At 45.5% G+C, this 497709-nt stretch overlaps 1 protein-coding gene across 1 annotated transcript; it reads left to right on the top strand.

Moving 5' to 3' along the window:
• Positions 1-41993: 41993 nt before the first annotated feature.
• On the top strand, positions 41994-314207 carry LOC138265293 (cytochrome P450 2J5-like). Its single transcript, XM_069212899.1, has 9 exons — positions 41994-42390; positions 96600-96762; positions 163473-163622; positions 176180-176340; positions 243300-243476; positions 244845-244986; positions 277051-277238; positions 292558-292699; positions 311828-314207. Exons 1-9 carry the CDS (start codon positions 42220-42222, stop codon positions 312004-312006), a joined length of 1473 nt encoding a protein of 490 aa, XP_069069000.1. The 5' UTR covers positions 41994-42219; the 3' UTR covers positions 312007-314207.
• Positions 314208-497709: the final 183502 nt, after the last annotated feature.

Raw genomic sequence — 497709 nt, forward strand, 5'->3', positions numbered from 1 at the left:
TGCTATGGGGGAGTGTCTGAGAACATCAATGAGACCAGTAATTCTGCTAAACTATTAATTGACAATTAATTCCTTGCTGAAACAAATGCCTCTGAGTCCAGGCAGTGGTGGTTTTGAATTTGTGGAATAACTGAAGCCCACATATCATTCTATCAAATATCCAGTGCTGAAAGGTCCTCCAAATAGGTTTTATCTCTGCCTTAGTTAGGGGGCACCCTGCTTCAACCAGGCATATATATTCTTAGCTGACTACCACACAAGACAATCTACTCAGACATTAACTGCTTGTCAAACAGCCATTTCAACACAATGAAGTTCTTTGATTGCGATCAAAGCTGTTATAGAACCCTTTCCTATCCTGAAGGTGTACAGGATTTCATCAGAAAATGGTAGACATAGCTCCAGTGGTGGCAAACTTGGAGGAGATGTACAAGATGAGGTTTTCCCAATGTTTTCCTAGTCGCGAAAAATGGAAAAGAACAAAAGTTCATACGCACATCAGGCTCCATTTCTCCAGTGCATAACTGCACAGAATAAACATTTAAGCATGGGAAAATGGGATTCCAGGGATTATGCCCATTACATTCCAAGTTATATGTCTGCAGTGTGCTTCTGCATCCTTCTGGACATACCACTAGCAATATTGTGAATGTAAAGCCCGAAAGTACTTTAAACAGAGAAAGAAAATCTCTGAATGCATGGCTGCACTTTTTTGTGTCAATTGGGCCCCAATAATCTAAAGTGCATCGTCCCCTTAAACAGACAAATGATCTACATTTTTGAAGCTGCACACTGATTTTATTGTATAGTTCGGCACAGCTTGCAAGATAATTGTGCAGTTGATCTACCACTATACTTTTAGTGATATTCACCAAGAAAGTGAAAATAGGTATGAAGCTCACAACTAGTTATGGATAAAAAAAATGGGTTTTCATTAGTTGTGTTACCATCACACTTTTTAAAACAGGCGAATCACATTCCTGTTGTCAAAACACATTCATCAAATTAATATTATCCTCAAATAAATGATCAATATTTTCTATGAGAATAGCACGTGATTCTGATAGAAAATAGTATGGCCAAATCAGTGCTTCCCACATTTTTAGAACCATAACTCAATGCTTTAGAACAGCAAACTTTAGTGATCAACCTAGTTTTAATTGATATGATGTGGGGAGATGTTTTAATGTAATAACAGCATTTATTTATAAACATCACAACCTTAAACACAGCTGTTGATATCAGACTGTGGCTAAGATATTAATCTGCCCATCAAAGATAGTGAAATGTACTGGAGTCTGAAGCAGGGCCACTTGTAGAGTGGGATGCTAGCCGTGGTATCTGCACTGCAGGGGCCGCCAGTGATATTTAGCTCAGGTAACTATACCTGCTGAATTTCTATGGTTTTGTGTGTGTAAAATCTAAAACTGACTATAACGTTCCTTTGTTTTTTTTTCAGTGAATTTCTAAGTTTATTTTCAATTCTTTTTCCTAACTATGATGTCTCTGCAACCTTAATTTTTAATATAAATTGTACTACAATTTGAGCCGTAAGTTAAATTTGGTAAAATACATTTTCACATGTTTAATAAATACATTTTATTCACACATTCATTCATCCCATATGTTTTAAAAATAAAAAAATAAATAAAAATTAAGGTAAGGTAACTTATGCAGTCTTTCTATAAATGCAATACACCAAGTCTTTCTTTTTTTATTCATTTTATGGACCTGCAGATTCATCCCAAATCCTCGGACAAATAGGGGGTCTGCAGTTGTACTGTGGGATTATCTGTAGCAGATCCACAGATCTGTTCCAATGAAAGCACATATTCAATACTAAAACTACAACACATTTAATATAAACATATGCTATTACAATTTCTAAAAGTGTATCACTGCCTCTGGGTTTGTGGGTGGGTGTGAGTTACTGTGTGGGTGTGTGAGTGGCTGTAAGTGTGTGTGAGTGTGTGTGTGAGTGGTTGTGTGAGTGTGTAAGTAGTTCTATGAGTGGATAAGTGGATGTGTGAGTGGCTTTGGGGGTCTGTGAGGGTGTGTGTGAGTGGTTTTGTGGGTTGGAAAGTAGTTGTGCGAGTGGTTGTATGGGTGTGTGAGTGGTTATGTGGGTGTGTAAGTGAGTGTGTGAATGGGTGTGAGTGTATGTATGAGTGGTTGTGTTGGTCAGTGAGTAGGTGTATGAGTGGTCTTGGGTGTGTAAGTGGATGTATGAGTGTATGAGTGGGTGTGTGGGTCTGTGAATGGGTGTGTGATGTCATTGAGATGTCATCAGTGATGTCACTGACCATGTCATGAGTGATGTAATATGTGAGGTCATAAGCAGTGCATTGCGGAAGTGGAAGCAGAAGCTATAGTTAGGGCTGATTAATTTAACTGCTGAATTTCTGTGGTTTTGTACGAGTAAATTCAGCACCTAACTATAACGTCCCTGTAATCTTTGTTTTTTTTTTGTGAATTTCTATTTTTTTAATTCTATTTCCTAACTATAATGTCCCTGTAACCTTTGTTTTTTTCAGTGAAATTCTAAGTTTTTTTTTAAATTCTGTTTCCTAACTATAACATTGCTGTAACCTTTGGTTTTTAAGAGAATTTCTAAAGATTTTTTCTATTCTATTTCCTAACTATAATGCTCTATAACCTTTAGTTTGTTCACTGAATGTCCATGTTTTTTTTTAATGTAAAGTAATTTTAGTTACTATGGGGCATATTTATACTCTGTTTGTGCCGAATGTGCGTCAAAAATTTTGACGCACAATCGGCGCAAACTCTGCCCCATATTTATACTTTGACGTCCGACCCCGCGGGCGTCAAAATTCCACCATGTGCGTCATTTTTTGGAAGGGGGAACCAGCCTTGCGTTAATTATATGCAAGGTAGGCGTTCCCTTCCAAAAAATGACTTTAAGGCCTGTGCCCCATATTTATACTCTGACGTCATTTTGACGCACAGGAGGGAGTGGGCCTTAAAAAACGACGCACAGCCTGATGGGCGCTGTTTTTTAACGCCTGGGTCAGGGCAGGCGTTAAGGGGCCTGTGGGCTCGGAAGGAGCCCAGAGGTTCCCCTCTCCTGCCCCCAGGGACACCCCCTGCCACCCTTGCCCACCGCAGGAGGACACCCAAGGATGGAGGGACCCATCCCAGGGAAGTAAAGGTAAGTTCGGGTAAATATTTTTTTCAGATTTTTTTTGTGGCATAGGGGGGCCTGATTTGGGCCCCCCTACATGCCACTATGCCCAATGAGAAAATAATTACATTCGCACACGTAACAATACCTTAGAGAACCAATATAAGTACATATACATTTCTATATTATATACAGTGTAGTCAAAGAAAAACAATATAGATCAATCTACAATCACAATTTCTATCCCAAATAGGTTCCACACAAAACAATCCAAAAATGATTTTATAATATCCTCTCCACAGTCGACAAATAGTGATCACCAGTTCCAATTATGTATCCCAATTTCACAGTCCAAAATGGTTTTTATCAATTCAGATTAAGTTTCTGTGAGTAAATCCAAAGGTATTCCAATTCATCCAGCAATTCTCTCCTTTATCCTTCAATTTTATCCCATTGTCTTTGTCCCTTTGTCAGTCCCTTTGTCAACACGTGTTTCATCCGGGGAGTATCCCTGGACTTCTTCAGGACTTCCTATAATAATATTATATACATACCATATGTAAAACATTTATTAAGTAATCTGAGCATCTCCCAATTTAGATTGCGACAAAATCATTTCTCATTATGCAGTGAGAATCCATATCAATCCCATATCCATAAATGTGACAAAATGTGTCATGTATCTGTCAATATTTATTAAAACCATACAACTTATATAAAAAGTAGTGACTCGTGATTCGAAACATACATGCAATTCTCTTCCCAAATAAATTCAAATTATGAAATGTGCACATCCCATATATAAAAAAAACCACCTCATTCCTTTATACAGTGAATTTATTAGTGGATGCCCATCCACAAATATAGATTACATACACCATATTACAACTGATCGTACCTTCACAAAATCCTTGATCCATATATATATTCCATTTTCCTTTTCAAGCTGTTCTGTTTATTTCTTATGTCCTACTTGGACACAGGTAAAATGTTTATTTATACAAAACATCCTTACATAGTGTATTCCTTAAATAAATAAATATTAGTCTTACACTCACCTAATGCATATATATCTCCCTTGTGCCTCTATACGTTACTCTTATATTCTGAATATTCCTAAAAAGATCATATGAAAAATATACTATTTAGGAATCTTTATGTTTGTCTCTACAACTCCTACAAAGTTTTTTGTTATTGTGCTACAATTATTTCTGGCCCCTATATATCATACGCTTACCTGACGTATATATTGAAACGCGAGTACGCTACGGTGTTAGCGTTCTATAAAGCTCCGATATTTCAAACCGAAGCTACGTAGCTTCCACCTATTTATGCGTCTCCCTATAAAATAAAAATCAAGGACGGACTAAACACAACTCTCTCCGTTTCCGGAGTCGTAAACATCAAAAACGGACTCCATTTCTTTTCGATCTTCCTATTGCGCTCGATATTGTTACCTGGTAATAATTAGCCTAAGCTGTAACATTTGCGTTACCGTTACGATCCAGCTTAGCGTTTTTCTACTGGAACAACCTCAAAACTCAAGTTATCTGTGTATGAAATACCACAATCTCCAACCCCACCATATAAATGAGAGCACATATCCATAATAGTTACTATCAAAGTTGCTGATTTTATCCTACAGCTTACGTCTCACATGATTGCTAAGTATCATACTGTCAGGTAATACCCTATTATACACCTTATGTCAACATACATGTATAACAATATCAATATCCATGTATTATATTAAATTATGTAAACCAATACCTATATGTTCCCCATAATCCAATATATTATATGCTTATAAAACAGATATAATATCACCATATATTATATTATCAAAAAACATGTCGCAAATTGTCCTAAAAGATTCGTGAGATAAAATACAAATCACGCTTATCCAGGACTATTTGTCCCCTAAAAAGTATTCCATTTCATAATCCGTATTTAGTCCCCTTTCTACTGCTCCTAGTCTTATAATCCATTTTGATTCCCTTCTCCGTAACTCCAATTCTCTATTCCCACCACGTGGGTTACTTTCACAATGATCAAAACCTATAAATTTGAACATTCTACGAACACCTTGTGCTGTGCAGGCTTTCATATGGGATGCTATAGGATATCGTTCATCCCCTAGATTTATTGCCCTCCAAAGTTCCAAAATTCTGAGTTTCTAAGAATAGTAAAAATGATGAATTTCAAAAGGAAATTGGAAACATGGGACAAAGATTTATAGCCAGGGGATATTCTGAGACATTTATACAAAGATCTATAAATAAGGTGCGAAATATACCCCGTAGGGAGACACTAGATCTAGGTATATGCCGTAAGAAGGAGAGAGCACGGAATAGGGTTCAGAGAATTAAAATTATATTAGACTATACGGAAAACTCTCAAAGACTAATACAGATTATGAATAAGCATTGGTCTTTACTAAGTCGAGATGAGAAACTTCAGAAATACATAGGTAAAAAACCAGAAGTGATATACAGAAGAGGGAATACCCTCAACAATATGCTCAGTCCTAGCTATTTGGCGGATAAAATTACAAAAGACTGGCTTATGAAGCATAATTTGGGTTTCTTTAAATGTGGGTCATGCACAGTATGTAAATGGGCATGGCAACCAAAAAAGGATTTGGAGGGCATTAGAGGTGAAAAAATATTTATTAAATCGCATATTGATTGTAATACGAAATTAGTTGTATATATGCTTATATGTGTATGTGACAGAATTTACATTGGCAGTACGATTCGGCCTTTGAAAGTCAGAATTTTGGAACATTGGAGGGCAATAAATCTAGGGGATGAACGATATCCTATAGCATCCCATATGAAAGCCTGCACAGCACAAGGTGTTCGTAGAATGTTCAAATTTATAGGTTTTGATCATTGTGAAAGTAACCCACGTGGTGGGAATAGAGAATTGGAGTTACGGAGAAGGGAATCAAAATGGATTATAAGACTAGGAGCAGTAGAAAGGGGACTAAATACGGATTATGAAATGGAATACTTTTTAGGGGACAAATAGTCCTGGATAAGCGTGATTTGTATTTTATTTCACGAATCTTTTAGGACAATTTGCGACATGTTTTTTGAGAATATAATATATGGTGATATTATATCTGTTTTATAAGAATATAATATATTGGATTATGGGGAACATATAGGTATTGGTTTACATAATTTAATATAATACATGGATATTGATATTGTTATACATGTATGTTGACATAAGGTGTATAATAGGGTATTACCTGACAGTATGATACTTAGCAATCATGTGAGACGTAAGCTGTAGGATAAAATCAGCAACTTTGATAGTAACTATTATGGATATGTGCTCTTATTTATATTGTGGGGTTGGAGATTGTGGTATTTCATACACAGATAACTTGAGTTTTGAAGTTGTTCCAGTAGAAAAATGCTAAGCTGGATCGTAACGGTAACGCGAATGTTACAGCTTAGGCTAATTATTACCAGGTAACAATATCGAGCGCAATAGGAAGATCAAAAAGAAATGGAGTCCGTTTTTGATGTTTACGACTCCGGAAACGGAGAGAGTTGTGTTTAGTCCGTCCTTGATTTTTATTTTATAGGGAGACGCATAAATAGGTGGAAGCTACGTAGCTTTGGTTTGAAATATCGGAGCTTTATAGAACGCTAACACCGTAGCGTACTCGCGTTTCAATATATACGTCAGGTAAGCGTATGATATATAGGGGCCAGAAATAATTGTAGCACAATAACAAAAAACTTTGTAGGAGTTGTAGAGACAAACATAAAGATTCCTAAATAGTATATTTTTCATATGATCTTTCTAGGAATATTCAGAATATAAGAGTAACGTATAGAGACACAAGGGAGATATATATGCATTAGGTGAGTGTAAGACTAATATTTATTTATTTAAGGAATACACTATGTAAGGATGTTTTGTATAAATAAACATTTTACCTGTGTCCAAGTAGGACATAAGAAATAAACAGAACAGCTTGAAAAGGAAAATGGAATATATATATGGATCAAGGATTTTGTGAAGGTACGATCAGTTGTAATATGGTGTATGTAATCTATATTTGTGGATGGGCATCCACTAAGAAATTCACTGTATAAAGGAATGAGGTGGTTTTTTTATATATGGGATGTGCACATTTCATAATCTGAATTTATTTGGGAAGAGAATTGCATGTATGTTTCGAATCACGAGTCACTACTTTTTATATAAGGTGTATGGTTTTAATAAATATTGACAGATACATGACACATTTTGTCACATTTATGGATATGGGATTGATATGGATTCTCACTGCATAATGAGAAATGATTTTGTCACAATCTAAATTGGGAGATGCTCAGATTACTTAATAAATGTTATACATATGGTATGTATATAATATTATTATAGGAAGTCCTGAAGAAGTCCAGGGATACTCCCCGGATGAAACACGTGTTGACAAAGGGACTGACAAAGGGACAAAGACAATGGGATTAAATATAAGGATAAAGGAGAGAATTGCTGGATGAATTGGAAAACCTTTGGATTTACTCACAGAAACTTAATCTGAATTGATAAAAACCATTTTGGACTGTGAAATTGGGATACATAATTGGAACTGGTGATCACTATTTGTCGACTGTGGAGAGGACATTATAAAATAATTTTTGGTTTGTTTTGTGTGGAACCTATTTGGGATAGAAATTGTGATTGTAGATTGATCTATATTGTTTTTCTTTGACTACACTGTATATAATATAGAAATTTATATGTACTTATATTGGTTCTCTAAGGTATTGTTACGTGTGCGAATGTAATTATTTTCACTTTGGATAACTTGTTGTTATCGTGTTAGGGGGTATAGAGGGTTTGACCCTAGTCATTTGCACCGTTTTGATATATCTGAGTGGGAAGATATGGATTTAGAGTAGGAAGCGCCTGTTTACTCACTACTCACCCTCTGTTTTTGCTATATGACACTATGCCCAATGACCATGCCCAGGGGACATAAGTCCCCTGGGCATGGCCATTGGGCAAGGGGGCATGACTCCTGTCTTTGCTAAGACAGGAGTCATGTCAATGGAGGTTGGGCGTAAAAAAAAATGGCGCAAATCCGGTTTGAGGCCTGAATTTTGCCTCAGACCTGACTTGCCCCATTTTTTGACGCACAACCCCCAACCTCAGCGTGTGTGTCAATCAATCAATCAATCAAAGAAATTTGTAGAGTGCGCTACTCACCCCTGAGGGTCTCAAGGCGCTTGGGGGAGGGGGGGCAGGGAAGGTCACTGGTCGAACAGCCAAGTCTTGAGGTTCTTTCTGAAGACTAGTAGGTCTTTGGTTTTGCGAAGGTAGGTGGGGAGGAAGCTCCAGGTTTTGGGGGCGAGGTAGGAGAAAGACCTGCCTCCTGTGGTGGTGTGCAGGATACGGGGGACTGTGGCTAGGGTGAGGTCGGCTGATCGGAGGTTGCATGTGGGAGTGTGGAGTGACGGGTATGACCTTCTACTACAGTGGCAGTCGATGCTGGAGAGCGTCTGCCCGGGCTGGAGCCACACGGCGATACAGAACACTCAGAGACTTCCGGCTCATGAGGCATTCTGCCAGTCCGCTCACGTGTGGGGGGAAAAGCAAGGGGTTCTAGATAGGAACCTCCCCGGCTGGCCTCCCTGGAAGGGGCAGCTCCCCCTCAACAGCATGCACTGAGACCCAGTGGTAGCTGGTCTGGGGGACCCACAGGTGAATGACCAGCAGCATAGGACACTTGCCATTGCAGATTTATGCAGATATGTGGAATCTGAGACAGCTGACTATTGGCTAAAGTCTCATAATTTTCCCCTCTTCTCCTTCTTAGACCTTGTCATGCACCAAGCTCAGGACAGAACACTGAGCACACTTCCCAGTACAATACAATGAATAGGGAACTATGGTCTAACAATCGCACATCCAGAGCATACAGTATCGGGGCGAGAGCGTGCATGTGCATAAATTACAGCACTTATCCCATGGACCTTTGAAAGTTGACTGAAACAAACGTAGTTAGCAATAATCCAATATTTTAAATTTCGAGAAGTGAATTTTACCCCACAATAAGCACCAGGGATCAGTGATTGAAGATTAGAAAAATGTATTACAAATTAAGAATTGGTTCAGTCAATACGTGTAGAGAAGCAGGAAATCCATAAATGAATGAGGCATGGAGGTAAAAATCCAATGTCTTTATTTACATTAATAATAATAATGTCACCAGTAATAATCCCAGGATGTTGTGATACCAGTTCCTTTCCCAGTATTCTATTATCCCCTCCTCGCATTCCAATCCCCGTGGACCGCACACAAGTCAGTCACCAAAAGCAGTCACCAAGAGCGCATGCAGATCGGACACTGACCAGTCAAAACTGTTCAGAGAAACAAAGGTAAAACTGTGCATTACGTCCATATGCTATTACAAACAACAGCATTCCCATTACAGTGTCCTCATGTACAATGTTATTACAACATTCACCATGTAACAATATGTATGTCAGAAGGATATTTAGAAGTACAGAATTATAAATGGCAAGCTGAGATGTTGTAAGAAATTCTGTCTCAAAATTGCATAGGACTGATTAAATGCAACCACTGCAATACAGACTGAGAATTACAAATGCATGTTTGGTAAAGGAACTCCAATCTACCCTTCTAAGCATTAGAAGATAGTTGAAGTCTTAATAAAATCTCTAAATCCAAGAATGAGGAGGATTTCAGGAAAAAGTGTCTCAAGAGAATTTGGAAATGCGAAAAAGGGTTTAGCATAAATCTTAACACTTAGGAAGAATAAAAGAAGCAGAAGTCTGTACCTCTCTAAAGCCAAGGGAGAATCTTTTAAACTTTAATTAAAACATACAGAAGCTTCAGGAACCCACATTTCATTTTCCACATCACCTTGAGCCAATCAAATTATTCCTTCTGGTACCATTTGCAAAATCATCGAAGTTTCTCATCCCACAGATGTACAGATAGATACTGCAACCTCCTGTGTCTGGTACACGATGAATAGAAGTCTTCATCTGCTCATTAGGTCCCCGTATTCTCTGCCAAAATTCCTATTCTTAGGCCTCACTATCCCTACGTATACATTGAACAATACTTTTTAATTAACAATCATGAGAACGTACCTGCAAAGGAAAAATATTTACCAAGCAAACTACATCTCAAAATTAGGGCCTTTAAACAGCTAAAGTATCCTGACCAAGGTGGAATTCAAAAAAACAAATATATATGTGCCTTTACTGGTGCACACATAACTTTCAATATAAACACAACACATGAATAAAATGCGCATCTACTTACTAAAAACACTCAAGTATAAATGTGAAATGTGAATAGTGAATAAATGTTAAAATTTCAAATAAGCATTAGTATCTTCAATTATTACGTTCCATTAATGAACCTAAAATGCGTTATACACATAAATATCACTAGAACACACAGTAAGTATGATGTCAAATATAATGCATGTTTGTACATAAATGACGTGTAAAGGATGGAGTCTAAATTGCGCTGCTCTACTATCCCCTCTGAAGATGATGTAAGCCATCACAGTAACACACATATGAATCTTTATCAGGTCAAGTCAATATTTTGAAGTTTTTAATGTCTTTCGTCTGGTATTTTCCAGATCTTTCATATCATCATGAAATCTACACTGACTCTCCTCCATTTCCTCATCTTTCCCGGTTCTCTTCAGTCCCTTCAATTGTTGCTTTTCCCTCCATGCCCTTACATGTCTATATCCCTTGAATGTAATGAACAGGCATATTGCACAGATGACAATAATGATATGCTGTATCAATCAATCAATCAATCAATCATTTGTTAAGCGCACTACTCACCCGTTAGGGTCTCAAGGTGCTGGTGGGGTGCTACTGCTCGAATAGCCAGTTCTTGAGACGCTCCCTGAAGGTCAGAAGGTCCTGGGTCAGACGTAGGTTGTCAGGGAGTTCCAGGTCTTGGCGGCGAGGTGGGAGAAGGAGTTGCACCTGTCGTGGTACGGTGGATGCAAGGTTGGCGGAGCGGAGCTGACGTGTCGGGACGTGGAAGTTGAGACGCTGGTTGAAGTAGGCAGGGCCAGTGTCATGGAGAGCTTTGTGAGCATGGATCAGGAGTTTGAAGATGATCCTTTTGTTGACGGGGAGCCAGTGGAGGTCTCTGAGGTGGGGTGAGATGGGTTTGTGGCGAGGGAGGTTGAGGATGAGTCGTGCTGAGGCGTCCGGAATGCGCTGAAGTTTTCTCTGGAGCTTGGCAGTTGTTCCAGCGTAGATTGTGTTGCCGTAGTCCAGTATACTGCTAACGAGGGTGCGGGTGACCGTTCTTCTGGTTTCAATGGGGATCCATCTGAAGGTCTTGTGAAGCATGCAGAGGGTGTTGAAGCATGAGGATGAGATGGCTTTGACTTGCTGGGTCATAGTGAGCGATGAGTCCAGTATGAAGCCGAGGTTGCATGCGTGGGTGGTGGGATTTGGAGCGGCTCCTAGAGTGGCAGGCCACCAGGAGTCGTCCCATGCTGATTTGTTGGAGCTGAAGATGACGATCTCGGTCTTATCCGAGTTCAGTTTGAGGTGGCTTACGACCATCCCGTTGGCAATGGCGTAAAGTCGGTTGTGGAGGTTGTCCTTGGCTGTGGCGGGTCTCTTCGTGAGTGAGAGGATCAGTTGTATGTCATCCGCGTAGGAGACGATGTTAAGGCCATTTGACCGGATGATGTTTACGAGCGGTGCCATGTAGATGTTGAAAAGGGTCGGGCTGAGAGAGGATTCTTGTGGTACTCAGCAGATGGTCTTGGTTGCTTTTCACAGGAACGGAGAGAGGCGGACTCTCTGAGGTCTGCCGGAGAGGAAGGATGTGATCCAGTCCAGGGCCTTGTGGCAGATTCCAGCGATGTGGAGGCATGTGCAAAGTGTGTGGTGAGAGGCGGTGTCGAAGGCTGCCGCGAGGTCAAGGAGGATGAGAGCCACGGTTTCACCTTTATCGAGCAAGATCTTGATGTCGTCGGTAGCAGCAATGAGAGCGGTCTCGGTGCTGTGGTTCTTGCGGAAGCTGGATTGGGAGATGTCGAGGAGGCTGTTGTCTTCCAGGAAGCGTGATAGTTGGCTGTTGACTATCTTCTTGATGACCTTCGCTGGGAAAGGGAGTAGGGAGATGGGTCAGTAATTCTTGAGGTCTTCGGGGTCGGTCCTGGGTTTTTTGAGCAGGGCGTTGACTTTGGCGTGTTTCCAGCTCTCTCCGGGAAGGTGGAGGTCTCGAAGGAGCTGTTGATGATGGTGCGGAGCTGAGGGGTGATGATTTGGCTGGCTTTATTGAAGACATGGTGAGGGCAGGGGTCGGCGGGTGATTCGGAGTTGATGGTGCTCATGGTCTTCCTCATCGTTTGTGTGGGTCCAGGCACTCAGGAGGTTGGTGTGGTTGGGTGCGTTGGGGTTGCCGTTGGCAACGGTGGTTGTGGGGATCGGGGAGGCGAAACTGCTGTGGATGTCCGTGATCTTGAGGTGAAAAAAGGTGGCGAGGGAGTCGCAGAGGTCTTGCGAGCAGGGGGGTCGGCGGCGCAGGACTTGGGGTTGATGAGTTCTTTGATGATGCTGAAGAGCTCCTTGCTGTTGTGTGCGTTGTTGTCCATTCGTTCTTTGTAGAATGATCTTTTGGTGGTCCAGATGAGCTGGTGATGCTTGCGGATGGCAGCCTTGAGGGCGGGGTGGTTGTTCTCTGTTCGTTCTTGGCACCAGATCTTCTCGGTTTTCCGGCACTCTCACTTGGAGGCCTGAAGGTCAGCGGTGAACCAGGGGGCTTTCTTGCTGGTGCGGGTGTTGGTTGATTTCCTAAGTGGAGCGAGGGTGTTGGCGCAGTCGTCTAGCCATTGTTTGAAATTGAGGGCGGCGGTATAGGGGTCGCTGGTGTTGGGTCGTGGGCGAGGGTGGAGATCAGTTGGTCCTTTGAGATCTTGTTCCAGCTCCGGTGAGGGGTCAGTTGCTGGTGGTGGTGAGCGGTGAGTTTCTGGAAGGAGAAGTGGACACAGCGGTGGTCGGTCCAGTGGAGTTTGGTGGTATGGGTGAAGGTGATGTGGCTGCTGGTGGAGAAGATGGGGTCTAGTGTGTGGCCGGCTGAGTGGGTGGGCGTTGTGACGAGTTGTTTGAGACCGAGGTTGGCGAGGTTGTCGAGTAGGGCTGAGGAGTTGCTGTCGTCGGTGTTCTCCAGGTGAAAATTCAGGTCGCCGAGGAGTATGTAGTCCGTGGAGGTGAGGGCGTGGGTGTGGATTGTGTCGGCAATGGCGTCACAGATCTGGACGTGCAGGCGTTCGGCGGCATCAAGGGTGTCAAGGGTATTGGTTGTGATCCTGATGGTGCTTCTGTGGATTTTGGCAATTTCTCCTCCTGGTTTGTTGGTGTGGTCTCTTCGGGTGATTTTGTAGACTTCAGGGCTGGCTGTGGCGATGGCGGGTTCCGAAGAGGGGTTCATCCAGGTTTCGGTGAGGAAGGCGATGTCTGGGGAGGTTGAGGTGAGCAGGTCCCAGAGTTCGACGGTGTGTTTGTGGATGGAGCGGGTTTTGAGGAGGATGCAGCTGAGATGGTTGTTATGGGTGGAGTTGTTGTGGTGATTGGTGGCTTGAGCGCAGGTGAAGTTGCATGTCTGACACAAGAAGGGTCCATGGGTGTGCCTTGGAGAGGTCTGGACGCAGGCGGTGGGGCGACCACAGTTGAGCTTGTGGAGTTCTTTAGTGGTGTAGGGGCATCTGGCGGCGGGGGTATCAAGATGGTACCCACTATTCCACTTCCAAAGTTTCCAAACAATTTGTCTATAATAGCGAATCCACTTTCAATTGCTTCCCAAGCACCTGTTGCTTCCAATTCCTTCAAATCTTTCTTCAGGTCAGTAATGTTTTTAATGTATTTCATCAGGTCCTTACTCTTGTCCAGGATGTAGGTGTAGCATTGCTGGACCTTTAACATCCGGCAACCTCCACCCCTTCTTGCAAGAAGGAGGTCTAAAGCAAGGTGGATCTGCAAAACCATGGATCTCATCGCTACCATTTCAGTATGTACCCCCAATAAGGAACATGCTGTACTTGTGGACAGTTTACCCACTGTGTTAGACAATTTCCTAACATTCAATGCATTTGAGATCACACCCACAGATGGAATAATTGCATAAAAGATGTCTCCCACAATCTCAGCAACATTACTACCTCACTCAGTTCTGACTTTCGTTTCCCACACAGGATCATTGAAATGTTATACATGATATATTTTCTGGAAGACTATACCTAAATATATCATCCTTTGGGCAATTTGAAATGTGCACTTTCTCCACAAATGTAGGAAACTCCAAGAATAATTTTATCTTAACCATGCAAAATAAAATTTCCCAATTTCCTCTAACCTCAAATGTGTGATCACATTCTGTCTTTCCAACTAATATAGTGTCAACTACAGATTTATCTGTGAGTATGCAAAATGTCCCTTTATATTTCCGATGCAAAGCTAAGGCTGCTTAATTCCCTTTCACTTAATGCTTAATTTCCTCTCTAGTCCACTCTTCAGTGATAGTTCCTCTTAAGGGGCAGGAGGGCGTTGACCCACTGCTTTCTTCAACAACCCACCCTGGAAATAAAATATAATTCTCTTTACTGTGAATTTTATTTTGTGGTGCACTTAAATACTTGTGATTGGTAGGACTACAATTACTTGATTGGAAATCCCATCACAAAGGTGAGGGGGCATGGCTGATGCCAAGGAGAGCTGCAGAGCTCTGTACTTAAAGTGTGCATGACAGACTGGCCAATCTCAGAACGCGGCCAGCCTGACAAGCATACATCAAGCTTCTTAGGTCTAAATCCACACTGCCTATAAGGCAGGGGACATGCCAGCCAAGGGAACCCTCCATTTCTTTAGTGGGGTACGGTGTCGTCTTGTCTATCTAATCCCATCGCAGCGCTCATGCTATTTAATGTATTAAATAGCATTAGAGCTACCTCAGCATTGGGTCTTTGGCAAGGAGGTATCTCCAAACTCGGGCACACGACCTCCAGACAGTGCAGGGACAGGAAGTGTGCACAACATGGCCAGTTATTTTGCAGCATTATTTTAAAGCGTACAGTGATTAGCCATGTTCTTTATTAGGTTTTGCATGTACGTGTGCATGCTTGCAAGTTAGTAAAAAAAACTTAAAAGGAGCTTGGAACCAGCCCTTACTAATCTGAATTTACCAGTTGCTTACTCCACAGTCACTATAATTTACCTACTTTGGATTGGATAACTTCCTGTTGTCGTCTTTGTCTTCTTCGTCAATCTTGCCATTGAGTTACCTGTCGACCGGGTACTCCTTCCGGTCACTTCCTATTGGACACTGGCCAGTGTCCTTCCTCTGACTGCGACGCTAGAGGTACTTCTTTTTCCTTCTCGCATGCTGTCTTTTTTCTTCGCTGACGTCTTTTTTCTTCACTGCCCTCCTCCCTGCCTTCATTCTTTGCTGCTGTCTTCTTTTTTCTTCCAGAATGCTTTCTTCTGTCTTCACTGCCTTCTTTACCCCATGATGTCTTCCGTCTTCTCATGTCTGCGCTCTACTCACACCTTCTACAGTCTTCTATATTCAATTGTTGTCTCTCTTCTTCTGTCTTCTGTCCTCTTATGTCTTCTCACGCCTTTTGTCTCCTCATGCCTTCTGTCTTCTGTCTTCTTGTCTTCCTTCGTCTTCTGTCTTCTCTTGCCTTCTGTCTTCTCTCGCCTTCTGTCTTCTCACGGCTTCTGTCTTCTACCATCTTCTGTCTTCTCATGCCTTCCATCTTCTTCTATCTTCTGTCATAATTTGTCTTCTTCCGTCTTTTGTCTTCCCACGCCTCCTGTTTGCTTCCATCTTCTGTCTTCTCACACCTTCTGTCTACTTCTGTCTTCTGTCTTCTTTCTTCTTTCTTCTAACACGCATGCCAATACATGTCACCTTTGCCTTTTTTCCTATGTAACTGCCTTACAAATATTAGAAAAATGTTATAATAATGTTTGTTTTTAATTTAATAAAACAAACATTATTATAACATTTATTTAATATTTGTACGCCAGTTACATAGAAAAAAAGACAAAGACGAAACCTATTGGCTTTGCTAATGCTTGTTGTTTTATCCTCTTCCGGGCTTCCTTCAGGCACTATGCGCACTGACCACAGAAGTACTTGCTGACAGCAAACCTGTGCGTGTGCCGGTTGTCCCGGGAACGTGTGCAGGCGTTTCTTGCTTTTCTTCTAGTGCTGCTACAAGGTGACACACACTGCAGACAAGTAAGGAGCCTCTGCTGCTATACCAGACAAGTGCACCTTAGTGTTATTATTTCAAATTAAATAGCCAAGATGTGAGATAGGTGTGAACGCAGCAAAAAAACACTAGACGAGTTGGACTGCCCTCAATATGTCCACATTTTTCCACCACTTGCTAAATTGAAACTGAATCTATCTAAACTGAATCTATCGTATGGCACTGAAATGGTTAGAATTAGAATGGTGAATGTCATGGAAGAAATTACTGGAAGGAAGCAAAAATATTGTGCAACCCCAATAAGAATAGGTGTACAGCTGGTCTAGTTTCAAGATTTCTTTCTGTACCTCAGACTTTTGGTGCCAAGAGAAAGCTAAAAAAGTGCACAATGTTGAAGGAAATGAGATGAGATAACAGAACCATAACATTCAAAGAAACATGAAGTATTGCCTTGCTATGTGTGCATAAAGTGTCTGGGCATTCATTTGCCCTCCTGATTAATACCAATGCTTTGCTGCCTAGAAGCCATAAACTAGTTAGTTTGCTGTTGAATAAAATTGCCATTAGCCACAGTGGCAAGTTACTCACTCACAGGCTTCTGTAAACACATCTAAAACAGTTGTGTACTTTGACTCCACTGTGTACAGCATACTTTCAGTAGCTAAGTTGGTATGCAATAAATCTGAAAGTGAAAAGGCACTTCTATGCACATAGTAAATTAGTAAATTAGGACAAAGACTGCCTGTTTACATAAGTTGCTTAATATAGCGATTAGAATGTGCCTTCTTACCCTTTCAGATTCATGTTTCAGGATTATGTCAATGAAAAGTCTGTCTGCATACATGTGTCTGCCTAGTGAATGTGGAGACAGTGTCCTTTAGCCCCAAACCCCCTTGGGTCGATTTGTGTCACTTGCTTTGCTCAATCTGTGATAGCTGAGGGTGACTTTTAGGCCCCACCACTTTCAAAAGCCACCAGCCGCCACAGTCACTTATGCTGGTTCTTAAGGTCCTTGTCTGTCTCTGACTTAGATTCCATATTTCTCCTCCTTTCTTCAACTAAACTGAGAAATATCTTCCCATTATCTGTCAAACTGAAAGTCAAATTGTTTGGGTGAGCATAGGCCGTGCCCAATGTCATGGAGGGTTTAAAGAACCTTTCAATTATACCTATTTCTTTGCTCAAGTATGGGAATTTATGAATGAATTAAATTATAATTCGAAAAATAATACTGAACATGACCACGTCCATTGAAAAGACTCAATAAAAGACAACAAGTAACACCATAAATCAGAGGAATATGATGGTACGTGATGCATTCTGCAGCTGATGAGGCAATTGCATACATACATTGCAATCCCTTGCATCCATAGTGTTAGTCTGTTCAGAAAGCATTTAAAATAAACATTTGAAGAATAATCTCCTTTAGACATGTCTACATGCAAAGCCTTATCTATAAGACTCAGGATTGTGGGGTAACACTGGGCCTAAACTCATCTACTAAAGAAGACGTAGATGAAAATAATCCTACAAGAAAGATTATTAGTACTACAACAGTGACAAACAACACTGCAACTAATATATGTTTAAGTCTATTTGTGTTATTACTTTCCATGACATATGTAAAATCAGACCGTAAAGTAGAAATTAGCAGCAAATAGAGTTTTCTCCATGGATTTCTACTTGTGCACAGTGCAAAACAAAGTTCAAACGGTGTACAAGGGAATTATTTACAAAGTCTTTGTCAGTCTTCCTTAGCCCTACACTGTCTTCTCTTAAATGACACCCTTACACTCCTCTGCTGCCTCGGGCCTCTTCTTAATTCTTCCTTAAATAATGTCCCTTTTTTTCAAGGCAAAGTACAGGTCAGATCATCATGTCAATAATATTTCAAATCTGTTTGTTCAGTGAGAGTGCAAATTCAAGCTCAGTTCAAGATTGCAGCTCAAATTCACAGAAGCTCAATTGGGGTTTCTCTCTTGTCTCACAAATCACAAGTCCCCCTCTCACTGTTGTTTTCAACAAAGTATGTCCATTCAGGTGATGAATACCTTCGACATGGCACTCTAACTCTTTTTTTATCTTCTGGGTTCAGGTTGTTCACCGTCACAGGCATTCAAATCAGAGTCCTCATTATCCTCCAGGCAGTACTCAATCCTTGTTTGGCAGGAAATCTTGACCTCTCTCCCTTCTGCCTTTGCTGTCAACAATCTCCATGTTCTTCTCTGTGTTGCACAGCACGAGGCCCTTCATCCTTGTCAGAGTCTGGCTCAGGAAGCGGTTCAGGACAAGACACATCATCTGTCTGTTCATCGTGACCACCCAGAGGCTGAGGGTGTGCTGTTACAGACTCTTTCCGAGTCTCAGGACGACCTAGTATGGTCCACCTTTCCTAGGCTCCAGACATGTCTTCCGAACATTTTTTTTCACTGAGACCCAACTGCTGGGACGTAGCCCCCATTACGAGTTTGGTGGGCGGCAGAGGCTGTCCTCCAAATTCGGACCGTCATCAGGCCCTTTTAGGAGTTCAATGCAGAGCCTTAGCATCGATGTCAGCTCGCAATTGAGCTGGCACAAATGTGGTGGTGCAGCGGGTGCGCAGTACCCATCGTGCTTTCCACTGCCCATAATTCGGCAGTGTAACGAGTGACAGGACTGTCCATGTGGGCCCCTGCACTGCCCATTCCAAGTGCATAGGGAGTGCAAGGGTCCCCATGGGGCACCTGGAACCCCCTTTCACCAGCCTTTGCATGATGGGGCTACCGCCATGCAAAGGCTGGCAGAAGGGGGACTCGTAATCCCCAGGGCAGTGCTGGAATCAGCACTGCCCTGGTGGATTACAACTGCCAAGACTGCCAGGCTGTCAACTTGCGGCAACCTGTCGGTGCCGTCGGTCCAACTGTGGCGCTCATAATGAGGCCCTGAGTGTCCAAATATGGAGAGGTGGTAACAGCTTCAACCTGGCGAAACACAGAAAGGGCCACATCATCCATTCCCATGCAATAGTCAAGAACCATGTCATCCATAATGTTCACAAGTGCATTTGCAACACTGCAGGCAATCTCATGGCTCTCCCCATGATTATCTTGTGCAGAGACAATCCTGTGTTTCTGTCAGGAGCACTGCTTAGACTCATTAACACAAAAGGAAAAGCATCTGGCCACCTTAGAGATGTTGATACACACATTTCTGTAAGCCCACTATGGGTGAGTTACTTTGACTCACTATTATCTCCTTCAAAATGCTTTGTAGTATAATTGATTAGATCACAGGAGTAATTCCAGCAATTGTCAAATTATACTGTGGGATTCTCGGATACTCAACGTTAGGTTTTACCTTTATGCAGACAGGCTCAACTTCTTTTATGAGACTAATGTCCTTTTCTGAAAAGTCCTTGACATCAGGTTGCACAGTATCCCTGAGATCTGGGGATAACTCTTCAGATGTCATCACTGGAAATAACTCAACCTCAGGCCCTTGGGTCATTAACTTGAAATTTACATCCTCATCTTGAGCCTGGAATTCACCTCCCTTCAGTGTGCAATAGATAGTGCATTTTAACTCACAGAACAAGTCACGCCCCAATAAACTCACAGGACTCAAATCTCACACCACAAACTGATAATTATCCTCAAAGAGCCCTATTTTAATAGGTACTTCTTCTGTCACTGGATTGATCATTTCCTATTTGCAACTCCTACAACTTGGATTCTTTTTACAGACAGGGGGAGGTTTGGAACTTCTACTGTTCTCACAATAGAGTGAGTTGCTCCTGTATTGACCAAAAAGGATAAGTGGTGGCCATTCACAACCCCTTCCACAAATGGACCACTCTGATCTACCTCTACGGCTGCACCAAGAATACAATTTCCCTCCCCTCTTTGGCATCGTCCTTGTGACTGGTCAGAGTTGTGGTCTTCAATTAATAAAATAGGGGAAACTGTTGAAATGCATTATGATTTTGAAAAGAATTCTGATTTACATTTGAGTCTTAATTCAAATTAAATTGTGAACCATATGGATTTTGTTCCGGCATCAGGGCTTGTGGAACCTGCCTTATTGGAGTTTGAAGATCAGCAAAATTCTGCAAACTTAGGCCCTCATTATGAACATGGTGGTCCGTTCCGCTCCACCGGCGGAGGCAGTAGAAACTGCCAACAGAGGAGCGGGCCAGAACGCCAAATAATGAAGCAAACAAAACACACACATCCTGTGCACCACCCACCGCCAGGAAAGGAGTCGCGCTGACAATGGCAGAGTCCACCCAGAGGCCGACGGAAAGGCCCAACTAGCCCATCAAACTATGAACCACCATTCCGCCGCCAGTTCTGGGACGGGAACCACCGCCACACAAACCCAGGCGGAAAAGAAACAAATATAAGGAAACACCACCGGAGTTCCACAAAACGTGCAGCGGCAGCCATGGACAGAGAGCTGCAGATCATGCCAGCCTTGCTCCTTGCCATATATCTTCACGACTGAGACCGCCAATGAAGACGACAATGGTAAGTACCACAACCTACGACACAAGGGAGGAAAGGGCAAAGTTACATACCCACCCACTCCACTCACTCTGCAACAGCCCCCCAAACCTTCCCACACCAAGAGGGACGCACCCGACTGAAGGCCACTGCAACTTGGCCATAGTACATACAATAGCCCCACACCCGATTTCCGATGGGGGTGGGACTTAGACTTACGTGAGGAGGTTGGAGGGGGGGGGCTTCTCCTTTGAAAGGGGTGGGGGCTGTTTGGCTCGGGTGGAAATGGATGCCTTAGGCTCTGAGTGGGCCTTCTTCACCAGGGAAGGGGCATGGGAATGAGAAGGCTGGACCGGGGTGGGCTGTTATGTGGAAGGAGCGGAAATGGCAAGGAGGTGGGCACGTTTCGGGACAAGACGGGGTGGGCCAGTAGGTTTGAACAGGTCTGCATGGGAGAGGAAAAGTTTTTTCGGAGCAATTGGGGTGGGCGTGGATGAGGGCGAGGGAGAGGAGGCAGAGGGAGTTGATGTATGGGGTGTAGGTGTGCGTGTAGTGGGTGCAGGTGACTGCTCAGTATGCTGTGGTGTGGTGGATTTCTGATGGGTGGGTGTCTTGGTGCGTTTGAGTGTTTTGGGAGGAGGGGGAGTGGACACAGTGGGAGAAGACAGACAGCTAGTGTGGATGTCTGTTGGGTGGGTGTCTGCAAGTCTGGTGAGTGTGCTGCATGTGTCAACTACAGTGGAGGTGGTGAGTGCAGGTGTGGTGTATGGGGTGCATGTATGGTTGTCTGCTATTGTGGTAAGTGCAGGAAGAGGAGCAGTAACAGTGAGTGAAGGTGCAGTGCATGAGGGTGTGGGTGTAGAGGGGACAGGGAGGCGGGAACACTGGGGGAAGTGGACGTTGTTGTGTGTGCAGGTGTCTGTTGGCGGTGTGAATGCTTGTGGTAGGAGATGTGGTGCTTGTGTTTGGAAGTGTGCTTCTTGTGTGTTGATGTGCCTGTAAGTGGGTCTGATTGTGTGCTTTGGACGGGTGAAGGGAGTGGGGTGCTGGAAGGGGTAGAGGAGGTTGGAGAGGGGACCGAATGGCCAGGGAAACTGGCTGCCGTCCAAGAGGAGGCCAGAGCCTGAAAAGCTTTCTGTAGAGCAGACACAGCATTATGAATGCCATCCAGATAGGCAATGGTCTGCTGGACCTCAGAAGCCAGACCCTGGATGGCATTGACAAGGGTTGTCTGCCCTACAGAGATGGTTCTCAGGAGGTCAATAGCCTCCTCTTTGAGGACAGCAGGGCTGACTGGGGCAGTGGAGAAGGTGCCTGGGGCAAAGGAGACGCCCACCTTTCTGGGTGGGCGGGCACGGGCAACTCGGTGGGGGGCAGAAGGGAGGGCGCTGATGGTATGGGGGTGGCGGAAGATCTCACAGTAGTGGTTTGTCCACTAGGGTCTGCCACCGCCAGAGGACCCCCATCGGAGGAGGTCTCAGAGTCACTACATCCTGTGGTAGTAGCCTCCCCCGTGGAAGTCCCCTAACCCTCCCACCCACTGGTCCCCTGGGCTTCCGTTGTCTCTGCCTCGGAGGATCCGTCGGCCGCTGCCTCCCCACTTGCCGGTGCCTCAGCTCCCTCACCTGATGTTGATGCTGTACCAGACAAACACTAGAGAACAGGGATGGGGAGATAAAACAGGAGAGACACTTGTAAGTAGCTGAATGCTGATAGACAATGGCCAGACATACACCTACCCAGCAGACACACCCAACAGGCAGCACCGTGCACTATGGCCATGGCCCTGACTTCTGAGCAGTATACTGACCTACACCCATCTCCTGAAATTGTATTGGAGCTGAGGTAGGTGGAACCCGACAGGGACACCCCTGCACCCTTTGGGGAGCAGACAGTAGCTGGACACCAGTCAAATTCCCTGCTCTATGCACCATGAGCCCTATCGCACACACACTCATCCTTCCAGGCTGAAGTATGGGCTCTGAGTACTCACCTCCTTATGACTGCTATGCAGCCTTCAAGCCCCTATCCAGGATCCTTCGCATGAGGGAGGTCAGTGCCCGACGGGCACCCCTTCCACGTTGGGAGGACTTCCCCAGCTGGACCTCAGTGATCTTCCGTGCCCAGCAACGCAGGTCCTCCCACCTCTTTTGACAGTAGGTGCTCCACCGGTTGTAGACCCCCAGGGTCCGTAGCTCCTTGGCGATGGCATGCCAATATGCCCTCTGCTGGTGGGCGCTGACCTAGGAGGGTGACACAGAAATGGAACACAAAGGTCAGGCACCTGCACGATGGCAACAGCTGGCAGATTGTCAGACATAGGACAGACAGTACTCCCAGACATGCAGGACAGTGGCACGCAGCATTCCATGCACCAAGGCCCATCCTGGCTCGCAGGAGCACACATCTGTGCAATCCACTCCATCTATTACTCACACAGTGCCCCCCAAACCCGGACTCACCTGTACCTTTGGCCGGCCATAGAGTCAGCCGTGCACGGGCGGGACCCCTTCCAAAAGTTTCTCCAGTTCTTCCTGGGTGAAGGCTGGGCCCTTTCCCCTGCACCACGTGGAACATCCATTGCCCGAGGCAGGCCACAGCAACACACAGAGTCGAGTACCTGTCCGCACAAGATCAGGGAGTCAAGTGATCAAACGATGACGAACGCGCGTACCTTCCACGGCGGTATGCACCGTCACCGCCAGCGGCGATCATGATACGCCAGGATTCCCCATTGGCATCCATGTTAGCCAATGAGGGTGCGAACAGTGGTCAACACCGCCGTACGCTGTGACGTCAACCACTAGCGGTATTAGGTCACTTCCACAATGAAGGGGCAGAACTACAGTGGGCAGACATTTTGCCATCACCTACGCATCTTGAAATTCATAATACTCACAATTCTGGGCCTACTAGCCATATGAAGCACCTAGGCCTCTATCCATTGAGTATATAATCACACATGATTTACTCCGTTCCCTCCTAGTGACGTACATGTACATCTGTCAGGTTGCAGTTATTGTACAGACACTACTATGAAGAATACACTGCATGTATGTAGCAAATCTGCCAGTGCATCTGTGCACATAACTCCTTTTTCTTACCCCTCATAGGTACTGACCCTTGTGGAGAGGAAGGGGACCATCGGTGTACAGACCACTTGTGGATATGGGGACCATGGTGGAGCGTCAGATCATAATCACCTACAGACTCACGCGTGCAACTATTCAGGACCTATGTGCATTACTGGATCCTGCACTGACTCCGGAAATTGTAATCAGCATGCCATTCCAATTGAGGTGCAGGTGCTCTCCACACTCCATTCCCTGGCCACAGGCTCATTTCAAGTGACAGTGGGCATGGGTGCTGGTTTCTCACAGCCAATGTTCAGCCAGGTACTGACAAGATTTCTGAATGCATTTGTACAACATCTGCAATCCTATGTGCGATTCCCCCAAAGTACTGACCTCCCTGCCATCAAGTCTGACTTCAATGCCTTTGCAAACATTCCCCATGTCATAGGTGCCATCAATGGCACCCACATAGCTATCATCCCCCCAAGAGTTAGTGAACAGGTGTACAGAAACAGGAAGAACTTTCACTCCATGAACATCCATTTGGTATGTGATGCAGACCAGTACATTTCCCATGTGAAGGCCATGTTTCCGGGTTCTGTCCATGATTCATTTGTTTTGAGTAACAGTAGTGTGCCACAGAAGATGGACCAACTACAAGAGGACAGAGGGTGGATCATAGGTAAGTTAGCCTGTCACTAACTGACACATTGCAGAAAAACAGCCTGTCTAACTAAGGACATTACAATGACGACTCTGTATTGACCATTTCTCTAGCTGATTCTGGCTGGCTATCCAAACTTGCGTTGGCTCCTGACACCAGTGAGGAATCCTAGGACGGATGCAGAGAGGAAATACAATGAGGCCCATGGACGTACTAGGAGGGTGATAGAGCGTACTATAGGTCTCCTGAAGGCTAGATTCTGCTGCCTACATATCTCTGGGGGTTCCCTGGCCTATGGGCTGATAAGGTGTGTAGAATAGTGGCGGCCTGCTGCATGCTGCACAACGTGGCTGTGAGACATTCAACCCCCCTTTTGGAGGTGGAGGGTGCTATAGGTCCTGATCAGTTACCTCAGAGAGGTGAGGAGAGTGATGGTGAGGATGAGGAAGGGAAAGATGTTAAGTCCAGGAATGAACTGATACAACTCTACTTCCAATAACTGTGTGGGACTTAAGCCTGTAATTGTGGTTAGTGACTGATACTGTAAGTGTGACATGTCATATAGGGGGAATTGGTCGTGATAGGCGAGACATGGACCTCTTCAGCACGGTACTGACAGACAATATATGCATTACCTCCTTTCGTAATTTGAAATACACATTACCACCAACAAGCACAATTTGACAATAAAGTTGTTCCCTGCCAGTTGCATCCATACTCCACTTTGTTCAACATTGAAGACAGGGGACGGTGTTACAGGTGAGAAATGTTGTTTATTGGTCGAATACAGTGAAATGTGCTATGTACAGTGATGGAAGTAGTAAGGGTTGGGTGTCCTCAAAACCGACTTGGTGGCAGCCCTGTTGGATGTCATAGGTGGGTCCTATTTGTAGTATAGTCCTTTATTTAGCCCTCAGCTAAGTGTAGTTGGTAAATGGGTGGGATGGTTGCTTTGCAGTAGTAGCAGTGTCAATTGTTTGAGTGGGGCTTGTTCTTAGCTGGGTTTCCAGTGCCATATCTTGGCCTAAGACTACGTTTGGGCGCCTGCTGTGGAGATTCTTGAGGTGGCATGGTTGGCCCTTGTGATTCCTAGGAGGGTATTTCCTGTGTTGTTTCTGCTGCTTGGGTCATCTGTTGCTGGCTGCCCAGGGCTGTTTTGGGGGCATTTTGTCCGGTGTGGGTGTCTGACTGTTTGTTGACCAACTGCAGCAGTGCTCCACCAATGGTGGCCATTGTGGCATTGTGTTCTTTCCAATGCTCCATGGCCTGTTGGTGTTGTTCCAGCTGCATCCTCTGACTTTGCTCCAAGGTGGATACAATCTGTGTCAACCTGTCTTGGGTATGTTGGTAGGCCCCCAAAACCTCTGCAATGACGTCCTGGGCTGCTGCATCTATCCAGTGCCCTATCCTCTGACCCACTGGGGCACTTGACCTTGGCCTGGCCCCCTGTGCCTGTGTCCCCTGCGCAGGTCTTGACGTGCCACTTGTACTGGGGCCCTCGCCTTCCTGCATGTTGGGAGTGGGAGACTGTGGCTTCTGTAGCTGTGTTCCACCTGTCTGTGCCCTCTGGTCTTGACTGGGTGACAGTGTTTTCCTGGGTGGGGCTGCTGCATGTTGAGCATCCAGGGCTGTGTGAGGGACCTGCCTGCTCATCAGTGTCCAGGGATCCTTCGCCAAGGTCTTGTGATGTGCCTCAGTCTCCTTGGAGTGCTGTGGCACTCCTTGTCCCCTCCTTTAGGGTTGCATGGGTGGTTGTGCCTATTGGGGGACATAGACATGTCTGTTACATATGCATGAGGGTTTGAGGTGTACTGAACTGTGCAATTTTGTGCTGGTGTGCCCTTCAGTGGCATTCCAGGGTGCCTTTGTGACGTGGCCATTGCATTTAGTGGCAGGGGTGGGGTTACTTTGTGGTGGGGGTTATTATTCCATTGTGGGTACGTGCAGGGGTGGGTGGCTGTGCACATTGGGAGTGATGTGGGCCTGGAAGTGAGTGATGCAGGGTGGTGGATGTGGTGAGTAATGGCTGGGTGGGGTGTGGGTCTAGGTGGGTGTGGGTGGGGTGGGGTGATGCATGCATTACAGTAATGGTGTATATGGGCTAATTGTAGATGACTTACCCGAGTCCATTCCTCCAGTGAGTCCAGTGAGTCCCTCTGGGTGCAGGATGGCGAGTACCTTCTCCTCCCAGTCAGTGTAGTCGGGTGGTGTTGGTGGCAGTCCTCCCCCAGTCTTCTGCACTGCGATGTGGTGCCTGGATGCCATGGCCCTGACCTAACACCGTATACAGGAGCATATACGTGCCATTAAGAACAATGACAGCAGATATCCGCTGTCATTACATATGACACTGGTCCACTCACATGATGATTTAATTTTGTTCCAATTTATTCTTATCCTATCTCTATTCTCCATGCTTACTAACTTTCACCAATTTTATCTGGTTTTGCGTTTCCGGTTTATAACAACATTTGCGTTATATTTCAATTCAATTTTTATATATTTTTACCTATTTTCTTTTCTATTTCAAAATAGCCACAATATACTTTTGTAGTGTAATACTCAGTATGGTGCCGGCCGCCGATAGTCTGTTTTTTGTGTTGTCACAGTCTTTCTCTTTCACGGCGGGATTATAAATACATGGCATTTACCCTTTGACATGTTTACACTCGAATGCCGCACACGGGTTCTTTTTACCGACGGACGGCACACGACCGGGCCCGTCTTACGTTTTCTTGCGTCTGCTGCTACTGGTCCTAATAACCGTTCCTACCATTTTATGCGATACTCCTTACTGAAACTTAGGTAAGATTGGAACAGCTGTTTATTTTAGTTACGCGATTTTTTCATTATCGTTTACAGTTATTTTTGACCTGTTCGCTGATTCCACAGTTGATTTAATTATACCACCTACTGATTATTTCATATTTTCGTTCGGGCTGGGTTTTAATCAACCCAGCGCATATACTTTTACTCTTATATAATTGCGTACCGACGCAAATACCGGCATCAGCGCTTCTCTTTAACTTTTCAGAACTTTTCCACGTTTGGGCTTATATGTACACTATGGATAACAACATTCTTCTAATTGGAATTTTTGGGGTATGTGTGCCTTTTTTGATACTTATTACTATTATTTTTCTTTCTCTTTTTTGATACGCACCTTCTCTCTTATTTTTTGTCACTTTGTGGTTGGTATTGCTATTTTCGCTTTAGTGGCTGGGAAATACCTTCACTTTTTCTAGTTTCTATAACGTGATTGCATTGGCTCTTCATTTTACTTTATCACATTCAGTGCACATTGGACTATGGGAGTTTTAGGATCCTTTCTTCTTTAATTCATTTTTTCCCTTGCTGGTTCAATTCACTACATAGCACTTGGCATCGATCAGACTTATGATATTGTTCTTTCAGAATTTTTTTTTCTTTACAACTTTGTTTGTAACTTCAAAATATTTTATCATATGTTTGTACATTAAGAACTTGTTTGTTAACTTGGTGTGTCTGTACTATTTCATTTATGTTATTATATTATGTCATTTTTCCTATGGTTATATGTTATATTGCAGGCCTGAAGAAGCCCATGTGTATAGGGGGAAACGCGTTGGCTGTTTGTATTTGTGAATTTAATGGTGTATCAAGCTTCCCATATCAAGTAAAGTCTTGTGGATGAAACCAACAGATCCTTCGTATTGTTATTTGCCTGATTACATTGGACTCCTGGCATTTACTATTATTTATCTGACACATTGAAGTGGTGCACCCCCATATTGTGTTTAATTATCGGGTTCTTTCTGTACCCCTTAGGCCCTTTTGTGCAGCAGAGGCCTCGGTGGAGTTGCACACCATACGTGCTCAAACTAGACATTATCTCACAGATTGCGACGTATTGGAAAACAATAGGGATTGGTGAGTTTCTTTTGGCTTGCTGCACTTTGTCTGTTTAATACATAATAAGGGTCATAAGAATTAATACCTATGGCATCATATCCTTTGGCCTGGTCTAACCATTTCTTGATAAGATTAGAATTAACTATACCTAGCCATGAGAAATTGATGCATAATATGTTCCTACCCTCCAGGCATTGGCATAAGCTTAATGCTGATGCCTGGATTTACACCTTGGAAAGGAATAAACCATCCAGCCAAAATAATGTTACAGACCTGTCAAAGTCCTAAGACAATTGGATTGTGGGTAGTTTAGACGCACACCTACCATTATCCACCAGGGGAAGGTAACGTAGTAGACAGAACTCTCCCTGATTTACAGCACATTTGCTGCATCTCAAAAGAGAATGCAGGAAATAGGAAAGGAGATGAAGGAAGTCACACAATGAATCTCTAAAAAAAAGATTTTAAAAAAGCAATTTGGTTTTATCACATTGAAATTAAATCTGCACAAACCAGATATTATACAGCAAAGATCGAACAGGCGTCTAATTCACCTAAACAGATCTTTTGCGTCCTCAATGAGATTACTCAGTCCCAAGAGGATATGGCACTTTTGAATGCATCTCAGGAGCATGTCAACAATCTTGAATCATTGTTATGCTTTACTAAGGACCGAGCTGAAAACAATCTCTGGAATGCACTTCTTAGTTTAAAGAAGACATTTATTATTACTTCACCACGAGGTTCCTGAGAGAAGAGATTAGTGGGTTGGAGGCACATGATTAAAAGTAGTCACAGCAATGAAAGGAAAATATATCAAAGTGATTCTCAATTGCAATGTACACAGCAAATATATGTGATTATATTATAGCATAACTTCAAAGCAAAGAATAAAAGTAAAAATTCAGCACCATAGGGCCTATCACTGCTCTTCATCTTTCTCATGCCTGCTAGTTGATGACTCCTGTTCAACTGCGTGAAAGAGATTTTCCACCCAAACGGGAGGTCAGGCAGCTGACGTCCGCTCCTGACTGAAGTCTCGGAAAATTCCCCCTCACTGCTGCCTAGGGACACCGTTTTATAATGAAAAAGCCTGCTAACAGGCTCTTTCCTCTAATAGTCAAAACATGCTGGCTACTGTAGATCAGAGTGGGAAAAGAATAGGCGTTGGAGAGTGGCCAAGTCTCCAAAGCTCGCTCCTTCCCAAGGCTGGGTAGAGGGGAAAAAACACAAAATATACGCTCCCTTATCACGCTAGGGTTCAGTGAGAATAAAATACAGAAAACACAGCTCGGTCTACCATGTGGAAAAACACAGCTCATCTGCAATATCTCAACTGCAATGTCTAACGGCACGATAAGGCCCATAGGCAGCTAAACTCAATACAGAATGTAATGTCTAATGCCACGTTAAAGCCAATAGGCAGCTAACCTAAATACGAAATGTAATGTCTAATGCCACGTTAAAGCCAATAGGCAGCTAAACTGAATACACAATGTAATGTCTAATGCCATATTAAAACCAATAGGCAGCTAAACTGAATACAACATGTAATGTGCTACTGATGAACATTGAACAACTAATATGCGCAGTGGCGAAACACAAAGTCAGTGGTCAAACACAATTAATGGCATTACAATCATATTTCCAACAAAAAGTGCTAGACATTTATTTGACCTTTCCTGGTGTTATAAACCAGCCACATAAGGTTTCTAAACAAAAGTCAGTGAATACTACATCTTAATCAGTCTTTCCCCCGATATCGGAAGATATCGTTAAACAACATTTTCTATCTATCAAATCAGGATCTCCTCTTGCCCCAGCCCCTCCCCAGGTACTATTACTAGGCGTCCCTTTGACGGTTCCCTTTATTACGAATTCCATCAATCTTTCAATGACTTCTGGTGTAGTGCCAGAGCAATGGAAACATGCCATTGTTAAACCACTTCTGAAGAAACCTAATCTTGACCCTGGATTTCTTGGCAACTATAGGCCTATTTCATTGTTGCAGATTCTGTCTAAGATAGCTGAAACATATGTCCAAACTCAACTGTCTCTTTTTCTGGAAGTCAATAACTTGATACACGCTTCTCAGATGGGCTTCAGACCATTACATGGTACAGAGACTGCATTGATAGCTGTTACTGAAGAAGTGAAAAAGCGACTAGATAAGGGCATAGAAACAGCCATTATTCTTTTGGACCTTAGTGCTGCTTTTGATACGGTGCACCTGGATATATTAATGAATAGGATACAAGATATTGGATTGTCTGGGTTAGCTTTAGACTGTATCAACTCATTTATTAAAGATTGGTCTTTTCAGGTTTCAGATAGGTCATATTTTTCAGATCAAATCAACAGTAGATGTGGAGTACCTCAGGGGTCTTCTTTTAGCCCCACTTTATTTAATATCTACATGCTACCATTGGCAGAAATAGTTCAGCCCTTTGGGCTGACTTTGGTGTCTTATGCAGATGATACACAACTAATTATATCTCTTTCACAGGATTACCGTTCTATAGAGTTAGCATTTGGTCCATGTCTCCAAGCTGTGGCAGCATGGATGACCGGAAGTAAACTTAAACTGAAGGATAATAAAACAGAGGTGATGATTTTTGGGCAACAAGCAAAGCCCATCATGAATCCTTCAATGATTGATGGAATGGATTTTCTACCCCCACCTAAAGAATTTATTAAAAGTTTGGGGGTTTGGCTCGATCCACAACTGTCAATGGCCCATCAAGCTAACAAAATAGCTGCCTCTTCCTTTGGCCTTCTTAGGCTGTTGAGGAGTGTTTTCACCATCTTACCTTTCACGGCCGAAAGAATAATTGTACAGGCTTTAATCGGTTCTCGAATTGATTATGGGATTGCACCTTTCATGGGCTCACCTGGTTATGTGATCAAAAGATTGCAGAAAGTCCAGAACGCCTCTGCACGTTTGGTACTGAATATTTCTAAGCAGGAATCTAGAAAAGCTGTGATTTCATCGCTGCATTGGCTGCCAGTGGCTAAGAGGATACAGTTTAAAACACTATGCCATATGCATAGAGCTTTGCATAATCGAGGTCCAGAAATGCTGAGGTCATTAGCGTCTTTTTATGCTCCAAATAGATCACTTAGATCTTCATCAGCATATTTGGCAGTGATCCACAAAGTGAAGAAAGCTAGATGGGGGGAAGTTCCCTGGCATATAAGGGGGCAAAGCTATGGAACTCATTACCGATCAGCATATGAGCGATAAACCATAAATTATCCTTTTGCAAGGTCCTGAAGACGTGGCTTTTTAGGGTTTAATCTCCAATTTATCTTTGCTGGATGCTTTTTGTTTCAATTTTGATCGCTGTGAGGCCTCTGGGCAGATACGCGCTATATAAATTCAAATAACATAACATAACATAAACCTTTCCACTGGGACAAACTGGGTCCCTCTAGCCAACAGGTAGTTTATCTCGATCAGCCTTAACTTTTGACCTTGACCCAGCCTAGCATGACTAAATACTCAGATTTGATGCTTTGTGCTTTTTGGTGCTATTTCTTACTCAAACTTTAAGAATTCATATCTCTAGTTTTTTTTTTGGTGTCAGTTTATTTAACAAATATTCTCTATTTTTCAAAATTGTTTTGGGATTTTTCTAGTGTTGTCTTTTTCACCTTTTATAATGTTTGAGTACCTCATGAAGACATTAAACATTGCCTTTAACCCCTTCGCTGTCAGGCCTTTTCTCCCTCTGGTGCCAGGCCTTTTATTGGCTATTTGGGGCAGTTCGAGCTTAGGCCATAATAACATTTTGTACACATAAGCTAACCATGCCAAATTTGCGTCCTTTTTTCCCCAACATGCTAGGGATTCTAGAGGTACCCAAAGTTTGTGGGTTTCCCTGGAGGAGATCAAGAAAGTAGCCAAAATACAGAAAATATATATATATATATATATATATATATATATATATATATATATATATATATATATATATATATATAATATATATATATATATATTTTAAATGGGAAAAAAGGGCTGCAGAAGAATGCTTGTGTTTCTTTCCCTGAAAATGGCATCAATAAAGGATTTGCATTGTTAAAATCACCATCTTCCCAGCTTTCAGGAACAGGCAGACTTGAATCAGAAAATCTCATTTTTAACACAATTTTGACATTTTACTGGCACATACCCCATTTTTACTATTTTTGGTGCTTTTAGCCTCCTTCCAGTTAGTGACAAGTAAGGGTGTAAAACCAATGCTGGATCCCGGACAGCTAAACATTTTGGAAAAGCAGACAAAATTTAAAATTCAGCAAGGGTTCATTTGTGTAATTCCTACAGAGAATAACAGCTAAAATAAAAAACAAAATTGAAATTGAGGTAAAAACACAGCCATTTATCTCCACATTTTACTCTGTAACTTTTTCCTGCCATGTCAGATTTTCAAAAGTAATATACCGTTACGTCTGCTGGACTCTTGTGGTTGCGGGAATATATTGAGCTTGTAGGTTCATCAAGAACCCTAGGTACCCAGAGCCAATAAACGAGGCACACCTTGCAATGGTTTTTCAATGTGTACTAGGTATTCAGTAAATTATTTGGTAAAATATAAAGAGTCCAAAATAGGTATCAGGGAAACCTTTGTATTTACAAAAAGGGCACAAGATAAGGTGTTGAGAAGCAGTGGTTATTTGCACATCTGTGAATTCCAGGGTCCCCATACTAGCATGTGAATTACAGGGCATTTCTCAAACACACGTCTTTTTTACATACTGACTCAAATTTGGAAGGAAAAAATTTAGAAAAAAACAAGGGACAATCACACTTGTTCTCCTATTCTGTGTTTCCCCAGGTCCCCCAATAAAAATGGAACCTCACTGTATGGGTAGGCCTAATGCCCACTACAGGAAAGGCAACATGGACACATCACATTTTTCCCAAAGAAAACAGACCTGTTTTTTAAGTGCCTAGCTGTGGACTTTGGCCTCTAGTTCAGCCGGCAACTAGGAAAACCTACCAAACCTGGGCATTTCTAAAAACAAGACACCTAGGGGACTTCAGAATGGGCTGACTTGTGTGGCTCTCATCAGGTTCTGTTACCTAGAATCCTTCGGAAACCTCAAAATGTAGCAAAAAAAACACTTTTTCCTCACATTTTGGTGATGGAAAGTTCTGGAATCTAAGAGGAGCCACAAATTTCCTTCCACCCAGGGTATACCAAGAAATATGGTACATCACTTGTGTGGGTAGGCCTAGTGCCCGTGACAGGAAAGGCCCCAAAACACAATGTCGACACATCAAAATGATCCAATTACAAAACTACCTGTTTTTGCAAAGTGCCTAGCTTTGGATGTTGGCCTCTAGCTCAAGCGGCACCTAGGAAAACCTACCAAACCTGGGCATTTCTCACAACTAGGCACCTAGGGAAATTCAGAATGGGGTGACTTGTGGGGCTCTCACCATGTTCGGTTACCCAGAATCCTTTGCAAACTTCACAATTTGGTAAAAGAAACACCTTTTCTTCACATTTCGGTGATGGAAAGTTCTGGAATCTAAGAGGAGCCACAAATGTCCTTCCTCCCAGCGTTCCCCCAAGTATCCCAATAAAAATGGTACCTCACTTGTATGGGTAGGCCTAGTGCCCGTGACACGAAATGCCGCAAAACACAACGTGGACACATCACATTTTCCTAGCCAAAACTGACCTGGTTTTTTTGCAAAGTGCCTAGCTGTGGATTTTGGCCACTAGCTCAGCCGGCAACTAGGAGAACCTACTAAACCTGTACATTTCTTAAAACTAGACACCAAGGGGATTCAGAATGGGGTAACTTGTGGGGCTCTCACCAGGTTCTGTTACCCAGAATCCTTTGCAAACCTCAACATTTGGCCAACAAAAACACTTTTTCCTTACATTTCGGTGATGGAAAGTTCTGGAATCTAAGAGGAGCTGCAAATTTCCTTCCACCCAGCATTCCCCCAAGTATCCCAATAAAAATGGTACCTCACTTGTGTGGGTAGGCCTAGCGCCTGCAAAAGGAAATTCCCCAAAACACAACATGAACACAATACATTTTTCTAAAGAAAACGGATCTGTTTTTTGTGAAGTGCCTAGCAGTGGATTTTGCCCTCTTGCTCATCCGGCACCTAGGAAAACATTCCCAACCTGGACATTTCTAACAACTAGACACCTAGGGAAATTCAGAATGGGGTGACCTGTGGGGCTCTCACCATGTTCTGTTACTCACAACCCTTTACAAACCTCAAAATTAGGCAAAAGCATCTCCTTTTCCTCATATTTCGGTGATGGAAAGTTCTGGAATCTAAGAGGAGCCACAAATTTCATTCCACCAAGCGTTCCCCCAAGTATCCCAATAGAAATGGTATCTCATTTGTGTGGGTAGGCCTAGAGACCGTGACAGGAAATGCCCCAGAACACAACGTGGACACATCACATTTTCCTAGAAAAAAATGACCTTTTTTTTTTGCAAAGTGCCTAGCTGTTGATTTTGGCCTCTAGCTCAGCCGGCACCTAGGAAAACCTACCAAACCTGGACATTTCTAAAAACTAGACATGTAGGGGAATTTAGAATGGTATGACTTGTGGGGCTCTCACCAGGTTCTGTTACCCAGAATCTTTTGCAAACCTCAAAATTAGGCAAAAGCATCTCCTTTTCCTCACATTTCGGTAATGGAAAGTTCAGGAATCTAAGAGGAGCCACAAATTTCATTCCACCCAGCATTCCTCCACGTCTCCCAATAAAAATGGTACCTCACTTGTGTGGGTAGGCCTAGTGCCCGCGGCAGTAAGTGCCCCAGAACAAAATGTGGACACGGCACATTTTTCTAGAAAAAACTGACCTTTTTTTTTGCAAAGTGCCTAGCTGTGGATTTTGGCCTCTAGCTCAGCCGGCACCTAAGAAAACCTACCAAACCTGTGCATTTCTAAAGATTAGACACCTAGGGGAATTCAGAATGGGCTGAGTTGTGGGGCTCTTACCAGGTTCTGTTACCCATAATCCTTTGCAAACCTCAAATTTGGCAAAAAAAACACTTTTTCCTCACATTTCGGTGATGGAAAATAATGGAATCTAAGAGGAGCTACAAATTTCATTCCACCCAGGATTCACCTAAGTCTCTGAAGAAAAATGGTACCTCACTTGTGTGGGTAGGCTTAGTGCTCATGACAGGAAGTGCCCAAAACACAAATTGAACACATCACATTTTCCTAAAGAAAACAGACCCGTTTTTTGCAAAGTGCCTAGCTGTGGATTTTGGCCTCTAGCTCAGCCGGCACTTAGGAAAACCTACCAAACCTGGACATTTCTAAAAACTAGACACGTAGGGGAATTCAGAATGGGATGACTTGTGAGTCTCTCGCCAGGTGCTCTTACCCAGAATCCTTTGCAAACCTCAAAATTAGGCAAAAGCATCTCCTTTTCTTCACATTTCGGTGATGGAAAGTTCTGGAATCTAAGAGGAGCCACAAATTTCATTCCACCAAGCGTTCCACCAAGTATCCCAATAAAAATGGTATCTCACTTGTGTGGGTAGGCCTAGTGCCCGTGACAGGAAATGTCCCAGAACACAACGTGGACACGGCACATTTTCCTAGAAAAAAATGACCTTTTGTTTTGCAAAGTGCCTAGAAGGGATTTTGGCCTCTATCTCAGCCTGCACCTAGGAAAACCGACCAAACCTGTGCATTTCTAAAAACTAGACACCTAGGAGAATTCAGAATGGGCTGACTTGTGGGGCTATTACCAGGTTCTGTTACCCAGAATCCTTTGTAAACCTCAAAATTTGGCTAAAAAAAACACTTTTTCCTCACATTTCGGTGATAGAAAGTAGTGGAATCTAAGAGGAGCCACAAATTTAATTCCACTGAGGATTCACCCAAGTCTCCCGATAAAAATGGTAACTCACTTGTGTGGGTAGGCCTAGTGCTCACGACAGGAAGTGCCCAAAACACAACTTGACAACATCACATTTTCCTAAAGAAAACGGACCAGTTTATTGCAAAGTGCCTAGCTGTGGATTTTGGCCTCTAGCTCAGCCGGCACCTAGGAAAACCTACCAAACCTGGACATTTCTAAAAACTAGACACGTAGGGGAATTCAGAATGGGATGACTTGTGTGTCTCTCACCAGGTGCTCTTACCCAAAATCCTTTGCAAACCTCAAAATTAGGCAAAAGCATCCCCTTTTCTTCACATTTCGGTGATGGAAAGTTCTGGAATCTAAGAGGAGCCACAAATTTCATTCCACCAAGCGTTCCCCCAAGTATCCCAATAAAAATGGTATCTAACTTGTGTGGGTAGGCCTAGTGCCCGTGACAGGAAATGTCCCAGAACACAACGTGGACACAGCACATTTTCCTAGAAAAAATGACCTTTTGTTTTGCAAAGTGCCTAGAAGGGATTTTGGCCTCTATCTCAGCCTGCACCTAGGAAAACCTACCAAACCTGTGCATTTCTAAAAACTAGACACCTAGGAGAATTCAGAATGGGCTGACTTGTGGGGCTATTACCAGGTTCTGTTACCCAGAATCCTTTGTAAACCTCAAAATTTGGCAAAAAAAAACACTTTTTCCTCACATTTCGGTGATAGAAAGTAATGGAATCTAAGAGGAGCCACAAATGTAATTCCACTGAGGATTCACCCAAGTCTCCCGATAAAAATGGTAACTCACTTGTGTGGGTAGGCCTAGTGCTCACGACAGGAAGTGCCCAAAACACAACTTGAACACATCACATTTTCCTAAAGAAAACGGACCAGTTTTTTGCAAAGTGCCTAGCTGTGGATTTTGGCCTCTAGCTCAGCCGGCACCTAGGAAAACCTACCAAACCTGGACATTTCTAAAAAAAAAGACACATAGGGGAATTCAGAATGGGCTGAGTTGTGGGGCTCTTACCAGGTTCTGTTACCCATAATCCTTTGCAAACCTCAAAATTTGGAGAAAAAAAACATTTTTTCCTCACATTTTGGTGATGGAAAATAATGGAATCTAAGAGGAGCTACAAATTTCGTTCCACCCAGGATTCACCTAAGTCTCCGAAGAAAAATGGTACCTCACTTGTGTGGGTAGGCCTAGTGCCCGCGGCAGTAAGTGCCCCAGAACAAAATGTGGACACAGCACATTTTTCTAGAAAAAACTGACCTTTTTTTTTGCAAAGTGCCTAGCTGTGGATTTTGGCCTCTAGCTCAGCCGGCACCTAGGAAAACCTACCAAACCTGTGCATTTCTAAAGATTAGACACCTGGGGGAATTCAGAATGGGCTGAGTTGTGGGGCTCTTACCAGGTTCTGTTACCCATAATCCTTTGCAAACCTCACAATTTGGCAAAAAAAATACTTTTTTCCTCACATTTCGGTGATGGAAAATAATGGAATCTAAGAGGAGATACAAATTTCATTCCACCCAGGATTCACATAAGTCTCTGAAGAAAAATGGTACCTCACTTGTGTGGGTAGGCCTAGTGCTCACGACAGGAAGTGCCCAAAAAACAAATTGAACACATCACATTTTCCTAAAGAAAACAGACCCGTTTTTTGCAAAGTGCCTAGCTGTGGATTTTGGCCTCTAGCTCAGCCGGCACCTAGGAAAACCTACCAAACCTGGACATTTCTAAAAACTAGACACGTAGAGGAATTCAGAATGGGATGACTTGTGGGTCTCTCGCCAGGTGCTCTTACCCAAAATCCTTTGCAAACCTCAAAATTAGGCAAAAGCATCTCCTTTTCTTCACATTTCGGTGATGGAAAGTTCTGGAATCTAAGAGGAGCCACAAATTTCATTCCACCAAGCGTTCCCCCAAGTATCCCAATAAAAATGGTATCTAACTTGTGTGGGTAGGCCTAGTGCCCGTGACAGGAAATGTCCCAGAACACAACGTGGACACAGCACATTTTCCTAGAAAAAATTACCTTTTGTTTTGCAAAGTGCCTAGAAGGGATTTTGGCCTCCATCTCAGCCTGCACCTAGGAAAACCGACCAAACCTGTGCATTTCTAAAAACTAGACACCTAGGAGAATTCAGAATGGGCTGACTTGTGGGGCTATTACCAGGTTCTGTTACCCAGAATCCTTTGTAAACCTCAAAATTTGGCAAAAAAAAACACTTTTTCCTCACATTTCGGTGATAGAAAGTAATGGAATCTAAGAGGAGCCACAAATGTAATTCCACTGAGGATTCACCCAAGTCTCCCGATAAAAATGGTAACTAACTTGTGTGGGTAGGCCTAGTGCTCACGACAGGAAGTGCCCAAAACACAACTTGACAACATCACATTTTCCTAAAGAAAACGGACCAGTTTTTTGCAAAGTGCCTAGCTGTGGATTTTGGCCTCTAGCTCAGCCGGCACCTAGGAAAACCTACCAAACCTGGACATTTCCAAAAAAAAAGACACATAGGGGAATTCAGAATGGGCTGAGTTGTGGGGCTCTTACCAGGTTCTGTTACCCATAATCCTTTGCAAACCTCAAAATTTGGAGAAAAAAAACATTTTTTCCTCACATTTCGGTGATGGAAAATAATGGAATCTAAGAGGAGCTACAAATTTCGTTCCACCCAGGATTCACCTAAGTCTCCGAAGAAAAATGGTACCTCACTTGTGTGGGTAGGCCTAGTGCCCGCGGCAGTAAGTGCCCCAGAACAAAATGTGGACACGGCACATTTTTCTAGAAAAAACTGACCTTTTTTTTTGCAAAGTGCCTAGCTGTGGATTTTGGCCTCTAGCTCAGCCGGCACCTAGGAAAACCTACCAAACCTGTGCATTTCTAAAGATTAGACACCTAGGGGAATTCAGAATGGGCTGAGTTGTGGGGCTCTTACCAGGTTCTGTTACCCATAATCCTTTGCAAACCTCACAATTTGGCAAAAAAAACACTTTTTTCCTCACATTTCGGTGATGGAAAATAATGGAATCTAAGAGGAGATACAAATTTCATTCCACCCAGGATTCACCTAAGTCTCTGAAGAAAAATGGTACCTCACTTGTGTGGGTAGGCCTAGTGCTCATGACAGGAAGTGCCCAAAACACAAATTGAACACATCACATTTTCCTAAAGAAAACAGACCCGTTTTTTGCAAAGTGCCTAGCTGTGGATTTTGGCCTCTAGCTCAGCCGGCACCTAGGAAAACCTACCAAACCTGGAGATTTCTAAAAACTAGACACGTAGGGGAATTCAGAATGGGATGACTTGTGGGTCTCTCGCCAGGTGCTCTTACCCAAAATCCTTTGCAAACCTCAAAATTAGGCAAAAGCATCTCCTTTTCTTCACATTTCGGTGATGGAAAGTTCTGGAATCTAAGAGGAGCCACAAATGTCATTCCACCAAGCGTTCCCCCAAGTATCCCAATAAAAATGGTATCATACTTGTGTGGGTAGGCCTAGTGCCCGTGACAGGAAATGTCCCAGAACACAACGTGGACACGGCACATTTTCCTAGAAAAAAATGACCTTTTGTTTTGCAAAGTGCCTAGAAGGGATTTTGGCCTCTATCTCAGCCTGCACCTCGGAAAACCTACCAAACCTGTGCATTTCTAAAAACTAGACACCTAGGAGAATTCAGAATGGGCTGACTTGTGGGTCTATTACCAGGTTCTGTTACCCAGAATCCTTTGTAAACCTCAAAATTTGGCAAAAAAAAACACTTTTTCCTCACATTTCGGTGATAGAAAGTAGTGGAATCTAAGAGGAGCCACAAATTTAATTCCACTTAGGATTCACCCAAGTCTCCCGATAAAAATGGTAACTCACTTGTGTGGGTAGGCCTAGTGCTCATGACAGGAAGTGCCCAAAACACAACTTGACAACATCACATTTTCCTAAAGAAAACGGACCAGTTTTTTGCAAAGTGCCTAGCTGTGGATTTTGGCCTCTAGCTCAGCCGGCACCTAGGAAAACCTACCAAACCTGGACATTTCCTAAAACTAGACACATAGGGGAATTCAAAATGGGGTGACGTGTGGGGCTCCCACCAGGTTCCCTTAATGTTCTGATGCTGGTGGGGACACAGGCTGTTGCTCATATGTGAGTGGTTGCCGAGTGGCAGGTCCTGTTGCAAATGTTCGATCTCTATTTGGCTTCTAAAAAAGATAGGGTCTTGCACTTGTCCTACCATGCAACACTTACATGTGTGACATAAATAAACACTTATTCTTGGTATCAATGCCAAAATGGGATTCATGAGTGTCCAAATCATTTTAATGTAGTCCCTTGATTAGGCTTTCTTGTCCTTAGAAATATGTGTGCATATGCACATCACTCTCACACCTTGACCTCAGATGCAGGTGTTGGAGCATGGGGTTTCACTATCACTTACTCATCAGTCAAGAACCCCGCATACAGGTCAATGGATCTTTGATGTTGACAGAGCTTTAAGGAGCTGATGTCACTATATAGAGTCATCAATTATCATTTCTTTTAGTTCCGTCAATAAAGAAAATGTGAGTTCGATGGTTTTATTTACAGATCGTTTAGTTGTTCATTCTTCTATTAAGGTATTAATGTTATTAAGGTATTAAGGTTTGAGATAAAAAGTTGGAAAGTATTCTCAGTTCAAATAACAGCAGACCAAGAAATAAGCTAAGACTTCTCATAAAGAGCTGTCTAAGAAATCTCAGTAAAGAGTCTACTCTCAGAGAGTCTGGGATAAGGGACATACACCTACTGCTCCCAGTCTTAGGAAGGGGAAGCAAAGCATATACCTCTGGTTGGTGAAATGCACAATGTGAAACCAGAAAACCTGGGCTTAATCCCCACTTTCGCAAATTGTGTGATCCTAGGCAATAGTTTTATTTCACTTTCACCCCTTTTTCTTAATTATCACTTAAACAAGGACCTCAGAATACATGATTTCAGGATGCAGGCTGTAAAAAAAATAATGGTCAATTTATGTCACTGCCTGTGATGTTACATCTTATAGGGCGACGCATGATCCCATTCTGCCCAGGGCCTCAAAAATACTAGAACCGGAACTGGGACGATTTCCTTGCATGGAATCAAGAATCTCGAGACATCATGCACAGAAGGAGAATAAAATTGTTTCATGTTATTTTCCACGATCATGTGCACGTGAGCGGTTCAGTTCGTCATCTCAGAGAGCACTCGAGAGTCAGAGGTCGAGGCGACTGTTGATTGAATTTTTCAGGACAGAGTTTTTTCAGGAAGAGATGAATGTTACCCAAAACTGCTGCACAGCAACCAGCTTGTCACCCAGAAAAATAGACATCACCTTCCAAACTGAAGAGCTGTCAATGACACACGTTAATAACACCTGGGCGTTGGCGCGGCCATTCTTAACAAACACGTGTGCCAGAACTGAGCGTCTCGTGGGAAAGTTCACAGGAGACACATAGGTCAGAGAGAAAACACTGTGCACTGTTCAATGCACATGACTTCTCTGACTGGTTTACTTAAGGCCAACTCTCCTTGAGTGCCCGGGAGAGGAGGATGGACTGAAATTGGAACAGGGAAGCACTGGGAGTGGTTTCCAGGAGAGGGAGGGATGAGTTGAGACGATCAGAACTAGGACGCACTGTCAGGAGTCATCAAGTGACAGATGAGCAGGAGGTTCTGAGACAGGAGAGACGGTGAGAGGAGGTAAAAGGGCGAGGAAGAAATTAATGCTACAAAGAGAAACAGAGAGCGAGGTGGAATATAAGTGAAGGTTCAGCCTGTGTTGTACCCCAGGTAAAAGCAGGTGTCCGCCATGCCGCCCCTGGGTGCTGTGTTACTGGCCCTGGTGGTTACTCTTATCGCAACGCAATATCTCAAGCTTCAGTTGTTGAGAAGACGGTATCCTCCTGGCCCAACCCCGCTCCCCATCATCGGCAACCTGTGGACCCTGAAATGTGAGCTTCGCTATGAGACCCTCATGCAGGTAAGAGCAGCTGGGGAGGGCAGGTCCAGGGGATCGGGTGAGTCCAGGGTGGACACCACAGCACTGGCTGCTGCTGTGGGAGGACACATCAGTCGCACTGTGGCTGAAGGCAGGTGGTGTATTTCAGTGTTACAGGTGGGGAGTGGAGAACTGATGTGTTGCACATTTCATGGTGCGAACTGAGGCACTGATGGTGAAGTAAGAGTGCTCTGGCAACCCTCTCACACTAGCAGCCACCAATTCTTCAGCTCTTCACTCTTACTGTATAGGGAGTGAATGCAGGCAGCACTGGATCTCAGTAAGAGAGAAAACACTGACATTCATACACAAGCATCTCACTTGTGAAGGGAGTGCATCATGACCAGGATGGGCAGTGGCAGCATCACTTGGATCTTGGGCAGGCTCTTATGTTCAATCAGCAGATCCATAGGGCAGCACTGGCACCTGCTGAGGCTTTGCAGTTCTTTGAGATAAGTTATGACAGTTTCCCACTGAACAGGGCAGTCTCCCGCCTCCTCCTCAGTTTGAAGCACCAGCATCTTGAGAATTGCTACACAAATACAATAACATATCTAATTCTTTCATATTAGTGTGTGCACAGAGATTCACAAAACTTAGAGATATGAACTGTTCCTCTGGCTGAAAGGGATAGCATGTATACAGAATTAGAGTCCATTGGTGACAGACCAACAAACCAACTAGTGTTTGTGTTGCCCTTCAACATTTAAAAGGAACCAACCAAATCCAGCTTCACTCTTCTAGGCACATATCTGATTCTCATGGTGAACAAAATCCCACAACTCTACCAGCATCTCTAACTTCAATCTGATGTGATACGTCCTATATTGCTACCAGAAATAGTATATTCATTTCAGATAGTCCAACAGGGAGCTGTTGAAGGGTTACACGCTCTGCTGGAAATATTGGAAAGGAGGTTGTGGGGTTCAGGCTCAGGCAAATGGTCATTCCTTGCTGTGGGTGCTGTTGTCTCAAGGCCCGAGGCAGGTCTGCTTGGATTAGCTTCTGTTTAATCAAAGGGTTTGCTGGTTTGAACCAAATACACAACTACCTAAGCCTCAGTAGAATGTAGAGATATCGGGAGAGGTTGGAGTAGCACAGGGACCTTCTAAGGACAAAGGGAAAACAGCCACCAGTACGATTCACTGCTGTAATCCACAACTTAAACTTGCACGGATACATCGTGGCTCCTGGCAAGAGTACATCAACTCCTTATGATTTGATGTCTCTATGGACACACGTCACACTACGGGGAAGGGATTGCTTTCATGTCAGGCTTCATAGATGTCTGAACACCGAGGGTATAGCTAAAATGACCAATAACCTGTATCTGTCGATCATCTGGGTCCAAACAACAGTAGTGTCATACAGCATACATGGGAATCGTTGAGACAGACACTGGAAAGAGGATAACTTTGTGTTAACCCCATCTCCAGTACAGTCAAGCAGTCACCTAAGAGGCAAGTTCATCATCATGCAGAAAATCTGCCTGGGAACACTAGATATTTGTCTCCAGCTCTAAGAAAGTGAGGGGCATATTTACTTTTGCACAAGGCAGCACCACAAGCCATTTTGCTGCACTGCCCTGTGTCAAAAGAAAAGGGTAGGAATGGACCATATCTACAAGATGTGGTGCATTCTTGTCCTTTTCCCCTGCGCTGGTGCACAATGACCTGCCATGACCTAATGCAGTCACCCTTGTGCCATGGTGTGTTGCGTGGATGATTGCTTTTCTGTGCAGGAAGGGATGCCTTCCAGCACAAAAATAATCACAAGAGGCGTTTTCCTCTTTCTGTGTGTGCTGCAGAATCCATCACAGAGAAACAGGAGAAAATGACTAGAAATAAAGGTATTTCTCTACATTGTGCCTCTCTTATGCCTCCCCTGGGGAGGTGAAGGCTTTTGATGCATCCCTAAACATAGAACACCACTTTGATGCACAGTAGGGCAATGCAGTGGCTTGGGTGGTGTTGCCTTACTCCATAGCTACAAGGCCATGAAAAGCCATGCAAAGTGGCTTTTTTGTGGCCTTGTAGATATGGGCCTACACCATCGTCATGTCAAAGAAAGTGACACATAGGCGGCACAAGCCACTTGTAAATATGGCCCTTAGTCTGTCGGAAATGGAGCAATATTGGGAAGGGCAGCACAGGGTAGTGCATTAAAATGTTTAGTGCAAAAGCCTGTTGTTTCTAGGATACATTAGGCCTGATTTAGATGTTGAAAGTAATAGGTCTGCCACCACTTTTTCAAAGGAATCCCGGTCTGCAGGCTTGGCAGTCCACCTGCCAGATGTAGATGTTGCCAGTCCAATAGACATTAAATCGCTCAAGTCTCGCCGACTCCGCCAAGGATTGCCATTGGCGACGGCACCCTGAGAACCTGTGGCTACTCCGGTACCCCAACCACACTTACCAACATGCAGATTTGGATGTGGGTTACTGCCAAGCAAAATGTGGTGGTTCGACATCCACTTCTGACTTGGCAGATTACGGCTGGGGAGAAGTGATGGCACCTTTTTTTCCCAATTTCACTGTTTCTGACTGGACACAACCACTGTATCATGGAGAAAACACCCCCTCTCCCTGGACATGAAGGTTTGGAACCCACATTGGCTGTGTGCGTTTTTTGGGGGGTGTCACTGCACATGAGGTCAGGACCACTGCAGGCATCTACATGTCACAGTAATTTTTTAAAATAATTCCAGCTGTGTGTGTGGGTCAGTACGTATATGTGAGGATGCAATGTGATTTGCTGGGTGTGGTGGAGGGAGCAGGAGTGAGTCATGTGGTTGTGTGAGTATGTGTGCCACTTGCATATGGCATTAACATTGTGTATGTTTTGTTGTGTTGCTGCATGCAACATTCAGGTGAACGTTGCTGTGTAGCGGTAGTTGTGATGTGTGTGCTTGTGATGTGTGTGTGTGTATGAGTGTGTAGTTGTGTAGGATGCTGTGGTTGTGTCATGTGTGGGTGCAGTGTCAATAGTGTTTGTATGTTATATCATGGATGCATGTCAATATGTGTTTGTGACATGTACGTGTTGTGAGGGGTGGAATGGCAATGGATAATGGTGTGTATGTGTTGTGTCGTGTCATGTGTGATGCAGGAGGATACATTTGGCAAATGTACATTGTTTTTGTGGCGTACCTCTGTTCCATAGCCACAGCCATTGTCCGATGTCCACTGGGTCCCGTGAAGTCCTCTCTTCGTCAGCAAACCACCCCCAGTACACCACTTGCAGGACTGTAACATTTAAATATAGTGGGAGGAACACTGTCGACTTGACAGTATTCTCGGGTCTGCCGCTGTGACGTTTTGATGGTAACACCACCACATCTAAATCAGGCCTCATGTGTCATATGATGGGGGTTCCCTTCCGTCTTCTGCTCCATGTGACAGCTCCAACATATGTTCCATGGATATGGACCACAATAGAAACTTGTTGGTAAAGTTTTCAGGGCTACATAATTAAATATAGAGGGGGCATACACCCCACTTGCAGAGCCTAGTTAGACTCCGACCACATCGCCTGGGGCTGTCACACTAAATAAAAGAGATGGGGGTCAGGTGGCCCACCCTCCCGAGCCTTAAAAAAGCCCATGGAACCCCCATCCCCTCGGGCTCCCTTAGTGACTTTGTAAGAGGCTCCCCTGGTTTGTAGTGGATACCTAAGGTAACAAAACCTTATACCAGGTCCAGTTATCCCCTATAGTGAAATGCAATGCTCATGCAATGCCACTGTAGTTACACAGTACTCACACACACAAAACAAAATACTCAGAGTTACAAAATAAAGGTACTTTATTTTGGTGACACAAATGACAAAAATACCTTAGAGACTATACTCCCTTATACAAATTATATACACTGGTATGCAGAAATAGCTGTAAAACAGTTAGAAAACAATGCAAATAGTGAGAATCACAATAGTTAGAAATGGACCTGGGGGAACACAAACAATATACTAAGAAAGTGGAATGCGAAAGTCGGTTTCCCACCTAGGCAAGTGTATTGTGTAGAGGGGCGCTGGGAGTATTAGAAAACACCAAAGGTAAGTAATAGAACCCACCCCAGAGCCATGGAAAGCAGGAGTAAATAACACAAACTTTCCTAGAACACACAGAAGAACATGAGAAAGAAGATATTGCAAGAACCAGAAAAGACTGCAAGACACCAATGATGGATTCCTGGACCTGAAGACCTGTGGAAGAAGAGGACCAAGTCCAAGAAGCACTGAAGAGTCTATGGAGAAGAGGAGCTCCTGCTAACCTGGATAAAGGTGCAAAAGAAGAACCATTGGTGAAGAACAACAGTCAGTACTGCACCCAAGAGAATGGATGCAGGTTCCTGGTTGGTGCAGATGATGTCCCACGCCGGATGGATGATAGCAGTCTGGTTTGCATTTCTGGATTCCACCAACAAGCCTTGGCACTTGCAAAGCTCGTGGTTAGCGGAAAAAGGTGCTGCCCAGGACCAGGAAGGACCTGGTGGACTCTACCCAGGAGGGGGAATTAGAGGGACCTCTCAGCAACTCAGAGACCCCTCAGGAGACCAGGCAGCATGCACAGGAGTCCCACAGCAGGGGGACAAAGAAGGTGCAAAGGAGGCCCACTCAGCACTACAACAAACGGTCCCACACTTCCAGAGAACCACCCAGGAAGCTGTGCGTCGCAGGAAGGAGTGCTGGGGGTTGGAGTTGCATAGTGCATGAAGAACTTCATGGAAGGATGCCAACAAGCCTTGGCAACCGCAAAACACTCTGTGCACAGGGGTACTGTCTTGCATTGGGAGGCAAGCTCTTACTTCCACCAAAGTTGGACAGTATGACGTCAGGACCGCCGGGACCACTTCAGCCCAACACAAGTGATGCTGGATCCACGCACTTTGTCAGGAGAAAGGATCCATGCCACTGGTCGTTACTGCACAGGGGTGCCTGCTGATGCAGGGGAGTGACTCCTTTACGTCAAGGGAGATTCCTTTGTTCTTCTGGTACAAGCTGAAGGCAGGCTGTCCTCTGAGGATGCACAACTGGGAAACAGTTGCAGTTGCTGGCAGGAGCTGAAGATACAATGTTGCAGAAGTCGTCTTTGCTTCTTTGTTGCAGTTTGTAGAGTTCCTGGAGGCACCAGATGCAGTTTCTTCAGTAAGAAGGTGATTTAAAGGATGCAGAGGATTCCTTCTGGAGTCTTGCAATCCGATTCTGAAGAACCACCTGAGAGAGAGACCCTAAATAGCCCTGAAAGGGGGATTGGTCAGCTACACAGGTAAGCACCTATCAGGGGAGGGCTCTGAAGTAACTTGCTTGCACTGGCCACTCAGATGCTCCCAGAGTGCCCTGCCAACATGGGATCCAAGATGGCAAAGCTCAGGGACCCTCTTCAGGAGCTAGGAGCACCACCCCTGGGGTGGTGATGGACAGGGGAGTGGTCCCTCCCCTTTCCTTTGCCCAGTTTTGCACCAGAGCTGGGACTGGGGGTCTCTGAACTGGTGTAGACTGGGTTATGCAAGGAGGGAACCATCGGTGCCCTTCAAAGCATCTCCAGTGGCTTGGAGAGGTTACCCCTCCCATGCTTGTAACACCTATTTAGAAAGCGAGAGGGTGTAACACCCCTCTCCCAAAGGAAATCCTTTGTTCTGCCTTCCTGGGCTTGAGCTGCTCAAGCAACAGGAGGGCAGAAACATGTCTGAGAGGTGGCGGCAGCTGGGGCTGCCTGGAAAACCTCAGAAGGCTATTTTGGCAATACTGGGGGGGTCCTCTAAGGAGCCCCCAGAGTGCATGGAATCATACAACCAATTCTTGCAAAAGCATTGGGGTATGAGTCCAACATGTTTGATACCAAACATGCCTATGTTCGGAGTTACCATTATGTAGCTGGACATAGGTAGTGACCTATGTCCAGTACACACATAAAATGGTGTCTCCGCACTCATGAATTCCTGGAGGTCATGGGGGCACCTGTGCTGGTGCAGGGGTGCCCTCACACACAGGTACTTTACACCGTGCCCTCAGGGCTGAAAAGCCTTCTACAGGGGTGACTAATACATAACCTGGTGCAGTGTAAATGGCAGTAAAAGGGTGCATACACCTTTTCACTCAGGCTGCAATGGCAGTCCTGTAGAAGCCTTTGCATGGGCTCCCTATGGGTGGCAAAAGAACTGATGCAGCCCATAGGGATCCCCTGGAACCCTCAATGCCCTGGGTGCCCAGGTACCATATACTAGGGACTTATAAGGGGGCACCAGTATGCCAATTTTGGTTGAAATACTGGGTTTCCAGTATGCAGTCATAAAATTCAGAGGAGAGAGAGCATAATCACTGGGGTCCTGGTTAGTAGGATCCCAGTGAACACAGTCAAACACACAGACATCAGGCAGAAAGGGGGGGTGACCATGGCAAAAAGAGGGTACTTTCCTACAGACTTTTTGCCAGGAAGCACACTACATGTACATAGTAGTTTGCCTGCACTCACTGGCGTGGTCAGGAACAAATACGTTTGCTCCCATCTGGCATCTCCTGCTCTCAATATATGTTTTGGTCCTGTGGTGTGGAGTCCCTTGTGCCAGTAGACAAACCCTAGGCCGCACACGGCAAGGCTTTGCAAGTTGACTGACCCTTCTTTTATTCTGTCCTGGATCTTCTCTAACATCCTGTGTATTCTACTTATAAGAGGGTGAACTGTCCCTGGAGTCAATATTGATTGTGTCAGATCTAAAGGTCAGTAGAATGAGAAGTTACCAGTGCCTTAGGTTTACCTTCCAGAGATGTAGCTTCCATTGGTGCAGCAGGTTCAGTTGCACCTGGGCCCAGAAGCCTAAGGGACAACGGAACCCTGATTAATGATGTATTTTACAGTTCAAACAGCAGTTGGGGCATTTACTTCCTTGCACTAGGGTGCATGACACACTGGCTGCACCACTGTTACTGTCACTCATACTTTAACACCTTTGTCAAACTGGGAGATGATTCCTCAAACTGCTTGAAGAAAAGCAATAGCACCTGTAGGGCATGATTCCCTAGATTTAAAAATGGCCAAACAGAAAAAAATGTCAGTTAGCTGGTTTTAATGTGATAGTCAAATAATAGAATACCTTACAACCAAATACTTAGTTGACTGACTTATTTCTTGTTGCTTAAATGGTAATTAAAGACAGAAAGTGTTCACTTTTGGCATTCAAACAATATATAATGACAACATGATGGTACAAATAAACACAAACAGTGGTGTTTGATGTAGTGCACACAGCTGTGACCAGTGTAAAATGTCCATTTCCTGCAAATCAGATGCACTTATCAAGAACTATGGTTGTCTTTTTCACTTTAAAAAATATAGGCCCTCATTCTGACCCTGGCGGTCGGTGATAAAGCGGCGGCCAAGCCGCCAACAGGCCGGCGGTCTAAAATATTCAATTCTGACCCTGGCGGGAACCGCCAACACAGCCCGCCAACTTAACACTCCGCCCGCCACAGCGGTACAAACAAACAGCGCGGCGGTTCCCGCCAACAGCCAGGCGGCAGACAATGTACCGCCCACCCTATTACGACCCACCAATCTGCCACCTTTTCCGGGGCGGGAGCACCGCCGATAAGAACACGGCGGAAACAGACTACGAACGGGAAAACGCTCACCTCTACGCACTCCACGCGAGATTCCGGCAGCATGGGACCAGAGTTGCAGGTCATCCCCGCACTCCTATTCCTGCTCATATACCAGGAGCACGCCCGGCGGCGCCGAAGACATCGGTGAGTACTGCACCTACGACACAGGGGAGGGAAAAGATTACCGGCACACACCCACCCACCCACACCCACTACAACACACACATCAATGCATTCCCACAGATCACTGTCACAACCCACAAACCACCCCCCTCCGAAATAATGCAAAGACCAAAAGAAGAGATCATAAACGGGCAGATATATTGAAATATGGACACCAGTAATCGCAATAAATAAATAAACTATATACAAAATATATACAGCTACTAAATGTAGTCCAACCACTGTCCGTGGATCACAGGGTTCCTGTGCAAAGGGGCAAGGCCCAGTCCCACGACAAGAACTCCACGGAGAGAACACTGCAGGGGCATCAGCAAGAAAATCGGACAGGCACCTCAGGGGGAAGGGAAGGGGGGGCACCTCAGCCACTTGAGTACACAACGCCAGATCCACGAGGGGACTCCATGACCACTGGCCCATCCTGGGGAGAGCAAAGCCACAGTCCAAACAGTCCATACAGTGGGTGGCCTGCCCACTGGGCCATCCTGGGGAGAGCAAAGCCACAGTCCATACAGTCCATACAGTGGGTGGCCTGCCCACTGGGCCATCCTGGGGAGAGCAAAGCCACAGTCCATACAGTCCATACAGTGGGTGGCCCGCCCACTGGGCCATCCTGGGGAGAGCAAAGCCACAGTCCATACAGTCCATACAGTGGGTGGCCCGCCCACTGGGCCATCCTGGGGAGAGCAAAGCCACAGTCCATACAGTCCATACAGTGGGTGGCCCGCCCACTGGGCCATCCTGGGGAGAGCAAAGCCACAGTCCATACAGTCCATACAGTGGGTGGCCCGCCCACTGGGCCATCCTGGGGAGAGCAAAGCCACAGTCCATACAGTCCATACAGTGGGTGGCCCGCCCACTGGGCCATCCTGGGGAGAGCAAAGCCACAGTCCATACAGTCCATACAGTGGGTGGCCCGCCCACTGGGCCATCCTGGGGAGAGCAAAGCCACAGTCCATACAGTCCATACAGTGGGTGGCCCGCCCACTGGGCCATCCTGGGGAGAGCAAAGCCACAGTCCATACAGTCCATAACAGACCCCACTGCCACTGGAGGAGGCAAGTTGGCCAGAGGACATCCTGCAGCCCTGCCCGAGATAGATCCTGCCCTGCCACGTCTGCCAAAGGGCCAGCGGTTCTTGCCTTGAAGGGCCCAGTTCAGCGGTTCCTGAGACGGCGGGGCCCAGCGGAGCGGTTCTTGAGACGGCGGGGCCCAGCGGAGCGGTGCTTGAGACGGCGGGGCCCAGTTCAGCGCTCCTTGCCTTGAAGGGCCCAGTTCAGCGGTGCTTGAGACGGCGGGGCCCAGCTGAGCGGTTCTTGAGACGGCGGGGCCCAGCGGAGCGGTGCTTGAGACGGCGGGGCCCAGTTCAGCGCTCCTTGCCTTGAAGGGCCCAGTTCAGCGGTGCTTGAGACGGCGGGGCCCAGCGGAGCAGTTCTTGAGACGGCGGGGCCCAGTTCAGCGGTGCTTGAGACGGCGGGGCCCAGTTCAGCGGTGCTTGAGACGGCGGGGCCCAGTTCAGCGGTGCTTGAGACGGCGGGGCCCAGTTCAGCGCTCCTTGCCTTGAAGGGCCCAGTTCAGCGGTTCTTGAGACGGCGGGGCCCAGTTCAGCGCTCCTTGCCTTGAAGGGCCCAGTTCAGCGGTTCTTGAGACGGCGGGGCCCAGCGGAGCGGTTCTTGAGACGGCGGGGCCCAGTTCAGCGGTGCTTGAGACGGCGGGGCCCAGTTCAGCGGTGCTTGAGACGGCGGGGCCCAGTTCAGCGCTCCTTGCCTTGAAGGGCCCAGTTCAGCGGTGCTTGAGACGGCGGGGCCCAGCGGAGCGGTTCTTGAGACGGCGGGGCCCAGTTCAGCGGTGCTTGAGACGGCGGGGCCCAGTTCAGCGGTGCTTGAGACGGCGGGGCCCAGTTCAGCGGTGCTTGAGACGGCGGGGCCCAGTTCAGCGGTGCTTGAGACGGCGGGGCCCAGTTCAGCGCTCCTTGCCTTGAAGGGCCCAGTTCAGCGGTTCTTGAGACGGCGGGGCCCAGTTCAGCGCTCCTTGCCTTGAAGGGCCCAGTTCAGCGGTTCTTGAGACGGCGGGGCCCAGCGGAGCGGTTCTTGAGACGGCGGGGCCCAGTTCAGCGGTGCTTGAGACGGCGGGGCCCAGTTCAGCGGTGCTTGAGACGGCGGGGCCCAGTTCAGCGCTCCTTGCCTTGAAGGGCCCAGTTCAGCGGTGCTTGAGACGGCGGGGCCCAGCGGAGCGGTTCTTGAGACGGCGGGGCCCAGTTCAGCGGTGCTTGAGACGGCGGGGCCCAGTTCAGCGGTGCTTGAGACGGCGGGGCCCAGTTCAGCGGTGCTTGAGACGGCGGGGCCCAGTTCAGCGCTCCTTGCCTTGAAGGGCCCAGTTCAGCGGTTCTTGAGACGGCGGGGCCCAGCGGAGCGGTTCTTGAGACGGCGGGGCCCAGCGGAGCAGTTCTTGAGACGGCGGGGCCCAGCGGAGCGGTTCTTGAGACGGCGGGGCCCAGTTCAGCGGTTCTGGAGACGGCGGACGGTCTATGGCCAACTGCTCATTGCCTGGTGGTGCCCTCCTGGGCAGCGGGGATGGTGCTCCTTCAATGCCCACCTGGGCTGTGGGTGGTGGGGCCCTCCTGGCCAGCTGGGCTGGGTCCTCCCTGGGCAGCGGCTATGGGGGTGGTGGGCTCTCCCGGGGCAGCTGTGCCGGTTCCTACCGGGGCAGCGGCTATGGGGGTTGTGGGCTCCTCCTGGGCAGCAGGCCTGCTGCCTGACCTCTCCGACTTGCTGCCCTTGCCCTCCTTAGTAGTGGGCCTGTGGCCCTTTCCTCCCTTTGGAGCTGTGGCTGGTGACTGTCTCTGGGTGGTGTCCGGGGGGGATGTAGAAGGCGGGCTCCTGCGGCGCCCCTTCCGCCTTCTGCTCCTCTTCCCAGGGGGTGGGCTGGCTGTCCCCTTGCTGCTGGGCGAAGATCCAGACATGCGGGCTGGCGGGCTCCAATACCCCTGCACCCTTGTCAAGGGGGCTGCAGGGCTGGTGGTGGCTGAGGTGCTCTTCTTACCCCGACGAGAAGGAGGGGGGGGCTCAGGGTCAGGAAAGAAGTTAGTAGTGGCGAGGAAGAGCTTCTTGGGACAATGGAGAGTGGTAGGTACAGTGGGAATGGGAGTGGAGGGAGAGGATGTGGTTGTAGGTGAGTCACGTTTGCTGTCTTTGGGTGCAGGTGCAGGAGGGATAGGCTGTCGTGAGGTGGATGGCTGTTGGGTGGGTGGGTGGCTGCGTTTGTGTGGTGTGGAAGAGGGGGTGACAGACACAGTGGGAGAGGACACAGGGGACGTGTAAATGGCAGTGGGGGTGGTGACTGCACGTGTGCGGACTGGAGTGGAGGGTGTGCTGGTGATGGAAACACTGGCTGATGGTGAGGTGAATGGAGGTGTGAGTGTAGACGTCACAGGGAGGGAGGAGGGAGACGAGGAGGTGGGGGTCACAGAGGTGGTAGTGACTGTTGGCATGTCTGCATCGGAATGTTGCGTGTGTGAATGTCTGCGTGATCTGTGGTGCTTATGTTTGGATGAGCTTCTCTTGGGTGTTGAGGTGTGTGCAGGCTGGTCTGATGGTGTGGGTGGGACAGGCAGAGGAACAGGAGACTGGGAGGAGGGAGTTAGTAGAGGCAGGCAGGAGACAGGGACAATGGCTGCCGTCAGTGCTGAGGCCAGAGCCTGGAACGATCGCTGATGGGCAGCCTGACCCGAATGAATGCCCTCCAGGTACGCATTGCTGCGATGAACCTCCCTCTCCACCCCCTGGATGGCATTCAAAAGGGTAGTCTGCCCAACAATGAGCGTTCGGAGGAGGTCAATGACCTCCTCACTGAGGGCAGCGGGGGTAACAGGGGCAGGGCCTGAGGTGCCTGGGGCGAAGGAGATGCCCGGCTTCCTGGCAGAGCGGGCACGGGCGAACGCTGAGGGGCTGCTGGGAGGGCGGAGATGGTGCGCTGGGTGGCGGCTGTACCTGTAATGGCGGGGGGCACTGATGGTGCCACCCCGCAAGGGAGCCCCCTTCCGAGGACGTGTCCGTGTCGCTGCAGGCTCCAGTCGTCCCCGTCGTGGAGCTCCCCTCGCCCTCCGTCTCACTGGTCCAGTCTGACTCTGTGGCATGGCCCTCCTGGGCCATGTGAGATGCAGCTCCCTCCTGCCCCGATGCCACTTCTCCTCCGCCTGATGATGCTGATGCACACAAGCACAGAAAGACAAACAAAAAGGGGGGGGGAGAGAGAAATAAAGGGATATTGATTACATGGATCTCCGGTACAGTTAGCGGACATGACAGACACAGATGCCCCCTGCACTAAGTTGCGCACTTGGGGTCCGCTACGCATTCCGTGGAACATGCCCTACACGCCTAGAGTTGACAACTGCACCCATGGATGACACGGCCCAGGGATGGCTGTACTGACAAACTACTGAGGGTGGTGGCTGGGGACACAGGGGCTTACGGGTGTGCCCAGCCTACAGATATCGCCCTGGCCTAGGGGGACCCACAGCCCTCCTCCCCCACCCAGACACCTCCACTGCGCGACAACAGAGTAGATAATGCTTGGACTCACCCCCTTGTGTCTGCTGTGCTGCCCTCACGCGCCCATCCAAATCAGGGTAGGCCACCGCCAGGATCCGGAACATCAGGGGGCTCAGTTGACGGCAGGCACCCCGCCTACGTTGGGAGGCCATCCCCAGCAGAGACTCGGCGGTCTTCTTGGTCCCGCGGCGGATGTCCTCCCACCTCTTGCGGCAGTGGGTGCCCCGTCGATGGTGGACCCCCAGGGTCCGGACTTCCTTGGCGATGGCACGCCAAATCCCGATCTTCTCATGGGCGCGGACCTATGTGACACGTACAGGGAGGGAGAAATACCACGTTCAAGTTTGTCAGCATTTTCCTTTCCAGTGGCCCAACGCCCCCATCCCCGCCAGGCCCCCCGCCAGGCCCAACATGCCCCCCATCCCCGCCAGGCCCCCCGCCAGGCCCAACATGCCCCCCATCCCCGCCATGCCCCCCGCCAGGCCCAACATGCCCCCCATCCCCGCCAGGCCCCCCGCCATGCCCAACATGCCCCCCATCCCCGCCATGCCCCCCGCCAGGCCCAACATGCCCCCCATCCTCGCCAGGCCCCCCGCCAGGCCCAACATGCCCCCCATCCCCGCCAGGCCCCCCGCCAGGCCCAACATGCCCCCCATCCCCGCCATGCCCCCGCCAGGCCCAACATGCCCCCCATCCCCGCCATGCCCCCCGCCAGGCCCAACATGCCCCCCATCCCCGCCAGGCCCCCCGCCATGCCCCCCGCCAGGCCCAACATGCCCCCCATCCCGCCATGCCCCCCGCCAGTCCCAACATGCCCCCCATCCCCGCCAGGCCCCCCGCCATGCCCCCCGCCAGGCCCAACATGCCCCCCATCCCCGCCATGCCCCCCGCCAGTCCCAACATGCCCCCCATCCCCGCCAGGCCCCCCGCCAGGCCCCCAAGCCAGCCAGTGGCCCCAAATCCAGATTGAATTAAACTCACTTGTTGGTCTGGAGGACCGTAGAGTAGCGCATACTGGGGGAGGACCCCATCCACGAGTTTCTCCAACTCCTCTCCAGTGAAGGCAGGGGCCCTTTCCCCAGGTGCAGCAGCCATTGTCCCTTCCAGACCGAGGTCACAGCAACACTTGCAGTATAGGTCCTCTCCTGTGAAAGTTCAAGTCGCAAGTGGATAAGTAGATAGAAAATGGCGGTGACGTCCGCGGCGGTGCGTACCGCGGCGGTGCGTCCCGCCACCGCCGGCGACCTTCGCCATTGGCTCCTGAAACCCATAGGCTTCAATGTTAACCAATGCGGCTTTGCGCCGCGGTCTTCGCCCGCCGCCCGCCGCGGTGTGCCACGCCAGCGCATTGACCTCACATCCCATTGTCACACTTCACAGGTCAGGCAGCCGCCATTTACAGGGCCCACATGGCTCAATTTCAACTGCGTCACACAGGCCTAGGCCTTGCATAGCCACTCAGACACGCCATTCACTGCATAGAGAATCGTATACTGTGCTAGCTGTGAGTACGTACCTGTGGGTTGCTTGACTGTGTGCTCCATGTTGTCCTTCCTAGGCACCGTCCGCTGGGTTGGGCGAGGAGACGGATGAATCCTCCCGTGTACCGACCGCTGGTGGACCTGTCGACAATGGAAGAACGCCACATTATCCTGACCTACCGTCTTAACCGTGCCACTATCCATGAACTGTGTGCCCAGCTGGAGCCCGACCTGATGTCCCCCATCCGCCAACCCACAGGGATTCCCCCTCTGGTGCAGGTCATGTCAGTACTCCATTTCTTGGCAAGTGGGTCATTTCAGACAACCGTGGGAATTGCTTCTGGGATGTCTCAGCCCATGTTTTCGAAGGTGTTATCCAGAGTGTTGTCTGCCCTGATGAAATCCGTGAGGAGCTACATCATTTTCCCTGAGGTGGGCGAATTGGCTACAGTGAAGGGTGATTTCTACACCCTTGGACATATTCCCAACGTAATTGGTGCCATTGATGGGACCCATGTGGCTTTGGTTCCCCCAAGAGACAGGGAGCAGGTGTACAGGAACAGAAAAAATTACCATTCAATGAACATCCAGGTGGTGTGTTTGGCTGACCAGTACATCTCGCATGTAAATGCCAAATTCCCCGGGTCAGTGCATGACGCCTACATCCTAAGGAATAGCAGCATCCCTTACGTGATGGAACAGCTACAGAGACACCGTGTATGGCTAGTGGGGGACTCTGGGTACCCCAACCTGTCGTGGCTACTGACCCCAGTAAGGAATCCCCGGACCAGGGCAGAGGAACGGTACAATGAGGCCCATGGGCGTACTAGGAGGGTGATCGAACGCACCTTTGGCCTCCTAAAGGCCAGGTTTAGGTGCCTGCATATGACAGGTGGATCCCTAATGTACTCACCTAAGAAGGTGTGTCACATCATCGTGGCCTGCTGCATGCTTCACAACCTGGCTTTGCGCCGCCAGGTGCCTTTCCTGCAGGAGGATGGTCGAGACGGTGGTGTTGTGGCAGCGGAGGAACCTGAGGAGAGTGACGAGGAGGAAGACGACGGGGCTGAAACAGACAACAGGGACAGAATCATTGAACAGTACTTCCAATAGGACACAGGTAACATTTCAAAGATAATTTAGTAAATGTTAACTACTCTCCAGCATCTCTGCTGCCTGTCTATTTGCCCCAGTGTATGATGACTGAGTTTTGGCTTTTCCCTCCCTATTTCAGATCTGGGGTCCCCACTACGAGTCCTGTGCTTCGTTTCCCCATGGACTACAGCTTTGTGGCAGCTGTTTGTTGACTTCACCATGTACAAGGACATATTTGCACTGTCATGTCAATTACAATCTATTGAAATCACAGCCAGACTCCAGATATTTTGGTGCAAAATAGGTGTTTATTTAAGTGCTCAAAATGGGATGGGTGGTTTCAAGTGGGTGGGGGCTATGGTGAAGGAATGTCCATGGCAGAGTCCAGAGTAACAGTCACACAGGTGCATTGTCCAGAGGCCTGTGGAGAGATGGAGCATGGGCAGTTCAAGGATGGACAGGGTGACAATGTGGGACAGTGGGATGACATCAGGTGGTATCCATTGCTGGCGGGGGTCTTGACATCCTACTCTGTCTTCTTGCGAGATCTCAGGGCCCTCTTGCGGGGTGGTTCTTCTCCTGCAGGAGGTGGGGGTCTGGTGGGCTGCTGCTGTGCGGGGGCCTCCTGTCCACTAGCGCCGGCGGAGGTGGTTGGCTGTTCTTGGTCCAGGCTAGTGGCAGGGGCCCTTGGGTGTTGTTCAGTGTCCGCCCTGGTGTTTACGAGGTCCTGCAGCAGCCCTACCATGGTAACCAGGGTGGTGTTGATGGCTCTGATGTCCTCCCTGTACCCCCGATAGTGTTCCTCCTGCAGTGCCTGGATCTCCTGGAACCGGGCCAGTACCGTCGCCATCGTCTCCTGGGAGCGGTTGTATGCTCCCATGATGGTGGTGAGGACCTCGTGGAGAGTGGGTTCCCTGGGCCTCTCCTCCCCCCCCTGTCGCACAGCTGCCCTCCGAGTTCCCCTGTTTCCCTGGGCCTCTGCCCCCTGGCCGGTGTGCCCACTACCACTGCCCCCAGGTCCCTGTTGTTGTTGGGGTGGTGGGTTATCCTGGGTGCCCTGTAGTGGTAGACACACCGCAGATTGACGCGCCCTGGAGACAGAGGCATGGGCCCGCTGGGTGGGAGCTGTGCTGGTGTTCCCAGAGGGGTTAGGGTCTGTAGTGGCCTGGGCCTGTGTGAGGGGAACCGACTGTCCAGAGGTCCCCGATGGTCCGGGCTGGTCATCGGTGTCCAGGTTGACAGAGCTGCTGTCATCGCTGACGGCCTCTTGGGTGGGGGGTGTGGATAATTCTGGCCCCTCCGCCGCGGTGTGTTGACGGTCGGGTCCTGCAGGGGTATAGAGGTATGGTTATAGTTTCAATGTGTGGCATATGGGTGTATCTGTGGGTTCTCGTGTCCCCAAGTGCTGGCATTCGTGTGTGGGGGCTTTGGTGAGGGTGGCTTGTGGGGGGGATGTGTATATGCATTGGGCATGCTTTGGTGATGGGTGTCCATGCTTAGTGGACGCATGCAGGCCTAGGTTTTGGGATGTGTGGGTTGTGATGGTGAGACACTGGCGGGGAATAGGTGTGCTGGGGGTGGGGGTGAGGATGGTGGTGGGGGTGAGGATGGTGGTGGGGGTGAGGATGGTGGTTGGGGTGAGGGTGGGGGTGAGGATGGGGGTGGGGGTGAGGGTGGGGTTCGAGGATGGGGGTGAGGGTTGGGGTCTGATTTGGCATGCAGGTGGGGGGGAAGCAGTATTGAAGCTTCAACTTACCAGTATCCATTCCTCCGCCGACTCCTGCGAGGCCGTCAGGATGCAGGATGTTCAAGACTTCCTCCTCCCATGATGTGAATTGTGGGGGTTGAGGTGGGGGTCCTCCGCCAGTCTTCTGCACGGCGATGTTGTGCCTGGATACCATGGAACGCACCTTCCCCCGTAGGTCGTTCCATCGCTTCCTGATGTCTTCCCGATTTCTGGGGTGCTGTCCCACTGCGTTCACCCTGTCGACAATCCTCTGCCATAGCTCCGTCCTCCGGGCAATGCTGGTGTATTGTATCTGTGTGCCGAACAGCTGGGGCTCTACCCGAACGATTTCCTCCACCATGACCCTGAGTTCTTCGTCTGTGAAGCGGGGTTGTCTTTGGGGTGCCATGGGGTGGTGTGTATGATGTGTGGGGTGGAGTATGTGTATTTAAGTGAGTTGAGTGTGGTGGTGTGTGTTGTTTTGTGTGTGGATAGTGTGTGGGTGATGGTGTTGAGTGGCTGTTATTTTTTGGATGCTGGTGTCTCGCTCTTGCCTTCGTTACGAATTTTTTAGCGTAGGGGTTTGTGGGTGATGTGGGTGTGTGTTTTATATTGTATTGTGTGTGTGGGAGTGGTGTGTGTATGTGTATCAGGTGTGTGGGATTCAAATCGTCCAATGTGGCAGAGTTTTGTTCGTTTGTGTGTATTCTGACCGCGGCGGTGTGTCCCGCCAATGGAATACCGCGTTTGAATGACCGCCGCGTGGATTCGTGGGTCGTAATGGCATGGGCGTATTTCTGTTGGCGTGACGGTGGAGGTTTTGTCACCTCCACCTTTCCGCCGACCGCTGGTCTGGCGGTCTGTTGTGGCGGTCGGATTTTCGGAGGTTTGCCTTCTGCGGGTCAGAATGACCGTGGCGGGTTTCCGCGACCGCGGCGGGATTATGGAGGATTTCTGACCGGCGGTAGGCGCCTTTTACCGCCGAGGTCAGAATGACCCCCATAGTATTGGTCTATCTGTCCTAGTGATATAAGTATTTTTTTTTCTATTGTCCTCATTCCCCATAGGCTATATGAGAAACCTGCTTGCTTATCAACCAAGACAAAATAATTTTTTCTCGGCCAGGGGTTGCCCTCTCCTCTCAAGCAATCCTCAGACTGTCCCAATTCCATAAGGATTTCAGAGCAGGGTGTATAATCATTGGACAAGTAGCACAGAACCATTTCAATTCCTGCATTAATTTAAGCAAAATTATATACATCAATGACCTAATTTCCAATTCAATAAAGGTACCCAAAAATTCCCCCGCATCCTATCCTTTCCCCCATTATTTGATCCAAATCTGCTGTACAAAAAACATCCCTAAGCCATTCTGTGTGGCCTGGAGGGGCCTTCGACATCCATTTTCTACATATTTCCCACCTCGCCAGCAATATTGCATAGAATACAAACTTCATGTCTATGGATGTATCCCGACCAGGCCGCCCCTGCCGATCATTTCCCGATTCAATATACTCGAAATTGTTACATACTCCTTCCCAAAAATGTCGAACATCAAAACATTCCCAAAACATATGAATATCTGTTGCTTGAATTAAACCACACTTTGGACATTTCACCTCCTGCCCTCCTTTCATTTTGGATAACTTCTCAGGGGAGATATAAACTCTATGTATCGTGTAGTAGTGATTTTTTCTCAGAGCGGCAGGTTTCACAATACCATAGAGCAATACTAGCGACTCTTTCCACCACCTCTTAATTGACTCTTCTGGGAAAAATTCTCTCCACAAGTCTATGGGAAGTTCAAACTCCCCGTCTACCCCTTCTAGGATCCCCCAATATCAGGCTGACACTCTGTGGGGACCTACTAATGGGCTCGGAATGATCTCGCTCAAAGGATTGGACATACCAACACCTTCCTTAATCCCCTTAGCCCATTCTCTTATTTGCAAAAACTTCCACCTAGACAAAGAACCCCCGTTTTCAACACCAATTCTTCCCAGGAAAGTAGAACCCCCTCCAGAAACAAATCTCCCCAGTGCTCTAACCCAGCTTGTTTTATCGGTAATGCTAAAATATCTTGAAAGCATTCTGGGGTACCCGGGGAATCCCAGATAGGTGCATTAAAGTTATAATAGGTGAGTTATGCCAATTGTCTAATCTGATACCAACATTCTGCCAATCCTCGCATAATTTTCAGCCTTAACTTTTGGAAGAATTTAGGGTCCCCAAATTTAAAAATAAAATTAGTTGAAGCGCCTTTGATATAAGAAGCCATTATCTTAAACATTCAACCCGTAGTCGTGGAGTCTGAAACAAGGAGGAAAACTCTAAAGTTTTTAAAAAGAAAAGCCCAAGCATAATATTGCAATTCTGGTAATGCCAAACCACCCTTTTCCTGACACCGATGCAACTTCCTCTGAGAAATTCTAACCCCTTTAGAGTTCTAAATAAAGTCGTTTATAAGGCGCTGCATTTTTTCTATATATTTTTTCTGCATGAGGAGTGGAGAAGTAGAAAACAAAAAGTTCCACTTTGGAAGGATAGACATTTTCACCAAATTAACCCTGCCAATAATCAATAAAGGAAGATGGGTCCAGCCTTGTAATAAACTCTTACATTCCAGCAGCAATTTTACCTGGTTCCTCTCCGCTAACTGGTTAATGTTTTGAGGTATCAAAATTCGCAAATATCTAATTTCCTTCTGACAATAAACAGATTTATAATCCATATTCCAAGCCATAATCTCTGTTTTTTCCAGATTTACTTAGTAACCAGAAACCTTACCAAACTCTTCAGCCAGCCTAAGAATCTCAGGAAATGCAGTTGATAGATTGTCTGTATAAACCAAGAGATCATCGGCAAACAAAGCGAGTTTCCTCTCCCAACCCTGACAACAGAAGGGGGAGATCACCATATTCCGCCGAATCTTCCTCGCAAATGGCTCCATATATAGATTAAATAATACAAGAGATAACGGGCAACCCTGTCTAGTGCCCCTAGCTATAACAATAGGACCAGTAAGATTCCCATTCACAAGTATTCTGGCTGTTGGAGCCCTGTAAGTCTGATTTACTACCCCGCAAAAATTACTTCCCAGTTTAGCTTTTTTTAACAAAAGCTTTAAATAGCCCCAATTTACTTGATCAAAGGTTTTCGCTCGCTGCATCAATAATAATCCCCAAAGGGGAGTCAAAAGATACTGCCATATCTATAGCCCCAATCAGTTCATATGTCAGCTCGTGGAGGTATCTACCCTTCGAAAAGCCCTTCTGGTCCTAGTGTATTAAACTATTTGCTACTCTATTTAATCTATCCGCCACAATTTTGGTAAACAGCTTATAATCGCTATTCAATAATGAGATAGGTCTATAGGATGTACGATTAGTCGGGTTTTTGCCGGGTTTCAAAATCAATGTAATAACTGCGTCATTCCATGAGGAGGGCATATCTATCTCGTTTGAGAAAACCTTGCCAAACAACTCAATCAAAATTGGGATTATTGAATCGCCTAAGACTTTATACACCTCCACCGCAATACCATCGGGGCCCGGGGCTTTCCCTTCTTTATCCCCAGCTAAGGCCGCCCACACTTCCCCAGCCGTCATAGGGCCATTAAGAAATTCCTGGTTTTGTTGCGAAATTTCTGGTAACATATATTGAGCTAGCCAGTCCTCCACCAACTCTTCTCGCCCCTCCGCATGTTCCATATACAGAGATGAATAAAAGTCCTGAAACTCACGTTCAATATCCTCACTACGTGTCAATTTTACACCTGTATCCTCAACCACTATTTCCTTAATATGATTCCTAACCTGATCTAATTTGGCTTTCCAGGCTAGCAATTTCCCCGAACTTTCCCCATATTCAAAATGTTTTAATTTGCTAACCTCCCATCTTTTAACAACTCGCGCCTGTAGAATATTAACCAGTTGTGTTCTTAGCTCGGCCAACTCCACTCTGCCTACCTCCTCCTCCTGAGTCCCATCTCCTTTACCAACCAACTTCTCGGTTTTTATTAACATTTCCTGTTCTAAAGCGCTTATTTTGTCTCTAAACACTTTGGGGGTGATTCAAAGCTTGGCGGACGGCAGAGGCCGTCCGCCAAGGTACCGCCGACAAATGACCGCACCGCGGTCAAAAGACCGTGGCGGCCATTCAAACATTTCCTCTGGGCCGGCGGGCGCTCTCCAAAAGAGCGCCCGCCGGCCCAGCGGAAATGCCCCTGCAACGAGGACGCCGGCTCAGAATTGAGCCGGCGGAGTTGCAGGGGTGCGACGGGTGCAGTTGCACCCGTCGCGTATTTCAGTGTCTGCTTTGCAGACACTGAAATACTTTGTGGGGCCCTCTTACGGGGGCCCCTGCAGTGCCCATGCCATCGGAATGGGCACTGCAGAGGCCCCCAGGGGCCCCGCGGCACCCCCTACCGCCATCCTGTTCCTGGCGGGAGACCCGCCAGGAACAGGATGGCAGTAGGGGGTGTCAGAATCCCCATGGCGGCGGAGCGCGCTCTGCCGCCATGGTGGATTCTCCCGATCAGCGGAAAGTCGGCGAGAGACCGCCGACTTTCCGTTTCTGACCGCGGCGGAACCGCCGCGGTCAGAATGCTCGAGGGAGCACCGCCAGCCTGTTGGCGGTGCTCCCGTGGTCGGTGACCGCCAGGGTCAGAATGACCCCCTTTATGTTTGTAACATTAAATACTCTTAATTACCCCCCGTATTACAGCCTTAAAGGAGTCCCAAGCCACTGATAATGGTGCCGAACCTATATTAATATTAAAAAAAGACTCCGTTTCTCTACGTAATTGCGACAAGACATCCTCATCTAGTAATAACGCACGCTCCAATGTCCATCTCTTAAACATTCTTCTCTGAGGGAGAGTCAGATGCAATACTACTGCTGCATGGTCTGATGGGTGTGAGGGTAAATATTCGATCCCATCAACATTTTCCAACAAACTGTCATCAACTAAGAAATAATCAATGTGTGAAGCATGACTATATTTCTTAATAAAAAAGGAGAAGACTCTAGCCTCCCCTTCCTTCTTTCGCCATATATCACACAAGCCATGATCTTTCATCATTCTCTTTAAGAAATGTTGTGATTTTAGCGTACCTAAGGATCTGCAAGAGTCGGTTCTATCCAATCTATTATCCAACACCCCATTAAAATCTCCCGCCATAATAACCGAGTCTGAGAATTCAATTAACTGAGAAAATACCTTCTTAAGAGGTTTGATATCATCACAATTCGGGCCATAGAATCCAACCAATACCAGAACTGCCTCATCAACCTGTACTCTTGCAATGATCCAACAACCGGCTTGATCAGCCCTTATTTTAAGAATTTCTGGTCTAGCTTGGAGCCCCTGTTTAACCAAAATAACTACTCCCCTTGTGTGAAAATTATGGGTGGTGCAAAAATACATTTGCACCCATTTTTGGGTCTTAAATAACTCCTTACACTAGTCTGCCGCCAAGTGAGTCTCCTGCAAAATTAGAATTTGTGCCGGTGAATCCTTTAAGTATTGTAAAATTTTGTTTCGTCTCGATTTAGTCCTCAAACCATTAATATTCCAAGAAAGACATTTTATTGTAAACCTCCCCTCCCCCTGGCCTTTACCAATTCTAACCATTCAAAGCTAACCCACCACCCCACCGCCCAGGTGAATGAGGAACTATTTCCATGCTTAACCCAAAAAACCAACCCCCTTGTACCCTTCCCTCCCTACTCCCTCCCATGGAGAACCCCCCCACTATGTCAGCCACCATGGGCCTAATTTTAGAGTGCCCCACCTACCTGGGAGGCTCAAAATTAAAAAAATTATTACAATTATTACACATGATCGGCCTGTTCCTTCTTTATAACATCTAACAATTCATCCGCCCTATCTATCTCCCTTATATTATATATTTTGTTATTGTAAATTATTCGCAAGAATGCAGGAAATTTCAGCTGTGCCGTGACGCCAAACTTTTTAAATTCATCCAGCCTTTTTCCTAATTCCCACTATCTATCCATTGTAATTTTAGATAGGTCGGATCTAATCTCAAATGTCACATTTTCCACCCTTAATGATTTCTGTTTTAGTGTGCTACTCAATATTTTCTCCTTTAGATGATAGGTTAAGAAATTAACCAAGATTTTTCTCGGTCTTGTGCTGTTTGGCCGCCTCATAAAGGTGGACTCTCTGAATGTCTTTTTCAATCTCTTCATTACTCTCTTCCAGCTCACATACGGATTTAATTAGGGAAACCACGTAGGACTTAAGATTTGTCCCTTCTGCTCCTTCCGGCACCTTTAACAACTTTATATTATTCCTACGTGAGTAGTTCTCCAGTTGCTCAATCCTAACTTGTAATCCTTGCTCTTTTTCGTTCAAGTCTCAGATCTCATCTTTATGATGTTTCAACTCCTCCTTCATCCCCCCTACCGTCTCCTCTAATGTCTGGATCCTCTCCATCAAGTTATCAATTTTTTTTCCAATGCCTCAAAGGCCTCTCTGATTTCCCCTTGGTTGCACTCCGTGTTTGCAAAGCCTTTTTTTATATCCTCCGAGATGGAGAGGATCACCTCCTCCATGGAGGGGCTGTACCTTGAGTCGGGGGCCAGAGCCTGGTCTAGGGGAGGGCTGGCAACTAATTCTACCCGCACTTCTTCCTCCTGTCGCGGGGTGGACAAGTTGCCACCTTGACTCGTCATAGAAACATCAAGACCAACTTGTATATTCTCTCGAAGGGCCAAATTATCAATTGGGGGGGAGAGTCATCCTCAACCCCCTTGCCAGAGTCTGCACCGTTTCCAGTGTCCTTAACCATATAGGTATCCATTTTTCCTTGCCCCGGCACCAACACAATATCCTCTGGCCTAGCCCTAAAGTAGGATCTTAGAGAAGGTGTAAGTCTGTGCTTTATTTTTGGTCTCCCCTCAATACTGTCTTTCTTTTTTTTTTAATAAATAATTCACCTGGTCCAAAGTTTTTCCCTTAGGCTTCCCCTGATTTCCACCGACCGCCCTATCCCTTTTCTCCACCCTTAGCCCCAGGCCCCCTACCTGCAAGAAGTTAACGGAGGACTGGGGGAGGGCTCTTTTCTTCTTCACGGAAACTGGTTGCGGCCCCAGCACTACCCACCGCCTTACTTGCTGCTTTAAAACTCTCAGAAAAAGCACACATAAACGCGCTACCAGGTACCCAGGCTCCCAGGACACCTTCCCGGGAACCTTACTAGTGCTGGCACTGCCCGGTTTCCCCCGAAGGGGAATCCTCACCGAGCCTCTTCGCACCCGGCAGAGCTCCAGTACGGCACATCCCCAGTGCCGGAGTCTCCCGCCGGGTACCTCGCCTGATCTCCAAAGCGGCCGGCTTCCCAAGATTAGCACGGCCGGCCGACACATTCAGCCGATCGTTGTGTGTGTATGCCATGCCCCCCAGGAACGGCAGAAGGCGCGTCTATCGAGCTACGGCCGTGACGCAGCCCGCCATGTCCTCCCCTCAACCTTCCACTCTATCCCTAGTGATATAAGTATTGAAGAGCAAGGGAAGGCAATGGAGTTCTTCATGAATGAGAAGGCAATTAAGATAGGAGATTAGGTGAGGTATATGTGGAGATATACTAATTTATAGAGCAATGTAATAGGCAGCAGGGCAACGCTATTTATGTTTGAAGCTGTGGTGCTGAATCTAATATTTGGCTTAGCTGCTCTCTTTTGCAGAGTTTGCACTCTTTCAGCCTTCCTAGCACGATGCACACACGTTGGCCCAATGTTGCAAAAGTGTGTCTGATGTCTAGCATAGGTTTTGAACTTTAAAGTTATGTTTAGACAAACTTTAAAATAATGTCTACATTGTATGTGTACTGTACAATGCAGCACTCATGCAATGTGTCTAAACATAAAAGAAATTAAAACATTTCTCCTTGTTAGCATCAGCCTCAAGGACAGGTTATAGTTTGGCACAAAGCCTTGTACACCTTTTTTAGTAGATAGATATTTCCATAAAGACACACGAGTGTTAACATGGGACTGCCCAAGTTATATTAGTTTGACTCTTGCTCTAGGCAAGACTGCTGGTTAAAGATGACAGTACTTATGTTTGTAGGTGACTATGCAAGTCCTACAACAAGTCCCAACTGTCGTCCCAAACTTCCCGGCTCACAAGCAGCACCTCACCAGAAACCCAAACAGCAAGAGGTTATTTGTGTCAGCCTTTACACATGGACTCAAGAGTGAGACATCTCAGGGAGTGTCATGTTTAAACAGAGATTACCCCTTATTCATGTAAACAACATGTCTCAATCAAACACACAGGCAGTGAAGGAGATGAATTAAAATCCTAATAGGTTTTTATAAACAATACTGCAATTTACGATAAATTGTATGGGTTGCAATAATAAGGATAATGAACAATGCAAGAAACAGAATTGTGAACACAAGAGTCGTTAGTACAAAGACCCCCACCATCTTGACATAACATAAAATGACATAAGTTGTGATGTATGTCCTAATATTCCAGCATGATAAACCTAACCCCAATCCTAAAGAGAGATAGGTGTCATAAACCTAATCTGCCAATGCGGTGTCCATGAGAAGAGCCCCCCAACTCTCGTTACCTTAGAATGAGGTCTCTAGATCAGACTCCATGGGATCACAAAGATTGGGTCAGCATCAAAGTGGCGTGCAGCATGGATAGCGTCAATGGCATCTGGTAGGAAGCCTTCTGACTGTCTATCTGTGTGAGATGTATTTATACAGGTCTGATCAGACCCCTGATGTAGGTCTGTTCCCAAACAATAGGTAACTAGACATGCCTGGGGCGGTAAATAAATAAACAATTCCCTTGAAAGTGCAAAGAGGGAAAGTATCTAATGTGAATACCTACAGTTTGTTTATCTTTGTTGCTTGATAGTGACGTCTTAGCACAGTGACACTGATAACATGATACTAAAACATTGGCCTAACTAAAAACAATGCAGCCCACTTGGAAATATATAATTAAATAATTGTGCTAAAACAGAATAGGGTAAACATCATTGGTTGACGGGGCACAAGTCTTCAAGCCAGAAGGCTAAGCTCCTGCTTTCCTTTAAAACAACATAGGATTCACTACAAAGTACAGCTCATGGAATGCCCCTTGATGTACATTTGGCCAATGAACATTGAGAGAATGTTTGGAGGCAGAGAAGTTATCATTGTTGAAGCAAATGCCAAGGCTCTTTTCCTACAAAGCTTCAGACACAATAACACAGAGCCTCAGTGTTCTTGTATTGCCTGCCTCCTCAGGATGACTGAAATCCCCAACTGACATTTGAGCTCACCTAAGATTAATCCCTCCCACCTCCAGGTTTTTCAGAGAAGTGTGGTTGAGGCATGTTTTTGGAGCATGGGTCTGGTATCCAAGGGAACCCAATTACACCTGTTTAACTATTGGGTATATTCACATTTCCCGTGGTCCTGCTTGAACTCAGGGACACTTCAAGTTGTCCAGAACTTGGCATCTCCCTACCAACCAAAGCACTCCTCTCTCCTTTAACATATAATCCTTCTAATGTGATGGTGTGCTAGTGCTGATGGTAGTATTGAGGAGAGGCACTGGGAGAGAGTTTGGCAGAGTTGGCAAATGTCAGAGGCCATGATTGGAAGGTATATGTTGCAGCTAGGGTTTGTTTTCATGCTACCCCCCATCCAGCTTGCACATGCACCATGCAAAAGGAAGCCATGTGTCAGGTCTCACAATTGCTTTCCATGGCACTACCAATGTTTCCATCTGTGTGTGTTCCAAACAGTTTATGTGGTGGTTGAGGTACGATTCTGACCAAGGACTTTCCATGGAGACCGGACCCCATCTCGCACGTGATCCCCTTTGGCTGGTGTCCAATTCAACAATTATCTCCGGAGAAGAGCCAAAGATCACCTTGTCATTCCTGGATTCCATGTGATCTAACCATATCGCCATCTTTGTCCCGGCCTCTTCTGGGTGTTTGAGGCCTTTCGGAAGGTGTTCGTTCTTGAGCCCCTGAAGTACTCTGAAGTGAAGAGGACCCGGGAAGATGGCCTAAATTGAAGAGGCTAGAAGCCCCTCGATCCGTACTACTGATCAAAATGATATTGTCTGGCTTCACAAAGCAGGCCTCAATTCCTTTCTGAGGGGGAAAAACCAATTGTGGTGTGCGTTGAGCCAGAATAAGAAGAGACTTCTGAGAATTGATAATGAACCCCAGCACGGTCTGAGAATCTTGTGCTATAAGAATCAGGTCTTCTACGTAAATGAGCAAGCACACTGTCTTTGCTTGTAAGGCTTCCACAGCAGGTTTCATTATTTTTGTGAAGCACCAAGGTGCGAGGACAGGCCAAAATGGAGAACTTTGAACACATAAAATTTCACCCCATGAACTGCAGGAAACGGTGATGACGAGAACAAATTGGAATGGTTAATAATGCGTCTTTCAGATCTAGATGCACTATCCTGCCCCCTGTCCCGAAGGATGTCTTGGAGAAGATGGATGCCTTCCATCTTGAAATGTTGGCCAATAATCCAGGCATTAAAATCTTTCAAGCAGTGGCTGTTTTCAAATTAGTGCTCCAGGGCTATGCCCCAATATCAAGAGTGAATTATAATCTTGTATTCACTCTTGGTATAAAAAGAAAATGCTATCTAGCAGTACCCTAAGACAGCTCTGCTACAGAGCGTTTCTGGTGTCTGGCACAGGTACAGGATGGCACCTGCCCCATCCTACAGAGATTATCCAGGGCTGGTAGAACTCCCAGCCCTGGCCTCAGGCCCCTGGCATTGATGAATGCCTCTCAATCTGTGATGTGTTGAAACTTCACAGATAAAGTAAACTATGGGCATTGCAGGCTGACGCCCTGCAGTGTTCGTGGCTAAATACCAATCAGCCGGTCACCCCACCCTTTTCCAACTTGTCACATAGTTGGGAAAGGGTGGGGTGAATGAGCAGAGACTGAAAACTAAAATCTGCGACTGCACAGGGTTGAGGTTTCAGTTTCAAGTGTCCAAAGCTAAAAGAAGCCGCAGCAAACAGGACCTGCCCAGACAGCAAGGTAAGTAAACATGTTTTTCAATACTATGTATGCATGTGGAAGAGAGTGTGACTCTGAGAGAGTGTGTGTATATGTGAGCATGTCTGTATCTCTATGTGTGTATGTGTGAGTAAAAGTGACAATGTCAGTGAAAGAGTGAGTCAAGATGAGACAATGAGTGATAAGAAGAGTGTGTATAAGTGAGCATGAATGAGGGAGGTGGAATGACGTAATGTAACTGAATGTTACTGTGTGTGAGTATGAGTGAAGCAAGGGTGAGATAGTCTTAGTGAGTTAGAGAATGAGTGAGTCAGTGTGAGAGTGAGTGAGACTGATTGAGTCAGACTGAGTAAGGATAAGTGTGTCTGGGTGAGTTTGAGTCAGGCTGAGTGAGTATGAGTGAGTATGAGTAAAACTGAATGAGTATGACTGAGGGAATCAGGGCGAATGAGAGCTATTGAGTGAGAATGACTGAGACTTACTGTGAAATGAGTAAGACTGAGTCACAGTGAGACTGAGTGAGTCAGAATGAGTGAGACTGAGTGGGAATGAGTGAGGCTCATTGCACAGTGAGATTGAATCAAAATGACTAGGACTGAGTGAATCAGGGAGGGCGAGTGAGCTAACGGGAGACTCTTAGAAACTAGGTGAGAATGAGTGAGAATGAGCGGGAATAAATGAGTCAGAGTGAAACAGTAATAATTTGGGGGAGTCTCAGTGAGACTGAGTGAGTCAGAGTGACATTGTGTGAGTCAGAATGAGTGACTGAGTGGGATTGAGTGAGAATGAGTAGGACTGCTTATGAGGAAGTCACAGTGATGAGTGAATCTGAATGAGTGGGACTTAAAATGAGAGAGAGAGGGTGGGAATGTCTCCCATAGTCATACCTAGAGTCCTTGGGTCTCCCCATGACTCACTCGTTCTTCCTGATTTACCCAGTTCAAGATTGAGAATAAGTGAAACTAAGTAAGACTGAGGACCTCATTATGAGTTTAGTGGGCGGCGGAGACTGCCCACCAAACTCTTTGGGCCGGAAAACCACCACTCCGGTTTTCTGCCCGTTGGCCCTATTACAAGTTTCCCTCTAGGCCAGCGGGCAGAAACAACAGGAAACTCGCCACAACATTGAGCCGACGGTAATGTTGCGGTGCATCGGATTCAACAGCACCGTTGCTCTTTTCACTGCCTGTAAGTCACCCAGAGAAAAGCGCGACCGGGCAGTCCATGCAAAATATGGTGGACACAGGAGTCGTAATCCCCAGGGCAGTGCTGCTTGCATGGCTGCCCTGGCGGATTAAAAGCTCCGGCACCGCCATGCTGTCGGCCAGTCTAAAAGTGGCAGTTCCAGCGGTCTGACCAAGGCGCTTTCGCCATGGTCGTAATGTGGAGGTTGGACCTCCACTTTGGCGGCAGTCCTACCGCCACCACAAATGTGGCAGTCTTAAGACCGGCACACTCATAATGAGGGCCTAAGTGAGTGGTAGTGAGAATCTATCAGAATGACGTAGAATGAGTGAGATTTAGTGAGAATCTGTCAGAATGACTTAGAATGAGTGAGGATAACTGAGAATCAGTGAGAATGAGTGGGTCAGTGTGAGAATAGATGAGAATGCATAAGTCAGTGAAACTGAGTCAGAGTTGGTATAAGTGACTGCAAGAGCAAATGAGAGTATGTAGCTAAAACTGATTTAGAATAAGTGAGAGAATAGAATTAACTGCAAGTGAGTGTGAGTGAATCCCCTCAACCCCTCCAATTAAATCAGTCTGTCTCGCTCACTGCAATTCAAGCCAAGGATTATACCCACTGTTGGACTTTTTTGCCTATGCAGGGTCATCCCCAATCTTTTTGCCTCCTGCCTCATATTTTTTCCGACCTGTTGCTGTTGGTTTTTGAACTCTGAGCACTTTACCACTGCTAACCAGTGCTAAAGTGCATATGCTCTCTGTGTAAATTGTATTGTTGATTGGTTTATCCATGAATGGCATATTTGATTTACTAGTAAGTCCCTCGTAAAGTGCACTAGAGGTGCCAGGGCCTGTAAATCAAGTTTGTTCTTACATGTAAGACACCCCTAAGGTAGATCCTAGGTAGCACCAAGGGCAGGGTGCAGTGTATGGTTAAGGAAGGACATATAGTAATGTGTTTTATATGTCCTGATAGTGAAATATTGCTAAATTCGTTTTTCACTGTTGCAAGGCCTGTCCCTCTCATAGATTAACATGGGGGGGGGGGGGTACCTTTAAATCTGATTAAAGTGTAGATTCCCTTTGGGAGCGAAGGGCATGTGGAGTTTGGGGTCTCTGAGCTCACAATTTAAAAATATATATTTTAGTAAAGTTGATTTTAAGATTGTGTGTTTGAAAATGCCAGTTTTAGAAAGTGAGGATTTTCTTGCTTATACCATTTCTGTGACTCTGCCTGTTTGTGGATTCCCTGTCTGGGTCAGTTTGACAGTTGGGTTGGTTGCACCTCACACTAGACAGTGACAAAAAGGGAGCTGGGGTGTAGTCTGCATATCCTGATGAGCCATCTGTGCTAGGAGGGAGGGGAGGAGTGGTCACTCACACCTGAATGGACTGTGCCTGCCCTCACACAATGCAGTGTCCAACCCCCTGGTGAGTGTCTAGGGCCTGGCCTGGGCAAGACAGGATTTCACATTCAAAAGAGACTTTACTTTGAAGTAGGCCTACTTCAAAGGAGAAATTGGGTATAAGAAGAGCACCCAAAAGCACAGACTTCAGGAACACTTCTGGAAACCAAGAGGAACATCTTCCTGGAAAAGAGCAGAAGAGCTGAGGAAGAGCTGCCCTGCCTGTGACTGTGCTTTGTGGAGCTATCCTGCAGTTGCTGCTTCTGCCAGAGTAAGAGGGCAAGTATTGGACTTCGTGTTCCTTCCATCTTGTGAAGATCACCAAGAGCTTGATTTAGAGCTTGCCTCCTGTTGTTTGAAGTCTCAGGGACAGCAAAGACCTCTCTGCCAGCACCTGGAGTCTCTGGAGAGACTCCTATTCTGCCCTGTGACGCCCATCCAGTTCCTGGGACCCCGAAAGCAGAAGTTGGCAGCCTAAGAAGAGAAAATCCACGCACAGAGCGCCGTGCGGGGAAAAGATCGATGCAACTCAGATCTGTGGCTGAAGAAACGACGCATCGCCGGCTCCGTGGCAGAAAATCGACGCTTGCCGTAAACGCGACAAAATAATTGATGCACAGAGCAGGAGAAACAACTCGCAGCATCGCTGACGGAGACTGGGAGATTGCAACCCGCGCTGCGTGGTTTTCGGATCATCGTGCAGCTGGATTTCCGATGCAATCACCGAAGGGCATGTAAAAACAACGCAAGGCCTGACCGGACCCGAGAGTGCAGACCAGATCGATGCATCGCTCTCCTGTGGAGTGAAGAAACACTGTGCCCCGAACCAGCGAAAGGAGAAACGTCGCAAGGTCCTGCTCGTGAGTGGAATTGACGCATCGCAAGCCCTTTTTTGACGCACACTCACCTATGTGGGGTAATTTTTTGACGCACCCAAGGTACATTTTCACGCTAACAGTGTTAGTGTGTGGTTAAAACTAGTTAAAGACCTTTTTTGCAATTTATTGATAACTTGACTTGTGTATTGTGGATTTTTGTCCTTTTGGTCTTGTTTCGTTTAAATAAATATTTCCTATTTTTCTAAACCTGTGTTGTGTTATTTTGTAGTGTTTTCATTAAGTTACTGTGTGTGTTGGTACAAATACTTTACACCTAACACTCTGAAGTTAAGCCTACTGCTCTGCCAAGCTACCAAGGGGGTAAGCAGGGGTTAGCTGAGGGTGATTCATTTTTACCCTGACTAGAGTGAGGGTCCTTGCTTGAACAGGGGTTACCAGACTGTCCACCAAAGACTCCATTTCTAACACCCACCACTTGTAATGATCACCAGCCACCACTGCTATCAAATTCAGGGCTAAGTGGCATCCACCCCCGTTATTCTCCACCAAAAAGATGAGCCTGAGAAAACCGCGAGAGTTGGGAACAACCAAGCCTTTACCTGCATTCTCTAGAAGTTTTTGTATTTCGGATGAGATGAAAACTCGTTCTTTTTGGGAAAAATACATCTTTTCGGGAGGGGAACTCTAATGAAGAGAATCACAGAATTCCAGTTTAGACCCCTGTACTGATAGAAGAGCCTAGGGTCGTGAGTCAACTCTTGCCAATTTGTGAGAAAAAGACTGGTTCGAATTTGTCTTGCTGTATGTATGCTTTTTGCAGAACCGCATTCGTATATATTTTTTGAGTTGGTGTAGTCATAAAATATTTGTTTAATATGCTTTTATTTGTATTTTTGTTTTTACATCAACTGTTTTTATGGGAGATCCCTAATATATACACTGTGTTTCCATTTGTGGTTGTTATTTATGCATACTCTTTTAAGATAATTGTCTGATGTATTGCATCTTTTTGGTGGAATGTTTGTATAATGAGTATGCCACAGGCGAGATATATACCTTCGTTAAGTATGCGTCTACAGTACATTGTGACTATTTCAAGATGGCGTTGACATTTTTTCAAGATTTGTCATGTGACCAGTCCCAACTGATACACGTGCTTATACCATCTCTTTTTTGGAGCTCAGTGGACTTTCTGCATTGATAGGGAACCTGCTGGTCTGAGTGCTAGTTAATGCCTTTTTGAAGGGAGTGGATTCATGTTTTGATGTCTTTTATGGGTTTTTTAATCTTTGTACGTTGGCTGACCCCTTTCTCTGTGGTGTTTTCTCCTTGTAATCATATAGACTGCGGAGTGATTAGAGAACTTTGAGGCCATTGTCTTCATTAATTGGGATAAGCCGTGGCTCCTCATAATCATAGACACAATTTGGAATGTAACATCTTTCCTCCTCTAACTTATATCATATATATATTTTATTATTTTTTTTAATTAGATTATGACTTTCTGTCAAGTAGCATTGTGAGTAAGTTCAGTACTCGCACATTAGGTCAACATAGTGTTTGGATCTAGTGTGCAATGGTTTCCGGCATTTTTGGTTAGAGCTATATTTCTCTGTCTGGATAATATAAAGTGAATGTGGACATATACACACCTGCGATAGATTGGTTGGTAACATGGGGATTGATCAACATTATTGTCACTTTGGCGTACCTATGATCTTCTTTTATGATTGTTTTAATAATGTGTTTTAATTAGGTTCCTCAGGGGCCTGTCTTATTGGGTCTGTTTATGAATATAGTCCTGATGATGGTCTTGCAGACTGTTTAGCCATTTGTGACCGAAACGTCAACAGTACATCCACAATCAACTGAAGAAGCAACTTCGATCATTTAAAAACATACTTTGAATGTTGATTGTATCTTGATCAGAAAGTCTGTATCATGTTAGATGGAGATATCAGGACATGTGAACCTTAAAAATATACACCCTACCTTTTACTACACAACACTCTGCTCCATGGCCTACCTAGGGCCTACCTTAGGGGTAGCCTATGTAATAAAAGGGGAGTTTAAGGCTTTGCAAGGTGGTTTAAATGCCAATCGACATGGCAGTGTAAACTGTACACAGAGGCTCTGCAGTGGCAGACCTGAGACATGTTTAAAGGGCAACGTGTGGGTAACTTGTGTGCAGGGTCACAACTATCTTTTCATTTACAGGACCTGGGTACAGGTAGTGCACTCTGCTAGAGTCTTGCAGATAAATTAAATATACCAATTATGGATAAGTCAATGAAACCATGTTTACGGGAGAAGAACATGAATTTTAGCACTGGTTAACATGGGTAAAGTACTATTGTCAACAAAATGAGGTCAGGAAAAGAGGAGGAAGAGAAAGGCAAAATGTTTGGTGTGGCCCTTCAGAGAGGGAAATTTTCCAACATCACCTAAATATTTGGGTACCATAACTTAATGCAGTCTCGGTGGGTGCAGTAATACATGACTCACGGAATGGGACAGAGACTGTTCCCGCATTTAAAAAGGGAAGTCCAAACATCCTGTCCAATTCTTGCCCAGTTAGCGTTCTTGATAGTCTACAAACGTTTCTTTGTAAACAGGTCCTGGATTGATGATAACCAAATCCTTTCTCACCTCCTGGAAGGATTTAGGTCTAAAACCAGCTCCATTGCCCAGGTCTTCGACTGTTTGATGACCGAGTGAAAGACTGTGAATGTTGGTGGAGGAGCCATTTTTGTTGCATTTATGGACCTCCAGCTGCTTTTGACTCGTCCCCAGGGAGAAACTTTAGGAGATACTTTCAGGGCTAGAGCTAGCCCGTAATTTGTTAAACAGCATTGTGTGTTCTTGAATGAGGGGAACTGTGCCAGGGTTTGCTATTGTATGAATGGTGAATTGCTGTTGTGTATTGCTCTGACCCTCTTTCTTTTGTATATTAACAATTGTGTGGATTTCTTAACTAACTGTAGTAATGACTAGCCCAAGCCAGCATGTCAGAAAATTCCTGCCTTCTTTGCGGATGACTCTATTGCTTGCCAAGACTAGAGCTGGTTTGCTAATGCCTGTCAACAAATTTAGCTTGTTGTTCATGGCACATAGCCTTAAAAATGATTCATCAAAAACCAAGCAGACGACTTATTCTAAAGGGAAGAGGGAGAGGGGAACCATTAATGTGGGGCAGGAGGTGCAGGAAAAGGTCAAGGAATTTGAATATTTGGGGATTACTTTGGCTTACTCTGTATCATGGCACCACAGATGTCAAAAAGTTCTCTTTTGCTGACCATAGAGTGGTGGCCATTGTGTGCTTTGCCAATAAAGATTCCCTGGTACCCAATGGAAATTTAAAACACTCAACCAAGGGATGCATCGCCATGTGGAGCAGAGTTATGGGGCCATTGTCTCACAGATTCTCTGGGGACCAGTGAGAACAATCTTTTAAGAGCTGGTAAATGGATGAGTAGACATACCCCCTTAGTTCTGCTTCGACTGGACTTTTATAGTTATAGAAAAGGTTAGCTACCCCTGCTGTACAATTGTGTTGTGACAGATACCCTCCCATACATTTTCACCAGCTGAGAGGGGAATTATCTGATTCTTCTTACTTTCTCTGAGCATTATTAAACTGACGTCTAAACTTACCATTCCCTAAATTTTAAGAATGCCAGTTAGTTGTCCCAGAAGCCTGTTCTGATAAAGATTCCCTAAAATGTGTCCATATGGTTTTGAAACACTGATGGCACACGTTTGCAACTACTAATTCAGAATAATCTGACAACTGAGAACACCTGTTGGCTACTCAATAGTAGAAATGTGGCATCAGTTAAAACATAAATACAATTGCAAGAGTTCTATTTTTCATACAATTTTACATCTACCTTTCACATTTTGTAGCATTGTGGCATTACCTAGAACTGCTATTGATGGCATTCCCTGAAGACTTTGCTGCATTTGTACAAATAAGAGTTACTCTAGCATACTGACCTATGTAACCTGTTTGTTCACTGATACATTTTGTAAAATGATTTATCTGGAGGCTGATAAACTCATTCTTGAGTTATAACAATAAAAATTATGCAGCTACTGTATAGTTATTTGATTTTACTCTGTTCCATAATAAGGCACTTCAATATTTGATATTTATTCTAATGACCTTTTAGAGATCTGGTTTGCATAATGTGAAAGGCACCCACCCTCAGAACTGCCTCTTCCAAAAGAGCTCCTCTTGCTATCAGTAAAGGAATGAACTAGCATCCGATTACTGAATATCTATTGATTATCTATCTATCTATCTATCTATCTATCTATCTATCTATCTATCTATCTATCTATCTATCTATCTATCTATCTATCTATCTATCTATCTATCTATCTATCTATCTATCTCTCGCTGTCTCTCAATCTCTCTCTCTCTCTCTCTATATATATATATATATATATATATATATATATATATATATGTGTGTACAAAGGAAGAGAGATCTCTGGGTAGTTTTGAAGTTTAGGTGGAGAGCAGCACCAGTAAGGAGTACCCTGCAACATCAGTGACACTCTAGATTTGCTCACCTCAAATGTCTGTTTTTCTAGCAAAGCTTTTAACCATAGGATAAGCAGAGTGCCATCCATTCCGATGTAGATAGGGACAAGGGCTCATATTTATGCTTTTTGACGCAAAACTGCGCAAACGCAGTTTTGAGTCAAAAAGTATAGCGCCGGCTTGCTTCATTCCAGAGCTCCAGCTGGGCGCCAAATGTATGGAATCCTGCCAGCCAGCGCTAGGGAGGTCTAGCGTCTGGGAAAATGACGTTAGACGGGTGGGGGTGGAGGTACAGGGGATGGGGCCTTAAAAAATTACGCTAGGCTGATGCAAAACCATCCATACCACTTGACTCCTGTATTAAAAAAGACAGGAATCCTGCCCACCCCGCCAAATGGCCAGCACAGGGAACCAGTGGTCCCTGGCTATGGCAATTGCACCCAGTGCCATGTGGGGGGGGGCAGAAATGGACCCCCAACGACATGAAAACATTTTTTTAGAAATACTTAACAATACTTACCCTACTTACCTGAGATGAGGTCCCTCATCCTGTAGTGTCCCACTGGTGTGGGTGGGGTGTTCCTGGGGCTTGGGGTGGAAACCTGTGGGCCCTTTCCATGGTGTTTGACCATGGAAATGGGTCCATAGGTCCCCTAAAGTCTGCCTCTGACCCAGGCGTTAAATGATGGCACTAAGCCTGCGTTAAATAATGGCGCTTAGCAGGCTGAGTGCCATTATTTAGGCCCGCCTCCAACCTTTTTTGCACAGAAGGATAAATAAGGCGCTAGGTGCTTTGAGTCATTTTTTAAATGGGAATACCTACCTTGCATCTCAACGATGCAAGGTGGTTTCACACATCCAAAAAATTATGTTAATTCCAATTTTTTTTAACGCTAGACGGGTCTAGCGTCAAAATAGAAATATGGAGTTAAGTTTGCACTGAATTTACTTTAAAAAAAAGACGCAAATTCGGGGCAAACAGAGTATAAATATGCCCCAAAGTCTTTTGCCAATTGTACAGCAAAATCTTAAAGCATAGGATTGGGACAGTGCCATCGTCACCGAGGTGTAAAATGACAAATGCCTGTCGCCATAACTGGCATAGTATTACATTTTTGGATTTGTAATCTTATGCCTATGAATCCTATGCTTAAAGATGTTGCTGTACCTATGGCAAAAGACTTTGGGGCTCATTCCGAGGCCCGCCGGGCGGAAACCACCCAAGGACCGCACCGCGGTCAAATGACCGCGGTGGTCATTTTAACTTTCCCGCTGGGCCGGCGGGCGATCTCCAGAAGATCGCCCGCCGGCCCAGCGGGACAGCCCCTGCAACGAGGAAGCCGGCTCCGAATGGAGTTGCAGGGGTGCGACGGGTGCAGTAGCACCCGTCGCGATTTTTACTGTCTGCATAGCAGACAGTGAAAATCATGGTGGGGCCCTGTTAGGGGGCCCCTGGCACTGCCCATGCCAGTGGCATGGGCAGTGCAGGGGCCCCCAGGGGCCCCATGACACCCGTTCCCGCCATCCTGTTCCTGGCAGGTTTTACCCAGGAAGGGAGTCGGAATCCCCATGGCGGCGCTGCAAGCAGCGCCGCCATGGAGGATTCCCTGGGCCAGGGGAAATCCAGCGGGAAACCGCCGGATCCCCTTTTCTGACCGCGGCTTTACCGCCGCGGTCAGAATAGCCCTGGAAGCACCGCCAGCCTGTTGGCGGTGCTTCCGTTGCCCTCCACCCTGGCGGTTTCAAACCGCCAGGGTCGGAATGAGGGCCTTTGTGGCTTACTTACAAGCCCCTTTCGCACTGTTGCATCATTTTTTTAACACAGCTGCGGTGCAAACCTAACTCCATATTTACCGTGGCCTCTAGTGTAACTATTCACCCCTGGGAGCCAGCTACTGGCAATGATATGCAAGGTAGGCGTCCCCAGGCAAAAATCCACGCCGAACTGTGCAGTGAAATTTACTTTTCAATGGATCATTCTGCGACTTCACTGCGTCTACATTTTAACGCCTGCTCAAAGCAGGAGTTAAATTGACGTAGGGCTTTTGTCTATGGGTGCCTTCCTTGCAGTACTGGAGTAGCATCATTTGTTTAACGTTAGTCCAGCAATGCTTAAGTTTAGCGCCACAGATGCATCAGAGTTTCTGACACATCTGTGAAAACGTGAGCCATGGAGCTCTGTATTGTAAATGTGTGTGTGTATAGGAAAAGTTTGCCTTTTATTAAGTGATTCCACCAGATTTTGTTTTGTATGCAGACCTTATCTGAGACCACTTCTATGAGTACCCTCTTCCTCATGATCATGGCAGAAAAGCACAACCCTGGACTCTGGTTAAAGGCAACTGAAAACAGATGTATATAGCTGAAGGGGGCATGTGAGGGATTATCCAATTTCAGGACTAGGAAACATTCAGTATCAGAAGTATGGAAAAAGATTTCTAGGAGTTGCATCAGTTGTTTGATTGGCCTGCAACAAGAAGGTGGCCATGATGTAAACAGGGTGTACAGTATGATTCTGACGTTGAGAAATTAAGTGGAGAAATTTAGCAACATCCCTGGATATATTTGTGTTTGCAGGTGGGGGAAGCAGTGACTCTTAAGAGTACTTTAACTATATATATATATATTTCACTGAAAAAGCCACAATTTACAGGTACGTTATAGTTACGTTCTGAATTTACTTGTATAAAACCATAGAAATTCAGCAGTTACAGTTAGATTTATTTCAAGTAACTGTAACTCATGCTCTAATGTAACTATAACTTGTGCTTCCCCATGCACAGTTTTTATTTCAATAACGCAACTGCTAATGTTTTATTGTAATGACATTATAGAAGGTGTCATGAGTGTTGTAATTTCTGGAGTAATTAGCAATGCATGGCGAGGGTGTGATTTATAGTTACTGTAGGGAGCTGGATTCTGGTTGCAGAACCCCCCACTTTATGCCTTGTTTTTAGATGCAACTTCAACTGAAGTGCACTGGATTGCTGCTAACTGGATCCCCAGTGCCAGTTTACCTTCCCTAAAACAAAACACCTAGTACCAGCTGTAGGTAGAATCCGAATTGCGACCCGCAATAAGGAATGTTGGATGGTGTCCCTGAGCCCATCTGCGAATCGCAAGGGGGTCGCAAAGGCACACCTCATGAATATTCATGAGATGGGTCGCAATTTGCGACCCCCTTGCGATTGGAGGCCCTCACAGGGATGGTGGCCTGCTGCGGACAGCAGACCACCATGTCTGTGACTGCTTGTTAATAAAGCAGTTTTTTTTTTTTTGTAATGCAGCCCGTTTTCCTTAAAAGAAAATGAGATGCATTACAAAAATGAAAAATGAAACGTTTTCGTTTCCTTTTTTCAGAGCAGGCAGTGGTCCATAGGACCACTGCCTGCTCTGAAAAAATGTGTGCAGTGCCATTCACAACGGGCAAGGGGTCCCATGGGGACCCCTTCCCTTTTGCGAATGGGTTACCACCCATTACAAAAGGGTGCAAACTGCGCTTGGTTTGCGACCGCGTTCGCGGTCACAAAGCAATCCAGCATTGCATTGCGACTCGCAATTAGGAAGGAAACACCCTTTCCTAATTGCGACTCGCAAATCCGTTTTGCGATTCAGTAACCAGGTTACCGAATCGCAAATCGGCGTTTGTGCATTGCAAAGTGCATTTTGCACACTGCAATCAGCGAAATTCACTGTTTGCGACATGCAAACTGCTTCGTACATCTGGCCCCTAGTTACTTGATCCCCAAGTAACCAGGCTCTTCAGCCCCTATAAGGCCCTAGTAAATGGAAACCCTGACACCTAGGGCATGCGTACTGAAGAGGGCCCCCGGAGCTGCAGCACAACTTGTGCCACTCTGAGGGACCTAGCATCAATCTTAGGCAGACTGCCATTGCAGGCTGCATGACAAGGTGCTTCCAAAATTGGAAACACAACATGGCACACAGCCTCTGTCCCATGTCCCCTAAACCACTTCATGCAATATGTAAGTTACCCCTCTATCAGGCCTTACTGCCCTAAGGAAGAGTGCATTACATTACATGTGAGGGCATGTCTGTATGAGTAAATATGCCTCTGCTATGTCTTTGTCAATTCTCAGACATAGGAAGTATACGGTGAAGCCATTTTAAATGCATGTGCTGGACACTGGTCATCATGAGTTTCCCCGCTACATGATGGGGTGTTTGGTATCAAACATCTCAGAATAATAGACCCACACTGATTCTAATGATGGATTTATTAATAAATGCACATAGAGGGCACCTTTGAGGTGCTCCCTGGAAACCTAAAAGCTACTAGTGTGTTGACTGAATGGTACTGACTAGTTCAGCCTCCATAGATACGTTTCTCGACCCCCATGGTGAGAGCCAGTGCTCTTGAAGCCGAGATGCAAAAGCCTGCACTAGGCAGCGATGTTACCTCCTCTCCCAGGCAGGATAGACATTTCAGGGTATGGAGATTCAAAGACCCTGCCACCTTTGTAATGCAATTCAAGTCTCTCCAGATGGTCGAGATGACCTACCCCCCTGTCCTGACCCCACTTTTGGCAGCAGCACAGGTGGGAAAAATAATTAAATTAGGAGAAGTGTCCACTTCATTACAGTTCCACTCCTAAGGTGGACGAGCTGAAGTGGACACTACTTTTTCAATTCCTTCATTTTGTTTGTAAGGAGTTAAGCCACTAGGGTTAGGGTTATGCTCACTTCCCAAGGGAAGTGGTCATATAAAAGGTGCAGTCACCCTAAAGGTGAGTAGTCCATTGGATGCCATATGGCACCCCCAGTAACGCCTCTAAAATCAGTATTTAGGTAGTGTCCATTAACCCTAGAACTCAGATTTCTGATGACCTAAGAAGAGCTGGACACTAAAGCATCACAGCAGCGGAGAAGCCTGAAGACACCAACTGACTTGGCCCCAGCCCTACTGGCCTATCTGCAGCCCTAAACAATTCTGTGCGAAAGACGACCTGTCCTGCAGCCCAGCAACCTCCAATGCCTTGGGAGGAGTGCCTACCTTCAACAAAGACTAAGGCCCTCATTATGAACATGGCGGTCCGTTCCGCGGCGGTGGAGGTAACAACCACCAACAGAGGAGCGGGCCGGACCGCCAAATAATGAACCAAACGAAAGACAGGCACCCCGAAAACCACCCACCACCAGCAGAGGAGTGCCGACGACGACAGCAGAGTCCACCCACAGGCCGACGGAAAGGCCCAACCCGCCCAGCAAATAATGAACCACCAGTCCGCCACCAGTTCCGGGGCGGGAAACACCGCCACGCAAAGCCAGGTGGAAATGAACCAAATATAAGGAAACACTCACTGTAGGCCCACACAACGCGCCAAAGCAGACATGGATAGAGAGCTGCAGATCATGCCAGCCCTGCTCCTTGCCATATACCTCCACGACCGAGAACGCCGACGAAGACGACGACGGTAAGTGCTGCAACCTACGATACAAGGGAGGAAAGGGCTCAGTCACTTACCCACCCACTCCACCCACCCTGCAACGCCCCCCAATCCTACACAGCAGCACAAGTCATACACCCCCTAGCAAGAGGTACTTACCAGACACAAGGCAAATCCAACTTGATAATAGTACATACAAATGCCCCACACCCATAAATAATGAAACACAGGCCACACAGAAACCTTTAATGAAAGCTCACAAAGCCAAATAGTCCAAACAGGGCCAATGGCCAGTCTGTACGGCTATAATTGCCATGGGCCACAACGGACACAACCTGACTCCCACAAGTGCACGGTACTCCACCTAATGGGGCAACAAAGGAGCATCCAGGCACCTCACAGAACAGCGGCAGGACGGGGGTGGGCCATGGACTTTCGTTTGGAAGGTGGAGGGGGCGTGGGCTTGCCCTTTGAAGGGGGGGGGTTTGAGCGGGTGGAGCCAGATGGACTAGGCTCAGCCCAGGCCTTTTTTTTCCCTGGGGAAGGGGCACGGGAATGTGAAGGGCAGACAGGGATGGGCTGTGAAGTGGAAGGAGTGGAAAGGGCAAGGAGGTGAGCACGCTTGGGGACAAGACGGGGTGAGCCACTGTGTAAAGAAATGGCTCCCTGTTGCAGTTACCCTCCCACTTTTTGCCTGATACTGATGCTGACTTGACTGAGAAGTGTGCTGGGACCCTGCTAACCAGGCCCCAGCACCAGTGTTCTTTCACCTAAAATGTACCATTGTCTCCACAATTGGCACAACCCTGGCACCCAGGTAAGTCCCTTGTAACTGGTACCCCTGGTACCAAGGGCCCTGATGCCAGGGAAGGTCTCTAACGGCTGCAGCATGTCTTATGCCACCCTAGGGACCCCTCACTCAGCACAGACACACTGCTTGCCAGCTTGTGTGTGCTGGTGGGGAGAAAATGACTAAATCGACATGGCACTTCCCTCAGGGTGCCATGCCAACCTCACACTGCCTGTGGCATAGGTAAGTCACCCCTCTAGCAGGCCTTAAAGCCCTAAGGCAGGGTGCACTATACCACAGGTGAGGGCATATGTGCATGAGCACTATGCCCCTACAGTGTCTAAGCAAAACCTTAGACATTGTAAGTGCAGGGTAGCCATAAGAGTATATGGGCTGGGAGTCTGTCAAAAACGAACTCCACAGCTCCATAATGGCTACACTGAATACTGGGAAGTTTGGTATCAAACTTCTCAGAATAATAAACCCACACTGATGCCAGTGTTGGATTTATTAAAAAATGCACACAGAGGGCATCTTAGAGATACCCCCTGTATTTTACCCAATTGTTCAGTGCAGGACTGACTGGTCTGTGCCAGCCTGCTGCTGAGAGACGAGTTTCTGACCTCATGCGGTTAGAGCCTTTGTGCTCTCTAAGGACAGAAACAAAGCCTGCTCTGGGTGGAGGTGCTTCACACCTCCCCCCTGTAGGAACTGTAACACCTAGCAGTGAGCTTCAAAGGCTCAAGCTTCATGTTACAATGCCCCAGGGCCCTCCAGCTAGTGGAGATGCCCGCCCCCTGGACACAGCCCCCACTTTTGGCGGCAAGTCCAGGAGAGATAATGAGAAAAACAAGGAGGAGTCACTGGCCAGTCAGGACAGCCCCTAAGGTGTCCTGAGCTGAGGTGACTCTGACTTTTAGAAATCCTCCATCTTGTAGAAGGAGGATTCCCCCAATAGGGATAGGAATGTGACCCCCTCCCCTTGGGAGGAGGCACAAAGAGGGTGTACCCACCCTCAGGGCTAGTAGCCATTGGCTACTAACCCCCCAGACCTAAACACGCCCTTAAATTTAGTATTTAAGGGCTCCCCTGAACCTAAGAATTTAGATTCCTGAAACTACAAGAAGAAGAGGACTGCTGAGCTGAAAAACCCCTGCAGAGGAAGAACAGAAGACACCAACTGCCTTGGCCCCAGTCCTACCGGCCTGTCTCCTGTCTTCCAAAGAAACCTGCTCCAGCGACGCTTTCCAAAGGACCAGCGGCCTCTGAATCCTCAGAGGACTGCCCTGCTTCAAGAAAGACAAGAAACTCCTGAGGACAGCGGCCCTGCTTCAAAAAGACTGCAACTTTGTTTCGAAGGAGCAGATTTAAAGACCCCTGCAACTCCCCGCAAGAAGCGTGAGATTTGCAACACTGCACCCGGCGACCCTGACTGGACTGGTGGAGAACCAACAACTCAGGGAGGACCCTCCGGTGACTCCAAGACTGTGAGTAACCAAAGTTGTCCCCCCTTAGCCCCCACAGCGACGCCTGCAGAGGGAATCTCGAGGCTCCCCCTGACCGCGACTGCCTGACTCTAATTTCCCGACGGCTGGAAAAGATCCTGCACCCGCAGCCCCCAGCACCTGAAGGATCGGAACTCCAGTGCAGGAGTGACCCCCAGGAGGCCCTCTCCCTTGCCCAGGTGGTGGCTACCCCGAGGATCCCCCCCCTTGCCTGCCTGCATCGCTGAAGAGACCCCTTGGTCTCTCATAGGAAACTATTGGAAACCCGACGCGTGTTTACACACTGCACCCGGCCGCCCCCGCGCTGCTGAGGGTGTACTTATTTGTGCTGACTCGTGTCCCCCCCTGTGCCCTACAAAACCCCCCTGGTCTGCCCTCCGAAGACGCGGGTACTTACCTGCTGGCAGACTGGAACCGGGGCACCCCCTTACCTCCATTGAAGCATATGTGTTTTGGGCACCTCTTTGACCTTTGCACCTGACCGGCCCTGAGCTGCTGGTGTGATAACTTTGGGGTTGCTCTGAACCCCCAACGGTGGGCTACCTTGGACCCAGATCTCAAACCTGTAGGTGATTTACTTACCTACTAAAACTAACATTACTTTACCTCCCCCAGGAACTGTGAAAATTGCAGTGTCCACTTTTAAAACAGCTATTTGTGTTTTATGAAAAAGGATATATGCTACTGTAATTAATCAAAGTTCCTAAAGTACTTACCTGCAATACCTTTCAAATGAGATATTACATGTAGAATTTGAACCTGTGGTTCTTAAAATAAACTAAGAAAATATATTTTTCTATAACAAAACCTATTGGCTGGATTTGTCTCTGAGTGTGTGTTCCTTATTTATTGCCTGTGTGTATGTACAACAAATGCTTAACACTACTCCTTTGATAAGCCTACTGCTCGACCACACTACCACAAAATAGAGCATTAGTATTATCGCTTTTTGCCACTATCTTACCTCTAAGGGGAACCCTTGGACTCTGTGCATGCTATTCCTTACTTTGAAATAGCACATACAGAGCCAACTTCCTACACAGTGGGTTGGAAGAGGTCAGCACAGGAGAGGAAAAGTTTCTTCGGAGCAATTGTGGTTGTCCTGGATGAGGGCACGGGAGTGGAGGCAGAGGCAGTGGATGTGTGTGGTGTAGGGGTGCGTGTAGTGGGTGCAGGTGACTGGACAGTATGCTGTGGTGTGGTGGATGTGTGATGGGTGGGTGTCTTGGTGCGTCTTTGGTGGAGGGGGTGGACCCAGTGGGAAAAGACAGGCAGCTAGTGTGAATGTATGTTGTGTGGGTGTCTGCAAGTCTGGTGAGTGTGCTTCATGTGTCAACTACAGTAGTTGTGGTGAGTGCAGGTGTGGTGCATGGGGTGCATGTATGGATGTCTGCAATTGTGGTGAGTGCAGTAAGAGGAGCAGCTACAGTGACTGAAGGTGCAGTGCATGAGGGTGTGGATGTAGAGGGTACAGGGAGGGAGGGGGAAGAGGTGGGCACACAGGGGGAAGTGGATGCTGTTGGCTGTGTGAATGCTTGTGGTGGGAGGTGTGGTGCTTGTGTTTAGAAGTGTGCTTCTTGTGTGTTGATGTGCTTGACTGAATATGTGCCTTGGACGGGTGAAGGAGTGGGGTGCTGGGAGGGGTAAAGGAGGTTGGAAGGGGGATGGAATGGCCAGGGAAACTGTCTGCCGTCCAAGAGGAGGCCAGAGCCTGAAAAGATCTCTGTAGGGCAGACACGGCACTGTGAATACCATCCAGATAGACATTTGTCTTCTGCACCTCTGATGCTAGCCCCTGGATGGCATTGACAATGATTGTCTGCCCTACAGAGATGGTTCTCAGGAGGTCTATATCCTCCTCTGTGAGGGCAGCAGGGCTGACTGGGGCAGGGGAGGAGGTGCCTGGGTCGAAGGAGACGCCCACCTTACTGGGTTGGCGGGCACGGGCAACTCGGTGGGGAGCAGAAGGGAGGGCGGTGATGGAATGGGGGTGGGGTAGATGTCACTGTACCACTAGGGTCCGCCACCGCCGGGGAGCCCCCATCGGAGGAGGTCTCGGAGTCACTACCTCCTGTGGTATTTGCCTTCCCCGTGGAACTCCCCTCGCCCTCCCACCCACTGGTCCCCTGGGCATCGGATGTCTCTGCCTCCGAGGATCCGTGGGCCGCTGCTTCCCCACTTGGCGGTGCCTCAGGTCCCTCGCCAGATGTTGCTGCTGTACCAAACCAACACAAGAGAACAGGGACGGGGAGACAAAACAGAAGAGACAACTGTAAATAGCTGAATGGAGGTACATAATGGCCAGACATACACCCACCCAAAAGACACACCCAAAAGGCAGCACCGTTCACTATGCCCATGGCCATGCCCCTGATTACTGACCAGAATACTGCTCTACACCCATCCTCTGGACTACCTAAGGAGGTGATGTGTGGGAGACCTGACAAAGACACTCCTACACCCTTTGGGGACCATAAAGTAGATGGACACCAGAGTCCCTGCCTCTAAGCAGCATGAACCCTAATGAACACACAGACATCCTTCCAGACTGAAGTTTGTGAAATGAGTACTCACCCCCTTGTGACTGCTGTGCAGCCTTCAAGCGCCCATCCAGGTCTGGGTACGCCACAGCCAGGATACGTAGCATGAGGGGGGTCATGTGTCCATTCCGTAATATACCACACATGAAATACTCTGTTCCCTCATTGTGATGTAGATGTACATCTGTCAGGAAGCAGTTAATGTAGAGTCACTACAATGAACTATGCAATGCACAAATGATGAAATGTGTGCCTATGTATGTATCTTCATCACACCTGTTTGAAACCCCTCGTAGGTACCGACCCTTGTTGTGAGGAAGGGCACCATCGGTGTACAGGCAACTTGTGGATATGAGGACCATGATGGAGCATCAGATCATAATCAATTACCGACTCACACGTGCAACAATTCAGGAACTTTGTGCTTTTCTGGATCCTGCACTTACTCCGGGAAATCGTAATCAGCATGCCATCCCTACTGAAGTAACAGTGGGCATTGGTGCTGGATTTTCACAGCCAATGTTCAGCATGGTACTGTCAAGATTTCTGAATGCATTTGTACGACACCTGCAGTCCTATGTGAGGTTTCCCCAAAGTACTGACCTCCCTGCCATCAAGTCGGAATTCTATGCCTTATACCCCATGTCATAGGTGCCATTTATGGCCCCCACATACTGATCATCCCCTCAAGAGTGAGTGAACAGGTGTACAGAAACAGAACGAACTTTCCCTCCATGAACATCCAATTGGTATGTACTGCAGACCAGTACATCTCACATGTGAATGCCATGTTCCCAGGTTCAGTCCATGATTCCTTTGTGTTGAGGAACCGTAGTGTGCCACACAGGATGGAACAACTCCAAGAGGGCAGAGGGTGGGTCATAGGTAAGTGTGCCTGTCACTAACTGACACATAGCAGACAGCCAGGCTGTTTGACTAAGGGTCATAACAATGACAACTCTGCAATGTACCTTTTTCTAGGTGATTCTGGCTATCCAAACTTGCGTTAGCTCCTGACACCAGTGAGGAATCCCAGGATGCATGCAGAGAGGAATTACAATGAGGCCCATGGACATACTAGGAGGGGGATAGAGCGAACAATAGCTCTCCTGAAGGCTAGATTTCGTTGTCTACATATCTCTGGGGGTCCCCTGGCCTATGGGCCTGAAAAGGTGTGTAGAATAGTGGTGGCCTGCTGCATGCTGCACAACGTGACAGTGAGACATTCTATCCCCCTCTTGGAGGTGGAGGGTGTTGTATGTCCTGACGAGCTACCTCAGAGAGGTGAGGAGAGTGATGGTGATGATGAGGAAGGGGAAGATGTTGATTCCAGGAACAAACTGATACAACTCTACTTCCAGTAACTGTGTGGGACTTGGGCCTGGCATTAGGGTTTGTGACACATACTGTCAGTGTGCTCAGTCATATAGGGGGTGGTTGGTAATGATAGCTGAAACATGGTCCGCTTCTGCATGGTACAGATTGAAATTTTCTGCATTTACGTATTGCCAACATTTAGGCACGCAGGACTCCCTTCATGCACAGATTTGACAATAAAGTAGTTATTAGCCAGTTGCACCCATACTTCACTTTGTTCACAATTTAACACAGGGGACAGTGTTACAGGTCTGATATGTGTTTTATTGGTTGAAGTGAGTGAATAGTGCTATTTACAGTGATGGCAAGTCGTAAGGGGTGGGTGTCCTCAAGACCAACATGGTGGCAGCCTTGCTGGTACTAATAATGGGTCCATCTTTTCTTACATTAGTTCATATTGCCTCTTAGCAATGTGTGGTGGCTGGTTGAGTGGGATGGTTGCTCTGCAGATTGTTGATGAGTTACTTCTTGAAGGGGGCCTTGTTCTTTGCTGGGGTTCCAGTGCCATATCTTGGCCTGAGGGTCCGTTTAAGCGCCTGCTGTTGATCTTCAGGGGATGACATGGTATGCGCTTGTGTTTCCTGTGAGGGTAGTTCCTGGGATGTTTCTGATGCTGGTTGTCCGGTGCTGTTGTAGGGGCCTCTTATCCGGTGTGGGTGTCAGACTGGTTTGTGACCAGCTGCAGCAGTACTCCTGCTATGGTGGACATTGTGGCGTTGTGCTCTTTCCACTGCTCCATGGCCTGTTGGTGGTGTTCCTGCTGCATCCTCTGACTGTGCTCCAGGGTGACACAATCAGTGCCAACCTGTCATGGGTATGCTGGTAGGCCCCCAGTACCTCTGATATCGCGTCCTAGGCTTCTGAATCCATCCTGTGGCCTCCCCCCTGGCCCACTGCCACCCTTGCACTTGCCCTAGCCCCCTGTGCCTGTGTCCCCTCCAAGGGTCTGGCAGTACCACTTGTACTGGGGCACTCACCTTCCTGCATGTTTGGAGTGGGAGACTGTGGCCTCTGTACCTGTGTTCCACCAGTCTGTGGCCTGGATACACTGGTAGGGGGATGCTTGCCCTGGGCTGCTGGTCTTGACTAGGTGGTAGGGGTGACAGTGGTTTCCTGGGTGGGGCTGCTGCATGGTGAGAGTCCAGGACTGTGTGAGGGGCTGCTCATCCGTTAGGGTTGCATGGGTGGTGGTGCCTGATGGGGGACATAGACATGTCTGTTACAGCTGCATGAACGTTTGGGGTGAACAGGACTGGGCTATTTTGTGCTGGGGTTACTTTCAGTGGCCTTACAGGGTGCCTTTGTGAGGTTGACACTGCATTTGGCGTCGACTGTGGGGTTGCAATGTGGTGGGGGTGTCGTTCCATTGCAAGTACTTGCAGGGTAGGTGACTGTGCACAGGGGGAGGGATGTGGGCCTGTTAATGGGTTTGTGGTCATGCAGGGGGGGTGGATTTAGTGGCTGATGCCTGGGTGGGGTGTTGGTCCTGGTGGGTGTGGGTGGGGTGGGGTTGTGCATGCATTACAGGTATGGTGTATATGGGGTATATGTTGATGACTTACCCGAGTCCATTCCTCCAGTGAGTCCAGTGAGTCCCTCAGGGTGCAGGATGGCCAGTACCTTTTCCTCCCAGTCTGTGTATTCTGGGGGTGTTGTTGGCAGTCCTCCACCAGTCTTCTGCACTGCGATGTGGTGCCTTGATGCCATGCCCCTGACCTTCCCCCGCAGGTCCTTCCATCTCTTCCGGATGTCGTCCCTGGTGCGTGGATGTTGTCCCACTGCATTGACCCTGTTCACAATAGTCTGCCATAGTTCCATCTTCCTTGCGATGGGTGTGTGCTGCAACTTGGCCCCGAATATATTTGTGGCTCCACCTTCAGGACCTCATCCACCATGGTCCTTAACTCCCTTTCGGTGAAGCGTGGATGTTTGGGCGGTGACATAGTAAGTGTGGTGAATGGTGTTGGGGCTGAGAAGGCAGTGAGGGTGCTCTTCTGTGGGTCGGTGTGTGTCTCCTGTATGCTGGCGTTCAATGTCTGTCTCTGGTGCTCTCAGTCTTCTTGGCCTGGTTTTGTTGCAAAGGATTGTGGGGTATGTCTGGGGGTGTTTTATGAGGTTATGGATGTGTGTCAGGTGTATGGGTTACACGCGTATCCAATGTGTGCACTTCTTGCTGTTAAGTCCACTTGCTGCCCATGGTGGTCAGAGCCGCCAACGGTCGTTAGGCCTCCACTGTCCACCAAGGAGGTGATTTGTGCATCATTATTTGGAGGGTGGGATGTGGGTGTGCTTGGCGGTGGCGGGTTGGGGAGGTCCGGGATTCCCACCGACAGGGTCATGGCGGAGAGTGGTGATCTGGTGATTTTTGGCGGGGATTTTCGTTCATTATATGGCAGGTTTCCATTCACCACCAACGGTGGCATTCTGTTCACCACCGCCACAGCGGTGGTGGTGTTTCCCGCCGTGTTTATAATGACCGCCTAAGATCTCCTAAGAACAGTGGACCTGTTCAAGAAGAAACCATCTTTAAAGAAAAGAGCTCAGCCCCTAGGAGCCACAAAACCGCACCCAGACACACCTCTGCAGCCAATGCCCACAGGCCAAGTCTGAGTGGCTCACTGGTCCTGGGAAGATTCCCCATCGATTCTGAGCCTGAGTCCACTGTGATTTGACCCCCTGCCAGACTCTGCCTTGAAATCTGCAGCCTCAATCTGGAGACTGTCCCTGACCATACCCGCCCAGTAAGCTGTTTTCTGACATCAAAGGATAACCCTGCATCTGGAACCCCTGGACCTTGGGAAGCTGGACCGATCGTGTCACTGAGTCCCCGCTACAATAATTTTTTAATTGAGAGCAATTTTAGCAATTTGTGTTATGCCCTGAGCTGTGTTTTACTATACGTTATTTCTTACCTATTTTATCTGCGTTTTGATCTTATTGCTGGGGCTGTGTCTTGGGTGGGTGGTCCTTGTTGTTTTGTTTCTGTTACCCTCCAGTCTGCAGTAGCCATTCTGGGTGATTGTGCAGAGAGGGTGCCAGGTTTCACTCACTTCCGGTGCTGGCACACCGCTGTTTTTGGAAGTTGGTGCACTAGTGCCTCATTACTTCCTGCCTTGCTCCTTCTTAAAGGGCATGCTGATGTGGATGCGCACCGGGTGCACGTACCAGTGATGCACTGAAGGCGCACCTAAGGCAAGCCCATCTGCACCTGTCCTTGCCTGGACAGCACAAGGCATGCTGTTTGTTGTGGGCCAGAGATGGATCTAGCTCAGGGACATCATTTGTCTCACAAGCATATTCTTGACCTACAATCTAGGAATCTCCAGGCTGTTTGTGCTTCAGTTTTGAATATATCTGACCACTCCACAAAGATTTGTCTTAATTGTTACTTCTGATTTTTGCATTGTATTGAAGCAGGGGCTCCCCAGAATAAATCTGATCCAAGCTTCCTTCAGACCAAAACCTTTTGTTCTTCAGCCCCTAGTGCTGGGAGGTTTTGGTGTGGCTTGCTGAATACACGTTCACTAATTAAGCACAACACTGAAAACCATGATCTGATTTTAGTGGAGACCCATGTCTGTCTTTTTATCACGGAGACCTGGGCCCAGAATGACTCAGACCCTGACCTTATGGATGCCACACCTCCGGGTTACTCTATCTTTAGACAGGATTGCAAAGGTCGGATGGGTGGGGCCTCACCATTATTGTTAAGACCACTTTGGGTTCTAAACTGGTGTTGATATCCCCTATTATTGAAGATGGTTCCATGGCAGTCTTTTTCAGACTAAAGATCTCAGCCAAGGATGCTTTTTCTGGAATTCTAGTTTAGAGACCCCTATCACTAGGGCCACTTTTATTGACTTGTGGGGACAGATTATTGAACCATACATTAGTTATAGGTACATCACCGTACTAGGGGACTTTAACTTTCATTTTGATGATCCCTCTAATAAGTATACTGCTTCCCTGCTTGAGCTGATGGCTAATTTAGAACTATCCTAGAAAATTAAGATGTCTCCTCATTCTTCAGGTAACACCTTGACTGTGTATTCTTTAATCATCCAGACCTATTTAATAATGAAATCTGTCTCTTGAGCTGTTCAGACCATCATATTATTTTCGTCAGCCTTCCTCTGATCCATTTTAAAGTTAATACACCTCCTACAAAGTTTATTACTTATAGAAATGGAAGTAATATCACCACCGCTAATTTTAAATAAGCCCTCTATGCATCCAAAAACAGCACAGTGTCCTCCCGGGGCTTCTCTGCTGGAGCTTTGACACCTGGCTTTCCTCTTCTTTAGATTCCACTGCCCCTTTAAGAACCAAAATAATGTCCAGTATTAAGCCTTCTGCACCCTGGTTCTTGACTGAACTTAAGGAGTTGTGTTTTAAATGCCCTAAGCAGGAGCACAGATGGCTATTTACCATCAATACTGAGGGTAAACTTCTTGACAAAGCTAAGCATAAGACTTTGCTGTCACAACTGCTAAAATTGCCTTTATTACAAATAAAATCAGGACAGCAAGAACTTCTCTAAGTGTCATCAAAGACCTGGTCTCTCCTCCCTTTCAGAGTCAGGCTCTTACATCACAATATCTCTGTGATAGTATAGCTCTTTTCTTTAAAAATAAGATCCTAGACCTATACTCCTTCTTTGACCTTTCATCTGATGCAGGTTTTTTGCCCACTGCTGTGGGCTCTTCTGGACAGAACTTGCTGGAAATTCCCACTATCTCTCATCAACATACCCAGGAGTTACTCCTGAGTATTAAATCTGGGTCTCTGTTAGATCCCTGCTCTGCCAAATATTTTCATTTAGCTCCTGAATCTATTGCAGAGTTCTTGCAAATCACTTTCAGGCATATTTTACAAACAGGCATTTTTCGTATTTCCTGGAAACAAAATTTTGTCATCCCTTCACCTAAAAAACCCACTGCAGATCCACACGATCTTAAGAATTATGACTCGATCTCTTTGCTTCATTTCCCAGCTAAAGTTTTCGAAATTTTTTAAAATCAGGAACTTGTAAATTTGATTGAAACAAAGGCTTCTCTGGATCACTCACACAAGCTTCAGATCAGGTCACAATATACTGTAGAGACCGCACTTGTGGCGGTAACTGACAACATTCCTCTCCACGTTGATCGGGGGTGCGGCCATACTATTACTACTTGATTTGTCTGCAACGTTTGATACGGTATGGCCTGCTTGGATGATTCAATGACTGGAGGAGATTGGAGTCAGTGTCACTGCTCTCCATCTACTATCTTCCTCCCTTACTGACAGGTGGTCAGCTGTGGGGACTTCAAGGCGGATGCCGTCAGTCTTCCTTGTGGCATCCCTCAGGGCTCTGCATTGAGTCTGACTCTTTTTAATATCTATGTAGTATCTTTTGTGGCTCATGTTCAGTCTTTTGGCTTTGAGGTTCAATCATATGCTGCTGATACTGCTGCTGAATTATTGTGACAATCTCTAATAATGTAACCTCTGTCACCCAGTCCTTTAGTCAATGTCAAGCATCGAGAAATGGATGAGTAGTAACACGATCAAACTCAATGCTGGAAAGACAGAGGTGTTGGTCTTCAGTACCCAGGACTCAATATGGTTTAATATTTGGTGGCCCGAGAAGTGGGGGTCTCTTCCCACCCCAGTGCAGTCTGCCAAAAACTAGGGTATCTTAGTTGATAATTCCAGGAGTTTTAATAACCAAGCCAATCGCACGTTGAGTACCTGTTTCTTTATTGTTAGAGTACTAAGGAAGATTTTTCCTTTTATCCCCAAGGAACTACGTCAGGTGGTTGTTATTGCACTCATCACCTCTCAATTACATGACTTTAGCTCCCTTTATCTTAATACCAACAGGAGAGGTATCAACAAACTGCAGGTGATCCAGAATACTGCTGCCCAGCTCATTTTGAACATTCCTAGACAGGTATCGGAGAAGGAAGGCTTGCATGCCCTTCACTGGGGTCCCATTAGAAAGCAACTTATTTTTAATGCCTTGTGTATGGTTCCTGGAGCTATCTATCTCAAGAGCACTGAACAACTTAATGCTATGTTTCATTGGCATATACCTGCTAGACCTCTTAGGTCTTTCTCTCGTAGACTGGCAGCTGTTCCTAAATTCTGCAGAGCCAGATGGAGAGGAAGGGCCTTCTCAGTGAGAGCACCTAAATTGTGGAACACCTTGTCGCCTCACATTGCAGATGTTGACATCTTCTTAATCTTGAAAAAACAACTGAAAACATGGCTGTTTACCCAGCACGGCTTTGAATGAATGTTTTTCTGTCAGTCCTGGTCTCTATTATCACCTTGATGACCTTGGGTTTAGTGCCCTCTATAAATGCTTATAACATAACAAAAAAAAGAGTGCTGCGTCTGAAACTCTCTTCAGAAGCACGCAGCTGGTGCAATTAAACATAATTGCTCCGAATATCAAGGCTGGTAGTTTTAAATCCCCCTCATCTCTCGGTGCCTTTCTATCCCAGACACTCCACGCCCTTTTATCTCATTTTTGCATGTTCCTACTTTCTCCTTTTGTGAGTCTTTCTCAACCTTCCTCTTTACAGTTTACGTATTTTTCCCTTTTGCCCTCAGGAAATGCACAATAAGATAAAATAAGTGCCAGCCGCCACAAATAAGTGCTAGTGGCCCCCACGGGGAACAACTAGCTCAAATTAAGAACTGGTGAGGAGGCAACTAAAGTTTTCATTCGAAGATACCTTTTAAGGATGATCAAGACAAGTGTCTGACAAGGCAAAGATAGTAGTTAACCACTTGTGTGTTTGCTCCCCATAGGTTGAAAGTTGTAATAGTGATTTCATTTGTAGGTTTGTCTCCCAAAATCGATAAGTGTAGGCGCTTGCGCATCTCCTTTTTTATACTGTTACATTTAGTGCTTTCATTTTCCATCCCCAGCTTGCAAAAACCTATGGGAATACTTTCACTTTGTGGTTGGGACAGTCACCTGCAATTGTACTGAATGGATGCCAGGCAATAAGAAATACACTAATGACACACTCGGAGGAAATGGCTGGTCGTCCTGCAACACCCATTTTTGAAAGGCTATCAAGAGGAAAGGGTAAGCAGCTTTTCTGTGAGAATGAATCGGTTTTGCATCAAATACATGCAAATACAAGAGAAGAAAGTGTTTAAAAAATGGCATAGAAATTCGTTCGTTGAGATACAATGACTGGATGTATGACCTCAGTACTTATACAACTGTAATTGTGATAATTGATAAAACATACTTTAGAAATGGTTAGGATATATGATTGAGTAGGTGAGCATAGTTATGAAATGCATAAATGTGAATGTAATCAATGTGAAGCCCTTTTCAATAAAAACATATATGCAAAAAAGATAGCATTAAAATATTTAAACATTTATGGCTAAACACAGTGGCTGGTTGTGACCCAGAGTCCTTAGGTCATAAAAATCCTTAAAATTATTTTCAAATCAATGGTATATGCACTCTCTTTATACCATATCAAAAATTGCAATTTTATGCTCAATCATTTGCAGAGACTGCGATATTCAAGTTAGGATCATAAAATGTTTAGGAATGACAGCCCATTTTGTGAATTTACATTACCACACACACATAGATAGATAGGTAGATACATAGATAGATATATAGATAGATAGGTAGATAGATAGATAGACAGTGATAATAGCCATTGTGTAGTTGTATGCGAGTCAGAGTGTATATTGACCCCCTTAGCCCTTATTGTGACTTCCCAGAGGGACCCACTCTCCAGGGCAAAAGAAATGTGAAAAAAAACAGTTTTGGATTCATTGCGGTCTTAGTTATACATACCTGACATAAGGGAAACAAACTATACCACACATTTATTACTATGCATTACTACTACTATGTAGTCACCACCAAGCAAAGCCTTTACTTCACATCAGTTGGAGCCAAGCCACAGCACCCCGGGACATAGCAGGAGTAGGTCCAGGGGGGTGGCGGTCCAAAGGGCCATCTGTGGCTCCAAGAGTGGGGGCCTCGCAGTCTCCCTTCAACGCTGACAGAACCCCAGGGGATGGTAGTCCCCATGACTCCAGCACCAGGGATAAGGGGTCAGGGTGACTACCCTGGCCCCTTTTCTTTTGTTTGTCTTTTTTTTCTGGGATTTGGCTGAAGCCGAGTCCCAAGACGGCTGCCAACACTTCCATGCTGAAGTGGAAGTTGCAGACAGTTGGATCCACGGAGGATCTGCGTCCCTCTTTATCTATATTTTTTGGCTTAAACTTCTCCAAAACTACTGAATGGATTCCCACCAAATCACATAAAGCGTGATCTGCGTAACAGAATCTAGCTTTGTGCCAAATTTGGTGTAATTCCATTCAGTGGTTCGGGCTGTAGGCATGTCTAAAGGTCCTACGGAAAAAGTATTGGGGAAAACTCATTTTGGGACACTCTTTTTCTTGGCCCCTGCTTGACAGTTTACCTCAAAACTTTTAAGACAGAAACTGAACTTAACAAGGTATAAGTTTTGAATATTTAATGAAGATTCATCAAGATGCGCCAAAGACATACACAAAATAAACAATGATCTTTCTATAGAAACCAGGTCTTAACTCTAATTACCTACGGGGCGACTGCCACTAGGTAATATATAGTAATATATCTATTAGAAGAATTTTATGTACACATTGGCATGTTATACGAAAAGATCAAGATTTGGGTTCTAAAATTGGTTTAGCTCCATTGATAACGTATAGGAAAGCACCTTCATTAAAAGATTATCTAATAAGTAGTCACTTCACCATAAAAAATCAACAAAACTGGTTGATAGAACAACAATTTGGATTTATTAAGTGCAATAGCTGTAAAGCATGCAAAATTGGCAAATCAACTAAAGAAGTGAAATTATGGAATGACATGACATTGAAGATAAAACATCGAATTACTTGTAATACAAAATTCACAGTTTATGTAATTGAGTGTCATTGTGGTTTGAAATATATAGGCAGTACAATTTGCATGCTAAAGAAAAGAATTTTAGAAGATATCAGAGCGGTTCTGCATAAGGATTTTACATATGCTATTGCTAAACATTTTCAACAATATGAAGTGAACAGCTGGAAACTGTTACGGTATTATGGAATTGACCACATTCCTGAACATGAGAGGGGTGGAGACAGAGTAAAAAAACTCAGACAACTTGAATCTAAATATATCATCTTAATGAGGACAAAGAGCCCTTTGGGATTGAATAATGATGAGGAACTTTTTGTTCATCTTTAAATTTTTGAAGTAATTACAATGTTAATGATGTCTTTATGGAATTAGAATACGTTAATTTAAGATAAATGTTAAAATGTAAATTTAAAACATTTTTTGTATAATAATGACTGTGGCTAATCCTCAAAAGTATTTTTATTTAATTTTGCACTCAAGACGGTTATTATTTCTTGCCAAGCTTCCAAATGTTATAATGTAATAATTATTAATTCATGCAAGTGATCATTTGTTCCTTCCTCCATAGTATTTTGTTTAGACACATTTGTTTCTTCAATCCCAATGCATTTGTTATTTATTAAAAAAAAAAATCCTTTTAGGTTAATTATATGTTAATATATAGATAGAAAAACTACTGAGACCACAATGCATTGTAATGACTTTGGGAATTAAGCATTATAAATAGTGAGAATGGAGAAAGGACTGTAAAACCAGGAAGAAGACTGTAAAGTCAAAACACGTTGTTTTCTCCTTTTTTGCATCAAATAAACCTGATTTATATAAAAAAAATTGAGGAGCTGAACGGAGTGCGTGGCATTTATCTTTTGTTCACAAAATTAATCGAGGGCTCAGCCACCCTCGTTGCCTCGCACCAGCTGAGTGTGCGTCGGTTTCCCTTTGGCGTGCTTTGTTTTGAAATAATATATCTATATATATATATATATATATATAGATATAGCTATATGTATATAACCATCATACGTTACCTCATTAAAGCAAACAAAGCAGCACTCACTGTGATCCAGGGGTCTGCAATAATAATTTTTTATTTAGGCATTTTGCTGACACCGCTGGCAGTCACAACCGTAATATATATATCTATGTATATATATATATATATATACATGCTGCTACCATGCATGCCTTTACAATATGTCCACTGCAAGGCAATTGCCTTTTCCACACGAAATATATATTTCACTCACTCTCCTCCTAACATGGAAGGCCTCATAGTCTCCTGGATGCTGCAAATATTTAGTGTATTGGAATTTACTTCTTCCGACTTACGGGTCAAAAGGTGAAGCATACACTCTAACTAAATGTTGCACATTCTGTGAGCAGTGAAAAGGGAACATTCCCCACATATTACATTACAATATCTATGGAAACAGCCGCCATTTTAAAGTGTTCATAATAACATAACGTGCTTTATACAATCTGAACAAAATTCAATATGTATATCATACAAATATCTAAAGGTAACAATCTATATAAACAATAACAACATAATTGTTATAAATCAGGTACAATACTCAAATTGTTTTTATTTCTTTATTATAGCTGCCCATTCATCTAAATATTCAATCACATATTTCATGTTTCCGGGGTCAATGATAGCTGCCATTCTATTGTGTGAAAGTTCAGTTAAACTAGGAGTCCTAGATATTGCAATATACCATCAAATACAGGAATAATCCCAATGATAACAGCTGCCATTTTGAAAGTGGCATTGCTTGCCATGCAAACATAAGTATGAATGGCTTAATTATGTGTTCTACAAACACAGGTGAATAGTGGTCTGTGTGATTGATGGCAAAGTTCAGCACAGTTAAACAAGCATTATCTTCAAATTAAATTTTGCTCTCAGAGACACACCCTTTTATATTAGTTTAACCTCATTTGTTCATGAAACACAAAACAACAGCTTTATTATATAATGATTCCACAGAAAGATGGGTTCCTTACTCAATCAATGTATCCAAACATGTTATTTGGAGTGGTAAGGGTATTTTTAGGATTTAGGGTGGGTATGGAGTATTGGGTGGGAAAGGTATTTTTTAGGATTTAGTGTGGGTAGGGTATTGGGTGGTAAGGGTGTGTCTAGGGTTTAGGAGTGGGTAAGGAGATTGGATGGTGAGGGTATATTTAGGGTTTAGGGGTGCCTGAGTTTAGAGGTTGGGTCACTACGAGACACACATATATGTATGTGTGTTGTATGTATACATAAATATATATATTTTTCCCCCCAAAAAAGGGGTATCGGGTAAGTTGTCTGGCGCTAAATCCCAGATATGCTGGTACTCCACCAGTGACTGTTACAAATGTTCATATACATAAGGTTATCTGAAACAAAAATGCTCCATCACACATAGTCCATGTTCCAAAACCATAAACTGGTTGGCATAAGAGGGAGCAAACCTAGACTCCATTGCAAATCCTTGTAACTAATGAAGATCATTCTGCTATACAAAAAATTGTTCATGAACACAACTCCCATTAAATCAATCAGCATCTGTGAGTGTTGAAAAAAACGTACAGAAAATATTTGATAGATTCAATACCATGTCCATGTTCAATATTAGTGTACAAGCTACTCATGTCCATAGTCGTCATAGAGTAGAGACTCCCATGCAATGTCAATCATCTGTCTCAGAAAGTCTCTTGCGTCCTTGATTTAAGATGACAATGTTTTCACAAATGGATTTGAAAACATATTCATATATTCAGAGATATGTTCTGTCAAACTACCTATACCAGCAATGATCGGTCTACCCGGCGGTATGGCCACTCCCTTATGAATTTTTGGCAAAAAATAAATCACTGTTACGATCGCATTTTCCACCCACAAATGATTCCTCCATATCAAGAAGCTATTTATCAACATAGATATGCAGCTTGTTTTTTATCATAACCTTTGATCTATCAAGTATCCTTGTTTCAACTCTTCCATAATTCATATTGACTCCAGGCTGCCTCTGAGCTTCATGATCATAGTCTCTAAAATTCATGACCACAACATTTCCACCTTTATCGGCTTCTTTGATAATAACAGATTTATCATTCCTCCAATCCTGTATGGCTTGTACCAGCACCGCCCTCCCAGCAGCCCCTCAGCGAGTTGCCCATGCCCGCTCACCCAGGAGGATGGGCATCTCCTTCGCCCCAGCACCTCAGGCCCTGCCCCAGTGAGCCCTGCTGCCCTGAGTGAGGAGGCTATTGACCTCTTGAGATCCATCTTTGTAGGGCAGTCAACCATTGTGAATGCCATCGAGGAGCTGGCATCCCAGATGCAATAATCTAATGCATTCCTGGAGGGCATTCACACTGGCTTAGTGGCCCAACAGAGATCGATTCAGGCTCTGGCCTCCTCTCTAATGGCAGCCATTGTCCCTGTTCCTACCTTCCCCCTCTCCAACGTCCACTGTCCAGTCCCATTCCCCTCAACCCCAACCCATCCCAAGCACACAGCAAGACGAGCATGCACACAAGACAATACCCAAGAGAGTCACAGGCAAACACAAGTACCACACTTCATCCCACAGGCCCTCACACAAACACCATCCAGTTGCAGACACAACAACATCCACTTTTCCATGGTCTCCCCTCCTCCTCCATCTCTCACCCAGTTCCCTCCACACTCACATCTGCATGTACTACATCATCATCCACTACCAGCATCACCACACCAAGCAGAACACACACCTCACTGGCAGACACCTCCACAACAGCCATGCACACGCCCCCTGTGTCCTCTGCCGCTGTGTCTGCCCCCCCCTCCTAAAGTACACAAATGCAAGCACTCAGACACCCAACAGCCATTCACCTCACAACAGCATACAGCCCATGCACCTGCACCCAAAAGCAGCATACAGACACCTCCAACGACCACTTCCTCATCCTCCACTCCCATTCCTTCTCGCTCTTCCCACCTCACTGTCCCTAAAAAACTGTTCCTATCCACCATTGACCTCTTCCCTCACCCCTCCCCCCGTCATGCACGTATGGCCAGGGTAGGAAGAACCCAGCCAAGGACCTCAGGCACACAGTCCACAGGCCCAGTCACCACCACACCCACTCGTGGTGGAAAGGGATTCAGGCCACATGTCCTGAAGGGGAAGGAGCCTGCACCAGCTAGCCTAAAGGGAAAGGAGCCTGCCCCAGCTGGCAGGAAGCCCAAGGTGACTGCCCCAGCAGGCAAGAAGGGAAAGGAGCCTGCCCCAGCAGGCAAGAAGGGAAAGGATCCTGCCCCAGCAGGCAGGAAGACCAAGGGTCCTGGGCCTGGAACCGTGACGGAGCCACCACCAACCATGGTTGTGCAGCCATCCGAGGTTGCAGGGGATGGGCAGGAGCCTCTCCCCACCAGCAGTACCACCACTCTGCAGCCGTCTGAGGTTGCAGGGGATGGGCAGCAGCCTCACCCCACCGGGGGCACCACAGCTGTGCAGCCGTCACCGCCGGCGGACGGTATGTAATCCTGCCTCCATGGACTGCTGTGCGGCCTGTCCACTCCAGAACCAGTGGGTATGACACCTACCTGAGAGACTGTGGCCCATCACTCCCCAGGATTGAGCACAGGGCATGTTGCCCCCTCCAGAACCAGTGGGTATGACACCCACCTGAGAGACTGTGGCCCATCACTCCCCAGGATCAAGCACAGGGCACGTTGCCCTCTTCAGAACCAGTGGGTAAGACACCCACATGCCCCTCGCTCCCCAGGATCAAGCACAGGACAGGTTGCCCACTCCAGAACCAGTGGGTCTGACACCCACTCACAAGACTGTGGCCCATCACTCCCCAAAATCAAGCACATGGCAGGTTGCCCCCTCCAGAACCAGTGGGTAAGACACCCACATGTGAGACTGTGACCTTGCACTCCACAGGACCAAGACCAGGGCATGTTGCCCCCTCCAGAACCAGTGGTCTTGTTACATCCACCAGCTGAGGTGCCCCCCGTCCCCTGTCCCCCTGAGGTGCCTGCCTATTTACTAACTGATGCCCATGCAGTGTTCTCTCCATGTTGAAGCAGGTGACATGTGTGGCCTAGGATTTTGGCCTGTGGCCATGTGGCCTACGCAAATTGTGGACTGGGCTGTATCCCTCTTTCTGTACATATGTATATATCTATTATCTTGCCTAACTTATTTTTCATGCTGTGTTGATCTAATTACATTCACTTTTGCTAAATCGTTTTTTCCTTGCATTATTCATCTGAGTTACGGGGTAAAATTGTTTTTGTAATGCAGCTTTTTGTGTGTATGGTGTGGGGGGGTAGTGCGTGTGTGTGTCACTGTCGTTTTCCTCCCCCCCTCCCTTGTGTGCTTGACAGCTGTACTCACCATCGTCATCTTCGCCGGCATTGGTGTTCGTGGTGGAGCAGAACGTAGAAGATCATGGGGAAGACATGCAGTTCAGTTTCATGGCGGCGTGGTTGTTCCATGTGTCTCCAATGGTGAGTCCTTTCCCTTCTGTGCTCAGTTTCCACCAGGCTTTTGATGTCAGTGGTACTACCCCAGAAAACACGGCAGTTTCAAAGGTCTTAATTTGGTGGGTGGAACATTGACTTCCGCCTGGCTATAGGCGGCTACCGCCATGGTGGCTGTTGTTTCCGCCCTGGCGGTCGGTGTGGTAGATTGGCTGTCTATCGGAGATCTTTCCGCCATGGTCATAATTTGGTGGTAGTTATCGCCGGCCTATTGGCAGTATTAAAGCTACTTTAACACCAACTGCCAGGTTTGTAATGAGGGCCTATATATGTTTTATGCATGTTTCTTAAATATGGTTAAAACAAACTCAAATCAAAAATTACAAAAAAAAATAAAATAAAAATCCCAAATGCCAAGCTCAGAAAACATAACTAAAACAGTAAGAAAATATAAAGTACTAAATAAAAAAAAACACTATGTAGTTTAGCAATTAACCTAGAATACATTAAACACAAATATATCATTAACAAATGTAACTTTATTGATAGAAAATATCAAGTACCTAGAACATAATAATGCTGCAAAAATGAAAACCTCAGCAAACATCTCTGAAAATATTAATCTACATCTAATACATAAGTATGAATGTAAAAATAATGTAATGCATGTTTTAATAATAATGTTACACAAGAAAATATTCAAATATAGTAATATTTTTAATAAGTAAAAAGCCATATATATCAAATCTCAGAAAACAAAATAAAAACAATTATATAGGAAAGCACTAGTAATGTACAAAGAACTACTCTAATGCAATGGTGCGGAAGAGGTACGAGAAAGAATTAAATTGTTGAAAATGTTAGAGACCACAATCATTCCCCAAACATTATGGAAATTGATCTTAGAAAGCATCAGCTCACAAGAGCCTACTGGAACGATTTAAAAAAACATAATACCTAGTTTTCCTGATTGTACTACAAGTCAACTTACAGGTATCCGGGCTTTTAAATATTCATTGCTAGAACTAGAAAAGTCACTACAGAAAACCAATGCTGCTACGAAAAAGATTCCAAGTCTTCTGAAAATTTAACTTTAACACACACTAATGTACTTTTCCTTTGACTTGACAATACTAGTAATGAAAAAAAAAACATTAGCAAAGCCAATATGCCTGGCCTTTTCTAAGAGAAAGTCATTAATCCTGATGGGTTAGTTTACATGTATGTTTGCTTGAAGTTATATGAAGAGGCAAGTCGGGGAATGTGGGGCGTGAGTGGTTTGGTGAATGTGAAAAGAAGTGAATGAGAAACCAAGTGCATGCTTGGGTGAATCTGTCAACATGCACTGTACTTATACACCTCTTGTGTTTATGTTATGGATAAAATGCTGGAGTCAGCTTGGCCCAACTTGCCATGAAAAATAATGGGAAATACAAGAGAAGAAATGTGTACATCCTTTAAACATGCTATAGATCTGATTAGTCAAAGAGCATATCATAGGAGTGATGTGGATGGTGTGAGTAATGTGTGATGAGGTCAATCAGTGTGGAGTCAGTGATGCGAGGTACACGAGCTGTATGAGATATCTAAGTGGTGAGAGTCATTTATGGTGTGAGATACTTGAGTGAAGTGAGAGGTGTGAATGATAAAAACAGAGTGAACAATGTTAGTAGTGTGATTTGTAACATGATGGATCCTATGTGGCAAGTGGACAGGTGAAGATTTGTCCTTGCAGTGTCCAGGCATTTCTTTTCATATCCGAACAGCGTGTCTATTCCACATGCCCTCATTCATGAAAGACTTTGATTTTCAGTCTTTTCAGTACTGTACATGAATGAGTATGATAATTACAGTTTATAAGATTATGTTATATGTTTTAGTTTGAGTGAAAAAGGCATGCATTCAGCAGTATAAAACACAAACATTTACATCAACTTTAACTTTACAATTACAAGATGATCTAAGGAATAAAACACCGCTTTTTTTGCAAAGCCGGAGCCAGAGGGCAAATAGAATCTTCAGCCTGTATGAAGTGCCACTGACAATAGAGTAATCATGTGTGTTTTCACATGTTTAATCTCTCAAATTAATTGCACAGTACATTTTATCCCTGAGAACAGTCTCCTTGGGAAGTGTGTATGCTATTATCTAATTCCTACCTACCGCAGATTATTGGCAGTCATTTTTTAAAGCTTATCAGAAGCCTTGGTGGACAAAAGGAACAACTTCCACACTGAGCAACCACTCACCCGTCAATCCGTGTTTCCTGAAATGCACTGTATGTAGTGTAATGTTGTAGGAAGCTGGCCTAGTGTGTGGTCGGTACCTAAGGTATTTACACCTTATAACAGGTCCAGGTATCCCTTATTAGTGTACTGTAGACAGTGTCTAGAAGCCAGGCTCGCTAGAGGTAGCTGTGGATGAGCAGTCAAGGCTTATCTAGGAGACATGCAAAGCTCATGAAAAAACCACTTTAGTCACACAGTACTTACTCACATCAAAGAATACACTCAGTGTTACAAAAATAAAGGTACTTTACTATGGTAACATAGCACCAAAAATATTATAGAGGCAATCTTCCCTTAGGAGGTAAGTAATAGACAAGATGTATATACTAGTTGTCAAACATAGGCATAAGAATAGTTAGAAAACACTGCAAACAGTGTAAAAAACAATAGAGAATAGTGGGCCAAGGGGGAGCACAAACCATACACGAAAAAAATTGAATGCAACAGTTGGACCACCACCTAGGTAAGTGGAGTGTGTAGAGGGGCGCTGGGGATACCAGGAAAACACAAAGGTAAGTAACACAACACCCCCCAGCAACCAGGAAAGCAGGAGTAAATCACTATAATTTCCCCAGAGCACCCACTTAGAAGAAAAGAAGAGAACTGCAAAACCTAGAGATGACTGCAAGAAACCAATGGTGGATTCTTGAAGAGGAAGACCTGTTGAAAGATGGGGACCAAGTCCAGAAGACAGAGCAGACTCTAGTGGGGGCAAGCACCCCTACCCACTAAGCTGAGGATACAGGAGGTGGTCGACAGTGAGGAAGAAGAGTCAGCACTGCATCCCTGGAGTCAGAGTCGAGTTCCTGGAAGATGCAGGTGATGTCCCACACCGGAAGGAAGATTGCAGTTGGGTTTGCATGCCCAGATTCCACCAACAAGCCTTGACACAGGCAAAACTCATGGTTGGTGAAAGGTGGTGCTGCCGGGGACCAGCAAGGCCCAGGAGGACTTAACCCAGGAGGGGGTGTCAGCATCACAGAAAGTCAGCAGAAGCACAGGCAGCACTCACAGGAGTCCCACAGGATGGGGACACTGAGGTTGCAAAAGGAGCCCATGCAGCACAATGAAAAGGAGTTGCACGCCTCAGGAGAGTCACTCAGGGCGCTGTGCATCGCAGGAAGGAGTGCTGGGGACTGGAGCTACATGAAGACTGAAGACCTCTTGGAAGAAGTGTCAACAAGCCTTGGCAGCTGCAAAAAATGCACTGCATTGGGGTACTGTCTTGCCTGGGAAGACAAGGGCTTACCTCCACCCATGTTAGACAGCTGGTAGAGAGGACCAACAAGACCATTCTGACCACCACCTGTTTAGCAGGATCCATGCAGATCAGCAACAGAGGAGATCCAGGCAGCCGGTCGTTGTTGCTGTTGGTGCCTGCAGATGCAGGGGAGTGACTCCTTCACTCCAAAAGAGATTCCTTCTTCTTTCCTGTGCAGACAGAAGAGGGGCTGTCTTCAGATGATGCATGACTAGGGAAATGTTGCAGAAGCTGGAAGGAGCTGTGGAAACAATGTTGCAGTTGAAGTCTTCGTCTTTGTTGCAGATTGTCGGGTCCTGGAGAGTCCAGATGCAGTTTATTTGGTCAGAAGTCGAAGTAAGTGGTGCAGAGGAATCCTTCTGGAATCTTGCAAGTCGAATCTAAGGAACCACAAAAAGGAGAGACCCTAAATAGCCTTGAAAGGGAGATTGGACACCTAGCCGGGTGACCACCTATCAGGAGCGGGCTCTGATGTCATCTGCCTGACCTGGCCCCTCAGATGCTCCCAGAGTTCCCTGCCAACCTTCGATTCAAGATGGCAAAACCCAGGGATCCTCTGAAGGAGCTCTGTGCACCACCCCTGGAGTTGTGATGGATAGGGGAGTGGTCACTCCCCTTTCCATTGTCCAATTTCACGTCCGAGCAGGGACTGTACTTCCCTGAACTGGTGTCACCTGGTTTATGTGCTGAGGGTACCAAATCTACCCTTAAAATTATACCAGTGGCCTGGGGAGGCTACCCCTCCCAAGTCATGTAACACCTATTTCCAAAGTGAGATGGTGTACCACCCCTCTCCCAAAGTAAATCGTTTGTTCTGCCTTCCTCTGCCTGAGATGCTCAAGCAACAAGGGGGCAGAAACCTGTCTGTAAGGTGGCTGCAGCTGGGGCTGCCTGGGAAACCTCAGAAGGCTGTAGGGACACTGCTGGGGGTCCTCGAAGGAGCCCACAGAGTGTGTGGAATCGTACAACTAGTACTTGCAAAAGTATTGGGGTATGATTGCAGCATGTTTGATACCAAACATGCCTAGATTTGGATTTACCATTATGTAGCTGGACATACGTAGTGGCCGATGTCCAGTACACAAGTAAAATGGCATCCCCGCACTCACAAAGTCCAGGAAAATGGATCTGGAGTTTGTGGTGGCACCTCTGCTAGTGGTACACAGGTTCCTGCACCCATCAGCCTCCTTGCCTGAGAGGGCCTACCATAGGGCTGACTTATAGTGACCTGGTGCAGTGACCTATAGTGAATATGGGTGAATGCACCAGGTTCACGCAGACTGCAATGGCAGGCCTGCAGAACCCTTTGCATGGGCTCCCTATATGTGGCAGAATAACTGCTGCAGCCCAAAGGGATCCCCTGGAACCCCAATGCCCTGGGTACCTGGGTACAATATACTAAGGGCTTACATGGGGGCACCAATATGCCAATTGTGGGATGAAATATAGAGTTCTGGGAGAGAGAGCATAATCACTGGGGTCCTGGTTAGCAAACAGGAAGGCAGTCAAACACACTGACATCAGGCAGATAAAGTGGGTTACCATTCCAAGAAAGAGAGTACTTTCCTACAAATGTGCATATAGGAAGGGGTGCGGTGTTTGGGGTCCGATGGCTAGCAGTTGAGAAAACAGAATCAGGCCCAGATGCAATAGAAGGAAGCAGGAAAAACACACCAAGAATACAATGCTTGGGGAAGAAATCAGTGCTTCACTAGAATAATCTCATAAAAGTTTAACAACTACACACTGTATACGTGAATAGGTTTGCAGTGTTCAAAATACTTGAAAAAAATAAAACAGACAAGTGATTTCTACAGTGCACCCACAGGTCAGGTAGCTGCAGAATTGTAAATACATACATGCAGATCTGTTTTTGGCTGATTTACCGGCGGAACTGGACAAGGTGAACTCGCATCCACCAAGGTTGGGACAAACTGCTATTACAAGCTTGATGTACGCCGATGATCTCATCCTTTTCAGATACTCTAGAATAGGACTGCAGAGGCTACTTAACGCAACAGCTGAATTCTCTGAAAAAAATGCTCTCCTCATCAACCTGAACAAATAAAAAATCATGCCCTTTAAGATGACTGTGCGGCTGCGATATCATTGGTACTTGGGTAACAACAAGGTTGAAACAATGTGCAATATAAATACCTAGGGATTCTTCTTGACAGCAATGGTTCCTTCAAGCTCCATCTGGAGTCCCTTAGTCAGAAATTAATCTTGCTTGTATTTGCGTTCAACAGTGTCAAAAGAGCAACTGGTTCTTTAACCTATCTGCCGATATTAAAGGTCATCCAAGCCAAACTAATTCCAACAATCACATATGACAGCAAGTTCTAAGAGGCCGTGGTGACGAGCACTTGGACAAAATGATCGCCAAGCTCTTCAAGAGGTCGTTCAGTTTACCAAATAATATTTCACCGGCCCAGGTCTGCCTAGAATTTGGCCTGGTTAGGCAGTCTCTAGCAAGGAAAGGGCATTTATCAATCTAAGCCATAAACCTAGGGTAGCAAGGGAAGGCTCCTTAAGCTCTCTTATCTGGGTGGAAATGACTTCGGACCCCAGTTCCCCCTTTCGTCTCCACCTTGAGTCCTCCTTGACAGTATTGGGCCTGGTAGATCAACTACCTCAACTCAGCTCACACCAGCTTGTCAAATGTGCAACGAAAGTAAGGGTCAAAATTATACTCTGTTTGCACCAAATTAGTATAATTTTGTTTTACTCTAATTCGGTGCAAAACTAACTCCATATTTATACTTTGGTGCTAGACCCATCTAGTGCCAAATTTAGGGAGTTAAAGTAATTTTTTGGAAGTGGAAACCTATCTTGCCTTAATGAGATGCAAGGTAGGCGTTCCCATGCAAAAAATGACTCTATGGCCTCAACGCCATAGTTATACTCCTGTGCAAAAATGATGCATGGGAGGGAGGGGGGTCAAAAAATGGTGCAAAGCTTGATTTGCCCCATTTTTTAATGCCTGGGTCAGGGCAGACGTTGGGGGACCTGTGGGCCTATTTCCATGGTGGAACACCATGCAATAAGCCCACAGGTGCCCTCCCCAGGCCCCAGGGACACCCCCACCCACACCAGAGCGACAGTGGAGGATGGGGGACCCCATCCCATGTAAGTACAGGTAAGTACAGGTATTTAAAGGTAAGTATTTTATTGTATTTTTTAAAGTGCCATTGTGGGCCCTGAAATGGGCCCCCCTACATGAGACTGGGTGCATTGGCCATGCCCAGGGGACCCTGGTCCCTTGTGCTGGCCATTGGGGTGGTAGGCATGAGTCCTGTCTTTTCAAAAACAAGAGTCATTTGGTATGGATGGTTTTGCGTCAGAAAATTGCTCTAGGCAGGTTAGAGTCTTTTTTTTACTCTAACCTGCTTAACGTCATTTTTTGGTGCAAAAACCCCTTCTTCCACACTGCCAGCCCAACCCGACTAAAGTCATTTATTTTGCCTCTAGCCTACCCTTTGCACCGGCTTGCACCATTCCATAAATATGGTGCTCGGCTGGTGCACAGAAATGGTGCAAGCCGGTGCTAAACTTTTTGGTGCAAAACTGAGTTGGTGCAGTTTTACACCAAAAAGTATAAATCAGGGCCTAAGTGTCAAGTCTCTCTCAGATCTTCAGGATAAAGAGGCTTTATCGAAACGGAGCCATGCCTGGCTGGATTTGTTTTCATACGGCACTCTAACCCCACAACTCTATCTGGGAGCAGCAGTTAACCCAGGGATTAAAGCCGCCTTCATGAAATACTGAATGGGCTGCTTTCCAACATATGCCCACCTCCTTAGGTGGACGCAAGTCAATATGACGGACACCTGTCGGCTATGTGGGCTGGCTCCGGAAATCCATCGGATATGCCTGTGCAAAAGCACCACAATGGATCGTACTAGACTCCTACGACCAGTCTATCTTCAACGGGGGCTGGGTAGGAGCAGACTGGTGATACTGGCAGGCTTTAAAGGGGAAGACGTGCAGCTCAGCTGCAGACTGGCTAAATTCTTAGACAAATTAGGACGCCTTCTTCAGGAGACTGAACAAGCAAGACAAGTGCTCACAACCAGCCAGCAAGCAACTTTATAGTACTCTGTAATTCAGCTGAATATTTTTATCTTAAACCGATTTCATTATTGTATTGTATGATTTTTTCGTTTTCCTTTTTTTTCTTACTTTTCTTTCTTTTTTTCTTCTTTTTTTCTTTTCTCTTTGTGTAATGGTTTTAATTGACCGAAAACACTGTTAAATAAAATAACAAATAAAATACATGCAAATCTAGACCCATGAAAAGAGATCAGAGCGACAGAGAGAAAGAGAAAAAGTAAACTTGTTGACAGCTGGGAACTCACTTTATCAGGGAGCATTACAGCCAGCCAGGAGGAGGGGCTTTGACCAGCATTCCTGAGCTGCTGCTGCGCATTTAGCGCTACATCATTTCCTATGGCGCGGATGCTTTTCAGCTTGTTGACTGCAAAGGACTCAGTGTTCCACGGGGCATCGCAGACAGCCAGCCCAGGAGGAGGGGTTTTGACCAGCATTCCCACACCACTACAGTGCATTTAACAATACATCACCTGTGGCGTGGGACGCATGTAGGCCATGCCTGGGCAAAGCTCGGACCAAGGGTGGGCCCATCCGTACCCATCAGAGCCCAGATGAGGCTGGCCCCCCCTCTTGGCTCGAAGCTCTAGTGGCAAGGTAGGAAGTGTTTGATGACTGGCCAGATCTTACCCACTTCAGTCTGATGGTGCTCTTTGGTGGGTGCAGGTGTTGAAGGATATGGGGTGTGGCCACGCTAGCACGTGTGTTTCTAGTGCCGGGAAGAGTTCCTTGGCATTCGGCATATGCACTATAGCTCTTGGCTGGCCTGTTGTTCTCCCTGGTGGTGATTTGATATGACAGAAGGGGTGCCTTTGGGGACTCGATATGGGGAAACAGAAGACTGCAGCTAACCCAGCTAAGACCATGGATGCCTTCTTGGAATAAGGCAGAGGGTATTATTGTCAAAGAAATTGAACTGGCTACCCGCAGGCCATCACGCTCTCCCCCTTTGACTTTCCTCTCTGTATTGCTGGGAACATCTTTGTTGATGGTGGTTTGGGCACGATTACCTCCCTGCCTGGATCATGTTGGAGTGGGGGGGGGTGAGGGGGGGGCGGCTTCTTCATCTAGATCCGGGTGCTCTATCGTTTGTGGGCCCTTGTGCCTTTGGGCCGTGGGCAGCTGTGTCGGTGTAGCAGCTTCCTTGCTAGCCTCAGAAGGAGGGCAAAGTGCCGTTGACAGGGGGAAAAAACTGTAGCCATGTAAAATATCCAAGTGCCCTAGGGCTAATTCTGGCCAGACGTGGAGATCAGTTATTCATGATGAGATGGGCCATGGGAACATGAAAAGCTTAAAAGACTCTCTTCAGTCTACCATTTCTGCTGTGATGGAGTTCAAATTGGAACCTATTTGCCAACGTTTATCGGCAATTGAATCGGGGCTCTCTAAACTCTCTAATCTATCTATTATTACTTGTCCCTTGTTGCATTTGGCAGCCCCTTCGTCTAACGCTGTCCCGCTTGCCCCCCCCCACTTCCACCTTGCTGTGCTCTAGTCAACCTGTTGCAGGGGGTTTAGCTGGTTCACCAGTTGCTGTACGGCCGAGGGCAGATGGGCGGACAGCAACAGAAGAGGCTATCACTCTATCTACCATACACCTAGCACCTGGGGGGATGGTGTTGTGGTGGGAGCCCTGTACGGTCATGTGGTTCAAGGGCCAATGTAGCCACTTTCAGTTGCCGGTCCAGGAGACCTTCATTGTCTAATTTGGTGGTACCTGATTGACTCGCTGAGGCAACCCCTTATGTAATTGTATTGTGTAATGTTCTCCCGCTTAAGGTTGATACCCAGGAGAATTTTTATGAATTAAGAAATAAAGTTGTGCACTGGCTGTGCCCTTATACTGCCTTGGGGGACTGTGCCGGAGGCTGTATTACCATGCATTGATGAGTTGGCTGGTTGGAGAAAGGAGAGAAAACTCTGGAGGGGGACTGTGTGGTTAATTTTTTGAATAAACCTCATGTGCCGGTAATGGGTTTAGATTCCTTCAGGGCTGTTCCCTCTTTTGGCTCTGCTCCATTCATCAGGGCGTTTACCCAGGGCTTTTTTAATAATCCTCCTAAGTGTACACCCATACTTAACTCCAGGCAGTTTCCAAGGCGGCAGGTACAGATGAGCATAGTCCGGCCTGCGATTTCATCACAGTTGAACCTCTCTAATCCAGTGGTTCCCAACCTGTTGGCCGGGGACCCCTGGGGGTCCGCGAAGCCCCCTCAGGGGGTCCGCGACTGCTTAAAAAATATAATAATATTAGGTCCCAGCTATCAGAAATGACTCAGTGGGGGTCCTCGGGTTCCAATAATGATTCAGTGGGGGTACCCGGGCTCCAGTACTGATAAAATGGGGGTCCACAGAAGTCAAAAGGTTGGGAACCACTGCTCTAATCGATTCATCCCCTGGTCCATCTTAGATGCATGTGACTGATGGTTGTCGATCTCAGCACCCCGCTGAGCGGCGAGGTGTCTGATTCACTGATGGTTTCCCCATCACTGCAAACAGTGGGCCCGACTGACTGTCTCCTTAGCAACGCATGCAAATGTATTAGTTGGAATGTGTCAGGCATCGCAGAGAAGTTTGATGATCCAGTTTGCTTGGGATTTATCAGTAGGTTTGAGATAATTTGTCTCCAAGAGACTTGGGCAACAGAGAACAATTATTTTTTACAGGGGTCTAAAACTTTCTTTCTACCGACATCAGAATCAAGGGCTGTGCACACAAAAAGGGGGCTGATTATTTTTGTCTCTCTAGCAATCAAGGGAAGGTGTGAGTTTATATTCACTAGTAGAACCTCCCTGCAGGCCCTGCTGTTTTCCTCTGGCTCCAAAGCTATTATTGATTAATTTCTATAATGCTAAATTATCCCGGCAGGAGAGCTGCAGTGTTCAAACTTTTTGCTGATTTGTAAATAACACCTTTGGAATTAAGTTAGCTTTAGCTTTCATTATAGTGGCAGGGGACTTTAATGCTCACCTGTGTGGGAATCCGAGGGGTAACGGGGCTCCAGGTATTTATCATTGCTGCCCTCTTACGACTGGAGCTCATTTTGAGCATAATCAACAGGGCGCTAGTCTAAATACTTCCTTGAGCCAGTTTAATCTTGTTCTCCTTGTAGAATGTATGTTCTTGATCCCACTTTCACAGAAAGAGGATGCAAATCTGTAATTGATTTTTATTTTTGTTTCCACCCCTTTGCTGCCATATATTTTCAAATCCTGGATCCTGGTAACTCCACTTAGTCACCACAACCCAGTATGTTTCTCCTTTTCTTGGTTTCCCTTACCTACGCGTCCAAGGATGGTAGCCATAGGGGTTAGTAAGGTTATAAGCCAGGGGAGGATGCTTACGTGGACCCAGACTTCACCGGAGGACTTTTATAAGTACCTGTACCTTTGATGTGCATCAGGGTGTGTTACCTGTGGTTCCATTACAAGATACCCATGCAATATTTTGCAGGCATTTTCAGAAATTTCTAATGTAGTGTCTGATCTCTTAGAACCACCTGTGACAGGAAACTACAATAGGCTGCGTAGATAGTTTGACTTGGAATGTTCAAAGGCTTTGGGGGAGCTTAAGCATACCTCGTTTCAGAAGCCTAGAGCCTCCGTTATGGTTAAGAGGTGTTGTTGGGTGTACAAAAGGAAACAGGCCAGGTGCAAGTGTAACTTAAAAGAAGAGAACTGGATCGATCTAATTGATTCTAGCACTTTGAGGAATAGTTCTAAATCTGGGGACCTTATTAACGGTTCTCTATTTGTTCCAGAGCTGGCTGAATCTCTTGAGGCCCACATTACTGAAGATTCTTGGGTGGCTCATTTTGAAGCATTTTATAGCTTGGATTCACTAGAATCAGGGGAGAGGGACCACAGGCTGACAGGGGCGTCCAGGTTAACTTTCTCGGGGGAGGAAGTAAAAAAGGAAATATGGGATTGTTTTCTAATAAGGCCTCTGGCCCCAATGACTTCCCACCTGACACCTGTGTTAATGATGTGGGTGTTTGGGTACTGATTCTCCCTGGAGTTATTAACGCGGAGATTCCGGTGGGCTCCCGCAAGTAATGGGCTATGTCTATTATTGTGCCAATCTTCAACAAGCATTTGCAATGCAACTGGTCTCGCTTTTGGTCATGTTAGAGTTGATCGCGTTGTAAACTCCTAACCCGACTTTTCATCTATCGGCAAAAGTGCTTTTATGTATGTAACCCGAAAAAGTGAAATTAACTGTGTAAAGCGCTCGACTTCTGCCAAGCGAAATTGCGCTAGGAAAATAGAGAAAAAGTAGTCCACGATCCGACAGAAAACCGCGAGCCTCGCATATTTTCTGTACTTGGTCGCTGCGCTCGAGGAGGGCTAACCACCGGAAAAGGCAGGACGTGTGCATGCCTTCCACTAATGAAAGCAAGCAGATTTTACTAGGCAAGCCCACGAACCGATGAAACACACTGACGTGACGTCGACAGGGCTCCGAGCCCTTTTCTAATAACTAAAGTGTCTCGCTGCGATAAGCATGCGCGAGCGCATGCAATGCAGGCTCGACCCTAAAAAGGGGGAGAGGGATAGCTTTTCATGTTATAGACCCATCTCCCTTCTTGATTCAGCAGTCAAGGTCGTTGGCTGAATACTTCTGGAGAGGCTATTGGTACCCAGTACAGGTTTCATGTGGGCAGGTCGACCGTGGACCAGTGTTTGAATCTATACCTGGTACTAGGTAAATACACCATTGCCGACTCTGGCTCCATCCATTTGGGATGTATGGATCTCACTTCTGCTTTTGATCAGATTAACTGATCAAAATTATGGCAGATTATGCTGTCTATGGGTGTAGAATGGGATATTGTTTTGTTTTTAACAGATCTTCACAGGGACACTAAGGATTCAGTTCACTATTCAAAGACTTGCAGTACTCTTGGAGTTTTTGTATTAATAGAGGAGTTCAACAGGGATTTATTTTGGCCCTTTTTTGTTTAATTTGTCATCAATCGTTCACGTCAGGTCCCGCTGGATATGAAAACTGATTGTCCGTCAATAAGCTCACATAGTTTACCTGTCTTATTATACACAGATGATGCAGTGTTAATGGCTAAAAATGCCAGAGGCTTGCAGGTCCTGCTGCTCTCTTTTGTCAAGTTTATGGAAGAACTGGACCTATTGATTAACAAGAAAAAGTATTTTGTGATCATAGTTGGTCCCTGCAATACTAAATCCTCAAGGTTTACCTTAGGTTCCTGTGCCCTCCCCAAGAGCAGTGAAGTTTCTTATTTGGGTGTACTGTTTGACTCCGCCTTAAGCAGTGTTCTATAATAAATAGGAGAAAGGAGTATTTTTATAGGCACCAATGCTGCACTTTTTAGTTTTGCTTCCAGGCTGGATGCAGACCCGTGAGGGGACTCCTGCAGATCTACAGTGCAAAATGTTTGGCTAAAGTTGCATACAGGAGTGAAATATGGGGATATGTTATTCATACAGAGCTGCAACTGGTAGAAAATAAGTTTTTATTGTGGTTGTTATGTCTTCCACAAAGCCCTTCCACTTTATCGGTGCATGAGGAGCTAGGTATAGGTCATACCTCAGATCTTGTAGCCTTCTACCCTCTTGGGCCTGTGGCTGAATATTTGGACTAGGCTGGGAATTAAATTAAGCAAGGAAATCTTGAAAGATTGTTTTTCCCTTGACCCTGCTCTTTATATTCCTGGGTTAAAGTACATTACGACTCTACTATGGCGGAGGAGTGTTGTCCCCGTCACCTGCAGCAGCTGCAAAACCTAAAAATAAAACAATTATTTTTCTATGGTGAAGGTCCATGGGAGAGGACAGGCATGAGGGGGAGTAGTGTGCACTGTTGTCAGTGTACATGTGAGTTTGTCCAGCCATCCCAGGACGACCAAATCGACATGCGCACTGAGCTGTCTCCAACCCGAGCTGCATTTCCGGGTTGGAGACAGCCAACACAGGATCCCAGTCTGTCTGGGAGTGCAAATTGAGGGTGCTTAGGCCAATCCTGATACTTCTGTCATGCTCCCAGCAGCATTAAATCAGCATTAGGATTGGTCGCATTGCAGTCTGGGAGGCGGGGCCCGCAGTGCATCCAGAAGGGCAGCGATGCAGCGGTCATTGAGGTAAGTGTTTTTTTGTTTTTTTGTTGTGTTTGTGTTTTTATTTTGTAAACCCTGTCTACATTCCGCCCATCAAGTGTTCCTTTTGCATTTGTCATCCCAAGTGGGAAGGGTATGCCCAGACGTGGGTCCTGTGCTCACTATGACACCAGATTCAAGCTAGCCTGGCTGAAGAGGGGTGATACCCCGAAACTGGTCCCAGGATGCTTGTTTCTGGTCCAGGGAGGCCTGGCAGTTCGGGCTGAACTGTTCCCATGGGGAGCAGGATCAAGACTGATTTGCATACGGCTGGGTCCAAACTGGAAGGGCATGGTGATCAAAAAAACTGATGGATTAAACCCGGATCTGTGACTGGGGGTGAATGTTTGATTTGGTCTCCATTCCGTCCATCAAGTGTTCTTTTTGCATTTGTCACCCCAAGTGGGAAGGATATGCCCAGACGTGAGTCCCGTGCTCACTACTGCTCCAGATTCAAGCTAGCCTGGCTGAAGAGGGGTGATACTCCGAAACTGGTCCCATGATGCTTGTTTCTAGTCCAGGGAGGACCTGGTCTGGCAGTCCGGGCTGGACTGTTCCCATGGGGAGCAGGATCAAGACTGATTTGCATATGGCTGGGTCCAAACTGGAATGGCATGGTGAGCAAAATAACTGATGGATCAAACCCAGATTTGTGACTTGGGGTGAATGTTTCAGTTGGTCTACATTCCGTCCATCAACTGTTCTTTTTGCAGTTCCCGTAGGCCTGATCAGCGGGAACAGTGCTACGGTAGTGGCCTTGGCTCCCTTAATACCGTAGCACGCCAGCACCCTAGGAATGCGCATTGTCTGCAAAGCAGACTGTGCTCATTCCAGCGATACTGGGCAGGGGGGTAAGTGGGTTGTGATCAGCATGGCGGCGCTGAGTTCAGTGCCACCATGGCTGAACACAACCCTGACTGCTGTCAGCCCATCAGGAACCATATTCCCAGTGGTGACGGTGGTCCCCTGGTGGTCCAACTGCCAGGGTCATAATGTAGCAGTCGGATTGCCTGGAATGTGGCGGTCCGACAGTCACTGCAAGTTGACACATAATGAACACCAAATTATTAACTACTCACCAAATGCTGATTTCGCCCATGAATTTAAAAAAAATTGTCTAGTCATATGTCCCAGTAACTGAAGTAGCAAAACACTAAAATCTACTAATAGAATCACCCTCCTACCAAAAACATGAAGACAAATTAAGTCCCCTAGGAAACTACTTTAAAGATACCTGGATGGCAGACTACACTGTTGTGGTCTTTGACGCCAACCCAAGTATCACAGAACCATAGCAAAACATGCAAAAATGAATAACACAGAGTGAGAGTGGCACAGCTCTTTTCCAAGGGACATAAGGACAAAGCAAGCCTACACCAATTTCTACAATTATAAAAATAGGAACAAAGCTACCAGTAGCTAAGATTAATTCAATCAATAATGAAAATAAAACCTAAAATATCATAAACAACCAAAGAAATACACAACATAATACAGTGCAAAGTCCTACTAGTTCCATATAATCCAGACCTAACGTACTCGGGGCCTGATTACGACTTTGGCGGTCTGACCGTCGGCCTGCCAAACATGTGGGTAGGAGGCGCCCGTCAAGCTGGTGGTCTCTCCCCCCATCGTATTACAATGTTTCCTCTTGGCTGACTGGTGAAAATGTTGTATTAAGTTTCCTCCTGTCAGCCGGAGGAAACAGGGTGACGGCATTGGCCTCGGCTCTCTCAGACATAGCAGAAAGTGCGCATTCTGAGGGTGCTGGCAGGGGGCAGGGAAGACTATTTTATGTGCAGTCCCTTTCCGGCTGCCAGCACTACCTTTCTGGCAGCCTTTTCATGGCGGGGACCCCGCCATGAAAAGGCGTACGGAAAGCAAAGTTGCAATCAGCATGGCTGTGCCGTCAGGATCCCTGATCCTGGTGGTGGTGGCGGTTTAACCGCAAGGATCGTATTCTGGCAGTCTGTCCCCTGGGAGAGTGATGGTCTGGTCACCACCGCGAGTATGGCAGTCTCAAAACCGCCAATCTAGTAATCAAGCCCTTAGACTCTATAGCCAGGACATTATTCTAAAAACCCAAACTAAACAAACTAAATACAAAAAATAACCCTGAACAACAAAATTGTGTTATAAAATACACTTATTAATAAATATTACCAAAAAAGAAAATAGCTAAAAAAAAGAAAACGTAAAAAGAAGGACATTAAAAAATAATATTGGTAATTATATAACCAAGCTTGTTTCCCTTAACAAAAAGTACCTAAAAAGAGGGAAAAATCAAGGACCCAAATGTAACACCTGTTTAGAAAAAAACACAAAATCCTGACCCGTACAACAGAAGTAGCCCACAAACATCACAAATCAAATGATAACTTAAAAACCAAAATCTATAGCGGAGCTCTGAACTCCTTAAGTTTCAGACACTTTTTGGGCTCAAACTACTGAAGATACATCAACTCAAGATATTAAGTTGTCACTGGAGGAGACTGGGGCACTCCAGAAACCTTGCTGGCCCTGTGCTGATGATAAGGCTGGGAAGCCAGCAAAAGTGCTTTTAGAGCAAGGACTGACAGCGGGAAGCGCACGGGGACACTCCTGGGTGTAGACCAGGCCAAAAACATGCCTGTCTTCATCGAAGAAGCTGAGCCACCCCCTTTGGCCTGGACCTACATACCCATGTTAGCGCGTCTAGCCCTATTTGGTTATTAGTTTATAAGGGGACGCGTTAGAGGTTCAGTGGACCTTTTCACTGTGCTTAGAGTAGTTCCCACCATAAACTCAGTTCCGGTACAAATCAATAGCAATATTAATCAATAAAATCAATAATCTTAGGAGTAAGTAATTTCCACTCACCATGACCCCGTGGCCATGAATAACCACACCTTTATGTAAAAGTTAAAATGCTTATTTCCCTATATTAACAATGCTAATATCATGTAATCGTAGTCTCAAATTCAAATGATAAGCATGCAGAAACAAGTTGACCGAATCTTCTAAATAATCTCAATTTAATCAAAGCTTTCATCACTACACATTCTAGAGTTACTTTACAAATTAACAGCAAGAATAACCACACAAAAGAAATGGCATACATTTAGATTCAGCAAAGAAAATACATCAACTGTTGTTAATCTGTAGCAGGCATCAAGCAGTGAGTATCCTTACTAACCTTCAGATTAGAATGGCATGTTTTGGCTTCATGCAAAACTGTTTAGTCAACACAAATTTGGAAAAACATCTAACTATGGCTCTACCAAAATTAGCAGTTGGTACCTATGGACCTATGGAAAAGGAAACAGACATAGCAATCAGTAACATCGTTTTATACGTTGCCTCAGTATGGTTCAGCAAGCTGAGACGGTCTTTGTCAACTGGCCATCTGTTTGGTCAGCAAAGCATCGGAATTCAGCAATAGAGTTCAAGATAGGAAATGTCTCTTCGTGCAGTTCAGAAAGAATAATAACTATCCTCTCAGGATGGTAAGGAAAGTATGGGGAGAATAGCCTAATAGCTGCTCTCTTCTCAGTGCAATCTGCCGAAGTTAGATTCCCCAAAACTACTTCCCACATTGCTATTGGTCAAAGAAACGTACGTTTACATTTAGTTCAATAAAAGTAGAACCCCAAATCTAAGAATTTACTAAACCATTGTTCACATGTCGATGATTGGCTCCTCTTCTCCTGTTCCCATCGTTGGGATCATCAGGTAACCAATTTGTAACAGCTTATACTCCAGTCAGTACATCCTTTGTCTGCTCGTAAGAATGTCACCTTTACACACAATAAATTATACAAAGTATCCTTAGCTAGTACAACATATTCTAGCAAGCAGTTCTCATGGGAAATAATTCTAGCTACTAACATTCGGTCAAAGCAATGGAAAATCACAATTTAAATCTCTAAGAAGCCATTTTATAATTCTTCTAAGCAATGCAATTTGACATGAGGGCGTGCAACTAGACCCAAGACCTAGCTAAATTAAGGCCTATGATTAATAAAGGAAATACATTATACATAAACATTAATATAATATACTGCTACATTAATCCAAATATAAACTCAACATTTTACATTAATAAGCTGTTAATAAGTACACTTCGTGATTGTTGGAGGTCACTCAAGTAGGCACATTTTCAAATGTGTGTATTATTTTTCTACGTTAACTCATTTTCTATGCAGATTTAATATTCAGTATACATGAATATTCATTAGAAAAATTTCAGCGTTAACACCCACCAGCTACTCATATTTAAGAGAGGTACTGTCAGTACACTTTTTGCCTAGACTGGTAAAATGGGGAAGCGTAACTCAACTGCAGACTCGTTCAAACCCCAGTCTGGCACCTCTTTGGACTGACTCCTTCAGCATACGGTAGGAGTCCTAAATAAAGAAATCAAACTCTCAGATCTTCGTTTATCCCTTGCCTCTTCCTCTCCTGTGCACCCTGCCCCTTCCATTCTAACAGACACTGAAATGGGCACCGCAACCACTGATATTACTCTGGGAACATGCCCCTTCAGTCCTTTTTCCAGTACTCTTTCTTTAATGCCCATAGGTGCCTTTGAAGCCACATTTTAAATTGACAAGTTTCACAGCCAATGGCCAGTCAGACAATGAAGACAGCTTTGTGGATGCAATGGGGGTTTTGTGCTATAAAGTCATTTATGTAATGGAAGTTAAACTAAAGCCAAACTATCAGCAGTTGATGTACTTTAGGCCGAACTATGTAAAATACACTTGGTCTTAAAATGACAGCCTCAAAACCTGTTTTCACCTGTTACTTATGGCCCTGTGGAAATCATTTTCACCAACCCTTCCACTATCAGGGATTGCAACAGTAACTTCATACATATTTATTTATCGGCAGGGTGGCAAAACAACAATCCCGGGTGGTTAATACAGGATCCTTAGGAAATGAATTGGTCTGTTCAGATGGGGGAAATAGTGAAGAAGCAACAGGAGCAGAGGGTTCATATATCTACCTACGAATCCAACTCCAGCTCAATTAAGCACCCCGAGAATTGTCACTATATGGTGTACTACCAAATGTGCTGTTCTTCACATCCAATAATATTGATTCTCTTGCCCAGCTACAAAACAAGGTCCTCCACTGGTTACATACTAGTACCCACTTCACATACTCACACACACACACGATATCTTGATGGTTTGAAGGGTGGGATGGAAGGGACCCTTTGCAAAATGTTCCTTGGGCAATTGTGTAATTGTTCATTTCAGGTCTCCTGCCAGTGCTCAGATGTTACTGGCCAGTTGCCACTCCCTTAGAAAACCCTATTCTGAAATCTCTTCGTCCATTGTTTTTCTTTTACCGCCATCTGAAGCAATTGACTGTGCCCCTGCCCCACTTTATTAGATCACTGATCCCAAGCAGCAACAGAGTTACCCATCACTCAGCCCCTTCAACCCTGAGGTTAAATGACTGCACGTAGAACACTGTTTTATAGCTATCTTGTCCCTTTATATCCATGGAGCTGGTATTTGGGTACCAGAGCCTCCAAAATCAGCTCCGCCTAATCCTCTTACTCATCCCTTTAGACCTCGACCATTGATAGCTTCTGATCATGTTCTCAAATCCATAGGTGACAATGTATGACTACGTTGTTGCCCAGCCGTCTGTTGAGGACAAGGCCTAACCTATGATTATTTTCCAGCAGCTACTGGTGTTTACCTGAAATTGTACTTCCTCTGGTAGTTTGGGCCCAATTCCATAGCTGTTGTTAGTTAGAACTTGCTGGGATTAAGCCAAAGCTTGATGAGCCTTCATGGAGCCAATTTATTGACAACTATGTGATCTGTCTCTTCCAGGAACCATGGGCAACTGAGCATGTACAAAGAAGCAGTGTCAAGAGTTTGTGTCCCTACAATTAGGTCCTATCAGCTGGATTTGTGGTCTGGGTAAAAATCACACTTTCCTGTTCTGCAGGAAAAATTCATACAGGAGCGTCAGATATCAAAGAGCTAATTTTCTCCTTCTCTAAAGCCACTTCTCTTTTGTTAATTAACATATATGATAAGCATTTTGGTAATCTGCAAGAATTGTCTTTGCTCTGCCTTTTGGATGAGATTTTGGTCCGCCATTCAGAGTCCCGTTATCTTATTGTGGCAGGTGACTTAAATCTAACACATGAACCCAATGTATAACTCAGAACTTGTGCATGAGGAGGGCTTAGGGCCTGATTTAAAGGGGGGTGGGAGGTGTTACTTCATCACAAACGTGACGGGTATCCCGTATGCCGTATTGCAATTCTATTATAGCTATAGAACATGTAGTATGGCGATATGTGATATCCATCACGTTTGTGACGGACTTACCTCTCTGCCAAACTCTAAATCAGGCCCTTAATGTGGAGAATCCCTGAACTAACTTCTTCAGTGAAGAAAAACCTTAGAAGGGCTGCTCTCCAAATGGTAGACCTCACTTTACCCCATGGGGTTTGAGTCTGCAATGTTCACTCATCTTCTCATGCTATCCTTGTTCCCACATTTAGAAGAGGGCTATATGTGAGCTTCATTGATTATATCATTTAAGATGTTAAACAATGGAGGATAATGGATGATATGAAAGTGTTTGAGAAAGAGAAGAGCAACCATAATCCCCTAGTATTAACTATGAAGGAGTTGATCTCCCAAGTTTCAACCCTTTTTTCAGCCACACAATCAACAATTGGAAGTCATGAAAAATCGTAGTAATGTGAAGTGGAAGGCGGTGTGTTCTTCTCCCAAGGTACATTTGAATTTGTACTCAGCTATTGTTTGGCACATGGCGTTTATGTCAGACAACTAGGTAAACAAAGCGATTGCAGCTGAGCAATCAAACTTTTTTGATGGGCTTAAAGATTTTTTTCTCAAAGAGTTCAGGAGGGCTCCTGTAATGGGTGGTTTTCATAGCGTTACAGAGGGTCTGAGATAAATCTCCTAAGAGAAATTATTAAAGGAGCTAGTCAGAAGATAAGGGCATGTAGAGCACAAAGTAAGGTAAGCCAAAGTGGCAAATAAGTGTTATGAATGGTCTGACTTTTTAGACACCTCTAGTAATAACAACCTAAGGAAATGTTGGCAATTAGTAAGTCTAAGCGGTGGGCATTTAGGGAAGCCAGCTGAGATGTCCATTTTGCCCTACATGTGGGTCACCTATTTTGAAGAACTTTACTCCTGTCCACATGAAACTGATTTGGCCTCCCCAGTACAGATAAAGCTCCTATACTTAAATCACCTCCTACTCCCTTAGTTTTTGCCATAGCGGAGACTGCTCATGCAATAGCGTCGCTGGAGCGAGGGGAGGCTCCTGGACTATATAAGATCTCAGCTGACATTTTTTGTTTAAAAATCTGACCCTAATAAATGTGTCACCTACATTAATACTGTCACAAACATAATTGCAGCAAATGGCAGCAATGTCCACTACTTTGAAAGGGGCAGAGATTGTCCCCCTCTTCAAAAAGGGAAGCCCAAACACCCCAACTAACTACAGCCCAATTAGCCTTTTGGATAACTTGAAAAAGATTTTCTGCAAAGAAGGCCTAGAAAGACATTTGGATTAATCAACAAAAACCATATCCTGTCTGATCTCCAGCAGGATTTAGATCTAAGACCAGTTCGATTGACCAGGTCTTCCGCTTCCTTTTGGGTAAGTGGAAGACTTTAGATATTGGAAGAGGAGAACCTTTAGTAGCATTTATTGATCTTTGTGCTTCTTTCTACTTGGTACTTAGGAAGAAATTATGGGAGGCCTATCTGGGGTGGGAATTCCCTGTAATTTGCTCACCGTTATTATGTGCATCCATAAGGAGAATTTTGCTAGAGCCCGACGTGGCACAAAGAAGAACTAACCCAGCATTCTTTTGTTGACAAGGGTGTGCGTCAGGGCTGTGTTTTGGCTCCTACTCTCTTCCTTGTTTATATCAATAATTATGTCACGCTTCTGACTAATTGTGTTAATGATCACTCCACTGATTACCCTACTGTTGAAGGACAGAATGTTTTGACTCTTTTCTGTGTAGATAGTAATCTTTCATTTGCTAAAACTAGGGTGGGTTTACGAAATCTTATGGACAAATTTAATCTGTTTTGTTCTGAGCATGGTCTTGAAATGAATGCTACCAAAACAAAGCAGATAAATTATTCTAGGAAGAAAAGGATAAAGGGCATTGTAACTCTGAAAGGGAAGAACTAGAAAGGGTCAGGGACTTTGACTACTTTGGCATCCGTCTGGTGGAGTCTGGCTCTTGGGCCCACAAATCCTCAAAAGCTCAGCTCATATCTGTTCAATCATATAGCAGACATAGGGGGTTATTACAACTTTGGAGGAGGTGTTAATCTGTCCCAAATTTGACGGATATACCACCAGCCGTATTACAAGTTCCATAGGATATAATGGGCTTGTAATATGGCTGGTGGTATATCCGTCACTTTACAGTCACTTTTGGGACGGATTAACACCTCCTCCAAAGTTGTAATAACCCCCATAATCCTCAGGTTTGCTAAAAACGCCTCAAGGTTCCCAATTCTTCCTGCAATGGAGATCTACAAGACTCAAGAAAGGTGTGTGGCACTCTATGGTGCTGAATTATGGGGATATTGTCATATGGATACTTTGGGTACTAGTAAAAACAACTTTATCAGAGCTGGGAGGGGGACACCTCTGGTGTCTTTAACACTGGACTTTGATCTTCACCCCATCTCTGAGCTGGTTGCCCTAAGGAAAACAAACAAGGCCGCTCACATCAATTGTCTTTCAATTCAAACCTCTGAGTGATACACTTGCTTCCCCCCTCATTGAAACAATATTTCGGCCACTGAAGAACTACGCCCCTATAGAGAAGGCCTTATTCATATAATTAAAGAGAAATTTCCAAAGCGATCAAGTGGCTGGCTTATGTAAAAAAAAACATGTTGTGAGTTGGCCCTAGCAAGTTTCTGGGAAGGACCGTCACAGACGCTGCGGGTACAGTGGTTAAATCTAGATATTGGGAGCGAATTGCTGCTCAGCCTGAATTGTCTAGCTACACAGAGAGCCTTACAAGACATTTTTTATAGCACAAGTCTGTGTCTAAGGCAGAAGAATTTTTAAATTACATCCAAACTGTGTACACTCGCTCATTGTTCTTGCAGTTTAAGTATGGGACTCAATTGCTGCTTACACTTCATTGTGGGACTCTGTACAGTCAAGGTCCACTTGGTGTCTATTATGTAGGCTTCTGAATGAAATTGAGGAACATTTATTGTGTTTTTGTCCAAAATACACCAAACCCAGAGCCATGTTGACTTTCCCCCATATCGGTTTTTAGGCCTAACTAATCAAATAAAAGCCCTTAGGACCTGCAAAAGAGACTCTTCCACTGTGATTGCGGTGGCTGTATCCAAATTCCTCTATGAAGGGAGGCTTATTAGGCACAAAATGTTCGCTCGACTTTGAAGCTTTTATGTGCACTGTGTCCACTTGTTTAGGTCTTTTGGGAAACTTTTAGGCCCTCATTACAATTCTAGCGGTAGGTGTTAAAGCGGCAGTAATACCGGCAACAGGCCGGCAGAAAAAAAAATGGGATTACGACCAAGGTGGAAAACGCCAACATAGACAGCCACTTTAATACTCCGACCGCCACGGTGGTACAGACAAACAGCATGGCGGTCACCACCAACAATCAGGCGGAAGACATTGTACTGCCCACACTATTATGACAGGCCAATCCGCCACCTTTTCTGGGGCGGATTCAACATGAACAAAAACACGGCGGAAACAGGACTTCGAAGGGGAAACACTCACCTCTATACAACCCACGAGGAACCAGGATGCCATGGAGCCTGAACTCCGAATTCTCCCTGCAATTGTCTTCCTGCTCCTCTACCAGGAGCACGACCGACGGTGGCGACGACAACGGTGAGTACTGCACCTACAACACAGGGGAGGGGAGAGGGAAAAGACGGTGACACACACGCAACTCGCAACACCCCCACCCCTACCCTCACCCACAACAATACACACACCGATACATGCTGAAAGATTAAATTTACACCCCCCAACCCTCCTGGAAGAACACAATGACAAAAGGAAATGAGTTGAACGCTTGTAATCATGTAAAATCCATTACTCAAAATTTTATATACACTATAAACAAATATGTACACCAAGAATTCAAGTCCAGGTACTGCACCAATATGGTCCGTGCACCACTGGGCCCAAAATGCATGGGCGAGGCCCACACTAGATACCCAATCGAAACGGAGAGAACACTGCAGGGGCATCAGATCGAAAAAAACAGGTACCTCAGGGGGAAGGGGGGGGGACACCTCAGCCGGATGAGTGCTCGACGCCAGCACCATGAGGGGGCTCCATGCCCATTGATGTATCCTGTGGACTTCAAAGCCACAGTCTCTCAAGTCTCTCCAGTGGGTGGTTTGCCCACTGCTTTATCCTGGGGAGTGCAAAGCCACAGTCTCTCAAGTCTCTCCAGTGGGTGGTTTGCCCACTGCTTTATCCTGGCGAGTGCAAAGCCACAGTCTCTCAAGTGGGTGGTTTGCCCACTGCTTTATCCTGGGGAGTGCAAAGCCACAGTCTCTCAAGTCTCTCAAGTGGGTGGTTTGCCCACTGCTTTATCCTGGGGAGTGCAAAGCTACAGTCTCTCAAGTCTCTCAAGTGGATGGTGTGCCCACTGCTTTATCCTGGGGAGTGCAAAGCCACAGTCTCTCAAGTCTCTAAGTAGGTGGTGTGACCACTGCTGTACCCTGGGGAGTGCAAAGCCACAGTCTCTCAAGTCTCTCAAGTGGGTGGTGTGCCTACTGCTTTATCCTGGGGAGAGCAAAGCCACAGTCTCTCAAGTCTCTCAAGTGGGTGGGTTGGCCACTGCTTTATCATGGGGAGTGCAAAGCCACAGTCTCTCAAGTCTCTCAAGTGGGTGGTGTGCCCACTGCTCTATCCTGGGGAGTGCAAAGCCACAGTCTCTCAAGTGGATGCCTTTCTCCACTGGTTTTGGAGGGGGCTTTGTGCCCAGAGTGCTTCATCCTGCCAAGGACTGAGGTAGTGGATGCCTTTCTCCACTGGTTCTGGAGGGAGCTTTGTGCCCAGAGTGCTTCATTCTGCCAAGGACTGAGGTAGTGGATGCCTTTCTCCACTGCTTCTGGAGGGGGCTTTGTGCCCAGAGTGCTTCATCCTGCCAAGGACTGAGGTAGTGGATGTGACAGTCCACTGACGGTGGGGCAACATGGAAGCTGCCCAGGCCCCTTGAACTGACCACCAGCCTCGTACGAAGGACCACTAGGGATGGCAGCCATGTCTGCGGTGGTGCCACTGGCTCAGGATGTGGCGTGGCCGCTGGCGGTGCTGGTGGCAGGCTCAGTAGCGGTGGTGCTTGCGTCGGTCATTGGGCAGCGGTGCTGGTGGGGGGCTCAATGACCTTGGTGCTGGCGACGGTACTGTTGGGGGGCTCACTGACCTCGGTGCTGACAGTGGTGTCATGAGCAGCAGTGCTGGTGGCAGGCTCACTGACCTCGGTGCTGGCGGCGGTGCTGGTGGTGGGCTCCCTGACCGAGGGGCTGCTGAAGGGCACAGTGTCTGCGGTGCTGGTGAAGGGCTCAGTATCTTGGGTGCTGGTGGCGGTGCCCGTGGCGGCGGTGCATGTGGTGGTGCCGGTGGCAGTCTTGTCCGCTGTGCAGGTTGCCGGCGACGTTGACTTGCCTTTCTTTTTCAGGCCCTTCCCCACCTCTGATGGTGGCGCAGCTGTCTTGCCACTCACAACTGTTGTCTTGGCTGAGCCCTTGGTGGCAGCTGTTTTGGCCTTCTCCCTCCGGGATGTGGGCAACTTCTTCTGTTTTGGAGGTGGGGGAATGTCCTTGGCCTCGCTCCTTGGGACACTGGCAGCCCTGCTGCTTGGTGCACTCCAGCATCCGGTTACTGCTGGCACCAGTGTGCCCGGTGATGTGGTGGCTGAGGTGCTGGGTTGGGACCTGGAAAGGTGGGCCCTAGGGGACGGAAGGGGTGGGGGAGGTGATGGGAAGAGGTCAAGGTTTGACAGGAAAAGTTTTTTAGACACACTGGGACGGGTAGATGGAGGGGGTTTGGGAGTGGAGGAAGAGGTAGTGGTTGTAGGAGGTGTTTGTTTGCTGACTTTGGGTGAAGGTGCATGGGCTGGAGGCTGTCGTGAGGTGGATGGCTGTTGGGTGGGTGTGTGACTGCGTTTGTGTACTTTGGGAGGAGGGCTCACAGACACACTGGGAGAGGACACAGGGGATGTGTGAATGTTAGTGGGGCCGGTGATTGCACGTGAGCGGTGTGTGGTGATGGGCGTGCTGGTGATGGAGGTAGTGGCTGAGGACGTAGTGCATGCAGGTGTGAGTGGAGATGTGACAGGGAGGGAGGAGGGAGACGTGGCAGAGGGGGACACAGTGGAGGCATTGGATGCTGGTATGTGTGCATGGGTATGATGCTTGTGTGAGTGCCTGTGGGATGTGTGGTGCTTATGTTTACCAGAGCTACCCTTGATGTGTGTGCATGCTGGTCTGATGGTGTGCTTCGGATAGGCTGAGGTACAGGGGATTGGGTCTGGGTGGAGGAAGTTGGAGGGGGGAGGTTGGACACCGGGACAATGGCTGCCATCAGTACTGAGGCCAGAGTCTGAAGTGCTCGCTTTTGGGCTGCCTGGCCAGAATGAATGCCCTCCAGGTATGCATTTGTCTGTTGCAACTGCCTCTCTACACCCTGGATGGCATTCAGAATGGTAGACTGCCCAACAGTGAGGGATCTCAGGAGGTCAATGGCCTCCTCACTGAGGGCAGCAGGGCTGACTGGGGCAAGGCCTGAGGTGCCTAGGGCGAAGGAGATGCCCACCCTCCTGGGTGAGCGGCCACGGGGTACACGCTGAGGGGCTGCTGGGAGGGCGGTGCTGGTAGGGGAGGTGGCTCTTTACCTGTAGATGCGGGGGGCACACAGGGGCCCGCCACCGCAAGGGAGCTCGATCAGAGGAGGAGTCAGTGTCGCTGGTCTCTGCTCCAGGTCCCACCATGGAGCTCCCCTAGCCCTCCGTCCCACTGGGGAATTCTGACTCCGTAGTCTCGCCCTCCAGGGCCATGTGGGATGCGGCTCCCTCCTGCTCCGGTGGCACCGCACCTCCGCCTGATGATGCTAATTCACACAAGAACAGGGAGACCACAAAAATGGGGGGGAAAGAAAGTAGAAAGACATGTTCAGTACATGCAATAACGCTATCGTTGGCGGACACTACAGACACATTAGCCCTCTGCACTACGCCATCCACTTAGAGTTCCCTAATTCATCACAGGTACATGGGTTACATGGCCTATGCCCGATTGCTGCACACATGGAAGTCACAGGAGCCTGACTAGGTGTAGATGGCTCTTACTACTGGTGGGGTTGGGGTGCCACTTAGCCTGCCTCACAAAGGGTCCTTGCCTACAAGGCTCGCCCTAGCCTAGGGGAACCCACAGCCCACCTCCCCCACCCAGACACCTCCAATGCGCGCAAAGTCAGATGGATGTGACTGTACTCAACCCCTTGTGGCTGCTGTGATGCCCTCAAGCGCCCATCCAACTCCGGATAAGCCACCGCCAGGATCCGGAACATCAGGGGGGTCATGGTGCGATGGGCATCCCTCCCACGTTGGGAGGCCATCCCCAGCTGGGCCTCCGCCGTCTTCTTGCTCCAGCTGCGAATGTCCTCCCATATTTTACAGCAGTGGGTGCGCCGTCTGTGGTGGACCCCCGGTGTCCGGACGTCCTTGGCGATGGCACGCCAAATATCCTTCTTCTGGTGGGCGCTGACCTACAGGAATAGTACAGGGAAAAAGGAAAAACATTAACCGTCCGGACCGTCACAGTCATTGGCCCACGTTCCCACCCTTGCCCTGACGCACATACACTCACCGTCGGATCATGAACACCTGACCCCCCCCAATCTCCCATCCACACCACTCCAAACAGGCATTGCCCATACAGCATGCTCACAGTGTACTCACCTGTTTGTCTGAAGGACCGTAGAGTAGCGTGTACTGGGGGAGGACCCCATCCACTAGTTTATCCAACTCCTCTGATGTGAAGGCAGGGGCCCTTTCCCCAGACACATGAGCCATCGTCGCTTCCAGACTGAGGTCACAGCAGCACTTGCAGTGTAGGTACTCTCCTGTCAAAGATCAGGTATCAAGTGAGTGAACAGAGAGAAAATGGTGGTCACGTCACCACCGGCGTACATCGTCATTGGCTCCTGGGACCCATGGGGTCCAATGTTAACCAATGCAGGATTGCTCCGCGGTCTTCGACCGCCTACTGCGACGGTGTACAACGCCAGCGCAGTTACCTCATATCCCCTTGTCCCACATTACAGGTCAGGCAGCCGCCATTTCAGGGGGCCACATGGCATTAATTTTAAATGCGTCACACATATGTAGGCCTTGCATACACACTAAGACAGGCACATAGCGGATTGACAAATGTGTGCAATAAAGTTGATTTTTTAGTACCTCAGTGTTGGCTGACCCTCTGATCGCTGGTCTCATCCATAGAGCACGTCCGCTGGGGCAGGTGAGGAGATGGCGGCATCCTCTGGTGTACAGACCGCTGGTGGACCTGTCCACATGTGATTGTCACCTACAGACTTGATTGTGCCACAATCCAGGAACTGTGTGCCCAGTTGGAGCCAGACCTGTTGTCAGCTATCCGCTATCCCACAGGAATCCCCTCTCTAGTGCAGGTCCTGTCAGAACTCCATTTCCTGGCAAGTGGGTCTTTTCAAACAACAGTGGCCATAGCATCAGGGATGTCCCAGCCTATGTTCTCAAACGTGTTGTCTGCCCTGTTGAAACACATGCGCAGCTAAATCATTTTCCCTCAGGTGGAGGATTTGCCTACAGTGAAAGGTGACTTCAATGCCCTGGGACATATCCCCAACATCATAGGTGCCATTTATGGGACACATGTGGCCTTGGTACCCCCGCAGGAGTGAACAGGTGTACAGAAACCGGAAGAGCTAGCATTCTATGAATGTGCAGATGGTGTGTTTGGTAGACCAGTATATCTCCCATGTGAACACCAAGTTTCCTGGCTCAGTGCATGACGCTTACATTCCGAGGAATAGCAGCATCCCTTATGTGATGGGGCAACTCCAGAGGCACAGTGTGTGGCTAATAGGTGAGGACAAGGACCCTATAACGTGTGAATAGTTGTCTGGGTCTTGGGTTGTCCGTAAGGGTTTGTGTGTGTCTAACACTTGTCCCTCGACATTTGCAGGTGACTCTGGGTACCCCAACCTGTATGGCTACTGACCACAGTGAGGAATCCCAGGACAAGGGCAGAGGAATGCTACAATGAGGCACATGGACGAACTAGGAGGATTATAGAGAGGACCTTCGGCCTCCTGAAGGCCAGGTTCCGGTGCCTCCATATGACAGGTGGTTCCCTATACTACTCACCAAAGAAGGTGTGCTAGATCATTGTGGCCTGCTGTATGCTGCACAACTTGGCTTTGCGACGACAGGTGCCTTTTCTGAAGAAGGATGGCACAGAAGGAGGTCTTGTGGCAGCTGTGGAGGCTGTGGACAGTGAAGAAGAGGAGGCAGAAGAAGAGGACATAGACAACAGAAACACCATGATCCAGCAATACTTCGGGAGGCACAGGTAAGAAGACATCGCTGCCTCCTACATCTGATAAAATTGTTCGACCTATCATCTGTCTGTCACTTTCACTCAGTGTATGGACCCTGATTTGTCACTTTGCCTTTCAATTTCACAGATGTGGGTCCCACTGTGTGACCTCTGCTTTGTTACCTCATGGACTAGAGCTGTGTGACATAGGTATGTTGAAAATACAATGGACATTGCTATTTTCCTCAGTTATTGCAAATACACATTTGTGAAAGCACAGACTGATTCCAGCTTGTTTTGTGATTCAAGGATGTTTATTTAAGTGCTAAATAGTGGAGGGGGTTGTAAAATGGTCAGGGGTGATGGTGGAGGAATGTCCATGGCAGAGTCCAGTCTATTTGTCTCACAGGTGCATTGTCCAAAGGGGCATAGGAAGTGGAGCTAGGGCAGTTTAAGGATGGACAGGGTGACAAAGTGGGACAGAAGGATGACATTCAGGGGGGTCTCATTTCCTGGCGGGGGTTTTGGCATTGTTCTCTGTCATTGTCCTGGATCTCAGGGACCGCTTGCGGGGTGGTTCTCCATCTGCAGGGAGCTGGGTGCTGGTGTTGTGTTCCTGTGGTGGTGCCTCCTGTCCACTAGCGCCGGTGGAGGTTGTGGGAAGTTCATCGTCCAGGCTAGTGTCAGGGACCTCTTGTTGTGCCACATTGTCCCTCCTGGTGTTCACGAGGTCCTTCAGCACCCCTACAATGGTGCCCATGGTGGTGTTGATGGACTTCAGTTCCTCCCTGAACCCCAAATACTATTCCTCCTGCGGCCGCTGGGTCTCCTGAAACTTGCCAAGTACCATTGCCATCGTCTCCTGGGAAGATGGTACGCTCCCATGATGCTGGAGAGGGCCTCGTGGAGAGTGGGTTCCCTGGACCTGTCCTCCCCCTGTCTCACAGCAGACCTCCCAGTTCCTCGGTTTTCCTGGGCCTCTGTCCCCTGAACCGTATGTCCACTGCCCCCAGGTCCCTGCTGTTCTTGGGGTGGTGGGTTTGCCTGGGTTCCCTGTAGTGGTGGACACACTATTGCTTGACGTGTCCTGGGGACAGAGGTATGGGCCCGCTGGGTGGGTGCTGTGCTGGTGTTTCCTGAGGGGGAGGCTCTATGGTGGCCTGTGACTGTGTCAGGGGAACCGACTTTCCCGAGGTCCCAGATGAGCCAGGCTGGTCATCTATATTCAGTTGGACAGAGCTGCTGTTATCACTGTGTGCCTCTTCTGGGGGGGGAGTGGACATGTCTGGAACCTCCTGTCTGGTGACGTTGGGTCGGGGTCCTGCAGGGGTGTAAAGGCATTATTATTGCATCTGTGTGTGCCATGGCGTGCTATGGGTGGGTGTCCCTATACCCCAGTGCTTACATTCTTGTGTCGGACCTTATGTGATAATTGTTTAGGGGTCTGTGTGGGTATCTGTAGTGGACATGCATTGTTGATGGGTATCCATGCTTTGTTGTTGCATGCAGGGCTTGGTGTTGGGATGTGTGGTTTGTGATAGTGGGACATATGTGAGGAGTTGGAGTGATGGGGGTGAGGGCGAGGGTGGAGGTATGTGATAGCATGCAGGTAGGGTGGGGGATGAAGTAGTTAAAGATTTGACTTACCAGAGTCCATTCCTCCAGCTACTCCTGCAAGGCCCTCAGGATGCAGTATAGCCAAGACCTGCTCCTCCCATGTTGTTAGTTGTGGGGGAAGAGGTGGGGGTCCGCCGCCAGTCCTCTGAACCGCAATGTGGTGTCTTGAGACCACGAAACGCACCTTCCCCCGTAGGTCGTTCCACCTCTTCCTGATGTCATCCCGTGTTCTTGGGTGCTGTCTCACTGCGTTGACCCTGTCCACGATTCTGCACCATAGCTCCATCTTCCTAGCTATGGAGGTATGCTGCACCTGTGATCCGAATAGCTGTGGCTCTAACCGGATGATTTCCTCCACCATGACCCTGAGCTCCTCCCCAGAAATCCTGGGGTGTCTTTGCGGTGCCATGGGGTGGTGTGGGTGATGTGTGAGGTGGTGTGTGTTGTGATGTGTGGGGTGATGTTTAGGGGTGTGTGGTGTTTTGTGCGTGGATGTGTATGTGTGATGGTGTTGTGTGCCTCTGAATGCTGGTGTGGTCTTTGCTTTGCTGTCTCTCTGCTTCTTCCTAATTGTTTGTTGTAAGGGTTTGTGGGTAATGCGGGTGTGTGTTTTATATTGTATTGGGTGTGTGGGAGTGGTGTGTGTATGTGTATCAGGTGTGTGTATTTGTAATTGTTCAATGTGGTAGTGTTTTGTAAATATGTGTGTATTTTGAGCACGGCGGTGTGTACCGCCAATGGAATACCGCGGTTGAAAGACCGCTGCGTGGATTCGTGGGTCATGATAGTGTGGGCGTATTCATGTTGGCGTGACGGTGGAGGTTTTGTTTTCGCCAGTTTATCACTGACCTTTGGTGTGGGACTTGTGTGAGTGTCTAGATTTTGGGGGATTCCGAGCTGTGGGTCGTAATAGCTGTGGCGGAATTCGGCGGCCGCGGTGGTGTGTTGGCGGTCCTCTGCACAGCAGTAAGCGGGATTTACCGCCAATGTTGTAATGAGGGCCTTGGTGTTTTAATCATATGATGTTACAATTATTGGGTTTTATTTTTTTATTTTGATTAATTGTCATTGGTTTTAATGATGTATTCTTGCTGCTTGTTGTATTTTTTGATGATGAAATGCATACTTTATTTATTATCTGTCAATAAACTTATGAACTTTAATAGTTACTAAATACACGTACTTATAATACATTTAATTCAACATTATATTAAAACATACACAATGCCAAGAGGCCCACTGCATTCACCTGCCACTCCTAACACAGCAACCTAATTTAACTGCTAAACAATCTCCAAACACTAACTTATACCAACTAAACTAAACATAAACACCTCACCCAAATACTAAAGCCCGTAAAATGAACTTAAAATTGCTCTTACCAGACACGGAGAGCAGACACCTGAAGCCACAACCACATGGAAGCTGGAACAACCCAAAATGAGGTAGTTAGACTAAAAAATGAAATAAAGTGTTATAGAAACTACCACTAAACTGACATAAAAGACTCAGTAACACTCTAAAGAAAGCAATAAAAATGATAACTTATTGTTTATATTTACTTTTGTTTCAGCTAAAAAAAGTTGAAAAAATGTATGAAATCATATGTATGGAAACTTGACTTTTCTTACTAAAGAAGACACATATTAAAATACTATAAAAAGTAACCTTAATCATTTGTGGCACCTATTATTAAATGAGAATTAAATATGTATTTGAAAAAACAATAACAAAAATATTTGTTAAAAATATGTGGTTTTGAAAAACAGATGTTGGAAATTGCCTTCTCTTCAGGGTCACCCCCAAACCTTTTGCCTTCCTCCTCCTATTTTTTGCTGGATTTTTGGTTGTTGGCTTTAGAACTCCATACTCTGTACCATTGCTAAACAGTGCTAAAGTACCTGTGCTCTCTCCCTAAAACATGGTTTGATTGGCATAGACCTGATTGGCATATTTAATGTACATGTAAGTCCCTTGTAGAGTGGTATACCATATACCCAGGGCCTGTAAATGAAAAACTGCCAGTGGGCCACACACTTAAGTATCAAATTAAAACTTGTCCCAGGCCTGTCATTGCTGCCTGAAGGCAGTGCCACACTGTCATGTCGACTTGGCATTTAAAACCTGTTGTCAAGCCTTAAACTCCCCTTTTATTACATATGTAGACCCTAGGTAGTCCATAGGGCAGGGTGCGGTGTAATTAAAAGGTAGGACGTGTACTTTTTATTTTAGCATGTCCTAGTAATGATAAACTCCCAAATAAATTTTTCAGTACTGTGAGGCCTACTCAACCCTTAGGATAACAGTGGGGATTCCTTATTATATTCAATGAGCTGTAATTCCTAAATCAGAGGTGATAGATATGTAATTTTGGTGTCTATAAACTTGTAATGATAAACCTTCTTTAACGGTAAAGTCGGATTTATAATTGCAAGTATGAAAATGGCACTTTTTGAAAGTTGGCATTTTCCTGCCCTTAGCCTTCTGTGCTTGCAGCTTGCTTTAGTCATATGACTGGATGTAACTGACAGTTGAGACTTTGTGATTTCACCCCAGACAATCACACAATATTGGGATCAGCAGATCCGGAATGAGCCATTACCTGACTTGATGGGTGGTCAAAGCTAAGCACAGCCCCATGTGCAGCTGAATAGGCTCGGCTCTGCCACACACAATAGGCTTAAAGACCTTGTATTTCCAGTGCAGCCAGGTAGGAGCCTGGCAGGGGAGGCAGGAATCTTCTGGAACGTCAAAGAACCCTTCTGGAAATGTCCAACTTCTAGGAGCAGGGCACCAGGGTATATAAACAGGGCTCTTAGACCCACTCTTCATTTGACTACTGGACCTGAAGAATGACTCTCAGGTGACTGCCTGCTACTGTAAACTGCTGTGCACTCTGACAGACTGCTGCTGTACATGGAAGGACTGCTTTGCTGCCTGGAGCCTGCCATGAACCTTCAGAGGCTAGCCCTGCTGTGGAGCCCTTCAGCTTTACCTGCACCCGGAACTTCCAGAAGTGACTCAAGGGCTAGTTTTGCTGGCCTCCTGTTCAGAGCCACAAGGATATAACAGGCTCCCACCATCTTGAACCCACACCTGGACCCATCTTGAGTGAGTCTTGAACGCTCCTGGGTCCTTGGTTTTGGTGCTAAAAGTGCTCAGGTGGCCACTTTCCAAAACTGAGGACTTGCTATTTTCAACCTTAAACTTTAAGAATTCAGTACTCTGGTTCTACTAATTGGATTTCAGTGGTTTTGGTGTCAAATAATTTATTAACATTTTCTCTATTCTTCTAAATTGGTTTGGGATTTTTATTGTGTTGTTTTTTTCACTGTATTGGTGTTTGCGTGCTGCATAAATCCTTAACACATTGCCTCTAAGCTTAGGCTGACTGCTTTTTGGCCCATATTTATACTTTTTTAGCGCCGCATTTGCATAATTTTTTTACGCAAAAGCGGCGCAAACTTGCAAAATACAATTGTATTTTGTAAGTTTGCCCAGCTTTTGTGTCAAAAAGCGGCACAATTGTGGAGCTAAAAAAGTATAAATATGGGCCTTTATGCCAAGCTACCCAGAGTTAAGCACAGGTTAAATTAGCAACTTTTTTTAGTTCACCCTGCAGTTGATTGAGGCTGTTGCTTGACTAGGGCTCACACCCCAGTCAACCAACAACCTGATTTCCCACAACAATTGTGTTGGAAAGTGGAATATTGGTAAGGGCAGGTAAGTACCTACACTTAGCAATAGGCCACTAACCTCCTTTTAGGTCCAGTTAGGTCTCAATAAATTAAACCCAGCTCAACCCTTGGTAGCTTGGCACTGAGTGACAAGGCTTAACTTAGGAGACAAATGTGTAAAGCATTTAAAAATCACAAAACTGTAAATAAGTAAAACACAATAAAAATCCAACACCAATTTATAAAAATAGGTTATATTTTTTTCTTTAAAATGACACCAAAATGAATAACTTTGGTTAAGGAGAACCAGAGGTATGAATTATTAAAGAATTAAGCCCTCATTACGACCCTGGCGGTTGGTGATAAAGTGGCGGTAATACCGCCAAAAGGCTGGTGGTAATTACCGCCAAATTATGACCATGGCGGTGTTATCTCCGATAGACAGCCAATATACCACACTGACTGCCAGGGAGGAAACAACAGTCACCACGGCAGTAACTGCCTACAGTCAGGCGGAAGACGAAGTTCTACCCACCATATTATGACACAAAATCCTCCACCTTTTCCGGGGCAGTACCAACGCCATCAAAAGCCTGGCGGAAATACTGCACAGAAGTGAAAGGACTCACCATTGGAGACGCAGGGAAGACCCACGCCACCATGGAACCTGAACTGTAAGTGTTCCTGATGATCTTCTACGTTATGCTTCACCTGGAACACTAGCGCCAGTGAAGATCATGACGGTGAGTACAGCCGCCTAGCACACAAGGGAGGGAGGGAGGAAAAAGAGAGTGACACACACACGTACCACACACACCCGACATACACATGTCATACACACAACCAGCTGATTTACAAAAACAATCTGACCACGAAAATCTGCTGAATAATACAAGGACAACAGGAATTGAGGAAAATGATTGTAATCAGTCCAACAATAAAGTGATAATTCCAAATTGGCCATGATAAAGATCTGTACACGTGTATATTAAAGGGATAATACCCTGTTCATAGTGCAAAGGGCCCACATGGCCACAGGGCACAGTCCAAGGCCCCACTCGAATTGTGTACCAATCCAGATAGAACACTGCAGGGGCATCAGTTATCAAATAGGCAGGCACCTTAGGGGGAGGGGGAGCACCCCAGCCGGATTTGGGAATAAGCCTACTGGTTCTGGAGGGGGCAACATGACCTGTGCTTTGTCCTGGGGAGTGCAAGGCCACAGTCTCTCGAGTGGGTGTCTTGGTCACTGGCTCTGGAGGGGGCAACATGCCCTGTGCTTTGTCCTGGGGAGTGCAAGGCAACAGTCTCTCGAGTGAGTGTCTTCCCCACTGGTTCTAGAGGGGGCAACATGCCCATTGCTTTGTCCTGGGGAGTGGAAGGCCACTGTCTCTCAAGTGGGTGTCTTGCACACTGCTTCAGGTGGGGGCAGGCCGCACAGCAGCCCATGGAGGCTGGACTAGATGGCGTTCGCAGGCGGTGACGGCTGCACTGTGGTGGTGGTTGTGGGAGGCTCCTGTTCAGCCCCTGCACCCTCCGATGGCTGCACTGTGGTGGTGGTTGTGGGAGGCCCCTGCTCAGCCCCTGCACCCTCCGATGGCTGCACTGTGGTGGTGGTTGTGGGAGGCTCCTGCTCAGCCCCTGCACATTCTGATCGCTGCACAACTACGGCTGGCGGTGGCGGCCCTGTGATAGCTGGTGGTGGTGGCGATGTTTGGCTGGCAGCTTCCGTTGGCATAGAGTGCCTCCTCTCCTCCTGCTCATGGGTTGGTGATCCCTTACCTTCATGGCACTGGTGGATGGACTCTTCCCCCCTCTTCTTGCTGGTGCAGGCCCCTTCCCCTTTTTAGCAGCTGCTGCAGGCTTCTACCCCTTTTCAGCAGCTGCTGCAGACTCCTTCCCCTTCTTAGCAGCTGCTGCAGGCTACTTCCACTTGAGTTTTGTTGGCCTGGAATCCTTTCCACCACGAGTAGGTGGTGCAACCTCTATGCCCGTGGACTGTTTGGCTGAGGTGCTTGGCTGGGTCCTTGCTAACCTGCCCCTCTGTGAAGGATGTGGAGGGGTAGGGAAGAGGTCAATTGTGGTAAGGAAAAGCTTTTAAGGGACGTTGGGGCTGGAAGAGGGAGGAGTAATGGGAATGGCGGATGAGGGAGTGCATGGGCTGTATGCTGTTTTGAGGTGGATGGCTGTTGGCTGTCTGGGTGCTTGCGTTTGTGTATTTTAGGAAGGGGGGGACAGACACGGTGGGAGAGGACACAGGGGAAGCGTGCATTGATGTTGTGGAGGTGTCTGCCAGTGAGGTGTGTGTTCTGCTTAGTGTGGTGATGATGGTGGAAGTGGATATTGATTTAGTGCATGCAGGTGTGAGTGTAGATGCAACTGGGTGAGAGGTGGAGGAGGAGGGGGAGACAGTGTTGATAGTGGATGTTGTCGTGTCTGCAACTGAATGGTGTGAGTACCTGTGGGATGAAGTGTGGTGTGTGTTTGCCTGTGACACTCTTGGTGCTGTCCTGTGTGCATGCTCGTCTGCCTGTGTACTTGGGATGGGGTTGAGGAGATTGGGACTGAGAAGTGGAGGTTGGGGGGAGACGGTTGACACAGGTACAATGGCTGCCATCAGAGAGGAGGCCAGAGCCTGGATTGATCTCTGTTCGGCCACCAATCCACAGTGAATGTCCTCCAGGAACGCATTAGATTGCTGCATCTGGGCTGCCAACCCCTGGATGGCATTCACAATGGTTGTTTGCCTTACAGAGATAAATCTGAGGAGGTCAGTAGCCTCCTCACTCAGGCAGCAAGGCTCACTGGGGCAGGGCCTGAGGTGACTGGGACGAAGGAGATGCCCACCCTCCTGGGTGAGCAGGCACGGCAACTCTCTGAGGGGCTACTGGGAGGGTGGTGCTGGTTACGGGGTGTGGCTGCTGTACTTGCGGAGGAGGAGGTATCTGAGTCTATATTGTCCCCTCCAGTCTCCGTCATGGTGCTCCCCTCGCCCTCCATCCCACTGGTGTCCTCAGCGTCAGTGGCCTCCAGGGTCTTGTGGGATGCAGCTCCCTCTGTCGCCGGTACCTCTGCTCCTCCGCCAGATGATGCTAATGCATATAAGGACAGGATGACAAAACAAGAAAGGGAGGGAGAGAGACAAAGAATACACAGGGTCAATGACTGCACCAACACCAACATTGGAGTACACAGCACCCTCACACAGAGAGAACAGGCCTACGCACTATGCATTGCACTACCAGGGAAATGGCTAGTCACTAAGGAATGAGGAGGGGCACACAGCGCCAACTGCAGTACACCTGGGACCCACACAGCCCTGCCCAGGAGTGAATTCTAACAAGCTAGGTAAGCAGTATTTCCCATCCAGACTGTTAGCCACCAGAGGATCTATGCTGCTATGTCTGGCCTGGCCAAGGGGCACCCAAGGACACACAACCACCACCCGGATACCACCTCGCCAGCCGTAAATTGTGATGATAGCCACTGTACTCACCCCCTTGTGGCTGCTGTGATGCCCTCAAGCGCCCATCCAGCTCAGGGTAGGCCACAACCAGTATGCGGGCCATCATGGGGTCCTTGTTGGGAGCCCATCCCCAGCTGGCTCTTTGCGGTCTTCCGTGCCCAGCGTCTCAGGTCCTCCCACCGTTTCCGACAGTGGTTGGTCTGCATGCCGAAGACCCCCAGGGTCCACACCTCCTTGGCAATGGCACGCCATATTCCTTTCTTTTGATGGGCGCTGACCTGCAGAGGCAATACAGTCAGGAGAACAACATTGGGCAAACAGTCCAGGCTGTCACACAAATGGCCCGCCATACCTGTTTCCATCACCATTGGCACACACATAGCCCAGCCCACAACAGGTACACCGCCAAGAGGAGATCCACCCTCCCCCTCACACGAGGTCTTCACACACAACTCCAAGCATTCATGCCACATGCATTGTGCCCAAGGTGTATTCACCTGTTGGTCTCGAGGCCCATAGAGCAGTCCATACTGGGGTAGGACCCCATCCACCAGTCTCTCCAACTCCTCAAAAATGAAGGCTGAGGCCCTTTCCCCGGTCACACGGGTCATGGTAGGTTCCAGACACAGGTCACAGCAGCACATGCAGTGTAGGTCCTCTCCTATGGAAGGTCAGGAAACAAGTGAACAATCAGATAGAAAATGGCGGTCACGTCCGCAGTGGTGCATACCATCACCGCTGGCGTAGATCCCCATTGGCCACTGTACCCCATAGGGCCCAATATTAACCAATGAGGAATTGCACAGCGGTTCACGACCGCCTACCGCCACGGCACACAACGTCAATGGCATTACCTCACTTCCACCTGTCCCTCCACACAGGACATGCGGTCGCCATTTCAGAGGAGGTGGACAGGCCCATCGATTATTGCTGCGTCACAGGATCAATAGGCACATACTTCATTAATTACACTGTCCCATTAAATGTTTCCACATTGTGGAGTGTTGTTGTGGCTCCCTTGTTCAGTTTGTGACGGCCTACTCCCTCTTGTGTCCCTTAGATACCTACCGCTGCTGATGAATAGGAGATGGAGACATACCCCCGTGCACAGACCCCTGGTGGATTGGCTACACTGGAGGACAGGCACATAATACTCACCTATAGACTGGACAGGGCCACAATCACAGAGCTAGGTGCCCAATTGGAGCCTGGCCTGATATCTGCTATCCGTCACCCCACTGGGATCCCCCTTCTTATGCAAGTGCTGTCATTTCCTGGCAACTGGTTCTTTCCAAGTAACAGTGGGCTTGGCAGCAGGAATGTCACAGCCAATGTTCTCAAACGTGCTAACCAGAGTGTTGTCTGCCCTAATAAAACACATGTGCAGCTATATTGCATTTCCCCAGGTTGAGGATTTGGCCACTGTGAAGGCCGGACTCTATGCAATGGGACATATCCCCAACATAATTGGTGCGATTTACAGAGCACATATTGCAATTGTACCACCCCCGCCAGAATGAACAGGTGTTCAGGAACCGTAAAAGTGTCCACTCCATGAATGTCCAGATGGTGTGCTTGGCGGACCAGTACATCTCCCAAGTCACTGCTAAGTATCCTGGGTCGGTGCATGATGCCTTTGTCCTGAGGAATGTCCCAACTACAGAGGCACAGGGTGTGGCTGATAGGTGAGCCCTGATTTCCACCTAGTATATTTTGGTTTATGCCAATGGTGTTGGACATATAGGATAGTGTGTGGCTAAATGTTGTCCCTCAATATTTGCAGGTGACTTTGGTTACCCAAACCTAGCATGGCTGCTGACCCCTGTGAGGAATGTCAGGACAAGGGCAAATGGATGTTATAATGAGGCACATGGGTGAACCAGAAGGATCATTGAAAGGACCTTTGGCTTCCTGAAGGCCAGGTTTAGGTGCCTCCATCTGACAGGTGGATCCCTGTGCTACTCACACAAGAAGGTCTGCCAGACAGTAGTGGCATGCTGCATTTTGCACAACCTGGCTCTCAGACACCAAGTACCTTTTCTGCAAGAGGAGGAGACTAGAGATGCCCCTGTGGCAGCATGGGACCCTGAGGACAGTGAGGATGAGGAGGCAGAGGATGAGGAAGTGGACAACAGAACATCTGTGATACGTCAGTACTTCCACTGACACACAGGTGAGACAGTGCAACTTTACATTTCTATGACTATTGGTGTATTCTGTGTGGCATTGCCTTGCTGGCATTACCCACTTCTTTGCCCTACTAACTGTTACCTCTGGATATTGATTTTGTAGATGTTGGTGATATGACACATTCTCCTGGTATGATCACAACAGTCAGCTACAGGTCATTATTTCTATGCTCATTCTATGTACAGTTAATTTGCAATGGTTGTAGCTATTTCAATCAATACAAATTTGCAATGCATGATTTGCTAGTAGTCGATGTTTATCCAAGGGTGTTTATTGTAGTGCTAATAGCTAGAGGGGAAAGTGCAATGGGATGAGGTGATGATTGAGGAAAGTCCAGGGTATTGTTCCTGTCTGTTTGTAGCACAGGTGCATTGTCCATGGGGACATAGGAAGGGGAGCAATGGCAGTTCAACGTGGACAAGGTGACTGAGTGGGACACAAGGGGGACAATTAGGAGAGTCTAATTTCCTGGCGGTGGTCTTGGCAAGTGTCTCTGGCTTCTGTCTGGTTCACAGGGAACGTTTGCGGGGTGGTTCACCTTCTGCAGGGGCAGGGTGCTGGTAGCCTTTTGGTCCTGTGACGGGGCCTCCTGGCCACTAGCAGCCGCGGAAGTGGAGGGTTGTTCAGATGACTGGCTAGTGATAGGGGCCCACTGGTGTGACACTGCCTTCTTCATAATGTTGGCCATGTCCCCCTGCTATGGAGATCAGGGTGTTGTTGATGGCCTGCAAGCCCTCCCTGATCCCCTGATACTGTCCCTCCTGCAGCTGCTTGTTCTCCTGTACGTTGTCTAGGATCTGGCCCATCGTGTCCTGGGAATGTTGGTAGGCTCCCAGGATCTTGGAGAGTGCCTCCTGGAGAGTCGGTTCCCTGGTCCCGTCCTCCCCCTGGCACACAGCAGTCCTCCCAATTTCCCTGTTGGCCTGTGCCTCTGTCCTCTTAACGGTGTGCCCACTTCCACTGACCCCAGGTCCCTGATTGTCTTGGGTATGAGGTGTGGCCTGGGGTTCCTATACAGGTGGGCACACTGCTGATTGACGTGTCCTGGGGACAGAGGTGTGGGTACGCTGGGTGGGTGCTGTGGTGTTGGTTCCTGATGGGGAAGGCTCTGGGGTGGTCTGTGACTGGCTTGGGTGACTGACTTTCCAGTAGTCCCTGATGGGCCAGGTAGATCGTCCAGATCCTGAAGTCCAGAGTTACTGTCATCGCTGTGGGCCTCTTTTGTTGGGGGATTGGATAGTGGTGGCACCTCCTCTCCAGTGACATTGGCTGGGGTACCTGTGGGAATGTAAATGATGTATCAAGCTTCAGGTGTCTGACATTTGTACTTCTGTAGCTTGTCCTCTATGGTTGTTGTTCCCCTCACAGCTTTTGCTCGTTTATGTTGCTCTATAGTGGTATGTTAGTTTCCCTATGCTGTGATTGCTTTGGTGACGAGTGTCCATGCAGGGCTAGGAGGGGTGTCCATGCATTGGTACAGCATGCAGGGCTTGTCATTGGGATCAGTGTGATGTGATGGTGGAGTGTGTGGGAAGGAGTGGAGTGATGGGAGTGAGGGTGAGGGGGTGTGATGCCATGCAGGTATGGGGGGTGATAATTGTTAAAAGTTGACTTACCAGTGTCCAGTCCTCCTCCAACTCTGGCCAGGCCCTTAGGATGCAGAATTGCTACTACCTGCTCCTCCCATGCTGTGAGTTGTGGGGGAGGAGGTGGGGGTCCACCGCCCGTCCTCTGGATAGCGAGCTGGTGTCTTGCTGCTATGGAACGTACCTTCCCCTGTAGGTCACGTCACCTCTTCCTGATGTGTTCCCTTGTTCTTAGGTGCTGTCCCACAGCGTTGACCCTGTCCACGATTCTCCGCCATAGCTCCATCTTCCTTGCTATTAATATCTGCTGCACCTGTGCTCCAAATTGCTGTGGCTCTACCCTTACAATTTCCTCCCCATGACCCTTAACTCCTCCTCAGTGAAACAGGGTGCCTTTGTGGTGCCATGGGTGTTATGTGATGTGTGTTGGTAAGGGTGTGTTGGGGTGTGTGATGTGGAGTGTGTGAGGGGTGTATGGGTGTGAGTGGTGTGTGTGTCTAGTTGTGGCAGTGTTCTTGGTGTCTGTCTGGTGGCAATGATTTGTATTCATAAGGGGTTGTGGGTAATGTGGCTGTGTGTTTTATAGTGGTGTGGGTGTGTGAGTGTGGTCTGTGTATTGGTGTCAAGTGTGTGTTGTTTGAATTGTCCACTGCAGTGTTTTGTATGTGGGTGTCCATTCTGAACACAGTGGTATGTACCGCGAATGGTTCACCGCCTTTGAATGTCCGGCGTGGTGATTTGTGGGTCATAATGTAATGGGAGTTGTTCTGTTGGCGTAACGGTGTAGGTTTTGGGACCACCACTTTATCACTGACCTTTGGGCTGGCGGATTTGTGTAGGTGGCCGTATTCTGTTGGATTGGTGTGTGTGTGTCACAGTATGGTGGACGGATATTCGCCAGCGCGGCGGTAAGTTGGCGGCCGGCAGCACGGCGGTAAGCACCAGTTACCACTAATGTCGTAATGAGGGCCTTTGTGTTTTTCAGTGCCTAGAAACAAAAATCGCCAATCTGGTCGTGTCCGACCAGGGCAATGTCAAAGTCTGAGGCCGACGGTGATGGAGCCTTGCTCGGCTACAGCAAGCGAGAGGCCTTGGTCAAAGTTTAGGTTCGGACTTAGTCATTCTCTGAAGATTTTCTTCACTGGGACGAAGTCACCAGTCTGATCCGACCTTCCTGGAGCCCTTCCACGGGTACGCGTTGTGGGGGACCTCAGTGAAGATTCCTACGTTCAGATTTAAAAAAATTTTTGGGACGAAAATCTTCTTCCGGGCCAAAGCTGAATCTTTATCAGACATACCTGGAGCCCTCCTCAGATACTCTGCGCCGGAAGTCATGGTCAACTTTTTACCTTTGGACTTAGTCCCTTTTTTGGAGCTTTTTGTCTCCGAAGTCAGTGGGCTCTGGAGCTTTTCAGCGGGATGAACCAGCAAGTCAGGCCAGGTCGCGGTTGAAGTAAGCCAGCTTGACTTTCGACGGCAGGTTGGTCCCTTTATGGAGCTTTTTTCCAAAAGTTCTCCAATCTTCTCCATTCCATATCTTCTTCCAGAAGTTCTTTTAAGGTTCTTTTGAGGTCCACAACTCACACAAGGCTCCAGAAGCTCTGAGTTGCTCCTTGAGGGTGTGGACTACAACTCCCAGAATGCCTTGGTTCAAACTCCAAAACAATGGACAAGGGTCAGCTGGTCAGTTTTATCATAATCTGAGGCAGGGGACTCTGGTTAGCAATTTTTCACATGTAGCAAACAGGGAGTCCCTCCTTGAACCAGTTGAAGCCAGACAAAGTCCTTCTTTTGGTGGAGCACAAGTATGTAGCTAGTGCAGTCCTTCAGAGTACAGTGGACGGGTGTAGATCAGGGGTCCAGCAGGGCAGTCCTTCTTCTTCTGAGGTTCTTCCTTGCAGGAATCTGGTAAGAACTTAGTAGGGAACTGAGGTGTGGGGTCCAGCTCTGCCAGTTTCATCCTTGCTCCTGGGTGAAAAACAAGGGGGTCCTGGATCTCCAATCAGACGCCGGGTCCATCCCCCTGTAATGACCACTTCCTGGGAAGTGTGGCAAACATCAATCCTAGGGAGCACCATTCTTCGAAAATCCTTCATGGCTGAAACTGATTTTTTGAGGTTACATCTGGCTGAGCCACCCTACTGGTGTGGCTAAAAATCCTACACATTCCCCTCTTCTTCCCTCTCCTAATCTAATTAAGAAGGCACCTAATTGTCTGGGTTTGCAGGATGTGAGGGAGGTGCTGGGCAACTCCAAAGGTCCTTTCCTGCCTTTGAAGACCAGTTTGGCAGCCCTTCCCCCTTCTTGCTTCCCCATCTGCTGAGGAGAGTTCTCCTCCCCCAGGCTCATCTCTTTGTGTTCAGCCCAGGCCACTTTACACCTCATCAAGGCAGCCTGGCCAGGCTGCCAGAGGCTAGCCAATCAGAGAAGGGCACTACAGGGCTGAAGTTGGCAACTTTTCAGGTAGAGTTTAAAAATCTTTATCTGAACTAGTTATGTTAAGTCCAGCAATTGTAAGATGGGAGATTTATTATAACAATTACTTTGATACCAAACATGAGGTATCTGACACTTATGGGAACTTTGTTAATTAAAATAACATCTCCCAATGTTAGCCTATGGAGGCCATTCACTACAGTGAGGGAAAAATGAATTTGGCTGTTTTTCCTCACCAGGGCTTATAAAACCATTGTTATAAGGTCCCTGCTTAGTTACAAGGCACCCAGCCTTGAGGGCACATAGGGCACCTCTTAGGTGTGACAAATGTAAACATAAGGTAGTTTAAGACTTTGGAACTACTTTAAATTCCAGAGTCAAATTTGCATGTAACTTTAATTTAAAAGCAGCCAGCAAGGCAGGCCTGCCATTAAAATGACACTGGACACGTCAGCAGTGCACATATGGGTGCACCACCTAGGCTGGGGTCCCTAAACCTACATGCTCTACCATATACTAGCAACTTATAGGTAGGTTGACTTAGCCAATTATAATTAGCCTAATGTGCATACTCATTTTATACGGAGCACAGGCCCTGGGACTGGTTAGCAGTACCCAGGGCACCATCAGAATCAGGAAAACACAAGCAAAAAGTGGAGAATGGGGCAAAAAGTTAGGGTCCTCTGCAATCAGCCCTGTTTTCTCACAAATTGTATACAATTGTTTCAAAAATATTATAATATGTGAAAAATGTTAACATTTTGAAGAATTGACAATTTATATAAAATATGAAACTTTCAAACATGCAACATAATATGTAGAAAATGTTTGTCGGCAACAATGCATGATTTTGAAAAATCTGCTACTATTAAAAATAAAACTACTGTTATCAACCCAATGTCTCATTATTTAAAATAGAAATTAGTTACACATTTATTAGTCCCACTTCAACCTAAACTACATTAGAGATAGTGTTGTACTTTTAGGGGACTATATTTATTATTTAGACTCCAATCTAATCAAAACTGGGAAACTATTGGACTTTGTGGAGGTTAGCTTCACTTCTCCCACTCCAAGCTTAAGCACATTAGGGAAACTGTTGAACTTTGTAGCTCTAGATTTACTAATATCACTCCAATGTAAGCAAATTGGGGAAAGTGTGGGATTTTAAGTACGGTAAAAAGGCAAAAAAACAAATTACAAACACAAAAGTTAAGGAAATAAAAAATTTAAAAGTGATAATACTGAGATCTATGTTAGTGCTACTCTACCAATAATTGAAAGTGGCAGAGTGTTCCATTTGGAAAACAAAGATTAAGGGCCAGATGTAGCAAATAAAATATTTGCGAGTTGCAAAGTGCGAGTCCATGCGACTCGCAATTTGCAACTCGCAAATTGGTATGCAGTACGGTGTCTCAGACACCGACTGCAACTCGCTATGGGGTCGCAATGACCCACCTCATCAATATTCATGAGGTGGGTCGCAAATTGCGGCCCCATAGTGAGTATAGGCACTCGCAAACATGGAGGCCTGCTGTCGTCAGCAGACCTCCATGTTCGTGACTGCTTTCAATAAAGCAGTTTTTTTTTTTTAAGTGTACCCCGTTTTCCTTAAAGGAAAACGAGCTGCACTTAAAAAAAAAAACGAAACCTTTAGTTTCAGTTTTTTTTCAGGGCAGGTAGTGGTCCCTTGGACCACTACCTACCCTGAAACTTTTTTTTGGGGTCCATTCACAAAGTGGAAGGGGTCCCACGGGGACCCCTTCCAATTTGCGAGTGGGTTACCATCCACTTGAAGTGGATGGTAACTGCGACACCATTTGCGACCGCGTACGCGGTCGCAAATGGAATTGCATACCACTCAGAATCGCAAATAGGAAGGGAACACCCCTTCCTATTTGCGATTCTGAAATGCATACCGCAATATGCATTTCTGCATAGCAAAGAGGCATTTGCGCCTCACAAACGGCGATTTTCGCCGTTTGCGAGGCGCAAATCCTTTGCTACATCTGGCCCTTAATCCTGTCAAATAAAGGTTTGCAATTCAAATCAAATAAATCCCCAACAGCAGCTTTTTTTCAACTTTGTTAATTTTATAACCACCTAGCTCTTCAAACTCTAAAACAAATTCAAAAACTCTTTGCTTCACACCCAACTCTGGTCTTAAAAAAAAGCATAATCTCATTAATGTAGAGTTTGATTTTGGACACTTCGTTAATAGGGGCTTGATTCAGTTATCCTTTTGAATAGCACTCACTAATTGTTCAATTAAAAAGTGATTTTCCATTAGATAAAGATTTAATATTCCACTTCCACTTCTTACAGTGAAACTGTATTCATTAAGAACTCCCCAGCTTGTCGACCTAAAGCTGGAATTGAAAGATTTTCTAAAAAGGCCTGTAATTTGATGTAGTCCAAAGATTGTTGCTGCTGATACATACTGATGTAATACTGAAGCACTCTGTCTTGGGTCCTTTTGATGTATGTGACCCGGATAATGGTGTCTGTGCCCAGGAGTGATTTAATTACATTTTAGATGCTTTCTTGTGCACCTCTCCTGCTAGAAATTGAATAAAAATATTCACTGTCTTCATAGACCTTCTGCATGTAGGCTGTGTTGCTTTGATTAACCTCTTCAGAGTAGTACTCACTCGTCTCCTTGTTTTCTTTGTCAAGATGATGATGATTGGAGGCGTATTGAAAATACAAAAAATTCTCCCCAGCTTGTTTTAATTGGATTTGCTAAATGTTCCCTCTGTCGCTTGGAGTTTCTCTTCCTTTTAATATCTTTAGTAGTTGTGATCACCCTTATAGTGGCCTTAAATTCATTCCACATTACATCTAAGCCAACTAAATATGTTCCTTTTCAGTTTATACAACCCAGAGCTCTTAAACTAGATATGATCTATTCAAGAGCCATATGTTGAGGGCTGGGGTGTCAGATTGCTGCAGTATTAATTGCTAGCATGGAATGATCTGAGAAACAACTCAGTGCTAAATATATTGTATAAGGACAATATTCACAGAAACTGAGTAAAAATCTACCCTCTCTCAGTCTTGAATCTAGTCTGAGAAGTATGAATATTTGTTTTGGTTTGGAAATGTTGTTCTCCAGGGGTCATCCAGATTCAAAAATGTAAGATATTGTGTCAATACCTTAGCATTTCTGCCTTCGTTTTGTCTGTAATTGATCGCAGACAAATCTAGACTAGGATCTGAAGAAAATTTAAATGTCCTTCCAGGAAAAACCATGAACAACTGAAACTCGACCAACGGTTTAGAATAATCTTCTATTGGAGCGTAGATTGTAGCTAATGTAAAATGTGAGCCAACTATTAAACCATTAACCCATGCCCATTGATAACGCGTCCCTTACTAGATAATTTAATTAATCTGGGACTCGTTTTAGGCCAATTAATCTTTTGACCCTGATTGAAGACACCTTAGGACGAGACAATTAATCAGCATAGCAATCAACAGATCAATAACATCATCAATATTCACCATAACAAATCGATTCAATTTAGATAATGACATTAATAAGAATCAGAACACACCATGACCTCTCAATCATGAATAACCACACGAAATCTGAGTAAGATTTATAATATTTATTCCTTATTGAGTACAATCTACTAGCAAGTTTATTAGTCTCAAAACCATAAAACACATCAATACTGTTATAATATGGCAACTCGAATAAGATTTCAGCAAACCAAAGATCATAAACATTAGAACAAAACACGACGTCAACATGGGTTAACTTTGGCAGAATATGATTAGCGCATTATTCAAGAAAGCATCGATTCAGTCATTTGTCTATTTGCATTCGTTTTAATGAACTCCTTAACTAACGTCGAATTAGCATGTTGGGCTTCATGCAAAACAATTTAGCAACACAAATTTAGAAAACATCTAACTAAGGTCTCTATCAAAAGAGCAGTTGGTACCTAGAAAGGAAAGGCAAACAGACAATTACAATTCCATTATCATATAGTTACCCTCCGTAATGGGTCAGCATACAGAGTCAGTCTTTGTCCTCAGGACATCAGTTGATTCGCCATCAGCCAGGAAACACAGCAAAGTCCAGCCAGACCGGGCAATAAGGAATACCTCCCTCATAAGGAGGAAAAGTAGAGAACGGGCAAGCAAGGGTGAGGATGGTTTGAAGAGTCAAACAGCAAAGTCTTTAAGCAGAGTAACAAATTGGCTGGGTGATAGCAAAAGGCACGTAATGGGCAGGACAAAAAGGTGGCTTGGAATGGCATATAATGGCTGATTTCTCCTTGTCAAAAGGTTATATCATTCTCGTCGTACAGTCCCCTAAATTCCAATTGGGCAAGTTTGGTGCATCATTATCTCCATCCAATAATCATATAGTCACCTCATTAGGATTGTCACTTTAGAACAGTTCTCATGTAGTTTATTGGCTCCTGTAATTGACGTCTCCAATGGGTAGAATGTCAGGTACAAGTTTTTACTCTCCCAGGCTCAGTCAGTAGTTCCATTGTCTTTACCAGGTCAGGCGACCTTGTACCTGTTGCAAGTTTACACTGTTGCATTTGGCAAGAGTGTCTCCTTGAGCAAGTTGAGTCTCATGAGAAAGAATTTACTATGGCTACACACATCTCCTAGCTTCTGGAAAAGTACGGCTACATGGCCTTCAGCTAGTCAGCACCATGCACGTTAGAGAAATACATTTAATATGAAACCGGGCAGCTAGGCCTAGACTCAGGCTAACTAAGGCCTAGTAAATAATTTCAGCAAAACCCTTAACATATAATTGTAAATGCTAATACAAAATCATACATTAGTACATTAATAATTCATTATTAGTCAATTTCATTATCATCGTATACATTGGGAGCCACTCCCCGTGGGCACATTTCACACACGCGTTTAGTAAAAACACAGCAACACATTTTCTATGCGGCATCATTATACATTAATTTGCGAGCATTTCATGTTAATTTTGATTATAAAAGCTACACTCCAACACCATCTACCCTCTTTATCGACCCGGGAGGCTATGCCCGCCATCTGCAATAATTGTTAATATAAATAGCCACACCTCTATAATTTGCAGCTGGAGTTGAAACAATTTCAAACCCTGACCAATTCTGAAACATTTAAAGTGTTACGCCATTTGATTTTTTTACATGGGTTTCTTGAATAAATATTATGTCAGGGTTATGCCCTAGTTTCTATTCTTCTACTGATTGCCTTTTACATTTATTATTTACAACGTAAGCCTTAAACGAAAACACCTTCAAATTATCCTTCCCTATTATCATTCAATAATGTCTGTCTTGCGTAGTGAGGCTACAAACCCCATATAACTGAGCATATTGGCTACCTATCCAGACATATATCCCAGTCGCCCATAGCCAAAACAAAACAGAGCTATTAACATATGAGGAAAGTGCCTGTGCTATAAAGTGCTAAATATGCTGTAAGTGCCTAAGTACCAATTTCACCTGCATTCCTTGTAACTGCCATTCCAATAAAAAACAATTAGGAACCAGCCAAAGATCTGCCTAAAAACAAAAACTGAAAAGTGTCTATGCTATAAAATCTAAATATGCTACAGGAGCCGGGATGTTGTTTTCACATGTATTTCTAACAAGAGCAGAACATTCACAAACTGTTTGGAACCTGACTTTGTCAAACTTTCTGTTCTGACTCCCCTCATTCACTCCCCTCATCTTATTGAGAAAAAGTGCCCTAATGGAAAATCGCAACAGTGCATTATAAATACCAATCATGAAAAGCAGAAGTGCAAATAGTGCATTAAGAACCGAAGTGACAAAGTGCAGCATGCATAAAACGTGTAAGTGCATACTTGAATAACACATATATCTTTTCCATAGAATACAAGATCATGAAAATAATTCATCTACCTGTGGCTGTCTTGTAAATAAAATAATTCTCTATAAACTAAGATTTCTCCTTTTTTCCAACTGCAATTATCCAACCACCATACCTTTTCGACCCGCCCTGCTATCCCAATCCACCTCCACTTGCTCTATCCTCCAACTTCCCCGAGGGGTGATTCTTGCCTTTTACCCAGGGAGTAAGGGACAAATCCTTTTACAATGGGTGCATGGGACTGCACCCCAGGCACTCACCAGGGTTGGGGTGTTTCTATCAACCGAAAGCGAGAATCAAACAAATATAAATTCAGTAGTTAAAGGTCAATTAACCATATGGGCAAAAATATGCTCTGAGTCAATCTACAGAAAATATAGCATATGAGGTTCTATATTTCTCTTAACCAACTGAGGAGTTCTGTAATGACTTCAAAAAGACCTATGCTTACCCGATAGAGGTAAAGACCCGAAAATGACCCTCATACAAAACTCTAATCTAGGACTGCTGAACTAATGATCACTGTTCGCCTACAGTTCTAAAAGGGCCCAATAAATTCTCAAAGCCTTTCTGTCTCTTACTCACTGTTGAGGGTCATATTTGAGGACACCTTGAAGGAAAACTCTTCTGGAGAACCAAAAGACTTATTTTGCATTGCCTTGCTCAGTCTCTTGCTCAGGTGGTTCTTGTTGACGCCAGGCTTGTCACCCCGGGGGGGCCTCTAGGTGCTATGGTGGTGTTGCGGGTCATGCCGGGCGGGAGATGGCAGTCGAAAAGCCAGGTCTTGAGCTGCTTTCTGAAGTTTTTCAGCGAGGGGGATGTGCATAGCTGAAGGAGGAGATAATTCCAGGACTTGCCAGTGAGGAAAGAGAAGCATCACCCTCCGTGTTGTTCGCAGCAAATGCGGGGGACATGGGCCAGGGCGAGGGTGGATGATCGGAGTTCTCTATTATGTTGGTTGAAGGTAAGGCAGTTGTTGAGATAGGTAGGGTCCGGCATTGTGGAGGGCCTTGTAGGCATGGATGAGGAGCTTGATGAGACATCTGTGCTGTACGAGGAGGGCCACCATGTGTCTTCCCAGGAGGATTGCTTTTTTCTGAATATGAGGATCTCTGTTTTGTCCAACTTGAGTCAGTTGGTCTTTATCCAGGTGGTGATGTTGGTCATGGTATTTTGGGAGTTGGTGCATGTGGAGGTGGTGTCATCAGTGAGAGAGAGGACGAACTGGGTTTCCTCGACATACGAGATGATGTTGAGTCCGAGGGAGGAGCCCTGGGGGGTGCCACAGTTGATGTCTTTGTGGGCAGAGACGTAGGGAGGGAGGCAGATCTTCTGTGTTCACCCAGCGAAGATGGAGGAGATCCAGTTGAAAGCACTTTCTTGGATGCCGATGCTATAGAGTCTGGTGATGAGGGTGTGGTGGGATACAGTGTCGAAGGCCACAAAGAGGTCGAGGAGGATGTAGGCTGCTGTTCCACTGAGGTCTGGGAAGTGCCTGATGTCATCAGTTGCTGCGATCAGGGTGGTCTCAGTGCTGTGGTTTGGTCAGAAGCCAGATTGGGATGGGTCGAGGAGGTAGTTGTGTTCGAGGTAGTCTGTGAGCTGGCGGTTGATGGCCTTCTCCAGGACTTTGGCGGGAAAAGGGAGGAGTGAGATGTGGCAGTAGTTCCTGAGCTCGTTGGGGTCTGCCGAGGGTTTCTTCAGAAGGGGATTCACCACGGCGTGTTTCCAGGCATTGGCGAGGGTGGCTGTGGTGAGGGAGGTTTTCCGGATTTGCGGGAGGGGGCTCCTATTATCTCCTTTCCTAGGTTGTAACAATGGTGAGGACAGGGCTCCGTGGGGGATCCAGAGTGGATCGCTGTCATGATGGTGATGGTGTCTTCGGAGGAGAGCTGCTTCTATTAGTGATTCAGTGTGAGAAAGGGGTTGGGGAGGTGGAGTGCAGTGGGCTGGAGATCAAAGTTGCTGTAGATGTCACGTGTTTTGTGGTGGAAGTAGTTTGATAACTTGTTGCAGAGGGCTTGGGTAGGATGTCAGGTTAGGGGGTCATGTAGGCATTGAAGAGGGTGGGGCTGAAGGAGGAGCCGTGGGGGATGCCACAGTTGATGTCTTTGTGGGCAGAGACATAGGGAGGGAGGCAGATCTTCTGTGTTCACCCAGCGAAGATGGAGGAGATCCAGTTGAAAGCACTTTCTTGGATGCCAATGCTATGGAGTCTGGTGATGAGAGTGTGGTGGGATACAGTGTCGAAGGCCACAGAGAGGTCGAGGAGGATGAAGGCTGCTGTTCCACTGAGGTCTAGTAGGCACCTGATGTCATTGGTTGCTGCAATCAGGGTGGTCTCGGTGCTGTGGTTTGGTCAGGAGCCAGATTGGGATGGGTCGAGCAGGTAGTTGTGTTCGAGGTAGTCTGTGAGTTGGCGGTTGGTGGCCTTTTCCAGGACTTTGGCGGGAAAAGGGAGGAGTGAGATGTGGCAGTAGTTCCTGAGCTCGTTGGGGTCTGCCGAGGGTTTCTTCAGAAGGGGATTCACCACGGCGTGTTTCCAGGCATTGGCGAGGGTGGCTGTGGTGAGGGAGGTTTTCCGGATTTCCGGAAGGGGGCTCCTGTTATTTCCTTTCCTAGGTTGTAACAACGGTATGGACAGGGCTCCGTAGGGGGTCCAGAGTGGATCGCTGTCATGATGGTGATGGTGTCTTCGGAGGAGAGCTGCTTCTATTAGTGATTCAGTGTGTAAAGGGGTTGGGGGAGGTGGAGTGCAGTGGGCTGGGGATCAAAGTTGCTGTAGATGCCGTGTGTTTTGTGGTGGAAGTAGTTTGATAGCTTGTCGCAGAGGGCTTGGGTGGGGTGGATCATGTTTTCAGTGGCAGAGGGGCAATAGAATTCTCTGATTATGCTGCAGAGCTCTCTGGTGTCTCTGGTGCTTTCCTCAATGTGGGTGTAGAGTGCTTCTTTCTTGGTTTCTCTGAGTCAGTGGTGGTAAGTCTTTAGGGCAGACCTGAAGGAGTAGAGGTTGGAGGGTGATTTGTTGGAGCATCAATGTCTTTCTAAATTCCTGCAATTACATTTAGGGTCCATAGTTCTGGGGGTGAACCAGGTGGACTTGTTGAAGAGTTGCTGGTGGTGCTTTTCAAGGGGGCAACTGTTTCCTCCGCGGCTGAGAGTCAGTTGGAGAGGTTTTGTACGTTGCATTCAAGGGTGTTTTCTGGGCTGACTCTGGTGTCATTGAGGGTGGTGATCCAGAGAGTTTTGAGGACCTTGTACCAGTTGCAGCATAGTAGGCTGGAAGGTCTGGTTGAGGCATTGTGGCGTTTCTCTATGGTGAAGTATAGGATGTGGTGGACAGTCCATGTCACTTCAGTGGTGTTAGAGACTTTGGTGAAGTCGCTGGTGGATAATTATGGATCCAGGGTGTGTCCTGTGGGTGATGTAGAGATTGGAGTCAATGGCTACTGGGGCGATGAAGTTCTTGATGCAGTTGCAGATGTTAGGGCAATGTCCAGGGCATCTGTTGTTGAGGGTTCCTCTGGTGGTGGTGTTAGGGTAGGGTTTGATCTGGAAGTTGAAGTGTTCCATGATTGTGTTGTGTCATCGTCAAGGAGATGTAATGAGGGAGTCCTTGTGGATAATGGTGATGCCACCGCTGCGCCTGTTGGGACGGTCACAGTAGATCATCTTGTATCCTGGGGAGTGGTTGCGGTGGTCATGTGTTGTGAAGATGTCTGGTAAAGATGCAGAGGTGAGCCATGTTTCAGTGATAAACATTATGGTGGTCATTATGACCCTGGCGGTCTTCTGACCGCCAGGTAAAGTGGCGGTAGCACTGCCAACAGGCTGATGGTGCATACCGCCACAAAATGACCGTGGTGGGTTTGCCAGTGACAACCTGCCCCAACACCACTTCATCTCCAAACCGGCAGCCCCCAGAGTACCGCCGGCAGTATTGTGACCCAACCTACTACCACAAAAATCATGGCGGTAGGGCTACCGGTAACAGGGAATTCCTTCCCTGTCACTGGTAGGTGGGTCCCTCACCTTCCCCAGCAAGCACCTGAACCTCCCGCCCCCCCTATACAAACACAAGCCCCCCCACCCCCAATCCATACACCAACCCTACACCCCCTCATATGCGCACACACCCGCAGGCAAACACACACTCACACCACACCCATTCATGCACCCACACACAGGCACACACCACACAACTGCCCCCGCAACCATACACGCATTCACTCATACATCCCAACATGCATTCATACAAGCATTAATATAGACATCCAAACACGAACTGAGGCACGCACACACAAAACCCTAAACTCCCCCTCCCCTGTCGGTCGATCACCTTACCTGGTGGTTGCGGTGGTCATCCGGGAGAGAACGGGGTCCATGCCGCTTCCTCCACTGCAAGCACCTGTAACTACAATACTGCCATGCCTATTACTAAGTCGTAATAGGCATGGCAGTGTTGTGTTGACGTAGCGGTGTCAACGAAGCAGCCTCCATTGCACCAACCAATTTATGGAGGAGAGCCGCCAGCAGTCATAATATGGCGGACTGTAGACCGCCATCAGTGGCGGTCTTGTGGCTGACGGAACTTCGGCGGTCTACATTGTTTCAACAGTTCCTAAGAATCTACGGTCTGCTAGAGATCAACAGAATCTTTAAATGTAGCAGGCAAAGAGCTTGTTGAAACAGTTTGAGAAGTCGGATGAACTAAATTTGGAGGAGGCAACTCTTCGCTTGGAACATTAACCCTGAAGACAGAAGAACAGCAGTAATAAAAGAGTCCTGTACTGTTCCAAAACCCTTCTTCTTATCCTTGTTTCAGAGTTACATGCAAGGAAGCTTTTCAAAAAGAGGATATTCTCTTCTTTTCTCTGGCATTTACACTTGAGTATCCTGCAGCCCCTGACCTAGCCCTAAACCACTCTCCTCAGAAGTTTTTGTATTCGGCTGAGAGTTATCCTGGTCTAAGGGTACCTCATGGTCATTAGAATTTAAAGTGGTATTCATGGCCAAGCTTGAACTTGTAAAGCTTTCCTGGATAGCTGACTCTGTGAATTGTGACAGAAAATCTTTGGAGAGTTACTTTGAACTCATAGACTTAGTTATAAAGTCCAAACAGATTTCTAAAGTCCCAGGTAGGACAGATATTTTTTCCTTTCAGTATAACTCACAGGCTGCTTCTGGTTTTTTAGGAGAATTGCTCCCGGTATGTGGTTTCATAACTTGCAGCGTTATACCAAAGTCGTGTAAAATGATAATCTGAGTGACAAACTTGGAAACCCCTTATATACTTATACTTTAATCCTTATAGTGCAGCTGTGGTACCAATTTCACAACGCAATCCTTAACAATAGAGTTTCCTTTCATGCTTTATTATATGTGTGTAGTCAGTATGAAAATAGCATCCCTACCATAGGGCTAAATGCAAGTCTAAAGTCCCCTAGCATCAATCCCAGACCATGTTGAGGGAAACAAATCCCCATGTATCATTCTCAGTGTCTCCTCCTGAGCCGTTCAGCTGCTCCCCCCAGTCCTCCATACCTCAAACCATTGAGCAAAACTGCGAACAACCTCATTCTGATATCTCATCTCTTCAGCTCTGCCTGCAATGGGGATCCCTCATCGGGAAGTCATTGCATTGCTGCCACACCTGACCATTAGCCCTTCCTCTCTGCGGGCCGGCAAGTAGGGAAGCCCAACCCACTGGCTTCAGCTGGCATTAGTCTGACATAGATGCCACCAGGTAACTGGTGTCTTGTCGTGAGGGAGACAATGAGTTGTGCGTCATCTCTGGAGGAGAGGATTTTAATGTTCTAAAGTGGATGATGCAGGCTACAGGGATCATGCATAGAAGAGGGTCAGTCTCAGAGAAGATCCTGTGGATGAGGTTGTGGGCATATGATGTGTATAGTGCCAGGTTGACTGACTGGGTCCTTTCAGTCATGAAGGATCAGTTTAATCGGAGTTTGTCTCCTTGGATCCTCGTGACTTTTAGGCATTCGATGAGACTGGTGTGAGAGACCCTATCAGACAATGTGGAGAGGTATTGGAGGATAAGGGCCACCATGTCTCTTCTGTACAGAATCCGGTGGATGTCATCCATGGCAGGGATGAGGGAAGTTTTCATATGGGGTTGGGTCTGAAATCGGACTGAATGGTGTGGAAGAGTTGGTGGTCATTTAGGTATTCAGTGAGGTGCCTATTGATGGTTTTCTCTAAGACCATTGCCAAGAATGGTAGCATGTGTATCTACATGTAGTTGGCGAGCGTTAAAGGGTCCTCAAAGGGTTTCTTCAGCAGTGGGAGTACAGATGCATGCTTCCAAGGGTTTGGCAAGGTCACGGAAGAGGTGGAGGCATTCAGAATGGGAGAGAGGATGGCGCTGATGGGTTGCAGTCCTGTGGAGTAGGCGTGGTGGGGCAGGTATCGGATGGGGCCCCTGAGTGGATGGACTTCATGGTGGCAGCTGTTTCTTCTGGGGGATGACAAGCCATGTGGTTAACACTGGTTCTTTGGATAAGATCGGGAAGCATTTGGGTAGGTCTGTCACTTCTGGTTGTAAAGTTGCTGTAAATGGCAGTGATTTTGTTGCTGAAGAATTGAGAGATTGTTGAAGAGGTCCTGCAAGGGGGTGATCGAGCTGGAGGTAGACTGTGGTGAGGTGGAATCTTTAACAATAGTGCACGTTTTTTTTTCTTCTGTTGGTGCTGGCATTGATGTTGTCTGCCAGAGAGGAGTGTTTGGTGTTCTTGATCATTTGATGGTAGCGTTTCAGGGTTAATTTGAATGTTCTTCTGCATGTACTGTCCTGGCTCATTCTCCATTCCAGTTGTTTGTATACTGGGACAGAAAGTTGTAAAGCCCATTTACTCAGCTAGTGTGTTCCATATCTGCAGTGTTGTGTTTATGCAAGCTCACTTATGAATCTGTTGGCATCTCATTTAAATGTAAACAAATCAGGTCTGATAATGATCTGCCACAATTGTATGATCTATCAATGCCTGTGTTAGAACTGTCTCTATTTTAGATAATTCTGAAATATACCTTAATTGGCTATCTGTATAGTACAGATCAAGCAAGCCTATGCCTCCTCTCAATTTTGTTTGTTGCAAGAGGCACGCTCAGTCTAGTGAAGCCCTAAGGAAATTCAGACACCAATTTTTGTATCTGTGCGATAAATTGTAATCTACCTTTATCGGCAGACCATATAAATTCAGACTTTGCATGTAATATACGGAATTGCCCGCCTAGTCTTTCTAAATTCTTCTAGTAAGGGAGGAAAGTTGACCCTGAATAGGCTGCTAGGTGTGCACTACTTGTAATGTCCAGGTATTAATATGTGAAAAGACCCAGCAAAATGGGAACTTGTTGTCCATGTTTAACAACTTGTGTGAAAGCAGATTAAGGTTCAAATCCTCAGATTTTTTTCACATTGATCTTGTAAGCAGATACTTCTTCAAGTGCCTGTAGTTGCTGCATGACTTCAGAGAATGATGTTTCATGGCTACAAGAGTTAGAAGAATGTCAGCTGAATAAAGGGCAATTTTATATATGCATTTGAATGAAATGTAAGTCCATATGTAGCCCTGGAGTGTTGTATACCTGAGACAAATGATTCTACACAAAGAGCGAAGTTTAACAGGGAAAGTGGACATCTCTGATGGGTGCCTGTGAATAATACGAAAGTTCATGAATGGCAAACTTTGTTGTTATTCTTATGATGGTCTGATGATAAATTGCCATAACTATCTGACTATATTGTGCATGAGGCCCATCTATATCTATATCATCTATATCAAGACAGAAAGGTCTAGTCCAAACTATCAAAGACTTTTTCAATGTTGAGTGCAACAAGCATCATTGGTATATCTCTTTTTGAACTTCTTCATCCTGGTACACTATACATCTTATCTTACAATGTGTTTGTCCAATGGCAAACCTGTCTGGACACCTCCCATTTTAAGGGCAAATTGCAGCGAGCTCAGTATACTAGTGATCTACATTTTTTGCGAATAAACTCAAGACGTTCCTTCAGCTTCACAGTGGAGATTTACCTGGGTAAATGTTCTGTTGGCACCTTGACCTTCATGTCTGCTTTTTGCCTTTCCCCTTACCTCTGAATTCCAGGCTGCTTGCTCTAATCCACAGGCAAATTAGACACATAAATAACAATTCCTTCCTATGCCAGGAATATTTAATATTTTATGTTCCTGCAAACAGTGCTTCTAGTACAGTTGATAAAACTTCACCCCTGCTCTCTTTTGTAGCCTTTACTCTCAGCTGTTTCCTACCAAAATCTCAAACTATGTGTGAAAGAGGAGACGATCAGCGTTTGGGATTCTCTTGTTCGTAGACCATGTTCATCTGTGCATTCTTTAGACTTCGAACTGGGAACGCTTAAGGCCATCACCAAGACTTCTTGCAGGGCTGGTATCAGGAATTGAATGTTTTCTGCCTTTCAAACAGCCAAAACTTTGGTGCCGCAATTTCTTCAGAGTGAATTTGTTGTAGGCTTATCACTGGCCACCCCCTGGTGAGTGTGTAACTCACCATACCTTCAGACAGCCATGCAGGGGAGTAGTATCCATGAAACCCCGAGACGAAGGTTATTCTGCTATTTTACCTTGCTTCGCCCTATATTTCATTCCATTTTTGTTGCTGGTGGAATTGCTCAATGAGTCCTCCCTTTTGAACAAATGGAGATGGTAGGCGGGCCATTTTTAAATCTTAAAAATGAAAAAGACCAAATTAGGAAATTTTTAGAGACTTCCCACATAACATCTGCCCTTGGATGGTGGATACCTTCTCACTGATATAAATACTGAGGTAAGGAAGGGAGATTGAATGTAATGAAGATTAGTGGTAAGTAATCCAAACACTCACAGGTCTCATATGCAAGACAGCTCTTCCGTGCCTTGTGCAACAGCTTTATTCGTAATTGTATTGATCACACATTATCTTTACATTCTCACTTTTGATTTCATAATGATTGACTATTATGCCAATATAAGTGAGTAGCAGCATATCTTTTGAAATACTATAATGTGTGCTTTCGATAACAAAAGCTTTATATCACTGTACAATGCATTATAGTGTTATGTCAGTAGAATCATATGAAAAAGGCACTTTAAAGAAACATTAACCTGAGTTATTCCTCTCAGGTGTTGTTTTTTCATCTGGAGAGAATTGGAAGCAGCAAAGACGCTTCAGCCTCATGATTTTGCGGAACCTGGGTCTCGGGAAGAAAAGTCTTGAAGGACAGATAGCTGAAGTGGCGCAAAATCTGGTGGAGAGTTTTGCTTCAAATAAAGGTAAATATTTGTTCATATAAAGGATGTAAACCAACCATTGTCCCTTTCTGTATTCGCTTTAAAAAATGCTAACATGCAGAAATGTGATCTTTTAAGTGGCTATCCATGCTATAAGAATTGAAGAGTGTTAGAAATGGGGCCTTTGGTTGGCAGTCAGGTTACATCCTGTCCAATCAAGGACCCTCACTCTAGTCAGGGCAAAGGAGAAACACACCTAGTTAACCCCCACTCTCCCACTTGATAGCTTGGCACAAGCTTGCAGGCTTAACTCAGAAGCAATGTGTAAAGTATTTGTACCAACACACACAGTAATACAATGAAACCACTACAAAATGAACACTACGTCAGTTTAAAAAAAATTGGCAATATTGGAGTTACAATAGTTATCTCTGGATGAACTCTCAGCATGTCAACCTGCAGCATAGGTGTCTGAACTATAGAAGTGGTAGGAACATTGTGGCTAACCTGTACTTGCCTTCGTGTAGTTTCAATATATACTGGAGCTATAGGATCTGCACTAGTACTCGGACCTGTCTAATGTGCTGCATATGGTGGGGGACGACTTCTGAGTAGCTGCAAAATAAACTCATCATTGTATGATTCCTCATCATAGGTCAAAGATTTTCTAGATTATTTAAAATCTGCTTCCTTTCCTCAGAAGGATACAAATCCATCTTTTTGGTACTCATTCTGGCATGGTTTTCATTTTCTTGTGTAATTGCAGGAAACTTCTTCGTTCCCTGTAAAGTCTCAGTTCTCCAACATTTTTGCTCACTATCCCATCTTGCTTCAGCTAAAGATGTCTCAGCTTTTCTCATTCTTCTCTCAAATTTCTGTTGCTGTTGCTGTCTGGCCACTAATTCCCAAATAGCTAAAGCTTCAAATTGTGCAGGTCGCGGAGGAGGTGTTGAATCATAAAGTACTCTACTCAGATTCTCTAAGATTCTCAAATTAAATGTTCCATGGGCAGGAAACGCTAAACTCCCTTCTTTCTCTGTCTCTTTGCACCATTGTTTTAACCAAAGACATGGCGCAGCACCTTGTTCTTCGAATACAATGCATGTGGGTGTACCTTCTGGGGGTGCAACTTCTCCTACTTTAACTGGAATTAACACATTTCCCCTTAGAGCACTCTTTAAAGCTATGAAGAATTTAATTTCTGTATCTGACGCTACTCTTCAATCGAATCAGGAAGTAAATTTCTATCTCAAAATCCTTTTTGTCTGTCTCCTCATCCAATGATGCTTCACGGTGGTCCACCAATCCGTTTGCGGCCTTTCTGACCAACCAACCTATCCCAGTGTGGCTCTAGTGACGTCACACTCACACGTATAGTGGCTGGCAAAGCCCTTCAGCTTGTCTTCCTCAATACAGATCTGTGCAAAAATAAATGCAAATATTGCGAGCACTAAATAAAATCAAGGTAGGTAACACAATCACTTCAGAAACCTTACTGAAATTTCAACTGCAGCATTTAGCTCTAACAGATACTCCTTCTATCTTAGTTTCCCTGACACACAAGCAAAATTCGACTAGCAAATTTTACTCTCAACTGATCTTTGGGTCCTCCTGGTGCACATATGATTCACCAAATCTCCATCGAAAACTAACACTCCCCTCAACACGCACTCTGAGTTTGTCAACCACGCCCAATTGCAGTATTAAACAGACAAATTACAACATCCACCCAAGTATCGTCTATACTTATACGATACCCAATACTCCGGAGTCTTAGACCACGCAGGGTCCGTATATCAATGACCACATGGGCAATTTTTTAGCACAAAGTGCCACACACATGTGAAGTTCGACGACTTCCCTACACACACTCTTTGGAGTACACAAATGCCCTAAAAAACTTCACTGGCGTATGCAAACTCCCTATTCACTCTCTAACATCATAATTCACCTGCGATTTGCTTAAGCCGTGCATGCGCAAAACCTGCTCCATTCAAACACTCACTAGTAACATTGAGAACATCTTCAAATGATCATTGGCCAACATCCAAAGTTCTGGGAAAGTCATGGTACGTTCTTAGGGCGACATAATCTTTTGTTTCCACTACAGAGGTCTGGAATATTATGGCCCTAATTATGACTTTGGAGGTAAGTACCGCCTACCACCGCGGCAATGGTCGCCAAAAGACCGTCGCCGTGGCTAACATCCGTCTGCCAAATTTTGACCACAGCCGGATTTCTGCCACAAGAAAGACGGAAATCCGGCTGTGGCCATGCTGCCGGACGGCGTTAAGGTGGCACTGCTACCACCAGCAGCACCACGCCAGAAGACCACCACCAGCCGTATTATGACAAATATATGGCCTGGCAGTGTTCTGCTGGTGGGCACTGCTGGCGGTAGCAGCGCCTCGTCCCGTTCCCTGCCGGAAGACCCCCTGGATCCAAGTAAGTTGGGTTTCTGACAGGGGAGTGGGGTGTTGGGTGTTGTGTGTGTGTGGGGGGGGTACATGAATGTGTGAGTGTGTGCGTGAATGCAAATGCATGTGTAGTGTTGTGGGCGTGCATGTATGCATATGTGAGAATGCGTCTATGAATGGATATGTTAATGCGTGTCTGCGTGTCAGTGTGAATGTGTGCATGAATGAATGGATGCATGCGTGTATGAATGCGTGTATGCCTGTGTGAGTGGGTGTGTGTATGCGTGGTGTGTGTCTGCGTGTGTGTATGTGTAGGGGGTGGGGGATTGGAAGGGGGAGTGGAATGGGGGTTTGGAGGGCATCTGCAGAGTTGTTGGGGGGAGAGGGCCTCCTATCAGTGAGAGGAAAGGAATTCCCTGTCACTGATAGGGCATACCGCCATGGTTTTCGTGGTGTTATGAATGCCACGAAAACCATTGTGGTAGGCAGGGTCAAAATGCCTGAGCCGTACAATAGCAGCCATCGGGCTGGAGATTCTCATCGCCAGCCCGGCGGCTGCTACCTCCATGGGGGTCGGAGTGGTACATTGGTGGGTTGGCTTCAGCCAACCCGCCAATGTCATTATGTGGTGGTATGTACCGCTAGTCTGTTGGAGTTACCACCTTCCACATTACCACTGACCGCCGGGGTGAAAATGACCCCCTATGGCTGTGATATCTGGGAAATCATAATGATCTCTTAAGAAGACACCCCACTCCATTACTGCTACCACTATCTAATAAATTTATGGTGACCTCTTAAGGAGACGTACCATCCGACCCTTTTCTCAACAACTGGAAAATTATGGTAGCCTCTCAAGGAGACTAACCATCTGACTCTGCTACCAAAATCTGTGAGCGTGTCTGGCCCTATTTGGTCATCAGTAATTTATTTATAGGGGACCCATTAGAAGTTCAATGGACCTTTTGACTATGCTTAGAGTGATTCCACCATAGATCATAATTTCAATGAGCAATACAGCTAAATTTCCTTTTTAACATCTTTATCATTTTGGAGTCAATAAAATGTACGCACCATGACCCATGTGGCCATGAATAACCATATCTTATAGTAAAATTAGGAGATTTATTTCCCTGTATTAACAATGCTAATATCATGTAGATGAGTCTCAAACCCAAATGATAAGCATGTACAAACAACACAGGCTGACCAAAACATTGAAAAAATCTCAATTTAACTAATGAATTGATGATTAAACTTTCAAGAGTTACAACAAACTAGTAGCATCAATAACTGCAACTCAGAGATAGAATACATCTAGACACAACAGGTGAACAACGTCAATTCTTAGTTAATGACATTTGTAAGCACCTTGAATGGCATGTTTGTACTTTATAATTTAGTCAAAAATTAATTCAGAAAACATCTAACTAGGGCTGTAGCAAAATAGCAGTTGGTACCTAAAAAGAAGAACAACAATCTTTAACAGAAGCAATAGCATTTTATTATACCCCTCCTGAATAGATCAGCAAGCTGCGATTTCTCATTTTCAGTTGAACATCCTTCTGGTCAGCATCAGCAACGGGACAGTTAGAGGAAATGGCTCAGCCACGGTTGGACTCTAAGTTAGCTGAACCAGCTTAAAGGTCATGAAACAAGGAATCAGCATTAACACAATTACTCCAAAAGGGTGGTGTTAGAAATGGGGTCTTTGGTTGGCAGTCAGGTTATCCCCTGTCCCAGCAAGGACCCTCACTCTAGTCAGGGTAAAAGAGAATCACCCTCACCTAACCCTTGCTTACCCACTTGGTAGCTTGGCACGAGCAGTAGGCTTAACTTCAGAGTGCTAGGTGTAAAGTATTTATATCAACACACACAGTAGCTTAATGAAACCACTACAAAATGACCAACACATGTTTAGAAAAATAGGAAATATTTATCTAAACAAAACAAGACCAAAATGACAAAAATCCACAATACACAAGTTGTCGTAGTTGGACTTTTGCTCTGGGCATGACTGCACGTTTAAAGATGACAGTATTTATGTTTGTAGGTGACTATGCCTATCCTACAACAAGTTACAACTGTGATCCCAACCCTTCTGGCTCACTAGCAGTGCCTCACCAACAACCCAGACAGTCAAAGATGATTTGCGGCAGCCTTTTCGCATGGACTCAGAAGTATGGCATCTCAGGGAATGTTGTGGTTAAACAAAGATTACCCCTTTCTCACAGATACTTCATGTCTCAATCAAACACAGGCAATGACGAAGATGCAGTAAGGTTTTAATAGTTTTTATTTCACACAACTGCAATCTGCGATAAGTTATATGGGCTTCAATGATTAGGATAATGAACAGTGCAAGGAACAGAATGGTAAAGACAAGAGTCATTATTATAAAGACCCCCACCATCTTGCAATAATACAAAAAGACATGAAGTGTGTAAAACGTCCTAATACCCTATCATGATATGCCTAACCTTCTACCTAAAGGAGAGCTTGGTATGTTAAACCTAATCTGCCAATGCCATGTCCCGGGAAGGAGTCCCCAACCCTGGTTATCTTGAATGAGGTCTTGAGCTCAAACTTCGGAAGAACACGAAGTCCCGGTCAGCGTCAAGGCCACGTGCAGCATCGATAGCAGCAATGGTATCTGGTCGGAATCCCTCTGATTATCTGTCTAAAGTGTGATGTATTTATACAGATCTAATTGGACCCCTGACGTAGGTTGTTCCAAAACAATAGATAACACTGCATGCTTGGGACGGTAATTTCTAATGTGAGCATCTACAGTTTGCTTATCTTTGTTGTATGAGTTGACGCCTTAGCGCGGTGCCACTGATAACATAACTCTAAACAAAAAGGTCAAGGTATCAATTGAAAAGCAAAAGGAGTCTTCATGTAGTTTTAAACACACACTAACACTGTTAGCGTGAAAATGTACCTTGGGCACGTCAAAAATAACCCTGCACGGGCGAGTGTGCATCAAAAAGGGCTTGCGATGCGTCGATTTCACTTACGATGAAACCTTGCATCGTTTCTCCTTTCGTCGGGTTGGGGCATGTTGTTTCTTCTCTCTGCAGGAGAGCGATGCGTTGATCCGGTCAGCACTCTTGGGTCCAGGCAGGCCTTGCATTATTTTTACACGCCCAGCGGTGTTTGCGTCGGAAATCCAGCCGCACGATGATCCAAAACCATGCAGCGCAGGTTGCGATATCACCCTCCTCCGTTAGCAATGCTGCATGTCGTTTCTTCACCTCCGTGCATCGATCTTCAGGTCGCGTTGCATGCGAGCGTCGATTTTCAGCCGCGAAGCCAGTGGCGCGCCGATTTTTCGGCCGCAGATTGGAGTCGTGTCGATCTTTTCCCCACACGGCGTTCTGTGCGTGGATTTCTTCCCCTTAGGCTGCCAGCTTCTCCTTTCAGGGTCCCAAGAACTGGATGGGCACCACTTGGCAGAGTAGGAGTCTCTCCAGAGATTCCAGGTGCTGGCAGAGAGAAGTCTTTGCTGTCCCTGAGACTTCAAACAACAGGAGGCAAACTCTAACTCAAGCCCTTGGAGATCTTCACAAGAAGGAAGGCAACACAAAGGACGTCTTTGTCCTCTTACTCTGGCAGAAGCAGCAACTGCAGGATAGCTCCACAAGGCATAGTCACAGGCAGGGCAGCTTTTCTTCTTCATCTCTTCAGCTCGTCTCCAGGTACAGGTTCCTCTTGGTTTCCAGAGGTATTCTAAAGTCTGTAGTTTTGGGTGTTCTTCTTATACCCAATTTCTCTTTTGAAGTAGGCCTACTTCAAAGTAAAGTCTCTTTTGAATGTGACATCCTGCCTTGCCCAGGCCAGGCCCCAGACACTCACCAGGGGGTTGGAGACTGCATTGTGTGAGGACAGGCACATCCCTTTCAGGTGTGAGTGACCACTCCTCCCCTTTTGTGCTACCACAGATGGCTCATCAGGAAATGCAGCCTACACCCCAGGTCCCTTTGTGTCACTGTCTGGTGTGAGGTACAACCAGCCCAACTGTCAAACTGACCCAGACAGGGAATCCACAAACAGGCAGAGTCACAGAAATGGTATAAGCAAGAAAATGCTCACTTTCTAAAAGTGGCATTTTCAAACACACAATCTTAAAATTTACTAAAAATGTATTTTTAAATTGTGAGCTCAGAGACCCCAAGCTCCATATGTCTATCCACTCCCAAAGGGAATCTACACTTTCATCAGATTTAAAGGTGGCCCCCATGTTAACCTATGAGAGGGGGAGGCCTTTCAAAAGTGAAAAATGACTTTAGCAATATTTCACTGTTAGGACATACAAAACACCTTACTATATGTCCTACCTTCACCATACACTGCACCCTGCCCTTTGAGTTACCTAGGTTCAACCTTAGGGGTGCCTTACATGTAAGGAAAGGGAAGGTTTAGGCTTGGGAAGTGGGTACACTTGCCAAGTCAAATTTACAGTTAAAACTGCACACACAGACACTGCAGTGGCAGGTCTGAGACATGATCACAGAACTACTAATGTGGGTGGCACAACCAGTGCTGCAGGCCCTCAAGTAGCATTTGATTTACAGGCCCTGGGCACCTCTAGTGCACTGTATTAGGGACTTACTAGTAAACCAAATATGCCAATCATGGATAAACCAATTAACCATACAATTTACACAGAGAGCATATGTACTTTAGCAACTGGTTAGCAGTAGTAAAGTGCTCAGAGTTCAAAAGCCAACAGCAACAGGTCAGAAAAAACAGGAGGCAGGAGGCCAAAAGACGGGGGATGACCGTGCATAAACTTTAAAGTCTAACAGGAGGTTATGAGGGAAAGTGACATCAGGAACTGCTCAGCTCCTGAACTGACTGACAAAGGACAGGGACTGAACCTGAACAGGACTAGAATAAAAAAGCAACTCGAAAGGACAAGCAACGGCGGGGGAAAGCGACTGACTTCCTTCTTCCAATTTGTTAGACCTGACAGCCTTAGGGTGGTCATCCCCCAACTTTTTGCCTGCCTCCCTCCACTTTTCCTACACAGTTTTTGCTGGTTTTACGACTCTGCGCACTTTACCACTGCTAACCAGTGCTAAAGTGCACATGCTCTGTCCTTTAAACATGGTACCAATGGTTCATTCCCAACTGGCATATTTGATTTACTTGTGAGTTCCTAGTAAAATGCACTACATGTGCCCAGGGCCTGTAAATGGAATGCTACTAGTGGGCCTGCAGCACTGGTTGTGCCACCCACATAAGTTGCCCCTTAGTCAGGTCTCAGGCCTGCCTTTGCAAGGCCTGTGTGTGCAGTTTCACTGCCATTTCGACTTGGCATTTAAAGGTATTTGCTGAGCCTTAAACCCCCATTTTTGTACATATAAGTCACCCCTAAGGTAGACCCTAGGTAACCCATAGGGCAGGGTGCTATGTAGGTAAAAGGCAGAACATGTACATGTGTGGTTTATATGTCCTGGTAGTGTAAAACTCCTAAAATCGTTTTCCAGTACGGTGAGGCCTGCTCCTTTCACAGGCTAGCATTAGGGCTACCCACGTATACTGTTTGAGTGGGTCATTCTGATCAGAAAGGAGTAACCAGGTCATATTTAGTATGGCCAGAATAGTAATAGAAAATCCTGCTTTTTGGTGAGTTTGGATTTTATGTTACCATTGTAGAAATGGCACTTTTAGAAGGTGAGCATTTATTTGCACTTAAAATCCATCTGTGCCTTACAGCCTGTGTCCAATCAATGTCTGGGCTGGGCTTGTTGACAGCTCCCTTGTGCATTTCACCCACAAACACAGGATACTCCATCACACCTGCACTCATCTTCATACTGAATGGGTCTTCCGCGGCTGGAAGGGTGGAGGGCCTGACACTTACATTTCAAAGGCTAGCGGCCTGCCCTCACACAATGGACTGCCAAACCCCCTACTGGGACCCTGGCAGACAGACCTGTACTGAAAGGGGACCTCGTGCACTTCACAACCACTCTTTTAAGTCTGGACTGCTTTGCTGAAAAGGATTGCTGCCCTGCTGCTGCCCTGCTGCCCTCTGACGTTGCTGAGAAGTGCTCTCCAAGGGCTTGGATTGAGCTGGCCTGCTGTTTTCTGATGTCTCAGGGTCAAAAATAATTAATCTGTTTAGGAAACTCCTTGTGCACCGAAAATCGATGCACAGCCTGCTGGAGACGAGGCACATCTGTTTTGCGACAGAGAAATCACCATACAGCTGAGCCGGAACGACGCAGCCTAACTTCCCGAGTGAAGAATCGATGCAGTGCCTGCCTTGCAGCCGGAAATTCGACGCACAGCCTACCGTATCGACGCACAGCTGAACCAAAACGATGCAGCCCGACTTCCCTAGTGAAGAATCGACGCAGCACCTGCAGTGAGACAGAAAATTAAATGCATCACCTACCAGATCGATGCAGATCGATGCAACACATGCCCACAATTTTCCCTGCATCGTCCCCGAGTGTCAAAAAGATCGCCTCATCGCAGCGAGTAACCAAGACTTCGCGCTGGAAATTGATGCAAAGCCCCTTGCAGCGTGAAGAGAAATGATGCATCGTCTGTGCGGTGCTGAAAAATCTGACGTACACCCTATTTTTCCACGCATCTCCTCCTCTGTGGTCTTTATGTGTGTTATTGTTTGTCGCAAACCAGATACTTTGTGCAAACAAGAGACAACGGTTGATTTTCAAGATTTAAGACTCTTTTTTTAATCTTGCAAAAGTGATATCTCAACTTGTGCTTATTGACTCTTTATTGTTTTGACCTTAATTTAACCAGATAAATATCATATATTTTTCTAAACCTGTGTGGTGGATTTTTGTGGTGTTTTCACTGTGTTACTGTATGATTTGTTGCACAAATACTTTACACATTGCCTTATAAGTTAAGCCTGGCTGATCAGTGCCAAGCTATTAGAAGGTGGGCAAAGGATACTTTGGATTGTGTGTGACTTACCCTGACTAGGATTGTGGTCCCTACTTGGACAAGGTTGTATACCTCTGCCAACGAGTGACCCCATTTCTAACACAAGTGTAGTCTGGATATACTAAAGTCCATAAAGCATTTTCTCGCACTGTCATTGGTCAGGAAATCGTACGTTCACAATAAGACCAATAGTCTCTAAATTCAAAATCTATATTATAGCTAGACAGTCTTTCACACGTTGATTACTGGCTCCTCTTCTCCTGTTCCTGTCACCAGTTTCGTCAGGTAACTTTTGTTGCACATCACAGGTGAAGTAGTGTGGCCATTATCAGCTCCTGAGAACCTTTGCTTCTAACATATCAAAATTACAATGTATCAACATCTAGTAACAGAACATTACAGCAAGCAGTTCTCATGAGAAAGTTTAAGACATTTACAAATCGCTTGGTCAGCGCTGTGTGAACAATGAACAACATTAATTCTCGGCTTTCACAAAACATTTACAACATTTATTTATGCCATGAAACTTAACATGGGGATTAGTCGACTTAGACCCAAACCTCTATAGGTAATAAATACTCATATATTCTTAGACAAATACATAATATTAATACTTTATTGTGTTCCACTAATACATTTTATTCTACATGTGCACATTATTTAAACCTTAAGTACGAATTCTTTATTAGCTGCCATACGCGTAATAGTGGCTACTCAAGTGTGCACATTATCCAAAACACGCCAGTTTCTATGTTAGCCTAATTCTTGTAACCCTCAAACATTAATCAATCCGAATTTCAGTAGTAATTAATTCAGCTTTCACAGTGTCCGGCCACTGCTTTATCTCACTATAATAAAATGTAGAACCTGCTTAACAAAGATCAAGTGCATGAAGTAAGAGCTCCCCCAAGAAAAAAGAATGTGGCGAAATACTACGGCCCAGATTTAAGAATCACTAGTGTCACATTAGCATAATTTTTTTACGCTAATGTGGCATTAGGTTTCAAAAATCGCTGTGCCATATTTATGAAGTGCCACAATGCATGCATTGCACCTCTTTGGAAGTCTTTAAGCCACAATATGCATGCACCATGCATAATGTATGCAAAGGGGGTGGTCCCCTGTCTAAGAGATTCCACTGTGTCATATTTTTGTGGCTACTTTTAACGCCTGCTTAGAGCAGTCGTTAAAAGGGTGCACACCATTGGTTACAAGGGGCCCCTATGTACTGTTCAGGGTTAGCGCAAAAATGTTGCCCTCTACCCGGCGGCATGGTGCGCCGTATTTTAAATACAGCACACACGTGGTGGTAGGGGGCGCTAAGTGGCTGAAGAAAAGGGCTGCTGAACTGGGAGCAGCACCACATTTCTTAAATCTGCCCCAGCATTTCAAAGCATAATTGTAACATAATTTTTCTAGAATGGCATAGGCTCTGACTGCGTAGTCACTAAATATTCAAATTTGTTCATTTCATGCAAATCAATGAAACTTGACATTTCCCATGAGTTTTTGCAAAATGTGCTTTGGGTGCCCCATATGAAATACATTACTTCCATTGTGCCAGGGCCATTGTCATGGGTGATGGCACATGCCATGGGTACCCCTTAAATAAAAATGACATAAAATATGCTAGTGCCAGAATTTTGCTGTTTATGCTGCCCATACACCATAAGTGACCCGTATGTCAAACATTACCTCAGCATGTCAGGGCAAGCAGTTTGTTATTGTTGCCACATTTCCATATGCCAGGTTGACCACCTTTAGGATAAGAATTACTACCTCTTGTGTGATAACACCAGCATTTTGCCTTGAGTGCCCACATGCATAGAATTTCCACAAGCATGTCAATATTTTTACACGGGTGCCCCACAACCATTAATTAGCTCTTGTATGCCAGTGCCAGTATTTTACAATTGGCACCTTTAAGTCATTAATACCCTGTAGTGTGCTAGAGGAAGGTGTTTGTCACAGGTGTCTCTCATGCTGAGAATTGCATCAAGTATGCCTGTGACAATATTATACCCTGATTGTCTGTATAAGACAAAAATTACAATCAAAATGCCAGGATCAACAACAAACTTGCATGCATTGAATCACATTCTCACACTCACATTCACTTACACTCATTCTCTCATTCACACTCTTGTACGTTCATTCTCACTCACACCCTCTCAGCCACACTCTTACATTTAAACTAATTCTTATTTATTCTCACCCATTCACTTTTAATCTCACTCAGTCATACTTACTGACACTTAATCTCACACAATTTCACACTCATTACCTGTCAAGGACTCTCTCTCACTTTCACTCACACACCCGTTCTTACATATACGGACACACATGCTCACATATACACATGCTCTCTTTCACATAAACACACTCTCTCCTAGAAGCACACACAATATACATACATTAAAAACCTTACTTACTATAGCTGCCACCAAAGGCTGTGTACCAACTTAGGGCCAGATGTAGCAAGGCATTAGCGCCTCGCAAACGGTGAAAAACGCCGTTTGCGAGGCGCTAATGCCCTCATGCGATGCAGAAACACATTTTGCGACTCGCAACATGTGTTTCCGACTCGCAAATAGGAAGGGGTGTTCCCTTCCTATTTGCGACTCGCACCACGATGTAAATTGATTTGTGACCGCGAAAGCGGTCGCAAATCATCTCGCAGTTACCATCCACTTGAAGTGGATGGTAACTCATTCGCAAACGGGAAGGGGTCCCCTTTGTGAATGCTCCCAATAATATTCTTTCAGAGTAGGCAGTGGTCCTATGGCCCTAAATGTGCTCCATATTTTAATATACCAGTGGAAAAAAATAAAATATTTTTACTATTGGTACAATGAAAAATCGGAGAACAATGAGGAATGAAGAGCCTCTCCAGTGTTCTTGGCTCAGCTTTTGCCACCTTAGAGGCCATGGGTTGCAAGGGTAGTTCCAAGGGTTATGAGGGGTTGCGACACTAGGCAAAACCTAAATAATGCAGATGCATGTAAATACTCGAGGAAAATAGTGTCAGTCACAGATTCCAAGCAGTTGTTATTTTTGGAATTCTTTTAGAGTTCCATAAAACTCATATATTCTCTCACAATGTAGGCATTAGATCACATGAGTGAATTTCTGACCTTAAGCCCAGATCCTTTGTGAATTATGTCCTACTTCATGTCTAAACCTCTATCCCTACTACACATATAATCAGTAGTCTTATTCAGTAAACCCTGACACTTCCTCCTGTGTTCTCAGGGATAGCTTTGGATCCTGAACCCATCCTCGCCCAATCAGTTGCCAATGTGACCTCTGCTGTTGTTTTTGGGCACCACTTCTCTAAAGATGACAATGGCTTTCACCAGTTCATTGAAGGAAGTAATTCCACTGCAAGATTTCTAGGTTCTGTGTGGGCCAGGGTGAGTACCCTTTTACCCATAATAAATGTTTTAGACTTCACTGTATTGCCTGCACTTATATCATCTGCTGTAAACTATGACACAAAGGAGTGAAGTAGCAGGTCAACTGGATAACAAAAAAGTGATATATTTATTCTCCCTTTGCTGCCCTTTTTTTGTTCTGTGGCAGAGGCTTAGCAAGTGAGTCATGGGCCTTAATGCCAGCAATGTAAATCTCCACCAGTGGGGTTCACTGTACTTCACATACCCTTAGGCCCCGGTGTCACTGAATCTTTTGCACTAACAGCTGCAATGCTTCCCACCCCCTCCATCACCATCTGGAGCTCCTCTGTGAACTTCATCTCCAAGGGAGCGCAAGCTAATTCTGTGTCAGGATTAGAGGCTCGGATTGTGCTTTCTATTTTCTTTATTTTCTACTCAGCAGCCTTAATCAACAACAAAGACTACAACTCCCAAGAGTCGTATGTAAACTCGCACAACCTTAGAGAGTGTCCCATATATAGGCAGTGTCAAGGAAAAGCTCAGCAGCCAGATGAGTGCTTTTCCTTGATACTTTTATGAACTTGTTTGCTTGTGTGATGGTATTTTATTCGTTGTATATTTATATGTAGGTGATTGCTGGGTACTAGTGTTTGCTTCCTCACTGTACTGCCCAGATTGTTGATAACAAGCATTTTTCAGCCCGTGCAGGTAGTGTTCAGTCAGGCTTCTCACGGCCGCATGTTCTGTACCTCAGCTTTGCTGAATTCACATCAGGCCCACTAGATGGGGGCTCTCCCGCTGCAGTGGATTCATTTACACACCACGCTCACATCTAAGTGATGTGCAGTGTCAGGCCGCGTCCCCTAGAGGCCACGGGTCTCACACGTCTCCTGTCAGTGGTGAGCGCATTCCTCTCATTCTTAGCATTCCTCAGCTGCTGGTCAGGGGTCTCCCTTCCGCGTGCACAGTGAACGGATACCCTGCACTCAGAGCGGTCACGCTGAGGACTCCCACTTCAGTCATTACAAATTCTTTATTACCTGCAGTGAGTTAGTTTTTACTGCATAGCTTGGTTTTATGATATGTATCATAGACGACCTGTAAGATTCCCTGTAGCCAACAAGAATTGGCAACTTCAACCTAATGCTTCACTGTTTTGTGTAGTTATTAAGATTCAGTTACCACTTCCTACGTATTCATCAACCTTTGGATCGTGGCCATTTTTCAGTTTCACTGTTTTCACTAACCCACCTTCAGGGTAGTGACCTGTGTAGTCATGGGTTGGGCCTCTGATGAGAAATGGGAAGCCATGGAAGAGGATCATGCGCTTCTCTCCATGCCTGGAGATTTGGTAGAGGTCATTAATGCCTCTTTGGAAACTACAGTTACAGCCACTCTAGCGCCTTTAAGCAACAAATTCACGTAGCCCATTTCACAGCATTCTGCATTGACCCTAGTGTGGCAGGAGATGAGGACTGCTAATAGGGACTCACAGACAGCCTCAAAGGGCAAAAGTAAAGCCCAGGCAGCAGCTAACACTGGAACTAGCTCCCTACCTTCTGACATTTTGAACAATTGCTCAAAGCCTTTCTGAAATGGCTTCTGGAGGCCCTTGCGGACCATGATGATTCTCAACCTGGGCATACACCTGAAGAAGATTCCAGGTTCCAACAGGTTTCAGATGATAATGCCTGGGAAGACTCACATATTCCCAATGGAGATTTGGGTGACGAGCCAGGCCCAAGCAGACCGTGAGAACAGACGTGCATCGCCAAGAGGAACAGGTTGGAAGATGGGGGTGACCAAGACGCGATGGAGGTTCTGGTATTCTTAACCCGGAGGACATCTATCACTCTTGATCAGCGGACTGGTTCCTGGTGGATAGAGTGGTGCAATATATGGCCTGCCACATTTGCAAAACCATGGATCAGTAGGTACAGGGGTGTCTCAAGGCAGAGTGTTCTAGACCCTCTCTCGATGACAGGGTGGCATGAACCCCAACCATAGACCTGAAAATGTCTATTTTTATTTCGAAATTCATCAAAGAACCTATGAATAGTCTGGACCGGTCATTGCAAGCTTGCTAGGACAAGGTCCTTGACGTTCTGGGTCCCCTGACAAAAATTCTTGATATGGCCAAAGACGTAAAAGATTCCAGCCATGTGACTGATCCTACTATACTGGCTGGATGGGCCCAAAGGTCCCTATGTTTTCTTGGTAATGTCAATTTTGCATTACCTACAGAACAACAGCACTCACTCCAAATAAAATTTTTACCCAGACTTGGTGAGGTTGCCACCACGGAAGCAGGGGCCTTGGCGAATGGTAGTATTCTTGGAGATCCTTTCATTAAAGAGTTCTCATGCGTTGTTTTTTTATTTTTTAAATGTGTTTATTGTATTATAACAACAAAGACAATAAAGAAATTTACAGTTATATGCAAGTACATCAAAGTTCTCAATTCTTCCACGTTTCAACATTGTTCCCTGTTGAATTTACATGTTAACGATACCAATATCGTTTGTTTATTTATGCAAGCAGTTTAGAAACATTATATACTCAGCAGTCACTGTATGGCTTGTAGCATATGGGATAAAACAAAGATAATGAAAAAAGAGAAGAGAAGAAAAAAAGGAGAAAGGGAACTTAATAATACAAAGAAAGAAGAGAGGGGTTGAGGTCGGAAGAAGTCTGGACGAGTTTACGCACAGGGGGATAGGAGGGAGGAGGGAGGGGGAGGAGAGGGCAGCACCCGACGTGCGTGAGCAGGCCCTCCAGCATCCTCCGGCGTGAGGCGATATGTACTCCTGCCATAGTTCGGGTCTGGGCAGGTGGGGGCAGCTCAGCAATCACAAATGTACAGGGGTCGGTGTCAGTGAGGTGGGCGTGTCTGCGGAGTTAGGCCTCCTCACTCAGGCCGTCAGCGACAGGTAGAGCATTTCTCTTCTATATATGATTCATTGCAAGGTGCGTACGAATGGCGTCCTCCAATACGTGTTCCTGTGATTCCTGGTGTTGCGGTTGTTATACACTATGTGGTTTGCACCCAGTATTCGCTATTGTATTTAATTGTGCCGTCAGCCCAGTGTGTGCTATGATTAGTTAGTTATTGCCCGTTCGTGCGGTTTATTCAGGGGGATAGTTCATCATCTTTGCTTTCTAAAAGTGTCACAAAGGAGCTCCAGGTCTCTACTCCCTTGACCTGTATCCCCTTGTCCTGGAGTGAGTGCAATGTTTGTTCTTCTGCTTTTGCCCAGCGCAGTAGCTCCGTTTGCCATTGACCTATGCTAGGCGCGCTGGGTGCTTCCAATGCATGGCTTTCAGGCGTCTGTACAATACTAGTGCTAGTGCAATGCATCTGTGTGTCTGCTTCCGTCTTTTAGATCTTACTCCTATACCCAATGGACACAGCTCCGGACTAGGAGACATTGGAATATCAGTCCACTCAGTCAACAGATTTATGATATCATTCCATGTGTTTTGAATTGGTGAGCATTCCCATGTCATGTGGAAAAAGGTGGCTTCTGTGGTGCCGCATCTAGGGCACCTCTGTGGCGTTTGGGGGAACATGCATGCTAATCGATTAGGTGACAAATATGCTTGATGCACATAATTAAACTGGGTGTAACGGAATCAGGGGTTGCGTGATACTTCATAAACCATTTTCATAGCCTGGTTCCATGCTTGTGTTAAGAGTGGCTCTGAAAGGACCTGATCCCACCTATTTTTTGCTTGTTCCTGCCCATGTTCGATATGCGTTGTCAGGATTTTATATATTCTGGATACGTTTATTGGAGTTGCTGCGCTTTCTAACAAATCATATAATATAGGGGCAGTTTTTGGCTCATTATGCCCACATTTCCAGGTTGAGCGAACTAAGTGTCGTACTGCACCGAATGCTATGAAGCTTCCCTGTCCCAAATTATGGGCGTTAGATAGTGCCTCGTATGTTAGGATGCGGCCTTCGCTATAAATGTCACCTGTAGTTTGTATGCCCTCCTCTGGCCAAGTGTTCAGGCCTACCTTCCCTGCTATGTTTTCGATTTTCGGGATGGCCAGTAGTGGGATCCTAGGAGAGTATTGCAGCTCTTTGTCCCCTGCTAGTGCGAAGCGTCCCCATATCCAGTGAGCGACATTCAGTAGAATGTTTTGTGTGTGTGTGTTGATCTATCGCGGCACATCAGGTATTGTAATATGTTAGTGTGTCTCAGATCCTTGAGTATTGCCTGTGTTTCTTCATACGTAAGATTACCAAGCCATTGAAACACCCATTGTAGCTGGGCAGAGGCATAGTATAATTCGTATCTTGGTGCTCCCAGGCCTCCCAACATTAGTGGTTGATGTATTTTTGTTAGCGCTACGCAACGACGGCAATTGCCCCATATTAAGTCTATTAGTATGCTATTCAGTGGTTTGAAAAAGGAAGCCGGGAGCATCAATGGGAGCGCCATGAAGAAATAGAGCAGACGCTGTAGTATTATCATCTTTGCTACAGCCACTCTTCCCATGGGAGAGAGTGGGAGCGAGCGCCAGAAGGGCAGTGAGCCCCTAACGGGGCGTATCACTTGTCCCAGGTTGCCATCTTTGAGATCCTGTGGGTCGTGATATACATTTATTCCTAAATATTTAAACGTGGTGTAGCACCATTTCAGGTCACCCTGGCTAGCGGTCAACCGGTGTGTTTCAGGTACTGGTCGCATAGGGAATAGGCAGGATTTTGTCCAATTCACTTTTAACCCGGACACCACCCTCGAATTTGTATAGTAACCCCAACAAGTCAGGTAGGGATTCTGAATAATTTCGTAAGAATATTAACGCATCGTCCGCTTACAGTGACACTATGCGGTGCGTATGTCCGTCTAGGATGCCCCATGCAGGGGCTAATGTACGTAGCCGGGCGGCTGGTGGTTCGGTGGCGAGGGCGAACAACAGTGGGGATAACGGGCAGCCCTGCCTAGTGCCCCTTTCTATGGGGAACTTCTCAGATATTGTGTCGCCTGTCTTGACTCTCGCTGTTGGGCTGGAATAGAGAACCCTGACCCAGCTGATGTATGTCTTACCGAAGCCCATGCGTGTTAGGGTTTCTATAAGGAAGGGCCATCCCAGAGTGTCGAACGCTTTTTCAATGTCAAGTGATACTGCTACTTGTTTATGTTCGCACTCTGGGGTGTTTGCCATTAGATGCAATAGGTTCCGTATATTAGTAAAAGTGTTGCGGCCAGGTATGAAACCGGATTGATCTTGATGGACCAAGTCCGATATACGTGGGAGTAGCCTGTTTGCCAGGATTTTGCCCAGCAACTTGCAGTCTGTGTTCAACAGAGAGAGTGGTCTGTATGAGCGGACATCTAATGGGTAGCGACCCGATTTAGGTAGTACTGCTATCAATGCCTCTCTCAAAGTGTCAGGTAGTTGATCGAGTTTTAAGGCTTCGGTTAGCATTCCCAAATATGGGGTTAATGTTTGTGCAGAGAATGTGCTATAGTACTGTATAGGAATGCCATCATTGCCTGGCGCTTTGCGTGTGCTAATTGTTGTAAAGCTTGCTGTATCTCTGCTAGGTCTATCGGTTTTTCTAAATCCTGTACCTGCTCTGGAGTTAAGCGGTTTATTTTTATCCCGCTGAAGAACTCGTTTAACTGTTCTGTTGATGGAGGGGGTGGAGCCCTGTATAGTGTGCTGTAGTACTCTCTGAAGGCGCTGTTTATTTCCTTTTGGGTGTTTACTATTATCCCTGTGTCAAGGCGAATGGCCCCTATTGGGGAGTTCCGATGTTCGTTCTTTAGTAACCATGCTAATAGTCTACCAGATCTATCCCCTTCAGCATGTACATGAGCCAGATAGTGACGGTAGTCATACTGTCTTAGGCGCCGGTCCGCCTTGTTCCATTCTGTGCGTAGTCTATTAAGGTCTGTCACAGCGGCTTTGTCCTCTACTTGTTTGCATTCTGCAATGCGGACATCACGCTCTGGCCGTCGGAGCTCCAGAGTCAGTGTTTGTCGTATTCCCACTACCATCGATATACATGTGCCCCTTAGTACTGCCTTGTGTGTGTCCCATTCATTTGCTCTAGAGCTTGTAGTCTCGTTATTTATGGTAAAATATGAGGCAATATGTGTAGCTATTTCTTTTCTAAAGGGGGGGTCCTGCAGTAACCGTGGTTGAAGTCGCCAAGTTGGGATGCAAGCACGTGGTCTGCCCCATTTGATGTGAGCGACCAGTGGACAATGGTCTGCGATTACTCTTGCAGTGTATTCTGCGCCCATGATTTTATGCATCAAGTCCTGTGAACTGAGTATCAAATCTATGCGGGTGTGTACCAAATGTACAGGGGAGTGGTACAAGTATTCCCTTACTTGAGGATGTAGGTGTCTCCATACGTCTATGAGGCGTCGGTCTGTTATCCATGACTGTAACATCTTGGAGTTTTTCCTTACTGGGGCGGCTATCAGTGGGGGGTGCGACCTGTCCATATCTATTTGCGGAACGCAGTTCATGTCCCCTCCCCAGATACTAGGTGAAGTTAAGTCATTTGATAGATGTGAGATTGAGTTTCGTAAGAACTCGCCCTGTTTGACATTCGGGACATACATCCCATTGATTACTAGTATTTCACCATCTAGAGAACCTACTATTTGTATAAACCTGCCATCTTTATCCGTAGTGCTGTGTTCTACTACGTATGGGACCCCTTGAGCTATCCAAATCAGTACACCTCTAGCAAAAGTTGATGTCCCTGATTCGTATATTGCTCCTGCCCATTTCTTCTCTGGGTTTAATATCTTCTGGAGTGACATGCGTTTCTTGTAATATAGCAATGTGGATGTGATGACGTTTTAAGTGCGCGTATATTCTATTGCGTTTGGACATTCCCGCCATACCCTTCACATTCCAAGTTAGTATGTTATAGATGGACTCTTTGTGCATTGGATTTTACAGTGTTACCACTACCTTCCACCTTGCCCAAGGAGCCCTCTGACCGAGCCCCCCATTTCCACTGTAGACCCCCACCAGAAGCCTACCCCCACAACCGCTCCCCCCACTCCCACCCCCGCGCTGGATGAAGCCGACCTGAAGAAGGTGGGATAGAACCCAATATAAGAAGGGAGAAGTATAGGTAAACAACGTAAAAGGATATTTGGGCAAATGCCCAGCTTCAAACAGAGTGGCACAACTGGTGCCTAAACTTGAGTCTGTACAGTTCAGTTCCATTCGGATACCGTTCAGTTGGTGGGGGGAGTGGGTTGGCAGAGGACGAGCACCTTGTCAGCCCACCACCAAAATGTTTTTTTCCTCTGCGCTGACCCTGGGTATGTCCGTATTATTTGGCTTTAATGTCTTGTGGCTTGTTTAATCTGCACAAGGTCCGGTCACGTTGTGGGATGTCCATGTGTGTCCGTTTCCGCGTGTTAGAGGGAAGGGGACTCAGCCCCTATTGTCCTAGAATTGGCAGGCTCATTCGAGTTAACTTCTGTGGGTCTTCAAATTTCGTCTGCCACTCCGCACCAAGCCACTTTCATTTAAACCCTTTTCGTCTTTATTGTCTGCCATCAGACGTGTAAATGTGCAAGTGTCACTCACGGTTTTCGCTTGATCAGCCGCGATTTGTGATTTAGTTGGACGCGCTGTGGCGTTTTTCTTTTTCTTTTTCTTGGAGCTGGGTTTGATCCATTCCCCACTTGCTGCATCTTCGTTGGACGGCTCAACCAGGCCCTTAGCATGTAACCATGTCCATGCATCTTCAGGGGTTGGGAACATAAGAGTTTTTTCATCCGCTATTATCCGGGGGCGAGCTGGCAACATAAGTGAATAAGTGATTTTGTGCTCACACAATATTTGTTTGATTTTGATATATGAAGCTCTTTTACGTTGTACTTCCATTGTATAGTCTGGATAAGCAGTGACGTTGCTATTCTCCAGACTGACTGGTCCTGTGGTTCTGAAATGTTGGAGGACATGGTCCCTGTCTGTGCAATTCAGGAAGCGCGCTATCAGGGGGCGAGGTGGAGCGCCTGGCCGCGGAGGTCCGCCGGGGATTCTGTGTGCTCTATCTATCACTGGTGTTTTAGTAGAGTCTTGTATTTTCATTGTGTTTTTCAGCCAGCTCTCTAGAAATTCCTCAGCATTGGGTGCTTCTTTCCTTTCTGGTATACCTAGGAATCTGATGTTGTTACGTCTGGAGCGACCCTCTGCTTCCTCAGTCCTGCATTGTAACTGCGTCATTTCCATTTCCATTTGCTGAATCTTAGTTTTCATGTCTGAAATCTCGGGTTGGACAGTTTTTAGTGCTAGTTCTGTGTTGTTTACCCTGTCCATTAATTTGCGGTGATCCGCACGAAGTAGTGTGACCTCCATGACCGCTGTGACGATTTTGCCCTCAAGCGAGGACTTGGTGTCCATTATTGCTTGTAAAAGTTTGTCGAATTGCAGAGAATGGGTGCACAGTGTTTCATTCACTTGATGGAGTGTTACGGATTGCATATCAAGCTCGCTTGCGGGGGACGGTTTGTCACCGTCCATGTGATTCCCTGGTTTGGGCTGTTTTGGCTTGACCATTGTGTCCTGCGGCAACGATTACTGCTGGGCTACAGGTTGAAGCTGGATTTGGTTGAAGTTGCCTAAAGGGCGCAGGGCGTGCTGATTTAACCTGGTTGATTCCGTTAACGAAGGTTACCTTGGGAGCTATATGTGTCACTGCAATTATAGTTCTTCCCCTAATTCCAAAGAACTTATGTGATTTGGCAAGTTGTGTGGGGGTTCTTGCTCCGCAGTGGCGATTAGTGTGGGCTTATTTACCAGCAAGAGAGGTCAGAGGGCATTCTGCAATTATTATCAGGGCTTAGGAGACACTTCGTCGAGGTGTGTATCATCCAAGCTACATTTCCGTTGAATCGGTATTCTACCCAGAGTTTATGGTGCCCAATTGCGCCTCACATTTCTTAAGTTCCGTCTCCTCGTTGTTTATTTTGTTCATTAGGAGATCGAGGAGTTACAGGTTAAACTACCCAATCCAGCGTGGAGTTTTGATGTTAGGAATGCAATTGTTGGAAGTTCTGTCGAGTCCTGTGTTCGCTTTACGGACCTTTCATGTTTCCGTACGTTTTACACTGCATGAACAAAGTGATCTTTGAGCTTGTGGTACTTTATGCGATGGTGAGTAACTTCTCTTGTTTTGTTGTGCGTTTATGTTCCCTTTTTGTTTATTTATTTATTTTCTTTCTTGCTAGTTGCCAACAGTATCGCCCCAGTGGCCCCAGCCCAGCCCGCTCTGCTCTTCTGTCTCTTCACGGGGGGACGATCGCAGCCGAGTCCCTGTGTCAGTATATTAGCCGCGGCCGGGGTTAACACGACAATTCCCTTGGAGGCCCAGGCCCGGGCGTCCAACGGCTGAGCCCGCTCCAAGCCGCGCCAAGCAGGTCCCCCCAGCACTGGAGAGTCCAGACAGGCCACAGCCCGGGCAGCGCTATAGCCTCGGGGGCCCCGCGCCGGGCACTCACGGCTCGCGGGCCCGATCCAGTCCCCCCTCGCAGCGAGGACAATTGCGGGTGGGACCAGGAAGGCTACCAACCAGCGGCAGCTAGCGTTCACCTTCCGATCGTCAGTTATGTCGATCTCATCCGGACGGCGTTATTTCCCCACAATGTTTGTAGGTTCCCTACGTGCGTAGGGGTCTTCTTAGATTGCATGCATTGATGTCGGGCATTGCAGGGATCAGGATTTCGTCTGATTTCCGAGAACGGAGCTCTTTGTTTAAGCGTCCGTTCCAGCCGCCATCTTGGCCACGCCCCCGTTCTCATGCCTTGTTAACACCTTTTCATCATGAGACAAGGCAAAATGTTCAACCAACAGTTTTTTGGTGGGGCTCAGAAAGGCAGTGGGGGCTTCTCCAGCTGCTCAAACTCTTCCAACCCCCACAAACTATAAACTAAAAGGTCCAACCAGTTGCAGGACCACAAGAGGTTTGAAGGGTTCTATCCCGTCCTGTGGCAGAGGTCCAGGAGGCAAAGGAGGCTTTTGTGGAGGTAGTAACACATCAGGTGACACTTCTGGTAAGGAATACCATTTCTTCCCTACTCAGGGTGTGTGGGCAGGTTGCAATGGTGCAAACAGACACAAGTTAGACACTATTAAAAGGGATGCATGGGTCCTTCAGACAGTGACAGGTTTTCACATACAACTTTATGGCATTCCCACACAAAATACACGTCCACACCTCTTCTTTTCTCTCTAGAACAATCTCAGGTGGTACCCCAGGAGGTGGGAGAGCTCCTTGAAAAGGAGCCATCGTTCCCTCCGGCCTTCACTCCAAGGGTTTCTTAAGCAGCATCTTCCTTATGGAGAAGAAAGAGAAGGTGTTTCATCCGGTAATCAATCTCATAGATTTCAACCAGTGGGTGATATATGGCCACTTCAAAGTGGATGGCATTCATCTATTGCAGGACATCCTTCTGCCTAATGATTTAATGTTGAGATTAGATCTCAAATATGCTTAATTCACCGTTCTGATTTTTCATCCCTACATCATTTCCTTCAGTTCAATTGGGACAGACAGTTTTTAAAAATTACCTGCCTTCAGTTTGGGCTAGCCTCCATTACTTGGTGCTTCACCAAGGTGCTATGGTCAGTTATGGAATGGCTTCGAGCGAGAGGAGTCAAACTGATTATTTCTCTAGACGACATCCTCTTAATGCACCAGGACAAAATTACTGTAGTAAACTATTAACGCATCATTCTACAGGAATTGGGGCACAGTTTGAACCATCAGAATTTGTTCAATTGCAACAGATGCCTTTGATAGGTTTCCAGATTGATTCAGTGAAACAGTCACTGAGACTCCCACAGAGGAAGATGCTTGTGATCTCTCGGGTACTACGCAAGACGTTGGAGAACAAAATATTTTCCTTTCGCTATCTAGCAAGGATTGTAGGTCTATTGTCATCATCCATTCAAGTGATCCTCCCGAGACCACTTCACTTCCGAGCTCTTCAGCGATTGAAGGCTCAACATCTCAAGAGGGGCTTGTCATATGCATAAGTGATATCGCTTTCACCCGAGGGTGTGATGGAACTTCAATAGTGGCTCAACCACATGCTTGCATAGAACAACAGAGCCATCTTCGGGACAGCCCCAGATTTGATGGACTAATCCGTTGCCAGTTATCACGGATGGGTCACATGCTTTCAGGATATTACCACAGTAGGATAGTAGTCAGAACACGAAGAATTGCTACATATCAACTGCCTGGACCTTCGGGCAGGTTCGTTCATGATTTAGAGTCTTGTGGTGGACAAAGTGTCCTGTTCTGTCCTGCTAAAGATGGACAACATATCTGCAATGCATTATATAAACTCAATAGGTGGCACATGGTTCAAAGTCCTAGTGGATCTAGCCAAAGAATTCTAGAGCTATTGTCTGCAGGACAATCTGTTGGTTACCGTGGAGTATCTGCCAGGGAAATTCAATCAGACGATGGACTGGCAATCCAGACATTTGAAGGATTGCAGTGTGTGGAAGTGGATCATCTCCTCTTCCAGAAGATAATGGATCACTGGTGTCTATGCCAGGTAGATCTTTTTATGTCGAGGCTCAACCATCAATTACCTCAGCATTTCAGTTGGTGCCTGGATCCCCGTAGCGGAAGCGACGGATGCCTTCCTCCAAGACTGGAGTCAGTTCAAGAGTTACCCATTTCTTTCTTTTTTTCATGATCACCAGACTTGTGGCGCTAGTCCAGGTTCAGAAGGCAGAGGTGATCTTTGTGACGTCTCTTTGGAGGTTGCAAGTCTGGGGTCCCCCTCTTATGGAACTTTCCGTGGATTTTCCAATTACACTTCCCTGGAATCCTCAACTTCTGACAGTTCATTGGGGCTTCCTCCACCAACTGGTTGAGAATGGGAGGATTATAGGGCACATTAGGAAATCCTTGGGCTTTCTATGATGGCTACCGACTTCTTTCCAAGGCATGGGCTGACTCTAGCTTGGCATTGATGGTCACGCTGGCATCTGAGACGGGATCTGGATCCCGTGGGGGCAGATACAATGCAGGTTGTCAACTTCTTGTCTGAACTGGCGAACGAAGGTCTGGCAAATTGTACTATTAATGCTTGCAAATTTGCCATTTCTCTGGGGCATTTACTATAGCATGGCAAACCGATAGCGGAACAACCATCGGTTTGTAGGCTGCTGTGAGGCGTTTGCCTCTTCATTGCCCCTGAATGACATTATTCCTCCATATGGGACGTAAATGTGATTCTGAGGATGTTGGAATCGTAGCAAGATAACCAATACTTGTCGCACAAGGAATTGACAGGTAAATGAACCTTGTGTCTAATTTCTTGCCAGAGTGTCTCGGATGTCCGGGCCTTTGATGTTATTGCACGTATATTTAGCCCTGATGGAGTGTTGTTTACAATATCCAAAAGGACAAAAACTAATACCAGAGTAGAACATTAGCTGGCTTTTCCAGATCACCCTAAGTTATGTGTGGTTTATTGCCTATGAGCCTGTGAATCAATGACTGAAGAATATCGGCCTCCAGGAACAAGTCAACTCTTCTCAGCTCTCCAGAAACCCTTCTAGCTGGTGTTGGCAGCCACCGTTGGCTGATAGGTAGGTTGGGTGCTTCAGGAAGCTGGTATTGACATCCCTATTTTTGGAGCCCATTCTGCTACGGAGTCAATGGCTTCTAATGATTTTTTCTTAGGTGGCCATGTAGAAGATATTCCCAGAGAAGCAGATTGGTCTTCAGATTCTATGTTTAAGACATTTTATTTAAAACCCATCGGGGCATTGGTTCTCTGGGTGTCAACCAGCTATAAACTAGCAGAATCTGAGCCTCCAAACCTGAAATAAAATATAAAATCTCCTAGCTATTGTGGAGGAAAGTTTTGATTCTACTAAGGACAGAGAGTAAAATGATGGACCTGTAGACACAATTCAATGCTGGCAATTTGGCTACCTCTGCACCCACAAGGAAAAATAGCAATAAGTAATCAACATAAATGAAAAGCACCTGACGTAACTTGGGAAAGATGGACCACAAGCCAGCAAAACCCTCTTCTGGCCTTAGGAGAGCAGGATGGGCTTCGGACAGAGACAGCAGACCACAAAAAGATAACAAGATAGCTATTAGAAATGAAGCACAGAAAAAGAAGTGAAACACATATTCAAGGAAACGAGTGGTGGGCTGAGGAACTTAGATGACAAAATAGACTCACTGATTAGACTGCTTGCACAGCAAGATAAGAATAGACTTGGCTGAAAGCACAATCTTGAATTAACAAGTTACTTAAACTTCGGTTTCTGGTAGAAACTCTATCTAACCACAGATTCCTCACCCAGACTAGGGGCCTAATTATGACCTTGACGGATGGGATACTCCGACACAAACATGATGGCATGATGGCTATCCCATCTGCCGTACTACAAGATCCAATATTTCCTATAGAACTTGTAAAAAGGCAGGCAGGATATCCGTCAAGTTTGTGACAGAGTATCCCTTCCGCCAAGGTCGTAATCAGGCCCTAGGTCTGGAAACATTCAATAGAAATTTCCTCGTGCATCGGCCGATGACATTATGGGATGTGACGTGGGGTTCACTATATCTGCACCACCACAAAGCAATAACATTAGTTCCTTTCTGATCTCTGGGTACAATATATAACAGACTACCATTGTGCAGATCGGGAAATTGGAAGGGAGGGTGGGCTGATCTGGCAAACCTAAGAAGGCTGCCAAAAGGGCAGAAAGGTAACCCTCAACTGTTGCCACAGCAAGGCCTTGCTGGTACAATGGGAGAAAAAACAAGAGAACATCTGACAACTTTGCATTCAAGGGCTGGATGTTACAGGAGGAACACCAAACCTGAAACGTCACCCAGCGCTCTGCAGAAGCGGCTTTGATAGAAGGACATTTGGCTGCCAAGAAGACACCAATCACTTAGGGAGGAAGACTGTAAGGCAGCATCTGTTGCAGTTCAACCTTCCAACAGTTGCCACGCATGGAGGTGTAGGTTCTGCAGCTCAGGTGCAGGATGCGGTCCTGCTGCTGCGATAGGAGGTCCTGCAAAAGGGGTAGCTGATTTGGAGGATAAATGCTCATGGCCAGTAGGATGACTTGGGTCCAGATTACCTTGACCTTTTTCAGTACTCGTAGGGATGAAAAGGCATACTGGACTCCAGCTCCCCAGGTCAGGGGAAAGGTGGGAGAGAACCTCCTTGGGAACACAATGTGCAAAGGTTTTGACACTGCACATTCTCTGCCACGTCAAATGGATCAAGCCAAGGCTCTCTCTACTGTTGGAAGATGCACTGTGTCACTTCTGAGAGCAACTGCTGTTCATAATACGATGGGCACCGCCAGCTGAGTTTGTCTGCCTGGCATTTAAAGATCCTGTATTTGGGGTATCAGGGAGATGTATTGACAATTCAGCCATTTCTAGAGACATAGGGGGTCATTACAACCCTGGCGGATGGTGTTAAAGCTGCGGTAATACCGCAAACAGGCCGGCGGACAAAAAAAGGGAATTATGACCGTGGCGGAAACCGCCAACATAGACAGCCACTTTAACACTCCGCCCGCCACGGCGGTACAAACAAGCAGCACAGTGGTCACCGCCAACAGACAGGCGGAAGACAATGTACCGCCCACAGTATCACAACCCGCCAATCCGCCACCTTTTCCGGGGTGGATTCACCGTGGATAAAAACACAGCGGAAACAGCTTTTGCAATTGGAAAACGCTCACCTTAATACACTCCAGGAGGAAGGAGGACACCATGGAGCCCGAACTACAAATACTCCCTGCGCTTGTCTTTCTGCTCCTCTACGATCACCAGCAACGTAGACGCCGAAGACAACGGTGAGTACTGCACCAACGACATAGGGAAGGGGGGAGGCAAAAGTCAGGGGGACACACACGCAACACCCCCACCCCCAACCTGACCCTCACCCACTACAACACACACACCAATGCATTTCCAAACAGCACAGTAACAACCCACAACCCCCCCCCGGAAGAATGCAAAGACAAAAGGAAATCAGTGCAACCATTGTAATGTATCAAACCACAGCAACCAAATATATACAGATATATATACACATTCCAGAATGTATACATTACGATTAGTACAGGTATGCACATATCAATGTCCATGCACCACTGGGCCCAAAATGCATGGGCGAGGCCCACACTAGATACCTGTCCTCAAATGGAGAGAACACTGCAGGGGCATCAGATAGAAATACAACAGGCACCTCAGGGGGAAGGGAAGGGAAGGGGGGGGGCACCTCAGCCGATTACAGCACCACGCCAGATCCACGACTGGGCTCCATGCCCATTGATGTATCCTGGGGAGTGCAAAGCCACAGTCTCTCAAGTCTCTACAGTGGGTGGGTTGCCCACTGTACCATCCTGGGGAGTGCAAAGCCACAGTCTCTCAAGTGGATAACAGTCTCCACTGGTTCTGGAGGGGGACTGGTGCCCAGAGTGCATCACGCTCCCCGTGACGGTCCCTGTTCCGTCACTGTCCCAGCTGCACATGGGCTAACGATGCTTGATTTGGCAGTCTTTCCCTGTTCAGCAGTGCTTTGCCATGTCGGTCTCTGCCCTGTTCAGCGGTGCTTTGCCATGTCGGTCTTTGGCCTGTTCAGCGGTGCTTTTCCCTGTTCAGCGGTCTTCACCATGTCGGTCTCTGCCCTGTTCAGCGGTGCTTTGCCATGTTGGTCTCTGCCCTGTTCAGCGGTGCTTTGCCATGTCGGTCTTTGGCCTGTTCACCGGTGCTTTGCCCTGTTCAGCAGTCTTCACCATGGCGGTCTATGACCTATTCAGCGGTGCTTTGCCATGTCGGGCTTTGCCCTGTTCAGCAGTGCTTTGCCCTGTTCAGCGGTCTTCACCATGTCGGTCTCTGCCCTGTTCAGCGGTCTTCACCATGGCGGTCTCTGACCTGTTCAGCGGGGCTTTGCCATGGCGGTCTTTGCCCTGTTCAGCGGTGCTTTGCCCTGTTCAGCGGTCTTCACCATGGCGGTCTCTGCCCTGTTCAGCGGTGCTTTGCAATGGCGGTCTTTGCCCTGTTCAGCGGTGCTTTGCCCTGTTCAGCGGTCTTCACCATGGCGGTCTCTGACCTGTGCATTGGTATGTGGCATGACAGTCCCTCATTGCCCAGCGGGGCTGTGGCTGCCGGGGCCCTCCAGGGCACTGATTCTGGTGGTGGTCTCCGGACCAGTGACGATAATGCTGCCCTCCAAGGCACTGACTCTGACGGTGGTCTCTGGACCAGTGACGATACTGCTGCCCTCCAGGGCACTGACTCTGGCGGTGGTCTCCGGACCAGTGACGACAGTGCTGGCGGTGGCGTCCTGGCCGCCGGGGAGGATGGCACCCTTTTCCGCCGTGCTGCTCTTACCAGACTTTGGAGACTTCTTCTGGCCCTTCACCACCTTTGGAGGAGTCACAGCTGACTCAGCACTCCCCCCGGGACCCTTGTGAGCAGTTTTGCCACCAGGAGTCTTCACCCTGTCCCGTCGGCCACTTTCCAACTTAAGGTGCTTTACAGGGGGTGGACTGGCAGTGCTTTGGCTCCGTGTCACACTGGCTGCCCTGGTGGCCGGTGCACTCCACACACCTTTAACACGCACCACTGGCTGTGGTGCTACTACGGGACCTATAAATTGGAGGGGTGGGGGTGGTGGCAAAGAGGTCAACGTTGGTGAGGAAGAGTTTCTGACGAAGACTGGGATGGGTAGCTGGAGGGGGTCTGGAAGTGGAGGAAGAGGAGGTGGTTGTAGGAGGTGTAACTTTAGGTGATTTGGGTGCAGGTGCAGGTACTGGAGGCTGTCGTGAGGTGGATGGATGTTGGGTGTGTGGTTGGCTGCGTTTGTGTACTTTGGGAGGGGGCGTCACAGACACACTGGGAGTGGACACAGGGGACTTGTAAATGGTAGTGGGGGTGGTGCGTGCAGGTGAGCGGGGTGTGGTGCTGGGTGTTCTGGTGCGAGTCCTAGTGCCTGTAGATGTAGTGCATGCAGGTGAGAGTGTAGACGACACTGGGAGGGAGACAACGAGGAGGGGGACACAGTGGAGGCAGTGGATGTTGTTGTGTCTGTATGTGGGTGATGCTTGTTTGAGTGCCTGTGGGTTGTGTGGTGCTTATGTTTGCCTGATCTACTTTTGTGTGTTGAGGTGTATGCATGCTTGTCTGATGGTGTGCTTGGGATAGGCTGGGGTACAGGGGACTGGGTCTGGGTGGAGGAAGTTGGAGGGGAGAGGCTAGACACAGGGACAATGGCTGCCATCAGTGCTGAGGCCAGAAATTGCAGGGTTCGATGAAGGGCAGCCTGACCAGAATGAATGCCCTCCAGGAATACATTACCGTGTTGCAACTCACTTTCTACACTCTAGATGGCATTCACAATGGTAGACTGCCCAACAGTGAGTGACCTGAGGAGGTCAATGGCCTCCTAACTGAGGGCAGCAGGGGTGACTGGGGCAGGGGCTGAGGTGCCTGGGGCGAAGGTGATGCCCACCCTCCTGGGTGAGCGGGCACGGGGAGAAGGCTGAGGGGCTGCTGGGAGGGCGGTGCTGGTAGGGGATGTGGCGGCTGTACCTGTAGAAGTGGGGGGCACAGATGGTGCCGCCACCACAAGGGAGCTCCCATCGGCGGACGAGTCCGTGTCGCTGTTTGGTGATCCTCTCGCCCTCCGTCCCACTGGTGTATTCAGAGTCTGTGGTGTGGCCCTCCATGGCCATGTGGGATGCAGCTCCCTCGTGCTCCGGTACCACTGTACCTCCGCCTGATGATGCTGATGCACTCAAGAACAGGGAGAGCACAAAAAGGAGGGGGGACGACAGGAGAAAGACAGGTTGAGTGCATGGCTTACCGCTACCGTTGGCGGACAATACAGACACAGCAGCCCCCTGCACTACGCCGTGCTCTTGGCCTCTACAGATGCAATTCCTGGGATCTGGCCTACATGGCTATGGTGGTCATCTGGACACATAGATGACACATGGGCATGTATACCTGTACTTGGCACTCTACAGAGGTGGGGTGGAGTGCCACATGGCCTGCTTTCCGGAGGGGCCTAGCCTACATAACTCGCCCTGGCCTAGGGAAACCCACATCCCTCCTCCCCCACCCAGACCCCTCCACTGTGCGCAAAGTCCACAGAATGAGAGTGTACTCACCCCCTTGTGTCTGCTGTGATGCCCTCAAGCGCCCATCCAACTCAGGGTAGGCCACCGCCAGGATCCGGAACATCAGGGGGGTCATGGTGCGACGGGCACCCCTCCCACGTTGGGAGGCCATCCCCAGCTGAGCCTCCGCCGTCTTCTTGCTCCAGCGGCAAATGTCCTCCCATCTTTTCCAGCAGTGGGTGCCCCGTCTCTGGTGGACCCCAAGGGTCCAGACGTCCTTGGTGATGGCATGCCAAATGTCCTTCTTCTGGTGGGCGCTGACCTACATGACATGTACAGGGGAAGAAGAGAATTCATTGACAACAGCACCATCGAAGTGAGTGGCCCCCATCCCTACCCTTGCCATGTGGCACATGCATTCACAGTCCTTCATGTTCCCTGAACTCTGCCCCCTTCCTACTGACATCCAGCCCTCTCCACCCAGCATAGCCCATACAACGTGCTCCCTGTGTACTTACCTGTTGGCCTGGAGGACCGTAGAGTAGCGTGTACTGGGGGAGGACCCCGTCGACTAGCTTCTCCAACTCCCTTGCAGTGAAGGCAGGGGCCCTTTCCCCAGACGCAGCAGCCATTGTCTCTTCCAGACCGAGGTCACAGCAGCACTTGCAGTGCTCATGTCGAAGATCAGGTATCGAGTGATTGAACAGATAGAAAATGGCGGTGACCTCCGCGGCTGTGCGTATCATCACTGCCGGCGCACTTCATATTTGGCTCTTGGGACCCATAGGGTCCAATGTTAACCAATGCAGCATTGTGCCGCGGTCTACGACTGCCTACCGCGACGGTGTACAACGCCAGCGCAGATACCTCACATCCCATTGTCCCACTTTAGAGGTCAGGCATCCGCCATTTCAGGGGCCCGCATGGCTTCATTTACTACTGCATCACACATACCTGGGCCTACACTCAACACACATACAGGAGGAGTTTTGTATTTGGTGTCGTGTTCTGTGTAGCTGTGGGTACATACCTGGGAATTTGTTGACTCAGTGGTCGCTGTTGTACTTCTTAGGCACCGTCAGCTGGGACATTTGAGGAGATGGCGGAATCCTCTGGTGTACCAACCACTGGTGGACCTGTTAACAGTGGAGGAGCGACATTTGATCATCACCTACAGGTTTGACCATGCCACAATCCAGGAACTCTGTACCCAGGTGGAGCCAGACCTGATCTCACCAATCCGCCATCCCACAGGAATTCCCCCTGAAGTGCAGGTGCTATCAGTGCTCCATTTACTTGCAAGTGGATCATTTCAAACAACTGTGGCCATGGCATCAGGGATGTCCCAGCCTATGTTTTCCAACGTGTTGTCCAGAGTGTTGACTGCCCTGCTGAAACACCTAAGGAGCTACATCGTTTTCCCTCAGGTGGAGGATTTGGCTACAGTGAAAGGTGACTTCTATGCCCTTGGACATATCCCCAACATCATAGGTGCTATTGATGGGACCCATGTAGCTCTGGTCCCCTCCCCACAGGAGTGAACAGGTGTACAGGAACCGGAAGAGTTATCATTCCATGAATGTACAGATGGTATGTTTGGAAGACCAGTACATCTCCCAGGGAAATGCTATGTTCCCTGGCTCAGTGCATGACACCTACTTCCTGCAGAATAGCAGCATCCCTTATATGATGGGTCAACTCCAGAGGCACCGGGTGTGGCTATTAGGGGACTCTGGTTACCCCAACCTGTCCTGGATATTGACCCCAGTGAGGAATCCCAGGACCAGGGCAGAGGAACGCTACAATGAGGCTAATGGGCGGACTAGGAGGGTGATCGAACGCACCTTCGGCCTCCTGAAGGCCAGGTGCCTCCATATGACATGTGGTTCACTATTCTACTCACCAAGGAAGGTGTGCCAGATCATCATCGCCTGCTTGATGCTTCACAATCTTGCTTTGCGACGCCACGTGCCTTTCCTGCAGGAGGATGGTCCGGATGACGGTGTTGTGGCAGCTGTGGAGCCCGTGGAGCCTGTGGACAGTGATGAGGAGGAAGCTGAGGAAGAAGACATAGACAACAGGGAGTCAGTCATACAGCAATATTTCCAGTGATACACAGGTGAGAAATATTTTTTTTACTATTACATTCACTTTCACACTTCTACCTCTATCCTGTCTGTCAATTAGTAGCAGTATTTGGTAACTGAGTTGTACCTTTCCATTACGGTTTCACAGGTGTGGTTACCAATGTGTGTCATCTGCTTGCATCCTTCATGGACTTGTGATGTGTGACATAGGTATGTTGGCATTACAATTAAAAACGCATTTTGACACTGTCATTGCTAATACAAATGTTCTAAATCACAGACTGACTCATGATTGTTTTGTAGTACAAGGGTGTTTATTGAAGTGCTAATTATTGGAGGGGGTGGCAAAATGGTGATGGGTAATGGTGGAGGAATGTCCATGGCAGAGTCCAATCTATTAGTCACACAGGTGCACTGCCCATATGGGCATAGGAAGTGGAGCTCGGGCAGTTCCATTCTGGACAGGGTAACAAAGTGGGACAGTGGGAGGACAATCAGGGTGGACTCATTTCCTGGCGGGGGTCTTGCCATCTTGCTCTGTCCTGTTCCTGGATCTCAGGGACCGCTTGCGGGGTGGTTGTCCGTCTGCAGGGGGTGGGGTGCTGGTGTGGTGGTCCTGTGGCGGGGCGTCCTGTTCCTGTCCACTAGCGCCGGCGGAGGTGGTGGGCAGTTCATCGTCCATGCTAGTGTCAGGGGCCCCTTGGAGTGCCACGGTGTCCCTCATGGTCTTTTGAATGTCCTTCAGCACCCCTACGATGGTGCCCAGGGCAGAGCTGATGGTTCTGAGCTCCTCCCTGAACCCCAAATACTGTTCCTCTTGCAGGCGCTGGGTCTCCTGAAACTTGGCCAGGACCGTCGCCATCGTCTCCTGGGAGTGGTGGTATGCTCCCATGATGGAGGAGAGGGCCTCGTGGAGGGTGGGTTCCCTTGGCCTGTCCGCCCCCTGTCGCACAGCAGCCCTCCCAGTTCCCCTGTGTTCCTGGGCCTCCGTCCCCTGGACCGTGTGCCCACTACCACTGCCCCCAGGTCCCTGTTGTTATTGGGGTGGTGGATTAACCTGGGTTCCCTGTAGTGGTGGACACACCACTGATTGACGTGTCCTCTGGACGGAGGTATGGGCCCGCTGGGTGGGTGCTGTGCTGGTGTTACCAGAGGGTGGAAGGTCAGTGTTGGGCTGTGCCTGTGCCAGGGTAACCGACTGTCCCGAGGCCCAAGATATTCCGGGCTGGTCATCTGGATCCAGTTGGCCAGAGCTGCTGTCGTCACTGTGGACCTCTTCTGTGGGTAGAGTGGAGATGTCTGGACCCTTCTGTGTGGTGACGTTCCGTAGTGGTCCTGCAGGGGTATAAGAGCATGATTATTGCATGTGTGTGTGTCATGGTGTGCAATGGGTGGGTGTGCGTGTACCCCAGTCCAAGCATTCCTGTGTGGGGGTTTGTGTGATGATGGTTAGGGGGTTGTTATGGGTATGTGCAGTGAGCATGCTTTACTGAGGGGTGACCATGCTTAGTTGTGTCATGCAGGGCTTGGTGTTGGGATGTGTGGTTTGTGTTATTAGTACATTAGTGAGGAGTTGGAGTGATAGGGGAGGGGGTGAGGGTGGGGGTGTGTGATAGCATGCAGGTAGGGTGGGGGATATGATAGTTAAGATTTGACTTACCAGTGTCCATTCCTCCACCGACTCCTCCGAGGCCCTCTGGATGCATGATGGTCAAGACTTGCTCCTCCCATGTTGTTAGTTGTGGGGGAGGAGGTGGGGTCCGCCGCCAGTCCGCTGAATCGCGATGTTGTGCCTGGAGACCAGAGAACGCACCTTCCCCCGTAGGTCGTTCCACCTGTTCTTGATGTCCTCCCGATTTCTTGGATGCTGTCCCACAGCGTTGACCCTGTCGACGATTCTGCACCATAGCTCCATCTTCCTGGCTATGGAGGTGTGCTGCACCTGTGAGCCAAATAGCTGTGGCTCTACCCGGAGGATTTCCTCCACCATAACCCTGAGCTCCTCCTCAGAAAACCTGGGGTGTCTTTGGCGTGACATGGGGTGGTGTGGGTGATGTGTGGGGTGGTGTATGTGTTGATGAGTATGGTGATGTGTAGTGGTGTGTGGTGTTTTGTGCGTGGAATGTTGTATGGGTGATGGTGTTGTGTGCCTCTGTGTGGTGGGGTTCTCAATTGCTGTGCTCTCTGTCTCTCGGCTTCCTCAAAATTTCTGGTTGTAGGGGTTTGTGGGTGATGTGGGTGTGTGTTTTATATTGTATTGATTGTGTGGGAGTTGTGTTTGTATGTGTATCAGGTGTGTGTATTTTGAATTGTCCAATGTGGCGGTGTTTTGGAGATGTGTGTGTATTTTGAGCGCGGCGGTGTGTACCGCCAATGGAATACTGCGGTTGAAAGACCGCCACGTGGATTCGTGGGTCGTGATAGCATGGGCGTGTTTCTGTTGGCGTGCCGGTGGAGGATTTGTTTTCGCCAGTTTAACACTGACCTTTGGTGTGGCGGACTTGTGTGGGTGTCTGAATTTCGGCGGATTCCAAGATGTGTGTCATAATAGCTGTGGCGGAATTCCGCAGCCGTGGCGGTGTATTGGCGGTCTTCTGCGCGGCAGAAAGCGGCTTTTACTGCCAATGTTGTAATGACCCCCATAGAGCCTTATGCTATAGGGCCCATAACCCTTCACCGCTTTGGTTGTTGCAGGACCTAATCGCAGTTGTGTTGTCTGTGTTCACCTGTACCTGTTACTCTTTGATGGTTTGGAGGAGCTCCTTCATCACCAAATGAATCACTAACAACTCCCACAAGTTGAAATAAAGGTGAGGGCCTGCCAGAGAGTAGAGTCCTCTGATCTCCACTTCCCCCAAATGACATCCCCAAACCAGCAACTATGCATCTGTCACAACTGTTAGCTCTGGGAGGGGTAGTTAGAGGAAATTGATGCATGTCCTCTTGTGGTCGAGCAGCCACCAGTGAAGATCTTGCACAGTTTCCTTCAATACCTGGATGGATTATAACAGGTCTCCTTGCTACTGAGACCACTGAGACTTCAGATCACACTGCAGAGTCTGTACATCTCTTCCTGGTGTGGTTTACAAACAGAATGCAGGAGACTAAGAGGCCTAGAAGGGTCTGAGCCACTCTCTCTGAGACCCAGATCAAGGGTTGAAACATTTTGATCATAGCCCAAATGTTCTATCCTCATTGAGGTGATGGAAGGCTCAGAAGAGCACCATATCCTGGAGGCCCTGATATAGCGGAGCTGTTGTGAAGGAGTCAGGTGTGACTTCAGCATATTAATGTAGCATGTTGATGTAGCAACCCAACAATTTCAACAATGTTTGAGGTGAACCTACCTTCAGTAGCTAGTCGTCAAGGTATGAGAAGACTTGTATTGTCAACCTCCATGGATGGACCGGAACCCCCAACATCCCCTTTGTGAACACCCAAGGTGTACTGGTAAGGCCAAAACGGGAGCACAGATAATTTAAAGGCATTTGCCCTACCTGAAACTGCAGGTAACGCAGGACAAAAATGTGCAAATGGGTGTCCTGCCAATCTAATACCACCATCCAGGCTCCTGAGTCAAGGAGGGACAGGACTTGGGTTCCAAATAAGCATCTTGAACTCATCCTCCCAGAGGAAGAAGTTCTGAGTACAAAGATTGAGGATGGGCAAAGGCTTCTGTCCTTTTTTCAGAACCAAGAAAAAACAATAACAACCAGTCCTGATACTTGGTAGAGGCACCCTCTCTATTGCTCCCTTGGTCAAAAGAGTCTGAAATTCTCAGCGGAGTATGGACTAGTGGTCCTCCAGGAGGTGTTGCAGTGCTGGAGCTATGTTCATAGGATAGGACAGAAAGGATAGGGAGTAAATGTGTTCCATAATTTGGAGCAGCCATTGGTCGGAAGTGATTCTCCGCCACCCAGTGAGATAAAAGGTGATATGTTCTCCCACTTGGTGATCCTGAACTGCCGGGGGAAAGTAAAGCAGTTTTGGGGCAGTTGTGAGAGAAGGGAGCTGGGTTTGGATATAGGATTGCTGTTGGAGACCTGGATGCTCTTGGCCTGATCGCTGACCTTTTCCCCCAAAAGAACTTAGAGGCCCATTGTTGCTGAGGCCCATACTGACGTTGCCTTAGCTGGTATCCCCTTCTAAAGCCTCAAAAAGGGCAAAGAAGTTGAGTATCCGGCAAACCTGTGGGGTTAGGCCTGGGGTGTAAGCAATGACTTTGCTCTCACTGGATCTTTCTAAGTCCAAGCCCGACTTCAGTCCCAGCAGCCTATAACCATCAAAGGGCATGTCCATCACAGAGTGAATCCAGGCATTGCACCATAGCACCATGCTGGTTCCAACTGCCCTACCCAGACAAGCCATCATATCGAGGGCTGAATTATTGGAATGCTTCACAGCACCCTGGCCACCCATGATAAGGCACTGTAGAGTTGGTTGGAAGTCATCGGGGACAGCTGGCATGATACCAACCACTCTTTCCCACCTGGCATGCAAGTATCTGCCCAGAAGGCAAGATGTATTGATGGATCTAGGTTCAAAGCAACAGAAGAAAAACATCTGTTTGGCGAAGGCCTCCATTCGCTGTCATTCCTTATAACGTGGTGATGTTGGCAAATCTTTTGGGTTTAGGCGAATTCTGGATGCCTGCACCAGTGAGCTTTCCAGAGTGGGATGTTGGAGAAGAAAATCTGGATCTACAGGTAATAGCCTGCAGTGCCAAGAATCCATCAGAACATCTGTGAGGGCTTCATTAAAGGGCAGACGAAGTTCCTGATTTGTTTGCTCAGATTTAAACACCTCTATCAAGACATTTGTTTTCACCACTGCAGTAGGCAGGGTGACATCCAGCACTTCTGCCATTCTCCTTCTGACTGTTACAAAGGGCTTGGACTCCTCCATTGCCAAAGTTGGGGGAATACACCAATGTCTGGTAAAATGTGTACCCTACTGGCCTCTTGTAAATCCCGGAAAAAGTTCTTGTCATCATCTGTGTGCACTTGTGACAGTCATCATAATCAACCTGTTAAAGTAAGGGTTTGTGGTCAAAGTAGGTTTAAAGGTTTGACCTCATGGGAAGAGGATTCTGACATTTGAAGTCCGATAAGGCTTTTCACTCTGTGTCTGGCGTGGGGTACATCAGACCCGGTGTTGAGACCCAGAGGTTAGTGTGTCACTCAAGGCGATGTCAGACATGGTGTCGGAATTGGATTTAGGGGAGTCTGGGTCAGAGGAGAGGCCAGTCTTCAAACTATGTTAAGTGGTTCAGTCAGTGTTAGAACAATTCCGCCAGTGGTAACCCACCTAGAGGTCACTTCAGATCAATACGTCCAGAAGGCGCTCCAGAGGGGTCTGGTAGTGCATCAACAATGGTTTCCAAAGCCTGTGAGAACTTATGGAGCTCTTGAGGGGGGCGACTCAGTGGTCTGGAGGTATCTGGGCATCGCATGACTGAATGGTGGGAATGGTGGGGTGACGAAGGACCATGTTTTGGCCTCCTGAGTTTTTTACTTTCCTTAAACTTAGCCGAACTGCAAGACTTTGTGCAAGGTCAGCCTCAGAAACAAGATTGGGTCTGCGCAATAGACTTCGACTAAGACGGAGCCTTCTTCAACTATGAAGTTCTACCACAGCACATTTGCTTTGGCGTTAGCCTTTTTGTTAATCTTTGCTCAGCAGTCATACAATACCAAGTTGTTTCTGGAGCTGAGATACCTTGAGATAGGCATTGTGGTTGTCTGTCACCGACATCATATGGTTGCATTCCCTACATTGATTAAAGCCTGTCATTATAGGGAGGAACATGATGCACACTGGAAAAGAAAATAGTTGGAAAGGATTCTCAATCAGCACTGAGAAGATTCGAGAAGCTGGGGGTTAACTTCAGAAGGTGTGGAAAATTACTAATGTCAGCTCTCTAAGGTGGCACAGATATCGTGGTGGCCCCAATGTCTAATCCAAAGTAGAATGTATTTGATGTGGAGCTGCACAACACCACCTATCCACATGCGAGGGAATTGATATCACAAGTTTCCAGATAAAACCTGGTGCTTGGATACATTCACATGGTGATGAATCTGTTAGAAATCTCTATCAAAATATCAGATGACTGTCACCTGAAGTTAGAAACCTTTGAGAATGGATAAAAGCTGGAGTCTATTAGAGTCAAAAATAGAGACCCAAAAACATGTTCCTCAAGACAAGATTTATTAATTCTTGACAGTCTGTAGGTTGTGGATCGATTTACGCTTAGATATCTTTTAATTCCTTTTTGAGTCCCTTGTAAAACAAGACCGCTTGTTTTTCTTCAGGCCAGGATGTCTCGGCAACCAGCCGGTTAAAGTTGGCTAAATACGACACTAGGTCTTGATTTCCTTGGCATAAATCTAACAATTCACGATCTGCTGACTGTGTTACAGTTCTACGATCAAAAACTCTCTCAAATTCACGAACAAAATTTCTCCAGTTATACAACAAGGGACTATTTTTACGCACAAGAGGAATTGCCCAAGTAGCTGCATCCCCAGACAGATATGATAACAAGAAAGCTACTTTGGACAGGGCTTCGGGAAAAGTATTTGGTCTGCAGGTGAAGTGTAGTTCCACTTGAACCAGGAAAGATTGCGCTTTCAAAGGGTCACCTGAGAAACGTTCTGGGGGAGCTAAAGGAATTGCAGAAGGAACATTTAGTTAACTCGGATTACTTCCAGAAGCCTGAGAAGAAGTACCTGGCCAAGACACACCTGTGGGACTTTGTTCCTTCTTCTCTACCTTATCTTGCAACTGACTCACTTTCTCTGCTAAGCTAGTTGTCAATTCTTTGAATGATACCACCTCTGCTTGGAGCTGGGTGATAGCCTTTACTAACTCGTCTAGCGTGGCCATGCTGAGAACATACACAAGCCAGGAGGATAATCATTTGTGGGCTCACTATTCTGTCAGAGTCACCAGATCCTCGGGGTCTGTGCATGTTCCCAACACGTCCACCACTGAACAGCTCCAAGACTCTGATAGATAAATCACAGAGACTGAGAGAGTTCAAGAGGGGAAGAGGGGATTAGGAAGGGAACAGCTGGGAAGGAGACCTGTAGTAAGAAAAAGGTTAGAACACACAATATGAAAATTATATCTCCTGAAATCAATACTAGACTATGATTCTAAGCCTAGTCACTCTGAAAACATGAACAATCTAAGAGTTAAGTTTAAAATGACTAAGTTTCAAGATGGCTGGATACCTGTAGGGGAATCAAGATGAATTAAATGAAAACTTTCTTATTCAAGTACTTTCCTTTACATGAGAATCAGAAAAAACATTCTGACTAAATTTTAAACCAGTCATATAAATCCTGTTTTGAGAATGTATACTAGGACCATACAATATTGCATCTAGAAACTCTGGCCTTCTGCGTACTCTTAAAATGTTTCAACACAAATTACGCATATTGCAGATATATATAGATATATATATATATATAGTAAACACCATAAAAGGATTGTGCACCATGAATAACACAATATGGATTCAGGAAACAAATCACATAACTTGTCAACTCGAATATTACATAATAAATATCTTAGAATAGTAGCATACAATAAACAACATGAATTAAACTTGAGGAGAGAATCGTACGTCTTGCCAATTCGAGTGTTACCATGTAAAATACCAAGAAATAGTAGCACGCAATGAATATGAAAGTCAAATAATCATTAATCGAATCGAGCGTCTTGCCGATTCGTAACACACAATGTAAATGTCAAGGAATAACAGCTCACAATAAATAACAAGATCAAAGTACAATTAAACGAATCGCGCTTCTTTTACCGATTCTTAAGCCACCATGTAAAATGTCAAGAAATGGTAGCGCGCAATGAACAACAAAGTTAAATGCTCATGAAACGAGTTGTGCGTCTTGCCAATTCGTAAAACATCATGTAAATGTCAAGAAATAGTAGCGCGCAATGGACAACAATGTTTAAACACCATAAAACGAATCGTGCGTCTTGCCGATTCTTAAGCCACCATGTGAATGTCAAGAAATGGTAGCGCGCAATGAATAACAAAGTCAAACCTTTATGAAATAAATCGCGCGTCTTGCCTATTTGTAAACTACCATATAAATGTCAAGAAATGGTAGTGCGCAAGTAATCTGTTACTCATTTAAGAATTTAAACCAAGAATATGAAAATTCTAAATAACGGTGTCGGGACAGTCCAACCACCGTCTTACCGCCTGGAACAATGATCACCAATGAAGGTTTAGGGCAGAAGACTGGAAGATCCAAATAGGCCGCCGGGACAGGAGCTCAGGAAGAAGCTGCTGCTCTGCACTGGGATCTCTGAATAGTGAGCACTGGGAGTTGGGCTGACTCTCTTTTATAGAGTCTTGGCCCAGCCCAGAACCACGCCCAGGCATGTTGCAGGGAAAGTCTCTGGAAGACCCTGGAACGGGGCCACATCCTAACACACTCTGAAAACCTGCAGCAATACATTGCAAAGGAACAGTATTTGTAAGCATATTAAAAATAAGTTTTCAGGATTGAACTCTGCAATGCAAAAGGTTAAACCACAACATATCAGCACAATGCATAAATTACTTTGTTTTGAGAGTGCTGGGTTTTTGCATTTTTGTCGCCAATAGAGCGCGTACTGCTCTGGTGTTGACACCGGCCCTAGCGCTTCCCCCGAGGGCCTGGCACCCCCCTTCCCTGGGCAGGTATGGAAGGGGAATCGCTAAACCCTTCCACCCCTGCCCCCCTCCCTGGCCCCCACCCGTGGCGTCTGATGACCAAGGGGGGCAGAAACCACCAGACACCAGGGATTTTTTTTTTAGGTAGGTTTCACATTAGAGGAGCGACCCCTTAGGCAAGGGTCGCTCCCCTGGGGGGGGCACATTTTTTTAAGGCCATTTCTGCCCCCCTTGGGGGCAGATCAACCTGTTTTAATTAGGCCGATCTGCCCCTAAGGATGGCAGAAACCACTAGCCCCCAGGGATATAGAAATATATTTTTTAACAGAAGGGTAGCGACCCCTTAGGCAATGGTCACTCCCATGGGGCAATTTTATTTTAGGCCATTTCTGCCCCCCTTGCAGGCAGATCAGCCTATTTTTATTAGGCCGATCTGCCCCCAAGGGGAGGCCGAAACCACTAGACACCAGGGATTTTATTTTTGTGCCAATTTCACACAAAGGGGGCGACCCCTTTGGCAAGGGTCGCTCCCCTGGGGCAAATATATTTTAGGCCACTTCTGCACCAAGGGGGGGCAGAAACAACTAGGCACCAGGTATTTTTGGGGGGCAAAAATTACTGGGCACCAGGGATTTTGTTTTTGCGCCAATTTCACGCAAGGGGAGTGACCCCTTAGGCAAGGGTTGTTCCTCTTGGGGCAAATTTATTTTAGGCCATTTCTGCCCCCCGTGGGGCAGATCGGCCTATTTCTATTAGGCCCATCTGCCCCCAGGGGGCAGAAACCACTTAGGCACCAGGGATTGGTGTGTGTATGTGTGTGTTTTGTATGGGGGGCAGCCCCTTGGGCAAGGGTCGCTCCCCATGGGGGCACACTCCTGTTGGCCATTTCTCCCCCTCTGGGGGCAGATCGGCCTATTTTTGTAAGGCTATCTGGCAGAAAGCCCACCAGAGACCAGGGAAGATTATTTTTTTTAAAAGAGGGTGGGGTAAGGCCATACCCGCACCCCAAATAAATGGGGAAAAGGTTGTTCTGCCCACCAGTTGGCAGGTGAGGCAATTACCCCCAATCCACTCCCCGGGTGGGCAGAAAGCATACTAGATGCCAGGGATTACAAAAATAAAACTTGTGGGGTGGTGACTACCAACCAGTGTGGTCATGGTTATGCCCCCACCCCAACTGAAGGGGGCAACAGTCTTTCAGCTCTCCCCCGCACACTAAAACATCTTATCGCACGGCAAGCAAGAGGACATTTGATTATTTTGGGTTTTGGTTTTAAATTTGGGCAATGAGAGCTTGTTTAACTCTCAAAATCGTCCCACTTGGAATGGTGAGGGCTGCACATTTTGGCCTTTGGGATGCTGCCACGTAGAAAAACCTAGGAGACCTAGACACATTTGAAAACTAAACATCTGGATGAGTCCAGGGTGGTGTGCTTCACATGCATCATGCACCATTTTCTTACCCACAATGCCCTGCAAACCTCCAACTTTGCTTGAAATCACACATTTTTCCCACATTTTTGTGATGGAATCTTCCAGAATCTGCAGGAATCCACAAAATTCCTACCACCCAGCATTGTCACATCTATACCGATAAAAGTTCTGCCCCACTTGGCTCTTCCCTGTCACAGGCACTTGGCCCACCTACACAAGTGAGGTATCATTTTTACGGGGAGACTAAGGGGAACATTGGGTGGTAGGAAATTTGTGCCGGTGTGGTGATCCCACACAGAAATGTGGGAAAAATGCGATTTCTTTAGCTAAATTTGAGGTTTGCTGAGGATTCTGGGTAAGAAAACACTGGGGGATCCACACAAGCCACACCTCCCTGGATTCCATTGGGTGTCTAGTTTTCAGAAATATTTGGGTTTGGTAGGTTTCCCTAGATGGCTGCTGAGCCCAGGACCAAAAACACAGGTGACCCCCCCCACAAAAAAAAGTAGTTTTGTATTTGATAATTTTGATGTATCCACATAGTGTTTTGGGGCATTTCCTTTCGTGGGCACCAGGCCTACCCACACAAGTGAGTTACCATTTTTACTATGAGACTTAGAGGAACACTGGGTAGATGGAGGTTTGTGGCTCCCCTCGGATTCCAGAACTTCCTATCACCGAAATTTGAGGAAAAAGTGTTTTTGTTTTGATAAATCTTGAGGTTTGCAAAGGATTCTGGGTAACAGAACCTGGTGAGAGTGCCACAAGTCACCTCATCCTGGGTTCCCCTAGGTGTCTAGTGTTCAAAAACGCACTGGTTTGCTAGGTTTTCCTAGGTGCCAGACGAGCTAGAGGCCAAAATCCACAGCTAGGCACTTTCCCAAAAAAGCGTCAGTTTTCAATGTAAAAATGTGATGTGTCCATGTTGCGTTTCCTGTCATGGGCATTAGGCCTACTCACGCAAGTGAGGTACCATTTTTATCGGGAGACATGGGGGAACACAGAATTGTAGAACAAGTGTTATTGCCCCTTGTCTTTCCCGACATTTTTTCCTTCCAAATGTAAGACAGTGTGTAAAAAAGATGTCTATTTGAGAAATGCCCTGTAATTCACAGTATGGGCATCCCAGAATTCAGAGATGCAAAAATAACCACTGCTTCTTAACACCTTATCCTGTGCCCATTTTGGAAATACAAAGGATTCCATGATACCTATTTTTCACTTTTTATATTTCACCAAATGAATTGCTGTATACCAGGTATACAAGGAAAACCCATTGCAAGGTCCAGCTCCTTTATTGGCTCTGGAAACCTAAAGATCTTGATGAACCTACAAGCCCAATATATCCCGCAACCAAAGCAGCCCAGCAGACGTAACGGTATATTACATTGGAAAATCTGACATCGAAGGAGAAAGATACAGAGTAAAACGTTGAGAAAAATTGCTTTTTTCACCTCAATTTCAATATTTTTTTATTTCAGCTGTTATTTTCTGTAGGAAAACCTTGTAGGATCTATACAAATGACCCCTTGGTGAATTAAGAATTTTATCTACTTTGCAGAAATGTTTAGCTTTCCGGGATCCAGCATTGGTTTCATACCAATTTCTGTCACTAACTGGAAGGAGGCTAAAAGCACAAAAATAGTAAAAATGGGGTATGTCCCAGTAAAATGCCAAAATTGTGTTGAAAAATGTGGTTTCCTGATTCAAGTCTGCTTGTTCCTGAAAGCTGGGAAGATGGTAATTGTAGCACCGCAAACACTTTGTTGATGCCGTTTTCAGGGAAAACAACACAAGCCTTCGCCTGCAGCCCTTTTTTCCCATTTAAAAAAAATAAATTGTCACTGTATTTTGGCTAATTTCTTGGTCTCCTCCAGGGGAACCCACAAACTCTGGGTACCACTAGAATCCCTAGGATGTTGGAAAAAAAGGACACAAATTTGGCATGGGTAGCTTATGTGGACAAAACGTTATGAGGGCCTAAGCACGAACTGCCCCATATAGCCAAAAAAAGACCTGGCACCTAGGGGGAAAAGGCCTGGCAGCGAAGGGGTTAAGGGGGGTGAGCTGAAGCAGACTGTACTTTTTAAATTCCTCCATCTTGTTTGGAAGGAATTAGGCCAATAGGGTTAGGGCTTTGCTCACTTCCCAAAGGAAGTGGTAATAAGAAGGGCGCAGTGACCCTAAAGGTGAGTAGCCAATTGGCTAACATCTGGTACCCATGTGACACCCCTAAATTCAGTATTTATGTGGCACCCCTGAACCTTAGAACTCAGATTCCTGATGACCTAAGAAGAGCTGGACACTACTTCGTTGCACCAGCAGAGAAGATTGCAAACACCAACTGACTTGGCCCCAGCCCTGTCTGTAGCCTTCAACGATTCTGCATCAAAAGACAACCCGTCCTGCAGTCCAGTGACCTCCAAGGCTCTGGGAGAACTTGTGCGTTTGACAAAGACCAAGATCGCCCATGAATAGCGAACCTGTCAGGAAGAAACCAACTTTAAAGAAAAAGAACTCCACTCTGAGGAACAGCAAAACTGCACCCAGACCCACCTCTGCACCCGACGCCCATGGCTGAAGTTCAAGGGGCCCATTGGTACCGTGAAGGTTCCCCAGTGATTATGAGCCTACCATTGGATGACTCCTGCTGGACTCTTCTTCGAAGTCTGCAGCCTCAATCCGAAGACTCCCCCTGACCCAGTAAGTTGTTTTCCAATGTCAAAAGACAACCCTGCGTTTGGAGTCCCTTGACCTTGGGGAGCTGGACCGACGGTGTCCCTAAGTGCCTGAACATCCAAACTTACCTGGGCAGCTGTGGGTTGTCTTCATTCAGCCTCCTGGCACGAGCCCTTAGCCTCTTTCCAAGACCGACCTCCTTCATTGATTTGCATTGGGCACCCAATGCTGTGTTGGCACTCTGTACCCGGCCGCCCCTGTGCTGCTGAGGGTGTAAGTCTGGTGCTGTCTTGTGGCCCCCCAGTGCTTGCTTCAACCCCAGGAGGTCAATCCCTGACACCATTTTACTCACCTGAGAGCAGCGCATCTTTCATCACCCCCAGTCTCCATTGGTTAACCTTGGGCGCCCGATGCTGTGTTTGACCTCTGCACCCAATCGCCCTTGTGCTGCTGAGGGTGTAAGTTTGGTGCTGCTTTGTGGCCTCCCTTGTTCTAACCTCAACCCTAGGAGCTCGACCCCTGACACCACTTTACTCACCTGTGAGCAGCGCATCTTTGTTCACCCCTAGTCTCCTTGTGGAAAACATGGGGTACCCGATCACAAATTTGACCTCTGCACCCGGCTGTCCCAGTACTGCTGTGGGTGTTCTTTTGGTGCTAATTTGAACCTTGCGTTGCCCGAAGACTAGATTTTTAATTCGAGTACTTACCTGCACTGTGTCGATTTTTAAAACTGAAAAGTATTTTCAATTTAAAAACTGCTTACCTTATAATGAAGTTCTTTGGTTCAAAGAATATATATAAAAACAAATGCTATTTTTCTAATTTGGTCTTGGATTTGTTCTTTGAGTGTGTGTCTCATTTATTCCCTCTGTGAGTACAACAAATCTTAACAGGACTCCTTGATAAGCCTAAGTACTCGCCTACACCATCACAAATAGAGCATTAGATCTGTCTATTTCTGCCTCTGCAATCCTTTGGAGATCCACTGGACTCTCTGCATGGTGTATTTCATTTTAGTGCACCACATAGAGAGCCAGATTCCTACATTCACCCTAGGTAGCGGGCAAGTGCTATCCAACTCAGCATCTGAAGCTTGTTCCCAGTCCCCACCTAGGAGTTTAATGGTGGCGCCCAGTTCTGTCAGGATGCTATTGAGACAAAGAAAGAATGTTGCTTTTACCCCTACCAGAGCATAGATCGACCCCACACACAGGACCTTGTTCAGGATCTTAAGATGGGCAAAGGCATATCTACATGGAAGATCTGCCCACATCTTTTTGTGTGGGAGAGAGTTTTGAGCAGCAGAATAGCCATGTAGGCATGTCACCAGTGGTCGGCTGGGATGATTCGCTACTATGGATGACTCTGCTTACCCAGTCATGTTTGAGCTTATCCACCTCAGGGGCAGTGGGGTGGGTTCTCTGCGGAAGGGCTATATACACGTATTTGGAGTTGAGATAGTCAGGGGAATTTTTAGGTTTGTTGTAATAGTTGAAGCTGTGGACGTTTCAGGATAAAACAGTCATGGGCAGTGATGCCATGGTATATGGACAGTGCGTCAAACCAGGGGGGGAGCCGAATGGAAAGGCAGGAGTAAATGGGGGGTGTATGTGTGTGGGGTCATGGGTCAAAAAGTCAGCATCGAAGCCATTTGCCCTTCCGCAGGAATGGGTGTTTATATATATATATATATATATATATATATATATATATATATATTACTTAGTGGCGGACGTAGGTAGTTATAGTTTGGACCATGTTTCCATAGAAAAAGCGTTTAATGACTTGTCTTTATCTTTGGCACCGTTTGACGAATTTCCACAAAATTTTGCAAACATAGTCCCCCTGTGATTCTTGTTGGGTGTGAAAAGTTTCAGAGTGATCTGTCAAGCGGGGACCAAGAAGGAGGAGGGGAGTGAAAAAAAGTTGTGATTCGCATGCTAATTCCCATAGGACCTTTAGACACAATTACGGCCTGAACCGCTGCACGGAATTACGCCAATTTTGTCAGAAAGCTAGCTTTTGGTGCACAGATTATGCTAACGCTTATTTTGTGTAAATCCATTCAGTAGTTTTTGAGAAATTAAAGGAAATCCTAATTTGTATATCTGTGATCATGAAGATGTCACGTAAAAAGATGAGTTTGTGCAGAGAAATGCACAGTTCTGATTGGCTGCCAACACTTCAAACCAGGAAGTGTTGGCAGACATCTTAGGACTCGGCTTGTGCCAAGTCCCAGAAAAAAAGTGTAAAAAAAAGACAAGCGGCCAGGGTAGAGTCACCCTGACCTCTTAGCTCCGGTGCTGGGGTCACAGAGAGACCCGGCCAGGGCAAAAAAACTTTTTTTTTTAACCGTTTTTTACATTTTTGCCACAAATTTGTGACATTTTTGCGGATTTGCAGCAAAAAACTTGTGCTTGAAGTTAACTATAACTCACACCCTCAACATGCACTTCTTAGTACCCCACAAATTACAGCACTCATGACATCTTTGATAGCGTAATTGATAAATTCATTGTAACATCTACAGGAAAATTATTGATCACATACCTGTGCATGGCAGGGGCGCGAGTTATAGTTACCTTAGGGCCCAAGTTATAGTTACTTTAGATAACTCTAACTATAACAAGTGAATTTCTATTATTTTGTATGAGTAAATTCAGAACCTAACTTTAATTTCCCGATAGCCCATGTTTTTTTCTGTGAATTTCTATAGTTTGTTAAAATTCTATTTCCTAACTATAACGTCCCTGTAACCTTTGTTTTTTCAGGAAAAACAAAAATAATAATAATTAAAAAAAATAAAAAATAAAAATATATATATATATATATATATATATATATACATATATTCACTAGAAAAACAAAGGTTACAGGGACATTATAGTTAGGTTCTGAATTTACTCGTATAAAACTGTAAAAATTCAGCAGTTATAGGTACCTCAGCTAACTATAACTGGCGCTCCTGTAATGCACTGCTTATGACCTCACATATTACATCACTCATGACATGGTCAGTGACATCACTGATGGCATCTCATATGACATCACTGATGACATCCTCTAGTGAGTGTAAGTGTTGCATCGATGTGTGAGAGGGTGTGTGAGTGTGTCTATGGGTGAATGAGTGGTTGAATCATTTGCTGTATGGGAGACTGAATGGATGTGTATGTTGCTGTATAGGTGAACAAGTGACTGTGTGAGCAGCTGCATTACATTTAGTGAGTGGGTCTATGGGTGGCTGCATTTGGGAGTGAGTGGGTGTCAGAGTGGTTGTCTGGGTAAGTGTATGGGTGTCACTCTATTGGTGAGTGACTTGGCGAGTCACTTACTGTATGGCTGTAAGTATAACTAAGTGGCTATGTCAGTAACTGTATGTAAGAGTCAGTGAGTGTATGAGTAGCTGTATCATAAACTGAGTGGGTGAGTCAGTTTTTATATAGGATAGTGAGTGGATGTGTGAAAACTTGTGTTGGTCAGTCAGTGGCTATATGAATGGCTGTATGAGTGACTGAATGGGTATGTAAGTGCCTTTTCATGTGAATGAGTTGGTGTGTGAATAGTTGTACAGTTGCGTGATTGAGTGTATAAGTGACTGTAATAATGAGTCAGAGACTGTGTCAGTGACTGTATGGGTGGATGTGTGGGTGTCTTAGAGTTTCTACAGCTGATTAACTGGATGTGTCACTAGAATAGTTATCTATTAATGTGGTGCGTGACTATGAGTGGGTGTGTCAGTGGGTGTATGAGTGGGTGTGTAAGTAACTGTATGAGTCTGTGAATACCTCAGTTAGTAGTGTATGGGTGAGTGGGTGGTTGTGTCAGTGGCCGTTTGACTGAATGAATTTATACATATCACTACTGAATAAGTATGGGAGTAGATGTTTGTTTGTGGGTATACAAGTTTGTATCAGCAAATGAGTGGGTGTATGACTATGTAGATGATGCCATCAGTGATGTCATATGAGATGTCATCAGTCATGTCACTGACCATGTCATGAGTGATTACTATGTGAGCTCATAAGCAGTGCATTACGGGAGTGCCAGTTATAGTTAACTGAGGTACTTATAACTGCTGAATTTCTACGGTTTTGTACGAGTAACTTCGGAACCTAACTATAATGTCCATGCAACCTTTGTTTTTTTCAGTGAATTTCTAAGGTTTTATTAATTCTTTTTCCTAACTATAACGTCCCTGTAACCTTTGTTTTTTTCAGTGAATTTCTAAGGTGTTTTGTATTCTATTTCCTAACTATAACGTCCCTGTAGCCTTTGTTTTTTTCAGTGAATTTCCATGGCTTTTTTAACGTAAAGAAATTTCAATTACTATACCGTATTCCAACCACTGCATTGCACGCCCTGTGGCCGTCTGAGGCCAACCCCCTATAAACACCCAACCATGCACGTTCTTCCCCCATGCATATAGGAAGTTGCCAGCAAGACATGGCCTGCACCCAGACCCTGCGGCCAACACTCTCGAACCACCCAAACCCACGCTGTGCACAGCCCTTTCACTGTGTAACATAGGAGTTAGCCACAGCTTCTCTGGGTATGGGAATAGATGTGAGAGAGTGTATTGGGGCCAAGAGTGGCTGTCAGATTGTCTGTCTGGGTGTGAGAGTGCGTACATCAGTGTTTTAGTTGGTGAGTCAGTCTGTGCGAGGGTCTCCGAGTGACTGCATGAGGGTGTCAGTTGGTCTGTGAGTTGGTGCAGGAGTGTCTGAGTGGGTTTGTGAGTGGGTGCCTAAGTGTCTAAGTGGGTGAGTGAGAAATTGATTGAAAGAGAGACAGAAAAAGCGAAACAAAGTGAGAGAAAAACAGAGTTTTTTTTAGGCTTTAATATCTACTTCGAATGAAATATGTTTGTTAGATTTAACAGATATATTTTAAAAAGTTCAATTTTTTAAATTAAAACAAAAAAAAAGGAAAGGAAAATGAGGCCAGCTGGACTCAAACCCCCATAGCAATGCGTTTAGGTCTGCGACCTTCACACTGAGATATAGGGGTTTTCTATTCTTTTAATTTTTGTATCCCTTTGTGGGCTTTGTAATGAAAAAAATATATAAAAAAGTAGGGGCCGCGGGAGAGCCCTTAAGGGCTCTCCCGCGGCCCCTCCTTTTTTAAAATTTTTGTAAAGTGTATTTAATTTTTATGATAAAGCCCTTTACGGGCTAAGTAGGACCGCTAGGGAGCCTTCAAGGGCTCCCCCCATGGTCCCTATTTTTTTAGATCAATACCCTTCAGGCTACCTGGCACTGCGGGGGAAGCCTTAAGGCTTCCCCAGCATTGCCAATGCATACCCAAGTACGGAACTGCTTTGACAGCAGCTCCCTGCTTGCTGAATCATTTCATCTCTGTCCTCTGCACACGTGCACGTGTGCAGGGGATAGAGATGAAACTTTAGATTTTGACAGTGGAACCAGCTTTAAAGGTCCCGCTGTCCAAACCCAAAGTGTTTGCTGTGGCTTGGCTTTTCAGCCAAGCCACAGCAAAGAGCTATGTCCCGGGGGTGGGCACCCCAGAGCATAGGAGGAGCTGGCCCTGGAGAGTGACGGTCCACAGGGCCATCAGAGGCTCCTCAAGGCCCCCCTCCAACTAGATCCTAGCCCCAGTGGGTGGTGGTCCCACTCCAACTACAGTCTTGGTACTACTCCTGCCCTGGGGGGTGGTGGTCCCCAGGGAAGCGGGGTGCCACAGGGCCCCCTGTATTTTTTACGAGGTCATCCGTGGAGCTGGTGGTCCTCAGGGCAGCGGGAGGGGGCCAGGAGGCCCTCTTCTGCATATTACAATAATGCCCTGGGGAGGTGGCGGTCCCCAGAGCAGCAGGGGGGACACAAGCCCCTGCATTAAAAAAAATGTGCTCCGGGGAGGTGGTGGTCCCTGGGGCAGTAGGAGGAGGACAGGAGGCCCCCTGCTTTTATCAAAACTTGGCCCACCCAGGGGCTTTTGACTAATGAAGAGTGCGAGCCCGGGCTTCTTTTTTTTGTGATGTTTACGAGTGGATTCGCTTCTCCACTCGTAAAATCAGCAAAACATGCTTTTTAACCCTGGGGGATCCCTTTGGGACCCAACCACTAGAGCTAAGGGGTCAGGGTGTTCGCACTCTGGCCCCTTTTCTTTTTTTTAACTTTTTTTAATAGACTCGGCTGAAGCTGAGTCCCAAGAAGGCTGACAACACTTTCTGTTAACTTTCTGATTCTGTTAACTTTCTGATAACAGTTTCTGTTGTTGAAGTGTTATCAGCCAATCATCAGATCTCAGCACCAGATCGTTAGGGGTTGTGAATCCTTCGTGTCCCTAGATATACACATTTGTTTTCCTCTCAAGTTCTCAGAAACTACTGAATGGAATTACACCAAAACAAAAGAAGCACTCTTTCTGGACCAGGTAGTTTGTATGCTATTGCTGTTCAAACTCCCAATGGAAACATGAATGGGGAAAATGTGTTTTGGGCACCCCCCCATTTTTCAGGCACCCCTGGATGGATCGGCCCAAAACTTTCCAGGAAGAAGCTTATGGAACTGGCAACGTTTTTGGGAAAGTTTTGTGAATATTTGTCAAGCGGTGGCAAAGATATAGGCAAGTAAAAAATTGCTTTTTGTATAGAAACGTAATCCTACCTATAACTACCTAGTGGTGACCGCCAATAGGTAACACACACACACACATATATATATATATATATATATATATATATATATATATATATATATATATATATATATATCTTTAGTCAGTGGAACCTCACAAGTAGCAATGTTCTGGGTACCCAACTGCCACTGTAGAGGAAGGAAAATAAGGTTTGTACCCTTGTTTGGTGGGAGAGAGGGTGGCAATAATGTCTAAGAAATACTGGAGAAGCCTCATGGATGGGAGGGGTGGGGATTTGAACTATGATGCACCTAATTGGGGGGCATAGGAGAAGGAGCAACAGGAGTTGTGTGATGATATCTTGCCAGGATATGCATTGGGCTTTGCAAGGGTGGACAGAGGACCAAGAAGGGAGAGCATCCAACCTGGCAGGCTGGGAGAGGGTAAATGAAAAGCAGAACTAAAACCTTATGCACAACATGGTACAATGTTAAACAACAAATAGCATAATGTAATATCATAGAGCAAAGAACATTAGAAACAGATACTCACGCAAATGTAAGGATGAATACATAGATCATTAGAAAGACTTGAGAAACCCATCCGTTTGGCCCTGCTGGTTGACTTGGAGGGCTCAATGGCAATCTTCACCACAGTCAGAAGTCCCAGTTCTTTTCAGATGTGAGTGGGACTTATCCCATCCTGATTCATGCATGAGTTCCACAACCACCCTGATTAGTCTGTCCTTCCTGCTTTGGGATTGGAATTTGGAGCCCTGCGTCTGTAACCTACCCATGTGGCTGGGTTTCCTGTTGTCCCTAGGAGCTGGAGTGTCTCTGGTGGGAGCAGGAAGCAGTGTTGTGCCCATGGTCGGGTCCTGTAGATTATTAAATACACCATGCAAGTCCTCTGGTTCCCAGATGTTTTTAGACCTGCCATCTATGGTGATGCACATATGGGCAGGTTCGAGCAGTCCCATTTGTGCAATGTCTGTCGGAGACAGAGGAAGGCCTTCCACTTTTCATATGTTGATGGGTGGGATGAAGGTGAGACCATGGAGGTCTGAGAATCCTCCTACATTTTCCAGCTCAACCTTCTCCAGGAAGCCAAAAAAAGTATGTTGTCTCTCTGGCATCTGTCCTCCAGGAAGATGATTTTGTGTTGTAGGTGCTAGAGTTCAGGTTCCAGGGAACCTGATTGTGTTATTTGGGACTCCTGCAGTCCTCTCAGAGACTGGCAAAGAGGAGGAGCCCCCTGCTTTGTCCCACAATGTGTTCCACTGAAGATGGGCTAAGGATACTTCCCTGCATGCCCCAGCAAGGCGATGAGATGTGGGCCATGCCCAGTGGGCCCTACTGTGCTGAGCAGAAGCTGGCAAGTGATATCTAAAGCCAAGAGGGTTTCTTTTGTGAGCAGAAGGTGCAGGCCGAAAGATGATTCAAAGAGGTAGGTTCTCCCCAAGGGCAGCAGCAAGTCACTGAGGAATGCAGGCCATGAAAAATCATAAAATGTTTGCTAGACCTGCAGGGTTAGTGACTTAATCTACTTGCCCTAATTATAATGCCCTTGACTCATAAACTGATTTCAAATTATGTGTTCCTGGGCAAATATTTAAATTCACAGAGCCACCACTTCTTCTTTATAACATATGAAAACACCTTCAAATATGCAAGTTCAACATGTCTGCTGTACAAAAAACACTTTTGTTTGATTTAACAGACTAAGGCCCTCATTACAACCCTGACGGTCGGTGTTAAACGACAGGAATACCGACAAGAGGCCGGTGGTAAAAAAAAATGGGATCACGACCACGGCGGAAACCACCAACACAGACAGCCACTTTAGCACTCTGACCGCCACGGCGGTAGCAACAAACACTGCGGCGGTCACCGCCAACAGACAGGCGGAAGACATTGTACAGCCCACCACATTACAACCTGCCTATCCGCCAGCTTTTCCAGGGTGGTACCAACGCCATCAAAAGCACAGCGAAACAGTGTTTTGAGGGGAAACCACTGACCGCTCGACACTCAACGAAGAACCAGGATGCCATGGAGCCCGAGCTGCAGGTCCTGCCAATGCTGGTCTACCTCCTCATCTACCGGGAACACCAGAGACGGCGGCGGCGACGACAGTGAGTACTGCACCTAGTACACAGGGGAGGGGGAGGAAAAAGAGAGTGACACACACACGCAACACGCAACATCCCCACCCTCACCCACAACACCATACACCCAAACACATGCCTCAACATTACATTTACACCCTGTAACCCCCTGGAAAAATGCAAGGACAAAAGGAATTGAGTCAAACCAGTGATATTTTAGAAATAGGCAGATGTGCTATAGAATTTGAAAAACAGTATTTACACAAATGTACAACATGTACAGAGTCCGTACATAGTCCTTCACAAATGTTCGTGCGCCACTGGGCCAAAAATCATGGGCCCAGCCCACACATGACTCCTGCCTCAATATGGAGAGAACACTGCAGGGGCATCAGGTCGAAAACACACAGGCACCTCAGAGGGATTGGGAAGGGGGGGCACCTCAGCCGGAAGATGGAAGAACGCCACTGCTCCTCGAGGGGGCTCCATGCCCACAGCAATGTCCTGGGGAGTACAAGGCCACAGTCTCTCAAGTGGGTGGTTTGCCCACTGCTTGGTCCTGGGGAGTGCAAAGCCACAGTCTCACAAGTCCCTCAAGTGGGTGGTTTGTCCACTGCTTGGTCCTGGCGAGTGCAAAGCCACAGTCTCTCAAGTCCCTCAAGTGGGTGGTTTGCCCACTGCTTGGTCCTGGGGAGTGCAAAGCCACAGTTTCTCAAGTGTCTCAAGTGGGTGGTTTGCCCACTGCTTGGTCCTGGGGAGTGCAAAGCCACAGACTCTCAAGTGGGTGGTTTGCCCACTGCTTGGTCCTGGGGAGTGTAAGGCTACAGTCTCTCAAGTGGATGGCTTCTCCACTGGTTCTGGAGGGGACTTGGTGTCCAGTGTGCTTCATTCTGCCAAGGACGGGGGGGTGGATACATATCTCCAGTGGTTCTGGAGGGGGCTTGGTGCTCAGTGATGCAGTACTTGGGAGTGGGCCAGTACACATTCCCTCACCTGGGTGTCTAATACAATATATTTGCAGGGAACAGGTAGCATGATAGTTCATGGAGGCAGGGCTAGACTCCATCCTGAGGCAGCTAAGGCTGCTAAGTAGTGGTAGTGCCGGTGCTGGTGGGGGTGCTGCCAGTGGTGGTGGTAGGCTCCAGCTCGTCTCCTGCAGCCTCTGACGTCCGCCCACTGGGGCTGCCAGTGCTGGTAGTGGTCCTACTGTCAGCGGTGCAGGTGGTGGTGCTTGCAGCGGTGCTTGCAACGGGGATGCTGGCAGTGCTGGCCGTAGTGCAGGTGCCGGTGCTGCCAGTGGTGGAGGGACAGCTCCTCGGACGGCTGCCCACTGGGGACACTGCTGTTGACAGTAGCAGTGGCAGTGGCGGTGCAGGTGGCAGCCCAGGTGGCGGTGCAGGTGGTGGTGCTTTCAGCGGGGCTGCTGGCCGTGCTGCACGCGGTGCAGATGGCGGGGCTGGCCGTTCTGCTGGTGGGCACCAGGCCTTCACCTGCATCCTTGGTCGACTGAAGTGCCTTGCCTTTGATTTTCTTCCCTTTCCTCACCTTGGCAGATGCTGTTGTGCCCTTGGCTCTGTCAGCTGGAGATTTGGAGGATGCCTTGCTGGATGGGTCATGCTCCTTGCCCTTGCTGCCTGCTGGCCCCTTCTTCACCTTGGCAGGTGGCAGAATGGTTTGATCCTATGCAGGGGTTGGTGGTACACTGGCTTTCCTGACGTCTGCCCCCTTTGAGCCTCTGGGAGGTGCAGGTTCCACATTGGACGGCGACTTGGTGGCTGAGATGCTGGGCTGGGTTCTGGACACCCTGGCCCGAGGGGAAGGATGGGGGGAGGGGTAGGGAACAGGTCAAACTTTGCCAGGAAAAGTTCTTTGGACACACTGGGGCGGGAAGATGGAGAGGGTTTGGGAGTGGAGGAAGAGGGAGTGGTTGTAGGAGGTGTCTTTCTGCTGAGTTTGTATGAAGGCGCATGGGCTGGATGCTGTTCTGAGGTTGATGGCTGTTGGGTGGGTGGGTGCTTGCGTTTGTGTACTTTGGGAGGAGAGGTCACAGACACACTGGGAGAGGACATGCTGGTGATGGAGGTAGTGGATGATGATGTAGTGCATGTAGGTGTGAGTGGAGACTATACTGGGAGGGAGGTGGATGAAGAGGAGGAGGGGTACACAGTGGAGGCAGTGGATATTGGTGTGTCTGCATGGTTATGGTGCCTGTGTGAGTGCCTGTGAGATGAAGTGTGGTGCTTATGTTTGCCTGAGCCACCTTTGTGTGTTGATTTGGGTGAATGCTGGTCTGAAGGTGTGCTTGGGATAGGCTGGGGTTGAGGAGATTTGGTCTGGGAAGAGGAAGTTGGAGGGGGGAGGCTAGACACAGGAACAAGGGCTGCCATCAGTGCTGAGGCCAGAGCCTGAAATGCTCTCTGTTGGGCTGCCTGACCAGAATGAATGCCCTCCAGGTATCCATTGGTTTGTTGCAACTGCCTCTCTACACCCTGGATGGCATTCAAAATGCTAGACTGCCCAACAGTGAGGGACCTGAGGAGGTCAATGGCCTCCTCACTGAGGGCAGCAGGGGTGACAGGGGCAGGGGACTGAGGTGCCTGGGGCGAAGAAGATGCCCACCCTCCTGGGTGAGCGGCCACGGGGCAAACGCTGAGGGGCTGCTGGGAGGGCGGTGCTGGTAGGGGGGGGTGGCGGCTATACCTGTAGATGCAGGGGGCACAAATGGGCCCGCCACCGTAAAGGAGCTCCCATCAGAGGAGGAGTCCGTATCACTGGTCTCAGCTCCTGTCCCCGCCGTGGAGCTCCCCTCGCCCTCCGTCCCACTGGTGAATTCAGACTCCGTTGTGTCGCCCTACAGGGCAATGTGGGATGCAGCTCCTTACTGCTCCGGTGCCACTGCTCCTCCGCCTGATGATGCTAATGCACACAAGAACAGGGAGACCACAAAAAGAGGGGGGAAGACAGAAGAAAGACATGTTGAGTGTATGCATTACTGCTACCGTTGGCGGACACTACAGACACAGAAGCCCCCTCCACTACGCCGTGCACTTGGAGTTCCCTAATCAATCCCAGGGACATGGGTTACAAGGCTATGCCGGATTGCTGCACACATGGATGTCACAGGAGCCTGACTAGGTGTAGTTGGCACTGGAGACAGGTGGGGTGGGGAGCCACAGGGCCTGCCTTAAGAAGGGACCTTGCCTACTAAACTCGCCCTGGCCTAGGGGAACCCACAGCCCACCTCCCCCACCCAGACACCTCCTATGCACGCAGAATCAGAAGAATGAGAGTGCACACACCCCCTTGTGGCTGCTGTGATGCCCTCAAGCGCCCATCCAACTCCGGGTGCGCCACCGCCAGGATCCTGAACATCAGGGGGGTCATGGTGCGACGGGCACCCCTCCCACGTTGGGAGGCCATCCCAAGCTGGGCCTCCGCCGTCTTCTTGCTCCAGCGGCGAATGTCCTCCCATCTTTTCTGGCAGTGGGTGCTCTGTCTGTGGTAGACCCCCAGGGTCTGGATTTCCTTGGCGATGGCACGCCAAATGTCCTTTTTCTGGTAGGCGCTGACCTACGGGAATAGTACAGGGGAAAATGAGAAGATAAAACCGTACACACCGTCACAGTCATTGGTCTGCATCCCTACCCTTGCCATGACGCACATGCACTCACCGTCGTTTCATGCACGCCTCATTCTCACCCCCCCCCCTATTTTTCATCCACAGCACTCCACACAGGCATTGCCCATACAGCATGCTCACAGTGTACTTACCTGTTTGTCTGAAGGACCGTAGAGTAGCGTGTACTGGGGGAGGACCCCATCCACTAGTTTCTCCAACTCCTCCGTGCTGAAGGCGGGGGCCCTTTCCCCAGACACACGAGCCATTGTCTCTTCCAGACTGAGGTCACAGCAGCACTTGCAGTGTAGGTCCTCTCCTAGGCGTACATCGTCATTGGATCCTGGGACCCATAGGATCCAATGTTAACCAATGCAGGATTGTGCTACGGTCTTCGACCGCCTACTGCGACGGTGTACAACGCCAGCGCAGTTACCTCATATCCCCTTGTCCCACTTTACAGGTCAGGCAGCCGCCATTTCAGGGGGCCACATGGCATTATTTTGGACTGCGTCACACATATCTAGGCCTTGCTTAAACTAATACAGGCATATGTCGATTTGCCAAAAATGTCCAAATAAGCTGTGTTTACGTACCTCCGAGTTGTTTGAGTCTATGATCGCTGTTCTCCTCCATAGGCACCGTCCGCTGGGGCATGTGAGGAGATGGCGGCATCCTCCGGTGTACAGACCACTGGTGGACCTGTGGACAATGGAGGAGCGACATGTGATCATCACCTATAGACTTGATCGTACCACAATCCTGGAACTGTGTGCCCAGTTGGAGCCAGACCTGATGTCAGCTATCCGCCATCCCACAGGAATCCCCCTCAAGTGCAGGTGCTTTCAGTACTCCATTTCCTAGCAAGTGGGTCTTTTCAAACTACAGTTGCCATAGCATCAGGGATGTCCCAGCCTATCTTTTCCAACGTGTTGTCCAGAGTGTTGTCTGCCCTGCTGAAACACATGCGGAGCTACATCGTTTTCCCTCAGGTGGAGGATTTGCCTACAGTGAAAGGTGATTTCTATGCCCTGGGACATATCCCCAACATCATTGGTGCCATTGATGGGACACATGTGGCCTTGGTCCCCCCGCAGGAATGAACAGGTGTACAGAAACCAGAAGAGTTACCATTCGATGAATGTGCAGATGGTGTGTTTGGCAGACGAGTACATCTCCCATGTGAATGCCAAATTTCCTGGCTCAGTGCATGACGCTAATATTCTACGGAATAGCAGCATCCCTTATGTGATGGGGCAAATCCAGAGGCACCGTGTGGGGCTATTAGGTAAGGACATGGACCCAATACAGTGTGACTAGGTGTCAGGGTCTGGGGATGTCCCTATGAGTTAGTGTGTGTCTACCAGTTGTCCCTCGACATTTGCAGGTGACTCTGGTTACCCCAACCTGTCATGGCTACTGACCCCGGTGAGGAATCCCAGGACAAGGGCAGAGGATCGCTACAATGAGGCCCATGGGTGAACTAGGAGGATTATAGAGGGGACCTTCGGCACCCTGAAGGCCAGGTTCCGGTGCCTCCACATGACAGGTGGTTCCCTATTCTACTCACCAAAGAAGGTGTGGCAAATCATCGTGGCCTGCTGTATGCTTCACAACTTGGCTTTGTGACGACAGGTGCCTTTTCTACAGGAGGATGGTGCAGATGGAGGTGTTGTGGCCGCTGTGGAGCCTGTGGACAGTGAAGACGAGGAAGCAGAAGAAGAGGACATAGACAACAGGAACACGATGACCCAACAATACTTCCAGTGAGACACAGGTAAGAAGACACCACTGCCTGCTACATCTGATTTAATTCCACTACCTCACATCTGTCTGTCATTTTCACCTAGTGTATGGTCACTGAGTTGTCACTTTCCCTTACGAGTTCACTGATGTGGGTCCCACTGTGTGACATCTGCTTTGTTTCCGCATGGACTAGAGCTGTGTGACATAGGTATGTTGACATTATATATGATATAGCATTTTGCCACTGTTATTGCTAATATACATTTTTGAAAGCACAGACAGACTCCTGATTGTTTTGTGACTTAAGGGTGTTTATTTAAGTGTTCAATAGTGGAGGGGGTTCTAAAATGGTCAGGGGGGATGGTGGAGGAATGTCCATGGCAGAGTCCAGTCTATTAGTCTCACAGGTGCATTGTCCAAAGGGGCATAGGAAGTGGAGCTAGGGCAGTTTAAGTATGGACAGGGTGACAAAGTGGGACAGAAGGATGACAATCAGGGTGGTCTCATTTCTTGGCGGGGGTCTTGGCATTGTTCTCTGTCTTTGTCCTGGATCTCTGGGACTGCTTGCGGGGTGGTTCTCCATCTGCAGGGGGTGTGGTGCTGGTCCTCTGGCGGTGCCTCCTGTCCACTAGCGCCGGCCGAGGAGGTGGGCTGTTCATCGTCCAGGCTAGTGTCAGGGGCCCCTTGTTCTGCCACAGTGTCCCTCCTGGTGTTCACAAGTTCCTTCAGCACCCCTACAATGGTGGCCAGGGTGGAATTGATGGATTTGAGTTCCTCCCTGAAGCCCAAATACTGTTCCTCCTGCAGCCGCTGGGTCTCCTGAAACTTGGCCAGTACCGTTGTCATCGTCTCCTGGGAATGGTGGTAGTCTCCCATGATGTTGGAGAGGGCCTCGTGGAGAGTGGGTTCCCTGGGCCTGTCCCCCCCCGTCGCACAGCAGCCCTCCCAGTTCCCCTGTGTTCCTGTGCCACTGTCCCCTGAACCGTGTGCCCACTACCACTGCCCCCAGGTCCCTGGTGTTGTTGGGGTGGTGGGTTAGCCTGGGTTCCCTGTAGTGGTGGACACACTGCTGCTTGACGTGTCCTGGGGACAGAGGTATGGGCCCACTGGGTGGGTGCTGTGCTAGTGTTTCCAGAGGGGGAAGCTCTGCAGTGGCCTGTGCCAGTGTGAGGGGAACCTACTGTCCAGAGGTCCCAGATGGGCCGGGCTGGTCATCTTGATCCAGTTGGACAGAGCTGCTGTCATCACTGAGGGCCTCTTCTGTGGGTGGAGTGGACATATCTGGACCCTCCTGTCCGGTGACGTTGGGTAGGGGTCCTGCAGGGGTGTAAAGGCCAATATCAAGTAGGAATACAAGAAAGTGGAGAAGGATTTATTCTTCAACAGAATCTTCTCCTTTGTTGGTAGTTACCAATAACATCTCCTCGGCCATCCCCTCCTCCACAGACTACAACTCCTTTGCCACTTCCGACATCTCCACTGGTACTTACTCCTTTAGTCCCTCCTGCTGTAGCACCATGAGTGCCAGTGCCAGCGCCTTCAACTCCCACATGTACCAGATCAAGACATCACTCGTGCCATTGCTCATCAAGGTGTTCTTCTACCACTTCCAGACATCACCACCGTCATGGGTCTCACCGCAAATCAAGATCCCGCTCCCATCAACGTCATACAGACTATTTCACGTCTTCTACCGGAGACCAGTCTCCCACTTTGACGGACTCACCACCACCTCGAATCTCGCCAATCAATGACGTAAACATCTTTCAAGAGGTTCTCGTCCGTGGGGTCACAAAAGTAAATATACCGGTCGGTACCTACACCATTCACATCCATAATGTTTTTAACATTATACCATTGGAGACAGCAGGCAGATATTTCCACTCTGCCTCGGAGAGCCCTGGCTGGGCGCTCTGTCCAATCCTAACGGTGCTTTCATGCTGCCAGCAGCATGAAAGCAGTGTTAAGATTGGACGCAGCGCAGACTGGGAGCCTGTGCCTGCAGTCCAGTTAAGGAGCGGATCGGAACGGCAAAGCTCATCATGGCGAAATTGTAATGTTTAAAAATGTTTTAAAAAAATTATTATTCTCTATATACATTTTTTCATTGTGCCCCCCCCCCTCTGCATGCCGCCCCATCCCGCGAGCCGCCACTGCTAATATGCAATTTGATGTTCACCCCACGTCTTTCCCTAAAGACTTTTAACATTCCCGTTGCCTTCCCTCTGTGATCTCTCTCTCTCTCTCTCTGCTTCCTCCAGTATCCAGATCCGTTAATATCTATTATTTTTTTGCCTCACGATGGTCAAACTTGTCAACTTTGGCAATGAGTGGAGATTAGGCATCTCTCTGGCTCCTAACTTGCCCCGAATTTGAGATTATGGCATTTGATAGACACTTCCCAAATCTTTAATGGCACAATTATATTAGCTAGTTTCTAAACTATAGTATTTAGTTTCCACAAAACAATATAACATTTACTGTCTATGTTTACATCAATAAAGGCATCATGTGTACTAGATAAAAGCCTGAACCATATAGGGGGTTATTCCAACTTTGGAGGAGGTGTTAATCCGTCCTAAAAGTGACGGTAAAGTGACGGATATACCACCAGCCGTATTACGAGTCCATTATATCCTATGGAACTTGTAATACGGCTGGTGGTATATCTGTCACTTTTTGGACGGATTAACACCTCCTCCAAAGTTGGAATAACCCCCATAATGTTTAGACTACTCAGTATATGGTGCAAATAAACAAACATGAAAACAAGCTCTTACTATTTGTGTAGTTGGTTTTTCAGGGGTTCCGGATGTTCCCAACTTGTAAGTGCTTTGTCTGGCTGTACGTTCCTCGCTGTTAATGGTCAGTGGTGTCTATTAGACAACTTGACCCACAACAAAAGTCCCAGTGGAGAACACAAGTTAGCTATCATATAAAATATTTAGCACAATGGGAGGCATTATTGGTATGTGAAGTGCATCACTTCCTTCTCAAAGGACCGCCCTCATGAAGGTGAGAATAAACACAGCAGAATGCACTAGTGTACATTTTGACATGCCAGGTTTGTTAGCATTAACTGATTGGACAGATGTGTAGGTGTGAATTTGCATAAAACAGTTCTAGTGCTAAATTGAATTGCTTGATTGGTTACTAATTATCTACATTTTCAATACAGAGTTTGTGAAAGGAAGCCTGGTCTTTAAATGTGTATCCTCCTCATACCTCATATGTGGACCTTAAACACATGCCCTTTAGGACTCAGGAATGTTAATAAGACAGTTAGATGAAAATAGACAATCCTATTGTTTTTTGGATTATATGATTAGACAGAAGACTGGTTCATACAGAAAATGTCCTGTTCAAGAGAATTTTATTCTCTAACCATAGTCCAGCTTGTATCTCCCATGAGTTTGTTACACAACGTTTCCCTTGCATGAAATTTTCACTCAACATACTGGCTAATCATACATTGCTTAATTTAGTTTAATGTTCCTATAGGAAATGAAGTTACTGGTTGAGGAGGATGAAACCCTACTCAAGCAGCAACCCCATTTTTTGTTAGGGTGAGACACAAGCAAACCCCAAATTAATCTGTGCTCAACCCTCTGGTTGCTTGCACAAAAACAGTTAGTTATAACTTAGAGACAATGTGTAAAGTATCTATGCAGCATACTAACAGTAATAAAATAAAACACAACACAAGAAAATCCCACACCAATTTAGAAAAATACACCCAAAATGTAATCATCATGATCATAACAATTTTCATTCGGATCAACGCACCATAAAAGCACAGTAAAACAAATACACATTGCATAGAGCAGAATAAATACCGTACTTAGTCTAGTGCAATACAATCAATTAATCTAATAATAATAATAAGCGCATCCAATTATACAATCACAACCAATTAATGCGTCAAAAAGAGTGCCCCGCAAAGTAGCAGCACACAAGGAAAAAAAGTCGGTGAAGCAGAGAACCTCAAAGGAAGCCTAAATCTGGCTTCAAATATGTACATCATGCCATCGTGCACAAAAAATGCCACAGGATGGAACTCAGACGCATTATGCATGAACCACAAAAATTTAGGATAAAAACAACATATAAAAAATATAATATAATTGGCAGGGTATGCATAAAATAATTCTCAAAATACAACTATTAAAACACTGGGTAAGTGCATTAGAAAGGATAAAATCCAGGTATTAAGACATTCCTTCCAGAGGAGTAATACGGAATTCTCTAAGTCTCAATAGCACGGATGTACTTGGACTGCCAAGTCCAGGCTGCCTGGAGGTATTTTGCAACCCCAACCCCACCAACCTGGAGATGTCAGTTCTCAGAATCCTTGCAGCAGCCAAATAGCTCCTGACACCCAGCGATCTGCATAAGGATAGTAACCATTTTCTCCTCTGGGCATCGTACACTGGACAAAAGAACAAATAGTGAGGTAGATCTTCTATATGTCCCTTACAACCTGGGCACTCAAAACTCTCTTGATGCATATTTGCCCACTTAGCACAGAATAGTAGAGTCTGATATCTAAATTGTAGGAACATTTTCCTGGCCAGGGTAGAATAATCTTGTCAATTGTGTCCCCGTATCTGGAGGTCAACTGAAACTCTAAAAAAAGTCCATGATCAAAGTGCCTCTACTATTACCTATGATCTCCTGATTATCCATCTGCCAATAGGCTAATTTAATCATTGTTCTGCAGCCAGATGTACAAGCCTCTGGTGTTAACCACAAGTCTTCCAACCCCAGCTTAATGAGAAAGGACCTAACATGCATGAGTCAGGATATTCGCTGAATGCCAGAGAGAGCTCATACATCTCTGTGTGATGTGTGAGGACTAGATCCTGTGCCAATACAATAAAAGACGAACCTCAACTTTCTGAGAAATTGTCTTGAATGCCAAGCCTGAGTACAAGGAGACTGGAGGAGTGCTCTTTGGAAGTGCAAATAGCTGCCTGAGAAACCTTTTTCGGAGAGAGATAGGGCATTGCAATTAGCACAGCCCCATATATCCGCTCAATATAGCGCTGCACCCAGCACCTTGGTATTATACATTTACACCACTGGAGCGGCTTTCTTAGAAAAGGTTTTATTAAATAGCGATACAAGTCAGGATGAATAGTGCAAAAGTGAGCAGTCAGCTTTGGTGACCTGCATCGACCAGTCTAGGTCAGGTGTTAACCTCAGCCCTAAGTAGTTGAAGTTGTATACTTGCTCAATCATAGCCGTGTCAACAGCAAGTTTACATTTATAGGCTTTAGTTCTGACTGTATTGAAAACCATAAATTTACTTTTTGCACTGTTGCGATCCAAACCCTGCTCCGGGCAAAAAAATTTAAAATTATCCAAGAGCTGCTGCAATCCACTAAGTGATTTTGAGGTCAGGAGAGCACTCCCCCACCCTAGGGGCATCACAGCGATCCCTAGCCAACCTTCTCACAACATCATTTATGTACAGGGAAAACAGGGTAGGAGCCAGGACGCATCCCTGCCTAACTCCCTTACGAATGCTTATAGGTGGGGTCAACTGTTCCTTGTCCCCAATCTTACACAACCATAAGTCTCCTCATGCAGCCATACCAGAGTAACCAATAAATTGTGCGGTATACCCATATTATCCAAAATTGACAAGAGCTTGGCTCGAGATACCAGATCAAAGGTGGCACGTAGGTCAACAAAAGCAAGAAAAAGTCATCCCATATTTACCATCACTGCCTTCCAGAAGATGCTGTTGAAGAGGAAGATCTGATCTACTGTACTAATACCATTTCTAAACCCTTCCTGAAACTGTGATAGAATATCATTCGCCTCTGTCCACTCCAGGATGTGGTTTAGAATTTGTCTACAAAAAATCTTCTGGGAGGCATCTATGAAGCTAATTGGCTAGAATTGTAAGGTGCGCTATATTGGCCCTTCTTATGGGTGGGAATAATTGCTGCCAACCACCAAGAAGCAGCGACTGGCATACCCTTCAAGATGGCATTGAAAAGATGGTTCCGGTTTAGCACCCACATTGAGTTTGTAAAGCTCATTTGGGATCTAATCGGGACCGGGTGTCTTCCCTTGCAATGTTGAACTAACAGCCTCCTAAGTCTCTCCAAGAGGTACCTCTAGGATATCTTGATCCTTTAGTTTTTCTATCAGCAAGGGGTCCACATCGACCCACCCTGGAATGTTCAAACAAGAATATAAGTTGTTAAAATGAGAGACCTATTCTTGGGGTTGTACCAAATATTGCACAGGTCTCTTTCCACCATTGGCTCACAAAGCCAGACTTGCCCAGAATTTTTTGTCATCTTTGGAGGTCAGTGCTTGGGGCAGCTCAACCCACAAAGAATCTTCCCAGTCCCTTTTGGCCCTTTCCAGTACTTTCTCGTAGTTTGACCTACAAGCCACAATCTGTGACCTGACCTTACTGTGAATGGCTTGCAGTAGTTGCGTTTTGGATATCCTACAGGCCTTGGTGTACCAGGGACTTTCTTTCTGCCCTTTACTTGGGCACTTATGCCCATATTCATACTTTTTAGAGCCGCATTTGCATCATTTTTTGACACAAAAGCAGCGCAAACGTACAAAATATAATTGTATTTTGTAAGTTTGCGCCGCTTTTGCATCACAAATGTACCCTAATGCGGTGCTAAAAAAGTATAAATATGGGCTTTAGTATCCTGGGCCAACAGCTTTCTTAAATAAAAAAAAAAAAGCTCAAGGGTTTTTGACAAAACCAGCCCTCTCTCCTCTGGAGCAAGAATACTCAGTAGATCTACTTGCTCCATCACCATGGAGTTAACTGCTTCCACAAGCTCGGGTTTCCTTTTGATCCATCCACATTTAATAGCCTTACAGTTATTGGAAAGTTCAGTGTTTTCTACTTGAGCACAGCCCGGATTTTTGGGGTGTTAGCGAAGGAGGCAGACAGGGTGAAGTTGAGGGTATTTTGATCACTATCCGTCCTGTCAAGGACCACCATGTCGTGGATGTACAGCCAACACTTTAGACTAATCAGAAAATAGTCAATATGACATGTTATCAGGCCTGTTAAAGGTGTGCTTACCACCCCTATCAGATAAAGTCCGCCTATTTGTGGCTCTTAAACCAAAAGTTAATGTAAGGACAAGTAGTTGTACTACTCTTGGGGACCAATTAACAGGAGGACGATCTAGGGGTGGTATTCTTCACTCTCTATTTTGCTCTTCCACTAAGTCTGGGTCAAATGAGCAAAGGGGTTCACAAGTAGCATTCACGTCACCTGCTAAAAAGAGCTCCCCAACACCTCTATTCTCAATCAGGAAATTCTCCATGGCAGAAAGCACTTGGGTTTCATCTTTCCTCCCTACGACTCAATTATAAACATTTATCAGCAAAATGATGTTTCCACTGCTAAAGCCCATTCTTACGGCCAGCACGTCTGGGGAACTAGTGGGTAGAATCGTAGCTGAACATTGTAAGCCTGTGCAAATCCATGTGGCCAAACCCCCTGAGGTCCTACCTCTATGTGATCCAACTGCATAGGAATAAAAAAAGGTTTATCTATTCCTAGTAACTGACCACAGATTCCAGGTTTCCTGAAATAGACAAATATCATAATTGTCTATAAATTTACCCCAGTCAGCATCCACCAATTTAGTACCAATCCCAGCGACATTCCATGACAAGAATTGTATTCCAATGACTTGGTCAGCTGTTGGGCGCTTCATTGTTGACTCCTCCTGTCTTCCACCAATGTCTACAAGATGGCATGCTGTCCCCACCTCCCCCAAGAATAATCTCCCAGGTAAGTACCTTACAGTTTATAGATTGATCGCTTACTCGCTCTTTCTCAGATTTCATGTTATCCAGGGGTTCCTCCCCAGTGGCTTTGTGCACATTTTCAGGGCTGTGATATAACTGACCTCCTGGAAAATGATATACAGTCAGCCAATGTCCCCCGGGCCACTATGCCTGTCATGATCGCCCTGTGAATCACTGCTAGGAATATTCTGCAAATTATAGTCGTCCCTAAATCTGATCTGAATCCGAGTAGAGGCATGGCATATTCTACCTGCATCCATGGCCAGTAAACCATTAACCAGCCCACAGTCCATCAAGGACACTCTCACTACATCCACAGACTTGTCTGGAATTTCAATGCACCCTAATCTTGTGATGTGACCCCTAATAATTGAGTAACCTTAACTAGTGGATGACTATATTTGCCAAGGAATCATGGTCCACACTGCTATGGGACGTCACCTTTGGAACATCTACCAGGAAAAACTGTACATGATTGGGATTGTGCTGCTGGGATCTCATACCCACCAAGCTCCCCTTGTTATAATCAGATTGACCAGATCTATATGAGCAATAGACATGCTGAGTAAAGCATATGGGCCCCTTGTTATCACACTCATGTAAGACCTCCCCTCTGCCCCCCCTGGCAGCCCCATGTTTTGTGAATTGGCCCATCCCCTGCCTTTTCCTTCATTGTTCCTATATCCCCCACCTACATCCCTGGGACATTCAGAATTCAAGAGACCACTACCAGGAGGGTGACAGGCTGGTTGTTAGAGGAAAGCTTGTTGGGATGGCGGGATAGCCTGTTCCCGGGAAAAGAGAATCACCTGGGGGTGCGGACAGGGAGCTAATTTGCCTTATGCAGGAATATGACACTAAACCACTACAATCTAAACAACTACATCTTAAACAACGACTTCCCAACACCGAAAAAACCTATAAAACGAATTATTTTACAACGAAGTCTAAACAACGAAAAAAAACATTAACTAAATGATTCCTGAACAACGGACACCTATTTAACGACTACGAAAACCACTAAATCACGAACATTCCACTAAACGACTACTATGTAAACCACAACTACCTAAACAACGACTCCCCAAATAACTACTACCTAAACAACGACTACCTAAAAAAATAATTACCTAAATAACGACTCCCCAAATAACTAATACCCAAACAAACTACTACCCAAACAACAAATACTTAAACAACGAATCCTAAAATAACTACTACCCAAACAAACGACTAGCCAATCAACGAATACCCAAACAAACACTACCCAACACCGAAAACTCCTAAACACCTAATATATTGAAAACGAACCCCAAACAACGGAAAATATTAATTTACATCACAACTAAACAGTAACGATTAATAAATAAATTCTTAAAAGGACTACAATACAACGTTAAAAAAAAACGAAATCGAAAATAACAATATATTTCCTACATACAAAAAATACAACATCACAAAAATCCAAAACATATAAACACCGTTTTAAATCAAAATAAATAATACTTAAATAATTATAAAACAAACACAACACAAAAAAAAAACCTATATAAAACAATTGTCCTACAACACTTTCTACATGACACAGGAAGTACTTCCTCTACTGAACAAATGAGAACGAACAAAAAAAATTACAAACTACAAAACAAATACACTCCACAATTATATATATCTAACATCACAAACTAATTCACAATAAAAAAACACATCCAAAACACATTCAATTTACAAATAAAACAATACTTACAAAAACACATATAAATACCAATGACCTCCATTTTCTACTCATTACTACACCGAACAACTTACAGAGAAGACAAGCATATCACTATGGAAAAGAATTAAAATATAATTTATCCAACACCGCCATCTACTAAGATAACAAGGTAAAATAGCCATAAATAAATATAAAGAAATTTACTAACCTATACCACAGCTAAAATAATATATAATTAATGTACCTTTCAACTATTTTGTTACAGGCATAAATATCTAGAATCTGACCAAAAAGATTAACACCACACCTTCACCATCAAAGGTAAACCATTACCATTATACAAAAACAATTTCACTAAACCACAAGCAATTGCATTAAAAAATGTGTTAAATAACGAATACCATAAAATAATTAAAAAATATATATTGAATATTAAAACTACAAATTAATTTAAAAAAAGGAATTAATTCACCTAATAAATTTAACCAAAAACCAAATATTATTCACCAAATTTCAAACCTACTAAAAAACTTACTTCTAAATCAAAAAAACTAAATAATTAATAAAACAAAAGAATAAACTAAATAATACACTCTCTCTTATTTCTTACAGACTCCAAGAACCCAAGAAAACACCAGAAGACATAAAAAAGTGAAATAAATCAATGTTTTAAAAAATAACATCTAAAATAAGAAAAAACCTCAAAGTAAGTATAATATTTTCATTATAACATATAACCAGATTGTCTAGTTAAATAAAACTAAACAAACATTCTTATTCAAATACCCCTTAACTTAACACCAAACACACATGTATTCAATAAAATTAAAAACACTTTGCAAACACACTACATATATTATATCCAAAAAATAACTATTACAACGCCACCAAACACTTACCTCTAAACAACGGTGAAACAATAAACATAATAAATTTTACAACAAAACACCAACTTCCAAAACAACTAGTGCCTAAACAACAAGGACAGAACACCAACCTTGTTCTTACTACTAATAATTTTTCCACAAATGCCTTAACAACAATATTTCATTCTAAAAGCATTCTTGATAAAAGCATAACTAATAGGCACCATTCACCCTACATCCCTCAACCCACCACCCCAACCACACCCCAAAACCTAAAACCCCCTTACCCCCCACCCCCTCCCCAAAACCAAAAACGCCCCGCCCCCCCAACCCCACCCCAAAACCTAAAACCCCCTCACCCCAACACCCTTCCCAAAACCAAAAATGCCCCACCCCCCAAACCCACCCCAAAACCGAAAACCCACTACCCCTCCACAACCTCCCCAAAACCAAAAACGCCCCACCCCTAACCCCACCCCAAACCTAAAACGCCCTAACCCCACACCCACTCCCCAAAACCAAAAACGCCCCACCCCCCTAACTCCACCCCAAAACCTAAAACCCCCTCACGCTCCACCACTTCCCCAAAACCAAAAACACCCCACCCCCCCAACCCCACCCCAAAACCTAAAACCCCCTCACCCTCCACCACTTCCCCAAAACCAAAAACGCCCCACCCCCCAAACCCACCCCAAAACCTAAAACCCCCTGCCCCTCCACCCCTCCCCAAAACCAAAAACAGACCACCCCCCCAAACCCACCCCAAAACCTAAAACCCCCTCACCCCAACCCCCTCCACAAAACCAAAAATGCCCCACCCCCCCAACCCCACCCCAAAACCTAAAACCCCCTAACCCCCACCCCCTCCCCAAAACCTAAAACCCCCTACTAACCTAATTAAAACCCTTGTCACCTGCATAATCCTCCTTCACCAACTCCCTTCTATGTACCTTAACCACACATATGCATTATTCAGAACATACATAATTAACTCACAAAATAACATATTCATTTTTAAGAAAAGCATTGTTACACTTTAATTAACCACGACTTCGTAAATAAAACATCATAATAAAGGCTGTTTCCCAAAATTTACTATAACAACTCCACCACATACTTACATCACATCACCTGCTACACAATAAATAGCACAAAAATTACTATTCCTACTCCACCAACTACTTACCTCATATCACATTAAAATACTCAAAACATTAAAAAATAATCAAAGCAACTTCACTAGATACTTACATTAACATAGGTGCTGCAGAATAATTATCAAATAATATACTATTACAACTCCACTAACTACTTACCTCATAACAAAAACTAGGAACACAATAGACCCACAAATACAAATCTAAAAGCAAAAATTACTTACCTCAATAAATAACACACAATCACCAAATATAAAAGATAACAAACCACCTACACCAAACACTTACAAATAGGACACATTATATATTAATTAACTTACTAAGTGGTAAACTAAATCCACCACAAATTTAATAATAAAAACTGCAAACTTCTTTTAACCTATTTCTTTTATATTATTTACAGATATTTCACAAATGGCATCGCAAGGAGAAGCAAGTTACATAACCTCAAGAACCGGAAACCAGCTACTAAAGTATGAAGGTTATCTTTATTGCAGAGACAAGGTTGTCAACCTCAGGAGCCATTGGAGATGTGTACAATTCTACTCTTCACATTGTAGAGGCAGATCTGTAACTCTAGAAAACACCGTTGTTAAAACAACAGATCACAACCACTCTGCCTCTGCAATAGAAATTGAGATAAGAGTAAACATACAAAAAATAAAAAACATTGCACACACCTCCAATGACTCCTGTGGACAGGTTATAAGGGAGGTAGTACAAAATATTCCAATACATATTTCCGGTAGCATGCCTTCTGTACCAAACCTTAGGAGAATATTTCAACGACAAAGACTGGCAAGTAATCCCCAACATATAACACCACAAACCTATGAAGACATTAACATCCCCCCAGAACTAACAATTACCTTCTCCAAATAAACTTTCCTCATTCACGACAACGAAAACCCTCAAAAAAGAATTTTAATATTCAGCACAACATGCAACTTACTAATCCTACAAAATAGTGAAATTTGGATGATGGATGGAACCTTTAAATCTACACCCCATCCATTCACTCAAATTTACATCATACATGCCACAAAAAACAACACTACAATCCCCCTAGTGTATGCATTACTGCCTGATAAAGATTCCTCTACTTACAATGAATTTTTATCAACAATCAAAAACAAAACATCAAATAAAACACCTAGAAAAGTAATATTAGATTTCAAATTATTAATGATAAATACAATACTAAAAATATATCCACAAACCCAAATTCAAGGATGCTTTTTCCACTTTTCACAAGCATATTGGCATAGAATACAAAAATCATCCCTAAGTAGAGAATATTTCTCAGATTGCATACCACAATTTGAATTAAAAAAACTCACAGCATTATGCTTTGTACCACCTACAAAAGTAGATGAGTATTACAACACAATAACAGAGTCTAACTATTATACACAAAATGAAGACAAATTAGAACCCTTACTAAATTACTTCGAACAAACCTGGATTGGACACCTAAACAGATCTGGTCACAGACGAAAGCCAAGATTTCCAAAAGAATGATGGAACTGCTATCAAACCTGTTTAGAAGGTGGTGCAAAGACTAATAATGCCATAGAAGGATGGCACAACGCCTTCAATAAAGTAATAGGTAAACCCCACCCAAACCTGTATCATTTCATAGAAATTTTGAAAAAGGAACAAAGTTTCCAAGAAATGAGACTTGCTCAATAACTGTCAGGTAGCCTGAACCCACGCACGAGTAAAAAAAGCAAAGAAATGACCAAAAGAATTTTGGCAAAAGTACAACAATTTGATACAATAACATCATCAGACTACCTCAACAGTCTAGCATATATTCTACATTACTAACAACCAGTAACCTACTAAGAAATTACTTGCCAGTTCTAAAAAAAACAAACACCATCAATTAAATTAGCATTTTTCAAACTTTTTTTACACTAAATGTACACAACAAAAATTGTTCCTACCTTTGACGTTCTCATGTCTTTATCCAAACATGTGATGCTGAATAATTCTTCTTCATTAATATAGAAAACAGCATCTCATACTTAGAAAAGAAAAAAAAAACATTAATCATACAAAAACAATTAAACATTATTCATGTTAAATGGATGATAAAAAAACCAACTTTATATACTATACAAACAATCAAAGAAATAAAATATAATACTTCACCAAAGCAGAAATTCGAAAAATATCTAAAAAACGTAAAATACCAAATATACTTTTTTTTACCCAAAAAAAGTAAAACAATTAATCACATACTAACCAAAGCCACATCATTAATTAAAACATTAACTATCAAGAAAAAGACATGAAAACGATATAAAGAATACTACTAACACAAAAGAAAAATTAATCACAAAACCTATTACAATAAACTAAAAAAAAAATTAATAAACCGAACAACTGACTCGATCAAAAATCCCAAAACTAAATTTATCAAAAAAATATACAATTCTTTCCAACTACTCCAAAAGCAGTATAATCATTTGTAAGATATAACACTGCTAAACAAATTTGTTTACTTTTACGAAACCACTATCGTATACAAAAATATTCGAAAACAAATAATTAAACAGAAGAAACATAACAAACACCGAAAATCTACTACCTACCTTATAACTACCTCCGACAACTATTTTCGTAATAAAAATACCCTACTACATACTGTAAAAAAAATTATAATCCAATTTACCTGAACGAGGTCTCCGCTTCCGTCCTATCTTGACCTCAACGCTCCTCCGACTGAATACAGAAGACGTCAAACAACGTAAACATGGAAGAGCACTAAAAATAGAAAACGGACTATTTCACTCATAGACTACAATAGGGAAAATAAGAAAATACCACAAAAAATAGATAAAGAAATATAAATAAATAAGGAAAACATTTCTATAAATATGTAAATATAAATTTATAATTAAAAAATTTTGGTTGCATTTTTTAAACTTGATTATGTTCAAAATAAAAAATATTTTTAAAAAATGAATGGTATTTTTATTTTTAAAAAATTACATTTGCATGAAAAAAACATTATTGCACATCCAAAAATTTCTAACACCTAAAAAAAAACAAATCTATAAATAATCTACAAATAATTATTTAATTAATTAACTTTTAGAAATAATATTAAAACAAATTAATTTATATATTAAATTATACATCCAAAAAATAATAAAAAATATGAATAATATTAATTACATCACATTAACAAAAAAATAAATAAAAAAAATACAAAAATTTAACAAATTTTAAAAATCACCCAAAAAATTAAAATCTAATAAATATTTAAAATAAAAAAATATAACATTATTACATTCCAAAATCTACTATACCAACTACTATACTATTAAAAAATCTAATATAAATTCTTAAACATAACTATTTTTAAACAAAATTATTTTTACACCTTCAATAACAACAAAAGAAAAAATTCAAAACCTAAAAATATAACACAAAAAAATTATTCACCCATAATAAAAAAATGTAAACTATAAATACATTTCAAAATCATAAACCACCAATGAACCAAATTGCATCCCAAAAAAAATAAGTAAAATAAATTAAAAAAAACTCAAACATAGAAAGAAAAACCTAATCATAAAAACAAAACCCCAACCATAAACCCTACATCCCCTATATCCCACCCCTAATTCTAAATATACTTTCAATAAAAAAAAATAAACAAATAACCAAATACAATAAATAATAAATATACTTCCCACCCATAACTCCTAGATCCCATATATCCCACCCCTAAACCCACAACATAAATACCAAATTTTAATAAAATACAATAACTTAAATTAATACCTGAGTATTAATACACTTCCCCACCCATAACCCCTACATCCCATGTATCCCGCCCCTAAACCCACAAAATAAATTACAACATATAAAAAACACAAGTACTTAAATTAATACCTGAGTATTAATACACTTCCCCACCCATAACCCCTACATCCCATATATCCCACCCCTAAACCTACAACATTAATTACAACATATAAAAAAACACAAGTACTTAAAATAATACCTGAGTATTAATACACTTCCCCACCCATAACCCCTACAACCCATATATCCCGCCCCTAAACCCACAACAGAAATTACAAGATATAAAGAAACACAAGTACTTAAATTAATACCTGAGTATTAATACACTTTCCCACCCATAACCCCTACATCCCATATATCCAGACCCTAAACCCACAACATAAATTACAACATATAAAAAAACACAACTACTCAAATTAATACCTGAGTATTAATACACTGACCCACCCATAACCCCTACATACCATATATCCCACCCCTAAACCCACAACATAAATTACACCATATAAAAAAACACAAGTACTTAAATTAATACACTTCCCCACCCATAACCCCTACATCCCATATATCCAGACCCTAAACCTACAACATTAATTACAACATATAAAAAACCACAAGTACTTAAAATAATACCTGAGTATTAATACACTTCCCCACCCATAACCCCTAAATCCCATATATCCAGACCCTAAACCCACAACATAAATTACAACATATAAAAAACACAACTACTCAAATTAATACCTGAGTATTAATACACTGACCCACCCATGACCCCTACATCCCATATATCCCGCCCCTAAACCCACAACATAAATTACAACATATAAAAAAACAAAAGTACTTAAAATAATACCTGAGTATTAATACAATACCCCACCCATAACACCCACAACCCATAGAATCCATTACTTAATCCACACAATATACTTACACAAATTAATCATATAATAATTAAACCCCAAACAAATAAAAAACAAAAAAATAAAACTCACCTTAAAATTTATCAAAAAATAATTCACTTACCTTAAAATTCGTTGTTCTGGCATTAGTTGTTAAGGTAAAATCGTTGTTAAACCAGTAGTTGTTCAAAACTTCGTTGTTAATACCTAGTAGTTCTTCAAGATTCGTTGTTAAAGCACGTAGTAATTCAAACGTAGTTGTTCAGGTTGTTTCCCCTTATGCAGGCTTGCTTGTGAAGGCTTAGGACGGCGAACCTGTTTTCACAGATAGTCTTCGGGTATGCTGTAGACACAGCAGTGCCCTCTACTGGAGGGACTGCGTTATTGGAGGGCTGGAGGGAATCCATGATCAATTCATCAGAAGATAAAATAGAGCTCACTTTCCTTGTAAACAACTCTGAGACTTTCTTGTTAGCCCTTCTTTTCTTTGCATACCAGGTCTGGGATTTGGGTGAACCGTCAATAGTTGAACAAACTGGGGTATTTAGCATCTCATCCACTTTCTCCAAAATATTGTCTATCCTGTCCGTAACACAGTTTCTACTGGTTGAGCTCAGACTTTTTTTTATTATACAGGATCCTTTAAAATTCTCCGTAGCTTCTGCTTCCCCATGACCAGACTAAAGGGAGTACAAGGGAATTACAACCTCACTGTCACCAAACCGTGGCTCACTCACAGTGCGGAGTTCCAAGGACTTTGCAGCAAAATTAAAGTCTGACAAATATAAATCGTTGCCAGCAAAGATATGGAGTACCTTGTGCTCGTTGTTCAAGGGGTGGCCCAGCCCAGCCTAGCTTACTTCAGGCTCTGACGGATGCAGACGGGCCAGCCCTTGGTCTGGGCTTTGCCTTGGTCCAGCCTGCATACATCCCATGCCACAGGAATGCAGGGTGTGCTTTGTAGCGCATCCGGAGAAGCCCTGCCCCCTTGCAGCAACTCTACAAAGGGAGCTTCTGGCGCTGGGGCGGCTGGAACAGTGAGTCCCCCGGTGTCCGTGGGATCTCTAGATTGAGGATCTCCCTCCTTGGGATCACAAGATGTAAAATGTAATTAATGATTTGACACCAAAATATTCCATTTTAAAGGTTTTGAAGAAACCAAGCGCCGACATGCAAAAAGCACCAATTACAGTTATCTGGTCATGGTAGACTGGGTCCAAGTCACTAGTTCAGGCATACTGTGTTTGAGCACAGGCCAGATATAGGACTGAGTTAATTCATGGGCGTTGTGGTCATGGGTGTTGAAGTGCAAATTCCTTGTGTTGAGGTGTGCAAGCTACAGGCATCGAAGGGCCATAGATGAGGAGCTGCAATTAAAGCTCCATCTTCAAGATGTGTTGCACAACAGCGGAGTTGATGACAGTTGATGACACTTGCAATGTGAGGTCCATCATCTAGGAAGCCGCTGGGACTATGAAGACGTGCACAGCAATGTGCCAGTGCCAAGCACAAGATGGTTTGCTCTGGGCCTCTGTCAGTGAGCTTCTTCAAAGGAACTGTTGGGGCTTGCGAGGACTTGCAGTGTGATGCCTCTGCACTGATAACAAGATGTGTATACCTGGGCTGGTGCTTGTGTTGAGCTGCGCAAGCGTCGAACTACATGAGTTGCACGAATGGCAAAGGAAGTTATTATGTCCCTGTGGCTTGAACAGGGGGCAAGCTGCATGACCCTTCAAACTTCCAGGAGTCAAGGGTCCACACAGGTAACCTGGTAACCTGGATTCAGCAGGGCAGCTTACAGCAGGCCCTAGTTAGCAAAGCAGTTCTTGGTTGGCAGAGAAGAACATTGCTGACAGAGGAGACTTCACAGCTGGGCATTCCTTCTTCCTGGCACAGTCCATAGGTCCTGAAGTGATCTGAAGATTTGGGTCTGAAACTGGGGCCAACTTTGAAGTGAGAGAAGCTTCAAGAATCCTCCAACTATGGAGGTGTCGGGAATTTCCTGCCACACTACCTTAGCCCCAGCTTGTCTGGGGGCACAAACTACTAGTGTGAAACCCTTTGTGAGTGAGCTGAGGTGAAAGTCTTTGTGATGTGCAAGTGTGGTAGGTGATATCTCTGCTCCCCATCATGTCAGAAATGCCAATCCTGCCAACACCTATTTCCCCTTTGTCTTACTGTCTGTGAGTAATACACTAAAACCAACTGCCAGCTACACCTTGTCATGTCACCCTGGATATGGGCTACAGGCACCAAATGTTAGGACATAAAAATTACAACTTTCTAAATGAGGCATTTTCAGAAATGTGAATTAAAACCATTAAATAGGGTTTTAAATTACAATTCTTTAGAGACCAAACTGAACTTTCTTACCTAATCCAAACTGAGGGCCTGATTTTGACCCTGGCGGACGGCAGAGGCCGTCCGCCAAGGTTCCGCCGCTGAATGACCGCACCGCGGTCAAAAGACCCCATTTAGACATTTCCTCTGGGCTGGCGGGCGCTCTCCAAAAGAGCGCCCGCCGGCCCAGAGGAAATGCCCCTGCAACGAGGACGCCGGCTCAGAATTGAGCCGGCGGAGTTGCAGGGGTGCGACAGGTGCAGTTGCACCCGTCCCGTATTTCAGTGTCTGCTTAGCAGACACTGAAATACTTTGCGGGGCCCTCTTACGGGGGCCCCGCGGCAACCCCTACCGCCATCCTGTTCCTGGCGGGCGAACCGCCAGGAACAGGATGGCTGTAGGGGGTGTCAGAATCCCCCATGGCGGCGCAGCAAGCTGCGCCGCCATGGGGGATTCTAAGGGCGGCGGTAAACCGGCGGGAGACCGCCGGTTTGCCTCTTCTGACCGCGGCCGAACCGCCGCGGTCAGAATGCCCTGCGGGGCACCGCCGGCCTGTCGGCGGTGCTCCCGCCGACCCTGGCCCAGGCGGTCTTAGACCACCGGGGTCAGAAGGACCCCCTGAATGTTTTCACTTATTGAATGTAATAAGGTAACCCAATGTTACACTATGGGCGAGACATACCTTGCAGTAGTGAAAAACGAACTTAAGGGTGTTTCAGTACCAGCACATGTAAAACTTAAAAGTACGTGTCTAACTTTTTTAACACACGGCACTCTGCCCTGTGGTCTGTTTAGGGCCTATCCTGTGAGCGACTTATAATTATTAAAAAGGAAGGCTTAGTCATGGCAAAAGCTTTGTTTTGCCAATTCAAAATGGCAGTTTACAACTGCACACTCACGCTGAAATGGCAAGTCTGAAGTATGTTTAAAGGGCTACTTTAGTGGGTATCACAATAAGCGCTGTTGGCCTCCCAGTAGCATTTAATTTACAGACCTTAGTTAAATATAGTATCACATTACTAGGTACCTACAAGTACATTAAATGTGCCAATTGGGTGCAAGGCAATTTCACCATATTTAAAAGAGAGAGAACAAACACTTCAACTCTGGTTAGCAATGGTAAAGTGTGCAGAGTCCTAAGACCAACAAAAACAAATTCAGTAAAAACAGGCGGAGTTAGGCAAAACAGTTCCCAAAATCTTGTGCACACCTCTAGGCTGTGTCTGAAATCTATATTGAGAGATAGCAATGAGTGTATTTGTTAATATTTTTTCTTCCAGCTCTTTGATGCTTTTCCCAGGCTTATGGAGCTCCTTCCAGGACCTCATCAGACCGTATTTAGGCTTAACGATTTTCAAAGCAGGTTTGTGAAGGAAGAGATTGAAAGCCACTGGGAGAAAATAATTCCAGAGGAGCCTCAAGACTTCATTGATTTCTACCTGACCAAGTTGGTCAAAGTAAGTACTAGTGACTTCAACCAAGTGGGAGCCTCTTCTGGTTCAAACAGGAGGTTTTATCATGGAGATGGAAGAGTGATTTGAACATTCAATAAGTGACTTTAAATAAAAATATTACCCCGGGCACAACTATACTGTGTATTCCCTTCCTAAGTGCTTTTGGGTCTGCACAATTTATGTTACATAGTTTTGGACTTAATATTGGTGGGTGTAGTGTAAGTATGCTGATAGTATTGAATCTCTGAAGCCTGCCTGTTTGGGATTGATCTTCAGTTGTGTTTGCAAAGTCATGGCTGGCCTTTTGATTTAAGTTCACTGCATGAGATCCTGTTAGTGATTATGGAAGACAACCAGCTCTTTCTTTGGGTCAACTATGCTTAACTCTAGGGGGCACATGTACGTACCATTTTTCCTGTCGCGAACGGCCCAATTCGCCGAATCAGACCGTTTGCGACAGGAAAACACCACTTTGGTATGTACAGAGCCTGTTTTGCGATTCGGTAATCTATTTATAGATTCGCAAAATAGGTTTGCGAGTTGCAATTAGGAAGGGGCGTTCCCTTCCTAATTGCAAGTCGCAGCGCGATGTAGCATTGTTTTGCGACCAGAATGCGGTCAATAGAGCCTTGCAAACCTATTCTGTAAGTCAATAACAGGTTACCAACTCGCAGAATAGGATTTTTTACATGGGAAAAAGCCGGGACCGGGAAAAGGCTTTCCTACATCTGGCCCTTCATCATTTGGCGGGCAGAGGTGCAGTCAAGGCGATGGAGTAAATTACTCTGTTGCCTTGACTGCCAAACCTCCATCTGCCAAAATATAAATTGGCCCCAAAGATTGTCCTCTAAGGTTCTCTTGTTGCAATACGAATATATACCCGAAATTGTGAGTGTGTGAACATTGAAAGTGCTAACTAGGACAATCAACCGTAAGGAGCCAGCTGTTTAGGTTTCTACAAAATTTTAAATGATTGACTCACTCCCGGAGTGATCTGGTAACAATGATGGGGATGTTTCCTATTTTCTCCAGTTTATGAGATTAGCAAATGATGCATCAAATTTGCACCACAATTCACAAGGAGGTCATTTGTGATCTATGTAGAACCCAGAATGCTGCATGATAGATACTACTTTAATAATTTAAAATATTTTGTGATCTTAAAGCCAAAGGTTAATATTGTCCATAGTCAGGGTTTATTACAATTGAGTATGTAAAGAGAACTCATGAAAGAAAGAGCAAGTTAAGAGCAGGTTATTAGTTTAAATAATTTATTTGAAGAATGGTTAGGATTAAGGGAATGATATGTGAAGAGAAATGTTTCAAAACTCCTTTTACTATCCTGAACTTGCCTCTTACCACCTGACCCAGGGCTCTGATGATGCCACCACTACGTTTGACCAGGACAATTTGATACGCCTTGCAATAGAGCTGTTTGGAGCCAGTATTGAAACCACCACATCCACCCTATGTTGGGCGCTTCTGTACATGATGACTCAACCAGATATCCAAGGTGAGCAACTGAGAAGGTAAAAAATATGTTTAGAACCCTATGGTGCTTGATATAAAATGAATCATCATTTTAAATATAACTATACAATGCTGAGACTTCAGCTAAAGACCATGGAGTGATGGACGGTTTACAACAGTTCATTTCAACACTTCTCCACAGCCTCTTCCTATGTCCATTTAATCACTCAAATATCCATATCCAAATGCACCACTTGGTGCTATTTTAAGAAACCCAAAACAAAGATGACCGCCGATGAAGCACCCACATTCACAGTGGCTGCTTTGGAATTGAATTTGTTCAAATCTAACAAAATGCATTCAAAGATGACTACCACGGATGTGCCTATCCACCGCTGCCATCTTTGAAGTACTTTTGTTATATTTGAATACATTCTGCTCCAAGAAAGCCAATAAGGATGCATGTGCATCCATGGCAGCCATATTTGAATGGGATTTGATCAAATAAAAAAACATTGCATTGCAAGATGCCTGTTTTGCATGTGTGCATATGTGCTGATGCCCATTTTGTAATGATCAAAAATGATATTTTAAAAAGGCTGCCCACTGATAGCAGGCAGTAAAAGAAACATATATTTACTATTTGGAAAAACTGTGACATCCAAACGTTCTAGGACTTGACAAACACAAGAAAGGATGGAATGTCATCAAATCAAGAGCAGGTAAGTAATATAGACAATGAAGCCATCCAGTAATGAGCAAGGAATGACCAAAGCCCACGGTGAGTATATGTAATGCAATCAAAATGAGTTCTCCAACAGGCAGCCAAGGTAATCTGTAGACAAGACCTAAAAAGGAAACAAGAAGAGGAAAGAGGATCTTCTTATGGGTAAAACAATAAAATGTGCTACTAAAGACACCAGCATTCCCACAAATACTTTATGACAAGAGTCAAATGCATCTGTCTCCAGCAAAATGAAGTCCCCTAAATATTTAACTGGCAGATAATAAAGAAGCTTATGAATACAGAAAATATTTGGAAAATGCCTATTGTCTCCCAAAGATTGAGTGATATCACCACCACCCTTTTCAGAAACACCCTCCATCTACCTTGCCATTAAAACTACACTCATAAACATGTTTAGAACCAATCTTCCAGACCAACTACTGATCATGTCTTACCCAGTCCAGGCCCTCCTTCTCAGAACTTTGCACCAGTACTAGCTGCATCACTAAACACCCTTCTCATCTCCCATAAACACTATGGCACTAATTACAAGTTCAGCAGTCTTTTGGCAAGACCCCTGTGGTGGCGGACGCCAAAAGACCACTGGTGTTGGCAGTATTCCACACGCCATATTAAGAGTCCACAATGAAGACCGCCAAAAAACAGCCAAAAATCTGACACCACCAGGACACTGATGGGCGGGAAAGAGGTGGTCCCACCTCCTGCACCGCCACGCCGACAACTTACCGCCCACCGTCTTAAGATCCACAAATCAGCACAGGTGGAAAACCATTGGCGGGCGAACCAACGTGGCCAGACCATACACTCCTATCAAAACACAACACCACATTAGACAGTTCGAAGACCCCACACCTGACACACACACACACCAGGTACACCCACTCACAGCACTATATAACAGAACCCTACACAGCCCAAAATCCTTTGTGAAAAAACCCACATGCACAGACAGCTAGGAGGCACAAAATCATAACTTATCACATATACACTATAGGCATGTATACACATCACACTCACCACACACCACACAACTGCTTACCCACACCATACACACATCACAACTACACACAAACACCACAACCTACCACCACTCACATCCAAACACCCCCACCCCACCAAGCACCCTACACTGCACCCAACACACACAACCCCCACCGCGACCAACAACACAACCACCATGCCACGTCAAAAGCACCCACTTTTCATTGACGAGGAGTTGAGGGTCATGGTCGATGTACTCATGAGGGTAGAGCCACAACTCTTAAGAGCACAGGTACAGCAAACATCCATAGCCAGGAAAATGAAGTTATTGCAGAGAATAGTTGACAGTGTCAACTAAGGGGGCACCCATCCACGTATCAGGGAGTACATCAGAAAGAGGTGGAACGACCTATGGGGGAAGGTGTGATCCATGCCATCCAGGCACCAACGGCAGAACTAAAGACTGGCGGTACGTCCCCCCCACCCCAGATTTCAAATTGTGGAAGGAAACGGTCTTGGACATCCTGCATCCAGAGGACCTGACTGGAATACCTGGAGGACTGGACTCTGGTTAGTAACTAACACTCCCTGGCACGAATGCGACCTGTCCAGCATGCTTCCTCACCACCCAAACACTCCCCATTTCACTCCATCTCCCACCAGACCACCCACCCAGTCACCTAATGCCCCTCTCCTCCATGCCACACCATCACCCAACCCCAATGCCCACACACTCCCTGCTAAGTGCACGGATTACACTGCCAAGTACAATCACTCCGACTCCCACAATGCAGTAGCCCATCCACATAAAAACCTGCAATGGGCACGTCACATCACACCTCTTGCATGTATGACTATTTCACTAGCTACAAAAGCTGGATGCTACGACTGAGGACCACTAAATGGCAATGACAGCAATGCAATGGCACAACACAATGCTAGCCCAAAACCAGACACAGCACTGTCACCAATCCTAAAGGCCACTAATCCAGGCCTACTACCCTGAAATGGACTAATCCTGGCCTTGAAAGAAAGAAGGTATACTCCATGAACAACAGGCACAGACAGGACAAACAACCTTTCAGACACATATATCCTCCTCCCGTTTGGACACCATGCTGCAATGTACAGCCATTCTCACTCATATATACCAAACCAGAATCTCCCACCAACTAACAGGGCAAACCAGTCAGGTGAACCATCACACAGGAACAGAACCCACCCACCGAGCTAAAGTGACCAAGCCTGATTCACAACAACCCCAAGGAGCCTAGTACACATGTCATCATCCACAAACAGTGTGAACTGTGTTGCACCTGCCAATGCCATTGCTGGAACTCAGGTCAAGCCACTGTATGCATCACACTAACAGACAACCATACACACCTCCAACATTTAACTCTCTCTTACTCCATCAGCAGGTTCCCCTGCCAGTGGCACCAGGAAGAGGTTACCAGAGGCTGCCAGCCCTGTTCAGGATGAAGGTCCCAGTGAGGACAACACCACTGGAAGTCTGGGTATTGATGACCTACCTGGCCCATCTAACTGTGACCCCTGGTCAGTCTACTACTCCCTGCCTCACTCTGCCCACATCAATGCCACCCACCAGTGGCAACACCATCACAGCCAACCATGCGTCCATAAACCTGTGCCCCAAGGACTGTCCAATCAGTCGTGTGTCCCACAGTACAGGGACCAGAGTCGACCACTCACAGCCCAGACAATGAAGGTCCTGGTGAAACTGGGAGTCGGCACACCATGCCAGGGGCACAGGCACATGGGGTGGAGGGCATGGGAAGGCACCTGTGGCCAGAGGACGGGGCAGCCAAGGGCAACCCAGGTCAGGATGGGCCAGATCATTACCATCTTGGGGGAAAACCAAAGGCTGCAGAGGAAATACCACCAGGAGGCCAGGCAGCAGTGTCAGACCCACAATGCTACCATGGCCTCCATTACACGGGTGGTCAGGGAGCTCACAACTACCCTGCGTCCTACCTCCATCCACCAGCAGGACACTACCAACACCTCATCTGAGCCATCAACATCTGCAGCAGGTAGTAGAATGGAGGCCCTTCCAGGGGAACCACAGGCCACTGGCACCCCTCCCTCTGTAGCTGAAGACCCCCCCCCCCAAACATGGACGTCCACCCAGACATCCGGCTGGAGCAGATGCCAAGACTAAATCCACTGCCAGGAAGGGACCCTCTCCTGAGTATACCCTACTAACTGTTCAATAACATTACTCCATTTTCCTGTGGCCCATGGACACTGGACCTGTGCTTCCTACAGCTGTGCAATCTACTATGAGGATTTCATCTACCATGACCCCACTCATCGCCTGTTTGCCACTCTACTCACAATAAACACCATAGATCACAGCAACTGCATATGTGTCTTTACTTGTATAGGTACAATTGCATGTTAACCAAAATGTCAATGTGGAATTGGCCGCAATCCAACAGGCAGTGAAATGGACTGTGGAGGGAGGCATCCTCTTCAGCAGACACAGTACTACATATATGTGCTAGGGCGGATGTAAGGGAGTCACCAGTCTTGCCACACACCAGAGTAAATACACTTAGCCAACCTGAAAAAGACCATGACAGAGACCACCATCAGGAAAGTAGGCATGGTGCCACACAAAACACATATGTAGTCCATACTTGAGGTGCCCAGTGTAGTAGGCAACTCTACAGGCCACAACAGATACACTTCTACATCACTAGTCGCTGGACATACTTGACAAAACACTGTAGATGGCACCTCTAATGTGCAAAACATAACTCAGTGAACAGTAATCAAAGGATACTGAATATGAATGGCTTTAACAATAGGTAGGAGTGACTAAGATGCACAGACAGTCGCCGGAATGACATGAGAACAGGAGAAAGCAGGACACATAGCACAATACAGTCCTGTCCATAGGAGATGTGTGTCTTGCAACCTGCATACATGTGAGAGGTAAGAAATTTAAACTCCGCACCTTACATGCTATGACTCACCTCCCACAACACACACAAAGGGATAGGTACAGAGTACACCACCACTGATATTCCAAATTAAGTGGACCATTGATACCAAGGTTTGTTGACATACAACACATGCAAATACACAGACAACATATCTGTTTGTTACTGGAAGTACTTATTTATGAGCTCAGCCCTTGGGTCTGCTGCACCTTTCTCATCTGCCTCCTCATCACTTTACACTTCTGCATCACTAGAGACTGGTCCAGCTTCCTCCTCCTCATCAGCTAGTAAGGTATTTGACGTCTCAGGGATAGATTGTGGAGCATGCAGCAGGAAATTATGATCTGGCATACCTTTAGCGGGGGTGTAGAGGAGGGCACCTCCAGTGTCATGCAGGCACCTGAATCTGGCCTTCAGGAGGCAAAATGTCCTTTCTATTACGTGCCTCGCCCTGCCATGGGCCTCATTGTAATAGTGTTCCCCTTCAGTGGCACGGTACCTCACTGGTGTCAACAGCCAGGGAAGGTTAGAGTAGCCAGAGTCACCTGTGTGCACAGAGATAGGACCTGTATCAGGGTAGGTAAAGCCACAGGGAACATTGTGGCGACAGGTGCCATAACAGGGACACACATTCAAAAGCTTACATACCAATGAGCCAAACCCTCTCCCTCTGTAGATGTGCCATCATGTGTGGGACATTGCAGTTCCTCAGAATGTAAAAGTCAGTGGTGGCGGTCTTCCGCTCGGCGTATTATGACCGTTGGCTGCTCTCCGTCCATGTTCCCATGGAGAGCCGCCAACAGCCATACTGGCGGGACGCGGGGAAGTGGAGGTTGCTCCACCTCCACGCGCCAACAGAACACCGCCCAGCGAATCACGACCTGTGATTCACCGTGGTGGTGTTCTGTTGGCGATGTGGTGTCGGCGGAGCTGCCCCCATGGCTCCCGTCCCCTCCCAGAGGATCGTCGGACCAGGTAAGTCCGTAAGGGGAGGTGTTGGGGGGGTGTTGTGTGTTGTGTGGGTGCGTGGGGGTGTGCGTCTGTGTATGTAGAGGGGGTGTGTGAGTGCGTGTATGCCTGCGGGTATGTCTGTATGGATGTATGCGTGTATGTGTGAATGTGGGTGTGCGTGTATGACTGTGTGTGTGGATGTAGGCATGTATGTCGGCGTGTGTGCGTGTAAGTATGTAAGTATGTAGGTCGTGCCTGCGTGCGTGTCGTGTGGGTATGGGTGCAGTGATGTTGGGGTTCGGTGTGGGGAGGGGGGCCCTGCCATCTTTGGGGGGTGGCAGGGGAGGTGGGGGGTTAGGGGAGGGAGTCGGGGTGGGGGTGGGGGAGACCCCTATCAGTGCCAGGAAAGGAATTCCCTGGCACTGATAGTGCTTACCGCCATGGTTTTCATGGTGGTTCAGACCGCTGGAAAACCGCGGCGGTAAGCTGGGTCCAAATACTGCCGGCGGTATAGTGACGGACGCCGGGCTGGAGACCCAGGTCTTCAGCCCGGCGGTCGTCTCCCCCCTAGTGTCAGTTTTCTGACTGTCCACAAATTCTTGATTCATGTGTGTCAGTAAAGCTCCCTGATTTCAGTGCCAGAAATTATTCACTAGATTACATCGCCTCTCTTGAAGCATCCATTGACTGCTCTAGTAATTGGTATGCCCTATCTTAAAACAACAGACTCCACACAGACTCTCACTTGTCTACTCTGTGGCTTCTGTTTGCTGTTGAATTGTGTCCCTTTCTACCTCCTTTACTCCCAATTCTGCACTAGGTAGTCCTCTAGTGCTTGGCGTGTGCTCCTCCACAACTCACAGCTTATTCCTGTGCTAGTAAGTGATCTATGTGTCTTGCCTCTGCCAGCCACAAACACAAATTGTCACCTGTCCTAGCTTTGGGTGAGTTCCCATTGTATCCTTTGTTCTTACTGAGGGAACTGTGATTCAGATCTCAAAAACAGCTGCTTTCTGGATGTGTGCCCTTTCACTGGTGCTGCAGATTATATCTAGCAGATTCTTGTATGCCAAAATATTAAATATCATAATATATTTTTATTGTAGGAAAAACATAAACTACAAAAATATTTTTCATACATATTATGTATTCATCATAACAAAATCTGCTTTTATACTGCTTATGGTGTACAAATACTGGCAGAGCCACATGGGAGATAACGTACAGAAACTTTAACTAGGCAACAGGGATATCTTAGTTGCACATCCCTTATGGTCCAATATATTGTACTAAAACATTATATAGTGGGGCCCTAACACTGAAAACACCTGTTGCTGAGATGTGTGAAACCAAAACCTAGAGGAGACCCCCAGTATTTGTACACATAAAAAATAAACTAGCGGAGCACTCAGATTAAGTATGTTTGTATTCTGTGTCCAAGTTGTATCCATTGATGCACCTTGGTGTCAATTACATTTGAATTTACTCTAAAAACGCTACTGCACAGATCCACTTCGGACATTCAAGTTCATAATGTTTTTATCTTTACTCAAGTCCAACAGCAGAAAAATGAAAATTTCTTTTAAATGTATATGTCCTTATTTCAGGCTCCACAAAGATGTTACATTGATATATCAAATTAAAAATACAAGTTTGTCGGAAGTGTTATTGTTGGTTTCTCATAAATATTCACAACCACAGCTCTTTCTTCAATTGGAACAGTGGTTATGCGGTTGTGGAAGATACAGGATATTGTTTCAAATCCTGGGTGCATAAATGGAAAGGGCCAGCTGTTTTTGTGTGTCTTTTGTACACTTCTTAGTCTGCAGTCTGATGGTGTCCTTGCTGTGGGTGTGAAAGAAACACCAGAGATGGTGAACTCATCTGCAAGATAAGCAGGTTTTCTAGTTGTGATCACTTTTTAAATGATGTAGCTGGTTTTGGAGATGGTACTGGCTGGCAAGGGGAGCCAATGGAATTCAATCAGTATGATAATGATGTGATCGTATTTCTTCAGGCCCTGAATGATACATGCCGCTCTGTGGCCTGTAGAATGCCATTAAGGGGTGCCAGATTGGATTCTAAAAAGTCACATAGCACAGCATTATCACCATCCATATGCTAGTGTATAAAGGCTGAAAAGCAGTTCAGAAGTCGCTTTGTGGAAGAAATTGCAAAAAATAGTACCAGCCCTCCTTTGTTTTTGACAATATGTTCCTTGAGGATTATGGTGGTGCTCAGGGTGAATACAAGGGACTTGGCATTGAGTTAAAGATGAGTTTTGAAACTGTCAAGGTCTATATCACAGTCAGGTTTGTACTGATATTTTGTTTATGTTCTTTGCAGATAACAGGAATTCTGTCTTGCTTGGGCTGTGCAGAGAAGACTTTCAAGTACAGTTATGTATTATCAGCATATTTGTGAATATTGAAGCTGCTATCTGCGAGTAGAAAACTAAGTGGCTCTATGTAGCGTCTGAGGATGACAGGGGCCAGATGGAACCCTGAGGGAGTCCACAAGTGCCCATTTAAATAAACTGGTGTTGTGTTGGATGGAAAGGTAGGAGGGAGTCTAGGGAAGGACATTGCCGGTGAATCACGTTTGAGACTCCAGGGTGGTATCAAAGGTTGCTGAGAGATCCAGCAATATCAGGAGGCAGGAGTCATCTTCATCTGTGGAAAGGAGGGCATCATCTATGATGTATAAGGTAGTGGTCATCATTTTGCAACATGATCTGAATCAAGACTAGTCATGCAGGAAATGGTTACCATTTATGTGATTTTGGAGATGAAAATAGTTTTTTTTTCAGTTTTAAATCTAAACAACTAGGTAGTAGTGGAAATGAAAACTGCACCTTCCATGAGGATTGCACAATAAAGGTGGGAAAGGAAATAACAAAGAAAATAGTAGGTGGACGATGCAGGTAAGGTAAAAAATGCCCTACCACCCAAGCTTTTTGTAATATTAATCTCAGGGAGATACTTTAATGTCACCCATAAATAAATGGAAATCTTAGATGTTAAATTCCATGGACTTGACTTGATAAGAAACAATCTGAGGGGTGGAAGTAGACTGGAGGCATCTCAAAAATTGGAAAGCAAAGGGATTAATCGGTTAAGGGCCAAGGAGAAAGGGTTGAATATAGACCATCTATACACAAATAAACCTCAAGACCAAATGTTGGTCCATGAAAGTTGTTATTTCGCCGTGTTGAACTTAGGGCCACTGACATAATAATCATGATCTGTGAGTTTCTCTTAAATATAGCCATTATGACCGTTACATTATGTACTCTGGTTAACACTACATAGTTTTTGTCAGTTTTACTATGTCTGAAAACATGTGACACTTCATAGAGTCATGTTTTCATTTTTATCAGGACGTTGCAACACACTTAAGAAACAGGTGACCAAGTAAGGATATGCATTGACAACTGTTCACGTCAAGGGAAACATTGCCTGACGCGCCCAGAGACACTAGAAATGTTATCAAGTTGATTTTTTTACTGCACCTATTTTATGGGCTAGGATTATTGCTAATATTGAATATAATAAATATTTTTGAAGGCGTTCGATAATGATGATTGTCAGGCCAATATGGCCAAAATGTTCTTACGTTTATAGTCTTCAGCAAATAGTCCTTTCTTCATGCCTTTTAGGGCATTTTGTTTTCGTCATAAAATGGGCAGTTTATTTTGGATTTCCCTCGGCATTCTTCTATGCTAGGGGTGACGCTGGCAGACAAGCCCACGGAAACCAGGTATGTCACTCACGAATCCTACTGTGTTTACTCTTATGGGTTACGGGTCCATCAGAACCACAATATATTCTTTCGTTTGTATCAGTTGACAGAATGCCATGGAGATGAAGCCAACGTGGCGACTTCTTGTACTTCTTATCAGCTATGATAACACTTGTTACATGCAGTCAGCGTTTCATTCAAGATTATTTTCCAGTCCGGCTCATTACAGAGATGCAGCCTACAGAGCTGGCTCTTGGTACTTCGTAGTTCTGTCAGGAATATGTTTTGTATTCATTTAAAATATGGTTCACCGGCACCTTTTTGAGTCTGTATCTGGACGTAATTAAGAGTGTGGCTTTTATTGTTCACAGATTGTGACTATCTCATGTGACTCTCTTATCACTGTGATTATTTGAGCAAATAGTGTGACCCATCTACGTAATATTCTCCTTTCTTTTTCTATTTTTCCATTAAGTAGGGCACAGACTTATCAAGGTTTGGATGACTTGCCCTTACATTTATGCTCTTCTACTCCTTTGCATCTAACTTGGTGGAAGTACTGGAATTATTACAGGTATACAGTTACTTGTAACATGTTTTTTTATGGCGGTATGAGTCTGAATTTATACAACATTTTGCATGCATTGGAAAAGTCAGCGATGCGTCGATTTCTTACTTGCAAGTGAGGCTGTGCGTTGTTTCTTCTCCGGTTGAGTAGGCAATGTGTCATTTTTCTCCCTCGCAAGAGATCAATGCGTCGATTTCCGGACTGAGTACCTCGGATCCGCACAGGTTCACGATGACTTTGATGCCCAGCGACGATGCATGAGAAATCCGGTTACATGGTGTTAGAAAACTGCGCTGTGTAGGGGTTTGCGTCATTATCAGCAGCCGCTAGCGGGTGTTGCGGGTTTCTCCAGCCGCAATGCATCAATCACCCAGCTGCGATGCAGGTGGAGCATCGATTCTAACTGCAAAGCGGGTGGTGGGTCATTTTTCAACCAAGTTGCAGGTTGTGCTCGAAAATGTTCCCCGCACAGTGTTCTGTACGTGGATTTCAGCCCTTGTTCTGCCATCTTCACCTTTCAAGGGCCCAGGGGCTGGATGAGGACCACTTGGCAGGGCAGGTGTCTCAGCAGAGAGTCCAGGTGCTGGCAGAGGAAGTCTTTGATGGCCCTGAAACTTCAAAACAGGGGGCAAGCTCATTCCAAGCCCTTGGAGATTTTTCTCAAGCAGAAATGCACAACAAAGTACAGTCTTTGTCCCCTTTCACAAGCAGAAGCAGCAACTGCAGGATAGCCCAACAAAGCACAGTCACAGGCAGGGACAATGCTTCTCCTCGGCTCTTCAGCTATTCAGCTCTTCTCCTTGGTAGAGGTTCCTCTTGAATCCAGAAGTGACCTTAAAGAAATCTAAAGTCTGGGGGTTTGAGTCCTACCCCTTTCTGCCTTTAAAGTAGGCAAACCACAAAGGAAAGTATCTGTTGTTTATAGGATTCTGCCTTTCCCAGGCCAGGCCCCAGACACACACCAGGGGGTTGAAGATTAGATCGTGTGAGGGCAGGCACAGCCCATTCAGGTGTAAGTTGTTGGGTTGTAGTTAGAATGTGGTGGGTAGTTATTGCCTAGTAACGCTATGAGGGAGGTGGAATGTTGGGAACGGAGAGGATGGCAGTCGGAAGGAGAACCTGCCAGGGATGGTTGCTTAGCTCTGATCTTAATAAAACGACCCTGTTTTCATGGATGGAAGGCGTCGGAGTATCTTTTCAGTGGCGACGAAGGTGGGATTAAGTCAGTGAGCCAACCCTGGCATGGGTGGAGGATCGTCCGTGGAGTACCGTTGATAGGAGTGGAAGGAGTGGAGGTTCAACGTGAGCCGGCAATACCTATTAGAGCCAGCTGCCAAAGGAAAATCTAAGCGCTGAAGTTGGAATCAAAGAAAGAGAGTTGTGATGGAGTTTTGATTATCTCAGGAGATGTCCTTTTTACTGGAGGTGTCTGAGGCCAGGATTTGAAAGGAGAAATACTTAACATGCGTAAATGAGGAAACGCTGAAAGCTACCCCGACGACATTAAGGTGGAAAGTGGCAATTTACAATGTGTTTTACCTTAGGCGTGACCGTTGAGGAGGTCGCATGAGTGTGCTGGCGTGATCGCACATCACGTTCCGTGTTGCTGGCATGATCGCACTTCTCGTTCCTTGTTTCCAAGGAACGCACATGCGTCAAAGTACGCGTTCCGTGTTTTGTCAAGGAACGCGCGTATGTCAAAATACGCGAGAGCAGGAACGCATCCGGAAGTGTGTGTGTGCGTGTCAGTGTGCGCGCTTAGGCGTCAGGCGTCTCCGGGGCAACCGAGGTGCACGTCACATGATCGCTGAACGAGCTGAGTTCGTTCAATTAAGGCGAGAACGGAACAACAAGTTCAGGGAGGTGTAACTGTTGGCTTCACCTATACGGCAGTGTAGCGTAATGGATGGACAGTGCTGAAATTGGAAAATGGAGGACTAGAGGTATTTATATATAAAAAAAGGGAGAATTGTACATACACAATAGTCTGAGAAGGGAAACAAATCGTCGGACAAGGACTGAGACTTCATTTGCCGGCAGACAGGAACCAATACACTGATCTGTATAGATTGTTTAAGGAAAAAAAAGGAGATAAAATGCAGTCAATTGTGCCACCCCCAGTATTCTTGAGTATGCTGGCGAATCTAGTTTGCCTTGGGAAGATTGGCGTGAAGCATTTGAAACGTACCTGGAAGCTTTGGGTAGGGCTATTTTTACGGGGAAAAGAAAGTTAGCTTTACTCAAGCACAATCTAGGTGTTGAAGGGAGAAAAGTGTTGAAAGCGCTGCCCAATAATGAGGTGTTGGAAGTCAATGGGGATGGGTCGGATGAAGAAGATGAGGGCAATGACATATATATGAGAACCATGGCAGCATTAGAAGATCATTGTAGCAGGAAAATGAGTATTGTGGTGGAACGCCATAAGTTTCTTTCGAGAATTCAAGCACCTAATGAATCTGTTGATCAGTATGTGTGTGCGTTAAGATCTTTGGCCAACACATGCAAGTTTAAAGAGTTGCATGAGGAAATAATACGAGATCAACTGATAAGCCATACCAAGGATATGAAAATTCAAGAAAAATGTTGTCACTTAGGGACCCATCATTAGATGAGGCGTTGGCGGCAGCAAGGCATATAGAAGCCACGTCTAAGTATATCAAAGAGTTAGGAAAAAAAATGGTAATGATGAGAGTGATACAACTATTCAGGAGGTGGATAGGATCAAATGTGAAAAAGATGATGGGAAAGCCGAGGGTAAGAAGAAATGTTACAGGTGTGGAAGCACTAGACGTTTGGCATTTTCGATGAACTGCCCAGCCAAGAAAAGTAAATGTTTTATATGTAACAGGATAGGACATTTTTCCAAGGTGTGCAATCAAAAGAAAGGTGGGGACAAGAAGGATGTAAACTGTTTATGTGACAAAAACTCCTTGGGGGATGGTGAAGTTAACGAACATATAGGGGTGCTTGTGATGCAACAGGTAGCCTCGGAGGATACACCGCATAATGGTGATGCGTTAATGCTGAGTAATGATGAATATAGACTTCCAAAGTGTGTTGTGAAATTGAATGGGGTATCGGTTAGTATGTGGGCAGATTTGTGTTCCCCATATACATTAATTGATAGAGAGACGTGAATGAGAGTGGGAGAGGTGCGTTTGTTAAATCCTACGGTTGAATTGATGGGTTATGGAGGGAAAAAGATACCCATAATTGGTTATATCCAAGGAGAGATGGAGTTCAAACAAAGGGGCATCACCAGTGACATCTATGTGGTGGAGAGTGGAAGGTGTTTATTAGGTTGGGGTGAACAAAACAATTTAGGAATTTTGCTGAATCCAAATACGAAGGAGCAAGTGTTGACCTTGGAGGGTGAAGAACAACAATCAGTGAAATGGAAGTTAGAATTCCCAGTGTTGTTTGGTGACAAATTGGGATGTTTGAAAAAGTTCCAACACAAAATTGTACTGAAAGAAGGAGCCATACCTAAGGTGCATAAGGTGAGGGGAGTTCCTGTGGTGCTAAAGGAGGCCTTAAGAGAGGAATTGAAAAGGTTGTTAAGAATGGGAGTGATAGAGGAAGTTGAATCCTCAGAATGGTTAAGTCCTGTAGTTTTGGCAAGGAAACCGAATGGTAAAATCCGTATGTGCGTGGATTTGAGGGATCTGAACGAGAACATCTGGGTAGACAGGCACCCGATACCGAACATAAACAAATTATTATCTAGTGTTCGGGATGGTGGGATATTTTCTACTCTAGACTTATCCAATGCATACCACCAAATCATGCTGCATCCAGATTCAAAACATTTAACGTCCTTCATAACACCTGAAGGGGCATTTAGATTTGTACGTATGCCATTTGGGTTGGCGTCAGCTTCAGCGGTTTTCCAGAGGGTTATGCAAAGTTTGCTAGGGGAAGTTGAAAATGTAAAGTTTTTCCTGGATGACGTGTTGGTCTGGGCGAAAAACGTGGAAGAACCTAATAAGGTATTGAGGAAAGTATGTTCAATTTTGGAGAATGCAGGGCTGACTGTGGAGGTGAAGAAATGTAAATTTGAATGCAAATGTGTTGAGTATCTGGGTCATACGGTGTCGGGAGAAGGTATAAAACCGAAGACAAGTTTATTAGAGGCGATTGAAAAAGCTCCAACCCCTACAGACCATGATCAACTGAGATCGTTTTTAGGTTTAGCAGAATACTATGCAAAATTTGTGAAAAACGTTGCTGATATTGCTCAACCGTTGCGCTCCTTAATGAAGAAAAATCAAAAATTTGAGTGGTCTAGGGAATGTCAACAGGCGTATTCTGTACTGAAGAAGAGTATAATCGATGCAGTGGAGTTGAAACCTTTTGTGGCAGGCGATCATACTATTGTATCTACAGATGCGAGTATGTATGGTCTGGGGGCAGTATTGATGGAGTCACACAAAGGGAAAGAACATGCAATAGCGTTTGCTTCTAGGACATTAAAAGGGGCGGAGGCAAAGAACTATGCTATCAAGAAAGAAGCTCTTGCCTGTTGGTGGCGGGTAAGGTATTTCAAGAACTATGTGTGGGGACGGAAGTTCGAACTGAGAACGGACCACAAACCTTTAATTGACGTATTTACCACGAAGGGTGCTGGTCGAGCGTCTTCCAGAATAGCAAGATGGATATATAGTCTACAGGAGTATGATTTTGTAATGAAGTATGTGCCGGGGGTAAATAATGTGAATGCAGATTGTTTATCCAGACTGCCGATTGAAAATCCTGAGGATGAGGAAGAAGAGGAGTGGATCGTTGCGAGTGTCCAAGATTCGGGGACTGATGCTATCAGTGAAGAGGTTTGGCGAGAGTCAGTGAATGAAGATGTGGAATTGCAAATGTTGAGAAAGAATCTGGGAAAACATTGGTCAGAGTTGGAAGATGTTACAAACATTATAGCAAATTTCAAGAGCGTGTGGTCTGAATTATCGGATCAGGACGGGGTGTTGAGAAGAGGGGACAGGTTAATTGTTCCACACAAGTTGAGGGAAAGATTATTGGAGGTTTTGCATGAAGGGCATGGAGGTATGTCGGGAATGAAGAGGAAAGTGAGAGAGGATTTTTGGTGGCCGGGGATGGACCAAGATGTGGAAAGGTTTATAAGAAATTGTGTAAGCTGTGCTTGTGGCGATAAGTCCCATGTGGGGGGGAGGACCCCGGTGGTCCAGTTCCCATTTCCGGATAAACCCTGGCAGAAAGCGGGGATGGACGTATGTGGTCCTTTCGCATTGGACACAAATGGGAAAGTGTTTGCTGTGGTGATGGTAGACTATCATTCGAGGTGGCTGGAGGTAAGCATTGTGAAAGAAATTAGGTCAAATGTGGTAATCGAATTTTGTGAGGAAGTCTGGAGGAGAGAGGGAGTCCAGAGGCAGTGGTGACAGATAACGGTCCACAGTTTACATCTGGTGAATTTACTGATTTTGTGGAGAAGTGTGGCGTTAGAAATATCAGAACAGTTGTGGCACATCCCAGGGAGAATGGATTGGTGGAGAGAATTAACAGAGTATTGAGTGAGAACATACAGTTATCTGTACAAAATGGTATAAATTGGAGGAGGGAGATAAAGAATCTTTTGTGGAGTTATCGTACCACTCCACATTCCTTAAAGCTGGGAACCCCGTTTGTATTGTTGAAGGGTAGAAAGCCATGTACCAAAGCTGTGCCAGGGTGGATGGGTAGAGCTGGAAGGGATAAGGTGGATGAAGAAGCATTATTGAGTCGTGTAAGTGGAAAGCAGGAGGTGTACGATGAGAGAAGTAAGGAGAGTTGGAAGAAAGGCTGGTTGAGAGATGGCGATTGGGTGAGGACTAGGATGTGGGATAAAACCAAGAAAGGTTTGTCTAAGTGGTCTGTGCCTAAGCAAGTGGTGAAAGTGTATGATTATAGTGTGGTATTGGAAGATGGTAAAAGGTGGAATGTGAGTAGGGTGATGAAATGTAATGAAGCAGAATTGTGGAAGTGGAAGGGTACGATGGATAGCAACAAGGAGGGAGACGTGGATAAGGAGGTGTGTAGGGAGAGGAGATCTGTGAAGAGACCGGGGTATTTGAAGGACTATTTAACATAGAGTCACCTTCATCAGAGTGTGGGTGGCCTTGAGATGTTACCTACATCTAGAGGTGGTGGGTATGCCCACATAAAGAATATTTATGTAAGAAAAATTTGGAGCAGTGCTTAAATAAGTTGTATTTCGAGTGTTTGTATTGTTTCTTTGTTTGACATGTATGTCACCTATACTTATGCCACATGTATATTATTAAATGTATTTTTTTTTGTTTGTCTTGTGTAGAAGGGGGAGATGTGTTGGGTTGTAGTTAGAATGTGGTGGGTAGCTATTGCCTAGTAACGCTATGAGGGAGGTGGAATGTTGGGAACGGAGAGGACGGCAGTTGGAAGGAGAACCTGCCAGGGATGGTTGCTTAACTCTGATCTTAATAAAACGACCCTGTTTTTATGGACGGAAGACGTCAGAGTATCTTTTCATAAGTGACCACTCCTTCCTCCACTCCAGCCCAGGTGGCTCATCAGGATATGCAAGCTACACCCCAGCTCCCTTTGTGTCACTGTCTAGAGGAGATTCTCAAACAGCCCAACTGTCAGTCTGACCCAGACAGGGAATCAACAGTCAGAGTCACTGAATGGTTTAAGCAAGAAAATGCCTACTTTCTAAAAGTGGCATTTTCAAACTAACAATCCAAAAACCAACTTCACTAAAATATGTGTTTTGAAATTGAGGGTTCAGGGACCCCAAACTCCAGACCTGTATCTGCTCTCAAAGGGAAACTGCACTTTAAGGATATTTAAAGACAGCCCCCATGTTAACCTATGAGAGAGATAGGCCTTGCAACATTGAAAATCGAATTTAGCAGTATTTCACTGTTAGTACATGTAAAACACATCAGTACATGTTCCACCTTTAACACACAGTGCACCCTGCCCATAGGGATACCTAGGGCCGAACTTAGGGGTGCCTTACATGTATAAAAAGGGAAGGTTTGGGTCTGGCAAGTGGGTACACTTGCATGGTCGAATTGTCAGTTTAAAACTGCACGCACAGACACTGTAGTGACAGGTCCGAGCCATGTTTACAGGGCTACTCAAGTGAGTGGTACAACCAGTGCTGCAGGCCCACTAGTAACATTTGACTTACAGGCCCTGGGCACCTCTAGTGCACTTTACTAGGAACCTACTAGTAAATAAAATGTGCCAATCATGGAAAAGTCAAATACACATATAATTCACGCAGGGTGCCCTTTTACTTTAGCACTGATCAGCAGTGGTAAAGTGCCCAGAGTACCAAACACAGCAAAAACAAAGTCCAGCACACAGTCAAAACGTGGGAAACAGAGGCAAAAAAGACAGGGGAGAACCAGCCAAGGATGCCTGGTTTAACCATATGTTTATTCTTTTATTTTGAAGCCAACAAAAAAAACACCTTCAGTCATGTGCGAGAAGCGCCAATATCTCCAAGTTCAGTGTTTGTGATACTATATAGGGTGAGGATTTGGCAATACATCATGTTACACAATCAATACATAAATCATGGGAGGGTACCAATTTGGGAACATAAAAGCATTCAATTTTGATATGGATTATTGTGTTTTGGAGAGAGGGTCATGGAGTGTCTCTTAGGTGCCCATTGTTATACGTAGCCCATAATATGTCCTCAAGCAACCCCTGATTCTGTAAAACGTGCATGGGCAGCCTCTACTGTGATAGACCACCTTTTCCGCTGCCATATAAACGTTCATGCACTTCTGCCATTCATGTATATTGATCTCTTCTTGTGCCCCCAGAATTTGTCAATGTCCCTCCTCGCCAAAACCAAGCTAGTGCACCAAATATAAGTTTTGATCGGGGATGTCCACAACATTTGAGATTCCAGCAAAACAAATCGGCCTCAAGTGAGAGGGTTACCTCTAGTATGGCTTAAAGTCCCTAGACCATGGGCTTCCAAAAGGCCTGTATGTTGGGCATACCCAGAGTATGTGTATAAAGGAGCCCGTTGTTTCTGAGCAATGCAGACTTAGTGGTGTGGGGGCGTCTCCATGTGGTGTAGTCTATGATGGTCTTAATATGCCAGGTGGAGAATTTTGAATTCAATTAAGCGTAGGTGTGACTTGATGGCTACTTCTCAAGGATACATCAACACCACCTCCAAGTCTACGTTGTCAAGGTTCCCTGTGTCGTGCCCCCACCTGTCTCTAAGCCTACTCAGTGTGTTTGACATTTTATTACTAAGCATTTTGTATATGCATGAAATGGTGCCCTTCTCCAATTCATCCGTCAATATCCTTCCCTCCACTGGGGCATATTCTGAGATTTCAGTATCTTTCAGCCCCTCCAATTGCCACGAATGGTATGGCTGTGCATATTTGAGGAACTGGGACTAGTGCAGGCCATATTCCCACTGCGTCACTGAAAATGGCATAATATCTCCATGGGCAAGTATGTACCCTACACTAAAGGTGTCTATGGTGTCCCACCTTTCAAAGCCCCACAACTTTGCCAGTTCCTTCAACCATGTCCCTTCCCACAGAGGTGTCAATCTAGTAATTTACCTTGCCCATGTGGGAGTCTTTGTTGCCTTGGCCCAGGCCAGAAGTGCCACTTGCATGGCAGGGGGTAGGCAAAGGGAACCTAGACCTCCATACATGCAGTGTAAGTGGGATTTTGGCCCCAATAGTGCCCATTCAAAATGAAAGGTTGAGTGAACCTGTGGGGCAAAGATTCAAACATTAAGTTTTACTAGGTTTGTTGCACAGTAGTAGCCTTCAACATCTGAGAGGGCCAATCCTCTACTGTAGGGATTGCATTTGGAGTCGATATCTGTGGGTGGCCTCCATCCCACAATAGCATCCTTAGTTCTCCATTGATTTTATTAAATACCGTTTGAGGCACCAGGTAGTATGTGTCTAAAGTGCATAGAGCAGGTTGGGAAGGGTGACCATTTTAAAAAGGGCTTCTCACCTCATTAATGTAGGTGGGAGGCCCCTCCACCTCACCACGTCGGATTGGAAGTTCACTATAACTTTGCCCACATTGTGTCAGGCGTACAGATCAGTCTGCACTGCTATGAATATCACTAGGTATTTGAACTTCTCCTTGACTATCTTGAGCCCCTGTGGGGTTGGCGGAGGGTAGCGCAGTTCTCAAGAGCAGTATAATATGGACTTGTCTTAGTTAATTCGGTATGCCGAGTGGGCCCCATATTCCTGCAGGGTCAGGAAGAGTAACAGGGTAGTATTCTTGGGGTCTGTGATGTATAGGAGGACATCGTCTGCATAAAGCAATATATTTTCCTCTTCGCAATTCAGTTTCAGAGACACAGATTCTGTGTATGTCTGTAAAACCAACTAAAAAGAAGAAAGTTAACTAGCTAAAGGGGAAAAAGTTAGGTGGGATCAGTTGTGTTCTACTCCCATGGTGTTTCAGCACCCGATGTCGGGTGCCTGTCCCGCCTTAAGTTTGTTTCCACTTCTCCCCCTGGGAAGCAATGTCCTAATGAACTTGTACCAGGCAGGCAATCACTACTATCAATGGATGCTCAGTCTCCTAGGCTGGGGGGCGAATCATCTGCCAATCTGCCTTTCTAGGCAACACTAGCAGAAGCTGTCCATCATGATATTATCCAGAAATCTGTGTACCCATTGGACCCGACCTTGAATCAAGTAGGATACAACCTCTCTGAGCAGACCAGTCTCTGTCCAACTCTCAGCAAGATTCCCCTGGGTTCTAGGGGTCCTCTGTATTTGGTGATCATCAGTAACAGGATGTAGATGGCAAGGGGGGATCCTCTGAGGGAGTAGTGAGCATGGGCCCAAAGTGGTCACTCCCTTCATTACCCACCAGGCGAGGTCAGGTGTGTGGGTGGTGTGTAGGTTGTGAGGTAGGTTCTCAGGTTGTTAGGTACGTGATGTTCAGCAGAATAATGTGAGGTTCCCCCTTCCCACTAGGCCAGCCACACCTGAGTCTACGGTGCTTCTGTTTCCACCCCTTGGGGTTTCTGACAACGGTCCCTCTCACCTGTGTGGCGAGAACATCGTGATGGTTCCTGACTCACTGTCACAGTGCTTGGATGTTATTGTAGGAAGTGGGATGGGCCCAATGTAGTCTCTCCCTTTGCCCTCTGCCTGGCAAAGCCATATGTTTGGGTGGTGTTTAGGGAGTGAAGTGGGCTCTCTGACCGCTGGACGTGTGATGTGCAGTTCTCCCTTCTTGCAGACAAGCCACTACATGGGGCCCTTGGCACTTCAGTTTACCCCAGAGGCCTCTGCTGTAAGTTCCTCTCACCTGAGCAGAAGTAGCATCTGAATGTCTGGGTAGCAGAGGTCCCAGCCTCAGAAGTCCCTGGCTTGTGGACCCCACGTTCGAAGGCTACTGCAGGCGGTGGGACAGGCCTATGGCCTGCAGGGTGTTCAACTCACTCTCTCAGTCACATCCGAAGCCTTGAGGGTAGCTTCCTGTGGTCCTTGTCTCTCTGGCGGCCCTCGAGGATGGTCTCACTTTATGTGTCACATCAGTAATTAGTTGTCGGGTCAGTTGTCTTTTTGTGCTGGTCCACAGCTGTAGCAGGCCCTGGAACCCTTATCCTTCAAGGCTACGTGTGTGAATCTGGTAGGTCTACCCAGGAACAGGGAAGCCAAGGAGGGGAGAAAGGCTGCAGCGGCATGTGCCAGAAACCCCGGACAGGGGCCTCTCTGGCAGAAGCCTACCTCTCTCTCTGTCAGCTCAGAACCTCAGCCCGCACCCACCTCAGCTATGCAGTGGTCTTTCCATCCTTGGTGCCCTCCGCTGGAATGGGTGCTGCTCTTCCCCCCTGCTTAGCAGGTCTTTCTTCTGTAGGCAGCATCACCACTGGAGTGGGCACATTGCCACTCTTTGGCCTCCAGAGGCACCGGTGAGGTCAAGGCCACCCCCTCAGGTGCAGTCACACTGGTGATCAAGGCAGTTGTGTAGGCCGCAGGCTGCAGTCACTGCAATATTCTCATCCCCAGCTATGAGCTACAATTATTAGTCGTCCCCAACGTGTGGAGAGTTGAGGCAGAAGTTGGGAGGATGTCATTTGTGGGTGGGCGGTAGGATCATAGCAGGATTAGCAATGGGATACCAGAGCTTCTCACAGATGCATCTAATTGGTGCTCTTGCTGGCCACACCCCTCATTCAGCTGCCTTCCTAATTAGTTATACATTTTACACTTTATTCAACAGGCATACATAATGTTCTTGTACAACAATATTTTTATCTTGTAATTCACTTGAAAAAAGTTCAGCCTTCACTAGTACAACTAAATTCACTGGAAGTTCCTTGCACAAGTCTAGACTTTTCTACCTGTCGAAGGCAGTTTAAAGTCAGACTGGCATTCAAACTGGCCATTGGTGCGAGGGTACCCATTCAAGTTGAAAGTTTGAATGTGGTTTAGAAAGAACGCCAATATGTCCTCACATTGGATTGCACTAAACTGCACTGCATTGGATTTTGGATTTCAAAAAATCCCCAAAACTTGTGTATTTAAAGTGAGTCTCTAATAGTAATTTACTATGTACCACTGTAGTTCACTACTGTATGAAAGGACAAAAAGAAAAAAGGGAGCACACTGCCTCACACTCCAGCAAAAAGTTAGCCCCAATGCATCATGGTAAATGCAGTCACTTTGTTTTGTATTGAAAAAGTAATCAAAAGTCTTTCACCTAAGTAGGTGCAGCAAGTGCTGTGTATCTCTGGACACGTGTTTCTAGGTTTAGCCCGTCATCAGCAGAGAGCAGCCAAAGTCTGTGGGGATGCTTGAAATGCCGCCAAAAGTCTTCTCAGGTTTATGTACCACTCACTGGCGCACAGGTGCCTCACCAGAGCTCGTCAGCTCGTTAGCTCAAGGGAGCAGTCATTGGACAAAAAGAAAAAAGGGAGCACACTGCCTCACACTCCAGCAAAAAGTTAGCCCCAATGCATCATGGTAAATGCAGTCACTTTGTTTTGTATTGAAAAAGTAATCAAAAGTCTTTCACCTAAGTAGGTGCAGCAAGTGCTGTGTATCTCTGGACACGTGTTTCTAGGTTTAGCCCGTCATCAGCAGAGAGCAGCCAAAGTCTGTGGGGATGCTTGAAATGCCGCCAAAAGTCTTCTCAGGTTTATGTACCACTCACTGGCGCACAGGTGCCTCACCAGAGCTCGTCAGCTCGTTAGCTCAAGGGAGCAGTCATTGGACAAAAAGAAAAAAGGGAGCACACTGCCTCACACTCCAGCAAAAAGTTAGCCCCAATGCATCATGGTAAATGCAGTCACTTTGTTTTGTATTGAAAAAGTAATCAAAAGTCTTTCACCTAAGTAGGTGCAGCAAGTGCTGTGTATCTCTGGACACGTGTTTCTAGGTTTAGCCCGTCATCAGCAGAGAGCAGCCAAAGTCTGTGGGGATGCTTGAAATGCCGCCAAAAGTCTTCTCAGGTTTATGTACCACTCACTGGCGCACAGGTGCCTCACCAGAGCTCGTCAGCTCGTTAGCTCAAGGGAGCAGTCATTGGACAAAAAGAAAAAAGGGAGCACACTGCCTCACACTCCAGCAAAAAGTTAGCCCCAATGCATCATGGTAAATGCAGTCACTTTGTTTTGTATTGAAAAAGTAATCAAAAGTCTTTCACCTAAGTAGGTGCAGCAAGTGCTGTGTATCTCTGGACACGTGTTTCTAGGTTTAGCCCGTCATCAGCAGAGAGCAGCCAAAGTCTGTGGGGATGCTTGAAATGCCGCCAAAAGTCTTCTCAGGTTTATGTACCACTCACTGGCGCACAGGTGCCTCACCAGAGCTCGTCAGCTCGTTAGCTCAAGGGAGCAGTCATTGGACAAAAAGAAAAAAGGGAGCACACTGCCTCACACTCCAGCAAAAAGTTAGCCCCAATGCATCATGGTAAATGCAGTCACTTTGTTTTGTATTGAAAAAGTAATCAAAAGTCTTTCACCTAAGTAGGTGCAGCAAGTGCTGTGTATCTCTGGACACGTGTTTCTAGGTTTAGCCCGTCATCAGCAGAGAGCAGCCAAAGTCTGTGGGGATGCTTGAAATGCCGCCAAAAGTCTTCTCAGGTTTATGTACCACTCACTGGCGCACAGGTGCCTCACCAGAGCTCGTCAGCTCGTTAGCTCAAGGGAGCAGTCATTGGACAAAAAGAAAAAAGGGAGCACACTGCCTCACACTCCAGCAAAAAGTTAGCCCCAATGCATCATGGTAAATGCAGTCACTTTGTTTTGTATTGAAAAAGTAATCAAAAGTCTTTCACCTAAGTAGGTGCAGCAAGTGCTGTGTATCTCTGGACACGTGTTTCTAGGTTTAGCCCGTCATCAGCAGAGAGCAGCCAAAGTCTGTGGGGATGCTTGAAATGCCGCCAAAAGTCTTCTCAGGTTTATGTACCACTCACTGGCGCACAGGTGCCTCACCAGAGCTCGTCAGCTCGTTAGCTCAAGGGAGCAGTCATTGGACAAAAAGAAAAAAGGGAGCACACTGCCTCACACTCCAGCAAAAAGTTAGCCCCAATGCATCATGGTAAATGCAGTCACTTTGTTTTGTATTGAAAAAGTAATCAAAAGTCTTTCACCTAAGTAGGTGCAGCAAGTGCTGTGTATCTCTGGACACGTGTTTCTAGGTTTAGCCCGTCATCAGCAGAGAGCAGCCAAAGTCTGTGGGGATGCTTGAAATGCCGCCAAAAGTCTTCTCAGGTTTATGTACCACTCACTGGCGCACAGGTGCCTCACCAGAGCTCGTCAGCTCGTTAGCTCAAGGGAGCAGTCATTGGACAAAAAGAAAAAAGGGAGCACACTGCCTCACACTCCAGCAAAAAGTTAGCCCCAATGCATCATGGTAAATGCAGTCACTTTGTTTTGTATTGAAAAAGTAATCAAAAGTCTTTCACCTAAGTAGGTGCAGCAAGTGCTGTGTATCTCTGGACACGTGTTTCTAGGTTTAGCCCGTCATCAGCAGAGAGCAGCCAAAGTCTGTGGGGATGCTTGAAATGCCGCCAAAAGTCTTCTCAGGTTTATGTACCACTCACTGGCGCACAGGTGCCTCACCAGAGCTCGTCAGCTCGTTAGCTCAAGGGAGCAGTCATTGGACAAAAAGAAAAAAGGGAGCACACTGCCTCACACTCCAGCAAAAAGTTAGCCCCAATGCATCATGGTAAATGCAGTCACTTTGTTTTGTATTGAAAAAGTAATCAAAAGTCTTTCACCTAAGTAGGTGCAGCAAGTGCTGTGTATCTCTGGACACGTGTTTCTAGGTTTAGCCCGTCATCAGCAGAGAGCAGCCAAAGTCTGTGGGGATGCTTGAAATGCCGCCAAAAGTCTTCTCAGGTTTATGTACCACTCACTGGCGCACAGGTGCCTCACCAGAGCTCGTCAGCTCGTTAGCTCAAGGGAGCAGTCATTGGACAAAAAGAAAAAAGGGAGCACACTGCCTCACACTCCAGCAAAAAGTTAGCCCCAATGCATCATGGTAAATGCAGTCACTTTGTTTTGTATTGAAAAAGTAATCAAAAGTCTTTCACCTAAGTAGGTGCAGCAAGTGCTGTGTATCTCTGGACACGTGTTTCTAGGTTTAGCCCGTCATCAGCAGAGAGCAGCCAAAGTCTGTGGGGATGCTTGAAATGCCGCCAAAAGTCTTCTCAGGTTTATGTACCACTCACTGGCGCACAGGTGCCTCACCAGAGCTCGTCAGCTCGTTAGCTCAAGGGAGCAGTCATTGGACAAAAAGAAAAAAGGGAGCACACTGCCTCACACTCCAGCAAAAAGTTAGCCCCAATGCATCATGGTAAATGCAGTCACTTTGTTTTGTATTGAAAAAGTAATCAAAAGTCTTTCACCTAAGTAGGTGCAGCAAGTGCTGTGTATCTCTGGACACGTGTTTCTAGGTTTAGCCCGTCATCAGCAGAGAGCAGCCAAAGTCTGTGGGGATGCTTGAAATGCCGCCAAAAGTCTTCTCAGGTTTATGTACCACTCACTGGCGCACAGGTGCCTCACCAGAGCTCGTCAGCTCGTTAGCTCAAGGGAGCAGTCATTGGACAAAAAGAAAAAAGGGAGCACACTGCCTCACACTCCAGCAAAAAGTTAGCCCCAATGCATCATGGTAAATGCAGTCACTTTGTTTTGTATTGAAAAAGTAATCAAAAGTCTTTCACCTAAGTAGGTGCAGCAAGTGCTGTGTATCTCTGGACACGTGTTTCTAGGTTTAGCCCGTCATCAGCAGAGAGCAGCCAAAGTCTGTGGGGATGCTTGAAATGCCGCCAAAAGTCTTCTCAGGTTTATGTACCACTCACTGGCGCACAGGTGCCTCACCAGAGCTCGTCAGCTCGTTAGCTCAAGGGAGCAGTCATTGGACAAAAAGAAAAAAGGGAGCACACTGCCTCACACTCCAGCAAAAAGTTAGCCCCAATGCATCATGGTAAATGCAGTCACTTTGTTTTGTATTGAAAAAGTAATCAAAAGTCTTTCACCTAAGTAGGTGCAGCAAGTGCTGTGTATCTCTGGACACGTGTTTCTAGGTTTAGCCCGTCATCAGCAGAGAGCAGCCAAAGTCTGTGGGGATGCTTGAAATGCCGCCAAAAGTCTTCTCAGGTTTATGTACCACTCACTGGCGCACAGGTGCCTCACCAGAGCTCGTCAGCTCGTTAGCTCAAGGGAGCAGTCATTGGACAAAAAGAAAAAAGGGAGCACACTGCCTCACACTCCAGCAAAAAGTTAGCCCCAATGCATCATGGTAAATGCAGTCACTTTGTTTTGTATTGAAAAAGTAATCAAAAGTCTTTCACCTAAGTAGGTGCAGCAAGTGCTGTGTATCTCTGGACACGTGTTTCTAGGTTTAGCCCGTCATCAGCAGAGAGCAGCCAAAGTCTGTGGGGATGCTTGAAATGCCGCCAAAAGTCTTCTCAGGTTTATGTACCACTCACTGGCGCACAGGTGCCTCACCAGAGCTCGTCAGCTCGTTAGCTCAAGGGAGCAGTCATTGGACAAAAAGAAAAAAGGGAGCACACTGCCTCACACTCCAGCAAAAAGTTAGCCCCAATGCATCATGGTAAATGCAGTCACTTTGTTTTGTATTGAAAAAGTAATCAAAAGTCTTTCACCTAAGTAGGTGCAGCAAGTGCTGTGTATCTCTGGACACGTGTTTCTAGGTTTAGCCCGTCATCAGCAGAGAGCAGCCAAAGTCTGTGGGGATGCTTGAAATGCCGCCAAAAGTCTTCTCAGGTTTATGTACCACTCACTGGCGCACAGGTGCCTCACCAGAGCTCGTCAGCTCGTTAGCTCAAGGGAGCAGTCATTGGACAAAAAGAAAAAAGGGAGCACACTGCCTCACACTCCAGCAAAAAGTTAGCCCCAATGCATCATGGTAAATGCAGTCACTTTGTTTTGTATTGAAAAAGTAATCAAAAGTCTTTCACCTAAGTAGGTGCAGCAAGTGCTGTGTATCTCTGGACACGTGTTTCTAGGTTTAGCCCGTCATCAGCAGAGAGCAGCCAAAGTCTGTGGGGATGCTTGAAATGCCGCCAAAAGTCTTCTCAGGTTTATGTACCACTCACTGGCGCACAGGTGCCTCACCAGAGCTCGTCAGCTCGTTAGCTCAAGGGAGCAGTCATTGGACAAAAAGAAAAAAGGGAGCACACTGCCTCACACTCCAGCAAAAAGTTAGCCCCAATGCATCATGGTAAATGCAGTCACTTTGTTTTGTATTGAAAAAGTAATCAAAAGTCTTTCACCTAAGTAGGTGCAGCAAGTGCTGTGTATCTCTGGACACGTGTTTCTAGGTTTAGCCCGTCATCAGCAGAGAGCAGCCAAAGTCTGTGGGGATGCTTGAAATGCCGCCAAAAGTCTTCTCAGGTTTATGTACCACTCACTGGCGCACAGGTGCCTCACCAGAGCTCGTCAGCTCGTTAGCTCAAGGGAGCAGTCATTGGACAAAAAGAAAAAAGGGAGCACACTGCCTCACACTCCAGCAAAAAGTTAGCCCCAATGCATCATGGTAAATGCAGTCACTTTGTTTTGTATTGAAAAAGTAATCAAAAGTCTTTCACCTAAGTAGGTGCAGCAAGTGCTGTGTATCTCTGGACACGTGTTTCTAGGTTTAGCCCGTCATCAGCAGAGAGCAGCCAAAGTCTGTGGGGATGCTTGAAATGCCGCCAAAAGTCTTCTCAGGTTTATGTACCACTCACTGGCGCACAGGTGCCTCACCAGAGCTCGTCAGCTCGTTAGCTCAAGGGAGCAGTCATTGGACAAAAAGAAAAAAGGGAGCACACTGCCTCACACTCCAGCAAAAAGTTAGCCCCAATGCATCATGGTAAATGCAGTCACTTTGTTTTGTATTGAAAAAGTAATCAAAAGTCTTTCACCTAAGTAGGTGCAGCAAGTGCTGTGTATCTCTGGACTCGTGTTTCTAGGTTTAGCCCGTCATCAGCAGAGAGCAGCCAAAGTCTGTGGGGATGCTTGAAATGCCGCCAAAAGTCTTCTCAGGTTTATGTACCACTCACTGGCGCACAGGTGCCTCACCAGAGCTCGTCAGCTCGTTAGCTCAAGGGAGCAGTCATTGGACAAAAAGAAAAAAGGGAGCACACTGCCTCACACTCCAGCAAAAAGTTAGCCCCAATGCATCATGGTAAATGCAGTCACTTTGTTTTGTATTGAAAAAGTAATCAAAAGTCTTTCACCTAAGTAGGTGCAGCAAGTGCTGTGTATCTCTGGACACGTGTTTCTAGGTTTAGCCCGTCATCAGCAGAGAGCAGCCAAAGTCTGTGGGGATGCTTGAAATGCCGCCAAAAGCCGACTGCATTTACCATGATGCATTGGGGTTGGACTTTGTTGCTGGAGTGTAGGCAGTGTGCTCCCTTTCTTTGTAATTTTGTCTTTGGACGGCTCCCTTGAGCCACGGCTGACGAGCCTTGGGAGGCACCTGTGCGCCATGAGAGGTACATAAACCTGAGAAAACATTTGGCGGCATTTCAAGCAAGCCCCTATACCATGCTGCTCCCTGCTGATGATGGGCTAAACCCAGAAACACGTGTACAGGGATAAACAGCACTTGCTGCGCCTACAGAGGTGAAAGACTTTATTACTTTCGGAATGGACTACGAATTCGACTGCATTTACCATGATGCATTGGGGTTGGACTTTGTTGCTGGAGTGTAGGCAGTGTGCTCCCTTTCTTTGTAATTTTGTCTTTGGACGGCTCCCTTGAGCCACGGCTGACGAGCCTTGGGAGGCACCTGTGCGCCATGAGAGGTACATAAACCTGAGAAAACATTTGGCGGCATTTCAAGCAAGCCCCTATACCATGCTGCTCCCTGCTGATGATGGGCTAAACCCAGAAACACGTGTACAGGGATAAACAGCACTTGCTGCGCCTACAGAGGTGAAAGACTTTATTACTTTCGGAATGGACTACGAATTCGACTGCATTTACCATGATGCATTGGGGTTGGACTTTGTTGCTGGAGTGTAGGCAGTGTGCTCCCTTTCTTTGTAATTTTGTCTTTGGACGGCTCCCTTGAGCCACGGCTGACGAGCCTTGGGAGGCACCTGTGCGCCATGAGAGGTACATAAACCTGAGAAAACATTTGGCGGCATTTCAAGCAAGCCCCTATACCATGCTGCTCCCTGCTGATGATGGGCTAAACCCAGAAACACGTGTACAGGGATAAACAGCACTTGCTGCGCCTACAGAGGTGAAAGACTTTATTACTTTCGGAATGGACTACGAATTCGACTGCATTTACCATGATGCATTGGGGTTGGACTTTGTTGCTGGAGTGTAGGCAGTGTGCTCCCTTTCTTTGTAATTTTGTCTTTGGACGGCTCCCTTGAGCCACGGCTGACGAGCCTTGGGAGGCACCTGTGCGCCATGAGAGGTACATAAACCTGAGAAAACATTTGGCGGCATTTCAAGCAAGCCCCTATACCATGCTGCTCCCTGCTGATGATGGGCTAAACCCAGAAACACGTGTACAGGGATAAACAGCACTTGCTGCGCCTACAGAGGTGAAAGACTTTATTACTTTCGGAATGGACTACGAATTCGACTGCATTTACCATGATGCATTGGGGTTGGACTTTGTTGCTGGAGTGTAGGCAGTGTGCTCCCTTTCTTTGTAATTTTGTCTTTGGACGGCTCCCTTGAGCCACGACTGACGAGCCTTGGGAGGCACCTGTGCGCCATGAGAGGTACATAAACCTGAGAAAACATTTGGCGGCATTTCAAGCAAGCCCCTATACCATGCTGCTCCCTGCTGATGATGGGCTAAACCCAGAAACACGTGTACAGGGATAAACAGCACTTGCTGCGCCTACAGAGGTGAAAGACTTTATTACTTTCGGAATGGACTACGAATTCGACTGCATTTACCATGATGCATTGGGGTTGGACTTTGTTGCTGGAGTGTAGGCAGTGTGCTCCCTTTCTTTGTAATTTTGTCTTTGGACGGCTCCCTTGAGCCACGGCTGACGAGCCTTGGGAGGCACCTGTGCGCCATGAGAGGTACATAAACCTGAGAAAACATTTGGCGGCATTTCAAGCAAGCCCCTATACCATGCTGCTCCCTGCTGATGATGGGCTAAACCCAGAAACACGTGTACAGGGATAAACAGCACTTGCTGCGCCTACAGAGGTGAAAGACTTTATTACTTTCGGAATGGACTACGAATTCGACTGCATTTACCATGATGCATTGGGGTTGGACTTTGTTGCTGGAGTGTAGGCAGTGTGCTCCCTTTCTTTGTAATTTTGTCTTTGGACGGCTCCCTTGAGCCACGGCTGACGAGCCTTGGGAGGCACCTGTGCGCCATGAGAGGTACATAAACCTGAGAAAACATTTGGCGGCATTTCAAGCAAGCCCCTATACCATGCTGCTCCCTGCTGATGATGGGCTAAACCCAGAAACACGTGTACAGGGATAAACAGCACTTGCTGCGCCTACAGAGGTGAAAGACTTTATTACTTTCGAATGGACTACGAATTCGACTGCATTTACCATGATGCATTGGGGTTGGACTTTGTTGCTGGAGTGTAGGCAGTGTGCTCCCTTTCTTTGTAATTTTGTCTTTGGACGGCTCCCTTGAGCCACGGCTGACGAGCCTTGGGAGGCACCTGTGCGCCATGAGAGGTACATAAACCTGAGAAAACATTTGGCGGCATTTCAAGCAAGCCCCTATACCATGCTGCTCCCTGCTGATGATGGGCTAAACCCAGAAACACGTGTACAGGGATAAACAGCACTTGCTGCGCCTACAGAGGTGAAAGACTTTATTACTTTCGGAATGGACTACGAATTCGACTGCATTTACCATGATGCATTGGGGTTGGACTTTGTTGCTGGAGTGTAGGCAGTGTGCTCCCTTTCTTTGTAATTTTGTCTTTGGACGGCTCCCTTGAGCCACGGCTGACGAGCCTTGGGAGGCACCTGTGCGCCATGAGAGGTACATAAACCTGAGAAAACATTTGGCGGCATTTCAAGCAAGCCCCTATACCATGCTGCTCCCTGCTGATGATGGGCTAAACCCAGAAACACGTGTACAGGGATAAACAGCACTTGCTGCGCCTACAGAGGTGAAAGACTTTATTACTTTCGGAATGGACTACGAATTCGACTGCATTTACCATGATGCATTGGGGTTGGACTTTGTTGCTGGAGTGTAGGCAGAGTGCTCCCTTTCTTTGTAATTTTGTCTTTGGACGGCTCCCTTGAGCCACGGCTGACGAGCCTTGGGAGGCACCTGTGCGCCATGAGAGGTACATAAACCTGAGAAAACATTTGGCGGCATTTCAAGCAAGCCCCTATACCATGCTGCTCCCTGCTGATGATGGGCTAAACCCAGAAACACGTGTACAGGGATAAACAGCACTTGCTGCGCCTACAGAGGTGAAAGACTTTATTACTTTCGGAATGGACTACGAATTCGACTGCATTTACCATGATGCATTGGGGTTGGACTTTGTTGCTGGAGTGTAGGCAGTGTGCTCCCTTTCTTTGTAATTTTGTCTTTGGACGGCTCCCTTGAGCCACGGCTGACGAGCCTTGGGAGGCACCTGTGCGCCATGAGAGGTACATAAACCTGAGAAAACATTTGGCGGCATTTCAAGCAAGCCCCTATACCATGCTGCTCCCTGCTGATGATGGGCTAAACCCAGAAACACGTGTACAGGGATAAACAGCACTTGCTGCGCCTACAGAGGTGAAAGACTTTATTACTTTCGGAATGGACTACGAATTCGACTGCATTTACCATGATGCATTGGGGTTGGACTTTGTTGCTGGAGTGTAGGCAGTGTGCTCCCTTTCTTTGTAATTTTGTCTTTGGACGGCTCCCTTGAGCCACGGCTGACGAGCCTTGGGAGGCACCTGTGCGCCATGAGAGGTACATAAACCTGAGAAAACATTTGGCGGCATTTCAAGCAAGCCCCTATACCATGCTGCTCCCTGCTGATGATGGGCTAAACCCAGAAACACGTGTACAGGGATAAACAGCACTTGCTGCGCCTACAGAGGTGAAAGACTTTATTACTTTCGGAATGGACTACGAATTCGACTGCATTTACCATGATGCATTGGGGTTGGACTTTGTTGCTGGAGTGTAGGCAGTGTGCTCCCTTTCTTTGTAATTTTGTCTTTGGACGGCTCCCTTGAGCCACGGCTGACGAGCCTTGGGAGGCACCTGTGCGCCATGAGAGGTACATAAACCTGAGAAAACATTTGGCGGCATTTCAAGCAAGCCCCTATACCATGCTGCTCCCTGCTGATGATGGGCTAAACCCAGAAACACGTGTACAGGGATAAACAGCACTTGCTGCGCCTACAGAGGTGAAAGACTTTATTACTTTCGGAATGGACTACGAATTCGACTGCATTTACCATGATGCATTGGGGTTGGACTTTGTTGCTGGAGTGTAGGCAGTGTGCTCCCTTTCTTTGTAATACTGTATGAAAGGATGTATGCTGGACAACTAGCTAGCATTTTGCCCCACAACTGAGAGTTATATGTGAAATGTTATTTGTTTATAGTAACAGTTTCATTTGTCATTGAAAATATAAAGGGCTTCGTTAATGGTTTTCTTGAAAACCAAGTCAAATTAATTATGTTGTGGAAATATTCCTCCCCAGAAAAAGTGCAGAAGGAGTTGGATGCTGTCCTTGATGAATCCCCGGTCATCCAATATGAAGACAGGAAGAGGCTTCCATATACCAATGCTGTGATTCACGAGATCCAGCGCTACTGCAACATTCAGGGAATGGGCATTTTTAGACAGGTGGTAAAAGACGTCTCACTGCTGGGATATACCATTGGAAAGGTAGGATGTTGATGATTGAGGTTGTGGAGTAGGCATTGTACAATCTTTATCTATCTAGGGATATTAATTCACTTATCCCACCATTATTTGCTTTTGAGATGTGAGGATAAGGGCACTGGGTGGACACTGCAGAGCAGTTCTTGACCTTCGTGGTCAAAGTCACCGCTGTCCTGCTGCATATCATTCCCTGCCTGGTTCCCAGATAAAGTACCTCACCACAGTTCCCCGAGCCTAGGTTCAGTCCTGCTAAGGGAATTACCATGTTTTGCTGTTTTGGGCACTGTTGTTGTTTTTGTGCTTCTGCCTGGTTACTGTCTCTGTTTTTGCCCTCTTTTTACCATGTTATTTCTCTGTTGTCTCTGTTGGCATAGCAATGCTTGGTAATTAGATTTTGTCTTTGCATCACTGATCCTGATATTCCTGCCGTATCCGCTCCAGCCCTCCCACCTCCCTTCCGGCACCTCCCACATCCCAGGACTATTTATGTAGGCCACTGCACAGCCCCTGTGAGCAGTTCTTGACCCTTGTGGTCAAGGTCACCACTCCCCTGCTGCCTATCATTCCCCACCTGGCTCTCTGACAAGCTACTGTGCTGCAGTTCCCCAAGTCCCTGAGCCCCGGTTTGATCCTGCTGGGGGGATTACAGTGTTTTGCTGTTTTGAGCATTGCCATTGCTCTTGTATTTCTGCCTGGTTATTGTCTTGGTTTTTGGCCTCTTTGAACTATGTTATTTCTCTGTTTTCTATGTTGTCATAGCAACCGATTGGTAATTAGATTTTGTCTTTGAGTCGCTGACATTGATTCTCCCTCTTTTTCCGCTCCCGCCCTCCCGCTTCCCTGACAGCCCTTCCCACCTCTCGGGACTATTTACGGAGGCCACTGCAAAGCTATGTGCAGTGGGTGCAGAAGGAGCGCCAAAGGCAAGCCCGTCTGTGCCTGTCTGTGCCTGGACCGCACCCAGCGATAGGGACCCCTGACCCTCCCACCACCCGCCACTACACCACCAAGGAGCTCCTGGCCATGGACCCCAGAACAACAGCTGCTTCACTGCCGCTCCGCGATCCACCAAGGGACCTTTCACCTGTTTCAGTTACAGGACCCCACACCGGAGCCCGCACCACCACCACCCAGAAAATCACAAATAACCCTGACATCTCAATTGCATCTTGCTCAATGCCCGTCCACTCTGCAAAAATGCCACGGAAATCTAAGATACCATCTCCACCCTCTAAACGGACATTACCTTCATCACCAAAACCTAGCACAACCCCTCCTCAAATCCTGACATCATCAAAGCAACACCTGAAGGCTACAAGATGATAGAGACTGCATGTGCAAACACCGCAGGATCATCACCATCCTCTTTAAAGAAATCATCTGATGCATTGCCACCAATGATGACCCCATGTCACTTATGGGACAATTCAACTTCCAACTACAGACGAACACCAAGACCACGCACAGAGACATCCTCCTATGCAGACCCCCTGGTCCTCGACTGGCCGTCAGTGACACCAACACCATCACCCCCTAGCCATCAACTCCTACCACAACTTCGGCGACCTCAATTTCCACATGGATGACCCCAATGATGCCAACTCCACCTTCCTCCTGGAGAATTTGAAAAAAATTGGTCACCGGACCCACATACAAAGCCAGGCACACTCTTGATTCTATCTTCACCTCGGGCGACAGAATCGAATTCAGACACGTCGGAGAACTCACCTTTACCGACCACACCATCATCCACTTCACCATCAGCAACAATCAGCCCAACATCACTAAGCACCCCAGCTATTCCCATCATACCTAGGGCAAGGTAACTGAGACTCAGTGGACACAGGGCCGGAGCACCACCCAACCTGAAACTTCATCAGACCTTGACCTTGCTGTCCAGAATTTCTCTGATCGAATCACCGAATGCATCAACAGAGTCGCCCGGATGAAAGCAGCAAAATCCAACTAAACCTCAAAACAAGCCAGCTGGTACACCCCACAGCTTAGAACCACCAAACACTACTGCTACCAGTTTCAGAAATGATGGCGCACCTCAAAGAATCCCACCGACAGAGCCACTCACAAATCAGCCCACAGGAACTACCACCTGCACATTAAAGAAGCCAAGAGACCAGCCATTACAGCCCGCATCAGAACAGCAGCCAACCACATGAAAGAACTCCTCAAAATAGTTAAAGAATTCTCAAACCCTGCAGCCACAGAGAATACCATTCACCCCTCCCAACTCTGCAACACCCTCTCTGACTAATTCCACAGCAAGATCGCAACCATCTACAATAACATTTACCCACAACCCACTGTTTGCAACCTCAACATCCCTGACCAACCAACGCACACCAGGCCATCAACCAAAAGCTTACAGAATACCTGGAACAAAACCACCTACTTGACACCTCCTAATCAGGTGCATGCCAACCACAGCACCTAGACCACCCTGATCAGTGCCAGAACGACATAAGAACCCTCCTCGTCTGTTGAGAGACTGTACCCATAATCCTCCTTGATCTCTCGGCAGCATTCAACACTGTCTCCCACCACACCCTCACCAACAGACTCTACAATATTGACATATGACACAACGTCCTCAACTGGACCACCTCTTTTCTTACAGTTCATACACAGAGCATCTGGCTACCTCCCTTCACCTGGGAGGCATGACATGCAGCGTACCCAAAGTATCATCCCTCAGCCCCACACTCTTCAGCACCTACATGACACCCCTCGCAGACATCGTCGGATCCCACACCCTAAACATAATCTCATTATCAGACAACTCTCAACTTATCCTCTCACTCTCCATAGACCCCTCTATCACCAGAACCAACTTCTGCAATGCCATGGCCAATGTAGCCAACTGGATGAGAGATTATTGCTCTAATCTCAGAAGTACTGATCTTCGGGAAGGACACTTCCATCTTGGACCACAGCTAGTGACCGGCAGAACTCGGACCAACACCCACACCAAGAGATCATGCGCGCAACCTTGACATCCAGCTTGACACAAAACTAACCTCAAAATGGCGTCAATGCAGTCACCTCCATCTGCTTCTACACCCTTTGCGCACTCTGCAGACTCTTCTGATGGATTCCAACCTACACCTGAAGAAAACCCTTCACTCAGGCCTTTATCATCACCCTCCTCGACTACGGCAACACTCTCTACATCCTCAGATGGCTTCAGACTATACTGAATGCAGAAGCCGGACTCATCTTGGGCCTCTCCAAAAGGACCCACATCACCCCCCACCTCAGACCCCTCCACTGGCTCCCCATTCAGAAGAGATGTCAGTTCAAGATCCTCACACAAGCCTAAAAATCTGTACACAATCAAGGACCAACCTATCTCAACCATCCCATCAACTCGCAAAACACTTGCGCTCCTCCACATCAGCCTGTGCGTACACCCCCAGAATCCATTGCAGCTGCAGCAGGGGATGCTCCGTCTCCTGCATCGCTGCCAAGACCTGGAACAACCTGCCCCTCCATCTTCGAACAGCACCCTCCCTGGTGGACTTCTGAAAGAAGCTCAAAACCTGCCTCTTTGACTAAGCCATCACACCCTCTGCGCCCAGATACCCCTAGGGGTGCAAGTGCTGTGCTAAATAAGGGCTGATTGATTGATTGATGGGAACATCAAAGCACAACCTCTGAGTTATTTTTATGGCCTCTGGGTGGCCTTTTCAGATTGTCACCGGTAAAAGAGCTCAATTGTGGGACATAGCGATTCTAATGCAACACCATAGTGCAATCTTCAGGTGTCGGCAGGTATGAGGCTGGACCAGAGGGACTAACAACATAGCACCACCTGGACTGTTCCCACTCATCCAGGGGCATGCTCTCAGCATGTGGATGATCCTCCTGCTCTGACCACGAGAACTGCTCACTCACTGTGTCTTAAAGTATTCTCATGGAATGTGTCTGGTTGACGATCGAAATTGCTTAATCTTGACTGGCTGTATTTAACTAATTAGTATGATATCATCTGTTGCCCAGAGACATGAGAACTAGACAGCGGCGGCTCCTCCATTAGGGCGGAGGAGCATCGCTCCCACACCAGCAGCAGCTGCAAAGCCTTTTCAAGAAAAGGATAATAAACTTTGTTTATTATCCTTTTCTTGAAAAGCGGCGGGGCATTGGGGGTGACGAGCACTTGAGGGAAATGCACAGAGCACTCCCCTCAGTGCGCCTGTATGTTTGGCTGGCCATTTCGGGCCGGCCAACACACACATGCTCAGGAGACTTTTTCCAGCCCGGCAACACAGTTGGCGGGCTACAGAGAGCCTCCACAGGCTCCCAGTCTGCCCTGGGTGTGCCCTGGCTAGGCACTCCCAGCCAATTCTGAGGCTGCTCTGAGCAGCATCAGGATTGGCCCCAGGGCAGGCTAGGAGCCTGTGCCTGCAGCCTGGAGCGACAACGAGGGATAGAGGAGCAGCGCAGCGGCTGAAGGTAAGCTTTTAATATTATTAATTTTGATTATAAATGCACCCCTCGTGTGCCACACCCGCCTGGCCCCCCCCTTAGATGTCAGCGAGCCTTGACTGGAACTAGAACCTCAGAACATTAATGGGTACTGCATCTTTTTTAGCCCTGCAACTCACCAAAGGAAACACTTTCTCCTCCCAATTTTACAGAAACTAATATAAGACCCTATAAGGTGGCTTTTGCTTTCCTACAGCAGTTAGGGAGTACTGAGGTATGTTATGCGATGATTCATTTTATTAAATGCTCCTTTTCAATTAGAAAGAGATATTGATTTTTTACGAGGATAGGTCATATTGATTCTAGCTTTTTATTGTATTAAACATGGTATTTGTTATTTTATTTGTTTTATACTTTTGATGGCTGTGTAAGAAATGTATTGTTGTGTCTATGATATGCACTTTTATGGCTTTAGGCAGCCAAATAAAGTACTACTTGACTTGACTACTACTGAAAATATGCCCGACCTATAGGCATGTAATGCAGGATATTTACTATTAATCCTTGCAGGTTTTTAAAAGTATCATTTTCCTCCTTTTCCGAAGATTTTCTAACACAATTTCATGATTCAAGTCACGCAAGCTTTATTCGGTCTAATTAAACCATCAAAGCAATAACTTACAGCAGTAAAACCATGATCTATACATAATAAATATATAATAAAGTTTAAAATTAATAATGAGGATAAAATGAGAGATCTGCGAATATAAAAGAAGGAATTGATGTAAGTCTTCACGTATATCTCCCATCCTATATATGAGGAGGAGTCGTCAAATTTTAGCTACCTTTAACTTCCTCATCGATAATTTGATAGAGAATTCATTGAGTTTAAACTATCATGTGAACAGTAATTAAATTGAATAAATTAAGATCAGTGTTCAATTAATAACAAATCACTATGATTTTTTTAAAAATGTGTACGTATATGCCATGCGGACGCAAGGAACTTGCTGACCGCACAAGTTAGGAAGGGTGGAGCAGTCTCTCAACATCAACCTTGGGGCATCTTTGCACGTTCTCAACCCCATATTCCTGCAAGCGGGACGGAGCCATTTCCGCTGGACAAGGCCATGGGCAGGACAAATAAACATGAAGTGCACTACAGTTTCTACAGAGCCATTACAACTTGGGCATTGATCGATTAGCGAAGTAGAGCACCATGAACTAGTAAAGGACTTCAGGGGGAGGCATCCATACCTGAACCGGACATACAAACTTTTGCTTAGTTGATCGGTAATCAAATTTAAAAAGGGTTCAAAGTGGGGCAACCACTTGTAATAGAGAAATTGAGACGTCAACCTACCATATGAAGTGCATAACAAATACTTTTTCCTAACATGGGACCAGTAAACAGATTTTAAATGATCCTTGTGGACCCTCCTTAAATTATTTGGCTGGCTCCAAAAGTCACTAAGTCCCAGGGTGTGAAACCATTCCGAAATATACTTAAACCAAGGGATAGAAAGTACGTTCGGTCTATCCAATAAATCTTGCAAGGACTCCTTATATATAACTAATTCAGTGGTGGTCCAGATACGAACCCAAAAAGTTAGAGGCCTTAGGGCTATTACATCAGAAATGTGGGGGAACCCTAAGTCCAAAAACACTGGAACCAAGGGCGTACTATGAGGACATGCCAAGAGCGATCTTACGAAGTTATTTTCCCCTACAGATAACTTACTAGTTTTGAAGCAACCCCAAACCTCTGCGCCATAAACCGCGGCGTTCTGAGCCTTTGCTAGATACATTTTAATAGCTGGGGAAACAACTTTCACAGTATTAGACTTTTGGAAACGCAAAATTGCCCCTGACCTGTGTGCTAAAAGAGCTAAACTTTTTCCTGCCTTGGCCTGCCAGTTCATGTCATTGCTGATTCTCACCCCTAGATAATCGATGGAGCATACCTTACTCAGAGGAACCTCATTATATAAGATGCTACATCGTTTGGTGCAACCAAGACCAAAGATCATAAGTTTTGTTTTACTGGAATTTAGCTCCAGTCCATGGTCTGCACAAAACACACTGAACCTGTCCAGGAGAACCTGAAGTCCCATAGGTGTATTAGAGATCAAGAGGGAGCCGTCTGCAAATAAAAGAATTGAAACTTTTAAATTGTTCAATGAAGGGGCATCATTTGGACAATCAGTTACAACTTGCACCACCTCATTAATGAACAAGGAAAAAAGAGTGGGTGCCAGGACACAGCCCTGGAGTACCCCCTGCCTGATATTAATACGATCAGTAAGTTCCCCCTGACTACCCCATCTTACTCGAGCATAGGTGTTCTTGTGCAATCTTTGAATTAGGTGCACCAAATTTTTTCGGGACACCAATTTTTTTTAGGACTTCCCACAATTTCTCTCTTGGAACGAGATCGAACGCGGACTTTAGGTCAACAAAAGCAACATACAAGTTTTGTTTGGCCAAAGTAACGTATTTCCAGAGTAGCAGGAAGAATCTAAAAACTTGGTCCATAGTGCTAATTCTTGAACGGAAACCAGCCTGGAGGGGGGATATGACCTGGTTGGCTTGGACCCAGTCCATAAGCCTGTCTAGGACTTGCTTAGAGAAAATCTTTTGTAGATTGTCAATGAGACTAATTGGGCGGTAATTTATGGGCAGTCCCACATCTCCTTTTTTATAGATTGGGATAATTTCGGCCCGAGCCACAAATCCGGAATAGGGCCACCTGCTGCAATGGCATTCGATAATGTATTAATATACCACGCCCAAATAACGGGTTCTGACTTAAACAAGTCCCCCGGAATCTTGTCAGGACCAGGAGCCTTTTCGGATTTCAGAGAACTAATAGCTGCTGTGGTTTCTGCAATTGTAAAAACAATGTCCTCCGTAGGTCCTTCAATGGGAGGCCTGCATTCAACGCCTTTATTGGCCTCATAGTCCTGCTGTATGGATGAAGCATAGATCTCGGAGAAATGGGCCACCCATCTTTCAGGCTGGATATGGAGATTTCAAGTGTCATTACCCTCTCTATACCTATTGGTCAGCAACCTCCAAAAAGAGCCATCGTCTCGATTTTTGACTGCCTCCAGCAGCTTCTGCCAGATCACAAATTCCCAATTTTTCTTCTCTAGATCCAGGGCCTTGGTGTAACTAAATCTAGCGGCCCTGATCTTCTCCTGTGAGTGCTTGTGAAGGGCCAATTTGAGATTGAGCCTCGCAAGGTCACAATCTTTGTTAAACCATTCTCTAGATCGGATGGTATCGAGAGCATACCTAAAAGTGGTTTCTTTATAGAAAAACTTCTGTAAGATGTTTGTCAATTCGATGTGGATTTTCAAGATTGGAATACTATCGACCTCTTGCTCATCAAAACCGGAGAACAGCTGTAGAAAGGAAGAATACATTTGTTTGATCAGGAATGGATTAGATGTAACTTTTGGCCAACTGACGCAAGTTTGCCTAAGGTTCAGGCGAGGGATCGGGACATCAGTGATCTCTAGATGTTGGGTTCTCTCAAAAGCTTTATTGGATAAAGTAAGACATAGGGGGTGATGGTCGCTATCATAGCAGGGTTCCACCTTCATATCCAGAGTGTTTGACCAGAGCCTGATGTCGACCAAAAAATAATCAATAATGCTGGAAGAACACCCACGCTTAAAAGTGGGGGCACGATTTGGATCAGATCTAGTGCAACCATTACATTCTCTGAGTCCAAAACGTAAACAAAGGGAGGTCATCTGCTTGGCAACACAAGAACCAATGCTAGGAGTATCGTCCTTCGTTTGGGAATTACCCCAAGATTCATCTTCTTCAGTTGTCAAATTGCCTATAAGGTTCTTAAATACGAAGGAACAGTTTATATCACCCCCTATCACCAGATAATTAGATGGATGGAAAAGTTCCATAGACTCAGCTAGCTGAGCAAGTACCCTAGATTCCATGCTACGGGGGACAGACCTCGCGTATACATTGACCATAATCACTGTAAAACCAGGCTGAAATATAAGTCTAATGCCCAATAGATCTAACGAGTTAAGGGATAATGCACAATGGTCACATTGCAATTTTTTTATTCACTAAAATCATAAGCCCACCCATGGGTCTACCAAAGCCTCCAGAGGCAGGTTGAGCTGCGACAAAATATGTTGTGAACCCGTCAACATATATTATCTCTTCCGCCCAGGTTTCCTGAAAAAGACATAAATCCTGCTTAGTGATAAGGTTGACCCATCCGGGATCTCCCATCTTTTTCTCTATTCCAGCCACATTCCAAGACATAATGTGAAGTTCAGAAAGCATAAATGTGGGCCTAGCTCTCAGGGGTGCGGTGAAATTCAAAGCCCTTGGTCGTTTGCCTCTATGGGCCGTAGCAACAGCAATGGGGAACACTGGGGGAGAGACAGCACTTAGTCAGTCTAAGTCTGATAACCGGGGGGAACGGATCTCGGTCGAAACTGGTCGATTACTATAGAGTGGACCCTGGATCCCTCCCACACGGACATTAGATGGTCTATCAATCCTTCGTATCTCACCCCCTGGAGAATACATACAGAGGCCAATTCCGATATCTCTACCAGATTTCAGAAAACTGGTCCGTGAATTGAAAGCCATAACATTATCGACCATGGAGGAATCAAAAAGAAGAATTGAAATATAATCAAAATCTGGTTGGACATGTCTGCGTACCTCCCAAATATCAGAACGGATAACAGACAGACATTTCCTCTATGTGCGAATCCAATAAATAACTTTATTAGTGAGAGATTCGTGAGACTCTCTCTGACCAACAGACAACCTAGGGACCCCTATCATGCATATGTATGCATCCTTACTACTCTGATCATATCTCCCCTTTGAATCAGTCGCCTGAGTCAATTTAAATTGACCTTGGCGTAAGACTCTGAGTGGACTTACAGGCACCTGTGCACCCTTCCCGTCCTTGGCTTCCTTGGGCAAGGGATTTATACAGGGAAGACGCTGATCATTATTTTTTGAGGCAGGATTAAGCATACGGCCGGTATCAGTGGGGTTGTCAACGGGAAAGAGTAGACAACTCCCCTTTTTATTCGTAGCCATGCTCGTGGACTTCGCCCCCAACTTTAGGCATTTGGGATAAGAGGTTAAGTTATCCCCAGTATCTAATGTTGCTAGCGTGTTGGACCCCCCCGGTCAGCTCAGGGATGTGGACATTCGCGCTGGGCAATTTACAGTTCCAGATTACCTTCTGATCGGATAGTCCAGAAATTTTACTCAAAATAACCATTACCAAGGATTTTAAATCATCCAGCTTCTGGGAAACAATTTCCAGTTCAAGTGACCTATTACGTTGGATTGCCCGTCCAATTCCTCTGTGTCAGGTTCCGCTGGAATTAAAGGTGGAGAGCAACCTAGGCTCTCACCAGAAGTAGATAGGGGTTGAAATCTGTTTGAACAGGGGATATCACTAAAAATTACAGTCTTGGAGCCTGAATGCAGAGAGTCCCTGGATTGGGTACATTCTACAACTTCAGCATTCGAAGTATGCCTCATTGGTGGCGAAAAAATTGCAGCCTTGGATATGGGAGGCGGATGAAGGTCCACTTTCACAGACAAATGGGGAGTCCGCAGTTTTTTGTTAAATAGATCCGGAATCTTCCTGTGGGTCGAAGTGGCAGAAATGGGGGGAGCGATGATAGATGGGCTCCTCAATATTGCCTCTACTCCCTCAAACAAGGAGTCAATAGTTTGAAATTGATTCCTAATAGGCTTAGGAGGGTCATCTGCTTTCCTGCTAGCTCGCTTCTTGTGTTTTTTAGCACCAGAGTGTGGCGCAGGAACATCATCTGCCTTCCGCTTACCCATTGTAGACTGCGTGGTATCGAAAGCCAAAAACTAGGGCCCCAAACAAAAATTAAAGAGGGATGGCCCGGCCTCAGTCGGTCGCTGACGGGCGAAGGACGGGCCCGCCCTTTGCCCGCGCACGTCCCGCGCAGCGGTGTTGCGTGGTGCGCTTTGTAGCGCCCGCGAGTGTCCCCAGGTGTAGGGAGAGCACAGGGGTGCCTGTGACTTGGAGTCCCACCAGGCACAGTCAGGGTCAGAGGCAGCGGCGTTGCGTGGTGCACTTTGTAGCGCCCGCGAGTGTCCCCAGGTGTAGAGAGAGCACAGGGGTGCCTGGGACTTGGAGTCCCACCAGGCACAGTCAGGGTCCAATTTCATGATTATTTTTTTTTTTAAATGCTGTTCTTAACGCACAATTATCCAGAAACTATGAATTATATTTGCAAAGCCCTAGGAAAGATCTTAGATCATCTTTGCTTTTAAAGGTTGGGCTATCAATTATGTTTTCTTCCAAATATATTTTTGGTCTCATTCCTTCAGCTGAAATGCGATACCCTAAATATTCCTTATTGTTTAACAAAAATATACATCCCTTTTATTTGTAAAGTGTAATATCATGATCTCGTAAAGCATCTAACACTGTGCAGCACTTGCAAAGGATTCCTTTGACTATCAGGAGATATGAGGATGTCATCCTGGTAGGCCAACACAATGATTCCCCATAAGATATAAACCATATTTTTTTGTAAAACTGAGGCTGCTGAAGCCAGGCCAAGGGACATGCAAAGGAATATATGATCCAAATGAGGTATTGAATACTGTTAGAAAAAAACCCTCATTGAGCTGAGCCTGGTAGTAGGCAGCTCTCAGATCTAAGGTTGCAAACACTTCACTGGTTCACCCAACTGAGCTAAGATTACTTGGATATTCGCTAAGGGGAAACAGTCTACCAGGATGTACTTATTTAGGGATGTTCCTATTTAGGGACCTCAGATCCACACACAAAACCTCACATCACTGTTTTCTTCTTTGCCAAAACAATAGGAGAGATCCATTGGGAGGTGTCAACTGGCTCTATCACCCATACACTACACAATTTATGCAGATGTTCTTTTTAGTTGACTCCTAAAACTCAAAAGAACATTCCACACCCTATGAATCACAGGAATGTCTCAAAATAATGATGTATAGATGTCAAAAAGTTGCTTCAAAGGTAAAGTTTGTGTGACTATTGTGTGAACAAGTGAGATTGAGCTAGCTTTCAAATGTCTTGAAACCATACCAACTGCACCTTGGTCTCTCTAGTGTGATATGTACTTCTCCTTGCTACATAGACTATGCCGTGCATAGTTCTTTCCTTATGTCTAACATATTCTTTAAAATAACCCACCCAATCAATTTCAAACCTTCCAAATGCTTTCTTATGTGTTTCCATTCCTTCTCATACAACGTGTCAGTCACTATAGCGACAGGATATCCTGAGTCTAGAGTGACATCAGTTTCCACATGACCAATTGTTATATTGCAAACTTGATCTCCTTGCTTGTCCAACTGTCCTATGGACTTGGCCATCCTGACACACAAGACTACTTTGCTGCATTCTGTACATAATTCATTTGACCTTTCTGTGGTGTTACATTGTTCATTAACAAATACAATTGTCTGCATGTTTTAACATGCACGAAAAAATATATATCTTTTTGCACTTTATGCAAGTCTTCCCTACTGCGGGACAATGATTTTTGACCCACATGTGGAGCAAGTTTCCTCCCCACTAGCACCAGTGATTTCGAATTTCTAGTTTTCATTATTTGAACTTGCCAGATACTTAGTTTTGGACAAATCAGCTTTCCCATTTTTTACTTTTTGCTCATCCTTAGTTCTTTGGATGCCCTTATGGATTTTTCAGATCCTCTTGCAATTTCCAATAACTCTTCCAAACTGGGATTACTGCTTCACAGAGGTCTTTTGTGTGTTCTTCTATTAAAACAGTTAACTACAATCTAATCCATTAAGTAACTATCCAGTGTTCTGTTGAATGAAAAAGTGGAAACAAGGATGCTCTGCTAAGAATCCATCAATGGACCTATTTTGAACTTACTGGTTTGTTTAAAATGTGCGTTTCTTCACTATCATATTAGTATCATTCTTGAAGTGTATTTACAAACTTTTTACTGTTACCTCAAGCTCATCCCAGAAAAGTTGGGCTGGGGTAATTAGCACAGGTAACTTATCAAATATTATTTGACCCTCTATTCTAAAGCAATTATTTAGCATGCCGTTTTCCTTAAAGCATCAAATTTAGTACCATCAAATACCTGTCCAAAGTCCTACCCTTTATTTCCACTTTAATCTCTGCATGTCTGGTTCACCTAAGAAAGTGATTGGAAGATTTTAATTTCACTTTATGGATTCCTTAATATAAGATATGGTTTATTTAATAGTGTTGACTCTGTACAATACTCTGTACAATACTCTAAACAAGTTCAGATTGATGGTAATCACATAACAATGCTTTATACTACCTTGGTAAACATCAAGACCATGTGTAGGATTTGGTTACTAAAGGAATTTTGTTTAAAAAAAATTAAGGAAATATTCATGATCAAACACCCACTAGCTTTGTCTACAACAAAGTTGCTCTAGGGGGGATGCTTACTTTTTTGCTTTGAACAGACTCAGGAGATTAAGCCAGTCCCAAAGAAGAATTCAACCAAATCAGCCGGTGATGTGCCTGCTTCGTTATTTTCACTTACTTTAGTCACAGCAAGTAGCAGAGCGGGCATAGTGTGAGCTAACACAGTCACTCTCCATGGGTCTGTCAGGGCTGGACACAGAAGCCAAAGCAGGAAAATATGCCATCATGCTTCCATACATGCTGAATGCTTAATGGGGAGTGTAAATAATATTAAAACCAGCAGCACAGGAAAAGGCACTGTAACACCCCAACAGAACTCAGCACTCTCATTGCGGAATGTGAAAAGAATCTGGCTCTCACTGTCAAAAGCATGTGAAGGGAGCGCGCACACAATGTTTGAAGGCCCAGGTAATCCAACAGCCACTACATATACATTGATTTGGTGCAGTGTGACACCTCAGAACAATCACAGTAGGGGAAGGCTGCTACAAAAAAGGGGTGGCTCACACTTAACCAGCAATGAAGTAAGGTTCAATGATTTTCAATACTGCATATAGTGCCACGTAGGAGCTGCTCTTCGGGTTCCCACTTCAGGTTCATTCCATTCTTGTAGCCAAAATTTGGTTAGGTTGAGATAAAATGAATGCAGTCAGGCAGAAGAAGGTATTGGGCTATTGATAAATAAAAAGAACAGCACACAAAGTCCCTTTGGCGACTGCTCCAAGCTCCACCAATCAACTGAAATTGAGCTGGGAACACTCACGAAGAGATGCATGTAAAACATTCTACTCTTGAAGAGACTCTAAGGAAATCTGCCATGACATAGCCCATTACACTAGAGATTACGGTCTCATGGTTGTGCACACCAGCATTGAGGGACTGGGAGTGAAACCAACAATATATGGTTTATCTGTGTTACAGGAAAAGAAGCAGAGTCCATAGCACAGGTGAGAAGAGATGCTTCCATACTAGAAAAATGTCTAGAGCCACGATTCTGCAGCTTTGGTATTTTCTGCCTAATTTTGTATTTACCACACTTGCCACATAATCCACCATTTGCTGCATAATTTGCAGCTTTTAACAAAAAATATTTTTAGCTCAAATGTTCAAAGGATACAAAAAAGAATGTCATGCATGGTGTCTAGTAGTGACAGACCCTTTTCCGCAAAAAATTGGATTTACTGCACTTTCCACCTTGTCCACCATCTACTGCATTATTTGCAGCTTTTAAACGTCTTTCTAGCCTAAACCCATGAAAACATATGACAAAGATTGCAATGCATGGTGCCCAGTAGCGGCAGACTATTTTCAAAGGTCAACTGTTCCCCTTTCAGGTGGTTGCTTCTATTGGGGTATACAATTGGTACTAATGAGTTGTAACATTCCCACAGAGTGAGTGTATGTCAAAATTAAAAATTGCAAAATAATTCTGCCCAGAATGTGCACATTATAATGTATAATTAGGAATTTGATGCTCGACCTTACTGCATATTATACTCTTCCATTTCCCCATAACTTGAGCTGCCCTGTGTATAACCAGTTTGGTTAAATCTTAGTATTCTCAGAGTTTCATTATGACCAAAGCGTCACCATATCACTTACAGATGTAGTTATATGTACATCAAATTGTTTGAGTGCCTAGAGGGGCACCTTTAATGCACTGACTTTTACTCTGTAATGGAGGATTTCTCAGATGTACACTAATAACAATTAGAACATTGGAATGTTGGCAGCTCCATTGAAGACAATGGAGTGCTGCGGGCTTTTACTGGCCGGTAAAAGCCCGCAGCGCCAACATTCCAGTGTTCGCTTTGTTCACAGCAGCAGCTGTGAACAAAGCCTCACAGAGCCCGAGGGGATTTTAATCCCCTCGGGCTCCGTGAATTTTTTTTTTTTAATAGAACATTCTGCCCTGAGTGGCATAATGTTCTAATAGCCTTAGAACCCGCCGTAGCGGGCTCTACCGGCTATTAAAGTCCCTCTCCCTTGTTAAATGCCCTCGCCTTCGGCTCGGGCATTTAACGCGGGGAGCGGGCCTTTAATAGCCTGTAGAGCCCGCTACGGCGGGTTCTAAGGCTATAATGTTTTAGTAAAGGAAGTTATTGCTTGACAGTGTTACTCATTATTACCAAATCCTTCTGTAGAAGGCAGTGGACTACTACCCTGCAACCATCTTCGGTCAGGTAGGTGGACCAAATTATTGGGAACCTGATTGATAGATTGAGAATCCAGTTGTGACCAGTCAGGATGTGACTATGATGGTCATGAGAAAAAAATAGATCACAGTAGTTTCAAGTGGGTACATGAAAAACAAATCTATCTGCTAACCATCTTGCATGGAAATAACAGTGGAAAATATATGAATGATCAGGATTATGATACCTGGTGTGATGTTTCTTGCAGGGTACCATTGTTATACCTAATCTACCTTCTGCCATGTTTGATCCTGAATGCTGGAAGACACCCCATCAGTTCAATCCAGCCAATTTCCTGGATAAGGAGGGACACTTTGTGACCAATGAAGCCTTCTTACCCTTTTCTGCAGGTACACCCAGTTAAAAAACAAAAAAGCTATGTTCAAAATACACAAAATAAATCTGTAATCTATAACTATTTACAGAGTAAGCAATAGTGGCTATGTAGGTATTGTTAAGGTGTTTTAAAAATAAATAAATAATGTTTTGTTGGTTTGGTAACAACTTTGGCACAGATTGGCAGATTTACACAAAATTTTGAACTTCTTGGTATGACTAGATCAGTTTCTGATCACTTATTTTGTGCCAATTGGTTAAATGGGGTGAAGTAAAAATAGATTTTTCCATTATAAATCATTTAGGATTGTTTGCTCTACTTCACTGAATTACACAAAACTTGACAGAATATTTTTGTAGTATGGTGTAACACCGTTTAGTAGTTCTTCAAATGTTTGTGTTACTAGAAGGTGCCTGTGGGCATTCAATTGTTAATGTTACATATATCTTGACTATCAATCTGCAATTTATGCACAGATCATATTCAAGGAGTAATAGTGGGTAGAAAACTGAACAAATGTGATTGGATCTAAAACCTTTCTTGTTGGCTACTTCAAAATGTGCAGATCCAGAGAGGATTCATTGAGGGATTTACACATTCTGGAGATCTGATTGGCTCCAAAGCCTGAACATTTTACTGAGGTATTATTATTTGGTGAGAGGGGATAGGAGCTATACACAAATCCTGTATTGTGGGTAAAAAATCTATAGGATAAACCTGCCGATCTTATCACAAAATGCATTTGAAAATCAGAAGTGAGTAAAGTGAAATATGACTGCTCTCTGTAACCATGTGGGAACTTTACTAACCGAGAATGAACAGGGAGGGGGGCATTTAAAAATCACAAACGTGCTATGGTAAGTGAGACATCAGAGACACAGAAAGAGAAAGAAAGTCTGAGTGAGAGAGAGCAAGATATTTAAGACATGGTAACTTGGCAATATAAATGTAAAAGGGAAAGCCAGATCCTTCCAAGAATTTGTCAGTGTTTATATATTTTCCGTTTAATTAGCAATACCCTCCTTCACAAAAACAATCCTTAAAGGCATTTTCCTCTTTCTATGAGTACTGCATAATGGGAGGCAGTGCTGCCTTGCGTTACTTCTGGTAAAAACTCGAAGCAAATACCTGTAAATCACAAATACATTTTTTGTGTTGCAGATCTTCCACTAAAGCACACCCACAACTCAAAATGTTAGTAAATATGCCCCACAATGTTTTAAAGCTATACATAGGATTAAACTACAGGAATAGTCTAGGAACAATGTTTGTGTACAGGTCGTCAGTGGAAAAGGAAAGCCACCCGACCATATCTAAAGTCCTCAATGCCTTCATCAAGAAAAGCAGGAATCTAAAATTGTGTTCTGAAGCCTCTACTTTAGACACAGCTCCAAAGTACGAGTGGTTAGTTTGTGCAATGGATGCTGGAAGTTTTTTTTGCTCAGTGGGCTCCTAGGGAGGAGTCTTGATCAGCTGAAGGCGGGCCTCACTGCCTTCTCTATGAAAGAACAGAGCTTTAAAGAGCTCTGTTCTTTCATGTACATATTTGTATTTGCACTGATACCATTCGGTCTCAGCACATGTACATATACATGCATGCTGTCCACACAAGCCTCATGCCCTCGCACAGCAATCTACTCAGGATATGGGCTTGCAAACACATTGGCCAAACACCATGTAGCTTCCAATTAGCTACTGTGTAATTGCCCAGTGTTCTGCTTGCAAGCCTTTTCTGTTTCTCCTATGTATGTTTTTCGTTAGGATGACCCCATGTCTTTGAGGCATATTCTTAGAAGTGGCTTATTGGCAAAGGTTGAAAGTTTAGGACAAATAATCCATTTTACAGACACAGGTGGTTGAGCAATACTTTAAAAGTAAGTAACTAGATGACCAACAAAAGTACATTTAAAAAAAAGTTTATGTTGTTTGGTTTGTATAATATGTAGAAGCAAATATTCATATCCAAATCTAGAAAACTGAGAGCTGCCTAAATAAATGGGGGAGGCCATATTTGTAAGTATCTTTGAAACTTGGCAAGGATTCATACGACTGTTTGTCTTAAAGGCCAAAGACACAGGGTAAAGTCTGAGCATTGTGGTTAAATAGAGTGATCCAGAGCCCTGTCCACATGGACTAGACTGTCTTAATACCAGGCAGGAGAACAGCACTGAACATCAGACGCTTGGCTAGTATTATGGGAGAGACAGAAAGCAGTGAGTAAAAAATAGCAATAGTGTTGTTGGACACAGAGGAAGCGTTTGATACTGGTGCATGGCAGTATCTATTCACAACTAACAAACAGATGAACAATGGGCTATTCTACAATAAAATATCATACCTAATACATTCTAAACCACTCGCTGCAGCACACACCAACGCCATGGTATCTGCAGGATGGGATTTAGAGAGGGTACAAGACAGGGGTTTTCTTTGTTGCCCCTACTGTTTGGACTTGCAGAGAAATTGGGTTGTTGGTTGAGTGGGATGTTAACCTTGCTCAAGCAACAGCCATAATCGCTTTCAGGGTAACTCACCAAACTCACTAAATTAAATTGTGCTTAACCCTCTGGCAGCTTGGCACAAAGCTGTCAAGTTTAACTTAGTAATATGTGATGGAACAACTAGTTCTTAAACAACTACTTGCCTAAACCACTACTGCTAAACAACTAAAAAGTCTCTACAACAAAGTACTGAACAACTACTGTCTAAACAACTATTTTGCCTGAATAACACTTGCCTGAACAACGAATTTTAAGGTAAGTTTTTCTTTTTTTTATGCTTTATTAGTTGTTTAGAATTTACATAAATATATATATATATATATATATATATATATATATATATATATATATATGAACATATATATATATATATATTTTAAAAGTTTATTAGTTGTCTAGAATTGAGATATATATATCTTGTTCAGGCAATCGTTATTCAGGCAAAATCGTCTGTATCAGACCCAGAGTCTGATACAAACAGTGGATTTGGCCCATTTGAGAAGGATTCAGGTGTGACTTAACCACATTTACAGTGAATTCCAGCAAATGCAGTAGGTCCATCATAGTCTGAAGGTGGGAGATAACAGCCAGGGTGAAGCCCGCTTTCAACAGCCAGATAAGGATAGGCTGATAACCCTAATCTCCGCAGATGAGCAACGACTGATGCCATTACCTTGGTGAACACCCGAGAGGTCTGTTAAGGCCATAGGGGAGCTCCATGAACTGAAAGTGCTCATAGCCTACCTTTTGCCACAGGTAACACCTGTGGGCAGGCAAGATGGGGATGTGGAAATATGTATCCTTTTTTGGGGGGGGGGAATCAAAAAGTATAACAACCACTGCCTACTTCTGATATCGGAACCCTCTCTATCGCTCCCTCGACCAAGAGAACTATAACTTCCTCTCATAGCAAACATAGATGATCCTCCATCAGCTTCTCATGAGATGGCAGTATAGGGGAGAGCGAGGGGGAGACTCGAAGGGGAGGGAGTAGCCCCTTTGAATGATCTGCATGACCCATTTGTCAGATGTAATGGACTACCAGTGGAGGAGATGATGCTGGATTCTCCTTCTAAATGGTCTTGCAAAACCAAACTGGTGAGCTTGGAAGCTGCAGCTGCCAAGGGTTTGTGGCAGACAGCTTCTAGCTACCTAACCCATGAAGTCGGAATGCACCACACCCAGGTCCTCGCAGAGCTTGAGGAGCTTGCACAGGACGGTAGCTGGCATAGGGCTGGTGTGGTGGCATGCCCCTTCTGTAGCCATGAAATGGGGGGGAAGCAGACTAGGGACGAGAAGTCACTGAGAGGCCCGAGGACTTGGCCATAGCCTGTGAGTTTTTGAAGCGCTCAAGTACCGAGTTTGCCTTTTCTCTAAATAGACGAGTCCTGTTGAAGGGCGTGTCCGTGAGGTTGGCCTGGATATCCCTGAAAAGCCAGATGTTCTCAACTAGGCTTGGTGTGTTAGAGCCACTGTTGAAACCGCACAGCCTACTGAGCCAGTCATGTCTAATCTGATGGTGAACTTTGCTGCATCACTCCTGTATTCCACTTCTTGGGAGAGGATAACTCGTGCCTCCTTCGGAACCTATGGCAGCACTTGCTTATCTGTATCCTAAACGTGTGGGATTAATGGCCCAAAAGGCATGTAGTTTTCCCGAAAGCAGTGCTAGGCTGGCGAAGAAAACATCTTCTTTCCCAAGGTATCCTGCCTTTTGGATTCCATGTCTGGGGGGCAAGAGGGAACGCATCAGCAGAAGTTGAGGCCTGGACCACCAATCTCTCATGGGTGGGGTGTTGGCTGAGGAAATTTGGGTCACCTGGGGTGGGGCAATGGCGGCGAGCAACTGGCCGGATCCCAGGAGCCCCTGTGCTGGGCTTGGACCAGGTTCTCAGCAGGACATCAGTCAGTGCTTCATTAAAGAAGAGGAGTGGTTCTGAAGAAGAAGCTCCAGGTGAAGCACTTCTGTCAATAGGTTAGTCTTGACCGCCACTGAGGGAAGTTCAGGGTCGAGGCCCTCTGCTTCCCTCTTCACCACCATCGCATATCATGCTCCCTAATCCGTAGCCACAATAGGGGGAGAAAGCAAACCAGTATCTGAAAATGTGTCCATACAACTGCCATTTCCAAGTTCCTCATGCCAGTCCAAAGATGTGCCTAACTGGTATTCTAAAGGATATAGGGACCCCTCTCAATCTTCCCCTACGCCTGGTTGCTCTGAAAAATGATCATGGAATGACCTAGGACCAATGGGCCCTGCTGGCATGGAGCGACAACGCTCTGATTCCAAGTCGTCAGGGATGAGAATGGGGCTAGTGCCTCTGGTGGGCATTGGTACCAGTGGAGAAGGTTGTGTGGGCATGACCAGTGCAAGTCTGGATCTGTGATCAGATCCAAGAGGGTCCACCAGAGCCAAGGCTGAAGCTGACAGCCCGGAACCTGATGGGGCCCTCTGACCCCACAGGACCCAAAGGGGTGCCGGTGGGGATGGCCCACTCAAAGAAGAGGTGCCTGGCATCAACAAACTCCCTTACCTGAGATGGGGGTCTCTTTGGCTCCTGGAAATGGTAGGCGGCTCAAAGTCAGACCTGGAAACGTCTCCGCAGAACTTGCCTAGAACGCCGATGTTCCATAGGCATCACATCAGCCGAGGGATGAGGAGAAGTCGAAGCATGCTTCAACTTCTTGTGCTTTTTGACCCTCTTCCCTGAGTGGGCTGATGACCAGCAGTGGTACGAAGAGGACTTGGGTCTCATGGAGTGGTCCAGCAGCCTCATACTCGATCTGGATTGTGTCCTTCGTGGTGTCCAATGAACCACTTGGAGTTGTGGTCACGCTCAGGGCACCACAAACAGTACAAATGGAGGTCTGTTACTACAATGGCACAATGACAGGCGCCACACAGCTTAAAATCAGCCTTCCTAAAAGACATCCTTGACACACTTTGAAAAACAATCGACAAAAAGTAAAAAAAAAAAAAACTGTCAGAAAGAGACAGAGGGGTAGCTCTTTCTGAGATCTGTGCTAATTGGTGCAGAAAGAAAATAACTGACGTCCGCGCACCTGGGTGACCACGATGTCACTTCCAGCGCTAACGACGGTGACGACACCAAACTGAACCAAACAAAGCCACCCATCGGCATGGAACGGTACTGATCAGGCAAAAATCTTTCAGATCCAGTGTGATACCTGGGAAATTGAAAGGTGAGGAATCTGCAGCTAGAAATCTCTATCAGATATATTTTTTAAGTCATATTTTAGCTGTGGCCTGTTAAGTTTGAAGGGGTTTAGGGTGGGACGTTAAGTAATAATTACTTACCAATTATTCATTTTTTGTAAAATATTGAATTGAATTAAAATGATGTAAATTGTTTAATAATCATTTTTTTATTTTATATAGAAGTAAGGGGTTGTTTGGTTTATAGGGGTAAAGGATGGGTAGTTAATTAAGTAATACCTGATTATTAATTAATAATTGTTGGAAAGGGCAGGTAAGTACCTACAGTTAGCAACATGCCACTAACCTCCACTTAGGTCTAGTTAGGTCTCAGTAAATGAAACCCAGCTCAACCCTTGGTAGCTTGGCAATGAGCGACAAGGCTTAATTTAGGAGACAAGTGTGTAAAGCATTTAAAACACACAACACAATAAATGTCCAACACCAATTTATCAAAATAAATTATAGTTTTATCTTTACAATGACACCAAAATAATTAAAATGAGATAAGGAGAACTGGAGATATGATTTTTTAAAGAATTAAAGTTTTCAAGCGCATAGAAGCAACTTGCGCTCAAAGGGTTAAAAAAGGTCACACTGGAAAGGGACAAAGTCCAGAGTTCAGGCCATCTACAAGGTAACACTGTCACACTTACTTTCAGAAGTGTTTCTTTGAATCAGGAAAGTGCTCCACAGCACCAGCCAAGGGTTCAGAGGCTCTGGTTTGCTTCTTGAGGTCTGGGACTACAACTCCCACAACACACCTCTTCAACTTTTGGAGTTGCTTCGAACATCTTCAAACTTCTGGATCTTCTTCCAGAGGTCCCTTTTGGGTCCTTGAAGTGTCAACAACTTGATCCAAGGTGCCTGAAGCTCGGAGTTGCTTCTTGGGAGTTGTGACTACAATACCCTGAATGCACTTGGTCAGAATCCTCAAATAGCCACTGGACGCTGGTCAGCTGGGCTCTGTTTGCCAGACTTGATGCAGGGGACTCTGGGCAGCTCCTTTGTACCTGGTGCAAACAGGGAGTCCCGTCTTGAAGCAGTAGAAGACAGGCAAAGTCCTTTTAGTGGTGAAGCCCGAGCTTGCAGCTGGTGCAGTTCTTCAGAGTGCAGTGTCCACGTGCAGGTCAGGGGTTCAGCAGGCCTGTCCTTCTTCTTCTTTGTCTTGTTCCTTGTAGGGATCTGAGGTGTGGGTGCAGCTCTGCCAAATTTATCCTTGCTCCTCGTTGAAAAACAGTGGGTCCTGGGTATCCAATCAGAGGCAGGCTCCTTCCCCCTTTGCTGACCACTTCCTGGGAAGTGTGGCAAGAATCAATCCCAGGGAGCAATATTCCTCAAAAGTCCAACATGGCTGAAAGTGATTTTTGGAGGTAAGAACTGGCTGAGCCCACCCACTGGTGTGGCTAAAAATCCTAAACACACCCCTCTCATGCCCTCTCCTAATATAATCAAGAGGGCACCTAATTGTCAGGGGTTGCAGGATATGAGGGAGGTGCTGGGCTGCTCCAAATGCCCTTCCATGCCTTTGAAGACCAGTTTGGCCACCATCCCTTTTCCTGCTTCCCCATCTGCTGAGGCAGATCTCCTCCCCCAGGCACATCCTGTGTGTTCAGCCCAGGACACTTCATATCTCTCCAAGGCAACATGGCCAGGCTGCTAGAGGCTGGCCAATCAGTGAAGGGCACTACAGAGCTGAAGTTAGCAACTTTGAGGTAGAGTTTTAAAACGCTTTACCTGAGCTAGATATATTAAATCCACCAATTGAAAGTTGTGGGATTTATTATAACAATTAATTTGATACCAAACTCAAGGTATCTGACACTTAAGGGGACTTTATTAATTAAAATAAAGCCTCCCCATTTTAGCCTATGGAGGCCATTTACTACAGTGAGGGGAAAACAAATGTGTCTATTTTACCTCACCAGGGATTATACAACTATTTTATAAGGTCCCTGATTATAGTTACATGGCACCCAACCCTAGGGGCACATAGGGCTCACCATAGGGGTGACATATGTAAAAATAATTTCCAATAATTCTAAAGTCGAATTTGCATACAACTAACAACATGGGAGGAGCAAGTTTTGGCAATCATGCATACTGAGGGCCTGGTAGGAGTAGCAGGAGGACTGGACTCTGGTAAGTCAAATCTTCACTACTTTATCCCCTACTCTACCTGCATGCCATCACAAACAACAACCCCTACTCACACCCCCATCACCCCACCACCTCACACATACCCCACCATCACAACCCACCCATCCCAATACCAAGCCCTGCATGTAACAACAATGCATGGACACCACTCACAGACCTGCATGGACACCCATCACCACAGTATGTACACTAGTGACAAACAAATCACAACTCACAAAAGCCAAAGCTGCCTTGCTAATAACAGCCATAGAGGAAAACATATCCATGCACAAGATGGCACACGCAGAAACAATAACACTGCATTTACATCCCCACAGGACCCCCACTCAACGTCACCGGAGAGGAGGTGCCAGCCACATCCAGTCCCCCCCCCCAGAAGAGGTCCACAGTGATGACTGCAGCTCTGCACGCCTGGATCACGGTGACCAACCTGGACCATCAGGGACCTCTGGACAGTCGGTGACCCAGGCACAGTCCTAACCCACCACAGCGCCTCCCCACTCATGAAACACCACCAAAGCACCCACCCAGTGGGCCCATCCTTCTGTCCCGAAGACACGTCAATCAGCAGTGTGTCCACCACAACAAGGACCCCAGCCAACTCCACAAACACAGGATGATCAGGGACCTGTGGTCAGTGGCAGTGGGCACACGGTTCAGGGGACAGAGGCACAGAACAACAGAGAAGCTGGGAGGACTGCTGTGTGATGGGGGAGGACAGGCCCAGGGAACCTACTCTCCACGAGGCACTCGCCACCATCCTGGGATCATACCACCATTCCCAGGAGACCATGGGCCAGATACTGGCCAAGTTGCAGGAGACCCAGCGGCTGCAGGAGAGACAGTACCTGGGGATCAGGAAGGACCTGAGGGATATCCACACCACCCTGGTCACCATTGCAAGGGTGCTGGCAGACATGGCCAACACCATGATGGAGGCAGTGGCACACCAACAGGCCCCTGACACTAGCCAAACTAAAGAACAGCACTCCACCTCCGCCGACGCTAGTGGACAGAAGGCTTCGCCACAGGAACAAAAGGCCACCAGCACCCCACCCCCTGCAGAAGGAGAACCACCCTGCAAATGGTCCCTGCGATCCAGGCAGAAGCCAGAGAACATTGCCAAGACCCCCGCCAGGAAATAAGACTCTCCTGATTGTCACCCTTGTATCCCACTCTGTCACCCTGTCCACCTTGAACTGCCATTGCTTCCCTTCCTATGCCCCCTTGGACAATGCACCTGTGATACAAACCGATTGGACTCTACCCTGGACTTTTCTCATCAGCAACCCAGCTCATTTCAATACCCCCCCCCCCCCACTTATTAGCACCTAAGAAAACACCCTTGGCACAAAATCAAATGTGGAGTCTTTCAATTGTTTGACAAATGTATTAGTTTCACAAACTGTAAGCATTGCAATTCAAATGTACTGTAATATTTACATAGGTATGACCTGTAGTGGGCAGCAGTAAACACACCAGGAGCCAGAGAAGGGCACAGAGATCTGAAAATAGAGATGCCAAAGGGTACAGTAAGTGTCCATAGAAATAGGGAATTCAGGCTTCCATGTTCAATGTCCAACACAAAACTGCAATGGAAGGTGAAGTTACAGTATCTTACCTGTGTGTCACTGGAAGTACTGCTGAATTAGTGTAGTTCTGTTGTCCACATCTTCTTTCTCTGCCGCCTCTTCAGCACTGTCCACAGGCTCCACCATTGCCACACGACCATCTCCAGGATCATCCTCCAGCAGAAAAGGCACCTGGTATCTCGAGGCCAAGTTGTGCAACATGCAACGATGATATGGCACACCTTCTTGGGTGAGTAGTACAGTGATCCAACTGTCAGACGGAGGCACCGGAATCTGGCCTTCTTGAGCCCAAAGGTTCTCTCAATTATCCTCCTTGTTCGCCCATGTACCTCATTGTAACGTTCCTCTGCCCTTGTCTTGTCATTCCTCACTGGGGACAGTAGCCATGAGAGGTTGGGGGAACCAGAGTCACCTGCAAATATCGAGGGATACCTGTTAGCCACACACTCACCCTTAGGGCCAAACCTACACCCATATACCTACATCAACTGGGTGGGGACCATGGGCTCACCTATTAGCCACACCTGGTGCCTCTGGAGCTGAGACATCACATATGGGATGCTGCTATTCCTCAAGATAAAGGCATCATGCACAGAGCCAGGATACTTGGCATTGACATGGGAGATGTACTGGTCCGCCAACCACACCATCTGCACATTCAGAGAGTGAAAGCTTTTTCTATTTCTGAAAACTTATTTCTCCGGGGTGGGGGGACAAATGCAATATGTGTACCATCAATGGCCCCAATGATGTTGGGGATATGTCCCAGTGCATAGAAGTCAGCATTCACTGTGGCCAAATCCTCCACCTGGGAGAATACGATGTATCTGGGCATGTGTTTCAGCAGGGCATACAACACTCTGGTCAGCACGTTTGAGAACATAGGCTGTGACATCCCCGATGCCATGGCCACTGTCGCTTGGAAGGAACCACTTGCAGGAAATGGAGCACTGACAGGACCTGCACTAGAGAGGGGATACCTGTGGGGTGGCGGATAGCTGAGATCAGGTCTGGCTCCAATTGGGCACACAGTTCTTGGATTGTCGCCCTATCAAGTCTGTAGGTCAGGTTAATATGCCTGTCCTCCATTGTCGCCAGGTCCACCAGGGGTCTGTACACGGGGGATGTGTCCATCTCCTATTCATCCTCAGCGGTTGAACTCTAGGGTGAAAAACGGTGAGCATAAGGTCATATTCACACATATTTCAACATTAATATGCAATTTTTGCTTTATAGAAACAGTATGTGAACTCGTAAGTCAGTTGATGTGCCAATGTTTGCTGTGACGCAGTTAGGTTCCATGGCCTGGTTCCCCCTGAAATGGCGGCTGCCTGACCTGTGAGGAGGGACAAGTGGAAATGAGGTAATTCCTCTGCCGTTGTGCATTGGTTATCAATGGGCCCCATGGGCTCCAGGAGCCAATAGCGATGTACGCCGGCGGTGACGGTACGCACCGCCGTGGACGTGACCCCCATTTTCTATCTGTGCACTCACTTGCTACCTGACCTTCAACAGGAGAGGACCTACACTGCAAGTGCTGCTGTGACCTGTGTCTAGAAGCGACAATGGCTCGGGTGTCTGGGGAAAGGGCCCCTGCCTTCACTTCGGAGGAGTTGGAGAGACTAGTGGATGGGATCCTACCCCAGTACACTTTACTCTATGGTCCTCCAGACAAACAGGTGACTACACTGTGAGCATGATGCATGGCCATGAATGTATGGATTGCTGTGTATGTAAGCCTTGTGTAGGGGAGGTCTGAGGGATCCTGGGCAGAGGGCTGCATGAATAATGGGCAATGTATGTGCGTAAGGGGATGGGGGGGATATGTTGGGCCATGAGTATAACAGTCCAGACGGTATGACTAATTCCTTTTCTGCAGTTTTTTTCCAGCAGGTCAGCGCCCATCAGAAAAAGGGTATTTGGTGTGCCAACGCCAAGTAGGTGTGGACCCTGGGGGTCTTTGACAGATGGAGCACCAACTGCTGCAAAAGGTGGGAGTACCTGCGTCGCTGGGCAAGGAAGACGGCGGAGGCGCAGATGGGGCTGGCCTCCCAACGAGGAAGGGGTGCCTGTCATACCCTGACCCTCCTGATGTTCTGCATCCTGGCGGTGGCCTATCTGGAGTTGGATGGGCGCTTGAAGGCATCACAGCAGCCACAAGGGGGTGAGTACAGATTCTGAATCATGCCTTTGCGCGCGTTAAGGTATTACCGCGGTGGAGGATGTGGGCTGTGGATGCCCCTAGGCCAGGGCGAACATGGCAGGGTATGTTCAATGATGGGCAAGTTCAGATGCACTCCAACCCCAATAATGTTAGGGGCATCTACTACTGGGCAGGGTCCTGTGCGTTTCAGGTGTGCCGCTAATGGAGTTAGGCATTGTGTCCCCAGGGCTGGTGACTAGCATTGCAACTGGTAGTGCATGGCCTAGTGGATAGGGCTGTTCCCTATGAGTTGTGTACGCCAGCGGTAGTGTTTTTTGCTGGCATTGACCAAGTGTATCCTCTGTCTCTCCTCCCCCTTTTTGTTTTGTCACCCTGTCCTTGTGTGCATTAGCATCATCTGGCGGAGGAGCAGAGGCAACAGCGACAGAGGGAGCTGCATCCCACATGGGCCTGGAGGCCGAATCCACTGATGGTGAGGGCACCAGTGGGACGGAGGGCGAGGGAAGCACCACGACGGAGACAGGAGGGGACAGTACCGACAGCGACACCTCCTCCGATGGCAGCTACCTGGCATTGGCGGACACCTCTGTGGCTACCCCAACTACAGGTATAACCGCCACCCCGTACCAGCACCGCCCTCCGAGCAGCCCCTCAGCATGTTTCCCATGCCCGCTCACCCAGGAGGGTAGGCACCTCCTTCGCCCCAGGCACCTCAAGCCCTGCTCCAGTCAGCCTTGCTGCCCTCAGTGAGGATGCTATTGATCTTCTGAGATCCCTCACTGTTGGGCAGTCAACCATACTGAATGCCTTCCAGGGTGTAGCAGGGCATTTGTAACAAACAAATGCATACCTGGAGGGCATTCACTCTGGTGTGGCAGCCCTACGGAGAGCATTACAGGCTCTGGCCAACGCACTGATGGCAGCCATTGTCGCTGTCTCCAGCCTCCCCCCTCCAACTTCCTCTACCCAGTCCCAATCCTCTCAACCCCAGCCTATCCCAAACACACCTTCAGACCAGCAATCACCCAAATCAACACACAAAAGTGGCTCAGGCAAACACAAGCACCACACTTCATCTCACAGGCACTCACACAAGCACCATCCAGATGCAGACACACCAACATCCACTGCCTCCACTGTGTCCCCCTCCTCCTCTTCGTCCACCTCCCTCCCAGTAGCATCTCCACTCACACCTGCGTGCACTACATCCTCATCCACTACCTCCAGCACACCTATCACTACACGCCCCTCACTGGCAGTCACCACCCCCACATCCATGCACACATCCCCTGTGTCCTCTCCCGCTGTGTCTGTGACCCCTCCTCCCAAAGTACACAAACGCAAGCACACAGATACCCAACAGCCATCCACCTCACAACAGCATCCAGCCCATGCACCTGCACCCAAACTCAGCAGACTGACATCTCCTACAACCACTCCCTCTTCCTCCACTCTGAAACCTTCACCCTCTTCCCACCCCAGTGTCCCTAAGAAGCTTTTCCTCACCACCCTTGACCTATTCCCCACCCCTCCCCCATCCTTCACTTCGGGCCAGGGTGGCGAGAACTCAGCCCAGCACCTCAGCCACCCAGTCTATGGCCACTGTGGTTTCTGCAGCTACTGCAGGTCTGAGAGGCTCCAAGAAGGCACCTGTCAGCCCAGCCAGTGTGCCAGCACCACCTTCCAAGGCCAAGAAGGGTCCGCCTCTTAGCAAGGGCAAGAAGGGGACACCAGCCAGCAAGGGGAAGGAGGCACCACCAGCCAGCAAGGGCAAAAAAAAGACACCAGCTGGCAGAAGCAAAGAGGCACCACTATCTGCCAGGGGGAGGAAGGGGAACACAACACCAGCCATTGCACTTCAGCCGTCCGCTTCTGCAGGTGAAGGCCTGGAGGCTACCACCACCACTGACAGCGCCGCCACCTGCCCCGCAGCCAGCTTCAGCATATGCACCGCGTCAACAGCACCACTGCCAGCAGCAGCAGCCCCAGTGGGCAGCCGTCCGGAGCTGCAGATGAAGGCCTGGAGGCTACCACCACCACTGCTAGCACCGCCACCTGCACCGCTGCCAGCAGCACCACTGCCAGCAGCTGCAGCCCCAGTGGGCAGCCGTCGAAGGCTGCAGGTGAAAGCCTGGAGGCTACCACCACCACTGCCAGCACCGCCACCTGCAGCGCAACTGGCATCCACTGAGCAGTCGTCACCGCCTGAGAGCAGTGTGTAGTGGTGACTACATGGGCTGCAGTGCACCCTGGCCCCTGCAACACTTGTCGGTGTGACACACAGATGAGAGACTGTGACCTTGCCCCAACCAGGATGAAGCACACTGGGCACAAGGCCCCCTCCAGAACCAATGGAAGAAGACATCCACTCAGCCCCTCCTTGCCAGGATGAAGCACACTGGGCACAAGGCCCCCTCCAGAAGCAATGGAAGAAGCCATCTGCTCAGCCCCTCCTTGCCAGGATGGAGCACACTGGGCACAAGGCTCCCTCCAGAACCAGTGGACGAAGGCATCCACTCAGCCCCTCCTTGCCAGGATGAAGCACACTGGGCACAATGCCCCTCCAGAACCACAGGAAGAAAACATCCACCCAGCCCCTCCTTGCCAGGATGAAGCACACTGGGCACAAGGCCCCCTCCAGAACCAGTGGAAGAAGCCATCCACTCAGCCCCTCCTTGCCAGGATGAAGCACACTGGGCACAAGGCCCCCTTCAGAACCAGTGGAAGAAGCCATCCACTCAGCCCCTCCTTGCCAGGATGAAGCACACTGGGCACAAGGCCCCCTCCAGAACCAATGGAAGACAACATCCTCTAGACGGACTATGGCTTTGCATTCCCCAGGACCAAGCAGTGGGCAAACCACACACTTGAGAGACTGTGGCCTTGCACGCCCCAGGACCAAGCAGTGGGCAAACCACCCACTTGAGAGACTGTGGCTTTGCACTCCCCAGGACCAAGCAGTGGGCATGGAGCCCCCTCCAGGCCAGTGGAGTTGTACCATCTTCCCGCTGAGGTGACCCCCCATTCTCTGTCCCCCTGAGGTGCCTGTGTGTTTTCGACCTAATTCCCCTGCAGTGTTCTCTCCGTATTGAGGCAGGAGTCAAGTGTGGCCTTGGCCTATGTGTTTTGGCCCAGTGGGCCACGGACATTTTGGAGTGGGCATTGTCCCTCCTTTTGTGTATATTGTATGTATTGTACATACTGTTTATTGATTTGAGTACGTATTTATCTAAAACTGTACTATTACGCTTATTTTACTCCATTCCTTTTGTCCTTGCATTATTCCTGATGGTTATGGGGTGTATATGTAATGTTGTTGCATCTGTTTGTGTGTATGGTGTTGGGGGAGGGAGTGGGGGTGTTGTGTGTTGCGTGTGTGTGTCAGTCTCTTTTTCCTCCCCCTTCTCCCTTGTGTGCTAGGTGCAGTACTCACCGTGGTCGTCTTCACCGGCATTCGTGTTCCTGGTGTGTGAGAAGGTACACCAGCAATGGGAAAAAGTGCAGCTCGGGCTCCATGGTGTCGTGGTTCGTCCTTGAGTGTCGAGAGGTGAGTCGTTTCCCTTCAGTGTTCTGTTTCCTCTGTGCTTTTGATGGCATTGGTACCGCCCCGGAAATGCTGGCGGATAGGTGTGTTGTAATGCAGTGGGCGGTATATTGTCTTCTGCCTGGCTGTTGGCGGTTACCGCCGCAGTGATTGTTGCTACCGCTGTGGTGATTGGTGTGTTAAAGTGGCTGTTTGTGTTGGCTGTTTACGCCGTGGTCATGATTCCAATTTTTTTACCGCCGGCCTGTTGGCGGTGTTACCAACGCTTTATCACCGACCGCCAGGGTTGTAATGAGGGCCTATGTTATGTGTTTTAAGTGAACTACTTTCTTTACTGCTGCCCAGACTGGATAGGAAATAGTAAGTTTTACCCCTCCAGAATGTAATGCTTTCCCTACGATGCACAGACTAGAGTAAGAGTAGTAAATTTGATCCCTCTGGAGTCCAACGCTTTCCCTACTGTTGCATGGACTGGAATGGATTAGTAAATCTTACTCTTCTGGAGTCCAACGCTTTACCCTACTGTTGCACAGACTGGAGTGGGAATACTAAATTTTACCCTTCAGAGTCCACCACTTTCCCTACTGTTCCACAGACTGGAGTGGGAATACTAAATTTCACCCCTACAAAGTATAATGTTATTAAAACCAGACCTTATTACATTAATTAATCTTGTTTAAATTTAGGTAATATTATGATTTCATTAAAAATCACACTCCTTCCGACAGGAAAATACTGTATGCCTGTTTTGAAAGTGTTTAAACACAGGCACTTGTCCTGCCCCTGTGTTTACACCCTTTGAAATCAGGCGTACAGCATTTTCCTGTGGGAAGGAAAGTGCTTTGGATTCGTAGCGGGTGTCCGTTTCCCACACGCTGGGGCCGCACAGTCAGGGTCTTTCTGAATGGAGCTTTGGTGGGATGGATTAATTACAAAAGCATGATCCGCCTGCAGGTGTGTATGCAGAAAAAAAGTACTGAGTTATTCAAAACAAGGATTGCAAAGATGACTATGGGTGTGCTTGGGCCACCCTGTCAGGGCTGAGGGCTTCCTGAACAGAACTTTGATGATATACATAGATATATATATATTAGAAACACAATTAGTAAAAGTATTTTTATATATATATATATATATTTTTACATGTGTGTTTTTATTTTTATTATTTTGGTAAATTATTTGGGGGCATATTACGAGTTTAGGGGGTCCCAGTGCAGGACCGCCAAACTTGCCTGAAGGACACCACCGCTATGGCGTGGGCATCCCCCCTGCCCTATTACAAAGTTTCCGCCAGCCTGACCTTTTTGACTGGTGGAAACTTTAAAATAGAGCATTCCTGGTGGTCAGACCAGCGGGAACAGTGCTACGAGATAGCACTCGGCTCCCTTAAGGGAGCTGAGTTCCATCTCATAGCACAGAGGGGGAACCCACCATGAAAAGCCTGGCAGACAACAAGGTTGGAATCAGCCGGGCGGTGCTGAGTTTAGTGCCGCCCTGGCTGATTTCAACCAGGACCACCGTCAGCCCATCGGGATCTTTGATCCTGGCTGGGGCGATGGTCTTAAGGTGGATTTGCCCACCAAACTCGTAATGTGGCAATAAGACCACCACAGCCACGGTGGTCTGGTCACCACCACAAGGCTGGCGGTCTTGTGACTGCCAGTCTTGCAATGAGGCCCTTAATGTTTTGTATTTGATTTTGTTACATGTTTTATACATTTATGTATAAAAATACATTGCCTCCAATAACTCTGTTCAACCTCGCAATCACTCTCCGTGGCCTTGCATTAGCACTCTGCTCAACTTTGTAATGGCTTCCCCCGTCCTTGCATATCATAGTGGGAAAGAAACTAGCGGCACAACTCTCAACGCAAGAATCAAATTTCTCTATTTGTAATCCGAAGTGCCAAATGCATTACAAACAAGAATAAAAATGTTTCGGCCATAGTCTTCTATAGGGTCATCGAGTTCCAGTGTGCAGAGCATGGCATTTAAAGGGAAACAAATCCCTATTCCACCACCATTAAAATAAACAACTACACTGCTCAAAGGCTATCTGTTTCTTTACATGGCACCTGCCATGTTGAAATGCTACACATCACTGATTAACAACATTCAGTTGTAAAGTACCACAACATGATCCATGTCATAAGGTATAAAAACAGATGCCACTGTAATTTTATAAGCCTCATATGTAAGCTCGAAAGAACATATTCCATTTTTTGCATCAGCAAATCAAAACATAATTGTTAAACATAAAGCTGAATTCCAATCACACCGTTGTTCCCTACATAAGCATAAGTGCATCTATGGCAGCAACACCAATTCAGGTGCCTGGTCTCATGTAGGGCTCAAAACACATATCTAACTAGTAAAGAACTCAGCATTCCTTATGAGAACATGAAATACAGAAGCAACCACAATAGCTCCCTAAACAAGGTGCAGATCTGCAGGAAGAGCTTTTAAGACACATTAGTCTTTGTGGGAATGTATTCTATTCCTCATCCATAATACATTTCGATCAAAAATATATGATTGTGCATCAAGATTGCTTGGAGCACATCAGACTGCATGCAATACATCAACAAATCTATTGATCATAAAGTGCAATAAAATACATGAATATGCTTTCTATAGCAGTAAATTGGAAAAAAATACAAAACATATAATGTAAAATATAAGATTTAATAATAGTGGTATATTGTATATAAGTATGTATAAACACACATGCATATGCATTTATGTGTGTATGTTTTTTGTAAGTATATATTGATCTTTAATAGTAAATGTTACATTTATTTAATGTACTTTATATTAATGCTATGTGTTAAAATATTTAACATTTACTGTTTCAAACTGCAAATATATGGAAAAACGCTATTTTTGGCTTATTGTGTACGATATTAGTGCGAAACAATATTTTTTTTCAATATTTTTTATTTACCATTATTAATATGGGGAAATTATGTTTGTGTCAATTATTTTATCGATACAATATTTGTGTATCACAATATTTTTAGACTCAATGTTATGTCACTGATCTGGCATGCCAGAGGGGTCTTGAGGAGTATGAAAGATATATAGTATGGCCTCCAAAACGGCCTGCTGCGGTATCGCCAATGCCCGGGAGACTTGGGGCACACAGGAATAAACTTCAGAATTGTCTCCTCCATGAGAGATCGAGAGCAAGATAGATTGGCACATTTACACCCTGGTGACTTATTTTCCAAAGCCAGAATGAAGCCCACAGAGAGCCACCCAGGGTAACCTTTGTAAAGTGTACAATCCAGTCTGGCAGCTGTGGACTATTGTAAAAGTGAGGAATCAGCAGTTAGAAGTATCGATCAGAAAGGTTAACAGAGAAATGGAATTACAGGCGCAGGGTTAACCATCAGTGATTATAGAATGTGTTGCTTCACTCAGCTCTAAATTGGTGGGCAACCAATATCTTAAAAATGTCAAGTAAAACTTATGTTTCTTTTGCCACCCTGGAGTACTGGATCTTCATGGGCCCTTATTTCAAAATAGTCTATTTGAGCTCAAACTATTTTGGTTCCTTGGAAATATATGGCTTTCTCTGGGCTGATAGCTTACACCTGGGACTACTCAACAACTTTCCAACACCAGTATATCTTGAACCAATGGTCACAGTCAGAAATGCCTTTCAATATTGACTTACTCTTAGCTATGTGAAACCAAAGGAACATTAAGGCACAACATGTTGCAGAATTCAAAATCCTTATTTTCCCAAAACCTACATTGAGCTGTTAATTTGCATTATTTAGGTCCCAGATTGGACATTTAAAATTATCCTGATTTTAGATCTTTAGATTCCAGAAATTTTACATAATAATTTCTCCTAGTTCTTAATTGATGTTCTTCATCCCATAATCTTAGGTAGATTGCTTCTTCAATATTACACTGAATAATACATTCTTTAACTCATTTGTTGTCTTCTAACAGGACATCGTATGTGTCTGGGGGAACGGCTTGCCAGGACTGAGATTTTCATCTTCTTCACCAGTCTGCTCCGGGCCTTCACCTTCAGGATCCCGGAGGGGGTGATGGATATCAACATGGGCTACATGCCAGGTGCTATACTGAAGCCATACCCCTATAAGATTTGCGCCATACCCCACTAAGAAGTGGGGGATCCTGAAGGATTCATGAATTCCCTAAAACAGGAACAGTTTATGAAAACTAGTATGTCTCGAACGGGGCAAACGCTCCTGCAAAAATATATAGCCAAAAAGGTTACTTACCCTTGATAAAAAAAAGTCTGATGTTTACTCCTTTTTCTCACTGATTAGATCTGCAAAGGGTCCTTGTTGAGAGAAATATACACAGGTCTAGATATGGAAAATGTTCAATGCTCTCAGTCAAGCACCAGCCCATGTAATACTCAAATGAATTCATAGAGCTGTATGAAGCAGTGAAGGCCTATCCATCCCAAGTCAAGCAAAATCCCCAAAATAACTCCTACAACTCTGATGTTGTTTCCACCTCAAATCTCTACACACCACATGGGAAAAGTAACTGAAGAAAAGCAAAAAAACAAATGTATCATAAAATATTAGCATCAAGCATAATTCTCAGAGGGGTAATCTCTAATATAATAAAGTATTGATCAATCAAAAACACAATTTCCAAGGACAAGTATCTTGCTCCAATGAAGTCTGTTTCCTGCTACCTCATCTACAGAAAGATCCCTCAAACATCAATGTACGCTATGGGGGAGTGTCTGAGAACATCAATGAGACCAGCCATTCTGCTAAACTATTAATTGACAATGAATTCCTTGCTGAAACAAATGCTTCTGAGTCCAGGTAGTGGTGGTTTTGAATTTGTGGAATAACTGAACCCCACATATCGTTCTCTCAAATATCCAGTGCTGAAAGGTCCTCCAAATAGGTTTTATCTCTGCCTTAGTTAGGGGGCACCCTGCTATAACCAGGCATATATTTTCTTAGATGACTGCCACACAAGACAATCTACTCAGACATTAACTGCTTGTCAAACAGCCATTTCAACACAATGAAGTTCTTCGATTGTGATCAAAGCTGTTATAGAACCCTTTCCTATCCTGAAGGTGTACAGGATTTCATCAGAAAAGGGTAGACATAGCTCCAGTGGTGGCAAACTTGGAGTAGATGTACGAGATGAGGTTTTCCCAATGTTTTCCTACTGGCGAAAAATGGAAAAGAACAAAAGTTCATACGCACATCAGGCTCTATTTCTCCAGTGCATAACTGCACAGAATAAACATTTAAGCATGGGAAAATGGGATTCCAGGGATTATGCCCATTACATTCCAAGTTATATGTCTGCAGTGTGCTTCTGCATCCTTCTGGACATGCCACTAGCAATATTGTGAATGTAAAGCCCGAAAGTACTTTCAACAGAGAAAGAAAATCTCTGAATGCATGGCTGCACTTTTTTGTGTGTCAATTGGGCCCCAATAATCTAAAGTGCATCGTCCCCTTAAACAGACAAATGATCTACATTTTCCAAGCTGCACACTGATTTTATTGTATAGTTCGGCACAGCTTGCAAGATAATTGTGCAGTTGATCTACAACTATACTTTTAGTGATATTCACCAAGAAAGTGAAAATAGGTATAAAACTCACAACTAGTTATGGATCAAAAAAATTGTTTTTCATTAGTTGTGTTACCATCACACTTTTTGAAACAGGCGAATCACATTCCTGTTGTCAAAACACATTCATCAAATTAATATTATCCTCAAATAAATGATCAATATGTTCTATGAGAATAGCATTTGATTCTGATAGAAAATAGTATGGCCAAATCAGTGCTTCCCAAATTTTTAGAACCATAACTCAATGTTTTAGAACAGCAAACTTTAGTGATCAACCTAGTTTTAATTGATATGATGTGGGGAGATGTTTTAATGTAATAACAGCATTTATTTATAAACATCACAACCTTAAACACAGCTGTTGATATCAGACTGTGGCTAAGATATTAATCTGCCCATCAAAGATAGTGAAATGTGCTGGAGTCTGAAGCAGGGCCACTTGTAGAGTGGGATGCTAGCCGTGGTATCTGCACTGCAGGGGCCGCAAGTGATATTTAGCTCAGGTAACTATACCTGCTAAATTTCTATGGTTTTGTGTGTGTAAAATCTGAAACTGACTATAACGTTCCTTTGTTTTTTTCAGTGAATTTCTAAGTTTATTTTCAATTCTTTTTCCTAACTATGATGTCTCTGCGACCTTAATTTTTTATATAAATTGTACTACAATTTGAGCCGTAAGTTAAATTTGGTAAAATACATTTTCACATGTTTAATAAATACATTTTATTCACACATTCATTCATTCCATATGTTTTAAAAATAAAAAATAAATAAAAATTAAGGTAAGGTAACTTATGCAGTCTTTCTATAAATGCAATACACCAAGTCTTTCTTTTTTTATTCATTTTATGAACCTGCAGATTCATCCCGAATCCTCGGACAAATAAGGGGTCTGCAGTTGTACTGTGGGATTATCTGTAGCAGATCCACAGATCTGTTCCAATGAAAAGCACATATTCAATACTAAAACTACAACACATTTAATACAAACATATGCTATTACAATTTCTAAAAGTGTATCACTGCCTCTGGGTTTGTGGGTGGGTGTGAGTTACTGTGTGGGTGTGTGAGTGGCTGTAAGTGTGTGTGAGTGTGTGTGTGAGTGGTTGTGTGAGTGTGTAAGTAGTTCTGTGAGTGGATAAGTGGATGTGTGAGTGGCTGTGGGGGTCTGTAATGGTGTGTGTGAGTGGTTTTGTGGGTTGGTAAGTAGCTGTGCGAGTGGTTGTATGGGTGTGTGAGTGGGTGTGTGAGTGGTTATGTGGGTGTGTAAGTGAGTGTGTGAATGGGTGTGAGTGTATGTATGAGTGGTTGTGAGTGTATGAGTGGGTGTGTGGGTCTGTGTATGGGTGTGTGATGTCATTGAGATATCATCAGTGATGTCACTGACCATGTCATGAGTGATGTAATATGTGAGGTCATAAACAGTGCATTGCGGAAGTGGAAGCAGAAGCTATAGTTAGGGCTGATTAATTTAACTGCTGAATTTCTGTGGTTTTGTACGAGTAAATTCAGCACCTAACTATAACGTCCCTGTAATCTTTGTTTCTTTTTGTGAATTTCAATTTTTTTAATTCTATTTCCTAACTATAATGTCCCTGTAACCTTTGTTTTTTTCAGTGAAATTCTAGTTTTTTTTTTTATTCTGTTTCCTAACTAGAACATCGCTGTAACCTTTGGTTTTTAAGAGAATTTCTAAAGATTTTTTCTATTCTATTTCCTAACTATAATGCTCTATAACCTTTAGTTTGTTCACTGAATGTCCATGTTTTTTTTAATGTAAAGTAATTTTAGTTACTATGTGTTTATCCATATTATGGCCGTGTACGGCCTCTGGCTGTGCATGTCGGGTGTTGGCCGCAGGGCCTAGCCACAGGCCAGGTCCTGCATTCAACTCCCTGTAACCACCCAACCCCACGCCATGCACTGGGGTTTGGCATTGAGCGGTAGGGGTTGGCTGCAGGGCCTGCGGCCAATCCCCTGTAACCAAGCAAACCCTGTGCCCCACGCGGCCTTTGGCTGTGCGTGGCAGGGGTGGTCGCAGGGCCTGGGCTGTGGTCAGGCCCTACACCAACTCCCTGTAACCGCCTAATTTTGCACCATTAGGCCAACTCTGTTCTGCTGTGCATCAAAAAGTAACATTCAAACCAAACATCCTGCTAGTGTGATGCTTTGAAGTCATTTTCTGGAGAGTCCATTGCAGTAACAATCTCACACTCTCTATCTTTTGTCACATAATGGATGGAAGAGAGCTAGAGAGATAAAGTGAGAGACTGACAGAGGGAAAGGTATTTAGAGAAATAGATTGACAGATTGTTAGCAATGGGGTCTTTCGTTGGCAGTCAGGTTAACCCCCGTCCAAGCAAGGACTCTCACTCTAGTCAGGGTAAGTTACACACAATCCAAATTATCCTGTGCCCACCCTCTGGTAGCTTGGCACTGAGCAGTCAGGCTTAACTTAGAAGGCAATGTGTAAAGTATTTGTGCAATAAATCATGCAATAACACAGTAGAACACCACAAAAATACACCACACAGTGTTTAGAAAAATATATAATATTCATCTGGTAAAATGAAGGTCAAAACCATTAAGATGCAAGAAGTATATGTTCAGATATCACTGTAAAAATGATGTAAAGTGTCTTTAGTCTTTTAAAAGCAACAAATGTCTCTTGCAAGCACAAAGTACCTGGTGTGCGTTCAAAATCTCCACAAGGAACCACAGAGGAGGAGATGCGTGGAAAACAGGGAGGTGTGCGTCGATTTCATTCGCTCGGTCTTGGATCCTCTTCGGGTTACGGGGTTTTCAGATGCCCCGGGGACGATGCGTTGAAATCCAGCTCTGACAGGACAAAGTCACAGGGGCTGCGTCGATCTGGTGGGCGTAGCGTGGAAATTTCTACTGCACAAAGGCGCTGCATCGATTCCTCTCAGGAAGTCGGGCTGCGTCATTCTGGCTCGGCTGTGCATCTATCCAGTGGGCCGTGTGTCGAATTTCTGGTCGCTACGCTGGCGCTGCGTTGATCTTCTCCTTCCGAAGTCGGGCTGCGTCGTTCCGGTTTGGCGTGCAGTGATTATTTCATCGCAATGCCGGCTGTGCATCATTTCTGGCAGGCAGTGCGTCAATTTTTTCTGTACCAGGAGTTCTTCTTGCAGAAATGAAGTCTTTTTGGTCCTGAGACTTCAGGGAATAGGAGGCAAGCTCTATCCAAGACCTTGGAGAGCACTTCTCAGCACAGCACGTGAGCAGCAAGGCAGCAGGGCAACAGCTAGGCAGCAGTCCTTCTCAGAAAGCAGTCAGGTGAGTCCTTTGGGCAGCCAGGCAGTTCTTCTTGGCAGGTTGCAGGTTCTGGTTCAGGTTCTTCTCCAGGAAGTGTTTTGATAAAGTAGAGTGTCTACCTCAGAAGTGTCTGAGTTTGTAGGGTCAGAGACCCTGCTTAAATACCCAAATGTGCCTTTGAAGTGGGGGAGACTTCCTAGAGTGGCTTAGAATGCACAAGGTCCCCTTTCAGTTCCATCCTGTCTGCCAGGGTCCCAGTAGGGGGTGTGGCAGTCCTTTGTGTGAGGGCAGGCTACTGTCCTTTGACATGTAAGTGTCGGGCTCTCCACCCTCCCATTCCAGGAAGACCCATTCAATATGCCGATGTATGCAAGTGTGACTGAGCATCCTGTGTTTGGGGTTGTCTGAGTGAACGCACATGGAAGCTGTCAACTGAACGTAGCCAGACGTGGATTGGAAGGCACGGAAGGATTTAAGTGCAGAGAAATGCTCACTTTCTCAAAGTAGCATTTCTAAAATAGTAATATAAAATCCAATTTCACCATTAAGCAGGATTTTGTACCACCATTCTGGCCATACTAAATATGACCTGGCTACTCCTTTCAGATCAGTATCTACCAGTCAAACAGTGTATGAGGGTACCCCTAATGCTATCCTATAAAAGGAGCTGTGTAATCCGAATTTAGGAGTTTTACACTACCAGGACATATAAACTACACAGGTACATGTCCTGCCTTTTACCTATATAACACCCTGCCCTGTGGGTTACCTAGGGCCTACCTTAGGGGTGACTTATATGTAGAAAAAGGGGAGTTTAAGGCTTGGCAAGTACTTTTAAAATCCAAGTCGAAGTGGCAGTGAAACTGCACACACAGGCACTGGAGAGGCAGGCCTGAGACATGGTTAGGGGGCTACTTATGTGGGTGGCACAACCAGTGCTGCAGCCCACTAGTAGCATTCAATTTACAGGCCCTGGCCACATGAAGGGCACTTGACTAGGGACTTACAAGTAAATTAAATAAGCCATTTGGGTATGAGCCAATGTCACCATGTTTTAAGGAGAGAGCATAGGCACTTTAGCACTGATTAGCAATGGTAAAGTCCTAAAGCCAGCAAAAATGAGGTCAGAAAAAGAGAAAGAGGAAGGCAAAATATTAGGGGTGACCCTGCAGAAAGGCCATTTCCAACAGAGAGGAATTGAGAAGAGAGAGAGAGAGAGAATTTTTTTTTAGGCTTTGACGCATGATATACTAAATATGAGATCTTTCTGGACAAATTGAAAAGTATTTGTCGCGTAAAAAGAGTGAAATCACCTTTCAGTATGTACCTTAAATATTTGAAGTTGAAAAGAAAAGAAAGCAAAGAAATGACCACTGACTCACCTAGACTGAACACTCAATCGCGGAGGTTTGAGACCTTAGCTAATAGGCCACAGGTGCCTCCCCACCTATGCAGTGCCCAGACATAGCTATGATGTTCGACCCAAAGATTTTGATGGGAAAGGACGTAAATATTTCATCACAAGGCATGTTTAATATTTAAAAAACTAGTGAGTAAATAGACACTACTAAGCAATACAAGGATTTGAACCTTCAGCCATTGGAGTGACAGTTCATGCACTTTACCAGCAGGCCACAAGTGTCTCAGTACTACTGAGCAGCAAAACATAACTATGACATTCAAATCTAACATTGCAATACTAGTCTCTCTCTCTTCCATCCCATTATGGGACGGAGACAGTGCGAGAGAGACAGAGAAAGAGAGATATTGAGCGAAAGAGAGAGACATTTGGTGAAAGAGATTGACAGAGAAAAATTAAGCAAGAGAGAGAGACACTGTGGGGAGAGTGATATCCAATGATTTGGCAATCATACTGAGAAGGGAAAAAAAATTATGGGGTTTCATAGACTATTTAGAGTGGACTTCACCTAGCTCCTATCATGATCTCCTTTAAATATATTTTTCTAATACAAACTGACTATCCAAACTCACTGCAGTTCAGTAGCATTTCCATTTGTTTTCAAAGGACTTCAGCATCTCATGATGTGACAACAGTGCCCGTAAATTTATTTTTTGGAAAGAATTCCACACACATGCCTATTCAGCAGGGCGAACCTCCTTGCAGGATCCTCGTGGGATTAATGCTTAAAAGTGGAGTCAGACACTCATTAAAGGTTTTTTTAAGTCTGTTCCATGTCCTTGTGTAATCTGAAGAGTGTGTGAATAGTATGCAAGACATCTGTAATGGGATCAGAATATTCTTAGAATGTGCACTGAACGCTTGACGTGAATGTTTCCAGCTTTTACACTGTGGTATAATCTATCCCAGATAATTTCCCAAGGAGGAGAAACTTGGTGTGATCACGTTTCCCCACAATGCTCACATTTACTGTGCTCACATTATCCCTTCCCACAAAGATAGGTGGCATGTGTGGCGGGTTCTCTTCTTCCTGTGATAATACAGCGGAGAAAGAGAATGACATGTCATGAGGACAGCCATAACACGTCAGTCCAACCCCAGGTCAGTGTTTTCCTGGAGTGGCCAAAAGATATCTGTCCTAACTTGCCCAGCAGGAATAATGGTCCAGTATGCAACTCTTTCCACAGCACACAGTCGCTCCACCTGTCTTCCATGCTTTGTGGAACATTCATGCTTTTTTATCCCCACCATTTCTTGCCACAACTCCAGCCATGACTTGACATCTACCTTCTTCCATGTTTTTGAGGTGTTCGTTCCAAGCAGGTACACATTTTAAAGGCAGCTTGAGGCATTGCTTAGGTCTGTGCTCTTCTACCTCATGTGTACACACTGGGTTTGTTGTGTTTACACACAATTTCACCCAATAACTGTCTGCTTGGATGAAATGTGTTATTAATAATAATAAATAATAATTTATTTATAAAGTGCTTGGTTACTCCGACTGGAGTGTCCTCATGCTAATCGTACAGTGTCCGTACACCCCTGCAAAAAGCAGCCTGCTAGCCCCTAAGGATGCCTAAAAATCCACATCTTAAATTTCTCATGGAAAGCTGATTCAGAGACTTCCTCTCTCAGATCAAGAGCCAAAGAATTCCACATTTTAGGGGCCCAAAAGAACATCTGTCCAGGCAAGCTTTTTTTTACCCTGGGAGTAATAATGAGTAAGGCCCCAGCAGATCGAAGACTTTTGCTTGGTACATACAATTTTGCCAAGGAGCATAAGTATCTGGGTGACTTCCCATTTGGAATTTTGTGACAGAAAAATAAAGCCTTGAAACAAACTCTCTTCCTCACAGGGAGCCAGCGTAAGTTGGCATGAGCGGACCCAATGGACAAGTGCTCGAGCCTTGCAGCCACATTCTGCTCTCTCTGAATTTTAGCCAGTCTATTTTGTGAGACACCTAGATACAGCACATTACAGAAGTCCAGACTAGACATGACTAGTGCTGGACTACTACTTTCCTGGTCTCCTCAAGGAGAAAGTCTAATATTTTACTCAGAATTTTTAGAATTTCGAAGCACTTTCCTGCCAAGCAGGAGATCTGGCTATCAAAAGATAAATTGGCATCATACATTTGCCGAGATTCTTCACTTTCAGCTCAGGCATCGGTCTAGGCTCTAATACATCTGGCCACCATGCAGAGGGCCAAATCGATGATTGTTTCCCTATAGGAAGCACCTCAGTTTTTCCAGTATTTACCTTGAAGCAACACTGAGTCATCTACTCTACGAGTTCATCCAGACAAGAGATCAGACAAGCTGCAGAGGCTCCTCCATCCTGGGATAGGGTGATAATAAGCTGTATGTCATCAGTATATGATATGATGTTAAAGCCGTGGAGCTCGATGACATCTGCAAAGGGTCGCACATGAAGATTAAAAAACGGTTGTTGAACCACCTGAAAGGTGCGCTTCTGAAGAAAAGAGGCCATCCAATGCAGAGCCATCCCCCTAAATCCGTTAATCCACAGCCACTCCACCAGAAGGCTGTGGGATATGGTATCAAAATCTACACTTATATCAACCATGATTGGTGCAGTGGTTTTGCCCTGCCTGCTATTTGTCTCAGGGACTGAGATGCTACCAGCAGTTCCAACTCCATGCCAAACTGCGGGCGAAAGTCCGATTGGGTCACAATCAACTGCACCTCAATAAAGTTGATCAGCTAAACAGTCACTTGTTTTTCGGCCACTTTGACAAAAAATTGAAGCAGACAAATAGCCCTCAAAATGTTCTGGTTTTACGGGGTCTAGGGAAGGTTTTTCTAGGAACTGCACAACAATGGCCTGCTTCCACCTCGAGGGAACTTGTCCGGATGTAAAAGACATGTTGAGCAGGTCAAACAACACTCTTATTAGACTTTATTGCTATAAACTCACATTTTTACACAGGCATTCAGCCTGTGGATAGCTTATATACCGTAAGCATTTTATTTTATCCACATTTTACGAAATATTGTGCCGATTTATATTAACTTACCCAGAAATTGTGTCAAACCATGTGAAATGCACATTGTATAATTTATGTAGTTTTTTTTCCGAAACAGTCCATGAAAGTGTGTTTTTAAACATTTTTAATTCCAGCTTGTTGTTTGGGCCACAACAGTGTTTGTATCAAATGTTTCCTAAATGTTGTATTATTCAGTTTGTGTGTGTGTGTAGGTGTGTCTGTGTGCATGCTAGTAAACATCTCAACCTATGCAGGATAAACAAAGTAGTGAAATTCTGAGTCTGTTTTTTTCTTTTTTAGTCTTTAGAGTCACTTTCCGCATCATCACATTTGTGGTAAAAATAAACTAAACAGACTTCGGGCCTCATTATGAGCCTGGCGCCAGGTTTGCGGAGGCGGTTGGCCGGACGCAAATGCAGTGGTCTGAGCACCATATTAGGACTACTGCAGTTGCGCCGTGGTCGGATCGCCACCACCGCCAGGCTAAGTCGTCATGGCGGTCCTAATCCGCCAGGGCAGCGCTGCAAGCAGCAATGTCCTGAGGATTACGACATCATTCTTCACCAGCGATTTCATGGAGGTAACACAAGGGGGGCCCCTGCACTACCCATCCACTTGGCATGGGCAGTGCTGGGGCCCCCCTGGCCAGCACCATCGCAATGTTCACTGTCTACTTTGCAGACAGTGAACATTGGGAGTCTGCTGGTGCACCCTCAACCTACAGCATTGCTGCGAGCTCGTAACGAGCCGGAGACAATGTTGTAGGACATTTCCCGCTGGGCCAGAGGGTGGAAACTGAGGTTTCCACCTGCTGACCCGGCAGGAAACTCATAATGGGCTTGGCGGGGAGGCAGCCACAATGGCAGCAACCTCCATGTTGGGATTTTGGCGGATGGGCTTTTCCGTCTGCCGAAATCATAATGAGGCCCTTAATGTGTTGTTGAACAAGGCATCCTAGCCCTGTAGAAATGGCAATTTTCATTAGGCATGTTTAGTGAAAGAGTGATGTGAAAATGTACTAAAAGGGGCCGTCATGCTTTTGAACATGTGTTTATCTACTCACTTTCCTATCTCGTGTTCTCGAGTTCTGGGTGATCCAGAGATTGCAAGCTCCACACTAAAAAAAATGTTAAAGTGCTAAAGATAAAGTTTACTGCCTCCTTCATCCACAACGAGAACATGCTCATGCAGACCCTTGCATCTGCCTTAGAAAGAATATCAGTGGCAAGTGTAGTCTGCGTCCCCATGGACATACCTACCGCTACCTAGCTGCCAAGATTTCAGATTGCTATTTGTGACATTTTCCTAATTTCAATTTAATTACGAGTGGCATTTCACCGACTATGAGTGACACTTTCTTGCAAGCAAAATCAAGGGATGAAGGCAAGGGATCCATATAAATATCATAAAATATTGAGAATCCTATACCTCCCACATTGTGGTCCTTGAAAAACAGTACTTGGAGCTTACATATCCAAGTGAGAATCTGAAATTAGATGGATTTACCGCAGTTCAGGACATGGTTCTTTTGCGTGACAACCTCAGGCATTGCGGCAATGCAGAAAAATGACTGTAAATGCATTATTCTAAAGCAAATTGCATGTCACTTGGCAGGGCTGCCGCTTGCCATGTGGTGTAACTTTAACACCAGGTGGACTGGTGTGTAAGTTTCATCCGCTCTAATGCGCCTCTTCTTGAAACTTTTACTTGCCCAGGAGTATTGCAGAAGCACTTCAAAACCACAGTAAGGAAGAGCTGAGAGCGACACCCTTTTGACAAAATCTAGTCAAACTCGGGTGGAAGTTGGGGTGTGCGCTGTGAGACAGAGCAGGGGTTAATAGTCTTTGTTCTACTGTGTGCATCTGTTGCCTCTTTTACATTCGCCTATGTTTCAACTAGTGGTCAGATTCTTTTAAAGCTACAGCAAGAAAAAAATGTGGGTATAAAGCCCAAGCAACACATAATTCCCCCCACCCCTCCCTCGAGCCACACTCCACACACAGTTGCAGCTTACGGGAGGGAAAAGGGGCAGGGTGGTGAAGTGTGTGGCGGACAACAAAAAAATATATAATTTTTTTTAAGGTACCTTACGAGCTGCTCCGATCCTCTCCGCTCCTCTCCTCCACTACAGGCATAGGCTCCTAGCCTGCCCTGCATCCAATCTTAACAGCATGAAAGCAGTGTTAGTATTGGATGGCGCCCAACCACGGCACTCTGAGGCAGAGTGGAAGTCTCTGTCTGCTGCCTCCAACCCGGCAACACAGTGCCTGCATTGAAAGGTTGGAGAAAGCCTAGTACACATGTGTGTTTGGCCGAGACGGAAACATACATGTAAACTCACTCCCCCTCAGTCCTTTTCACCCCGTGGCCCTGTCCCTTTTACAAGAAAACAATATAAACATAGTTTATTATCATTTACTTGTAAAAGTTTTGCAGCTGCTGCTGCTGGTGGAGTGGCAACTCTCCTCTGTCATAGCACAGTTGCCTCCCCTGTCCACACACCTATGTACAGTCCCGTGTCAGACGTTGCCCCTTTGTGATGTTTTTCACTGTTGTTTTTTTGTCTTGGTACACTCGGGGGTCTGTGGAGGTCGTCCACGGGATCTCCAGGCAGTGCGTGTCCATTCTCCACCAGTCATTCTGAGAGCTGGTCCCTGCCCCAGAGATCCCTTTCTTCCACACCGCTGCCACTGCCTTTAAGACACACACATCTCACCCAGGGCTCAGCCACCTCCCCCCATTTGTCTGTTGTTTCTATTAAATGTTGATAATCGATTTTTTGAAATCAAGGTCCTTTGTGGGGCTTCCTCCCTTCCATCCAAAAACTTGAAAGACACTGCAGATGAGGTAGAGGAATAAACAAAAGCCCCATGTCCAGTAGCCTAGGGTTCCTATGCACCACAAATATAATTTTTGTAGAGCTACACAGAAAATAAATGAATATTTTTTAAGAAAAAGGGGAGCAAAATGTGATGTATGTAAAACAACTGCACAATGACACTGGACCTGGCCCATCCAGAAGCAAAATTAAAAGCAAACTTGGGAGATTTATTAAATCACGGTGACATTTGTGATTTTGTTTTAAAAAAAAATTATTATTAGCCCTGGGGGACACCTGCACTAAGGCTAGAGGGGGAAGAGTAACAGTACCCTGCCCCCTTTTCTTTTTTCTGTTTCATTCTGAGACCTGACGGAAGCCGAGTCTCAAGAATGGCGAATAACAATTCCTGGTTGAAGCGTTGGCAGCCATTAGATCTCTGTATCAGATCGGGAGTATTCATAAAGTTTTTGTGCCACCAGATATACAAATTTGTTTTTCTTTGAATACTTCAAAAAACTACTGAATGGATTTACCCCAAATAACAAAAAAACATTCTTTCTGGACTGAGAGCTACCTTTCTGCCAATTTTGGTGTAATTCCATCCAGCAGTTCAGGCTGTAGTCATGTCTAAAATCCCACTGGGAACTAAAATAGGAAATTGATTTTTTTGACCCCCGCTTCCCCTTTTTCATAGCTTGACCGATTCCCCAAAAGTTCCCATGCACAACAAGATTCTCGAGCACACTTTTTTTGGAAATTAATTTAGAGATTCGTCAAATGGTGCCGTAGATATAGCCAAGTCAAAAAATGTTTTTTTCAATGGAAACTAGTTCCTAATTATAACTACCTACTGGCGACTGCAGATGATGCCAGCAATGACGCCAGGCACCACCAGTTCCACCAGCACTACCGCATCACTCACGATCACCACCACAGCAACCAGAAAGGCACCACAGGAGAAGGGAGTGCACATATTGCCTGTGAGAAACTGGGGCTGATTGCAGAGGCCCCCTAACTTTTTGCCCCCATTTTCCACTTTATGCTGGTGTTTTCCTGACTCTGATGGTGCCCTGGGTACTGCTAACCAGTCCCAGGGCCTGTGCTCTGTGTAAAATGGATATGCAAATTAGGCTAATTATAATTGGCTAAGTTAACCTACCTATAAGTCCCTAGTATATGGTAGGGCATGTAGGTTTAGGGACCACAGCATAGGTGGTGCACACCTAGGTGCATTGCTGAGGTGCCCAGTGTCATTTTAAAAGCAAGCCTGCCTTGCTGGCTGCTTTTAAATTAAAGTTATATGCAAATTCGACTTTGGAATTAAAGGTACTTCCAAAGTCTTAAACTACCTTATTTTTACATATAAGTCACCCCTAAGGTGTGCCCTATGTGCCCCTAGGGCTGGGTGCCATGTAACTATAAGCAGGGACTTTATAAAAATAGATTTATAAGCCCTGGTGAGGTAAAAACAGCCAAATTCGTTTTTCCCTCATTGAAGTAAATGGCCTTCATAGGCTAGAATGGGCAGACTTTATTTAAAATTTTAAAGTCTCCTTAAATGTTACATACCAAGAATTTGGTATCAAATTGATTGTTATAATAAATCCCACAACTTCCAGTTGTTGGATTTAATATAACTAGTGCAGGTAAAAAGTTTAGACTTTACCTAAAAAGTTGCCAATTTCAGCTCTGCATTGTTTTTGCTGCTGTGCTCTGATTGGCCAGCCTGCAGCAGCTTCTGCCAGGCTACTTTAATGAGGTGTGAAGTGGCCTGACTTCACAGAAAGGAATGTGCTTGGGGGAGAGAATCTCCCCTCAGCAGATGGTGAGGCAGGAAGGGGGAGGGCTGCCAAACTGGTCTTCAAAGGCAGAGAAGGACATCTGGAGCACCCAACAACACCCCCACATCCTGCAACCCCAGACAGCTAGGTGCCCCCTTGATTAGATTAGGAGAGGGCAGGAGAGGGGTGTGTTTATGATTTTTAGCCACACCAGTGGGTGGGCTCAGCCAGATCTCTCCTCCAAAAATCAGATTCATCCATTTTGGATTTTTAGAGACTGTTGCCTTCTGGGATGGATTTTTGCCACACTTCCCAGGAAGTGGTCATCACAGGGGGACGACCCTGTCCCTGATTGGAGAACCAGGGCCCCCCTGCTTTTCACCCAGGAGCAAGGATAAAACTGGCAGACCTGCACCCACGCCTCAGATCCCCACCAAATTTCAAGAAGAAAGAACTACAAGGAGAAGAAGGACTGCCCTGCTGGACCCCTGGCCTGCACCTGGACCCTGCACTCAGAAAGACTGCACCAGCTGCACACTTGGGCTTCACCACAAGAAGGACTTTGCCTGGCTTCCACTGGTTCAAGGAGGGACTCCCTGTTTGCTACAGGTGAAAAATTGCTAACCAGAGTCCCCTGCACCAACTCCTGAAAAAGTGACCAGCTGACCACTGTCCAGTGGCCAAAAAGGAGTTTGCGCCAGGTGCATTCTGGGAGTTGAAGTCCGCACTTCCCAAGGACCATCACTGAACTTCTGGACCCTTGGGGTGAGCTGTGGACCCCAAAAGAACCTTAAAAGAACATCTGGGTGAAGCCCCAGAAGTTTGGAGAAGATTGGAGAATTTTTAGAAAAAAGCTCCATAAAGTGACCGACCCGACGCGGAAATTCTAGCCGGCTTGCCTCAACCGCGACCCGGCCTGACTTCGTGGTTCGTCCCGGTAAAGAAAAACATCCGAAAAAGAGACTAAGTCCGAACGTAAAAAGTTGACCGGGACCTTCCAGCCATCGTATCCGAGAAGGGCTCCACGGACGTCGGATCAAGATCCAGGTTTACCCCGGTCGAAGGATTTTCATCTCGAAAAAACGACTAAGTCCGAAGGTAAAAATCACCACCGAGGAAACCGACTCCGCGTATCCGGACAAGGGCTCCAGGAGGTCGGATCCAACTGGCAGGTTCGTCCCGGGGAAGAAAAACATCAAAAAAGAGACTAAGTCAGAAGGTAACTTTTTAACCGAGGCCTCCCGCGACTTGTAGCCGAGCAGGGCTCCATCGCGGTCGGCCTGAAAGTTTGACTTTGCCCCGGTCCTGGTGCAACCAGATGACCCGATTGGCGCTTTTCGTTTCTAAGCGCTAGAAAATAATAATACTTTAAAAATTCATATCTCCGGTTCCCCTGAACCGATTTTAATCGTTTTTGTGTCATTTTAAAGATAAAAATATAAGCTATTTTTATAAATTGGTTTTGGATTTTTAAACTGTTTCCTGTGTTTTATTTAATTACTGTTTTGTGATATTTGAATGCTTTACACTTTGTCTCCTAAGTTAAGCCTTGACGCTCGATGCCAAGCTACCAAGGGTAGAGCTGGGATTAATTTACTGAGACCTAACTGTACTTTTGTGGAGGTTTGTGGCTTGTTGCTAAGTGTAGGTACCTACCTGCCCTACCAATAACCCATTTTCCAACATAATTGGAAGCAGCAACGGGATCCTGTACTTGTGTTCAATATCACGTTACAGTTTTAGATAAAACAAATTAAAAATCCTTTAAATTGTCCTAGTGCAAAAATTGTTTTTAATTTTTAATTTTAATTTTTTTTTTTTATTAATTTGGATTAATTTCAATTATTGAATTTTTGTAATTTTTCTAAATTCTTGTTACCAATTTTTGCAAAAAGTTTTTGTTGACACAAAACTAGGGAACCATGGAGCTTGATCTGGCTAGCCTACCCACACTGACAGTAGTCCAGCTTAGGGGGTTGTGTATTGAGAGGGGGTTGCCTGCAACCCCTGATCTCAGGAAGCAAATCCTGATTAAATCCCTGACAGCATGGGCTGAGGCACAAGAGGTAGAGACAGAGGAAGCTCCAGAGGAGGAAGAAAAAGAGGAAGATGCTAACTCTAACCACTCAGGGGAGGGAAGGCATCAGACCCCAAGTGAGGAAGAGGAGGAACGGACCTCAATGGATACAGTCACTAGGGGCAGACCCAAAGCTAGTGGTAGGAAGAGGGTCCTTTCAGGAGGAGAGAACCCATCCATCAGGGAAAGAGAGCTGGAAGCCCAGCTAGCCTACATAGCTTTGGAAGCAGAGAAGCTGGCCCTAGAAAAGAAAAAGTGGGCATACAAAGAAAAAAGAGATGGAAGCAGCGATAAAGAAGCTGAGGTGTCCATGGGTGGGGGAGTTTGCCCCAGATTACCCAAGGGGGTGGTCCCTACTTATGTAGAGGGGGATGACATAGATAAGTGGCTGGAGGCCTTTGAGAGGGCACTCCAAATGAGAAGGGTTAGGCCTCAATACTGGGGTTCCCTTTTGTGGGAGTTGGTCCCCAACTCAGGGAGGGATAGGCTTCTGACCTTAAGGGGGGAGGAGGCAGATTCATACCCTAGTATGAAAAGGTGCTTAGCCAAGAAGTTTGGTCTGACCCCAGAGCAATATAGAATGAAGTTCAGGGACACCCAGAAGGTCAGTACCCAGTCTTGGGTTGACTTTGTAGACACCTCACTAAAAGCACTGGAGGGCTGGATTATTGGCAACAAAGTAAATACCTATGAGGGGTTATACAATCTGATCATGAGAGAGCACATCTTGACCAATTGTATACAAGAAAGGTTACGCCAGCATCTAGTGGACTCTAAGCTGACCAACCCTAGAGAGCTAGGGGAGGCAGCTGATGAGTGGTTGAGAACCAGGGTGGTTGTCAAGTCCCAGGGGGGAGACTCCAAGAAGGGGGGGACAGGTCCCCAAGAACCTAAGGAGGGAGGTGGTAAGCCCACCACAGAGACTCCCTCTGTACCCCAGAACCCTAAGAAGGAGGAGAGTAAATCCCACTCCCAATCTGACATGCAGAGACAGGGAGACCCAGGGTTAAAAAAGCTCTTGGACAGTAGGGCTTGCTTTGACTGTCAGCAGACAGGTCACTTCAGAGGAGATGCAGCCTGTCCAAAGAAAGTGGTGAGCACTGGGCTGTCCAGTGTAGCCATAGAGGAGGATTCCTCAGATGATGAAGTCCTCCTAGCATTGTGCTGGGAGACAGGACCAGATGGTAAGCTGGTGATCCCTGAGGGTGGGAGTAGGCACTTCCACCACATTCAAGTGAATGGGATCCCTACCACTGGCCTGAGAGACACCTGTGCCAGTCACACTGTAGTGAGTGACCGGTTAGTGACCCCAGACATGTATGTCCCAGGAAAGACAAAGAAAGTCAGGATAGCCACAGGGGAGGTCACCTCCAAACCTGTAGCCATAGTGCCCCTAGAGAGGGAGGGTATCCTTGACTGGATTAGGGTGGTAGTCAGTGCTGACCTTCCCCTAGATTGTATCCTGGGCAATGACCTCCCAGAGGTGAGTCTGGTCACAGATGGGGTGGTCGCCCAGGGTGCCCCCCCAACCCAAAGTCCTGGGGAGTCAGTCCCTACAGTTAGGAGACAGGGTCCCCAAGAAAAGGAAAGAAGAAAAGGAAGGGTAGGCCACTCTTAAAGAGAGTTCCAAGGAGCCAAAGGCCTTCTGCCCCAGTAGGGGGGGAGCCCAGAGTTGGCACTGGTGAGGCCTCACCTGACCCCAAGGAAGTCCTGAGTAGTCAGGCAGCTGTCCAGATGCAAGGTGTTGCCCCTGCACTGACAGAAGGGAGAGTGGAAGGAGGGTGTCTGCCACAGGAGGTGGTAGCCCCCCACTCTAGACAGCAAGAGGGGTACCAGGACCCCAAAGATGCCCCTAAAGCAGCTCAGCCACCTGTCAGTGGAGAGCTTAGGGTGTGGTTCTGGGTACTGACAGCTGTCAGTAGCCTCTGCTGGGTGCTAGCCTTCCTGGCAGCACTGTACTTGGCCTGGGAGGCAGACCCCAAGGCCAATAGCAAAGTAGGCCCCCTGACCCTGTTGGTCATGGTGGGGTTGCTCAAGTGTTGGGTGACCTCTTTGGGTAAGCTAGGTCTTGCCCTAGCAAAGTTAGGAGTAGGGGAGGTGGGCACCTCACTACCCAAGTTGGCAGAGAGAGAGGAGGAAGATCCCCCTAGAGGGAAGTTTCAGTTTGGGTTGGGTCCTTTTACTGTTGGGATGGCTTCACTACCCAGAGGGAGTGACCCTGACAGGAGGATATAAGGCAGAGTAGGCCCTGCAAAGGGACAGCCAGTTTTCTTCACTGTCTTCCTCGCCTAACAAGCCAGGAAGACTCTCCCAGGGTTGGGCTGAGTCTCCTGGGCGTGTGGGCTGGGGGGGAGTTGTGTGAGAAACTGGGGCTGATTGCAGAGGCCCCCTAACTTTTTGCCCCCATTTTCCACTTTATGCTGGTGTTTTCCTGACTCTGATGGTGCCCTGGGTACTGCTAACCAGTCCCAGGGCCTGTGCTCTGTGTAAAATGGATATGCAAATTAGGCTAATTATAATTGGCTAAGTTAACCTACCTATAAGTCCCTAGTATATGGTAGGGCATGTAGGTTTAGGGACCACAGCATAGGTGGTGCACACCTAGGTGCATTGCTGAGGTGCCCAGTGTCATTTTAAAAGCAAGCCTGCCTTGCTGGCTGCTTTTAAATTAAAGTTATATGCAAATTCGACTTTGGAATTAAATGTACTTCCAAATTCTTAAACTACCTTATTTTTACATATAAGTCACCCCTAAGGTGTGCCCTATGTGCCCCTAGGGCTGGGTGCCATGTAACTATAAGCAGGGACTTTATAAAAATAGATTTATAAGCCCTGGTGAGGTAAAAACAGCCAAATTCGTTTTTCCCTCATTGAAGTAAATGGCCTTCATAGGCTAGAATGGGCAGACTTTATTTAAAATTTTAAAGTCTCCTTAAATGTTACATACCAAGAATTTGGTATCAAATTGATTGTTATAATAAATCCCACAACTTCCAGTTGTTGGATTTAATATAACTAGTGCAGGTAAAAAGTTTAGACTTTACCTAAAAAGTTGCCAATTTCAGCTCTGCATTGTTTTTGCTGCTGTGCTCTGATTGGCCAGCCTGCAGCAGCTTCTGCCAGGCTACTTTAATGAGGTGTGAAGTGGCCTGACTTCACAGAAAGGAATGTGCTTGGGGGAGAGAATCTCCCCTCAGCAGATGGTGAGGCAGGAAGGGGGAGGGCTGCCAAACTGGTCTTCAAAGGCAGAGAAGGACATCTGGAGCACCCAACAACACCCCCACATCCTGCAACCCCAGACAGCTAGGTGCCCCCTTGATTAGATTAGGAGAGGGCAGGAGAGGGGTGTGTTTATGATTTTTAGCCACACCAGTGGGTGGGCTCAGCCAGATCTCTCCTCCAAAAATCAGATTCATCCATTTTGGATTTTTAGAGACTGTTGCCTTCTGGGATGGATTTTTGCCACACTTCCCAGGAAGTGGTCATCACAGGGGGACGACCCTGTCCCTGATTGGAGAACCAGGGCCCCCCTGCTTTTCACCCAGGAGCAAGGATAAAACTGGCAGACCTGCACCCACGCCTCAGATCCCCACCAAATTTCAAGAAGAAAGAACTACAAGGAGAAGAAGGACTGCCCTGCTGGACCCCTGGCCTGCACCTGGACCCTGCACTCAGAAAGACTGCACCAGCTGCACACTTGGGCTTCACCACAAGAAGGACTTTGCCTGGCTTCCACTGGTTCAAGGAGGGACTCCCTGTTTGCTACAGGTGAAAAATTGCTAACCAGAGTCCCCTGCACCAACTCCTGAAAAAGTGACCAGCTGACCACTGTCCAGTGGCCAAAAAGGAGTTTGCGCCAGGTGCATTCTGGGAGTTGAAGTCCGCACTTCCCAAGGACCATCACAGAACTTCTGGACCCTTGGGGTGAGCTGTGGACCCCAAAAGAACCTTAAAAGAACATCTGGGTGAAGCCCCAGAAGTTTGGAGAAGATTGGAGAATTTTTAGAAAAAAGCTCCATAAAGTGACCGACCCGACGCGGAAATTCTAGCCGGCTTGCCTCAACCGCGACCCGGCCTGACTTCGTGGTTCGTCCCGGTAAAGAAAAACATCAGAAAAAGAGACTAAGGGCCTGATTCTAACTTTGGAGGACGGTGTTAAACCGTCCCAAAAGTGGCGGATATACCACCTACCGTATTACGAGTTCCATAGGATATAATGGACTCGTAATACGGTAGGTGGTATATCCGCCACTTTTGGGACGGTTTAACACCGTCCTCCAAAGTTAGAATCAGGCCCTAAGTCCGAACGTAAAAAGTTGACCGGGACCTTCCAGCCATCGTATCCGAGAAGGGCTCCACGGACGTCGGATCAAGATCCAGGTTTACCCCGGTCGAAGGATTTTCATCTCGAAAAAACGACTAAGTCCGAAGGTAAAAATCACCACCGAGGAAACCGACTCCGCGTATCCGGACAAGGGCTCCAGGAGGTCGGATCCAACTGGCAGGTTCGTCCCGGGGAAGAAAAACATCAAAAAAGAGACTAAGTCAGAAGGTAACTTTTTAACCGAGGCCTCCCGCGACTTGTAGCCGAGCAGGGCTCCATCGCGGTCGGCCTGAAAGTTTGACTTTGCCCCGGTCCTGGTGCAACCAGATGACCCGATTGGCGCTTTTCGTTTCTAAGCGCTAGAAAATAATAATACTTTAAAAATTCATATCTCCGGTTCCCCTGAACCGATTTTAATCGTTTTTGTGTCATTTTAAAGATAAAAATATAAGCTATTTTTATAAATTGGTTTTGGATTTTTAAACTGTTTCCTGTGTTTTATTTAATTACTGTTTTGTGATATTTGAATGCTTTACACTTTGGCCCTCATTCTGACCTTGGCGGGCGGCGGAGGCCGACCGCCAAAGTCCCGCCGTCAAGTTACCGTTCCGCGGTCGAAAGACCGCGGCGGTAATTCTGACTTTCCCGCTGGGCTGGCTGGCGGTCGCCTTCAGACCGCCAGCCAGCCCAGCGGGAAAGAGGCTTCCACGATGAAGCCGGCTCGGAATCGAGCCGGCGGAGTGGAAGCTGTGCGACGGGTGCAGTTGCACCCGTCGCGTATTTCACTGTCTGCGCAGCAGACAGTGAAATACTTGTAGGGGCCCTCTTACGGGGGCCCCTGCAATGCCCATGCCAGTGGCATGGGCACTGCAGGGGCCCCCAGGGGCCCCGCGACCCCCCCTACCGCCATCCGGATCTCGGCGGTCCGACCGCCGGGATCTGGATGGCGGTAGGGGGGGTCGGAATCCCCGCGGCGGTGCAGCAAGCTGCGCCGCCGCGGAGGATTCAATGGGGCCGCGGTACACTGGCGGGACCCCGCCAGTGGTGCCGGTCCGACCGCGGCTTTACCGCCGCGGTCGGAATCCCCATTGGAGCACCGCCGGCTTGTCGGCGGTGCTCCCGCGGTCCTCCGCCCTGGCGGTCAAAGACCGCCAGGGTCAGAATGAGGGCCTTTGTCTCCTAAGTTAAGCCTTGACGCTCGATGCCAAGCTACCAAGGGTAGAGCTGGGATTAATTTACTGAGACCTAACTGTACTTTTGTGGAGGTTTGTGGCTTGTTGCTAAGTGTAGGTACCTACCTGCCCTACCAATAACCCATTTTCCAACAAAGAACAACAAATATTAGGGTCCAAGAAGAAGATATCATAAGATATTACTGTTTGAAGTAGGAGTCAATCATCCAGCTGCTCCAAGAAAGGCTATTACGGTAAGAGCAGGAAGGCAAACCAACTTTCCAACTCTCACAAAGCTCCTGGTTGTGCTGCACATGCTGCCATCTGGGTTCTTCCAAACAAGTGCAGCATGAATGGGTGGAATATCCCAGCCCTCCTTCTCGGCATTCCTGCCTACTGTACTGCATGCCATCATCTACCTAACTCCCTGCTACATCCTCTTCCCCAAAACCCACCCAAAACCCAACAACTGCAGCAGGAGATCAAAGAAGGGTTCTACGCCATTGATGGGTTTCCTCACATTTTGGTTGCCATGGACTGCACGCATATGCAACTTGTCCCTCCTGCTGCTATGGAACACCTGTACCACAACAGGAAGCATACCCATTCAGTAAACGTGCAGGCCATTGTGGACCATCAGAGCCTCTTCACAAAAGTCCTAGTGAAATATTCTGGAAGCGTTCATAATGTCTTCATCTTCAGGCACTCTATCATCAATCAACGTTTCCAGGATGGACAATATGGAAATGGCCTGCTTGTAGGTAAGCCAGCAGACACTACATAAAAGACACATGGGTCAAACAATAAACATGCCACACTGTGCACACATTGATAGTCCCTCTTAATGAGTGTTCAACACAAATGCAAAATGCAACACTCCATACATCCAATGCACATCTCCCACACTTAGGGCCCATGTACAAGACCCTTGCCCACTTTGCATTTTCGGGGTAGTTTCAAACCACTTTTTTTGTCTTAACACTGTCTTGTAAATGCCGTGGGGGTCATTCCCACAGAGGGATGCCTGAAATATTCACATTCATCTGTTTTTCCCACGAGGACTGAAAACTGCTTTCCAGGGTGAGTATGGGGGTCATTACAACCCTGGCGGATGGTGGTAAAGCGGCGGTAAGACCGCCAACAGGCTGGCGGTCTTTTTTTGGGGAATTTCGATCATGGCGGTTACCGCCATGGTCATCCGCCGCTTCTCCGTTCCGCCCGCCAGGGCGGAGACGACTGCTGGGCTGGAGACCTGGGTCTCCAGCCCGGCGGCCGTGACCATACCGCCGCTGGTATTCTGACCTGGCTTACCGCCGTGGATTTCCAATGGTAGGAACCGCCATGAAATCCATGGCGGTAAGCACTATCAGTGCCAGGGAATTCCTTCCCTGGCACTGATAGGGATCTCAAACCACCCCCCACCCCGACTCCCTCCCCTACACCCCCCAACACCCCTGCCACCCCCCAAGGGTGGCAGGACCCCCCACCCCACCCCGACCCCCGACATTACCTTACACATACACACCTGACACACACGCAGGCACCACCAACACACATACACGCACACACACCGACACACATGCCAACATCCACACACACAGTCAGACACGCACACCCACATTCAAACATACACGTGCACATCCATACAGACATACATGCACTCATTCTCAAAACACGCACCACCCCCGCAAGCATACACACACTCACACAACCCCTCTACATACACCCACGCACACCCCATGCACCCACACAACACACAACACCCCCCCACCCTCCTCCCCTGACGGACGATCGACTTACCTGTTCTGTCGATCCTCCGGGAGGGGACGGAAGACATGGGAGCAGCTCTGCCGACACCACCACACCAACAGAACACCGCCGCGCAGAATCACAGGACGTGATTCGCTGGGCAGGGTTCTGTTGGCGTGGAGGTGGAGCAACCTCCACTTCCCCACCGCCCGTCACTATGGCTGTTGGCGGCTCTCCGTCGGAAAAATGACGTGGAGCTCCCAACAGTCATAATACACCGAGCGGAAAACCGCCACCACTGGCGGTCTTCAGCACGGCGGTCCCTCGGCGGTCTTGTGAAAAGACCGCCAAGGTTGTAATGACCCCCTATGTCTTTGCCAGCTAAAAGAGGATGACATGTCCAAAATGCTTTCACGATAGCGTAGATTTGCAATTAAAGTTTGTATTTTTACTGAAGTCGGCACAGCCATAAAGGTGGGACCTGCTTTAATGGAATAAACGTGCCACCTGGGCACAGAAACAGAACCTAATGATCTGCTACTTCTAGGCCGGCTTAACTTGTAAGTAGTAAAAAATATCCCTTCAAGTAAGCACACCCCTGTTAAGATAAAAATAACGCAAGATCCAGAGAAAGATGCTCATGAAAGATTATATTTATTATAAGCAATTTAACACTGATTTGTCTCCTTCCATTATTATTAACATATCTGTAAGTCTTGGTTAGCTTTGTTTTCATTTGTTTACAATACCTAAGTGTATCGGCATTCAAACTGGTTTAGTATATAGGTGTCGATTCACTAAAATGCTAGGAGTAGCGGAAGTGGCATCACATATTCTTTGACCTTAGTGACTACACGGGAAGTGATATCATATGACCTTTGACCATGAGTGTCCCCAGGAAGTGGTGTCCCATTACCTTACCCTTGATAAATCACAATCATTGACATTGTTGAAGTTCCATAATAACTGCACGATTAATAAGACACAACACAGACAAATTTTCATTTTAGCTACCACCTCTCTTAGAGCGGTGAAATTATCTTTCAAACACTTGCCTTGAATTTTAGCAAGCCAGGCCTCTTATACGAGGGCTCAAGAGGTTCAATCTTCAAGACTATTTTGAAGTACATTGCAGCAAATAGTGTTTTTAAAGGAAAACTTTTACATTAATTTTGCTGAAAAGTCATGGACTCTGAAAGGACACTCATTCATATTCATGTCCACTCATTGTGTGCCACACCAATGAAACCTGGCACTCCGGAACAGTTCACCCCATTGTTTCCAAATGTATTATGGACGCCATCCATAATAGCAAAAAATTACCCCCATGGTGGGATGGTCGGTACTTTGTCATGGTTGCCTCTCATATGCCATTAGTGCCTCCATAAGCCAACAATTACATACAGTTTACCACAGTCAGAGTTTTTCTATTAATGCAATCTCTATACCTTTGGTTACCCTTATGTCAAAATTATCTATAGCATATCAGGGGCAGTCTTTTGTTATGGTTGTCCCCCTCCCATATGCCAAACCTTTCCTTACATATGCTAAACATGCCTCTAATGAGCTAACAGCATTTTACCAAGAGTGCCCCTTGTATCAAGAATTTCCTCTAGCTTGCCAATGCAAGCATTTTTTCAGTAGTGTCCAGTATGCCACGAATTGTCTACAGTATGCCATTAGAATTATCTAACCGGAGGTGCCCTTTACCCAATAATTGCCTCCAGTGTGCCAGTGCCAGTATTTTTCCCACAGGTGCCTGTCATGCTAACAATTGACTCCTGCATGCAACTGCCAGTATTTTGCCCAGATGGCTCTGTAACCCAAAAATGACCTTCAGTCTGCCACGTCTAACAGCAGCCTCACAAGCATAACATCTTCTCACTCATGCTACCTTTCATTCACTCACTCATACTCTTTCTCACTTACACTCCCTCATTTATTCTCACTGACATACACTCATTCATATGGCACTCAATCTCTTACACTCACATTTCTTGCACTCAGTTTTACTGATTCTTACTCTGACTCAATCATACTTACACTCATTTGCACTCACTCTCACAATAATTCACTCATTCCAACTCATTCAGTCACACTCACTATCACTCACATTCACTTTCTCACTCACTCATACTTTCTCACTCGTACACTCACTCTTTTCACCCATTTTCCTTCACTCTGATTCAGTCATTTTCACTCACAATCCTCACAATCATTCCTATTCATTCTCAAATATGCACTCTTGCTCACTTCTTATTGTCACTCATTCTCACTTACTTTCACCTACTGACATTCAGTCTCACTCATTCTCAACCACCGCCTGTCACTGACTCTCACTCACTACATGTCACTGACTAACACACACACTCTCAGACAGAGACGCACTCACAAAAGCACTCTCATATACAAGCATGCATACAAAATACATTTAAGAAAAATTACTTACACCATCTTTCACTGGCATTCCCGCTCCAGCTGTTGGTGCTTCATGTTTGTATTACACAAATAGTGAATAATAGAGACTATTAACTAAGAGTGTAAAACGAATAGGCAGAAAATAAGGGCACTCATTTTGCAGTCTCCGAGGCCAATGGTTGCAAAGGCAATGCAACTGCGACCCCTGGTGGCTCCTAAATGACGTCCATGATTTAGAACGTTAATTAAATTTTGGCAGATGGGTTACTCCATCACACATGTGATGGATATCCCTTCAACCTTGTTATTGCAATATATTTTATGACACTTGTAAATAGGGTGGACAGGATATCCGTCAAATTCGTGCTTACATGCCATGTCTCTGAAACACTAAATCAGGCACTTTCGCCCTCATTACAACATTGGCGGTAAATGCCGCTTACCGCCGTGCTGAAGGCCGCCAACATACCGTGACCGCTGCGGTATACCGCTACGGGTATTATAACCCACACGGAGAAATCCGCCACTATGCAAACACCCACACAAGTCCCCCAGCCCAAAGGTCAGTGATAAACTGGCGGTACCAAAACCAACACCCTTACGCCAACAGAAATACACCCACAGCATCATGACCCATGAATCACGCCGCAGCGTCATTCAACTGCGGTAAACCATTGGCGGTACAGACCGCTGTGCTCAAAATAAACACACACTAACAAAACTACACCACATTGGGCAATTCAAACTACACACACCTGACACACATACACACCACACCCACACACCCAATCCAATATAAAACACACACCCACAATACCCACAACCCCTTACAACGAAAAGAAAATTGCCAACTGAGAGGGAGACAAGCCAGGAGCACCCACTGAATCTGAGCCACATAACACCATCACCCATACACCATCACATCACCCCACACACCCTCACACATACCACTCACACTACACCCATGGCACCACAAAGACACCCAAGGTTCTCAGAGGAGGAGCTAAGGGTCATGGTGGAGGAAATCATTCGGGTAGAGCCACAACTATTCAGATCACAGGTGCAGCAGACGTCCATAGCAAGGAAGATGGAGCTATGGCGGAGAGTTGAGGACAGGGTCAACGCCGTGGGACAGCACCCAAGAACAAGGAATGACATCAGGAAGAGGTGGAATGACCTACGGGGGAAGGTGCATTCCGTGGTTGCAAGACACCAGGTAGCGGTACAGAGGACTGGCGGTGGACCCCCACCTCCTCCCCCACAACTAACAAAATGGGAGGAGCAAGTCTTGGCGATCATGCATCCTGAGGGCCATGCAGGAGTAGCAGGCGGACTGGACTCTGCTAAGTCTAATCTTTACTACTCCCCCCCACCTGCATGCCATCACAAACTCCTACCCCTACCCTCATCCCCATCACTCCACCATCTCACATATGCCCCACCATCACAACCCACCCATCCCAATACCAACCCTGCATGCAACACCAATGCATGGAGACCCATCACAGACCTGCATGGACACCCTTCACCACAGCATGCACACTAGTGACAATCATTTAGCCAAACCAAGCACAACTCACACAAGCCAAAGCTGCCTTGCTAATAACAACCATAGAGGGAAACATACCCATGCACAAGATGGCACACGCAGATACAATAACACTGCATTTACATCCCCACAGGACCCCCATTCCACGTGACCGGTGAGGAGGTGCCAGCAATATCCAGTCCCCCCCAGAAGAGGCCCACAGTGATGACAGCAGCTCTGCACACCTGGATCACGATGGCCAACCTGGCCCATCAGGCACCTCTGGACAGTCGGTTACCCAGCCACAGTCCCAACCCAGCACATAGCCTCACCCCTCAGAAAACACCACCACAGCACCCACCCAGCGGGCCCATACCTTTGTCCCCAGGACACATCAATCAGCAGTGTGTCCACCACTACAGGGACCCCAGGTAACCCCACAAACACAGCATGACCAGGGACCTGGTGTCAGTGTGAACACGATTCAGGGGACAGAGGCAGAGGACAACAGGGAAGCTGGGCGGACTGCTGTGCGACAGGGGGAGGACAGGCCCAGGGAACCCACTCTCCACGAGGCACTCACCGACATCCTGGGAGCATACCACCATTCCCAGGAGACCATGGGCCAGATACTGCACAAGTTGCAGGAGACCCAGCGGCTGCAGGAGGGACAGTACCTGGGTATCAGGGAGGACCTGAAAGACATCCACACCACCCTGGTCACCATTGCAGGGGTGCTGGCAGACATGTCCAACACCATGAGGGAGGCAGTGGTACACCAACGGGCCCCTGACACTAGCCACACTGATGAACAGCCCTCCACCTCCGCCAGCGCTAGTGGACAGGAGGCCCCGCCACAGGACCAACCGGCCACCAGCACCCCACCCCCTGCAGAAGGAGAACCACCCCACAAACGGTCCCTGCGATCCAGGCAGAAGCCAGCAAACATTACCAAATCCCCCGCCAGGAAATAAAACTCTTGTGATTGTCACCCTTGTGTCCCACTCTGTCACCCTATCCACCTTGAACTGCCATTGCTCCACTTCCTATGGCCCTTTGGAAAAAGCACCTGTGATACAAATAGACTGAACTCTATCCTGGCCTTTCCTCCATCATCAACCCAGCCCATTGCACATCCCCATTTACTTTTTAGCACTGAAATAAACACCTTTGGAACTATTACAAGTATGGAGTTGTCAGGATACTTCAATTCGATATCCTCAGAAGCACAAGATAACTCCTCAGTCCCGACCCGAGCTACTCACAACGAATATTAATCCTTCGTGCTGAGTACCCCAGAGGGGGAAAGGGGAATGGGATGGTAGAGAGACTGCCACAGAACGCCAGTACTCAGTCTTCCTCTTCACATCTAAGATTGGATACAGCACCTGCAAGAGTCACAGTCGCAATTACTAGGGACATACAACATCAGTTTTTCACTTTCTACTCTCAACACTTAATTCTCTTTAATTCTATTATTTCTTCACTCACACTGAGTTCTCTGTAGCCTTGCTTCTCTCTATAAATGATAGCTCTTCTTAAAAAAATGCTTATTACTGATTCTGGAAGAACTTCTCAACCTTTGTTAGAGATTGGTTTTATGTTGCTATATATATATATATATAGTTGGTGATAATGCGTTCTTCAAATCAGCTGATGTTATTTAATTTCTCCTGTCTTATTGTGACTTCTGTCAATACTTGTATTTGTAAATGCTTGTTTATTAAAGTTCGTTTCTCCTTTCTTACTTCGACATTCGTTGATAACTTGTATTTGTAAATGCTTGTTTATTACAGTTAGTTTCTCCTTCCTTACTTCGACATCTGTCGATAACTTGTAGTTGTAAATGCTTGTTTATTTAAGTTTGTTTCTCTTTGAAACTCTATTTTGGTTTATTACCATTGAATTTGTAAATGCTTATTTGTTAACAGTTCGTTTCTCCTTTAAACTTGGCCTTTGTTTATAACCTTGACATTTGTAGATACTTGCTCTTTTAAAGTTCGTTTTTTCTTTGACTTTAATATGTTAAACAAGAACCTTGTAAACATAAGGTTAATTCATACATTAACTCTGTAGCCTTGCCGACTTCCACGGGAACGGTCTACTATCAAACTCTTCGAATAAACCTTGACAATATTTATACGTTTTCTGTAATATAATCTTCAAATGTAATTTTACCTCACAGGAGTTTCTGTTCTGAAGCGCGCTCTCTCTCCACACAGCTGATTCCTGTCAGACCTCAGTTGAAGTCCAAGGCTTCCAGCTGGAGAGCTCGTAACCTAGCAACCAACCGATTGCAAGACTAGAACTGTAACTAACCTTCAGGACTCACAGCGGCCATCTTGGATCTTCTCTTCTTGATTCTTCCTTTGAAATAAGCGCAAGATTACTCTGCAAACCTTCTTCCAGTTTGGGCTTTGCTGTCTCCACTGAGGATATCTCTTTGCTTTTCTCATGCACTTCTTTGATTTGACTTGGCAAGTTTGTGTGGTCATGACAGTACTCCCCCTCAAGGAACAGTTCTCCAATTTAGGTTTGCTCAGTATTTCAGATTTTAAAAAAAAATTGAAGATTGAAGACATTAGAAACTGGACCTATTGCACTAACCTCAGTTGGGTAAGTGCATCAGAAGGAGATGATGTTACTAATCATTTCATAAAGTTGAATTAGAAAGCTGCGTCCATTTCTACATTCAGAATTCCATCCTATAGCTCTTTCAGAACATGCTCCCATAGCTGTGACACTGGAGTGCCCCTTCCAACACTGAAAGACTATAGATGGTTCTTTCCTGGCCCACTAGTGAGAGAACTTTTCTGGGATGAACTACTAGTTCTTTAGTACAAATGACGTTTGGATACTGACCTATCCAATAATTAAGATGCCTTTAAAGCTGTTCTTAGAGGGCAATGCATTTCACTTATGTCCACATTAACCAAACAAAAAAACAAAGATAGATTGGTGTTAGAGGGAAAACTGCAACAAGCTGAATTGGCTTACATATAATTCCCCTGTTTACTTGCCCAACAGAAAGTCACTACACTCAGGTGGAATCGAACCATGATATACACAAATGGAGTGAAGTTCACTGTGCTCTGCCTTAAATTTGGGGCACATGAGCAGGGAAATAAGCTAGGTGCCCACCTGGCATGCCACTTGAGGGTTAAGTGCAAGAAAGAATATATCAGTCACATCAATTTGAAGGGGGGGGAGCAGCAACAGCAGAAGCAGGTGAAGCGAAAGCCTTCAAGGATTTGTAAAAATAGTTGTATACAGCTAAACTGCCTGAGGCGGCTAATTAACTCAAATACTGTAGGAAAGTATCATCTTTTTTGGCATGTTACCCCAGTTTCTGCCTGTTTGTCAGTATGTTTTGCCTGTCTCACTGGGATCCTGCTAGCCAGGACCCCAGTGCTCATAGTTTGTAGCCTAATGCGTGTCTTGTCAGTCTTTCTTAACTGTGTCACTGAAGTTCTGCTAACCAGAACTCCAGTGCTTATGCTCTCTCTACTTACCAAATTAGTCACTATAGTTTAGTGACTTCATATTCCAATTCCATCTGGCACACTGGGCCCCCCCCTTATAAGTCCCTAGTATATGGTACATACATATCCAGGGCATTGGGGTTCCAGGTGATCGTTATGGGCTGCAGCATTTCTTTTGCCACCCATAAGGAGCTCAGACAAACCTTTCTTCAGGACTGCCACTGCAGCCTGAGTGAGATAGTACACACACTATTTTACAGCCATTTTCACTGCACTTAAGTAACTTATGGCCAGGTGCAAAGTTAGTTAGTGTGAGGGCACCATTGCACTAGCAAAGGTGCCCCCATGCTGTCCAGGGCTGATTCCCTGGAATTTGTGAGTGCGGGGATACCATTACACACGTGCACTACATATATGTCAATACATATATGTAGCTTTACAATGGTAACTCCGTATATGGCCATGTAAGGTGTCTAAGATCATGGAATTGTCCCCCCATTCCAAATTTGGTATTGGGGGACAATCCCATGCATTCTGGGGGCTCCACCATGGACCCCAGTACAGCCAAACCAGCTCCCTGAGGGTTGCTCATGTTTGAGGAGAGAGACACAGTGGAAAATGTTCCACAAGTTATTGTTATTGAGTTTTATATATTTTACGGTGTTGGTCTAATAAAAACGAAAACGCAGAATGTTAACCCTCCACCCTTCTTCCTCACTAGTCAAGGGACACCATCCATGAAGTCGCAAAAGTGGAATAATGTATTTGAAAGGTACGGAAAAGTGTGTGAGACATCTCTAAGTGCAGAAAGGAAAAGTTCTCTTCTTCTTCATCGTCTAGGTCCTGAGGAGCAAGACATTTTTGATCACCTCCCAGAAGTTTCTGATTTTGAATCAAATGACCTGAATGAATACTTAAGGGCATATTTAAGAGCCCCTATTGCCACTTTAGTGCTGCCATAGTGTAATTTTTTTAATGCTTGCGTTGCATTTTCCACGTGCCATATTTACAAAGTGGCGCAATGCATGCATTGCGCCACTTTGTAAGCCCTTGTGTCACATTATGCCTGCGCCAGCATAATGTATGCAAGAGAGGTGTTCCCCCATTAGGGGGGCCCAAAAAATGGTGCAAGGAAATCTAAGAGCAGGCGTTAAAAGGGGGCATACCATTATCTATAATGGACCCCTATGTAATCTGTAGGAATAGCCCAAAATGTTGGTGCTACTCCTACAGAGTACATCAATAGCGTAAAAAAATATGTTGCTATGGTACGCCGTAATTTAAATTGGGCGCACACATGATGGCGGTAGGGGTGTGCTAAGGGGCACAAGGAAAGTGGAGCTGCACTAGGTGCAGTGTCTCTTTTCTTAAATCTTCCTCTAAGTATGTATTAAGAAACTGGAAAAACAATTTTTATCAAAAGTGAGCCCTATCTTAGAAAGATATCACTTTGCCCGAAGGGTTCAAAAAGAGGGAGGATCAGTGGAATACTATGTAACTGAATTAAGAAAGCCTGCATCATCATAAAAATGTGCTGGATTATTAGATGAACGCCTATATGATCAGTTCATGTTAGGATACAGTATTGAAAAAGTGAGGGAGGAGTTATTGTTGAGAGAACATCCTGCCCTTGAGGAGATTCTATTAGTTACTAAGAGAATAGAACATTCTATCAAATGAGCTGAAGTAATTAAAAAGAGAATGAGAAGGAACTGAATGTGCATGTAGTGAAAGAGAAGTTTAGGAAATTCAACATTAAGGATGAAAATAAAAGTATGAGAAGTAAAGTTACGGGGCCTGATTATGACCCTGGCGGATGGGATACTCTGTCACAAACGCAACAGAAATCCCGTCCATGGTATTACAAGTTCTAATATATCCTATGAAACTTGTAAAACAGTTGGTGGGATATCTGTCACGTTTGTAACGGAGTGTCCCATCTGCCAAGTTGGCAACCAAGCCCACAGTGTGCAAGTGTTACAGGTGTGATAAGACTGGTCATCTGGCTAATGATAACGATTGTCCTGCTCTGAAAGGCACTTGTGTCAAGTGCTAGAAAAAAGGGAATTTTGCTGTTGTATGCAAGAAGAAAGATAGTAAATTCAAGGTCAGTGGTATATTTGTGAAGGATTATCAGGAGAGTGACACCATTGAATTGTTTTAAAGATAGGTGAAGAAGGCAAAATTAGATCTAGCCCTGTGGACACAATCTTAGTTGAAGGAAAGGCCACTAAGGTCTTTTTTGACTCAGGAGTGAGAATCACCATAATTTTGAATAAGTTATATTTCAATAAATTAGAAGATAAGGTCACCCTTCTCAAGCCAGATATAAAACCCTGTACTTATAGGTGTGAACCCATAAAGTTGCATAGTTATCCCATATGTTTGATTGAATATAAGCAATGTTTGGTGTCAGTGAAGATATATGTATCAAAAAACGTAGACAGTATCATTAGTTGGATACATCAAGGCGACTTGGGTGTGATGTTGGATCCCAACAATCATCCTCCAAGTTGTTCAAAAGAAAAGGTAAATCTATGTTGTGTGAATACAGTAACTGATGCCAAAGTCGTAGAGGAGCTAGGTTGCTTGAACAATTATAAACATGAGTTACAATTGATTCCAGGTGCACAGCCAGTTTTTTGTAAAGTAAGGAATGTTCCCATAGCTGTCATAGAGGAAATGCAGGAGGAGATTAAGAAACTAAAATACAATGGGACTGCTAGAAACTGGGTCTCTAGTTGGCAGAGGCATACACCCTTGTCCAAGTAGGGACCACAATCAGGGTAAGTCACAACACAATCCAAATGATCCTGTGCTCACCCTCTGGTAACTTGGCACAGAGCAGGCAGGCTTAACCTAGAAGGCAATGTGCAAAGTATTTGTGCAATAACTCATACAGTAGCACAATGAAAACATTACAAAAAGTACTCCACACCGGTTTAGTAAAATAGATACTATTTGTCTAAATAAAAAAAGACAAAAATGACAAAAATCCAATATGCACAAGTGAAGATATCACTTTTTAAAGGTTTAATTGAGTCTATATCCTTAAGAATCAGTAGTTTTATCCTTCTAACACACAGTACCTGAGATGCACCAAAAGTAACAACACACACAGGGCCACAGAGGAGATGCGTTGAAAAATAAGGTGTTGCGTTGGATTTTCCGGTGCAGCACAGACGATGCGTCATTTTTTTCCACACTGCAAGGTGATTAATTGATTTCCAGGAGCACGGCCTTGGTTCCTCACTGAGATGGGGAGATCTTTTGACATCCATGGACAATGTGTGAAAATTCTGGATGCGCTGTAAGAAAGAACAGGCACTGCATCGATCTGGCAGATGATGCAATGATTTTTAAGCTGTGAGGCTGGAGCTGCATTGATTTCTGCAGGCGTTTCATCAATTTTCTGATACATGGGGATTTTCTTCTCTTGGGTGAAGTCTTGTGGTCCGAGACTCCACAACTGGAAGCAAACTCAATCCAAGCTCTTGGAGAGCACTTGTGGGGAAGGCAGAGTCCTTCCAGCAGAGTCAGGGGCCAGCAGGCAGAAGGGAAACAAGCAGGGCATCAGTCCTTCTCAGCAAAACAGTCCAGATGAGTCCTTTGGGCAGCCAGGCAGTCTTTCTGACAGAGTCCAGTTTCAGGTCAAGAAGTGTCTGATTTGGTGGTCTCCTTCTGGTATTTTAGTGGGGCCCTGGTGAGAGACCCAGTATATATACACCCAAAAATGCCTTTGAAGAGGGGGAAACTTCAAAGAGTGGTTTTGAAGTGCACAAGATTCCCTTCCAACCCATCCCTGTCTGTCAGGATCCCTGGCCTCTGAAGTCTAAAAGAGAGCCCCTCCACCCTTCCTGCCCAGGGAGACCCATTTAGTATGTAGATGAGTGCAGATGTGACTGAGTGTCCTCTGTTTATGACTGTCCAGGTGGAATGCACAAAAGAAGCTGTCAACCAGCACATATTAGACATGGATTTGAGACAGGCTGTAGGGCATAGATGGTAGAAGTGCAGAGAAATGCACACTTTCTAAAAGTGACATTTAAAAAATAGTAATATTAAATCCAACTTCATCAATAAGCAGGATTTTCTATTACCATTCTGGCCATAGTAAACATGAAAGAGCAGAATCCACAACTTAAAAGTATGTAAGGGCAATTCTAATGCTGGCCTACGAAAGGAGCAATCCTCGTAGTACTGGAAAACAAATTTGTGAGTTTTTTACTACCAGGACATGTAAAACACATAGGTGCATGTCCTGCCTTTCTCTTCTATAGCACCCTGCCCAATGGCTTACCTACTGCCTACCTCAGGGGTGACTTATATGTAGAAAAAGGGGAGTTTAAGGCTTGGCAAGTAGTTTTAAACGCCAAGCCAAAGTGGCAGTGAAACTGCCCACAGAGGCCTTGCAATGGCAGGCCTGAGATATGGTTAAGGGTATACTTATGTGGTTTGCTCAATCAGTACTGCAGGCCCACTAGTAGCATTTAATTACAGGCCCTGGGTGCCTCTAGCGCACTTTACTAAGGACTTATAAGTAAATTTCAATAGGTCAATTGGGTAGGAGCCAATGTTACCATGTTTAGGGGAGAGAGCATATGCACCTTAGCACTGGTCAGCAGGGGTATACCATACAGAGTTCTAAAACCAGCAAAATCAGGGTCAGTAAAATGGAGGGAGGCAGGCAAAATGCTGGATGATGACCAGCCTAAGGCTGTCAGGTCTAACAGGGACTATTGAGAAGGTTGAAGGAACAGAATGGTTGGTGTATGTTATGGCAGCAAGTAAATCTAATGTTTGTGTGGATTTACGACATCTAAATAAAAAAGTTATTGTAGACGGATAACCCCTTCCAAACATTACAGAGGTGTTACTTTTGCTTTGAGGGGCAAAGGTGTTTAGTACTATCAATCTTACCTCAGTCTACTATCAGGTCAAGTTGGAGAAGTCCTTGAGGGATTGCGCCACTTTTGTAACTCCTTTTGGAACATTTAGATTTATTAGGCTTCCTTTCGGTTTAGTTTTTGCTACATCGGTGTTCCAACATGTCATGGAAAAGGTGTTGAAAGGAAGTGAAGGAGTCTGTATCTATCAAGATGGTATCCTGCTTTTTGTTAGGGACACTAAAGGACACAATACTCCCCTCAGAGAGTTTTTAGGAAGGTTAAGTGACAGGAATCTCAAGATAAAACCAGAGTAATGCAAATTTAGTACTAAAACCATTAACTACCTAGGACATATGATTACTGGAGAAGGAATCATACTCAAACCAGATTTGGTTGATTCCAATCAGCCTAGGAGCTCTCCTTTGTTAGAAGAGGAATTGATGAAGTGGTAGAATACTTCAGTAAATTGTTTAAGAACTTTGCTGAGCTTAGTGTCAATTATGAGCTGTCTCTTGAGAAAAGGAGTTGAATTTGCATGGGATGGGGTTTGTGAGAGCAAATTCAGGTTGTAAGAAAAGGAACTCAGTTTAGCTCCCAAACTAATTCTTTTTGATTCCAAAAGGAAATCTGTAATTATTACCATAGATGCCAGTCTTAAAGGACTGGGTGTTGTATTACAGCAGGATGGACAGGCTGGCATGAATACAATCATGTTTATCTCATGTGGGTTGAAAGATGCTGAGACAAGATACTCAGTAATATATAGAGAGAGAAGTGCTTGCTGTGTACTGGGCAGTACAAAAATTGAAGAAGTTTTATGAGCTGTTAAATTTGAAATCAGGACTGACCACAAGCCTCTTTGTGAGGTCTTCAATACAAAAGGGTTAGATTTAATGTATGGAAGAATAACAAAATGGGCGATTGCCTTGCAGGAATACAATTTTGAAATTAAATACATTCCAGAAGTCAAAAATACTGCAGCTAAAAAAATGTAATGCTGATTCCAAACGGGAATAACAAACAAATTGAGTATGACCAGACTGATGAGGAAACATGATTTGTGTGTCAGGTAGAATGCAATATTATTTCTGAGCAGAGATGGCGACAGAAGTTCAGTTCTGGCAGGATGCTTGAAGAAGGCAGCTTCTAATACTGAAAGGGTAGAACAACAGAAAACAAGAGTCTGATTGTTGTAAGGCATATTGAGGAGGAAAGGATGAATTGAACATATGCAAAGATCTCCTGTTTAAGGGAACTAGGCTAATACCCCCAAGCAGTCTCAGTGAAGAATTAATAACCTTATCTCATAAGACTCATCAAGGTATGTCTAAAACTAAGGAAAGATTACTGTCATCATATTGGTGGCCGGGAACGGATGTACAGGTTGAAAGGGTTGTACGAGACTGTCTACCAAGTGAAAGAAAACTAGGATATAACCCATGGTAGTCAGAGAACATCCGACAGGTCAGCAGAAGGACATAGCTTTAGACATTTTGGGCCTGATTCATAGGGAGGGGCAACAAACCTACCAAATAGTGGTGATGGATACATTTTCAAGGTGGCAAGAAATTTGTTTGACAAGTGTAATAGAAATTAGACACATAACAACATTTTTAAGAGATTTTTTGGCAAGGGAAGGATATCGAGAGACATTACTCATGGACAATGGATTTCAATTGGTATGTAAAGAAATTGAATAGTTTCTTGAGAAAAGAGAAATAAAATACAAGAAATGTGCACTTTACCACTCAGAGATGAATGGTATGCTTGAGAAGTTGAATAAAGTACTCAAGGAAACCATGATGTTAGCAAAGTCATATTCATTGAATTTCATATGAATTTCATTCATACAATGTTCAAACAAGAATTTCCATGGCATCTGCATCATATAAAAGCAGTCTTGAGGTGGAGAGAAAAAACCTGAAAGAGGAGCGGCAGAAATGTATTTTGCTCATATGTTATATAGAAACTGTAAACAACATTAAAAGAGCAGTTCCATAGGCCATGTTTAAGCATTGCTATGTTGTTTCCATAAATCACTGCCACAGTTCCAGGCAAGAAAGGTTTATGTAGCAGAAAAGGCAGCCTCAAGGTTATAACATGGTCAGGTAAAATAGGGGTAGCAGGCATTCCCCAAAGTAAGTAGTTTGACTGATAGTTCTGCTGTAATATGAGCTGCACGAAATGGTGGCCACTCATGCTTTTACCAGAGATCACTACTGCAGCTCTGGGACACAAAAAGCCGCTGATTTATTAGAAGCCACGAGACCTCTGCTGTCAGGAGTTCAAGTGCAGCATTAGCAGCATGCTGTGGATGTCATTGCGTCACGATATGCAGGCTTTATTCAGGTTAAATTCTCTGCGATGCGTCAGAGCTCAGGCAAATGCTCCGTCTTGAATGGCGCATAAGCCAGGCTCCAATCCAATATGAACTAAAAAAGAAATCCTAATAGCTTTTGTGCATGCAACACATGTTAACAATATTCATGAATTCATGTGTTTGCATGCATTTAGACGTTGGAACTAGACACATTGGCTTTGCCAATGCTTGTTTTAATTGGGTAGTGGGCACCCAGTGTGGGTATATTCTAGTGTAAACTGGACTGTGTACCCCTTTTTTAGCTACAGCAATACAGGGAATTTGATGGAAGGTAGAAAGATATCTCTTGTTGGAGTCTCTGAGTTAGCCATTGGAGTGGGGAGGAAATACTCAAGCTGGTTGTCTTGAGATTTCCTAATTGTGTGTCTCTTCTAGTGGTTTAAATTGTTCCCTAGATCGCGTATCTCTTTTGACTTAACTGTAGAGACATAGTACAAGACCCAATGTCCACACTGTAAGCTTTTTTAAAGTGTTTGACATGTGCAAACAAAAGATTAAGAATAGAAATGAAAATAATGAATGTGATATAAATAGCATAAAGAAAAGACTATCTCGTGTATGAGGCTGTTTTCTGTAGAGAAAATGGGAATTAGATTTGTTATAAATGTATACTTGGCTACATGCAAAGAAGACCATTTACTTTACATATGTTTGAATGGGTCTTGTGAAATGTGAGTACTATGTGGCTGATAACCAATGCACTGATGTTATTCCTCGCAGGGCACCATGATTTTATGTAATCTGTCCGCAGCTCTTTATGACCCTGATTACTGGGAGAAACCTCATCAGTTCAATCCGGGCCATTTCCTTGAGAAAGAGGGGAACTTTGTGTCCAGTGAGACCTTCTTACCCTTTTCTGCAGGTAAGCCTTCATCAAGATTGAAGATGACCTGTCATAATGAATCATACAGACACATACGTTAATGGCCTTTGTTATCATCTGCATCATAAGTGTTCACAATTATATAGATCCTTATCAACCTAATTATTAGATGAGTATTCCTGACAAATGCAGTAACTGCCTGTGCGAATCTTTTGGGTTTCTGCAATAAATTGCCATAACATTTCCACAAAGATTCACCATCTTTAACAGCAAAACCAGCCACTCCCTTGGGATGGACACACAGTTGTCAGTATTATGGATTATATTCCACTATAACAATGTGCTTTCATTGGAGAGTGAATGAACTGTAATCTCAGGTGCCAAAGTAACTTGCAGTGATGCTGACAGTGTGCCTGCCTGTGTGAAATAATATATGAATGAATGAGATTATTTGTACAGCGCACAGCTATGCCTAAAACTGTCCCAGTGCTAATGGCCTGCAGAAACTGACCCATTTCACTTAATTAAGTCAGAGCAAAGAGCCTGGTTTTCAAAGGTCAGTTCATACCACAGAGATTGGCTGGCAGTTTACTCCAGGCTTGTGCAGCCAGAATGAAAAATGGAAGAACCCCCTTTCCTGGCCTGTGTATCTTTAGGAATCACTACCAAAATAGATGCGATACCAGAGGATTTGAGACAGAAAGTAGGAAACAAACATCTCAGATGGATAGTGGAGGCTGATGGAATAAAAGGTCCTATGGGTGAGCACCAAGGTTTTAAGAATCCTATTCTTTATTACTAATAATGTAGTGAAATAGAACAGAAGCACATACTTTTCAGAAGCAGACGCACAGCAGCATTCTGCACCACCTGCAATGGCTTAATCAAGCAGTCGGGAAGACCTATATGATAAAATTCGTATAGTCTAGTTGTGAGCCAATCCATGCATGGACAACAGTCAATTTCTTGAGTGTGTTTCACAGACCAAAGCAAGAAGCAACCACTGACAACACCTGGGGTTGGAAAAGAATGCCTGTTATAAAATGTGACTCCTAGATTTTTTTACCACTGTGGCTGACTGAGGGGAGGGGGAAGGTTATCGGGCCAACAACCCTTCCATCACTTAGATTGAAAAGACGAAAAAAAGGATTTCATTTTCACCTGACTTACTTTTTAGATTACTATCCTTCATCGAGTTAAGAAGTATGAGCCATTTTCTCTCAGTTTTCCGATAGTCACTGCTTACTTGTCAATTTTTGTGATAGGCATTTTCATTTACCACTTGTGTGTCATGGCTTGGTGTAATATTGTATCCAATAAGTAATTCATTTACTCCTTTTGCCTATGTATCTCACTAAGGATAGTGAGAACAAGCAGTCGAGGCTCTTTCCAAGAGGTGGAAATTGATACTGTATGATACAAGTGATTACGCATAGGGCTTGTGTGTTTTTCTGCTTACCTGAAAAAAAAAACAGTAAAACATTCCCTTTGAATATGGCTTAAGGACTAAAGGCCAGATGTACTAACATTAGGAATACTGATTTCCAAATTGCGATTCTCTCCTAATTACAGTTAGAAAATCAGTATTCCTAATGTTTGAAACTCTTTTGAGTTTTATCAGCGATTCCAAGCATGGTTGTAAATAGACCTGTCTCATGCATATTAGGTCCATTTGTACGAAAGTGAGGTTTTACCATTTCCAAATAGCGAGTTTGTAGAAATTACTTTTAGTAAATTGCAAAATGAGATGCATGTGAGAGTATCCTACTAATAGCGTTTTCTACAAATTTACAATTGCAATTATTAAATCGGAATTTAGGAAAAGTTGCAATCTGGATACAAAATGATGAAGTCAGACCAGGAAGTGAAGTAATACAGGATGTGGCCACAACCCAGAAGCCAAGGAAGGTGCTGGAAGGCAGGAGTGCTCCTGTCTCACTAGTGACAGTGGATTCCAATTCCTGGAGAGCATAATGTCCAAGGATGATGGGGACAAGGATTATCGTAGCAGGAAGCACAAAGTCAAATTCTCTGAAAAGGAGTTAGAAGTGCAAATGGAAGAATGTGTTGCACACATGGACCAGCCCTTTGGGAAGGCATAGATCACTGTTCCTGAGGGCAAGAACCACAAAATCGACAACAACATCCTGGAGAAGGTGAACTCCCTTGGTTTTACCCAGAGGACTATTACAAATATCAGGAAACATGGGTATGTCTTAACATCCCGCAGCAAAGAGTGGATGGCCAGCAGGATGGCTGAGGGTACTGGCACGGGTGGTGGACCCTCCGAACAGCCCCCTCTCACTCTCATGGAATCACTGATCAAGGGGACACTAGAACCAGAAAGTGTGGTGGGAGTGTCAGACACTGACATCTCCAATCCTACAGGCTCAAGCCATGGTCAGTCATCTCCCATTTAATTTCTTCCCATAACATTGTTTGTCATTACACACATACAACATCTCAGCAAACAATTTCTTTACAGTAACTATATATATATATATATGTATATATATATATATTTTTATCTACACACATTTCCACAGATCAAACCCGTACGTGTCAGAAATAACTGAGGCTGAATAAGCTACTGACACACATGTGGAAATGGAGGATAGCACAATTACAACTCCTATGCCTGCTACCCTAACTCCAAATACTAGGGAAGCAACTGTTGCACTACTACCAGACTTTGTAGAAGGTGATGAGGAACAATCCCAAGACAGAATTACAACTACATCTGTGAGAGTCCAGCCAGCAACAACCCACAATAATAATATGTCAGATGTCATGGAAGGCAGTCCTCCTTTGTTTGGTGGCCTGGAGAAACCCATCATCTCAGTACAGTGCCTGCAAGCCAAACATGTCAAGATCAATGCTGCAAATGCACGTAGGATGACAAGACTGTTCGATTGCTGCCATGGAGAAGGAGCAACGTCTGCAAAGACCCAGGCAAAGGCAGCACATGGCACGCCTTGATGCCTTCACTAGATCAATAAATTGATTGGCAGTACCCATAACCACTCTTGCATGGAGAACTGTTAACATACAAAATGACATGGGGCGCTGCAGTCAGGCTGTTGTACATGGACTAGTACAAGTAACCACAGCCCTTGAAAACATACAGACACACAACCTGTCTGTCCCAAACATTTTGCCACCAATTGAGAGTGAAGAGAGCTCTAGCATCAGTGAAACATTTTAGCAAGAAGGATACTGTACAAGGCTCACACTCCAAAATACATAGGATCTGACATGTCCCCCTCTTCCATAGGTCAGTCTTGCAGAGAAGGCAACCAATCCAAGAAGCTTGAAATAGTGAATCCAGTAAACAATCTGAGTAATGAGGCTACTTTGTTTTGTTTGTTTTGCCATACTTTGCTGATTTGTTGACAGAATAGTACACCATCTATGGATGGCAGTTTAAGGAGAGATACAGTGTTACAACCTGAATAAGTGATTTTTCAGTTATGGACAAAGCATTACCATCATGTGTGATGTCTAATTCTTAGATGTAGTACTCACTCTTACCTCAAAATTAGTTGTTGGTGATCTCTGTGCATCAAGCACAACCCTCTGCTGTACACGTCCCATCCTGTTGAACCTTTAGTGGTGGTAGTTTGACATCTATGTCAGATTCAGGCTCTATGCTGGTGTTGTGCAGACCCTTCCTCATTGCAATGTTGTGCAATGTTGTGTAGAATGGCATATGTGACAATGTTTTTACAAACTCTCTCAGGTCTGTAAAGCAGTATCCCACCAGTTTTGTAGAGGCATCTGAATCTGGACTTCAGTATGCCAAAGTTACATTCGATGATTGACTGTGTTGTCTTATGTGCCCTCTAGTGCTGCCTTTCACTTCTGATTCTTGGAGTCAAGTATGGTATCAGTATCCAAGGATGCAAAGCAAATGTGCTGTCTCCTTTAAGGGCATGAGAAGGATAACCCATCATATCACAAATCAGTTCTGGCCACTGTATGAATTGAGTGAGCAATTCTCTTACCAAGTAAAAAGCCATTGCCAAATTCACCCTGAGAGAGTAGTTTATGTATTACACTGCAGTGGAACATTAAGGAGTCATGTGTGCTGCCTGGGGAACTGGCCATAGGGGCTGTTATGATGCATGAGGCATCACACACTACCTGTACATTGAGTGAGTGTGAGTTTTACCTATTTCTATAGATCAGTTCATTTGCTGAGAGTGGACATATGGCAATATGTGTGCCATTAACACAGCCAGTTACAATGTGAAACTGTGATATCCGTTAAAACATTAATTGGTCTGTTGCAAATATTGGGACAGTATTAGGTTAAAATATGTATTGTATAACTTTGCTGACAATGATGTCCAGAAACCTGTGAAAGAACCCTGATAATGCACTTTGTGACACTCTCCCCGCCACTGCTGTGACTCCCTTGTAACTGCCAGAGGTTAAAAGGCGTAGACCATGCAATAACTGCACATGTGGTAGGATTGCATTGTTTCTGAGAGTTAGGGTCTGTAGCTGACTTTGTAAGTCAGCAGTTAATTCCAGGATTACCTCACTACTGACTCTCTGCTTCTCACATATCTTGTCCTCAGTCTTTTAAAACAGGGTGACCCTCACCCTAAATATCCTCTCACTGTCTCCTCCTTCTCTCCCTGCTAGCCAAAATCCTGACCCTCCCTGCCAAGCCATGCAGAGCCACCAATCTGAGACATCCAGGTGCATTTTGGGTGCCTTTTTTAGTTTGCACCTGGTTACCACCTATTACAGATTGATGGTATTTTCATTTCCTAAATGGCCATTTTGCACCTATTCACACTTAAGAAATCTTTTGTGCATGGTGTCAGCAATTCACTATTTGGAAATCCCTATTTGTGATTTTTGTTTAGAGATTCCCAAAATGCAATTTCTACAGGATAGAAATTTCATTTTGCGCCATCAAAATCGCCTTTATTGATTCCGAAATTACATTTTGCATATCCTAATAGCCTGAAATTGTGGTTCGCACCATTATGACATGCAAAATTCCTTTGTACATATGGGCCTATGAAGTATGTCTCGATTTGTGGCCCATTAGGAATTACAGTCATCATAGGGATGTTGGCCTGTTGAGGTAAGCATGAGACCATTTGTAAATGGGTTACCACAACTTTGTGTTGATGTTAATGTGCAAATGATTTGTCACCATAATTCGGTTGCAAAACATTAATTTATCCCATTCTGATTCGGTATTTGGAAAGGACGCCCTAAACACGCCCTTTCAAAATACTGAATTGGTATGTATTCGCAAGCCCCAACTGCGATTCGGTAGCATATTACCGCCTTTAATCTAATGTAAACCCTAGCCCTAGTGCCCAATCAAAACATGAGCCCTATTAGCCAATCACAACTCAAACCCTAAATTCTTAATCCAATAGAAATACTAGCCTTACCAACCAATAACAGCAACCGATGCAGCAATCAATAGAAACCTATATAAGGAGCAGGTCAGCTTAGCTCTGGCTACTGTGGCAGGGGTGCAGGGAGAGCTGCTGCTCCTGTATTGAGAATCTTCTTGGATACAGACAGGCTTAATCCACAATTCCTTGCCACCAGATTCAACTACTCAGTTAAGGGGCAAGTTTGGAACTACTGAAATACTGCTTTTCCATGCACTTAAAAACTATTCACATTTCAAGCCAAAAACAAGTGCTGCATACACTTTCAAAACACAATTTAAACCAGAGAGCAGATTAAGTAGTTTCTTAAACACACTCAGGTTAGCCACTGAGGTGTATTTAGCCTTTTTTTAAACATTGTCACAATGTCACTGAATTTGCAGATCCCAAGGTAAGGTTTGATAAAATGGTTTCCATAGGAGTATTTTTTCTAGACAAACATTTCACTTCCGCAGAGTAGTGGTTCCTTGACCATGTCCATGTCTCATCCAAAGTCCGGAAATAAAGCCTGGGCTCTACATGTGAGGAAAGAAAATACTTTGGCCTTCATTACTTTTTAGTATGTAAGTATAGAAAATCTAGTCAAAGGAGCAGAAGCCACTGTTCTTTTTGCTATAACCAGATGAGTGAAAGACAATTTGCTAGGACATCTAGGTATGATGAGCTTCTAGATGCCTTAAACACAGTTCCAGGAGTAACCCAGCAGAAGGTAGAAAGTCCATGACATTGTGCTTCAGAAAACTGTGCTGAGAAGGCTGAAAGTCAGAATGTTCTGTATACATCTGTTCAGCCCTCATAATTAGAATCACCCACTTCTGCTCATGCATATTACATATGTAATGTGAGCAGGAAAGTGTCTATTTTTGATGGGTTGGGACATCTCTGCTAGAGGTTCTTGTGTTTGCAGCACCATGTTTGTGGCATCAGAGCACTTTACATGACAGTGGCGGCTGGTGAATTTTTAAAGTGGTGGGGCATACGCACATGGCTGAAACTGAACCGAGCAAAGCACAACTCTACTTAGGCTGGTCCCAGGGGGAAAGGCTGCAGGGGCTTGAAAATTGGTGCATTATATGCTATGATTTACCTGGAAATTCCTATGGGGTATGTGATAAAAGAAGAGTTTGCTAGTTAGGTGGTACATAATTGCCCAATTGCCAATACAAACATCACTTTAAGCAGATGTGTGCATTGCATGTAGAAGCACATCTTTTTTTTCGGATGCAGGAAAATTAACACCAACACAATGTAATAGAAAATCAAGTTTAGAAATGTTTCTAAAGTGAGCCCATTTGAATCCAAAATGGTCTGCATATTAAGTGTGCATAAACATACATACATGCAAGTACAGTCCCACTGCAAAGTCACATGGAAGGCAACATAAGCACATATCATGCAGCGGATGCTATGAAACCATATGCAACAAGTGTACAAGTTGTAATAAAAAAGAAAGCTATAATGCATTCTGGGTTGTGAGGTGTCATGGTGTGCAGAAAAAAAACATAACTGTAAGTATATGCAACAACAATGTTGTTGCTGGTAAAGTCAACAGTTTCAGAAGTGATGGGACTTCCCAAGTGCCACCATTGCACTGTGATGCAATCTCAGTGCAAAACAGAAACATCTCAACACACAAAGAGAGGTCACTACATAAAATGCGACACATTTTGGGTAGGAAGACAAGCCTGTAGGCCTACATAAAAAAGCATAATTTAGCCTTCTTCAGAATAACACAGTAGTGGGTACTGCTCACCGAGCAGCCACACTATATGCACCACATGGGACAAAAATCACATTGATCCAGTGCCAGCATGCGAGGGTCTCTGCCATGAAAATTTTCAATTCCATCAAAATAGTAATACCTTAACCCAAACGTGAGAAGCGGGGAGGAGGGAGATGGCCCTTGCTCTTCATCTGGAGCTGGGAGAAGATGCCTCCTCCTCTACTACACACACAGGTGGAACACTTTGATCAACTTCTAAAGGACAAGAAGAATGTTAAAAAAAAGCCTGGAACCTAAGTTGATGCACTGGTGGTGTTTGTGGGACCTTTACAAGCTGATCAGGCTAAGCTCAGACACAGGGGGGAGGTGAACAAATCTACTGTGGCAGGGATGCGGCCCTCTCTGGTAGAGATGCAATCCCATATTAAAGCACTCCAATCTGAATTTTCACATCTGCCGGACACTTCAGAGGATGTGGAGGTCCATTCGCGCTATAACAACATTCAAGTAGTGGGCCTCCTGGAGGGGCTGAAGGGGCCAACATGGAACTTTTCCTTGAGGACTGCCTTCTGCAGATGGTGCTGGGCAGAAAACATCCACCTTATTTTCTGTGGAGAGTGCCCACCTGGTCACGGGCAGGTTTCCCCCTCAGGTTCACTGCTTCAGCTAGTGGTAGCATGTCTATTTAATTACAGGGTCCACAACCACAACCTAGAAGTTGCAAGGATTAAGAGCCCTTGATGGGTCACCGGTGGGGCAGTGAACATCTATCTGGATTACACCACAGAAGTACAAAGGTTCAGGAGCCCCTTCATGTCAATTAAGCAACAGCTACGTGAATTGGGCCTCAGGTACTCTCTAATGATCCTGGCCAAGCTACAGGTCATGGACGGCAATAACATACTTTTTTCAGATCACCTGCAGATGCTTGGGAGTGGTTCAAGTCCAAAGAGGGTGTCTTTGATCCCCCAAAATACCCAGCTGGAGGGACGCAAGAGATGCACACACACACACAAGTGAATGCTCACAAAGGCCATCCAGGAGCATACCCATAAATGAGCAGGCAGGGTGATGAGGTGGTGGTGGAACTGGAGTTGCTGTGCAGCCTGTCACTATCATCGACTGGCTCGGGTGCCACCTGTCTGGGGAGTGAACTGGCTCTCAACGTAGAAAATCATGATCTAACCTCACTCCATTGACACTAGAGCAATTGCTGTGACTACTGGTACAGTATGCCCCCTCCCAGCCCCGATTCTTCTGCTGTACAGGGGCAAAGAATTGCAGCCCTCTTTTCCCGGGGATGGGCACCCGTTGAACTCCGATATGGGCTTGACCTCATTATACTGCTAATTTGTTACTCTCTACTGCTGAGACCCCTAGGCCAAGTCCGAAAGGAACATTTTATTTGAACCACAGTTATGGTTCATAGTTGATTGCAGGTTAGTAGTTGTAACCCTGATGAGGGAATAGGATTTGGGGTTTTTATGTTGAGTCTTAGCCCTATGAAGTAGCATCATCTAACTACATCTCTCAGCTGGGGGAAGTGGCTGTTTGGAATTGGGGAAGGCCAACTGATGGGGGCGCATTAAGTGGTGGCTTTGGGATATAGCAACATGCAACAAACCCACAGAACACATCTGTCTACATATAACACTATAAGTTGGAACCTCCAGCGGTGCCACTTGATGTATTCCTACCTGAAGCATACAAAAAACTGCCACATAGCTCTGTAAATTGGAGATAAGATGGAGAAGCCAAATAGCTGGCACCACATGTTCTGGGTAAGCCTTGGAGCCCTCATTTTGGTTGCTCCAAGGTACTTCTGAAGGCAGACCACACGTCAGTGGACTCCAAGGGCTGCTAGATGATGGTGGAAGGGCCGTTGGATGGGGCCTCAATCACTATACTGACAAATCAGCAACAGTTTTAATGAGTCTCAACCCCGCAATGATACACGACCTAAAAGCACCCAGTATATGGGGTGGGGACCTTAATGCTGTGCAAGACATCACTTGGGAGAGGTCATTCTCTTTCTTAAAAAGAATGCTAGCAACAGTGAACGGCTTAAGATATTGGCTAACACATGAGCAAGTGCAGAATATTTGGCGCCCTCTGTCTCCAATTACACACCAAAGTAAATCTCTTTTTCTGCATACCCCCATGGCTCCCCAGGTTGGGGCCACTGAGTACCTGGACCCCCACAGTGTCTGATCACAGCCTCTTCAAAATGTCATCACAATGAAGCAGAAGGCTGACACTGGTACCCACCTAGAAATTGTTTACTCCAGCATTGCAGGACAGGGTTTTTAGTGATACCTTGGACACATACGTCATTAACTATTTCACCAAAAATAAAGGCATACCACTGATGGTGGGATTGAATGGAATGCCTTTAAGATGGTCACATGGGGCTTGTGCATCAAAACTTCAGTGAAATGCCCGATGAGGCTGTGCCTGGGGGCCCCTGCACTGCACATGCCAAGTGCCTGGGCAGTGCAGGGGCCCCCAGGGGCACCCCAAGTCCCCCTTACTGCCAGCCTTTCCATGGCGGGGTTTACCACCGTGGCCAGGTTGGCTGGGGATTATGACCGCCAGGCGGAAGCCTGGCTGTATGTTGGAGGGTCCGGCGGTATGGCCGTGTCTATTGCGCCATGGTCATAATAGCTGGTGTTACCGCTTGCTTACCACCGGTCACCAGGGTCTTAATGAGGCCCATACTGTGGTCTTGAATAGTGGAGCTTGAACCACAAGGGTAGCTGATGGGGAGGGTGGCAATAGTTAAAATGGTGATGCTGCCTTGGTTACTGTATTATTTTGCAGCCCTTCCAGGTAATCTTTCCCAGAACTCTGTCCTTTCCAATCTGATCAAGGGGTCCGGCAACAAAAGGGTGGTGCTTCATAAAATATATGCCCTCCTGGAAATTGCGGGCTAGGATCTCCAAATTATAATCTTTACTATGTGGCAGCCCAGTCACAGTGGTCAGTGCACTGGCTTTCAGACACTCCTAATCCTGAACCAGCGTTTGACAGGTGGGACCTAGGGGACTACACAATAATAAGATTGTTAATGGATCTTCGGGCAGTAGCCCTGCACCCCACGTGGTTGACCACGACTGCCAAATGTTGCTGAAACAGATATGTCCAGCTCAATCACTGCCAGCTGCCCTACTCACCAAACCTCCCAATATGTGCCCCGTTGACTCTCTGCAGAGTGGCTTCATACCATAATATCAGATCATAGAGGCACTTTGGACTTACTGTGCTGGGAGACCTCTGTGCACATGAAACCCTTTTTTGGAACTTCCAGAAAAAATACAACCTTGCAGAGCGTCAATTTCTGTCCTACTGAATGCTTTTAGTCACTATAGGGTGCCTCTGGGGACCTGAAAGCCGAGAGCCGGACCCCTCTAGGCACCTGCAGGCTCTGCTCACTAGGCCTGGGCAGAACTCATGAAGTTTAACTCCATGGTTACAAAACAACTCTACAGAACTCCACAAACAGGTGAAAGTAGGCATGTTACACTGCATGTGCTGTGATTTAGTGCTGGGACCTCGTTCTGCACTGAAAAATAAGCAAACAGCACCGCACTGTGTGCCAGAATGTTCTGCTTCTTGAGTTGATTTTGTTATTGCTCAAGTAGATTTTCTGTTCAAGTGGCAGCTTTCTGACCGGAAATAATCACAACCTTCCACGACCAGCCTTGTTTAAAAAATCACGCATAGTGCCCTCCAAATCTCGCTCCCCTACTTACCATTGAAGAGCCCATTGATGGGAAACAACTCCATCCCGCAGTGGTTGGCAAAATGTGGCCAGTGGAACAGAATATTTTGCCCACCCGTACTGCTTACTGTGTCGTACAGGTACTATTAGGTACATATATTGTGAATTTTCCCATTATCAGAGACAAATGGGTGACAGCAACAGGTCAGGAACTCACCCACAGACAGTAGACCATAGTGCCCAAGCAGGTACGCAAAGTGCCTATAAAACCTTGGTTGATATTCTTTCAATTTAACTACCTGCACTAGACTAACTTAACATCTGCGTATATTTCCCCATAATTTCTGACCATGGCTTTTGGGTACCCCCATTTTCCTGCCTTGAAGACACACTTCTACAATCTGGTGTGGACCTGCCACATGGTTCGGCACTCCTGGGAGAAGGTCGCAGGGATACTGTTGGACATTACAGAATGGGTATTATCTGCTGATCCTTTGCAGTGGATACCCGGGATCACCACAAGCAAGTGTGAAAGCAAGTATATCTTAGGATTTATAGACCTAGCATATGTGTTGCCGCATGACGCAACATTGCCATGGCCTGGAAGCCTTTGGAAGCCCGACCTATAGATTTGTGGCTGGGGCATCTTCTTAAATGGAAGATGCCTGAAGTCATGACGTGGCTCTCATTGCTAAAGTAAGGGGGGACCCCCCACAATGGGATGTCTGGGACAGGTACATAGAAGAGTTGGCAGCCAAGATGGATGATGGACTCCCCCATGATTGACACCTTACCTACTTGATTCCACGGAGTATACATGGCACAGGCTAAGAACCCCACCTCTATACGTGGCACACTCCGGTTGTGTCTCCTTTGACTCCTGCAGCCCGTTGTCCTCAGACCCCCCTCCCTCATTCAACTACTGAGTTGCGTGTCACAAAGTCATCATCCTCACAAGGGCCATCAAATATTAGCCCCCTAGCTTCCTCAATTACCTGGGAAGTGTAACGATGTAATGAAGTTTTATTGGTAGCCCCCACAGAGGATGTTAGACTGTTTCCACAGAAACATGGTTTAAACGTTGATGCCCCTGTTGGATATTTTTCTTCTCTTCACACATTCTACAATAATGGACAGAAGTGGATACTAGATTCACAAGGGGAGAGCATGGGTTGAACGTGGGGCAAAAACAAGTATTCCTATGATAGTGTTGAAGATACTAATGTCACCCCTAGGCTCTATGCTGGTAGTGCCCTCCAGGTGGCTCGGACCATCACTTCTTCATCTTGCCAGTTTTGTGCATCTGTAAAAAATGTCATTAAAGAACATCTTGGAAAAGAACTACTCACAAAAGAGCTCTTGGGGTAGGATGTTTTCTTGGTTCAAAATGCACATGGCATCCAAAATGGACACAAGAATACATTTTTGCAGTAAGAAAGCAGTAAGGCTGCTACTGTTAGGAAAAGGAAAAAAAAGAGAAGCCCTTACTAGGGCTTACCTAACTGCCAACAAACATTTATGGCACCTAAAGATCTGCACTGGGAATATTCTGTCACCCCGTACTATGGAGGCTCTAATACTCTCCCTAGCCCATGACCCCAACAGGATAAATTTCCCTGGAAATGATACATCACAGTACTATGGAGCAGCAGGAGGAGACAAAGGCCGAACTTTATTGAACGTAGTTAGCCTTCCGCAAAATGCAGGGGGGCCATTCGTTGAGTGGCAAAAACATGCTTTAAATTTGATGCACATATGGGGAGGCTGGGACTCTAAACTCTAAACTGGAGGATGACGCTGTCATACAAGGGAAGACTGGTGACTTGTTGAAAGCCCAGTTGGACAATACCCAGTGGAAACTGGTAGATCTTGAGGATAGACTCAGATGAAATAACCTTCGAGTGTTGGGTGTTACAGAAGGGGTGGAAGGCGCAGACCCTCATGGATTTATGGTGAATCTGATTAAGGAAGCGCACCCAGTTCTAGCTCAATGGGACTGGGAGAGAGAAATTCAGAGGGCCCACTGATTTACCTAAGAAATAAAATACAAATTGGATGAAGATGGTGCAAAACCCAGGGCAATATTGATCTGTCTGCACAACTTCCAGGCAAGACAAGTTCTGTATGATCTTGTCTTTCCAGATCGTAAAAGTACCGCTAAGGGGTGTGACTTTTTGTTAGACCAGATTTCTGTCATGCAACCGTGGAGAAAAGATGGAGACTCCACCAAATAATCTTGCCTTTACAGAACAAGGGGGCTCAGGTCTTCTTGATGAATTCTGCTAAGTTGAAGGTGGTTGTTCACAACGGAACTCACTATTTATTTTCTGAAATGAAGGCCAAAGACTTCCTGGACTCACTCTGATAGTAGGCACTCTTGATGAACGATGGGCTTGTGAGTTTTGTCATTTGTCTACACTCACTAGGATACTAGAGTAAGATGCTTTTTGAGGACAAGGGGTCTGTTAGTATGAGGTGGTATGTTTTGTTATTAATAAGGTATAGGATATGGGGTGTGGAGGGAAGGGGAGCACAAATTCATCATGGAATGGACCTGTTGGGTTCTGTGTCCTCTAAGAGGTGGTGGGAGGTGTGCTAGTAGTGTTGGTAGTGGGAAAGAGGGTGGGAGGCGGCGAGGTAGGGACAGGGTGATCGGTATGGAGGGAGCTCGGGGGGGAAGGGAGTGTTGGGGGGAAGCTTTGATTAAGATAGGGCAAAGGCAAAAGGCAAATGTGTGTGTAAGGACAAGGTAGGTTAACCATGATCTTAGGAAGAATACCTAGCAAAAGACAAGGGATGATAACCATTTGGGGATGACCAAGTAAAAATAAGGCAGCGGGGCTAACGGATAGCCAGAAGCAATTTCATGATGTGTAAGTTAAGAATTTGCTCCATAAATATAGGCGGTCTGAATAACCCCCTAAAAAGAAGGAAGGTGGCAGTGGGCCTAAAATCCATGCAACCTAATATTGTTTGCTTTCAAGAGACTCACATCCCTTGGGGAAGTCAGGACATGCTGAAAGAGCTATGGCTGACACATTTAGCCTGTACACAGCAGATGGTGACAACACAGGGTTGTAGCAGTCATGGCTAGAAGCTCTTTCGGTACCTCAGGTCGCTTTCTTGTACATAAAGGGGGTCACTGGGTCACCCTAGAATGTAATGTGGGGGGGTGCAAGTTCAATCTCGCCAGCATCTATGGATCAACTTTTGATGAGGCTGAAACACTCAATGCTTTAAATCTGGAATTATCTGCATGCCCACCTCCATTAGTAATTTGTGGAGATTGCATTATTCACCTCAAGGTTAATAAGGGTCTAACTAACTTCGATTGCTATCAAGGACGAAAACCCAAGGTGCTCAGGGCTTTAAAGGGACTGATATAGGGTAATGCTCTTATTGACGTCTGGGAAAACTTAAATCTCCGAATCCTGGCTATACATATTTCTTCTGCCCTCACAATAAACTGGTTTGACTTGATTATTTTTTTACAACAGCAGCTTTAGCCCCTGAAGCGGAGATAGAACTTTCCCCCAAAATCTTATCGAACCATAACCAATTAATCTTGGTTGTACCAATAACTGGATCTTCCAGGCCCCGTCAAACATGGACATTTGATAAAAAGGTACTAGCTGAGCCCGCTTATTTAGACCATATGCATATCTGATTAAAACAATTTTTTAGAGGTTAATAGAAACACCGCCGTGCCGGGAATGGTGTGGGATGCATTAAAATCAGGGGGCAGAGGAGAGACACTGAGTGTTAGCCTACATTTGCATAAGGTGAAAGAGCCAGCCTGTATCAACAGCTCAGGCAGGCTGAGGGTAAATTGATCCAAAGCATAAGGAAAGGGGAAAATGCTAGCACAACTCAAGCTGGGATATCGGTGTTGAAAGCTAAGGTTAATTAGCATCTCAGCACTGCAGCAGCAGTTAAATATCAGATGTTCAAGGCTGAATGAAATGAAGATGGGGAATCTACTTTTAAAGTTTTGGCTAGAAGAATAAGGCAAAGTGTGGCAGATCGGTATATAGCGGCTATTAAAGATTCTCATGGATGTATGCTGAAATAACAAGAGGAGATCTTAAAAGTATTCAGAGATTTCTATGGGAGTTATACTCTGGCAATCAAGAACAAGCAGTTGGCGACTACAGAGAGGCCCAAACTTCTAGGGGGGTTAAAATCAACTAGGCTTAGTCAAGGAGAGAAAAATCTTTTGGAGACTCCAATCTCATTAGATGAAATATATGAAGCTATGAGTTCTTTGGCTACAAGTAAAGCCTCGGGCCACATGCCCTGCCCTTGAGTTCTATAAGGCAATTTTTTTAAGAACTGAGAAATTAAATGGTATCATCTTTCTTAATGGCTCAGCAGGGCCAGCCTCCATCATCTTGGGAATCAGCCATTATAGTAGCCTTTAGGAAAAAGGATAAGTCCCCTTGTTACCCGGGACCGTACAACCCAATATCACTGTTGAACTATGATGTGAAAATTTAGAATATATGATGGAACAACTACTGCTTAAACAATGATGATCTAAACAACTACTGCAGAACCACGATAAAACCTAAACAACAACTTTTATTACAACAACGTCTCCACAATGACACAATCATCTCAAACAGTAAAATACCTAAACAACGATATCAACTACAACTAACACCAGAACACCGAAAATATACATCGAAACAAACTATGAAAATTTAAAAAAACGCTGTCTAAACTAAAATTAAACGTTAAAAAATTATATAACTTTTGAAACGAACAATGATACCTTAATTTACAGAAAAAACCGCATTTTTAAACAAACACACTAAACGGACTACATAAAAAAAAAAACTTCATAAACACATAGTCCTACAACACTGCTTACAACCCCCACAAAGTATTTCCCCTCCCCAAACAACACAGAGCAGAAGGGGAAACCAATCAAAATTAAACAAACAATAATTTCAAAATAATAAACATACGTGCAGCATTATCAAAATATACAATAAAAAAAATGTCGAAAATAGGTTCTATCTTAATTTTAATTTAACACTTCAAACAGGTACATAAAAACATATGCTGGCGTCCAGCCATTTAAAATTCAGTGCTACAGAGAACACCATACAGAGAAGACGTGTGTACGAGAATGAAGATGCAGCGATTAAAAATTTATCTAAGAGCGCCATCTACTGTATTTAACAGACAAATTATTATTTGAAAATACCTCAATAATTAATTAATTAACAAAACACGACCCAAAATACGAAATAATACATTAAAATATATTTCTTTAAAATTTCAGAGATACACTAAAGAATACTGACCAAGAAACAAAGAAAATCGTTTAAAAACCAAAGATAATTTCCACATTTTTTCCAGAAACAAATTAACACAACTGTAGAAAATAATTTACAAATATTAATATGTGATTACCAATAAACCAACACAATTAAATTCATCTATAAACAAAAAAAACTAACTTAACCCTACCCAAAAAATAAACATCATATACTACCTAGCATAAAATAGAGAATTATAAGGAAAACGTTACAAAAAATTAATATAAGTTTATACTGTGTTCAAACAAAAAAACATACAGTAAACTTAAATTACTACACTCTTCTACATTTCTTTATACATACGAAATACAGACAAAATTAGTAGAAAACCACTTCAAAATACCTTCCTCCCAAAAACTGTAAAATTCTCTGTTCACTCAAACTTTCCTCTACAAAAATATTATAAGCCTGCCATTCACAATTATTTCAAAATATGTTTCATAAAACTAATAACGTCCTCTTTTTGCTGCCCTGTCTCAAAATCTTAATTTCCTCCTTAATTTTTCCAACCAGGAATTACCTGTAATCAAACTTAACAACTACACACCCACTTGATCCATTTTCCTACAACTCCCTAACCATCCCTCTTTCCCTAAGTACCCCATTTCAAATATACTAGTAAAAGGGATTGTAGATAGCTTTCCCTCTACTCCCTTTATCAAACCTAAACAGAATCTAAAAATGCTTGTCACTTACCTCATCTGCCCATATTTTAAAACACTACACAACTATCCACTCAAGCTGCTCATTATAAAAACATGTTTCCTTATAGATACAAAAAAATACAGTATTTTAGCAGTATTAAATATATAAAAATAAATTGAGAACAGCACTAAAACTTCCATACCAGCATAATACATCTTCAAAAAACTTAACTCAAAGCAGTCGCAAAATACCAATTTACAAACAAAAATACTATAGCTACCTCACACAAACAAAACATCAAATCAAGTGGAATGTAAAAATCACCTATACAATGACTTCTAAACACATACTAATCAGTGACTCTCAAACACAAATACAGGACACTACCTCCAATAAACATTTCCTTCATCAAAACAGTTTAAAACTAACTAAACTATAAACATGAATAACTAAAGAGAATAATGATATATATTTTTTTCAGATTCACCAAAAAAGCTCCACAGAAGATCATCAACAACGCAAAGACCACTATCTTCAAAACCAAATAAAAACATTCACCTAAACAGTAAGTATAAAAAAATCAATTATAACCACTCCACCTACTATTAACCTAAAAACAAAACCTGTATAACAACTAAAACAACTACAAAATTAAATCCACTAAGAATTAAATTAACTCACAAACCACACATAAATAAAAAATAAAATCACTACTAATAATCCACTAGATACTTACCAAAAAAGCAGCAAAAAAACTGTATATAACAGCACAATTACTAACCCTCCACCACAAATTACTTACCTTCTAACAGGTGCTGGATAACCGAAATAGCCAAGCAAATAAACCAACTCCATAGAATACTTACCTCAAACCAGGAAATAAACACCCAATAAAAAACAAATTAACTATTCTAACACCATTAAATAATTATATACTAATTAATTAGTAACTAACTTTTTTTTCTCTTTTTCGATTATTTACAGACTCTCACAAAATGGCATCACAAGGTGAAGCAAGTTATATGACATCAAGCACAGGACACCAACTCCTTAAATTCAAAGGATATCTTTGTTGCAGAAATAGAATTCAGGAAAACAGAAGTCATTGGAGGTGTGTACAATACTTCTCTTCAAATTGCAGCGGCAGAGCACCAACTCTAGAAAATACTGTCATTAGAACAACAGAACATAACCACTCTGCCTCTGCAATGGAATTAGAAGTACGAGAAAATATACAAAAAATAAAACAGTTGGCACATACCTCCAATGAATCCTGCGGACCGGTGCTAAGGGCAGTAGCGCAATCAATTCCTGAACAGGTTGCAGGTAGCATGCCTTCAATACAAAACCTTAGGCAAATTTACCAACGAGAAAAAAAAGCATGTAACCCCCAACATTTTCACCACAATCCTATGCAGATATAAACATTGCACCAGAACTAAAACTTACCTTTTCGAATGAAGAATTCCTAATATACGACAATGAAAACCGTCAAAAAAGAATTTTAATATTTAGTACAAACTGCAATTTACTAATCCTACAAAATAGTGAAATTTGGATGATGGACGGAACTTTTAAATCAACACCACATCCATTCAAACAAATTTACAGTATACATGCTACAAAAAATAACACCACAATCCCCCTAGTATATGCATTACTACCTGACAAAAATTCCTCTACTTACAATGAATTATTAACAGTAATCAAAACCAAAACAATACATAAAACACCTAGAAAAGTAATAATTGACTTTGAACTTGCAATGATAAACACAATAATAAAAATATATCCTGAAACACAAATACAAGGATGTTATTTTCACTTTTCACAAGCCTATTGGCGTCAAATACAAAAATCATCCTTAAGTACAGAATATTTTACTGACTGCATACTCCAATTTCAGTTAAGAAAACTAACATTATGCTTTGTACTACCTGATAAAGTAGATCAATATTACACAACAATCACGGAATTTAACTATTACACAATAAACGAAGACAAATTGTCACCATTACTAAATTATTTTGGAGAAACATGGATAGGACACCTAAACAGATCAGGCCGCAGAAGAAAACCACAATATCCTATACAGTGGTGGAACTGCTACACGACCTGTTTAGAAGGTGGAGCAAAAACTAATAATTCCATTGAAGGATGGCACAACTCCTTCAACAAAGCAATAGGAAAACCCCACCCAAACCTATATTTTGAAAAAGGAACAAAGTTTCCAAGAAATGAGGCTTGCTCAATCACTATCAAGTAGCCTAAACCAACACACAACCCAAAAAAGCAAACAAATGTCAGAAAAAATATTGGCAAAAATACAAGAATTCCTTTTAATGGTACCTTCAGACTACCTAGACAGTCTAGCATATGTACTAACTTACTAACAACAATAAACAAACTCGCCATTACTTGCCAGTTTACAAAACACCATTAATCAAATCAAAAATAATTAAAAATCTTTAATACCAAAATAATCCCAAGACACAAAAGCTCCTACCTTAAGGTGTTTTCTTCTCTTAATGTAATAATAAAACCATTTCTGCATCTCTCCCTGTAGAAATATTGATCTTCTCTCAAATAAATAATTCATTTTAACCTGTAGAGAAGAAAAAAAAATATCAATAGCCCATAAAATTACCATTCCTAATACAAAGTATATGATAACATATAAACATATGTATACCCAATAACAAATGTAATAGAAACATTGTAATAAACTTTTTATCCAATTATAAAGTAGGTGAAGCACAATGTTCCATATAATCCATGAAAAAAATGTTTTCCCTAAAAAATCGAAGAAGCATAAATAACATACTAAATATATACTAATTTAATAATAAATACAGCATAAACACAAGAAATCGAAATAAAAAGTTAAACAAAATCAAACATAAACAAATACGAATAACAATAATATACAATAGATAGATTTTTTTACCAAAAAGCCATAGGCAACTCCGTCTTTCACCGTTACACAACATAAATCACCATCACAATTTTTTAACATTCACTTTACAAATATTAGTAAACAAAAAAGTGCTAAACATCTTTATAAATAACACTGCAATCGATAACTAACCTGTACAGGAATAAAAAACATAAACATTATCAACAGACGCCACTTCGAAATGCTACTCCCTAACTTAAAAATATCTCCGATTCCTATCTCCGTAATAAAAATACCGTAAAACATATATTAAAAATAATTTAAGTTAATTTACCCGAGCAAGGTGTCCTCTTCCATCCAATCTTGACTGCGACGCTCCCCTGAATGAAGAAACAGAGGTACAGCCTACGTAAACAGAGGGAACTACTAAAAATAGAAAACTGACTATTGCTTCCATAGGAAGTAATGGAACAAATAGAATAATACCACTAAGAAAGTAAAAAAAAAATAGAAATAATTTCTGTAAAAATTTCTAAAAATAAGTGAAAATTAATTTATATTTAAAAATAATTTTCTGTGTTTTTTAAACATTTTTTTTTAAAATAAACATTTTCAAAAGTTTTGATTATGTGTTTTTATTTTTAAAAAATGTAAAAAAACAAACAAATGGTTCTGAAATGTATTTAACTATAACACAATAACACAAAAATAAAAAGACCTAAGATATCTTCTCTAACTATATTTAAAAAAATAATTAAGTGTAAAAAACACATACATTTTGCTTTCAAAAATATTATAAATTGATAATTAATAAAAAATAAATTCTAACATATTATACACATATATATAAATATAGATATTACCAAAACAAATATCATTTCCAGTACAAAATATCTTTAAAAATTAAATATAAAAATATTTTACAACAATTACAACATATATAAAAAAGAATAAATTCAAGAAAAAATAGTACAAAGTAAATAAATGAAAAAAATAACTGAATAACAATTTTAAATACATTTTACTTATTAACTGAACTAATAAAAATTTCAACATTACAATGATAAACAATTACATACATTTTAAAAAACAAAACAAATATATTTCATTAAAATACACAAGAAAATAAAAAAGATCAAATTAAAAAATACAACACAAATATTACTTATAAAGCTTAAATATAAATTACATTTTCCAACCATAAAAAACAAATACCATTTAGCCTCTTCCATTTACCACAAAATATTTTAGAAACAAATAATAAACCAAAAACCATAACATAATTTGGGAAATTAATAAAACACCATCAACACAAATCCCTACTAAAAAGCCCTAAATCCCATATATTCCAAACCAAAAATCAAAGCATGTTTAAAAAAAAAAAAAACACTATGAACATAAAATAATTAAAATAATCCCTGAGTACTACTACTCTTCCTCTCCCATAAGGTATACATCCCAAACATCCAACCCCTTACTGCACAGAATATTTTTTTTAATTTGTAAAAAGAAATATAAAACATTAAACTAAATACCCAAGTATTAATACACTTCCCCACCCACAAACCCTCTATCCCATACATCTTACTCCTTAGCCAAATACACATTAATACACTCCCCCACCCACAACCCCTAAATCCCATATATCCCGCCACTAATTCTACAACAACAAGTCATCCTTTAATCAAGCAAAAATTATGATAAAAACAATACAAATAATACTCAAGTATTCTAATTAATACCTAGGTATTAATACACGTCCCCACCCATAACCCCTCTATCCCATACATCCCGTTCCTCAACCCAACACACATTAATACACTCCCCCACCCACAACCTCTAAATCCCAAATACCCGCCTCTAATTCTAGACCAACATTTAATCCTGTAATCCATATAAAACAATAAAAATAATAATAAAAAGAATACCCAATTAATTTAATTAATACCTAGGTATTAATACACTTCCCCACCCATATCCCCTCTAACCCACACATCCCATTCCTTAACGCAATACAAATTAATACACTTCCCCACCCATAACCCCTAAATCCCAAATATCCCACCACTAATTCGAAACCAACATTTATTCCTGTAACAAACAAAAAATCTTAATAATAAAATAATAAAAATAATACACAATTATTTTTATAAATACCTAAATATTAAGACACTCCCCCACCGATAACCCCTCTATCCCATACATCCCGCTCCTCAACCCAATACACATTAATACACTTCCCCACCCACAACCCCTAAATCCCAAATATCTCACCACTAATTCTAAACCAACATTTATTCCCTTAATCAACAAAAAACAATAATAATAAAAATAATACCCAAGTACTTTAATTAATACCTAGGTATTAATATACTTCCCCACCCATAACCCCTCTATCCCATATATCCCGTTCCTTAACCCAATACAAATTAATACACTTCCCCACCCACAACCCCTAAATCCCAAACATCCCGCCACTAATTCTAAATAAACATTTATTCCTGTAACAAACAAAAATCATAATAATAATAATAAAAAATACCCAACTATTTTTATTAATACCTAAGTATTATTACTCTCCCCACCCATAACCCCTACATCTCATACATCCACTACTTAAACCAAAACATATAAATACAATCCCCTATCCATAAACCCCATATACCATATATACCACCCCTGAATCCACTACATTCCTCATTTAATACTAAAGTATTTAAATTAATACTTGAGTATTAACACACTTCCCCTCAAATAACTCCTACATAAAACATATATCCCACCCCTTAATGTACAGCATTCAAACCATATATACAAAAATATTTTTAAAAACATACATATATATACACATAAAAATATAAATAAACATACAAATAAATAGTAATATATATATATTTATAAATATATATTAACTTAACATATAAATAGTATATAAACAAAAAATAAAAAAAATAAAAAATAAAAAATTTCCTTAAAATTCTTTCTTCCACCATTAAAGTCGTTGATGCAGCACTCGTTCTTTTGGAAAAATCATTCTTAAGACAGGAGTTACTCTGTACCTCGTGGTACAGACTAACTAGTGGTTTAAGACTCGTTGTTAAGGCAGATCGGCATTAACAACTTGTTGCTAAGAGCGTTTCCCGAAAATATATGCTAGGATCTTATCTAGCTGGTTGGCAAGGGTTATCTCTCCATTAGTATGCAGAAGGCAGCAGGGGCTCATTCCAGGCAGAGGCACAGTTGATCATATTAGAAGAGTTATCTCGCTGGTCAATTTTGCGGAAGTATATCAAACATCACTTGGCTTGATATTGCTGGATGCCGAGAAGGCATTTGATCTACTCTACTGGTTGTTTCTATGGGAGACTTTGAAATGGAAGTGGATTGGGGAAGGTTTTTTAACAGCTTCTAAAGTCATGTACAAGGCCCCTAAAGCCTGGGTATGGTTAGCAGGTTTGGAATCGTATGCAATCTCCATCTTTAGAGGTATCAGGCAGGGTTGCCATTGTTCACCGCAGCTGTTTGCATTATACATAGAGCCCCTTCTCATCAAACTGGAGGAGTGTATAGATATTAACCCAGTTATTCTCTATGAAGAGAGCTATAAGGTCTTTGCCTATACTGATGATGTGGCAGTGACCACAACTGGTCCAGAGAAAGCTCTTAAGGAAATCAAAAGGTTAGCTAAGCTGTTTGCTACATACTCAGGCTATAAACGAAATAAGGATAAGACCCAGGTCATTTGCTCGGGCCAGACCAGTATTAGAGACTAGCGGGTTGTATCAGAAGCTGTATATTTGACATCAGAGTCTCGGCTTCAGTTGACAAGGTGGTGGAGCAAAATATGGCCCCATTGGATAAATTAAAAAGGGACCTAGACAGAATGCATTATTTAACTTTCTCCCTTTTGGGCCGCTGTAATGTACTAAAAATGAATATACTGCCCAAAGTATTATATCTATTCTGCTCTATCCCTTTAAAGTTTACTAGAAGTTAGCTCGCCAATCTAGAGACAATCAGTAGCAATTTTTTTGGGGGGTGCAATAAACCCAGAGGAGCCTGGAGATATATGACCCTTCCAAGATCCCCAGGTGTATGGGCGGATTCCCACTTTACGTTATATTGTAATGCATGCTTTTTCCAGCATATGAATGTATTAATCATAGAAGATATAGAGGGGTGTAGTTATGCAGCGTCTCCTTCTATATACAGAATGATGTAGGGCTCGGAGGCCAAAGGTTGGGTCGCAAGATGCAGAGAATCTAGTTACTTCAAAAGAAGAAGATCTGAGGTTTTACGAGGAACACATACGGTATGGGTGCAGTTAAAATGGCGGAACTCGATTGGGAGGATTAATTTTAATACCCCAATCTTCGTTCCGATACTTCCTCCTGTGGTTTTTCAAGGCCTGGTTTTGAATATTTGGAGACAGCAAGCGATAATCAGGGTCAGAGATTTATACTCTGACACCCTACCTAAATCATTTACGGAATTACAAACCCAGCATGATCTCCCCTGGAAGCATTTTTTTAAGTTTTGCAAATTCGGGATTTCCTCCATCGCTGCAAAAAGAAATTGCCCCTTATGGTAACATTCTGGTAATAGAAGCTACTAGGCGTAGGGACAGGATAGGAGCACTTTATACCTTATTAACAGACACGCAGCCTGACAAGCTTGCTCTCAAGAATGAAAAGTGGGATATGTGTTTTGGTCAAGAAGGGGTCAGGTTGGAATTTGTGTTATACACCGGCCAAGGTCTCTAAAAGCGGTGGCTCAGATGAGAAATGTATTGGCTGTGGGAGGGGGGTGGATGCTGAAATTATACATATGTTTTTTGCTTATCCTAAGCTGAGGCCATTGTTTCAGGCAGTGGAATAGTTCCTCAGAGTAATTATCAAGGGACGGGTCTGTCTTTAACCCGCCTTAGTACTACTGGGGGTGATGGATTTTGCAGAGAACGGGGGGGGGGGCAAAAAAGGAACGTATTTCTTATTTAAGGCCATTGCAATACTTTGGTTCTGTATCACCTCTGACTGGTTAAAAGAGGAGCCCCAACAATGGTAAACTGGAGTGCAAGATTGCTAGCCAAACATGGTATGGAAGTGATCTTATATAAGCTTAAAGGCCATAGGAAGTGGTGTTGGGGGAATCGTTCTGGCCAGCACTGACTAAGTGGTCGGAAGATATTACTGTATGAGCCAGGGGGGTTAGATTATAACATTGCTGGTTTAAGCTGTTCCCATCTTATGGACGTTGGGGCAACCTTGGTCTTCCTTATCCTGCCTGTCGGTGATCGTGATTTTGGTTTGTTTCTCCAATGGTGGTAATGTAAATGATGAATAAGTGTTTAAAGATGTAAGATGGCCTTGCCCAAAAAATAATATATATTTAAAAAAAGTAGTGCAAAATGCAGCAGAACACGAACCCTGACTTATGCAAAGATGCATTTTTGGTCTAAGAAATAGCGCTACATGCAGCACAATATGAATGGCAAGCGTGCGCAGGCACACTTTTGCTAAGTGTGCTCTCACTTTAGGCTTTTTCCCCCAGATTACATGAGCAGGAGCAATTACGTAATTATTGGTAATTCTGAGTAAAGAAGTAATGCAGAATTACTGAAATTACTATAATTACTCCAGCTTAATTGAAATTCTACCCAGGCCTAGTAGTTTCGATTCCATTCTCTGGTTTTCATTGAGTGACAATTCTCTAGGTGACGTGAAAGCCTTTGAAGAGTGAGACAACAACCTATCCCTCAAATGAAATGGATCGTAGGTGCAGCAATTGTCTTAAAGACCTTTATAGCTGCCTCATCAATAAATCAAGTCTCCTAGAGAATTATGATTTTTTTTATGAAGGATGCCATGACAACATGGTCAGCAAAATTTCCCCAACATTCTAGATTTCAAAAGTTAGAACGTGGTTTCAAGTAATCAGCTCAGTTTCGACTTTTTTTATGATAGATGAACTATTGGGGCCATAGCCATAGCTAAGTATTAGTGATAAGAGGTTCAGAATATCAACACTATATTCAGTGTACCACTGTTTTTCTAGATTTGTCATAGAAACACATCCTGGCTGGGTCCTGGCTGGGTATTCACCTTATTTAGAACATGCCTTCCATGGACGGAATGTTCACAGCGAGGGTTCTAATTGATAATACAATCTTGTGTTTTACAACTCTAAAGTAATAATGGTGCACCAACCAATTAAAATGTGACTAAAGCCTTTTTTTGCAGCTGCTCTTCATTATGATGACAAATCACAATGCCTTACAACTGACAATTTAATTTCTTTAGGAAAAAATCACAGTTCATTTAAGAGTGTTTTAAACAATATCTTCAGTGTCCTAAACCCCTGTTACATCCTGGAAGCATCTTATAACTGTTTTAATGAATGTTCTGGAGAGTACTATCATTCTAAGCAGTGTTCATCACTATAGGTATGGGTTCTCATCTCCTTCTCAGGACACAAACGAGGGATGGCAGACAGTTATTCAATCAGAATATCTACTAGAAAGTTCATTTATGTTATCTGAAGTGTGATCGTTTTTGTTCCCTATTATGTCAGATCCCCAAATCCTAAGCACCTCGAGATATGATACTTCACTGTTCCAGCCCAGCTACTCTTCGAAAGTAAAGTGATTTAAGCAAGTCTTAGCTAGCCTTGTGTTTTGCTTTACTGCAGACTAAGAAGAAATACACAACTACTAAAAGGAATGCAATCCTCTCAGTCCGAGAAACACATATATCAAGGCACTTTGCAAGGTTTGAATAAAAAGGTAAATTATGTACAACACGAGCGCACATTTGAAGAAAGTCACCACAGTGATATAAAAGTGTACTGCTTTACTTTAAACTTAGAGGAAACATAAATAAAATGAATTCCACCAATGCAGAGCTCTTAGTCTGAGTTATACATTTATTAAAGCATTGTTCAGGTTTGAATAGAGGAAGCATGTAGGTCCAATGCAGTAACAAGAATACAATCCCCAAAATAATCACAGCCGTAGAATAATAATGCTCTTAAAAACAAAATACACTACTTTAAGATTATAGATCTTCATGTACAGTGATTATATATTCATGCCCAATGCGAAGCTGGAAATAATAATTGTTAGACTTGGCATCATTGGCATGGTCTCCCCTAACTTTTTGCCTCAACTTCCCAGGTTGTTTCTGTGTGCTGGACTCTGTTTTTGTTGTTTTAGTTTTGCTCTGGGCACTTTTACCACTGCCAACCAGTGCTAAAGTGTAAGTGTTCCCTGTATAAATTGTATGTGTACGTTGGCTATTCATGATTGCCATATTTGATTTACCTGTAAAGTGAACTAGAGGTGCCCAGGGCCTGTAAATCAAATGCTACTAGTGGGCCTGCAGAACTGGTTGTGTCACCCACATTAGTAGCCCTGCAAACATGGCTCAGACCTGCCACTGCAGTGTGTGTGTGAGTGCAGTTTTAAACTGCCAATTCGAATTGGCAAATGTACCCACTTACCAAGCCTAAACCTTCCCTTTTTATACATGTAAGGCACCCCTAAGGTAGGCCCTAGGTATTCCCATGGGCAGGGTGCAGTGCATGTTAAAGGTGTGACATGTACTTATGTGTTTTACATGTGCTGACAGTGATACACTGCCAAGGTCATTTTTCATTGTTTCAAGGCCTATCTCTCTCATAGGCTAACATGGGGGCTGCCTTTAAATATGACTAAAGTGCAGATTCCCTTTGGGAACCGATAGACATGTGGATTTTGGGGTCTCTGAACTCACAATTTAAAAATATATCTTTTAGTGAAGTTGTTTTTTAGACTGTGTGTTTGAAAATGCCACTTTTAGAAAGTAGGCATTTTCTTCCTTACAGCTTAAATCATTCTGTGGCTCTGCTCCAGACAGTCACAGAAAGAGAGCTGGGGTGTAGCCTGCATATCCTGATGGGCCATCTGGGCTGCGGGGAGGGGAGGAGTGGTCACTTACACCTGAAAGGGCTGTGCCTGCCCTCACACCCCCTGGTGTGTGTCTGGGGCCTGGCCTGGGCAGAGCAGGATCTTGAAAACAACAGAGGCTTTTCTTTGAAGTAGGCCTACTTTAAAGGCAGAAAGGGGTATAAGAGGAGCACCCAAAACCCCTGAAAATCAGATTACTTCTGGAACCAAGAGGAACCTCTGCCTAGGAGAAGAGCTGGAAGCTGGAGGAGGAGTACTGCCCCTTTGCCTGTGACTGTGCTTTGCTGGGTTGGCCTGCAATAGCTGCTTCTGCCTGAGAGAAAGCAAAGACTGACTTTTGTGTGACTTCCCACTGGTGAAGAATCTCCAAGGGCTTGACTGAGCTTGCCTCCTGTTGTTGAAGTTTCAGGGGCATCAAAGACTTCTCTCTGCTAGTACCTGGGCTTTCTGCTGAGCACTACCTGCCAAGTGGTGCCCTAACCTGTCTCTGGGCCCTGGAAGGTGAAGCTGGTGGAAAAGGACAGAAATCCAGGCTGGGAGATCGATGCAACACGGCTGGAGAAATGACGCGCAACACCCGCAGCGGCTGCTGTTAACGACGCAAGCCCCCATGCAGCGCAATTTCAATGCAACATTGCTGGGCGCTGCAAATCAACACAAAGCCTGCCCGGACCCGAGGTGCCAGTCCGGGTCAACGCATCACTCTCTTGTGGGAGAGAAGAAACGACACACACGACCCGATCGGAGAAGGAACGATGCACATTCTCGCTTACGAGTGAGAAACTGACGCATCGCTGGCCTTTTTCAACGCACATTCGCCTGTGAGGCTTCATTTTTGATGCTACCCAGGTACCTTTGCATGCTAACAGCGTTCTCACAGTTTTCTAAAGGATTTAAGACTCTATTGCTTTTTAAATTCAGATCTTGACTTGTGCATGTTGGATTTTTGTCATTTTGTTCTTGTTTTTGCTTAGATAAATATTATCTATCTTTTTCTAAACCTGTGTTGTGTCATTTTGTAGTTTTTTCACTGAGTTACTGTATGTGGTGGTACAAATACTTTGCACCTTGCTTCTGAAGTTAAGCCTACCTACTCGTGCCAATCTACCAAGGAGGGTGAGTGGAAGTTAACAAAGAGTGATTCTCCTTTGCCCTGACTAGAGTGAGGGTCATTGCCTGGACAGGGGGTAACCTGACTGCCAACCAAAGACCCCATATCTAACAATAATCAAAAAGAATTCATCACCATGGGGCTTGCTTGCATCATCTCCTTGCCAGCAACAGGCCGTAAACCCAGTCGACAGTGAAGAGAGAACTACCCTCAAGGGAGAGTGGCAGGCACAGGCGTCCACGTCTCAACCAGAGTTCAATATTTCCACAGCCATCTAGTTTCCTCCTCTTATATACTTAAAACAAGCCAGAGAGGAGAATTCTATAAATCCTCCTCCCATCCAGTGAGTTGTTCAAACGCTGGCCAAGGTAGATTGGTTTTGAGAAGGGCACTTTGTAGATTGGGCACAACCCAAGGTGCTCTTCCAAGACCAAACCGTTCCTTGCCATACCATAAACATCATCCTGGTACATCCTTATCTAACCCATACCCCTCCATGTTATGTTCTAACCCTTGGTGAGAAAGGTTATGATGAGTGAAAACATGAGCGAAAAACACATTGCATAACTTGTGCACTAAAAAATACCTGCACCTCTCACATGACAGAGGCTGCAGCTAAGTTAAGCATAAAATGGAGTCTGTAATCAGAATGGATCTGGTGGTCACCAATGTGACAGTGAAGGAAGCTAAGCTAAGCACAAAATGGAGTCAGTGGTTAAGATGGAGCAGTGGTTAAATACAGATGTCATCACACCTTGGTAAACAAAGTACATAAAATAATCTGCACAGGCTTCAAGGATTGGAGAACTGGTCTTACAGTCATTTGCTCATTGTTTAATTGTATCATTGACTCTTTGATTAAAACAAGTGATCTTAGCTCTGGTGTTTTTGCAGGACACTGCATGTGTTTGGGGGAGCTGATGGCCAGGACTGTGATCTACATCTTCTTTGCCAGCCTCTTCTGCACCTTCACATTCCGGCTTCCTGAAGGGGAGAAAGAAGTCAACATGGGCACCATTCTAGGAGCTACATTGCAGTTACACCCATTTAAGATATGTGCCATACGGGAAACACCCAGAACAACGAGTCGTGAACAACGAAGTCGTGGAAAACGAAAGCGAAACAACGCTTTCGTTTTCCACGACTTCCTTGTTTTAGGGCCTACACCATGCATGTGTGAATCACGTACATGCGTGGTTAACGGACAGAAGAAGGGAGTCAACGCGATCAAGGAGGAGGTAAGTTGGGCTGGGACTGGGGCTATTTTTTTGGGGGTGGTGTGGGGGGCTCGGGGTGATTAGGGTTTAGGGGTGGGGAGGGGGGTTTAGGTTTTAGGGGTGGGGGTTTGGGGTGCTTTAGGTTTTAGGGGTGGGGACTCAGGGTATTTTAAGTTTTTGGGGGTGGGGCGGGGGCTCAGGGTCATTAGGGTTTAGGGGCGGGGGTCAGGGTTAAGGTTTTAGGGGTGGGTTGGGGGTGGGGGTGCTTTAGGTTTTAGGGGAGGGGGTGGGGACTCGAGGTATTTTTAGTTTTTGGGGGTGGGATGGGGCTCGGGGTGATTAGGGTTTAGGGGCGGGGAAGGGGGGCAGGGTTTAGGTTTTAGGGGTGGGTTGGGGTGCTTTAGGTTTTAGGGGAGGGGGTTGGGGTTGTGGTAGTTTTGGGGGTGGGGGTTGAGGTGGTTGTGGGGTTGGGGGGTCGCGGTAATTTAGAGGGGTGGGGGGCCAGGGGGGGCGCATGCTGGAACCATGCATGCTGATCACTAATGCCTTTACCAGGAAAAATCATTGTTAAGGCATTCGTGGTAAAGGCATTAGTGATAACAACGAGGTCGTTGTTCCGACCTCGTTGTTCAGGCATGGGTGGTTGAAGCACTCGTTTCAACATATAACCGTGCCATACCCCACTAAGCAAGAGCCCTTGCTTTTGGCAAAAATTTCAGGCTAGTGCATAGACAATCGTAAGGTTTATCCCAATCCAAGGACCTCTTAACTTTCTGGATTGGTTCCTCTAATCAGCCCACAAGTACATTTAATTACTATATAATAATTTTCAAAGGTTAATTAAAGGAAACAAATTCCCTTGATGTGTGATCGTGTTATAGAATTTCTTTTCTCATTTTCAGATCACTTTGCAAAATGTTGAAACTTTAAAAACAACTTCATCTCGAGGAGAGCATAACAGTTTAAAAATATTCTGTGTTTTGTGCTGTTTGTACTAAAGTTCATGGCAGACTCCCCAGATAGGATTCAATGGATGCAGTTTTGGGAAGGTTTCATGAAAGACCTCCATGGTCTTATTCGAGTACAGTTTGAGGTGGCTTACCACCATCCCGTTGGCAATGGCGTAAAGTCGGTTGTGGAGGTTGGCCTTGGCTGTGGCGGGTCTCTTCATGAGTGAGAGGATCAGTTGTATGTCATCCGCGTAGGAGACGATGTTAAGGCCATGGGACCGGACGATGTTTGCGAGCAGCGCAATGTAGATGTTGAAAAGGGTCGGGCTGAGAGAGGATCCTTGTGGTACTCAGCAGATGGTCTTGGTGGCTTTTGACAGGAACGGAGAGAGGCGGACTCTCTGAGTTCTGCTGGAAAAGAAGGATGTGATCCAGTCCAGGGCCTTGTGGCGGATTCCAGCGACGTGGAGGCGTGTGCAAAGTGTGTGGTGACAGACGGTGTCGAAGGCTGCCGCGAGGTCAAGGAGGATGAGAGCCACGGTTTCATCTTTGTCAAACAAGATGCTGATGTCGTCGGTAGCAGCAATGAGAGCGGTCTCGGTGCTGTAGTACTTGCGGAAGCTGGATTGGGAGATGTCGAGCAGGCTGTTGTCTTCCAGGAAGCGTGATAGTTGACTGTTGACTATCTTCTCGATGACCTTCGCTGGGAAGGGGAGTAGAGAGATGGGTCAGTAATTCTTGAGGTCTTCGGGGTCGGGGTTTTTGAGCAGGGCGTTGACTTTGGCGTGTTTCCAGCTCTCTCCGGGAAGGTGGCGGTCTCGAAGGAGCTGTTGATGATGGTGCGGAGCTGGGGGGTGATGATTTGGCTGGCTTTATTGAAGACATGATGAGGGCAGGGGTCGGCGGGTAATCCGGAGTGGATGGTGCTCACGGTCTTGGTGTTTTCCTCATTTTTGGTGTGGGCCGAGGCACTCCGGAGGTTGGTGTGGTTGGGTGCATTGGGGTTGGCGTTGGCAGCGGTGGTTGTGGGGAATCGGGGAGGCAAAACTGCCGTGGATGTCCATGATCTTGGAGTGAAAAAAGGTGGCGAGGGAGTCACAGAGATCTTGCAAACAGGGGGGTCGGCGGAGCAGGACTTGGGGTTGGTGAGTTCTTTGACAATGCTGAAGAGCTCCTTGCTGTCGTGTGCGTTGTTGTCAATTCGTTATTTGTAGAATGATCTTTTGGTGGTCCAGATGAGCTGGTGATGCTTGCGGATGGCAGTCTTGAGGGTGGGGTGGTTGCTCTCTGTTCGTTCTCGGCGTCAGATCTTCTCGGTTTTCCCGCACTGTCGTTGAAGGCCTCAAGGTCAGCGGTGAACCAGGGGGCTTTCTTGCTGGTGCGGGTGTTGGTTGATTTCCTAAGTGGAGCGAGGGTGTTGGCGCAGTCGTCTAGCCATTGTTTGAGATTGAGGGCAGCGGTATTGGGGTCGCTGGTGTTGGGTCGTGGGGCGTGGGCGGAGATCAGTTGGTCCTTTGAGATCTTGTTCCAGCTCCGGTGAGGGGTCCGTTGCTGGTGGTGGTGAGCGGTGAGTTTCTGTCTGTAGACAAGGGTTCCTCTCAGGGTGGTGTTGGTGTTGACGTAGATCTGGAAGTGCAGGCGTTCAGCGGCATCGAGGGTGTCAAGGGTGTTGGTTGTGATCCTGATGGTGCTCCTGTGGGTTTTGGCGATTCCTCCTCCTGGTTTGTTGGTGTGGTCTCTTCGGGTGATTTTGTAGCCTTCAGGGCTGGCTGTGGCAGTGTCGGGTTCCGAGGAGGGGTTCATCCAGGTTTCAGTGAGGAAGGCAATGTCTGGGGAGGTTGAGGTGAGCAGGTCCCCGAGTTCGACGGTGTGCTTGTGGACGGAGCGGGTTTTGAGGAGGATGCAGCTGAGATGGTTGTTATGGGTGGAGTTGTTGTGGTGCTTGGTGGCTTGAGCGCAGGTGAAGTTGCACGTCCGACACAAGAAGGGTCGATGGGTGTGCCTTGGGGAGGTCACAGTTGAGCGTGTGGAGTTCTTTGGTGGTGTAGGGGCATCTGGCGGCGGGGGGTATCAAGATGGTACCCACTATTCCACTTCTAAAGTTTCCAAACAATTTGCCTATAATAGCGAATCCACTTTCAATTGCTTCCCAAACACCTGTTGCTTCCAATTCCTTCAAATCTTTCTTCAGGTCAGTGATGTTTTTAATGTATTTCATCAGGTCCTTACGGTTGTCTGGGATGTAGGTGTAGCATTGCTGGACCTTTAACATCCAGCAACCTCCACCCTCTCTTGCAAGAAGGAGGTCTAAAGCAAGACGGATCTGCAAAACCATGGATCTCATCGCTACCATTTCAGTATGTACCACCAATAAGGAACATGCTGTACTTGTGGACAGGTTAGCCACTGTGTTAGACAATTTCCTAACATTCAATGCATTTGAGATCACACCCACAGATGGAAACATTGCATAAATATGTCTCCCACAATCTCAGCAACATTACTACCTCACTCAGTTCTGACTTTTGTTTCCCACACAGGATCATTCAAATGTTATACATGATATATTTTCTGGAAGACTATACCTAAATATATCATCCTTTGGGCAATTTGAAATGTGCATGTTCTCCACAAATGTAGGAAACTCCAAGAATAATAGGATCTTCGCCATCCAAAATAAAAATTCTCAATTTCCTCTAACCTCAAATGTGTGATCACATTTAGTCTTTCCAACTAATATAGTGTCAACTAAAGATTTCTGTGAGCAGGCAAAATGTCCTTTCATATTTCCGATGCAAAGCTAAGGCTGCTTAAGTCCCTTTCACTTCATGCTTAATTTCCTCTCTAGTCCACTCATCAGTGATAGTTCCTCTTAAGGAGCGGGAGGGCTTAGACCCACTGCTTTCTTCAACAACCCACCCTGGAAATAAAAATATAATACTCTTTACTGTGAATTTTATTTTGTGGTGCTCTTAAATATTTGTGATTGGTAGGGCTGCAATGACTTGATTGGAAATCCCATCACGAAGGTGAGATGGCATGGCTGATGCCAAGGAGAGCTGCAGAGCTCTGTACTTAAAGTATGCATGACAGAATGGCCAGTCTCTGAACGCAGCCAGCCTGACAAGCATACATCAAGCTCCTTAGGTCTAAATCCACTCTGCCTGTAAGGCAGGGGACAGGCCAGCCAAAGGAGCCCTCCGTTTCTTTAGTGGGGTATGTTGTTGCCTTGTTTATCTAATCCCGTTGCAGCGCTCATGCTATTTAAGGTATTAAATAGCATAAGAGCTACCTCAGCATTGGGTCTTTGGCACAGAGGTAGCTCCAAACTCGGGCACATGGCCTCCAGTCAGTGCAGGGACAGGAAGTGTGCACAACATGGCCAGTTATTTTGCAGCGTTATTTTAAAGCGTACAGTGATTAGTCTTGTTCTCTTTTAGGTTTTGCATGCACGTGCGCATGCTTGCAAGTTAGTAAAAAAAAATTAAAAGGAGCTTGGAACCAGCCCTTACTAACCTGAACTTACCAGTTGCTTACTCCATAGTCACTATGATTTACCTACTTTGGATTGGCTAACTTCCTGTTGTCGTCTTTGTTTTCTTCGCCAATCTTGCCATTGAGTTACCTGTCGACCGGTTACTCCTTCCGGTCACTTCCTATTGGACACTGGCCAGTGTCCTTCCTCTGACTGCGACGCTGAAGGTACTTCTTTTTTCTTCTTGCATGCTGTCTTTTTTCTTCGCTGACGTCTTCTTTCTTCGCTGCCCTCCTCCCTGCCTTCATTCTTTGCTGCTGTCTTCTTTTTTCTTCCAGAATGTTGTCTTCTGTCTTCACTGCCTTCTTTAATCATGATGTCTTCAGTCTTCTCATGTCTGCACTCTACTCACACCTTCTGCAGTCTTCTATCTTCAATCGTCATCTCTCTTCTTCTGCCTTCAGTTCTCTTATGTCTTCTGTCTTCTCACGCCTTCTGTCTTCTCATGCCTTCTGTCTTCTTGTTTTCCTCCGTCTTCTGTCTTCTCTCGCCTTCTGTCTTCTCACGCCTTCTGTCTTCTGCCATCTTCTGTCTTCTCACGCCTTCCATCTTCTTCTATCTTCTGCCATCTTTTGTCTTCTTCCGTCTTTTGTCTTCCCACACCTCCTGTTTTCTTCCATCTTCTGTCTTCTCACGCCTTCTGTCTTCTTCTGTCTTCTCTTCTTCTGTCTTCTCACACCTTCTGTCTCCCTCCGTCCTCTGTCACTATGAGCACGGACCACAGAAGTCCTTGCTGACAGCAGACCTGTGCGTGTGCTGGTTGTCCCGAGAGCGTGTACAGGCGTTTCTTGCTTTTCTTCTAATGCTGCTACAAGGTGACACTCACTGCAGACAAGTAAGGTGCCTCTGCCGCAATACCAGGCAAATGCACTATAATGTTATTATTTCAAAGTAAATAGCCAAGATGTGAGATGGGTGTGCATGAAGCAAAAAAAACCTAGACGAGTTGGACTGCCCTTTAAGATAAAAAAGCAAACAGCTTATGAGACAGGCACATTGAGAAATGCTTTCTCAATATGTCCGCATTTTTCCACCACTTGCTAAATGGAAACTGAATCTATCGTATGGCACTGGAATGGTTAGAATTAGAATGGTGAATGGCATGGAGCGAATGACTGGAAGGAAGCAAAAATATTGTGCAACCCCAATAAGAATATGTGTACAGCTGATCTAGTTTCAAGATTTTTTTCTGTACTTCAGACTTTTGGTGCCAAGAGAAAGCTAAAAAAGTCCACACTGTTGAAGGAAATGAGATGAGATAATAGAACCATAACATTCAAAGAAACATGAAGTATTGCCTTGCTATGTGTGCATAAAGTGTCTCTGCATACATTTGCCCTCCTGAGTAATGCCAATGCTTTGCTGCCTAGAAGCATAAACTAGTTAGTTTGCTGTTGAATAAAATTGTCATTTGCCACAGTGGCAAGTTACTCACTCACAGGCTTCTGTAATCACATCTAAAACAGTTGTGTACTTTGACTCCACTGTGTACAGCATACTTTCAGTAGCTAAGTTGGTATGAAATAACTCTGCAAGTGAAAGGACACTTCTATGCACATAACATAGTAAACTGGTAAATTATGACAAAGACTACCTGTTATACATAATTTACATATGTTGTTTAATATAGCAATTAGAATTTGCCTTCTTACCCTTTCAGATTCATGCTTTGGTATTATGTCAATGTAAAGTCTTTCTGCATACATTTGTCTGTCTAGTGAATGTGGTGACAGTGTCCTTTAGCCCAAAACCCCCTTGGGTCCATTGGTGTCACTTGCTTTGCTCACTCTGTGATAGTCGAGGGTGACTTTTAGGCCCCACCACTTTCAAAAGCCACCAGCTGCCACAGTCACTTATGCTGGTTCTTAAGGTCCTTGTCTGTCTCTGACTAGATTCCATATTTCTCCTCCTTTCTTCAACTGAACTGAGAAATGTCTTCCCATTATCTGTCAAACTGCAAGTCAATTTGTTTGGGTGAGCATAGGCAGTGTCCAATGTCATGGAGGGTGAAAAGAACCTTCCAGTTGTACTTATTTCTTTGCTCCAGTAAGGGAAATTCTGAATGAACCAAATCATAATTCGAAAAATAATACTGAAAGTGACCACTTCCAATGAAAAGACTCAATAAAATACAACAAGTAACACCATAAGTCAGAGGAACATGATGGTACATGATGCACTCTGCGGCTGTTGAGGCAATTGCATACATACATAGAAATCCCTTGCATCCATAGTGTCAGTGTACTCATAAAACATTTCAAATAAACATTTGAAGAATAATCTCCTTTAGACATAACTACATGCAAAGCCTTATCTATAACACTCACGATTGTGTGGTAACACAAGGCTAAGCTCATCTGCTAAAGAAGATGTAGATGAAAATAATCCTACAAGAAAGATCATTAGTACTACAACAGTGACAAACAACACTGCAACTAATATATGTTTAAGTCTATTTATGTTATTAGTTTCCATGCCGTATGTAAGATCAGACCGTAAAGTAGAAATTAACAGCAAACTGAGTCTTCTTTGATTTCTACTTGTGCAAAGGGCAAAACAAAGTTCAGACGGTGTACAAGGGAATTATCTACAATGTCCTTGTCAGTCTTCCGTAGCCCTACTCTGTCTTTTATTAAATGGCACCCTTACACTCCTTCTGCTGCCTCGGGCCTGGGGACTCCCTTTTTTTCAAGGCAAAGTCCATGTCACATCATCATGCCAATAATATTTCAAATCTGTTTGTTCAGTGAGAGTGCAAATTCAAGCTCAGTTCAAGATTGCACCTCAAATTCACAGAAGCTCAATTGGGGTTGTCTCCCAAATCGCTAGTTCCCCTCTCATTGTTGTTTTCAACAAAGTATGTCCATTCAGGCGATGATTACCTTAGACATGGCACGCTAACTCTTTTTGATCTCCTGGGTTTAGGTTGTTCACCCTCACTGGCATTTAATTCAGAGTCCTCATTAATCTCCAGGACAGTACTCAATCCTTGTTTGGCAGGAAACCTTGACCTCTCTCCCTTCTGCCTTTGCAGTCAACAATCTCGAGGTTCTGCTCTGCGTGACACCACACTAGGCCCTTCATCATGGTCAGAGTCTGGCTCAGGAAGCAGTTCTGGACAAGACACCTCATCTGTCTGTTAACCTCCCAGAGGCTGAGGATGTGCTGTTACAGCCTCTTCCTAAGTCTCAGTCCTCTGTGCACCCTCTTCTTGTGGTCTTTCAATTGTGGGTTGCACTTCAAGGAGAGATATTGTCATATCATCATCAAGAGGACACTCTACTCTTTGAGTCTAGGTTGCATGAATCCAATTAGCTAGACTACCACACTTCACAGCAGTGTTCGTTGCAAGGATGACCTGGTATGGTCCACGTCTCCTAGGCTCCAGACATGTCTTCCGAACATTTTTGTTCACCAAGACCCAGCTGCCGGGATGTAGGCCCCCATTCCAAGTTTGGTGGGTGGGGGAGGCCGTCCCCCAAATTCCTACCACCATCAAGCCGCCTGTTTGGCCTGAATACTGCATTTCCGCCTGCCAGCCCTGTGCTGAACAGGGCCTTAACATTGACGGCAGCTCATAATCAAGCCGGTGCCAATGTGGTGGTGCGGCGGGTGCAGCAGCATCCATTGTGCTTTCCACTGCTCGTAATTCGGGCTGTTGAAAGTTTGACGGAGCTGCTGTATTAAACAGCGTTCTACCCTTTTAACCCTACTAGACCTGGGTAGAGAATATTCAACAAATATAAAATTGGTCTGCTAGCAGGAAAGAATATAACACTTTAGTTCACACACAATGAGGATGTTAATCCATCATTGGTAATGAAAATAAATTTCAACATTTATTAATTCATTGGGAAAAAAGGACGAAAAATAATTAAGAACAAGCATCATAAATACATATAGATAAACACAAATTCAAACATATTATCAAAGCCTGTACATCACATGAAGTATATACGTCATTGCTCTGCTAATTTGCAAACAATGTGGTTATATCCACCGATTATACTGTAATCCACATATGTACGATGGCTGTACTCAGAAAACACACATTTCACATTCTGTGGACTTTTCATCCTAAATCATAGAGAAATGTGTTCTACAGTCCTTAAAGGTACAATAAATCTTCCTTACAACCTCGCAATATATCACAAAAGTCGACGCGTTTCGGCCCCTACTTATTTGGGACTCATCAGGACTAATGGAGACAACAATCCCTATTAAATATAAACAAAGTAAAAAACAGACAGATGCTAATTCAGAGAAAAATGAATACAAAAAGTGGAATCCCCATTGTGAGTTATCAAATGCACCACACCTCCTAGATATCAAAGTGGTACTCATGCTCTAGTAATTAAGGAGCAAATATAAACCCTTTGTACAATTCATAATCCCTTGTCTCTATAGGTCAGCTACATAGTGGCCAAACAAATTGTCTCCTATTAAATAACTCCAATATCTTTACCTTTTATTTTCAGCTCTAGCTACTTCCGCAATCTGTACTTTGAAAATCTGAAAATGGTATATGTGTAATGATTAATCAAACAATGAATACCTCAGCGTCCCAACGACCCAACCCAGCACCTCAGCACCTCCTAGTCATGGAGGCAAGAAAGTGAAGGCTCCTACTCCACCAGCAAGGAAAGGGAAGGATTCCACTCCACCAGCCAGGAAAGGGGAGGATCCCATTCCACCAGCCAGGAAAGGGAAGGATCCCACTCCACCAGCCAGGAAAGGAAAGAAGCCCTCATCTCTTGTTGCAACCACAGCAGCCTTCATCTCCTGCAGAGGCTGCCTAGGAGGCACCTCCCCAGCAGAGACAATGCAGCTCTCACCTCCAGCAGGGGGCATGTAGGCCACCCTCCAGGGACTGATGTACAAGGAGCCCTCTCCTGAACCAGTGGGCAAGTTCCCCACCTCAGAGACTGTGTACTTGCACTCTCCAGCCATGGGAAATGGGCATGGAGCCCCCTCCAGCACCAGTGGGCACGTTTCCCACCTCAGGGACTGTGACCCTCAACTCCCCAGCAATGGGAAATGGGCATGGAGCCCCCTCCATAACCAGTGGGCAAGTTCCCCACCTCAGAGACTGTGACTTTGCACTCCCCAGCATTGTGAAATAGGCATGGAGCCCTTCCAGAACCAATGGGCAAGTTCTCCACTTCAGCTGAGGTGCCACCCACCCCCTTCCCTCTGAGGTGCCTGCCCACTTCTAAAATGATGCCCCTGCACAGTTTTGTGCAGTGTTTTTTTTTATCAAGTTGGTGTTTGGACTGTGCCCTGTGGCCATGTGGTCCTTTTGTACTTTGGACTGGGTATTGGCCCTTTCCGGACAATCGTTCACATATATATATATATATGTTATCAATATGTTACATATGGTGGGTGTTGGCATGCTCTTACAATATCAGTACTGCCAACCTTTAGTCCTTGCATTATTATGCAGTGTGACCTGTGCCGTTGGTTTATGTCTGCAGCCGGTTGTGTGTATGGTGTATGTGTGAATGGTGTGTGTTGTGTGTGTGTGTCCCTCTCCTTTTCCTCCCTCCCTCCCTTGTGTGCTAGGTGGCTGTACTCACCGTCATTGTCTTCATCGGTGTTGGTCTTCCAGGTGGAGCATGGCGTAGAAGAGCATCGGGAAGACTTGAAGTTCCGGTTCCATGGTAGCGGAGAACTTCTCTGGGTCTCTGTTGGTGAGTCTTTGGTCTTCTGTGTTCTGTTTCCGCAAGACTTTTGATGGGGTAGGTACCGCCCCGGAAATTCTGGTGGCTTGCTGTGTCATAATATGGCGGGTGGTACCTTGTCTTCCGCCTGGCTGTTGATGGCTACCGCCATAGTGAGTGGTGTTAACGCCCTGGCGGATGGTGTGGTACATTGACTGTTTACAGGAGTTATCACCGCCATGGTCTTAATTTGGCGGTAATTACCGCCAGCCTGTTGGCGGTATTACAGTCACCGCCATTGTCATAATGACCACCACGGTCTCCGCTTGTGCAGACCGTTTACAACTAGTCTTGGCCTCAAGAGTAATTAAGCCCCCACAGGCACTTCCCTCGAATCAGGAAGCTAATAATAGTGCAGCAGCAGGGGCTAAGCACATACAAAATGGGCTGGTGTATCAGATGGGAGGAGCTGGACATATAGCACCTGGTAATCAGAATATGAGCAGACAACCTGTGCTGTTAGTATCTACCAGTACCGGTGGATTAGTACAGGAACATAGCCCATAGAGTCTGAACAAGAGTCTAGCAAGGATATGCTCATTAGTGACAAGGAGAGGGAACAGACTCTCACTACCCCTGCTTACCACCAGCTGTAGCTCCTTATATGGTAGTGTTTGGCAAATGTACCAACCCTCGCTTCAAAGGCGGGGGCCAAGGAAACCTGGATAGCATTGAGGAACAAAGCTTTACGCTGGCTAGGGGAGAAATCTAGACTCACTAGTGAATTGTTTGGGAATATAAAAATGCTCAGGAGAGGGAATAAGTGGTGAGGGGAAGGAACAAACTACAAGGAGATTGTGTAATCCTGTCTTTTGAAACTCCGTGCCTGGTAGAAACTATATTAAGCAGAGTAGGGCTAAGTGAAGCGGTGCCGAATGGTATATCTGTCCTGCCACTAGATTATTTCTGCCAATCCTGCGCTACACAGGAAGCCCCTTATTGTTCCTCCAGCCTGGGCGGAAGATGTCTCATGTACAATACTAGCAACCGCTTTGCGTGGCTTGAGGGTCTGAAGGGTGTAGACTGACGTAACAGGAGAATAATCCCCCCGAAGAAAGACAGGGCTGTGTCCCCTTCTGTTTCCCAAGGTGGTTGGCCAGAGGAACATGGCAACCCTGATGGTAAAGGTAATGACATAGGAGTTTCCACTTTGAGACCCCCTGACGATGGGATAACACTAAGCATTGACCCATCGGAAGCACTATCTCCCATCAGAAATGCACTTTCTGAAGGGAAGATAAGGGTAGCTTTCTGGAACGTGGCAGGTCTACTGTCTAAAGTGGCAATAGCAGACTGGTGAGAATTTGTTAATAGTTCTACTGAAGTTTGTGTTCAAGAAACGTGGGCAATAAACCCAATCCACCTAAATGGTTTTAGAACCTATCATACCCCGGTGGTGCTGTTTAACTCAGGGAGAGCGAAGGGGGGGATTTGTACCTACGTATCAAACACCCTGAGGGTCTCTAGTATAATTATGCTGGGCCCACAACCCTACCATCAGATTGTTGTTGTTGGAATCTCAGCCACATGTGTGCTGGCATTAATCAACTTCTACAATAAAATCCAGAAAACTGAGGTAAAAACCTCTCTGACTTTATTAAAGAAGGATGTTGAAGACCTCAGGAACGGGAGATACAAGGATTTGGTGTTCCTAAGGGGGGGAGACTTTAATACCGAAGTGTGTACTAGGGGCTCAGAGAAGATATGTGGCCTAAGAGAAAGAGAGAACGATGGGCACTCACACTTTATACACTCCGTCATGAGTTCATATTTAGTACTGACCTAGCTTTCTGCAATGAGATCTGCTGCCCGCCAATTCCATTTGCAGCCACATTCAATGGTCAAGGAAAAAAACTCAGTGATAGACTATATACTGGTCACAAGCAGACACACCGCAAGGGTTGGAAATGTTATCTCCCATACAATTGCATGCAGTGAACATTACCCTCTTAGTATAGACTTGGATGTGGCGTTGTGGATTTTTTAACCCAAGAGTCACTTTCTAACTATTGTACGGTGGAGGATATGGACATTGCTAGGCTTAACGGGTACTCCTTGCGTTGGTCAAAGGTTGATCCCCAGCAGTTCCTAAAGAAGTTGATTTGTGGATATATACAGACTTTTGAAAAATGCTTAGACATGGGTACTAATCCAGAGGATATTAGTGAGAATTTTCATAGGATTGCTGGGGGTATTAAGGAGGGAGTGGTGACTACAGGTCAGCAAAAATAGGATGATGGGGTGGTTTGATGAATCTTGTACTAAGGCCCATAGGCCCTCATTCTGACCTTGGCGGGCGGCGGAGGCCGCCCGCCAAAGTCCCGCCGTCAGGTTACCGTTCCGCGGTCGAAAGACCGCGGCGGTAATTCTGACTTTCCCGCTGGGCTGGCGGGCGGTCGCCTTCAGGCCGCCCGCCAGCCCAGCGGGAAAGAGGCTTCCACGATGAAGCCGGCTCGGAATCGAGCCGGCGGAGTGGAAGCTGTGCGACGGGTGCAGTTGCACCCGTCGCGTATTTCACTGTCTGCGCAGCAGACAGTGAAATACATTTAGGGGCCCTCTTACGGGGGCCCCTGCAATGCCCATGCCAGTGGCATGGGCACTGCAGGGGCCCCCAGGGGCCCCGCGACCCCCCCTACCGCCATCCGGTTCCCGGCGGTCGGACCGCCGGGATCTGGATTGCGGTAGGGGGGGTCGGAATCCCCTCGGCGGCGCAGCAAGCTGCGCCGCCTTGGAGGATTCAATGGGGCGGCGGTACACTGGCGGGAGACCGCCAGTGGTGCCGGTCCGACCGCGGCTTTACCGCCGCGGTCGGAATCCCCATTGGAGCACCGCCGGCCTGTCGGCGGTGCTCCCGCGGTCCTCCGCCCTGGCGGTCTTTGACCGCCAGGGTCAGAATGACCGCCATAGTATGTTGAAAGTAGCCCTACACAAACACCCACACTGTGTAAACGAAGTTAGGGCTGCTAGAAAAAAAACTATAAGCATGTTTTAAAGCAGAAGAAAGCAGTATTGAAAAAGGAACTGTGGGACCAATTACAAGAAGCTAGCTGTGGTAAAGATTCTGCTGCTTTTTGGCAGGTAATCAACTCGCCCTATTTTAGGTCAGACACTAGACCATGCCTTGAAATGGCAATTAGCGAGGGAAACTGGATCTCACACTTATCAGCCATCTATTCTAGTTCGACTGCCCTGCTATGTTTGACAAATGGTGATGCTTCTGACAGCGATTTTCTTGCCCCTGTTAACTTTCCAATGAAGCTTGTATTTGCCTTGGAAGAGTTCATTACTGCTGTAAAGGCAAGTAAAGCTGGCAAGTCACCAGACCCAGATTTTATCCCTGTAGACTTATTTAAAGCCATCACAAGCCTTTGGGGGCCATTGCTCACTCAACTCCTGAATGCATGTTGCCAAGTTGGTTTACTGAGGTTTTGGAGGTAATCGATAATTGTGCCAATTTTCTAAAAGGGAGATAGACATAGCCCTACCTGTTACCGGCCAATCTCTCTTTTAGACCTAATGCTGAAAGTGGAGGTTTGTGTTGTCTTGAACAGATTACAAGACTGGGCCCAGGAGAAGAACGTCTTATCAGACTTACAGTACGGGTTCCGGGCGGGAGTAGGGACCGTTGAGCAGGGCCTTAACCTAAGTATGATGATTGAGAAATATTCCACCATTAAACAAGGTGGAGTGTACATGGCTTTTGTTGTCTTCACAGCTGTGTTTGATTGTGTAATCCATAGTAAATTGTGGGCTATTATGGGGACTCTGGGGGTGGACCCGCCGATTATACAATTCCTCAGACAAACATATTATGGGTGTAGAGCTAGAGTGCAGCATGGATTAATGAGTGAATGTACCGAGCCAGTCAGCTTAGAGGGGGTGGTAAGCCAGGGTTGTGTTTTGGCACCCTTCCTCTTTTCTTTATTCATTGACATTGGGTAGTGTACTATCTGCTGATTGTAACAACTTGCCCCAAATCGGGTCCCAGCAAAATTCCTACCTTACTATATGCTGACGACGCATGGCAGGAACCCCTCTCGCATTACAACAGCTACTAATGCGCTTTGTATCCTATATGGAGGATCTGGGGTTATTAGTTAATAAAAGCAAGACAATTCCTATGAGGTGTAGGAAAGCGATACCGAAGTCACCCAGTCACATGATAAAAGACACTAGAATCCATTACGTCACATCCTTTTCCTACCAGGGGATTATGTTTGACCAAAATGGGACATGGTAGACTGCAACTAGAACTAGAGGGTTACATTTTCAGAAAACTGTTACAGACTTGCGCATTTTTGCTTGCAGGGTTGGAAAGAAACCCCCTAGGGAGATATTAGCAGTTTGCTGAATTGCTTAAGCCAAGTGTTGTTAAAAAATCAGCTGATTTTAACCTCATTTGGCATGCAACTGTATCTAAAGGACTTGAGCAATGAACAACATAGAATTGTTTTAACCAAGTTTAGGCTGGACCTTTTTCACCATTGGGTGAGTTTTCCCACCGTGAACGACTGGTCGAGGCCTAAGGTTAAATGCCTGTGTGATAAGATTACTGATGAAAGTACTTTCCAAACGGTTTTATTCTGCACACTATACAATTCTCTGAGGAAGACATTTTGAATCCATTACTGAGATCCATGGACTTGGTACGATGTCACCCAGCCTATGTGTTTTTTCAATATCTCCCAACTATATATATTTGCAATGTCATGTTCAAATGTTGATGGCCCATTTTTTGATATAGGAAGTTAATACATTTTATTGAAGAGTGAGAGGTAGTTTTTATACCTATAGCTCTAAGAGATTTGGGGGGTCATTCTGACCCTGGCGGTCAATACGACCGCGGGAGCACCGCCAACAGGCTGGCGGTGCTCCCAAGGGCATTCTGACCGCGGCGGTTTGGCCGCGGTCAGAAAGGGAAAACCGGCGGTCTCCCGCCGGTTTTCCGCTGCCCTAAGGAATCCTCCATGGCGGCGCAGCTTGCTGCGCCGCCATGGGGATTCCGACACCCCATACCGCCATCCTGTTCCTGGCGGTTCGGCCGCCAGGAACAGGATGGCGGTATGGGGTGTTGTGGGGCCCCTGGGGGCCCCACTTTGAATTTCACTGTCTGCATTGCATTTGCTACTGCACCCGTCGCACCCCTTCCACTCCGCCGGCTCCATTCGGAGCCGGCTTCATCGTGGAAGGGTGTTTCCCACTGGGCTGGCGGGCGGCCTTTTGGCGGTCGACCGCCAGCCCAGTGGGAAACCCAGAATGACCGCTGCGGTCTTTTGACCGCGGTACGGTCTTCTGGCGGTTCCCGTGAGCCGCCCGCCAATGCTGTAATGACCCCCTTGATGTTTTTAATTATTTGTTACTGTATTTTTCTATGTACTTTTATGATTTTAACAAAAATCGAGTAAAGCTAATTTTTGATTTGATATGATTTGACTGCATTTCAAAAAAATTGTTTTATTGAAAAGCAGTCACAGACATGATAGTTTGCTGACCCCAGATGGCCACCATCACTGTGAGTGCGGCCATTCCCACTGTGGTCGCAAATTGCAACCTACCTCATGAATATTAATGAGGTAGGTCATTTGTGACCCCATTGGGAAACACTAAGGGGGTCATTCCAACCCTGGCGGTCGGTGTTAAACCTGTGGCCAAACCGCCAACAGGCTGGCGGGGAAAAAAATGGAATTCTGACCCTGGCGGAAACCGCCAACAGAGACCGCCACATTACCACACCGCCCGCCACGGCGGCACAAACAAACAGCGCAGCGGTCACCGCCAACAGACAGGCGTGAGACAATGTACCGCCCACTGTATCACAACACACCAATCCGCCACCTTTTCCGGGGCAGTAGCCCCGCCGATAAAAACACGGCGGAAACAGCCATTTCGAAGGGAAAACGCTCACCTCCATACAGCCCACGAGGAATCAGGACAGCATGGAACCCGAACTCCACATACTCCCAGCAATTGTGTTCCTACTCCTCTACCAGGAGTACGAACGCCGGCGCATAAGACAACAGTGAGTACTGCACCTCCGACACAGGGGAGAGGGGAGGAGAAAATATTACGGGCACACACATATGCGACACACCCACCCTCACCCACTACAACACACACATCAATGCGTAGCAACACATCAGAGTGACACCCGCCAAACCCTCCAGAAGAATGCAAACACAAAAGGAAATGATTCCAAACATTTGAATATATTGTAGTACTGGCTTAAAAATATAAATATACATCAAAAACTGTTATAAACATAATTGTACAAGTCCGAGCATTGTAGCATGTAGTGTCCGTGGACCACTGGGCACAAATCACATGGGCAAAGCCCACACAAGATACCTGACTCCAATGGAGAGAACACTGCAGGGGCATCAGATAGCAAAACTACAGGCACCTCAGGGGGAAGGGAAGGGGGGGCACCTCAGCCAGATGAGTGCACGATGCCAGATCCACGAGGGGCCTCCATGGCCACTGCCATAACCTGGGGAGTGCAAAGCCACAGTCTCTCAAGTCTCTACAGTGGGTGGTTTGCCCACTGTCACATCCTGGGGAGTGCAAAGCCACAGTCTCTCAAGTCTCTACAGTGGGTGGTTTGCTCACTGTCACATCCTGGGGAGTGCAAAGCCACAGTCTCTCAAGTCTCTACAGTGGGTGGTTTGCCCACTGTCACATCCTGGGGAGTGCAAAGCCACAGTCTCTCAAGTGGATAACAGTCTCCACTGGTTCTGGGGGAGGCCTGGTGCCCAGACTGCTTCGTGCAGCCCTGCCCAACTAAGATGCGGGCCAGCCCCTGCCACTCATGGTTCAGCGGTACTTGAGACGGCGGTGCCCAGTTCAGCGGTGCTTGAGATGAAGGGCCCAGTTCAGTGGTACTTGAGACGGCGGTGCCCAGTTCAGCGGTGCTTGAGACGGCGGTGTCCAGTTCAGCAGTGCTTGAGATGAAGGGCCCAGTTCAGCGGTACTTGAGACGGCGGTGCCCAGTTCAGCGGTGCTTGAGACGGCGGTGCCCAGTTCAGCGGTGCTTGAGACGGCGGTGCCCAGTTCAGCGGTACTTGAGACGGCGGTGCCCAGTTCAGCGGTACTTGAGACGCCGGTGCCCAGTTCAGCGGTGCTTGAGATGAAGGGCCCAGTTCAGCGGTGCTTGAGACGACGGTGTCCAGTTCAGCGGTGCTTGAGATGAAGGGCCCAGTTCAGCGGTGCTTGAGATGAAGGGCCCAGTTCAGCGGTACTTGAGACGGCGGTGCCCAGTTCAGCGGTGCTTGAGATGAATGGCCCAGTTCAGCGGTACTTGAGACGGCGGTGCCCAGTTCAGTGGTGCTTGAGACGGCGGTGTCCAGTTCAGCGGTGCTTGAGACGGCGGTGTCCAGTTCAGCGGTACTTGAGACGGCGGTGCAAAGTGCAGCAGATCTGGCCATGGCGTGGAGCTCATTTGCCACCTGTCCTGTGGCTGGCGGAGCCTTCCTGCCCATATGTCCTGTGGCTGGCGGGGCCCTCCTGGGCTGCAGTGCCGGGCATGTTGGTGGCCTCCTGCCCACCTGGGATGGGGCTGGCGGGGCCCTCCTGGCCAGCTGGGCTGATGGCGGTGTTGTCTGGCGTGCTGCCCCTCCCAGCCTTCCATGACCGCCTTTGGCCCTTCCCCACCTTGGGCGGTGTGACAGCTGTCTCCACACCTCCTGCCGGAGCCATGGTAGGGATTTTTGTGCCTGGTGTCTTCACCCTCTCGCGCCGGCCACTACCTATCTTTTATTGTTTCTCCGGGGGTGGGCTGCCTGTGCCTTGGCTCCGTACTGAACTGGCTGCCCTGGAGGGTGGGGGACTCCATAGTCCTTGCAGACTGTCATGACAGGGCCCGGTTTTGACGTGGCTTAGGTGCTGACTGGAGTCCTAGGACATGGACGGGGTGGGGGAGTTGGTGGGAAGAGGTTAAGTTTGGAAAGGAAAAGCTTTTTAGGAGTAGTGGGATGGGTAGGTGTAGTGGGTATGGAAGTGGAGGAAGAGGATGTGGTTGTAGGAGTTTTAAGTCTGGTGTCTTTGGGTGCAGGTGCTTGGGCTGGAGGCTGTCGTGAGGTGGATGGCTGTTGGGTGGGTGGCTGCCTGCGTTTGTGTATCTTGGAAGAGGGGGTCACAGACACACTGGGAGAGGACACAGGGGACGTGTAAATGGCAGTGGGGGTGGTGACTGCACGTGTGCGGGGGGTTCTGGTGTGTGTGCTGGTGATGGACGTAGTGGCTGAAGATGTAGTGCATGCAGGTGTGACACCCTGGATGGCATTCAAAATTATAGACTGCCCAACAGTGAGCGTCCTCAGGAGGTCAATGATCTCCTCACTGAAGGCAGCAGGGGTGACTGGGGCAGGGCCTGAGGTGCCTGGGGCGAAGGAGATGCCCACCTTCCTGGGTGAGCGGGCACGGGGCAAACGCTGAGGGGCTGCTGGGAGGGTGGTGCTGGTGCGCTGGGGAGCTCCCTTCAGAGGACGAATCCGTGTCACTTATGTCTGCCCGAGTCCCCGCTGTGGAGCTCCCCTCGCCCTCCGTCCCACTGGTGAAATCGGAATCCGTTGCATGGCCCTCCAGGGCCATGTGGGATGCAGCTCCCTTGTGCTCCGATGCCACTTCTCTTCCGTCTGATGATGCTAATGCACACATGAACAGGAAGACCACAAAAAAGGGGGGGAGGAGAAAATAAAGACATGTTGAGTGCATGCATTGGCGACACTGTTGCCAGACAGGACAGACACAGAAGCCCCCTGCACTACGCCGCGCACTTGGGGTCGCATACTCAATCCGTGGGACATGGCCTACAAGCCTATGGACAACATCTGCACACATAGATGACACAGGGCCATGAATAGCTGTACTTGGCACCCTCCAGAGGTGGGGTGCGGGGGCACAGGTTCATGCCTTACGGAGGGGCCTAGCCTACAAAAATCGCCCTGGCCTGGGGATACCCACAGCCCTCCTCCCCCACCCAGACACCTCCACTGCGCGCAAAATCACCATAATAAGAAAGAGTGTACTCACACCCTTGTGTCTGCTGTGATGTCCTTACGCGCCCATCCAAATCGGGGTAGGCCACCGCCAGGATCCGGGACATCAGGGAGGTCAAAGTCCGACTGGCACCCCTCCCACGTTGGGAGGCCATCCCCAGCTGAGCCTCCGCCGTCTTCCTGCTCCAGCGTCGGATGTCCTCCCATCTCTTCCGGCAGTGAGTGCCCCGTCTGTGGTGGACCCCCAGGGTCCGGACGTCCTTGGCGATGGCACGCCAAATATCAATCTTCTGGTGGGCGCTGACCTATGTGAAATGTACAGGGGGAGAAAAAGAGTCATCACCTTCTGCACCCTCAATGTGAGTGGCCCCCCATCCCTACCCTTGCCATGTGGCACATGCTCTCATCCGTCGATTGATGCATGCCTCATTTGCTCCCCTCCCCACAATCTTTCATCCACCCCACTCAACACAGGCATTGGCCACAAAGCATGGTCCCAGTGTACTTACCTGTTGGTCTGGAGGACCGTAGAGTAGCGCATACTGGGGGAGGACCCCATCCACGAGTTTCTCCAGTTCCTGAGCAGTGAAGGCAGGGGCCCTTTCCCCAGTTGCATGAGCCATTGTCTCTTCCAGACCGAGGTCACAGTAGCACTTGCAGTGTAGGTCCTCTCCTGTCGAAGATCAGGTATCGAGTGATTAAGCAGATAGAAAATGGCGGTCACGCCCACGAAGGTGAGTACCGCGGCGATGCGTACCGCGACCGCCGGCGCTCATCGTCATTGGCTCCTGAGACCCATAGGGTCCAATGTTAACCAATGCGGCTTTGCGCCGCGGTCTTCGACCGCCTACCGCCACAGTGTGTCATGCCAGCGCATTTACCTCACATCCCATTGTCACACTTCACAGGTCAGGCAGCCGCCATTTCAAGGGCCCACATGGCTTATTTTTTACTGCGTCACACATACCTAGGCCTTGCATCAACACTCATACAAGCCATTCAATGCATTGGGAATCGTGTTATGTGCAAGCTGTGGTTACGTACCTGTGGGTTGATTGACTCTGTGCTCGCTGTTGTCCTTCATAGGCACCGTCCGCTGGGACATGCGAGGAGATGGAGGAATCTTCCTGTGTACAGACCGCTGGTAGACCTGTCGAAAATGGAGGAAAGACGTGTCATACTGACATACAGGCTTGACCGAGCCACTATTCACGAACTGTGTGCCCAGCTGGAGCCAGACCTGATGTCACCAATCCGCCAACCCACAGGGATCCCACCTCTAGTGCAGGTGCTGTCAGTGCTCCATTTCTTTGCAAGTGGGTCATTTCAAACAACAGTGGCCATATCATCAGGGATGTCCCAGCCTATGTTTTCCAAGATGTTGTCCAGAGTGTTGTCTGCCCTGCTGAAACACATGCGGAGCTACATTGTATTCCCTGAGGTGGGGGATTTGCCTACAGTGAAGGGTGATTTCTATGCCCTTGGACATATCCCCAACATCATAGGTGCCATTGATGGGACCCATGTGGCTTTAGTACCCCCCAGCAGGAGTGAACCAGTGTACAGAAACAGAAAGAGTTATCATTCGATGACTGTACAGATGGTGTGTTTGGCAGACCAGTACATCTCCCATGTTAATGCCAAGTTCCCTGGCTCAGTGCATGACGCCTACATCATGCGGAATAGCAGCATCCCTTACGTGATGGGTCAACTCCAGAGGCACCGTGTGTGGCTAATTGGTGACTCTGGTTACCCCAACCTGTCATGGCTACTGACCCCAGTGAGGAATCCCAGGACAAGGGCAGAGGAACGGTACAATGAGGCCCATGGGAGAACTAGGAGGGTGATCGAGTGGACCTTCGGCCTCCTGAAGGCCAGGTTCCGCTGCCTCCATATGACAGGTGGATCCCTATTGTACTCACCAAAGAAGGTGTGCCAGATCATCGTGGCCTGCTGTATGCTTCACAACCTGGCTTTGCGACGCCAGGTGCCTTTTCTGCAGGAGGATGGTCCAGATGGTGGTGTTGCAGCAGCTGTGGAGCCTGTGGAGAGTGAAGACGAGGAAGCCGAAGAGGACGACATAGACAACAGGAACACAGTAATACAGCAGTATTTTCAATGACACACAGGTAAGATTCCAACCCGGCATATTACATATACTTAACCCCTACTACCTCTCTACTGTCTGACCTTCTCCCCCAGTGTATGGTAACTGAGTTGTGACTTTCCCTTCCAATTTCAGAGATGTGGGCCATACTGAGTGACATCTGCTTTGTTTCCCCATGGACTACAGCTGTGTGACAGTGGTATGTTGGCATCACAATGTAAATATGCATTTTTGGCACGGTAATGTCTAATACATTTGTACAAACTCACAGCCAGACTCCTGATTGTTTTGTGCAATAACTGTGTTTATTTCAGTGCTCTATTATGGTGGGTGATTGCAAATCGGTGAGGGGTGATGGTGGAGGATTGTCCATGGCAAAGTCCAGACTATTAGTATCACAGGTGCATTGTCCAAATGCCTGTGGAAAGTGGAGCATGGGCAGTATAAGGATGGACAGGGTGTCAATGTGGTACAGTGGGATGACAATCAGGGAGGTATCCTTTCCTGGCAGGGGTCTTGGCATCTTACTCTGTCTTCTTCCTGAATCTCAGGGCCCGCTTGCGGGGTGGTTCTCCTTCTGCAGGGGGTGGGGTGCTGGTGGCCTGTTGGTCCTGTGGCGGGGCCTCCTGTCCACTAGCGCCGGCAGAGGTGGTAGGCAGTTCTTGGTCCATGCTAGTGTCAGGGGCCCTTTGTGGTGCCACATTGTCCCACAATGTGGTGACTACCTGATTCAGAGCCCCTACAATGGTGGCCAGGGCGGAACTGATGTTTTGTAGTTCCTCCCTGAACCCCAAATACTGTTCCTCCTGCAGAAGCTGGATCTCCTTAAACCTGCCCAGGACCGTCGCCATCGTCTCCTGGGAGTGGTGATAGGCTCCCATGATGGAGGAGAGGGCCTCGTGGAGAGTGGGTTCCCTGGGCCTGTCCCCCCCCTGTCGCACAGCAGCCCTCCCAGTTCCCCTGTTTCCCTGGGCCTCTGTCCACTGGACCGTGTGCCCACTACCACTGCCCCCAGGTCCCTGTTGTTGTTGGGGTGGTGGGTTAACCTGGGTGCCCTGTAGTGGTGGACACACCGCTGATTGACGTGTCCTGGGGACTGAGTGATGGGCCCGCTGGGTGGGTGCTGTGCTGGTGTTCCCAGAGGGGGGAAGGTCTGCTATGGGCTGTGGCTGTCTGAGGGGAACCGACTGTCCTGAGGTCGACAGAGGTGCTGTCCTCACTGTGGGCCTCTTCTGGGGGTGGAGTGGACATTTGTGGACCCTCCTGCACGGTGACGTGGCGTTCGGGTCCTGCAGGGGTATAAAAGTATGGTTATTGCATTTGTGTGTGCCATAGCGTGTAATGGGTGGGTGCCCTTGTACCCCAGTGCTGGCATTCCCGTGTGGGGGCTTTTGTGACGGTGGTTTGGAGGGGGATGGGTATGTGCAGTGGGCATGCTTTGGTGATGGGTGTCCATGCTTTGTGGTTGCATGCAGGGCTTGGTGTTGGGATGGGTGGGCTGTGATGGTGAGACATTTGCAAGGAGCAGGATGTGATGGGGGTGAGGGTGAGGGTGGGGGTATGAGTTGGCATGCTGGTGGGGTGGGGGGATGAAGTAGTGAAGATGAGACATACCAGAGTTCATTCCTCCAGATACTCCTGCGAGGCCCTCAGGATGCAGGATTGCCAAGACCTGCTCCTCCCATGTTGTAAATTCTGGGGGAGGAGGTGGGGGTCCGCCGCCAGTCCGCTGCACCGCAATGTTGTGCCTGGATACCATAGAACGTACCTTCCCCCGTAGGTCGTTCCACCTCTTCCTGATGTCGTCCCTATTTCTTGGGTGCTGTCCCACAGCGTTGACCCTGTCGACTATTCTGCTCCATAGCTCCATCTTCCTGGCAATGGTGGTGTGCTGCACCTGTGGCCCAAATAGCTGTGGCTCTACCCGTACAATTTCCTCCACCATGACCCTGAGTTCATCCTCCGAGAACCTGGGGTATCTTTGCGGTGCCATGGGGTGGTGTGGGTGATGTGTGGGGTGGATTGTGTGGTGATGTGTATTGGTGTGTTGTGTGAAGTGCGTGGAAATATTGCTGGGTGAAAGTAAGATGCGCGTCTGGGTGCTCAGTTCTCTTTTTCTCAGTGCGTGGTCCCGATTCTGTAGGAGTGGGGGTTTGTGGGTGATGTGGGTGTGTGTTTTATATTGTATTGGGTGTGTGGGAGTGGTGTTTGTATGTGTATCAGGTGTGTGTATTTTGAATTGTCCAATGTGGCTGCGTTTTGTAAGTGTGTGTGTATTTTGAGCGCAGCGGTGTGTGCCGCCAATGGATTACCGCGGTTGAAAGACCACCGCATGGATTCGTGTGTCGTGATAGTGTGGGCGTATTTCTTTTGGCGTGACGGTGGAGGTTTGGTCATTGCAAGTTTCTCGCTGGCCTTTGGTGTGGCGGACTTTTGTGGATGTCTGTATTTTGGCGGTTTGCCTGTTGTGGGTCAGAATGACCGTGGCGGTTTACCGCGGCCGCGGCGGTATGTTGGCGATTTTCTGACAGCGGTAAGCGGCTTTTACCGCCAAGGTTGGAATGACCACCTAAATGTGTCTGAGACACATTAGTACATTTCATTTTGTGAGTCTCTAAATGTGATTCTCAATCAATCGCAATTAGAGACTTGCAAAATGAAATGCTCGTACATCTGGCCCAGAATATTTTTATCTGCCTATAATTCTCTTTCAAAAGGCTTGAATGCAGGCACCCTGTCTCTTTTCTTAGCATAAAGTATTTTCTTATTTCTATTGTTCAACATTTACCAGTGTGTTTCTGTGAATTGAAGAGGTGGATGTCTCATTTCCAATTGCTTTTTTGTAATATGCTTTAAATACCATCTGGAACATAGTATGTCTCATCATTCTTTATTTAAATTTTTAGTTGTTATGCTTTCGTATTTCAGATTAGGGCTTCAATATTCGTTAAATGCTTTACGAGGTATCTAACATATAGGGCCTCATTACGACCATCATGACAGCCAGGACGCGGTGGAGATCGTATCGCTGCCAAAGCAGCGGTCCGTCCTCCGCATTTCGACCGTGGTAGTACCTTGAAGCTGCTAGTGCTGTGGTGCTATAAGGTCCGTGCATGTGTTGTACCTGGGCTACCTACCTCTACCTCTGTCTACACCTACCTTTACCTCTATCTATACCTAGATCTACCTCTACCTACACATACCTCTACCTTTACCAACACCTACCTCTACCTACACCTAACTCTACATCTACCTACACCGACTTCTACCTACACCTACCTCTACCTTCACATACCTCCACCTTTACCTACACCTACACCTATATCTTTCTACCTGTTCCTACACCTACACCTACCTCTACCTACACATACCTCTACCTTTACCTACCTTTACCTATACCTACCCCTACCTCCACCTACCTCTACCCTTACCTACAACTACCTCTACCTCTGCCTACCTCTACCTCCACATTAGCTATACCTACCTCTACCTCAACCTACCTCTACCTCTATCTACCTCTACCACTACCTACCTTTAACTGCAAGTACCTCTACCTACCTCTACCGCTACCTACACCTACGTCTACCAACACATACCTCTACCGCTACCTACCTCTATCTCCACTTCTATCTCCACCTACCTCTATCTCCCCTCTACTTAAACCTACCTCTACCTACACTTCCATATACCTCCACCTCCCCTCTACCTACGTTTACCTCTACCTACACCTACCTATACCTACCTCTAACTACACCTACCTCTATCTCTACTTCTACACCTAACTCTACCTACACCTGTACCTGTATCTCTACCTACACCCACCTCTACCAACACCTACCTCTACCCACACATCCTGCTACCTCTACTTACCTCTCACTACCTACACCTACCACTACCTACTACTACCTATCTAGACCTACATCTACCTACCTCTACCTCTACCTACCTCTACCTGTACCTCTACATACACCTACCTCTACTTACACCTATGTCTACCTACCCCTACCCCTACCTTCACCTAACTCCACCTCCACCTCTACCTACACCTACCTACACCTACACATACCTCTACCCTCACCTCTACCTGTAGCCACACCTACCTCTACCTAACCTACCTATACCTACCTCTACCTCTTCCTACACCTACCTCTACCTCTACACCTACCTCTACCTACACCTTCCTCTACCTGTACCTCTGCCTAACTCTACCTACACCTTCTTCTACCTCTACCTACAGCTACCTCTACCTACCTCTCTCTACCTATACCTACCCCTACCTACTGCTACCTACCTACACCTACCTCTGCCAACCTCTACCTCCACCCCTACCTACACCTACCTCCACCTACACCTAGCTCTACCTACACCTACTTCTACCTACCTCTACCTACCTCTACCTACACCTACCTGTTCTTACACCTATGTCTACCTATGTCTACCTCCACCTCTGCCTACCTCAACCTCTACCTACACCTACGTATACCTACCTCTTCCCACACCTACCTCTACCTAAACCTACATCTTACTCTATCTATGCCTGCCTCTACCTACACCTACCTCTCCCTACCTCTATCTACACTTACCTCTACATCTAGCTACATCTACCTCTACCTTTACCTCTACCTCTACCTACACCAATATCTACCTGAACCTACCTCTACCTACACCTACACTTGTCTCCACCTCCACCTCTAACTCTACCTACACCTACCTCTACCTACCTCTACCCACATCTGCCTCTACCTCCACTTACCTATACCTACATTTACATCAACATCTACCTCCTCCTCTACCTACACCTACCACTACCTACGTCTACTTCTATCTTTACCTACCTCTACCTACAAGCGCTGTAAAAGTTGACTCTGAAGGCGAACCTTAAACTTTGTTGCATGGGCACTAGCATGAGCTGCATCTGGTAGTTGCCTCCTATGTCAAATGGGGAAGAATTAGCCTCAATAAAACAGACAGAGGGGCTCGGGGATGCCACCCAACACAATGTTAGCGCATTGCCTTTAAGATGTAGTGGATCCTATTTAGTGTTAATGGGAATGAGGAGTTTCGCTTAGCATTCTGGCTCGAAGGCCTGTGCCCCCGTCACTTCGTGACTTTTAACACACTTAGCCTGCACTGTTTAAGCTTATTTATTTAATTATTTCTTTTAAGATGGCTGCTGTGTTTATAGTTAGGAAAATGTTTCGATTTCACATTATCAGTGTCACTCTTTGATGACTTCACTATCAGCGTCAAATACAAGTGAGATACGTCGGTATTCACATCACGTTCCTTTCCCACTTAGGTGTGATAGGAACATAATGTACTTTTGGAGAGAATTGTTTATATAATTGCCTCCCGAAGCATGCCTCCTTACCTATTGTTTGGGAATATACCTGCGTCAGGGGTCCTACAAGATCTGTATAAATACATCTCACCCAGACAAGGTTATCGGAGGGATTCCTACCAGATGCCATCAATGCTATCTATGCTACACGTCACCTTCATGCAGACCAAGCCTTCGTGTCCCCACGGAGACTGACTCTTTGCAAGGTAACAAGGGTTAAGGGGATGCTTCTTATGGACACAGTACTAGAATATTAGGTTTATCACACCTAGCTCTCTTTAGGTTAGAGATTAGATTCCCCATTCTAGGGTATGAGAGTTTAGTGTTAGATTTCAGGAGTTACAGTCATGAAATCCACACACACCCTGTTCTCAGAAAAGCCTACATTTAAAGTTCACAAAAGTGCTTCTTCCCAGAATTGTATAACAAGGTTCGCATTTGCATATCAATGCAATTAACTGAGTCAGAGAAGTTACCTATCAATCAACACCAGTTTTCAAAGTTTAGTCAACTGAAGACCCTTTGAGCATTTGCCAACATGTGCATAAAATAATTTTTCTCTCCATTTTCTCTGAGTTTCAATTGCATAGATGCTTCACTTATGTTTACGGTGACCAGCTTTTAAAAGCCACGAGCAACTGACATAAAAGAATGAATGTTTTTTTTTGTGGGGAAAAAAGAGGCCCAAAGTTCACTGCCAACATTAAAGAACTAGGGGCCAGATGTATAATGATTTTTCCTGGCCCCAAACGGCCTCATTCACAGAAGCTTTTCTGGATGTACAGACCCCATTTTGTGATTCGGTAATCCATTATCAAATCGCAAAATGTTTTTGTGAGTTGCTTTTAGGAAGGGGCATGCCAAGGGCGTCCCTTTTTAATAGCGAGTGGCAGGGCCATGTAAGATTGTTTTGCAACCGGGAATGCGTTTGCAAAACAATTACAGTTACCACCAACTTCAAGTTGGTGCTAACCCAGTCGCACAAGGGAAAGGGTCCCCACAGGACTCCTTGCCCTTTGTGAATGCAAGCGAAAATATTTTTTCAGAGCAGGTAGTGGTTCCCCGAACCACTGCCTACTCTGAAAAAATGAATGAAAGCTTTCCATTTTTTTGTTTGAAATGCATCCTGTTTTCCTTTAAGGAAGACAGGCTGCATTTAAAAAAATACTGCTTGAGATGATTGTCTGCTGTCACCAGCAGGTAGGTCTTTGCGACCCCATTAGGAATTGCTTATGTGTCTGAGACACATTTGTACATTTCATTTGGGAGTCTCTAACTGCGACTCGCAAAAAAGTCGCAATTAAAAACTCACAAAATGAAATGGTCATACATCTGCCTCTACATCTTAACCATTTCCAGATGACAGAATTGGTGCTGTCACCCTGCAGGTACAAACACCTGTCACAGCATTCATTGAATAGCCACCAAAACCCCCTATTGTCATATGGGGGGGGTACCGTCAGCCATTCAATGCATTTTAGTCAGTGGGACTTTGTGTTCTTGTTTTTACAGTTTTACCTTTACTACTGTATGTTTGGGTTTACAAATAGGGCATTTAAGCTGCTGTTGTGTACATCCAACACTGTCTGAAGGAGTAAGGATAGACAGCGGACATCTATGTTATGAGTAAAGAAACCTATAGAGGTCTTTTTCCTTGCTCAAAGCAAACTCAGTGAAGCATTAAGATCACGTTATATAGTGTGGAGCTTCCTCAAGGAGTTTTTGGCAAAACATTTTATATGTGCTGCATTTTAATGCATATTAGGTGTGTTATATTGCTGTTATCGTGTTTTAAAGGGAAGTTTTTGGGTTCTTGGAATAGCTAGTCTCAAAACAAATATGTTCAAGCATATTTAACCAACAACTTTGCTCAAAGTTTATAGATTCAAAAGGATTCTTTACACAAGTTTGCGAGTTGACCGTCAAGCAATACTCATGCCATTTGTGAAAAACAATGCCTTCTATAACTGAGCATTTGTCGAGGTAACTAGCCTCAGTCATACTTTGATTGTATTTGCATTATAAAGAAATGCCTCTTTTTTCTCACGGACCACTGCCTACTCTGAAAAAAATGAAAAGAAAACTTCTCATTTTTCTTTTTGTAATGCATCCTGTTTTCCTTTAAGGGTATTACCGCAGCGCGGGACACACTGACCAATGTGTGGGGACTTCATTTCCCAGACTGCCTGTGGCCCAAGGAGGTGGCTGTTTACAGCTGCTCTTACTCAATCCAGCAAAGAGCGCTACATAGCATGTGGGTGTTTACCGCAGTGCGGGATGCACGGGGGCAGCGCCTGGTCACAAAAAGCAGGCCAAGGGAGGGCCTGTCCTGCGCCCATCAGTGCCAGGAAGTGGCAGGGCAGGCTTTCCCACACGTTATTAGTTTTTAATTAGATAAGGGGCGAGTGTCTAAGTCATCCTGCGGGAGAACACCAGGTGTGAAGGAGCAACAGTCAAGTCTGGAGCATTAACGAGTAGTGTGAGATAAAGGATGGGGAAGAGACAACACTCAGCATTGGATACAAAAGGGAAAGAGCAGAGACGCTCATGAACTTCCCTGCTACACTATATCATAGGGGCTATGGGTGCCATTGAGAAGCCAATTACCACCGTCGAGGAATCCCTGTCCATTCATGAGGGGGAAGCAACAGGCACTACCCCTTGTGAAGATATATCTACTTGTATAAAACCACCTAGAACAGTGACCGTGGATACTGCAAATAGTGGCAGCATAAACATTGCCCCAACTACGTCTAATTCAATTAATGAAATAGATTCTGATCCCCCACTAAAATGTATCAGGACGACCAGGCCCTACGATAAACTCCCAGGGAACAAAGTTAGGGGAGACCAAGACCCTGAAGGCAGGCTACAAAACAGGCATGGTAAAACCAACTACAACAAAAAGTACGTTTAAGGTCACCTCTGATGAGTTCAAGGAGTTGCTAAATACTGTGGAATCTTTGGATTCTTTCATTAAATTGTCTCTGAATTCCTTAGCTAATAGAGTGACGATGATAGAACACATTGGGTGGTCATTATGACAATGGCAGTACATACTGCTTACCGCTGCAGTGACGGCTGTCAACATACCGCCGAGGTGGCGAATATCCGTTCGCCATATTATGACACACACACACCAATCCAACAGAATACTGCCACATACACAAATCAGCCAGCCCAAAGGGCAGTGTTAAAGTATTGGTACTAACACCCATACCGTTACACCAACAATACAACGCCCACCACTTCATGACCCACAGTTTATCACAGCAAACATTCAATGGCACTAAACCATTGGTGGTACACACCAGCATGCTCAGAATGGACACCCAAATACAAAACAACACTACATTGGCTAAAATGAAAATCACACACCTGACACTGATACACACACCACACCCACTCACCCACACACCCACAGCACTATAAAACACCCACCCACAATACCCACAACCCTTTAGGAAAAACAATTATTGCCACCAGACTGACACCAAGACCACTGAGGCAACTAGACACACACACCACATACACCCATACATCAGTCACGCACCCCACATCACACACCCCACTACATTACTCAACACCCTCTCATCAACACACACCACACAACACCCATGTCCCCACTAAGGCACCCCTGTTTCACAGATGAGGAGTTGCGGGTCATGGTGTAGGAAATAGTCAGGGTATAGCCACAGCTGTTTGGAGCACAGGTCCAGCAAATATCCATTGCCAGGAAGATGGAGCTATGGTGGAGAATCGTGGACAGGGCGAACGCTGTGGGACAGCATCCAAGAACAAGGGACGACATCATGAAGAGGTAGAATGACCTACGAGGGAAGGTGTGTTCCGTGGCAGCAAAGCACCAGCTTGCCATACAGAGGACTGGTGGTGGACCACCACCTCCTCCCCCACAGCTCACAGCATAGGAGGAGCAATTCTTGGCAATACTGCATCCTGAGGGACTCACTGGAGTAGCCAGAGGACTGGACACTGGTGAGTCAATATTTACTACTTATCACCCCATACCTGCATGCCTCTCACCCGACCCTCATTCCCATCACTCCACTCCATCCCACACACTGAACCTACACATCTGACTAACCCCAATGCCAAGCCCTGCATGCCATACCAATGCATGGACAGTCCTCTCAGCCCTGCATGTACACCCATTACAGAAGCATGCACAGCATGGAGAACTAACAATCTCACAATATATCACCATACACAAACAAAGGTGGCAGGGCAACAGCAATGATAGAGGGGAAGCTAGGGATCTACAATTAGTCACAGACATGAAGCATAATATATCACTTACATCCCCAAAGGTGCCCCAGCCAATGTCAGCGGAGAGGAGGTGTCACGACTGTCCAGTCCCCCAACAGAAGATGCCCCCAGTGATGACAGTAACTTTGGACTTCACGATCTAGATGAACTACCTGGCCCATCAGAGACTATTGGTCAGTCGGCCACCCCAGCCCACTCACAGTCCACCACAGAGCCTCCCCTACAGTATCCAACACCACAGCACCCACCCAGCGTCCCCACACCTCTGTCCCCAGGGCACGTCAATCAGCAGTTTGCCCACCTGTACGGGGACCCCAGTCCACACCTCGCCCCCAAGACAATCATGGGCCTGGGGTCAGTGGCAGTGGGTACACCATTCAGAGCACACCGGCACAGGGGAACAGGGACACTGGGAGGACCGCTGTGCACCAGGGGAGGACAGGACCAGCGAACGACTCTCCAGGAGGCACTCACCAATGTCCTGGGGGCTTACCAACAATTCCAGGACACAATGGGCCAAATACTTACTGACATACAGTAGAACAAGCGGCTACAGGAGGAACACCATCAGGAGATCAGGGAGGATTTGGAGGCCCTCAAAACCACCATGATTTCCATAGCAGGGGTTGTGGCAGACATGGCCAACATCATGAGGGAATGAACAGCACACCAGCGGCCCCCTACCACTAGCCAGCCTACTGACCAGCCCTCCACTTCCGCTGCTGCTAGTGGGTAGGAGGCCCTGTCACAGGACCCACAGGCCACCAGCACCCGTCCCCCTGCAGAAGGTGAACCACCCTGCAAACATTCCCTGCGACCCAGGCAGAAGCCAGGGACACTTGCCAAGACCAAGACCACCACCATGAAATGAGACTCACCTCATTGTCCCTCTTGTGTCCCACCCTGTCACCTTGTCCACTTTGAACTGCCTTTGCTCCCCTCCCTATGGCCCCTTGGACTCTGGACCTGTGCTACAAACAGACTGGAAAAATACCCTGGACTTTCCTCTACCATCACCCCATTCCATTGCACTTTTCTCTCAGGTTTATAGCACTACAATAAACACCCTTGAACACAACTTGACTGATAGTGTTTTATGTGTTGAAAAAGTGCATATATGGGAACAGTCACATCTAGTGCAAATGATTTGAACACTGTGATAGAATACAATTAATGACCTGTAGCTGTCTGTAGTCATCACATCAGGACACTGTTGTCATATCAACAACATCTGAAAAATGACAAGCCATAGGTGACAGTAAGTTGAGATGCATAGGAAGTGAATTCCATCTTGCTACAGCCACACAGATGAAACAATAGTCAGAGGAATGGTCAGTTTCTGTCTCACCTGTGTGTCATTGGAAGTATTGACGTATAACTGATGTTCTGTTGTTCACATCCTCATCCTCTGCCTCCTCATCCTCACTGTCCTCAGGGTCCACTGCTGCCACAGGGGCATCTGCAGTCTCCTCCACCTGCAGATAAGACACATGTCATCTGGGGCCAGGTTGTGCAAAATGCAGCATGCCACTACTATCTAGCAGAACTTCTCGGGTGAGTAGCACAGGGATCCACCTTTCAGATCGAGGCAGCTGAACCTGGGCTTCAGGAGGCCGAAGGTCCTCTCGATTATTCTCCTGGTTCGCCCATGTGCATCATTATAACGGTTCTCTGCCCCTGTCCTGGCATTCCTCACAGGGGTCAGGAGCCACAATAGGTTTGGGTAGCCAGAGTCACCTGGAAGTATAGAGGGACAAACAATAGCCTTACACAATGCTATGGGGATAAACACCTGAAGGCATACACTGACATTCATTGGGTAGGGGCTCTGGCTCACCTATTAGCCATACCCTGTGCCTCTGTAGTTGTGCCATCACATTTGGGATGGTGCTATTCCTCATAACAAAGGTGTCATACACCGACCCAGGATACTTGGCAGTGACGTGGGAGATGTACTGGTCCGCCAGGCATACCATTTGCACATTGAGTGAGTGGAAACTCTTCTGATTCCTGAACACCTGTTCATTCTAGCGGGGGACAAATGCAATATGTGTACCGTCAATCACCCCACTAATATTGGGGATATGTCCCATTGGATAGAATCTTGCCTTCACAGTGGCCAAATCTTCCACCTGGGGGAAAGCAATGTAGCTGCACATGTGTTTAACCAAGGCAGAAAAAACCATTCCCAGCACGATTGAGAACATTGGCTGTGATATTCCTGCTGCTAATCCCAATGACACTTGGAAAGAACCAGTTGCCAGGAAATGGAGCAATGATAGAACTTGCACAAGAGTGGGGATCCCAGTGGGATGACGGATAGCTGATATCAGGTCAGGCTCCCATTGGGCACACAGCTCTGTGATTGTGGCCCTGTCCAGTCTATAGGTGCGTATTATGTGCCTGTTGCTGCTGCAACACAGCAGCCCTCACCTCATGCTGAGGCTGGGTACCACCACCACCACCATTGGGCATGGGGCCCTCCTCTCCTGCTGCGACACAGCAACCATCTCCTCCTGCAGAGGCTACCCAGGAGGCACCTCCCCCAGCAGAGACAATGCAGCCCTCACCTCCAGCAGAGGGCATGTAGGCCACCTTCCAGGGACTGATTAACAAGGATCCCCATCCAGAACCAGTGGGCAAGTTCCCCACCTCAAAGACTGTGACCTTGCACTCCCCAGCAAAGGGAAATGGGCATGGAGCCCCCTCCAGAACCATGGGCAAGTTCTCCACCTCACTCCCCAGCAATGGGAAATGGGCATGGAGCCCCCTCCATAACCAGTGGACAAGTTCCCCACCTCAGAGACTGTGACCTTCCACTCCCCAGCATTGGGAAATGGGCATGGAGCCCCCTCCAGAACCAGTGGGCAAGTTCCCCACTTCAGCTGAGGTGCCCCCCACCCTCCTTCCCTCTGAGGTGCCTGCCCACTTCCAAAATGATACCCCTGCACAGTTTTGTGCAGAGTTTGTCAGCATCAAGTTGGGGCTTGGACGGTGCCTTGTGGCCATGTGGGCCTTTTGTACTTTGGACTGGGCATTGGCCCTTTCTGGACAATCGTTCATATATATGTTATCAATATGTTACATATGGTGAGTGTTGGCATGCTATTACAATATCAGTACTGCCGACCTGTAGTCCTTGCATTATTATGCTGTGTGTCCTGTGCCATTGGTTTACATCTGCAGCTGGTTGTGTGTATGGTGTGTGTGTGAATTGTGTGTGTTGTGTATGTGTGTGTGTGATTCTCCTTTTCCTCCCTCCCTTGTGTGCTAGGTGGCTGTACTCACCATCGTTGTCTTTGTCGGTGTTGGTCTTCCAGGTGGAGCATGGGGTAGAAGAGCATTGGGAAGACTTGGAGTTACAGTTCCATGGCAGCGTTGAACTTCTCTGGGTCTCTGTTGGTGAGAATTTGGTCTTCTGTGTTCTGTTTCCGCCAGGCTTTTAATGGCGTTGATACCGCCCCGGAAATTCTGGTGGTTTGCTGTGTCATAATATGGTGGGCGGTACCTTCCCTTCCGCCTGGCTGTTGATGGCTACCGCTGTGGTGAGTGGTGTTAACGCCCTGGCGGGTGGTGTGGTACATTGGCTGTCTAAGGGAGTTATCACCGCCATGGTCTTAATTTGGCGGTAATTACTGCCAGCCTGTTGGCAGTATTACCGCCACTTTAATAGTCACCGCCATTGTCATAATGTCCACCATGTTCTCCACTTGTGCAGACCATTTACAATTAGTCTTGGCCTCAAGAGTAATTAAGCTCCCACAGGCACTTCCCTTGAATCAGGAAGCTAAAAATAGTGCAGCAGCAGGGACTAAGCACACACGAAATGGGCTCGTGTATCAGATGGAAGGAACTGGACATATAGCGCCTGGTAATGGGAATACTGACGAACAACCTGTGCTGTTAGTATCCAGCAGTGCAGGTGGATTAGTACGGGAACATAGCCCCATAGAATTTGAACAAGAGTCTAGCAAGGATCTGCTCATTAATGACAAATAGGGAACAGACCTTCATTACCCCGACTTACTACCTGCCGTAGCTCTGTTATTTTAGTGTTGGCAAATGTACCAACCCTCGCAACAAAGGCGGAGGCCAAGGAAACCTGGATAGCATTGAGGGACAAAGCTTTACATTGGCTAGGGGAGAAATGTAGACTCACTAGTGAATTGTTTGAGAATATGAAAATGGTCAGGAGAGTGAATAAGTGGAGAGGGGAAGGAAAAAAAAAGAAGGAGATTGCGTAATCCTGTCTTTAAAAACTCCGTGCCTGGTAGAAACTATATTAAGCAGAGTAGGGCGAAGGGAGGCGATGCTGAATGGTATATCTGTCCTGCCACTTGATTATTTATACCAATCCTGCACTGCACAGGAAGCCCCTTATCGTTCCTCCAGCCTGGGCGGGAGATGTCTCATGTACAATACAAGCAACCGCTTTGTGAGTCTTAAGGGTCTGGACGGTGTAGGCTGACGTAACAGGAGGGTAATCCCCCCCGAAGGAGGGCAGGGCTGTGTCCCCTTCTGTTTCCCAAGGTGGTTGGCCAGAGGAAGATAGCAACCCTGATGGTAAAGGTAACAAAATAGGATTTTCCACACTGAGACCCCCTGACGATGGGATAACACTAAGCATTGACCCATCAGAAGCACTATCTCCCATCAGAAATGCACTTTCTTAGGGGAAGATAAGGGTAGCCTTCTGGAACGTGGCAGGTCTACTGTCTAAAGTGGCAATAGCAGACTAGTGCAAATTTGTTAATAGTTCTACCGCAGTTTGTGTTCAAGAAACGTAGGCAGTAAACCCAATCCACCTAAATGGTTTTAGAACCTATCATGCCCCGGCTGTGCTGCCTAACTCAGGGAGAGCGAAGGGGGGAATTTGTACCTACGTATCAAACACCCTGAGGGTCTCTAGTATAATTATGCTGGGCCCACAATGCTACCATCAGATTGTTGTTGTTGAAATCTCAGCCACATGTGTGCTGGCATTAATCAACTTCTACAGTAAAATCCAGAAAACTGAGGTAAAAACAGCTCTGACTTTATTAAAGAAGGATGTTGAAGACCTCAGGAATGGGAGATACAAGGATTTGGTGTTCCTACTGTAGGGAGACTTTAATACCGGAGTATGTACTAGGGGCTCAGAGATGATATGTGGCCTAAGAGAAAGAGAGAATGATGGGCACTCACACTTTATATACTCCTTCCTTGGGGAGAAACTGAATGAGCTCATATTTAGTACTGACATAGCTTTCTGCAATGAGATCTGCTGCCCGCCAATTCCATTTGCATCCACATTCAATGGTCAAGGAAAAAACTCAGTGATAGACTATATACTGGTCACAAACAGACAAGCTGCAAGGGTTGGACATTTTATCACCCATACAATTGCATGCAGTGACCATTACCCAATGACTATAGACTTGGATGTGGCGTTGTGGGATTTTTTATCCAAAGCGTCACTTTCTAACTATTGCAGGGTGGAGGATATGGACATTGCAAGGCTTAATGGATACACCTTGCATTAGTCAAAGATTGATCCCCAGGATTTCCTAAAGAAGTTGATTTGTGGATGTACGCAGGCTTTTGAGAAATGCTTAGACATGGGTACTAATCCAGAGGATATTATTGAGAGTTTTCAAAGGATTGCTGGGGGTATTAAGGAGGGACTGGTGGCTACAGGTAAGGGCAGCAGCAAAAATAGAATGATGGGGTAGTTTGATGAATCTTGTACTAAGGCCCATAGTATGTTGAAACTAGCCCTACATAAACACCCACGCTGTGTAAACGAAGTTAGGGTTGCTAGAAAAAACTATAAGCATGTTCTAATGCAGAAGAAAGCAGTATTGAAAAAGGACCTATGGGACAAATTGCAAGAAGCTAACCGTAGTAAAGATTCTGAAGTGTTTTGGCAGGTAATCAACTCACCCTATTTTAGGTCAGACACTAGACCACGCCTTGAAATGGCAATTAGCAAGGGAAACTGGATCTCACACTTCTCAGCCATCTATCCTAGTCCGACTGACATGCTATGTCTGACAAATGATGATGCTTCTGACAGCGATTTTCCTGCCCCTGTTAACTTTCCAATCAAGCTTGTATTTGCCTTGGAAGAGGTCTATTCTGCCGTAGAGGCAAGTAAAGCTGGCAAGGCACCGGGCCCAGATTTTATCCCTGTAGACTTATTTAAAGCCAACACGAGCCTTTTGGGGCCATTGCTCACTCAAGTCCTGAATGCATGTTGCCAAGTTGGCTTACTGAGGTTTTGGAGGAATCGATAATTGTGCCAATTTTCATAAAGGGAGATAGACATAGCCTTACCTGTTACCCGTGAATCTCTCTTTTAGAGTTAATGCTGAAAGTGGTGGGTCGTGTTATCTTGAACAGATTACAAGACTGGGCCCAGGAGAAGAACATCTTATCAGACTTACAGTATGGGTTCTGGACGGGAGTAGGAACCGTTGAGCAGGGCCTTAACCTAAATATGCTGATTGAGAAATATTCCACCATTAAACAAGGTAGACTGTACCTGGTTTTTCTTGACTTCACAGCTGTGTTTGATTGTGTAATCCATAGTAAATTGTGGGCTATTATGGGGACTCTGGGGGTGGACCCGCCGATTCTACAATTCCTCGGACAAACATATTATGGGTGTAGGGCTAGAGTGCGGCATGGACTAATGAGTGAACGTACCAGTCAGCATGGGGGGGGGGGGGTAAGGCAGGATTGTGTTTTGGTACCCTTCCTCTTCTCTTTATACATTAATAGCTTGGGTAGTGTACTATCTGCTGATTGTAACAACTTGCCCTAAATAGGGTCCTGGCAAAATTCCTGCCTTACTATATGCTGACGACGCAGTTCTCATGGCCCAAACCCCTCTCGCATTACAACAGCTACTAACGCGCTTTGTTTCCTATATGGAGGATCTGGGGTTATTAGTTAAGAAAAGCAAGACAATTGCTATCAGGTGTGGGAAAGCGATACCGAAATACCCCAGTCACATCCTTTTCCTATCCAGGGATTATGTTTGACCAAAATGGGACATGGTGGATGGCAACTGGAACTAGAGGGTTACATTTTCAGAAAACTGTTACTGCCTTGCGCAATTTTGCTTGCAAGGTTGGAAAGAAACCCCTAGGGAGATATTAACAGTTTATAAGGCCAAATGCATGTCAACATCCATGAATGGGGCAGGCCTCTGGGGACATGTAAAAGATGACTCTCTACAACTTATATAGAATACCGTTTTGTAGTATCTTCTCTTTCTCTTGCGGAGTAGCCCACCATATGTATGCCACTTTGAACTAGGGGTTCCACTTATTTCGAACCTATTTAAAATACAGCCGATCCTGCCACGGCACAAGGTATGGACTTCCAAGCACACTAAGCTGAATCAAGAGATTTTAGGGGATTGTCTCAGGTCCTCTCGTGTAGGAGGAGTACAGTGGCTAGAATATGTCAAAAACTTTATGATTGACCTGGGGCATCACACTTATTACTATAAACCAGATTCTCTATGGGCTACAGCATGAAAATATTTGAAAAAAGAGTGTTTGTCACCCTTGGAAGAGCTAAGCTTAACTGCTGAATTGCTTAAGCCAAAATTTGTTAAAAATCAGCTGGTTTTAACCTCATTTGGCATGCAACTGTATCTAAAGGAGATGAGCAATGAACAACATAGATTTGTTCCAGGTTTAGGCTGGACCTTTTCTCACCATTTGGTGAGTTTTCTAACCATGAATGACTGGTCGAGGCCTATGGTTAAATGCCCGTGTGATAAGGTTACTGATGAAAGTACTTTCCATACGGTTTTATTCTGCACACTATACAATTCTCTGAGGAAGACATTTTGAATCCATTACTGAGATCCATGGACTTGGTACAATGTCACTCAGCTTATGTGTTTTTCTAATCTCTCCCAACTATATATATTTGCAGTGTCATGTCCAAATTTTTGTGGGCCATTTTTTGACATAGGAAGGTTATACATTTTATTGAAGAGTGAGAGGTAGCTTTTATACCAATAGCTGCAAGAGATTTGATGTGTTAAATTATTTATTACTGTCTCTTTCTATGTACTTTTATGATTTTAACAAAAATAGAGTAAAGATAATTTTTTATTTGATTTGATTTGACTGCATTTCAAAAAAAATGTTTTATTGAAAAGCAGTCACAGACAAGGTAGTCTGCTGACCCCAGCTGGCCACCATCACTGTGAGTGCGGCCATTCCCAATGGGGTCGCAAATTGCAACCTACCTCATGAATATTAATGAGGTAGGTCATTTGTGACCCCTTAGGGAATCACTAAGGGGCATATTTATACTCTGTTTGCGCCGAATGTGCGTCAAACATTTTGACGCACATTCAGCGCAAACCGTGCACCATATTTATACAATGACGCAGGAGCCTGCGGATGCCAAAAGTCTGCTGTTTGCGTCATTTTCTGGATGCGGGAAACCGCCTTGCATTAATTACATGCAAGGTAGGCGTTCCCGTCCAAAAAATGACTAAAACCCCTGTGCGCCATATTTAGGCTACCCCGCAAAAATGAGGCACGGCCGGAAGGCGGAGTCAGAAAATGACGCACAGCCCGATTTGCGTAAAAAAATAACGCCTGGGTCAGGGCAGGCGTTAAAATGGGGCAAACACACCAGTACTTAAGGAAAACACACAGAAGCAACAGCAGAACTCCAAAAGGAAGACATGGAGGTGCTTTTCATCCAGCATGCAAGCAGATGCAGAGCACAGGACCAACAACAGCAGATTCTACAACACCAGCACGGACCCCAAATGCAACACAGAAGGCAGGAGAGGATATTCCGCACCAGGAACACCCTTCTGGGACTCCGGCAATAAGACACCATGCAGAGGTACAGGCTCAACTGGCAAGCCATTCAGCAGCTGCTACGCAACAGTGAGCCACAGTTGGCACCCAGCTTGCAGACACCCCACACCATTCCACCAGAAACCAAGCTGCTAGCTGTACTCCACATGTCGGCAAGTGGCTCCTTTCAAACCACTGGTGCCCTGGTTGCCGGGATCTCACAGACCTCATTCTCTGCCTTCCTACCCAAGATATTGGATGCCATCATCTCCCTCACACCCCACCACATCAGCTTCCCCAACACACAGCAGAAGCAGCAGGAGACCAAAAAGGGTTTCTATCAAATCAACGGCTTCCCACATGTACTTGGTGCCAGTGACTGCACACATGTACGCATTGTGCCACCTGCTGCAACCAAACATCTATACCGCAACAGGAAGCACACACACTCAATCAATGTGCAGGATATTGTCCATCACCGGGGATTGATCACCAACATCGTTGGAAAGTATCCTGGGAGTGTGCATGATTCATTCATCTTCCGCCACTGCACCATCAATCAACACTTCTGGGGTGGACGATATGGAAATGGCCTACTTGTTGGTAAGTACAGAAACCTACTTATATACACACAGCACAGCAACCCTGTAGGACACACAACACATACACCACTACATTGACACGTGGCCAAGAAAATACTGAGGTTGTGACACTGCTAGGCATGTATGATATCCTGACCCATTTGGATACACACCCATGGACAAATGACAGATCCAAATAACAACATATGCCACTCCACAGACACAAGGGAACAATTTAAAACAACACAATGACAATTACAACTGGCAGTACAACTTGGAAGATTAATCTTTCAATATCACATCAATAACACTCAAGCAACCACCCTTCCAAGCAATACATACTATGTAAGGGGTGTGTATTGTGTTTTGCTGCAGGTCAAACACCATGACACACATAGCATAATGATGATGACTACAATGAAGGTGACATGGAATCATTGATGCAGTACCAATATCTCACATCACTCCTGCTCTGACATTGCCCACTACCAATAAGCAAGTGGGCTGTGCTAAGAACACATATTGATGTGACAATATTGAAAGTGCACATTCCTACACATGCGGTTTGAGACAATTACACATATACACAACAGATGTACAAGCATATGGACCTTCTGACACTGTAAATGACAACCTCACAACCAAGTTAGCCAGCTGAAATAGAACTTGTTCAGTAGTAGAGGTACACGTTTGAACCTGAGTCGACTTGGCAAGGGCAGAGAAATAGGTCTGCAGAGAACTTGTCATACATGGGATATTTGTGCGTAGTCAATTGACAACACGTCAGTGCTGACAACTTATGGAGATGTGTTGTACATTGTCACCTTGCCAAATTTAAGGGCCTCACTGATGTTAAACTAATTCTATTGCATATGTTAAATTGGATGGAATGACCAGTCCATATAGATGCAACTGTGTTCCCACCACTGCGAAAATAATTCTGTGTATGGAAGTATATGTCACTCCCAGTTAAGACACATGGACACCTCTTTCACATGACATAATGCAAGGAAGTACACAATGTACTGCAACTCTACAAAAATACCGCAGACATCCGGTCAATCAGCCAAACAGCAGTTCAGATAATGAAACAACCCAATGCTGATGGTACATCCTAGAAGCCTAGGATTCCACACAATAACACAAACACCGATGAGTCACAGACAACACAAGAGAACAACTGCCATGCAAAGTGATAAACATGGTGCAAGAAACATCAACATTTTCTCACTCATTTTCTCTTTCAGCTGATCAGGGGTATGGGATCCAGCCATGGATCATGACCCCATTTGCAAACCCAAGCACAGCATCAGAGTGTGCCAATAATGAGGCACATCGGAGGACACGCACCACAGTTGAGAGGACCTTTGGCATCCTGAGGTCAAGATTCAGGTGCTTCGACATCACCGGAGGCAGCCTCCTATACTCACCAGAAATGGTCTGCAAGATCATTTTGACCTGTGCCATCCTGCACAACATATGTGTAAGGAGGAACATTCCCCTATATGAACCCGACCCACAAATGCCTGAAGAGGAGGAAGAGGAGGATGCTGTCCATCAATCTGAGGCGGACCATCCAAACACAGCTGCAGGTTTGAGTCGGAGACAACCCATTGTCCAAAATTTCTTTTATCTCTACTCACCATCACCACTGTCTTACCATATGTAGATAAACACCTATTCTAATCACTATGGCGGTCATTCCAACCGCGGCGGGCGGCGGTCGCCGCCCGCCATGCGGTTACCGCCGAATGACCGCACCGCGGTCAAAAGACCGTGGCGCCCATTCTGGCTTTCCCGCTGGGCCGGCGGGCGACTGCCAAAAGGCCGCCCGCCGGCCCAGGGTAAAGACCCAGCAACAATGAAGCCGGCTCCGAATGCAGTGGCACCCGTCGCGATTTTCAGTGTCTGCTAGGCAGACACTGAAAATCATTATGGGGCCCTGTTAGGGGGCCCCACGAAACCCGTTCCCGCCATCCTGCTCCTGACGGTTTTTACCGCCAGGACCAGGATGGCGGGAAGGGGGTCGGAATCCCCATGGCGGTGCTGCGAGCAGCGCCGCCATGGAGGATTCTTTGGCCCAGGGGTAAACCGGCGGGAAACCGCCGGTTGCCCTTTTCTGACCGCGGCCTTACCGCCGCGGTCAGAATTGCCCATGAAGCACCGCCAGCCTGTTGGCGGTGCTTCCGCGGCCCTCTGCCCTGGCGGTTTTCAACCGCCAGGGTCAGAATGACCGCCTATATCTTGTCTGGATAATCATTTTTGCATAACATTATCCCTAAGAATCATAATCAGAGTGTAGCCTCATAGAGCATTGCAGAAATACATAATAGGATACCGAAAAATCCACATCACATTTGATGGGTATGAATGTACACCCAACTTCACACACACATATATCCTGTCCATTTCACATTTGAAGGGCAATAGCAGAGGAGCACAGCTATTTCACACATACATGTGGGCAACATGGTTCATTGCAGCATATGGCACACAACTACAACAACATCATTCACTAAGGAAAAAAAATGCCCCATGCATGAGGCAGTGGATGTGCTATAGCACTGGTAACAAGAAGGTATGACCAGACCCTTGGCAGCAGTAAGTGTGACATCAGCTATCTTTGCAAGGAGTAAGTGTAACAAGAAATCCATATAAGCAGCAAATGGATAGCACGAGTGCCCCAGGTATGACTAGCATTGCTCACAAGACATCCCCTGCACATGCCATCCCAGGTCATAAGTCCTGTCACTGCCATGTTCCCTGTCTCACCCCACCCTTCTTCAGGGGGCCCTGGAAATAGAATATTTGTACCCTGATAATCCCTCATCTACACACACCCAGACTCACAGTCTGACTCCAGTGTGCTTCCCTCTTTAGTACGGTATGCTATAGTCATTGTTCTTCTGTCTGCATGGGCTTCTGGTTGAATAATGTACTGCCTTGTAGTCTGTAGGACCTGTAATCACCTGTACATTGCTTCCCATGTGAAAGGTACTGTTGGCCCTTTGAACTTGATTCTCACCTACAGGACTTGTGAGAGACTGAAGCTGCACACACCTGTGTGCACCTCCATGCAGACCAGCCATTTGAACATGCACTGCCCTTGCAGCTGCCTGGAACGGCATAGAAACTGCCATAATATGTATAACACTGTTATGCATTGCCATATAAATAACCTGGGTAACACAGGCCTTGGGTTATTGTGTAACGTTCCAACACACAGGACAAAAACAGTTTACATTTTCAACAGTGTTGTTCCAGCTTTGACCAGTCTCAGTCTGCTGACTGTGTATTTGCCTTGCTCATTTTTGTTCATGATTGAGCCTGCATCCTGTTAGCCTGATTGGTTCCTGTCTTTGCGTCACCATAAAGGTTCTCTGTGGCTACATTTGTCTCTTAATTGCTTTCCATGCCCTCACTCTCCTCCTGGGGTATTGTGTCATGTAGGTCTACAATGAATACTGAAATGCATTGTATAGCGTAATCAGTTTACTTATCGTACCATGGGGTGGAACTTGTTTTTAAATAGCCTAATCATGGTCCATCCCTTGACTGGGTTTCATGTATGCATGAGTGACAAATAGTGACAGTGTACCATGGCTGTATGCATGGATTGGGTATGGTGCCTCCAGCACAACAAACAACTTTAGATAATGTTCATGAAATGTCAACACATGTGTGTGCCCTGACAGTCCACACACTGATTCACATTGCCCCCAACATATTGATGGGGCTTGCGTGGTGAATAGCTGTGAGATTAATCAGCATACAGGCACTGATGTTCCCAGCTGCAGTGGGAATTTTAGAGGCCACCCTGTGTACAAATGTTGTGATGAAACTGACGGTTTAAAATTCCTGATGCATTAACTTTGTCAGCACACCAAGGATGCCCTGTTGTCAGTCTCATAACACGTCTGCAGTGCCATAGCTGGACTATCCCCATGTGGGTTCTCAATTCCTCTTCGGCTTTACTTTAATTCAGCTGTGAAGGATACTTTCCAATTGCAGGAAATGGCTCCACAGACTCATGAGTAGACCTGCACGTAACTGTGACAACATGGACCCCAATATTGACACAGGCTACACATGGCCCCACACACTTACACTGGACACCTTTGTGCAATTAACCACTGGAAATATGTGCACATGTGCTGCTTGGTCTGCTGGTCCTCCACTGCCACAGGAGAAACATAGGTCATTTATATGACTCAAGCTGTGGTGTGACATTACATTTGTGGATTGGTTTTGGGACTCGGTGTCACAAACACCGTACCCACATAGCGTTTACCAATGCCTGACTCATGGGTAGTATACAAACAAGTGCCCAGGAAGTGGTGTCCAACATTCCAGGACATGTGATGGCCTAGTCTTGGAATTTTGCCATGATAAACCGTCTTCTATCTATCCTGTGCATGGTTTGTCATTGGTGATGCTTATGTCCCAAAAAACCTGGGAAGTTCACACAGCATTTGTTGCTACGTGTATGACAAACACATTTCCTTTCTCATTTCAACACTGAATAGCATCTGATGGTTTTCCACATTGAGAACACATGCATACAAGCACATTTAAGAAAACGCATCTTGTGATGTTCACACAGTGGGACAACTACATTAGTGAGAGCCAATTCACACACATTGACACACAGGAAATTAGTTACTGAATTGTGTTGCGGAGCCTTGATATCCTCTATTGACGCACAACATGCCCAAACTGGGTAATACCAATTTGTATTCCACACGTTTGGCCATCTATTGCGTCAGTGAAGAGTGCAAATCCGGTACAACAACTAGAGGATCATGGTCCGCAGTAGTATGATCGGTCACATGTGCCCATACCCCGGAATGCACAATGTAGGTGCAAACAGCCTATCTTTGTATAGTCACACCTGTCATATACTATTAAAATTGAGAAATGACCCAAACCCTGTAAAAGACAGAGATTTTGACGCATGCGCGTCAAAAAAGACACAAATGCGTAAAAAAATGCTGCACATGCGTGGAAAAATGACGCTCTCTGCCATGATACATCCATCGGCCCTGAGCGGTAATTCCCACACTGTACCCCATGAAATTGGTTAAGTATGAGAAATAACTGAAAATATGGATGCAGTGTAATTTCTAAGCATGTGTGTCAAAAGAAAATGACGCACAGACTGTAAGCGTCATAATATTTTGAAGCATAAGAATAAAAACGCACCGCATTTGAGGCAGGAAGTGATGTAACAGGATATCCTTTTTACAGAATTGGTACAGTGGGTGTACTTTCACTTTCACTTTGCAGTCTGTGATTTTTCCTGACTGTGTGGCTGTGTTTGGACTTGTCTCTCTGTGCATATTGTGAATTTGGCTCCTGTGTGGTCTTTAAATTGTCTTTTGGTGTTTCCTAAGTGTCTGTGTTATCCTGTCTAAGTGTATTTTTGTTATTTCTGGTGTCTAATTTTGTCTTTGTACTGTTGGGAGTCTGTTGTGGGTAGTGTTAGTTTGGGGATAGATGGGCTGTTTTACTGTTAATTAGTTTTCATTTCCCTCTCCTACTTTCCCTTCATTATCCTCTGTACCCCTTTATTACAACTTTCTTTTTCAAGCATGTTGGGTAGGCCACGTCTTGGTAGGATGGGTGAGGAGGAGCTGGGGGGATTTATTTGTCTGGTGTGCCACTTCCTCCCATTAATGATTGAATCAGGGGGCCGTGTGATACAGGGGTATTACACAGAGGCAAGGAGGCTCCGGTGGGTAAAGGTCCTGTATCAGCTACAAAGAATTTACAAAACACCACTCAACGACCATCAGCTGAAACACCGTTGGGCTGACCTGGTTGCCCGGGAGCAAGACCTGGTGGACCACCTGGGGACTGTGTTTGATGGCCCTGTTGGTGAGTACAATTCAGAGTAATGTGCACATTTAAATACTCTGTAGTGACAGTAGCAGATTTGTTCATATGCTGCAGGCAATGTTTTTGGACATGTGGAATGCAAGTTAAACATACAGTTGCCGTGAGTTATACAATAATTCCTACACACTACCGTCATTTGTTGACGCAACAGCTGCACTAACTTACAAAACACAACAGGAGCCTGTAAATTAGTGCTGCCTTCACGTCAATAGATGATGCAACTGTGGCTCTAACATATGTTTTATGCATGGTCTGTGAGTATACCAGGAAAGACATGTTTTTTATCCAGATATTTTCAAGAAATAATGTGTCCCTCAATTATTTCTGATACATGTCTGAACTGGATTCTGACACATACGTAACAATTTATATCTGACCTCAGGTAACATCTCAGGCTGATAGTTGGACTTGGTTGTGCCGCAATTAAATTAATGCACACGCGTTCATATCAAAATGTTTGGTGCAACTTACCATAGCTGTGGCACATAAAATGAAGCAAATTATACAAATTGAGGGGTAACAACTATCCATGGCCCTCTGTACATTGTACCTGTGTGTTTTACATTGGGCTTAGTCACAATAGCTGGCCCGAGCTAATGCATTTGCCATCTGTGTTACTCTATTGCCATGTACTTCTCATAAGTTATGGGATCATCATGGGATACGTGACATTGGGGAATGCATGATCACAATGGATTAAGTGCATGACGTCATGCAAGGGACCACTGACCAATCTTAGCTAGTTTAGTTTGGCACAACCATGCTGATCAAGTGCAGCATATGTTTAATAACTAACCTCCCAGTATGGAGGCTAACACTGACATGGATGTTTGCTGAGATCAGTAGACCAGCATACCTGTTACTGCTCTCATTCCGAAGGTACATACAAATTGAAACCTACATCAGCATGACTGACACACTGGTACATTTGCTAAAGCATGTATTAATAATATCACGGTATCAGTTTGCTATATATCCGCTGATCAATCAAATTGGCAAATGTAAGATGATGAATGTGGCTCATCTGTGATTTCTGAAACCCATATTGGGTAAACAGGGCAAGGAGAGACACATTTCAGGTGCAATGACTACACCTGTGCCCATGCAGTCTGTCATGGATGAATAAAATATACACTGTCAACATATATCTCCTTGTTGTATCCAAATATAAAAACTGCTCAATCCATGGCTAGCCTCAAACTGTCACCAAATAATGCACAGGATCCCTGCCGTTATGGTGTCATAGTGGACATATGTGGCTCAGAGTACCCTTTTAATGTGGCATATGTAACCTAGACACAACACAGGCCCTACATGTAAGGAACCATAGAAAGCATGATAAATCATGCCCTAATTCAACCCACAGGTGCGTCACACAGTAAAGGATTGTCCTTTGATGCCCAAGCCACAATACCTGAGTGACTGGTATTGCAGTCCTCCAGGAAAGTGGCTTTGCATGTCTCTCATTGATACACATGATGAGAGGAGTACACTCCATAAATGAGTTTGCAAACAAACGATGAAGCATGTTTACCACCACATGATAGTAAGGGCCACTTCATGTGTGCAGATATGTGTGTATCACTCACTGGAGTGCCTGGGTCTGTACATGTTTGCAGTGGTATGTCGGTTGCAGTATCTTCATGTCTGAGAGGCTTGACTTTCTGATTTAATATTACACACAGTAATTGTATTTGGAAGTGTTGTACAGTGCACAGACATTGAGCACATTTCTCCCTTCCATGCTTTAAAGGTGGATCTGCCCCCTACACTATCGGAGAGGTGGCTCGATTTGCGGACCCAGTCATCTACAGTAAGTGTTGATATTTCTGTTCTGTGTTGTGTTTGCTGCTGTTGTGTGATTGACTCCTGTGTGTTGGACACTTAGCAAGATATGATGCACTGGTAAATGATCAGATATGTTCCTTGAGTGGAGTATCATTTTGTTTTTCATCTTTGAGTTGGGCAATCATTACTGTATAGTCATATTTTGGGATTGTAGTGCAGCCCTGTAGGCACGGCCATGTGAATAGGGTGACTTTTGTGGATAAAACTTTTATTATGAAAAGTTAGCAGAGGACCACATTTATGATTTAGTCAGCAAGTCAGACCCTGAATCTCACAGTATAGGGATGCCAAAGTCTTACCCACATACTTGAGCCTCCCTGTTCACTAATTAACATGTTTGACTGTATGTTTGACTTCCTAGCAGCATGTAGCTCCACATGTTGTGCTACGTGTATGTGGCACTTGAGTACAATGTCATAGGTGTGCATGCAGCACATGGCCAGATGTGTACTTGCATCTATCGGCTTGTTGTAAGTTATGTGTTACTGGTATGAAATGATGTTGACAATTGTCTGCATTTCCAAACATAAATGTGGATGGGATTGTCCAAGGTTTGGGTGTATCATAGTTGGACATCATCCTTACCTGTGGTGGTCTGCCCAAACCCATGTACAGCTGTCCAAATCTTTCGGCGTGTCCTAGCTGTTGGAAAGTATTTGTTGCTTGTCCATCCCCCCCATCAGGCACAGGGGGAGGGTTATGAAATGTGTACCTAGGATTGATGATCCAGGTTTAGTACACAGACATGTAAATCTGTAAATCACTTGTCCAAAACTAGGATACCCACAATGATTAGCAACTGCATTCTATCCTGGCAATTCCATTTACAACTCACAGATCTTGTGGCCCTTGATTGTCATCCAGACGTTAGTCATTAGTTGGGCTGTCACATGTGGAGGACTTGCAGCATTTTTTACGTGACAAATGGCTGAACAATGATGCATTGGTCATTTAAGTTGTTACACATGTTTTAGAGCATTGCTGTGCTGTTTGATAGGACATGTGTAGGCTGCTTTGGCATGTACTTCCTCAGGGACAATTAGTGATCTGTATGATGATATGGCCTGTTTCTGGTACATTAGAAGCACTGTCTAATTTACTTCTGGAGCCATATCACACAATGAAGTATCTAATGTTTGGTTTAATATATTTTTTAAAAGCTGCCAATATGAATCCCATCCAGATTCGGGAGTTTCAGCGCCGGGCGATGCGTTACCGCCACATTCTGGATGTGGAGTCTGGGTTCCGCAACATGGTAAGGCGTTATCGCCATGAAAGAGCCTCTGGAGTGTGGAGGGCATTTGCCAAAGGGGGCCCTTCCGTGTCCACCACTGCCACCACCACCAGCACCACCACTACCACCCAGGTGACACCAACCATAGCAGGCACGACTGCTGGACCGTCAACCTCCACTGCTCCCTGACCTAAAACAGCACCACCTGCACCTCCTCCTACAAGCATGGCACTGACAATGGGACATACATCTTCTACTGGCACCCAGACCACCCCTGCTGCAGTCATTGACCCAGCAGATTTTCAACGGATGCAACATGACATTTACCGTATGTTGAGGAAAATGAACAGGCTGCAGCAGGAGGTGGCACAAGTGAATAGGATGGTGCGTGCCTTAAAGAAGACCCTGCGGAGGGTGAACTTGTAAACATTTTACCCTCAGCCATGATTCCCTCCCCTCCCTCATCTTTCCTGGTTCTTTTAATTAGTGGGTTTAGGGGGCTTAGTGTTAGGTTAGAATAGGCTGTCAGTTTAGTTAGTAGTAGTGGCTGGGGGTGGAGGTATGCTACTTTTAATATGTTTTTTTTCGGTGTGTGGGCGGGTGGGTGGGGAATGATGTTGGGGTTTTGGTGTTAAAAAAATAAAATTAAAATAAAAATATTTTAAAAACCCTAAAAAATATATATTTGTTTAGTATAAGATAGTATGTGTTTAGGTTAGTATATGTTGTCCTCCATGTGTCCCGTCTTATAAAGGGGGTGGAGGGTTGATGTTTAGATTGTTTTGTTAAATATGATAAGTAAGTTTAGCTTAGGTTAGTTAGGGCCAGTTGTGGATAATGTGTAGTTAGGTTAGGTTAGGTAAGGAGTTTCCCCTGGTTTTAGCTTCTGTTTTTACTGTTAAATAAATATTTAGGTAACCCTTTACAGTATGTGTCACATGCTTGGGGATCAGGGCCTTGGCATGGATGTACAGTGTCTCTTTAGTATTTGCATTTGTGTCCCATCCTGCAACCAAATCCCAATTGAGCTGTTACACTGGCAGCTACACACGAGCTACTTTGCTAAAAATCTGCCATCCATTACAGCCACCACCCGAGGTTACTATGTATCCCAAAGTGTTGTTAATTTTTGATGTATGTTTTCAATCTCACATAATTTGCAACCAGAATTGGTATTGAGGACACTGTGTTAAGTTTGCCTGCAGCCGGATGTCCAAGTGAAGCTGTAGAAGGTGAGTGGCAGTATGACGTCATGTAGTATGGTATACATAACTCACACCTATCATTTATTACATGGTTCAGCCAAGTTACATATTTGTGCATACACTCATACACATCCATTCATGCTGTATGGTGTGTGTTAGGTAAAAAGTGGGTCAAATGTCACATACATAAATATTGGCTTGAATTAAAAGTTGAAGGCAATCATTTCTGGCTTAGACATCCCTTGAGGAAGCGTTATTCTGTCCAACACAGCATTATACTGTATAGTTTCTATTTCCCTCATATTTAACCCTCAGGAAGGGCAGATGATGGTACAATCTAGACCACAGTGCATAGTTATCAGCCAACATTCTTTCAGGTCAGTTGTTTTGACAACCTATAATCATTGACCTGAGGTAAACATCACTAATGTCCATCACGGTTAATATGTCACATTACACAGAGACAAAGTTGTTGTGTAAGTGCTTTTATTTTAAAGTGCTGTAGTGCTATATGTAAATTGTCCATGATTGTGAGTCCGTTAGTGTGACACCTTCCATTGTGATCCTACACAAGTGCAAAAGGACATGTCATTGGACATGCTGGGGTGAAGTGTCAGACAGTGCAGAGGGACAGGAATTGCCAATGAGTTAGTGAGAGACAATCACAGGGCAGGGTGACAAGATACACAGTGGGCTGGAGAACAGTGCTAGTGAGCAGCTGTTGCAAGACTGGCATGTTACAAAGCACAGGACCTTGGTTATAGGTGGCCATGTGGCAGGGACAAGAGCTACCGGGTACTCTTACGGGTGAAGGTGATCTGTTCCACGTCTTCATCTTCTGATGTGTATATTGTCTCCTCTGCCCTTGGTGGTGGTGGTTGTGAAGGGGCAACACACAGTGTTTGAAGACGTGGAGTCAGACAACCCGGTAGCTGCCAACTGTGGGGCTATAAAGGGCAGTACTGCAGCAAGGAGGAGCTGCTGGTTCTTAAGTATAGCAGCCACATCACTGTGGTAGGCAGCCAGGTCGGCCCTGAGGGGATCAATATTGCCTTTGGGCACGCGTTGACAGGATTGTTGTTGGAGGTGTTGTGTCAACTCTCTTACAGATGTGCTGATTTCCTTCAACCTTTTTTGAGTTCATGCAAGATTGATGTTCGCCCTTGCATGGCTGCTGCCTGTTCTGCAGTTGACATCATGCACCCCCTCTAGGCTGGCTGCCATATTTTCTATCCCCACCTGCACCTCCTTGGCCAGCTCCCGCTGTCCTCCAACTCCAGTTCTCTCAAAGCTGGTGCCAGTGTCGTCAGAGTCCTCAGCTGGGTTGGAGCTTGCAGGCCATACAATTGTGGTGGTGGGTGACTTCTCTGTGATGGCTGCTGAATCTGTGCTCCACCTTGCGAATGATGGTGGGGTCTGGAGGGTCCCAAGATCATCTTGGAGGGTCTGCTGGCTGATGTTTGTCATCTCGTCATCCATGTCATCAGGGTAGTCCAGGACAGGCATATCCCCAGGAGAGCCATCGTCCTCTGCAATGAGATATGGTACAATTAGTGTGTTTGTTGTGGGATTTGTAATGTGACGTGCCTGCCTTCCTGTTTGTTGCACATTGTGATCTTGGTTCCGGTTCATTACTCCTGTCTTTCATATTAGCATTCTCCCATGTCCTATGGCCCACCAGCATGTCACATGTATTATTGTCAGTTTGTGGACTTATCAGTATCACATCCTCTAGGTGTTGTTTCTGGCCAAATTCTGAATTGCCTTCTCTGCTTTAGCTTATTTATTAAATTTTTCTTTTAAAATGGCTGCTGTGTTTACAGTTAGGAAAATGTTTTGATTTCACATTATCAGTGCCACTCTTTGAAGACGTCACTATCAGCGTCAAATACTAGTGATATACATAGGTATTCACTTCACGTTCCTTTCCCACTTAGGTGAGACAGAAACATAATGTACTTTTGGAGGGAATTGTTTATATAATTGCCTCCTGAAGCATGCCTCCTTATCTATTGTGTGGGAATATACCTGCGTCAGGGGTCCTACAAGATCTGTTTAAATACATCTCACCCAGACAAGGTTATCAGAGGGATTCCTACCAGATGCAATCAATGCTATCTATGGTACACATCGCCTTGATGCAGACCAAGCCTTCGTGTCTCCACGGAGACTGACTCATTGCAAGGTAACAAGGGTTTAACGGGGTGCTTCTTATGGACACGGTACTGGCAGATTAGGTTTACCACACCTAGCGCTCTTTAGGTTATAGATTAGATTCCCCATGCTATGGTATTGGAGTTTTCTACATCTTCTGTTTATTTCAAGATGGTGGGGTCTTTGTATTCACGACTCTCATTTTCACAATTATTCTTCTTGCACCGTGCATTATCCTTCTCATCGCAGCTCATGCATTTTATCGCTTACTGCAGTCTTTTAATTAATATATTAAAAACTTTTCTGCATCTCTCTCATTGCCTGGTGTGACTGAGACTTGTTGCTCATGTGAGAAAGGGATAATCTCCGTTCCACCACGACTCCCCAGAGATGTCTCATTCTAGAGTCTATGCACAAAGGCTGCCAGAAATCACCTTTTCCTGTTTGGGTTTTTGGTGAGGTACTGCTTATGAGCCAGCAGGATTGGACCAACAGTTGTGGCTTGTAGGATTGGCTTAGTCGCCTACAAAGAAAAATGCTGTCGTCCCTAAACCAGCAGTCTCACCTAGGAGAGAGAGTCCAACTACAACAAGAAGACTGGGACTATTATTTAGTGTGTTCCTCTATGCTTTGTGTGCTTATATTAAAGTACAACTTTTTTCATAAAATCAAATATTTGACTGGATGATCAACTTATTGTGGTTATTATTTGTACATTGAGTCTTGCACCTGTGTATGTCTAACACCCTCCTCTCCCAGCGAAGAGCCTTGGACTGTCCAAGCCTCACTGCCACTGAGAGGCAATGCTGAAAAGGGTAGTACTTGGCCCAGGTCCTCAGTATACATAGTAGGTCAGGCCCCAAGATAGCAAGCCACAACCCCTCCAGTCAAGCCCAGTAACTCTGCTTGTCCCACGGCGCTCTGATAGGGGTTCTGACAATTAATTGGAAGGGGTTGTACACCTAATGATTAGAATTCAAGGGTTTCGAGCTTTGCAGAGGCCGGTCCCAATTTACACCACATGCACAATACGTCCACGTTTTTTCTGCACACAAAGAGGGTCATTCTGACCCTGGCGGCCGGTGGCCGCCAGGGACACCGACCACGGGAGCACCGCCAACAGGCTGGTGGTGCTCCAATGAGCATTCTGCCGCGGCGGTTCAGCCGCGGTCAGAAGCGGAAAGTCAGCGGTCTCCCGCTGACTTTCCGCTGCTCTTTGGAATCCTCCATGGCTGCGGAGCCAGTGGCATGGGCACGGCAGGGGCCCCCGTAAGAGGGCCCCGAAAAGTATTTCAGTGTCTGCCTTGCAGACACTGAAATACGCGACGGGTGCCACTGCACCCGTCGCACCTTCCCACTCCGCCGGCTCGATTACGAGCCGGCATCCTCGTGGGAAGGTCGTTTTCCCCTGGGCTGGCGGGCGGTTTTACTGGAACCGCCCGCCAGCCCAGGGGAAAACTCGTAATACCCGCCGCGGTCTTTTGACCGCGGCGCGGTAATTTGGAGGGCGGGATCCTGGCGGGCGGCCTCCGCCGCCCGCCAGGGTCATAATGAGGCCCAAAGTCTGCACGTGCAATTAATGGAGAACATAGGGTTGGGAGCAGATCTTAGCATCAGATCTATATATCAGCTGAATGATATATGTAGGGCAGAGGGTGGCGGGTTCCCGTGAGCTTGGACGGAGAGATCTTTGTTGATTTCATAAGGGAGGAGTTTGAGAGACAGGGTGAAAGGTAAGAGGCTGTTGTAGACTGTGGGGAGGTGTCCGTGTTAGAAATCCAAGGGGGGGGCCCTATCAAGTCAGATTTTGATGTCCCCTTAGAACTGATCTATCCCAGACACACACACCCAGTGTCTATCCTATTGCACTTTTGAGAAGTTACCCACACTGACTAATTTCTAGAGTATACAGTCACCAATTTCAGGAGTAATTCCCTTCAGTAGGTAGGGTTTAGCAGAGACCCTGAGCTTGCAGTTGTCTCCCCTGAGAGCTAAATGACTGCCGGTGGGGATGGCCAGGGGGTTTGAGAGGGAAACAGTGACGTTAGCTCCCCAGAAGCAAGAAGAGAGGAGTAGGGAGACACTGGAGGAATGGGCCCAGAAAAATAATACAAGAGAACAGGAAGCGATTGAAAAGAAAAGGGAAAGAGAGCAGGAGAGAGAAGAGATTGTCCTTGAGAAGGAGAAGCTTAGGATGGTAGTAGGCACAGCTCAGTCTTGGAGACATGAATCCACCTCCAATTCAGGCCAGGTAGTGGCCTCGATTCCAAGGGAGCTTGTACATGTGTATGTGTAAGGGCAGGACATTTTGGAATGGTTTGTGAGCTTTGAGATTGCATGTGAAGCACAAGCCTTGAACGAGATGCCTAAGACGGATGCCTTAATAAGTAATTTGCCTTTGGGAAGGTCAGACGTTTTTGGGGGAATCCCTGTGGTGGAAGCTCTGATCAGGAGGTTTGGGCTGAAGCCAGCTCAGTACCTTCAGAGATTCAAGGAATGCGAAAGAGTGCAAAAGAGTGGATCATTTTCTATATGATACTTGGATTGATGGTGTGTTGGAAGACTGAAATGAGTGAGGAAGTGAGAGGGATGGAGGTCAAGAATTTTCATGCTCTTAACCAGCCCACGGTGATAGAACAACTCCAAAAGTTATCCGCCCAATACTGGTCGGATCTGACAGGAACAGAAGCAGAGAAACATGCAGTGTTTGCTGACAAGTGGATAGCTGACAGGGTTTACAAGGGTCTAGAACAGCATGTTTCTAAACCATAAATGGAGGAACTCTCCAAATACTGGTTGAAACCCGGAGGGTAAGGGTCAGGGTAATTCTCAAGGGACCAGTGGAATAGGAATGGTACTGTTGTTCCCTGTAAGTAACATCATGGGAGGGGAGGACCAGAAGGTCCCCCAAATCATAGATGGTGACCTGGTATATGTGCCACCAAGTAGAAACATTTAGGTAAAAGACCCTAGGGCAGCCGCATCCATGATAGCTAGTGTCTTACATATGGGTAAAGGGGCCCAGGAGAGTCCTGTTGCAGTCAACCTATGGACATATGAGGAGGGATCCAGATGCTCTGAAGCACATTCCTCCTAATATAATGGAGTTCCCAGATCCAGGAGTGTTTCTGCCTGGGGCAGCATCAGCTGTGTTTAGTAGACCACAGGCTGTGCAGCAATAGTAGAAGGAGACTGGGACAATTCCTGATTTGACAGGACCAGGACGAGGTAGTTTGCAGGAAAGGGCAGATTCCTGGAAGGCCCACACCATAGATGTCACTGCTTCTGTTCTAGATGGAAAGGAGGATAAAGTTCCTGAAGTGGACCAGGTGTTTGAATCTGGGTTGCTTCCAGAGATGCAGGGTTTTTAGTTGCTGGGGGGCGACTCAAGATGATATCCGTGAGACACAGAAGGAATGCCCTACATGTGGAACTTTGCAAAGAAGTCAAGAAACAGGCCAGCAAAGGAGTGACTATGAAACACAAATGTAAACCTACACATCTCTATAAGTTTGCACTTTCTCAACATTTACAAAACTGCATTTAAGTAGGAAGTTTACGAGTGTGGAGAATCTGTAGTCAGAGTGGAGAATTTGACACATAAAAAGAGAGGACAGGCCTATTATTTGATGTGTGGAGTTCTCTGCCCTGACTGCAGAGTCTCCGCACTCATAAACGTACCATTAAAATGCAGCTTTGTGAATACTGAAAAGGTTCAAACTTATACAAATGTTAAGTTTACCCTTGTTAAACAGGCCCTGTGTTGGCTGGGACGATGGCCTAATTGATAGTGGGCTGGTGAATCCTGAGCCAGGTTTTAGGAAGTGACAAGTGTGCACAAAAACGTCCTGTTGTAACTGGCCAATGAAGTGTGCTTGGCAAGGCAACTGGGCATTAAAAAACCCAGGATAGGTTGGAGTCTCTGCTCTACTGGTCAGGGATGGGCAGAGACACATAGAGGTTATATAGAACCTTTCTCACTTGCCAAGTAAGTGGTAGGTCAAGAGGGAGGACTAAGGCACTGTGCCTCTACCAGTTGTGGATGTTCCATTTGAGTGGGTGGGAATAGACATTGTTGTATAGCTTTGTATTGTATAATAATTATTAATATCAAATGCATCAGTTGTAATTATTTTAATCAGAAGATGTTATTCTGGAGACGTTGAGTTTAGGGAGAAGCGGGGAGAACAATTAGTATGTTTCTTATTAACACCATTTTAATTGGCTTCAAGTATATTATTCAACCAATGCTTATTAGCACTCAGATTGAAATTCCATCAGCTTGGTTCAGGACAGGTTTATTAAAAATGTAGGAATCACTGCAGAGAGCAAAAAGCTAATAACTTAGTCAGTTTAAATCAGCATCAATATAATTTATAAGAAGTGAGAGGTTTTAACATAAGGTCGACTTCCAGAAATACCTCATTAGATAGAATCAAAAGTATTCTAAATACCAAATTAAATAACAAACTGGCATACAGACTGTTCATATTAAAAGGCAAGAAAAAACACATTTTATAGGCTTTCAAACAGTGAAATACACACAGGTGATAATGACAACAACCAATAGATTTTTAAAAACACATGATACATTAACTGGAACTTTGTTAGAGATACCTTCACTATTGCTAAGCCTTAACCTCAAACCAAAAGAATGACACTACACATTGCCATGTGTTCAGTACAGTAGACCTTTCAGAGCCATTAACAAGAACATGCTTGATTTGGTGAAATAAGGTAGGGCACATCTTCCTCTAATGCTACAAAATCATTCAAATTTCATATCAGCACAAGACCACAAAAGAGTTCTCATGATTGCTATTTTCTCTCAATAGAAAGGTACTCCAGCAGTCCTTTACACAAGAAGAATAAACAGCATTTCTTCCACTTTGGAAACGTGTATGTCAGTACACATAGGCCCTCATTCTGACCCTGGCGGTCGGCGGAGAGACGGCGGTCGGACCGCGAACAGACCGGCGGTATTAAAAATGGCATTCTGACCGCGGCGGTCCCCGCCGCGACCGACCGCCACTTCTCCACTCCGACCGCCACGGCGGTCATGACCGCGGGGCTGGAGTTTGCGCACTCCGGCCCGGCGGTCGTCCCAAGACCGCCAAGGGTATTATGACCCTGCCTACCGCCGCGGTTTCTTGCGGGCGGGAACCGCCGTGCGAACCATGGTGGTAAGCACTATCGGGGCCAGGGAATTCCTTCCCTGGCACTGATAGGGGTCTCCCCCACCCCCCACTACCCACCCGAGTCCTCCCCCCACACCCTCCACCCCCCTGCCACCCCCCAGAGGTGGTACGAACCCCCTCCCCACCCCCACCCCGACATGCACATACATGCACCCCGACATGCACACACCCCCAACATGCACATATACACACCCCCTACACACACATACACAACGGGGACACATACCCGCACACATACATGCAGACATGCGCACCTGCCGAACAGCACACATTACCCATAGACACAGCAGCACCCCCCGCCCGCATACACGCACTCACACACCCCCTCTACACACTCACACGCACACCCCCATGCACGCCCACATCACACAACACCCCCCCACCCCCTCCCCTCACGGACGGTCAACTTACCTTGTGCGTTGGTCCTCCGGGAGGCGACGGGAGCCATGGGGAGGTGACCGCCAACAGAAGACCGCCAACAGAAGACCGCCACACAGAAATGTGGGTCGTAATTCTGTGGGCGGTGTTCTGCTGGCGTGGCGGTGGAGGTTGACCAGTCTCCACTTTCCCGCCGACCGCCAGTGTGGCTGCTGGCGGTTTTCCGGCGGAACGCTCCCAGCGGTCAGAATGCGCACAGCGGCATACCGCCGCGGTCGGCGGTCTTCACCGCGGCGGTAACTCGGCGGTCTTGCGAAAAGACCGCCAAGGTCAGAATGAGGGCCATAGTCTGAGGCACAATTGTGTCAAGGCAATGCGTTGTTATGCTGACTTAAATACAAACAAATAAACACCTAGGCCCTTATTACGAGGCTGGCAGTCATCAGACCGCCAGCCTCGCTGTGGCGGTCTTGCCATTGCAGACCTGGCGGTAAAGACCCCTGAAGTCGTAATGAGGCCCTTAATCTTTAAGTAATAATTTGGCTCTAGACAACTAAGTCACAAAACCGTGATGAGAAAGTTTTCTAGTGATGTAAGCCAAACACACCCTGCTCTCACAAGTGATTACTTGTAAAGTTTGCATACAGAGTTTTTCTCAGAATTGTATAATAAGGTGCACATTCATATAGCAATGTAAATGATTGACTCAGAAGAGCTCAACAACCATCTTCAGCAGTTTTTCAAAGCAACATTTTCAACTGAAGTGCATGTCAACACTTGGCAGAACTTTCTTCATGGGAACCATGGCATACCATATTTTTAAAAACAGTGATTCTCATTGTTGTCATAATATCTCCAAAATAATATGATTTGAAAGACAACAATGGCTGTAGACAGTTGGGTTCACAAAATATAAATCAAACTTATTGAATTTAATTAAAGCTGACACCGTACCTGAAAATGTCACCTTCAATATAATACATGAAGTTTATCCATCAGTGATCACCAAGGGTGCAACATCAACATAACGGTTACTTATTCAGGGAACCCAATGAAGGCTATCTAGGAGATAAACATGCAGGCCCAAATTTAAGAAGGCTTAGCGCCACATTAGTGTCATTTTTTTTACACCACCGTATTGACAAAATTGCGCAATGCAAGCATTGCCCCACTTTGCGACCCTTTGTGCCACATTGTATGCAAAGGCGGCGTTCCAGCGAAAGGAGGCCCGCAAAAATGGCGCAATGAAATCTACAAGTTTTCATTCCACCATTTATGGCATCATTTTTAACAACTCCTGAAAGCCTTTGACTTTCCTCCAATATAGTCAGAATGTTTGACGCTAGTGAAGCAAAGTGCCACAATAGCATCAAATATTTTGATGCTATTATTCCTAATATGTCCATAGTATCTTAAATACGGCGCACACCTGATGGCATTAGGGGGGCTTAAGGAAAATGGCTCTTCACAATGTGAAATGCCATTTTTAAAAAATCTGGGCCATAATTTATTAAAGATTACATGAACAGCAAACGAGTGAAGGCCTGAGTTAATTCTTTATTGAAGGTGACATATTAAGGGACATTGTCAGCTTTACTTATATTAGATACCTACTATGAACACCTATAATTGATTCTAAGGAAGAAATTATTTTTACTTCCTTATGTTATCTCTATATTTAGTGGTCCTGATGAAACCCTAAATCCATAACAGTGTTGAAACGATGTTGACATTGAATACTCAAACAAAATAAGCCTTATCCAAGAAAAGGCAGGGATTCAACATAATCCTTGGATTCAATTAGTACAAGTGCTACTTACGGAACACATCATTTTTTACTTTGTTTTATTTTTCTTAGTTGTATCAGTGAGAGAGGGACTGCGTGCTCTTCATTGGCTGCCTAGCAGGAGGATTGTCTTCAAAGCTCTCTGCATGGTGCATTAGGTCCTTTACTTCCAGAATGCGAAACAGCTTAATGCTATGTTTCAGTGGTATACCACACCTAGGCCTCTTAGGTCTTGCCTGCGTAAATTGGTATTTGTTCCTAGAGTTTGCAAAGCTTGATGGGGCGGAAGGGATTTCTCTATAGGAGCGGCCAAGTTATGGAATACTTTGCCATCTTACATTGCGGATACAAAAACGTTTTCTACTTTAAAAAAAACAATTAAAAACTTGGCTCTTTACTCTACAAGGTCCTGAGTGAGTGCGTTTGCCATCTGCCTGGTCTCTGCTAGCACTTTGATTCCCTCGGGTTTAATGCGCTTTAAGAATGTTTTTAACATAACATAACATGTTTTCTCTGGATTCATATATACTGCGACTACATGCTAGACAATATCGTAATACCAATGATTTTTGGTGATAGTTATTTTTTTACCATCATTTGCAAAAAAAAAATTGATTTGTATTTTGTGAACATAATTACAGTCTGCAGCCTTTGCTGCCTTCGAAGTCATATTATTTTTTAAATATTATGACACCAATGAGAACCACTATCTTTTTAAAAGACATGTTGCATAAAGCATTTTCCTCTCCACTTCACAAAGTTTCCACTGCATGGTTACTTCACTTATGTTTAGGGCGACTGCATTTTAAAAGCCACAAAACTGGGACATGCCACTGACAGAGAAGAAGGACTGTTTATTGTTGGGACATAGGAAGCTCACCTTTTGAGGCAAACATTAAAAAACCTATGGGCCAGATTTACAAGGCCCTAGCGTCCCTTAGCACCACATTAGTGTCATTTTTTTACACTACTGTGGCATTAAGGAGGCCATTCTCCTTCGCCATATTTACAAATTGGAGCAATGATTGCATAACGCCACTTTGTGCCCCCTTGCCCCACAATATGCCTGTGCCAGGCATGATGTATGCAATTGAACGCTCTCCCCCAAAAGCAGGCCGTAAAAATGGTGCAGTGAAATTTGCAACATTTCACTGTGACATTTTTAGCGTCACATTCATGTCTGCTCAGATCAGGCATTGAAATGACATGCCCATTACTTTCAATGGGCTTCACCTTTACTTTTCAGGATTAGTGCCACAATTTATGGCGCTAAGCCTTCAAAGTACCACAATAGTGTCATAAATTATGACGCTATTGTCCCCACGTGTGCCATGGTGAGCCGTATTGTAAATATGGGGCACTCATGTTGTTGTTAGGGGGCACAACGGGACGGAAGAAAAGTTGTGCATCACAGCTGATCTGCCACTTTCTTGTAAATCTGGCCCTATATCTTAACTGTGTCCACAGCTTAGAATTGGTGCCGTCGATCTACAGGTACAAAAGGCTGACGCTGCCAGCCCTACAGGTACGAAACATGGACACAGTCAGCATTTATGGCATAGCTGCCAAAACCCCTCATTGTCATGCGGGACACAGCCAGTCATTCATGACATTTTACCCAACAGCACTTTGCTTTCTGGGTTTTACATTTTTACTTTTACGATCGTAAGTATGGGTATAAAAATACCAGCATGTAAGGTGCTGTGGAATTAAAAAACAACACTTTCTGAAGGAGTCACATGTGACATGGAGAACTATGCAGCTATGTTGACAGTAAAGAACCCTATGGATGTCTTTCCTTGCTCAAACCAAGCTTGATGAGACATTAATATCACTTTACATGGTGGGGAGGTTCTCCAATACATTTTTGGAAAAACGTTTGATATGTGCTGTATTTGAAAGTATATTATGCCATTTTAGATTGTACTAATTGTGATCAAATTGAAAGAAATCTTCACAGTACGGTTTCTGGATTTTCTCCCAAGACATTATTGAAAAAATTAGTCTCAAATGAAACATGTACCAGCATACTTAGCCAATGACTTTGGATACAGTTAATAGATTTATATGGTTTCTTTACGAGAGTTTAGGAGTTGACTTCAAGAAATTATTACGCCATTTGTGAACAAGCATTGGCAAAGCAAAAAAGAAACAAACAGATGGAAAAAGGGAAGAAAAGAAATAAGGAAAGAGAAAAAAGAGATTGAAACAGAGAAAAAAGAAGGAAAGAAACAAACAAAAGAAAAGAGAGGGAAAGAGATAAGAAAAAGCGAAAAAACAAAAGAATGAAAGAAAGAGACAAAGAAATAGAAAGAAAGAGCAGGAAAGAGAGAAAGCGAGAAACGAGAGAAGGAAAGAAGGCAGGACAGAATGAAAAAATAAAAGAAGTCAAGAGAAAGAGAGAAAGAAAACAAGACAGAAAGAAAGAGAGAATGGAGGAGGGAAAGAAAAAGGACAAGAGAGAGAGAGAGAGAGACAAAAGAGAGGAAGAAAGAAAAAGAGAATGAAAGAAGGCAAGAAAGAAAGAAAGAAAGAAAGAAAGAAAGAAAGAAAGAAAGAAAGAAAAATTGAATGAGAAAGAAATAGTAAGGAAGAAGGGAAGCATCAAGGAAGGAAAAAGAGGGCAGGTGTAATGAAATAGGTATGTTTGACCTCTGACTTTGTGTTGCATCACTTTTCATATGGATTAGTTGTTCAGTGTTCACCAATTGCAGGTTACATTTTGTGTTCAGTTTAGCTGCCTATTGACTTTTTCGTGGCGTTAGACATTGCAGTTTAGACATTGCAGTTGAGCTGTGTTTTTCCACATGGTAAACTGTGCTTGTTTTTCATATTCTTCCTCACCGACCAGTTAGTCAGTCAACATGATAAGAATGTACATGTTTTTTCAGTGCAGGGAACGGTTCGGTCTTGGGAGGAGTGCCTTGAGATTTTGGCCAGTTTTCAACATTTTTCTTCCAACTCTGACCTACAGTAGCCAGCATGTTTGAATATGTCTCTTTCATGGAAGTTTTTTTTTCCAGAAAGCCCTTTCGTTTTTTTAAGGTATAAAAAGGTGGCCCTGCTCAGTAGCGGTGGAATTTCCAATACCTCGGTCAGGATTGGACGTCGAATGCCTGACACACACACTTGTCCCATGAGGGTGGATATCTCTTTCTCGCAGTTGAACGGGGTCATCATCTTGCTGGCACGAGAAAGATGAAGAGCTTGGCAGGCCCTACGGTGATGAAATTTTACTTTATTCTTTGCTTTGCAATTATGCTAGAATATAATCACATATATTTGCTGTGTACATTGCAGTTGAGAATCATTTTGATATATTTTCCTTTCATTGCTGTGACTATTTTTAAACGTGTGCTTTCGACCTACTAATCTTCTTTTTAGGAACCTTGTGGTGAAATAATAATAACTGTCTTTTTTGAACCGAGAAGTGCATTCCAGAGATTTTTGTCAGCTCGGTCATTAAAGAAAGCAAAACAGCAGGGCAGAAAAAAGGAAAGAAAGAAAGAAAGTAAGAAAGAAAGAAAGAAAGAAAGAAATAAAAGGGGACAACAATACAGAACAGGTTTAATTCTGGCATGCTGTGAAATAGTAGCAGTCAGAAAAGCATCACACCAGAAAAACAGTGCACTCTAAAAGGAATTTACAACAGCGTAGGCAGGAGATGGGATCAGAAGCAACCTGCAAGCAAATCAGGCTCTAAACACAAAGGACACACTAGCTTAATTATAAAGTAAAAACAGCAAAAACACCCGTACAGTAGGGAAATAGCTTTTATGCTGATGTTCTCCTTGTGAGAGAGTGAACTGCAGTCACTCAAAGTGCCCTGTGCTATATGCTGTAGTATGCTGAAACGAAATGTAAATGACACAACAACAGACCAATGGATGAAGAGAGGTGGCTGAAAGCTCCTATACTCTATATACTCTGTATATTCTAAATATTTTAGTAAAATCAAAAGGGCTTTGCTAATGCCAGTTCTATAAATGAGGCACTCTATACTCTGACAATTACCCAGTTAACTAGCCAGTCATACTTTGATTGTATATTTATGTATTGAAAGAGCATTATCTATATAAAAAATACAGTACTTAATACGTAAAGCAGGACAAGAGTACATGATCAGGTTCAGCGCATAAATTCATGGGTGAAGGAGGTAGTGCTGAGTGTTTAATATACGAAAACAGATAAAACAGCTTACCAGTTTGCCCAGGTTTGTTAGCGTAAGGCCATTCATATTCACTAACATTAATAGAGCCACTTTTTTTTAAATAGTTCACCTCCATTGACTTTAGTTGGATCACCATTTAAGCAAATTTTCATTGCTGTTTAAGGTTTCAGGTCCATTGCATGCCAGGCCACCTTTATTATGGCAAACCGTAATCCTTCAAGAATGTTCAACTCCATTGATTCGAATGGAATAATATTCATGGCAATTGTTCTCTTAAGTATAGTGACATTCCTTGACTTCATTGGCGCACCGCAGACTGAAACATGTGACTTTACTCCATCAGGAGTCTGCAGATAAACACACATGGAGTGCTAGGGGGCAGCATTAAACTACACCAACACTGTCCTCGGAGGAAAGAATGATCAGTCTTTCCACAGGGAGATCATGGTACTATGGAATACTTGTACATGTTTTTGGTTTTAAAAGTGGTGGGAACCAGAAATGAAGATGCTCGCCCCAGGAATGTTTTTAAAAAGAAAGTTCAATATGGACAAAAGCTAGTTTGTCACAACTATTGAGCATGAATTCTAGGAAAATGCAGATGAAATGCAGCAAAGATGACAGATGGTGATGCTTGTAATAAGTGGCTTCTGTGGAAGGAAGCTGCTGCAAAGAAAACATGCCTCTCCTGACATCTCCAGAATCAACTCTGGCTACTTTTAGTTGGTAAGTGAGAATAAGTTAGAATAATAACACACAAATTCCCTCAAAATTTTACTGTTAGTAATCAGTTCCAAAGTTTTAAAAAAACAGGATGGTCCAACTTGGAAACTGTATGATGCCTCCAAAAGCCGGTCAAGTAAAGCAGGAGGACCAAGTCAGAGTTTGGAGTAAGTCATGCTGCCATTCACTCAGTACCAAACCTACCGGCTCCACAGAGACATCAGTCTGACTGGCAATCAGCAGATTACCAAATAGGCTATACTAAAACATAATGTATTATCTGCAGACTTGAGTGACTAGAAAGTTAAAGACTGTAGGCAGCAGGTTGTGCCATTGGTGCTCCCCCCCAGCTGGACTTCACTGCTCTAACAAGAAACGGAAATATGGCAAACGAGTCACAGCTGTTAGACCTGTCAGTCTTAGGGTGATCTTCCCCCAAACTTTTTGGTTTACTACTGCTTTTTTAGTGATATTATTTGTGTTGGTCTTAGGACTCTGTGCAGTTTTCCACTGCTAGCCAGTGCTCAAGTGCTTGTCCTCTCCCCAATAAACATGGTCAAATATTCTTAAACCCAATTGCCACATTTAAGTTACTTGTAAGTTCCTACTAATGTGGTACTTAATGTACTCAAGGCCTCTAAATAAAATGCTAGTAGTGGGCCTGCTGCAATGATTGTGCCACCCATTTAAGGAGCCCTTTACACATGACTCAGGCCTTCCATTGCAACCTGTGTTTTGAACTGCCATTTGAATCTCGCAAAGTAAAACATTTGCCAGGGCTAAACCTTTATTTTTATTATATATAAGTCATCCCTAGGATAGGCCATACACAGCCTAGAGAACAGGGTGTAGTGTATTCAAAAAGTTGGAGCTGTACTTTCAAGTTTTACATGTCCTGATAGTGACAAACATTTAACGTTGCTTTCACTACTACAAGGCCTGCCTCTCCCATAGGATAACATTGGGTTACCTTATTAAATTGAATAACTGATAACTTTCAACTGGGAGCAGCTAAAAATGACAAGTTTGGTATCCAATTATTTGTAATTAAAGCCATATTTAATTGTAAAGTTGGGTTTTAAGTCACAATTCTAAAAATGCCACTTTAAGAATGTTGGCATTTTCTTGTCCTAACCATTTGGTGGCTACTGTCATGGTCCCAGCTGTGAGCAGGGCTAGTCGTACCTTAGTCATGCCTTATTACCCCCTTTATGAGTAATATCAGAGATGTTATTTTCTTTTCAAACACAGTACCAGTTTCAATCATGTTATGCCTTTGAAAGCTTGTGCAACTTGGCAACTCAGATATTAACATAATGGCAATGTTTAAAGCAGATCTAGACCAATGCTTGTTGTCAAGATAACGTCTGAACACCTAGGCCTCACCTAGGTAATCGAGGAAGCACATGTGATCTGACTACAACTGCCGGTTCTTTCATTGATCCTTCTAACAGAAAAAAAAAGAAAGTTGAGAAACATGCAATTACAATAATGACTAACGAGTTCTTAATTGAGCCTCCTAGTGGGAAAAAAGACAGCTGAGAAACATGTGCAATTTCAATAAAGCTTAACAAGTTTCTCTGTTTTCCCTATGTGTTTCCTTGCACCTGGTTCACTTATAAAAGCCAGCGTACCTGTGGGGGGTGCTTGCAATTCATCTCTCGCATCTCACTTTCTTGCGCTGGCAAAAATAAACAAGTCATCCCACATAGGGTAACACAAGCTTTTCTGTTTAATTTGGAATCTTGATCAGAGCTGATTAGTCAAACTCATCTAAAGCCACCAATAATATTCGGATCAATTTTGTGAATGAAAAGACATTAGAGAAAAGTTGTATTTCTTGTAATAGCTGCACCTTCCTGGATCTTGTGTTCATAGTTGGTTTTCAATCTGTGTTTTCTCGTTCGGAATCTGGTGTCCGTGTTCTAAAGACTTTTGTGACAAAACTATTATCTATAACCTGATTGCCATTGCATTTTTGCATATAAACCTTGTACTCTTGAGACTCTTGTACTACTTAAGAACTTAAAGTAGTTTTGGTGTGATTAACCCAGTTATTTTCTCTCAGTAAAATCCTTGTTTGATTATTCCAGTTTTTGATAATTCCTGGATAATTCTTAAAACACACTGCAGAGTTTTTCTAGTGTGAAGTATTGGTATGTTGCTTTGAGGTTAGTTAATGCCAAAGATATGTTTAGTGTTTCCTGTTCAAAGTGTGGTTTCATTACAGGCACATCTGAGTCCAGGCCCCAGTATCTGAATAATCTTGATTGCCAGTATCGTGAATCCAGAACCGGAATCCAGATATCCTTGAGCCCAGCAGTACCCAGAGTAGGGAAATCTGAATATGAAGAAGTCCTGGTATTTTTTGCTTTCTCTCTCATCCTAACCCCCCCTTCCCCTTGGAAACTCCTAGGGGTGTAGTGTGTCCTTCATTGCTGTCCTGACCCACCTGGAGTTCAGGTGAGTGACTCACAACACCTGCAACTTACCACATTTGCACATCAAAAAGGCACAATATGAGCACTGTCACAAAGGGTTTGACACTGGTCTTTGTTACCCAAGACACACTCTGGCCAGGGCTGGCAGGCAGAAAATTCAAAACACCTATCCAGAACCTTCTCCTACTTCAAAGCTGGCACCAGGTATACATATTGGACCTGTTGGAAAATGGGTTATTGGTAGGGCAGGTAGGTACCTACACCTAGCAACAAGCCACAAACCTCCACATAAGTACAGTTAGGTCTCAGTAAATTAATCCCAGCTCTACCCTTGGTAGCTTGGCATCGAGCGTCAAGGCTTAACTTAGGAGACAAAGTGTAAAGCATTCAAATATCACAAAACAGTAATTAAATAAAACACAGGAAACAGTTTAAAAATCCAAAACCAATTTATAAAAATAGCTTATAGTTTTATCTTTAAAATGACACAAAAACGATTAAAATCGGTTCAGGGGAACCGGAGATATGAATTTTTAAAGTATTATTATTTTCTAGCGCTTAGAAACAAAAAGCGCCAATCAGGTCACCTGTTGCACCAGGACCGGGGCAAAGTCAAACTTTCAGGCCGACCGCGATGGAGCCCTGCTCGGCTACAAGTCGCGGGAGGCCTCGGTTAAAAAGTTACCTTCTGACTTAGTCTCTTTTTTGATGTTTTTCTTCCCCGGGACGAACCTGCCAGTTGGATCCGACCTCCTGGAGCCCTTGTCCGGATACGCGAAGTCGGTTTCCTCGGTGGTGATTTTTACCTTCGGACTTAGTCGTTTTTTTTAGATGAAAATCCTTCGACCGGGGTAAACCTGGATCTTGATCCGACGTCCGTGGAGCCCTTCTCGGATACGATGGCTGGAAGGTCCCGGTCAACTTTTTACGTTCGGACTTAGTCTCTTTTTTGGATGTTTTTCTTTACCGGGATGAACCACGAAGTCAGGCCGAGTCGCGGTTGAGGCAAGCCGGCTAGAATTTCCGCGTCGGGTCGGTCACTTTATGGAGCTTTTTTTCAAAAATTCTCCAATCTTTTCCAAACTTCTGGGGCTTCACCCAGATGTTCTTTCAAGGTTCGTTTGGGGTCCACAGCTCACCCCAAGGGTCCAGAAGTTCTGTGATGGTCCTTGGGAAGTGCGGACTTCAACTCCCAGAATGCACCTGGCGCAAACTCCTTTTTGGCCACTGGACAGTGGTCAGCTGGTCACTTTTTCAGGAGTTGGTGCAGGGGACTCTGGATAGCAATTTTTCACCTGTAGCAAACAGGGAGTCCCTCCTTGAACCAGTGGAAGCCAGGCAAAGTCCTTCTTGTGGTGAAGCCTAAGTGTGCAGCTGGTGCAGTCCTTCTGAGTGCAGGGTCCAGGTGCAGGCCAGGGGTCCAGCAGGGCAGTCCTTCTTCTTCTTTAGTTCCTTTCGTGTTGAATTCTGGAGGGGATCTGAGGCGTGGGTGCAGGTCTGCCAGTTTTATCCTTGCTCCTGGGTGAAAAGCAGGGGGGCCCTGGTTCTCCAATCAGGGACAGGGTCGTCCCCCTGTGATGACCACTTCCTGGGAAGTGTGGCAAAAATCCATCCCAGAAGGCAACAGTCTCTAAAAATCCAAAATGGATGAATCTGATTTTTGGAGGAGAGATCTGGCTGAGCCCACCCACTGGTGTGGCTAAAAATCATAAACACACCCCTCTCCTGCCCTCTCCTAATCTAATCAAGGGGGCACCTAGCTGTCTGGGGTTGCAGGATGTGGGGGTGTTGCTGGGTGCTCCAGATGTCCTTCTCTGCCTTTGAAGACCAGTTTGGCAGCCCTCCCCCTTCCTGCCTCACCATCTGCTGAGGGGAGATTCTCTCCCCCAAGCACATTCCTTTGTGTGAAGCCAGGCCACTTCACACCTCATTAAAGTAGCCTGGCAGAAGCAGGCTGGCCAATCAGAGCACAGCAGCAAAAACAATGCAGAGCTGAAATTGGCAACTTTTTAGGTAAAGTCTAAACTTTTTACCTGAACTGGTTATATTAAATCCAACAACTGGAAGTTGTGGGATTTATTATAACAATCAATTTGATACCAAATTCTTGGTATGTAACATTTAAGGAGACTTTAAAATTTAAAATAAAGTCTGCCCATTCTAGCCTATGAAGGCCATTTACTTCAATGAGGGAAAAACGAATTTGGCTGTTTTTACCTCACCAGGGCTTATAAATCTATTTTTATAAAGTCCCTGCTTATAGTTACATGGCACACAGCCCTAGGGGCACATAGGGAACACCTTAGGGGTGACTTATATGTAAAAATAAGGTAGTTTAAGACTTTGGAAGTACCTTTAATTCCAAAGTCGAATTTGCATATAACTTTAATTTAAAAGCAGCCAGCAAGGCAGGCTTGCTTTTAAAATGACACTGGGCACCTCAGCAATGCACCTAGGTGTGCACCACCTATGCTGTGGTCCATAAACCTACATGCCCTACCATATACTAGGGACTTATAGGTAGGTTAACTTAGCCAATTATAATTAGCCTAATTTGCATATCCATTTTACACAGAGCACAGGCCCTGGGACTGGTTAGCAGTGGTGACTTTGATGGTGTCCCTGTGTAGGATGGCGATGCCACCCCTGGCCTGTTGAGGCGGTCTTTGCATTGGAGTTTGTATCCCTTGGGGGTGGCGATGGATATGTCAGGTTCCGAGGAGGGGTTGGTCCAGGTTTCCGTGAGGAAGGCGATGTCGGGTGAGTGTCATGTGATGAGGTCCCAGAGTTCTATGGCATGTTTGTGAAGGGAGCAGGTGTTGAGGAGCAGGCAGTTGAGGCGGTTGTGGTGGGTGGCGTTGGTGTGGTGCATGAGGGTGTTGTTGCGGGGTGTGTTCTCGTTGTGGTGTGGTGTGCTGCGGGGCTGGTTGGTGGGGGTGGGGGCAGAGCCGGTGTGTGTTGCGTTGGGGGTGTTGTGTGTGTAGTCGGGTGGGTCGCTGTGGTTGGTGTGTGGTGTGAGGGAGGAGGAGCAGGAAAAATGACAGGTGTGGCAAGTGAAGGGTCCGTGAGTGTGTGTGGGGCTGGAAAGGGTGCAGGTGGGGCGAAGGCCTGGGTTTAGTAAGAGGAGGATGAGGGGGGAGTAGGCTTGTCTGCGAGGGCCAGGGGGACTGGCGCTGGCGCGGTCTTGGCACGGACGGGCGCAGATGGGCTTGCCTTTGGCACGCCAGCGGCGCATCCATGCTGCAACTTCCATAAAAGGGGGCAGGGAGGGAGTGGCAGCTGGGAGGAGGGAGGGCTCGACGAATGGGAAGACTTGGGGGGTGGGGCCGCAGGGGAAGGCAGCGGCGGGAAAAAAGAAAGAAAAGGACGAGAGGTGGAGGAGGGAGGCGGCAGGGGCCGCAGGGGACGCAGCGGCTGGGGAAGTGGAATGGAGCAGGGAGAGACAAAGGAACGGAACGGTGAGGTGGAGGAGGGAGGCGGGAGGGGCCGCAGGGGACGCAGTGGCTTGGGAAGTGGAATGGAGCAGGGAGAGACAATAGGAACGGAACGGTGAGGTGGTGGCGCTGGGCGGCGGAGCGGGGAGCGATCTGCCTGCTAATGCCTGCCTGCTAATCCTTGCTTCTGTATCCGTCTCACGCTCCATTGTGCTTGGGCTGAACTTGTAACTTTCCCCCGACCAGAATACCTTGAGTGGCGCTTGTGCTTTTAGGCCCTTTACTTATCTGAACTATTTAAAATTACATATCTCTAGTCCTCCTGATTGAATTTGTGTTGTTTTTTACTCTACTTTACACATTGCCTCTAAGTGAAGATGGCTTTTGCTACCGGGTTAAACACCGGTTAATTTGTTGTGATTCTTATGTTTCACCATGCCAGCAATGTGGTTCCTGTTTGAGTAGCGGTCCACATCCCTCAACTGGTACCCCAATTTTCAACAATAACGATCCAAAAAAGCAAAACAATATATTACTAAGTGAGTGGTGAAAAGATGGAAGTATGTACTACTAAATTGAAAACATCAAGGCTTACTGGGCTCTAATTTTACTTTGTAGTGATGATTTTTTATTTCATTAACTTTCTAACTTCTTCCTATATTACGTATTATAACAACTATAATAAAGAGGATAGTTTGTAATGTTTCCTGCTCTTCGTTCCTATTTAATCAACATACATTTAATGTTATGTTTAATTGTTGTTGAATATGCAAAGCGCATGTTTAGAAGCATGAACATAAAAAAAAATCTTTAGTGCAAAACTAAATACATAAGAAAAGTGCTGAGATGTTTGTGAGAAAATAATGGAATCAGTTTAATACAAGTCAATTTTTTAAAACAAAAAAGGAATGCAAACAAAACCTTGCCATAAATATCTCCTTTCTGGTAGTCACTGCACAGCTAGAAATACAGAGCAGAAGAGGGAAAAGCCATGTTTAATTTATGTTCTATAGGCTGCTTCAATCATGCTCTGTGGCCTGAAATGCATTTCCCCTCAGCTGCTGACTGTGGTAGCAGGCATTGTGATGTCAAAACTCAACTTTAATGAATTATTACAGTTGAATCTTGGTGTACTTTCTTTATAATGGGAAACTGCGTGTATTACAAGTCACCTATTCCAAAGAAATTATTAATGGGCTTTTTTACAGAGATTGCAGAATCCCATGTATAATAGCTCAAATGTATAACTTTAATATTGTATTATTTTTATAAATATTATTATTATTAGTAGTATAGTCAATAGATATACCTTATGTTATTGTATTATTTTATTATGCTGTTCAAAATAAGCTTAGTTTCATTAGGATCATTTATTAAGGTCCTCATCAATGCAATTTTTAGTTGGCTCAAAGTATATTATTTAATCACTGCTTGTTGACATTTGTCTGATCCTTGTTTTTCTTAGGAGAGTTGTTAGAAATTGAGTCTTTGGGTGGCAGTCAGGTTACCCCCTGTCCAAGCAAGGACCCTCCTCTAGTCAGGGTAAGTCACACACAATCCAAATTGTTCCGTGCCCACACTCTGGCAGCTTGGCACTGAGCAGTCAGGTTTAACTTAGAAGGCAATGTGTAAAGTATTTGTACAATAAATCATGCAAGAACACAGTATAAACACCACAAAAATACACCAAACAGGTTTAGAAAAATATAAGATATATATCTGATTAAATGAAGGTCAAAACGATCAAGATTTGATAAGTACACGTTGAAATATCACTGTAGAAAATGATAAAAAGAGTCTTAAGTTCTTAAAAAGCAATCAGTGCCTCTTGCAAGCACAAAGTGTGTGGTTTTAGTCTAAATTATCCGCAAGGGACCGCAGAGGAGGAGATGCGTGGAAAATGGGGAGGTGTGCGTCAGTTTCGCCGGGCGCACACAGACGATGCGTCAATGCTTTTCCACGCAACAAGGGCTTTGTTTCAATTTCAGGCATGCAGGTTTGGATTCTCTTTGGGTTGCGGGATATTTGGATACCCCAGGGACTATGGGGAGAAATTCTGGATGTGCAGGGCGCAGTCACAGGAGCTGCGTCAATCTGGTGGGCGATGCAGGGAATTTTCTGTCGCAAGGCAATGATTCCTCTTCGCAGGAAGTCGAGCGCGTCATTCTGGCTCAGTAATGCGTCGCTCCAGTGGGCTGTGCGTCCAAGTTCCGGTAACAACGCTGGCACTGCATCGATCTTCACTCAGGGAGCAGGGCTGCTTTGTTCCGGCAGGTTGTGCGTCGATTTTTGCTGCACAAGGAGTTCTTTGCAGAGGTGAAGTCTAGCCCTGAGACCTCAGAAAACAGAAGGCAAGCTCAATCGAAGCCATTGGAAAGCACTTCTCAGCAGAGCCAGAAGGCAGCAAGACAGCAGAGCAACAGTCCTTTACAGCAAAGCAGTCAGGTGAGTTCTTTGGGCATCCAGGCAGCCTCTCTTGGCAGGTTGCAGGTTCTGGTCCAGAGTTTCTTTCCCAGGAAGTGTCTTGTCATGAAGGGTCTTGTCAAGCTGAAGTGTCTGAGTTGGTAGGGTCAGGTACCGTATTTAAATACCCAAATGTGCCTTTGAAGTGGGGTAGACTTCAAAAAGTGGCTTAGAAGTGCACACTTCCAATGTCCCCTTTCAGTTCCATCCTGTCTGCCATGGTCCTAGTAGGGGGTTTGGCAGTCCATTGTGTGAGGGCAGGCCACTGTCCTTTCACGTGTAAGTGTCAGGCCCTTCACTCTCCCAGCCCAGGAAGGCCCATTCAGTATGCAGATGTGTGCAGGTGTGAATGAGCATCCTGTTTTTGGGGTTGTCTGAGTAAAATGCACACGGGAGCTGTCAACTACCCCATCCAGATGTGGATTATAAGGCACAGAAGGATTTAAGTGCACAGAAATGGTCACTTTCTAAAAGTGACATTTCTAAAATAGTAATATTAAATCCAACTTCACCAGTCAGCAGAATGTTGTATTACTATTCTGACCACTAAATATGACCCTGTTACTCCTTTCAGATCAGAATCTACCACTCAAACAGTATATGAGGGTGGCCCTAATAATAGCCTATGAAAGGTGCAGGCCTCACAGCAGTGAAAAACGAATTTAGGAGTTTTACACTACCAGGACATATAAACTACACAGGTATATGTCCTTCCTTTTATCTACATAGCACCCTCCCCTATGGGTTACCTAGGGCCTACTTTAGGAGTGACTTATATGTAGAAAAAGGGGAGTTTTAAAGCTTGTCGAGTAATTTTAAATGCCAAGTCGAATTGACAGTGAAACTGCACACACAGGCCTTGCAATGGCAGGCCTGGGACATGGTTAAGAGGCTACCTATGTGGGTGGCACAATCAGTTCGGCAGACCCACTAGTAGCATATAATCTACAGACCCAGGGCACATGTAGTGCACTTTACTAGGGACTTATAAGTAAATTAAATATGCCAATTGGGTATGAGCTAATGTCATCAAGTTTTAGGGGAGAGAGCATATGCACTTTAGCACTGGTTAGCAGTGGTAAAGTGCCCAGAGTCCTAAAGCCAGCAAAAATAGTGTCAATAAGTGGAGGGAGGGAGGCAAAAAGTTGAGTGACCACCCTAAGATTGTCAGGTCTAACAGTAGTTATTCTTTTTGGGTTATTTATACACATGATACACTCCACAAAGGTATATTCAAATGATTACCCAGCACAATATTATGGGGGTGATTCTAACTTTGGCGGGCGGCGGAGGCCGCCCGCCAAAGTTCCCCCAACAGAATACCGCTACACGGTCAGAAGACCGCCGCGGTTATTCTGTGTTTCCCGCTGGGCTGGCGGGCGACCGCCAGAAGGCCGCCTGCCAGCCCAGCGGGAAACCCCTTCCCACGAGGAAGCCGGCTCCGAATGGAGCCGGCGGAGTGGGAAGGGTGCGACGGGTGCAGTAGCACCCGTCGCGATTTTCAGTGTCTGCATGGCAGACACTGAAAATCTTTTAGGGGCCCTGTTAGGGTGCCCCTGCAGTGCCCATGCCATTGGCATGGGCACTGCAGGGGCCCCCAGGGGCCCCACGACACCCCTCACCGCCATCCTGGTCCTGGCGGTCACAACCGCCAGGAACAGGATGGCGGTGAGGGGGTCGGAATCCCCATGGCGGCGCAGCAAGCTGCGCCGCCATGGAGGATTCCTCAGGGCAGCGGAAAACCGGCGGGAGACCGCCGGTTTTCCGTTTCTGACCGCGGCCATACCGCCGCGGTCGGAATGCCCTTGGGAGCACCGCCAGCCTGTTGGCGGTGCTCCCGCGGTCGTTGCAGGGTCAGAATGACCCCCTATGTGTTGTAAATTCTATATTGATGTTGCCTAGAATATAGGCGACATGCAATAGCTGTCCCTTTCTAGTTATGTCTAGTTAGTTTTAAGTTTTTTGTGTAGAGTTTGTTTATTATCAGCATCTGTGACATTTGTTATCTACAACATCTGTATCCAATTTTTCATGTAATGCAAGCATGGTGGACATTTTATTGCACTGTTAGAAATGGCATCTCTAGTTGGCAGTCGGTTTGGACCCTGTCCAAGTAGGGACTGTCACTCTAGTCAGGATAAGGGAGATACCCACTCAGATAACCCCTGCTCACCACCTGGTAGCTTGGCACGAGCAGTCAGGCTTATCTCAGAAGCAATGTGTAAAGCATTTGCACATAACACACATTAATAGTGAAAACACTACAAAAGGACACCACACCAGTCTTAGAAAAATAGCCAATATTTATCTGTGTAAAACAAGACCAAATACAATAAAAATCCACAATACAGTAATAAATATATGAATTTTGGAAGATTTACTTGAAAATACAGTTCTTTGGAGTCGATTGCTCCACCTGGGGCTATTACGGCATAGTGATAAAAAAAGCGAACAGTTAAAGCCGGCCGCAGCATCGCGTTCCAGCTACGGTGTCGGGAAGACCCGCAAACAGTACCTTTGAATTTGCAGGGCATCGTAATCCTCGCAGTGAGCTCTGGAGAGCGGTGTCGCTGGCGTCGCTGGCATCGCTGGCGTCGCTGGCGTCGCTGGCGTCGCTGGCGTCGCTGTGTCAGTTTCAGAGTCGGTGCGGAGGTCATCGGGCCCTTGAAGCCCCACGTGTTGTGGATCGAACTCCAGGCTGATGAAGTCAGGAGCGCTGGCGTGGATGGCGTTGCGGCTGCAGTGTGAAGTGGGACGATATGATGTGTGGTGTCCACAGGTCACGGTGCAGGCAGCAGCTCGGTGACGGTCGACTAGCGGTATCAGTGAGACTAGGGCTGCGGTGTGAAGCGGGCGGTGCGACGTGCAGTGTCACTAGGTCACGATGCAGGCAGCATCGGCGGCATTGCTGAAGTGCTGTCGGCGGTAGGCCTAAGTCGGCGGCACGGGACGGCTCCGGGCGGTGTCTACAGGTCGCGGTGCAGACAGGGACGTCTGTTGATGACACTAGAGTCCATGGTGCTGGCGATGGTGGACCAGGGCTGGGGTGCGGGATGGGACGGTGCTTCGTGCTCCTCACAAGTGGTGTCCACAGGCCTCAGTGCAGGCAGCGGAGCCAGTGTCAACAGGAGCAGCATTGTCGGGGAGGCCCAGGCTCCGGTGTAAGCAGGCAATGCCGGAGTGCGGGGCCCACAGGTTGCAGTGTGAGCAGCGGCTCGGTGAAGTCGTCCGATGATGGCGTCGGGGAGACCAGGGTTGGGGTGCGAAGCGAGGCAGTGCGGCTCCGTCTGGCTGTGGCAGGTCATGGAGCAAGCCAGCGGCTTCATTGGTGGTGTTGCAGTGTTTTTTTCTCTTGAACAGCACAAAACACACAGTTCCCAGTGCTGCAGGTCGAGGAAACTGAAGTCTTTGGTGTTCCTGAGACTTCCAATAGGAGGCTAGCTCTGCTCCAAGCCGTTGGAGAACTTTCTCAAGCAGGATACACAGCAAAGTTCACCCTTTGCACTCTTTTATGGCAGAAGCAGCAACTGCAGGCCTATTCAGCACATCAACACAGCAAAGGGACAGTACTCCTCCTCCAGCTCTTCAGCTCTTCTCCTTGGCAGATGTTCCTCTTAATACCAGAAAGATTCTAAAAGTCTTTTTTTTTTTTGTCCACTACTTATACCCAGTTCTGCCTTTGAAGTAGGCAAACTTCAAAGCGAAGTCTCAAATGTTTGCAAGATCCTTGTTCAGGCCAGACCCCAGACACACACCAGTGGGTTGAAGTATGCATTTTGTGAGGGCAGGCACAGTCCTTTCGGGTGTGAGTGACCACTCTTCCCCTCCCTCCTTGCACAGATGGCTCATCAGGATATGCGGGCTACACCCAGCCCCCTTTGTGTCACTGTTTGAAGAGAGGTGCAAACAGCCTAACTGTCAAACTGACCCAGACAGGGAATCCACAAACAGGCAGAGTCACAGAATGGTTTCAGCAAGAAAATACCCACTTCCTAAAAGTGGCATTTTCAAACTAACAATCTAAAAACCAAATGCACTAGCAGATGTAATTTTAAATTGTGAGTTCAGAGACCCTGAACTCCATTTTTGTATCTGCTCTCAAAGGGAACCTGCACTTTAATACTATTTAAAGACAGCCCTCATGTTAACTTATGAGAGAGATAGGCCTTGCACAGTGAAAAACGAATTTGGCAGTATTCGACTGTCAGGACATGTAAAACGCATAAGTACATGTCCCACCTTTAACATACACTGCACCCTGCCCATGGGGCTACCCAGGGCCTACCTTAGGGGTGCCTTACATATATAAAAAGGGAAGGTTTAGGCTTAGCAAGTGGGTACACTTACCAAGTCGAATTGTCAGTTTAAAACTGCACTCACAGACACTGTGAGCAGGTCTGAGCCATGTTTACAGGGCTACTAATGTGGGTGCACAACCAGTGCTGCAGGCCCACTAGTAGAATTTGATTTACAGGCCCTGGGCACCTCTAGTGCACTTTACTAGGGACTTACCAGTAAATCAAATATGCCAATCATGGATAAACCAATCAACAGTACATTTCTACCGGTAACACTTGCACTTTAGCACTGATTAGCAGTGGTAAAGTGCAGAAAGACAATAAACCAGCAAAAGCAGACCTGACAAAATAGGAGGAAGAAGGCTAAATGTTTGGGGATAGCCTTGCAGAAGGGGTCATTTCCAACAACTGTGCTTTGATAGAACATTATTTCTTGTTTGTGAAGCTGAGATGCTAAAATTGCGATTTTACAGAAAAGATATTGTTCAGACATTTTAGCTAGGAAATAGGTCTTTGGGAGGGAGACCGGAGCATTCTCACAAATACAATAATCTTAATCTTTACTTGATCCTTAAAGCCACCCTGCCGAGGGCTATACCGGTGGTTAAAGACCTACAGCTAGGGTATAGCCCGAGGCGGAGGGCTTTAAGGCTATTACAACATTCCACCCATTAAGGGTAGAATATCCTAAATTTAAAAAGGAGAAACATGAAGAGAAACATCGGAATGTTGGAGCTCCGGGCTTGTACCAGCCATTAGAAGCCCAGAGCTACTCCATTATCTTCAATGGTGCTCTCAACATTCCAATGTTTTAATACTCAATAACATTACAGGATTATTAAAACATAGAACTAACAGATAGCAGCAGAAAGTCAGTATCCTAGATCATGCATACATAACATTATAATTCTGCCACAACTGACTCTGTGTTGCATGAAGCTACCTATGGCCCTTTCGACCATTAGCTTTCAAATTAGCGGCTTCAAATTCACAGTTGTGAAAACTATAGGCCCGCCCATTGGCCATAGTAGGGTCAGACAAGTTTATCTACACCATAGCTATACACAATCTGGCAAAAGCTACTGCTGTGAATAGAACTGATACCCTCCAGAGAGGTATATTCAAATGAGTACCGAGGGTAGTAATATGTGTTGTAAATTCTACATTGACATTGAGCCTTGAAGAGATGACATGCAATAGGTGTCCAAAATTCACATAGATGGAAGCAATTAGCCACTATATGCACATTGTCTGCATTCTCAGACCCACATCTGGGACATCAACAATCTGCTCTAATTTTCTATTTAAACCAGTGGTTATTAAGCTGTGCTCTGAGGACCCCTAGGCTAATAAATGGTATATAGATAAAGAGGCAAAATGTAAAAATTAAAATGTTAAAAATGCTCTGTAAAAGGTAAAAGAATTTGAAACTGGTTAAATTAAGTTAGTTTCCTGAGGGGGCAGTGTAAGTGCATCAAACAGAATATAGTGTGGACGAAGAGTGCCCTCAACTGAATTTAGAAAAGATCCAACCTTCCCATTAAAATTAAAATTCATATTTATTTTGTATTTATTTGCGGATATTTTATCAGATGTGTATTTATTTGAATAATATTCTTGTATTCTTAGTATATTGTTTTGCGGTTCAAATCATTGAAAATGCTTAGGTCGGCATCCCTGGTTTCCAGTAATGACTCACTGGGGTCAGCAGAAAGGGCCGGGGCTGGGCATGGACCCTGTACCTGCTCACATCCAAGCAGAACCTCTCAGCAGTGCCTTTTAAAAGACCGGGCCTAATTTAGACTTTGCCGGACCAGTTACTCCGTCAGAAATGTGACAGATATACTGTGCGCCATATTACAGTTCCTATAGGATATAATGGGATTGTAATACAGTGGCTGGGAAATCTTGTCATGTTTCTGATGGAGGAACCCCATCTGCCAAACTCTAAATCAGGCCCTCTGTTACAATGGTGGTGCAGTGCTGTGAGGCCCCGGGGAGGAAACCCCTCCCCTGGGCCGAAAGGGCTTCAGTAATCTAATTGTTGTATCTGCCTGAGAACATCGATTAGATGGGTACATGATGTGCCCTTAGGTGCAAAGAGAGCCCTGCCTGAATGAAGAGCAGAGTATCCTGCAGTGTTCACATTCAAAGATAGAATAATGTCTTATCTCAATTCATGTTGCTCCGCTTATAGCATGGAAACTCCTGAACATTTCCCAGAGACAAAAACTGTGGTCTGTGATATGACAGAGGGTCACATTGATGCCAGCAGTATGCGGTTGGCTTGGCGTGGGGGGCTTATTGGCAGTAAGGTGGAGTAGGGGAAGCAAAATATATACATCAAGTTGCTGAATTGCACAATGTGAAAGCAGAAAAACCTGGGATTAATCACAGCTTTTCCACTTTACCAAATTGTGTGCTCCTAGGCAATATTTTTCCCTCCTTTTTCGTTATTATCAATTATACAAGGACCTCGAAATGCATGCGCTGTACAAAACCTTCTGAGTTTGATTTAATAAACTATAATGTTTTACTTGTACAATAGGAACCCAGGGCACCCAAAAAGTGCACATGACAATAAATGTTCCTCTTTAATTCACAACTGGCATTGTAGTCAGTGTGGGGGAAGGATTAATGTTGCTAAGTTCATGTTTGAAAACTATCACTTTTATATGAATACTTCTCAATGCACTAATAAAATCTGATGTACTGAAGTGAAAAGATTCTGAATGTTAATTAAATACACTTTTTGAATTTTGAAGAGACTTTATCATATTTTTACACCTTTTTTTGAAAGGTGGCTTTAAAAATGAAGGAGGTCCTAAAGTTAAGTGTTGCAGGGCTCAATAGTTACTTTATTTACACCAATTAACCTTTAAATACATGTTTGCCTGTTTATTTAACATCTTTTTGTAGTTTCCATCTCTAGGTAAATGGCAGCTGAGCTCTGCTGTACCACGGGATGTCACATGTTACAGTCAGGAGGGCTGCATGCAGTGCCCAGGCTGTAATTGAGTATCAATGCCTTAGAGGGTTGCCAAAGATGGAGATTCGGAGTTTAATTTAAAATTATTAGAATCAGAAAGGCAAGATAAGAGAAGTGTGGGAAGGAGGAAGGATAGGAGTCTATGTAACAAGGGCAGAATCAGTGAGAGAATATAAAAGTAAAGGGGCGAAAGAAAGGGGCTAGGTGGAGTAGGAATGGTAGAACCAGTAGAGGAGATGAAAGGCTGGGTGGGGAGTTGAGCATTGAAGAGTGGGGCAGGAAAGGAGACATGGATGCATGAGGGGCAGGACCAGCAAGAGAAGATGAGAGGCTGGATGAAAGGTAAGGTCTACAGAGAAAGGATGGATATCTGAGTAGCAGAGTCAGAGCGAGAAGGCACACTGCTTGGGGAGAGATGAGAAGCGAAGAGTAGAAAATGCAGGGGTGAATGGGACATAAGAGAGGCTGGACCTGCAAGATTAGGTTTCGGGCTCAGCGAGAGATGAGGTGAAAAGTATAGCATGGAGCAGAGAGGTGGATGTAAGTGGGTGCAATCAGCAAAAAAAGTAAGAGGCTGAAAAAGGGGTAAACATTTCTTTGAACCAGTGTGTGCTGCTAAGTTAGTTGAACCTTCTGCTGCAATTCCCTATCTCTTGATTTTCCATTTGAAACATTTTTAAAAATGGTCTTATTTCTGAGAAGCATGTGTGATTCTTCACAAAGGGTTGTGACCTTGAACCATCCCTGGTGTGCCTACGGAATTTCAACCTGCTCTCTGTGTACTCTCTTACTCCTCTTGGCCTTTCTATTGAATCTCGCTCCCAGTGGCACTCTTTTCTGCCCATGTCCTGAGCAGGAATGCAGAAATCATAACTCCTGACCTCCCTTTGCAATGTCCTGCTTGCTTCATCACTGGTTCCTACTATTCTGCAGCACACATAGAAAGAGGAAAACACATCTTGTGATTGTTTTTGTGCAGGAAGGTGTCCCTTCCTGCATAATCCCCACAACACAGGCATCCTCACACCATGGTGCAAGGATGCCTGCGTTGGCGCAAGGCAGCAATTTGTGCGCCAACGCAGGGGGAGAGGACAGAAATGCAGCATATCTAGTAGACATGGCTCATTTCTGCCCTTCCCCTGGGGGGGGAGGGGCGAGCATCGTAAATGAGGCCCTGACCTCCTTGTTAGCTGTGCTCAGGATTGCTGTACCTCATTTGAAGGCTCTTGAGGGGCATGATGATTAGAACTGCCCAAGATAAGCACAGTGTGATTTACACCAGCGCATTGGCATACAGTACACAAATTTTGCATATCACAGATTTGTAAAACTCGTGCACTTGAACCACCTTCGCTTGAGGGAAAGGCTTTCTAGTAAGAAAAAAAACATGTTTGATTAAGACTACCTGCAAAAGTTTTGTTTGTCGGGAAATCATCTTTCCAAATTGAGTTTTTTTGCCATAGTTTTTTTTTTTTTTACCTCAAGAGCATATGTTTCAAAATGTTGCTTTTATCTTATATTTTTTTATATTTCACAAGGTTTGTAAATTTTATGAGGACTTTAAAAAATAGCTAATTTGGAAATGCGAAGTTTCACAAACTTCCACACATCGAGGCTAGAATTTTAAAATGAGCAACTCTGCTGGAAGGCCGCTCCTGATGTAGCTAGATTTTCTCCGGAGGGTTGGCCCCTCGTGAAAGGGTCTAGAAAATATTCTCTGTTGAAAATTGTCACACATCATTAGGCCTGAATAATAAATCGGTGGGCGTTATACGACACCACAAACACACATGCAGAGTAACCAGAAGTTGATATTACTTTTTGGCTCAGCCAGGCACACATTTAGCATCACTAACCGGTTTTGCCCAGATACCTGTAACCCCGCTCCTGCCCCTATTACTCAAGGCAGAATGACAGCTTGTTTATGAGGTTACATTTTTTCGGAGAAAACCAAAAGCATAACGCTAAAAAAATTGTTGGCCGGCTTCCAAAACAATGCAGGAAGCAAGTGCCGACAAAACTGCACATGTGGTCGACGGTGGGATGCCCAGGTCACCGCCAGCGAACTCAGAGTGTGAGGCAGCGTGTAGCATGGGGAGCACTGGCAGAGGCAAAACATCATAGTGCAATCACTGCCACTGGGGTGACACACCCACCCTGCTTGCAAACCACCAGACTCCTGCAACAGTTCATGGAGCCACACATGGACCTTGGCAAAGAACAGAGCACAGAGTAGTTCACAGTGTTCTGCTTAGACTTTCATCTCTGTATTTGGAGGAAAGTCGCACACAAATCAAAGCCTACATCGTCGAAAGTATCCAACCAAGATGCTGGCTGCGTGAGAGTGGAAGGGAACTCTGGATCCTAGAGTACTCCACAGGGCGATTCTAGCGTCCAAGGATTACTAAATGTAGGTGCAGATAAAGAGAACAGCATGCAAGTACCTTTACAATTGCCATTTTGCATGGCTAATCTGAAAGTGTCACAGCTAACATGGCAGCTGTGACATCATCGTTTTGGTGTTAAGTTCCTAAAACTTCTGTGGATGAATATGCTGGTGGGACCTATTGTGGATTAGTTGCAGGTGGTGGTAGACTATCACAATACCCCTGAACTAAAACTGAATAGAGACGAGGCAAATACCCGATAAAAGACAATGTGCAACCCTTTGATCTTAAGGTCAGAACTGAAAAATGACAAGTTAATGTACTATTTGAGGAGCTGGTAATAATTCCAAATGCCTGTTTTTGGTGGATACACAGTTTCCTAATCCTGGTCTTTCACACGAGTATACGCTATAAATTGTTTTACCAAATGTCCAGAACTGGTGTGATGTGGCATTCATTTTGAAGGTATCTGAAGTTGGTCCAAGAGCTTCTCTAAAGCAACGATGTAATGCTCTATACTATTTTTTGATTCTCATTCATCCTAACATTCAATTACCAATGACAATGATAATTTGTTGTAGCGACACAGAGCCATGAATGGAATTAAGTCAAGGGAGTAACCAGAAAATTAGGTTAGTGCCCACTTTGAACTACAGCGTTGATGCCTCTAACCAAGCAAGGCAAGTGAGACAAACCCTCTCTCCAACAGCTTCCTTGTTTCTTCCATCCATGCATCTATGTATTCATTCTTCAACCCTTCCATCAACCTACTGATATCCACTATTTCACCTTTACATGCTGTCATCCATCCATCATTTAGTCTTTCCCCATTCTGTCCATTCATTCATCCACCCAATTTACCATACATCTATCCATTCTTCCATCCACTTACCAATGCACTCTGCGATGCATCCATTAACTCTGCCACACATTGATCAATACATTATGCTATCCATTCAATTTGCCATCCATTCATCCACTTTGTTATTCATCCATCCGCCACTCTTTGATCCATCCACCCCTGCAGTCTACCATCCAGCCATCCATCCACTTTGCCATCCATCCACCCACTGTGATTCATCCATCCATTCATCAACTGTACCATCAATCCATTCACCCACTCTGCCACCATCACTCTACCATACATCCATCAATCATCCATCCATGTATTCAAGTTGTCATCCATCCTTCCACCCATCCACTCTTCCATTCATCCACTTTGCCATCCATCCATTTGTCCATCCACTCTGCCATTCACCCATTGATCTCTTCACTCAGCTATCCAAACATCCATTCATCCACTCTGCCATGCATCAATCCACTCTGCCATTATCTATCCATCCTGCCATTCATCATTTTATCTGCCATCCATCCATTCTGCCATTAATTCATGAATCCATCCAATCTGCTGTAGAATCATCAATTCATTCACATAGCCATCCATCCATTCACTATGCCATCCACCCATCCACTTTGCCATCCATCCACCCATCTATCCATCCATCCATCCAGCAACTCTTAACCACCCATCCACTCTGCATACATCCACCCATCATCCATCCACTCTGCCATCTATTCACTCATATTTTCCCACTCATCCACCCGTGCCTTTAGTCTCCCATCCTTCCACCTGTCCCTCCACCCATCCATCCATCCCTTCACTTTGCCATCCTTTCGCGTGTCCATCCACCAACCCACTCATCCACCCATCCCTTTGCATCCTTCCATCTGTCCATCCAACTATTGTTCACTCATCCTTTCACACTATCATTCATACGCATACACCATCGTCCACCTACTCATTCATCCATACTTCCTTTTTTTCACCCTTTCATCCAGTGCTCTATTTGCCCAGCTGTCGTTTTATCTCGCTCCTACTTGCTTTGTGACGCTATATTCCAGCACTAATGATGAGCTTTTGTCCACGGAGTTGCAGACAGAAGAGGCCCATAAAGAACACCACCCTCGCTGTAGCTGCCAAAGCGGGGGATCGCACCGCCGCTGATTGTCACTGATATGTTGAGTGTTTACCATTGTGCATAATTTACTACAGTAAATCCTAAATATGTGTCATGTACCATAGAATTTTGCCTTTCAAGTTAAATCTTTGTAAATGAAAAAGTCAGTATATTTAAGTTAATGGAAGGGAAGACTCTAACTTTGAGTTCTGTTTAGTTTAAAAAGATCATCACTGGTGGGAGACTGCAGATGAGTTGTGACTACAAGCTGATAATGTCTCTTGCGTGCCACCTCTCTTATCCCTCTTCCTCTTCTGCCCTGTTCGCCATCCACGCCGAGTGCGGTCTTGGGGATGCTAGCAAAGTCAATGGGGAAGGAGACTCATGGGTTCCACGTTGTTTCTGCTGCAATATACAGGGCTAGAGGTTAGTGGTGACTTGAGTCTGAACATTATGAATAGAGCAGTGGGCAACATGTTCACTTATAGGCAAGAACGTTCATCCCTTCAGCAAGCAAGAGCTTACTTTTGGAGGCAGTCTTGGTGGTGGTACAAGACAAACCTTAGTACAAAATAAATACTGCTGGCGTTGTGGATAGGTATTACCAACAACAAGTAGGTCACTGGTGGTAAAAAGATAATAGAGTAACAGTCAGCCTTAGTATAAAAGTAAAAGATCAATTTCTGTGAAGAGCCAAAGTGGGCAGCTCTTAGTGTATCCCACTTTTTAGCAGCATTGTGGAAGGACAGACAACCAAAAATGACAGCAAGATCCTTTTACACCATGCTTCCGAAGTGCACAAGTTTAGAGAGTGTATCTGCCGTCCATTTTTCAGTAGATGAATGAAATTCAGAGATGATCTCATGGTCACGATTACAACTTGGGCTGATTTGAAGCAAACGGTGCATGTTTTATGCATAGACATAAGTTTAATGTTTTGTATTGCTAATAAACATTTGAAACAGAGATTAAAAGAGCCTTTTGTGAGTTGATATACATTATGGGGGTCTTTACAACATTGGCGGTAAAAGCCGCTTACTGCCGTACAGAAGACCGCCAACACACCGCCGCCGCCGCGGAATACCGCCACTGCCGTTATGACCCACAGCTCGGAATCCGCCAAAATCTAGACACCCACACAAGTCCGCCACACTAAAGGTCAGTGATAAACTGGCGATAACAAAACCAACTCCGTCACGCCAACAGGAATACTCCCACACTATCATGACCCACGCATCCATGCGGCGGTCTTTCAACAGCGGTATTCCATTGGCGGTACACACCGCTGCGCTCAAAATACACACACATCTACAAAACATAACCACATTGGACAATTCCAAATACACACACCTGATACACATACACACACCACACCCACACACCCAATACACTATAAAACACACACCCATATCACCCACAAACCCTTACGACAACAATTGCGACAGAAGGCCAGAGAGAGACACCAGCAGAAACAACATAGGCATCCACAGGCACTCAACGCCATCACTCACACAACATCCACGCACCTCACACAACACACCTCTAAATATCACCCCACACATCACAACACACACCACCCCACACATCACCCACACCACCCCATGGCACCGCAAAGACACCCCAGATTTTCTGAGGAGGAGCTCAGGGTCATGGTGGAGGAAATCATCCAGGTAGAGCCACAGCTATTCGGATCACAGGTGCAGCACACCACCATAGCTAGGAAGATGGAGCTATGGCGAAGAAATGAAATTACCCACACCGCGGGATAGCTCCACGTCAATACAGCTACATAGTTTCCAGAATTAGGCGGTGCAATTCCCTACTATTACAGCCGCTTTCCGATATAAACATCCACATTGTTTTGAAAGATAGTACATTTATCTGAGCTCACCATGCCCAATAGGCTGCATGAAGCTCTCAAGCCCAGTTTTAGATTGATACAAAAATACTACTGTTTTGTTTTGTGTCTGTAAATCCCATGATCCGCTGTTTTGGGACCTAAGAACCATGACACTTTTAGCTTATGGAAATTAATTTAATTTATACCGCTCTTCTACTATCTTACAGTATTTGAAATAAGGTATATCTACCCCTCCCTAGAAGTATATAAGTCTGTGTGCCAGCCCAGTTAGTGGCATCATAAGATTGAAAGACCACTATATGTCCTAATTGCTTTAATTATTGTCATCAAATAATCAAGTACTGGGTTTCACAGATGGAGGCCATACCCTAAGAATGATCAGGCAAAGATCTTTTTTTATAGAGAATGAGTCTATTTCTAGGAGAGAATCTCACGCTATATGCATGAAATGTCATCACTTGTTTGTACTTGCATGGGCATGTGCTGTGTGTGCTTTTGACCTTAGAAGAAAAACTTGATTTCATGTTTGTGAAAGTAAAAATAAACATGAATTTGTGATGTCCCCTTCTTTATCAGATCCTTGGATGATGAAAAGTTTACTAAGCAAGTGGAAAGATACTAATGTAAAGTATATGTCCTTTTCTATGTGATGGCTCATACATGGCCCGTGTGGGCCTGAACAGAGAGAGGCAAGGTCAAGAAGAAAGCATGTAGCACCTGTCAGAAGTTTAAAGAGAGAACCCACTTCCTCATTCATGTTACCTCAACACCAGTAATCATACACTTGCTTGATGTTTAACCAAAAGAGCTTTCTAGGGTTGTAGCCCACGTTGGCATCATCACTGTCAACGTGAGGAGGAGCCCTATGATAAAAACATGCCACCTTTGAGTGGGTGAGTGCTACCGTCCTTTAAAAGCCACTTTTTCAGGAGGTGACCTAAACCTTTCTTTTTTTCTTGTTTTCCTTTCTCTCTTTGGGTACCCATAGTAGACTAGATTCATGATTTAGGAGGATGTGCCCTGGCAGTCTTGCATCCTATATCCCCTCTTTTGATTTATGTCATTTTATCTCACCTGGGTTTCCGCATTTAACTTTATCTTGGTGTATTCACCTCTTCATTGATTAAACATCAAAGCATTAAAAATGCAGAGGTCTGGCTTATCTTTGATTTCCCTTGCCATTCATGATGTCTCTTTTGCTAGCAGTTTTACACAGGCCACTAAACACAAGGCTCTGATTTACAAAGGTTTTGCACCAGGTTTGTACAAAACCCTTTTTGGTATTTACCTTGCCGTGCTTTGCGCCAAGGAGGCATTCAATGGGTGTTACATAGACAATTTCCTGCTTCCAGTCAGGAATTTTGACACAAACCTACATCTGCAAAGACTTGTAGACATGGCGTTATGCCAGAATCCTGCGCCTCCCTGAAGCTGGCGAGGATAAATACCTTTATTTCTCTGTGTTATTCCCTCTTCCCATGTGTGCTGTGTTCTGCAGCACAGATGCAAAAAGAAAATAGCCTCAAAAGATAGTTTTTGTGCTGGAAGGTACTCCTGTCTGCATTGAGCCTAGGCAGCACAAAGTGTGTCATTGCATAGAGAGAGCAGAACTGTGCCACTTTGAAGATATGACGTAGTTCTGCTCTATCAAGGTAGTCCAATGCAGCCCAGCAACTTTGGTCGCTGTGCTGTAGTTCGCCACTTGTTAGTACATCGGGCACTTAACTTTCAGAAATCTCTGTCTAGGGCACGGACTGTTCCATCACATCAGCTCTCACTATCTCCATTCTCACTATCAGGGCAGGACGTCCTCTTAGGTCCTCATCCTTTTATCTTCCAGGGCTTTTAATGATTAAGTAAATCAGGTCAGCAATGGCTCCTTTTCCAATCCGAGAGACAATTATTGGAATGGAACCCTTGTCCCTGTGCACCGTTCAGGTAATCACCTGGCCTTCCATGAGCAGCTCATAACGTTTTTTTCCATCAGCTCAGGACTAATTGATTTCCCAATCAGAATTGCCCCCCAATGCGTGACAGTATTAGTGTTTTATTAATACTCAGCAATCATCAAGTTATGGTGTTGGAATAAACATGAACTCAAAATAATGAAAATATTTTGTACCAAATAAAGTGAAATACTTAAAACATGCATTATGGTTGGAAGCTGATCACCAAAATAAAGGGACATTGCATTGTAAACCCCAAATGTTTGTTTGTAAGGAAAGCTGAAGCTGATAAACTGAGTGCTTGCAGACGTCTTTGCTCCGTGTGTGCTGTCAACAATGTTGTTTGTCCCAGTGTGTCCAAATTGCCAACATCCTTTTGCAGTACACTCAACATGCACTGTGATGAGGCTCGGTCTGTCAGATAAGCCTTGTGGCTCCCTCTGAAAAATACACCTCTGTGGCAGGGAAAGAGTACACCTCGATAAAATTCTGGTTCAAATGATGACAAATTGGATGTTAAGGCAAATCATCGACCTGTAAAGTTGGTGCTCTCATCATTTCATGTTAGTAGTGTGCTAAACACAATAACATCAGTGTAATACCAGGTTGCGGGTCAATGCCTTTTACAAGTTTGCTTTACATTGGTAGGTGTAGGAAACTCCGGGCCATATTTACAAGGCCCATTGCGCAGGGTTTAGTAGCTAGTGACTTGCTGCGCCATCCTGCACCACCGGCAAAGGGCAGAAATGTGCTGTATCTACAAGATACAGCACATTTCTGTCCTCTCCCCCTGCACTGGTGCATAAATTGCTGCCATGCATCAACAGAGGTGCAAGGGAGCCTGCATTGTAGGAATGATAGTTTTTGTGCAGGAGGGGACATCTTCCTGCACAAAAACAATCAATGGAGGATCACTCTTATGCCACCCATTGGGGAGGCCAGGGCTTTTGATACATTGCCAGGTTTAAGAAACCTTGTAAATCTGGGAATGTGTCAAAATCCATGGGTGTTGCATGGGAACACCCACACAATACCCATGGAATTATCTCCCTCTTATGCAAAGTAAGGCAACGCAGCAACTTGCGCTTTGTTGCCTTACTCCAAATCTACAACGCCATGTAAAGCCACACAAAGGGGCTTTGGGTGGCCCTGTAGATATGGGTGTGCAGCCTGTGCCGCAGGTGCATCACAAAATGTAATAAACTGGTGATGCTGGAGCTTGTAAATAAGGGCCTCCACCTTTTAGCATGCTTCTGCCCTTTGTTTTTGACTAGATGGTTGGCATTCAGATATGTTTTAAGGCATGGGAAAAGTGGGCCCTGGCCTGGGAGGGGGACTGATAGAGTCAGCTCTCTTCTGCTGAGAGTCTTGCCCTGATGATTTTGAATAATTCTTAAACAAATTGTTGCAAATAGCATTTTCCTTTAATTTATTTTTAATGTGGGTGATGTGTGAGAGTCTATCACAGACATTTTGAAGACAAATGTTGTGTTAGAGGGTGCATGGAAGTGGTGGTCAGTCTCCTTCTGGATCTTTTTAGAGTGCTGGGGGACAAAGGAGTTAGTAACAAATCCACATTTACAATTCTGTGAAGCCTATTTGGCTACAGAAAGAGGACCAGGAATCAATATTGAAGTTTAGAAGGTTTTTACCAAAACCAGATTATAAAGGTACAGAATGAAAACCAACAAACTGAAGTGCCAAAACATTTTAAATCACTTCAGTACGAGACATATAAGGATTATGGTAACAGCAAATAAAAAAACTAAGAAATAAGAATTGACAGTCTATAAAATAATTTAGTTTTCGTCTGTCAGCAAGAAGAAAGTAGGGACATTAAGCTACGTTGTAGGCTAGATTGGACTATATTTAAGGGTCTCAGGACAGAGCAAAGTAGATATCAACATTGTAAAGCCTTCAGTAGAAGTCTTCAGAAAATAAAGCATACAGTGTTAGCATGAAGCCATGCACTGTGAGGACAAGTGGTATAAGAGGTTTGCACCTCTGAAAGTCTAAAATAATTCTGCTGTTACATTCCAGGAGCATCCATATCTTCCGACACGTCATCAGAAACCCAATTACTTCTTCTTCTCATGGAACGCACTCGCAACATGGAGTGATTCTCCTATCTCATGGAACACTAATGAACAGTTCAACCTTGAGCTTCTTCTTGCTAGATAGACAATGAGTAGGAAGTACACCAAGGGGGTCATTCTGACCCTGGCGGCCGGTGGCCGCCAGGGCCACCGACCACAGGAGCACCGCCAACAGGCTGGCGGTGCTCCCACGAGCATTCTGACCGCGACGGTTCAGCCGCGGTCAGAAGCGGAAAGTCGGCGGTCTCCCGCCGACTTCCCGCTGCTCGGGGGAATCCTCCATGGCTGAGGAGCGCGCTCCGCAGCCATGGGGATTCTGACACCCCCTACCGCCATCCTGTTCCTGGCGGGTCTCCCGCCAGGAACAGGATGGCGGTAGGGGGTGCCGCGGGGCCCCCGTAAGAGGGCCCCACTGTGTATTTCAGTGTCTGCAATGCAGACACTGAAATACGCGACGGGTGCAAACTGCACCCGTCGCACCCCTGCAACTACGCCGGCTCAATTCTGAGCCGGCGTCCTCGTTGCAGGGGCATTTCCTCTGGGCCGGCGGGCGCTCTTTTGGAGAGCACCCGCCGGCCCAGAGGAAATGTCTGAATGGCCGCCGCGGTCTTTTGACCGCGGTGCGGTCATTTGGCGGCTCCCTCCAGGCGGGCGCCTCCCGCCGCCCGCCGGGCTCAGAATGAGCCCCAAAATCATCTTGTACTTGCCAAGGTCCTCTTGTTCGGCCTTTCTACCTCTAATACAAAATGCGCCTTTAAATAGCTAAATAAACAAGAATGTGCACCTGCAAAGGAAAATAATGCAAAATAAATCGAATACATCTCACATGTTAAAAGTAAGCCTGCTTATGCTAACTTAACAAGCCACAACGATTATGCACTTTTAAACATTATGCTATATTGCAAGCACAATATTAGATAAATGCAAACATGAGCAATAAATCATGAACATATTAGCATGGCTGCTTTCAATAATTGCAATACTTCAAAATAAGTATAAATATGAATTAGAACTAGAATTCTCACATTAGAGATAAACATTAGAACTAACACATATAAATGTAGAATCCTGATTTCTACAGTGAATGCACTTTTGGTAATGTAGTTTGATGATTTGCTTTACATTAATAAGGTTAAGGCACAAAGCATATATGATATCAATTAGACTGTCAAGTTACTTTTGCAACGTGGAGGGATGAGGCCAAAATTGGACTGTTCCAGTTGTGTTTATATTTCATGCAACATCCTTATGAAAAGTTTCTTTTAGATCAAAACAGGATCTCACATATGAGAAATGGAAAGGTGTCACAGAGATTATTTGCAGTAATATTTGTGAGCTGCTGCTGTGGTAAAATATTGAAAACCCTCATCAATATCCCTGAATATTAAATGTAAACACGTTTAAGGTTTGGGCCTATGCACTGTCAGTGGCCTGGCCAAAGAGAGCATGAAAGAGCTGAAAGTGGATCATAAATTCAAAACTGTTTCAAATAGGGGCCCCCAAAATACGTTTGTCCCAGGGCCGCCAAGGTCCTTAAGGTGCCCCTCCTGGCATTTCCAATCTCTCAGCAGTAAGAGGTCACTAAACCCCCTTTCACCTCCTGTGTTCTACCCCTCACACATTGCATCTGAAGGGCAAACAACAGTTAACATATTTAACCTTCAGGTACAGGCAAAGGTCAAATATCCAATGTGGGAGGCAGTGAGGCGTTATGCCTTTCATGTGCAAGAAAACAAAGCATAATTGTGGTCATGGGAATGCTCAGACAACAATACAGTGTTAATATGTCACATTATAGTGTACCTCAAACTCTAGGGCATTCTTGGTATGGAAATTGTATCACTTGCACTAGAAGGGAAAACGTACGCATACCAAAACATGGGCTCCTTTCTAACGTGTCCTCTTTTAATGAGCTGACATGCCCTCCCTACCTTAAAATATTACAATTAATGTCCACCTAGGAGTCATGTAAACTAATCACTACTAACTAAAGGGCAAGGCCCAGGAGCTATACCATTCCTGTCAAGCACATAATGTGCTCCCTTTATAAATATTATTTCTTGAGATGTGTAGATTGAGAGGAGGGGGGCTTGTTACTTGGGGTTATAAAGTTCTGATCCACTAAATTGCCTCTAATACACTGCCTGCCGCAGGGTTGTTGACACAAAACTGTGTATCCTTTGTGAGTTACATATCTAACGTGGCCGGGTCATAGGCTCACAGCTGTGTTTACACTTATTCCTTCAGGGGCTCGAATAAACAGAAATGATTCATAAAGTGTGCTTTGAAGCCAACAAACCATAGCAAGGGGAGCAAAGTTAGTCCATTCCTCTGAATAGATTCTGATAGACTTCCAGTAATAATCCACTAGTGGGGGCCACTGTAGATTTTGGCTCCCATTATCTGGCTATCAGAATGCAGCCGGAACAGAGATGGATGGAAAGAATAGGGCTAAATTGAAGAATCATTGATCCCTATGGAAGAAGAAGGTAGAGTGCTTGATTTAAGCTGTCTTTGGAAATCTCTGCTTCTAATAGGTATTCTTGGGACCAGGAGAGCTTGTCTCTTTTACTGTAAAAAAGAAGGAACACAGGTGTATTCCAAGAGAAGCCTCTGCTATGGATCTACTCCTTGGAAGGCTGAGCTGGAAACAAAACTCCCAGGCACAACGCAGGTAGTGTCTTGAAAGAAACTAGCAGGCCTGGTAGGAACTGAGCTTTTGGCAGGGGTCTTAACCTGAGTGGTTAAGAACATGTTTTTGTTTAGAAGGTGTTTTATTAAAAACTGTAATGCTTTAAGGCCATTGACTGGGTGGAATCTCGGTTTGCTTTACCACAAAAAAACGAAGGCACCGTTACAACTTCCTGGCTGCTTTTGAGATGAACAGCTAGAACTCTGTGGTGTTCTTACCTATTTTAGATGCACAAAGCATTAAAATATATGCTTTTCATCTCTCCTTATCCGTACTTCGGGTTTAATTCATTTTGTGCCATTTTGATCATTAACTTGTTTTCATTTCTGGTTAATTCACATTGGATATGTATTGTGCTGATATTTTAATAATCTAAATTTTAGTGTTGGCTTGATACTGCTTGACCTATGTGCAATTTCCAGGAACCACCAGAAAATAAGTATAGATTACTCCCTTTGCCATCCTTAAGGCCTGTCCAATTTAGAGGCAAGCAGACCTCAATTATGTCGATGACAGAACCTACTCCAGCTCCTTTGGTGGCATACTCCTGTTATGGTACAATAAATTATGTTATGTTATTTGGATTCGTAGAGCACAACTTATCACCAAAGGCTGTCCAGGCGATGGAGCAGGTGGGTAGGTCATCTGTTGGGGGTTAATTGAAGAGCCAGGTCTTTAGCCTCTTGAGGAATTCAAGAAGCTAGGAGGAGTCACTGATATGTAGAGGGAGGCTGTTCAATGCCACCTGTTCTACTTTGCTGACTGCATTCACCTGTGAGGCCATGTTGGGTTTGTCATCTAAGATGATTCTCACATTTGTACCGTGATCAGTGGGTATGGGTGTTGAGGCAATCTCTGACGGCCACCAGGTGGAGTCTTAGGGGGAGTTCTTGTTCCCAAAACAAATACTTCGGTCTTGTACAAGTTGAGTTGCAGGCAGTTGGTTTTTATACATTCCACTACGCAGATGAATTTTGGTGAAGTTGTATCTTGTTGTGGAGGACTGGTTGGACATTGAGAGGATGAGTTGGGTGTCATAAGTGTAGGAAATAATGGAGATGCCTTGAGCTTTGATGACATTGACGTGTGGTGTCATGTAAATGCTGAACAGGGTAGGGTTTGAAGATGAACCTTGAGGGGCTCTGCAGTTCTAATGTGTAGGTTGGGAGTCTGACTCTCTATGTTCTCTGTGTGAGGAAGGAGCAAATCTAATTGAGGGCTGGACCGTGGATGCTTTTAATGTGTAGTCTTTCAGTGAGGCTGGCGTGTGAGACAGCAGAGAAGTCTAGTAGCATGTGGGTCGCAGTTTCTCTTTGTTCCAGAAGGGTGTGGATTTCATCTGTGTGCTGTCTCCCTGCAATGGTTGCTACAAAAGCCTGATTGTGTGTGGTCAAGAAGACTGTGTATTTCCAGGTGGTTGATGATTTGAAGGTTGATTGCTTTATTAGCTGACCAAAGGTCCTTGTAAGTTGTAGATTTGAGGTGGACAGGGGTCAGTGGGGGTCCCAGATTTTATGATTGAAGAGATGTCTTCCTCGGTGTGTGTTCTCCAACTTAGGTGTGTCTTCAAGTGGATGGTGGGCAGGTGCTGGTGATGTCTTTGAGGTCAGATTGTAGATCTTTTCAATTTTGCTGTGGATGAAGTTGAAGAGGTTGTTGCAGGTACCTAGAAGGGATTGATAGAATTGGTTTGTGAGGCTTATTGGAGAGTGAACACCTTGATGATAGCAAAAATCTCTTTGCCATTGTTGGAGCTGGCTTTGATCCCTTCTTTGGGGATCTTCTTTTGGTATCTCTCAGAAGGTGGTGGGAGTACCTGAGTGAGGGCTTGTAGGTTCACCCGGTGTGCTCCTCTGATGGCTCAACGGAGAAATGGACCATCAGAGGTTAGCCATCAGATCAACCATACAATTTAGAGAGTGCAATCCAATGGCTTATTTTTGCTGTCCGCCAACCCCAGCTTTGCTGGTGGTGAAGGACAGTTAAAAAAAAATAATGACCCCAATGGCATGAGGGAAAATTCCTGTGGTGGTCATTAGTTTTTCATTTGTTTCAAAACTAACTCCTGGGTTGAGTTTGTTTCTGAAAATTGAAAAACGTAAAAGTTTGACCGAGCAGTCTGTCAAAAATTCACAGCATTGACCGGAATTTGCTATGACAGTGGTTCCTGCCAATGTCTACCTGGGTGTCTTTGGGGCCAGTAGATAACTCTAGACTTGAAGAATGGGATGTCCATCAGGGGGGCAGAGTAAATTATTCCATCACCCCAATAGACATTACCATGTGTGCCCAAATCATCAGTGAGGCCTTAAGGCCCTTCGTAAACAAATTTCTGAAAGAGGAGATAGGATTAGGCCTCTAAGACCCATTTGATATAGCTTCAAAACGTAATACATTTTCACTATCCATTGGTGTGGGCAAGACAAAGAGAAAGATAAATAAAGACATTTTCAAAGAGGAAAAAGACAAGTGTTGCATGTTGTAGCTACTGATTATGGTGATATTCAACCTACCGAATAGCGGGGTTAGCAGGTTTCAGAAGAGGGGACAGGGAAACCACTTTGAGATAAGGAATTATAAGGGAAACTGGTAATTACACTAGTAAATCTTTCATTTTGTGCAGATATTTCACTCAGAGGCTTCGGCTCCTCTCAGCAGGCATAGTAACCATGTGAATTCCCAAGGTATGCAGTGTTCATGCTGACTTTCTAAATTTAAAGGGCATATTAAAGCTATAGTCAAGGCCTTAGTCTACAGTTATGTTTGGGTAGGGTGACCATCTGGCATGGAGGCAAATTCTGGGCAAGGGCTGTAAAAATTCAATACAAAGGCTCAAAATTTAGGACACATGGTCAGGACAAAAGCTCAGTTTTACAGACACATCGGAGGAGAAGGCTATACCCCAGTATTTTCCAAATGCATTTACTTACTATATTTCATATTGCACTATTTAGTCACGGTGCTCTCTATGTTATTGCATCTAGGTATATTACATTCAAGTCCTGCATAATGTCCTTCTTCAATGATAAAAAGATGCCCTTAAGCACACGGCCAAAGTCATCGCTCCTACCAGAATCTACCCAATTTTTATGGGGGGGAGACATTTTATTAGGATGTTGCCCCTGCACTGGCAGAAAGGAGAGTGGAAGGAGGGTGTCTGCTACAGGATGAGGTAGCCCCCCACTCTAAACAGCAAGAGGGGTGCCAGGACCCCACATTTGCCCCTAAAGCAGCTCACCCACCTGTCAGTGGAAAGATTAGGGTGTGGTTCTGGGTGCTGATAGCTGTCAGTAGCCTCTGCTGGGTGCTGGTCTTCATGGCAGCATTGCACTTGGCCTGGGAGGCAGATCCCAGGGCCAAAAGCAAAGTAGGCCCCATGACTTTGTTGATCCTGGTGGGGTTGCTCAAGTGTTGGGTGATCTCTGTGGGTAAGCTAGGTGTTGCCCTAGCAAAGTTAGAGATAGGTGAGGTGGGCACCTCACTACCCACTTTGACAGAGATTGAGGAGGAAGACCCCCCCTAGAGGGAAGTTACAGTTTAAAGTGGGCCCTTTCACTGTTGGGATGGGTTCACTACCCAGAAGGATTGACCATGATAGGAGGATGTAAGGCAGAGTAGACCCTGCAAAGGTACAGCCAGTTTTCCATGTGGACTGGTGGGGGTGGCCTGTGTGGGAGAACAGGGCTGATTGCAGAGGCCCCCTTGCTTTCTGCCCCCATTTTTCACTTTTGCTGGAGTTTTCCTGACTCTGATGGTAACGAAGTCCAAGGCCTGTGTTCTGTGCAAAATGAATTTGCCAATTAGGCTACTTATAATTAGCTATGTCGACCTACCTATAAGTTCCTAGTATATGGTAGGGCACGTAGGTTTAGAGACCCCAGCATAGGTAGTGCACCCATGGGTGCACTGCTGAGGTACCCAGTGTCACTTTAAAGGCAGGCCTGCCTTGCTGGCTGCATTTAAACTAAAGTTATAAGCAAACTAGACTTTGGAATTTAAAGTACTTCCAAAGCCTTAAACTACCTTATTTGTACATATAAGTCACCCTAAGGTGTGCTCTATGTGCCCCAAGGCTTGGTGCCATGTAACTATAAGCAGGGACCTTATATATTTTTTTATATGTCCCGGTGAGGTAAAATCGCAAGATTTGTTTTTTTCCTCACTGTAGTGAATGGCCTCCATAGGCTAAAATGGGGAGACTTTATTTTAATTAACAAAGTCCCCTTAAGTGCCAGATACCTTGGATTTAATATAACTAATTCAGGTAAAGAGTTTTAAAACTCTACCTGAAAGTTTCCAACTGCAGCTCTGTAGTGCCCTTCTCTGATTGGCCAGCCTCTGGAAGCTTGCCCAGGCTGCCTTGATGAGGTGTGAAGTGACCTGGGCTGAACACAAAGGATGTGCCTGGGGAAGGAGATCTGCCTCAGCAAATGGTGAAGCAGGATGGGGGAGAGCGGCCAAACTGGTCTTCAAAGGCAGGGAAGGACATTTGAAGCAGCTCAGGACCTCCCTCGTATCCTGCAACCCCAGGCAATTCGGTGCCCTCTTGATTACATTAGGAGAGGGCAGGAGAGGGGTGTGTTAAAGACATACTGTATAGCCACACCGGCGGGAGGGCTCAGCCAGATGTAAACTCCAAAAATCACTTTCATCCATGTTGGATTTTTGAGGAATGTTGCTCCCTGGGATTGATTTTTGCCACATTTCCCAGGAAGTGGTCATCAAAGGGGGACGGGGGCTGCTTTTAATTGGATACCCAGGACCCCTGTTTTTCATCCAGGAGCAAGGATAAATATGCCAGAGCTGCACCCACTCCTCAGATCCCTACAAGGAACAAGTCAAAGAGGAAGAAGGACTGCCCTGCTGGACCCCTGACCTGCACCTTGGCACCTCACTCTGAAGGAATGCACCAGCTGCACACTTTGGCTTCACCACTAAAATGACTTTGCCTTTCTTCTGCTGCTTCAAGAAGGGACTTCCTGTTTTCTACATGTACAAAGGAGCTTCTCAGAGTCCCCTACATCAAGTCCCGCAAGCAGAGCTCAGCTGACCAGCGTGCAGTGGCCATTTGAGGATTCTGACCAGGTGCATTCTGGGAATTGTAATCCTAACTCTCAAGGAACAACTTAGAGCTTCTGGAACATTGGATCAAGTTGCATACACTTCAAGGACCCACAAAGGACCCCTGGAAGAAAATCCAGAAGTTTGGAGATGTTTGAAGCAACTCCATAAATTGAAGAGGTGTATTCTTCGAGTTTTAGTCCCAAAACCCAAGAGGCAAACCAGAGCCTCTGAACCCTTGGAGGGTGCTGTGGACCACTTTCCTGAATCAAGAAACAGCTCTGAAAGTACATGTGACAGTGTTACCTCGTGGGTGGCCTGAAACTCTAGAGTTTGTCCCTTTCCAGTGTGACCTTTTTTTTAACCCTTTGAGCGCTAGTCATTTCTATGCACAAGAAAACATTAATTCTTTAAAAACTCATATCTCCTGTTCCCCTCATCCGATTTTAATCATTTTGGTGTTGGTTTAAAGATAAACATATAATCTATTTTTATAAATTGGTGTTGGATTTTTTTTTTTTTTGTGTTTTACTTATTTAATGTTTTGTGATTTTTAAATGCTTTTCACACTTGTCTTCTAAGTTAAGCCTTGTCGCTCGTTGCCAAGCTTCCAAGGGTTGAGCTGGGTTTAATTTATCGTGAACAAACTAGACCTAAGTGGAGGTTACTGACCTATTGCTAACTGTAGGTACTTACCTGCCCTTACCAATAATCCACTTTCCAACACCGGTGTCACGTGTGAAAAAGCAGCATATATGGAAAATTAGAGCACGACAAAAAATGTAATATAAAAAAGTCCTTATGTTCAGGGGGGGGGAGTCAAAGTTGTGTGACAGGCAGCATAGAGCTGGGATTAGGAAAAGGCTTTGCAACAGAAATAGAACTATACAGATTCCAAGTTTCTGTCAATGGCTGCTAAAAGAGGGCAACTATCAAAACTTTGGAAACTGTTCTACATTTCTTACCGCAATGCACAATGCTGTTCTGTATGTGTGCCAGTGCTATGTAAAATGGGAGGGTGGGGTAGCAGTGGGAATTTACGGTATGGTGTGGCTGAAGTTTTGCTGAAGGTAGTTAGTGCTCAAATACAGTAAAACAGTGTACTCAGAATTGTAGGCTATTCTTTATTGAGATAGTTTTGTAGACACTTCCGGAAGTGAATAGACCTAATGGTACATTGTGATTCAAAGTAGGACAAATTGGCATAGTCAGTGCAGCATTGTGTTTCTTCCAGGATTTTAAAATCAGTGCAACTGAGTTTTGAAATAATGACTGGTCCCTTGTACTTGATGGATCATGCAATATGTGGCATGTGTAGTAGCTACACAGCCAGTATGATTGTAATGCTGACATTTTGGACATGCCAAAGCAACTTGTTGGGAAGGGAATGTCTCCTGCATGGAATACAGGCATGTTCCCCTGACCTGAGTACCCAACTATGTGTGTCTTGTATCCTGACTTTTTATTTTGGCCATGGTGTCACAGTAATCCAAACATTTTGATTGAGGTCTATGGCTGTTTCTGACCATGAGAGGAAGTGAAGATGACCTATCCCCTGGAAAGGCAGGGAGACATTGAAGTGAGGTGGAGTGAGCACAGGGATGCCTTTTGAAATTCTATGAGGCTCTTTGGTTAGCAAGGAGCTGCTAATTGTGATGGAGTGGGTGAGGGGCAGGACTGCACACTATGTTGTGAAAGATGGGTAAGTCTCTAAGAGAAGCTTGTCCTGTTACCTTTTCCAGATTACTCCTTCAGTTGGTCCCTCTGTAGGAGGTGCTCCAGTATGGCAATGTCTCAGTGCTAACTGCTATGAAAAGTATCATGCTACACAAAGGCTGTGTCTGAAGAACAACCTGAAGTGGACACCTGAAACAAACACTATCCCAACGTCTTATACAGTTGGAGACGGTGGGTTCATATCCCCTGTCTGGAAGATGTATATAGGAGTGGGACCCACACCATTTCACTTGGTTCCAGTTCCAAGTCCTTTATGATCAAGGAAGGGAGGTAATCAGCATGCAACGGTTATAAAATTACACTCCTCATGGTTACATAATAACATAAGATCAGGAAAACGTAACAGTTACAAAAGCTCACCTTCATGCCTTCGCCAAAGCATGGTGAACATCAAGATTTGAGCTGGATCTTAATATTACATAATGGCACAGAATTCTGGTAACAGGCATGGAGACATTGTATATGTTATTGTGCTGTTAAAATTTGGTTAAATACTGTTGTGAGTGTCTTTTTAAAAAAAAAAGAAAGGTAGTTAGCAGTTTTTTAATAGCACACAGCCATTTATTAATATGAAAAGGTTGTACAAGTATGTTGCCCCTGTTTACGTAATTAATTACAAGAGATTGTGAAAGGTAAACATAACAACATTTCATCCTAATATCTTTGCAAGGTTTAATGTCTATAAAATGATGATTGTGCACTAAATATAATAAAAGGATTCTGGAGACCATGGGATGACATGTCATTATGGCTACGTGGTCCGGATTTCAGTGTATTTAGGAATACGCATGCAGACATTGAGAATGTTTTGATGTTGTTAAGAATAAAAATAATATAAAATATGATGTAAAGTAAGGAGAGAGTTAAGAGATGGGTGACAATATAGGAACAATTACATGTTGCCTTTTTTTAATTGCTTGTGCATTTTTATTAGCACTAGGCACTTTATACGCAGAAAGTGCACGTAAAAGATTATAAAAATACATTTCCCATGGTCTGCAACGGGAAATAATGATGACAACACATTTATCTATGAAACTTAGTAGAAGGTGAACAACACCTGTTAAATCTGAGTTTAGACATGTTCTGCAAAGTCATGCTCATGAAAATAAATAAAGGATTTTTAATGAGCTTGTGAGTGCCTGCATTATTTCTTGTTATTGGAGCCAGAATAATTAAGTACAAACATTTTATGACTTTTGAAACTATATTTAGCTTGTTAGATTTTTATTAATTTATTTAGTTTTCCCTATTTTGAGTTGATAGTGAATAAGTATCCCACTCCTAATATCTCTCCTCCTGTATATGTGAAGTTCTCCAATGTCTGTGAGACTGGAGTGACAATAAAAAATGAAACTACCCAAATACAAACACTTTTCCCAGTTTGTATTGGGAAGCAGTTAGAACTGTAAATGTCACCCCACACTTTCAAATGTAAGTACTTTCCCCAATATTTGCAAGCCTGGAGTTAGAATAGTAAATCTGATTTCCCCCAGAGACACGCACTTTCGCCAATGCTAGTAGGATTGGAATTAGAATAGTAAATCTGATTTCCCCCAGAGACACGCACTTTCGCCAATGCTAGTAGGATTGGAGTTAGAATAGTAAATCTGATTTCCCCCAGAGACACGCACTTTCGCCAATGCTAGTAGGATTGGAGTTAGAATAGTAAATCTGATTTCCCCCAGAGACACGCACTTTCGCCAATGCTAGTAGGATTGGAGTTAGAATAGTAATTCTGACTCACCCTTCTCAAATGTATGCACCTTTTACCCTGTAATTGTCAGTGGAGTTAGAATACTTAGGGCCTGATTTACATTTCAGCGGACGGGTTACTCCTTCACAATGGTGGCAGATATCCTGTCTGCCGAAATATAAATTGCATTATATCTTATGGGCTTTATATTTCGGCAGATGGGATACCGGTCACCGTTGTGAAGGAGTAACTCATCTGCAGAAATATAAATCAGACCCTAACTCTCAGCCTTTCCATCCTTTTAATATGCACACACTCCCCAATGTAAGAGTGTCTGCAGCTGAACAGTACGCACAACTGCCAACATATGCACTTATCTCAGTCTTTTAAGAATTGGAGTTGGGATAATTAGGGGCATATTTATACTCTGTTTCTGCCGAATTTACGTAATTTTCTTTTTACGCAAATTTGGCGCAAACCTAACTCCATATTTATAGTTTGACGTTAGACACGTCTAACGTCAAAATATTGGAGTTTGCACCATTTTTTTAATGCATGCACCTACCTTGCGTCAATGAGATGCAAGGTAGGCGTTTCCATCCAAAAAATGGTTCTATCCCCATAGCCTCATACCTATCCCCATGCTAAAATGACGCATGGGTGGGAGGAAGGGCTAAATAATAGTGCAAAGCTTGCTTTGCAGCATTATTTAACGCCTGGGTCAGACCAGGCGTTAGGGGACCTATGGACCCATTTCCATGGTTAAACACCATGTAATGGGTCCACAGGTGCCCTCCCCAAGACCCAGGAACACCTTCACCCCCACCAGAGGGACACCAGAGGATTTCACTGTCACCCTCAGCTTACATTCAAGTGGCAGCATTACACTTCATTACGCATTTCAGCTGTTCCTCTGCAGCCTTGTTCACAGGTGAGCCAGATTATCATATCAGTGTGAAATATACAAAGTTTTAGAACCACAATTTTTCAAACACTACTGAACAGATTTGCAACAAATGACGCAAGGAATGCTTTCTGGACACAAACTAGGTTCCTGCCATATTTGGTTTAAATCGGTTCAGCTGTTTTTGCAGTATCACTATTCAATTTTCCAATGAAAAACTGCATGGAGAAAAAGTGTTTTGAAACCACCCATATTTCCCAGCCCCTGCTTGATGGATCTCCCTGAAGCGATCCAGGAAGGAGGTGAAATGGGTGAGGATTTTGTTTGGAAAGTTTTGTGAAGATTCATCAAACAGTGCTAAAGTTATAAGCCAAATAAAAAATGCTTTGATTAAGGTAATGGTCCTAACTATAACTACCCAGTGACAACAACCACTCCTGAGCAATTCATCAACTACAAGTTTGCTTCACTCAGGGCTCCTCCCAAGCCTCCAAGGTTCCACTTTGTCAACATACAGTCTGCCGTATTTGTAAGTTTTTGACCCAGACAAGTGAGTACGGGCCTCATATAGGCCTTGAAAGTCCAGCTTGTATGATCAGTGGTGGAGCAGTCTCCTCTGGCAGAAGACCACCCATCATAACTAGAGAGCCATGCCTGTCTGGAAGGGATTTCTGTAATGAAAATGCATCAGTTAATACATTAGATTCACTTTCCTTAAGGTGAGTGCCAAGGAGATCCGCCAAGTTGATTCTGTCTAATCTGCATTCTTATTTGCTTTCCAGCCACAGACCCTGAAAGTGGGGTTTTGTTACTGGAAAGCAAAAAAGACCCTGCTGCCCTGAGAGTCCTCTCTCTGCATTATAAAGACAGTTGAACATTTTGTTTCCCCACACCACGATCCATCATATTAAACAACCAACACGTACACCTGCAATACTGGGTGTTTTTTCACATAAGCACAAAGATGACACATACACATGATGATGACTTTGAAAGGGAAGTGGTTGCCACTTCTCTCATGGAACTAGGACACTAAGGCCCAAAGTTAAGGATGGTCTTGCGCCATCTAACGCCAAATCAGTGTCATTTTTTTTTTATGGCGCTCATGTGCCGTTAGATTGCCAAAAACGCAGCACCATAACTACAAAGTGGCACCATGCATAACGTATGCAAAAGGGGTGGTCCAGTGCAAAGAGGCCCACAAAAATTGTGCAATGAAATCTACAAGATTACATTGCGGCATTTTTTGTGTCATTTTTACGCATGCTGAAAGCAGGCGTTAAAAGCATGCACCCATTGGAATCAATGGGCCTCCTTGCACTTTGCTCCACTAGCTTCAGAAGTTTTGATGCTAGTGAAGCAAAGAGCCAAAATAGCGTCATAAATGTGGCCGCTGTTGTTCCTAATACCGCCATAGTTTGCAGTATCTTAAATATAGCGCACACATGGTGCCTTTAAGGGGTGCAAGAAAAGTGGCGCTGCATTGGATGCAGCGCCACTTTTCTTAAATTTGGCCCTAACATTGAACTGTATATTGGGACTCAAAATACTAATCCACATTTCAATATGGAACCCCTTTATTGGGGCGCATATTTTAATATTTTCACAAGGCTTTAATATGTTTAGAAAACACACAATTCAAAGCAGTACCACGTAACACACATTGTTAACATATATATCAGTAAATAGATCCAAAGATCTGGAATGAAAAAAGACTAGTGAGAGATACCACATTAAACCTCGCACAGCACAACACTGTGCAGTGGAGTAGCAGTAGCAGCTACATCCACTTGTTGACTTATTTACTCACCAAATCAGTTATGCAGATTTCAGTGATTAGAGAATGACGTCAAAGAGCACTTATGCGTAATGTGGCGGAGACCGATAGGAAGAGTGTTGCAACAAGAAAGACAGAACCAGCTGTCAGATGAGGTGTTCAATGACAATGCCACCTGCAGTATTTTTTCTGTATTTATTTAGAATGCCTGGCTACTGCTATATCCTACCTCCTCACTGATTCCTTTTTTGTGCCCCGTCGTATTTTATTTTGGTGTTTTTATTTTACTGTCCAAGATCCCTGTCATCTGTGTGTAAAAAAATGCCTCAATGACTTTATGATCAAGAAGAGTGATTCACATCTTTCAATTTACTCCACCCTTTGCGATGTTTCATTGCATCAAGAAGTTTTCTCTTTTGCCCTTTTGGCTTAGCTCTATTCCAAAAATGGAATTCCAGAATTACAAATCAAGAGACTGAGCTCCTGCTGTAGGTGATCTTAACAACAAGCGGGTTGATTTGTAGAGACCCACAGTTCTGCAATAGATATCAGTTGGTTGCAACTGCAAGGAAGAATAGCAGTAGGGTGGAAAGGAATGGGCTAGGATTGAAATTATAAATTTTTTACATTCAATTTTTATGTAAATTTCATATTGATTTGGTAATTATGTAAATTGTTTAATTGATTAATTCATGTTTTACTCACACCCATCCTGTAATTCTTAATGTATAATTCATCATTGTGTAGTTTACTTACTAATTTATATTTTAGGAGTGGGTTTTAGGTTTGTAGGGAAAAAAGGGTGGAAAGTTATTAAAACTCTAATTGCTTTTAGAATATTTTTATGGTAACTAAGGGGCTGATTACAAGTTTGGCGGTGTGGTCAGCATCGTGGAAAGGGAGTGGTTCTCCCTGATCATGAATCAGTGGTCCACCCACCCAACTACTAGTTAAGCGAGTACACATAGGAATTACCACTGCAGCACCGCAGAAAATACAGATAGCAATGGCGGCAGTGGAGCCCAATTCGTCTCTCTGAGGGCTGACTGCCAGTCCCACTGCTGGTCCAATCATGATGCATGTTGCTGCTGACTTGACGGTGGCAGCCAAACCACCACACCTCAGCTGGTAGAAACAGATGGATGAAAGGCAGAAACTCACCTTCACTCACTTGTAGGCATACCATGACATCAAAGAGCCAAGAGTACATGTACTGCCGCTGCTGGATGACTGCCTAAACCCACACCATCGTGGACGCAACTAATGGTAGGTTCTCATCCATTTACATTTGCTTTCCACTTCACTGACACTACACAGACAGTTGCAACATAACATCCAGGGTGGCCCTCAGTCAAACAAAAATGTGTGTTTCCCTGTACGGAACAGCCAACAATGTTTGCACAAGCGTTGCCTCTCTGATGCCCTCTTTGGCTAGCTCACTGACACAGCATAGGAGCAGAACACTCCCCCAATATCAAAATGTGTGCCTCAATAAGCGACAATGAAAGAAATGTTTGTCCACAATACACAAAAACAAAAGCAGGTCCACAATAACATCATGGAAAAGAATCACTGTGACACCCTCACACTTTGCACAGGCTACATCAGCAAAGACAGACAACACACCTAACCAGGCATGTAGCATTAAAATCAAACACACCTTCCATGCTATATGTAGCAGTGGGCTAGGTGATAATAAGGACTCGGATACTTGAGTGTGTGAGCAATAGTGAGTTTATTTACACTTCTTTAAAGTCTTTTGCTTTTGTCAACAGTATAAGGGGGTGTGCTCTTTCTCCTAGACTGTCTCTTCTCTCTCTTTTCCCAGGGCTCCTCTTGACCGGCGAAGTTGTCCTTGTCGTACTCCCAGCCGCACCGGAAAGAGGAACGGAAACGAAGGTAAGTCGGGGTGTATAGAGGTAACAGTTCTTATTAGGGGGGTAGAGAAGAGGTGGGAGAGAGAGAGAGAGAGAGAGAGAGAGAGAGAGAGAGAGAGAGAGAGAGAGAGAGAGAGAGAGAGAGAGAGAGAGAGAGAGAGAGAGAGAGAGAGAGAGAGCGAGCTCCCGGGTGTGTGTAGAGTTATATAATGAGCAGGTGTGTGAACAGTCACCTCTTGGTGCTTTCCCCAGAAATAGGTATTTGTCTCCAGTGCTTTCAAGTTTTCTAAGTAGAAGGAGTCTTTAGTTTTAACTTCCCTTTTTTACTCCTGTTCGTCTTCTCTCTGTCCCATTCACATTCCTCCCTCCTCTCTCCCCGTACTGTCCCTCCCCTCTCCCGTACCTTCGTTAGCCACGTCCCTCCTGGGACGTGGCGGAGTGCGCGCGTGTCACCGTTCCTCCTCTCCCACTGTTCGCCGGTTATGCTCGAGGGAGCCTCGTTGCTCCCCTTCTTTCTGCCGTCTTCCGTCTCCTGCCTCTCTTCGTTGTCGGCGTTCTGTCCTCCTTCTTCGGCCGCGTCGCCGAGTTCGTCCTCTCTTTCAGTCTTTTCGGGAACCCGGATATCCGGGATCCTGAGGGTGTTTCCGGCGTCTCCGGTGCCCTGGAAACAGGACAAGTCATCGTTCCATCTGCGGCCGCAGCGTGTCATCCGCCATTCTGGGATGTCAGGAGCTGTGTTATCCGATAACCGGCTACACTATAGTACTGCACTAGATCCTCACACAACATGCACATCAAGCAATCATATTTGGAAAATGCTGTCCTAAACAACACACCTAAGAACTAATGCAAGCCCATCATGGAAATACCCCATGAAGAACAGGCTCCGTACAATCAGAGGGACCCTTGAAAGTTTGGATCCTTGGGCCACAGCCCCTAAACGTCTCAGTGCACAGGCCCCCAGGCTCAAAGTATAGCCAGGACATACAATAGCATCACTAAGTGCCATGTATATGTGCAATGTGAAAGTCCAAGATATTTAAACAAAGACGTTAGTAACTGCATTTGTCACATACAACCTAAGTAGGTGTAAACCACAAACAAAACAATGGACACATGTCACAGAAAGAAGATAAAAAGCCATGCTAACCAATCACCCTACAGGTGTGGAGAAACAAAAGAATAACTTGTACCCAGTCAACTCATATCCAACATACATCAGAGGGAGAAGTGCAAGCCAAATAACGGTGACAATGCACAAGACTAGCTGAACAGTTTACCATTTGAAATACCACACAAAAAAATGTCAGGCCCAATTTAGATACATCACACATATCCATCCATGCAGCAGTGCCCCTTAACCTATGTAACTCCTGTACTGGTCACACAAAGTAAAATATATAACATTGAGGGGGGAAAATAACACACCTGCAGTCCCACATCCTATTGTTACAAAGCACAGAAATTAGGTTGGGCAAGACCTCTCCACCATGATGAATACCTGCCCATACACCATAAACATATGAGGAGCATAACCTGCTGTAATGTGTAGACCCAATGACATTGTGTCACATGAACACTATTGAAACATTTGGATGTTCACAGACATCGCCAGTGAAACGTAAAACAGGGACCAAGATGTTCAAGATGAAGAAAACTCTTGTGTGTGTTTTTAGGTGTGTATGAGCTGTATGTGGTGCCAGTGGTGCTTGCTGATGTGGAAGTGGGGCTAGTAGGTGTGGTGGATGTTGCTTTGGTGGTGTGGTTGTGTGTGGTGTATGAATTCATGTGACTGAGGGGGTGCTTGTGGGTGTGGTATTGTCAGTACTAGGTGTGGTAGAGTGTGTATGTTGTGTGCATCTGTGTGTAGTGTTTGATTTGCTGTGTGTAGATGTGATGGGAAGTAGTGTGTGTAAGTGGATGTTGTGTTGTCTGTGGTGGGTGTTGATGTGATGCATATGATGGAGTCTGTGGTGGTGGGTGTAGTGTCAGTGTGTTTGGATGTGTGCCTGTCTTTGTTTCTCGTGTTTCTGCCTATGTGTGGATGTGCTACTTGGGTCTGTATGGGTGTTTGAGTGGAAATGTGTGCTTGTGCTTTGGACAGGTGGCAGAATTGGGTATTGGTATGGGGAATGGGTGGGGATGATGGGAGGCTGCAGAGAGGGAGGAGGCCAGAGCCTGAAAGGGTCTCTGTAGAACAAACATAGCACTATGAATGCCTTCCAGATGGCCACAATCTGCTGCAGATGGCTTCCTTGCCCCTGGGTGGCATTCAGAATGACTGTCTGACCCACAGAGATATATCTCAGGAGGTAAATAGTCTCCTTGCTCTGTGCAGCAGGTGGGACAGGGGAAGGGTCTGAAGTGCCTGGAGCAAAGGAGACTGGCCCTCTCTTAGGAGAGGGGGCCCAGCCAACTGGTGGGGAGCTACAGGGAGGGTGCTGATGGAACTGGTGGTGGCAGACAGGGATGAAGATGGTACTGATCCTGTGGGGTCTACCACCACTCTAAAGTGTCTACTGGAGGAAGTCTCAACGATGATGAACTTGAGCTGACATCCTCTATGGCACTGCCCACATCACTGTGTCCCTCACTGTCCTGTTAATCATAGCCAGATCCACTGTGGCCAGAAGCTTTCCTAACAACGTTTATACTGTCTCCTTCATTTTCCTTGGATGCATTTGAAATGACACATTAAGAAGTGTTGAATGCATCTGCATAAACACCCCCATCCATCAGATTCAAGCACAATATATCACAGGTGGGCACCGACTACTGCATCTGCATCTACATGGCTCACTACATGTCACCCAACATTAGCAGGAGTACATGCATGATAGATTATCAGAAAATAGTTGTACACAGTGATGTCACAATCCCCCCTACACCAGAATTTTGATTTAGAACACTCCTGCTTCGTCTGTGTCATCAGACAGTTGCCCACCTTGTATACATTGGTCCTTGTAGCATACAATACTGAACTGATGGCACAAGATATGGTGCCTAGCAACAGGTCATCCTTACAGAGTCTACACAATCCCCAGGTTTCCTATAATGCTCATTTTCATGGAAAAACATTATGATGTGATGATGGACAAGTCATTCAGAAAGGTAGATGCAATAAGTGCTGTGGCAGGGATCATGTCACATTCACATGCACAGTTCACAGAGATTACTTTTCAGGGATCATGTCACATGCACAGTTTACACTGATTACATTTTTCTGGCGATACCTCTCCAAATGACCTGTTTCAAGATAGTACAATGAAAGCTGTAGTGAGGTAACATGGCTATCTATCACATGTAGCATAGAAAAGTGGGCTATAGAGAATCATGGCCTAGACATTGGAAGATACCTACTACAAATGCACACATCACATTAGTCCATATGGCACCAGGAACATCACTAATCAGGCTGTTCACTGGTGACAAAACCATTCTCAGGTTGCATTCCTAGATGCTTATATACCTGTGCTGTCTGTTGTATGTCAGTGAATGACAATGACATGAAGAGGTGGGCACACTTCAATGTTGATGGGATGGAACAACACTGCACCATTTGGGATATTAAACACCAATGGTCCCGTAAAAATGAGTGCAGGCACTCACATATGAAACTAACGTTGTCACATATCATTACCAGATGCATGTCATCAGTCAATGAATGTACCTTCAAACAGTATTGCAGTTGAAACAACTCCAGAGAAAGGTACGCTGTGTAACATGGAGCCACTACTGCTGATGCCACCAGTGATGATTGCATACTCATGTCACGGGAAACTCTACTTACCAGTAGGAAACACAGGTCAGTTACTACAGGTACAGTGCACAGTATGCTATGGCACATGTAATATGGGTTCTGGAACATCAAACACAGTAGAGAGGGAGCATCCCTCTCGACACAATAAAGACAAGTGGTCTGACTGATAACCCTTCTCCCAGAACAGCAAACAACATGAGGTGATTATGGCCTTACTCAGCTATGTGTCTGCGTGAAACAGACAACTGGCAACGGACTAGACTCTGCTGTGGCCTCTCGGTAATAACAACATTAGGCAAAGAACATCACCATGCACCCACTTCAAGACCTACACAATCCAGAACTCTTCCTTTGCGTTAGACATTGCACACGGGCAAATGGCTCCCTGAAAAAGAAACCAGTTTGTAAGCTGCTGTTGGGCCCTCAACTCCCCCTCTAGCTCTGGATAGGCCACCGCCACAATGCAGCCATTAGGGGGGTCAGTTGCCAGCGCGTGCCCTGTCCCAGTTGAGAGACCTTCCTCAGCTGGACCTCTGTGACCCTACTGGTCCAGCACCTCATGTCCTCCCACCACTTCCTACAGTGAATGCCAGGTCGATGATAGAACCCCCAGTGTCCACACCTTCTGGGCGATGACTTTCCATATAGTCCGCTTCAGATGGGCTTTGACCTCTTTGGACACAAGAGATGAAAAAAACGTGTGTCAATGTAATGATTTGGCTATTTTTATAGGTTCTAACTCAATTTGTCTACAACTACTTCAAGCCGAGCCAAAATCAACAATGAACACATGACAAGTTTGCTTTACACATGAAGAGCACTGGCAAGACATGTAGATACACTTGTGGTGTCATCTGCTGCCCATGCTCATCCCTGGTCATATTCTACACTGACTAAGCCAACACTCTACCATCATGTTGACCAGAGCCACATACATATCCTGTGCTGCTGGCTACAAAGAAAAAGGACATGCCATTCAGAGTTTGATAACAGCACACTATTTGTGCTTTATTGTACAGACAGCTTTGCAGCCAGGTTCATTGACTTGAGGCACATGGTCTATTCAGTTTGGAAGCATAGTACAGTCTACATCCTAAGACTTGGACACTCATGACAGCCCTCCCATCATAACCAGTGGTAGCTTCCTCAATACTGATGCTTGGAAATGTGGACAAGTTAACGTTATGGCATACTACGTCAGTTGGAGTGTGTGCAGTATGTATCTACATTTCATAGTTGTCATTGGTGTGGATGAATGATAACAAATTGTGGCAACATACTCTAAATAATACCTGCACTGAAACTGTGTAACTTGGGCAGTAGGCCTGTTTTGGTAAATCATTACAGCAGGTAATTGGACTCTAGACCTGTAGGTGTAAGGGGCCTGTCAACAAGAAATGTGACATATTACCAATGTGGTGTAATGCAATGAGGCATCAGGTCAAAGGGGTTACCTCTGTCACCATTCCAAATGTATTTCCTGTAAAACTAACCCAGGCTAATAATGTGTGTTCAAATTATTTCAGTGTTCGTCCAGGGTTCATAGATCTACAGAAACAATATGCTTGGCCTCAGTTGTAGTGCCACACAACCCCTGCCCCAGCCTGGCCCATGCTAATGATTGGGCATAACTCAATCTCATGTCTTGCTAACTGTTAGTAGAGCATAGCAGTCCAAAGGCAACCTCATGCATTTCAAAATGACAATGTGCAACTTTAGGTAATTCCATATGTGTGCTCAGGGTTGTGTGGCACTCTGAAGGTATCTCTGATGTATTGCTAGTTCACAGGCAACATATTTTTGGAGACATGAACTACACTGAGTGATAGTTGAGAAATTGCACCTACCTAACCTCATTCACAAGAGGTCACTCCAGGAAACATTCACAGCTCATGCAGTAAGGGCCAGACACGTGTTATGAGAGTTAGCATGCTCTGAATGCTACATTATTCCAAGCTCCCTGGAAAGCTATACATGCGTATATGGGTTCATATCCCACCAATGGAAGATAGGGCTTTTCACATATCACAATGATGATGTAGTACACAATGTATAGTGCTGCCCGATTCCAGACACCATTAACCTATGTAAGGGCCCCATTGCTGAAGCCCAATAATGAGAGTGAGCATGAGACGACTGAGGCACGATACTTCCATCTGAGTGACATATGCATGTGAGAGAGTTATCTGTTCCTCTGGTTAGCCATAGAGCTGACCATTCACCTGCTTCGGTGGACATGATTGCTCCCAGAGGTCACAAACAGCAGTTAAAATGAAGAACGTCTTGATAGCAGCAGTGTCAGGAGTCAAGTGAGATTTTTTCAAAATCGCGGTATACAAATATGCAACGCACGCAGTCATCAGTGTCAGCGCACTCAGCCATTGGGCCGTGTATGCCACAATCAGCAATGTTAGCCTATGGCTGTGTCCATTGTGCACTCATCCGCCTACTGTGCACTCGATGTCTGCCGGCAGCGTCTGACGCACAATGTCCAATATGCGAGGGCAGGCATCCACCATTTCAACAGCTGATAATGCTGTAATGGAGACTGTTGTGTCCGTCACCTAGACTACAAATGAGGGGTTAAATCTGTAATCCTGTAAATTACTCTTGACAAGGATTTTAATTAACCCTTTCATGTGTCTGGTGCGTCAGTGTGCATGTTGGCTTGATTAGCACAGTGCACTGTACACCATCATTGATGGTATCCTCCCAATGGGCAAATGACATTTAAGAGCAACAATGGGGATTGTTAATGGATATAGTACAGTAAACTATTTTGATGAAAATGTATTTTAGAAAAAATGAAAGTATTATGTACTGTCACATGATTTTTAACTTCCTATTCACATATGTTACTGTGGACATTGTGGGCAACCGTCATACATTGTTTACAATTCACAGCTAGCTACTCTGTGAGAAGGAGAGGATGCCAGCCTGCTGGGTACCTCCCATTCCCAGACCTTCACATAATGGGAGAAAGGAACATCATCTGCAAGTTTCAATTGAATGGACAAACCATACTGGACCTATTCCATCAGTTGGAGCCTGATCACCTGCCACAAAACGTGAATCCCAAATGTTTGACACCAACAGTGAAAGTGATGGCAGTATTGCATTTACTGACAACATGTTCATTTCAATACACTGTGGCAATCTGTGCTGGTATGTCACAAACAATGTTCTGTTGTGTGCTAAGAAATGTGCTTTCAGCACTGATGCAACACCAGGACAGCTGCATCTGGTTCCCCACGTGTGAGGATTTAGCTAATGTGAAGGCTGGATTCTATGGAGTAGCAAGTAAATCACATGTTGTGGAAGCAATTGACGGCACCCATATGGCCTTAGTACCAGCACATAATATAGAACAAGTTTACCACAACAGGAAAAACTTCCATTCTATCAATCAATCAATCAGCAGTTTTGAAAAGCGTGACTATTCACCTGCTAGGGTCTCAAGGCTCTGGGGGAGGGGGGCAGCAATGAACGGTTGTCGACGATCAGTTGGGGATCAATCGAAGAGCCAGGTTTTGAGGTCCTTTCTGAATTGCGATAGGGTGGGAGATCTTCTGAGGTGGATGGGGAGGGAGTTCCAGGTCTTGGTGGCGTGGCGTGACAAGGATCTTCCTCTGGCTGAGGTCTTCCACATGCGAAGGGATGGCGGCGAGGGTGAGGTCGGCGGAGAGGAGCTGTCTGGTGGGTGTGTAGAAGTCGAGTCTGTGGTTGAGGTATTCTGATCCGATTGTGAAGCGCTTTGTGGGTGTGTGTGAGAAGCATGAATGATATTCTCTTGGCTATTGGGAGCCAGTGCAGGTCTCTCAGCAGGACGTAGGTGTGGCTGTGTCTGGGGGCGCTCTTGTTGAGACAGGCGGAGGCATTCTGGATGCGTTGCTGTCTTTTCTGTGGCTTGGCTGTGGTTCCGGTGTAGAGGGCGTTGCCGTAGTCTAGGGGGCTGCTGACGAGGGCCTGGGTGACTGTTCTTCTGGAGTCGGTTGGGATCCATTTGAAGATTTTCCAGAGCATGTGCATGGTGTGGAAGCAGGCGGAGGAGACTGGGCTGACTTGACGGTTGATTGAGAGTGTTGAGTCCAGGATGAAGCCGAGGTTGCGGGCTTGGTTGGTAGGGGCCGGAGTGCTTCTGAGGGCAGTGGGCCACCACGATTCGTCCCTGGCTGAGGGGTTGTTGCAGATGATGAGGACTTCTGTTTTGTCTGGATTTAGCTTGAGGAAGCTATCCTTCATCCAGGCAGCGACTGCTTTCATACCGTTGTGGAGGTTGGCTTTGGCTGTGTGCAGGTCGTTGGTGATGGAGATGATTAGCTGTGTGTCGCAGCGTATGAGACGATGTGGAGTGTGTGGTGTCTGGCGATGGCTGCTAGTCGGCCATATAGAGGTTGAAGAGAGTGGGGCTCAGAGAGGAGCGTTGTGGGACACTGCAGTTGATCTTGGTGGCTTCTGAGCAGAAGGGGGGGAGTCGTACCTTTTGGGTTCTGTCGGTGAGGAAGGAGCTGATCCATTCTAGTGCCTTGCCGCGAATGCCGGCGTCATGAAGGCGAGTCAATAGAGTGTGGTAGGAGATGGTGTCGAAGGCGGAGGACAGGTCGAGGAGGATGAGAGCCACGATCTCACCCCTGTCAGGAGGATGCGAATGTCATCTGTGGCGGCGAGGAGGGCGGTCTCGGTGCTGTTGTTGCTCCGGAAGCCTGACTGTGAAGGGTCCAGGATGTTGTTGTCTTTGATGTGTTTGATGAGTTGTCTGTTGACGGCTTTTTCGATGACTTTCTATCAACTTCCAAGTTTTACGACTCAGCTGATCTGTAGATTTCCAACGTCTGTGCCCACTTCCCTGGATCTGCCCATGATTCCTTTGGCTTTCGGAATGGCCATTGGGGTGGTGAGCATAACTACTGTCTTTTATAAGACAGGAGTCATGTGGTGTGGTAGGTTTTGCATCAAGAAATGACGCTCGGCAAGTTAGAGTCATTTTTATTGACTCCAACCAGCCTAACCTAATTTTTTGGTGCAAAACCCCCTTCTCCCATACCTCCACCCCCACCCGGCTAACGTCAATATTTTTTTTATGCTAGCCCACCCTTTGCGCCGGATTATACCATTCCATTAATATGGAGCCTGGCTGGCGTACTGGAATGGCACAAGCCGGCGCTATACTTTTGGACGCAAAACTGTGTTATCGCAGTTTTGTGTCAAAAAGTATAAATCAGGGCCGAAGTTGCTCCTAAAGTTAAGTGTTGCAGGGCTTAACAGCTACTTTCTTTACACCAATTAAGCTTTAAATAAATATCTACCTGTATATTTAACATCTTGGTATTGTTAGCATTTCAAGTAAACAGCAGCTGACTACTGCTGTCTGCCGGGGGGGGGGGCACACGCTAATGTCAGGAGGGCCTAAGGCCTCCCCAGGCCATACTTTAACTATATATGCCTTGTAGAGTTGCCATATTTCCAAGAGGAAACCATACCTACCATTTGTTGTGTTTTTTCAAGAGTCTGCAAAGGCCCGGACATTATACTAAATGGGACTTTAAATTTATCATAGGTATTCACTTTTAACATGACTTTTGTACCTCTGTTTACCTTAATTTTAGACAAGGAATCATTCATGCAGGCTAGAACACATTTAAAAGTACTTTTTATTTATAACTGCTGTTTGAATTTGAAGTATGTACAGGTAAGGGTTCACATACTGGCTGTAGGTGAGTTTGTTTCTTTGTGTTCCCGCTGAGACATTAAAATACCAGTGATGCGGGTAGAAAACCGGACAGGTGGCAATCCTGCTCCTCCAGGATGAAGTGAAAGAGTAAATATGAGTGTATATAAAGGGGGTAAGACAAAGGAAAGAACTAAGATAAGAGATGGGGGAGCGGTGTCAGGAAAAGTACAGAAGAGAGGCGACGGATGATTGTAATGCGGGTAGAACAGCAAGAAAGAGCAAGAGGCTTGAGGAAACAGACAGGGGAAGAGAAGCATTGCATGTGATGGGCAGAATCAGTGAGGGAAGGGAAGACTCTGGGAGAATAGTTACATTTTACACTGAGTTTGCATCACAGAAGTGACAAAAATCAGTGCAACATCTTTTTTTGGAATGGACTTTTCAGCGCAAAACTAGTTTTGCATTGGAAAGTCACCTGAAAGTAATGAAAAGCTTCTTGTGTTAGTTTGTGTGAACGTGGTGTTCCATGAGTGGTACATGGGGATTCTCTTGCAACCACCCATGGTTTTTATGCAAAACTCTAGCTAGTTGACAGGGTTTTGCATAAAAAAAATCACACCCTTTTGACATTGGGAATATTAAGGAGAAATGTTTTTTTTTTTCCACGCTTTTACGGCTTTGCATGTGTCCCCCACTGTATTGCACAAATAGAAAGTATAAAACATAGGGCCTAATTTAGAGTTTGGCAGAAGGGTTACTCCGTCACAAACGTGACATATATCCCGTCCACCGAATTATGACATCCACAGGACATAATCGTAATACCGTTGACAGGATATCATATCCGTCACGTTTTGACGCAGTTCCCAATCTGTGTGCTGCGGCACCCTGATGCATCATCAAAACTAGCCAGGGGTGCAGCGAACACATTTTGGGAACGACTTATACTGAAAAAGAGACTTGAGGCACACACCAGCAATGTGGACATTTTAAACACTGACCAACGATAAAGCCCAACAGAGAAGTTGCTGCATCACTCTCCTTCAAGGGAAGCCTGCTCCCTTTTGCCCAGTTCACTGATGTGGGGCGAACTTATGAATTTCATGTCG

The sequence above is a fragment of the Pleurodeles waltl genome, chromosome 11 (assembly GCF_031143425.1).
Source record: "Pleurodeles waltl isolate 20211129_DDA chromosome 11, aPleWal1.hap1.20221129, whole genome shotgun sequence".
NCBI classification, from domain to species: Eukaryota; Metazoa; Chordata; class Amphibia; order Caudata; family Salamandridae; genus Pleurodeles; species Pleurodeles waltl.

Excerpts from the sequence above, each read along its gene's own strand:
- LOC138265293 (XM_069212899.1), top strand. The coding sequence starts at position 42,220 with ATGCCGCCCCTGGGTGCTGTGTTACTGGCCCTGGTGGTTACTCTTATC. Across the intron at positions 176,341-243,299 it reads TAGGTTCTGTGTGGGCCAGG|CTCTTTGATGCTTTTCCCAG; the intron begins GTGAGTACCCTT and ends TTTTTCTTCCAG. Across the intron at positions 244,987-277,050 it reads GACTCAACCAGATATCCAAG|AAAAAGTGCAGAAGGAGTTG; the intron begins GTGAGCAACTGA and ends ATTCCTCCCCAG.